At 40.6% G+C, this 516,953-nt stretch overlaps 5 protein-coding genes across 5 annotated transcripts; 1 reads left to right on the top strand and 4 right to left on the bottom strand.

The window, feature by feature from the left end:
• Positions 1 to 72,119: 72,119 nt before the first annotated feature.
• On the bottom strand, positions 72,120 to 378,185 carry LOC121963010 (receptor tyrosine-protein kinase erbB-4-like). The gene is made up of 27 exons (XM_042513368.1): positions 377,915 to 378,185; positions 226,384 to 226,535; positions 194,814 to 195,000; positions 167,247 to 167,381; positions 164,901 to 164,966; positions 162,617 to 162,735; positions 161,777 to 161,918; positions 159,579 to 159,692; positions 156,593 to 156,719; positions 155,268 to 155,341; positions 154,365 to 154,455; positions 152,197 to 152,402; positions 149,939 to 150,071; positions 142,937 to 143,030; positions 139,707 to 139,861; positions 132,041 to 132,085; positions 128,325 to 128,457; positions 117,246 to 117,368; positions 116,546 to 116,644; positions 110,640 to 110,825; positions 86,813 to 86,968; positions 84,907 to 84,982; positions 84,525 to 84,671; positions 78,610 to 78,707; positions 78,270 to 78,440; positions 74,549 to 74,834; positions 72,120 to 73,138 (listed from the first exon to the last, which is right to left on the bottom strand). Exons 1-27 carry the CDS (start codon positions 377,976 to 377,978, stop codon positions 72,309 to 72,311), a joined length of 4,209 nt encoding a protein of 1,402 aa, XP_042369302.1. The 5' UTR covers positions 377,979 to 378,185; the 3' UTR covers positions 72,120 to 72,308.
• Positions 378,186 to 381,700: 3,515 nt separating this feature from the next.
• Positions 381,701 to 390,224, top strand: LOC121962912 (receptor activity-modifying protein 1-like). Its single transcript, XM_042513235.1, has 3 exons — positions 381,701 to 381,970; positions 384,153 to 384,291; positions 389,819 to 390,224. Exons 1-3 carry the CDS (start codon positions 381,916 to 381,918, stop codon positions 390,072 to 390,074), a joined length of 450 nt encoding a protein of 149 aa, XP_042369169.1. The 5' UTR covers positions 381,701 to 381,915; the 3' UTR covers positions 390,075 to 390,224.
• Positions 390,225 to 393,574: 3,350 nt separating this feature from the next.
• LOC121962958 (putative methyltransferase DDB_G0268948) lies at positions 393,575 to 396,148 on the bottom strand. Its single transcript, XM_042513303.1, has 6 exons — positions 396,025 to 396,148; positions 395,436 to 395,596; positions 394,936 to 395,149; positions 394,598 to 394,701; positions 394,184 to 394,321; positions 393,575 to 393,815 (listed from the first exon to the last, which is right to left on the bottom strand). Exons 1-6 carry the CDS (start codon positions 396,130 to 396,132, stop codon positions 393,719 to 393,721), a joined length of 822 nt encoding a protein of 273 aa, XP_042369237.1. The 5' UTR covers positions 396,133 to 396,148; the 3' UTR covers positions 393,575 to 393,718.
• A 1,824-nt stretch (positions 396,149 to 397,972) lies between these two features.
• On the bottom strand, positions 397,973 to 403,361 carry LOC121962625 (putative methyltransferase DDB_G0268948). The gene is made up of 7 exons (XM_042512842.1): positions 403,275 to 403,361; positions 401,173 to 401,284; positions 400,414 to 400,574; positions 400,062 to 400,275; positions 399,762 to 399,865; positions 398,947 to 399,084; positions 397,973 to 398,162 (listed from the first exon to the last, which is right to left on the bottom strand). Exons 1-7 carry the CDS (start codon positions 403,307 to 403,309, stop codon positions 398,054 to 398,056), a joined length of 873 nt encoding a protein of 290 aa, XP_042368776.1. The 5' UTR covers positions 403,310 to 403,361; the 3' UTR covers positions 397,973 to 398,053.
• A 13,654-nt stretch (positions 403,362 to 417,015) lies between these two features.
• On the bottom strand, positions 417,016 to 465,514 carry LOC121963037 (Krueppel-like factor 7). The gene is made up of 4 exons (XM_042513406.1): positions 465,222 to 465,514; positions 438,593 to 439,214; positions 426,436 to 426,559; positions 417,016 to 420,505 (listed from the first exon to the last, which is right to left on the bottom strand). The coding sequence occupies exons 1-4, from the start codon at positions 465,399 to 465,401 to the stop codon at positions 420,454 to 420,456; spliced, it is 978 nt and encodes a 325-aa protein (XP_042369340.1). The 5' UTR covers positions 465,402 to 465,514; the 3' UTR covers positions 417,016 to 420,453.
• Positions 465,515 to 516,953: the final 51,439 nt, after the last annotated feature.

The following is a 516,953-nucleotide window of genomic DNA, read 5'->3' as shown; positions in this document are numbered from 1 at the left end:
AATAAGAATAACAATAATCAACAATCCCCAGACAACAAAGGAGTAAAAGCAAATTACTCAGAATCGATACTAAAGTGAGAAATTTAAATAAGAGATGGATAACAGAAAACAAAAACAAGAACCCCCAAAAAGTCCACATCCCCTGTGCACCAGGTCCACATAATGGACCTTTCTGGAGGTTTTAGGTGTATTACATTCCTTCATCATATTGTTTATCAGGAGTTTGGTCAGTTGTTGACATGTGCAGCCTATTACGCTATTATACATTGTCATTTAAGATTCTCATCTATGGTGACTTAAAAATTCCTTCCCTATTAAAACAGAAAATTCTATCTGCCGATGAAAAAAAGCCTTAAAAAAGCAAGTAAGTGGACATGTTTGGTCAGACAACAATTTGTAATTTCAAGACTGAATTTGATGTCTTCAAGTTATTATTTTCTGACAATATTCTTTTCTTTTTGGGGAAATAAACTGACTGAAACTGAAATGATCTGACTACTAGATCGCTGGAAACTTTAACTAACAGTACATCATGTTGTTTTGGTTCTATTTTATATATTCTGAATTCAAAACTATATTTGCAAAGTAACTACCATGTCAGAGCCTGTAAATGTAACAAAAAAATGTATTTATTTTGAGGAAAAGCAGAAAGGCCTTCTTGCATTTCCGAGATAGATTATACTGAGACACAGTATAATGTCACCATCTTACATATAAATGAAATAATAACACAGTCAGAGACCGATATGGGAAATATCACTTGGTCAAAGGTTGAGCTACAGTGACCCGATTTAACAAATAACAAACTAAATCCCTGCTGCAAAAGAAATCATATCAAGTGGTGTTCTATGGCCTTATGTATTTCTATTTAGGGACTGCTTGAAATGGAGGTGTTAAATGCAAACAGATCAGAGCTCGACCTGCAATAATAGGTGACTTCAGTTCACAATGTTCCCCTCTGAGCCCTGAACGACTCGGTTCCACAGGTGTCTAATCTTAGACATTAGCCCATAAACATGAATGTTTCCAAAGGTTGCATAATCAATCAGGAATTTCATGGCTGTGGTCACTGTGCACACACTGTATAAACTGCAGAAGCACACATGTTCAAATATCTGTGTGGTCTGTTTATGTTGGACAAACTAAAAGAGCTGTAATGACTCATGTCTAAATACAAAACATGGATTACACTGTTGCTCGACATTACACACAGGCCATCAATGGCTCTGCAGCATCATTAAAGTGCTGGGGAACAGAAAATATTTCACCCCCTCCAAGAGGTGGTGGCATCATTAACTCTCTGCTCTGCAGAGAGGCATGTTGGATTAATGCTCTTAACACAGCTGAGCCTTTTGGCCTAAATAAAGACCTGGATTTGTCATGTTTGTCTCTAATTGATGGATGCATACAGAAGCATTATAGACACATACATTTTTTTTAACAGTCACTGAAATCTTAATACTGAAATTTAAACAAATCACTAAGTTCATAGAACTGAATGTTTTACTTTAAATACATTTTCACTGTTGAATTGAATTTATTTGTTGAATTTGTGGACATTAATATTCAAATTCAGCTTTTATAACTGCAAGTCGAGCAGTTCCAGTGTTTCTTCTCTGTTGCATTTTCCTCAGTGTTCACTGATTCAGAACCAAAAATTCAAGATCCAGAATTAAAAAAAAAAAAAAAAGAGACTATAAAGAGTCTCTTATTTTCTTCCGCAGATGCAGTATACCTGCGTTTTTTGGACCTCTCTCTTTGCAACATTACAATGATTTCTCTTGCATGGGGTGCAGCACCTGGCTACCAACTGCTAATGACTTCCAAACAAACAAGCAAGCCTAAATTCACAATCCCAGGCAGCAACACAGTTGCGGGCACCATGGAAACGTCATGTGCCACCAATCTGACCCTCTGCGAAGCCCAAACAACATGTCATTCCTGTGGATGGTGATGATAATTACTGCAGTCACAGAGAACGCGGGGCTGATATTGATTGGCACACTGCTGAGTCTCACTGCTGGTGTTCCACATTCTCATTTATTGCCGAGATGGAAGCTGCACGAGCCCTGTAATCTCCCCTTTGAATGTTCAGCCCTATGAAACAGCACAATGGAGAGAAAGACCGCATTGTTGTGGCAGCAAGACGTTGCACGTTCAAAAGAGAAAGTGCAACGGGATACGTCCTCTGAAGGGCTGTGATTACTGTTCTCGCTTTGTTAATATGACTCAATGGCTTCCACTTCTTCCCATGTTTCATCCTGATTCTCTGTGGCTTTAGATGGCTTTCTGCTCCAGACTTTGTAAAAATCATCAAAACAGAGTCCTAATTAAACTATGCTATGGACCGAATATATTATTCCCACTTCAGTGAGTTCCCAAAAGAGTCCATGCCTGATTTTTTTCTTTCCGACAATTCTTTGTTACTCAAGGAATAAAAGCTTGAAAAACAAGATTAATCATTTAAGTTTTACAAAAATGTTTTTCAACATAATGCTTTTGCTTACCCTAAGTTTTCCCAACCTTGAAATTTTGATTAAATGCAAGTCCTTTGCTCACAAATCTTGATGACTTGTGTAACCTTGTGTCTGAAAATTGCAAATGTAGCTGACAATTAGATTGACCAAAGACTTGCAACAGTCATCACTGTCACTCTCTTGTTTACCTCTCTGCTTTTTTTTTTGCTCCATTATTTCCCCTCAGTCAGAAGAACTTGGCCGCCTGTCATTTCCATATCAATTGACCGCACTGCAGGTGAAGGCCAGTCATGCGGCACAAAGTATAGAGCCTTTGCTCGTACACCTCGGGACTGTTTTACCTTGCCTTGAGGGACGGGGAATGGAAATGAGTCTCGGAAATGCAACAAGACTCAGAAGGAGACCTTCGGGGTTGATTAGAACTCCTCGTTGAAAGACACGTTATTGACCTGAATCTCCCTCCCACTGCGCCACTGTGAAAAGCAGCTTCATGAGGAAAAAAATATTAATTAGAGGAAGTATTGATCATCATTTCTTCTGAACAAAGGACAACATCTCAGCTCAGACTACATCTTGCACACAGACTGCTGTCAAATCAAATATTTTTACTTTATTTTTTGTCTCTTATTGTCAACAAATAAAGTCCAATGAACAAACTGATACCACTGACAACTATCATCTGTGTAAAACCAAAGCCAGCTTATTTTTCTGCTCAAAGCCACAGCGGTGAATAGGATAACAAGTCTGACGACAGTGTTTTAGCAGGTAACAATCGTGGTCAAATGCTGGCAGTGATGCTCCTGATGTGGTTGAAGAAAAATGGAAGCGGTGAAAAGTCGTGATTGTCATTTCTGGTCAGGTGCACAAGAGTTCAATTTGAGACAACACTACACTGTTGAACTTAATGCACTAGGCAAGTGAGTACAAGCTCATGCTCACAATGGCAACGGTTAATTTTGAGTCAGTCTCACTTTCCTGCCACTAAATACTCACTAGGTTACCAAATTTGCATCAATCCACAACTGTCCAAATCCAATCCAAAACAGTCCCCAACAAATGCACAAAGTAGTGTTTGTGAAAAAGTACAGTGCCCAACTGTTAAGAAATGCAGGGGTGTGTCAAATGCAACACAATATTTGTCACCAATGTGTTTTAGAAAAGGAGTGATACATTGTTGTATTTTGTCTTTTTGTAAGATTAGTTGATGAGAAAAAATATAGGATGATGCCACCATACTATAAAACCACAATGTGAATAGTATTCATTACACAATATCTCTAACAGATATCTGTATCTGAATACAAAAATCTTTAGGCAACAATGACCTGAACACAATTTGACAATCTGACAAACCAAACTTTGGATCATTTCTGACTCCTTTGGCTCACAGACCACCTCCCTCTCCCTCCTCTCTGTCAGCATCCCCTGCTGTCTTCCTCCCTTCCCTCCTTGATATTCACGTGGACAGCCAGCCTCCTGCAAGAGTGTGTGAACGCTGCCAGAGGAGAGTCTCAGCAGACTCCGAGCTGTGATGCACAAAGCCGACCACTTGACCCCCAGTCATAGCCTGCAGCATATTTTACTACTCCCTCTGCAGCGAAAACTCAAAAATCCTCAGAGTCAGAAAGGCATGCTTCCGGGTCTCTGCTGTCCAAGACAGTGTTTGGAGGTTGTTGGGGAATCAAAAGGATTCTCTCCAGCTGTGAATGTTCACAGCCCATCTCAATATTTAGAACATGTGCATTTGCCCCCTGCCAATAAAAATATAAAAGTAGCACCAGGCTTTTATTTTCACAAAATGAAACACATTTCTAACATAGCGTAATGCAAAAAAAAAGGCACAAATTGGTGCATAAAGATTAACCAGAATGTATAAAAGCAAATAAGAGAGAATTCTGGATTTCAATTTGGTCAAATTTTTGCAACCAACACACACACACACACACACACACACACACACACACACACACATATATATATATATAGAAATAGAGATAGATAGATTTTGAAATTGCAAATCAAAAATAAATAGATTGATAGATACATGAAATTAATAAAATAAAAAATACAAAAAATGACTTGAATTTTTGAAGTCATATTTTTTATTTCTAAGAGGTGAATTCAGAATAAATAAATGTTTTTTTTAACATAAAATATTACAATGCTATTAACTCAGTCTTGTCTAAATTTCAATATTGAGTATTCATTGCCTGTTAAAACTAAAATGTCTCTTATTTGCTTCTACAAGAATGAAGAGAATCAAGTGTTTGATATTTACAATTTCCGGGGGAGAAAACCCCTAAATACCTGTTTCATATGTATGTCCCCATGTTGACACAAAACCTATGCTCAGGTGTGCAGACCTGCTTTGGGGTATGGCTAAAGCTGGAGTTGGTGATGTACCTGGCTTTTTAAGAGCCAGTTTGGTCATATCAGAGAATATTCCTGCTACAAAATGTATCGTTTTGTCACTATTACTACTATTACTAATATTTGCTGTGCTTGGTCCTTTCAGAGAGCTTGCTTTATTTCTGCGGACGTATGGCCTGTAAATTAACCTCAGCTTGACCATACGCTTGGATACAGCTCCCACAGAGGTGCTGACACAGCAACTGTGAGCATTTCCTTTCGCCACCTTCAATTTGCACCCTTAACAGTTATTTAGAGATGCCAAAAAACACAATAAATGCCTCAATTTGAGAAGTGTGAGAAAAAGGGGGCTAATAAAAAAGCGTGTCCCCTTCCCCTCCTTCCCTCCCGAGTGGACATTATCCATTTTGGTTGGCCTGACAGCTGAGATAAAGAACATTCTGGTCGCTGACATGCTGCCACAGCCCCATCTGTGGCAGCGCTAAAAATACACGCAGTCTGGTGTCGCCATACCAGTCAACTGTCTGGGAGAGGGAGGGAGGGAGTGGAGAAAGAGAGGTGACAGACACATAGACAGATACAACCTGAAGCATTTGAGACTCAGCAGACGGAGAAGGGGAAAAGACTGAAACAAGGGGGAGAGAGATAGAGAGGATGAGTGAAAGTAATAGAGAAGGAATAGATAAGGGAGCACATAACAGGAGGGAGAGGGGAGGGTGCTGCCCTCACTGTGATATTGTTGTCATGGGAAAGAGACATGAGCTGTGTGTGTATATATCTGTCTATGTGTCTGTCACCTCTCTTTCTCCAATATATATATATATATATGTGTTAAAGGGGCGGTGTTTGAGGTAATTGACCTTTGAACCCTGAGCAAATTGGTGCAATTTCTTTCAAAAACACGGGAAAAAAAGGCAACCAGTAACTTGGTAATAAATGTTCCATAAATAATAAGACATTAGTGGATTCAGAGAATAATTTTAAAAACACTAGGGAAAGATATCTTTGGGGAAAAAACAGAAAAAAGCTAGGGCAAACTATATTGATAATTATTGCATTTACATATTTATTTATTTATAACAAAATTAATATACATTTTTTAGCACTTTTTTGAAGGTCATTTCTTTGGTCCATTCTATTTACTTTTAACTAATTTCTTGCATATTCTGGGGTCATTTATTCTTTCATTGCTTATTGATATTTTCCCATGTTTTTGAAAGAAAGCAAGCCAATTTGCTTAGGTTTCAAAGGGTTAAACAGACTGCACTGTAAGGATGACAGTTCATCGTATCACATCTTGCAAATACAGGGCTATAGTTTGATAACTCCACATACATGAAAATGTTTTCCGGTATCAGTCATTTTGGGATAAAACACATGACATTTTTGTCCTGTAATGTGTACTTTTACTAGTTTTTTGTCACATCTAGACCTTTGAAAAGTCTCCACACTATTGAAACTGCTGTACAACAACTTGTCATATCCCAGTCAGAAAAATTACACCGCTGGAATCAGCCAGTCTCAGTTCTTCGACAGATATATATATACTGATGCAACATCATATATTCTCATTGCTGTATTATTCTTCTATAGAGATGTAGATGGTGATTATATGGGAAATATACTATACTAATAAACGAGGAAATAAGGCAGTCCCTCTAGGATGTTGTGATATTGCATTTGCAACAATCAAAGCAAATTCAACCAATCCCTGTGACTTCGAAACAACCTTGCAATGTTGTTCAACTTCGCCACAACTTTTCTACAATCATAGTTTCTCGTGAGTTTCACCAATTGTATTCACCAATTGTAGTAGTACCAAACACAATGTCTCCAAACTACTTTCTGGTTGTGAAGATACAGACTTATGTGAATCAATGTCTCACATTTACCAACAAAAAAGTCTCCTAGAGGTGCAAAGTTTTGGATGAGCAAAAATAAACAGTCAACAATAAAACACTTTTCTTTCACAAAAGACACTTGAAGAATTACTGAAATCCATGGACAACTGAGAAGATAAATCAAAGGGGCTACTGCGTTACGGATTTATCACACTTACTGAAAGAAGTTACATCAAATGCTTGTGATAGATTATTAATAAACAAAATACAAAAAATAGCAACTATTTTTGCAATTTTTGTACTTGCTCCTGGAATTTTGTTCCACTACTTAAAATGCACTGCAACTTTTTTTATTTATTTATTTTTTAATTTTTTTTTATAAAAGCTGCCATGAATTCAAGCATTTAAGGCAGACTAGTGGAAATAAAATGTTCGAAATAAAGGCGTTTATTTCAGTTCCAGCTCTTGTTCTGGAAATGCATGCAAAATGTGCATAATTAATTGGATAATTCTACATTTGCATATTTAACCACAACATTTAGGAAAACTTAAAAAAAAATAATCTTCCTGATTTAAGTAATCAACTAAGTTTCATGGTGATATATCTTAATTATAACTTAGTTTTAACAGCAGGATTTATTCTTTTATCATTCGTAGTCTGATTTACAGAACAATTTGTTCTTAAAAATATGGGGAATAATATTTTTTTTTTCATGGCTGTTGACAATGTTTTCTGTTTTATGGCTGAATAAAAAGAGATATCCATAATTCTTATTGTATGGAACAAAAATTTTGGGCCTGACCTTATCCTGTGTTCAGACTTATGTGCTTTAATGGTTTGCAGATTAGTAAATATTTAATTAGATTAAATGCATTTTTACCATAATTAAACATACAATTTCATAAAACTGGAAATACAAAAAACAACTGTAAATTTTTTTTTTTAGTTCAGTCTTCATGGAAATGGTTGTTATGTCAAGGTCAAAATATATTTTGGAAAGTGGGGATGAAGGCCATCAGGAATGCTTGAAAGCTTCGTAAAATTTCCAGTAAGCTGACCTTGTGTTCAGAAAAATCTTTTTTTCAAACTACTGTTTTAAAGCTCAGTAATTAACTCCCAAGTGCCATAAGTGGTATATTCTGCAAAGTACTGAAAAAGTGGTTTATTCATTACATCGCATCACATCTTGCAAATACAGGCCTATAGTTTGATACCTCCACATACATGGAAATGTGTTGTTTTTGAGGAAGATGAATCTTTGCTATGAAAAGGCCAGATTTGTAAATATTGAAAATGTTCACTACAGCTGCAAATGTTGGCAACTTTAATATCAAAACTAAACATCATTATCAGCTCGAACACAACCATGAACGTTATCATCAAAAACACAGTTTTACTCAAAGTGAAATGGATGCAGACAAAGAAAACTGATTACAAGCAACACACACATACACTTTCTTCCCTCAGTCCTCCCACAGCAATTGCTCTCTCCCCCGAAATTGAGTTATGAAAATTTGATCAGGGTCTTAATCTAAAAAGCGCTTGTCTCTTCTTGCACTTTAACAGCAGTCTGCGTGACGGGGAATGAGGTAATCAGGGAGGCATTTATTGTGTGGACAAAAGGAGCTGTGGCAGAATGGTGTTGTTTTCCCTGTCAACATGCTCATCATGGCTCTCCCCGTGCTGCACTCGAGTTTTCCTGCCCACGCGCACTAAGTAAAGGTGGGCTGTCTTCACTTGATCGTAGCTAATGGTTGTGACCACACAGTTTTGTAAATTGCATGTAATGATGATAATGAAATGGTCAATGCAATTCCAGCTGCCATTTCAAAAGTTTACTGCAATTCTACTAAACACCACTAGGTGGACTCATTGTAATATTGCTTGATGCTGCACCTTCTGTAGCACCTGCTGGCATGCTGAGATTGCTTTCTTCATCATTGCTATGACTGTGGAAATCGATTCTTCCAAAAATTTGAGCCTATTGTTTGCAATGACAATAATTTGATTGTTTCTTTTCCCTCCTCCTCCTCCTCCTCCTTCCTCCAGTGTTTGGCTCAGCAATCTGCACCCCAAGCACAGCCACGCCGGGGGCCTCCTCGCCCCCCTAATGGTTGATCCTCAGCAATAGGGACTGTTTAGCTTTCCTAATTAGAGAGCAAATGCTAAGCACTCGCACAGCATCCCTGAGTGGACTTAACAAACAGGCTCCTCATTAAAACCCGGCACCACTCTGATTGTGCAGATCCACGAGACCCCACCACCACCACCACCGTGCCACTCTCTTCCTCTCTTACTCAGCACACGGGAAGGTCTCTGGCGTGGAGGGAGGCACGGATTAGCTCTTACAAAAAAGCTCACAGAGGGGGTTAAAATTAGGATTCTGTTCTGTTACAACCAAAAGCACACAAATACAGACACAAAACCAGGGCTATAAAGCTACTGGAGGTGAAAAAACACACAGATGAAATCAAGAAATCAAGCAGGGATGTGGATGGTAACTGGGAAAAACAGGTAGAGGAGGGAGAGGTGGAGGCTGAGGTGGTTCCACAGTGAAGCTGATCTGTTGGAGTTTAGAGCTTGAATGATAAAAGACAGAAACAAAAATCCAAAAGCTTGTCAGGAACAGACTCAGACAGCAAAAAAACCCAGAATGACAAAGGCTGATGAACACCAGATTGGCACTGACTGCGTGTTTTTGTTTTCAGGTGAAAATTTTTCTTTCCAATCTCGATCGCCCCCTGGTGTCTGGCTGCAGTGCAGGTTATAAAGCCCGCCCCTTTATGTTCATGAATGGGCCAAACTAAAAACTCAAAGTACACGCCATATAAATTTTTCCCAAAGGTGGTCTCTGTAACTGAAGGTAGTTCTCATCACCCTGATGTTTGTTCAAGCGATCGTTCTTATGTTAAGTTCGGTTTTAATGAGTTAGTTTAGGTTCTCTCGCTCTCTTCTGCAGCTCTGTGCCTTTCACAGACACAAACACACACACATACACACAAAGCTTTGGCGGCTCTTTAGGTGTGCTCTTTTTAGCCTCCTCGGGTGCACTCTGCCTATAGCAGAAGTTTTTGGGTGCCATATTTTTATTTTATGTATAAAGCATAGTCAAAGCCTGATTATAGACTCTTCAGTGAAACTAACCAATCATTCACATGTTTGAGCCTTTCGTTCGATTTTACTGCATGTGTGTTGAACCCCAATGACATGACGCAATGTATCATCAGTGCCTTAATTTTGTGTTGAACATGGACTAGTTTTTGTCTTTTTTTTTATCTGCAATATTCTAAATTATAAGTTTCAAATCTGGGCATGAAATAGAATTCTAAAATAAAGCTACCTGAGGTAAAGAAATATTTATTAGCCTTCAAAAGCCAGCATCAACACTTCAATCTTCAATCTTTCGGTTGTTACATGCACTTGTATACATTTCAGGCATGCAGGTACTGTAGTTGGGCTGACTTATGTGAGTCACACACTAACAATCTCCCTTCATCTCAAAAGACTGATGACATGATTGAGAGGCGGCACACGATTCTAATCGCCTCTACCTCCCTCCCGTCTGCCCCCCGCCGAGCTGAAGTTCTTGCCTCGCCGCGGGGAAGCCCGCTCAGACACTTAGGCTAACCGTCGGTTAACAGGTAGAACTACCTGAAACCCCTCTGTGAGTTAGGAGACACGCTGAGCACGTCTCATCATTCAAAATCACATTCGCCCGCCGCGCCTCCAAACATCACAGCGAAGGAAGAAAAAAAAAAAAAAATCAAAGGCTGTTTACTTGTGTTCTACTCTGTGTTAAATTAGACAACCTATGGCAAACTGTTTCTAATGTTTAACAGCTGGGAATGAAGAATGTGGCTATTTTCTGTAGTTTTTTAAAAATCATATCCATTATTCACATCCTTGGAGCTGAACGGTCATTGTTGCGCTGCCTCTCCCAAAAGATTACCTGTCAAAAACCCGCTTGTCAACAGTGTTGTTGTAAAGTTAATTGTCTGTAATTTTCTGGAGATGTCACTCGTTTGTCTGTTCAGCTACAGTGACTGCACACAGGGCCGGCTTCTGTTGGGGAAAATAAAACTGGGAAGGGAGATACTAGATATAATTATCTGTACTTTATTTAAATATATTTAGTTTGGATTTATGTGTTTGTGTAATCTGTTTATAATCTAACATAAATACATTCGCCCGTCCGTCCGTCCATGAAACCGTTCATCCATCTAACGTCCAACTATTTGTCTTTATCTATAAACCTGTTTACACTTGTGTCCACCACACGTCTCCAGCTGACCACGTGTCTTCAGATTTCGTAACTGTCTTCGTCACTTGAGCCAGAGGATCAAAGGGCCCTGCACACAGTTATCACGTACAATATCTAGCTACTTGCTCACTGCTGTGTTTGCTAGTCACTCTCCGCTATAAATTTATGGTGTAAATGTCTTTAATTTTGTCAAAATAAAAATCCTCTGCTACTTTCAGGTTTTTATTGGTGATGCTTTATTTTCCTTTTGTGCTTGTTGGAGATGCATCAAGATGCGATACTGTTTACACTTCAAAAATATGTGGTCCAGTGTTTTCAAGATCACCTTGGCAAATGTCTCGGTTGTCGTTTACACTTGTTTTTAGTGTTGCCCACTTGTGTTTGGATGACTTAGATGCACGTTAACACAGAGTATAAACAGGCTCCATGTATCCATCTGACATTCATCTGTCACCCAACATCCATCAATTAAGCCATCCAGCTATGGTTCCACTGACTCTCCATCTATCAGCAGGATAAATGATGAACTTTTTGAGAACTTAAATGAAAGATGACATTGATAAAAAGATGTTTCACTGGGATCTGTCAGATGTTTAGAAAAGGACAAAGTTTTTATGAACTGGAGCTTGAATCCCTCTTTTGGTATCAGTCAGCAGATCAGTGACTAAGCCACAGTAACAGAAGTGTGTTCTTGAAAAACCCGTGCTCTGTTTAAAGCGCATGAATCATGCTGCGCTGCCATGCGGACTGCCCTTTGCCTCCCCCTCTCTTCCGTGCCTCCTCTCCTCTCCGGTCCATCTCTCCCCTCATCCCCTCTCCCTCTGCTCATCCATGCTTAAATCTTTTGAAGTGCAGATGTGGGCTGACACTGGTTATTTCTCATCACACCACAACAGTTTTATGTGTCACAAGCGCTCAATAGACATCGGACAGAAGTGCACAGGGTCATTATGACTCCCAACACCTTGGAGGGCCAGACGGGTGCCGGCCATCTCGGGACCTGCCAATACTGTCATGTTTTATACTTGTCCCCTTACTCAGTGTTTGTGCGCACATGCATCTGTGTGTCCAAGGGAGGGTTCACGGGGTTACGGCCACCAGCGAGCTGGGCGTAACACTTTGCCCTCTGCATAGCTAGAGAGCCAGCAACGTGGCCCTTGGCATAAACAGCACAAAAGGGCCACGGCACAGTGCATAAAGGGAGCACGGCCCCAGTGATGTTTTGGCTGACTGCACAGCTGAAATCACAGACAGAAAATCCTAAAGCAAACACTTACTGGAAGTGCTGATAAAGCAGGGAGAGCACCATTATTCAAGAAACTTAACTGCAAAAGTGCAACCGAACTGCAACAAAAACAACAAAGTTGAAAGCTCGGAAGAATATGATGCTAATTTTGCAGGCCAGCCGAGACAACGCTGCTGTGCGAAATCCCAAGCAACCACAACCGGCTGCACCTCACAAATGAGCATTCAGCGTCTCGCAGACTGTGTATGAAACACTTTTCCAGCTTATCCACTCAGCAAAGTGTTTAGCATTACAAACAGTGTTTACTTTTGCCTCTGCGCTCAAACCAGGACACCATTAAAATATATAACTAAGAACGAGGATTCTTCAAGGGAAGTTTGGATTGGAAAGTCAAATTGAGCGACTAATTTGATCAATTAGTGCCTCAGCCATGCAGAAAACACACTTTATTTTGAAAAAAAAGCACTAGATTCACTATGGGATGTATGGGATGATGCATTTTTCTATATACATAATTCATGTGCTGAATAGAGCAAGCATGCACACTCTAACACACATACATAGACACACCTCCCACTCGACATTAAGCACACACTTCCGTCCCAGTAAAAGAAACGATCCCTCCACAAAGCCATATACCCAACGGCAGCACACAAGTGCACTCGATGCCCCGATTCCAATTTGGAGCCGCTTCTGCACACAAAGAGAGTCTGCTTATGATACATGTCGGCCTCGCTGACTGTGGAGATCTAATATCCACTGTGAGTCATCATCGGTGGAGGGGAAAAACAGCGGCCGTTTTCTTTCTATTTGGCTGCAGGTACATTGAAGTGCATTAAATTCCCATTAGGGGACCTTAGGTCTGTGTTTTCACCCGTGGTGGCTGACTAATGGGAGGACCAGGCCAGGATAAATCCGTCATGGTTTAGCTGCGCCAATGGCCGCCGTAGCTTGGCCCTGGTGAATGCAGCCACAATGGGGGCCTCTGCTTTGCTCAAAGACCGCTATTGATCTGCAAGTGGATGGGAATCAGAGGAACGTGGAGGGAATCATAAAGGCTGGCAGTGCACTCTCTGCTTTAGCTCCCCACAATGCCCCTCCTGCAGAGAGGAGGACCCCTGCTAGTCGTCCAGGCTCCAGCCAGAGGAGCTTCTGCCAAGGACCCTCTTTTTGTAACATGTAACCAGGTCGCTTTTTAACCAGAATCTGTGAATGGACACAAGCTTCTGGTGTTAATTGGAGCAGTAGTTCAGACAATTGTTAATCATGTTATTCCAAATTTTTCATTAAGTTCTTTTTCAGAAATCATACCTAGGCTCTGTTCCCATTACAAGCAAATGTGGCTCAAATCTGATTTTTTGCTCTCATGAGGTGTAGATTAGCACAGAGCCCCCCAAAAAACCCAGAAAAGTGATTTTTTTTGTTATTCTTTATCACATATGCATGAAATTGTCATCTTGTGGGAGCAACTTATTAACTTCTGATATTTTTCGAATCAGATCGGGGTCACATTCATATTTGGTCTGTAATCTGACACCCATCCGATCATTGGCCATGCAACCGCTATGAGAACGATCCTATTGGAATCCATGTGTGTTTTTGTATCTCATACAATCATGGTGTTTCTATATCATTCTTTAGCATGCAGGTGCAGATCACTCACCATACAGAGTGAGAAACTACAGAAGGCCGCTACAGTCGTACAACTGCTGCCCCATTCACCAGCCAAGAGAACTATGACAGTGTTGTTGTTAGGTGCTGACAGATATTGAATTGTAGCCCTGGACATCTTAAAGTTTTAAATAACTGTTACTCTATGAAACCTTCGACATTGCAGCCTCACCATTCCTGACTCCTTTCCCGCACCCAAACCTCTCTCTCTCCAGAACTGAAAACAATAGCCGCTCAAAGAGCTATAGCTATGGGCTTTGTGTTCCTTCGTCTGCTCACTCTCATCCTCAGGACATGATGAATTATCATATGACCTCCACAACTGCGAAATGTTGCTCAAATCAACACAAACTAACCAGGGAGTGATTCCAAAAGCCCACAAAGAACTGCAAAAGAACTGCAAACAGACACAAGATAAGTACAAAAAGGGACAAAACCACTAAAGAAGACACTAAAATATCTCAGAGCTACAAAATGATTTGAAAGAGATCCAAAAACCACAAAAGCATGTATTACGTCTACAAAACAAAGACAAAAAAATGAGGCATGACAACTAAAGACTGTCTCTTGTTCTTATGTTAAAGAGAGACCTTTTGCATGTCTGTGCCTTGGGGCCCTTGGTCTAATAATCTGTCCCTGGGCCTGTCTTGCAAACCACATGACTGTTATCCCGATGTGCATGTGTGTGACATTATTGGTTGCATGTGAAGCATGTCGGGGCAGAGATCCAATCACACTGATATCAGATATTGGTCACTTCAAACGTGAATATGGCAGAAAGTTCGGATCCTGGCAAAAATTGGAACTGAGCATGAAGCCCTGTAAGGTGAATGCAGCCTCAGCAGAATAGGCACGCAGACAGGATACTAACTAGTACAACTTTCAAACACAACATATTGCATGTAAAGTGAAACAAAGGATGTGCTCGTTAATAGTCACCCCAAGCAGCAAAGTGCACTGTGGAATCAACTGCAGCATTTGTAAAGTCGGAGCGCAGCTGGAATACGGTTCTGTTATTCAGAGCACCACACTCTCAGAACAGCAGAGTGTAGCCTCTCTGAGGAGACGGAGCAGCCGTCCAAACTTTCCTTCTTCAGCATTAAGTGGCATATAGTGAGATGAAACAGGTTCATCTCTCATTGCTTCAACTAAACAGTGAAATGAAATGTTTCCCAACAAAGCTCAACAGCATGAGGAGTAAAACTGCAAAATGCTTCTAAATTCATCTCAATTGCTGCAAAGTGGCTGATTGTAGAAAAGTAAATTGCATGGTATTTGACAGGTTTGTTTTTATGCAAAATCCAAGCAAGCCCAGAACACATTTTTTAGAGGAACAGAATATGTTATTTTTCAATTGCAAAAGCTTGACCAAAACCCCCAAATATATATTATTAAAATAAGGTATTACATTAGCACACAAAAAAATATCATTTGAAGTAGCAGTGCTGCGAGAGCAATGCTCTGTGTTCTTTCTTTACAAGCACCAACTCACCCAATTATGTATTTTTCAAGAAGGTTGACCAAACACATATCGCAGCATGGGAAACACTGATGTTACAGCAACACAGAACTACTCATTAGTCGGAGCGTCTCGCCACAGTCTGTTTCACCTGCACTGTTTTCTTTAAAAAAGAATTCACATCATGTTTCTCGCTTTGTGCTATGTCTTGCTTAGCGTTCGTGTCCAACCTGACCCCTTCATTAATAATGAGCGAGGATGAGGTGTGGTTCTGTCTTTCTCTTGCGGCTGTCCGCGTGTGTGTGTTGCTAACTGGTTTACTGAAATGCAGAAATTTATCCTGAGGACGTCCACCAATTTGAGCAGAAAGTGGAGGTGCATCATCATTAGAAAATGATTAGTAGAGGCAGAAAAAAATAGTGTGGGGGGAGGCGAATGTTCAGCACCGTGTTCTTTGAAGAGGCTCGCATTTCGGCAAAAGAACATAATCAGAGGTTACTGAAAAAAGCAAGACATGAAAGACGTTTGAAAAAAACATCCTTTTACACTTTCTTGTCATGAGTTAAATGAGAAGATGAATATCACCTTCACATTTGTACGCTAAATATCAGAGGTGTGGAATCGAGTCACACAACTTGGACTCAAGTGAGACTGCCACAAATTTAATAACTTGACTTGACTTGAGCTGCATTCAGATACCTTTCACAAGCTATTTGACCCTCTGAAACCTGAGGAAACTGGGGGGAGCAATGATCAGCTTGGCTAGGTTCTAGGTTCTTTTCGTGTTCATTTTTTACTTTTTTCCCCACATGTTTCAGGTGCTTTTTCTTCTAACTGTTTTACTTACTTTTGCTTATTTTTGGGCCATGTCTTGTTAATTGGCTTTCTGCTTTTTCCCCATGTTTTTGAAAGAAATCAAACCAATTTGTTCCGGTATTAAAGAGTTAACATCAATGACTTCACTTGGACTAGAGCCTTCTGACTTGACTTGACTTGAAAATATATTTGGAACCTGGAAGTACATTATTTAAAAAGTGTGCCTGCAATTAATTATGTTCCTTTAATTTCAAGCACTCTTCACTTCCAGCAAGTCGACACCTAACTCCTCAGATCCCCTTTGTTCTAACCAGTCCGACAGATAAAACCATGAAGAACTAATGTTATGTTACTGAGCGCCAGTTGTAAAAAAAAAATATATATATATATTAGAAGGATAATTCCATTCATGTACAAAAACTACACAGTGGTTAACAAAAAAAATTAATTGCAGTTTACAAAATGTGCAAATTACAGAGAAGTAATTCTGATTAAACTTGTTTTAACAAACAAATTTAATGTTCAAGGAGCATTTTTTTTACGTTGTCAGTAAATTAAATATGCTAACTATATTGTTATGATATTATTATTGTTTAAATAAATACACATTATGACTTGTTGGAACTAGACTTTTTGTGAACTTCAAAACAACGATTTTGTCTCACCTCTGCTAAATATGTAAACACTAGCCAGAATAGTCCATTAGTTTAGCATAGCATGAAGACCATAGCGAAATCAAGCCAAGCTAAAATCAGCAAAGCTAAGCTTGGCTACTTGACTTGTCTGCTGGTTGTGTAGCTTCATATTGTTCCCATTTAATTTACAGCAAAGAATAAGAAGAATGAGCGTCCCAAATGTGCCTAAAATCGATTCAAATTTCAGCCACTATCGCTTATACATCCAAGACCGTCATGATTTGTGCAGTTCCAACAATGAAAAGTCCATTTAGTATCGTGTGACTAAATGCCCACAGTCAAAGAATTATTTTTGGTTTGCAGAATATAACCGTCAATAGGATTGTAGCCCACGCTCAGTCCCGTCTCTACTCATGTCTTTCTGCAGACGTACAGAAATTGGATGTCCCATCTCCCATGTGAGAACACAGCCAGTGAAGTCTTTTTGAAAGTAATGCATACTGATACAAAAGCAACTCGAGGAGCCTTATCTCTGCTGTCAGACGGAGCCATTGTCCATGGATGTACTTCACTGAGAGGCGGCATGAGTGACGTACAGTATATCACAGTAAAAGCACTGGAAATAGAGGCAGGATAATATTTATATGGACAAATACATTAAGAAGTTACAAAAAAGGACATAGTATCACGGGATACTGTTGACACGTGAAGTCCATTTAAGACTTTCTGAAATGGGATAACATGCGAGGATGAACTGAGCTGAAGTCAAGAAATATATCATTTAGTCTGACTGACAGAAATTCACAAAGCACTTGTGTTTTTTGACAAAACTGCACATATTCAGAGCAGGACCGAGGCATCATAATTCATAGAGCTCATGCAAGGACTCGCTTTCAGCAGTTATCCTTCATCTCTATTCTTCCTAATCACTTTCTTTTTTCTTTCCGGGTTCCAGGGGAGAAATGTTTCAGGAATCAAATCAGCCCTTGAAGCTACAACTAAACCTCGGATGTTGCTAAAATGTGTCCGCAACTACTTCAAAGGCGTCTGTCTTCATTGTTTCCTGAAGTATACAAGCGATAGCCTAAAGTGAACATAAACACACCATCAAATGATTACCAAGGTTTTGAATGTTTGAGCTGTGCAGAGTTTTGAATCCTCGGTGCACACAGATTTGTGTTTGACAGTCAACAAAAATGTGTCTATAGAAAACACTCAATGAATTTGGATTATGTGTTTTCTTATCCAGACATAACAATCTTTTCTTTTCATGTTCACTGTAGAACCTGTAATAGAACATTTAAAACAATTTGCGATTTGCTTATGAATCCAACACACAATTTTTCATTTTTTAAATGTCATGCGCAAGGGAAAAACAGGAAATGGATGACTGAATTTGATTTTGCTGATTAACGTGTTGAATTTGTGTGAGCAGGAAGTTGCTCACTTGTGTTGCACTTGATGAACTCAATACACTTGGGTGATGGCAGAACCTGATTTAATGTAATAAATATGAATTTTAACATCAAAACAAGTGTTTTTTTGACAAGGTATGTTTGGAAAATAAAAGAGTCTAATTTGCAGCACAGTGTAACTCACTGTATGCATTCACTGGGAAAGCAACAGAAACACCTCAGAACTAACTCAAATTTTTAAGATTTCTGCAGTATTAAAGTACTTCAGTGACAGTCGTCTGTAAATCCAATAGTACACAGCAAAGTCTCAGAAGTGATTTTAAAGAAGCCTTATCTCCACAGGCAGGTCGTTCCAGAGCTGAAGGGCCCTGATGGCAAAGGCACGGTCACTTTTAGATTTCAGACTAGACTTTTGGAACGACCAAAACGGCCACCTGAGGATCTAAGGCTGTGAACTGCCTCATATGGGGTCAACATTTCTGCTGTGTAGCTTGGGGCCAGTCTCAAACAAGCTTTAAAAGTGATAAGTAAAATCTTAAAATCAATTCTACAACGAACAGGGAGCACACCCGCCACAGGGAGGAATCCAGCATTAGGATGATGGAATCTCATCTGTTAAAACAGGTGAAAAGATCGTATTCATAACATTACATCAGGCACAACTAAGTGTGTTTGCTGCAAAGTTAGGTTATAAAGTGCACACAAAGAAGACAAAAACTTCCTGGTCACACAAATTGTTAATTATCAAAATTGTTAAATATCAAAATCAAATTCCATCTGTAGCAAATTATGCATTTCCTTATTTCCTTATTTTCCATATTTCATTTTTATTGTTATTATTATTTTTTTGTGCAGAATGTGAATCAATGATTAAAAAAATATATAACTATTTATTTTATTTTTTTTTTTTTCAGATTCCCAATTGAATATGACAAAAACAAATGATACATGGATTATTCATGCATCCACGCTGGACAGTCATCCATTTCTTTAAACCTATAAATTTGGAAGGACACGACAAAACCTGACATTGTTGCCGAAGGAGAAACATTAACTTTTTAAAACTCTGATGGATGTGGAGTCTGGAACAAACTCACACTCACACAGACAAAGAGCTCACCATAACAAATATCTACAAGACTGACAGACAGAGTCAAAAAACCCATCTTTTTCACGGTCTTATCTGCTTTTGGAAAGCGTTGACCTCGGCTTCTCTGACCCTACCATCCCTGCTTATTTAATTTGAGGACATTTAGGGCTGTTTTCCCCAACTTTCAAAGACTTTACTTCTCCTTTCAAAACCTTCTTTCATGTGAGGCTCACAGCCACAGATGCTTTCGCGACTTAAACCCACAATGCTTCAGAGCTCAACAATAAAGCCCAGCACAACAGAACTACCCTCCTCTATACCTGCGCTCAATTAAATTTCAGCTCACAGCGCTGCAATATTTCCTAAAGTCAACAGCCTGAATCCTACAGGTGTTTTGATACAGTATGTGCTTTAAGTTATTTGGGAACAGTTGCAGCCACAGTTGAAATGATAAAGAAAAAACAGACTTTTTGCACTAAAAAAACAAGACTTCTTCTTACTTCTTACTTAATGCTTCTGAGAAAAAATGTGTCATGGTTCTAGCACCTGCAACATCTCGAAGAAAACTGAAGCGTTACAATAGAAACATACTGACGTAACTGAAGTAACTGGAATTTGAGGAGAAGCAATCAATTTTGCCAAAGCTCTAAAGCATATGAGTATGGAAGCAAAAAAGAGGTAAAGTGTCTTCAACTGCTGAAATCTTGATATTGAAATTTAAACACCACTAAATTCAAAGCACTGAAATATTTTACTTTGAAAAAATGTATCTGAATATTATTTGTATACAATTTCAAAAGCTTTTTTTGTAAATTTTCTTGTATTTTTTGAAATTCTGAAACTTGATATAATTTTCATCTAAATGTGTGAAACTGACAAAGAGTATTTAAATTCAGCTTTTTAATTTTTAAATCAAGAAATTTCGCATATTTATTTCAAAGTGGTAAATTCGGAACAGGTAAATTCAGATACATGGTTTTCAAAGTAAAATATTTCAATGCAATCAGTTCAGCAGATTTTAAATTTTAAGGTCAGAAACCATTTTCATGCATTGGTCAATTTAAAGATTTTAGGCTATTTTGCTTCTATAATATGTCTTCTTTTAGACTAGTGGAAAGAAAATATCCAAAATACACATTTAGGTCTTCATTCAGTTTTTCTGCAGTATTTCTGCAATAGAAATGTACCTAAATGTACCCCTTCTTTTGCCTATTAAGTAAATAATACCTCATTTGCATATGTAAACATACACTTTTATAAAACTTGTAATCTAAAAAGTAATGGTCTTTATGCAAGTATGAACTAGAGGAGTTTCATAGTGATATCTATTTGTCAAATATTTTATCCTAGTTTCTAAAAATGTATGGAATTTTACAGTACATTTTCTTGTAACACGAGTGAATTTCCTTCAAATCAATTTAATAAGTTGGATTTACACAATTACGTGGGAATGAAGTTTAGAAAACTTGATTCATTTATGTGTTTCCGCTTCAAGTAATTATTTTAAGTTGGTTGACAATTCTCCTTTTGCAGTCTTCACAGCCTAATGTTTATAACATGTCATTGCTAAAAACATGGCATGGCATTTTTTAATGGCTGATGACAGCATGATAAAAAGAGAAAAACCCTTGACTCTAATATGAAAAAAAACAGCACTGAAAAAAATAAATTTATCCAGTGCTGAGATTTTTGTTCTGGAAATACAAATGCAAATGCACATTAGTGCACACTTGATAATACCTTATATGCATATTTAATCATCACTGACTTCATGTAAATTTTCAACTGGGAAATGTTCATGGTGGTATTTATTAGTTCATAATTTTACACTATTAACCTGAGGTGAAGTGGTTTTTAAATTGAAATACTTATTTGCTTCATTACACAAGTGTCTATCAATTTGAGGACAAACAGATATTACACCTTCATGTGATTACTGAACAGCATTATCTGCCCCTAAATGTCTTTAATCATGTTTACAAATGCGAAGACAACATTAAGGAAACGTAAAGTATCCATGCAGCTGCTGATGGATACTTATAGCTACACAGACACACGAGAGACACACACATTTACATTTACAGCATCGCCCACAACCACCCACCTTCAGCACATAATATGAATAAAAAATCAGCTACCAGAGCATGCCGAGGCACTAAATTACTTTCTTTTTCAGGGATTAAACTCGATATGAAGCATGTTGACAATGGCTGTCATCTTCTGTTAAATTAAAGTGTGATTTAAAATAACCCCGACCCTTTCCTGCCTGGTCACCCCTTAGATAGAAACAGCATACCTCCCGTCTCTTCTGTAAAACTACTAAAGACTTCATTGTGTTTCCATAACAATCAAAGAGCAGGGGTATCGACTGTCTGTAATTTTGTCTCATGTATTCAGTCCATCTCTTTTGTGCATCTACCGTCTTTTCAAGAGGATGTTAATGGGACTTGTAATTGTACGTTTGGCAGTTATCATAACAAAACCGCTCACATCGTGTGCATTCATCTGTGAAGAGCAATGCAATTAGGCACATAAACAGAAAAAAAAGCTTTTGTGTTAATGATCCAAATGCATATCTCTACAGGAAAACTAACATTTGGGCAAATTTCCAAAATCACATAAGTGATATTTGTGCCTTTATATTTGTATGATAATGAAAGTATAGAAGTATTTATGTGGGGGCCCAAAGTGGTTAATATTAAATAATTACAACTTAACTTATTATTGTGAAATGTTATGTCATCACTTTTAATCTCATGACAACACAAGCCCTAAGAGGCAAGGAAGGAAAATAACTCTGATGATGCACTTTCTTTGCCTGATCTAAATACTTTTCTTTCGTTTTCTTTTGTTTTCATGACTTAAGAAGAAAAGTTTTGTCTTTCTTTTTTGTTTTTCTTTTCTCTTATCTGTGAAAAATTGTGAAAATATGGAGCCCCAAAAGAGACACAGGAGAGAAGAAAAAACAGATAAATAGATGAAACATTTAATACTGTATGAACATAAGGCTTTGCCAGGTGAAAAAAAGTTTAGCCAGGATAATTTTTCCGCTTGTTTTATTTTATTTTATTTATTTGTGATCACTTTCAGAGCATTTGAGCCTTTAGAAAATTATCCTGAGCAAAAAAACTTAATGACTTAATGAAAACTGGAAGAAAAATGATCCTGGCAAGATGTTTCATCTTTATTCCTTTTGTTTTAAACAAATGAAAACAAACAAAAAACAAACAAACACAAAAACAGTAACTTAGAAAAATGAGAAAATAGATTCTGAAGTCATAAAGACAGAAGAGAATGATTCAAATCAGATGTAGAAAATGGATCATCAGATTTTTTTTCCCCTTGCTGGCCTCTCAGGACTGCCGTACATTACACCCCTCCATTTCTATTTTGTTACAGACATTTTCATTTCATAATGTATTTCAGCCAATCGCATGTCCCCTGGCTGTCTTGAGCGAGCAAGCTAAACAACTGCTACCAAATTTTGTCAATTTATTCACATAGGAAGCAGTTATTTTCTGGTTAACTCTATCAGTGTTGATTGCAAAATAACTTCCAACTTTCACTTTCAGTCCTCTGCTAGAAACATTTTTCACTGCAGATTTTCACTTACATGCTGATTTCAAGAAGCATGAGCTTGCAGCTCACTCAGTGACTTTTCATTTATTTCTTTCACCCTGAAAGTGTTTCTGTCAGACTGCTGTGTCTTTTTGTTTCTCTCTTTCTGATGGGCCTCCCTTTCCGTGATTGCACTCAATAATGGCTGGTTAGCGGCCTGGCTTGGGGCCCGTGGTGGGTCGGTGATTATCGCATCTCACGCTGGGTCTGCTGATGGTGGGAGAACCCCTCCTCCCCAGAATCCCTGTCACCTTGCTCGCCCACAGCCTACCGCCCCCGTGCTACCCGCCCGCCGTAATCCCGGCCGCGGCTCCACACTGATTATCACATGCTGTGTCACCGTTGGCGGGGGCCACTGTCCCGCTGAGGCCTCTGCATTGAGTGGACAAGACAGTGCATGGAATAGCTCTACCTGGTTACGTTTTTGTGCTCGCGTTGAGTGTTTTGAAGCAGGTGTGTGCTTCTGAGGTTCTGTCCCTGATTACACTCCGATCTGGCTTCCATGTCGGGAAAGTTGTTTGGTCTGGCTTGCAGACACGGCCTTGCACGGGAAGCGGGGAGGTTGAAATTAAGATATGGTGTTCAGCAGCTGCACCAATCAGAAGTAGGTTAAAGGACACTAGCATGATGTCTGAGGGGGAACAAAGGATGATGATTCAGAAAATGGCAAAAAAGAGCTTAAAGTGGGCTCCGTGTGAAGTATTGCAATTGCAGGCTGAAAATTTTTCCTCAGTTTGTCCAAATACAAGCATGAATTGTCCTCAGCAGGACCCCGTTTATGGCAATTCAAAGCATGAAACTATTCTTTGCACAGTCAATACTCTGCACATGGCCAAATATGAAAATAACTCAAAATTCTGAAGACTCACTGCACAGTTTTTTTTCCCCAAAAATGAGCAGTAACTCATTAGACTATTAAATTCTGCTAACTGATAGCAGAATGGTGGTAGCTTGTGTTGATCCACTGGTATTTGCTTTACACTTTCGTGTTGATTATCTCCATACCCACCATTTTAAAAAAAATGGTGTTAAACTTCCAGCATGTATTAAAGGGTATGAAAGAGGTTTTAATCAACAAGAACAATACTTTTTGGCCTTGAAAGCAAACTGGGCAATTTGGAAATGCATCCACAACAGATACAAACCAAAGACAGGGAGACCGTTGAAATGGTGAAGAGTGGAGTAATTGCATTGAAAATACAAATTAGATGGATAAAGACAAAAAACAAAAAGTGGAGCAGAGAAGGAGAGCTACAGAAAAAAAGTTACTCAAGGTTTATGCTGCAAAGTCTGCCAGCGGCACCATATGAAGAGAAGGTAAGAGTAATATGGAAAAATGAGCTGCAGAAGGCAGGATAGCAGCCTGATAAGACCAAGACGTGATGACGTGAGCTCAACGTTCAGTTTCGCTCTGCTTATCAGTCAAAATCCAGGCAGACTAATTTGGAGATCTGCACTGTTGTTAACAACATAAGCATTCAATCAAGGACTGTGTTGTAGTTGATGACGTATAATGCAGGATTGTAGAACAGTAACGACAGCTCTCGAAGCAACAAGCCCGAAGATGACGTTAGTAAACAAAGCAACAAAAAAAGTTATTGCAGAAATAGAGTCAATGATGATTAAACATGAACAAGAGAATGCACTTGCAAGTTTCTCAAAGGAAAAGACATTTTTGTTTTTCTTCAAATTGGATTTGACCAACGCTTGATTCACTAACTGACTCTGTTGATGATGGAGAAGATGTTATCTAGTACAAATACGATGTTTATTGTTGTTTCGCAACTGAGCTAATGGATTACCAGATACGAGGGGCTGCAGAGCTGGGGATCATGACCATGCAGATCGATGTTCACAATCATCCAGACAAACAACAAGGATACTGCCAGCTGGTATTCAACAGTCCAGAGGCAGCTGGCTCCTGAATAACAATACTGAAATATGTTGGCAATTCCAGCGCATCTAAAAAACTTAATTGGGATTGTTGTCAACAAGGTACACATCGCATCCAAAAGGTAATATGCCGGCATACTATCTGAAATCACTCAGTAGGGATGCATGATGTTTTGTTCTGCAGAAAAACTGCAAAGGCTGTACAAATAGGGGGCTTTGTAGCATTCTTATATCGTCATCTCTGTGTAAAAAAGGCATTTTCTTCGTGTGTGTGCATACAGTCCCTGTCTTGCCCCTGGTGCTTTAAAAAAAAAAAACACCACCACATAACTAACCCTCCAGGTTATATTGTGTGTTTGTGATATTTTCACTTTATTTTGTCCCTTTCTGTGCAGCACTACTTTTATTTTAAACAGTCCTTACGCCTTTTTGGGCTTGCATGTCTCTCTTTCTTTAGGCTAAGGAGTAAATGCTTAAATTTCATTCAGGCAGAGAGTATAAATCTACAACCTATGGCTTACAAAATGCTGTTTAAATAAAAGTCTCACCTACAGTATTGTAGTGGTAAAGAGAAAGACATAAAAAAGAGAAAACAAATAAAGTGAGTTAATTCAGTCAGTCGGAGCCTGAGGCAGTGGGCTTCTCCCTGCGGCTGTGACACCAGTATTAGGCAGACAGAGTGGAGGCTTGCCGCCCCACTGGGCCCATATGACAGGGCTCTAACTCCTCCGTCCCATTCCAGGCAGGCCTTACTGTTAGGCAGCTTAATTGAATTCCAGCACAGAGAGCACAAGGCCCTATACATTAGAGTTTTGTCAGCAAGGCCTGGGATAGTGGCTGCGCCGCTTCACTGCCTTATAATAGGGCTGTTGCCTATACTGGCAACATACAGTATATATATGTGTGTGCATGCATGTATGGAGAAAGGTGCACGCGAGCAAAATATGCCCACACATGGAGTAGAGTGACAAAGATAGGCATACAATTTTCCTCTCCTCTTATTCCATCTTCATCGCTTATTTTTTCTCTGCAACCACTCATCTCTATTTCACCTTATTGCTCTCTCTCTCTGCATGGATCCACACACACACACACACACACACACACACACACACCGAGAGCAAGGCACCGTTTTGATTCTGCGGAAAGGGTTACGTGTTATTTTCTTCTCTATTACACTTTTCAAAAGCAGGTCCAATCATTGTTGCTTCAGCGCGGACGCCTGCGGGCTGATTTCACTTCAAAACCTGTGGAGGCGGCATATTCCAGACTCGCACCGAGGGGTCTGAGGGGTATTTTAGAGTGCAGAGGCATGTATTTAAATTAGACATGGCTTTTAATTATTTTGTCGCAGTGTAATTTCCTAGCTGAGGGCAGTCAATTCCTTGCTGAGGCTGCATTTCCATAATTCCCCAGCATCTCCAAGACGGCACAGTTTCAAATTCCTCAGATGATGCGACGCATATATTAATTGAAACTGAAATGTCAGCTTTAAAGGTCCCACATGTGTTCCCTTGTGGTGTACAGTACAGTTACATTTCTCCCATTACAAAAAAAACAAACACTTAATCCAAATAATGTCCAAATTAATCATAAATATATAAGCATATCGCTCTGGGCAAGTTTGATTCGATGCAATTTTACTGATTTTGGTGAAACAACAAAATGTAAAACGACTGTATCCTGCACAGTTATTGTAGTAAGATGATGAACCCTAAAGGTATCTCCTACCCCATGTCCTCGGGGTTATATCGAGGAGCCTGTGCTCATTGTCGAAGTCTGAATGCAGAAGGTGGAAGCCCCAGGGTCCTCCTTAATCCGCCTCCATTGATTTCAGATGCTCCTCTACTTATCTCTCCTCCCCAGTTAAGTTAAAGACATTATTAGTCATGCTCGCAAGCAATGACTCCAAATTAAGACGGCTTGAAAGAAGAAAAAATGGACGCGGTTCAGAAAAAGTCGATGGTGCTCGACATCTTTCTCAAGAGAAAGTCGATGGTTTGCAGAATTTTAGAGCAAATGGAGTTTTACACTGTAAAAAAAATCTGTAAAATTTACAAGAAAGTGCTGTAAAATCATGACATCATAAAACTTCTGCTGATTTTTATGCATCAGAATCTTTAGACTAAAGTTTTGTAAAATGTGGCACCAAGATGGCAAGATATTAAGTGGATTATACATGGAAAAAATGGCAATAAAGTGACATTCAGTATTAATGAATAGGTTTTAAGGTCTTTAAATGCCAAATGAAACTTTAATTTAAACAAGTTATTTAGGAACTGGTGAATAAGAATAGGCTGGAAAAACTATAATAGTACAGGGTACCTACTATGGGAATGGCTCTGGTTCGGAGCATGAATAACTTCAGGTAGTTAAAGTTTCTGGCTGGTTAAATCAAGCGCCCCTTTCAAGTGACTCAAATATAGCACATCCATTTTCAGAGTCATATATTTTTTGGCCTGGTTTAAGCCTTTACCTCATCATTTTCTGTGAATCATAAGCCTGACCAAGCATGCTGGCAGTAAACTACAGCTTTAAAATGCATGAGGAGAGAGGCAGCAAGATGCTGGCTAATGGGGCATACACAAAGATGGAAGGTAAAAGTGACAAAAAAGAAAGACACCCTCTTTAAGTTGCAATATGTTGATTGAAAAACAAATGAGAGGAAGCTGTGTACATTCACTATATTTGACATTATCATGCTTCAAGGCCTGTTTCTCTGCTTTCATAAAATAACTGTCTGTACTTTTAAAGACAAATGCACAAATCCAAAAAGCATTATAAATATTTATGCATTGCATTTCTGAAGTTGTTTTTATGTTTAGAGATGCAGATGTAGTTTTCATGCAGAGCATGCTTCGAATCAGCCTTTTTCATTAAGCTGCCACTTTGCACTGATTTTTATTAGCAATGCATGACGAAATTTATTGTTAACATACTTAAATATTCATGTTTTAGGCCAAAAAAGAATCCAAAGAAGGAGGAAACAACTAACTGGAGATGATGCTTACAAGACAAAAGACGTTGAGGGATTATGGAAACACTGGGAAAAAAATTAAGGAAGTAGCTTCTATAATCAACTTCCTCTTCCTATGGCGGTTCCTATGATATCTAACAAATTAGCACCTCACAGATACCATTGTCACGTTATGGACTTAATGTAAAATTATGAAGGGAATTAATTTAAAAAGAAACATTGTTTGGAGTTGTTGCGATATGTACTTAATGTAGAGTCATTTACTTAATGTAAAGTTACGTAGGTTAGGTTTAGGAATAGGTACATGGTGATGACATATCTTAAAATACGAAGTAACTTAGATTCAAATAGGACAACATAATCAGTTACCTCGGGGATAGTCCTGTGTTTGTTTGACCCAACCACTACCATGACCTGCCAACTCACGCTGACTTTTGCTCTTTATACAACTTCTCTTTTTACTCCCATCAACACACTGGTCATGTGATTGCAGCCTTCCTGATTGCTAGGGGAATATATTAATTACTTGCTCATGACATACAGTACATGGGTTACATACAAATTCTGGTGCATTACTTTTCATAGGCATACGTACGCACAGTACATAAAAACAGTTTGCCGTTATGCATGCATGAACATGACCTTTTAAAACCAAGAGATGTCAACTGGACATCAGTTACACACTGTCTGTCTGCCAGTTGTAATGAATGATTTCTCTCTCTAAAATTCTGTGTTATTGGTGGTAAAATAAGCCAGCAAGTCACAACAAAAGCAGATGCTATATGAATGTCTGACAAAATAGAATCTGGTGCATTTGCATGCACTTTCCTATCTTGTCAATGATTTTTGAAACCCTTCATATTGTCTTTAGCCCCCCCACCAAGAAATACTGACTCTCAACACTTAATGCCCTGATTTCTGGTGACTTTTTATGTATTTGTTTTTTGCCGCATAAATCTGTGCTGGAAATGTCTTCATTTTGTCAAAATATAAGTCTTGTTCTGCATGTTCTTAATACTGAAATCTCCTACCCTCAGGTTTGATAACTTTTCATACAAAATATGTGTAGAGTTGTGTGTCTGTGTACGTTTTCTGTGATTTTTTTTATATATACCTTTTGTGTGTTTGTGTGTGTGATTTTATATTTAACATTGTGCAATGCGTTTTTACCACTGATTTAAAGGCAACTATAACCGTACTATACTGATAGTTTCATTTTACATTGTTTAATATGTTAAATATTAAACATGAGTACAGATTAAATTTTCACCATTCACCGTTCTATCTAATTGTGCTGTTCATGACTAATACTGAAAACCAGTTGAGTTTTGATGATTTTAACAGTGAGACTAAAGCATCAACTAACAGGCTTAAACAGAGTCAGCGTGAGCGGTTTCCACTCTCTCATCATTCTGCTGACAAAAGAGAATATCTGCTAATACCTCTCCCCCCACAGTCCTCTAATCTATTGTAGAACGTAATCTGGGGATGTGTGTTGAAACAGATCAATTTGGCTGAGAGATTTCACCTTCTGATAAGATCCAATAGACTGTGGACTTTGAGCTGCATTTTAATGCGTCTGTTTTGACTGCGGTCGGTCGCCGCGGTAGCTTGGTTCATGAGCAGAAGGTAATCATCCAAATAATGGATATCCTAAGGCAAAGAGAGACTTCAAGAGATCTGTATGTTTTAAGTCTATCTAGAGTCCACCTTTTTTCCACATGATATCCCCTCTGTGTTCACTATCTTATCAGAATCCACCTTTCACAATGATTTAAACAACGAGAGGGCTTGAAGGAGTGATAAAAAGGGAGAGGTGAGAAAATGGCATCAATGCAGCCGTGACTGTAAAATGATGAGTGAGATAAACAATAACACAATTGAATAAAGCTGAGTGTGTTTATATATTGTAATGACTTTGTAAAAAAAAAAGAAAAGAAACAAACCTAAGGGGATGTTTTTTAAAGATAATTTCATGTCTACTCACTTAAAGGGGCAGTCGGCAAAATCCTTATCAACTTTATGGATATTTGGTGCTATTCTGTCACTCCTTAGCCTCAGCCCTCCATTCTGTGATTTTAATAAATATTCCCAATATTCAATAAATATTCCTAAATGTTAATGACAGCTCGATGTTCCCATTTTGGATTTTCTCTCCATCCTAAATTTGGCCCATGTTCCCGCAGCATCAGAGTCCTTCCATAACTGGGTTAGGGTTGTCGATTTTAAAATTTGTCTATAACTTTTTGAGATATCGTGATCACAATAACAATAATTGACAGAATGAAGGAACGCAGAGATTCGGGATCAAAATGGGAAATGTAGTACAGAGGAAACACAAAAACACTCCCTCTGAAAAGTCAAGGGATCACCAATGTAATTAGGATTCATCCTCTACGCTCAATGAATATTACAACAAAATTTAATGACAATCCATCCAGTAGTTCTTGAGATATTTCAGTCTGTGCCAAAGTTATTACCATCCACAGAGCAGCTCTAAATTTTCAGATAGTAAGTCAAATGTATGATTTTATCATCTTTACATTTTCATTTATCATTTTTATCTTTTTTTCCAAGTGAAAGTTCAATAGACTTGCTATGTAGAACAAGCTGTACACAGCAGCACGAGAACAAGACTGCACAGAAATATACACATCATATCAGACAGCGCAGCACTGAGGAGACGTTTTCGTAGATACACTTTCTTTGCTGTAATTTCTGCTTTTCTCTATTGTTGCTGGGACTTCCTACACTGGCACCAGCCTCACTCTGACAGCAACAATCAAGCGCACTAATAGAAATGCCAACAAGAAATGGAGCAGACCCCCAAAATGGCCTAAAGATAAGTGAAAAGAGAGGAAGATTAAGACTTGGAGAGTCAGCAGTAGAGAGACCCTCACCGAATCTCTTTGGGGCTCCACAGGAGGATATGAGGAAGGTGAAGAGCTGCTCTGATCATGTTTAATTCCTGTTTTTATTGGCCCTGCCACTGAAGGAAGCCTTTGTTACACACAGGCTGAGAATCATCACATGGGAAGAGAAAGGCTGTGCACACAACAGACAGGGAGAGTAAATGAGAAATACTACAAGACAGGCTCAGCTGCAACCGCTCTCCACATCTCTACCTCCCGCAATTCTTCTCTGTTTACTACTGCTTGAAAAGCTATTTAAATAAACTTTATGCAGTCAAACTCAGGTGGACAAACCAACAAGCCTGCAGCGAAGTTTTTTGTTTGACTCAACTTGATTTTGGAAAAGCACAGGTGAAACAAACCAAGCCTGTGCTTTTCCTGCAACAGTGTGACAAGTTAGAATATCTGTCTTGTGAAGTATGTATTTTATACTAGTCTCAAGTACTTTCCATTACTGTTGAGCATTTTCCAAAGCACATCGTTGCTTTATATCATTGCAAACCTGCTTAAAATACAGTTTACTACAAAATATGACTTAATGGCTTTCATAATGTTAAACATGATGACACACTGCATTTCAAGTAAGTTTCAAGACTCTGGAAATTGATTTCAGAGACATAAATACAAGCCAATGGCTGCCTGGAAAGCTGGACAATCTGAAATGCACATCGGAAATATCTAAATATATTGCATATATTATTGTGATACTGAGGCAAATGTATGTGTTTCTGTCCTTAAAGAGCCCAGAAATAAACAGGAATTTTAAATATCTACATTTTAATGACAGCTGATAAAGATCGTGTGATATGATCAAAACAACAAGTCCTCTTATACGACCCACACAAGTGTTACTTTGTCAGTTAATGACCCTGAAACCTGAGTTATTTTCTAACAAATTTACCCGAGCAACTACTCTGACTTTGTTTTTTTGTTTTGTTTTTTTAATTAATTAATTAATTTTTAAAAAAAAAATTTGGTCACCTGTCTTCCTCCTTTGTTCCCGTCATAATTACTATGGCTACTAGAGGTCACCACTGCAAATAGTAAATGTAAATATGGGTGAAATGAGCTGCTTGTACAGACAACCAAAAGTGCTGTTTTCTGGAGAGGACAGTTTCAATAAAAAGCTCAAGGACAGTTATTAACTGGATCTTGAGATAAGATCCAAGGTCAAGAATAAAGTAAAGTTTTCCTATGTTTTTGCATGTTATCATGACTTTGCAGCCTCACATCTTCCTGCATTACAATGCAGTATTCACACCAGCAAAAACCAAACAGTATGAGGTTCAACAATTTAGGATTCACTGCGTAAACTGTTTCTGTTATTTCATCAACCCGCCTGAACACACACAGTAAACATTACACCTTCCTCTCCTTTCCCACACACAGCAGTTATCTCTCCCTCCTCTCCAGTTTAGTCACGACTCCTTCCCCCCCTCTGCCTCCCTCGCTCTCATCCCGCCTTGGGCTCACATTGTGTATTCATTACCATTAAAGAGTCCCTGGCTTGTCTCGCCATTAGGCCGCATTACTTCGCCCTGCGCTTTCTGACATTGGTCACGCTCTGATCGGTAATCTGGTCGGCACTGATGCAGGATTTCCTTGTGGGGGCTCTCCTCAACTTGCCCGAGAGGTAGACAGACACACACTTGCATAAACCACAAACATAGATTACATTCTAGCGGATGTCTACACCTCTTAGAGTAGTGTCCGGAACCAATGGCTGCTGCTTCTGATGACTTGCCCACTGTGGCTGAGACCAATTGGAGCAGATGAGATTTGCTCCAAATTGTGGGCTGGGGGATTGGGGAGGACATTGGGAAACACTGTGATGAATCAAGAATCACTGAGCTGTGCTTATGATGAAGACTACAAACAAACAACTTAAGCAAGTTGTCATCAGCGATTCAGTCTCTCCAGATTTGCTTAAAAAAGCCCTAAGGTTTGGTTTTGTGCCCTGAAGATGAAGTTTATCGCTGACATGGTGGGGCTACATCACCTCGATGTTACAAAGGCAAGAAAAACAGCAAATTGATAGTGCCATGAAAACTTGTTTTTTTTAATGTAAGTTATCCCTTGGTTTCCAGTGGCATTTTAGTCACCAGACATGGGTGTTTTTAGCGACTTGATGCTGTATTTCTAGCAGGGATAGCACAGCAGTTTTGACACCAAACATGGGTGACCCATCGCTGTTTTTCCAGTGGGGGTTGTGCCATTAAAATATGGTGTTTTTTTTATCAATGTATCCCTGCATTTCCAGCGGCTTTTTAGTCGCCAAACGTGGGCATCATACTGACCAGTTGCTGTCTTTCCAGCAGGATTTGTGCCACCACAACCGGGTTCCTTAAACCTTAACACAATTCCCTAACAATGACCAAATGGTTTTTGTGCATAAATCTCAGCACACATTAGCCCACGTTACGTTGACACATAAAAAAACATTTTTAACATGTCAGCTACTTTATAACATGCAAATATAACAAATCAGTGATTTTCAGGAATGTACAATGCATTCCATACAAATAATCAAATTAATTGATTGATGATAAAAAAAAAGTTGCCAACAAATTTCTCTCTGATCACTTGCACATTGAGAGATTCATATAACTTTTTCTTCAGTAGTCCATGTCATTATCAAATAATAAGTGCGACTCTCTGACAAACGCTTTTCGCCACAGGCTTTATGGGGTTCAGCCTGAGGCCACACAACTGCTTAAGCATGCTGATGCGAGACTGTAGGCGCAAAATTAATTTTTGATTTGGTGTCATTGGATTTTTTTAGCAGATGGGAAGGTATTGTGAATGCTGAAGTAACTAAATAATTATTTGTTTGAGTAATTAGATACTACAGAAAGAAAAGAGGATGGACAGATGTCAACTGGACCTGCAACAAAATGTGTTTTCGACCAAACGGTTCTGGGAACTCCCTGACAAAGAACTGTTACCAAAGCAGTGAAGTCTACTTGACACGTGCCTTACACCTGTTAAGAAAGCTCTGGGATTACCGTATACCCACTTCAAAATGTTCAAGGATACAAACTAGCATAGTTTTGTGACAGAACTTTCAACTCTCACAGCTTATTGTGTCACAACTACAGTGGAAAGATCAGACAGCAAAGTGAAATATGCAAAATATGAATATATTTACTCACTTTCTTGCATCTTGTAGACAAAATGAAGTTGCAGTCAAAAGAATAAGTGGTACACAATATTCATGTCCAAACTTACAGTATGACCACAGTACTCCCCCAAAACAGTGTTCTACTAACTATGATCATTCCAAGTTCTTGAGCTTCTGTCACAATAAAAATAGTGTTCATAGAACTATGTAAAAGTTCCTTGGGTCCGAAAATGCCTGAAGAAGCTTTGCATATTTATCCCCTCTATTAGTCTACAAAATAAAGCCAGATTTTTAAAGAGGGAAGTTTTTCACAATATCTGAGGCAAACTCACAGGAGGTAGTCCCTGAAAATTGTGTTTTAAGAACTATGATGGTTCCTAGTTCTTAAGCTGTTGACACAATAAAAGGCTGGTTCTTCAAACTATGAAAACGTTTGTCCAGTTCAAAAGCAAAATAGGAAGAATAAAAATACAAATACAAAACACAAAAAGTTTGCAAAATTAAGTCGGATTGTTAAAGGTAAAAGTGGTATAAAGAATACAAGACCAAATGTGAAACTGAGCGAGAATAAAGTCAACTTTCTGAGACTTTCCTGTCATTACATGGAAAAGATAGCTGCAGTCGATACTGTAGATTACCCTCTCTACACACAGTGACATGCCATTGTCACATATACATGAATTAATTTGGACTTCCATCCAATGTCTCCAAAAAAAATTTGGTTCCTGTGACATATTTTCCACTCTAATTTACTTTTTACAACTGGAAATGCCTTCACCCCTAATTGAATATGCCCCAATCTTAAAGCTTCCTCTGCCAACATATTCATAGTCCAATAGCAGCATTATCCCCTTCATCATCCCATTATGGTGTATGCGACTAGATGTTACGCACCGATTCATTACGAGGGCTATGAGCTGACATTTCCCCTCCAGAATGGATCATTTATTTGGAGCACCTTGATGGCAGCAGCAGCCGTTAAAACTGGCGAGCCAATTCACAGACGGGGAGCAAGTTATTGTGACAGCCAGCCGCCTAATTGTTCATTTGAGGTAATCACCCGACAAGTCAGAGCAATTTCGAGCACAATGCCAGAGACTAATGGAGGCGGACGTGCTCGCTTGATGAGATCAGAATCACGGGGCCGCCCGCCTGCTGAGTGCCAGGGGCCCCTTAGAAGGGCATCTTCCTTGATACTCGGGAAATTATCTGCACCTCTGTGGCATGACTGAGCACTCACTGGGGGCGTATTAGCAGAGAAAGTGTAGGATACTGATAATATTAGTCTTTTAGCACAACAGAAAAGGGGGAAAGCCAGAGATTGAGATCGGAGAAGCATACTGTTTTTTATCTCATAGGAAAATCCACTCAAGAGGAGCAGAATAATGTCGCCTGCTGCCCAATTGAGACTGAAAATTTATTTCCACACCCCAATCAAGATGCATTGTGGAGCTGCCACCATGAGATGCATACCTCCTTCTTAGCATGCAGGAAGACACTCCTTTTTCTCCATGTTTGTGTGTGTTTAAGGGGTCGGGTGCATGTGATGGATGACCGTGCATTGCTGGGGCGTTCTCGGTTTAATTGTGATGTCAGTGCATGTCTGTGGCAACCCTGGTGGTGAGCGGTGACAGACAGGAGTGTGCACGTGTGTACATTCTTGTCTCTAGTGTACGGGGAGGAGACCGCGGAGGAACTCTGACATGATGTGGGATTTTTTTTTCTCTGAGCAGACTCTCAGGAGACGAGTTTGAGGAGTTTGCTGAGGCTACCGGCCGAGTGGGGAGTAGACATGTGTCAGATTTGCTCAACAACTTTGTGGAAGTGTCAAGACAGGGAAGTAAACCAGTGTAACTGCCTCATTGGTGTGTGTTTTTGTGTATGCCAGCACCAGGAAACACAGTATTCACCTCACACTGCCATCGTTATCTTTCACTGCCAAACCTCCTTAGTAAACATTCAAAAAACACCTCCAGAATATTTGAATAATATGTCTTTTGCATCTTAAATCCAATTGATGGACAAGCCAAAGCCTCCACACTTTCAATTATTACTAATATTACTGCTACCTTCCCCCCATACAGTGAAGATGACACATATCCCAGATGCATAATTTGGTTTATGAGTCATACATGGAGTCTGGAGACTGCCTGCAGTTTGTGGCAATGGGCAGAGGGTGGTGCTGTTGGACCTGAACTTCCAAACGTCTCTCCGCAGAAGTAAATTGATAATGCATATTGCATTACATTCAGACAAGACAGATTTAACTGTGAGTCAAACAGCGGCATGCAGAGAAATCATTATTTACTCTGAGCTTATTGGGGAGGAAACATTGTATAATTAAAGAAAATATTCTATTTTGGCAGGATGTGAGCTGCTCATGTATGTGAGGCTGTAACTACTTGTAACATCTGATGTGTTTAATCTCAACTTTCCAGATTTTAAAACCGTCCAATCACGTTTTGTAATAGCAACAGGACGCTCTTGATTCTGTCAAATGAAATGGTAACTATACCACTGTATTCTATCATGTGCATCTCCTCCCTTCTTGCTATTCAGCTCAGGTTTGGAAATCCAGGAGTCATGTTGTTTGTAAGAGAGTGAGAGTCAGTCAGTCTGTCTCAGGAGCCAGAGTTTTCAGCGAACATAGTGTGGAGTTCTTCAGGGGGAATATGTAATAAGGAACATAGCTGCTGCTTCTCTCGCTTTCTGGGGACTAAGTTGTTCTAGACGCGCAGATAAACAGAGCAGACTGACTGGACTGGACGGAAATAGAACTGACCAACTGTGCTCAGCCGGTGCCAATTCAAGATGATGAACATAAAAACAGCAGACGATGCCAGATGTGGAGGGGAGAAGTGTTTTTGATTCTTGCCAGACAGCAAAAGGAATCAGCTTTTAATGCAGAAAAGGGTGAAAATACAGCACAAGACAAAATCTAACTCAAACTCAGAATCCTTGAAATAAAGTAAAATTAGTTAATTTTAAATGGTACCGCAGCTGAGAATTGCTCAAAGAGCATTCACTGACCAAGACAGTGCCAGATCTTTCTACATGTGACAAGGGAGCAAAAATCCCCCCAAAAAAGGTAAAGGGGAGTGAAAATGGGGCTCCCCCATTTTCCGCCCTATAGCGACTTTCCAGCTCCCTATAATATGTTATTACCACCAGCATTTCTAAGAGATGCGTATCATACTGCTGTAACAGGTGCTGACTGACCATGGCTGTATTATACTGCTGTGAAAGGTGGCTTTTGGCGTTGGTGTCTGATGCTGAAATTACTGACCAAGCAGCAGCATTTAATAACTTGGAAACAACACTCTGTATCACTTGTTTTTTATGTATTTTTTTTGTGTTGATTTCCCAGTAAGTCTTCCTCTTGTTAGTAATATATAAAAGACTATAACAATATTAATATCAATAATATCATCAATATATCAATAATATATTAATAATAATATTTTTCGTGGGGAGGGGGTGGGGGTAACCAGAAAAAGCTTGCTGAACTGTACTAGGTCCGAGCCCTGGACAAGGACATGCAGTTGTACAGTTATTGTTAATAATAGTTTTTTTATACAGGTTGCTGGGGGAAACCAGGGGAAGCTTTTCCAGGTTGCCGAACATACTGGTTTCAGCCCTGGACCAAGATATTTAGCTTTTCTGTCAGCCACAATAATAGTTTTCCTGGGGCATTGGACACCAGAGGAAGCTCGCTCAGGGCACCAGATGTGCTGTGTTCGGCCCTGGACATGCAGCTTTTCTGTTGTCCATAATAATATGTTGCCGGGCTGTGCAGTGGGGGGCCACCAGGGGAGGCTTTCCTAGGGCCCAAAATATCATAGATTCGGCCTTGTTAATATAACTTTTCTGATATTTGCGTTTTTTTGGAGAGCAATTGAGAGATTGTTTAAAAACAGAAAACCTGCATTGACCTTACAGCTGATGATGCAGCAGCGCCTTCACAGAAATGTCTGTTTCTATTTCATTCCAATTCAAAGTCTTGCATTGCTCCAAAAGGGCCCATAGACTGTAATGTGATTTGTATAAAAAGGCCAAACATAAGAGGCTGAGATGTGGCCAGCAACGAGGTTAGAGTGTGGCGGCAAAGGTTATTCCACTGTGAATTGGTTGCCTCAATCCATTTATCGCCACCACAATCCACACGCTGTGACAGAGCGAGGTGTTTGAAAATCCCTCGTGAAGGACTGTGTCTTCTATATGGATTTGTTTTGGTGTGTGGCGACAAAGAGTGTTTACACACAGTTGGTTTAGCTCAAGGTAGTTCCATTTCCCGAATCAATGACTCGTTTTCGTGGCTCTTCACCACAAGACTGAGGCATAATCGCTCACTTGTGGAGGCTTTTTTGCACTCGCAGCAACAACTAGGGTGACAAACTGAGCTCCCCGAAAGAAGGAAATGACACAGGAAATGTAGGGTCCGAGTCTGACCAGCGAGTCCTCGTGTTTCAGACCTCCTTATTGCCAGCCTGATCCCGCTAATGAATTCTGCCTCACAGTGTCTGTGCCCAGAGTGGCAGCATGGCACTGGTCACTGAGTGGGCTCAGGGGATAGTGAGGGTGTGAGATGCCATCTGTTGTGCCACTGTGCTCTCATTCCTCTTTGCTCAAACTCAACAGGAGAGGGAAACGACAATGAAAGTTCGTGTCCACATGCTGGAGACGATGTTTCAGGGCTCCTTTGCTTGTGCTTAGTTTCAGAAGAAGCAGAAAGGAGTTGGAACATCTGAAAACTATTAGCACAAATTACAGCTGTCACTCCCACTAAACTTCTTTTTGCGCAGGATCAATATGAGCTTTGGACATCTAGTGATTTGTAATAATTGCAGAGACCGCTGGCGATTTTAATTTTGACTCAGTCTGTCATGTCGGTTGTTTGTAAAGCCTCCAGCACAAATTACCTATTTGTGCATTCTTGCAGAGACAGTGTTCTCCCTAAAATATTAATCCTGCTTGAATCAAGCTTTATTTTGTTTTGGGTAATTCCTTTTTCATCTTCTAAACAAGCAGTTTTCATCTTCCTCCTGCCATGGCAAATATAACTCACGGTGCATGTCGTACAGTAACTTTCTGAATGTATTTTTAATGAAAACCATAGCTTCTGACTATCTCAAGGATAAATATGCAAAGTGCTGATGATTTTAAAACTGCATCAGATTATATTTATGAATGTATGGGCTAGGATGTAACTTATTAGTATAAATTAGATGTCATATGTGAGATGCTAAAGCTTGTATTTGCAAAAAGTTACAATCCTTTTTCAAGAAAGGAGAAAAGATGCCAAAAAAGTGTTTGAAGTAATGCAAGTGGTACTATGGTTCTTTCCATTGCAAAAAACACAACATCAAACCTCCAGTCTGAGACACCTACTATGATAACACAACAGTGAAGAGCTCCAGGAAATACACCCCACCAAAGGTGAGCCCTCTGCAGCGACAGAGCATTGCTCCAGCCTTATGTGGCTAAACAACCAAATGTAGACCTTTTTTGTTTGATTGCCCGGTAAACAGATACAATAGTAGCTTTTCAAGGAGTTTTGTTGCTGTAGTATCAAATTGGACTGGCTTTCACAGTAATCATAGGTGTTGCCAAATCAGCCATTGCTGAAAACTGAAGGATTAAAACTTTAAATAATAAACTGCTAACATATTTAACTTCGTGCAGAAGTAAACAAAGCCTCATAAAAAACCTTCCTTGACAACGCTTTTGAAAAACACTTGTGATGGCTTGTTGGGCTGCACTTATTCTGGCAGACGGTGCCAATAAAGTCCATTCAAAACAGCACCAGCACTCTTGAAGCAAACTATTTCACACTATGCTTTTGTTTTCATGCACTGCAATTGGGCAGAAGTCCAGTATTATCATGCCTTGTTAGATGATGATTAGATTTTGTCAGTGATGTAAATGACCTGCACTCAACTACCCGTCTTTAAAGAAATACTTTACCCCATAAATAACCATTTGTGTATCAGTTACTCACCCGGTGTTGCGTTGAATTTGTGATGAAAACTTTGTTTTTCTTGCACATCTTCATGGAGAATGAAGAATCCTAAAACAGAGAAAATTCTTAATGTACTGATGTAACAGGCAGCTCCGGTTAACAACAGCAAAACTATATTGAATCATCTTTTTAAAAACTTTCATAACACATGCAGTATAATCCAAGTCTCATTGAGTCTCATTTAGTTGTAAGCTCAGTACCTCCTAAACACATGCATTTTCACTAAAACCTTTAACACTTACGCATAAGCAGTCTAAGGTATGGATGAGTTAAATATTCCTTTAAAATCATGACTAATAGTCTATCGCCATGTTAGCAGCTCTGCGAACAGTAAAGTGTATCACCAAAGTCATGAGGATTCATCCTCCGGGAACCACGACTGTCTGTACAAACTTTCAAAGTAGTACTTCGAATAGTTGTTCAGAAATTTCAATCTGGACCAGAGGTGGACAAACTGACAATAAATCTACAGAATTTAGATTTAAAATCTGCTTTTTCTTTCTGTAATATATATGACAGCCAGCAGGATTTCACCACTGTCACATTTGGTTTGAGAGTTCTCTCAAAAACAAGTGACTCAAGCTTAAAACAAAGCAGAACAGTCTGTCTGCGCTGCTCTGCGTGCCTCACAGAAAATTCTCAAAACAAATAGATGTGAATCCAGCAAAACTGTGACTTCCAACTGACAGAGTCAATCATTAAAAGCTAAATTCACAAAGTCTTTGTATTGACAGGATGACAAACTTATTCTGTAGTTTTTGGTCCTGACAGCCATTTTATTGTGTGGGTAAGTCTGTGTATCCAAGCTGGTTCTGGATGTTGCCAATTACTGTAAAAATGGAAAGGGGAGCATTTAGGAGAATGCAATGTGCCTGAAGACATGTACAAGAAAATAGGTCTTATCCTTCATCATTAAACTCTAATCATATAATTATTGACTCCCTAGGTTTAAATGACTGCGCACACACACACACACACACACACACACACACACACACACACATTCACATACACACACAACTCTCTTTTCTATAATGCCTCTTTTCATCTTTACGCCCGTACTGTTCATACCGCTCTTTGTGTGAAATCTGATCTTTGTTTCTCATTTCTCCGCAGCTTTGCATCACACAAAAGAGGACAAGCATTTCCGCCTCCCTACGTCTCTCTCTGGCTTACGGTGGCGAACTGAAGCTTATTGTGTCCAATGTAGCAATCCAATTATGAAGCAGGGCTCAGTTACAAGGTTGCCATGACAGAATCAATGAAAACAATATAGGAGAGCCCCATTTTATACACGTGTTCCTGGGAAAGGGCCAAAGACCTTACTTTAAAGGAAAATGTCAGCATTCCAGAGTGAATCAACAACAATGCTTTGGGAGAGATTCAAAACGAAGCCAACAGTTAAATGATTTAAAAGAACTACGGAGAGCAGTTGCAAGCAAGAGTTCATACTGCAGCAAAGGTCTGCAACAACTGTCTTTGTAAGATTTTGTCTTAATTTAGCATTTGGCTCCATTATTTGAAGAAAATAAGCAGTCAAGCATATCTTTCTTCACCATCGCTCATGTCGTAAATAAATGAGACATCTTGAATAGAATCTGGCAACACTAGATATACGACCCAGTAATTGGAGGTTACTACAACAAAGTCGATTTATTCTTCAGTTTTAATGCCCACACATTGATCAAAACGCAAATCGTCCTTGCATAAATCGCATAATCAATTCCACTCATTCTGCCACATTATTTAGCTAATTACCAGAGAAATCAACATTTCTGTTCCGTGTCACAAAGCAGGAAGCAGCCCTTTGAACTACTTGTAAGTGTTGCACAGGGTGGGTCGCGGCAGCCTTCGCCGAACTTGGCTGCATTTCAGACTTGTGTGGGGGAGGATGAAGGCTTGCTTCCTTGCCTCTCTCAGTGAGAGACCAAAGGCCCTGCAATGCTCTCAACCCACATCTGTAGAGGGAGACGAGGGGAGAGGGAAGCGAGGCCGAAGAAAGCCGCCCACACGGCGATTGGCGATGGCAGAGGGGGCACCAGACACGCTACTCCAAAGCATTTGTGGGGGCTATTTGTTTCACAATCAGATGCTATTTTCAGAGAGATGGAAGCACATGATATGCAGAGTTTACTTTTTTTTTGTTTCCTTCAAATGATGACTATACCTGCATTAACATTATACTTTTTGATGCACCAAGAGTCTTTTTAGTCTTATAAAGCTGTAAAGACTGTTCTTGAAAATGCAGTTTGATCTTTTAGCTCAGATATAATAATAAAATATGTTTTTCTTTTTATGAAAGAGTAATTAAAAAGGTAATCAACTTGGCCTTTGGAGCCTGCATTAGAGTTTCTAGAATAAAGTAAGTAAAAACAATAGTTAATCTGCTCTTAAAAATTGCAAATTTAGCTCAACATCATTGTAAGAGGTGAGTTGCTATAAAAATGTCTCGTCAAACAGTACTTATCACATACATAACACACCAGAATCTCAAATGGACTGTAGTTGAGAGGCATTTTGGGTAATGCAGGTACCAGGTATAGATAAGGAAGAAGAATGAGTGGAGACACATAAACAATATTTCTGGTTCTGGCGCATCAATTTTGTTGTTTAAATTTAAAAGAAAAGTCGATTGTGAGTCTGACAGTGTTATAGGAGTGCAATGCTAAATCAGTTGCTTGATATCCTACAGAGTTGTCAACTTGTTACACTTCGTTTCCATTTTCAGTCTGACATTGCATCCACTGTAACCGATTTTCATAGAGGCGGAGGATTTGATATTCCTTAAACAATCACTAGAGACCAAAGTATCCACCTGAATTTAAGGTCATTTTATTTTACCTACGAAAAGTCATGCACTTCAATGTGTATGTAACCTGAGTAATTATATGTCAGTTATTCGTGATTCGTTCTTTGTATCCCATGTAATTGGGAAGGTTGCCATCACGTGACCAATGCACTGACATGAGTAATGAAGAAAGTAGTATAAAGTGTGAAAAATTGTGTAAGGAGGCAGGTTGGTGTGGAAGTTGGGAGGCCAGCTTTCAGGACTGTGTGAAACCAAGTGAACTTTTGTCACCAAGTTTATTCTCTAAAACCTAACTTATCTAACTCTTTTTTCCTAGTCTTGCCTAAACCTAAAGTACATAACTGTATGTAAAGTACATAATGTGATGACACCCTACGATGTTTCTTTTCCTTAAACTAACCTTTGAACTTAACTTGCCTTAACCTAAATTATGTAACATTAGGTTAAAATTGTAACATTTTTTGGTAATAATATCATACCAACCATTGTATGAGGATACATTACACTGCTGCATAGCCATGCTAACATACCTATTTTGCCAGAGTTTTGAGAGTGGAATGAGGCAAAGTAAAACAAACTGCAATAATGGGTAATGTGAACAAGACATGATTGAGAACAGCCTTGAGCCACTGTTATGACTCCTCATTGGTACCAGCATACCACTTGACAAGACTTTGCAGCAGCATATTTACAGTTTTAGTCTGAGTCCTCTCCAAAGGGCTCATTCGATAGTTTTTTATTTTAACAGAAAAAACATTTTTTTATGTCACAATGCCAGCCGAATAAGTCAGCTCAATCTCGTTGGAGAGGGGAGATTTAAAGGTCTGGCAACTAAATCAACAGAGTACTCTTTAAATTCAGCAAGGTTATACAAAATTGTGCAAAGTTAACATGATCAACCATTAGTGAACTCTGTGTTTCTTTAAAGATCAGCACGGCCAAGATAGTTTGCACTTAATTAATGGCCTTAATTATTGTGTTAACGTTCACTGATGTTGATCTGTACGCAAAACCTGTGTGCAGATTAATAGCCTCCTTCAATTAAACTGCTGTGGTTGAATCCACTGAAATTTTGGTCTGAAGTGTACAGTAACTAATGCTGGTCAGACTGCACCCTGGAGGTCAGAGAGGTGGACTTGTGGCCAGAGGGATGCTGCTTCAATCTTCAACTGGCAGTATAAATGCAGCCTGTCCATCATCACTACCACTAAGATGCCCTTGAGCAGGGCAGTTATCCCCCATCTGTGCCTTTACTGGACAGTCTGCAGCAACTTCCAGGTAAAAAAAGGAATAAAAAAGTTGTTTAAATCTGGTTTGTGTTCTTTAGGAACAAAAGAACATTTGTAACTGACTGACCATGAGCCATCCTGGTTCTACTGCCTCAACCTTCCTCCTCCTTTCTGCCTCTTATCTCCTAGGAGTGTTTACTGGGAATAATTAGGCCATTAATCAAGTTAATGGAACATCCCTGAATGGACTAACTGTACGCGCTACCATGGAGCCGTCTCACTTTGCCCCAGGACTTCCCCTGAGGGCCAGACTTCCTGGTTCATGGCCGGGAAGAGCTGTGCTGAACCGGCCATCTGTCAAAGCCACTCTGGCATCCACATATGTGCACGCCATGGGAAGGTTACATATCACATGTAACCACTGTCTGCTGCACAGTTTCAGACTGCTGCAGGGATATCGGCTTTGATGGCAGGAGGGCTTTGAAGGTTGTGGCCTTGGCGTAATGCCATGCCATATAGCAAACCTGAGGAAAAACTGCTGTCAGACCGTTTTTTTATGGTTGAGAGAATGGATGGATGGAGGATTTCTTTTATTGAACGCCACTGTTGTGTCCAAATTAAACACACTCTGCACTTTTTCAGGCTATGTGAAGCAGACGCTGTATCAGCACTACAAAACTTACAGTGTGCTCATACAGAATGCAAGCTGAAGTTCAGCTAGTTTACAGCTAATGTATATTCAGTCACTACATTGGCTTTTTATAAATAAACAAGGACTGCTCAACATATACGATCAGAAAACATTCATTTAAACCATTATAATGTAATCATATGCATTTTGGACAAATAGAGTCGTTCTTGTTGTTAAATTTGAAGCTATATGCAATGGTATAAAGGGTCTCCAACTATGCCACAATAAGGAGGTGTATAATATTTATATATAAAGTTACAGCAGTTACACACATCAGGCACCTTTACAGCTGCACAAACTACCCATTTTAAATGTTATTACTCTACTAAATGGGTGGTATAAGTGGTTCTTAGCCCCACAGGGTGCACTTGCAACACTGACTAGTAAGTTAAGATGATGTAATCTCATCTCAACTTGTCATATCGTAACACTTGGGCAAAGCGCGCAGCCTTTTATGTTATATCTTGACGCACAAGGGTAGAGCAATAAGTTATGTGAATCAACTTACATTGCTGCGACTGGGTGGGCAGTTAGGTTAAGACAACAAAATAACTTGGCTTAGTCACGTACATCAACTCATGTGCAACTCACACAGCATAACAGATCAACGTTGACATTTAGTTTCACTCAGGACACAAACAGAGTCAAAGTCCCATGCTTGTGCATCACTTTAAGTCAACTTTTGCACTCTTTATACTATGTTTATAGCTCTAAGTGTCTGAAAATGATGAGATGAGAGATGAGTTTATTGAGTGGCATATTTTTATATCCTTGGCGTGACACCGGACTGGTTGAGAATACCATTACAGTCCCATAAAATGGCTGCTGGCATAGGGGGCAATGTCATAAAGTCTCACTTTTAACTTTGTTGGATATAGCCACCAATCCTACTTGGTTAGATTAAGAAAAAACATTATAGTTTGGCTTTAAATAAGTATTTTTTCTACTAACCTAACATAATGTGGCATAATGAAAAGAAAAAACTTAGTTTTTTGGTTTCAAATAGGACACAAGCCATGGTTTCCTGTGTTTAAGTCCTATGTTTGATCATCCACCACCCCAACCACCTCTGTGCATAGACTGTTTTGCTCAGTATAATATTGATACACGACCTGACTTCCTCCTCCACAGCATGATGATAAACTGTCCATATAATCAGGGCCTAAAAGTAAGTGAAGCAGGACACTTCTAACCTGTATCATTAAGCCTATTTACATCTTGTACAAACATGCTTGTTAAATCAAATCACAAGTGGACATTGCTAAATACAAGTTTGACTGACCACCAAGAGATATTGTGATGTGATCATGCAAACTACTTGCTGAGTAGGTCTGGACACATTTGACCACATTTATGTTGGGGTGTAAATGGTAATGCATCCTGATGCGTCTCAACAAAAATCGATTTGTTTGCAGTATAACAAACAAATCAATTTTTACTCCAGATTTAAAGCTTGTTTTTTGGGATTAAACTTGCAAAAAAGAAATGCCAATTTTAACCACAAAAACGCAGCAATCCCAAGACTAAACAAGATGATTGCAGCAGGATTCAAACCTTGGACCTCTCATGTTATGACGTGCTGTCTAAACACCAAGTCTCAAACAAACGAGCTGCAGTGCGGGTTGATTTGCCTGATTTGAAGCAAATCAATTCCTTCCATCACTCCTGACATGCTCAATCAACAACACAAGCATTTGAATTTAAAAAATCAAACAAAACCCCAAAAAACAAACAAAACAAAAAAAAAAAACAATGTCGTGCCCGTGGTTGTCTCACCAGTGTTCTCCCTCTGGCCATTTTCCTCTCCATCTCTGGAGTATTCAATCTTCTGCCCCGGCAGCCGACCAGAGCTCATCCCAACCTGCCTCCCAAACAAGCTGCGGTGTAATTGCTTGTCAGAGCTGTCTGCGTGCCTGTTTTTCTTCTCGCCCGCCACGCACCTGACAAGAAACACATATTTACACACAAAAATGAAATTACAGGCAATTTGAGAGCACGGAGCTTTGGAGGCAACGCCTGCTATCGAACTGTCCAAGTCGATGAACTCCTCTCACCCTTGGCTCTATATCAACTTGAAACAAAAAGGTGGAGATGGAGAAGAAAACAGAAGAGAAAAAAAAAAAGAAACGCTTTGGTAATTCATGTCAATCTTTCTGCAATATACTTCGTTTAATACTTCTGCTTTCACAATTACCTCCTTTTTCCAATCTTTAAATTACTATATGACAGAGGTCAAAATATTCAGCATGTCACAATTAACCAGCAGGGCCAAAAGAGTAGAGCTCCACCTGCTAAGGTGTTATAATGACACACTTTAACTGACTGCAATGAAGCGAAAAAAAATTAAAACATCATGAGTGTGTGACTTGCTGATAAAATTACCTACTTTAACTAATTATGGAGTAGCCACCTCTGGAGCATTTATTGTAAATACTAAAAAATTCAAACCACAAAATATACAAACTCTTCAGCAAACACCACTTTCTCATTCATACCTTTTAACATTTATCATTGACTTTTTTATCATGTTTGTTAAATGGATTCAGATCCCAATTAAACTGATTATACAAGGACTTTGACACTTTTCTAAGGGAATGTGTTTATTCCGAAAGCCTTGGGTGCAGGTGTGTTGACGTGTTTCGGGGCTGAAACACAGATTTAAGCAGCAGTCAGATTCCTGCTTCAGCATCAAGTAATACTACTAACACATGAAAGAAAATTGGTAGGAAAAATGTCTCACCAGATCTCTGTTCTTCTGCAAATTTGTTCAGTAAAAAAAATTCTAAAAATACAGCTTCTTGCTTTAAAACAGCACTTGAGGCCTCTACACACCTGCAGTCTCGGCACACAAGTGTTTTCAACAGTCCTTTAGTTTAGACTTGTAGTAGGAAAAGCACAGGTGTTACTTATAACGCTTAACGATGGCTGTTTCACTCATCTGCTCCAGTGAGGGTGACAGTGAGCAAGCATGTAATATACTGGGATCCACATCAAACCAGCTAAATGGAATTCAGCCATCGTTAATTTCATTATATACACCTGTGTTGCTCCGACTGTGACGTGTCAAGATGTCTTCCGTGAAAAAAGGTCTAATATCTTGACTGTTTTGACCTGCTCTCAGGACAAACTGTGGTTGATGCACGTTTGTCGTGCCATTTATCAGCACCTGTGCGGTGTTCAGGGACATAATGGATAAACTAAACATTTCTTCTGATGAAAAACAGCATTGAGAAGATGTGTTTTTCTGGTGTTTAAAGTAAAAGACTCCAATTTAATCAAGTGGAATAAAATTATTATTAATAATAATAATTCTTTTTTTTAGCTAAAACAAAATTATAAAAAATCATAAATTAAATTAATCATATTTATATTTTCTTAAATAAGCTAAAATATATTTTAAAATAATGACTTTTAAAAATCAAATTCAATTAAATTTTTGATTTAATACATTTAAAATTAAATTAAATCACATTTTAAAGTTAATTCAATTACAAAAATTGTAAGTAATTATATTGAAAACTAAAATGTATTTAAAATGAAATTACATTTTAAATAAAAATTCAATTAAAAATTTAAAGGAATTGAACTAAAATAGATATTTTTTTTATTCTATTTGAATTACAGTACCACACAGATACTCTGTGTAATATTTTAAAATTGTAGGCCTTGTTTTTTTTTTTTTTTGCCATAACCATTTTTTAAATTGTACTGAACAGAGTTATGTTTTGTGTGCTATTTGCACATTTTTTATACTTACATGATTCTACCACTTTGGTCTGTTTCTTGTGCATCTTGTGTTTCTTAAAGGAGCTGCATGCAACATTCAGAGCATTTCTGAGGCGGGACTGTCTGCACATGGCTCTCAAGATGGACGTAACAGTGCCAGGTCAATAAACAATGCTAACAACTGCAAAAATACTGACAGCGCTATCATTTTTACATGGAGGGAAACTTCTGCAACGATGGCGACCGTTATCAGCAGGAACCACAGTATGAATGCAGTGTAGAACGACGTCCATTAGCTAGCCAGTGGGGTTATACACACAGGGACTCATATGCACCACCATGCATGCCAAATCAGACCGTCTACCACAACAAAAAAAACAGAGAAGCTCAGATTACAACACACACAGAGGGAGTGTGACTTTATTTCCTGCTACATTAATGCTCTGAATGTTGCATATAGCACCTTTAACTTGCCTCTTCTTGTCTAATTATGTGTATTATGTCTATTGGTTTGTTTATATTGTATTTGCATAGTTATATTCTGTTTCCTGCTTATGAATTCCTCTCACCTTTGTTGCTCCAAGCACTTAGTCTTCCCTACAGGCAACAATAAAAGCTCATCATTTCCTTTTGTCCACAAAGGCTCATCACCTTGTCACAATAAACACACCATGTCTGAATACAACATCTGGAAACATCTGTACAACAGCAGCACTGGCACCTTGGCTACCCAGAAAGAAGAATCGCACTCAGTATGGCAGCCATGTTTGTGGGTGTTTACTCCTGAGCCGAATTGTGTTTGACATTTGTTCCAGACAGATCTGTTTGGGCCTGGTGGTATTTCGGGATGAGAAGTCAACAGAGAGGCAAGATACGCTGCAAAGATGTGAGAAGGGTCGTGATGGGGAAGCCTATGATTGATATTCCCATTAGCCACCTGACAAGGTGAGGACAAGGCTCTGATAATGAATTGTGACACATTAATGAGCTTGTCTAGCACAGACAATACCTGATCAGCCCTCTTACCATTTAACCTTTGATACCAATGAGGGAAATTGCAGGCAAATAAGGGTTTTGTGTCACTTGCAAAGACAGAACATGACTTTAAAAACAATGCACTAGACAGTTGTTTGTAGCTGATATGGCTGGAAGTTCGGGGGAAACTAATTTGATGGCAGTTAAACTCCAGAGAGTTGTACTTCTGGAGCACAAAACAAAACTTTTTTTCTCATTTTGTCTTTTTGAAAGGACAAGACAACATTTCTTCTCTTTTTGGCTCTAATTAAACACACATATCCCAGACAATTTTATATAAAATTGTCACAACTTCCACTCCGGCACCTGTTTCACCTCGGTTCAGTTCTAGCTGAAGGATATGTTTACAAGTTGTATACAACTAAGGTGACTTAATTAGTTTATCCTTCAAAGGGAGCAACGAAGGCTTCAATTACAGCACAGCTACTCCCTAGAGAGAAAAAGGACAGAATATATGACTGGTTTTCAATGTTATTCAGGATAATCAGACTTTTGGTTCAATTCCACACTGCGCCTGTCAAAATAAAAGAATATGTTCTGTCCCCTTAGGATATTGGTACTTAATGCTGTACAGAAAATAAAAAATGAATATAGAGGTGACTAGAGGGCAAGTTAGGAATACCGTTTTGTGTCTCCTTCCATTTTTCTAACAAGCTTGGAAAAATGACCGTAGTGGTCACTACATTACATTTTTACCCTCCAAGAATTCAAACAGGGTCACAGCTGTCTGTTAGCCCTTGGCTGTTTGTTATGAAAAATGCAAACCTTAAATTGGCAACCATTAAAAGTCAATTATTTTACATTGTTTATTAGCAATTTTTGGGGAGGGGGTGCAAGGACGCTGTGTTTTCTGTAGGAGAAATCTAAAGGTGTCCTCACACCAAAGTTTTTGTGCAGTGTAATTAGATAAAAGGTCAATGCAAAGATGCGAATAGATGCAAATATGCACGCATGTGAATTAAAATCTTTCAACTTGAGTGGAAAAGTCATGTGACACTGTGTCGTGAAAGCCAATCTAGTTGAGTTTCTCCAAACGTCATCAAGAATCAGAAAGTAAGGACAAACTTACTGTTGTCGTCACTGGAAGCCCAGATATTCTTATGAGTCAACATCAGTATGACAAAGGCAACTCAAAAAAGAAGAAGGTTTATAAGAAAAAAAGTGAGCAAAGTCATCAGACATAGTAATTTCTAAAGCATGATACATAGGTTTCATGTGCAGGTATGTTTGCACTGAAGGCCTAGAAAAACTATCTGGATGGATGTGCTGAAAAATCTATTTTTTCTCATTTTAGAGTAGGATACAGTATTTCCAACATCTCCCTGCTCAAACAAGTTTGTGTCTGTGTGCTGAGGTGAGTGCAATGTTTGTGTGGGTGTATTGATGTTGCCCCCCCCCCCCCCCATCCACAACCTCCCCCTGTACTGGACCCCGCCTCCCACGCCTCATTGGGACGCTGGCCGCCTAAAGTCTAATCCCGGGGGAGCTCATTAGAATCAGCGGAGAGGAGAGGGCCCCAGACAGGGTCAGGACAAACTGCACTGCTGAGCTGCATAGTGATGCCTTCCGCTCTGTCTTTATGTCTGTTTGGTTTGGCTGCATGTCAGTTGATCTGAGCGCATGACAGATGAGAGATTGGCCCGCTCAAGCACTTGACAACCATGCTGAACACCCACATGCTTAAACATGTGCGGATAAACACACATATAGACACATACTCCACACACTCCGGCTCACATTTCAAATAGCCACTCCATCACAGACATATGTGCATATACTCACAATGTGTGTGTGTTTATTGTGTTCACGGTTAAATTTCTTACACACACTAAATGGAGTTGTCACCTCCTTGTCATGTGATAGTCAGAAGCTTCCTGTGTGGTGTATGACACCAGTGCGTGGTGTGAACAAGGTCAGACACGCCGCCACCCACGGGACTCCTCCTCCTCCTGCAGACGTACACAATGTGTGTGTTTGTGCCGTTTGTATTTTGCTTTTGTGTGTCAGTGTGTTTGCTCATATGTGCAACAGTTGTGCGATCTAGAAAAGATCTTGTAAAGTGAACTTTTGATGAGTAGTTTCTTTTTGGTCTGTCCTACTTTTTAGACAAAATACCAACAATGTTGGACCAAACAGCATCTCCAGGGGTCCATGTCATTCCCATTTTTTAAGTATCAGAGCCCTAACTTGAATTAAACTAGCACAACCACAGAGTAAAAAGATCTGTTACAAGAAGTTCTGTTTTGAAAAGCGTATTCAAATGAAATACTTGAGAAATATTTTTAAAGTGTCAAAAAATAGTAACTAGTAATAATAGTACTTAATGTGGAAAAATGCACCCTGTGTGAGTTATGCAATTATACATGGAGCTATGTTTCACACTGTTGAGTAGAATAACACATCACATTTTAAAAGCTCATTAAATGTCACTTCTAAAATCTTAATTTGTTTATTAAATATACAATGAGAGTAATGCAGAGAAGTAAAATTTGCAATATTTTTTTCTTCTTAAAAGTAGAGTTTAAACAGTAGAGAAAGCTGCGATACTCAGCTTAAGTCCAAATCACTCAGTTTTATTGTCATTTAGGTCATATGTGTTTCTTTTTTTGAAATTTTTATTCCTTTGATTTGTTTGAGGTGAGGACTGGGGCGGAAAGTTGAAATACTCACGTTTAATATGAAGTTTACTAATTAAAAATTTAAAAAAGGGGTAGGACCACAGAGAGTGCATAAAGATGGACAAAACATCTTGATCTCCATAAGGCTGGTTCCAGTATTGATCATAAACTCCGCCCCTCCACATTCGTGAATAGGCCATGTTCCAAACTAAAAACCCAAAATACACGTAAAATAATAGAGGTCGTTCTTACTATGCTGATGTATGTACAAGTTGTTGTTTTTCTGTTAAGTATGGTTTTAGTCAGTTATTTTATGCAATGAAAAAAGGGCTGTCATCATGATTGACAGCTGTTTGTGCCAATCGATGTGCTCCTGATCAATGGTGCCGCTCACAACTGCTCTGATGGGTGCTCTGGTAGGAACTCGATATCTCCGCTCTAATTCCTGACTGCTACAGCACATCGAAGATGGCAGCAACCGTATCTGGGATATTAGCTTCATTTTTGTACAGTTGGAGTGAAGGGAGACACGTTTTCCACCTTTATACGCAGTCTATGGGTATAACTTGATAAGTATGTCCTGTATACTCTGTACACACTAAGTATACACAATTATAGTGTTTAGTGTCAAAAAAATGTTAAACTGAAGAGACAACGAGATTCTAAAACTCAAAATTAAACTTGTTTATTTAAAAAAAAGTGCCAGACAGTATTCCCTGGACACCTGACAGAAGTACAAACTAATTACTTACATATAAATTATTAATGCTTGTTTATTAACAAGCCCCTGACCTCCTGTCATTTTGTGAAAGTTGCCCACAGGCAAAGCAGGTTGACTATTCCTGATTCAGTGCTACTATATTGACTTATTGACCCATAACCTGGAGCCTCCTATAACCAGGACTTTGAAGGCTCTGCCTTGTTTGCCAGTGTGCTTTAGAAACAAAAATGTCTCTGAAATATAGAATATCACTGAAAAGGCAATGCTGCTAAGGATGGTGCAAAAAACAATCATCATTTTTTACGCACTGTGTGAGCAGTTCAGAAAAGGAAAAAAGTGGCTGTATAGCTGATTTTCTTTCACATTTACATGTAATGACTTTTTAACATCAGTCTAATAGCACTAAGAGAAGGGACCCACCTCCAGTTCTGCAGGTCGTACGTTATTAGTGGTGCAAAATAACTGCTGCACGTCTCCCCCTTGAGAGTAACTCGGATTAAATCCCTCCTGAAAGAATATTAAGGTTTGATGGGGTTAGGATAAGTGTGTGGTTGGGTTAAGTGGTTAGGGTTAAAACTGTTGTCACTCACCTGATAGTTCTTGCTTGTTCATCACCATTCCTGGGTAGTCTTCCACGGCGCTCTGAGCTGCTACACCCCTCACATTTTGAGTTACACTGAAATGGATGGCAGAGGGTGAGAAAGGCCAGAAATGCTGTTATTGCTCCACAAAAGCCTGTGGACACATAAAGGAGTTTATCATCTGGGTGAGCAGAGAGCACGCTTGCTAATATCCTGAGGCTATCACAACACTGTCCAATGAAGTCTGATTGACTCCATACATCAAAGGGTGTGCGTCTGCACGTCTCTCCCGGTGAGAGAGGAAGACGGAGCGAGCTTCTCTCGGGCGACAATGAAATCACACACACAGGAGCTCACAACTTTGGTATAATTGGGAAAGTGCTGTGAAAGATGCCGGGGAGATGGGGGGGGGGGGGGGTCACAGGAGCTCAGTCAGAGAGCAGGAAGGCAGTGGGGTGCTGGCTGGGTAGTCTTCCACGGGGGGGGTGCCGCACATTATGAATGGACGAACAGCAGGACGGGAGGCTTGATTGGAAGCAACCGGAACCTGTTTGTTGTTTAAAAAAGTCTCTCTCTCTCTTGCTGTTTATGCCTCTCTCCTTCGCTCTTTCCATCACGGCGTAATTAGGGTGCTGGCTGGAAGAATGATCAGCTGTCATCCCCAATGGTGGCCTTCCACTGCCTGAATGTCAACACTGTCTGAGACCTCCTGTCTGAGTGAGCAGCACACTCAATTAGAGACACTCAGTCACTGCAGGAGCTGGTAGGACAAACACACTGACACGTTTACAAAGCCTCACACACATACATTTGGGAAAACAGGCTGCTTTTAGGCTCTAAGAGTATATCCACGTATAGAAAGAAGCACACACTCATCTCGATTCATCACAGTGGGGGACCCGTCGTAGCCCTCAGTGGTTACACTAATTAAAACACAACTTAAAAGGAACTTTTGCTTACAGTGCCTTTCCCCACACTGGCAGGACTCCCTCCGCAGGCAAACATCACTCCTGGATGAAAGCGGATGCAGGTAGGCGGCGGCTAGATGCCCTCTCTGCTCCGTTTGGCCGCATCAAAGTGTTGGGAGTCAGAGGCCGAGAAAAGCAAAGAGGGCTTTTTCTTTGTGTTTCTGTGTCAGGAACATCTAAGCTGTTTCTTGCACTTCTTAAAAGGGCTTCACCGCTTGTTTAATGTTGTGTAAAATTCACTTAAAGGCCTTGACCAAGTAGAGATAAAGTCCTCTTAGGAAAATTTGACCTGATGCACAAAATAAAATGGATAACAGTCACTTACAGATTCCGTTTCAGAAAACCTAACTCCAAAACTCTTGTTATGATGCAAAATGCAATTTTTTTTTTTTAAAAAACCTGTGCAATAACATTTCAATAAACATTTATCATTCATTTCCTCGGGCAGACATCACTGAACTTGCTCAAGAACGTACTTTTGTCAGTTTTACAAGCTGAAAGGACTAACATGGTCATTTTAATAAAGGTCTATGCCAGCCTTATACAAGGAATTTTGCTATATGTTATGTTGTTAACGAAATAGTTCAGTTGTTTCATTTTGGGAAACACTCTCATTTGCTTTTTGGCAGTATGTTGGATGAGAACATTAACACCACTCTCATATCTGTAGGCTACATATGAGATCTAACCCTTAGCACAAACACTGGAAAACAAGTGAAAACAATTTAAGCCACAGAGACGTTTTCTAAACAGGTGGTGCTGAAAAACAAGTGTGTTTGGGGTGGGGGTGGACATATAGATGCTTAACTAAGGCCCCGATCAGACAGAGTGCATTCTAGCAGCCTGGGGCAGCTTTTTTTTTAATGAGAGAAAAGCATTTTTCTTGCTGCTTAACTAAAAAAAATCAAATCAGAGTGAAAAAAATCCCCAACAAACACCTGTTTATGTAATCTTTCCAACAATTATTGAAATGTCACCCCAACTATGAGGCAACAACCTTTACCTTCACCATAAAACACAGTCAGAAACTTTTGTCAATCCATACACAGACTTCTCATTGTCTTCAAACACATTATCGTAACCTCTTTTGTCATGCAATAACCTGCCTTACGGCACCATAGCTGTAGTGAATAACTTAGCCTGCATATAACAGAGATAATATCCCCATAAAGCATCCCAGCACCAACAGTGATGGAAACAGCTAACCTCACTTTGCTCACAGCTAATAAACATCTGCATTCTGGGACCCCAGAAGATCACTTTTTAGCTTGTTTATGTCATTTGTACAAAAAGCAAAATGTAAAAACAACCTGTGTATAAAACAGAAACATTGCCAGCCTCAATTTTTAGCAGCAGTCCACATCAAGGGAAAACACGAAATGTTTTCTGCCTGTATTTGCTTAATTTTTTTACACTGTTCAGCATCATTTTCTTTGACAAATTATCGAGCTGCTACGGACCATCTGGACGTCTCCAGGCCTCTTTACATGATAGGGATTTAGCTGATGCTATTATCCACAGCGACGCATGATGGAGTGAGCAGGTAGGGGTTCAGTGCATTCGCTAAAAAAACAGCAGGACAGGAAGCAGCTGATGGATGTGCAAGAATCAAACCTGGAACTATTTGGTTACAGTTTTGCCTTGTCACGAATCTGTGCACTTACGCATGCACAAACTATCATTTTCTCCAGCTTTTTGCAATGTCAGTCCTTCACTGTTGACCGGTGCACAAATGGATGGAGCTCCCTAGAAACCTGCAGGCGCTTGTTCAAGCCTCAACCAGAGCCCAGCAGAGCATGAGAAAGGAGTATTATGTGATTTATCCGGCATAAATCTCATCTCTCTCCTCCCTGTCTGGGAGCTTTGAAACGTAATCGACTGTGCACGTATGACAGAGTCACAAGGTGTCAGCTTGATTCGTAGAACTGTGTGGTGGGGGTGGTGGGGTTAAATGTTGCAAGTAAAGGGGAACCAAAGAGAGATGTAAAATACAGATGAGTGCATTCATTCAAAGGATTTTAAAGTTTTGAATTATGAAAAGTAACAAGGTTGCTTGAGTATTTCAAGGCATACTTTTGTGAGTGCACATTTGCAAATTGTGTGTGCATGTGTGTGTCTTTATATGTGATAATTCTGCAAGCGCTTGTAGCCTTGTGCAAGAGAAAGAGAGAGATTGAGTTTAGAGGGATGGAAAGACTTTGCAGGCCCTGTGGAAATTAGAGCTCTCCATCTCTGTCCTCAGGCCGGTCTGTGTGTTTGTGTGTGTGTGTGTGTGTAGTTGTGTGTGTGTGTGTGTGTGTGTAGGTGTATGTGTGATTGTGGGTGATTGTATGATCGTGTGTGTGTGTGTGTGTGTGTTGCTAGGGGTCACTGCTGGAATAAAGAGAGAAAAGTCAGATACCTTTCGCTGAAAATCCTCACTAAGCTACAAAAGAGAACAGTTGCAGCTATATAACTGTGCAGGTGTGTGCGTGTGTGTGTGTGTGTGTGTGTGTGTGTGTGTGTGTGTGTGTGTGTAGGTGGACCGGAGCATGTTTACCTGTAAGTGTGGTTTACAGTGTGTGTGAGAGTCACAATCAAGAACAAATACAGATATCTGAACCTGTAGTCTAGGGCTGCCAACATTAAAATGAAATCATTAAATCAAATTGACATTTTACTTTGTGTCTGTGTGAGTGATGCTTTAATTTTCAAGGTGCTCTCTAAGTAAAAACAAAACAAAACAAACAAACAAACAATCAATCAAAGAGGCACATATTAACTGCCGGAAAATGACCACGAAAAAGATCACTCCTTCTAATTTTCTTTGAAATGTGCTTGGAAACTGACATAATTCAAATTCAAATTTATGTAATCTCGTTAGATTTTTTTTTCAAGCTAAGTTCCAACGTGATTTAACTGTTAATTTCATCATTATTCTGACAGCACATATGCTTTCAAATATATAAAAATGAATTTGTTAACATACATTATTTTTTTGGCAGTAAATGTGCATTAAGTCCTAATGCTTCTAAACTCTGACTGAAAATTGCATTATTAAATTGCATTTGAAATAGATTATTTTATTTTTGCCATGAACTTCCTTCCTGTGCTGCTAAAAAGCAAATAATCAAATAATAATAATATCAACAGTAATGTATATTTGAAAAGCTGTATTTAAAAAATCTGCAGGCACACAAACATTAAAATGGAGAACAAATGTTTCTATATCAGGAATGAGCATTCTGGCAATCTACATGTCACATTATATACGATTGCAATACTTTGTCAAGACTGTAGCTTTCATGTCTGCTTGCATAGTCCATCTGTGAACTTGTACCTCTTATGAAGACATTACCGCTTATTTGTTGCTAAGCAACACTATACATAGATTCAAGCCGAGTCCTAAACTGATGGATTACAGTAATCAACTGCTGGATACAAGCTGACCTTTATGGGGACAAATTATGATCACAGTCAGGTTTTTACGTATATACTACTATTTTTGGGTTTCTACTAGTACATGTTTACATGGTTTAATGTAAAAAAACAAAAAAACAATTTGTTTTCCCTCATACTGTCGGTGCTGGAACATCTGTATTCATCCTTTGTCTAAAATTCTGCTTTAACAGCTGTCTCTTGAAGGCCCTGTCCTGAAAAGGCCCAATCTGTTCTGATTAGTCAATGTTTTCGGGTCATCTGCCTCTCAGCGTCTCTACACCATTATTGCAGCTGGGGAATTAACTGTAACGGAACACAGCCTCACTTTCTGCCATAAAATATCAATTAAAGATTCTGTATCAAGATGTTAAATTTTTGGCAAGAATATGAACCAAAATCACAGAGAAATTAACAACAATGCCAACCAAAATTTAAAATCTCCCTGATGTTAGCATGCAGCTACATGTAGCATTGTACTTGCAGCCAGTCAATGACTGTAACTAAGTTAAGCAGCACTTTCTACCATGAAAAAACACCAGTTAAACCCGCTAAACCAAAATCTTCACAAGCGGCCCTGTTCAAGGTGGCATATCATCTAAAATCGGGGAGAAATTATCATTTGCAACCAAAATTACATATTTTACTGACATTAGCATGTAGCTACATGTGGCAGTGTGTGTAATGTAAACACTGGCAATAGTGTACCTGGAGCAGATGACCATATAAAGAAATCTGTCACAAGCTGACGTCAGCTTGTCCCAAAGGTAGAAAAAGTTGGACACGAGTATTCAGAACAGTATAAGGCTGAGGTTTTACTCATGGGGATTACATTTTGTTTTCACAATTCTGATGTTTAGTTTTACGATTTAGTTTTAAATAATGAGCTTAACCTGTTTTACATGGGTTTACCCCAACTGATGACGTACCCCTTTGAAATCTGAGCAAACTGGCTAAATTTCTTTAGAAAACATGGAAAGAAGGCAATCTTTCAACCTTGATGAAGGTGTCTGAAAGCGACACAAAAAAAGTGATGTTGCTCCAGGTTTCAAAGGAATAATATGAGCATCTGACATTGTTAAATTATATGTATGACAGAAAAGAGTAGAGTAAGAAAATAAGTAATAAAAGTGAGAACAGAAAGCTTGTAACTAGGCCACCTCTCAAAAAAATGAACTTAATTTTACATACATACTGCATGGGCAAAATCTCACACTACTAAGCCACCCCATTCTCAAATTCAACCAATAATGTGCACGCGTTAGTTGCACAGTAACAACTTTGTTTTAAAATATTTGGTTAAATGTATGCGCACACACGTTTCTGAGTACTGTAGGCATGCAAAAGTTTGTAGATTATATTCCAACCATACGGCGCGCAGTAACAAGACCAGAGGACACATTTGTGCATTCATGTCATGTTAGCCTCATGGATCTTCTGAGTAAACAGCTTGTGGCATGACTCAGCATAAGATGACTGCCAAATGCCTGTTTATGTAATCTTTCACAGAAGTGTAGACACATATTTTGTTTTACACTGAGGCACATTTATATGTCTTGCAAATTTGTTAAAACTATTTTATAAACTGGAGCATCCAGCAGTATTGTTACAAGTGATTTAGTCAATAGCTTCGGCTGCCAACCACTGTCTGTCTCCGCTGCTCCTCGTGTTTCCCTCTCAGATGATTTTGTGCAGCTCTCTGCCCTCGACAGGGAGCCTCGGGCTGTTGTGCCCAACCTTTACCTCCATTCGGCCTATTCTCTCTCTTCTCCTTACTCTACTGCCTCCTCAGCCGCCTTCTCTGCCCTGATTACTATGCTGTGTGGAAAAGTTGCCTCACGGGAAGTTGTCTTCTTGTCTCATTTTCCTCCTCCTCCTCCTCCTCCTCCTCCACCAGCACCTCCTCCTCTTCTCCATGGTAATCCTCAGATACAGACTGCACTGAGTGTCTTCATTGGCTGGCTGCAGATAGGTCTCTCTGGGTCCGTCTTTCCCCCAGACTTTTGTTGAGCCTCAGGCATGGAGATGGTGTATCCCACAAGTTTAGAATCCAGCAAGCCGAAAAATGCTGATCCAACATCCGCAGCAGGGTTTAAAATGTGTACTCTAATTACAAATGGGTGTCTTTCATTCATGTTTAATAGGTTTATGTTATTTAAATATTTATATTCTTATTCTACGACTGAAACTGAGTAAATATAAGCTTTTTAGAAGTTGGAATGAAAATGTAACATATGACATAGTGTATGCCTCTATATCAGGTGCAATATTGCCATTTATGTTGCCTATAATGTTATACATTTTTATCACAAACATAAATTATCTGGATAGATAAAGATATAAAAGTATTACATATGTAAACTACCAAAAATAATATAATAATTATACTTTTACATATACAAAAATTCTTAAGAATGCTTAAAATGTCTATCCTTTATATTAGCATATTACCATATACAAATACACTTATGTTATACTTATAAATAAACCAGGTTAATATAAATAACCAGGTAAGTGACATTTATTGCAATAAATGCACTACACATACATAAACACATTTTTGTATGGTATACATTTATGGCAAAATATGAAATTCTATTTCCTAATTCTAGTTCCTATTTCAACATGTTTAATTTATAGTTACAGTTCATTTGCATATATATTTCATATAAGGGCATCTAATATATAAACATATATTGCATTTGAGTAACTGCCCATAGTGAGCATTTGCAAAAAATAATGCAATGCAATAATTTTTTTCTTTTTGTTGCTTTTTTTCTGACGGACAGCATAGAAAGACTGTGCACTGTGTCTGGATGGCTTTGATGGGATTGTTGATGAATACCAATGACTCACTGATTTACCAGACTTCTTATCTCAGACCATAAAAAGTCATTTGAAATATTTATCAACTGTGAAATGACACGCTGTGTACACATTTCTATTAATAACCAGCTCAAACTACTGCACAACATTTAGATTTATCTTGACTTCAGTCATAGAAATCGCATTTGATATAACGATCATGGCTCCGACCAGTCTGGAGTTAAATGGAGGAGGAAGAGATTAAAATCCCAAACCACCATGAGCTGTCAATATTTTATTGGAAATTAGTCATCACGGCTAAATTATGTCTGTTTTCTTTTCTCCTGATTTCAGATGGAAAATCTGCTTTTTGCTTCAGCTCTGGAGCTCAGTAAATACAACTTGCATAATCGCATGTTATTGGGCAGATAAAGCCTCATGGTGGGAGATAACTGTGATTTATGCTTCATATCCTTAACCACATTATGGCAGTGACATAATGAACACATTTGGGACTTAATTGCACATTACGCGACACCAGGGGCCTTTTCCTGTGTTATTAGAATGTAAATATACCATCTGAAGTTAAAAAGAGCGATATAATATGTCAGAATGATGTCAAATTAGCACCGACATGATGAAGAGAAGTACAATAAAGCTGCAAATTAATAAACGATTTCTAACAGTCACTGCCAACCTTACTGTTACAGCTTGAATCCTACAAAATTCAATGTTTAGAGAGAAGAACTTTATGCAATTCATAGATAATATGATGCTAAAATAAAAACAACAAGCAACTTAAACAACTGAATAAATGAATAGATAACTGACCTTTCACTAGATCCTTCTCCGGACTAGCAATTGTCCAGTCCTAACTTAACAACTGTAACTAGGCACAGCAGGTCTGTCACAGTGTTTAAAGTGGACTTTTTATGCTTGTCTGTATTTTGTGTCTTAAACATAATGATACAATGAAAGATATTTATATTAAATAAGACAGAAGTTTCAAATAATGAGGTCAAAGTAATCCCTCTGAGCAAAAACTTCAGGTTTTAGACTGTTTTGAATATTGAATATTGAATATGTGAAGATTTCGGTTTAGAAGCTTTATTTGGGGATTTTTAATAGTAGAAAGCGTACCTATAGACTACTCTGTTACACTGCTACAAGTAGCTACATGCAAACATCAAGGAAACATGTAATCTTGGTTGCTAATGTTGTTAATTACTCCCCAATTTTTTTTGTTAATTATTCCCTCAAGATTTGATCTCGGATTTCGGATTATATTCTGACTGGAACATGTTCGATTGTGAAGATTTTGGTTTAGCTTTAACTGGCTGAATTTTTACTGGAGAAAGTGCAGCTAAACTCCACTATAGTCATTCTACGGCTGCAAGTACACTGCTACATGTAGCTACATGCTAACATCAGGGAAAACTATGATCTAATTTTCCTGATTTTTGATGATATCCCTGCTGGAACAAGTCTAGTTGCTTTTATTGTTGATTTTTCAAGCCAGAAAGTGCCGCCATTCTCTGTTACATTTATTCCTGGCAGCAACTATGGTGCAGAGATGGCACCTTTTTCATTCCCATGAAATTGCTCACCTGGTGCGCATGCTTAAAAAAAAAAAAAAAAAAAAAAAAAAGGTTTTATCCCCCAGGCTAAATTTAGCTGTAGCAGCCTACTGAATATGTGCTACATATCACATTCACTCATTCACACACATTCATACACTGATGGCCGGGGCTACCATACAAGGTGCCCCCTGCTGCTCAAATTTTAAACCATTCACACAGATAGAACAACGATCAGGAGCAATTTGGGGCTCAGTATTTTGCCCAAGGATACTTCGACATATTGACTGGAGGAGTCGGGGATCGAGCCGCCAACCTTCAGATTAGAGGATGACTCAGTGTACCTCTGAGCCACAGCTGCCCCAGGTGAATACAGGTCTTCCAACACAGACAGTATGATAAAAAAAGTGTTTTTTGATCATTAAAGCATGCAAACATGTTAAAATAGAAACTGAAAATACAAGTATGAACTCAAACTGAGCATAATAGGCCCCATTTGATGTTCTCAAATAGTTTGTATGGGTATAATAGTTAGATATAAGAGTGCTATGCACATGCATAAATCTGGGAAATTTGTACTGCAAAAATTGTGTGTTTAAATGTATTATTTAGTTTAAAATATGTTTGTATTCTAGTGTAGCTCCTCATATTTTGTAACCATAACAAGCTAAGGCAGATATATTAACTCACTGATATGATGCTGTATTTTTTTGTTATTTCCAATAACAATTTAAGTGGAGTAATTCTTCATTTTAAGGTAGTTCCTCGCCAAAAAATAAGTACACCCTTGAAGACATAAAATGTCAGTTTATATGGGGAATTATAGTTGTGGCCTAAATTCAGTTTCAGGGGCTTTTGAGTCCGGAGGAAAATACTTAGAAAAAATAATAACTGCAGCTCCAAACACAGCGGTCAAACCTGAGGCCATAATATAAAAGAATCATCAAGCTTGTGGAGCCATTTCAAACACTTGCTGTGTTTCTTTGGTGTAAGGGGTGTGTGGGTAAAACCCGTCAAGGTGACACGCTGCAATTAAACAGCAGCAGTGTGTCGGCGATGAGCTGTCATCTGCAAGCTATGTCACAGGTGTACGGGGCAGCTGTAAGTATAATTGCTACAGGCCTCCGGGATGGAGCTGAAGCACATCTCCTGGCGGCGACAGCAGCCTTCACCGGAAAGATCGGCTATAAAGGAGACTTGTAACACAATGACAAATGGTTATACAGCGGTTGCCAAATTAACAGTGACCTCCCCCCTTTGCTGTCTGGTGTGGGTGATAATGTGCAAAAGTCCTGTCGGGAAGTGTGCTTAATGTTCAGGATAATCTGTCTATTATGCCGCTTCAACATTAGGAAGGGAGTGAGTGAGTATCAATTAAATTTTCCTTTACATAGAAAATAGGAAGCATAATTTTTCTGACAGCGATTCAAGCAGGCAGACCTAATATAGATTTTGAATAAGTAGCTATATGTGAATATAACTGGAAATAGTTCAAATAGTGTTACTCTGCAGCAGAAGCCCCCTCTCTAAATTACTATGGTGGAACTCAATGTGCTTACTAATTGAGTCTCAGTGCTCCAAGGAAACTAATAGACAGAGGAGAGAGGGAAAAAGGAGGGAAAGAAAGGAGAGGGATTTCTGTTCATAAACAGTGTTTACTTAAAGCACCCCCCTCGCCTTATTAGTATTAATAGCAGTGACTTCAGAAAGCTCATATTCTGCCATTGGACAGTTTTGTATTATTTATGATTGAAATGAAAGCCTGGGAATGCAGCAGCAATGGAGGAGCGCTGCATAGCAAACGATGTTGCCCATGCCAGTTTACATAACCGACACTTGGGTAAACAGCGGATTAAGCGCAGCACGGGGCGAGAGGAAAAACGAGAGCAAAATGTTATATCCACACATTAGCCTATTTGAGGCGAACTTTTCGGAGGGAGGCTAGGAGAACGCTGCCGAGCGTTTGATGCGCCTGGTCTTCATCTGCAAGTCCTTTTGAGCATGAAAGTGTGGTGCGGTGCAGAAATCTCGCCTCCAGTGCAACTTCTGTAATGTTGATCTTAAGAAGTCGGGTCAAAATAAGCACGCTGGAACTTGAGAGCTTCCTCGCCTTAATTAAAGACACCATCTGTTAAATTTTATTATTAAAGCTGTTAGAGTGAGGATTAGAGCAACCGAACAGGACTTTCATTTTCTGCTCTATTTGCCGGCAGCAGGGTGGCGTGTCGAGCAAGGGGATCTGAGTTTAGGGCTCCAGAGTTTCCCAGCTGAGGGTTACAGTCCCTGATGCACCTAAGTTTTAAGATAAACTACTTTAAAGCATAACAGGAGGAATTATCAAGGCATTTTTCCAAACATAAGGTACAATCCTTCTTAAAAACACCCTTACTTTGAGGATAATTTCTGTTTACTCTTGCCAGCAAGTGTGTTAAAGAAAATCCACAACTTTTTCTCTTGAAGACATGTTTGTGTCTCCTCCAACTCCAGTGTTAGATGTTGTTTTTTAGCTGCAAGACCAGTGGCGTCTCCAAGGGGGGCCAGTTTCCACAAAGCCTTCCAATTCAGTTCAGTTCAGGATGCATTAGAACGGTTAGTTTTGGGTTTCCATTGCCAAAAGTTGTAGACAGCACCGCTAGAACAGTTCCATTCTGTCCTGTTTGTTTTGTCACTCCTTCTCTGTTGATCCACACATAAAAGGTGGAGCTGGTACCACTGCAGTCCATTGACTGGTAAAGAGAGAATCATCACTGCACCTCTTTAAGGACTCTGTGCACAAACCTGCTATACCAAGCATATCGTCGGCCGTCAGTCAATGTTGGGCTTTCGGTGAATATTTGTCACCCAAGTCCTGAAATGTTGGCCCTTGTTGGCTTTTTTTTTTTTACACTGATTCAGTATGTTGAATTAGCATCGGAGCTCATCAGTGAATGCAATCACTCTGACTGGCAGTTCAGCTCAGCGCAAGAGAGGAGATACGGAAATGAGGAAAATTAAGGTAAAGTCAAGAGCAAGTGAGGTCAAAACAATCTTGTTGTACAAAGTAAGATTTTTTTTTTTTTTTTAATTCTTTGAGTCTTAAATGGCGATTGCAGACTACCTAATGATGTCCTAAGATTGAGCACCCTCCTAATGACGGTACGTTCTTCACATAAAGTTACATATTTAACACTAAGGTATGTAAGTTAGGTCAAGGAACAGAAACATGGTTGGGAATCTTTAGATTTCAGCAAGTAAATTTAGGTAGGTTAAGAAAAAGAAACTTGGTGACAACGTACTGTAAAATGCCTCAATGTTCACACTGTTCCAAAAGCCGGCTCATGATAACGTGGGATACTTACAAATTTTGGTGTGTTACTTTTCGCAGGAAAATGTAAAAACACTGCTGCAATATATATTGAATCAATCTTTATTTATATTAAATTAAAAATATACTTTTGACAGATTCATGTAACAAACATGAGGAACGGTATTTCTATGATATAAAGCTTTGGGTATGGTTTCAAATAACTCAGAGCGACAGTCAGCAGTGACCGTCTTGGATAAAAGGGACACGGGGAAGTGTTGAAAGAACGCCTTCTCTCTACTATGTCTCCTCTAAAAGCATGCAAAAAGAAATCAGAAAATGAACTAAAAAACAGGATGTACTGTGAAGGCTGTGCTCTGCCTTTCAGGGAAAGAGGAGGAGGAGGTCAGACTTGGCTCAGTAATATTTCCAGTATAAAGTAAGCAGAGAAGGTAACACAGTTTATCTAGGTTGGTTGGCAGCACTGGTTTCAGTTTTATGAGTATCAGAAAGATAAAGAGGAGAAGCTTGTTCTGGGGTGTTCTCATTACTGAGGGACAAATGAAATGTGGCAGGCATGGGGAAGCGAAACAGAGATACCAGGTGGACTGAACACTCCCTCGCCCACCATCACCACTTTTACAGTGTTCACCTAAACTGAAACATTACATGAGGACAGCCTCAGAGCTCTGGAAAAAAAGGGCTTCACAAGAGTTCCACGTGAGAAAAAAAGGGTCAACAAGCACTTTCAAAATCAAATCCCCATTAGTCAAAAGGTACACTTACATAAAGCAAATATGTACGGCTCTTTTTTGTACAAGTCGTTATAAGCAGGAGAAAACAGCAGTAGGAGAGAAGACCATATAAATTCAAAGCATCGCCTCCTTATTTACAAATTCACCACGTCGGCCATTTCAGTGCTTTATAAAAATACTATTCACATTTGTTGCTGAAGTGTGTTAGATAAGTTTTGGAGGAAACCCCAAAGATTCTGTACATGTATCTGATTTTAAACACAGGAAATGAAAGCAATGATTTGTGCAATTAAGATGAAAACAACTAAAAACGGCAGCTAGAATGACAAACGTGTTAAAGGGATAGTTCAAAAATTTTGTAGTAGGGTTGTAAGAGGCAAGTATCCATAGTCAGTACATTAGATACAGCAGTATGTCAGTCAGCATGCCCCGCCTTTGGAGAGGCAGGCCAGAGTCCGACACAGAAACTAAGCAATGTCCTGCTGTGAATGGGGGACAGTAACAAAATGTATTTCAACCACCTAAGAAATTGTTGTGCGCTTTATTAAGAATATTTTCACCACTTTACTTCTCCGTCAGACAGCCCATACATATTGGAAAACTGCTAACATCTTCAGTGAGTGATGTCAAAGCTTTGTTTTTCAGTTGGAAATCAATGTCTAATATTAAGGTAAGGCAGTGAAAAATATTCTATATATAGCGTACACTTAAATGGAGTGTGATATTTTTCTTATGTGGGACTTTTTTTAGGTTGCTTAAAATACATTTTTGTTGCCGGCCCCCATCGACAACAGTACATTACTTAGCTTTCATGTCGTACTCCAGCCTGCTTCTCCAAATTGGTGGTGTGCCAACTGACATCTATGTAGTACACTAACTACTAACTTTAAGTACCTTAAACAACACCACTTAAACAAATCTGAACTGTCACTTTAAATAACGTACCGTAATCAACACAATATTGAAAAAAATACATATAGATTCAAGTCTTTTTTTCTTGAAGGAAAAACTTGATAATTTTGAAAATAATGCAGTATTAAAAGGGCACTATACACAAAAACTAATTCCCAGTTTGTGCTACTGAATTCAGTAAAAAAAAAAATCTGGTTATTTTCTCCCACTCTGAATTTTGAATATAATACTGTCATCAATGGAGAGATACAAAGGTGGAGGGCAGTAAAACACTCACTTTGGGTACCATGCAAGGTGATATTGTACTATACATCAGACTCTAACGCAGCCTATATGGTAGGATTCGGATGAAATATTGAAGGATTCACTTCTGGCTACATGCCTCTGCACCTTGGCTCGGAGGAAACGGTGAAAATTGGAAATAAAAAAAGTGATCAGTCTTAAACACCAGTTGCCAGGGTGTGTTCTTGAACTGCCATGAGCCACAAGAGTGTTTAGGGCTGAGACAAATAGCAGCAGGTAACACAGTCCAACACCAAGGTGAAACATGTTTGAAACAAGAAATGAATGAGTAGAGGGGAATATTGGGGTACTTAAGATAAAAAAGGAAACCAATGCCTTTGGATGACAAAAACAAGACTTAACAAACTTCAGGTACGTTTTTTTTCCTTTTTCTGGCAATGAACTCTTAAGTAGACTCAATTAAAAGCAGAGGGTTGCAAAGTGTCTCGAATACTCTAAAGTGCTCTCGAGAACATGTGGGGCCGGTCATCTCATCAGTGTTTCAATCTATTCTTGATTCAAACACACATTTTGCCTGGGTCTGCAGTATAATTTAGGCCAAACAAGACTGAAACCAAGGCATGTGTTTTTCCTCTTACCACCATCGTACTTATCTATTTTTTTCCTCCTTCTTGAAACCCAGATTTGGCAGTCGCTTCCATTGCACAGTATAAACAAGCTCAAACGCGCTATAAATATTTCACATTGATATTAAATGCTGTCTCTGTTTCATTGAATTAGAGCTCCAAAAGGGACTACAAAATACTCCTTCATCAAATAATCATGATATCATCAAAGCAGCGTTATAAATACTGTTTGAAGCAAACAAACAAAAAAACACCAAACAAACTAGGAAACAAGGACATTCTTGAGGCTGGTCAGCACCACCTCAAATGTGTTAACTTCATGAACTCTCGGCCGCAGCACCTTCCTCTGACTTTTGCTAAAGATTTTTGCTTTCTCAAGTGGTAAACGGCCAGATAAACAAGTTGAATATTTCAGTAACGAAGGGTGGAAATCTCCTCTTTCTACCCGAGAATTTGATCAAAGTGCTCCAAAGGGAGGACAAACATATACAGCTTACTCAGACGAACACTTTCACACACAGAGAGGCGTTAAAATGCACTAAATAAATATCCTAAACAAGAAAACAGCACGGGCAGGGCTCTGCCACAGGATAATGACAAATAAAAATTACACTAATGTTAATGTTCCACTGATAATAGCTGGAAAAACTTGCTAAGCGTTCCAGAATTACAAGATTTGGCGGAAGAAATAATAATCAATAATTTTTCCATATATGATTCTGGTCGGCCTATTGTTAACAGCGTATCAAACTAGAACGACGTCCTCCTGATCTCGAAACTATCTCGATAATTCCACAGTCTCCACATCAGCAGGTAAAACTCTCCTTCCTCTGAACGCCTGCTCAGGAATAGATGGATCCAGCATTTCCTTTTTCATTTCCTCCTTTAAACAAGCGAGAGGACTGCTTGATGACTGCATTTTGCCTGGTAGATTACTAATAAAAAAAAAAAAAAAAAAAAAAAAAAAAAAAAAAAAAGAACACATTGGATTCAGTGTGCAAATTTCTGGGGTGAACGATTTTTATCCAATGACGATTTAAAAAAAAACGCTGACAACGAATGCGGACTTGGTTTGCAAAGGCCTTAAATCTTATAAGCCATTGTAAATCAGTGGCCAGACTACTAATTCAGTGTTGAGAAAAGTACAAATTACCAAGTTAAAGCTGCCCTAGAAAAAAAAATGCAATGAAGATGTTATAATGTCCTTGAAGTTGTACTCTCGGTATATGTGCCAATATAAGTTAAAGTAATTAGATAAAAAATAAAATTTATAAATGAAAAGAAGGTAATATTTACGTGTAGGTTCAACCCTATCTCCTTGAAATTAGGTTTCTATAGTACTATCTGTTTTCCTAGTTACATACTCACTGAATTATGTTCAGGTGCCACTCAAGACCAGAGTTTGTATCCTGAGTATGGTTAAGTTTACAGGAGAATTGGGATGGCACTAAATTTTGCTCAAAACACATTTTTTGTACAAATTATTTGTATAAACATCATATTTCTGACAGCTGTTCTTGACCTTTTTCGTGTCACAATCCCCTAAACTAATACACATTGGGTCACAAATCCCCCTTTTGATCAAATTTTGCTTCAGGGACCTCCATCTGTAAAGATTTTGGTTGTCAGATATGATTGAGACCAGAATTCTATCTCCTTTCTCTGTCTGCTACAGTTGAGGAGAAAACCGTTGACAAAACAAACCCTATAACTAGAAGAGTCACTCGTACTCACACTGGGCTCACGTCTACAATGATTGAGGTGATAAAAATAAACTATTCCCCATTTTTCCATGCCCAATGGAGCAACCAAAGTGCAACCACTGATTTAAACTAAAGGGTTAAAAGTCAGTCTTACAAGTAGCTAGACATGTTCTTGATTTTTATGGTGATTACTTGTCTGAATTAAATGACATAATAGTTTAAAATTGTGCAGGTCACTTCACCACCTTTGACCAAAACAAGAAAGTACTGCAGGGAGGTCAAGCGTGCAACAGGTTCTCGATTTACAAGATTCCACTCATGAATCAATGGCAATTTATGGAGGACCCGTCAAAGACTGCCTCCATTTGCTATCGTCACCAGTATAATGTCCAAATCTGCCACCACAGAGAGGAGTGGGTCCAGAGAAGAAGTGGTAAGAAGTTATAATTTTTAAGAACTAGGTCCAAGTTACAGGGTTCCCACACATTGTCATGGACAAAATTTCAAAACTCTTTTCCATGACTTTTTTTCTTGCCAAACATACAAGATACAAATTCTGTTCAAATACAATTTCAGCACCCCACATGTTTTGTTCCAGAAATGTGAAAATCCAACAATTTTCATTTTTTTTTTAAGAAAACATGCCTTTAAAAAATAAAAGAAAAAACAAAATAATCATCCCCAATATAGACTTTTTTTTTAAATAAAAATCACCAAACATTTTTAAAAGAAAAAATAATCAAAGAAAAGAATTTAAAAAGAAGACAAAAAGCCAAATCTTTTAAAAGAAAACATGCCTTAAAACCTGCTTTCTTTAAAAAAGACAAAAAAAATCTCCATTTCTTTGAAAGGTTTATGTAAAAATCAACAACAATTAAAAAATGAAAAAAGAAAAGACATGATTTCCTTAAAAATCAGCTGTAAAATAAATACAAAACACAGCCATTTGAAATTGTCTGCCTGTATGCCCCTCCCCTAAGTCAAAAAGGGGTGAAAAAATTATATAAACAAAAACAACTGAAACACTGACACACGTCAGCGAAAAATTAGAGCTACCCTATGTCATCAGCTACCGAAAATGAATTCACTGTTATATTACAATAATGTCCTATAATTTATAACACGCAACAAATTTCCATGAGTTTTCCAAAACTTTCAACAATGTTTACTAGTTTCATGACTTTTCCAAGCCTGAAAAAAGTGATTTCCATGACTGTGGGAACCCTGAAGTTAACAAAGCAGTCCCTATAAATTAACACCAAAATAGAGACACTTGTTAATTTTGGCACAAAACCATTGCTTTCCTGACTTCCAATCCAATGGACAACACCTAACATGATGAAAATCTTTCAGAGATTTGGTGCCGTTTGTTGCCACTTATTGAGCTTTAGATTCAAGACTATAAACTCTATTGACAGCAGTCACATGGTGAAAGCCTTTGAGGTCACACCAGTGTTGAGCTTACTGTTGGTTAGCAGCAGCACTGAAGCTGTCGACCGTATCATGACCGACTTCGACCACATCTCTTTTTCCCACAGATATCCCCGCAGGGCAAAACGGGCTTGCTAATATGTGAACACACATACACACTTGTTCCATTCAGACTGACATAAACACACAAACACACACACACACACACACAAAGTAGTTTTACTGTGCTCTGCTGGTGCTGTCTTGTTCATTCCTTGAGGTCTTCATTAGGCGGCGTGTATGTACTTTCTCTCCCCTCTCTGTAGATGTTTTCTCTCACTCTCTGTCTCTATAATCACCATTTTGAGTTCGGCTGCTTTATAGATCCCACTTTTTTCTGCAGATACAGGAATTTCCCTAACTACCCTCCTACTCTTATGGTAACATGCTCATCACGTTGGCCTCATGTTCTGAATGGGAAAACCAGTATATAAAAATCAATCTTCTCAGCACTGCAACCAGTGTTTATAAAAATGTTTACAGTGTTTTTCCCTTATTCCCTTTGGCTCGGAAAAAAGGTTTTTTGATCAGCCTTTCCAAGCAGACAGCAGTCAACCAAAAACAACAAAAACAGCAGTTGCCCTGTGTGTTTTTCAGGCGAGTTAAAAAGTCCATGAACTACAAATGTTAAAGGAGGGATCACTGTAGTTTTGGCCGTCACAGTATCACAGTAAGAAAGATGAGATGAGTTCACATGGAGACTTTGAGAACGTACGGTATAATCCTATAGGCAAAGTATGATTGATCAGGTTTCAGTGCTCCGTCTCTTACTTGAAGTCCTGACTAAACCCTTTCAGTCTCGATCTCCTCCATATTTTGCTGTTACGCCTCACTCTACAAGGTCATTCACAAAACCAGACATCTTGACATCTAACAGACTCTATTTGCTCCGTCTGTTTGCTTATTTCAGATACCCTTCAGAAAAATAATAAAACACCTTGTTCCTCTCTGCAGTGGCTGGCAGTGAGTTCAGGTCCCCCAAGTGGAGTCCATCTACCTCGCTGGGACAACATGGTACGTCCACTGCTGTGTGAGTCATGTTTACGCCAAAAATACCACAACCTTCACGTTTTCGGTGAGCGCAGTCTCTATCTACAGGACAGAAATGGACTGGATTGGATACGGTGAAGGTGAGTTGGGTCTGCTTGGCTCGGTTCGGTCCACCTCCTTCAGATGTCGCTACAGTCTACAGCAGATGGTTATTTGGAAAGAGTTTGGGGGCCTCTGGTTGAGGCCGCTCCCTTCTGTGTGGAACAGTGGAACCGGAGAGGATGTCTGGGTTGCTGGAGGCTAGAGTCAAATTGGGGAACAAGTGATTTAGACCACAGTGTTCCGCTGCCGGTAAGGTGGAGGCGGCAAGACGGTGCCGGATTTCAGGGAAAACTCAGACATGTACTCAGGGTTTTCAGCCACCGCCGGCCGTATGTGTCCGTTCTGCTTATAGAAGAGCTTGGCGTTGGTGGAGCCGCCCTGGGCGCCATCAGGGACAACCTGGTTGGACGGTTTAGGAGGCAAGCTGTGCTGCCAGTACTCGGGATTGTCAAAGGTCACCTTGAGCTTTTTTCCGCTGACTTTACCCGACGTTTGTCCATGCTTGAGCATGCTGGCCGGGTGCGTGGTGGCGTGGATCTGGTACGCTGGCAGGCTGCCGTGTCCGATGGTGGCCGAAGTGGACAAAGCACCTGATTGGCACACCTGGGCTTGGGCAGTAGTTCCTGTTTGGCTCTGGCTGGCGGAGCCGCCACCTGGATTGCCAGGCTGTCCTGCGGGTTTGATGGTGTGATGGGCGTGGAGGATGTGTGTCGGTGGGCCGTGATGGCAAGGCATGCCAGATGGAGAGGGCTGGGCCGTGGGGAGGGGGTAGTGGGGCAGGGTGGTTTGGATTGTAAGCGGGAGGTGGGAGCCTGAAGACGCAATAGAAGAGGGGGGCTGGGTGGGCAGGGGAAGACCGTTTCTCCTCAGGGCTTCCAGGCCGAGCTCGGCAGGGCTGTGAAAGGTGTTGAGGTAAAGAGGCTCATTGATGTACTCGTCCTCTCCTTTGGGCTGGCTGTTGGGTGTGCTGTGGTAGCCCGGGTTATCCAAAGCATGGATCTCACCGTTCTTACGCCGCGAGACAAACGGGTTTTCCTCGATTGGATTCAGATATTCTGTAGCAAGGGTCGGAAAAAAAAGGGAGGGTAGGAAAGTGGAGAACAAGAGAAAAGGAGTTCATGAGAGACAGGAAACAAATCAAGAGAAAGGAAAACAAAAGCAGTGAAAATTGAAAGAATAAGAGAAGGAGATCACTCGCTAATGAGGGCAGAAAATGGTGGTGATAATGGCGAAAATGGCAGCCACTCAGGTCCAGATGGGCAACATGCCAGCAGTTCTTTGGCACTGGAAACTCCATCTGCCGGAGGTGAAAATGCCAGCAAATGACCCCTCTTCACTGCTTCCAAACGCTATAATAGTGGGGTGCGAAACCTATTGATTTTGCCCACTCTTCCGCTCCTTGACATTGCATCAGATGCATTTTGCTGCAGGCTTTGTTATATTTCGAGCTGCTCAAAAATCAAAGACGGCAGTGCAAGAGCGGGGCTGATGGACTGAATTATGATCAAAGGTAAAACATGACTCTGTAGTAGCTGACATACACCGTTGACGGAAACCAGGGAGGAATTTTAATCAATGGAGTGGAATGAAATGAACGGGCAAAATGACAGGCAGAATATACTACAAAAGATCGTATTTACTCTGCGAATGAGCAAAGAGATGACAGAGCAGGGAGAAGGTGCACTAGGCTGGAATTTATAGTACATACAAGATGCACTTGTTTTACATTTAAATTGTTTTTCTGTCTTCGTGGAACAGCACAAAAGATTGTAGCACTTTATTTCTACAGCCAGTGTTACTTGAAATTAATATAATGGGGTAAGTTTATTAAATTGTTTTTTATTATCTACACCATGCTGTGGATTAAATACAATTCCTAAAATGCCATGATGGATCATCACAACAAAATTCCCTGCAGGGCTGCAAAATTTCTATCTACATTTATTTCTAGTTTCCTTAAAACAATTGTAGCTGTTAAAATTGCTCTGGAATATTAATCTGACGTGTGTTTTACTTACCCTGGCCTTATATCAAACAACTTTTCAAGCGATTTCAGCGATCTTGGAATAAAATCACAAGAGTTTTACCCCAGTTGGTGCACTCGGGCCTAAGTGATCTCGATCATTTGGTGTAAGATGGTCATAGAACTCAGTCTGAGCTTTCTATACATTTTATCTTTATGGATTACATTGATGCTGAATTTACAAGAAAACTGTCAACATATGACTCCTTTTACTTCGTGTTTGTAGTTGTAGAGTTATGTGTTATTGCAGACACGTAAGGAGCTGTTAAAATGTCAAATTTCTTAAAGGGAGTTTGGTGTAATATTTTCCACCAGGAGCAGAATGGGAAATAAACCTAGTTGTGGTCTTGCAAATACCCTGAAAGATACACAGCCTTTACAAAAACCTTGTAGTATGTGAGTATCTTCAAAGTATTCTTGTGTATGGTGGGCGGTATAGTACCTGAGGAGCTCTTGTCCTTCATCGGTGTCATGTATCCGTCCTCATCGGTGTCCCCTCTTGGCGCCCTCTCCCCAAGGAAGATGGTAGGGTCAGCGCTGTACCTCTGGCCCCCGCTGTCCTCTCCCCCACCCTGGCTCAGGGTCTTCTTATGCAGGCTCCCGTTACAGCGCTGGTCCTCCAGGGCTGGACCAGGTCCGCCTGTGGCTTCCTGGTTCACGCAGGCTTGGGCACCTGCCACAGAGGCCTCTGCGGGGTTTGGACCACCGTCTCGATAGCCAAACTGGTTCTGAGGCAAAGAGAGAAGAAAAATGCTTTTTGATTTCACTAAGCAAACAGAGGTGGATTAAAAGACACTGGGGCCACAGGACACCAATTTGCAAAAGGCCCCACCACCACTCCTACATAGGAGCAAGATACACAGATTTTTTGGTTGTTTCGCCTCTTTTGTGGTTGTTTTGTGTGTCTTTGTTGTTGTTATGCATCTGTTTGTGTCTTCTTGTTGTAGTTTTGTTTCTCTTTTCAGTTCCTTTGCAAATGTTTGTGGACTTTTTTATGTCTTTCTGTGGTCATGTTGAGTCTCTCTCCTGTCGGTACATGTTAAGGGACTGTAGTTTATTTATCAGATTAGGGGGTTGGGTGGAGTGTGAATTTGCTTTTTTTTATAATATCATGACCAAGGTTCCTACAGCCCAAGGCAAGTGGGATTTAAGACTTTTTAATGGCACTTGCAATAAAAATGTAATAACAATTTCACAAAAAGACAATTTTGAAGAAACAAAACAAACATAAACCCACATTAATATCAGGTTAGGGACAATTTTGCACAAATATTTACTGTAACACAAAACTTCACTTTTTTTGGGTGATGGCGTATTATTTTGTTTCATTTGAAGGTTCCAAATATCATGAGATTTTACGATGCAATGTAAGAGAAATAAAATCATCCTTCCCATGTCTTAGCATTTTTAAGACTTTTGAAAGATTAAATTAAGACATTTTAATACCAATTACAACCTTAATTATAGATTAATGAATTCAGTGTTTATTTTGATTTAATTTAAAGACTTTGTGAGGATCTTCAGGAACTCTGATGATCGTCACCGAAGCTAAAAATATTTCTCCTTTAACCTCCCTAAGTAACTGGGGGAAAATTCAGGCCATGATCAATGGTGCGATTTTGGATATTTTTACATAAAATATGCATATAAAACCCCCTTGTAGGTTTTGTGATTCTGAGGGAATTTTATATAAATAAAAATTTCAACCTTGTAAAATTCAACATTCCTCCCTTAAGCCAAATCAAACATTAAAACATTTTCTTTCTAATCTGGATGCCATTTTGCAGGTGAAAGGCTAGGGGGGGCTCCCTGATATTTTGGGCCCCTCCATGTAAGAAAAGTGTAGTTTGATTTTTGGTGCTCTACTTGAGACAATTGATGCATGCTTTGTCGGACACTGTGCAGCTATTTGCTGAAAGAAGACATAGAACAGCATTGTTTAACAACTAAAGATGTCTCGAGTTCAACTGAACCACAACAAACACATTGTGTTAAAGCCAAAAATCATAAAGTTTGAGTCAGTTTAAGCCAGCTGTACGCCACCTGCGGCTAAGGAAGTGGGACTTTTAACCCGTGCAGCTGCCTGCTGAGGGTAAAATTCTCCAACAAAGTTCTGACGGTGTAGTCATCCGCCTTAAGGGACTGTGAAGGGCAGCCAGACAGAGCTACAATACACACACCTGAACCTCAAAAAAAGAACAAAAAACCCCACAAGAAAAAACAAAACATGACATATGAAGCAAAGGGCTTCTCGTGGTGCTGTGTTGGCTTGCCGCGGGCTATTTAACCCAGGCCTACTCCTCGGCACTCTTGCCAACTGCAAGCGCTACAGCAGCAATTACAGGAAGCAGAGCTACAAAACACAATAGAGGGAGAGAAAAAAAAAGGATACATCCTGAGGTTAGATCTGTCCACCTACTCCCACTTTCTTCCCTCCATCGCAATCAACGTCCCCCTCCTCAAAACTTCTCTGTTCATCCCTTCTTCAAAGCCAGCCATTATCTGCTCCTCTTTTCAAGTGTGAGTGTGAGAGCAAATCAGCCCAGATTAGATAACCTTCTGTATCGGACTGCGGCGTCTGCAGCGGCGCAACCTGAATAACTAACCTCCTGTGGCAAAGTCAACCAGCCGACAGATTTCAACAATACTTTCCCTGTGTGGGCATGTAGGGGCTTCTCACTGCATAATCAAAGCAGTTTCAATTCATGATAGGGGTCATGACCTTGAACATGTGGATGGATTAGCGTGAGTGTTTTTTTGTGTGTGTTCCTCAGGGAGCAAAGAGCCGCGAGGAAATGTGTAGGTCATGAGGGTAAAGGTGCATAAGATTCAGAGCTGTGAGCTAGCAGGTGGTGCATGCTGCAGAGCAAACAGCCACTCGTTGTCTATTAGTAAACGACTCTGGCATTTTAAGGGAGTGTCTGTTATTTGCTTATGGAGCTCTGAGTAATGAAACCTGGGGCCTGGGGAGCCGGCGGATAAAGAGCCCAAGTTTAAGCCACACACACTGGGATAGAAATGATGGAGGTGAGCCATTAGCAGAGGAAAATCATCGGTGTATTGGAAGTTCTTAACCACCTTGAGCACTTATAGAGGACAGGGAGCCGGGCAGTTTTTGACCGCAGAGAAATATTGTGCTTTCGAGGTAAAACAGTAGATTTGAAAGGGTTTTATAATGACATTTGGTGCATTATTATATTAAAATATTTAATTATGAATGATGGTTTATGCTTAAACACCTTAAAATGTCATTTTTTAGCCATCTCAAGACTACATCAAAATTAGTGATTCAGCTGAAGTCACCACCAAGACGGTTGTATGCAACAACAACAGCAAAGATTTATACAATCAGCACAGTTTCAAGATTAGTGTCACAAATTCCATATCAGACCAAATTTCTCCTTCTATTCCTGAGTTATGATGCTGAGTAGTGACCGAAAATACTAGATATTTGTATGAAATGTTGTCAGAATTTGCTTATGAATTCATAGTAACCTTAACCTTTGACCACCAAATTCTAATCTGAAAATCCTTGACTCAAAGTGGACGTTCGAGCTAAAAAGGAAATTCCCTCAACATGTTTTTGAGATATCAAAAGAATGGAACATATGTATGTACGTCTGGACAAACCGAAAACTGCCTATGACCTCCAAGAAAAAGTTACTTCAGCACTGAGTCCACTTGGACATTTGCATCAAATGTGAAGAAATTCCCTCAAGGTGTTCTTCAGATATAGCAGTAACAACAGTGAAATTGTTGCAAGTTAACAGTGACCTTTGACATTTGACCGTTTATTCATTAATTCATCCTTGACTCAAAGTGGGACACTTGTGTCAGATTTGAAGAAATCAAGTTGTTCTTGAGAAATGAGAATTGAGTTGAGTTAATGAGAATGTGACTGACCAGGTCACAGTGACCTTAACATTTCTTCTTTGACCAGCAAAAACAAACACTTCATCCTTAAGTCCAGGTAAATGTTTGTGCCAAATCTGGAGAAATTCCCTCAACATGTTTTTGAGAAATCAAAAGAATGGAACATATGTATGTACGTCTGGACAAATCGAAAACACAACACCTCCAGTCACAGCTATAGCAGACGCGGAGGAATAAAAATATTTAGATCTATAAGCATACGTATTTATGTACTGATGCAGTATCCTTACTCTGTTTGAGTCGACGCGAGGCCTGGTCGTGTATGACGGAGGAGGCATGTTGAAACCTCGAGGCACCAGATACTCATCAGCATCCATCAAGTCATCCAGGTCCTCCTCATCCAGAAGGCTCTGGAAGAACTTGCTGTCATTGGGGCTGGGGAGTTTCATGCGGTCGTCTCCCTAAACCAGTGACAAAATTAAAACATTACTTAATGTGATAGGTTTAATTTAATGGATGCTGCTGTTGCTAGAAGTTATATTAAACAATAAAGATTATGTTTTTATTCTACTACATTTAAAAGTCCTATTATTGAGTGCTCTGACAGTAAGCCTGTAGAGGTAAACACACCTGGATGACGAGGTATCGCTGGGGGTCCCGGGCCATTCTGCAGAACTCAGCAGCAAGCTCCTTGAACTTCGGCCTGCTGTCTGCGTCAATCATCCAGCCTGAGGAAAAGAAAGAGAAAGACAGAACAAGGGAGGCCATTAAAGATCTGTATACGAGCATCTGAATCTGTGTGTCTGTGTGTGTGTTAAGAAGAAATGCACTGCATGTCACTGCCATTCTTATGGATAGAATAATAACCAACATATCAAATAAAACAAAAAGAAAAAAATAAATAACTTACATATTATGGTAAACAAAACGGGGTTGGTTAAAGAAATAATCTCAAGGATTTCCATTTAATCTGCACAGTTGTACTATGACACTTCAGAAACAGGTGCCAACAGACTGACATCACCCTGGCAACAGTAGGTGCTGTACTTGTTGCACCTTCTGCTCAACTTGATGACCCAACTCCCAGTATTTGCAAAACAGCAGTGGACAGAAAAGTATATGAATTCAGTTTTTCTTTTGCAGATTTTCTGAAAATCCTGGTAAAATTTGTGCTACATTTAGATGGAAACGCAACTATTGTTTGACTCTCTGGGAAGTGAGATCCCAAAACAATCACCGCTTATGCCATAGGTGCTGCCAAATTAAATCAAGTGGAGATTTTTTAGATTGCAACTTTGAGAGACAATTATATATTTGCAGATCAACATGTTTTCAGCTCAGGGTGTCTAAAAAGATTATGTTTTGGGTTAAAATGAAAGTTCCAGTTTTGATTGAGCCATCCACCTCCCCTCTCTCCAGCTATTTGAAGACTTTCTTTCTCTTTATACCACGTGAGTTGCTCTCAGCATCAAATTTTAGTTGACAGCCATCCATATCATACGTCTAGGGGGTCTATTTGATGCCCTGGGATTTTGAAAAGAAAAAAACAAAACAAAACAAAACCTGTATACTAAATGTATCTTTAAAATAAGAAAAATGTAGACTCTGATGAATGTCTACAGAGGTTTTGTTGAAATACAAAAAGAAAAATGCGAAAGAACAATCATGATGTTCACTTTAACAAAGTTCCATGTACTCTAAGTGGAAGTGCCTTGCTCAAGGGCAAATCAGAGGTAGTTATTAAGGTGGAGGAAAGTGTTTTCCATTTTGCTCTCCCTCCCTGAGGCTGCAGTAAACACAGCAAACCCCTGCAGGTGAAGTGAAAGGCCAGGTGGCGTCTCAGCTCAGATTAGACAGAAAAGCAAACAGAGTTGCTGATTTCAGTGTCTGCATTACATATTCTACTACAGCGACGGCTAAAGTGGGGTCTGGGCGCCTCTGGCAATCCTAGAGGGAGGTTCCACGGATCACCAGCAGAATGTAATTGCTTCATTTCACTTTAGTTCAAATTTAGTGGTTACCACAGTGACAAAAATACTCCTCACTGCATTTATGCAGCTGTTTCCAAACCTCAGTCTGTGGTCTAATGTATGCTTCCTCTCCATAAAAGCTCCCGTCGATCTGAAGCTTGCTCTCCTTAGATAAACCCTGACCTTCTATGTTGTCATTTCGCCTGCCACTCTTTGCTCAGTTCATCTAATTTCCGCTTCTAGCGCCCCACGCAGGCACATTACCTAAATGAGGTGCAATTACTCCGGCAATCAAACACTATTTCATCTTTATTGGGGTGGTGCTGAGGCAGCGGGGCACGCACTGTGACAGCACACCACATCACACACAACGGCTCTCAGTCAACATGTAATTAGAATTGATGCGGCCAATTGCTGAGCTTCCCTCTGGCTCTCGATGGGGGCGGCGTGACCCCCCTGCTAGTTTGACTCGATGCTTGACCTGTTTAGGCTATTTCTGATCTCCGCTGTGAAGTCACATGACGTTACTCAACTTTTATGTGCTTGTTTTCTTTGTGGGTCTTTTTAAGGGTGCTGTTACATTGCATAGCCAGTAAAAAAATATGGTGGATTCATATATTGTTATTTTGGTCGCGTAGAGAGTTTCGTCTTATTTATAATATCTGAGGTACAGGTTGATATTCCCAATGACCTCTTTGAAGGATGCGCCTGTCGTGAAATTCTGCGCTGATACTGTTTAAAATCACATTTTGAAACCAAAACTGCATTTCACAAGATAACATCTGAGCACATCATGAGAACATTATTAAGTTTAACCAAAGAAAGCTTGAAAACAAGATAAAGTAACTCACTGCAACCTCTGTGAGCAGTTAGTTGTTACTAACAGCGAATATAAACTAGTTCTCCACCTGCTGATTTCATCCCTGTCACAAATTAATCGTCCATTGGTAGATGCAGCCTTCCTTCTGCGCGGTGATATGGTTGGTGGGAGTAATTTGCTAGAAAGAAAATAGTTCCTGCTCACAACAAGGTCTGTGGTAGAAGCATCCCTGATGTTAAAATGTAGCTTGGTGATCTTTTTAGTAATCTAGAGCTGAAGAGGATAAGATATATTAGAAATGAGCAATTGAAATTATTTGATGCCATCTGGCAGCCATTTATTCAAAATTTGGAGAAAACAACATTGTACTGCCATTTGATGATTTTTGCTAGAAACAGAATGTAGGATACTTTGATTGAATTTTGGATATCTAGGTTGGCTGGATTGTGTTTTTTTGTTGTTGTTGCTTTTTTGTTTGTCGCCTCCTATTCTTTTATTATTCTTTCTTTTTCATTTTTATTTTAAACACCCTGGAGAAGAGTGGTGTCTCATTTTGTAAATGTTCTAATTACTTTCAGAATGTATTTGTATATTCATCATTAATTTCTGTTTGTGCATATTTGCTGACAATTTGTGCAAATTGACCACTCTCAATAAAATGCTTTAAATATAACAAGGTTTGTGGATTATTTTGAGTAACTAGTCATTATTCCTAAAGGGGACATCATTGTTGAGTCTTACAAATATTTTTTTTTTTTTTTCGCGCTTTGAGCACCACAAGCCGAGGGCCATCTAATTTGATTATATTGGAGAGAAGGTAAACATCTCTACTGCCAATATCTCCAACATTCAGCAACTCACACCAAAGAAATATAGACTGATAAACAGCACCACAGGTGAGAGGACAAATATGGATTTTTGATTTTAGGATGAACCATCTCTTTAAGAAGACTTAACTGTCAGCTAAAGGAAAATGGAATCTGCCCTAGATTACTAATAAAACAGGACTATGCTGAAGCCCTCGAGCACTTTTGCTGCTTGTAAAGTAAACGGAATCCCTTTGACCTCAGCATTTATAACATTATTGTTCAGACATTTTACACAGCACATAAAATTTATTCTCCTCCTCCGGGGAAAAAGACAGAAACCGGTTGGCATTGTTATTAGGCTAAATGGCTGCGGGGCTTTCATGGTTGCGTCTGTGCTGTCAAAAGCCATTGGCAGTCGTTTTTCATTTGGAAAAAGAACAATTAGATATTATGACATTTTGGTCGGATTAACATTTTTTGTCGTGGGAATACGTTTTGATATCAAGCTCCAAGCTGGATCACATCACTTTCTTTCACCACAGTTGGCATTTTAGGCACTCGCTGCTGTTGTCCTCACTCAAAGCGAATCAGTAGCACACCGCAGGAATAAGTTTCAATTTATAGAGCTACAAGCAGCCAATAATAAAGAGTATATATTCATAGTGCGGATACAATATTTGTGCCATAAAAAAAAGATGATTAAAAAAGAACTGCGATGGCAGGAGAAAGAAGTCAGTTGGGAGAAGTTGATGTGAGGTAATTTTTATGAGATTTTCCACTAGCAGAAGACAGGAAGTGACAGAAAAGTCCCTCCATAGTTGGGTTCAGGCAGGGTGGAGCGATGACCAGACTGGTGCGAGAGGAAGAATAGCCAAACAGCCGATAGCTGGCAGATCTCATAGCATGGATTGGCACGCATGTCTGGAGCGTTTCCTGGAAATATGGGAGGGTGGATCCCTCCGCAGCCATGGACACCAGAACCAGAGTTCTGAATTCAGCCAGGGGAACTAGTGCAAGATGGGAGAATTTGGGAGGATGAAGAGAAGGCGGGGTTTTTGGATGAGCCGCATGAGCTGGAGGGAGAGTTCGTCGGCTGGGAGGGAGGTGTGGTCGTCCAGATGGAGGATGACATGAACAAGGATGTGGGCAGAGTCCCCGGTGAGGATGCAGACCATAAACCAGCATCTCATCATCTCTGTCTCTGGATTTTTTTTTTCATCTCTCCTCTTTACATATCAACTTCTCTACCAGCCTTGAGTCGCAGCCCCTGAGCTCAGATAACACCTTACCGGATGAATATTAAAAATATGAACCCTTTTATTAAACTACAACTCATCTGTGACACCTCAAGCTGAATTGGAGCGGCGTATAAACATGATTTCAAAATAAGATTATGTGATCCGCAACACTCACTGCTGCTCTGAAACACTGTGTTTAATGCTGCCACCTGTAGCCAAGGCAGTTATCTTTACAAATGTGTGATATGCAGCAAGAGACGAGCTTTTTCTATTTCACTGGTGATTAATTTTTATGTACAAATTATTCAATAGGGCATACCATGGATGTACAATTTGACTATAAGTACACTTAAAAGATTTGTTTTCTGTTGATACTTAGGTCTTATTCCCCCTTTGAAGCCTGGGCAAATTGGCTTGATTTCTTTCAAAGACATGAGGAGAAGACAATGAGCAGCTTCAAAAGAAATTACCCAAAATTAGTAAAAACTACAAGTAGATTACCTGGGAATTTGCAATAAAATAAAATATAATAAAATATAAAAAAGTTTAAAAAAAAATAAATTTGAAAGAAAAGACAACATGGAAAGACAAATGAAGCCTCTTCTTTCATATAATTTTGACACCAGGAATCAAATGGAAAGACCATTTTTATGGTACAACCACTCTTTGTTGGAATAATGCAGGCAAATGACACATTTTTGGCCCGTATACTGACCGATTAAGACGAGCCAGAAACAGTTTTATCTGACACATTTCAGGAAATTCTGGGTATACCCTAAAATACTTAGGAATTTCTACTCAAGCAACCATTGAAAGCCTCCTGACAGGGAACAGCATCGCCCGGTATGGAAACAGCACCAGAGAGGACTGCGTGGCCCTATAAAGAGTGGTTTGTTCAGCAAAACTTACAATTGGTGGTGCACTATCCTGCCTACAGGATGTTTACACCAGATGTTGCAAAAGTAAGCCCAGGAGAATAATTTAAGATCCCAGACATTTTTTCCGCCTGCTGAAGTCGGGAAGAAGGTACCGGTTATACCAGGCCCTCAGGCTACAAGGATCCTGAATATAGACCCTACCTAAGACTGCCCAGTTTTAGATTCACTATCACAGTCTTTTAAATGCACAAACCGAAAGGATGGATGGCATTAAATTTCACTGGAGTTGTATTGTATGTGATTTTTATGTGACAAATAAATTGATTAAATGACTGAAGTATCGGCATGCTAACAATAACTAACATTAAAGATTGCCACAGCATATCACTGAAACAAAACATAAAAACACAAAACATAAAACATAAAACATAAAACAAACATAAAAATACAAGTTGTTGACTTGATCTGACAGAGGAAGGGACAGGCTATGAATTTAGACATTATGAGCTTCAGATTTTGACTGGGAACACATTTTAGTAAATATACTTTTAATTGAATGCCCCTGTTTTAAATAAATGAGGAGGAATTTTATTAATATTGTACATAGATTTTTTTTGTATGTTAAGCATTTATCAGGTATTTAACTCACTGGATTAGCTAAAAGTAAACACTCACATCTAGTGAGTTCTATAAATCCTTTCTATGTTTTGGGAAATACACTGATTAGCGTTTTTGCTGAGTTAGATGGGGAGATTGATACCATATATCAACCACAGTTTGCATACACATTCTGTTTGTGAGTGTATGTACACGTTTGTGTGTTTTCTTACATTTGACCATGACCATGTAGACATCTATGGTACAAATTGGCGGCTGTGGCAGACGCTCCCCTTTCTCCAGAATATCTGGGATTTCTCGCGTGGGGATGCCGTCGTATGGTTTCCCTCCAAATGTCATCAGCTCCCAGATGGTCACTCCTGAAGGACACGGTGTGAAGGGAGAGCAAGGCATGGAAGAAGAGAGACAAGGAGACATGGGGCAGTGAGAGAAAGAGCCACAGAACATCAGAGAACAAGATAAGCAGACAGATAAAGGGGCAAAAATGCAAATAGAGGAAACAGGATTTCAGGTCATTGACTTATTTTCCTCCCACAGGTGTGAGCTCAATAAACAGTGACGTCAACACATATAGATGAGCGATTAAGCACCCACCGTAACTCCATACGTCACTCTGATGGGTGAACTTCCTGTAGTGGATGCATTCCAGAGCCATCCATTTAATGGGCATCTGAGGAAAGACACATAAAAATGCTAATTTTATGACAAAACAACCAAAAGAAAAGATAGAAAATATGAATTAAAAGCTTCACATCCCTCCTATCTATTTATACCTAAACTGTAGACTATTTTGCTCAACAGCTGCCCCATCTTTTAATCTAGCGTTTGTGAGATATCGGGAAATCGACAGTGCTTTCAACCATATTTTGCTTTGCTCAATATTACTCAAGTACCGTGATTGATTAGCCTTAGTCCAACCCAGGGATCATCAATAGTGAGCGTGCTTTTTAAGATACTAAATGAGATTGTATTGGCCAATTGTCTCACATTACCTCAATAGCCTATAGGCCAACAGCGAGAAATAGTAATAAAAACTGGGCCCTTCTGACATTCCTGACAAGGACAACGGCGCACATCGCCATATCCTAACTGCCTTATGATTTCCATATTGACTGTAGGGGGGAATTGTCAGCCGTAGAGCCCACTGAACAAGGCAATTATCTGGCCTTTTGCATGTGAACGCACATATGCACACACATGTACATGCACAGGTCATTTGAAACACAGCCCCCTGCCTGACACACACGCGCGTGCTCCTTAGGGAAATGAACAGCTAGAGGGGGAAATGAAATGCTTCAGGTTGGAAATGCGTCGCCTCCACTTTCATCTCTGTTGATTTATCTCTCACGGCGCATCTATTTTTATGGCACACATGTATATCTGCTGACAATGGCTCTCATTTATCGCGGCTTCGGCGAATACCAACATGGAGTCAATCACTCAGATGGTTGCATCACCTGGTCTGATTTATGAAAATACTTTTTTTGTATCTGCCCACAGCTCAGACTCAAGATGTGGTGGCACCTTCGGGCCTCCAGCTGAATAGATGCAGTGATGAACAATTTAATAAAGTGAGTTGATCAGGACAATTTGCATAGTAAATCTCAAGTGAGGAAAAGAGAAGAGGCTTCTGATTAATGTAGTCTGGGTCCCCAAACAAAACAAACTGATTGGAACTGGGGCTGCATTATTTGTTTGGATGAAGTGATTCTAAATTATACATTATTGAAACTAAGTTCACGAGACTGACCTTAAGAGAGTTTTACCGCTTTGGAGTTGGCAAAAATATTGCTGCATGACACACAAAAAAATATTACTGTCTGTTTTGTTTAAGTGGAAACAGATAACTTTTTTACTTTTTGTTGAAAAATACAAAAGTTACCAGCATTTTTAGAGTTACCCATTCTGTTTTTAGTTGGCTGAACAATGCCTTATAGTAGACAAAAAAACATGCTCATTCAAATTTAGCTTCCTTTGTGCAGATATATTCAGTGACTCAAAATAACTCAAATACTTTATATAGATGAAATATTGCAAAAGTAAGTCATGTAAGTATTAAGATAATATATAAAATGCAAATCTATGTGGGCTGGGGTGTGTATGTGGGCTGTGGGTATAAAAATCTATCATACACAAAGCTGTAAGGCAAAATATACTGTAAAAGTTTTTTATAAATGCTTCCGTGCAAATATGCAAATATGCAGGACAGTATACTAGACAAGGCTAACAATACACAGAGGTCATGATTAATAAATTATTTATTATTTTAAAATTCAGACTGAACTACTCACCCACTTTACAGCGGTGACATAGATGCAAACACACATTCAGAGACACACAAATAGGTTCGGCCCTCCCTGGCCCCCAGCACTGACCTTTGTTTTATTACTTTCTGGTTGCAGTATTTACTATTTTCTGTCAACCTTTTTTATGTAAGCTGCCCTGTGTGTTAAATCGCTGTCAGTCAGGTAAACATGCTCACGCCTTCACTTACACCAACCTTGCCGCCGTCTGCGTTGTACTCCTTCTCATCGGCATCCAGCAGCCGCGCCAGGCCGAAGTCGGTAATTTTGATGTGATTGGGTGACTTCACCAGCACGTTCCGGGCAGCCAGGTCCCTGTGGACCAGCCTCCTCTCCTCCAGGTACATCATGCCCTGAGAGAGAGCGAGAAAGAAAAGAGATGACTATGAAGCCGTTTATCATTTTATATTCCATGATCGGAGCAGTCTGAGATCGACGATGCGGTAAATGTCAACCCTAACATAAAATTATTGTCATAACTGTCATCATCATTAACCACACACCCACGTAGATATTTGGATTCAATCTTTCATCCTTATCATACCTCATATATACTAGAGGAGACAGAGAATCTTGGTTAGCTTTTATAGCAATCCAGAGATGTCAGGAAGTCAGAAATTCAAACTTTTGACAAGTGAAAAATGGCTCTCGAATCACAACTCTGAGTACAGAACATTTGCAGTTATCTGACATCACATCGACATTCAGAGAATCCAGATCGAACAGACAATCCCTTGTTGGAAATCCTCAGATTTTTGAAATAAATGTCCTTTCAACATCCCTTGATTCCTGCATGCTGACATATATTTGAAGCTAACACTTGATTATTTTAAATATTGATGTGTGAGAAGGGACATCTTGCAGGAGTGTGTTTCTCTCTTGTGTTACTGGATCAAGTAGCTGGTACTAGAAGTAAAAACAACGGTGTGTAAGATCAATATCTACATCTTGTAGCATGTCCAACTCAAGTGTAATCTTGTTAAGTCACTAGATATTGTTAAATTGTCATGTAGGAAAAAGGACATCTTGCAAGAGTGTATTTCTCTCCACTGTTAGTGGACCACACAGCTGGTACAGCCAGAAGACAAAATAACAGTGTGTTAAAGTGTGTGACATCATATATTTATCTTGAAAAGTGTCCAACTCAAGTGTAATCTTGTTCTGTCACTTGTCACTAGATATTGTCTCTCCACTGTTACCAGACCAAACAACTGCTACAACTAGAAAACAAAATGGCAATGTCTTAAAGTGTTTAACTTCAGTATTTTCATCTTGTAGTGTATCTAACTCCAGTGTAATCTTGTGTGGTCAATAGATATTGTTTTACTATTGTTAAATAGTCATGTAGGAGAAAGGACATCTAACGGAAGTGTATTTCTCTCTTGTGTCACTGGACCAAGCAGCTGGTACAACCAGAAGACAAATGACAGTGTCCTTAAGTGTGTCTACATGTTGTAATAAGTCCAACTCAAGTGTAATCTATTTCAGACACTAGATATTGTTAAATAGTCACGTAGGAGAAAGGACATATTGCCAGAACGCGAAGACAAAATGTCTATTAAAGTGTGTAACATAAATCTACATCTTTCAAAGTGTCTTACCTACTTGAAATCTTGTTCAGTCACTAGATATTTTTAAATAGTCATGTAAGAAAAAGAGCATCTTGCAGCACTGTGTTTCTCTCAATTGTTACTGGATCAAAGAGCTGCTACAACTAGAAGACAAAATGGCAATGTCTTGAAGTGTGTAACTTTGTTATGTGTCCAACTCAAGTGTAATCTTGTTCAGTCATAACTGAGATTTTGTCTCTGACATGTCGCCTCCGTGTCCTCAGTAATTGGGGCCATTTTCAAGACGGCTAGGCCGGGGAGAACAATGGATGTCCTTCCAATTTGTTAACGTTGATTATGAACACCCAATGAGCAAAGCAAGTAACAGGAAAAACAACAAAGCCTTGAGCGCAGAGAATGACAACTTTGCTTTGCAGCCTTAATTTGTTGCTCAATGGGCTGGATGGAGCAAGGACTCTTGACAGTCGCACAAAAACCTATTTGCAGCAGTGTTAGTGTGCTCACACAGAACCTCGAAACACACACAGACACACATGCCACCTTTTCTTCATGAACACACAGGTTTCATCATACCCTCGTGGGCACAGACACACTCCCCTGACACACTTACACACTCTTCTTCTGTGCTCAGCTGAACAAAACAGCCAGACGAGCAGGCAGACAGGCAAGGCTGCGCCAATTGAAGTGTATTAGACTGGGTGTTAAACAAGTGGATGCCACTTACCAGGTGGATCAATAAAAACACCTTGATGAGGAGGGAGGCAGCCATTGTACTCAGCAGACAATGAAAAATTCCAACCAAGGCCCACGCCTCTGCAGGCGCGAGAGAATCATTGTTCATTTTAAATATGGCAAAAACACTGTATATATGTGTACGTGTGGGCACACATCAAGGCACATTGTGTTGAAATGCTCCGCGCCGCCTCCTCCCAGACAAATGTGAGGATAAATCGATAGCGCCGACGTCTGGCTCGCCGCTTGCTGAGCCCTCATCCATCATCCGCTGGCCTCACGGAGACAGACGCGCAGACACACACGCGCTGACAGAGACCACCCGGAGACCACCTATACGCAAAAGCAAGACATATTTCACAGAGCATACTTGGTGACTCTTGCAATATTTCTATCTGTCAGTCCAACTGAATGTCTCTCACTGTCTTATATCTCCCAGTTCAGGACTACTTCCTCATATCGTGTCCCTCATTTTGCTAAAGTAGCCCCTTTCCTCACCAATATGAAGACTGAGATGGGACGAGCCCCCTTTTACTGAAAGTGTATTTAAAATAGATTACTTCTGGGGGGTTCAGGCAGGCGATCAATAACAATGCTGATTACAATAAGCCCGAAGACGACCGCGCCACGCAATATTTATCCCCGATGTCAACGTCGAGAGGAATTAGGAATCAATGGCCCACACAGTCCATTAATACACTTCGACTTAAAGTGACAGGGCAATGAGGGGAAGCCATCGCACTGACAGGGGGAATGTACAGCAGCTCAAGGAGCCAATTAATTTTCAGCCACTCCGGGCTGTAAACACCAGCATCCCAGCGGAGGATGTGGGGGCAGCGTCGGTTTCAGGTCGCGCTGATTGGGCCGCTTTAACAATGCTTAAGTTTCACAATCCCTGAAGTCCTTAAAAGTGGAAGTGGAATTGGATAAATTGTGATTACATAACTTGTATACTGTCGATCATACAGGAACTTGCAGAGGAGGTAATTAAAACTGCCATGTTTGAGAAACAAATGTTCAGAATTTTCTTTTAATACTCTGGAGTCTTGCACAATATTACCTGTGTATGACTGGCAGGTTGAGATGGCCTCTGTCACCTCTTGTACAGCTTCCCTGATTAAATGTTTATTACTGAAACTAATGCCTCTTGGTCATGTAATGAATTATAGATGGTGTAATCTTTGTCTGAGGAAATTGTGCAAAATCCAAACAAAATTAAGTTGCTCACTGCAACTTGCAAGAACAGCTTCAATGAATAGTGAATGAGTAAAGAACCTGCCTGCCCGAAAGGCAAAATCACTTTGTGCTCTCTCTCAGCCATTATTTTTCCGTGGAGATGGCGAAACCTTGAAGGGAGAGAACTACATTTGGAGCCGTGCACCGCTCTAAACTTTTCGTCGAGCTGCTGCACTCAAAGTTCAAAGTATATGTGAAAGGCTGACCTTTAAAGAAAAGATGATGTACGTGTTGATGTACAAAAATGGAAGGAAAATGCATGTTGTCTGGGTCTCTTTCAGTTTCCTAACAAGTACAATAAAATACTGAATACCCGGGGTGTAGTTTTGGTTTCAATACTGGAGTGTGTAGGAGGGAACACATAAAATAGTAGGATTTGGGGTCTTCCGCCAGAAATTTTGGAGCGTCAAATGCTTAGTTTCCCTAATTAATGCATTTTCTACATAAATGTCATTAATTTTGTCAAAGTAAAAGTTTTCTGCGAGTTTTACGTTGTTTTTTGGGGGGGGATACATGTTTATTTAAGTAAATAAGAGACAAAAATAGTAGTAACCCACACCCACGCCGGGGGGGTGGGGGGGTGGGGGGTGCAAACTAAATGTAAACTATAAATGTAAATATTTTGCTTATTTGTTTTGAATATAATATGAAATTATAAAAAGGCACATTTGTTTTTTTTTTCAACATTCACAAATCCAAAACCGAATCGGTTGCTAAAATTTGAGTAGGTAAATAAAAAAAAAATCTCCAAAAAGGTGAATTCAGAACAGATACATTTAAATGCGTGGTAAAATATTGGAATGGATGGAATATATGGAATATTAAGTAATCAGTTGTTGTTAAAATTAGGATACATATGTATTATTTGTTTCCATAAATGTTCTAAATTTAAATATTATGGGGGACCTGTCCCTTGCTTCCCTTCAAAATTCTAGGTGAATCCTATGCTGAAATTGTTTAATTCTTTTATAGCAAATCCATGTAAAAACGTATAACTGTTTCGGTGATATCTTTTGCTGTGACTTATGACCTATGTTCAATTTCTTCTTGAAAGTCTGCAGCCGGTTTGCAGACACTATCAATCCACACAAAGGCTCCTAAAGTTCACATCAGAGCCCTTAAGCACTTGCTGAATTTGCAGTGAGACAGGCCTAAGCCCTCGTGGACTTAGCAGGAGTGCATCTAAAAGTCTGTGACACCGTGGGACCGAGCGATGAAATTGCAACATGCAACCTCACGGAAGGTGATGTGGAAAAAGAGAAAACAAGGTGACAGTGAGCATGCAAAGATTTCAACTTATTGAAGCCAAACTTTTGCTCTTTGCATTAAAGCTTGACAAGTCGTGGGAAAGGAGAACTCAGTGCTTAGTTCCACTTACAGCCCCAAATTAAATCATATGCTGAATCTCCGAAATGGCACATATTCATTTTGGAAAAAGGACACTTGTGCTTAAATAATGCATGTCATTTAATTTGGATGGTAGGTTAGCTGTCTCATTGTTGAACAAAATTTCAATGTTAATGTTAACATTAGGTCAGAGCCACATGAACAATGGCAGCAACTTTGAACACATTCGTCCGGTTCAGGGAAGGCCTCCTTTTCCAGAAAACACACACTTGAACCTATATGAAAGGTCCCCTGAGAGCTCTCACAGCACACAGAGAGCTTTGTGAGCCACATGCTACCCGGGAGCATTAAGGTTAAGGACCTGGCAGCACTGTTGTACATCCCAAATGACACTGGGGGATGTTTAAAGTCCTCAGAGCATGAAGTGCCGCTATAGAAGTTTGAATTATAAAACATTTTCTTTTTTGAAAAACATTGTACTTTTTGGAACTTTACAACAGCTGTTAAGCCAAGACCTTAGCAAGAGTCAGAGTGTGCCTTAGGACAAGTCAGCAGTCACCTATTAGCCAAACTATATGTGCAGCCATATTTCAATCCCATTTATTTGATAGCCACCTCTATATCCAACTCACTTTCCTCATATTTTATACCTCCCTGCTTTGCTGTTCTGTGCCAACAAGTCAAATGGTAGATTATGATGCTGAGTTCAAGTGTAATACAGAGTTAATTTGTAGGTCTGCGAATGAGTTTGTAATCATGAAATTGTGTTAAATGTAAAACAATACACTGAATGTTAGACGCAGTCGCACAGCGGAGGGGAGCTGCTTTCTCTGGAACCATACACACTGATCATTAACATATCTCTGCAGCTCTGCTCGGACCAGCAGAGACCAGTGGAGGCTGGGCTGCCCGTGGCCACAAACAGAGCCAAGCTCTGCTGATATTGCCGATATTTGTGTCATTGCAGCAGCATTCGGTCCAACACCGTAACATGTAATATTCACTTCAGTGTCTGATTTTCTCCAACAACAGCCAATAGAGAAACCAATAGTGCAACTTCAACTCTATTACTCACTCACTCAGGGACTACCCCACACGTATAGCTGTCCCCCATTCTGTGGTCCATCCAAAAATATAAAACATCAAAAGAACACAAAATGCAGTTAATACAGGGAAGTACTAAAAAGTTTGTAAATACATGCTATCAATGAACCATAAAGACTAGAAAAATTAAAACACCAGCTAAGATACACCCTGACATTGGCATGTAGAAGATCAGTGCTTTAAAGCGGCCTAGAGGAACCAATGAGTGCAGATTTAAATCTCTCTGCAGATGATTCTATTTATGTATCTTGTTATTATTATCTATTATTCTATTTATTTATCTGCATCTGTGCAGAAATGCTGCATTTAAACAAAATAAACGCACATGAAAAAAAGGATGTGCAGCATTTGAATGTTAATTTAAAATTCAAATGTCAATGTTATGAATTGACTTTGGACTTATCGGCAAAGCTTTAGAAATTAGGCTTGGAATTGTTTGTTTCCTCCTACAGGGTTCAGTCAAATGACTTGTGAGAGGATGCTGTTTGTTGTGAAAACTTCTTTATAGTTTATCCTTGTCTGACCCGACACTGGCTACCAGGCGGGATAAAATCTCATTTTTAAACAACACTGAAGGTCTTTTTTCATCTCTGCAGACTCCTGAATTGTTTACAGAGGGTAAAAGTTTTCTAAAGCACGCAACAGACCGGGTCACGGCTGGTCCGCGACCCATTAGCCCCTTCTCTCTAGCATGGAGAAAAAAAAAAGGACTAAAGATCTGAGTCGTCAGTAATGGAGGAAAACAAGAGGATGAAACCAGGCATGAAAACAGAGCGAAGTAGTGTGGAACTACAGGGAGCAGTACACCTCAGCAGGAGAGAAAGATGCTGTGGAATAAAAAATGCTGGGTATAAAGGAGAGCAGTTGGAAGGTAAGTGGAGGAGGAGGAGGACAGACATGATGGAGTACAACGGGTAATAAATTCAACTCAGGTCTTCAGCAGATCTAGTGTTTATTGGAGATATTACTAGCATGAGCTATACACTAACGTGAAACAAGTAATTTAGTCAGACTTTTCTATATTTGTTGCTAGGCAACATGCTTTTTGAGGAAGCAGTGGGAACCATCAGCGGTTAAATTGCTTTAATGATACAACTCTTGGGTTGCGCAGACTGTATGAGTTGCAGTTTATCTGGGAATTCATGTCAAAAGAAGAAAAAAAAAGGCAGCACGCTGAGTTTCTTACAGGAAGCAGAAGGTGAGGTGCCTGTTTCCAGAGGGAGCGATAAGAGCGCCGCATGTGGCGCACCCGCCTCCCCTCCATCTCCTGCCGAAAGCCCCGCCGCCCCACCGACTGGGCTGAGGCAGCAACAATGTGAGCAATATGGGACTGTCCACACGCCGAGGACTGGGACCAGCGCGATAAGCAGCGCGTACAATGGGTCTGCTCAGGTGGTGCAGGTGGTCGTCTGTCATGCGCTGTGTGCTGTGTGGGAGATAGAATGGAAGGCATTCCCACTGAGCTGGCAGTCTCCAAAGCATGTGTGTGAAAAACCTGTGTGTGTGTGTGTGTGTGTGTGAAGAAAAGAAAAATGCAAGGAGGGGAGAATGAGCCAGTCAATGTCGGTTCTATTTAATCACGTGTACATTCACATAATAAATTCAAATTTTATTCTGAGTCATTGTTATGTATTTATTTCTTTTACAGCTAGGCTCAGCATCAAGCAATTTGCAAAAAAGGACATCGTAAAAAAAATAAAAGAAAGTAAATATTAAGTTAAATATTATACAAAGGTTGCCTATGGATCTGCAACACGGGCTGAAATATAAAGCCAACGATGAAAACCCCAAAACTGCAGTTCCTGTAATGGCCACTTAAGGCTGGCTCTAGAAGCAAGTCAATCTGCATAGACCCCCTAATGTCAAAATGCCCAACTTTACAGCAAAAATGAACGCGTTTACAGCCTGGTACAAATAACGGTTTTAGTTGCTATAGCTAATTTAAAGATTCATGACAATCTTATGAGGAGTAAATTTTTGGTAAACACCACAGATAGATTAAGAGCAGGACCAACAGAATTAATTTATGAAAAAAAAGAAAACGGTAAAATGTGGAGATACAAGGTTTGCACGCAACAACGATGATATTCTAAATTTCATATTTTGGAAACAGAAAGGGGCAATATTCTAGAGGTACAAAACCTTTTTCATACTCTTTTCTTTCAGCCATACCAAATTTGGAAATTAGTAAAATCAAAAATCCTTACTTTCCCATCTTATGTAGGAACCCTATAAAATAGTGTGCTGTGTTGTATTATGTCCACAGAAACCAATAAGCTCCAAACTGCATCACCGGATGGTTTAGATGCTTAATGAACGATCCAGGTGATGGTGACATAATGTGACATATATAACGACAGCTCAGCTGTGGCGCAGCAGTCGAGGAGCGGGCCCATTTACTCCGCATTCAGCCGTTGTGGAACCACAGCTGAAAAAAATGCACCTATCTATCAAGCCGAGCTGAGTGTGTTTGTGAGTGTGTGCGCACCTGTGAGTGTGAGGCTGTACACAAGGTGAAGGTAGATTCCCTCAGAGTTGAACAATGCCAGAACTTCTCCACGCTTGATGTCTTCTCGTTCTTAATTACCTCCACCTCAAGAGTGGGAACCAAATGTAAAATTATCTAATCTCTGTCGCCATGATCTCAACTCTCCTGTGGAATGGAAAAATGTCACTGTGCAGGCAATAAAAGACCGCTGCTGGCAAATTTACATGAGCAAATGTCAATATATTTTCTTTTGGCTGCTGCAGTGGAATTAGGAAGGGAAACACAGCAACTTTTTGATCAGTGAGATTAATTTTAGCTCTTCTGAGTAAAATATGCTGCTGATATTAAGTTATGTCAAATTTAAACAAAGCACTTCTTGCTATCAATTAGCCGCAACAAAAGATGACATTTGCAGCGATGCGGCTAAATGTCCGCGCTGGGTGAGGACGTCATCCAAGCATCAATTAACAGCACTGGAGTGAGATCTTGTGAAGTTTGAGATGGCCTATGGGCAGCCGCGAGGACATTAATGATGGGTTACATCGACAGCTCAGCAGCTCTGAGTTCGACAGGTGAAGCGAACAGAGAGAAAGAATCAAGAGGGAGAGAGAAGGAAAGAAAGAAGCAGAGGGCATTTGATTCTTTTTTCAATAAACTGAACACCCGGCTACACACTCAACCTTCATACCCATGCCTATAATTTGCCTGCTACTTGCTGCGACACTGAGAAGTTGTAATTTTTACTCGCAGCGGGTAATTATCGTGGTGAGGAGCCGTTGGACGTGATTCGACCTGCCCACTGCCTGCTATAGAAAGGGACAAATTGTTCTGTTGACACTGACACATGTGTAACCACACCTCTCATGTACATGAGTGCTCATAGAAATCATATGCATTCATGATTGCATTTGCGTGGACACATAGTATTATTCTCCTCCCTTAATGCTCCCTGTTTGTTTGTTATACGGCTGCTATTTTGGCGAAAATGCAAAAGTGACAAGGCAACTAGGTGGAAACACTTGCTGCATGTTTTACTAAAGTAGCATTTGTAGGACTTATTAATATAAAACTAGATTTACTGCCTCACGGTTGTAGGCCTCCACACACCAAACAAATTGCACTTTTAAAGTTTAAATACATGTCTGCAAAAACATGGGAGCTTTACATACATCTTACCCCTGGATGCAAAGATGATCTATACAATCAGCACAGTTTCAAGGTGGGCACCCAAAATTAGTGTCAACAATTTCGTATGTGACACAAAAAGTCTCCCCTTCTGTTGCTGAGATTCCATTAAGTAATGGCCAGAAAAGTGTTTTTGCATACTATTATCATCTCGCAGTGAAGTTGACCTTTTGACCTGGATATAAAATATCCCATTGGACATTTGTGTGAAACTTTGTCATGATTAGCAAATGAATTATTCAGTTTTGGCTGAAACATATTTTGGGAGGTCACAGTGACCTTGACCTTTGACCACCAGTATGTAATCAGTTCATTGTTGAGTCCAAGTAAAATTGTATGCTACATTTTTAAAGGAATTCCTGTATAGTCTTCTTGAGATTTTGCATTGTTATCACAAGAATGAAGCAGACGCCGGGTTACAGCAACCTTGAACTTAAATCACTAAATTCCGGTAAGCATTACTGGATGTTTTTGCCAAATTTGAAGTAATTCCCCAAATTTTAATGAGTTTGTCAAAGGCCCATGCTACCTTGTTCTACCAGAATACACTGAAATTGGGGAAGCAGTTTTTCCATAGTCCAAATAAAGTGAACTGGAAACTTAACCTCCTTGGCAAAGGTAATACAGATTTTGTTCCTCAAACACCAAGAAAAATTTCAAGGGGTTCTTGGGATATTGATCACGAGAATGACAGGTACAAGGTTACATTAATTTTCACAACAAACGCAACAAAAATCTCATCAGTTTATTGTTAAGTCCAAGCAGATGTTTGTGCCAAATTTGAAGAAAAAAAAAATCCCTTAAGGGTATTTCTGCGATATCATCTTCAAAAGAAAGTGACATGATCACATTAACCTGAACTTTTGACCTATGGCCACCAAAATCTCACCAGTTCATTGCTGAGTCCAACAGAACATTTGTGCCAAATTTAAGGAATTCCCATATGGCATTCATCAGATATTGTCTTCACAAGAATGGGATGGATGGACGGATAGACAAGCCAAAAAAGAAACTCTATGCTACGAAAAAAAGACTTCAGAAACCGTGCCGAGTTGCGGGACAATCGGAATTTCCGCTGCCACCATTCATCTGCACGCCTGCATATGCCTGTGTCTAATGAGCCTCGGCTCCAGGCGTCATGAGTAATGGGTGTGTATGCAGAGAGGTGACCGATCCAATCAGGCTTTGCTACCCAGTGGATCTGGCAGTCAAATCCCTCCCCTTATGCATCCTTGAGCACTGCTGATCCTCACAGATAATTAGAAAGACCCGGGGGGCTTATCCCTCCACTGCCCGCTCTCCTCATCACCTCGTCCTCCTCAGTCCCCCTCCACCCTGTTTCCCCATTTTGTTGCATCAGCAGTGAGATGTACATACTCCAGGGACTGGTGTGTGTGTGTGTGGAAGACTCTGGGAATGTGTTAGTGTTGGAACAAAACTGCTCAGGGTGCACATTAGTCACTTTTTGTTTTTTTTAAATGTAGGATAGTATTATGGCTAGTGCTGTTTGGTAATCATGGCGTGATGTGCTTCCCGACAAGCTCTGAGATGCAAAGAATTGCGGGACTGCATTATTAATAAAGCCCCTGGGAAATGAAGTGCTGAACATGGATCACCACCACATAGCCCGCTGCCAGTATTAAATTCACTATAACTTAGTATAATGTGTTTTATGGGAAAGACTGGACGAAAAGAAACTGAATGTATAGGGCAACACTAAGCATACAATCATTCACTATACATCATTGTTGCTTGCTGTTTCAAAGCATTTTCAGATAGTTTTTAAGTGAAGCATGAATAAAATCCAATACCATTTTAACTAGACAACACAGTCTTTACTGGTGGATGGAATTTACTCAGCTGTCATGAAAGTGGACCTACTGACAACTCTCTATTATGAATTCATCTAAAGCACTTTCAATCCGAGTAATCTGGAAATGTCCCATTGGGCCAAAAGCCCATTTGTACAGCAGCTGTAAACTTGAGAACAAACACCCGTTGCTTCAAAGGGCCATTTCTTTGACGGCATCCTCCTAAACAGAAGCACGTGGCTGATCATAACACCGAATGACATCATCAAACACTGCCTCTAATTGGTTAGCACTTGTTGCCTCAGTTGGTTGGGATAGTTAACCCTTTAAAATCAAGGAAAATTGGTTCGATTGCCTTTAAAAACATGGGAAAAGGCAATGAGCAACTTAAGAAGAAATGACCCAGAAATTAGCAAGAAATTTGTAAAAGGACAAAAACTACTAGAAAATTCGTACACACAAGAAACCCAAAGAAACAAACAAATAAGCAAACCAAGAAACAAACAGGGAAGTTAAAAAAGAAAGAAAGAAAGAAAGAAATGCCATGGAAAAACAAGCTGCATAAAAATGTATTTATTTATTTATCTATTTTAAGAATCTGTAACTCATGTAAAATCATTTAAAATATATAACTGACAAATGTGCATCCAGTTCTCTAGAAATTTTTCTCAAGCTTCAAAATAAAAAGAAGAAAGATTTTCTAAAACTACTCTTTTCTTGAAATTTGGGACATTTCTTACCAAGTTGCTCGTTGCCTTTCCTTATGCTTAACAGTTGAACTGTAATTGTTTTACGAAAATATTAACTCCAAGGTTAAGAATAAAGTCTGATGGTTAAATTCTCAGCCAAAATGCATAAGAATCTGTCATGTCAACAGTTTAGTTTTGTCAACATCTAGAGTCACTGTTTGATTTGTCCATTCCCGGCTATTGTAGAAACAACATGGCAAACCCTGCCAATGAGTGCCCCTAAATTCTTAATACTGGACCTTTAAGCTCCCCAAAAATGCGTTAAACCCAGGGATCCAATTTAGCCAAAGTGCTATGAAGTTCTTAACTGCCACACTTCCATCAATCTTAATCTATACATGCATTAAAACCAACACATCAGACTACACATGTTCAACCTGTCAATGATAAATATGCCGAGGTAAAAATATGCATCACCTTCAGGCTGCATCGCTTTTGTTCATCAACTGTTAACAGGAAATTAAGTGGACATTGTTGACAGGAGTCATGTATCTCTTCACTTGGTAATCATAATTGCCTTTCTGTGCAATGCAGACTGTTTACATCACTTTATAGTTAATTGCTCCAACTGTGGCACTCTTTATTCAAATGTGCAAGATGGCAACAAGCAACTACAGTATGTTGTTTTTAAATGAATAGTCACAGCACTTTTCTGTAATATTTTATGTAAATATATAGAATCACGGCTGGTCTTGATTGTATTCTTACAGGCATGTACGCCTGGCTAGGAAATGCTTGATGAGTTTCTCTAGGGGTATCTTTAGGAGGCCCTGCCAGGCAGTTGGCTTGTGTTTTCAAAGAGGGATAAAGAAAGGCTCTCAAGATGTATGAGGGCAATCTAGGCAGGGAACAATGTGCTAGAGAAAGAATAAGTCCTTAGGGCACCACAAGGAACTACAAAAATGATGCTCACACCGAAAAGCCCGTTGATCTGATGCTATGCTGTCATGTCCATATAGTTGACATCCTGACTGAATAAAAAGCAAAAGAAAAAAAGAAACTAGAACACTGCCTCCTGGTTTTACACCTCTGTGCACCAGTCAAGTTACAGTTGCAGTTTACATCCATGTCTGTGAAGATGCTTGGCAAGAAGTGGCAAGATCTATACAATCAGCCCAGTCACAAGGTGGACACTGAAGATTAGTGTCACCAATTCAGAATCTAATCAAACAGATGTAAGGTCACAATGACCTTAACCTTTGACCAGCAAAATTTAATCAGTTCATCATTAAGACCAAGTGAAGGTCTGTGTCAAACTGAAAAGAAAAAATATCCCTCCAGAGATATGGCGTTCACAAGAATGAGACAGACAAGATCACTGCGACCTTGACCTTTCACCTATAACCACCAAGAATTAAATCAGGTCATCCTTGAGTTCATGTTCACATGTGTGCCAAATTTGAAGAAAGTCCCTCAAGGTGTGAGATGTAGCATTCATGACAATGAGCGAATTTGTTTCCAGCAACAACTATTGCCAATGCAGAGGCACAAAAAGAAAATACATGAGCTTTTTTAACCTGCAAATATTTGTGCTATGCTACAGGAGGGAAAACTGGAAATCAGGAGAAAGTTCAGTAGCAGTGTTAATGTCTAAATACACGTGTCCAGGTCTGGATGTTGCACAAGTCCATTGAGACGTTCCTATCATTGAGATGCGATGGCATGATAGATACGAGAACACAGGGGAGGGATTCACAGCAAAGACTGGAATCCATCTTCTTTTTTTCAGAGAGGGAGGGGAAGATGAAGGATGTGTGCAGGGGGGTAAGCAGGGAGGGAGGGAAAGGGGGTGTTAAAGCTGGGCTAATGAGTCCAGGCAAGATGTGTTTGCTCAGCACGGAGCTGCGTTTGCAGGGGAGGGGAATGACACAGAGGGCTCCACACTAAGCTTGACCAGATTGGATCTTCTGCCATCGGGTGGCATCTCCGGGGAGCCACCGCAGGATGCAAATCCAAACACACACACACCACACAGTCTGATGTGGAAGTGTACACATCTGTACGGAATATCAACACATGAATACACACATATGAGGGCAAAGATCGGGAGTTTAAAAGTCCCCAGATTTTACTTTTCCTTCCCCTTACCAAGCAGTGGGGGGGGGGAGATGTGTGCTGATATGGCCAGAAAAAAAAAGTTTGTGTGTCTATTTCTGGACTCTGTGTGCTTAGTTTTCCATGCACATAGCTGACAGCATGTACTATAAATTTAAATGCCCTTGCTTGCATGCTTCCAAGTATATTTTACCATAAAACGTAGTATAGTATTAAGCTCACCTTGGAGAAATTATCTGAGGTCAATGGTCAGCAACATCATTAGCAGAGTGAGTCTGTAAAACGCCATTCAGGGCGGCCGTGACAACACAGCACAGGTCTAACTGGAGGCTTTCCCTGCAGGGCATGTTGTGCTGATGTCAGTCCACAAGTGCGCCGGTGGGTATGTTTATACAAACTGCTCGACTCTCTCACCACTCGCCAACCAATTGCCTGAATGTGGCCTATATACAAGCCACTGTCAGGCAGCCCTCCCACCTCCAATCCCCCCCAAAACCAATCAAGGTCCTCGTCCAGCCCCGGCTTCACTGCCAAAGCCAATCATTTCACCGGCAGGACAGCGACTTGCCGAATCTATTCTACTTTCATTATACTGAGCCTGAGGAGAGAGGCTGTGAAAGGAAGACAGAGAGAGGAGGAGAGGGGAGGAGAGAGGGAGCCAAATTAAAAGACTCCCGTAGCCCCGCGTACACTCAGTTCCGATCCCATATTTAATTCAGTGATTGATTTGTTCATTAAAATACATCCCAAACCTAATTATTCCATTAATAATCCAAAACCTAATGAAAAAAATACTCTGTATGTGTGTGTGTGTGTATGTGTGTGTGTGCGCGTGTGTGTGTGAGAGAGAGGGCGAGTGAGAGAATGAGAGAGGGGAAAGAGAGAATCAGTTAGTGAGTGATAAAGAGGAAATGGAGACAAGAGGGAGATGCAGAAAAAGACAGAAATGCGAGAATACATTCCTAGTTTTCTGCAATCTCACACACACACACACACACACACACACACACACACACACACACACAAGGTCACATGAGGATATGTGGCCTGGAGTGGGTAATGTGGAAGGCGATATAGGGCAAACTTTGACCTCCGTTAATCTGAGCACATGGCCACCATGGAAACAGAAAAATGGGCAGGTTTGTGAAAGGAAATATGTAGCTATTTATAAGTGGGTTAGGGAAAGAGCAGGGAGTGATAAGGCACAAAAGGGAAAGCAGAGAAAGGGAGGAAAGGGGAGTAGAGAGAAGTGAAAAGAGAGAAAAGGAAAGGGTAAAAAGTTTGGGGGCAAAGGATAGAAAGAAGTGATGCACATTTTCGGGTTTTTCAAACCCTGTCTCGATCCAGCCTGCAGTGGGAACCAACCTGACCTGCCTGACCCGTCCACATATGCAATAATCAATGATCAGAACCCAAACTGCAAACCAGAGCTCAAAGTTTCTGATAATGAACTGCTTGCAGTTGGCTATATTGTGAAGTTAAAACTTTTTTCTGTTTTAAAGTACAAATGACACAAAGACAGCATGTGCTCACCCCTCTTTGAAGTCTTAAACATGTGATCTCAAGCGCACAGCTGATGACCTATGTGGTTTGTTTACATGAGTGCACAGCTGACAGGAATAGTGGTTTGTTTACATGGTATTACACAGGTGCATTTGTGTGGACAGAGAGGCTCTTGTTTGCTGTAAGAACACAGCAAGCAAGAGGGAAACATTTTTAATGGACATTATAACCAAAAAGATATAAATATGTGGGACTATTGCAGATATTCCTGGTAAAAGTGGAATCTGAAAGCCTCAGCAGCACTGATGAGAAAGCTGCTTGTTGTGTGAGAGAGAGAGAAAGAAGAGCGGGAAAAGATCTAAACTGGATTTTTGCACAATATTTCTGTAAACTAAGTCAAAACACTAACCTGTCAACCTGCCCTGCCCGTAACCCACAATATTTTCTAATGAGCTGACCCGAACCACTCGACCCCAAAGACCTGTGGGCTGTTGCTCGACACGCGCATCACTAATAGGAAAAACAAAATCTAGAAAGAAATGGAAAGAAGAGAAATCAAAGAAAAGGAAATAACTGTAAAAAGAGGAAAGGAGAGAAAAGGAGAGGACACACAGAGCAGTGTAATAGTGGATCTAGGAAAGGAAAAGGATGGAGGACAGGAAATGAAGAGCAAGAATAAGAGGAAAAGGAAGGAAGAGATATGAAAGATGAGAAAAGAAAAACTAAAGCAAAGGACACTGAAAGAGGGAAAAGTAAATGAGGAAAAGGACGAGAGAAGAATTAAAGACAGCATACAAGAGAAGAGAAAAAGGAAGGAAAATAAAAGGAATTAAAGGAGATATAGTGGCTGTTTATAAGTGGTATAACGCAGAAAAGAGAGCAAAGAAGAGGAGGAAAGCTAGGAAAAGAGAAGAGAGAGGAAAGGAACTGAGGATAAGGATGGGAAACAGTAATGGAGAGGAAATGAAAGAATATAAAACAGAAAATAACTGCAAAAAAGAGGAAAGGAAAGAAAAGGTAAAGACACAACACAGAGAAGCAAACAAACCTTTTTATTGGTGGAAGGAGGAAAGAAAAGGGAACGATAAAAGAAGAGCAGAGAAGAAGAGGAAAAGGAAGAAAAGAGAAGGTAAAAGTATAGGAAAGGACATGAATAGCGAGGAAAGAAAACTAAACACAGGAAAAGACCTGAAATGACAGGGGGGACGATGGAAGTGAAATAAGGAAAAGGATGCGAAAACTAATAAAGAAGAGGAAAAGACTGAATTGAAATGGGGAGGAAAGGAAAGGAAAAGAGAGAACATATGAGCAAAGGAGAGAGCAACAGCAGAAAGAAAGGAAAGGAGAAGAAAAAGGAAGGCAAGAAAGTAAAGATCAGTACTGATAAATAAGAAGCCATTCACACAGATCTAAGGAGACATTTGTGTGTGTCCTGTATAATGTGTGTGAGCGCATGTGTGTGGGCTGATGTGGGCGTCCGTCATTGAATGTGTGGCAGCGGGCGCGGGGCAGCCCTGAGTGTGGCTGCAGATTAATGGGGGCCATTATCTCAATGCCCAAAACACTCAGTGATGAAGAGTCACTGCCTGGCGACAGGCCTCGGCCAATCAATTTGCGGCGCAGCGGTCACCTGCCCGGGTCAGAGCCCACATACGGCCCGTGTTTGTGCTGTTGTTGTGGCGATGGTGGGAGGGATTGGCACATTGCCACAACATTATGGCGGAAAAGGAAAACAGAGAGTTACTCTTTGCCTGGTTCGTATGGTTTGGCAGCTACAGCAGCACGGACAGATTACATATCTCTCTAGTTTTGAGGTACTTGTACTTCAGTATTTCCATTTTATGCTACTTCATTTCACAAATAAATACTCCACTTTCTGGGTTAAACATTATCAGGCGCTTGCCGTGCTTTAATTATATATCTGAAAGTAACTGTGTTGACTTTCTCTCATTCACTTTGTGATATACTGAGGAGAGATGATTGGAAGGATTCCCTCATCTTGCTACTGAATAGGAGACAATGGAGTGCAATAACACAGCAAAGTAATGATGTTTACATTCTTTGATTCACGCTATGATGCAGAACAATGATCCTGACAAGGAGAAGGCTTCTCTGTGTTTAAAATGCTAAAATGGCCGAGTCATTCTCCATCTTGCTTCATGTTTCCCTCACTATCAAAAATATCCACCGTCACTGGAAAACTGTAGGGGCAGCCTAAGGGCTGAATTACTTAGTATAATGACTACTCTCTTGATAATTGAGTACATTTTACTGAATGTTGTTGCTCATTAATTTTAAATGAAATTGTGGCATTGCAGTTTTTGCTTAAAAGAATGATTTGACAATTTGGGAAAAACAATTATTTGCTATCTTGCTGAGAGTTAGAGAAGAAAATGTGTACCACTTTCATGTGTAAGAATGGTTTTACTCTTCTTGTCTAACTTTTCCAAGAAGGTTAAAAAAAAAAGCAAATTTCTCAACTGTTTTTATAAACACAATGTTACAATGGCAGATGTTCGCATTTAACATGGCCAAAGCTCCAGGCAAAAGTAATCCCTGTGAGCAAAACCCCTCAGGTTCAGGCTGTTCTAAATACTGTACCCAACAGTTTTTTTTATATTCCTAAAACAAGCTGACATCAGCTCCTGATTCCTGCAAGTGTTTACATTACGCAACCTACAATGCTACATGTAGCTACATGCTAATGATCTCGGTTGTTGATGTTGTAAATTTCCCCCCAATTTTGGATCATGTTCCTGATGGTATATGTCTGGTTGTGTTTGAAATCTTTTATTGGTGATTTTTAATGTGAGAAAGTGCTGCTATAACATCATTCTGCAGCTGCGAGTACACTGATACATGTAGCCACATGCTAACATCATTCTTGCTGGAACATGTCGAGTTGTTAAGATTTTGTTTTAGAAGCTTTCATGGTAGCAGGGATTTTTCATGGTCGAAAGGACCACAATTCACTGTTACAATCTCTCCCCCAATTGCAGTGAAGGTGCCTAGATGTCAAGAGCACAAACAAAAGACCTGGCAATGCTGACAAATCAGAGCAGACTTTTCTGCGGCGGGGCTTTAAGAGTCCGCCGCTAAAATGGAGTGTTTCAGACAGAGGATGAATACAGGTGTTTTAGCACAGAAAAAAGGGAGAATAAAGCATTTTTTTGAATATTTTAGCATGCAAACATAATCTAGCAGAAGCCCAAATAACAAATATGAACCTGAAAATAAGCATAATAGGTCCCCTTTAATAAAAGAACCTCAATAGTTCTCCTACTTGCACTTTAAGGTCCTTTTGATAAATGTATCCACTACATTGTATGGCCCTCAGTATGCTGTAAAGATACCTTTTCCCCCACTCTCTTTCTCTCACTCTCTCCCCCTCTTTGTTATTTAATACCGTCTCCCCCTCCCTACCTTTCCTCTGTCCTCTATTTTAACAACACCCTTCTCAAAGCTAACTGAAGACCAAGGGAAAATTATTCTCCCCTTTGCCAGAAAATTGTGTGTCTTCCGAAGGATGCTGTTTCTCCTGGAGGACAGGTTCCCCATCATTACCTTGAGAGTGCAAAGATCACTCAGAGAAGAGGGCTCCGAGTTATTTATTCGGCTCACATGCCCAAACTCACACGGCCATGTGCTCAGATACACACTGAGATTGAAAGACACACACACGGATGGAAAGACGCACTAATGCTCGTGGACACACCGCAGAGAATGTCTGTCTTTTTCTGGCTTGAAAAATATCTCGGGGCTATGTGAGGAGGATCCAAGAGGCTAATAACAGAGAAGAAACAAGCTTATCTGGCTTTAATGCTGTAAGCTCAACTCCATGAGCTCGGGTTGTGTTAGTCTGGAAAACACATGCTGTTAAATGGACCCCCTGCTATAACTGGGCACAAATACCTGTATCAGTGGGGAGCGGAACCAAATTTAATCAAACTGATTCATAAGCAGTTTGGAGTAGTTTTGCTTTGTGTTTAGCCATGCTACTAATATGGTGCTAGGGATGGCTTGTTTTTCTGACATATCTTAACAATTATTGGGTGGATTGCCATAAAATTTGACACACACATTCAAAATCCACAAAAAATGAGGCCTTCTGACTTTAGAGAGCCCCTGACTTCAAGTGGCTGGAATTGACGATTACCAATTTCAGTTCTTAAGTTTAATTCCAACCATGACTGACATTTTTTTCGGCCATTTTCTAGATAATCAAACATTATTGGTATAATAAATTGATATTTACACCTCCTGTAATTTTAAGATGGTTTGATTGCAAAAACTCAGGCCACCAACCCTACACTACTTGCCAAGCACCAAATGAAAGGGCTTCAACTAATTACAATAATTCTATTATCAACTAATCTGCTGCTTATTTTCATGATCAATCATTTAGTCTATAAAATTTAAAAAAAAAAAAAAGTCTTACATGCTTCTTTTGTTGAACCACAAGTCAAAAATTGCTATAGACAAACAACAGACCCAGGCATGGATAAACTTTTTCATGGATAAAGAACCCTTCTTTTTATTGTGTCTGTACCATGAGATCTGGGAATGATTGTAGTTTTTAGAGTGTTAGGTGTTTTGAATGTCTTTTTTAGCTCCTATTTTATAGTAAGTATTTTCGAAGCACAAGAGAAACCTTGTACCATGATTGGTTGATTGCATGGACTATTGGTGTAGTTGTAGTTAATAAGCTGTGTATACTCTCCTCTATATTCTAATGTTTTTTTTGGCATACCCTTAACAGCCACAAAAAGTGATGTGAACCATGAGCCGTGAACCACCGGCATCGCCATTTCTAAAAACATGTTAAGACGTGTAAACAACAGGGCAAATACAACACAATTTTGACTGGTCACAACAAAAAAGGCACAGGTTTGCTTATGCAACTTTAGTTTCCTATTAGTTTCCTATTAGAGGTGTGAATGCAAACAGAAAAAAAGCCCTTTAAGGCATTGCAGTTCTTGAGGCGGCTCCCCAGTGGTCAGTTCCTCTCAGGAAGTCCCCAGAACGGTTATGTATGAAAATGCCTATAGATTCTAGATACCCTATTCTGAAACATAATGAAATTACACATGTATAGTAATCCTAACCTTTGTGTCTCGATTTATAAACCATGAGCTGTCATTGAGCCCCAGGTGGTGAGGGTCTAACCAGCGCTTAGACAGCTTCTGGTTATTGCTGACACAAATGGAAGCAATAATAGAAAGGATGGGTCATTCAGAGGCTAGTAAGAACATAAGGAACCCTATTGATTCAACTGAATTGATTTACTAATTTGCTCAATAACAAACTGTCAATCTATGATTTCCTAACAGTCAAGCGCCTTAATCCATATTCTACATAAAGTCACAAAAAGGTAGCGATTTCAATCACAATCAATCTGTAACAAAGCTGAGTGTCTCGGTGCCGTGTGGGTCGAGGACAGGAGTGAATCTTCCCTCTTGCTCTCCCCCACTTATAGAACCACTAAGAAACTGACACATCGCCCCTGCCGCCATAGGTGAAATCGAATCCAATTACAGCAATAAGTACCTGCTTAAGTAACCTGCTCCTCAAGCTCTTGGGAATCATTCATCAAGAGGGAATAAAAGGGTTAAAACCTCCCACACTAACCCCCCATCCTATGACACCCAAGCTCTCATTCTTGACTCTGACAGATGAAACAAGAGCGTATATTGCCTTTAACGATGACCAATATGAATCAATTCCAACAGTCTCCTTTAGAAAGAGAATGAAAGGCCTGTGTTGAGTTTTCATGCCCAGAGGGTCATTTATGACCAAGCAATTTACAGTTTCTTTCATGACAACACATCGACAACTGGTATGAAAGACAGCTAAAAGTAGCCCTATTTATCTCACAAGTGTGGGGTTAAATTGGAAACTCATGTGAAGCCTACAAACAACTAAAGCTTTGATTGTCTGCCAGGGCACGATAGGGCCCAACCCAACCAGATGGTTTCGGGCTGGGCTGAAATTTCGCACAATTACCCGGGGCTTGGATTGGGTTGGTTTCAGTTTTTTTTTTTCATCTTTTTTTTTTTTTTTTTTTAAATGCAGACCTTACAACCCGTGTCATGTTATGAATAATGTATGGCGCCGTGTTACCATCAATCCATCCCAATTCCCACCTCTCATTAATGAGGAGAAATGTTGTACAATTTCTGTTTAATACATATGGCATATGACAGTTTTTGGGCTGTGCTGAGATTTTGTTGATTAGTTTTTTTTCCTTAGCAGCAGTTTGTTGAATTTGAGTCACAGGGTTGATCAGTCAGTTTGTGGCTGGAATGATCAGAGCTGAGTAGACCAGATCACATCAATAAAGTAGAGGAGCAGCTGCTGCAGAGGTGACTGAAAGCAAACGTTTTGATGCTGCTGTTTCATCCAAAGTAGGTTATTGAAGAAACGACAGACAACACTACAATGAGAGCATTGTTGTTCTAACGTAGAGTGTTTTCTATTTCTACCCAGAGTACGCTCTGTGCTCCGTGTGATGAAACGAAGAATCAAACCAAACCAAACCAAAAATATATTCCAACAGTGCTCCCAATAATGGCCAAAACAGAGTCAATACATGGTTGCAAATGCTGATATTATAGCGAGCTGCCACAAATAATTGAATCTGTAGGAAATCCTGAAGATATATACCTCAGAAAACAAATAAATCAGAAAAGCTTTCAGTAAAATCATGTCTCCTTACAGATAAACATGTTTAAGAAACACCCAGTCTACATGTTATAAATATCCAGGTGCAAAACACTCCACTTTTACAATTTGCCAAATATATATGCATCGCTGTCAGCATGATCACAAATCCAGTTAAATCCATTGTGGTTTACCTTGGCCACATTCAAATACAGTGCTCCCTTACCTAAAACAGATCATTTTACATTTTATCTGATTCGGGATCAGATGAATGTTACAGCTGTGTGACTGTATGTTGTGAAATCCCCAGGCCGCTTTTCCCTAGTCCCTTTACATATGACGGGTATAACTAAGGATAATTTCTGTTTAATTTCATGTCAGCTGCCATAATCACATGGGACAGACCCTGTTTGCATTTACACTTCTAGGATGTCGGGCAGCTATCTGATTTATTCAAGATATATGAAGCAGAAAATCTGCATTTTCTGTCACTGCAATGGCGGCAATGGCCACGACTGCATAATATAATGACATAAACATTAATGTTTTATTGAGACACTGTTGCTCAGTTTGTCTTGAATTTTGGCCTGCAGTAAAGCAACAGAGACACTCTGTTCATATACATTGAATATCTGGCCTGACCAGTCAAATAACTGACTGAAATTTTAATTATACAATTGTGGCTTGGAGGCATAGCTGCACTCAAGCAGGAAACCTCAACGGGTCAGACCACACATCATCAGAATACACATGAGCAAACTTGGATAGGATAAAGTCTTTAGAATATTAACAGTTGTTGAATAAAAGCCTATCAGGCTGATCAGTGCCAGCAGTATATCAGCCAATGTCAGCTTCTGCTTCCAGAGCTGATGGGGGGGTTGCCTCTGTATCACAGCAGATGTCTGCCTGCACAGCATGTAATAGCAGCCGAGCACCCTACTGCCATCCTAGGAGTTATAACTCAGAGAAGTTAAATCTCACCCAGCAGTTACACTATCAAGCAGTCTGGCTGCATCGACTTAATTTGCAAACAAAACACAAATGTTCTTTGGGTAAGCAAAAGCACACACAATATTTCAAGCCTTACTGCTGTTTCGCCGATTGCAAGTGCAGATTTTGTTTGTGCAGCGGAGATAGGGTGTTTAATTCATTAATTTCTTGCGCCGTCACTCAAGTGTAATGCGTGTAGATGTGCTGCTAAGACGGAGTTCAAGGCAAACTCGGCCTGTCTGCTGCTTAACAACGTCAGCGGTCGATCGTATCATTGTGAGGGACTGTGGAAATGATCGCTGTGTCAAGCAGAGAGGATAATTAGGATCAACAGGATGAGATTTATACTAAAAAGTCAACAACAATAACCCCAAAATCTCAGTATTGGTTTGTAAAATGACACATTCAGCCCTTATGACTGAACTTGGCAACCTTCGTCATGTCAAGATTTGTCACATGCTGGCTGGAGACCCATGCGACAATAACATAAACCCATGAAATCGATTACAACGCTCACACCTGCCAACACATACAGTGCAGACACACTGCCGCACCAGATGCCACACTCCTCTGACCTGATTGCCGTGTCTTACCTTGGCGATTTGGACACACCAGTTGAGTAGCAGCTGCGATCCGATGTTGTCCTTGTGCTCGTGCACGTAGTCGAGGAGGCAGCCGTGGGGCATGAGCTGCGTTACCAGCTGGATGGTGGGGCTCAGGCAGACGCCCAGCAGACGCACCAGGTGGGGGTGCTCCATGCTGGCCATGATCAGGGCCTCCTGGGTGAGAGGGGGGGGAGGATGACAAAGAGGGACTAAGAAGACTGTTGCATTTCATGACTGCAAATACAGGAGTACACTCTGTTCCTTCTCCAAACATTCGTCATTACTTGTAACAAATGTGGCAAATGAAAATCGCTGACTGAACTTCATGAGCTTGGTCGTCGGATGTTCTTGCTTCATGTTTTTATATATAGGGACAAGAATCAGCTTTTTTTGTCAACAGATTATTTTATGAGAATTTTTGCCTTTAGATAGGCAGGAAATGGGGAAGAGAAAGAGAGGTGACAACATGCAGCATAGGGGTGTTGGATGTCATTGAACTAGGACTACTGCTAAGGACTCAGCCTTTAGTACACAGGGTTCTCACTTTAACCATGCTGTAGAAAGAAAACTGGATACAGTATTAGAGACGGGGCCCTCTTAATTCCCCATGAAAGCTGCTCAGTGGCACACGAAGCCAAAAAAGTGCAACTTCATCATTATAAAATTATCTGGATCTGTTTACTACAGACTTTTGCCAGCTGAGCGGCTAAATTCTGGTTTAGCCCTCCACTAACTTAAATAGGGATAAAGTGATTTAATTGTGCAGTTCTTCTAGACTTTAAGAAGGATCAAAAGGCTCAAGTTCTGATAGTGAAACTAGTCACTTCCCAGAGGTTGTGACGCTTGTATCAACTGATTTACAGATGTCTCTCTCTCAGTGTCAGTAGTCGGTGACAATGTTGGTGAGAGGCTGACGGTGACAGTACATATTGTATTTGTGTGCTTTATTGCAGCATCGGCCTTCATGGTGGTCCTGATGCTGCGTCATTGTTACTGATGGATACTACATCAGAAATGGTTATTACAAGATGTTTGTCATATTTAATGTTCACTAAATTATAACAGGCCCAATGGAGTTATGTTGGACGCTTACTAATCTGCTCCAGTGGAGCTTGAATGTGGACAGGTGCAAGTCACCCTGTGCACATATTAGTGTCAACTGTTGGATGTTAATGTATCATATTGTTTGTGTGTTTATGTGTTTTTCCTCTGTTTTTACACTTGCTGCAACACAAATTGCCTTCTCGGACAATTAATAAAATTGGACTGAATAGAATTGAACTGAATTGACAGAAAAGGGTATTTTTTTGACCCAATGGCATCACCTGACGGACCCAAAAGTTGTATTTGGCCTGAGCCCAGCACACTGTCTAGGGCCTGGTACTTTTGTACTGGATATTTAACTGGCATGATTTCGTGGCAATCCAAGCCTTTTTTTGTGTGTTTGTGGGTGGGGGGTTGTTTAAGGTTGAAATCTGCAGATCTTTACAGGGGCAAAATGATGGACCACAACCCAAAAGGACCTGGGAAATTCATTCCAAGATCAAATTGGACCCAGTATTTTTTTTTTTTTTTAAATCACCCAATTCATTTTTGCCTGAATAATCACAGACCTGACTGTGATTATCCAACAAGAGAGAGACACAAGACCCAGGAGGATGGGTCTATTTTCTGGGTCTGACAAAACTTGGTCATTTAAATGCTACTAAAAATGCTGTTCTATTGCTAAAAACATTACCATGTCAGTTACAACATATTATTATTGCATATGCATATGTGTAACATATTCAACAATTACAGTTTGTCTACTTTTATTTGAAATTGTGACTTATTTATGTGTTGTTGTTGTGTTTCCATCTTTCCTCCATTCCCTCCAAGTCTGCTAGTCCCATTTTTTTTTTTTTTTTACCTTATTGTCTCTCTTCTAATCTTATCCTAAATCGGCCTAATTATCATGAAAGTTACACACACGGTGCTTGTGCATTTCTCTCTGAATGAGTACTAATGATGGGTCTTCTCGTATCCACTCGAGCATTACAAGTAATGGTAAGCAGACGTGGAACCCACAGTAACAGCACTGGACGTGACTGAAGACAATAAAAACCTGGACCCAGACCAACATGTCCAGACTTGGATATTGGGTCCACGTAGGACAGCACATACTTCTAGTCCCATCCCTGGGGTTGAGAGCTGCTGGTTTAGATATTCTAGTCATCTACTAGTATCAGCTTCTAAAGCAGAATTCATGTCTGTCCATACATCAGATATCCCTGGATAATACTGCATCGTATTCTAAAGACTTCCTACTGCAGGTTGAGTTAGATGCATAAATTAAGACTTGTGGGATGATGACTTTATCTGCATGCATAGCATCTATCCATGGAGTATTCCCACTGTGCGAGAAAATCCTGCAGAAATCTTCCTCAAAGCTGCACGGATGCAGTCTTTCTCATCTATATTTTATATAAAACACAGAAATGTTGCACTGACACTGAAACAACATCAATGTGAACGCCGCATATTCAATAATGTCTGGTGTCGTCTAATACAGAGTCACTATGTGTTTGATTTCATAAGCTTCTATCCGGTTTGATTCGGCGTGTAAATGCATTTTCTGTCTCATCCCTTTCGGCAGCAGATGGACGCAGAGGTTTGAACAGTTGGGACTCAACGTTGGGTAATTGTTATTGCGGAGCTGCAAGCAGAAGGATGTGTGGTGGTGATGAAGTGTTATGATGGCGAGGGCTGATACTTGTGGCCGGCGTGGATATGCATTAGCAGAAGCTGCACTTGGAGTCATTGCTTAAAAACACTCACTCAATTCGTACTCTATCGCCTCTCTCTCACGCACGTGCTCTCTCTCACACCGACTCTTGGCGGCTCTCTAAAACACTCCACGATCGCATGCTCAAGGACAAGCTCTCTCTCGTGCTGGCAAATGGTCGAGGAGGGGTATATCCAGGCTTGGCCCCCGAGGCGGCTGATAGATAGATGAGGTGCCTTTTTAAATTTAGGTGCTAAAGAATGAGCTTAGAGGGAGAGTGGTGGTGGTGTGGGTGTGAGTAGATTAATTCTAAACAGGAGGGGGGCAATAGGCCATAGAGAGGCTTTTGGCACCATCAGTGCCCTGATTTAAACAGAGCCTCGCGGCCCAAGGTAGTGCCACTACATCTCCACTTCATAAAACCACCTGCTCCCCCACCCCCTCCGCATTATACAACTCCGGCCACCTCGACGCCAGGAACACCTCGAGATCAAGAGAGGAAGAAAAAGGGGAGGGAAGACGGGGAAGTGTGTGTAACAGAAAGAAAGAGAGCACTTTTATTCTCACTCCGTGATCCCAAAAGACCTGCGACTCATAAACTACGTCTGGCTAAACTCTTCCGCCCGCTTTCCACTCCCGTTGTGTGTGTGTGAGCGTGTGTGTTTGGGTTTCTCTCTCATCTCCCTGAGCGCTGACCTCCATTACTGCCGGCTGACCCTCCTTTCCCATCTAGCCCACTTGCTCACTTTCCCCCTCAAACACACACATGCATACGCACACACACACAGGGTGATATACTGACACAGCTCTGCAAAAGTGGTGCGTGTGTGTGTAAAAGTGTTTGCATGCATGGAAACACGCTAAATTACTATAAAATTCTAATTTATATATTTTGCCCACACAAGCAAATCACCCTGCAATACCACGTGCAAAGGCTTCTGTTGTAAAGTGTGTCCTGTTTGGTTATGTGTTTTTGTATGTGTGGATTTTTTCGGAGTGTGTTTGGAGCTGGCACTCCAGTGGCTAGTTTCCCAGTGGCGAGGCGTGAGCCTGCCTTTAGATTGCTGTTTAACAAGCCGGCAGACAGAGCATATTGGCTCTGGATGGACAGAGACCCCCGCTGGGAGAAACAGGGGAGGAGGAAGAGAGGGAAAGGAGAGAGAGAAGAGGAGGAGAGGAGGGAGGTGAAGGGAAGATGCAGGGAGGGAAATAAGAGAGAAAAAAATGGGTAGAAAGGGAAATAGGGTAGCACTGCCATGATGCATCAGTAATACGACAATTATTTTTTAATCGGTTTATCATGTATCATGTTGGAATTCCTAAAACTCAAGGCGACGTTCTAAAATTCAAACAAGTTTTTACAAGAATTAAAAAAAAATTGCAGAAGCAATTCCACACTTTTTAGAAAGAGTGCAAAAAAGTATAGAAGATAAAGTTGGAAGAAGTGGTTAGTTAGATACCAAGGTGCAGAAGATTAAAACGTGTAGGGCAAACATCCACAATCATATTGAAGATGAACCACAATCCTTTTGCAAACACTGCTGATAAGTAAAAAGCCCAGTGTCTACCATACACTAGAGGACTTTGAAAAGATTTTAAAAAGCGTGTGAGAAGTCTGTCACTCTTCAACATCATAAGACATTATCAGTTTTTTGTCACGCCTTATACGATTTTGCAAAGACTGGGTATCTTGCAGGGTCACAAACATCTAGATTCCTTTTGAGATTATTTCCCATCCTGCTCCTGGTAGAAAATATTTTGCTAAACTCTATTTAGGAAATATAACATTTTAACAATTCCTTACACATCTGCAAAAACACATCATTCAGCACCATCACATCAGCAAATAAAAGATAAAGGAGGTCATATGTCGACAGTATCCTTGTCCTTGTCAATTTGGCATCAGTATAATCCAGGGTTCCCACACACGGTGACAGACAAAATAATAGACAAAATCAAAATTTTTCAAGTACCCTTATGAAAAAAAAAAAGTAGACCGACTTGCCCAATTTTTACAGATAAATTTGCTGTTGTATGATATTACATGAAAGGTTATTCATGGATGATTTTATAACAATGTCATTACACAGAAGAAAATTCCAGAATTTTTTCTATAACTTTCAATGATTTTGTCTAATTCCATGACTTTTCAAGGCCTGGAAAATTTAACTGTGAAGTTCAATGACTTTTCCAGGTTTTCCATAACCATGGGAACCCTGATCATCTCTAAATATAAACTGTATTTAAGTACAAACATTACATTTTGGGTTTTGTCTCCTCAACATGTTCAAGCCTTCATTGCTTGCTGCTTTTTTACAGTGGGAGGAGTCTGGGGGAATGAAATGCAGACTGTTACAAAAATTAAGATTTCTTGTTCACTCCACAACTCACAACCAGTTTCTTCGCCTTTTCTGCCGTCCAAGAGAACCGAGACTTGTTCGAGTTCTTGTGCCTCCCAGGAGTCTCCTCCATGTTTACTGTCTACCCGGTTTGCTGCTTCACGTTTGGTGCTGAAGCGAGCACAGCTATCGATTGTTGACGATGATTAAGTCATTATGATTGAAAACGTCCGATAAAATTAAACATGTTTGACTTAAGACAGCTCAGACTGAGTTTTATGAACACTGTACACCAAACAATCGGGTAACGAAAACTTGATCCTAACCCCACCAACCCTTTAGGTTTTATTCTGACATTGGAAATGTTTTTATGACAGTGAAGTCACTTGGTGTAAGGCCGGTATAAATGTGTAAAAAGAAAGATGGGTAAAAGAGAGACGAAGACGGGAAGAAAGGAGAGGATGGAGGTGACAAAGATAAGGTGGGAAGAACTGCTTCCTCCCAGCTTCCTCCCTTCCTCCTCTTCTTCTCCTCCTCTATATTCCAATAAAGCCATATCTCATAAACAAGTGCTGTTTTTTAATAGAGCCTGGTTCAATACATGCCTGGCTGTACAGCACAGTGGAGTTCACTTTATTACCGGGCTCTGACTGAGATGCTGCTCTCGTAAGAATTTACCACCGAGTGCACAATCCCACAAAGTGACAGGCTTGACCGTCTCCATGACAAGGCTGAGGCTTTACGGCTCAAACACCAGAGTGGACACAAATTGTTGCAGTATAAATACTCACGTCCATGAACTCCACGTTGGCTTTGGGACCGGTGGTCTCGTTGAGGATTTTAATAGCCACAGGGATCTTCACTGTTTCACCTTCTGGGACCCAGATGCCCTGAAATACACAAGTAATCACCATAAATGCAGACTCAATAAACATTCACAGCAAAGACCCTGATGGGTTTGATGGTTACTTCCTGTGTTTAATGACTAAAAAATTAAAAAAAATATAATCTACTTTCTTAATAGACTCACCTAGTTATAAACATGGCTATAAATTGATCTTACTCAATGAATGCAGATTAATTTTCATAAAATATGGCTTTTAAATCATACAGGCCCATCAATACTTTAATTGAGAGGAATTTAAAGCCGCTGGTAGAAAAGGCAGTATTTATTCAATGAGTTTGCCGAGTTTCGGGGTGGTATGAATAATTTTTGCCAAGGGCAGTGAAGTTGGCAAGCAAACAGCAGTTTCCGTTCCAGGTCCTTGAGCCGCCCTAGGCTCATGTCTGTCAGAAAACGCTGCTACAAAAGGAAATGTTTATGCTTATTGTTTAGGTTGTCAAGCAGGCTTGTTCCATCTGTGAGGGGGCATTGAAAGGAAACTTTTTGCTTGAGTGTGTCTTCTTTGCCATCTAGCTGACTCACTGATGTTTGATTTGTAATGTGGAGGCTCCACATTTGAATGGGGAGTGTGTGGGTTGTGTGCTGACCTTGTAGACGGTTCCAAATGCTCCAGAACCCAGAATCTTGACCCTCTTCAGCTCCGTTTCTTTGAGGATCCGCAGCTGAGCCTGGTTAGGGGCCGTTCCGCTGGGGGTCAGGGGCTCCACCAACTGACAAAACACACATTAAGACTATTTATCCAACTTGTCACCTAGTTTTGTGCCAAAAATATGAAAAACATTCCTTTTGGCCACTGCCTTTGATCAAAAACCTGAAGTGTGCCCTTCTTTAGCTTGAAGTCAAATTATTTGTAACCTCTTCTAATGGATGCTAAGAGTAAACCATTTATCTGTTAACTACCAAAGGTCACAAATTTGCATTCCCAAGGATAGCGAAGGTATTACCCCCTGCACTCTGACTCTGACTGGCTAGTGCTCATTAGCTGTGTTTACATGGACTCTTTTTCTCAATCTGATTGAAGATTTCAAATCAATTCAGCCAACCATGGAAACACCATAGTATGTCCTCAAATACAATCTGGTGTTTACATGCTCCAATGCATGTACATTAAGTGACATTCGCAAAAATTATGAATATAGCATCTTTACAGGGCTGTCAACTCTTGCATTGACCACGAGACACATGCGTTCAACACTTTTCACATACTGTCACGCCAGAAGTGCATCTTCTTGCAGTGCAAAAAACATAACATATAACTCCTGACAGCAGCACAGCGCTCTCTCCCTCTCCTCTTGCTCACCTGGGCAGGAGTGAATGAGTTACTATGGTTACAGAGCCACTCAAGCCGATCAAGCGTTTGCCGTACACTTTGGCTCCAAACGCATTTCTTTTATTTTGATGATGACATTTCGGCTCTCAGGCCTTTTATTCTTCAAGATCAACAATCATACCATCTTAAAGAAGGCATGAGAAATCAAAAACAAAAGCAGTGCATATGGAATCAGAGTGTGCAACACTTGTTTTCTATAAAAAATTCAAATTCAAATTTCCTTAAGATAGCAAGGGACTTGCTCACTATACTCTGCCTCTGATTGGCTTACCCTGACATTCTTAGACTAATCCTAATCAATCAAACCATTGAAGGCAACGAGTGCAAGCCAGTCAGATGTGGAGCAGGACGGGTCATTCCTCAGCTCAGCTATTGCTTGCTATTCTAGGAAACATAAATTTGCTCCAGCTAACCAGTGGAGACCAAATAATGGGCAGTGGGCATTATGTTTTCCCATGTTTACATGATTGGCCAGCTGTCCATCAGCAAAGCCAATAGAAAAAAATGAAAGTCAAAACATTTATTTCAGAATGCAATAAAATTTCACCACTTCTAAATGGACAGGTCTCTGAAACAAGGTGCAAAATACCACTGAATCAATGGAGCCCCCCCTATCAAGTTGCCCATTGACCGGTGAGTTAGCACTTAAAGAATGCTGGTCTGCAGAAAGCATGATGTTACACAGTCTTGCACAGCAGATTGTGGCTTGCACCCTTAACACTGGTTTGTAGCCCATCACTAAAACTAAAGAAGAAAAGGCAAAGCCAAATTAACCAAAACTGACATTCCCACCTCTTTCCCTCAGCACTCTGACTCTTAAAAAAATGTATTAAGAGTGTGCAGCAGTGTGAGGCTGTTCTTTTTAAAATAATAAGTAAAAAGCTAGAGAGAGAAGTGCAAGGTGAACATCAAGGTTTATCTCTGGCAAATAAATAAGCAGCCAAAAACAGTGACTGCCCTGTCCTGATAGTCCTGATTTTGGAACGAACACACGCACGCACACACACACACACACACACACTCTCATTTATGAAACACAAATAATTCAGGGGTGTGAACGTGAAGTTCTGTCAGAACTGGCAGTTACTAGTGTGGACCGCAGCGTGCCCGCCGCTAAACAAATCACAGTCTGGTGTCAGCTGCTATCACAGCCGACAAAGAGTAGCAGCTCACCAGCTGTGCACATACAAAACAATTCCAATTCAAGGTTATGACAAGCCTTCTCCACGCCGCCTGGCTGCCAGTAACAGCTGACACTGAACAGCATCCCAGCAGCTGGCCGGGCCACCCGCCTCACCACTCGCCGCTCCACAAAGCCTCGGCTACTAAATATAAAAGAGCAGGAGCTGGCACCTGTAACCGAGCAGTGAAAAGATCTGAGCCAGAGGGAAGGAAAGGCCGCACACACACAAATATGCACACTGAACACATGCAGATACACGCATGTACAGTACACGGATTCACAAATATTGACAACACATGCAAATTCATATCAACACCAAACACACGCGCACATGCGCACATATCAGACCACAAAACACACACCCACACACAAGAAGTCAATGCTTCTAATCAATACACATCTTAATGGGCCTATCAGCCAATCGGGTCCCTCATTCGCGCAGTTTATCAGTGGCACAATCACCCAGCTCGACCACGGCCATCAAACAATATAATGAGACAATATATCAGTCGGTCAGCCATACAAGCACTTACTTAATGTGAAATAAAACCATCAGCACAATAGGACTGGTGATCGCACCGCCGGGCCGGTTGGCAGAGTGGCTGACATTGCCCGCAGCTCAGCAATGACACGCCGTTTAATGGCTGTTGTTATGGCCGGGGCCTGAAGGCGCCACAGTGTAAGCCTGCTGAGATGTCACTGCAGGAAGTTGAGTTAGCAGACGGGACAGTGGAAGGAAGATGAGGGATAAACGCTAAGGGAAAGTGAATGACATGACAGGAGGAGGCGGTGAGAGCGTGACTCAGTGACCGTGTGATGGTGAAAATCTCAGCCGGGCATTTACTCCACTGTGTCCAAAAATCTGATTTATCTTGAAACAATTATAAGATAGGGTGTAAAAAATCACCCAAAAACTGAACTGGAATCTGAGCAAAATTTTTTTTACTATTGAAGATCGTGTATTATGATCAAAAAGCCCCAGGAAAGCTATTAAATGACTATTTTTGTGGTCAAGAATGAACTGCGTCTCAACTGATAAACTCATATCAAGCGACTTTTCGAAACTGTGCTTACCTTTTTGATAAATTTAAAGCAATCTGACTTTCGTCCTTAAATGCATACAATTTTCATAAAATGGAAACTATGAATCTTTAGCAAGTAAAACAAGAAGGACACAGACACAGACGAACATATAGCCAATACTCAATATATCTAACTGAGTTTCTAGGAAAAGATGATTAACTTTAGGTAATGCCATGAGGGAAAACTGTTGAATTTGATTAAAAACTGCAATGTCCACAGAACATCTTGTTGTCAAAACTTGTTGGTTTGTGGTCTCTTGGCACCACTTTCTAAAAAGTATAATTAAAGCTTTTGACAACTTATCTTCAAATCTTAAGTATATTAATTATCAAATATTTATATATTATCTACTTACCTACTACTACTTTTTATCAGGTTTAACTGACAAAACAAAAAACACCCACCTTCAACTTGCCTCACATTTACTTTCAAATGTTGCTTAATAACTTGTTTACTTGTTTAAGAATTATATGGCAAGCAGAAAGTGATACATCAGAGGTCCAAAAATCACAGAATGTCCAAAGTCTTAGAAATGCCCTTAAATTTTCAAATTGTCCTGAAATCGTAGAAATTCCCTAAAATCTTAGAATCGCACTGAAATCCTAGAAATATGCTTAAGTCCTAGAAATGTCCTAAACATGTCCTTCAATCAAGAAGTGTCCCAAAATCCAGAAATGTGCAAAAATCCAAGAAATGTCCTAAAATCCTAGAAATGTACTAAAATCCAGAAATGTCTTATTATTCTAGAAATGTCCTATTATCCTAGAGATGTCCTAAAAGTCTAGAAATGTGCTAAAATCCTAGATATGTCCTGAAGTCTGAAATACCTCCTAAAATCTGAGAAATGTCCCAGAATCTTAGAAACATTTATAGGGCTGCTGCGACTGGCCCCTGGCCTCCTGTCACTTTGCATAAGTGGTCACAAAGCAAGGCAGGTTGAGCACAAGGTACAAGTTAGATTTATTATTTTTAAATTTAATTTAAAAAGTGAAAATAAAATTTGTCCCTAAATCCTGCTCCATCTTTTGGAGACGAGGGAGGAGTTGAGTCATTCTCACAGCCTGGGGAGAGAAGCTGTTCCATAGTACGGATACTTCTGTGTCTTTTCTCAGACGACAGCAGGGTGAACAGACTGTGGCTGGGGTGAGTATCCATGCTCGATGTAAATGGATGGATGGCAATAGTCTGTCTTATTTTAGTGCTCATACAGGTTAGCGTATGAATTGCTTGCATCTGTCTATGCATGTCTGATGGGAGGGGCTTTTGACAGAGAGGGAGATGCAGGAGGAGAGCTCTTATTTATTTTTTGCCTTTTTCAGAAAACTACCTACCCTAGCTTTAAGCCAAGGTGACCCATGGGGTGAGCAGAGTGACCTATTAAGCGTTAGGGGTGCTGTGTAAGGCCTTCAATTGAACCTATTACACAGAACCTATTAAATGAAATATTAAATTACATAGATGCCAACTCTATTTACAACAACAAGAGAGTCAAGCTTTGGTCATCCGCCTGGTATTTGGCCAAAGAGCATTATTAGCATCAGTTTGTTGGTGCATGAATAACAAGAAAACAAGTGATGCTGTAGATGCAGAGAAATGAAGAGATTCGGAAAAGAGAGACGAGGCGCAGGGAGGAGGTGACAGAGCAGCGCTATGAGCAGATGGTGACAGGCTGTAGCTGTTATTGTTTCATTAGGACAAAGCCGGACTGGACTGATGAGGAGCGGAGAGGAGAGGTCTGTTAAATAAGATGCACACCCATGGCCTGAATAACTCTCTAGAGCTCGTTCTCACTCGCACACACTCACCACGCCACTTTATTTACCAGCTAATAATGCACCTTGCCTTAGCCAAATTAGCCTCTGAGCGGAGGATTCAGAGGCTTCATTGGTACAAATAAGCAGTAAGTTTGAGCCTCGAGCAGGAATACATTCACAGAATTATTGTGTATTGAGTAAGTAAACAATGTCCTCAAACATAAAGTTGCACTGCCATCCCTCGGGTATTGGCTTTATTGTTAACATTAGCCATATAAAATGTGACATTTGTTGTGTTGTGTTATCAAATCAGGTGAAATACAATTGCTGTGGCACAAACTTTTGCCCGAAAGGAGTCACACTGCGTTGAGCCAGGTCTGTCCATTTTCCAGTTAACATTTTGACTATTGTTCCTGTTTATTCCACAAATACAGGACTTAGAAAAGAACAAAAAAAAGAATTGTTTGGGGAAATAATGGAGGGTATAATAAAAGTTTTGCTCTCTGTTGTCACAGTGGCATAATAGTGATCAAACATGCTCATGAGATTTGACTTAAGTAACAAAAAGTACAATACAGAACAGATCCAGAGAGTAGTTTTAATGGTAATTAGGCTAAACTAAGTGGCTGAGGGCATGTAAGGTTACAACACTGTTCAATGCAACAATGAGCACCTTATTTTCCTTCATAAATTTGGGGTATCTCGATGGCCCAGTAAAATATTCTGGTGCTATACTTAGGAAACCACAATGACAGAGTGAGCTCATTAGGACCATTTGCGCATGATAGCAGGAGAGTGCGCTTATCAGTATGCAAGGACATTCATGCTTGGTATTAGTGAACCCGTCCCAGCAGCAATGAACTCACTCTTCCTCCAATTTTTGCATTATTCTTTACTGTAGTTACTGAAAGTGAATTTCTGTGGAAAGCTTTCTCTGCGAGAAATTTTGTTTAGTTTTTGTTTTTGGAATTGGCAGTAATACACATGCTCATTAACTTGTTAATGTTTTCTTTTTGGTGTGGAAGATAAGAAAAAGAAATACACAAGTGTTCTAAGCAAAAGTAGGTACAGCAAGCCCCAGTGCACACTAGTAACCAGTTTTAAAGTAGATACACACACACACAAACACAAACAAACACACACACACACACACACACACACACACACACACACACACACACACACGCACACACACACACACACACACTTAAACTAGCTACCGTATATTGTCTTTTCTGGTTGAAGGCACTGCTCTGTCTCCTCTCATCTGTCTCCTGATTGGCTCAAAGTGCATGATCAAGCAAATCAGAAAGAGGAGTTCAACGTGACCATGTGGGCATCAATGGTGAGACAATCAGACAGGCTGTAAATATGCCTGCAATTACAGGGAAAATGTGTGCATGCAAAACTATGAGCAGGTCAATGCTGAAGTTATAAACTCTGATGGATGTTTAATGGCAATAATATAAGTTCCATAATACTTGCACATTATTTGTCCGTGCTTTATGTTTTGTCTGCACATGTATGAGAGGGGGTAGTTATACACACATCACATAGGTGTAAGGCTATTAAAAAACAGCGTGCATGAGGAAAAATGTAACTTTATTCATGTAAAAGATGGTTTAGATGGTTAACTACACTTGCCACCATAGAGCTCATCAACCTACTGGTTTGAATTTTGTGTAAATATATATGTGTGGTTTCATCAAATATTTTGACCTGATGAAGAAAAGTTGTCTTCATTTAGTATGCAGGTGTTATTTTTTCCTAATGTTTGTTTGAAATGTCATTTTCCTCACACCTCTCTGATATTCAGCATGACACATATAGCGTCTTCTGGATTAAATTTAACATGCGCGTCAGTATATGTGAACAATGCTTGGCTGCACTACATGCATTTGTAATGACAACCCGTGCCTCCGTTCAGCCAGCCTGCCCCGAAGTGAACGACGGGAGCTGTCCAACTCCCCCGAACACTGAAATCCTTCTTGTAAGAAAGCAGGGGAGAGCGTGTGAGCAGCGTGAGAGCTGTCCGCAGCCTGTGGTGCTGAAACACTCACATGGCCTGTGGCTGTACAAAGCAGCTGGAAGAGGACCTTGGAGGGGAGAAGGGAGGGGGATTCAAGTGCATTAGTGCTGCTTCATTGGACTGGGGTCAGAGTTCAAGGCCCGGGGTCGCGCTGCAACAGTGAGGGGACTCTGCTGTTTGTGCTGTCTCTCCCTGCGAGCAAAGCAATTTGTTTTCAGGGGCTTCCTTAAGAGGCACCACAGTGTGAGGCTGGCTTTCTTTCAAAGCGAGAGCGAGGGAGAAACAAAAACAGAGCTAAAAAGATAGAAAGTGTTTGTTCATGAGGGGGACAGACAGATAAATGGAAATACAGAGATCAAAAATGGAGAACAGAACAGAAAACTAGAAGGTGAGGATGCAAGAGACAGAGAATATTAAAACAAAGACAACAATAAAGAAATGAAATAGCTGTGTGTTTTGTGAGTCAACACCGCACAACAGCCTTCACACGTGTCCTTGATATGGAAATGTCGGCTGAGCGCTCAGATCACGTTTTGACAGCGTGCACTGGAGGCATCTTTTTCCTGTCTGACACAAGAGGTGAGCTCTCTGTTTAAAAAAGCCGTGGCAGATAGAAAGAGAGTGAGTGAGAGAGAGAGAAGGGGGGAGTCCCTGAGCCTTCGCTGTCCCCAAATCCCTAACCCAGACAAGCTTGATCTCCATTCACAGACTCGGCTCTATTATTCGTTTGAATAGAGAATCCACATTCACCAGCCAGTCTAAAGCCTATCGTGCGGTTTCATCAGCCAGAAAGAGCCTGTGGAAAGTGTGATAGAGGGTGCGAGGAGGAGCGCAGGTTTTTTAGTATGCTGGGTAGGTGAGAGCGGAGAGCAGCGTTCAGATGGAAAGTAAACAGGAGGGAGAGGAGTATCAGTGTGTATGCACAAAGTATGCATGCACTGTGAAGGCGCATATTCGTATATTAAAAGAGAGAATTTAAATTCCAGAGAGATGTGAAGAACACCTTAGAAAACCAGTGCTGGCCACAAAATCACGCACGTACAAGAGCACTGCTTACAAATAGGGCTGGGCAATAAATCGATATTGTCATTCCCCAAGTGCTGTCTTTTCCTGGTTTTAAAGGCTGCATAACAGCAAGGTGATGTATTTTTCTGAACTTAACCACACTGTTCTTGCTGTTCTGTGTTGTTGCTTTAATGCTTCTGGTTTTAGTAAAATGAGCTACAGAATTGAATTGTTGAGAAACTTGCACCATCTCTAGTGTGAGATTTTCTCCGTCTTAAGCTAACTATGTGTGTAGCATGTCCATATTGACAAAAAAAGTAAACATTTATATTTATATGTGCCATCTAAGTAGCTAACTAACATTATCTCAAGCTGGTGACCAAAGAACTTCAATAAAAATGAACAGACTCCAATGACGACCAGGGGAGACGCTTGCCAAGCTGCAAACCACTGCAGGCCACTGTTCAAAACCAACCCTTCACTGCATTTCCATCAGTATTTGTGGAATTAAATCTAGGTATTTTTTTTCCACCTATTCCTTGGTGCTTTTTGAGGCCATCGCAGTGTTTCTCAGCAGTGTTTGAGACACCGCACCTAAGTGTTTTTCATCAACATGTCCCTGCTCTCCCTGCCCCTACATGTGGCACTAAATCTGCATGATTTTCACTGCACCTGAGTGTAGGCACACTTGTGGCACTTTGTGGCACTGAACCTGGGTGTTTTTCACCAACTCCTCCCTGCTTTTCCATCAGCTTTTGTGCCACCAAACCAGGGTGTTTTAGGCCAGAAAATGATTATTTTCTAACCACAACCAAGCAATATTTGTGCCTAAACACAACTACATCTTCACCACAATGTTGAGGAAAAACAGAAAAGTTCAACATATCTGCTACAACATAATCTAGAAATGTAACATATATGGTTTGCAAAAATGAACAGTATGAACATTTTTTTTCCTGGTAATTGGATTGATAAATATTGCATGAAAGCACCAACAGCCAACCTTACCATACTGTCGAAAAAAACAGTATCAAGGTACTCGGTCAACATTCTCATGATATATGATTAACTTCATGTTGCCCAGTCCTACTTACAAAATAATTCAGATTTTAATACTGTTGGATTCTCACTATGTACTTCCACAAAAGCATTTTAGACTGTAGCCCTCATCTGAGGCGACAAATTGTGGGTTTCAGATTATATATGTATGACCCTGCTGGCACAAATCACAACTGTCAGGCAATGACACTTTCAACCGTTGATCCACAGCTTTGTCCCTGTCCGTTCAGCTAATGCTCTTACACAGAACGACCTACAAAGACCGGGCAGCTTCAGTGTCATGCTCAGGACGCTACACAGCTGCTAATGTGCGTGTCGAGAGGACTGAACCCATGACCTAACTCTTAATGAGTGGTCTGTCTGTAACCCGTGAGCCAACCTGTCACAGGCGTTAAAGATTTTATTGTGCCTAATTACTTTTACACCCTATTAGGTCTCCTCGGAGGATAGGAAATTGACTCGGCTGGCTATATTTCACATTATCCTGGCGGAGTATTGAAGGAGAAAAAAGAATCAGTCACAGGACAACTTTATATCAGACAATGCAAAAGGGGTCAAAAAGATCTCCCTCCAGCCTGACCCTCCCCAGCCTCTGTTTCTCCGTGACAGTACATTAGCGAATCGGCTCGGACTGAAGACTTCCCTCCCGGTCAAGAGGCTGTCGGAACAGGGCTCGCCTGATTAAGATGGATGTGTGTGGCCAGGATGAGGCAGAAACTGCCCGTGGCCGCCCTCCTCCAATTCCCGTCTCGAGCCTGACAGCTGTCTATAACGCTGCCGCCTCTACCTGTAAATTATACTAATGCAGACTGACAAGCAGCCTGCCCCACTCCTATGGGCAAGGCCGCTCAGCGGACCTGCAGTGATGACATAACTGCTGGGCCACGCACGGGAAACAGAGTGTGTCGTAGCAGCACAAAGGTGATCAACCAGAGTATAAACCCTGCACTCACCTACACCTCCATCTTTGACTTTCTCTTTTGAATATAAAGTCTGCTCTGCTGTCTTAATGCTTCCCAAAAATGAACCCCCTACAAGGCCAGATCGATGGGCGATGGCGGCCGTGCATAATTTTAAAAAACTTATGCGCAATGCGTGGTTTAGCTAAGCACCATAGCCAAGGTTTAATGTTTCAAGGTTTGCTTATGAGTGTTGTTGGCATCCATCTGGAAAAGTGCACTGCAACTTTGAGGTAAAGGATAACAAACTCAAAGAAAGTGGGAAGGCCCGAGTATTACTGTGTGACTTTGGTAAAAACAAACTAACCCTCACAAACAACAAAATCACAGACAGCCCTTTTTGTTGGGGAACTGAACTGAAAGTGCAATTTATTTATGCTCTCTTAAAAAACAGACTCCATTCACAAAAACAGTAATTTTACCTTGCTGAACACAGGAGCTGCTGGTCTATCGCTGCTTTAATCAGCTGGTTAGTTTGTGTTACTGCGTGACTTTGGTTAACCCTTTAAACACAAGTCACACAATAACACAAACTTAACTGATAGAAGCAGCAGCAGTCCAGAAGCTTCTGTGGTCAGCAAAGTAAAGTCTTTTTTTTCTTTTAATGGAGTCCGGCCTTGAGGAGAACATTGGTAAGTTTCACAAGTTTTGTGAAAGTTTCTAAACAGATGTTTTGATGCAGTTTTGCTGTTGTTAAAAGTGGACCACTATGACTTCAATTTATCAAGAATTGTATCCATTTTTGGATTCTTTGTTTACAATAGAGGCATGCAAGAACAACAAAGTTTTTCTCACAAATTCAATGTTACATGGAGTAAGCAAAAAAATATACAAATGGCTATTCGGAGAAGAAGTACTTCTTTTATTTTTCATACCTCCTAGCCAAGTATCAAATTGAGCATGTTTGTTTAGTTTCATTAAGCAAACTCCAAAACAAAACTTTGCCTTGTTCATCTTTTGTCACATTAATAATAAGGTAGGCATTATAGAGGAAGTGTTTCCCAATTTCCTCTCTGGGATCAATAAAATTCATTATACTGCTGTAATTTGTCCCAAGCTATTACCAACCCAAATGTTATGATTAATTTATTCTGTAGTTGCAAATTCTCCAATCTACTATTCTGTATCCTCTGACAAAAATTACCTCGAGGTAACACTGAAAGAAAAACAATATTTTCAGCTGCGCTTTTTTTTTTTTTTTTTTTTTAACAAGCATTTCTTGTGAGAAAGAAAAGCTCTGTTGTTATGACCTCCACCTTCTCACCTCTGTCTCCAAGAATCGCCGCAAGGCCCTCTTCTTCTTTATGCTTTTGCGTCGGACAGAAACAGCCACGCTGAGCGCCAGGATGACGATGATAAATAGGCCGCCGATAATGCCAGCTGCTATTAGTGGTGTCCTGTAGAGACAGAGGAAGGGAAGCAGCATTAACATTGCTGAAACATTAAGAAACTAAAAGGCACTTTGAAAGAAAGTGCATATTCAGCCAGTGCTGATGAATTCAACCTGCTGTTATATCCCTAAAAATCTTACTACTTTAGATTTCACCCTCTTGTTTTAGACTATTTCCTAGAAACTCTAATCAAGTCGTTCCCCAACAGTCATCCCAGAAGCCTGAACATGACTGTTCAGAGAGTATATACAACTTTCCACAAAACTCCTTTCTGCTCTCTTCATTTTGCACCCCTCCCTATCATTCCTCTCATTTTGTACAAGAGCACACAGCTTTTTCCAGGTGAGATGCTTCCATTTTCACAGGTCAGAAGAAAAAGCCTTTGAGGGTATGTGCTCTTATTACTTGATTTGGTAGAAAAGCTATACAGCTTATGTTACACTGGACTGGATTCCCTTATATTTCTTCCAGTCATTTCAAACTTGGAAATAACACTGACACCTAATGCTTGCTATATTCAAGTTTAAAGCTTTTTTTTTTTTGGGGGGGGGGGGGGGGGGGGGGGGGGGGGGGGGTTGTTTGCTAATAAACAACAACATACAGTAAGGCAAGAAACTAGACAGAAAGAAAAGAAGCCCGTTAGTATTATTACTACATTTGCCCACACTTCCACAATGTAAAGGGACAGTTCACTCCAAATCAGAAACTCATATTTTTCTCTTACCTGGAGCGCTGTTGATCAGTATAGATTGTTTTGGTGTGAGTTGTCGAGTGTTGGTGGTATCAGGCATAGAGATGTTTGCCTTACCTCTAATGTAATGGAACTAGATGACACTCAGCTTATGGAGCTCAAAGCACCAAAAAATAAATAAATAAAAAACCTCCAGCAGCAATGTCTCTTTCCAGAAATCATGACCTTGTTACTCAAGACAAATTATTTCCTTTATTGGGAGTAAACTGTCTTCTTAAATGAACTGGGGGAAACAATATGAGGCCTACTGTGTAATACATTTGATTCAGAAAAACCTTGATTTTAAACAGCGTTGCAATTGACTTTGCTTTGATGTAATTTACATGTGCTTCTCCGCATAATTTACCATCTACTATCACCTCACATAAATAGAAAATTAAAAGTGCCAATCCTTCACAAATTGCATGCGAATCTTCTGGAGGGAAACCTGCTTAAGTCAAACCCAAAGGTTGGAAGTTAAAAGCTCTTTCTCTTCACTTATGATGCCACTAATGCTTTTGCATTTACATACCTCTTTGCACTTATGTCGACTGTTACGCCACCACTCAGTCATGTCCTTCTCTGACTCTCTTTTCCCTTTATCCTTCATCTCTTTGCCTCCCATTTGTATTCCACTGTCACCTTCTTGCCAGAATCTTCACTGTCCCCTTATTTTTTTTCAAAAACACAGCCACATAGCATAAAATAACCCCGCTCCTACTTGACACTTGGAGTCCAAAACTCTATTAGTTGTAAAGGCCATTAGCAGCTAATGGAAGACTCATGTACCACGGAGCTATGGTGGAGCAAGGTGCCGCAGCTTTTGCCATATCGATTGTGACAAACCCAAAGAAGGGGGAGCTTGAAATTTACAAAGAGGCTGTGGGTCTCGACATAATGAGATATACAGCCATGTGGTGAATAGTAATGCAGCAGTTTGGAATGGATTAAATCGAGAGGGGGAGGAGAGACAAGGAGAAACAACAACACTGGAAAGAACCACAGAGGGGGGGAATTAAAAGACATGAAGGGATAAGAGGAGAGAAAAAACAGGGCAAAGGGAAAAGAAAGAGGCAGAGTGAGACAGCACAAGGTAAAAGACAAGGGAAAGGACTTCTCCAATTAGGAGGAAAGGGTTTACAGCAGAACAAGCGGCACGAGGTCACCAGATGAGTCGGGGGAATAATGCCACTGTAAGAGCAAAAGAACAACTCTGGGAATAGAGACTCAGCAGAAGGCTGCCAGAGGGAAATAAAAAAGTCTTGTTTCTGTTTCATCTCTTTAAAAGGAGCTGAAGACCCCTTTTTATGGGTTTGCGGGTTTGGTTAAACTCTAATGAGTTTGTCACTCTTCTGACTTTGCTCCAACTGTAAAGATCACTTGCTTTTATAGGTATTGTTAATAGAGTTGTTGTTGTATCTTCCGGCTATTTAGGTTGCATGGCTGTTCACAAAATACTTGTTTAATTTCACTTGGTTTTTGCTGTTTTCTGCTTGTTTATATAAGCATAATAGTAGTCTCAGCAGGTAGCAGTAGAGGTAAAAGAGCAATGTTGTAACCTGAGCTGCTTATTACTGTTTTTGCAGCAACTCCAGGTTATGTCACAGTACTAAAAGGGTAACTTTGTTGTTTTTTTTTTAACCTGGAATCTGCTATTCCATGATTTTGTGTCTAAGTGACTGATGGGAACAACAGTTTTTGAAATATTAAGCAATAGGGCAGCAGCCGCTTAACAGGCTGCAATGAAACCGCTCGGGACATTTGTGTACCGTCAGTTTATGTCCACTAAAAGTGCTTATTTTTACCTCTGAGCCTGTCAGAGCCTGCCAATAATCTATCTTAAGGATTCCTACAGAGATAGATTGTTAAAGAATGAAATCTTTTTTGTTCAACTTGGAAAAAGCTCAAAAATTGCTATAGCCAAACCCACCAGACACCATTTAAATAAACAGTTATTTTGTCTCCATAAAACACACTTATTTTGAAGTCAACAGAAACAAAATAAAACAAAACACAATGATGCAAAGATATGCTGGCTCTGTGAACACTAAAATTACTGTTTATTCAAATGAAATCTGGTGTGTTTGGCAATGGCGATGGCTATTATTTATCTCTGTATAGCTCCTTATAATAATGTTGTCATACTAATAATCTGAGTCTGTCAGTGGAAAAAAAAGTTCATAAAGTGAATGTAAATTGATGGTATTTTCAAATAGTTTTTTTTTTTCAAATCGAGTCTGGTGGAAATTGTGATTTTTGGCTAAACAAAAAAGGAACATACATTTTTTTCCCTGTAGGGATCAATTTCACATTGTCAGACACTTCAAATAAAAATCCGAGCCTGTTGATGGCAAACCAAGCACTGCTGGTGGTTGTAAAATGATGACGGCCAAATGCCCAAGTGGCTATACTGCAGCCTGTTTCACGGCTCACGTCTGCGGTGCTCTTACTCAGTGCTGCACAAATTTAAAAAAGTATTGCTCCTGTTAGACACAAAAACATGGAAAAATAGGGACCAGGTAGAAAAATACCAAAGTTGCCATTTAAAATTTAAATCAGCTGCAACTCTTCAATCACTAAATACGCAACATAAAAAAATAAATGAAAACTTATCATTTTTACCTTTAGTCATAATTAAAATGACGCTTTGTTGACACATTTTAAATGATAACAATGGCACAAATTAGCCCACGAGATTCAGACAACAACAAAACGTTTCTATTCCATCCATCAATTATAAAATAAAACACTGACTCCACTCTTGTTAATGACTATCATGAGAAACTTTAACGAGCTGTGCCAGGATCTGAAGGTGGTATCCCAAATCCCACATTACAAATGTATCCTGAGATCCCTTACCTGTCCATCATCCCAACACAATCTTGGAGTCTTGGACCGACGCACCTGCAGGGCAGAAAAACCAAGAGATATCATCCATTAAATCAGGGACAGGTTATGAGAGCCTCGTGTTGTCTTTCTTCCACGTCAATCAGCTGTCACTGGGCAGGGACCTGTGGAAAATTGAATCCACGAGCACGGCTGACCACTCGTCAATATGACAGGAAGAAGCATCTGGGTGGGGAAGCACTGTTCTTGTTTGTTTCACGTGATATTGAAATGGATTTTATTGTTGGAGTGAGAAAATATTTTCATCTGGGAGCATTTTCTGAACAAATTACTGGAGTAAACCTTGGGGGAAATTAACCAAAACAGAAAATTTCCCTTTCAGTATCTATTAAAAATTAATGTCCTCTATAGAATTTAAGAGAATATCTAGAAACAAGGCACAAACAGGCTATTTGTTTTTCCATTGAATATTTGTCACTTATTCCATTCATCCCAAATCTAAAATACAGAAATAAGATGGAGAAATATTGGCCTTGATGTCAATGATTATATGTAGAGGCTGTATCAGATTAGTGTAGGAGGCATGTACATTATTCTAATCTGAGGTATATGAAAGCAATTAAGAGAAATAAGCATTGTAATTTTTACAACCACGGATTACTCAGTACTGAAATTTTAACACCTCAAAATACATTTTCTTTTTTAATTTTGAAAACCATGTATCTGAATTTTATTTATTTGTGCTTCTAAAAGTTAAACTGGGATATTAATTTTTTTCTAAAGTTCACAACTTCAGATCTAAAATTTAAAAATTCAGAATTAAAAAAAACAAAACAAAATTTAAAAAAAAACAACCAACTGGATTTCAGGAACCTGATTCTAATTCTGAAACTTCAATTTTTTTTTTCACAATTCTTAAAGTTTTATTTTTGGATCTGACTTTGTGAACATTGAAAAAATGAATTAATTCAGTTTTAAAAAATCAAAAAAGGTGAATTCAGAAAAAAAATACATTGCACTTAAGTTTCATTATTAAGTATTCAGTGGGTGTAAACATTTAATTTGCTTGCATAAACAGATCCCCATCACAGCTGCCTTACTCTAACATCTAAGTCAAGTTTCTACACAGACATTCCATAAATACAACAGCTAGAGAAATAATAAGATTTTATACATTATAGCTGTATTATTTTGTACTATGATCATCCATCCTCGTACAGTCAGCTGCATGGGGAATATTTCTTTTTAAATTTCCATTAAACCCCTGAAGCTGATATAATCAATGAAGCTGCATAGCAACTCTCATTTTTGTTTATTTTGTCCATTTGTGTTCCAATCAGGGACTCCCCCCCTCTGATTCTGATTCAGCATCTTTACCTTCTCTCAGATTTCTTTTTTCTTACTATCTCAACAATCAAAGCCGATGTAACATAGTGCTGATAACATGCTGATCAGTGACAAGTGGAGTTTTTAGCATTAGGTAAGCAGGAAATGATTAGAGCAGACTGTTGGCTGCTCATTAATTCTATCTCCTTGAGTGGAGGACTTTGAACAGCAGGATAGACACAGGAGAACGTTTTTTGAATGCTTCTATATGTGTGTGTGCTTGTGTGTGTATGTGTGCAAGCTGCACACTACACAAGACACAACAAATTACATAGCAAATTAGGAGAGCAGGCTAACTTTGGAATTAAATCGGTGACAACTGTGGCTCCTCCAAAGTCACTTCGTTGTCAATTAAATGGTGCACCAAATAGCTAATTAGCGAGCAATCAGTGTCTGCAGCCAATGTTGTGTTTGCGTGGAGGCGTATTTGAGTGTGTGAGTGTGTGTCTGTGTGTGTGTGTGTGTGTGTGTGTATGCATGAGCCACATAGTTTCCTTCCTCGAGAACAAAGAACTGGTCTGACAATAAACATCATGAGGCAGCTACAGTACATATTCTTCTCTTATTTAGACGGTGTTGCTTTTTAAATATAGTTGCATATTTGTATTTTATCAGTTTTATCTTTATGTCAGTAAGATAGAACACAGGTTTTCAGTCTGACAACGATGGCAGAGTTTTGGAACAACAGTTCTCATAATGCTTTTGAGGATCTAAAAAGTAAATATAATGCATGCCTTGTGCTACGAAAACCCTAAAAAGTATGCCAAATTAGGTAATAGCGCCCCCGTTTAAAATTTACACATGCATATGTAGACAGCTATAACTGTATTAGTTTGATACTGAAGAAAATGTAAAAGAAAAAACCCTGCCAATTCTAAGAAAAGTTCTGAAGTAGTGTCTTTTTTAATGATTTTTAAGCAGATATACCGACAATTATTTTTGATGGATGTCAAAACAAAGTCAAAAGTGTGTGTGGGTGCTATGTACATATGTATACGTAAATAAATGTGGATTTGTATCTGATGTCTTTGATGTAGTGACGCTGTGTATGATGTATTTATGTACCAAAGTATTTGTGGCCCTGTCTGTTCTTATTGAGTTTGAGTCACTACAAGTGTAGATAACCTAAAACACCCTCTAAGGTGCTAATTTTTCACAACCCTGATAACTTTGCTTCTGTGGGCAGGTTTCCTCTAACCCTCAAATTGTGCAAAATGAAATTTTGAATAGAAAATATGCTTAATGGAAACACAGCAATTTCGATAAAACTCTCATTTATCGCAAAAAAGTTTAGCGCTTGTTTAAGGTGGTATTTTAGGCAATTCAAAAAAGCTATATTTTGCAAAACTGCAATGGAAGCACGTTTTTTGTTGCTTTGATAGGTCACATGACATTCTAAAAATTCTGGTGCAGTATGTGTGGATAGAGGAAGACAGAGATAAACCTGATAAAGGCCAAAGTAAATTTGATGCAGAATACTGGCAACAGATTACGTCAATATTTTGTTTAAAAATGTTAGAACGTGAACTTAACACAACATGCTTCTAATGTCTTTAGACACTAAAAACATTGCTGATTTTCATTACAACCAAAATTTAACATCTATCTGCCGTCTTTTGGACATCAGATTGCTATCCTGTGCCAAAAAACTACCAGTTTGTTTACATGTTTGCACTGCTTGGTTTAGTTACGACTTTACACTCAAACTTGCTGCACAACTTTATTTGGTCCTCCTCAGCGTCAGCGGTTTAAAGGCACCAGAGACAACCCTTTTGGATCAGGACCAGTCAAACCAGCAGATGGTAGATTTTGAGAGTAGGATTATTGTTGCTGAGGAGTGGAAGAAAATCTTTCAAATGTCTCGAGCATCGAAGGGGAATCAAGGGCGATAAGATCTCATGAAGGTGTTCTAAAAAAGGTAAGCTTTACCCTTTACTACCTTTGCCACGAGGGGAAACGGTGGTAGACTGCGGCGAGCATTTCGATTCGTTTTTGCATTCTAGTGTAAAAACCTGAAAAACATCCCTGAGTGAGGTCCTGTATAAATATGGCAACAAATTTCCTTTGAAAAGGACAATAAAGAATCAATCAAGTAACAATGAATTTAAAGTTCTGTGTTTCCAGTCCGTGTGTATATGAGTCTCAGATCCAACTGAGTTGTGACTCTGAGAAATCGCAGTGCTTGGCAAATTGCAGCAATCAGGTTAAAGTCTCTTAATTGCCTCCCTGAGCTGCTGTGTGTGACAGTTTTGCTGCAGCTCCGACTGCTGACCATGTTGATGAGCGCGCTGAACTACAGGAACATACTTCCTTTTGTCTTTAGGTATGCACCTATCCCTTTCAACATCCCCCACCCCCTTACACTGAAAACCTTTGAGGCAATGTAATGAGGGCTTTTAGCATGATGCTAACTTTTTACCAGCTGTAACGGTGCTGCTCTGTTCCTGACCTTTGACCTTTGACCTTTGACCAATGTCTCACTTTGGTTCATGTCCTCAAATACCCAGACTCCTGTTTTGATGATAATCCAGAGCAGCCTGTGACTGGAGGGCAGGATAATTGACAAAGCATGATGGAGGTGTTGTCATGCCAACGACAGATTAGCGTTCACAGAGTCAGGAGCGGTCGTGTGTGTGTCTGTGTGAGTGAAAGCTGTCACGGAAGAATTATAACATCACATCTATCCTCTCCTCTGATTTCCACCTTTTCTTCTCTTTATCACCTGCTCCTTTTCCATTTTTTCTCTTCTTTACCCCCCAAAAAACTCCTTCTCTATTCCCTTTTAAAGCTGCACTGATATTATCAACACTTACAGGCTAGCTGTAATAAAATAAAATGACCTCCTGCTATGTGAGAGGCAGTACAATAAGTTGCTTTCCGCCTCAGATCATATCTCCAGCCCTGTTGCTAGGTTTCGGAGCTCTAACTTTGTTTGCAGAGAATACCGACAAGCTCCACCTCAACACCTCACCCACCACCTCCTCTGTTCACCGACCACATCCCCCCGCTGCTTCCTTGATGGTGCACTCCCAGGTTTAGTGAAAAAGTAAAAGGCCAAAGCTCAAAGTCAGAGCCGCACCGACTTCAAAAGACAGGCTTGAGAGGATGAAGACATAAACCCACCACGTTGGTTCGTAAAGAAGCTACAATTTCTTTGTGTCCACGGCCTCCGTGCTTTTGAAGGCTCGTCCGGCTTTGGCCTCTGCATTTAAGTGTGTTTGTTTAGGGAGAGACCGCCGGATCATGGCTAAGCCGCGAGTTTATTTGCAAGTTTGTTTTGCAGTCTCTAAAGCCTTCTGCTCTGCACTTTTGCAGTCAAAAAAACTAGAGGTCATATTAGGTGACTTTTTACATTGTTTGGAAAAATGCAGGTATTTACTTGTTGCAATGAAGAGATTGATTCCACTCTCATGTGTGTCCATTACAGAAATATTTACTGATGTAAAAAAAGGCCTTCACATAAAACTAGGCCGTCTCTGCAGTAGAAAGACGCGAATACTTTTCAAATTGGTGCTACATGACCAGAGAAAAGTTGTGCTTTCATTCAAGAGGTGGGAAACCTACAACCACCAGAATACTACGCTCCTGCTGGTGGTTGAGGTAATATAGACTGGTCTCTGTGAAACAATGGCTGTTGCCTGGATCACATATCAGTGAAATGGTAAGCTTAAACATGTTTCTATAAACATTTAGGGCAAGAAATATGCAACTCAATGGCAGAATCTTGGCTTGTATTTGATGAACGCTGCTTAGCTTTTCTGATGGACCTTTTTTCAGCCTTCCTTTTTTGCTGTGCAGGAAGCAATGTGTCGCCCTCTGGCTGTTTACTAACTCTCGCAAATTACAGCAAAATGGGGCATTTTAGGCAAGAAATGGGCAGTGAGGTAACCTTGATTTATATTTGATCAGCAATAACTAGTTTTACGTAAATATGATTTTGGTCAGAGTCTGAGAGAGACAGAGCGAGAGAGAGAGAGAGAGGGATACTCTTTGAGGCAGTGGCTGGCGGCAGGCCATTGCCATTGTTTGAGCAAAAGCCTGAGAACCTGCAGGAGGTGAGGATGAGGGATATTTAGGATATTTAGGCACTGGGTAGAAGGAGGAAAGTCTACCAAAGTTCATCTACACATACTACTAACATTGTTTTGATACAAAGCTGGTTGAAAGTCGAGTAAGTAGTAACAGCTAGCCTGGCTCTGTCCAAAGGTAAAAAATATCTGTTTCAGCTTTAGAGGTGCAGGCAGATGGACTTGGCTGTTGGCTGCAGCCTCACTTAGCACACAGGCCCTGTTTACACCTGGCATTGATATGCATCTTGGGTGATTCAATTCAAGGGGACAGCTGTTACTTCACACCTGACATTAGAATTCATTGCAACATGTGTCTCAAGTGACTACTTGTGATCGGATCTCACTTGCCCTCTCTATACGCATCCAAACACGTACATCATTTCCATTTGCAAAGACCAAATGTGCTGTTCTCTTTAACTGGTGGGAAGCAGCAATGCACATCGTGTGTCTTTTCTGTCACAAAGTAAAAGAAACGACTGGGTCTATACCTCGGCGTGTCCCAGATAAACCAAATCTCTCAAGATGTTTGTTGCACTCGTAATATAAAGTATCCCTATTAACCCTTCAAATATTTAGCACAGTACTGTTGTCTTTGCCCTTTAAAATGATGCTTTTGGTGTGTAAATGAGTACATACTTCCGCTTTTGCAGAGGATGTCAGTTGAGCAGGTGGCCACGAACTCTACAGCATATGGCAAAAACAGTTAAAAGAATAAGATGTGTGACCTTTTCCTCTAGGTCTTGACAAGAGAACCAATTGTCAAATTCAAATTGTTCATTTTCTGTTGACAGACCAACTGATAAATTGCTTTGTTTCAGCACTAAACTCCAGAGTATCATCTTATTTCTCTCCTAAAAACTGTTATTATTAAATTTTCAAACTGGGCATAAAAGCATAATAAGTCAATCTCTTTATTTTGCCACAACAAAAAGAAAACTCCTGTCCTGTATCTACAAAAACTGCAAACACTGTTTCTTGGGAATGCGGATTGTGGAGTTGACAAAGTTTAACAACTGATTGAGCATTGATTTGTCACTTCTGAATCTTACTACCATCTACTTGATTTCAGTACTTTGAAACCTGGCTTGATTTCTGTCAATTTGAGAAACTTGGGAAGAAGGCAATGAGCAAAGAAAAAAGAAATGACCCAAATCTTAGCAAAAACTAATTTTTTTTTCCCCCTAGCTTTTCTTTTTACATCTTTCTCTTGACAGTTTTTCCTATCTCTTTTTCAAAGAATTTTCTATTTTGTATTAATTTCTTGAAATTTCTTGAACATTCTTTCTCACTAAGTTGCTCATTGCCCATGTTTCTGAAAGAAATTTTACCAACTTGTTCAGGGTTCAAAGGTTTAAATACCTGTGAAAGGCATCGAAGAGCAGCACAAAGAAAGTGATGTTTCTCCAGATTTCAAAGGGTTCAAAGCCAAATGCCCTATCTCGCATTGTCACTGAAGTGAAAAATATTTTTTTGTATTTCCCCATGACTCAAGTCAACTCCAAAATGCAATGAGTTTTTACATGGCCATGTTAATCAAATATCCTGAACAGTAAACATAACCTTCTTGGCAGAGTTAACGAAGCAAATTTTGATCTTTTGGATCTCCAGTGCATATACAGTATTATGCTGCAGAGATGAGAATTATTTTCTAATAATTTTATGCCCATCTGGAGCTCCTGGGATCAACTTATGTCCCAGCAAATGTTTTGATTTCTGACTTCCTATGTTAGATGCTTTTTATTCGAGCCAAAAACATGTATTTTTCTATAGAACCTCTTCTACATACTGCTATACTTGCAACCTTCCCTTTCTGTCTTCCTTATCTCACATTTTCACGGCGTACCCCACCTCCTCGGCTTCATATCTCCCCTCCAGCTAGTGTCTCTCTGCACCCACCCCTTCACTCATAGTTCATCTGCACTACACCCCACATGGCCTTCAGGGTCAATGCATTCTGCCCCTGACCGGACAGCCACCAGGAGCCAGCTACAGGTCGGGGAATCTAGCGGTCGCAAGATTAAGTCATCTTCTCTCCGTCTCTCTTTTTCTCTCTCTTCTTGGGAGAGAGCTGCCCAACTTCCAAAGCAGTCTTCACCATGCTTTTAACAGCATAAAAGCGCCTAACCCAGAGGACGCCCAAGGAAGTACGAAGGCGAGCAAACACTTGAAAGAATAATTTGTATACCCAGACACACATCTTTATGTATCATCTCCTCTCTTACCCCTGGGTGCAGTTGGCATGGCAGGGATGACACTCGTTGTTGGCCTTGGCGTACTTGAAGATGAAACTGTTGGCCCCCTGCAACCCATCAGGGCACTTCTCCACACAGTTGGGTCCATCTTTGAAGTGGAGGCATTTCACACACTGGTCTGGGCCCTGAGAGGAGAGCAGAACAAGGAGATGGCAGATGAGAGGGATGGGTTAGAAGGGAGGCCATGGACAAGGGATGAATAAAGAAAAAGAGGGTGCAGGAAAGAGATTTGTAAGATGTAAGAGAAAAGAAAAGCAAAGAGATGAGGAAAATTCGTAGAAGAAAAAAGAGGGTGCAGGAAAGGAATTCATAAGATTAAAAGATGTAGCAGAAAAGAATGGGCAAGAGGTGAAGGAAATAAGAAGAAAGAAAGCAAAGGCGCAGGAAAGGAATTTGTAACGTGGAAAAAATGTACAGAATGAGCAAAGGAAATTAGCAGAAAGAAAAAGAGGGAGCAGCAAAAGGATTTGTAAAATGTTGTATGATGGAAAGATGTAGAAGAAAATGTAGAAGAAAATGTAATGGGCAAAGAGGTGAAGGAAATGAGCAGAAAGAAATAAAGTTAGGGAAAGAATAGAGACAGAAAAATGTATGAGGGTAGAGAACAGAACTGAACAGAATCAAATTCAAACCTGGCGAATCATGTCAATTTGCTCACTTCCTACTATGGCTAATGTCACTGGCAGGGCCCACATGAATTCCATTCAGTGATTTATAATGTGTTGAGCAAAATTGCCAAGAGTGTATTCTGCTGCACCTCTTGTTTAAATTGGCAAAATGCATAAGAAATCATGTCATGTCATAGTGTGGCGCATTGAATGTGATGGAGGAGATGACAAGTGGTAACTGAGCTCAGCTGCAGCCAGATCATGAATAAGGAATGGCCAGCAGTGTGTGTGTGTCTATGTGTGTGTATGTGTGTGTACATGTGTGTATGACAGAAAGGAGAGTGTGTTTGGTGTTTATGTGCTTGTAGTGATGATGGTGTTGACTTAAGTGCAATACAAGTGTGTGAACTTAAAAAGATTGGTGTGTGTATGCAAGAGTTGTTTTCAAGAGGCGCTGTTGTATTCCGGGCGCTGGGAGTTTCAGTGCTGCGCTCTGTTGCTAATGACGACCACAGTGACCTGACGGACAGCTCTTCACAGTTTGACACATCGAGACACACGCCATCAATAAACATTATTCTCACTTTGCATGTTTGTGTGTATGCATGTGTGTGCACCAGTGCAGACGCATACAGATGTCGGAATGCATTCGAGTATGTCCGTGTGCACCGTATGCATGTGTATTTGTGTGTGAGAGCGCCTGTGGATGATTGACTCCGGTGTTATTTACTACTCAACTGTGACCAGCATCTCAAAGTCAGTCGCCTCTGTGCATCCTTGAGGAGTCTCTCTTTCTCTTCATCTCTTATTCTCCCTCTCCCTCTCTGTTTCTCTCTCCAGGGACAGTCATGAAAGGTTACTCACACAACTACTAAATTCCACAAAATAAGTCATGCAGCAATACAACTTTCTATAGTGTAACACTACAAATGTAAAATTATGTATCATGGTATAGCAGACGTTCCTTTCAGCTCAAGACCCCTGAAGGATAAAGGTCAGATGTGTTAGTCTACCACACAGTGCTTTCTTACATTACTTCCCTCATAAGTTTTCAATTTAAAAACAAAGGCTAAATCAAGTCTTACCTTTTAGAAAACATTCCTCAAACTGTAGAAAATATACATTTGTTGGGAACTATTTTCAACTGCGGTTTATTATCCAGTCGGTGCAGTAGTCAGTTTTTGTGGCAACAGTACTATGTCACTACTAGACCAGTATAGGATTTAGGGGATATACTGGCAGAAACAAATGCAATAATCATAATTGTGTTTTTATTAGTATTTGATCATCTTTAACCATGATTTCCATTAGTCTCTGAAGTCCTAAAAAAATAGACATACATAGACAAAGAGGACTTGGATTCCTATGTTTTGTGCAAGAGTTAAGGTACTTTTGATATATTTTTTTAACTTAACGAGCAATGAGACAAATTTCGGTATCGTTAGTGTTCTGGTATCAAATTGTAGTCAGTTTGTAGTCCAGACAGCATTGACCAGTCCCATGTAAGCAGGAGGTTAATAGTCTTTTTGGGGAGGTAGAATGCATTGGCTGAAATGCAATCTTGGAACCAACCTGCTGTGGTCTGACGACAACTTAGTCTTATATTAGCTTTTCTTTTAATGTTTTTTCCATTCAAATACAGATATCTGTTTATACAGATTAGCCAAAATGACAGCCACATGAAACAGGAAGTTTTTGCCAAGATATCAGCTGGATATATTGGATCAGCCCGAAATATTGGTCCCCACAGCCTTTATCGTCTTCAGACATTTTCCGATGGGTTTTGGAGATTGGTGGGAACCCTGCCTAAAACTAAAAACTGCTGTGTTTTTGTTAACTTGCAATGAGCCCTTTCAACATCAATCCAGAACAGACAAACCAAACACTGGCTCTAGAGAGGGTCATTGTCGTTGTCATGTTAGAGTGGCAGCTTGACTTTGGTGCTGCAAATGCAACTGAAGGCCACCATTGGTTCTCTTTCAGGCTTTGTAAGGAAGGGGTATACATTTGGTTGCAATCTGTGATCTCACTGCCAGATGCCACTGAATCCTACATGCTGGTCCTTTAACTCAAAATAAACTACAGTGCCCGAGTTTATCGTAATAGGGCTCATTCATGTATTTTTTTTCTTTTAGACGCAAGTTTTTTGTGCATTTATGTGCATTTCTACAGATATTTAAAGGGAAATTTTAACATATTGGAGAGCTGTGGTTTGATCACATCTGAGACTTTAAAAGTGACTTTACGTGAAGGTCAGAAACTAATCTCATTTCGCTGTTTTGAGTGTATGTGTGTGTGTGTGCTTGCCAAAAGCATGCCTCCTAAAGTAGCCACGGTAGTTTATCATTCCTCCCATTAACCTACCATTCACCTTTGCAAACACAGCACTTATATCTTCGGAAATCCTGTGTGCAAAACAGATGGACTCCCACAAAATAAGTTGGAAATCCACTTTAGCACAACGCAAGATATGAGGCTATCTTGAACAGAAAAATGAGAGCAGTGCTTTTAATCTAAAAGTGAATAGTCTACCTCACGAAAGTATCTTTGAAGGGAGAAAGAAGTTTGAGGGCATCTGAAGTGGATTCTTACCTGGCCGAGGCATGTCATGGTGTTCCCATCCATCTTCTCACACTGGCTATCACACTCCAGGCACACTGATCCATTGGCAAATTCACGCATTTCCCTGAAATAGATAGTGAAATTGAGATGGAGGTGCATGTATTATAGATTTGAGGGTGTACGAGTATTGAAATATTGATTAAGAGCCTGTTGAAGGTGGATTTTGGAGTATGCTGTGCGCGTATAAGCTGTACATAGAAGGCTTTTGATTTTCAAACCAACATGTGATTCGGCATCAAGAAAGCAAGGTTAAAGCCTTATTTACTCGTGCCCATCCCCTCGATTCCTACTTGTACTGACTGCTGGAGTGCCCTCTGGTAGAGGCGCACGCAGGGCAGCTCGCTGCCTAAGACTATTTGATCAAGTTAAAGGCTTAGTATGGTCAATATGCTAACAGAGAAGGCCCATGAATAATGAACAGCTTTTTAAATCATGGGCAAACATGAGGGGATGTGTGGAGGAAGGAGGGAGTGAGGAGAGCTGGTGGGAGGGAATGAGAAAAGGGAAGGATGGCATGAGAGGCCAGGGAGAGGGCACGGACAGAAGTCGGCTTTGGATAGGTTGAAGGGGAGGTGCAGAAGGAGGGAGAAGAAAAATGTAAGGGCAGGCAAGCACAGAAGAAGAAAAAGCCAAGAAAAATGTTCATCCTCTAATCAAATCTGAGAATCATTGCAATTTGTGCTGCTAGCCGGAGCTCGACCATATTCTTTATATAGTCAGTTAGAGCAATGCGTGTTGTTCATGATGGTTTTGTTTTTCCACTTAGACTTCTCAAGAAAAACAGGCAAACAATCGAGCTCAATATTGGGTTTATATACTGCAATCACACCAACGGGAGCTGCACAGTGCCTCAGGCTATACTGCTGAATCCTTATATGTGTATGTGTGTTTTTTCTGTGTGTGTACCAAATCTATAAATTTCTCTCTTTGTTTGTGTTGAAATCAGCGCATTATCTCCGTTTTTTGAAGTGGGCCGTCTCTGGCGAGCAGAGCATGGCTGCTGTCAATAACAACCGCTGCCGATCAAAAACACTTTTCACATCAGAGGGATCGATGAGCTGATGCAGAGAACAGACGTCCTCAGAGGAGGATTCACCCAGTTACAAACAAGCCGCCTTTCTCACAGAGGCGAGATAATGAGAGGGACTCTGTGCGCGTTTTGTTTGTATTTGCATGGGATGCTACTAGGGTGGAATAAAGATTCAACAGATTCCTCCTTCTTGTGAGATGTTTTTTTTGTGATCTTGAACTCTAAAATTCGGATCTCCTGCGGGTATGTGTGTTTTATGCATTTTCATGTGGTGAATATTATATGCTTTTTAGATTTGGTGGTTCTAAAAGCTGCAAAACAGACATTCAGACACTCCCGAGTTTCCGCGTTCACATTACAGGGCAATGAAAGAGGAGATAAAATACTAAATTTCCCTTTTTCCAAGCCTTAATGTCGACGCGTTTTCAATGGTCCTAATGGTTCGGCATGTTCACAGAAGTTCGTCTCAACCATCCAAACATACAGTATCACAGAGTGTCCTTTTATTAATAATGCTTTCGCTGGACTCAAAGGAAACTCCCCTTGCTCTCTTTACATTTCTCCCTCGTCTTTCTTTCCCTTGTTCCAAAATAAATTAGATTTCTCTCCTGGAAGCTCTGTCCGGGGGAATCCTTTAGAAAAGGGTCCAGGCAGAGGAGAGATATCTCTTTTGTTGGTTGAGAAAGAAAAAAAATACATGGAGGAGAATGGGTGAGAGACAAAGACCTCTGCAGCGGTGCTCTCCAGGGTCATTTCCATTCCGTCAAAGCCGTTCCTCCTGATTGGCCCCCTTCACGGCTGGAAGTGTGTGCCAAGGCCCCATCGGGGGATGGCCTGATGGGGGATTAGCCCTGTTTTAGCAAGAATTTAAGCAGGACTGTGGCTACTATTCAGACCTCCAAACCTCCAGCAAACCAAAGCATGGCCAACCCACCAGAGCAACTTTTTTAATTAAACACTTTCAACGCCTTCCTAATCCGCTTCCTTCCTCTTCCTCCAACCCCAGTGGACGCCATCTCAGACGTTTTCTTCTCCCCTCTCGCACTCCTTTGCTCCTCCTTTGTTTTATTCAACAGACGTAGAAACTAAAGGGAATTAAAGCCTTTCCTCATTAAGAATGGAGACATATAACGAGGGGCGAGCTGGAGAATCTTAAGGTTTAAAATCACCAACCTGGAAACATATCTAATGAGCCATCACCAAATTATGTAGAGATATACAGACAAAAAACAACTGACTCAGAACAAAGGATGATATTACGCTAATCCGTGCTATATACAGTAGAAACCCAAATACAGTAACTAAATCCAAACATTCCTTAAACTAAGATATCTCTAAAACAGGAAACTGTATGCAAACTAACAATCTATGCAGATGATACCATGCTGTTACCAAACACAACCGTTAACACTTACAAGCATAGTTATTAGCTTGCTCGTTCTCATTGTATAACTGAAAACAATATAATATACTCCTATGCATGCATTTTACAACACCTGACGAGACAAAACTTCTCTGATGCAATCGTCAGAGGCAATTACTTAGTGTGATGTCGAAAATAAATAGTTGGTAAACTTTTCTTTATTTTTGCCTCACAAGAAAAAAAGTCCAAATGTTGAGAATGAAGTTGACATTTTAAGATGTAAGTTGAACTTTTGAGAATATGTCAGACAACAACCATTAGAGCATATGGCTACCTCTATGAAACACCTGATGTAAATGAACTGGTCAAATTGTATTTTGGAAACAGTTTAAGTAACAAGGAAATCATTTCTCTTTTTGTGCATAAATACAGCGTGGCAGTAAATTGCAACACTTGAAGAGACTGTAATGGGAGACTGTGTCTGTTCAGAAGAGATCAGACTACTAGAAGATGTGGCCACATTTTTGCAAACTAAAATAGCTGGTAATGGACATATGCAACAGTAGTGTTAGTTACACCTGTGTGCAATAAAGCGAGTATATAAGACACAAATTTGATGGACGAGAGGAGTTAACTTTATTCTTAACATTTCAACTTTATCGTTGTAGTATTTCAACCCTTTTCTCAACATCTTAACTTCATTTAACATTTTGACTTTGTTTTAAAAATACAAAAAAGAAATAAAGAAAGAAAAATCTCCCTTATCTTTTTTTTCTTTCTGTCTTATGTCTGACACTAATACTGCAAGTCTAATTTTATTCTTGATTTTAATCTTGACATTTCAATTTTATTTTCAACATTTCAGCCATTTTTGCCCGGCCCTAATAATCCTCCACAGTAATTGACCAGACTAGATTTAAACACTTTAAATGGCAGTGTTATTCAGTTCCAAACTAAAAATATCATGGCATCTAGATTGAAGATGGAGAAACTTAAAAAGTTCATGTCTGGTCTGTGTTGAAGCATGGCCCGTTTTTTTTTTTTTTTTTTTTCTTTACCAACTTGTAAAATAAAAAACTGCTGTAAATGTCTCCCGCTGTCTGTACTATATTAGGGTGATGTTATATTTAGACATGCAGCAGCCACCACTCATAAATCCTGAGATAAAGTTTACTATTTTATCAGTGGAGACAGTTATTGCACCAAACACTGTACCCTGTGTAACAGAGCAGGCCTGTCGTCTCTGTGTGAGACATAATGAGCACTAGGACTGTATATTTCATTCACAACAACGCTCTTATTCATAAATTGCCATAAGTATTAGTCTGCAAGTCATGATACCACTAAATCTACTAGAATTTAGTCTTTCCATTGTGCTCAAGTCATCTAGTGATCCTTGCTTGCATCTTTATGTTGATGATAAAAGGGAATAGTGGCAGGATATCAGTTTTGTTCTATGGTTAAAAGGGCTTGTTAAACCCAAATTGGACAAAACACCAGCAGATTTCATGCCTTGTCTTGGAATAAATTTAATAATCTTCTAAAGACTGAAACTTTGCTCTTTAGGGACATTTTGAGGATCTAATTTAAAGCCTTTCTGACTCACTTTCTTTTTGTTTTTCTGTCCTGTTGTTGTCTCATTCACATTGTAAACAGAGTCTGTTTTCCAATATACTCTGTCAAGATCGAAATTAAGGGTTTAGTTATGCCAGGCACACACTATAAAAGAATCAAACTGATTTTGGGCCTGACTCCCCACTCCCAACGATGGTAATTTTTTTCCCCTGATTTGCTTCGAGGTCCATCATGGCTGCATTGATTTCATATCGCAAATATTAACATATTTGACAAATGCTACAATAAGTAAGTCAGATCCACCCCTCGCTCCTCCACTGCTTCAACCTCTTGTCCAAATACTTCTGGCTCCAAAAAAACAAGATGGCGACGGGTGAAAAGCTGAACTCGAGGCTTCAAAACGGCAGTCCAGAAACCAGTGGTTGATGTAACAGTAGCCGTTATTTATATAGTCTGTGGCATAGCTGCTAGTTTCAGGTCTTCTTTAATATAGCACAACATTCATTTTGTGAATAATGGTCTCATTTAGAGTGAAACAGATGATAAAGCAGAGTATTTTTAGGGCATTGCTACTTTGTGACTAACATATTACTCTCACAGTAACTTGTCTCCTCCCTCTCATCCACATATGGCAACTTTTGGCTCCAAAAAAACCAAGATGGTGGCCAAAATGCCAAATTTAAGGCTTAAACATGGTAGTCCACAAATCAATGGGTAACATCACAGTGGCACCCCTTCTGTTTGCAGTCGATGCTTCAAGGGTATTTTTTTTTGCAGTATAACACAAGTTTTGTGCTGACTTCAGTGAGACAGAAAGCATAAAGCATTCAGGGTTTCCATCTCAATAAATCTTCCCTGTATCTGCTAAAGGTACATTGTGCTTGGCAAGTGGTGACTTGTTACACCAGGCATCCCTTCAGGTTATAGACATTTTAATTCCATAGTTCAGGCCGGCGACACAAAGCAAAAAGTGGGTCTGTCGAACATTACTCTACAGTGCATCACAGTGACTGACTGTATTTACAGTATAGGAAACAAGTGTGCTTCAGCAGCTCCCTGCCACACGCCTCATCCTCACCAGTCTTCTTCAAAGCCTCCGCTGTGAGCTGTTTTTCCAGGCAACTTCAAAGCCTCCCTCCCACTAACGGTGCCGGGAAAAAGGACCGGCAACAAGTCAACATGACCGAGGGTTGCTCGCTCTCACGCACCCTCTCTCTCAAACACATACGTGCACTCTCTCCTCTCCCCCCAGGGAGAACACAGGCTTGACATCACCGCTTGCAAGAAAGTCATATTTATCTTGTGGCAGATGCTGCTGGTACGGTCTTATTTTAGATGGATGCTTTCAAGTGGAGTGATTCACAACATCTCCACGTTCATTCAACAGAGGCACAAAAGACTGGAAACTGCATCTACAAAGAAGTGTTTCTCCCCAGGTGAGTTGGCAGTGATCTTTTTGATGCGCCTCTTGGCGGCATAAAGCAATGACCTGAATGCAATTATTCACACTGCAAACAGAACATCAGTGGATTGTGAGGACACTCTAAGGGCCTTTGTCGCAAATGTCAGTCATTTCACAGCTCAGAGCAATAAACACTCTTGTCTGTCAGCCCAAATGGGCAATTTGTAATAAAATATAATCCTTTAACAATATACTCAAATTGATTTTGGACTCCAGATGTAACGCGCAGCCAAATGTTCCTTTAACTGTTCGCGTTAACTGTTCACAGAGAGAAATTCCTTATTGGTTCATCTCATTACATTCATGCCAATCTGCAATTAGACTCTCCTCCTCCAGAGCCCTTGAGAATGCTTTGACTTAATTCTAGCGCATCAAAGCTGTTTAAATTGATTTTATTTCCTCTGCTTGTCATGTATGGCTGTTTGCAAGGGAATTAATGCAGTCTCTGCAAAGCATAATGACCTGACATTCTGGAAAATGCTCATTTTTGGGTCAGGTTTCAACATTTGTGTCAGATCAGTTCAAAGATACTACTGGAAAAAAAAATGCCCAGAATCAATCAAAATGATATTTTCAAACCCTCTTAACTGTGCAATAGAAATGGTCCATCAGTGCCAATACTGGTATTTCTGCTTATTGTGATCTTAGTTCTTGGTTCTTTAGTTCTTTAGCTCTTAGTTCTTAGATCTTTAAATGCCTCATATCCCGAAAATCTGAACAACCTAAGGTGAAAGGTTATGTAAGTCAAAAAAATTAAATAATTGATAAAAGTATTGAAATTGTTCATTCATTCATTCATTCATTCAGGATTTCTAAATGTAGAAACATGATTTTTTTTCTTTTCTTCACACTCCAACAGTTATTTGAACTATCTACATTATTTAGACTTTGGGATAGTCTCATTTTTAAGAGAAGACATTGTGCCATCAATTACAAAATATACAAAAATCAGACATTTTCTCATCAACTTTTTTTGCCAAGGCTGTATAATATATATTGAAGGGGTCACATCCCCCTTAATATGCATATATGCCTGACATGTATTGATAAAAAATATAAAAACTGCTTCGCTGCAGCAGATAACGACACAGTGCTGTCTGGAAAAAATAATTAGCACATGTATTCATAAATAACTGTAACAAATCGCCATTACCACTAGTGGTTCTAGTATTAAAGGGTACTTGTTTATTGCATATTTGTATAGTATACTGTGTAGCTGTATCTAGTCATGATGAATATATAATATAAGGAAATTAGTTTTTAATTTTTTCCTGATTTCCAGATTTGGTCCTCCTCAATGTTGACTTCATGGTTACGACCTTGATTTTTACACGGTTTTGCACCACACATAATGCTCCACACACACACATGATGGCACTGAAGACAGAAGCCTTAGCTTTCTGCTGCAAAAAGAATGGATGCTCCAGCTATGATGCTTATCATTTAGATCCATTTGAACATGATCATGCAAACAGTGCATGGCCATCTGTGGGACGTCGGTTTTAAAGAGTTAAAAACAGTGTTTGTGAATGTACTACTCACCCGTCAAAGAGATTGCAGGACTCCACGCAGGTGCGGCCACGCCTGAAATACCGGCAGTAGAGACACTGGTCGGGCCCTGGGCCCCAGCATCCGTCGTCCGAACACATCCGATCACACACCATTCGTTGCTGAGCTGTGGAGAAAAAGGACAAAACTTGATTTAAAAAAAAAATAATGCAGACTGTACGTGCACATAGACACACACTAGCGTAGCCTGCAGATACACACCCACACAATTTCATCTAGAGACAGGAAGTGTGTATTTGTGCTAACTTGTTACAATGTGTGTGTGTGTGTGTGTTTGAGTTGCAACAGCTGTCTATTAAAGGTCCAGTTTGTAGGATTTATGGGGCATATATTGACAGAAATGAAAAAAAAAATAATAAGTATGTTTTCTTTAGTGTACAGTCACCTGAAAATAAGAATCATTGTTTTTGTTAGCATAGAATGAGTCGTTGATATCTACACATGGAACAAAAAATAAGCAGGTGCTAGGCTAGTGGGCCGTCTGCAACAAGGTAAAAACATCTGAGAAACACTGATTTGTTTCGTGTGAAGTGAAACAGCTTTAATTTTTGTTTTAACCAGTTTTAATCACCTGACCAGTTTGTTTGGAGAGGAAGAGACCTCTGCTGATAGGATAGCCCCAAGTAAAAACTTTCTGAAACATGAACTCTGAAGGAATTCTAATTGGGGAAAGTTTCAGCTGGTTGCAATCTGCAGTTCTCAGCACGAGATGCCAATAAATTCCCTAATATTTCTCACTTTAAAGGTATCAAAAACTAGAATGACAACTGATTCATCAGTTAAGAGCAGTGAATCAAAGAGCAGTCTTTGATTCAAGCTTCTTATACACAAATATTTTCAAGTTTCTTTACTTCTCTATGACAGTTAAGGGAATATCTTTGGGTTGTACACACAAGAAAAACACGAGTATGTCATCCTGGGCTTCGTGTACAACATTTTTTAACATTTCCTGAGATTCTATTCACCAAATAACTGATTGATTCATTGAGAAAGCATTAAGCAACAGTGAGAATAATCATCAGTTGCAGCCCTAGCGCGTGTGCGTGTGCATTATTAGTATTCATTCCTTCAAGATAAGTGAGTGTTGGTACCTGTGAACATCTCAGCACATTTGTGTGTTTGTTCTGGCTGAGGGGCTGCTCAGCTGTGTGAGTAAACATTGGTATTCCCCACACCTCCACCATTAAAGACTGCCCCCAACTTGAGCTCTGAGCCCTTTTTTTCAGTCAAAACCACAACAATCAATGCTGTTCATTGGACTCGCCGTGTCCTCCATCCGGTGACTGACACCCACGTACCCTAGAGTGTCGCCCAGTGGGGGCCGAACCCTTTGTCAACAGCCGAACAGTCAATGGCAGACGGGGGGGCAGAGCCTAATGAAGAGGCCTGTGTAAGGGCCCAATCGATCGATCTCTAACACACACATACACCACACTCATTAACTGGCTAATGATATCAACTGCAGCCAGGCAGGGCTGAGAAAAACCACAGCGGTCCATGCTTTTGTATTCTAGTTACCTCTGTCTGGTTACTTAGACATAAAAACATAATTTGCAATTAATTATGGTATTTTCCTCATTGTATTGCGCCCCCCACACCCTCTCTGTCAGATATTTCTCTTTGAACAAAGCCGTGCATTCAGTTTCCTCCATCTGCAGCTGAAGCCACATGTAGACAATTCATCGTTCCATCAGGTGTCTGCTTCCCCGTGGCTAGCAGTGAGCTTAATCCACCTCATCCAATAAGGGCTTTCATGGCCAAGGAGCGAGAGACACCAGTGACACAGTCGCCTTGGAAACGGGCATGTCAGTGTGTAAGGCCGGGGGTGAGTTTTGCAGAGATATGCGGGGAGTTTGGAATTAATTAGACAGCTAATATGTAAGAAAGAAAGAGAACAGGGGGACTTAATAGGTGTTTGGTTACCACCGGATGTGAATCAGGATAAAACAGTATAAGCACTGTGTGAGTGTGTATCAGTATGTGTTTCCTCTAAAATCTCCAAATTGAAAGTAATGACACAATTTCTAAAGTGGCTGGTAATCCAAATATTTTTTCAACCAAAAAGGCACCCATAAAAGTTAACTTCATGAGCGCAGTCCGATTCCAAAAAGCCATTTGTGTCCTACTTGATTACACGCATAACTTCTGCTTAGTAGCTGCTCTCATGCTAAATGAACGTGTTCCAGCTGAAACACTGTACAACCATCTACACATTGGTTTTGAAGACTTACTGCATTCCTTTGGATCTCTGTTGTTGCGGATGAGGACTTTCTGACTCGGCGTCCTGAAGAGCGACGTCCAGTTGACGGTGTTGTAGAAGCACAAGCGGCTGTTGTTGAAGATGTAAACGTTCCCGGCGCTGATCTCGTCCAGTGACTGGAACTGAAGCGAAGAGATCCAGCGCTGCTTCAAGATCAGCAGAGAAATACCACTTCCGCTGCAGGAGAAGAAGAATCAAACAGATGAGAAAGCATAAGGAAGCAGTGGTGAAGGAAATGAAAGAAAGGAGAAAGTGAATGTCAAAAAATGAGCAGAAATCAAAGAGAAGTTGGTTTAGGAGAAAGAGGGAAATCATGAGATAAAAAGGGTGAGAAAGACAAAAGAAAAGGGCACTGAACAAAGCAGAGGGGAGAGATCACAGACGGACAGAAGGAGAACAAGAGAAAAAAGCAGACAAAGAGAGACATGATGACACAAGAAGAGAGGAGCATGGCAGGGGAGAAGCAAAGTTTTCAAAAATTTAGGAGAAAGAACAGAATAAAGCAAAAAGAAAGAGAGGAAGATGCAGAAGGAGGTTGCTTCAGCTCTGAGTGAAACATTGCTGAGCTCCAGGCTCATCACTTGTGTTTACAAGGCGGGATCTCCCTTGACTCTGTCAGCGCTATCCCTCGGATCCGCCACTTGTAAGCGAACAGAGAAGACGTTATCAAAACAGGGCTAATCAAAGCTGCATGACAGTGGCGCTTCAAAGAGGCTCGGTACAGAGCAACATGGGCCAGCGGCTCATTAGCCCCAACAGCGGCCATCCAAATACAGGAAAATGGCAAGAGAAAGAGAGGAACATAAGGATCTTTCTGAGTGAGCACAGCTCATAACATGAGCATGTCAACTGCATAGAAATAAATAAATAGTTATTATAAAAGTTACATTAAATTGAATTCAAAGATGTGTAACTTAACGCGGAACTTATCTGACAGACTTCTGCACACCAATTCCCTATTTTACATCCAAAATTGTCTCATGTATAAAAATAAATACAATCTCATGTCGAGTGAATGACTTTTACAAACTGACTCTAAAACTTTTGTACGTCACTAAAGTTTACAGGACAAGTTTAGTTTTCTGCTGTAGTTTTTTCATACAAGCTTAGAGACTCGTTTGACCAATAATCCATGAAGAAAATGTGGTGGAAGCAAATGTCTCAAACGTTTGCAACGTGTAGAACAATGAAACACATCTGTCTCAATGTGTAAGGTTTCTGTGCATAAAGAGTTTTAGTAGATGAAGGACTGAAGAAAATGCATATGAAAAATACAGACTTGGTGTGCGAAGGACTTAAATGTGTGTTAATCGATTGGTCATTGCAGTCTTTACCTGCCTACCTACAGACAATAGAGGAAGGCCCAGAAGATCAACCTACAAATGAATCTGGAATCCTATTGGTTTTGGTTGTTTTTTTAGGATTTTAGGAGTTTTGAGTTAGAAACGTTGGAGAAATTTCATTGCAACCCAATGAATTGTCTTTATTTTCAAAATCATGGTATTTAAAATAGAAGGACGACATCACAGCTCCTCAAAAGTGAAGTCAAAACACCTTGAGCATCTCTTGTGGTTGGTTGCAGTATAGGTCATAAACCCTGCCTGCTGGATATTAGCTGATAGGATATTGGCCAAGCTAAAAGATCAAAGTGCACGTCAAATTAATTTTTTTTCAAAAATGTTTTTTGTCGCTTCTGGTATTTCTTATCAGGTTGATGTACGTTCAGGAGCTTATTCGATGCACTACAAAGCTGTATGTGCCAATACGTGTGCTCGCAGTCAATTGCGCTGCTCATTATTGGTCAGAATTTGATACAGTGGAGGTCATTACTGCAGAGACTTTAACTCAAAATGATGTTGCCAGGGCGTAATGGCAGCAGTTGTATCCAGGATATTTTGGCTTTATTACAGCGTGAGGAAGCGGAGATGTATTGTCAGTCTTTATGTACAGTCTGAAGGGGACATGTCCTCTACGTCATCCCCAAAATCTACTCCTATGTGTGCATGATCACCTGATTTTTTTTTCAGCACACGTGCAGAATGAACAGCAAGATGACCAGGAGGAGATAATCGTTAAAATTGACAAAAAGTGCATCTGATTAGAAGTGCGTCCAAGAGAGTGAAACAAAATATAACATGCCTGTAAAGAGTTCTCCCTCCGATGGTTGCCAGGCTCGAAAAGACACTCAGATCTGTCATGTTCTCAGGCCATGACTGGATGTTGAGGTAACCTAAAGAGGGGAACATTTGCTGATTAGTGAACTTATCTCTTCAAGTCTATTTTTTAATGATGAGGAGATAAAGAAAAGGGAAAAGTCAAGGGTCTACTTGATGAATGAACATAAAATTTGTGAGCAAAGAAAAGTTAAAAAAATTCTTTTGTGCCTTGATTCATTGGTCCTGGAGTTGCCCAGCCTCTGTGAACTACAAGCAAGGATCCACTCTTTGTAAAAAATGTGCTCAGAGAACACAATATACGCTAATTAAAAGAATGGATTTAATATTCTGCACAATCGGCCCGGTTGCGCTTGCCTTTAATGACAGATTACATCAAATCAAGATCTGTGGAAATGACATTAAAGGGATAGAGCAGGAAATGGCTGGGATAGAATGGCCATTGCTCTTTCTTATTGCTCGGGTTTTTCATTATGAAAATGCAGTTTCACTCCATTAGCTGTTTGGCTCAACTGCAAGTCGCAGTTTAATATGACAAAAGGGTTTGTATACGAGGTACTGCTCATCCCTTAAGGCCTCTAATAGTTAATGAATAAATACACACTCATGCATGCACGCACACACAGTGGCATATTACTGTAAGCATGTGGAACTATTAGAAATACACACACACACAATAATATAATATCCACCAGAGCACCTTTTAGAGTTCACTGACAAAAAACAGCTTCCCACTTTCTTCTTAAAGCTTTCTTTTACTGCCTCAGAGGTGACATAATTCACACACACAGACGCACACGCACACACCATATCACTATATTATTTTATCAGTCAATTTTTCCAAGGTGACCCAGTGAGGCAGTCTCACCAGTGATCTCCTTCACAGTGCGGAACACGTTAAGACGCTCAGGGTCCAAAGGTCCAATACCATGATACATGTCCCTGAAGAAAACACACAGACCAGTGAATACATCTTTTTAAAAATAATATTTATATATTGCTATAATATGACATTTTTATAAAATAGCACTTGGAAACACTGTGAACCTGAAGGCAGCACTGAGAAAATAATATTCTTCATATCAAAGTCAGAACACTCTTTCCCTCTAATGTGCTGTGTGACGTTCATAGTTACACATCATTCTTTCCTCCGAGCTTCGGGGCACTTTGACAGTGGCTTTTTGAACGAATAGAGTACATTGCTCATTGACCTCCCTGGGTCAGAGTTTCACTGACAGAGGGATGTGAATGGAGAACTGTTCGTGCACCATTCATGCTGCTCTATCCCATACAGTTGGTATGTGTGCAAGAATAATGAATAAAATAGTTTCCCTGATGTATGGTGAAAGGGGACCTACGTGCTCATTTTCAGGTTTATACTTGTACTTAGTATTTCTACTAGAACATGTTGTTAACATGTTGTATTCAAACTTTGTCTGACCCACTACATTTTAGTGCCTGTCTCTTTTAGCCTCCCTCAAGAAAATGCCCAGTCTGCTCTGACTGGTCAGTGTCTACAGGTCTTTCGCATCTAAGCATTTCTACAAGTCATTGCTAAAAAAGCTTAAAAGCAAAATGTTCCAGCAGTAGTATGATATGAAATGATACTAACATGTAGCCACATGTAGCAGCAGCCTGTGTAATAACTGTAACAGATTATAGAGGCCGTTTCTAATGTGAAAAACAAAACAAAACAACAAAAGTATCTATTATGAAAATAGATATATAGCAGCACTTTCTATTATGACAAATATTTCATGAAAGTTTTTAAACACGTCATGTTCTAGCAGGAATATGATCCAAAACTGGAAAAAATAGATTGAATGTTTGTGGTTACATGTGGTTAAATGTAGCACTGTAAGTGCATTTAACGTTAACTATCCAGCAATATGTCTTCAGTAGACAGCCATATAAAGGAATCCATCATGAGCTGACGTCAGGTTGTCTTCACAGAAGAAAAGAACTGTTGGAAACAGTTCAAAACATTCTGAAGTCTTAAGTTTTTGCTCAAATAGATTTCTTTTACACATGTTTACCTCATTATTTGAAACTTTGGTCATGTTTAATATGAACATTCATTATTGCAACATTATTTAAACAACAAAATGAAAGGAAAAGCAAAATAGGTCCCCTATAAGAACAAAAAAATGGTCTCTGAAAACATTATGTGTGACATTTCAAGCCATCACTTACCCTTTAATGCCTGTTATGAGGAAGATGAGGTTGCCGTTGATTTTGGTGCAGTTGAGAAATTTATGAATATTGCTGGCATCCACTGTTTGAGCCGTCTGCAGGCTGCCCGTCCCAATGCCATCACATACTGAGAAAAACAAATGCAAACACACAATCATGCATTATTCAAAATAATTTAGTTGCTTTAGGTATGAATTACATACAGCAGTATATATATAAAAAGTGCCCTTGCACAGCATAGACCTCATTTTTATAAACTACTAAAAGCTATTTGTCACATTAATTCTTTCCACTCTTTTATGAAAATATACCCCTGCTTTGGTGCACAGGCAAGGCCACGGCCCCTCTCCATGCACTGGAATTCTTTTGATGAAAGCATGGGCCAATCCACAGCCAATTCCTCCCTATAATGAATTCATTACATCTGCATTAATTACACTTGCGGTCTGGTGTGAGCCAAGTATTTCTGACACAGGCGGAGGGGATGATGAATAAGTCTTGCATTAAGTGGTGTAACCAGTTTTTGATAGTGATTTATACCAGCCAATTCCATATCTGAAATGTTAATTTGTTATCATTTCCCCCAGTTCCTTGGGCTATTCCTCATTAACCCCTCCCTGCTGCGTGACGATGTAATCAAGAGATTAGCCAATCAATGGATGCCGCAGCCCATTCATGGAGCCTTTAGGAAAACACTTCTGTCTTCCCTCCCAAAGAGAAAGGGCAGATCAGTTACCTTTGTGAGAACAATATGATGAAGGAGCTTATCCTCTGTATTGAACTGAAGTAATGCTGTTTAATTTCACATTAGACGTTCTAGGCATTTGTCTGACACTCATATAAAATGAGTTGTAATTACTGAGCAGGTAGCAGCAGTTTCTCGTTATGGGAACATTTTGTGTTAATTAACACGTCGACAGTTGTGGGGATCAAACATGGGACCCTCCATTTATGCCACATTTGTAAAAATTTATCCTCCAGTATATAATGAGTAATACAGTGGATATGAGAATGGGGCAAAATTAGGAGCATGTAGCCACAGCTCATCCCTTTAAATAATACTTAAACATCACACGGATAAAGAATATTTTCTAGTCTTAACTTCATAAGTTGTAAATAAATAATACATAAGGTTTGACAAATATTTAATTGGTAACTTTGGTAGGTTTCTTTTTCTATTTTATTTTTTTAAATTCTGGACCCTAATTCCCATGTTTTTGTGAATGAGCCTAATGGGAACAACAGTTTTTTAAATTGGTCCAGTATTAAGCAAGTTGTGTGCAGCCATGTTACAGGCTGCAACATAACTATTTGGGCCATTTGTGCACAGGGAATTTATGTCCATTAGAAGTGCTTGTTTTGCCACACATAGGCTCAGATTGTCATTGCTAGTGCCACTGTATAGAAAGGATCCCTAGAAAGGTCTTTTTGTAAAGGGTGAGATCAGTTTTGTTTAATCAGAAAAGGTCCCAAAATTGCCACTGCCAAAGCCACCAGTCTCCATTTAAATAAACTGCAATTTTATCATTGTGAAACATTTCATTCACATAAGTATCAGACAACATTATGGAAAAGATCCCTATAGAGACAAACCTCTTTGTAGCAGGCTAATGTTAATTAAGTGTGTCGATGATAAGATTATTATTTATTTAAATGTAGTCCAGTGGCTTTGGCGATAGCAATTTCATGGCAAACAAAAAGGTTCTTATTATTTACAGAAAAGTCTATCTCTGTAGATATCATTTCCATAAGGTGGCCAGACACTGACAACAACAGTCTGAGGTTTGTTTTCATTGGTCACTTGGACACAATGACATGGGAAAATAGGGGTCCAGATCGAAAAATAAAAAAAAGTTACCCCTTAATTTGCTATTAATCTGGCACAAAGTTGACAGTATTTATCTTGCTGATGGAAGCTTTAGGCAGGGAGAAACCCTAAATTACACCAGATGTATATATTTTGTAGGGTACACTAGAATACATAAATCAGCTGCAAGTATATTTAGTGCAATTTAAGAAAAGCTAAGCTGGCTCCCCTGAAAATTAATTACATTTCCTATAAAGCTTTTTAAGTAATTCTTGTGGGCTACTGTTGATCCAGGATCATCACTGTTAGCATAAAGCTATTGGATTAAAATGGTTTAACTGCATAAGCTCTTGTACATACAGTAAATGCAGTGCAGTCGGCCAGCAAGTAAGGGAAGCATCAGGAATACATATCTATATAAAACCTGATTTTCATCCCATCCAGTAGAACTTCCGCATGATACACTGAAACAGGGCCAAAGATCTGTCTGTTGTCAGTGTGTCTCTGCACTAAGACAAATTTGACAATCTCACAAGGCAACAATCACCAGATATGAGTAATGGGGCCCTCGCTGGTTCCAATGGGCAATAAAATACATCATCATTCCTAGTTTCATCAAAATTGGACCAATGATGGCGGTTAAGAGTCACTCAAAGTGTCAAACTTTGACACATACTTATAGTGTAACCATGGGACCAAACAATATGATATATGAACAGAAAATACTGACTCACTTTCCCAAGTTTTAATAAAATCACACCAGTGGTGTTTGATATATGTAACTTAAAGGGATACAAATTAAAAAATATTTTTCTTCCCTCTTACCTGTAGTGCTGTTTATCAGTCTAGATTGTTTTGGTGTTTGCTGCCAAGTGTTTCCTTCTCCCTTATATAATGGAACTAGATGGAATTCGGCCTGTGGTGCTCAAAGCACCAAAAAGTACATTTGACAAGCTCAAAAACAATGTCACTTTCCAGAAATCATGACCCGGTTACTTAAGATAATCCACAGACATTGTTGTGAGTGTGAGTGTTTCATGTAGCTAACTGTATCACCTCACAGAAGGGACAGCCTGATGTGGTATGAAGGTATGAAAAATGGATATTATAGGTCCATTTAACTGCTTAATATGTATTCCAATAAGGGCAAATGAAGGACAAATGTCATCCACAGCTTACCTTTTGGACAGATGTCAGTGCAGGGGATGCACATTTTGATGCGGTTCTCTTCCACTTCCATCTTGTTGCTGGGACATGCTCGGACACAGGAGCTGTGGTCCACCACGAAATTATCTGACAACAACACAAAGAGAATGCTAGTGTTAGCTGACTTCAGGTGTTTCATGGTGCAGATGCTGTCCTAATAAATGGTATCACATTTCATTTTTTAATGATATTACAATGCAGAATCATAAAAATCAAAGTGTACCATTTACTAGAAGAACAGTTTCCTCGAAAAGAGGACCTTTCGTAATGGCGAGAAATTGATTGTATTTTAATCACGTTTGTATAATGATCAAAACTAATGGTCTAGGGCTATATTGCTCAGGAAGAACCATGAATCAAATTAGTACTTGGGAGCGGCAGTGGAAAAGTGCGACTGGTGTATGCTCATTTGATGATCAGTGGGACTTGAATATGCAATCTGTTGACGTAGCTTGACTTTTAATGCATGCTCGCAGAATTACTGCTGCACTCTGAATCTGTATCTGAGAAAGAAAGAACTACGGTTTCTTTTCAGCTGCCAGAAGCCGAAACAGATGGCATGACAACGAGTTGATTGAGATGCGCAATTTATTTATGTTTGAGTAATTTATCTTGACTTGAAATAATTGTCTGGAGTCTTATTTCAGGATGGATAGAGGATAAATGCTTCTTCAATGGACAACAGTTCCCAGTCTATAAAACTTAATTATGAGCATCATTATGAGCATCTGTGTTCTTGCAGTGTAATGTTACAGGAGCTATATCTACTTGCAGAAGCTTGGACGTGCATTAAAGAAATACTTTTTTCAACCAGCTTTGTATGAAAACAAAGTAGGCAGTATGTGTAGATAGACTGGGTTCCCTTCATGTCACCAGTGCCTAAATATTCCTACTTCCTCCCCCGTGAAACTTCATTAGATGACGTAAAATTCATCATCTGGTGGCTTTTCACTGGCTCTCCTAGGCAATTGATCGAACTTCAGACTGTACTTTCGTATTTTTCGTATTGTTAGGCACCGTGGACACAAATGAAATAGAGGCAGTTCAAGAGATAGGAGCCCCCTCCCCCCCCCCCACCCCCCCCCTACCCCACCCCCTCTCTCTTTCTCTTTCAAAATCAGACCGAAATCCATTTCACTCTTTTTAGAAACATGTTTTATTGCCTTGTTTAGCTAATAGTGTAAGTTTGACAACAGTAATTGGGCACCATACTGCTACCTGCACAGTGAAAACAGAGGCCATACAAAAAGGTAAAGCTAAGCAGCACTGATCAAATATAAACCCAGATTCTGTAACTGCGTTTCTTATTTCTGGCCTCGAAATTATTTCAGAAACATGTTTTAACCATCTTGTTCTTATTCTGAGGTTGTCAAATGCTGCAGCTTTGTCAGTGATTTTGGCAAAAGATACCTACGCCAAAAAGCCATCATCATAGTGGTACAAAACGCCACCAGGCTGCATCAGTTTGCAACATGGCTGGACAGAACCTTGGCGGTGTTATGATGAGCCACCAGTCAGCTGCAAGGCACCTGTTAATATGATACAGTTACAAGACAATTTAAGGAGCTCTAAGGTCTTTATAGGGTAGGCAGAAGGGGTGGTGGACTAGTCCAACAAACCTTGGCATTCCACCGGGGAGCCTGGTGTTCGCTAACCATATGAATGTAGAGCCAAATCATGATATTTTTTTTCAAAAAACTAACCGCATACTGGTTGCCTAAACCCAACCACCCATGCCTTTGACATTTTGTTGGTTGCTGCATCCCAAACTGTCAGCAGCAAACGCAAGAGGATACCAAGAGTGTAATATGTTGACTCCTCTGACAAAGCAGCAATATGTGATGCCTTAGGATGAGAATGTGTTGTTTTAGCTTACTATTGAATTGTCATACAAGATCATTTGTTACCAGCCGGCTGCCATTGTACTGAATGGATGACTTTGCATTGTATTAACCACCAGTTGGAGCATTTATTGGTGTGGTAAGGTGTAGTGCATTTTAGTAGTTGTAGGTTACCTCTTGAGCAAAAGCAAATGCCACAGTCCTTTTCCTCTTTCCTTCTCTGCTCATGTAGCACCAATTTCGAAATGTGTGCCTTTCTACTGCATAAACTGCCCAGTTTTTCATGAGGACCCTGTATGTATCAGTGAAACACTTCTTTAACCAACTTACGTGGGCATTTCTTGACACAAAAGGCTCCATAGGTGTACTTGGCTCTGGGGTTGTGCTCCAGCTGAAAAGACGTGGGGTTGTACACAAATGGCTGAGGGCACTGGGTCACACAGGCTCCGCTGTCGTTGAAATTGGTGCAAGCCTTCAGAGAGCACATAATCACAGTCAGGATATCAGCCAGACTTCCCATGGGGGTGTGCAGAGTGAACACAGCGAGGTAAAGCAAGGGTGATTTTCTCACTGCGAGTATTACAGCAGCATTTCATTTTTACGCCGGATTACGACATGCGGACCGGCAGCCGCCCCTTGTCTCTCCAAATGCCAAATGGGAGAAAAATTGGAGCCATTGATCCACAGCCATGATGTAAATGGTGAAATGTTTTCCCATAAACCTCTTAAGTGTTTTTGTCGTCTGTGGCCACAGGCTGAAACGGCGGTAATTGAATTGGATGAGCCTTTCTGTGAATTACAACTACAATATCGTCTCTGTCAGCGAGTGCCTGCGCTGCCGTGCGCGAGTTTGCGAAATAGGAAGAAGTCGAGGTGATAAAAGGGATACTAATTGGAACACTGAATCACCAATTTGTTCTTTGAGGAGCGCCGCTGCAGAAGAGTTTTACAGCTCCCCGTAAAATGACAAACAATTTATCAGACGGTAAACAAAGTGGATCATTTTCGGGTGGGTGAGGATGACAAACAGATGTTGCACAAAAGACGATGAAGGATGATGAAGAGGAAAGAGGTTAGAGCTTTTTTTTGGACCTAGTATTGTGAGAAAGTAGAAGATAGAAGAAAGTTAAGGAAAAGAAAGGAGTGATAAAGAGCGTGTTTGTGACGTACGAAGCAGTCCGTGTCCTTGGGGCCCGAGCAGCCGCCGGCACACTCGCGATGGCAGCAGTCACTGACGTAGGGCCCGAAGCATCGACCGTCACACTGCTCTGCACACACCGTCTTTGTCACTGCCAAGGAAATGAGAAGAAATTTTAAAGGTCTGACACACACACACACACACACACACACACACACACAGACACACACACACACACACCTATTAAAATAGACAATACCACCACCCTCAACCTTCCTCTCGCACAAACATTGTCTGATGTGGAATTCAGGCAGAAACAAATGAGGGGCTGCTGCAACCTAAAGGTTAGACGAGTGGGTTTGCGACCACGAGGTCACAGGCTTGGACGCCCAGACGGACTTTAAAAACAGGGAGCACTGTCTCCGCTCTTAACAGCTGCTCTGGAGGTGCCCTTGAACAAGGCTCTTATCCTCCAACCCGCTCCAGCAGCTGAAAACTGCGCTTGGCAGCTCCCAGGTACGCATCTGAAATTTCTGGAGTGGGCTCAATTGGTTTCCCCTGGATAAATAAAGTTTGGAAAAAAAAAAAAAAAAGTTCACGGACCTCACTGATTCACCATATCTGTGTTTATACAATGAGTGTTTTCTGCCAAGTGGACCGATTGGCCAAAGACACCTTCCAACTGTGCTGATAATTCCCAGAAAGCCTGGCTTTATTTGTTGGGATGCCAGCTCTTGTAGTAACCAGGGAAATATTAACTCCTCTTCCTGCGTTTTTACTGCAAAACTACTTTGACGGATGCTGCATTAGTCTGTGTTATTAGTGTGGTACAAATACTTGGATGCAGCTCCTACCTATTGCATCAAAGTCGCTCCAATACTTGTGCTAAAGAAGAGCCTCCCACATATTATTGGTACAGTAGGAGATAAAGCAGCCAGCAAGTCAGCAGGAGCTTGAAGCTGAGGCATTAAAAACTGCTGTGCTCACTCTCTGCTGTGTTGGGAACATAATGATGCAGCAGTGAAAAAAACAATAAGGCCCTGTAGTCTATTAGTCTGTGTTAGTCTGAGAAAAACAGGCCAGTTCCTCTCTAGGATTTGACGACACAAGTTGAACAGCGGAACTGCAATTACAGACATTTCTCCTTCTTTTTCTCTCTTCCTCTTTTGTCTCACTGTTGTTTTTTCATCACTTCTTTAAGGCCATCAAATCTCCCCTCTCCGCAGCTACATAAAAACTGTATCATTAAAGAAAAGTTAGGTCCTTGCCACATTTATTATTCAACTTCTTGAGCAAGATTTTGGTCTTTGAGGTCAATAAAATAATAATGAGAAAAAGCTTAAATCAAATGTGTACCCAAGTGCTCCCACAGCCCCAAAATATTAAATCAGTATCAAAACAGATTATAGCAGATTATAGATTATTTTAAATCAGACTGTACAGAATCCTCAATTTTCTCTCATTATTAAGTAAATACAGTGGGTCACTCTGCCACAGACTGATGACTGATTTAACAGTATTTCACCAGCCTAGACTTCAACATCTAGGCTTCGCAGTGCACGTATCGTGTTATCGCAGTGTATCATGTCGCATCATGCAAATTTGTTGACTCTTTCCAAAAATGAATGCACATGACTAAAGAATAAATAACAAAACAGTACATTAACAGGGGAAATCAAAAGGAAAACAAAAGTTATAGACCGAAATGGTGTAGGTTGAAGTTAATTATACCTACCATTTTTACTTTGCATTTTCTCATAAGTAACTCATTAACTACTAGAGAAAGAAATAGTTGTGCGGAAAATCACTTATTCCCTTCTTTGCAAAGTGAGTAGGAAATATTGATTTGATCATTAAGGGAAATTAATATTTTTGGATTTTTATTTTTCCATTGCTTTTTACTGGAATTAAACTCCCTTTGACCAACCCAAACAGCTGTCTTCAACTTTGATAAAGACCGAAAGTGACGGGATTGGTTCTTGGGTTTGTGTCTGAATTTCCAGTTTTCACAGTTCCAAGGTTGAAATGCTCAGCTATCATAGTGACTGCTTCTTTCACTCATGATATACCTTACAAATAATAATAATAAAAAAAAGACCATATACACCATATTAACAAGGTTAACGTCCCTTTCACTAGAGTGGTCTTTACGAAGAAAATCTAACAATACCTGTAAAGGTAAAATGTACACTGTGCAAGGTAGAATTATTAATAATTTTTTAAAACATAGTTTTAAAAACAAAGTTTTAAAAAATGCAGTCAAAGTTTTTGGTTGGTGGTTTTCCAGAGCTACTGGTGGTGTGTGTGCATACTCACAGGTTTGGCACTGGTCTTCCTGATTGCCCCAGCAGCGTCCGTTACATGAGCGATGACAGCGTCTACCTGCAGAACAGACACATGTACACATTCATTTTAATTTATTTTACTTTACTCACTTTTGGGGAAATTAAACAGACTTACATGCATTTCTGGAGTCATACCCTAATCCTAACCTTAAACACCAACCCCAAAACAAGCTTTTCAGGTCAAAAGATGTATCCCCAGTATACTGGTCTTGAATTTGGTGGTTTTCCCTGAAGATAACTTATGTCATACCCCTCCACACACACATCAAACAACTCCTCAGCAAACTTAAGATGTAGTTTTGACACAACCACATCAAGCCACAGCCCCCTCAAACACCAAACGCCTAATCGTCCAGTCACGCACACACTTAGAGCTTCCCCCGACTAGTGACAGATCTGTTGAAATCTCCTACGCTCATCTGACAATAGACCCAGAGCCATTGTGGCGACTTGTGGCCTGTAGAAAAACACAAGCGTGAAAGACAGGCTTCTACTCCCTTCCATCAGGCACTTGCACAGGCAAAGTGGGACCTGACAGAACACTAACAGCCTTCATCTGCCAGTGGCCCATCATCAAGACTTAATTGACTATGGGTTAATTGCAGAGTAAGAGGAATAGTACAGCAGATTGTCACCCGGCCCCTTCAACCACTCCCACCGTGGGGTTGTTAATGTTAAATACTAACTACGGCTTGGCAAAGGGCCCCAATTTGGCAACCTCAACTCCCACTCGCTCTCTTGTCATTTTTTTGGCCCACCTCCTCTGTTCTTTGCTGCTGTGCATCCTCCTCCTCCTCCATCAGTGCTATCTAATCAGCACAATAAATGTGTGTTTTACACATATTTTACTTAAAAAGTGTCCTCTCAAACCTTTAATTTCGAGTAACCAGCTTTGCACGACGTCTAACTCCCTGCTGATGACAACACTGTGTAAGTTCTGCTCAGGCAAAGAAAGGTCATGTGCCTCTTATCAAAGAGACTCTCCACATTTCCCCCATTGTCTTTGCTCCCTATTTGGCGCCTCAGCTGTCCCTATCGTTCACCCTGACATGTTTTGATACAGAGGGCACGAAGAAACTTCTACGTCTCCCCCTTCAAATGAGCAAGAGGCTTGTCCATATATGTGCAGAAAAGTTTGAGAGAGTCTGTCTTTAACAGCCAGTTCTTCTGACACAGAATATCCGCCGGATAGTGACGCCTGTTATGTCCAAAGCAGGGGGAGCCGAGGGACTGCGGGGACCACAGAGAGGGGGGCACCAGGGGAAGTGGGCAGCTTCAAACCAGCTGTCAGATTCACTGAGATTTTAAAAGAGCACAGCAGACAGCAGCTCCATGGGCCTCGCTGCGGAGCTGCTACCATACCACTACAATGGAAAGGTTCACACATTGATCTAACACTATGTGATTTCGCTTCCAAATGACCGCCAGGCAAACGGAATGAATAAAAAGGGATAGGGCATGACTGCTGCTGGTGGTGTGTGTGTGTGTGTGTGTGTGTGTGTGTGTGTGTGTACTTCTATAGCATGTTGGCATGCGGTCTGCCTTCAATATCAGGCTGGGCAATAAGGTGAAAATCAAACATCATGATATTCTTTATCAAATACCTCAATATTGATAATTTAACAAGGTATTTGAAAAAAACATCAGTAATATGGGTTCATATAGGCATTACAAAATAACATTCAAGGACAGTTCTTTTTCCAGCACTATTTTTTCATCCTCAAGGGCTTCACTAAAAGCAAATATTTCATTTTCAAGAAACATTTTTATAAAACATAAATAAATGATGAGATTACATCGCACCAGTTTTAGGCTCAATTGTTTTGTATGAAGGAGCATTTTGGTAACACTAAGAAAAAAAACAGAAGATTTCAAAAATAAAGTAAAAAAAAATGAGAATGAAGTCAAAGTCAAACTATTTCAAGAGAAAAAGTCGCAATACAACACAAATTCAAAAAAATGTAAAAGTTAATTAAAAAGTTAATTAACTTGTAAATTTACCCCAAAAAGCGTATTTATTTATGTGTTTGCATAAACAGAAAGAAATAATAATACTAAACCAAACCCATCTTGCAGATCTCACTTGAAATGCATCCAAATCCAGACAGAGCATGCCCTCTAATTTTTCATCCCTCCTCTCACTTTTTGTTTCACTTTCCACTTATTATGTTTATTTTTAATTTGAAGTTCTGTATTTTTTTTTCATTTCTTCACACAGTCTTGTGATATCCCCTGATATCCAAATCTAAGAAGATATGCGTTTAATTTCGTCAAAAGTTACTTGTTTCATTGATTTCCAACTTCATGCCGTACTTACATCCAAGGTTACTGTTGTTGGACGGTACCACCAGCAGCTCAGCCTGGGGGTTCTTGATAATGTCCCGCCAATGGATGGTGTCCGCATGGCACAAGAATTTGTTCTGGTCGACATAAACACCCCCATTCAGTATCTCTGCACACAGCAAAAGAAAGGAGAAAGAGAGAAATGAGCACATGGCCATGGATATATAGTACATGTACACGATGGCAGAAAATCAATACTTCAAGGTTAACTCCCATCATTCCTTTGTCTCAAAGTACCGTGCTGCATAAGGTGTTCCCTGAAGTGCATCTGAGCATGAAGATAAATGCTATTGACAGATGCACACAGTAATTCAATGCCATGTCCAAAGACAATGATGTTTCATAAAGAGAAATAAGTAAATGGATTTTACCATGCAAACAAAACCTCGCTTTGAAAAGAGCTCTATGCCTGTATAAATTTGTAATTATGCATTGCGTATTAAATAATTTCATTTAGCTTGAGAGTTAGACAGAGTTAATGAGTTTGAATGTCACTGGAAGACACCAGATACTTGTGTTAATTAAAACTGAAATAGTAAACTGGAGCGGATGCATAGCTTGCCTCAAATCCTCGTTCAGGGATACAGTTCAAGTGATGAGCGTTTTGTAAATGAAGACTGGTGTTGAATTTCTCTCAGATGGAATCACGCTATAGGTGGAGATCAGACAGATGCATTCATATCTTGCATCTCATTGATTTCTGGATGCGGAGCAAAACTCGAATTACCACTTCGTGGCTGTATGCCTCCGCAGTTACAGTACAAACATCTTTACAATCAGCACAGTTTCAAGATTTTTTACCAAATCTAGTCTTGAGATATCACATTCATTAAAATGAGACAGATGCAAACTCTCAATGACTTTGACCTTTGTCCACTAAAGTTTGATCACTTTAGCTTTGAGTCCTTGTGGACATTTGTGCCAAATTTAAAGAAATTCTCCCAAGGCTTTCTTGAGATATGGAGTCCAAGAGTACGGGACAGACGGACAACCCAAAAACATAATGCCTCCTGCCACAGCTATAGCTGACGTGGAGGCATAAAAACAAAGCATTTTCAATATTTTATTGTTCCATTATTATCTTCAAGGGCCCTCTCTTGGCTCACAACAGGCCCAACTCATCACACTGACTCAGAGAAAATAAGGAATCCCAGCTCTCTTGACCTACTCGGCATCCCTCTATCAAAGTGAGAGCCGACACACCAAAGACAAAGGCTGACTCTTCATCCGTCGTTCGCCTAATACCAAAAATATGCTTCTTTTCAAGGACCAGTGCCCTTAACAGATGCCTGAGCATGGAGTATGATAATAAATTCTAATCCCTCTCCGTGTTACTAATCCAGGTTTTGGATATGGACACAGAATGAGATGATGCTGCAGTAATCCCTCCCTCCCAAGCTTTGACCCGTGGCAGAAGAGAAACAACAGCCCCCATCAGTGTCTCTGTCTCTCCGGGACACCAGCTGACTATTATTTAACCCAGTTGAGGGATTTAGATGCAATCACCTTGCACCCCCTTCTCCTTGAATATGAAGTAGTGCCAGATTCCATGAAAGTACTTGTCATAATAAATGAAATTTAATATAAAAAAGAGTAACAATGTGGTTCAGATCAGGGCTGGATTAGCTGAAGGTAAAGAAGGGTATTATCTCCCGCGGCAGATTATTAACAGTGTGTGAGTTATGTGGACGATTCAGCAGCTGAGAAGCACACGCAGGAAGCTAATCATTACCATCCGACACCCTGATTAAGGAAGTGGGCCTTGGTAGAGATGGGGACATTTATTCAAAGCCCTCTTAGAGGTGACATGGCGCTCTATCTGCCCGCTGAATGGCCTACAGCCGCAGCTTCATGTAATCATGTTCCCGTCACAATGGACGATTTATCAGGGGGTGTTTTACATTCATGGATGGCGGATGAAAAAAGAGACAGGCCGCGCTTTAGTCAAATAACGTGGACCGCACTGTCAGCATGCTTTGATGTCATAAAGATGTTAAAATACTATTGGAATAAGCTTCCCAGATTCGACCGATTTCTGACATTATATTCTGAATGAGCGTATTATCATCTACAGGGGCTATGTGTCCATATGTGCATTTCCTTTAATCCACCACTGGATTATAATCCAGAGTCACCTTGACACAATAAAGGGCTTTGCTGTTGGCCTCAGCATTGTAAAGTACCACTTCACTCCTCAAAAGATCCACACGAGGGATCAAGACCGTACATTTACACAGCCACAGAGTCACAAAGCCAGCAATTTCAATTTCTTTCACTGTAGTCTGGCCAACGTTCACACCAAGCATTTGTTTGAGCCTCTTTTCAACCTGCTCTGCAATTAACTCCTACCGCACCTTAGTGGAAGAACACCTCACAAGTTCTGTGGTTCTGCTACGCTGATTTATTTGTGGCAGCTCACCACAACATCAACACTGACCGCAACTCATTGATTTTCTATTTTATCTGCTATTTAAAATCAGACAGCCGATAAAATCAAAGAATTGAAAAATGTACTACTTTGGCTCTGGCTTCTGTCTGTTGTCACATCTCTGTTGTTACACTGAACAGCCACAACACTATCTGATTGGTTTCATGTCACAACAAGTAGCACAGCAAAGACAAACACGGACTGAAGATTCTTTGATTAGCGAGCAGATGCAGCATATATACTGTGGTGCAGGGATTACTTTTTTTTTTTTTGGAAGTTAACATTGGCCTGGTTCCGTCAACAAAAAGTCAAAAGGATTTTTTCCATCGTATTTCGGATTACTGTAGAAAATAAGATTTGTGGCAAACACATTTTTGTGTTACTTACAATTTTTGTTGAGCAAGATGATCTTCACAAATGAACACATTTTTTATAATAACAAGTAAGAATCTATTTTTTAAACAAACTACATTACTGTCATGACTTCAAAGTTGCCACGAATACAGAGTTTTAAGTCTGTGTTTGGCGTGACGATAATCTGTAGTCTTATTTAACCACTTGTTGACAACCGCTTTTTTAGCCCTTTGAAACCTGAGCAATTTGGCTTGAAGACATGGGAAGAAAGCAGTTAGCAAGAAAGAGTGTCCTGGAAAAAGTGCTTGAAATAATTGTGTGACATAATTTTAAATATGTATAATAGTTTTAAATTAAAATTCCAGCTGGATTTTTTTCCAAGACATTTTTCCCCAGCTTTAAAAAAAATTATATTTTTTCTACACTTCTAATTTCATGGAATTTGTGAAATATTTTTAACAAGTTGCCCATTGCCTTTTTCCCAAAGTTATGTCACTCCAGGTCTTAGAGGGTTAAGACGTGTAAAAGCTTTGAAATTCATGACTGCCTCATTTACTGATGTCTTTTATGTCATGGAACGAAGTGAGATTTAAGATATGTATAGCCTCACACAGAAGTCAGCCCTCTCAATCATCACCATAAGTGTGTGTTTCTGCAGAGACTCTACTCTCTGCCTGTTTTATTTTCTTCTTATTTTACTCAGGTGAGGTCGAGGCTTTATTTTAAGTAGTGACCAGGTGTCAGATCATAGCAGCAAGTGACACAGCACTGAAAAAATGCAAATATAGTGAGGTGAAATGCCAAACAAGAGTGAATCTGGGGATGTATTTTACTCTCACTTTCACAGCCAAGTGTGTATACAAACACTAACAGACAATCCTGCACAGGTACCACACCTTCTTCCAGGCATTTAACCAAAAACTGTCCAAAAAATCCAAATGACCTCTAGAGGAGGGAACCAAAAGTGCAAAAATGCTAACTCAATTCCATATTTTAGGAGTAATTCCTGCACTACTCTATCACAGAAGTTGCATTAAAAATCACAATCCTCAATTTGCAAAAACACCCAATGTTTCCACTTGTTTTGCTGTTAGAAATAGCCACTAGATGTAACTTGAGTTGAATTATTATGAGAAAGCAAGAAAGGGAAAGAGGGGGAGAGACGACGCCTGGACTCGGGCAAGAGATGTGACTAGTTCATCATAGTTTATACAAAAGCAGCGCAGTGACGATACGGACATTTCATACATCAGATGTACATTACAGGGACCGCCAATGCACATTCAGCCCTCACTGGACCATTATGAGTCAGCCATCACCATAAGGAAAAATAAAGTCTACACTTTACTACTAAATCAGAGAATTATACAGTAACACTGGGTTTTTTTTTTTCATAACACATTTTCTTTCTTGAAGATGAAACTTTTAAAAATGATAACACAAGATAGCAAACGTTATTCATAACTGAGCAATCATTTCTACATTTGAAGCTACACAAAAAATTCATTTGGCTGTTTTATGGGGAGCCGTCTCTCTGTCCGACCCACCCACCACTGTCCCAAATGCTCTTTTGAGTGCTGGTGTCCAGATCCCGTCTGCTGGCTGAGAGACAAATTGCCACCTCTGCTGTCCATCCAGACAGGGGCACTAACTCTTCCAGCGGGATGACAAGCCTGCATCGCGGTGGTCATTCATTAACGTGCGACAGTCCTGCGCCGCCGCCCACCCCTCCCTCCCGCTACTCTCTAGTACCCCCACCTCCACGCTTCGATCTTTCCATCAGGTCCGGAGATCTACGGCCAACCCATCCGCCACTACATCCCACTCCTCCGCCCGATCGCCTCACCCTCCGCACGGCTGTGAGTTACGAGGTAGTCATAAAAGCTATTGTCCTCCATCGGAGCAAAGGGGGGAGGAGGTGGAAGGGTGAGACATAGAGAAGGCAGTAAGAGAGAGAGAGCAGAGATATGAGGACACCATGAGGGAGAGAGAGATGACTGTAAAGGCTAACACAGTTAATTACAATAAAAGAAATATTTAAAGTGATAATTTCCAAACCCTATATACAGTGTAAATGGAATCTTACTGGTACTGCTCTGTAATGCGGATTTAAAGCGCTAATGATTGGTTCATGAAAGCTTTTAGAGATGGAGCTCTAAAAATAAGAAGGTGGTGTATTCACTCTATTCTTGATTGAGTGAAAAAAAGAAGTACATTTGTAGACTGAATGGGTGCCTGAAGTGAACTCTACAGTGCATGTTAAGAACGGCCCTGCAGACTTCATGAGGACTTTGCAGGACCACTGCTGCCTTCAAATGTGACTCTAAAGCTCAAGGTTACCACATATGAGGCCGTGTACACAGCATGGCTTACACGTGTTTAACTTTTGGAAACTTGAGCAAGTTGGCTTGATTTCTTACAAACACAATGGAAGACAGCAATTAACAAAGACAGAAGAAATTACCCCAAAATAAACACAATATCAGTAAAAATGAAATAAAAAAAAAACAACCTGAAAATGAATTAAAAAAATAAAAGAGTTATAAAATACAAAAAAGTGCTTAAAATTATAATAATTTTGTCATGATTTTAAATATGTAATTATGATAGTTCTAAAAATAATTTTCTCCCTGGCTTGTTTGTTTCTTTGTTTTCCCCCAGACTGTTTAAAACAAAATAATTTCATACATATATTTTAATAGGGCATCTGAAACAAAGGAAAGTAATGTTGCTCCAGGTTTCGGAGGGTTAAGTCATGGGAGCGCTGCTGAAACATGGATGCTACTGTCAACATCAAAAAGCCACTAAGGTTAACAATTTAGCAAACTAGTCAGTGGGTTACATAACACAGGAAAAGCAAAAATATAATGACAGAGAGGAAAGATGAGCTTGTTAGGAATATCAACATTTCCACATAAATATTAAACTTTATGAAGACAACTCTGCAAGTCTAAAATTACATATTATTAACTTTCCATTCACTAAAAAATGCACTTTCGGGGCCTAAGCTATTTCTGAAAACATCTGCAAATGTCACAACTCGTGAACTCCAAGCCCTCTGAAAATTTCCACTAACAAGGTTGTGAATATCAAAATGCAAATATCACATGGACTCTTCTTGTGAACATAGTAAAAATAACCCTTGTTTGAAAGCAGCATGAGGAAAACTAGAATTGAAAAAAATTCTTTTGCTGTGGTGGTCTACAGGGACAATGCTTTTTGGGCTATTGGGAAGTTCTTGTGGCAATAATGTGACTGGTGGCCCCCATAACCAATTCTATGCTTCATATCATTCAAGCTCCACTGAAAATGGCAGCATATGAAACACTACATTAAGGTGGTGTTAAACTTTTGCACTAAAATGTAAGAATCTGCTTTATTTTTGGTTCTGATAGGTTGCTTGTTGATGGCACATGAGGCATATTTCAGCCCTCATGATGTTAAGGATAGTGTGTGTGCTTTAAGTGCATCTACAGCACCATAAGGTGCTTTGCAGTAGCAGTTTTTGTTTATTTAATCCCTGCTGAAAAAAGAAAAGAAATGCTTAAGGAGAGAAAATTCACTTCCCCCTAATCTTATCACAGCACCTAGTTCCTTGTTGTGTCTCCACTACAGATGGGAAATATGCTTAAATGAACTTTTTAGCCTTTAAATGGACTGATATCACACAAAAGAAAGCTTACATCCTCCCTTTTGATAGTCAGTTCCACCGGCTGTTTTGATGGTCGACAAAGTTCCCTGCGATGGCGTTTTTTTCTGCGTGTATGTGGCTGCTGAGGGCTCGGCCACCATATGCTCAGGTCGCACTTGGTTCAAGACTGTTTCTGATGGAGCATTTTTTTCTACATGTCTATTGGCGTTGACACAAAGTGTCTCACTGCAACAGAGGAGGAAACTCTCACCAACAAAAAGTTGAAGTGTCATCTTGAGTTAGAGATTAAATTTCATGTGGAACTGTGCAGTGGGATGTGAGGTGAACACTAGCGGAGGAGATGACAGGGAGATGTTTATCATATAAAACTGAACAAATCAATGAATGATTGACTTTATAAAATGTCTTTCTTCCATGCCTTTCAATCCATGTCTTTCCCTCAATGGCACAAAACGCCTCATGTAAAGACTGGTGCATGTTATTTGGCACTATGAAACTTCAAAAGGGGTGTTTAATCACACAACAGAGCAGAATTTCTTGCTGACTCAATGAAAAGTTAAAACTAAAGTTAAATTCACAAGTAAAACCCAGATACTCACAGCAAGCTGCCACCTTCTCTTCATGACACACACAAATTACATTTAAACCCTCTCAGCTTCATCCAAATTGGAACGTACCATTTGCTCATGCAGAAAGAGGGGTGAGTTACAACGATCACAAGCATGCAAAGACTTCACAACACTAAATAAAGATATGACACAAAGTGTATTCGCCATAAAAGGGTTAACAAAGCCTTGCTGCCAACATTTAAAGGCATAAACACACAAGCACATCAACTAGATCGTACAGCATAACTATCTTGCCCCTTTGCTTAGTTCAGCAATTCCTGCAGATTCCAAGCAGGGAATCTCCAAGCCTGTTTTCAATATAACAAATCATGGGAATCAAAGGTAGTGTCAGTCTGCCGCAGAATTGTATGTATATTTTCACTTTTCTTTCATAAATGCATTTTTTATTTCTAAACTATTGGCTAATTTATTATTTTTTTTACTGCAAGAGGAACTCAGGAACTAGGATAATTTTCCAGAGAATTTCAAGAGAATTTTAAAGCACCTATTTCCACATAAAAAAAATAACTAATAATAAAAATAACTAATAACAATGACAATAGGCAGTGTTTCTAGGGATGTAGCTGCAAAGAAGCAACAAATTTTTAATTGCACATACTTCACACACATCTTTAACCTGGCAGCACAAAAGATCTATAAAATCAGCACAATTGCAAAGTAAGTGTCACCAATTCAGTATCAGAACAAATGCCTCTCCTTCTGTTTTTAAGTTATATTTGAATACCTTGAATAACATCCAGAAAAGTATGTAGAACATTACAATGTCACACAAACACAAAGTTACAGTTAATTTGACCTGTAACCACCAAAATTTAATCAGTCCAAGTGGACGTTTGTGCCAAATTTGGGAAAACTCCCTGAAGGTGTTCCTAAATATTGCATTCACAAGGATAGGACAGACATGAGGTCCCAGTGACCTTGACCTTAACCACCAAAATCCTGATCAGTTAATCTGCATGTCCATATGGACATTTGTGCCAAATTTGAGAAAACTCCATCCCAGCGTCCCTGAGGTATCACGTTCACAAAGACAAGAGAGACAAAAGGCCACAGTGGCCTTGACCTTTGACCAGCAAAATCAACTTATTTTTGAGTACAAGTGGACTTATGTGCCAAATTGAGGACATCCCTTCAAGGCCTTCTTCAGACATTGCGTTCTCAAGGATAGGACAAATGTAAGTTTACAGTCACCCTCTGCAACTAAAATATCATCAGTTCAATCTTGAGTCCGAGAGGATCTTTGAGCCTAACTTTAGAAAATTCCCTCGTGAGGTATCATGTTTATTAGTATGGGACAGACGGACAACCCGAGACAATATGTCTCTGGCCACTGCTTTTGTCAGTGTGGAGGCATAAAAAAGCCCTTAAAGGTCTGTAGTTCTTGGCAGAGCTCCCCAGTGGGCAGTTCTTCTCAGGAAGTCCCCAGAATTATTTAGTTTTAAAACGCCTATTGCTATGTTTTAATGGGTCTCAAGCTAAAAAGCTGAGTTTGGCTCACAATCAAGGTCAAATAGAGCACATATTACATCAAAGACTTTAAATCTATACATCAGGACTGTTTGACTGCAATATTGTACCCTTTTTATTGTTAAATAAATATTTTTTTATACATATATTTATATTTATTTCTTACACAACTGAAAAGAGCATGTATGCTGTTGTTAAAGTTGATATATGAACTAATTAAAGGGCAAAATACTGGTGTGAAATTAATGACTTTACACTTGAGGAAACCCGATCATGTTGGGGACCAGGGTAAGGAAGTAACCTTTCTCACACTCTATGTGTTACATTTATATTTCACATTTTGTACTCTCATCCATAGCTCAAACAGCAGGGCAAATAAAGGCTCTTTTTTAGATCACTGACAAAAGAAACACCAAAGAGTGAACAGAGGAGAAAGTCAGAGTGCCCTGACAATCCTCCTGTGACCCTTCAATGAATTTATAGGGCTATAAAAACTAATAAAAGTCACCCATTTTGCCAGAATGGGTTTTTAAAAGCTCAGTGCAAGAGCAAAAATTTTGAGAGGCAATGTGGTATAGGATTCCTTGGGAATATTTATTTGTATTGTGCATCAGCCACACTCTGAATAGAAGAGAAGCCAATCAGTGCACAGATTGTTAAGGAAGTAAAAATGATCCCTGTGCCAAGTTGCCTTTGCAAGCCAATTAAGTTCATTTTAGTGTCGTTCAGCAGAGCGAAGAGCCCCTAGTTTGAAGTAGTTTCTAGGCAATGATGGCCCCAGCACCAATCAGTGGCCATAGCTCTATGGGGAGCCTGCTGATGAGCTTTCATCAGTGCTGCTAGCCACTTGTCCCACATCTCTGTCTCTTCCTAATTATGCTGATGAATAAGGCCGTAATAGTGATCCGTCCTCGACTGATGAGTCCATGCGTTTGCCATTATTGTCTCGTCTTGGGGGCGGGTGTGTCACGTATCACACAACTCAAGCAGAGTGCGTCCGGGCCATCCACTCTGCTCTTTTTTATTAGGATCATCTCTCCATCCTTGTCGCCCCCCCCCCCCCCCCAGACCCACCCATCCCCTCCTCGCACGAAATACACTCTCTCACTCCGGTGATGGGCCGACGACTTGCTGAGCACGTGGAACAGAGAAATCGAGATGATCACTCTTTCTCTCCACAGTCGGATGCCTTCTTTTTCTCAAGCCACACACACACTTGCACAACACACAAGCACGGGAAAACCCTTCGATGCAAAAAGACAGCAAACAAATTGCACATTTAGAAAATTCTTAGGTGAACATGTGAAGTGCTGCACACAGACGTGCAAAATCCCTATGATAAACACCTCCTGTCCGACAGCAAAAAAGCATCTTGGAGCTCAGGTCGACAAAGCCGCGCATTTGTAGGCAGAGCTGGAGAGTTAAGCTGAGGCTTTACCTCCTAAATGCCAATTAATCACTCAGTGCTTGGAGAGAAAAGCAGAAAACCCTGCCGGAAGCACTTTTTTTTTGGCTTTTTTTCTCCCCAAAATAAAAACAAGCAGTGTGCAACTTCTTTTTAGAAATTCTCACACAAATCTATGAAGTGCTATCCATGAGAAGTCATTAAAAAAGGTCATCTTCCTCTTTATACACGCACACTGTAAATGCCATTAATTCTCAAATAGCAGCCTTTGAAGTTGTGACGATGTTACATTAAGGTAGAAAATGCAGCTGCAGTACCATTATGGTCATTCCTCAGCTGCAATGATGGTGAATATATATATATAATCTTGGTCTTGTCGCGGTCTCAGCACACTCTGGTCTCAGTCTAGTCTTGGTCTCGGTTGCTATGGTCTTGACTACAACACCAGTGAATGATGCAATGATATCACTTTGTTTAGTATTCAAGGATTAGAACAAATTATGTGGTACTAAAAAGATGCCAATTTGTGGACTTGGTTCCATAGGGACCCCTGAGACATCTGAAAGGGTGTTGCAAACCAAAGAGCAATCATTTTGAAGTGCAAAGCATGACCAAAGAGTAGCGAGTGAGTGAAAGCAGCATTCAAACTGTGGATCAAAGCCTTGATAAATCTCAGCTAGCCTGGTTCTGCTAAAAATGAATTCAAAGTAAAACATTAAATTGAATGAGTGATGAGGAGGAGTTGAACTGTTTTAACGGTCTCTTCAAATAGTCATTTCTTAACTCAATATCTGTTTCCCTCTCCTAATGTGATTTGATTATCTGGGTTGAATGATTTTCTAAGCTTAAGAGGCTCTCATATAAGAACGATATTAGCTTTCTTTGAGCACTGTGGTTCGAGTTGAACATATTTTTTAGAGCGAGTTGAGGAGGAAGAGTCCTGGTAGTTAATGTAAATACATAAAATATCTTCTACACACTGCAATCCCTCGAGTCCAGACATACAGAGGCATCCAGTAATTAGTCCCAGTGTAAAACATCTTCGTATTCTGGTCACAAGCTCTTATACTCAACAGGATTTTAGTCCTCCAGCACCCAGGCTTTTAATGTGAAATATCTGCAGGAAGCGTTGCATTTCACATTAGTTTAAATTTGTATTTTTGTTTAACTGGGAGTATGTCATGACTATGGTGTTCAGAAGAATGCAGGTTGAATTGAATTCACCATATCAGCCAAGTCATTTCACCCCCTACAAGTGTTTGTTTTTTAACTACGCCTTTATTGGGGACCCCAGCAGGCCACGGCATTATTTGAAGAGCTTTTATTTGAGAATTTACGGGGATGTGTGTAAGCTCTTTGCAGTCATTTACATGCATCACTTCCCAGTGCTCTGTGTAGCCTGTGACACAGCGCAGACAGCTGGCATGACAGAAGGTGCCGAACTGGGGAATGAAACAAATTGCCTTCATTTTCTTAGAGTGCAACCTCTTCAGGGAACGCCGATGAACATTACACAACTGCAACAAATCTGCGACTCTGGAAAATAATGGCTCACATGAGAGCCAATGAAGGAAAGTTAGAGGAAGAGTTCTTTTTGCTGCCCTGAGCAACATTTTCCATTTCCCCCAGATAATAATGTGTTTAGGATAACCATCTATAGAAAATGCCGCTCGTTTAGAGGCAGAGTGATGTAAAAAAACATTGGTGGACATGAATAAAAACAGGCTCAAACTAGAATAACCTCCAGGTGGTTGTTTACCTTAGCAGCAGAGAAGACCTATACAGTCAGCACCGTTTTATGTTGGGCAACCAAAATTACTATGGTTTGGAGGAACATTATGATGTCACAGTTGACCTTTGACCCTTTGGATATAAAATGTGACATAAATGACATTTATGTGAAAGTTTAAGGTATGAACTCTTAAGTTATGGCCAAAAACATGTTTATGAGGTCACACTGACCTTGACCTTTGACCACCAAATTCCGATCAGGTCATTCTTTAGTCCAAGTGGACGTTTCTGCCAAATTTGACTAAATTACCGCAAGACCTTCTTCAGATATTAGATTCATGAGCATGATATGAACACAAGTTCACAGTGGCCTTGACCTTTGACAACAAAATTCTAATTAGGTCATTGTAAGGACTTAGTGTGCCAAATTAGTGTGCCAAAATTTTACTCAAGGTGTTTTGAGATACTAGGTTTACAAGAATGAGACAAATATGGTCACAGTGACTTTGACCTTTGACCTATGACCACAAAAATTCAATCGGTTCTTCCTTGAGTCCAAGTGGATGTTTGTGCAAAATTTAAAGAAATTTACTCAAAGCATTCTTGAGATATCGCATTCGGGAGAATGAACGGACGGAAGGACAACCCAAAAACATAACGCCTCTGGTCACAGCTATTGTCAGTGCCGATGATAAAAATTGGTGGACATGAATAAAAAAAAGCTAAAAAACTAAGACAAAAACAGTCTGTCTGCTGAAGTTGCCTTGCTCCAAGCCAACCAGCACCCGTCTTCAGGTTTTCACAAAGCACTTTGAACTTCATGAGGCAACGAGAGAGCGCTGCTATGGGATCAGTCAAACCGGGGGAATAATAAAGCATTCAGCTCCCCATACTCGTGTTAAAGTCTCTTTCATCTTATGGCTGGAATGCCCACAACGTACTGTCTTGAATGAACCACACTTCAGCAGAAAGAGAACAAAGACATGTCCTGGAAAAAAAGGACACATGCATACAAGTGCAATTTCTGGGAATTCTGAACAGGGGCGTCATAGCGGGGGGACATGTGGGACATGTTAGCTAGGGCTCCACTGGGCTGGAGCCCAGTAAAAAGCCTGGAATGAAAAGTTTGGTGTTGTTTGCAATTATTTTATATATTTTGATTTGTTTTGATTACATTTGGTAATCTGTGCCATAACTAAATTGAAATCGGATGAATTTGAAAAGACTTAACTTTATAAAAGAAATAATGGAAGATCTCAAGCATTAAAGGTGCAAAATGGTTTAGTCCGCCCCCTCTCAAGGTTTTTTCTCTGTATGTAGCTAAAACCAAGTGAGTGACTAATTTCGCTGCTGTACTAACATAAATGTTTTCCCCCAAAAAAGTTAAATTTAGGGTCCCAAAAAGGAAAAAGAAAGAAAGAAAAAACATTCCAACTGTGCATGAGAGACTTGGATCAAGAGAGGAAGGATGGGGGTCCACAGGGACTGCTTATGCATTGCACCCAGAATTTGGTGCTACGCCCCCACTTCCAAGTCAGGAGAAGAGGTGGATACATGCAATGGGTGCATTTGAGTCCGAGTGTGTATGCTTGTGGGTACATTTTAACAAAATCAAACCCGTAATTAAAATAAAGTCGTGGATTTCTCTCCTCAGCCAATTTACAGTGAGACTAAGAAACCCCACAATTTGAGGTAAACACATGACTTGACTGGAAAACAAGCAGTCAGTCCCTTAGGAAACCCCCTGTGTGTAATTGTGAAGCACTCCACTGTACATTGCCTTCAAGCATGTTTACTCTAAAGAGGAAAAAAACAAGAAAAAAAAACAGAGGCTTGTTGAGAAAGTAGCTGCTTAAGTGAAAACGACTTCTCAAATCCCATGAATAACTGTTAAGTCTCCAGACTGCAAACAAGCCGCTGGTAGATAAATGGCTGCGGATCGCCAAGATAATAGAGACAGAAAACGGCAACTCGCTTGCCTCGAGGCACAGGAAAAAAAAACAAAAATCGAAGTATCAGCAAAAGAGGTTTGGTGGTACGAGTGACCAAAATGAAATGAACTTTCCAGCATGGCGTAAGGGAGGAAACATCCTGCTCCTGCAGTTGCACATTTTATAAGGAGCTGCATTATTCACACACCTAAAAAGCTGTCAAATGGGTGCGCTGTGTTTTATAAATGATACAATCCTTACAAGCAAATCCACAGTGGCTCGGGGCCTCTGACTTGAGGAGAACTTATCTGATCTTCACGGCGAAGCGGAGGTGGGTCTCCAGAGTCCCGTTTCCCCACTTCTCCATTATTAGCTCTGCCAGCCAAAGAGATATTGTGCTGGGTGACAAATGGGAGAGGAGCGCTAGGGCGCAGACAGTGCGGGGGAGGTCCCCTCCATCTTCCCCGCTGCTCCTCCACCCCCATTCCCCACGATGAGAAGCGCTGCCGCCGTGTCCTCCCCGATAACCATAATTGTGTTTTAAAGCCCCTGATTAAATTTTGCAGTCTCGAATGATATTGTTTTGCGATGAATCCTTATGAAAAATGCTTAGCGTTAGGAGATTACGGAAGCTGTGTAGGTGCTGAAGGAGGCAGCTAAAAGGTGGAGGCGGAGATGATTTTTTTTTCTTTTTTTTTTTTTACTTCTAAAGCTTCAGTGGATGCTAAATGAATCCCTGCCATCACTCTTCTTCTTTTCCTCCACCCACTCTTGCTCCACCCGTCTGTCACACTCCCTCCTGGTCTCATAAACACACACACACAGACATAAACACTTCCTTTCCTCTCGTCAACCAAAATACACCCACAAGCGTGTCAGCAATCATAATTAGACAAACTTTCAGAGACGTTTGGTTCAGATCTAATAAAACATAAAGCCTTTAAAATTAAAAAATGTTTGAAAAAGTATTCTCTAAACTTTTACCTTCAGACTTCACTACCATAATGTAAGTCTCCCAGCGGAGTGTCACAGTACCTCTGGGGGAGGCCTTTTTTTTTTTTTTTTTTTTTTTTAGAGGTGACACAAAATGCAATCAGGGCGAATGAGAAGCCAGCAAATTCAATAATGGAGGCAAATGAAAATGGAACTGGAGACTCTGCACTTAAGGCGGAATGGGCTCACAGCCCTAATAAGCCCTCTTCTGTCACCGCTTCCCTGCATCTAAATTAACCAGAGGCCCTCCAATCAGCGCGGGCAAACAAAAGAGCCGGCCAAAGAGACGGGAGCGCCGCTGAATACTAATCACCGTAACGAACCGTGCTGGTCATCAACGAACAGCGCTGGTGTGTGTTGGTGGGGGAATTAGTAGAGAATCTAATTCAGTTTGTTGAGAATTAATATCAAAATTTGGTTTACAAGCACCTAAGTTTCTGTTTCTGTTCAGCTTTGACAATCAGTCAAAGGAATCCTTCATCCCCCTAATGAGGATTTGTATCTCAATTACTCATCCCGCATTATGTTGTAGAAAACTTTGTCTTTCTTGCATGCCTCTACAGTGAACGAAGAATCCAAAAATGGAGCAAATTCTTAATTAATCAAGGTCATAGGGGTCAGCTTTTAATGACAGCAAAACTATATCGAAATATCAATTTACAAACTCTCGCTCAGCTTGTGCAGAATAATTCAGGTGTCCTTGATCCAAACAGACAGCCCTTTCTGGCAGGAAACTAAAAAGTAAAACTCATCTACGCTGTTTTTTGCTCAGTACTTTAAAAATAGATAGCCCTGTCTGACAAGAAACTGAACTGAAAGTGAAACTTATCTTGGCTCCATTCAAAGCCAGACTCTATAGACAAAAACAATAATTTTATCTCACTGAACATCAGAGCAGCTGGTCTAACGCTGCCCTGATTGACAGTCTGTTTGTGTTGTTATGTGAATTTGATACATCAGAATTAGCCCCTTCGAAGGGATTTTGGCATTTTGAGGCATGTATTGCCACAAATGGAAAAAAAATCACACCTATGTTTTATAATTGCCTGAATGTCAGAATTGTTTTTTTCACATTAGAATGAGCTATTCATATCTACATACAAAGTAGGTCTTCCCCCATGGAGTCTGCCATACTGTCTCTACAGCAGCCCAGAATGGACAAACCAAACATTAGCTCCAGATAGGGCCTCATGTATTCGTGTAAGTCACCATTGTTCTTCTACACGCTTGGCAAATCGGAGAAGTTTCAGTTGGTTGCAATCTGCAACCTCACCACCTGACGCCACTAAATCACAATGATACACAAATACAGACCGGCGGCAAGGTGAAATTACTGTTATTGTCAATGGAGTTTGGTTAGAAGAAAGTTCCCCATCTGAAAGGGTTGTCTGAAGGAAGTACAAAGGAAGCATATGACTGAAAAAAATAACTGGATTATAATGCATGAGTTGTGTGAGAGTTTGTAAAAGAATGTTAATAAACTTTGCTGTTCTTAAATGAGGACCCCATAGGACTTTATTTCATCAAGAAATTGCTCTGCTTTCAGATTCTTCATTCACCCTTGAGGCGTGTTAGATAAACAAAGTTTTCTTCACAAATTCAACGTAATACAGGGTGAGAAACTGATATACAAATGGTTATTTCAGGGGTGAAGTATTCCGTCAAGCTCAAAAAGCCACAAATCTGCAAAAAAGTACTTTTACCAGTCATGTATTTTTGAAGTTTCCCACTGAGCTTTTAATAGGTCTCAGTGACCCAGAGGTCAAGCAACTCACTCATCAAATAAATTGCCAGGTACAGTCTCAAAGTACAAACAACTCCAGAATTGCTGTCCCAGGTTGTTTTTCTCCATTGGCAGTGATAGGTTGTTTTACAGTGGACCTACTCTGACAGTCTGCTCTGTTATTGAGCTGGAAATAGTGTTTTGGTACAATTGCCCGAGCTAAGAACATCGAACTAAAATTGAGAGGGCACTATGAATGGATCATAGGGGAGCCATCAAGACAGTAAAACTGCTGAGGAGCTGAGCACATAACTTGAATTGTTGGCTATTATTAAATGTCCACTCTTGAGTCAGGAAACCAAAGGAAAAAAGCTTCCTTTCGAGCCTTAATGTGTGTGTGCATGGACACCTGCAGTGCACAGGCATATACACACAAACACTGCTCGTCTGACATGCATTTTGTAATTCAAATCTGACTCATTACATATTTTCATGGAGCAAAATGCTTAAGAAGTGTCAGAAACAGAGCTAACCCTCTACATTAAAATTGACACCTACAATGGGCTAAATGGGCAATTTGTCATTTCCTGGCGCAGAGCTGCAGCACTCATCCCTCCACTTGGGTAATTTGGGACACACCGACACGGGCACACGCACGCACACACATGCCAGCAAATCAACTATGACCAGTAAATTGCCTCCATCTGCTCCTACAGTATATTTAGTGTGAGGTTTGTGAGTCAGTTCAGCTCCACTCCCTCCTTTTCCAGACTCTACCTTTGACTTTGTGACTCCTTCCACGGATGCAGTGGACAGACATGTGAATCAGTGCTAATGATTGGCTATACTCGACACTCTAATGGATTCGCAGTTTGGAGTGGAAGTTCCGCAACACATCTCAAGAGTGCCTTGGACTGAGGCGGGGCACTTAAAAAAAAATAATGGACCCCAAAAAATGTCATTAAAACTCACCAAAGTCAAGCAGCTTGGAGACGCCTGGGAGAGAATGCAGACGAAAATTGCACACACACAAAGCGCACGCCAATCATTTCTCCAGAGAGTCCAAAGCATACAAATATGTTGCAATGTCAGGAGGGTAGCATGTGCCTTGTGGCGAGACAAACAAGCAGGCGCTTTGAATGTTATTACTGTCAAAGGAAAACCTCCCATCATCAGACTGTCAACCAAAAACAGCCTTGTTTTCAGCTGATGACAGTGCAGTTATGTGGTTTTCTTTTTTTTTTTTCCAAGGGAAGTTTCATAACCCCATGTGGTCAACCACTTTACCCAATCTGTTGAGTGACCTATAACCCTTTAAACAAGAGAAAAGTGATGTCCAGTGATGTCCTGTAACACATCACAGTAGGGGTGCAAATCACGATAAGATAATTTTGCCCACAATAAGAATATTGTACCACAACACAGCAATTCTGCAATTTATTGCATGACAAACATCTATGAGTTTTCACCATATCCATGTAATTTAAGAGCAAAAACTACCCCTAAGAAGGCCAGAATCAATTATTATGTATACATTTACAAGTTATCCATAATGAAATGAGGTGGCTATGCATGTTTGTTGCATTTTGTGTACTTTATTTTCACAAGTAGTCTCTGACAATTTATTTTATCCCATCTGTGTTATTAAAGACAAAAAGGATCCAGCCTTATGACTTGAAAAGTGACGATACTTTGATTTGTTTTCCACTGTTGTCCAACTAAGCTCTATCTGCCATTTCCTTCCTGACGTTTTTTTTTTTTTACTACAAGTTAGTTAACTTATCTTCACTTAAACCTCATTTACATGATAAGTGCCACCATGAGGACCCAGGACTTGGTGACTCTGGTCAGTCAAATTAGCAGGAGAATCTGATACGTATCACAATGTGTTGTTCAAAATAATGACAGTGTCAATTATTGCAATTTTGCAATACTATTTACATTGCAAGACAATCATCTACAATGTCTGTGTAACTGAAAAGAGAATAACCCCCCAAAAAAGTCCAAAATGAGGAACTATGTATTGATTCACTGCATGACATTCCCTACAACAAGACGAAAACCAGTGCATTGCATATTGTATAGTCTTCATGAAATTTTTTTGTCCCATCTGTGTTGTAAAAGCCAATGTGGGCCCTGTTTTTGGACTTCAAAAATGATGGTTACCTCTCTGATTTGTTTCCCTGGGCGCTGTCCATCATTTCCCCCCCTGTGAGTTTCTTCTTCGCTGCATGTTAGTTAACATGTTAGTTAACATGTTAGTTAATTTTAGCTTCTTCTGGACATTGCAAGCAAACTTTCTCTGTTGCCATTAGGGCATCATTATGTTGTTCTTGCTTGTAAGAAATCTTCGAAATCTTTTACTCCCTTTGCGATTCATTTTTTAAATTCTCTGTAATTTTTTTAAATTAATTTAATCATTTTTATTTATTTTAATGATGATAAAACGTTTTATTTCTAGATTCCTTCATTGAACTGAACTCCTCAGCATTTCTTTATTTTTACTTATTACTCATCTATTTATCTGTCTTATAATATATGTGCTAGGTAAAAACAAATTGACCCTGACAGGACCAATAAAGTTGTCTGAATCTGAATCTCAATAAGCGTCTCTCCTAGGAGTCATGAAGTATTGACTCTGGTCAAATTAGTAGGTGAATCCATTCAGAGCGCCTTCATGTACCAATCAAACTACTGATATCTGGGGCCAGTGTATGGGTAAAATATTGCAGTATTGAGATGTATTTCTGTATCAATATTTTGTCCCATCGCTGCATCAGAGCATGATTGGGTTTTGTCCTCAATTCTACAAGTTGCGGTTTTGCTCTCTTTAACACCAAACATGGTGCTTAAAGCTTGTGGTCCAGATCCCTTAAAAAGGGGAAAACTAGACTTAAATCACAAATAATTCTCCCAAAAAATGAATTCAGCTCTAATGAGCAAGTTTGATGAAGTCATGGTTATTTGGTTTGATTAGGTGGGAATCAGGATGACTGTTAAGTGGAAATGCTGACTCATTCAGCTTTAACACCCACCACTTTCAGAATTGGGGAGTTTGAGCAAGATTAGGCTGGAGGTCCATTGTTGTTTCCACAAAAGACAATGTCAACTTTCACAGTGTAATTATTACTTTCAGTCAGTTCCTGGCAATATTTTGTATACGTTTTGAGTGACTTCTTTTTTCACAGTTTTGCTTTTGTTTAACTTTTGTACTATTATGATATATTTATGAATTCATTTGCCAAATATTGAGCAGCGAATGTTTCAAAACACTGCAATTAAATGCTTCATTTGTCCACTTAATGCCATTTAGGCTGAGACTTTTTTTTGTCCTGAAATAAGCTTTGCAGGCAGAACTTCCACATCCTGACTTCCTGTCCCTCACCGTAAACCTCAGAGGATTTGGTTTGGACCATGACACGATGAAATTATAGGTTTTGAGCTGTTTCAGGGACACAGTTGGAGCGTCCAGCCCCACTATCCATCGCCACTATTCATCCGACTGGGAGTTATCTTCGTTATCGTCACAATCCCTGCTGCTTGGCTTGGTGTATAGGGGTATATATAAGAGCTGTCAGCATAAATGCGTTCATCACAATGCGATTAAGGTCTAAATTTAACAGGCAATGCTAGCTTCTCAGTAACAGTTAGGCTAAATTTTGGCAACGGGAAAACCATATTGTCATTTCACAGAAGTCCCTTGACCTCTGACCTCAAGATATCTGAATGAAAATGGGTTTAATGGATATCCATGAGTCTCGTCTTTATAGACATGCCCACTTTATAATAGTCCCATACAGTTTTCTTTCATTTGATTCCTAATCAAGACAATCTGGTGATTTGGTAGTTGCTTTACCTTGTCAATATGGACTCTGTAAGTATTTTAAATGCAAAGTAAAAGATTGAAAACATTATTAAAAAAATGCTATCAATCACGACTAACTATAGAAATTCTGCAATAATTGCAAATTAAAAAATGTACACAGAACCAAACGATGGTGGCATCATGCAACTCCAATGTGTGATTATACACTTGCATTGTGGCATCCCACGATCAAAAGAGGTATGTTGGGAGTGATGTTTACCACACGAAAATACGCCTGTAGCGTGACATAAATATGTAATATTAAATATATGTTGGGAGCGCTTTCCAAACACTGATAATAGTCGGGTTTTCATTACAGATTTGTACAAAACTTGAGCAATGTGAACAAAAAATGTGAACAAAATACAATTGCGAGATGACTGCCTTTCTGTTGAGTGATTTTATGCAACTTTGTCTCTTAACATTTGAAGAAGGATATCGATGGATGTTCAAAACATTAGCAGGCTTATTTCTATTGCAGCCACCACACTAGCGACGTAGACGTGTTATGTGAGCGACAATGGAAAGGCAAGCCTCTATCTGCAAACTAAACTTGTCCTGGCACATCGACATAAGTCGATGTTATTAGAACCGCTGATTCGCTTTACATAAGACATTACTGGTAGACCTCCCAGCTACCCCATGCTCACTCCCTAAAGATATGATTGGACATTTAACACTGGACTGGGAGGCTGGAGTACAGAGAACAGCCAAGGGGGAGGCTTTTCATCTACTATGTTACACAGTATTATGGAGTCAGGGCCATTATTGTGCACTGCAGGTTGTGTCAGGTGTGTAGGTAGCTCAGTTAACCAGGGTCAGCGTGTGTCAGCCAGTGGAAGTGAACCCTTGCATCAAAGAATGGTGCACAGGGCAGCAGACACACTGCCCTGTGGGACTATTACCATTCCATTAGAGATCATTTTGCCCTCCTTCCAGACATGCCACAGCCACTAATGGAGACAAACCCCAAGCCCTCTGGGTCTTCTCGTCAAAGGATTTAAACAAAAACCACCAACGGCAGTGCAGTGCTGACAGCACAACACTGATGTAACTGAGCACGGGCACGGCATTACAATGACTTCTGGGTGAAAGGGTGTAAAAAAAAAGAGAAATTGGAAATAAAGAGATGAGAAAATAAACAATGAAGTCAGACAAGGCATCCCATCGTGTGTCTGCATGTCAATGAATGTCACCTTTTTTTTTTTTTTTTACCAGACATGCCTTGCTGTGTTATCTTGTCTTTTCTTCAAAAGAGCAACAGCAGGCAGCAGGTTATTGCGGTTCTTTCGGCTGGGCACACAACTGGGAGTACTCAGAAGTGTGAAACAAAGATGATTTCCAACCTGCTGTGGCATCAAAGTTCATATCTAAGAAATGTCTGTGCGGATCTATGAGTTGCATTACATTACATAACATTGGAGTGTTTTTTTGTTTTCAAAAAGGAATGCTGTTGCTTTGGTGTTTCACCCCCCCACACACCCAAAAAAGGGGGGTAAAGATGAAAGAAAAAAAGCAAAACTTTATTTCACAAGCAGACTGAAGAGCTAGCTCGCCTCGCACATCCACAACTGCAGCATTTTCTGGGGTAGAAAAGCAGCGTTTGAAGCTGGGAGATATGTTTTAATCATTTGGCGCCTTAATGATGACACTGAATTCATTATTAATGGGCCCCATCCCTCTACTCTCCCTCTTCCTCATAACAGTCCGGAGCGAGAGTGGGTATTAGCATTAGCCGCTTTGGCTCTATTTGATCTTTCTGTAATTACACCACTTTTTGGAGATCACACCACAAGCTTTATGTTAAATAAAGAGGCTTTGGAAGTAGGATTTTTTTCTACACAAATTCCACACACAATTATTATGGTTCCTTTTTCTCTCTGAATCTTTTGTACAGGGAGTTTTTTTCCTAGACCTGACAGGGAAATATATATAAATATGGCCAGATCCGTCTTAAGTGCCGATTTGAGTCGAATGTGAGGTGGAAAAAAGTTGAAAATGGAGGCGAGCATGGATGCATAAAAAGGCAACATCACTCAGCTGTCTTCATGTGAGCTGCAGTGCTGTAGGATTCTCCTTTTAGGTGTGTGCCCTTTTTTCAAATAAGCAGAGGGTATAATATCTTTGATGTGCTGGATCTTTATACTCTCCACTGAGGGGATTTACAGTACAGATCAAATACAGCCTTTATGACACTTCTGAAACTAACACTTGAGAAAAAAGTAGCCGAGAAATAAACTTTTTTTCTGATTCCCATAAAATGTACTTGAGACAATGGGTGTAGCTAAATAAAACCACATTGGATTGTCTATTTAAGTAACTATATGCCTTGACACAACAGCTTTTTTTATTCCCGCCCATCATATGCAAATCTCCTTAAACACATAGAAAAATCTCCATTTATTTTATTTAGCTGAGCACAGTGTCTGTGAAAATGAGAAGCTGCTCTAAATGCTCGTGAGCTGCTAAATCAATAGTCATGCTCTAAAATGAAGATGCGCATGGGGTTAATTATAATGAAGTCTATTAATCAATTCATCTCAGCAGCAACTGCTGTTGGTAATTTGGCCTAAATGCATTCAAAATACTCGCAGAAAATGCTGCAATTAGCGAGACAGCAGCAGTAAATTATTAGCTTTAAATTAGGGGATGTTTGGGTCGCTGCCAGGTTGTGAAACCACGGCAGTGTCGCTACAGTCCCAGTGAGCATTAAGGAAAGCAAAACAGGTGAGAGAGGCAGAGAGGTTATAGGAGGGGAGAAAGGGATGGCAGAGATTGTGCTTTGCTTTCTGTACACGAGCGAGGGGGGCATTGCTGCCAGATGGGAAGTTGGAGTCAGAGCTCTCTTTGGGGCACACTGAGCCATTTGGCGACCATCCAAATGGGCAATTTCACAGGGTGGAAAAAAAAATTAACAAAAAAACCTCACAAACAAAGCAAAAGTTAGGCAAAGAAAGAAGGGGAAAACCATTTCATACATGCATCTCATCAGCTCGAAGTCTTATGGTGGATATTATCACCTCTGCTGCACGGTATGGGGTAATTAGCACTGCAGTGTCTAGCGAGCCATGTTATATGTATGCACACAGTTCATGTGTTGTGTATAGGTTATTAAGGCTTACAAGAAGCTGTGGGTGCTTCACAGGGGGGAGGCCAAACAAGTCGATACCAGGGGAGTTTCTTGAACACAGATTACTCTATATCCCTGCTACTATACTAGACTGTGCAGCTGTATGCATACCGACTCCCCAGCCAAATTGAATTCCATGCTTTCTGTGAACTCCTACTGTGTGGTGAATCCACTGAGGGATAAAGCAGCAGTGAAGCTGTTGTTTAATGTATTGTGTGCAGCGAGGAATGCTGAATATGTTCTCACTCGGGCACGTACATCCCCTCCAGATATGGTGGTAGGCTGCAAAATTAATTACAAATAAGTACTTTTCATCACACAATGAATCTAAGCAAATGTGCACAGTAGCTTCCTTATCATTGTTGGGCAGGGAGAATAATCTGCCAGGCTAATTTTGAGCTTATTTAAAAGGGAGAATTCACAACCAGGCAGAGGAGTGGAGGGAATCGAGAGGAGCTGCACTGATCCATATGCATGGTTGGATCTGGCTTAATTGCAGCGTCGGGGTGCACTGGGATCAGATGATATGGGCGAAAGCCCGTCCCGAGGATGTGCTGAAACCGGAGATGTGTGGCCAGACAGACAGGGGACCGGTGGAGTCACAGCACAGAAGCAGAGGATCAACACAGTATTCAAAAGTTTCAGGAAAATACGGCAAATTCTGAGATGTAGATTATGCATTGTGGACATAAATAATGCAAGGACTACCTTTCTGCACCCAGAAAGGAATTTCTGAAGATACCTCACTTATATTCTCCACTGTGTCTTTCCAGTTTCATAAAGAAAAACATCTGTATCTGTTCACAGGATGTATTGTACGTTGACTGGACTTCAGCCAGTTGGTTACTCTTTATCTGAGGTACGCTAGAAATAATGTCTTGTGGTTGTACGCCTCTGCCAACCAGTCCAGACTCATATGAAGCCATGCCTGTAGACAATGCTTCAAATATGTATGTTGCTGCAAAGAAGCAAATAAAATTCTGAAATCTGGATGCATCGCACACATCTTCAACCTGGCAGCACATACGAACTATACAATCTACACAGCTTCAGGATAAGGGTCAAAAATGTCACCAGTCTTTGACCAAATGTCCCCTTGAGAAAATTCCCTCAAGGCATTCTTGAGATGTAGTGTCATAAGAATGAGATGGATGTAAAGCCACAGTGATCTTGATCTGTGACCACCAAATTCACATAAGTTTATCTTTGATTCCAGGTGGACGTGGAGCCAGATTTGAAGAAATTTCCTACAAGAATTCCTAAGGCATTATTCTTCTAAGAATGAGACAGACACAAGGCCTCAGTGGCCTTTAACGGAACAACTAAATCTAATCAGTTCATGCTTGACTCTAAGTGGATGTTTGTGCAAAATTTAAGGAAATTATCACTAGCAATTTTGCTAGTGATAATGTTGCATTCACAAGAATCAGAACAAGAAGCCACAGTGACCTTGACCTTTGACCACCGGAATCAAATCAGTTTTTCCTTGAGTCCAAGTGGACGTTTGAGCCCTCATGTTCACAAGAATGAACTAGATGGACAAAACATAATGCTACTGGCCACAGCTGTCACCAGTGCAGAAAAAAAACGCACAGAAACTTGTGTCCAATAACTGTTTCATGTGTCATTCCTGGAAGCTTATGAAGGACACTGATCACGCATCACTTTCACCCAAGAAGAAAGCTGTTTTTCATGAAATAAAAGCAAAGAAAAACTAAAACAAGACACAACCAAGCCAATAAGGCCACCACATACTTTGTTTTTGACACTTTCAGTCGAAGTTATTTCTAGTATAGTGTCAGTCTTTGGTTTGCAGAAAACAGCATTCGTTAGAGCAGTTAGAGAAATGACAGAGAAAGTCATGAGCCACCCATAGTAGAAGGGAAAAAACAGAAAAGAAAACCATGAGGCATCTATCATGACTCAGACAGGGATAAAGGTCCACTTAGGCCTCCCTCTCTTTGTAAGGGTGGTCAAAATGGAAGGCACCCTCCTGCTTTATCAGCTTAAGGTGTCAGCATGCCCTTAAAACTCTCAGGAGTCCTTTATCACCGTGTTCAGACTCCATAAAACGCTGCTTATTACACTAAATCTGTCATGCGCTTTAATATGGATCACAGTTTGATCCCTCACCATCAATCACAAAAACACTACGCCAAAGTCAATGGCATAAGAGCCCAGGATGAATCTCTGCTGTCCGACTTTCTCAAAAACAGACGTTTTTTTCTCGCCATTGCGTGGACGCCTGAGTTTTATCATGCTTGATTTTAGTCCACAAAAAGTTAAAAAGGGTGGTCAAGGACTGAGAGACACATGACTTCTGTTTTACACTCAAATTAATTTGGTTCCTCTGTGAAACATTTGAGACAGAATTGCCTGCAGGAGGAACGCAGGATGGATGTAGGATAAATTGCAATGCCCACAGGAGAGCAGTGTAAAGCGGGCAGATCGATGCCAGAGAAGAAGCCTCAGGCAAAATACAACAAAAGGGGGATGCAGCAGAGGCATCCTGGTGGCTTGGCAGTTTAGGGTGCATACCACGTGGTTAGTCAACGGTGGGACTCAGCCCAGTTTGCTACCCTTTCCTCATCACATGCTCTGGCACTCAACATCAAAACTAATCATAAAGGTGCTACATCTTTTAACATTTTTAAATAATCATAGGCTAACAAATTACATCCGACATCTCGGTAAGGACAAATTGTCAGGAGGACTGGCAGCTTATCGCACATTTGTTCTTTGGCTGTAGTTTAGAGGACATACTGTACATGCTGGATGTAATTTTTTCCATTGGCCATTGTAAGATGCGCTAAGAGATTTAGCTCCATTCGTGCTGGAAGAACAGCACTTTTTTTGTTTGTTTTTCCTGCCATGAATAAATCCAGCAAATCCGACAAGATGACAGAAGGAAATGCCATGTGGAGACTTGAAAAGGCACTTTGTCCTTCTTGGTCTTGTCTACAAGTAGTTGACAAACCTATGTGGTAAGTTTCCAAATGAGAAAAATGATGGGATATGGCAAGAAGACTGAGACAACTGCAAGTCCGATACCTTTTTCCTTTCTGCAAAACATTCAGTACATCCCCTGAGGTGACGACACCACCATCTTTTCTTGGAACACTTTCCTGACCTCCTGCTATATCACAGTCTCTCTCTGTTTACTGTCTTCCCTGGCACTCCAGACAGTATGGCCTCAAATAGAGCAAAAAAATGCTGTAAAAGAAAAAAAGAGTGACCCTGACAGAGCTTCTCCTCAGATTGTATCTGACAGTTGTCCCTCAGCCAGAGTTTCTCCTACGACGGCTTGTGTTTTTCTCTCGGAGCGATGGTAATGCCACCGCCAAAATGGGGACAAAAAACGGAAACATCTGACTCCTGAAAACCTTTTAGCAGCTCAAACTGTGAGAATTAGATGTATGATTTATACAGCTAATGAGGAAATTGGCTGTTTGGAGGCAGCAGTGAGAGGAGGTATGATTCAGCAAGGAAGGCGGCGAAGCAGGTACTTTAAACGTTGAATTTACAGTAACAGAAACTAGCGTTTGCTGCTTTTATTCTTACTGGACTTGGAAGGTCACTTCACCACGGGGTAACACCAAAATGGCAAAGATTAACTGATGCTGAGGTCAGAACTCAAAGGTCTGATACCAAGATAGCATTAACGCAGACAAAAGCTACCCTTTACGAATGTAATCCACTTATGCCCTCTGACATGACAACAACAAAAAGAGCAGCTGATAAATAAAACATAATGCAACCACTTCCAAAAACTAACTCTGTAAAAGACGCCTCTCTTTCACTGTGTAAACAAAAATGTAATTAATGAGAAAACAGGACTTTTCACAGACATTTGATCCTTCTATATAGCAACACAGAAGATTAATTTGCTGGGGTGGCAGATACGTTCCTTCAAAAGTTGAGTTCCAATTTTGTGACTTAATTAAAAAGGCTCTATTAAAGCTGTATGTGGGTGTAAAAACAAGTCAAACACAAGCATTTTTGTGCAGGAATAGCAATATGTTTTGCAGGGTGCTACAAATGGATTCCTAATATATAAAAAGTTGCCATAAATTATCTACTATGGGAGTTTTGATGCATCAAAAAACTCTTTTATTCTAATTTATCTGCTTAATTTACCTGCTAAGAGGAAGTGAAAGGAAAAAAGTGCAAGCTTTACAGTGTCACATTGTAATGCAGCATTAGATATGCCAGCACTCGTGCATTCATTCTTACCTGTGAGGTTTCGCAGGCCCAGCTGCCTCAGGCCGTAGTACCCGTCCTGCCTGTAGTTGAGGAAGATGGCCAGAGAGTAGCGTCCCTCATACAGTTTGGTCCCTCGGATGATCCGCAGGTTCTCCAGCGGCAGTTGGTCGAACTGGTTAAGAGCCACCAACACATAGCCGGTCACTTCTCTGATTGACTGCATGGAGAAAAAGAAAAGAGAGGAGTGAATTTAATATGCAGCATGACGCTCAAATTCAATGGTTACAGGTTTCAATCATGGACTGTATGAATAACAGATGTAGCTTTTGTGACGTCAACCTGCCGTTTCAAGTATGGCAAGTGACCATGGATGAGAGTTTGTTTTTATGGAGTAGTGTGGGGTGGATCTGACTCACAGACTGTAGCCAAATCTAGCAGACAGCCTGTTTCTCAAGTGGCCTTGCCCTTAAACTTGCATAACTTTGGGCCTTAATAAAATGTATATGGGTTATGGAGTTATGAAAAAAAAATAAATCACCCCTTTACATGAATATTAAACTTGACTGACTTGCTGATTTTTGTACCAGGCTCTCAACATGTATTTCTGGTGTAAAGTTGGCCATTTTAAAATGGGTATCTATTGAAAAGAACTATTTTGGAGTCAGCGTAAAGTGGCCATTAGATGAACTGCAGTGTTTTGACTCTTCTGCATTTCCTTCATTTTTTAGCCTCAGAGGTTGCTACTCAATAACAAGTAAAAAAGAGGACTCTGTTTCGTAAGATGTTTTAAAATCTGAAATGCATATTATGTGCTGCACAAATAGTATGACTACATTGACTCTAACGTTCAGTGTTCCGTGCCAATGTGAAAAAATAATGTACCCTACATACCGCATTTAACATTTGCCTTTTTATTGATCTCTATAAAAATATATCTGCAAATGTATGCATAATGTGTAGGCATGCAGAACAAGATTTGGGTATTGGAAACATTCTGCTTTCTGTTTGTTGTCCATTTGTAGTTCAATGAGTACTGACCAATCACAGATGAGTGGCAGGGATAAAGGCCAAAAGAGGTGGAAAGCAATGGATGAAATGCAATTTCAGAACTCTCTAGCTATTGAGTTACAAAAGTTTGCATTTTATCAACTTTGTTTTGTTATTCTGCATTCATTTGCAGATATCCATAGATCAGCAGAAAGACAGGTGCACAGAAAAGAAGGTCTTAACAAGGATATCTGCTGTCTGCACCAGAACCTCCAAAATATTGGCTATCAGACTTATAGCACATAGATTCCGTGATTATCTTTTTATAAACGCAACCAAAGTCTTTTGATTTCCTTAACCAAGGTTTTGCTGAATTGTCCAATATGGATGTATTTGTCTGGTGATGTGTGGGGAAGAGAAAACAAAACCAAAATCCTAGAACTCTTTGTAGAAAATGATTGTCAAATTACTTACTGATCTACTGGATTTAAGGTCAACTTTAATTTCATTTCTTCTTAAACCATGTTTAAGAAAAATGACAAAATAAATCTACCTTCTACCCTTCTAAAGAGTGCTTGAGGTTGAACCAAAGTGACCACACTACTCACTGCCACCTCCAACCCTGATATTTTAACCCCAGGGTGCCTTTTTTTAACGTCTGCCTCATGAAATGCGCTTAAAGGAATACTTCAACCCCAAATAACCAAAAATTAAGCTTTCTTCACAAATTCAACATAACAGGGGGTGAGTCATTGATACATAAATGGTCATTTGGGGGTGAAGTATTCCTTTAAGGCGGTAATGCATTCCTCTCAGTCTCTGTGCACAGAGCATGTTATTTGCATTTTGAAATGTCAAGCTAATGAAAGATTTGGACATACAGTCCAAAGTGATTAAAATGTCAGCTCAATTACAGCCTGATTACACTTCTCCTCTGATTACAGTCTCTCAGCATTTCTGTAAGGCTTGAGAGGCCAAGACAGAACAAAATTTGACATTTGTAGAGCAAATAATTTTAAAATTTAAATAGGGTATATTTGTTACTGTATTTGATTTTATATCCTGTATGTTTTTAGTATCATATGGGAACTCTCAGTCAGGTGCGATTAAATTCCTAAGAGACCTAAAACTAAAAGAAGAAAAAGAATTTGGCGTCGGTTCAAGCCGATCGGCCTTGGCTGAATGCCTGACTCAGACACACATAATATGCGGAAATAGAGAGCTCCAGTGTGCAGAGTGCCCTGCAGAAGAACATGGCAGACCTCAACTATCTGCCTCATCGTGCATCAATTGACCTTCTCAAAAGTCACTAAAAAAACAGGATGATTACCTCTGTGTTATGCTCTTGATGAGGCAAATTAATTCAACCGCAAAGTCAGGCTGAAGGATGGTGCGAAGGCAAGCACTTTGAGTTTTTCAAATACTTTTTTTATTCCAATTCTTCAAAAGAGTGTTTGCCCTCATCTTGGGGTCATCGTTGAAAAAAGTAAGAACAAACTAGAGAGTTAAGGGTCAATGATACACAGTTCTGTGTTATCACATCAACAGATGAGTGTAGTGCTTTGTATTAGCAGTGTGGCGATATGAAACGTGTTTTGATACATGGGTTATGATTCAGTTTATCTTGATATGTTGTGATACTGCAAGCAAGGCGATACATTAAGATTTTTTAAAATCTATATTCAGGAAAACTGTCTTTGCTAGCAGATTGCTCTTCATGAGTCTGCCTGTTTCGTAGGCCTGTTTTCTTTGTGTTAATGCTAAAAATTAGGGATGTCAGTTTTTCGGTTAATTTGCCGATACCTAACACTCATTAACTGGTAACTTACCAGTAAATATTTCGGGGAAAAAATGTCGTTCAAGTGCTATTCATAAAAAGTCGTGAAATTTTATTATGATGTAAATTTCTCACCGCTATATTTTTCTGACATATTTGGTAATAGAGGCAGCTTCATTTTGACTCTCAAACCCCCTTTAGCATTGTTAACCATGTTAGCACCACAAACCCAGCTGACACAGCTAACAGAGCCAATGGTGTATAATGCAATATGTAGAATTTTCATACTTTGCACTCAAATGTCAAGAATTATACCTGAATTAACCAATGACACTCCTAAATACACCTATAAATATTGCTTTTAAACTGAAAAAAGTGGTTTGGGGGTTTATTTAGTTTTTAAATAGAACACAAAATGCTTGAATGCCACAAATTGTTGCAAGTAAACCTTATAAATAAAAAAAAAGTCCCTATATTGTTTTTGAGAATATGATACAGTGTTAAAACAAAATTCCACAATACTTAAGCATATCAATATTTTACTACATCCGTACAAAGTGGCTCTACAGAAGAAAGCTGAGAAAGAACTACTTTTAGCTGACAGCCCTATCAATCAATTTAGCAGCTCGATCTTCACATACAGCATCATTGCACCATAGCTTGATGCGTGTACAGTGTGTGTTCCTACTGAAACACAACTTATTCCCTTGTGGCTACAACTCCATCTCCATTTCTGTGGCCATGCAATATTCATCTGAGTCACTCAAACAGCAGCCGGAGCTTACTTATACACACACAGAAACTTGGGAACACACATACAACAGCTGTTAAATGCCACACTTACACATTTTACCGACCACCGCTGACAAGCCTAATTAGAACTCTACATTTAAAAGTGGGGGGAGGAAAAAAAGGGAAACAGAGCTGCTTACAAGGTTCAACGCTGGCTTGTACAACGGAGGCTTCGTTTGCAGCAGTTGGCAGACACAGATTTTATTCCTGTGGCTTTTTTTGTTCTCTTCTGGGAATCGTTTCCTCTTTGTCTCCAAGTTTTGGTGGTAGACAAAGTGTCAACAGCTGCTTGTTGTCACATGGGTACTAGAGGCGTCACATAGTGGGTGTAAAAACATGCAGAGATTCAAATAATTTCCCAAAAAGCTCCCAGCTTACCCTGAAGAGGTGCAAGGACCAACTGGTAGGGGTCACGAGTGCAGCAACAAGGATATGATCTCGCCATGTTCCAGTTAGATGGAGTAAGAGGTACCTAACGTTTTGTTTGTCCTTACTGTGGTTGCTAAGGTCTTTTGTGCAACAGTTAAACAAAATTTAAGCAATTCCTTAAGCATGAGACCAAGATAAGAAGAAAAAGTTAGTCTTTAAGTAACCATTTTAAATAAACCTTTAAGTATGTTTTTTGCAACTGACTGTATTTCAAGGAAACCTTAACTAGGACTTTAAGGAAAATTTTAAGGTGATTTGGCAATCAGTCTATGTTGATTTGATGCTCAAAGCAGCAACTCTGTTATGCCTTCAAACTCTCGATGATCATTCAATAATAACGTCTAATTTAAGCGCATTTTTATATATAGCAACAAGGGAATGAGTTCTGAAGCAATGGCCAGCTAAAGAGACATCCTAATGACCAGCGACAGCCCAGATGATTGGTTAGAAAGGAGGGAGGGGATGAGTAATGTGAGGTTTGATTGGCTGCTGACCCCTGGGAACGCTAGTGGAGACTGACAGGACACAGTGTGTGGAGTGCCTGCATTTCAGGATAATAGCAGGTAACCGAGATCCGCTTCTATATCGAGCGCTCGGCAAACACGCGCACCTGCCAAGTTGGCTTATTGTAACACTAACACAATGGGAAGGAAACAGACAGTGGAGGTGCTTATTAGCGAGATTACAATGTGTCAATCACCTGGAGAGTGAAAGAACAACATAATAAAAGAGCAGTGGAATCCATTTCAGGGAAGCTTTGATTAGCATACTTATTGCAAAAAGGATTTCTATTGTGCAGTACTTCACTGCCTGTCAAAAAAAAACCCTTAGTGAAATCATTTTCTGTCAAATATGTTTTGTAAGTTAAAAAAATAATGTTTGTTAGAGAGTTTGAGAGTTGTGCAACTTTATGCAACTCCATGCAACTAGATGCAACTCGTGACTCTGGCTCTAAAATCAGTGCAAAGAAAAGGATTTCTTCTCCAGGCGCCATGGTTGGAAGTTGTGCCGTTTTGTCACATTGACCCAGCCGTGACCCTCGTGTTTACAGCTGTGGGACTCGTGAGCTCGCCCTGGCTATCACTATCTCCGTGGTAACCCTCAGGTGCCTCCCAGGGGCGCTGTGACTGGGGCAGCGGGAAGGCTGCTCCGCCACCCGACCCAGCTGTAGGCATGCACTCGGCTGCTGGCAGACTCCACAGTGCTTCCACTGTGCCCTCTTCTCCCTGCCAGCCTCCGGGACCCGCTGGCGAAAACCAAAGAAAAACTGTTTCCCTGTTGCTTAGCAACCGCAGGAAAGCCTTCCAGCGGGAGTGCGGGAGAGCAAAGAGGGAGAGAGCAGGCAGAAGAAAGAAAAAAAAACACATTTAGAAAGGATTTTTTTGTTGTAATTTACCTAATTAAATTAAAGGATTACTCTGCCCTTTCTCAGTAATTTTCTTCCGCTTTGACACTATTTAATTTCCTCCGGTTGCCATAAATTATATTTTCACGAACGCTTTCTAGATCAATATTTATCTGCATTCCTCTGTGCTGTAGGAGGAGAGGAAGCAAGGAGGAGGGAGGTCCGGAGGGAAGTAAACACAAGCACCTGCATTTTTCCCCTCCTGCTGCATCAACTGCGCTCAGTTTCAGAATCACAAACACACAAGCTGAAGGACTTGGAGAAGCTGCCCACCGCTGCCTCGTGGGTGATGTGCTCAGACTTAACAAGGCGGATGGTGTTCTTCCTTCTCTTGTATTTTCTCAAAAAATACACACTTAACAAGGTGAGTGGGAGGGCTAATTTGTAGCAACAAGGTGCATGAACTCTCTATTGCTCACACACACACACATCCCTTTCCTTCATCCTCCTTGAAAAATGACCCTTAGCTTGTGACATTTGAGCTGAAAAAGTGGCTCAAAAAAATCTTTACACAGCCTGGCACAAGTCCAGGTCATTATTTTAGATACCGTTTCAACTGAATCTTTTGATTTCAGCTTGACTCTGATGGATCTGTTTTTTTCTGAGAGCCACAAAGGTTTGGAGCAGAAATTCACTCACTCACATTTACACAATCTCAACACAAGCCTCAGATATTCCAATAACCCCAGCCTACGCAAGGAAAAAAAAACACCGCCAGGAGGCACAGACAAGACTTAATCGACGTAGGTCAACTTCCCATGATGCATTGCAAGTTTAACATTTCCTCTAGCGCTTTTCTCCATCAATCCCAGGCAATTAGTGGCCTAGCGTGTGAATGTTCAGTGAAATAGAATCCTATGCGGTCCCGACAGGCTTGTTTCCTCTCTTCCTTTCGCTTTACCTCTGGGCGAAATGCGTGAATTTCACATGTTGGTAAATTGCTCTTTGCATCTCCAGGATGCATTGCATTGAGGCCAAGGCAGGGGAGCCAAAAGTGCTTTATCTTCTTCACACAACATAATCATGATAGAAGGTGCCTGTGCTGTCTTGGAAACAGAAACTGCTTGATATGAGTTGCCGTGCTCAGGCACCTGTAACCCCTCCAGAGACGTGGAAATGTTTGCAGTGTCTCACAGTATAGAGTATCTGGAAGGCGGAATAATTGTGTTCAAGCCAGTTTGAAATTAACAAAGTGCTGTCTTGCAAAGTAAACAGTTTAATCAGTTAATGAATCGAAACCTGTGCTCACAGTTGACTGTTTGGTGTCATGATTCAGCAACAGTTGAGTAAAAAGAGAGAGGCGAATACTAAAGCTGGATTAAAGATGAAGCAAAGTGACTCGGAACCACCAATTAAAGCTCAAATATGCCTTAACAGACACTTATGTAAGCCAATTTACCAAACTGCTTGGTGTTTTTAGGCTATTAGCCTGTATGTCTACTATAATTTTTCATTTAACTTACTTTGCAGATATTCAAGAAACCTTGCCAACACAGCCAATAGATTTGCACACAAATTTCTCCAGTCTCCTAGGAATCGCCTTTGGGCTGTATCCTAGATTTAGAGGGAAAGTGCTGCATTAGAGAATTTGAGAGGAAGAATAAAGAGTGGTTTGAATTTAATATATCATTGCTCCACATTCTCCATCTGGATACGTGTATGACATGTATTATAAGACTGAATTATTCCTTTCATGTCACCGACATGAGTAGAAAAAGATCATGGTATTGGATGCATTTATAAATATTATCAGTCTTCTTCCTACAAAAAAAACCTGTCTTCCCAAACATGAAAATAAACAAAAATTCAAACAAAATTTGTAACAAATCAGTTGAATGTGCTACGATTTTGCAACTTATACTAAAAATTTATGAGCAGAAATTAACACAATTTCAAGCTCATTAGAGCTTGCCAAAACTTCACAAGTCACAGGTGAATGCATTTAACAATACAACTATAGTAAGACAACCGTTTACACACAGATAGACAGTTGAATAAATGAATGAACAAGTGGGGCAGTGGAAGACTCGCAGCTCCTGTGTTCAGCGAGGTAAAATTATGTTTTTGTCTGAGTCTGTAGAGAGCAAAGATAAGTTTCATCTTAGTACTGCGCACAAAACAAGACAAATGAGATTTGTATTATACTGCAGGATTTGCTTAAGAGTTTGTGGATAGATATTTTGATATTTGATAAGTTTTCTTAACAAATTAAACATAACACCCAGAAACTGTGAAAAAGAAAAAGTGATATACAAATGGGTGAACTAATACAGTACAGTACTTGAGTGGAGATACTCATTTCCTGCAGATAGATTAAAAATTAATTGAAAACCTGGAGAAATAAGTAGAGAACAAATGTAGATTGAATTGGAGGATCTATGTACGTCTCACTATCATAACCTAAATAACTCATTATGTTGGGATTTGTACTTTGCTGTGATCCAACATTATGTTACTGAGGGCTCTATCCAAGTGGGCTTATTTCCACCATGGAGTTAATTCTCTCTTATTTATTTTCTAAAATTTAATCTACTCTGGTCTCTCCCTCTGACAGTGCTGCTTTCATCAGGCTAAGCCGATTTGGATAGACTCTTAAACAACATCAGTGGGGTGAAGCGGCTGGATCTCCGAAAAAGGAGGGAAAAACAAGGCTTTGTTATCTCAAAATAATGAGATATTTAAGTCGTGCTCGTGAGAAAACAACGTTTGATACCTTGAGATAACGATGTAATTCAATTGTTATCTCGGGATAGTGAACATAAGCGCTACAAACTGGGGAAGTTGCTGTGCTGAGATAATGAGATAGTTAGGGCATGATCGTGTTTGATATCTTGAGATAATGACACAATTAAGTTGTAATCTCAACATAGCAAGACTAAAATAGTAGGATGCAAATATTAGATGGCGGGAATAAAAATGTTTGGAGGAAAGCAGCACCAAATGAGAGGGAGGTAAAGAAAGTAGAAGAGGAGTTTAGGGTTAGGGAGTGCAACTTGGTGGAGCATTTGCTGGAAGCGCGCAATGATAAGGGGAAGGGAAGTGGAGCACAGAGGAGATATATTTCAAAGCATAATTAATAGTGCACCTGTTCCTGTCATCTGGATGAGTGAGAGTGTAAATGAGGTAGATGGCATGAGAAGGAGCGATAGGAGGTGGAGGAAGGATTCAGTGAAGGTGGGAGACGGGGAGGAAGGGATGGGGAGTGATAGACGGAGAGAGGGGAAGGCATAGCAAAGTGGAAAGGAGCGGAGGACGGGGCAAAAAGGCATCATACAGGGAAAAAAGTATAATGGCACCATTATAAAATACAAGAGATGGGACACATATTATGGTGATTATGGCTCATTTCCATACATATAGAGCACTCTGCCAGTGAGTCAAGGAGAGTGCAGTGGCGCATGTCAGCGGCAACACTGCAGACTCTCATCGGCTTGATCCGACCGGAGCACCGGCGCAATCTGACTCCTCCACACGGCGGCAAAGTCAATGGGCGGGCAGGGACCTGTTTACCAATTTGCTTCAATGAGCTCTGTAAGAGAAGTATGCACTCCTTCACCTCATGCGACTGTTTGGCTGCTAAGTATGCTGAGAGCACTCGGGTGTGACATTCAAGATTTTAAGAAATCCTGTTTAAAAAAAATCAAGGCCTTTGAGAAGAGGGCCATTGACTTTGAAATAAATGAAAATCCAGCTGCATGAAATGTCACCGTGAAAATGACTGAGTCATTCAGTCCAGGTATTTGTGCAGAGCTTTTTTTTAGATTTGAAACATCTCAAGTTTGTTGATAGTACCCTGAGGTACTCCTGTGAGATGAATCAACAGGGTGAGAAGTGTGCAGGTGGGGGGAGGGTGGGGCTTTTTGCTCACATCAAATGAAAAGCACATCAAATGCGGACGAGCGAGTGTTTTGAACCCACACACCACTTTTCATGTTGGTGGCGCAGAGCGGTTTGAAATCCATTCCCTTTAAGGCTTTTTAGCTTCTCAACTGGCACATTAGGGAAAAAGGAAAGTTAATTTCTCGCTCAATCAAAAGGCTTTAGCTGGAACTTTCAGTGGTGGCTCTCAGTTACCTGAATCGAGTTACACAGCTATTGTGATCAAATACCAGGAAGCCTCACCAATCCCAAATCCATAAAATTAGTGCTCTAAGCAAGCCAACAACCCTCTATCAATCACTTAAAAAAGGTATTGGTAGTATTTTTGTAAAAATTCACATAACTGAACAAATTAGCAAAGAAATAATAATAATGAGTACAAAATAATCAATTATGTGGAACTTTAAGTTTTAGTTTCATTACACGCCATAAAAATCCATGACGATCATAGTAATTTGATGATTATCGGGGAAAAAGAGGTTATTTTTTATGGACAAAATTACAAAACTTTTCCATAACTTTTGGAGGAACTATAATGACTCTTTTTCTTACCAAACTTGCCAGCCATTTTATTTTTTTACACACTAGATTAAGCTGGCTAGGATAAAGGGAGAGACGGAGCCGGGGGAGAAAATAAAGAAATGTTTGTGCTGGTAAAAAAAATTGTTGTCATGCATTGACACATATTAGATTTATGTTACGTCGACAGCTACAAAAAATACATTTTCCGTTAAATTACATAACGTGGAAGTATCCCCTAGAGACAAGGTGTAACCCTGCTAAAGACTAACTGTTACTTTTAGATCTTTGGAATATTTTTTATTTGAATAAATATATGTTTCCTATTTTTCAATCTATTTATACACTTAAACATTTTATTTTTATTTATTTATCTATTTATTTATTGTGTATGTGTGTTTGGTGGAGGAAGTGGTTCTGCAAAAAGGAAGATCCACCACTGAGCCTTATTTTCTTTGATTTTGAACTAACCCTAACCCAGAGAAGATTGTTCAATTCTGATTTTTATTATTTTAAAATAAGCCCATAGCTCTCTCATCTTCAACTATTTTTAATTTTCTGCACTCAGATAGTCAGCAAAGTCAAGGGGAGGCCAAATTTGTTAACTGGTGCAAGAGGTGGGAAATTAACATTCCAAGTGCAATTTCCTTAAGTAATTAAAATTTCAAACCTAATTTAAAAATATTGATTTATACATGCATATACATGTGCAATTAAGTCTTGAAAGAACATGTGTAACAGTTTTTTCCACGTTGGAACCCAATTACTCAAGTTGCCAGTGGAGGTATTGAATAGAGAGTTTTAAGAGTCACACACACTGATGTTTTAGTTTCAATACTGCCAGCTAGTGTTGACAATGACTTTGGGATGACACAGTGGTGTGTGTGTGTGTGTGTGCGCGTGTGTGGCTATCCAGGGGTGAGCCTCCAGCAGCAGCTGTGCTACTGGCTTTCGGCGCTGATATTTATTGTCTCAGACAGCCCGACAATCTCATATAAGCCTATTTCATGAGCAGCGTCCGTGAGGCGTCTGTGTTGTCAAGACACATTTACAGTAAAGACCCTGACTCCCAAATTAAAATTACCAAAGGGGAAAGTTTGCTGCACATTAGCAGGCAGAACTAAAACTGTGACGGTGCAGTACAGTATCTGATCCTTGAGCCGCAGTGAAAACACTGATACATAACTCATGAGGGGAGGCTGTTGTAGCAACCCAGCAACAGTCGCATGGCATATCGCATTATGCTGTAGCCTTTGGGGACCCTACATAATGCAGTTATGTGACAAAGCCAGTGCACGTCAGCCACAGGCTGGCTTCTGCTCGCTTGGCAGTAACTATGGAGGGGAAAAAAAGGGAGAAGCATGTTATCTCCTATAGCACTTAGCTCCTGTATCTCATATTTAAGTCCCTCATTATTCATGGTCATCCCAGCTTAGGACGGAGATTTTGAGAACTGGCAGGATTCCTGAGAGGGGGAGGAAATCTGCTGCATGGGGGGCTCGACAACTCCAGGGAAGAGGGAAAGAAGGGGGAGCCGGTGGCCTCCAAGGCCCAGTGTCAGTTCACTCCTCTGGGGAAGAAAAGGTGCTTAACGGCCCCTCCAAGTGATTGATGATTGGGCCCGGTGCAGAGGTAGGATGCAGCCATCGGTAGACAATGCAGGACTGCACTTGGGTAATCAATTTATGGCAATGGGAAAGAAGACAAAAACACATGAATTCTCCGTGTGGAAGGTTGTGAATTGTTGTGAAAATAGAAGTTAGAGGTAATGATTGTGTTATGAGAGGTCATCGAGGACATAAATCATGTTTGCCTCACAGGGGGCATCACAATCTCAAAAAATGCTACATGCACAATCCTACTAACCATTGTATTCTTCTACACATACAACTGTTCTCTCACAAAACTTACCATAAAACATTCAAACATGACTTAATTTCCTCACATGCACCAAAATGTGGAAAAATATATTCAGGCCAGGTAAGCAGACAGCTGCCGAACTGATTACAACCACGTCAGAATTGATCTGTCTTGTCTCTTTATAAAGTGTGGACATTTATGTGTGTGTGTGTGTGTGTGTGTGTGTGTGTGTGTGTGTGTGTGTATCAGTGAGGGAGGGTATTTTTCAGCCATTTTGCCTCAGTAGAAAATGACGGCAGCAGGATCATCAGCAGTTATGAAGCACACCACGCTTCAGCGCTAAACTACTTCATTACTCTGGAATCAAATTGCCCTAATCGGAGATGGATGTCCTGATTTGTGGCAGGGCGAGGCGTGTGTGTATGCACCTGTGTGTCTGTTCGTGGAGGAGGGCATGTTACAGGTGCATTCATGCATGCACGCAACGTCATGCATGTGGTTTTAGGGGAGGGCTTGGCAATATAAATCAATCAGACTATGTAATGAAATCTGAAAACGCACGTATGACAAATGCCACTTAAAAACACAAAATTGCTTTATGTGGAACATCATAATATACAGCAAATAGCAGAGTTGAGGCCTTTAAATCTACCTGACTCAAAAGAGAGACAGAATCCACATTTAGAGAAGGGAATGTCTTTTAGGGGAAGTTCACAGCCAAATCAAAAATACATATTTTTCTCTTACCTGTAGTGCTATCTGTCAATCGATTGTTTTGGTGTGTGTTGTTCAGTGATGATAACTCTCCTAGGGATACCAAGCCATTGTTCAAATAGCCCAAATTTCAAAAGCCCAATCGAAGCCCCTTTTTGCCCAAAACCATCCCACTGGACCCTGAGCCCATTTCTAAGACTGCCTGTTACCGCAAAAACACAAAACGCCCATTGCTCTAGAGTCCAGTTCCTCCAAAAATAGAAATTCCCTGCAGTTAGTTTCAGTTTTCTCAGCTGTGTTCCAGACACTGATCCCAGGTGTTTTTAATGCCCCACTTAAAAGGTTTCTCAGTGGCATTTAAGCCACCAATGCCGGGCGTTATTACCAACACTTTGTGCCATTTCCTAGCAGTGTTTGAGCCATCTCCTCAGGATGTTTTTACCGACCCTTCACACCATTTTCCAGTGGTGTCCAAGCCACTGAAGCGGGGTATTTTTTCCTATCAACCACTCCCTACTTTTCCAAACCCTAACCAAGTGATTTTTGTGCCTTAACCTAACCACATATTCACCACAGTGCTATTGAGGAACAAAGTCATAACATGTCCACCACAATATAATGTAGAAATGTTTCCATGGTTTGCAGAAACGTACAATGAACACAATTTATTCAGGTGACTGGGTTTTCTAACTGCAGAGTGTGTATATTTTATTTGTAGAAAATGGACTTTAGGGCTATGGACATTTTTTTTATAAGGAGCTATCAGAGAAATAGGTGTTTGGATAAATAAATGCAACAAACAGTTCTTTGGCATCTTTGGCCGTCTGAACAACGGACAGTTGACCTCCTTGCCACACTGAGCTAAGCTGAAGTTAACACTTCACATTTTATGCCGCCCTAAGCACAAGCATCATCTATGAGTATATTCTGTGTGGTGATATGGCTGACGGGTGTAGTTTTGAAGAATAAAATAGTTCCTGCATGGAACTTCTGACAGCAAGGTCCTGTGTATTATCTTGAAAACCTTGGTCATGATTTTTGGAAATAGACAGTACTGATGAAATTTTCAACTGTGTTTTTTTGGCACTTTGAGCACCAGAAGCCGAGTGCCATTTAGTTCCATTATCTTGGGGAGACGGCAGACACCTCTACGGCTGATATCGTGAACACACCAAAACAGTCGATACTGAAACAGGTAAGAGGAAGAATATAAAATTTTGACTTTGGGATGAACTGCACCATTAAGCAAAATGGTTTCAGCCTCCCAGTCTGTTCATATAGGATGGTACCTTAGCTAGCTGGAAGAAATAATTTCCTTTCTCTGTAGGGGGGATAAAGCTCATCACTATGGCTGCCTGAGGCATTTTTCCTTTCATAGCTTCATTCATACATATTTACCGCATGGATGTATGTTTGGACACCAGTCAGGAGGTGTTAAGGTACATCTCACTCAAGTCCTATGAAAATTCACATTGTATCCTATTGACATCATTTGAGGCCAGAATAACAAACAAGGATGGGGTTTCTGTTTCAATCTTTAAAAAGTCTCTTTCTGTTCACCTATTTTGGGGAAAAAATGCCTAAAATCACTAACCCAGATTAAATTAGCTGTAGCTTGGGAATCACAAAGACTATATGCATAAAAAGTAAAAGATTCTTGTGAAAGTGTCAGAAACACTCAGTGTGATATAGGAACAACTTAGCATGGAAAATATTGTACTGAGGAGAACGTCTGCACAGATGCTTGACTCAAAGAATATAAAATCCTGACAAAACTAGTATTACTGCCTCCGCCAACCAGTCAAATTATAGTTTCCATGTCTGTAAAAACATGGATGCTTCACAGACATGTTCCCCACAGCAGCACAGAAGATCTATACAATCAGCACAGAGTTAAAAAAATAGTAATCCGATGTTCAAATCAGAGTGGGAACCGTCACAATAAGAGCTAGTTAGCTAAATAAACGAGGTTGCATAAGGTTTCATCGTGATGTTTTCAAGGTCGGCTCAGTAAAACTTTTAGGCAAAGGTAAAAAAAATATGTCATCATGATGTCTTTAAATGTAACATCCACAAGAAGGAAATTTATTTTTTGGTGAGAAACTTGAATAATACAACTGTTTACAATTACAACCTGTTCAACGTCCTTTCATGAGCTCTTATCATCTTATAAAACATAATTAAAACTACTGATGCCAAGATTTGTCAAATTAAATGTTTAAATTAAGCGATACATTTTTTTTAAAAATGTTGCCTCGCCTTTCCACTTAATAATGGAAAAGTATCGACAGTGGTATCGATAAAGACTCGGATCCCCATCCCTGGCTATGCTGGCACAGAAGTATAAAAACAAATCAAATGCACCTCACATATACAGAATTGCTTCAGTTAACTCATCTGACAACTTTGAAACAAACAAGGAAGTCCAGTGAGTGATCTGCTCTTTCATCTCTATGTCTCCTGATCCTAACTTACCTCAGCAACTCAGCCTCCTCCTTTTCATTCCTTATTAAAGAATACATATGAAATCCCTTTTTTCTCAGCTTCTCTATCACATATTTAATCAGAGTGATATATATGTGTGCAGTTTTCTGCTCTGTTCAGCTCTTGGAGTTTTGCTTGCACTCCCAGCTGGATCAGGAGCCCCCTATAGAGAGCAAACCCCGCCCTGCAAACTGCACTGAACTGTAATATTATCTGTACATTTTGTTTTTTAACTTTGCAAAGAGATTTTTTCTGAAACAAAGAGGCATACTTTTCAGACTTTGGTACGAAGTACGTTCGAGCCATCGGCGAGCATCTGGCAGCAGAGCAGATTACAGAGCAGGATGGAATAAGTTTTGGGCCAATATGTAACGAACTCCTGAGGCATGAGTTGAGGAGTTTAGGAGATGGTATTTGCTATCTGCATACATATTTCAAGAATATGTACAATACACTAGGTAATAATAAATAAGAAAGGTTTGACAGTAGCTCTAATGGAATTACAGTCATTTAAGGACATGGATGAGAGAGAAATACAACTGTGGCTGGTGGTAGTAGCTCTGGGAGAATCTGTGCCATTGCCTGGAGTAATTTTTAGCAGACACATATTTGCTGCTTTTGTCTTGTCTCTTAAAGCGTGACATTGTTTTGCTGAGCTGACATAATTAGCCTATAAGCTCCAATCAGGCGGCATTTCTCCAAAATAAAGAATAACAACACTAAGAGTTTTCAGCCATGCTAGTGGCTCTGTGAGGCTGTGCTTAGGCACAGCGGTACCATGGGAACACCAACGCCATTCATCATCTGCACCATGAATGTTGCTTCATTTCATGGCAATACATCAGATAGCTGTTGAGATATTTCTGTGTGGACCGAAGCAGTGGAACGATTGACCAACAGCTAAGAGTCAAGGATAGACAGAAAAAACCCTCAAACACAGACATTTATTACAGTATTATTACTGCATCTTTGTATATGTATATTAACTTCTTAGTACTCCCCTTGCTGGCTAATAACGACAAACCTGGAAACGTTTTCACTGCTCTCCACAAAAACATTCAACCACCCCATACTAGGGATCAACAGATTATCAGCCTGGTCCATTATCAGCTGCGATATTCAGCAGTTTACGCTTATTGGAATCATTCTGGGTTTTTTTTGGTTTTTTTTATCCGACAAGCCCATAAAGCAAATGTCCTAATTTTGCCCTGATGCCACTGCCTGCTTTTTCTTGTAGTCACCAGGGCTGTACCCAACTCAGAATTATGTCAGTCGAATCATATTTGGCCGTTAGGTACAAATATTCTACAATTCATTTTGTTTTTCTGTATCTGTATGTGGACTCAACAGACGTTCAGTTTGACAGCGACATTCATGTGATATAGTAAACAAGCTAACAACGGATTGCAAAAGTGCGTCAACATATTGCCAACACTAAATATCTAACAAAAGCCATAGACAGTGTCATATAAAGTTGCTGTGAGCTGTAAATTCACCATTTTTCTTCTTCTGTGCCGCTGCAGCCTCTACCAATGAGTAGAGTGAAAGTCAAGAGTGTTCACGCTGCCGTAAAGTCCGGGGACCAAAAAGTCCCCAGAAGCACACTGCACAGCACACTGACTCAAAGCACTTTTACACTACAGAGTCACATTCACACAAATGTTCACACAGTCATGGCCAAGGCTACTGTACAAAATGCCACCTGGTACTCAGTTTAAACATTCTTTTGCATTCAAACAGCCATAGCAAGCAATTATAGGTTCAGTCTTGTGCCAAAGCATGAGGAATGGACGCAGATCTCTTCCGATTGTTGGATAACTTCCTCTGCCTCTGGAACCACAGCTGCCCTTTGGGTTTAGGCAAAGTAACGTAGCATACGTTGAGGCAAGTAAAGTTATGTGCTTTTGGTCCAAGGAGAAAAATATGGTGATAAATGTTAAATGTTAAAAAAAAAAGAAGTTAATATGTCACTTTATGAAGTTTTAATGTTTCAGGTGAGAAAGAGATGTGAGCTGCTGATCAACTGTCAGTCATGTTATATGTAAGTATACCTCAGCGTGAACTGTCTGCTGGTAGCAGCATGCTCAATCCTTTATTTAGTAAGCAGTATGCAGTACATACATATTGAGTATGTAGCAGGCAGCCAGATTATCATAGTTTATCAAAATGACAATACTGACATTTCATACAACTGAACACACACACAGACCTGCAGATTTGCATTCAGCCTGCGTTTGACCCGTTCATACCAGTCAGATGTCACTCTGTTTGTCAGTGTGGAGAATCAAGTCTGCCAGTCGCTTCACTGATGAACCAGGGAATTGTACAGTAACACTGGGCTTCATGATCGTGATCAAAGAAAGTTTTTGTAACATGTCAAAACTTCTCTTTCTCTATCTCTCTATCTCTTGATGGACGCACTAAAGAAAAGGTCTAAAAGCGCAGTAGGCCTATGGGAGCATTACACATAATGACACCAGGGAAAGCAGACGGCAGTACATGCAAAGAAGAGCAATGGTTCTCTTCTATTTTTTTTAAAACAATTTTTAAATGTTTAAACCCTCTGAAACCTAAGCAAAATGGCCTGATTTCTTTCAAGGACATAAGAAGCAGGCGGTGACCTAAAACTTAAGCAAGAAATTAGTAAAAGTTACAAGAATATTTGCTGAAAATTAGCAAAAACAAAAAACAAACAAACAAATGACCTATATATATATAGTATATATGCAGTTGTCTTTGTTTTTTTAGGGTTTTTTTTTTTTTTTTTTTTTACAATTTTCTAATAATTTTCTCTCTCTTTCTGACTTTTACTAATTTCTAGCTATTTTTAAAGGGTCATTTCTTGCAAAGAAGAATTCAGTGTTTTTATAAAATATCAAACCAATTTGCTCAGGTCTTAAAGTTTTAAATGCTTGTAAAAAGGAATCTGAATGCTGCATTAGAGAACTGATCGATCCAGCTTTCAAAGTGTTAAAAATAATGTTGCGATGTTATCTGCAGTTTTTATGTAAACAAAGTTTTGTGTCAGAGATTGTGCCATTCTATATTTTGAAGACTAATTTTGAATAACTCCTTGATTATATAATAACTAGTACCGGAATCAATATTGAAAATAACGTATCAGTTCATCCCCACACCATACTAACACAAACAAAGAAACATCATGACAGGCTCACAAAGACATAATGAGTAGCACAGTGCATACAGTACATATATCGCACACATACAGACACGAAGAGCCACATGCTCACACTCTAACATACACAGTATAAATGTCACTGAGGAACGCAATCTGTTCCTTCCACTCAGCATAGCAGGAGCTGCATTTTCACAAAGCCAGCTGTGAGAGGCAGATATTAAAAAGGCATTGGGAGAAACAATTTACACACACCCATAAATTAAACCGCCACGAAGATGCATTTTTAATATCTGAGAGGAGGGCCGCGGGGGGAAGGCTGGGCACTTTAAATGGCAGGACTCGTGTCACAGATGTGACGCATGCCACGAGGGTCTCTTAACACAGCGCTGGGAGAAACTTGAAATCCCAGCAGCTACACCAACAACACCAGGCTGAATAAGGAGGGATAACGGAGCCAAGAGGACAACAATAGCAGACTGATATTAAGGTAGAATACCAATGATAACACGCTGGGTTTGTCTTTAGCACTTAAGTGTGCTTTCGAGAACCACCTGGCATGAAGGCAAATGGGTCCCACTTCTGAAAAATGCCAGTAAACTGCAAACAGAACGCACACTTGGAGCACACTTATCCAAACGCCATTAAGTGTGGCATTTAGAGCGAGGAGTGTTCCACAATTCACCCAACTCTGCTGCAGTCCAGTCGCTGGCAGTTGTCCATAAGCATGAAGAAATTGTGATCATCTGTTTCACGACATGTTGGATTCAGTTTTGCAGAAAGTTTAAAGAAAAGTATGTAGGATTTAGTGGCATCTAGCTGTGAGGATTGCAGACTGCAACCAGCTGAAGCTTCTCCTAACTCCCAGTAAGGAGTGTTAATTGTTCCATGAGCTTTTACTGGGAGCTGAATTATTTGCAGTTTTTTGTCTCTTCCAAACAAACAGACCAGGTGATTTAAAATGGTATAAACACTAAAAATCTCTGTTTTTCTGATTAAGCTCGGCTTATCGCGGAGGGGCTGCTAACTATGGCGGCTGAGGCAAAAACGAGCCAGTGTTTGTTTTTTCTGTTCTGGGTTACTGTAGAAACAGAGCGGCGCAATGCGGCAGACTCCACTAAAGAGGATGCGCTCCCTCAATAAGATAATAACATTGCATTTTAAGGTAACAAAAACACAGCTGTTCTTATTCTCAGGTTATCATACATTAAATAAAACAGTGCAGTGTGTGCAGTATACACACTGTTAATCTTCAAAGTACATAACAGGTAACCAGAGCTGTCAGATAAATGTAGTGGAGTAAAAAGTGCCATATTCCCCTCTGCGATTTATCACTGGAAAAGACAGTGTTTTCATGAAGTAAAAATATGCAAATGCCTTTGAAACTGTTGCTACATGACCACAGAAAACACAAGAAAGAACTGTGGCATTCCCTTTTGCTAAAGAGGTACAAAACCTACAACTAACAGAATGCACTATGCCACAACAGACCAAAACCGACCTGGTGGTCCGTGACGTGATGCAAACTTGTATGTTAAGCACAGTGGTGGCCAGCTGGTCAAGTTTTCACAAAACATTTGAGGAGAAATCCCATTTTTTCAGCCTCTGTTTTCACTGTGCAGGAAACAGCATGGCGCCCACTTCCTGTTCACAAACTCTCAGTATGACAGCCAAACAGAGCACCAAAATATGACATTTAGGAAGGAGTTTCGGTTTAAGGGGAGCAGGTAGAGCTAGGCACTGGTTAGACAGACGACATGTAACCACATTTCATTTACACATACTGCAAAGCTGGTTGAAAACTGGTGAAGTATCCACTTCAACAGATGCGTACTTAATCGTAATGCTCAAGTTAAGGCCAACTAACTCAAATTGTCCTCAAAAGACAGAACGTAAAGAGTGAGCCAATGCAAGACTATCAAACAATGCAAAATGTTTTATATGCCCTTAATGTGCAACTCTGCCTTCTTATGCAAACATCACTTGAAACCAACAGTTGAACTCTACAGACTTAAGGAAATTCAACTTTTGTTTGGTGCACTGTGTGGAATATGCAATTGAAAAACTTGCATTATTCATTGCGAGTCACGAAATCTTTAGAAAATGATTTGATGCAATATGCATACGCAACATATCCTGCAGCTATGATGCGCTGCCTTCAAAAAGGAAAAGATGTCAGTCTGTCTCATAATGTAACTGTTCATATGTTAGCAGATCTGAAGATTTCATAAAGTTTTTGGGAAGTTGTGGGAGACAAGAAGGCACGAGAAGTTTTTTGTGTTTTGCAGTGAGAGATTATTCCTTGGCCTGGCTACTCTTCTTTGCTATGTTGTCAGTACTACTTTCCCAACTTTATGGGTAGTGCCAGAGGAAGAACAAGAATGTCATAGAATTTTAAGGACACAGGTTGAATTCCTGTTGGCCGCCCTAACATACCCGAAGTTGTGGCCATAACAATAACGAAGAAAAAGCCATGCTACACTCAGAGCTAACATAAGATATGAAGTAAAAGTTCCATGAGGAAAAATAAGATGAAAATAGAGGAAAGTACACTCCTTACAGATCCAATTTGTTGGAAATCTGGCCTAATATTTCAGGCCAAAACATCATTATTATAACCAGAAATTATATTAGGGAGTGTTTTTTATTTATCAGAGGAGGGCAGTGTCTTTTTTTTTTATCCATATCTCCTTTTTTATTTCTATCTATCCATAAGATACAAATATGTTTCTTTGAGCCTCCTTGAGTGACTGGGGGCAAAAGAAGTTCTGTTTTATGTTTTCTGTTATGATAAATATTGTGATTTTGGCAAATTACGTCCCTATATATACATCCTTTTAAACCAAGAGATTTGAGTTTTTAAAATGAATATAAAATACAATAATTTTAAGTTCAAAGTTTCCACAAGTTTTCATGGACAAAATTTTAAAACTTTTTTCATGAGTTTTCATGGGCCCCATATCTGGCATACATGAATATTTGATCTACGTTATGTCAACAGTTACAGAAAGAACATTTGCTGTTATGTTACATTACGTGGAAGGTTTTCGATGTAAGAATATTGTAACAATTTAACAAAACAAAAGAATTCCAGGACTTTTCCAAAACTTTCAGTGATTTTTTTGGTGGCCTGTAAAACTTAAATGTGAAATTTCATGACTTTGCCAGGTTTTCCATGACCATGGAAATCCTGAAAGTTGTATGCCCCTCTCCTAAGCCAGAGACGTGGTGTATGTTGAGGTTTGAGCTTCCACAACTGCACCCTTGCAGCATTGAGTGAGGGAACGCTTTCAGTTGTGTGGCAGTAAATAACCTCTTCAAAGCAATAAAACTGCTGTATTTCAATGGGGATTGTGTGCTACGTCTCTCAGTATTCATCATCCTCAGATATAAAAGGAATAAAATAAAATAAAAGTATAAATGTATTCATCTCCGACATAACCTTTTTGAAGATGAAGACATGCATGTTGTCATCAACACTGACACATCAGCCGCAGCCACAGGGTAATTTCGGGAAGTTTTAAAATAGCGCTCACTTATAAAACTATTTGCACCTGGTAATAAGATAGCAGGTGTGTGAGTGGAGAGAAATGCCAAACGGTTTTACACGCAGTGAGTCAGAGAGAGTGGGAAATTAACTGGATTGGTTGTAGAGGAGGGGAAGACACCACTAGAGCTTTATCCGTTCCTCACGGCCCTATGCATCTGCCACCATAATTTGTGATAATGACGGCATCCCAGCAGGGCCACTCTGCGCAGAGTGATTCGGAATTGATTTAGTGCATTAATTACGCCCCTGTTACGCCGGTGTCATGGACAATATTTTACAATTTGATAAGCAAAAGACGCACCGTGGGATCATTTTGATGAATTGCGAGGGTTCCGTCGTGGCGCGCTTTTATGGTCATACCTTTTAATTTAACGGTAATCACTTTCCCCCTCCACACCGTGGAAGCAGCAAGACTTTAATTTCACCTCTGAGACCTCTGCTCTGCACCGTGTCTGCTTTGATCAGGCAAAAAAAACGCAGGCATGCCGCCGACCACACACACATGAAATGAATAGGTCGGCTAGACAATGGGATCCTGAAGATGGCAGGTTCTGTGTGTGTATTTGTGTGCACATGCATATGTTTCCATGATAAGAATATTTACGTGTGTGTATTTATTCTGTTTCTTCGGCCCCTCTGCGCATCACTCTGTATTGAGACAACAGCTCTCCAGTGCTGCAGGCTAGACAACCAGGAGCCCAGTAATGAGCAGGAGCTGTGTCTCAGTCGTACCACCTACCAAGCCCCCCTGGGGGCTCAAGACACCCCAACGTCCAAACTGTGGAGATACAACTCCCACAGGAGTCAGTTTGCAAAAAAGTTGACAACTCTGTAAACTTTCATGCTAGAGCTGGAATGATCAATTATTTTCATCATCAAATAGTCTCTTTATTGTTTTCTAGATTAATTACAAACTTTCTGGTCTATAAAGTGTCAAAAAATAGTAAAAACATTTCCATCCCAGTTTCTTCAAGTCCAAGGAAATGTCTTCAAAAGTCTTGTTTTGTCAGTCCAAAAACCATACTAAATAGTATTTTTTCTGCCTTTTTTTTTTGCCGAAAATATTAACACATTTTTACTCGCAAAATGCCAAAAACAGATGCTTAGTCAGTTGCCCTACACGTCAAACAATGGCGCTCTATACCCCTCCAGCGTAAGTTTTGGACAGTCAGAAACCACATGTCAATTTACGCTCATTACATGCATTGTGCCTGTTCAAAATAAACTTTTCATTTTCACAGGAAATGTACAGTTTCTCTCATGAATTGTAAACCTTTTTTTGAAATAAAAAGAAACAACGTAGGTAAAATGTTTTTGTTTTTCCCTAGGTTGAGGCAACAAAAGTATGTGAATAGGTTAAGAATGGATCCAAGGGCCACTGACAAAGCATCAGGTTTTGACTAACTGCAATGATTAATTAATTATCAAAATAGCTGATTATTTTTCTGTTGATGATCCACTCATTGATTCGTTGACTAATAGTTGCAGCTCTACTGCATGTTTGGTATATTTAAATGTATGATGTGTGCCTCTTCCCTATTTTCACAACTGAACAGAAGATAAAACCGCAGCAACAAATGAGCAGAAATATGAAGTTCATTTGTTCTGAACAGCTAAAAGATGAGGGTCGGCCCTCTTCCTGCTATGGCTTGGATGCCAATGGTAGCTTGAGTTTATCCGCCGCTGTATACAGTCACTCGGCCTGATGGCCTACAAAAAGACAGGATGGAAGGAAATGACAGTTCTGTCCATGTTCATCTGTCAGGCATCAAGCCATTCATGGTTGTTTGTTTTGTCCTTCCATGTGGCTTCAGGGAAGATCGTCCAAGACACACTGACGCACGCACACAGAGTGGCTCTGCAGAAAGGTCAAAAATGGCATTTTTCTACAAAAGTTTTAGCAAAAATATTTGTTTTTAAGCTTGAAATAACGTTTGTTACAACTTAATGCAGATAATATTTTTCAGAAATTACCTTATGAATAACTATGATGTACAGCCTCGAGGATGACATCATGACACATTTCCAAAATGTCATCTTCACAAATGATTCTAGATTTAATTTTTAATCAATTTAATTAGTTCTTGATAAGAGGAAAACAGCAACTCTTCACCACTCTCCCCACTATTTTCATTTAGCAGTATCTGTAGCAGTATCTCCCCCACATTTTCAAGTATGAGTTTTCCGACTTCCCTCCTGGTGAACAAATTACTAAACTGCAGCAAACACTCTAAAACACGAGAGTGGAAAAAAAATCAAACAAAATGTTATATTTTCTTGGGCTTGGATGCTTCCATTACCCCACAATTAACAGGATATAAGATACATCAGGGTGGTGCCACTGTGATCTGGCAGGAGCGAGCAGGGTGCTAATTTTCCCAGTGTTAAGAGCTGTAATTATCCAGACGCTGCCGGGCGCCCGCGAGGCGCTAACAGCCTCCCGTTCCGGGCGACAGTCCCAACCTTTTATGAGCTCCTCAGCTGGTTCAGAGGCTAATGAAACTGTATGATTCGGTCGGCTAGCACGCCCCTCTCAAAGCGTCGCTCGGGATCATGGTGTCATTATTTTGTGAAGAGGCCCTATGACAGCCATTGTGCTGCACGGAGCACAATGGTGTGGAACATTTATAGAGAGCAGGGATGGAGAGTGGGAGAGAGGACTACTTGACCTCCTCTCTGGCCTTGTCCTCTTTGTTTCTCTGTCTCCATGTAAATAACATCTCTCACCCAAATGTCCTGCAGCACAGAACCCAACAAACGCGGATTCAGAATATTTGATTGGGAGGAAAACTCCACAAAAGTAAGACACAATCTAAAGTAAGACACAATCCGACCTCAAAATAATACTTTCCAACACACTCCATGGCTAAAAGTATATGGACGTCTGGTTGTCAAGAGCCAGTCGATGGGGACTGTTTGTGGGTAGAGTAGTTTCTAGTACCGCTACTTCAGTGGTTCCCAGCTGGGGGGTTGCGGCCCAAAAGTTGATCGTGGGTCCTTTCTGAAAGGACTGCAAGTGATTGGCGACCTTTTCAAGTCTGTGAAAAACGCACCTTATTTTGAAATACAGTGGATTTGCAGCACAGAGGTTTTAATTTTAAATGTGGTTTTCTGCTGTAGTATATATATTTTTTCTGAAACAGTTACTTTTTCATTGTTCTATAATTGGTACACCCCCCCCCCCCAAAAAAAAAAAAAAAATATTAACAGGTCTAAGGGACTGTTCTTCATTTATCAGACGAGGGGGGTGGCTGTTTTTTTTCCCTCCCCAAAGCTACATATATTTTTTCCCTTGAGTGGCTCTGGGAAATGTTTCTCCCCAATGTCCATAAATCCTAGAAACGCCCCTGGCTTTAACTAATTGCACTTGATTCTTGCAGTTAGTTCGATTTCATTCTTTTTTAAGCCCACGTGCAATGTAAAGTTTGTGGAATACCATCTAAAAAATGGTTATTTCTCGTATGTGCAGAACTTGAACTAATGACAAATACCAAATCTGGACCCACTGGCTGGACCAGTTGGGAACCACGGCCCTGATCCACCTTTAGGACATTACCTGAACACCAATATGTTAGTGCTACGTATTTCCTTCCAAAACCATACTAATCCTTAATCTGCAGCAGCCTCCACTCCTCTGGCACGACATCCCACAAGATTTTGGAACCTGGCTTCAGGGATTTGCTCCACTCAGCCACAAGGACATTTGTGAGGTTCAGAGGCGTAACGCTACAAGAAAGTCACAGTTCAGTGTGAGTTCAGTACAGCAGAAAGCCCCTCCATATATGCAAATGGAGAGCTTTCTTTTAATTTATTTTGAACAGAGAGTAGTGCAAGTGTCAAAGACAGACTAAATCCTCTTTCTTGGGACTGAGGTAACATTCTGCCCACTGGCAACTTTGGTGAACTATTTTCATTTTCAAACACTTCTGTATTACACTGTATGGATGCTGAACAAACACTTTCCCTAAAGGCAACATGTCATAACAGACTAAAACCACCACAATAAATGAAATCGTAAAATATAAAACTTGTGCATTATGAGGAGTCATTCACTTAGTTTCAACAGTGACATGACATGCTGCTGGATGTGTTTCCATAAACATTGCTTCAAAACGATGGAGCAACACCATCTATGCTAAATGTTGCTAATAGCAAAAAGCTAAAAGTTTCCGCATAGGAGTAAACCCAATCGTGGTTAGGGCACACACTACATGGGTGCAAATGGCCTGAGAAGCAAGTCTCCAGTTCGATTCCCTGCTGACCATTTTCCCCTTTCTTGGTCTACATTTCCTCACTATCACTAAGAAATGAAGGCATAAAAAGCCCCAAAAATAAGTTTTTGGTCGAACCTTGCACTTGTAAACTTTGGTTCCACCTTAGAAGCATCAATCTACATACAGTACATCCATACTGTGACAGTTACAGGTAAAAATAAAACTGTCACAAAATAGATAAAAGAAAACTGGCAAATTGTTTTGGAGAAAAAGAAAATAGCATTTTTTTTATTTAAAAATAATTCATAAAGATTTTAAAGAAAAAAATGCTAGAAGTATTTTTAAAGAATTCAAGAATTTTAAAGGAAAAAAATTTTGAAGAAAAAAAACAAACAACCAAAAAAATAATAATCATGTTTTAAATGTGCTGAGACCCAAATGTCCTTGCATCCTAGAAACACTGCTGGTTTGCACATTTTCTGACTTTCTTCACTATTACTATGGCATGAAGGCCTAAAAAGCCCCAAAAATGACCTTTCATAAAAGTTTCTGGTTGAAACTTGCACTTGTAAACTTTGGTCTCACTTTAGGAGCATCAGTCTACATACATCCATACTGTGACAGTTCAGTATGAACACAAAAACTGTCGCAGCACTATTGAGGTCCAACACTAATGTTGACTCACGACGCCTAGCTAACATTTGGGGGTCTAAAAATGATTGATGGGGTTGAGGTGGAGTTTTTCTGCACCGAACTTGGAAAACCATTTCTTTTACACAAAGGTACAGGGCCATATAGTTTATGAATGGCAGGTTAATGGCAAACACCGCTGAAGGACAGACACGGTGAAACTAGTGTGATGGAGTGGAGCCTGAATTACTGCCTCACAGTAAATTAATAGCACGGAGTCACACTCTTAGACAGAGAGAAGAGCGATCAGAGGAGCGCTGAATAATGACACACAGAGAAGCAGTAATCTCTGACTAGCACACTGATCTCAACAGGTTAGAGCAAGGACATAAAAGAAGAAGAAAAACTGCTAGATGCATCTGACGAAGTCATGACGCAAAACGCCAAGGGTGAAAGTTTGTCATAATGTATGAAAACAAAGATAAGCAAGCATTACCCTCTGCAAGCATCCTGCAACCTCATTGTGACATTGTAACACCTCTGCTAATGTAACATCTACACAGCATGCTACAAGTAAATGCACAGAACACACACACACACACACACACACACACACTTGCTAAGCATATGAGGCAGCAGAGCAGAAAACACGTCCCCACAATGGATTTCTGAGGATGTACGCTTTGAGAATAGCTGAGCTGCAGAATCACTGAGCGCTTTCATTTGCAGCTGAAATACAGCCCAAGGAAAATGGGAAGCCTTTGGTGTGAGGAGTCTCTTTTCTCTCCTCTCTCATCTCTTTTTATTTTCTTCTCTCCTCTGTTGCCTGGCTGTGCTGAACTGAACTCGCGGAGCCACGTTACCCATCTATTTATTTATTTTTTTAAAGGGTTGGAAATGAGTGCTTGTTAAAACGGCTGTATCTCTCCTTTCTCTCCGTCTCTCTCGGCTGGTGTTTGCCAGAGATAAGCTCTGTAAAGAGTGTCTCTGTCTGCATGTCGACATAGAGTATACACCTCAGTGACCGTGTCATTCATCTCTCTTTATTGCTGAAGCTTGTGTGTGTGTGTGCGACCAAGTGGGTTTGTATCCCAAACTTGTGATAAATTTCTCTGGGGAGAAGTTTAAGACTTTCAAAACACAGGACGTGACACACAGGCGTCTCCACATGCCGCTTCCTCGCTTTATGGACGGACATCCCCCGTCCCTGCGCTCTCAGCTGCAACCCTGGCATGGCGCCCTGTGTTTTGCAGCGCTAGCCGCCAGATTGATCCGGCTTTAATGAAGAGTCCTTCAGCCTAGGTGACATCATTAGCTGGTTGTGGGCCACTGCAGGCCACTTGGCACGGCTCCCCGCTTCACTTCTGGGAAAATGGGTCATTCTGAGTGACAGACAGACAGTGGCCAGGGGAGCCGGCCAGCAAACTAGACGGAGGGGGGAACGCCAGGCGGCTGCACCGCGCGGTGATGCCCTTCAGACACCTGTGCCTGTGTTCACGAAACATATCATCGCTCAACTCAAAGTACTTCTGAGGAGCTCTAGGGAAGACCATTAGGGCCAGGAATTAGCCAAAAAATTTAATGAGGAGGTGTTTTTTCTTTTTTTCTTTTTTTTTTTAATTTTGTGAATAAACACCAAATGTTCAGATTAAAATTGAAATAATGTTTCAATACTAAATTGGGAATGTTGAAAATAAAGTTTTGCTTTGTTGAAATACAAATTGAAAAACTATTCTTTTTTGGTTTTACATTTTTCCCCCTTTTGTTGTGGCACTAATACTCTTTCATAGAAGCCCAAAACAGTCTTTAAAAATGATTCATAACTTGTATTCCATCCATTCTCTGGAAGAGATGGAGATCGATGAAGAGTCCACTGTGACCTCTGACCTCTTTATATTTGGTGGTTCAATATATTTGGCATTAAACTAGACAAAAGCCATTAAAAGGCACACTTTGATTTGCTCAGTCATAAGTCATTTTAAATATGTGAAAGGAAAACCGGGTCAAACAACATTAAACACTTGTTGTCACACAGAGCTGTAAGCAAAGGTCATTTCAGGAGATGCAAATAAAGCCATCTCAGACACAGCATTTTAAAAATGCACTTTGCTTTACAGAAACTGAGTGGAGTGAGCTTCACCCATGGGGACCTGTAAGCTGAATAAAACAAATTCTAAGATTTATTTGAGAATAAAAAATGACCCAGATCTGATACAGATCGGGCTATAAAACTGACTTTATCACATCTCTGGTCCTCCTGCGCTCACACTGGGTCTACCGAAGGGAAAATCAGACAGATGCAGTTTGGAAGAAAGCTGGACCTAAGGAGGCTGCGGAGTCGTCTCATAAATCTAACTGTCAGCATCCCACCAGGCAAATATCACCAAACCCTCCTGTCTGTCCCTGCCCTCACCTCCCTCCCATCCTGCTCCTCTCTGCTCTGTATCGCACCCTACCCCTGCTCTCTCCTTATACACACAAATATATGCAGACACAAACACACAGCCCTGCGGCATGGTAGCTAAACATTGTAATTTTAGCACAGCAGCTGTTTTTGCCTGCCATAAAAGCGACAGCCCTCTAGCTCGTCTCTCGCTCCCTCCTCCTCCTTTTTCTCACTCCTTCGCTCTACCTAAATTGTCCATCTACTCGTCCATACATACTGTATACCTCCCGGGCTGCGGTTTTTGTGTAAGGAGTCCAAGTGCATCACGTCTTCTCAGCCATTCCCTGCAAGCCTGAAGCTCAGAATATATGTGGTATGTGTGCATGCTGACATTGAACTTTGCATGAACCACTGTGTTGCTTACAGCTGCAGATAATACAATAGTAAAAATAAGCAAATGAAAAAAAACAAAAAACAATCACAGGATTAGGGTTAAGCCTTTGATAGCCAAGCCAAGTGGCTTGATTTCTTTGAAAAACATGTGAAGGAGACAGGCAATTTAAAAACAACATAAAAAAAACAGACAAAAAAACAGAAAATGACCTCAAGAAAGTGCTAAGAATGATATACTATTTATCAAAAATTTTCTATATTATTATTAATTTATTTTGCAATGTATTTTTTCCTTTTTTCTGTAACTTTCTTTAAATGTATAATTAAGAGAATTATTTTTCTTTAAAGACATCAAACCAATTTTCTCATATTTAAAAGTTTTGAATGCTGGTGAGGAAAACTAATGCTGATTTAGGTAATGAGAGGTTAAAATAAAAATGCATATATCGTTACGTGAAAAACTGGGTGAAAAGTCCTGTTTCCAGAACTAATTTTAATTTGGTTTTCATAATAGAATTTTGCTTTTATTGTTTTTGACAAAACAATAAAAGGGTAGCCTGTGAAAGTGAGCATACCACACTCTCACAGTTTAGCACTTCCAGCTTAAGAATTAGGGTAGAGTCTAATTTTTAGCAATCAATAGTGTCGTTGTTACAGAGTTTCCATGGCAACCACACAACTTTCCAAATCCTAACCGCCCTCCCTCCTAGCATCCACTTAACAATCCCCCAGATGCCTAATTGTTTCCCTAATGATGCTAGGCCTAATGGGACTGTTTATGGTATTCATTTGATAGCGCTGGCCCAGTAATTAGACTACACCTCACTTCATTAAACAGCAAGGGGGGGGCGCCTGGTGGCACGCACATGAGGCTATAGCACAAGTGAATTTTAAAATGCTGGTCCGGTGATGACACACACACACACACACACACACACACACACACACACACACACACACACACACACACACACACACACAGGAGACCCAAGAGACCGCTGTGTTCGGGAGGAATGGAGATGGCACTTTACATTCAGAGGGCTGCTCATTTGCCTGCAGTGTCTCGCAGACATTTCTTCCACAGTAATTCCTGCATGTACCTCTTATCATTAGTGCCATTGTACTGTATATTGTTATATTGTGCTGGCAAAGGGCTTCAATCAATATCCATGAGCTCTCTGAATAAGATGCTGAACTCATCGCTGGTTACAGATAAGAGATTCAGCAGCATCAGCTGCTTTGAATGCAAATGTAGAAAATGCCCAACCATTGTCTCTTAAAGGACTAATTCAACATTTCAAATTATTTATTCATCAAGCTGCATGTGATGAAAAAAGTGTGTGTGATTATCATCATCTAAAAAGTAGAAGACAGCAGTAGTAATAGAAGACAGTACAGACCCTCAAAGGGTAAGTGCTGTATTTTTCACCCGATTTCCACATGTTTTTGTTTCTAAATAACTAATAAAAACCTATTTTTTTTAACTTGGTCCAGTACTGAGAGAGAGAACTGCAACCGGCAACTGCAAAATAGGCTGCAATGTAACCACTCTGGGCATTTGTGCACAAACAATTTAAACTAAGTTATGGAAAGGATTACTACAGAGAGAGACCTTTTCATTGAAGATTAAGATAACTCTGTCAGTGGTAAAAACAAGCACAAGCAGCCTGTTCGCTGCTGCTGCGTGCAGTTATCTCGCTCAATAGTAGAATACTTTTAAAAATTGTTGTTTCCATTAGTGTTTCCACATAGGAAAATGGGGTTCGTGTTGAAAATGCTGAACTTACCTTTACTTAATTTCTGTTTTTCAACATCTACTTTACCACAAGCCTAGCCTTTTATGATATTGAATGTATCCACACCAGGAGCTGCTACAACACACTTATTACAATTACAATAAGAAGATCTCAGTCAATTGCATCCCTGTGCCTTCAAAACAGAGTATGATGTGCTTGGCAAAGCTACAAAAAACAGTGGGAACAATTCAGGAGGAACACACAATTCCAATAAACTGTCTAATTTACACTTTATATCTTACAACTGAGCCTGTGAGTCACAATCTCTTGTATGAACACACCAACTTCAGCTGAACATTTGTATTGTGTGTCTCTGTGCCTCTATCCATGGTGCTGAAACATTCTATCTATGTCTAATTTCCCCCCATTTACCTGTTTCTGTGGCTTTTAAGCATCTAAAGCTCAATTTATTGCCCAACATGTAAACTTTACGGTACGTAGAGAGTTGAGTGTTGATCTCTGTCCATGGTGCTGAAACATTCCAGCTCCGTTTCTCACTGAAACACTCTGCCTCGCTCTGTCTCTCTCCATGGTCCTGATACCCACTCTTTGTCCTCTCCACAGTGTAAAACATCCAGTCTTTGTCCCTCTCTCCACCAGTGCAGACACTGTATGATTCTGTGAACAACTGCTTTTTCAATGGCCTTACCTTCAGAAAGGAGAGGTTGCGGTTTCGATCGATGCTTGTAATCTCCAAATTGCCAATGACCACCTCACAGTTTTCGTAGAGCTTCTTCAGGGTGCGGTACTGCTGGTCCAGGTCTGACAGGGTGCTCAGCTTGTTCTCTGTGCCGGTACAAACTAGAAAAAAAAGACACTGAGTCACTTTAAAGGCAATTTAGAACAAGTTAGCATATTAAAGGGACAATTCACCCAAAAATTAAAAAAAAAAACCCAACATATTTTTGCTCTGACCTTTTAGTGCTATTTATCTATCTTGACTGTTTTGTTGTGAGTTGCCAAGTGTTGGAGATATCATCTGTAGAGATGTCTGCCTTCTCTACAATATAATGGAACAAGATAGCACTCAGTGTGTGGCACTCAAAGCACCAATATATATGTTTAAAAAACCTTGTTGTGAGCAGGTGTATTTTAGGAACTATTTTCTCTCTCAAAAACTACATTGCAACCATATCACTGCACAGGAAGCGATCTCTATGAACAGTAATATGGTCATAGTAATACGGTCCCATTAAAATATGATTCAAAAAGTCAAACCTCAATGGGCAGAGCCAAAGAACAGATTTTCAATATATGGAATTACAATTCAAGGAAAGTACTTCGAGTAAAAAGTATAATTAATTCAGTCATTGTCTTTAAAATTCCATCAGGCAAGCTAACTTGATCAAATATGCTAACTTGATCAAATGCAGTCAGCTACCACACTGTAGCTGTTTAATTCTTAAAGGTCAGCCAACCAGATAACCTAAATAAGTTAAATTACACTCTTTTTTCAGTGGTAAAATTGCTGTAAGATACATCTCTATTCCCCTGGGTTATTTTGCCAGGGAAACTCTGATTCTTTGACTGCACTTACTGAGGTTTTAACTAAAACACCAGACTTCAGATGCATGGTTCAATGGCCGCTGTGTAGCACAGTCTCTGAAAAATGTTGGAATCAGTGAGATAATGAATGGAGAATGAGAGGAGGAGGGCAGAAAAGAGACATTCAGGAAAAGGGATTTCAGGATTAAAACTACGCATTGTGTCAATGTGAGATACAAACAGAGGGAGAGAAAGAAATAAAAGAAAGGATTGGAGGACGGAGGGAAAAGTGGTCAGGAGATTATGTAAATTGCCAAAAAGAGTGCAGACGTGACCCTTGACAATGAGGGAGCTGGGAGAGTCGAGACTTGGGGAGGGACAAGTGGGGTGAGAGGGGTGGATATCATTTCTCTGAGGCAGTGACCTACAGTGTGGGTCTGGCACCGGCACACCGTTTAATCAAAGATATTCAAATTACATTGGTTGACCTTTACAGAGGGTTTCTCTTGGAGACTTTACTCGGCTGACGAGATTACAAGACTTTGAAGATATTAGAGTGAGGAGAAACAGCTCTATTGGTGTTTGGAAAGGTAAGGTAATTAGAGAGTAGCAGATTTTAGCCAACACACAACCAAGAGAGAGCAGAAACACACCTGTTTCTCATGTCTTTGATCTTTTCTAAAACCTTCCGGTAAAGCAACACACGCTAATGCCACTGACAGCTACGACTACAACATGTTTACAGAGCTCCACTTGTCATTTCAGCCATTAGAACCTCCGGAATAATCATCAGTTGCTAATATTGCTACACATAGGTATGCAAAGCAGGCAAAAAGACAAAAAGATGCTGTTATGTGTAGATACAAATTGTTAGTGGATAAAGAAATTTCAAACACGTTATCCCCCTTTAAAGGGTAACTTTGGCATTTTTCAACCTGTACCTTATTTTCCCTTGTTTTTGTGTCTTTGTCCTATATAGAGCAAGATGGCTGCAAATGGCAACGGCAGAACAGGCTTCTGTGTTACATTAATGGGGCAATTGCGCATCATTTATTTACACCCATTAAAAACAGATGTGTTTTTGTCACTGATAGGCTCAGATTGTTGTTCTAAGTAACTAACATTATTTAAAGGATCCCTACAGAGACACAATATTGTAAAGAACTTTTTTTTTAAACAAAAACTTTCCCAAGATAGTGACTGCCAAACCCACCAAGCTCCTTTAAATAAACAATAATTTCAATGAGTATAGAGGCAGCATATATTCACATCTAACTGGATGAATTAACAAAGATGGTACAAGAAAACTATTCATCTGCTGTTAAACTCTTTGTAGAAACAACTTAAAACATATGGATTCTGTATATGTTTGTGTTTGTCTGCAGCCTTAATGATAAATACATGGTGATTAACTAATGCAGCGGCTACCACTGTAATTAGTTCCTCCTCTTTCCACCCATGAAGCACTCTTTACGTCCCTGCCAGCCTTTCCACCAGTCAGTCAGTCAGTCAGCCTCCCCTGCCTCAGTCCTGCTACCATCTGCTGTGCTCAGCTGGCACCATCGCCACGTTACCACGGGCACGACTGGAGGTTTGTGTGCGGTAGGCACCGGAATGGAGTTTGGCTCAATGTAATTAAGCTGCTCATTAAAGTTTGTCAGTGGTTCAACTTTGAATAGGTCTTACTTTTAAATATGGAATTTATTTCTTGCCAATATCGGCTGGTTTGTTCTGTTAAAGGGAGCGAGGGAATATTATAATTCCATTGTGATGTACATGCATTGCATTTTCCTAAAGCCTCTTGTGGTTGTGCGAGTATTAACTGCCCAGAAATGCAACAGCAAAGTCTGAAACACGGGAGGCGTTTGTGTACAACTAGTTTATGTTGAAGTAGTTTTTCCTTAGAATGTGATTCAAGAGATGGACTGCGCCACTTCACTGAATATTGCCTACTGCCTTCCAAGTAGTGTTTACATCACAGCAATCTGTCCTTTATCGTTGAGTGCTCTGGTCATTGTTAAGAACTCAATGGTATCTAAACCAGTACTTTTGTCTTTATTATATCCCTCTGCAGTTCTTTATTTCTTTCCAATGTCAAACTTCTCCACTCTCAGGGCTCCGGGCACTTGTCTGCACAGAGTCCGCACAGCTTCCTCTACTTGAAATTAACCACACAAAAAAAACAAATTCCAGATTCTAGTCACCTTAAGACACAGTGTCTGGGCCATTTGAAGAACAGACTTAGTTTTAATGCCAGGCGGTATTCACCCAGGTGTTTTTGGACAAAACGGATCTGAGATGGAGACGATCAATAGCCATGATAACTGCAGAGTTATTTGACCTGGGTGTGATTTCTGATTATAACCCTTTCCATACATTAAAGTCAGCGGGTGCTGGCGATTTATTTTGTGGAGTGATAAAGTGGCTATAATGGCCTTTTCTTTCTGCAGTAGCGTCTTTCATTTGCATTTAACCTTTTGTGACATCTTTTAAACACACCTGCTGTACATCTTTGATAAGTCAAAAGTCAAATTATCCACATTCAAGAGCAAGAATTTCAGAAAGAGAGAGCAAAACAGGGAAGAAAAAACCGCACTTGACTATTGCATAGTTGAACTTGCTCCTATATTGAACAACATGGAGAGCTCATAAACTCCCATATTGCTTTATGGATCGTTGGCTCTGCAAAGATGAGCGCACTTCTTTTCCTCTGTGATCCTCCATATTGCTGTGGGTACTGGCTCCGTGGGACAGAATGGCAGTAAGGGGACCTGAGCTATGGTGATAAATGAGATTTGCTGACCACACGCAGATGAGTTATAAGATGAAATGATTTAAGAGCGGCTACAAACTCAAAGGAAGTCTGCGAGGATCTAAAATTGGTCGGATCGATGATCATATGTGTGAGCGAGGGTCTTTTAGTGTGTGTGGAGATGAAAGGTTAGTGGGCATCTGTAATAATCTGTTATTGAAACCTCCTTACAGGTGTGTGTGCGCATTTATGTCTGTGTGTGTGGTGATAAAAGATCAGAGGGGAGAGGTGAAAAGCGAGGGGAAAACAACTCTGAAAAGCCAATATCAGCCAGCAGCACACACACACACAGACAAAGAGAGAAATGGCAGTCATTCAGGGTGAGTAAGCAAGGTAAAGCAAGGCAAAGAAAATAGAATTGAAAGAGAGAGAGTGGGAGACAGAGATAGAAAGAGAGACACAATCTTGTATTTGCGAGAGTGGGAATGACGTCCAGGAGCATTAGCATTCATATCGACACGCTCTACTGTAAATGCTCTTTTCTCTGGGCTCATTTCAAAAGTGTCTAGATCCATCTGCTCTACCTCTTTTTCTCTCTCTTTTCCTAATTTCTTTTTTTCTGCCCTCAGCCATCTATTTCTCTGTCTCAGCCCTCCCTTCATTCTTCTCTTTCTCGCAGGCTCAGCGGTGGACAATGTAAGTATTGAGCCGTTGCCTTTTTCCCCGTTAATGCACCGGGTGACACAGGGCCATGTCCACTTGACAGGGCCTGTGTGTGTGTGTGTGTGTGTGTGTGTGTGTGTGTGTGTGTGTGTGTGTGTGCCCGGGTCTGCCTTGGGGGGGGGGTGGGGGGGGGGTCGGGTCTACCTGTCTCTGTCTCTTTGCAGACAGAGACAGGTTTGGGGGAAGTTCGTCTCATTTATTCATTGCACATGGTATTAAACAATAAATATGGGCGTAGAAAAATAAAATTAAAGGGGCGTAACAAACAGAAATACACTAGGAATGGGAACCAAACATCAAGATTGGAAATGGTCATGTGGGAGGGTTCCAAATTTGCTGATCGGTAAGTACCAGAGGGATGTATGACTGTCATGTCAATGTACTCAGGTTCATGGGGGTATAGGTGGGGGAAATGAGTACGGCCTTCATCATGTTGGACGATAACTGTCAGGGACCCATGGATCTGGCTTAAAGCTATTGACTTTTGAGTATTGCCTGGTCACGTGTACGTGCTTTGTCCTTGCCTGTATTGGGGCTGCAGTTTTGGCCAACTTGCCGTCATTTTCATTACCAAGTTGGGGGGACTTTGACCTCATAGTGGATTCGTTTTGATTAATCAACTGGTGAATTATTGGGAGACTATTCAGTCCTTTTGGGGGTACAGGTCATATCGGGGTTTGTTTGTGGTTAATAAAAATAGATATCTTAGAGATGTGGGTTAAGTTGTAAGCAGTTAAGGGCTTGTCCATTGGGAGTTTTGTGGCTGGCACAAAGGTAGAGGTGTAGGGGGGGAGAGGGTGGGAGGGTGGGGGGGGAGGGGGGGGGTGGATGGGGGGTGGGGGGTGGGGGGGTGGGGGGGGGGTGGGGTAGGGGGTTAATCGGAATTGTGAGGGGAGGGGGGGGGGGGTTGGGGGGGGGTTTGGGGAGGTGGGTGGGGTGGGGGGAGGGGGTTTATGGTAGTGGGTTTGGGGTGGCGGGGGGGGGGTGTTTTGGGGTTGTGTGGGGGGTCGGGTGGGATGGGTGTGGTATGGTGGGGTGGGGGGGGGGGGAGGGTGGGGGAGGGTGGGGGGGGGGGGGGGGGGGTTGGGGTGGGGGTGGGGGGGGGGTGGGTGGGGGTTGGGGGGGGGGGGGGAGGGGGGGGGGGGGGGGGGGGGGGGGTGGGTTTGGGGGGGGGGGGGTATGGGGGGGGGGTGGCTGGGGGTGGGGTGGGGGGGGGAAGGGGGGGTGGGGGGATATGGGGAAGGTTTGGGGGGGGGGGGGAGGGGGATGGGGGGGGGGTGTGGGTGGGGGGGGGAGGGGGTGGGTTTTGGTGGGGGGGGGGGTGGGGGGGGGGGGGGGGTGGGGGGGGGGGGGGGGGGGGGGGGGGGGGGGGGGGGCGGGGGGGGGGGGGGGGGTGGGTGGGGGGGGTGGGGGGGGGGGGGGGGGGGGGGTGGGGGTTAATTTGGGGGGGGTTGGGGGGGGGGGATGGTGGGGGGGTTGGGGGGGTGGGAGGGGCGCGTGGGGTGGGGGGGGGGGTGGGGGGGGGGGGGGGGGGGGGGGGGGGGGGGAGGGGGGGGGGTAGGGGGGGGGGGGGGGATGGGGGGGGTGGGGGGGGGGGGGGGGAGGGGGGAGGGGTGGGGGGGTTGGGGGGGGGGGGGGGGGGGGGGGGGGGGTGGGGGTGGTGGGGTGCGGGGGGGTGGGGGGGGGGGGTGGGGGGGGTGGGGTGGGGGGGGGGGGGAGGGGGCTGGGTGGGGGGGGGTGATGGGTCGGGGTGGGGTGGGGGGGGGGGGGGGGGGGGTTTATTGGGTGTTGTTATGGGGGTGGCTAAGGGGGGTGGGTGGGGGGTGGGGGGGGGGTGGGGGGGGGGGGTGGGGGGAGGGGGGGGGGGGGGGGGGGGGGGGGGGGGGGGGGGGGGTGAGGGGGTGGGGGGGGGGATGGAGGGGGGGGGTGGGGGTGGTGGGGGGTGGGGGGAGGGGGGGGGGGGGGTGATTGGGGGGGGGGGGGGGGGGGAGGGGGGGGGAGGTAGGGGGGGGGGGGGGGTTGGGGGGGGGGGGGGGGGCGGGGGGTGGGGGGGGGGGGGGGTGGGGGGGGGGGGGGGGGGGGGGGGTTATGGGGGGGGGGGGGGTGGGGGGGTGGGGGGGGGGGGTGGGGGGGTGGGGGGGGGGGGGGGGGGGGTTGGGTGGTGGGTGTTGTATTTTGGTGGGTCTTAAATGGGGGGGGGGGGGGGCCCTGGGGTTTTTGTCCATGGTTTACTGGTTGGGGGTGTTTTTTTTTTTTTTTGTCTTCTGTATTTCACATCAGGGGGGTAGGGTGTTTGTAGGGGGAGGGGGGGGGGCTTTTTTATTTTTTAAAAAAACTTAAACCAAAAACAAAAAAACAAAACTCAATCTTGATGTTTGGTTCCCATTCCTAGTGTTTTCTGTTGTTACGCCCTTTAATTTATTTTCTACCCATATTTATTGTTATGTCATGTGCATGAATAAACGAGGGGGGGTGTCTTACCTGTCTCTGTCTCTGCAAAGACAGGTAAGACAGTTCGTCTCATTTATTCATGCACATGACATAACAATAAATATGGGTAGAAAATAAATTAAAGGGCGTAACAACAGAAAACACTAGGAATGGGAACCAAACATCAAGATTGAACTGGTACCAAGGCCATTACAAATTCTGCTTATCGGCCCAATTATTTATCACTTCCTGATCATTATCTCGGATTCTGACCACAGTGTGGCAACAGTCCATCATCATTTAAAAAAGACGAAATGAGAGAATATCTGTTCAGCATTCCTTTGGTTTGCTTGGTCAAAGAAAACGTGCTTAGTCTGCCTGCTTGGCGCATCAGTTTTGCCAACTTGCCGACTTTCTCATGAGATTTGGCAACTTTTCAGACCTCCTTAGAGGATTCATTTCTGATAAACAACTTGTGACAAATTTAGCGACTTATTCAGTTAATCACGAAAAATCAAGGACAAAAATATGTTACATTTTAATTCATTCGTATACATGCTTCGCAGTTCATGGCTTTCCACTATCAGTTGTGTGGCAGGCACAAGGAGAGGTGTCGCCGCTCGCAGTGGGAGTTTATTGGTGTAGTATTGTCTGTTGTAGTGAGCTTCAATAGTTACGTTGCTAATCTCATTGTCTGGACTGGAAGTGCAATAAATTGTTGTACTACACTAAAAGTGCAATAGCTCTCATTCCATTTAAATGTTGAGTTGAAGATTTATCAATTGAATCTACTTCAACACAGATTTAATGATTCCATAAATGCCTTGTCACCAAAACGCCAATGAGTATTTGACGTCATCTGACGACTTTCAGAAACTTTTGGAGCTAGTGTTAGCTAATTTCATTGGGGAAAAAAAAGTTGGCAATACTGGGTGCTAACATTATGACAAAGGATGTTTACCCTTGGAAATGAACGTGCTACTTTGTTGGCAAGCAGTTGTATTTATGCTTAAAGTGTCAATTACAAAACGCTCTTGAAATTCAAGGCCCGGTTGCATTGCAGAATATTTCAACAAATTGCTGGTGTTTCCACCATTACTTGAAATGATCATTTTGCAGACATAACACAACCCAATCATCAAAAAAAAAACTGTTGGCATTTCTGCAAACCATGAATACGTATGTTACATTAGCACGTTACACTGCTGTCATTAGGTTTAGGTCAGAAAAAACTCAAAATACCATTGGCAACACAATCCTGGCAGAAAAAGCAGTAATCTCTTTTTGTGCCAGTATCCCACCAACGGGGCACCACAATACACCCATGTATGAAATCTCGAAAGCGAATGGAAAAAGAACAAAAAGTCACTCCAAAACACCCAAATCTGAAGTCCAAAAGCAAAATGAAACAGACTGACAGGTCTTTATATTACAATCATGTTTGCATCCCGAAAAAGCCAATGGAAACAATCCAACAGGTTACTGAAAAAAAAAAATCTGTGTTTAGAGCCTAAAAGGCCAACTGAAACACAACAATGACTCACTTAAAAGCATCATGGGTTTGAACCCTTACTTTAATTAAACACAAATCTGTATTTCATGAAACCATGGCGGTAATGCTCTTTAGATCTTAATCGAGGGATAATTTTCTAAACGTAACTGTATGTGCCGAAACTGCTGCATCACATACTGCAAACAAGGACTCTTATTTTAGAAACACATCCTACTTCATTTTAAAAAATAACTGCCACTGTCTCATATCTCGTGCCTGATTTTCTATTGTCATTGGAAAAAAATGATTGGCTGGCAGGTAGTTATTAAACCATGGAAAAGAATGTTTCAAAGTAGTTAACCATTTTATAAATTCAATTATCAACTTTTTACCAATCAAGCTTTTCACTAATTCTGTACAGCACCAAGATGTGCGCCCTGTGCCAAAAAGCAGTGTTTAAATCAAAAGGACTCCTCTGTTAGGTCAGTCACTGTATGGGGCCGAGAAGTTCGGCTCCTCATCTCTGCTGGAGGCGAGCAGCTTGAAGCTAAATGCTCATGATGTGAATGGCATGTGATACCTGAATCTTAATTGAGCTCTTGGCGGTTGATTTGCATTGTGGGTGATGTAGGAGGCAGACTTTGACACAGAAGAAGAATGTGTGCAATAAAAAAGCCAATATGTGTAATTTTGCTGCATCGATTTTGATTTTGAGCTCCAAATGTTGTTCATATAGTCATGGTTAAAAGTCACCAATACTGACTGCTGGTTGAATGCAATCAAAGTCTTGACCTATGCTGTCAGGTTTCTTTTTTAGATCAGTCTTGAAATTTAACATTTAAACTCTTTTTTTGCAATATCAAAAGGAGCATTAATGGCAAAGACAGACTGACATAGAGACAGCAGATGAATGCAACAGAGGGAGGACCAGGAAAGAGCAGCCAACAGAAAAAAAGAGAACAATCGAAAGAAAAAACGATCAAGCTCTTGGCAATATTATTGCGTAGTACATATCTTGAGGATTTTCATGCCCTCAGCAGTCCAGCTCCCAGACACCAATGCCTCAGTGCCTTCACTCGAGGGTCAGTTTCTTCATTCACTTTGATGACATCTGAGTCTTTATAACTAATAGATAATGAGCAATAAGAAAAGGAAAGACTTGAGTCGGCAGCTTTTTCAGGCAGTGATGATTTTTCTTCCCTCTTTGGTCTCGGTCCACTTCAAATACAGATGGAGTGTGTGCATTTTATGTCTTTGTCTGCGTATAAATACACTGTGCTCTAGTGTGGAGGCTTGTGTGTGTGTGTGTGTGTGTGTGTGTGTACAAATGCATGGAATAATAATAATAAAAAAACGTAGCTGCATAAACCAGTTTAGCTGCCGGCGTTTCCCTTCAAGTTGCTTTTCCAGCTGAAACTGACTGAATTTAATCTCCCTAAATTGAATTACAACTTAATCCCGTCTCACACCATTCTCCCTGGAACACAGTTTTGTAACAATGAGGGAGCATCCTTTTTAGAAAGCTGTGGCGGGTGACACAGGACAGGTACGAGCAGAGAGAATTATGAGTGTGTGGGCATGTGTGTGCGCTGGTTTTGGCTGTAGAGCCCATTTCTGATCCATCCATGAAGTGAGAGACGAAGGCAGACAGTTACCTCCTCGCTTATTCTCGCTGACATATTGAGCTGTCCTTGTTCTCATTTCTCACTTCATCTCTTCTCCTTCACATTGCTGCCTCTTCTCTGGCTTTTATTCTCTCTGCATCTGCTCCCTTATCATGTTTCTGTCCTCCTGTTGCAGACAGGCTCAAACTGTCTCATTTTTCCATCAGTCTATTTTTCTTGCCTTGCCTTGTCTTCTCTAAACTTTTGACCCCTTTTATCCATTTGCATTAGTGGTGACACATAACACATATATGCATCGTTTTTCTGTGAATCCCTTGTGCCTCTGTAGGCTTTTTCAATTTGGGACAGGCATGGCAGACCAACAAACAACCATATAAGAAGGTAAAACAGTTGAGACACTCAAATACTGGCATATTGTCAAAACATAACACAAGATTACTCCCGCTGCAATACTGCAATACAGAGGTATAACGATGCAGCGATAAGACCATATAGCAATCAGCGATGCAACAATACAATGATACAGCAATAGAGCTTTCAGCAACTTAAAACAAAGTTTTGGCCACAGGTGTAAAGTAGAGGTCAAATGGCACCTTTCCTTCTTTCTACCACCCTACTTCTCGGGGGAGTGGTTAGCAATACAGAAGATAAAAGGCAGGTTTTGGTCTTGGTTTCACAACTGTCACAGCACTAATGCAAACTATAAATATTATCAAAAAATATTATTTGATTTATTGAAAATTTTAAGGATCTTGACTTAAATGTCTGAAAACATTGTGAGAAGAGAAAATTATTAAAAAAATAAAACATTTTGTTTCATTTTAACATCCACAAATATTCAGTTTTTTGCCCTTTCTCCAAAAAAGACAATATTACTACTAAGCTATTTACATGGCGAATGAAAATAAATATCCCACTAATATTCCTGTGTACATGCAGCCGTACATACTCTATTAACATGCCTTAACATTACATTCATCACGTCAAAATATGGAAAAGTGGAACTGCTGCAGCCACTCATGCCATTTAGCGTCTTTGTACTAAAAAAAGGACTTTCTCAAAGTTTTCCACCAGTAGCGGACTTGTTGGACCGTGCAAACACAGCATCCCTGTTATCACTTCAACCACCCTCTTACGCATATCCAAAAACCTGTTGCTATTTGAGTCTTTCTTAGGTGTGTTTCACCTTCCAATACTGTAATGCTGGCTTTTCTTTGGGCATTTGTCTCTACCACACAGCCTTGCAAACCGTTGGCGAGTTGGTTGCAGCAGAACACACACAGCAGACTGTAAACAGGCAAGAGGCCGTGCATCTCAAACTGTGATAAAAACTCTGATGTCTTCATCTAAAATGCTTCATTTAATAAAAAGGCCAAATGGAACATACTGTTTACATGAGTGATATCAAATTCAGACAATTGTCATATTTGTAATAAAAGTGTGCATGTCAATATAGTCAATGTAACATGTTATACCTAATGGGATTTGAACAATGTTCAAAACTTTTTCAAAAGTCTTACTTCTGTCTTCTATGTTTCTGCCACTAGTAGTCAGTTGAAAGAGAATGACAGAGTACATAAAAATACTGTATATACATACATTCAAACAGTGGACAATGCTGTAACCTTTGAGTTTTGAGCCATAATGGCTGACTGAGGGGGTGGCGTGGGTACTGCAGCTATCAGCAAAACGACATGAACACAACAAAAATGAAACAGGGCAGGTTCAGAGCTTTGCCGCAAGGTCATGGCTTTATTCACTGGACTGTGTATAGAAATGTTACTGGGGCTTTTTTCTAAGACGCACGGTCTCATCTGCCTGAAGTGCAGATAATTATTCTGAGCCTGGATTGCAAGAAAAAGTATCTCAAGTGTCCACCTGATGTACGGCGTGTACGATGCTAAAGTTTGGAGCTATCCATTTTAGCAGCACAAGGGACAAACAAACGCAGCTCAGTCTGGGTATTACAAACAGTTTAGAAGTGTTATTTCCTGAGAGGAATAAAAAGAATTTCTCAACACTGAAGCAAAATTGCAGAGTCTGCAGTGACTTATTATCTGCGAAACCTTGCTGTGGATTTACGCGGATGTTTGTTACAGTGTTTGTGTGCATTTCAGCAAGAACGAGATTGTAAGAAGTGATGCAAGTTTTGCGAATGGAGAAACATTATACACTGTGAATTTTTGTGTAGGTTTAAAGTGGCAAAGTAATGGTACAGATCTCCACTCTTTGGGACTAAACAGAGGACAAACACAGCAGCAAGGACACCCATAACAGCTTGATCCTTTACGCATCTGAAGCTCAATTCTTAAGAATTTATTCAGCTTTATTCCCACTGCTACATGACAGTCTGATCAATAAAGTTCAATACAAACAACTTCTACCAAGATAGAAAAACAACAACTGCATTTTTAAAGTGCAAAGACTTTTTTCTCTTGACACTAGTGTGCAGTCCTGAGGAGGAAAATATGAGCTGTCTGTAATCTTTGCTATCATTCTAAACTAATTGTCCGAGTTTACAATTATCTGTAGACTGATAAATTACAAAACGTATGAGCAACATAGGATTTAGATTGTTTATTAGAGTTCCTGATAATTTTTGTAAAAGTTTTCTGGGGAGGGAACTGCATAAAAATTTCTAGTTAGACCTCAAGGACATTAATTTGTTTGTTTATGAGAAAACTCCACAGGGCGCCTTAATTAATAATTCTAAAAAAAAAAAAATCACAAGACGGACCACTTTTTCATGCGAGAAACTTACAGGGACATAAAAACAAGGACACAAAAGTTTAAATCTTTTGCCTCTTAAAAAATATGCCAACAACTGGTGTAAACTGCAAACAATCAAACAATAGATTCAAATCAATTACAATCACTAAGCAGAATACTATATGCAGAGGACAGCCATGCAATTAATGCCTACTATACAAAAGAAGACCCTCTCACCCTCTCTCAAGATTTTACAAATACTGGGATCCTGCAGGGTCTTTACTAGTGTTGTCAAAAATATTGAATTATTGATTCTAAATATCTGAAATGGATTCAATGCTTGTTTTCTGCAGTATCGATAAACTGCTGCCAGTAGTGCTTTCTCAGTTGCTCTTATTCTTAATGTTTACTACAATTACTCTACTGCTGTGTTTTACAAACCGTTTTTCACTAAAACTGTTTATCTTGTGACAAAAATTTTACTGTTTGCCCTCAATGTCAATGTTTCCCTGTGGTATCAACACTTGTATCAAATATCGCCATTTTTCAGGATACTATATCAAAGTTAGAAATTCCAGTATTGTGACACTAGTCACAAGACTACAACTAGGTTCCTGTTGAAATGTTTCCCCATTCTGCTCCTGGTGGATACACCACACCCCCTTTAGGAAGTAAAACATATTAACAATTCCTTACATTTCTACAAAAATACATAATTCTAGAAACTTGAGTCACATTTTGACTGTATTCATGTCAGTTCAGCATCAATACAATCTATCTAGATAATCTAGATAAACTGTATTTGTGTATGAACTTTTTTATTTTGGATTTTGTTGCCTCAACTTGATATCAGCCTCTGCTGGTTAGCTGCACTATTATAGTAGGGGAGACTGGAAATGTCAGGAGAGTGTCGGTTGTTGGATCAGATACACGGCAGATAAAACAAAACCTCTTATTTAATGCACAACTCCACCAGTTTCTCCTTCTTTTCCGCAAAACCAACTGTTGTTCACAATCTTGCATCTCCCCCGAATCCCCTCCATGTTAACTCTGTACCTGGTTTGCCTTTGTCATTGAACTTGACTATGTGCACGAGCCAAAACTACAAAAACCTACAATATTAAACACATATGATTTTATCGTAATGTCAATACAAAAAAAAAAAAAGACTGACACGACAGCTCAGTCTGCGTTTTATAACACCAAATGGTTAAGATCATGGGAGTGTGCATGGCACAACTCAAGAAAACTCTCAGGATTTTACTTCAACACTAGAAATTAGTCTACAACTATAAAATTGTCACAGAAGTCATTCAGTTAATGGCCAGCACAGAGAATCACACACACAGAAATCTTCCTTAGTCAGAAAATGAACAGTATTCAGCCGAGAACTCCTCCACTCTGAGCTGCAATTCCATCCAACAGAAGCCACTATCCATCCCTTTATCACACAAACAGCTGACGCACTCCCACACTCCTGGCTTCAAACGGCCCGGGAGCATGGACCACATCAGTGGCAGACCGTTATTACTGGGCCCTCCGGCCTTCATCCTGCTCATCACTACTACGACCACTATCCTCATCATCATCCTCTATGCTGCTTAGAAGTCACACACAGTCCTGAGGTGGGGCTGACGAGGCAGCCGGGGAGCTTATAGGCTCAGCTCTAACGTGGGCTTACTGTATATGAAATGAAGTTTTATTCCACCATTAGAAAAAAGGAAAAAAAAATCACCTACTCTTACAAAATGACTGATAGTACAAATTAAAGTGACTTTTTTAGAGGCTAGCAGGGTGCCCTTGGTTAATAGAATGGTAATACTTTTACACACGTTTAATAATGAATCTCAAATTTATGATATTTCTGGGGTTTTGGTGGTACATATAGATCTCTTCAAACACATATAAAGGGTCACTCTAACCCCTGGAACGCTTTTTTATGTGCTGAAGTGAAACAATTCCAATCAGATGTAAGGCTTACATGACTGGATTCACAACCTTACAAGCAAAAACTACTGTGCCAAGCCAGCAGATAATACAAGATGTAATAACAAAAAGATGTGACGGACTGATTGCCGAGTAAATCGAAAGAAGTACAGACAAAGTGGAGTTGTTTGAACTTTGTTAAATTTTTGCAAATTGGGAAAAAGCTGAAGTACCTGTGACTCTTTGAGGAACTAGGTTAATCTATTCCTAATCAGCCCTCCTCTCTACAGCCTTATCTCTGAAGGTGCTGCCTGATGAGACACTATGTTAATCCAGCCAAACTTTTACTTTTCCTCACTTGCATTAGTAATGAGTTAAACTTAGCAACTCAAGTTTTTTTTGTGGCTGTTTGGTGTTCCAAAGCCATGGCCTCCTTTTTTTGTCTTTGTTAGTGAAGGCCATGAGGAAAACACATCCCTCAAAAAAAAGTGTTTGAAATGAGCTTATTTAATTAGCAAACACAAAGTCTGTTTGCCGCTTCTTTATGAATAATTTCTGTTCCATCCTGTTTCACCAATCAGAGGGTGCAGGCAAGCCAGCATGTAGCCCGAGACACAAAACACAACAAAAAAAATGCCCATAAATTGCTTGATGCTGCTCTTTACCATGTGTAACAGTTAAAGATGAACACAAATGAGTGCAGCTTCTTTTATAATGTTGGATTATGCGGATTTAAAATTAAAAAAAAAAAAACCAAAAAAACAATTCAGGCTGGTAGAAATTTAACAAAATTTAGGCATTGTGCATTTCTGCAAACCACTGATATGAGAAATTTGTTTTTTTAGATTTATATATTTTATATATCATACAAACTATTTTTAAAGGACATAGTGTGAGCTGAACAGCAGGTCAACAGCAGGTGGAGTGGACTATGCCTCAGCAGGACAGAAACACTGGTTTATTTTAGTAACTTATCACCGCTTTTCCAGCTGCTTTTGTGACACTGAACATGGATTTTTCAGTGTCACAGTGTGTAAATGTAATGAATCCAGGGTTTGCAGAAATGCAAAATGCAATGTTTTTCTGGCCACTGGGTTGAATTCAGGTTTTGGTTATTAGGGTGTCCCCACTTTCCCACAAGTTAACTTCAAATTGTCCCCGACAGCTCTGGGCGGCAGATCCAGGGCCAGCGGGGCTCCAGAGCCATCAATCACATCTCAGCAGGGTCTCTTTCCCTTCATGCTCACCGACTGCCCCCCTGTAGCTCCTCTTCCCACCTCCTCTTCCTCTGTGTCCTTCTCTGATTTTTGTAGACCTTTCTCTTTTTTGCTCCTTCACCCTTCCTCCTTTAACTGGTCTTCTTGTCTGCATCTCTTCATTTCATCTCCCCCTTCATTCCTCCTCCATCTACACCATTTTTCCTGTTTTCCCTCTCTTTTTCGTCTTCTCTCTCTTCCGCGTGGGCATTCCCATGTATCTTAATCCTCTAGCCTCCCAGTCCCCATCAATTACCATTCCATGTATGTCCACAACACACACTCACACATCACAAAATGCACTTAAAGGCACAAGTGTCAAGACTCACAAATGCACATTTGTGCAGCACACACACAGATGAATTCTGACCCTCCTCCATCAAAAGGGCAATCATTTCTCAGTGGACGCAGGGATATCACCTGCTACACTGACACAGGTGGGTGGGGGGGTCATTTGTATAACAGATGTGTGTGTGTGTGTGTGTGCGCGCGCGTGCGTGCGTGCGTGTGTGTGTGTGTGTGTGCATTTGTGCGTGTGTCAGACACAGGTTTAATGACTCGTCCTAGCCAATTTTCAGCCGGTGGCTTCTCTTTGTGGGGAAATGAGGTTTGTAGTTAATGTAGCACAGAAGGGCTGCCTGTGATCGTGTGTGTGTGTGTGTGTGTGTGTCAGCTCCAGTGAGTTGGCTCCAAGCAGAATATTAGTAGGAACCATATGGGAGAAATCATTATGAAGGAAGGTTGGAGAACATTTATGCCGTGAGGCCTGTGTGTTTCCATATCGGAGTTAGGGAAGGATACGCCTTTGGTGTAAAGATACATGCAGCGTGTATGTGTGTGTGTGTATGCTTGTGTGTGCTTGTTCAATTGTGTTTAGCTTCGCTCTCCTTTTATAAATCACATTATGGTGTGTGTGTGTGTGTGTGTGTGTGTGTGTGTGTGTCAATGTTGTGCAAGATTCCTGAACTTGAGTTATTCCAAACACAGCAGTTGCCTTAAAATTGTATACAAAATGAAGTGTCACAAACACAACATGCCAGAAAGATAATGAAACACACGTACACACAAGCAATGCAGCACAGATGCTGCTCTAGTGTCGTTTTAGCCCCAAAACACACACGGAAAAAAACATCCTGCACACATGCACGGCTGCACATGTAAACACACACACAGTAACAGTGAGAGCACCGGGGGGAAGTGGCCTCCCAGAGGAGGAAATAAGTTTGGGTTGGATGTAATGAGCAACTGAAAGGCAAATGAGCCCTTCAGTGTGACGGCCTCTATCTAAACCCAGACAGCCTGTGTCTAGGGAGATGCTTTATTGCTGAGAGAATCCAAAATGTCATTCATCTATCTGTACTCCGGCCTCCCTCCCTGCACCGCCCCACCACCTCATTCAGCTCCTGTCATCTTTTTTTACGCTCTTCCACTTCCACTCTCCTTCCTGGTTTTTGCTCCCATTTTTCCCAACCTCACTCTCCTATCAAGTTTTTGGCATTGCATGTTCTCCTGATTCAGTGCTTGCCTGTCGTCATTAAAAGTCTCACCTCTTCTCTACCTACAGCTACTCTATCACTCCATCCTTCACGGTTCAAATCTCAAGTGTGGAGCACCTTGTCATTTCTACTTTTTGTCTTGACCTTATGAGCCAACATATGACAATCTGGACTTCGGCAAGCCAAATATATTGTTTTCAAATCACTTGCTTTGTTTTACCAACAATGAAAACCGGAGAAAATTTAATTTACGACTGTATTTGTAAAAGATGAGTCGCATAATCTCATGTTTAAGAAGTAGGAAGAGACTGATGTTTGGTGTTTTTGCTAATTAATAAATTATCATAATTGTTTAATTCTGTGTCACATTCAAAGGATGTCAGCCAACAATTAGTTAGAAAATAGTGCAACATCCACATTATTAACTCCCTGAGCTGAAGGGGACATATTGAAGCAAATCAGCTCATGCTGTTTTTCAGCGCAGCTTGACTGAAGTTTTATTAATACTTAAATTCTTTGCTATAATTCCTATTCAAAATTATACAAAAAAAACTTTGTCTCCACAGAGAGCACATTTTAACTCAAATGTTCAGCAATAAAACAGAAAGAAATTCATGACAAAATGTTGCAGAGATACAACTTTCTTTGGATGCTCAGAAATTGGAAATTTCTGTGACACCTGGCTACATTTAATCTTCTTAGTGAGACTGTGCGATGCGTCTGAAACAGCCACTAATGGACCTTGTGGTGAGCTTGTTTTGCCAAATGCAGTTTTCAAGGTCAAGAACGGACTTTCAATCTTACACAATCTCAACATGTGTCTTTACTCAGTTCTTGACCTCAGAATACCTCCAAAGCAGCCACAAGACATGTTATGTTTGGAGAATGGAGTCTGTTTGTAGCCCAATCACTAGAATAATTGTTGAAATTGCAGGTTGCTGAAAACCATGTTACATTTGTACGTTTCTAATGCAGGGATATGCTAAAACTTTATGTTTCAATTTTCATTTTTATCTGTGAGAACACGATAGTTAACATGTGGTTATGTTTAAGCACAAAACTACTTAGATGGGGTTAGAAAAACATTATGTTTTGGCTTAAAATTTGCATTTTGGTCACAACAAATATGTCCCAAGCTGCATTAAACAACAATATGATGTGAAGCAAGGAGCTGTTTCATCTTCAACATTGTTTCCATGAATATGAATGATTTCGCGGTCAGAATGAAAGCTTCTAACTTGGGAGTCGCTGTTGATGATCAGACTGTGGGCATATTGTTTTATTTGGATGACATAGTTTGGCTTGCTAAAAATGTATGCCTAACACTGTTGAGGTATAGTCCTGGAAATAGAAGCTAGTGGTTTTTAATTTTGGTGCAAAAGCGCTGTCATATATTGACCAGTATAAATATGTTGGCTTGATGATCACATGAAATATAAAGACGCTGTCATTGTTTTAGCTCAGTCAGTGGAAAAAGCACAGGGATCTGTACGGAACAAAGTTAAACAATGTGGGATCTGGGATTTCGTACTCAAACAGAACTCTGTAATTCATGTGTGTCCTGTGTCTGATAATCTATATTGTGTTTGGGGGTCCATACATTCACTTAAATGTTGGTCATTAGTTGAGATATGGAATGGAAACCTTCAAACATCAGTCATAAATGTGAAATGCTTCGACTTTGGAACAGACTTGTGAAGATGTCTGATTAGTGACTCTCTAAAAGATATTTAACTGGGACATTTCCCATGATCATCCCTGGGCTAAAGAGTTAAAATCCTTATTTTTCTTGAACGATTTAGGAGCAAAATGTTCCTCATTTAAAGAGAAAAATTGTGCATTTATATATGGTACAAACCAAAATTACAAACTTATTATCTCATAAAGAACAGCTACGATGTAAACTTTATGTGAAGTATAATTCAAACATAAATCAAAGATCCCTTTGTGCACAGGAACATTCCCATTAGCCTTAGAGACCCGTAGATTTAATGTGACTCCAGAGGAGGGCAGACTTTGTTGTGTGACAGAGATGAACTGAGATTGAGGTCCATTTTTTTATTGTCCTGCATGCAAGATTCAGGGGATGTGTAGTAAAATGACTTTCATTAATATTGATTTCTTTTGGATGATGACTACGAAAAATTTGAGTTGTTTTTTCAAAGGGGAGCCTTTTTTGTGGCAAAATTTGTTTGTCTGGTCAGGAATAAAGGACAGAAAGTGATGTTTGGTGACTGAGCAGTAAGATAACATGCATTTTGGATTGATCACTGAATCAATTTTGTAATGGTGTAAACCCACGAGGGTTGGGCAAGTGTTTGTGTGCAACATAATAACAACAGAAAAAAATAATCAATCAATCAATCATGTTCCCAACTCTTCTAAAAAAAAAAAAAAAAAACAGATCCTCTTTTGTTGCTACAAATGCAATTGGACTTACTGTTACTTAAAAACACCCTCATCCTTGTTTTCGAACATTGATCTGCTGCTATCTGCTGTCTGGAAGTCATCTTGCCTAAGTGTTACATTATCCATCATCAGCTCCTCATCATGATGAAAAACTCAGCTCATATGCATATAATGGGAACTAGCTCATATGAAAGTACAAATATAACAGTGGTCTGCAGAAACATATGAAGCCAGCATTTTATTCTAGCGACTGGGCTGCGATTTGAAGATTTTCTGGGAAATACGGGGAAACTAGGACCTCAAGACAAAATTCACAGAAGAACCAGACAAAACAGCAGCTTCATCACAACATTTCATTGAAAAATAACTCCTGGGATGCTTTGAACATCATAGATTGTTGATGTGTAACAGAGTATATGAAGGGGGATGGGGGTGCATTTTTTCTTTTTAAAAAAGACTAAGATGAAGGCTTGGAACAGACAGAGCTGCAGTCTGGCTCTTGACCACGGATTGTAGCCGTAGGCGCAAGAATTCAATGGAGACAATCGGGCTGAAAACATGGCAGCAGCATCAAACAGCCCGCCACATCTTGAACTGAATCCCAGTCCATCGAAAAACTGCTTGAAAAAGCGGTGCCAGGAGCAAAATATGGAACTATTTTGTTTACAGAGCCGCCCAAGATGGACGCCCAACCGAGGCACTAAAAAGCTTCGTGCGTAAATTGCTATAAAACTTGTCCAAGTCAAGTGTGATCTCAGTGATGGCTCTTGCTTGATGTTTTTTTGTTGTAGTATGAATTTAAAGAGACACAATCCAGTCAAAAAGCTGGATTGATTCCACCTCACTTCCCTGATCCTCTTCTTTTGTCCTTAAACCCCCGTCCTCACTCGCAAAGCGACCCTTAATTTCTACTGCACTCCCACCTTCGTCCTCCTCCTCTCACTCCTTTTTGTCTTTTTGTTTTTAATTCCACACGGCCACTCCCATTCATCTTTGGCAAAATCAATAACCATTCACCGGCGCGCAGGAGTTGAGGGATGTAAATAGCAGAAATCTGACATTCGCAGGATATAAAACAACAGGCTTTCAATATAATCAACAGCAGTGCCGGTGCCATTCCTCAAACAATCCATAGCCTTATTAAAAAGGGGCCAATAATTTAGCCCTGCGTGCCGCCGATGGTGGGTGCATGACAATAGTGTCTGATGAGTCAGGAATTGTGGGTATGACGGGGTGAGGCAGGATGGGAAGGAGTGATTGAGGGTGAGGACAGAGAATGGGGTAATTTGTATTCGTTTTTACAGTGTGTTATTATGCATGTGTAATTTCCTTTTTGGTTTTAAAATTAAATGGTTTCATTTTGGATTTATTCAAATAGGTTCTAGCACTCTAGCATTTGTTTTTAGCCCGTGGGTCTTGTTTGTGGAGGTATTATATTCTTTCAGTCATAAATAATTCATGCTAAGGATCCTAATTTGTGTTATTTTATATTATTGCAACCCTATTGCCAAAAAAAATGCTGGTATTATTTGTTTCTGCAGACATGGGTACATTTTTTGCCACTATCCTGGTTGTAAATGCAACAATGTCTTGATAAACAAAAAAAAAAACTACTTTTTGTTGCACTTTTGTAGCAGGAAATGCAACTATGTCTTCTCCAAAAACAACCACATTTCGTTGCACTATTCCAGCAGGAAATGCAACTATGTCTTCTCCAAAAACAACCACTTTTCGTTGCACTATTCCAGCAGGAAATGCAGGAATGTCACCCCAATAAACAACCTTCTCTCCTGCACTGTCCTGGCTGGAGGCACAGTGATGTCTCCACAAAAAAACCAACCCGTTTTGTGGCACTATCCTCGCCGGAAACACAGCGATGCCTTGGTAAAAAGTAACTTCTTGTAGTTGCACTATTCCAGCAGGAAATGCAGCAATGTCTCCTCAAAAAACAACCCTGGCACTATATGGGGAAGAAATGAAGAATGAAGAAACTCTTTCTGTGGTGCTATTCCGGCTCCAAACACAGAAAGGTCTTTTTTAAAAAAGCACACAATCCTGGCAGGAAACACAACAATGTCTTAAAAAGTGGGTAAAAAACACCCACTTTGTGGTACAGTCCCTGGTGGAAAAATTGTGACGGGTCCCTAAAAAACACCAGCATTTGGTGGTTAAAATACAATGACTTGTTGCAAAAACCAGTTACATAAAATAACCAGTCTGCGGCTTTGCAGGCCTCTCACCTAAGTGTTACAATATCCACTATCCACTTTACATCTCATTGACAAAGTCAGCTCATATAACCACTTTAGAAATGTTGATATGATATGAAACGTACAAAGGTAATGTGTTAGAATGTGGTTTTGAGGCAACATTTTCTTATGGCAACTAGGCTGTATTATTGGATCCATTTTGCATTCATGAACAGGCTTGATTTGGTCCTCGGTTAGGTATGAGTCACCATAGAGGACCGCAGTAAGAAGTGCAAAAGTCAACCAAATGATCCCTCCCTATCTCTCTAAAAAACCTGTGTATTAAAAATGAAAGTAGCTGCCGTAGTTCTCCATCCACAGACAGAAGAAAGAGGACACATGGACAGTAAGAAGTGCAGACAAAAAGAGTGAGACAAAACAGAAAGACATGTAGAGGCCAGTGAGCTGTGAGGGAGCAGTCACTGACACTGACATGAAAATAGAGCTGCAAAACATATATACAATGATCATGCACAGGCATGAAACAGAAAGACTCTCTCTGTGTGTTTTAAATGTGTGTATCTGGCTGCGTATCTTTTGATGTGTTTATGTGCATTATTTGTGCATGCAGTGTTGGGTTTTTATGCCGAGATGTGTGTTTGTGGTTGTGGGTGGGTGTGTTGAGTGTCTTGTGGGTGTTTTTGTAAACCTTAGCAAAAGACAAGTAAAAAAGGTTTTTCTAGTTCTGAGGAAAGTGTGTGTGGTTTTCTTGTGGTGCATGTGTATACTCCACAGTGTGCTCATGTTAAAAGTGTGTGTGTGTTGGTGTGTATGTGTGTCTCCATCACCAATCAGCCAGCCAGTTGTCAGACTCTCAGCGGGAGAGTCTGTGTCTGTGTGAGTCAGTCTTTCCCTCGTTGCCGCTTCTTTCAACTCACCCTGCTTTTACATTCACCAACTGAGCAAAAAGAAAAACTTGTCTTGACCTTTCGGTGTGGCAATCACAAGCAATCGATAATTATGAAATTAAATGGGTTATTGCGCCCCGTGCTAACTGAGGGATGGTTATTGCTCATTGGGGTAGTTATGAATTCAGGAGCTCGTGAATAATTCCACCAACCCCACCTCCCCCGTCCGTCCACCTCACTGGAGCTCCCTAAGAGACAAAGGCATTTCATTGGACTATCTGAGTTAGTTAAGATCAGAGAAAACCAAGCACACGTTTACCTCAGTCCTGTCTAACCCGTCTTTAAAAAGAAACTTGCCAAGCACCCAGCAGGTGAATAGGGAAAGGATGAAATACAAATCTATTGTGGATCGCAATAAAAAACACTTACAATAAGTTGAATGTGGTGAATTTCTATTATCCGGAAAATTGGAAATATGTCCAACTACACCAAAAAGACACTGCCGGCCAACCAAAAATAAATGACACAAAAAAATGCAAAGATCTGAATCAAGCATTGGCATATTTCCAATCTGGTTCGACAGAAATATGAGACACAACCACGACCTCTTAACTAGCCAAATGCTGGTAAAATAATCAAGTGGCTGCCAGATAACAGCCTGGCTTTTTAAGATAGTTTGTTTGCCACTAAATAAAGATGTATCTGATGCAATAAAAATATCTGTTTCTTAACAACATGTTACTTATATTGATTCCAGTATGTTTAAGTGCAAATTCAAGAGTTTAAGCATATTTTGATGATAATTGGTATAATATGGTGATTTGCAATTATTTGGCCAGAATAGCTGTGAAATGAAATCGTCATATGCTCCATACCTAATGCTGAAATTATCTAGTAAATGTATAAGTTGGGTCGTAAAAAAACTATATGCAAAAATCAGGAGAAGGAACCTTTCCAAACATCTTGCTTTGCTGCAGTAGGAAGAAAAGTACAAAGAACTTCAGGTGCTATAAAAAGTCGCCTCTGAACATTTTCCAAACAGCAATTACACCCTAAAATCTCAATCAGTTAAGTAGATATCCTAAAGTAAGAAGCACATGTCCGTCTTAAATTCAAGGGAGTAAAGGCAGCATTAAATGGATGAACTGGGAAGGACAAATAAAATCACAAGTTTCTCAAAATCATACTAAAGAGGAAGTCCTATACCATGGTAAATTATTTCATTGAGTGCGTTTTGCTGTGTAAGAATAGGTGAAATGGGCCTTCATCCATCCCTCTCTCCCTCCCTCTCGTCTGACTTGAAAGCAGCACCTCAAACGCTGAGGCTTAATTGCTTCTGATGCTTCAGTGGCAAAGTCAAGAAATGAACCGCAACCTTTCTTTAGGCAAGTGACAGTGTTAAAGCAATCAGTGTGAAAGGGAAACATCGCCGGGTGATGAGTAGCGGTTATGCTATGTTGAAGAAATAATTTAACTAAAGTCATCACTATTTTACTTCTTATAGGATGTTAAATGAAGTGTGACTTCAGAGCTGGAAAGTGGTTTAATATTTGTTTTACAATAATGTCAGTGTATGTTTTTCTAAATTCTATGAGACACACTTATATTGTCCTTGTCAGACAGAATTCATGTAACTTCTCACAAAAGGCCACTGAACTTGTGTGAGCGCAAGCATTTAAAGTTTTGTCTCAGCTGAGCTAATCTCCAGAAGAACTTGCTCTGAGCAACAAAATATAAATCAATTTTACATTTCTTTGACTATAAAGCAAAGAGAGACACAAAGCATTTGCTGAAGGATGTCTCACGATGTTTGAGTTAGCAGAACTGAGAGGTTGTGATCTCGAAAGGAACCTAGAGCTTTTTAATGGAATTCAGATGTAACTCTCTGCTTGAGTCTCCAAATTAATTCCACGATTGACTGAAGTTACTCTCCTCCGTGAGTATTTTTTATCATGCTACAGTGTCTTGTAACTGCTTTTATGTGCTAGAAACTCGTGCAGAAATTGGAACTGGACCAAAAAAAAACTGTTGTTAGATCAAACAAAAGCTTGGCGACGCAAACAAATCACAATGTGCTGCGCTTGAGTTGACTTTTCAAGGATTAGTTCATGTCCTTGTATGACAGCATGCCAGAAATAAGCTGCTACAATCTGGAGCCTTCAAGGTCTCATTTTTTAAGTCCTCAAAGCACTTTTTTGTAAGTTTTTGTATAATTGGTCAAGTTTTATCATTCAGAATCAGATTTTAATCTATATTTAAGAAGGTTTCCCACTAAGGTTCACATTTTTCCACCGTGATGTGCCAGTTTTCCATCACTGTGTGACTCAGTGAGTCTGGCTGCTCTCCTTGATATCGGAGGTGATACCGAGGGCTGAGGCGCTACCTACTCCGATGTGGTGGGATTTGACATAAAGAAGCGAGAGTGGGCGGCAGGTAGGTAAGTAGGGAAGTTTCTTTCCATCCGAGCTGACAGTGTTGACAAATGACAGGGGAGTGTGTGTCTCTGCGGGTGTGACTTTTTTCTTTGCAAGTTAGCACACAAGTGATAGAGAGAATAAGAGAGACGGGGGAATGAGAGAGGGCTACGAGAAAGCGGGAGGAGATAGGGAAAGAGCTTAGACTGCCTTTAGGGGGAATACATAAGCAAAGGGGGGAAAAAAGTTAGATATTTTCACAGGTGGGCTGAAGGGAGGAGAAAAGGAATTAGTGAGAAGAGGAAAGAAAGAAGCTGATGGAAGAATGAGGTGTAAAAAAGGAAGATGGAGAGAGGAAAAGAGCAGCAAAATAGAGGAAAACTCATTTGTGGAAAGTTGCAAAAGTGGGCAGTATTTAATAATGGCAGTTCATGTTTTGGCTCATAAATAGGTCTGTTCAACATTTGGCATGCATCAAGGTGAGTTAATCCAAACTAAGGCTCGGATTCAGACAGGGACAGAAAAACATGTAAAGACTGAAAACAAGGGGAAAGACTGACCAGCTGTTTCTAGGGGTGTTATGATCCATCAATCTGGATGCATTCAATGATCAACGATCCAGCATCACAGACACAAAGTGAAAACATTGTTCCATATCATCAACGCACCTTTGTCAAGTAGCCAAGACAAAAACAATCAGGATGTTTTGGATACTGGAGAAAAGACAGGTCAACAGACAGAGCCCATGCCATGCGTCACATTTTGTGAGTGTTAACAGAGTCAATTTAAAGTAAACCTTAACTAACCTCTAATCTGGTTTTTGTGCTATTCTTTGCTATGAATAGCAATTAATTGAGAGATTACTTTCTTGATTAGTCAACTGATTATTTTGTCCATGAAATGTTGGGAAATGTCTGTTATAAAATCCCACAGCTAAAAGTGATATCAACAAATGGCTTTTTATTCGACCAACAATCCACAACAAAAAATAAATAAGAAATATTCAGTTTACTGTCATATATGGCAGAAGAAGCTGGAACAGGAGCATCTTTGCTTCAAATTAAAAATTATAAACAAACTATAAAAAAGGTGTAATTATTTATTTTTTGACATTTAATTAATGAATAATTGTAATTGTTATGTTTTTTGGCCAAAAGCAAATAAGAAAGGGTTGGCAGCTTCTTCTATAGCTGATTGTGTCAAATGGGCAACTTATTTTTTCTCATATCGATCACAGGCCCCTAATTAAGTCCAATCTAAAACTGTATTGTGGCAGACTTTGTGTTATCAGCTAGACATATATTTTTTCCAAAGAATCAATATAATACTGTGTCGTGATTAAACTAGTGATTCACACCTCTTGCTGTTTTCCCTTGTCTTTATGCTAAACTGCATTAGCTGCCCGCTGATTCTAGCTTTATCTTTTCTATATAGACATGAGAGTGTTATCAGTCTTTTGGCAACATCTTGGCTTTCACTATTGAACTGCGCTATTTATGAGTTTAATTTGAAATAATCTTTAGCTACAATATTATACAGGCAATCATCCTTTGCCCACCCATTTCTCTCTGTATCCCCCATGTGAAACTGGGACTGAGAGATTTGGCTCCTAGTCGAAATAGCTGGAATCTAAGTGAAGTGCATTGGTTGCCAGATGACTGAAAACGCTGTCACAGAGATCTGCCATTTCCACAAGTCAACTTCCTTTCAAAGCTCCGGCTTTAAAATGGCTTGCCAGATAAGTTAAATGGCAACACTGGCAATTTGTTTCCAGACCATTCATCGGGGAGAGTGATGTCGGCGAGAGGAGTTTAACACTTCTGACCTGCAAGTGTTTAAAAAGTTAATTTTAGACAGATTTAAAATAAAGACGTTTTTCAGCTCCTTTCATTTAGTTAGAACTTCTTCGTGCAATATATAGAACGAGATAAAAGACATATAATGAGAACCCAGTCAATTTCCTCATTACAGACAATGACCTGCCGCTGGTTTCATTAAAGTAAGACTGGGGGATGCTGCGGATCCCCTGGTCTCAAGAAGTCAGCCCTAGTCGCACCAGTGGTGCTTAATTAAATCTCTGATCATTAAAACTGGCTCTCGAACCATTACTGCCAAACTCAAACCACGGACAACGCATTAATATTTGATATTCTCAGTCTGGCCTACGCACCATCTCAACTGAATTGTCTGCAGAGTTCAAATCTTGCAAATTCGTCACAGAATATTCAATATAAAAGTTAGTGTGGAGGATTCACTTTGACTCACAGGTCCAGCACTCTGTCCTTCAGTAAACACACAGCAGCATCCTCACTCACTCACACACAAACAAGCACAGATGGACATGTGCACCCAGGCACACACACCGTTTGAGGTGCAATAGCCCTGTGCTGCAGTTCTGCAGCTTAGCCAGGGCACATTTTTTTTCTTTTACATCTTTACCTTAAGTGACAAAGCCCCAGTAGCCTTCTCAATTATGTTGTGCAGGTGCAGTCAGCAAGAAAGAGTAATTGCACTGGGTGTTTGGAGCTCCCTGAGACGGATTGGAAGCTCAGGGCAGAGCTATCAGGGGCTCCCGAAGGACTCACCACGTTGTGCGTGTGTGTGTGTTCTATGTGTGCATGTCCTGTCAAAGCACTGCAAGAATAACATTATGTTTTCATTTTGCATGTGCATGTATTGCACGCAGCTGTGCTCCCATGCACGCCGCATGTTTGCATTTGCGCGAGTGTGGGAATGATATGCATCTATAAACGGACGCCCGGGATGTTTGCGCTGGCAACGTTTCCTCGCCTGGCGTTTGACAACTGCATCGAGACGACCCGCTGGCTCTGTGACAGTGACAGTCGAGTCCCCAGGACCTGTCAGCGCCATCACATATGCCCTCAGGCTCCTGGAACCTTCTAGATTCTTGGGCAATAACGCTGCAATAAGCTCCTGGTTACGGGCATGTCATAGGGGCCTCGAGGGACAGGTTGTGAAGGCTGGAGGGTCACCAAGAACGACCTCAATAGGAAGTAATTTGAATAGAAAATCCCACAATGATTTAGTAAAGAAAGAAGATAATAAAATGTGACGCAGAGCATGTAGAGGAATCATAGGAAATGTAGATTCAGATTATGGTTCAATATTAAAAGTAAGGATTAGTGGAAGTTTAACTGACTTTACACTCTTAGAAACAAGGGTTCCAATTGGGATCTTTATGAACTGCTGAGGTTCTACACAGAATCATGTTAGTCTAAAGAATCGGGTTATTCAAGTGTTCTTTGTGAAACTAAAGGTTCCAAAAAGAACACGTAATAAAAAAAGAAGAAAAAACAAGAGTTCTTCAAATAGTAATTTTTACATGTAGACATTTTTGGAATGCCCTGAATCAAATAATTTTACTTGTCTTCTATCATAGTTGATATCCTTACCATCATCTCTTGACATATAATGCCATTTTTATTTTGAATGGGTTTATGGGTAATGTAGTACATTACTAGTTTACTAGTCCTGGTACTTGTACCTAATTTTGAACCATTTGGAGCTATGGAGCTTTGGAGCATTTTGAGGAGCAAACTGTAATTATATCAGTGGGCCTGTTGCATTCTACAGGTTGGAAAGAGCGGATAAAGTCTTGCACTTCTTTTTATTATTAACTGGCATTGTGAACTGTGCAGTGGCCTCCATTGAGAACACATCCTTGATTAAAACAATTCTGTCAAAAATTTTGGAAATGCAGGTTGGTTTACTTCACAGCAACAAGGTTTCAAGAATCTTGAAATGAAGTGGTTCAAGAGCCAAAGCTAATCTGGTGAAAGAGGATATGAGAGGGTTCCAACTGGAACCTTTTTAAAGGGTTCTCTTCTGGGGACAAGCTGAAGAACACTATATGTTTCTGGTAGCACCTTTATTTCTAAAAGTGTATTGTAAATGAGCAGATTGGCTTAAATAAAGCAATTTCTATTTACACAATAATAATCATGAGGGCATGCAAATATAGACTCTAAAGTCTCTTTTTGTGTTTGCCCAGGGGAACGGTGTAATTGAAGAGTCCTGCTGTTCCTGTTGGCTTTGATTCAGCATTCAGCACTGTCAGTTCCTACCACCCCATCTCACTGTCTGACTTGATTTCGCTCGGATAAACCTTCACCTATCCCCAACGGCCCGATTGAGACTTTGAATCTGTCTTTAAAGAGATTTCAGTTTGAGAGGTTCACTTTTGTGTCACAATTCAGCGGAGGCAAGCCAGGAAAGGTAGGAGGCAAGAATGGACGGAAAAGAGAGCAGCTGCAGCTTTCAAAACTCTGTCTCGGGCACTGACAGTAAAAGCTGTTGATCAAGTATAGAATTTTAGTATAGAGCAAGATAGAGTTGGGAGATAATTAATTCTCTGGTGAGTTAAATTAGTAACATATTCTTTTGGCTGTGGATCATAGATGTGCTCAAGGGAGCTTGGGCCACCCTTTGCCCTCGCAGGTTTGGCTGCCAAAGCTAAATGTGCCATCAACTTTCACTGATGACTAAAAGAAAAATATAAAAGACAAAAAGGGAGGTACGTGCACGCCCTTGCAGTCGTTATTGTTTAGCAGTGCGGTAACAAGAGCGGCAAGGGAGGGGAGATCCTGCAGGCGACGCCGCCACCTGCTCCAGATGCAGGATAAGGCACAGATGTGCTGGTTTAATTAGCCTTGCCAGAGGTGCTGCGGCATGATTACTCTGCTCCGCCCCAAGAGAACGCCTGTCTCAACGGGTGTGTGTTTGCATTTCACTGCCTGTGTACGGCGAGGGGAATTTAACAGCAGAGTGGATGGAGAAGGGGAGGGGAAGAATAACAGTGTGTCCATGTCTGACTGGTTAGTTTGACACCATGAGAGACATTTCTTTTAAGAATGAATGAGTAGCATGCATGTGTCCCTTTTAAAGACGAGACGGGACAAGTATGATTATGCATCTGTGTACAAAAGCTTGTGTGTGCGCATCATTACGCGCCTGCCTGCTTTATGTTTCCACACTGCTCAGGCTATTCCATCTGCCACGCAAACCTGAATGACCTAGTTGAGAGTGAAATGTGCCATAAAGGAGCGCTGATGGACGAGGGAGAACATGGTGCTAATGACACGGCTACATCCACGCGCCTAATGAAGGCCCTCGCACTTGAAGCAGCCACCTATAATGGGGTTTGCTATTGAAAGGCAACACATGCAACATCGAAAATCTTCAGACGACTTTCTGCGGCCCGCACCTCATCAGGGCGAACATCAAGGCATTGTGAAATTCGCGAATCAGGGGAGTGAAAAGTTCAAGAAAATGTCAGCTGTTGGAGATTTGATCGGAGGGAATGTCAAACGGGGCTGGCTGATATTAAGGCCATTTTTATTCATGCGTCTTCAAGTATCTGGGTTACTTCCTGTAATCATGAAATCTCTTTGTGGGAGAGCTGGTCTTGCAGATTACACAAGTGTGCACAAAGCACAGAGGCGCGCAGGCAACAACACACGCAAACTGTGTCAAACTACAGCAGTTGTACCCAAGTTAGGCGAGCCTTGTGTGTGATGTTAATATGAGGGAAATTAAGACGGGAGATGTTTTAATTAGTGGAACCCAGGAGACAAGTGGAAACCTCTCTGCTACCACAAATGCACATTCACCAGGGAGAACACAGACTCACATATTTGAGGGCAGAAAATACGTTATTTTCTGGATGTATCGCACAGTGAAATACAGTAAAAGGAAGAGAGCAGTGAGCTGGGAAGAAAGGGCTCACAAATAATACATTTAATGGAGGGATGGATATATGAGGTGAGGCTGCAAAACAGAGAGAATGAGGCACCTAGGAGAAAATATAGGAGAAAAAGACCAGATTGTGCATACAGATAACTGGTGTCCGTGTGTTTGTGTATGTTTTACCAAAAAGACTATAATTGTGTTTATTGTACCCGCCTCAGTCCCCTGAGTGCGCATGACAGGGCGGCAAATCTCAGGCCGTTCCATTCATTAAGTGCAAGGATCAACTGATCCAGTCAGTATGCACACAGCCACACACACACACACACACACACACACACACACACACACACATAAAAAAGCATGTGTGGCTAAGCAGGTATGAACACACACACATGTATAAACACACATGCAGCTCCAATTGTTTGTTGCTTCTCTTACAAAAGAGAAAGGTTGTTTTCTTGGTATTAACATTTGCACACTGAGCATAAAAGCGACATGATTTTGCAAAACAGCACAAAAATGCTAAAAATGTATGATTATAAAAATCAGAGTTTGGAATAAACTAGCGAAGGAATGTTGTTGCTCTAAGAATAAATGCAAGACAAAGGGGCATCATTTATAAAAATGCCCAGTGGTTTGATTGGCTTTTCAAAGCATGGCAAAAATGAATAAATAAACATTAAAATAATTAACTTTATTTTGCCTTATGACATTTCTACTTTTTTTCTGAATTATGTTCTTTCAAATCTGTATTGCTGTTGTATTGTGGCTTTGGCTTGGGCAGGGTTGCCCGAAGTGCTTCAAAACCAAGGAATTTTTTAATTTGCTTTTAAGGCCCAGTTCAGACCAAAGATTCTTTACGAGGTGAGCTGAAACCATAGATAAAATTATGGACTTCACCAGCATGACCTCACCCATTGGTTTGTGGACTGCTGTTTTGAAGCCTCTGTTTTGGCATTACAGCTGTAACCATCATAATGTCTGTCACTCAGCCTGCCCATTAATATGCATAATTTTGGGCCTTAACAGAATGTAAACTGGTAAGTTATATAAAAATGTACCCCCGTGCAGTTGATAGAAATGTTAAAATTAGCTATAGAGACCAAAACTGTATTTTGTACCAGACCGTAAACATGTCATTTTCTGCTGTAAAGTTAATCATCTATGGGGATACTCTGACCAGATGAATTCTCTGCAAGTTGAGGGCTGTTGAAACAGGTGAATTGTTTTATGTGTTTTGAACCAGCCACTGGCGTCTTGATGAGCTGAGTCGCAGGTGACATCATCAGCTGCCCTGAGATGAGCTGAAACAGTTTTGTCTTGTTGTGGATCTTTTGTCTGAACTAGGCTTTAGAAGTCAAACACCCAAAGCTACCAGTGCATTGTCTGGCTTTAATGGCTTGCAGGTACAGACTATGTTTGTGGGTGGGAAGCCAGTGAGGTATCATGTCAGAGGTCACTGCAGTCCTCACCATAAAAATATTCTCTGCACTTTTGACGAACTTGTGCTGTCTGAGGGGTAAAAAAGGCAAAAAAGAAGTGCACTTTTTATACTCAAAGTTATTTCAGTCATTCAATCATTGGCCAAAAAACTTTTTCAAGGATTTTAAAGGCTACTGGAAACCCTGACATGGTTCATGGGATGTGTTGCCATAACTGCTCTTCCATCTCGACAGCATGAGCAGAAACTGCCCTCCAAACTGCCTCGGTGGCTGCAAAGCTGACCCTGAACACAAGGCCAGAGAGCTGAAAAGAACAGCTTTTTTTGCACGCCACAGTGTCATAATTCTAAAATTAATGTGAGAGTTTGTCTATTTTCAAACAGGGATTCTGATGAAATGGCTCCATAAAGAATGAAGAATGGCTTCTCTAAACAGTTTGCGTGAGCACAATTGCCTGCTGTAGGTAAATGAATCCCCTCCTCTGCACAGAAAGGAAGGTAGCATGTGTGCGTTCCAAAACAAAGAAGTGAAACTGCTTTTGCATCACAGCGAAGGACTGACTGCCGGCCCTAAATACATAACAGTGAATGTGTCATTTAACACATGCATGAGAATCTGAGCTGTATTGATCTGTGTGAACAACACCAGAATACAGATGGCGACATAAATCAATAGCATGAAGCACCGAGTCCTTCGGGAGTTGAATTAAATTAAAGTTTATCTCATAATAGCGGCATTTGATTTGCATGCCAGCCTTCTATTGCAACACTACCTTGTTTTGAAAGCATCTTTCATTACATCCTCCTGTAATCTGAAAATTACAGCCACTGATATGATTCCAGTATGTTTCCAATTGCGAAGCCCTGATTAAAGCGACACTAAAATGAAATCTGAGCACATCTGTATCCCTCCATAAGCCACAGGCACACACATAGAGAATCACAGACAACCATTTATGCTAATGACGCCATTACTTAAGTAAATTAATGTATAATTAGCAAATACTTCTATGTCAACATACTTGTCTTGGCATAACATATGGACAATATTAATGTGAATTCTGCATCATGTAAGAAAGGAGTTTTCAGGAATTCAATTTTTCCTCATTACATTGTAAAGCGGTGGCTGAAAGGCAAATTCATCTACACTACAAAAAGCACATGAAGTGTATTAAGTTTCCAGCATGCAATGCCCTGCAAATCTCAACTCAACCACCACAGTAATCGTTGGAATTGTGCATTTCTGCAACACAAACAACCGCTTTTTGTGGCACTATCCTGGCTAGAAATGCAGCGATGTCTCTGTAAAAAGACAACTGCTTTTTAAGGACTATCCTGGCAGGAAACACGATAATATAATTATCTCAATAATAAACAACTGTATTTCGTGGCACCATCCCAAGTGTATACCCAACAGGCATATAGTTTCCTGAAAAACACCCACATTCGGCTGCTGAAAGGCCGCTGTAAAAACAGCAATGACTCACTTAAAAAAAAATCAGGTGGTATTGTAGTTTGTTGATCTTAAACAGTCAGAAGCTTAGCAGGCCTCTCCCTCTGGTGAAACACCATTCACCCACACCCTCCAACCCATTATGACAAAGTCCTCTCATATACTACATCACTGTAGAAACAATAGCATGCATATTAATTGTACAGATGTAATGTATTTGTGGTTTGCAGAGAAATGCAATACTGGCGACTGTGCTGCATATCTACCAGAGGATGTATAAAAACAGAAAGTTCTCTCCTCTCAGCTTTGACTTTTGTGCCTTTTCATCCCAAGGGCCAAACTTCACTTTTCGCTTTTCGTCCAGTCAACTGAAACAACCTCCCTCACTGTATCTCCGTCTTCACCTGGACGATTTACGATCCCCTCGCCTCCGTTCGTTTAGTGGTCTGATCTTCTTGTCATAAAGCATGTGTGAAGCCAGTGGTAGGACGGGATGGCAGGGAGATGCCAATTTATGAGGGTGGGCAGTGTAGACAGAACCAGTTTTACAGCTCTGAGATTTATACAGAGCCAGCTCAGTCAAATCTTTTTTCTTTGTTTCACGGGGAAGGTGGGGGCCGCTCTGTGGCCTACAGCTACTTCGACCTTCACCTGTGATGCCCCCACTTCCCTTTCAACGACTTTTCTTAGAAGGTAATTTGTGTTTGCATCCACGCCTCGGGGGGGCTCGGCTTGTATCATTTAGGCAAACAGCGCTCGGTTTGTCCTGTGCCATTTAAAGGGTTCAGTGGAATACACAGGTTGTAAAGGGGAAGGTCAAGTTAATTTGAATTCAACAGAGGACAGATTAACTTTTGAAGCCCTGTGAGGAGATGTCAAAAGGCTAAGAGTCTTTTTAATTTTATGTTTCAGTGATCCGACACACAGACATGACCTGTTGAAGGAGGCTTGAAAATGTGCAGGATTTCAACAAGTGAAGTTAAGGAAAAATAGCGACTGCAATTACCAGGTGAATCTTTGTTGAAATATGAACAAAAGAGATATTTTAGCCCTAAAGAACATTCACTTTCCTTTTTTTGACACATCAAAAGCTTTATGAAATATTTGTCCAAAAAACAAACAAAAAAATCTAGAAAATCATAAAAAATTCGGCAGCTAACTAGACACATTAAAAAAACATTAGGAATGGATCAGACTCATGATATATCCGACCTGCCAAAACTTCCAAAACTAATTCACTCAGCCTTCACACTTGGTTATAAGCCACCCTTGTGTGTTGTCATGGTGCAAAAAGGTTTGGTTGCATCCTTTCTACTTGATGGGGGAAATAGGTTGCCAAATAGTGAACAGTGACGCTTTTGTAAATGACTCACTTTCATGGGACCCTCCATGACAATTATTAAGGTAAGGATGTCACTTATTTCCTTCAGTCTAACTCAGACCAAACTCAGATACTTCTAATTGGTCCTAATATCTCTGTCTCCTACATGAAGTTTGTCATCTACATGAAATCCTGCATCCACCTTCTGTTCACTAAACCCTCCACAATAAACTGGGTGCAATTTTTGACCAGAATCTGAACTTTAATTCGAACATAAACAAGCTTGTGCAAACATGCTTCTTCCAACTCACAAAAACTATATCCATGCTTCCCTCCTAGGCTTTTGTGATTCTCTTCTCCTGTCAAGGAGTCAAGCAGCCTTGTCCTGCCTACAACTTGTACAAAACATCTTAGCCAAACTGTAGATTCATCATCACACCAATCCTTGCATCTCTTCATTGGCTCCAATCCAATAAAGTACAGAACAGTCTTCAAGATACTGCTTGTCACACACAAAGCTAACATGGTCTTGCCCTTTTATGCATCTCCAAACTCTTACATCCCTACTCTACCTCAAGGCCACTCAGATCATCCAACCAAGGTCCCTCTGTAAATTCAAAGGTGATTGCGCTTTTGCCATAAGGGGCTCTGCCTTCTGCAACTAGATGAGCTGACAAAGTAAAAAGAAAAAAATCTCCAAACTCATTTTGACTGACTAACTTCTCCTGTGAATGGTCTGATATTTTTTGTGACCACTTCTTTATGTCCTGTATCTGTATCCTGTGAAGCATTTTGTAAACTTTGTTTTAAAATGTGCTATTAAAAAACAAGAAGTAAATAAAAAAATAAAAAATCTCACTTATTTGCTTTCAGGGGCTGACTCTGTTTCGTCATTAACTTAGATAACTAAGACCCAAATTATGTAAGATTTGCTTCACTTAAAGTTGAGTAAACACATTTTTTGAACTTTCCCTTGTTTTAGTTTGTGTGCAAGTTATGAGGCTAATCTGAGGACATAGTTTCCCCAAGTTTGACAACAATCCTCAAAGATTCCACTGCTCACTATTTACTTTCCTGTTCTGTAATGACCTGTCATTTCTTAGCTCTTCATTTCGAACATGCCAAATAAAATGGGAGACTAGAAATAAAATATAAGCAAGTGAGAAAAACATCACCAGCATACCCATCAGACATATTCAGTAAACAACATGAGTACTTAATGTCTGAAAACAAATATGAGGAAGTGAATACTCATAAAATCCAACAAAAAAACACCTTAAATTTAAACATGAATATTCCCAATTACACATACAAATCACATGCAAGCACTGAAATATAAATTCACTTGACATGAAGTCCTTCAAGAACACTTGAACACATTCTTTTCCTCTATCACAAAACAAAAAGAGACTTTTGCAATATAATTTTGGTTTCATAATATCTACGCACTTTGTTTTATACACCTTGCTTTTCTGGCTTGATTTTTCCCCAAACTTCCTGTTTGTTTTGGGATCGGACTCAGCAGGCATGTAATAAAAATCTGCCGCTCCCATAAAGGCTAAACCTGTAGGCCTACCTTTCTGACTCTGTTCTGCACGCCGCCTGAGAACATTTGGACTCGGTACAGATTCTGCTGTTTCCAAATGCAGCAGCCAGTGTATTTCCACCTCCAGTTAAAAGACTTTTGTATCAGATTTGGTAACAGCAGCGAGTGAGACAGAGGTCACAGAAGGGGAAATCAATCCACTTCCTCCAAAACATAGAAAGTGGCTTACCGTTTCACCCCCAGCGGGATACACAAATCCATTCCCACTCTTTCTGTTGTGCTCTCTCTACTCGCCCTCCCTTTCCTTCTCTTTCGCCAGCACTTTTTTTTCTGCACTTTTCTATCTCTTCCTCTCCCTCCTTCACTCCTTCTCCTGTCCCTCTCTCTCTGAACTCCCTTGCCCTTCCTCCTCACATCTAAGAAAAATCTGCACCTGGGAGCGTTTCGACAGCACCTCACGCCTGTGAAGTTCAAAAGAGAAATATGTACCATCTCCTACACTCGTTTCCGCCTCCTCCCTGGGTATCTTGGGGGAAGGGGGGCGCAGGTACGGAGGCAGTGAGGGCAGCGGTACATGAAGCCGTACATGTGTGGATATCTACTTTTTCATCATCCCTTCCTCTAAGATATAAATCACCATAAATACATTGGGGAAACTACAAAGCACCGCATTTCCCAGAAAAAAAAAAGTAAAAAATAGCAATAATGGGCAGCTATGGGCTATTACTTTCTTCTGTGGAAAACATCCCCTCTGATAATGACTGTTATTGTTGAAAAGGTGATTAAACAAAGCAGCGATGCAGCACCAAAGTTATTAGAAGAGAAGAAGCACAATTGCACAATCACAAGATACAGATACACTTATATAAGGTTAGCCTATTACTCTGCTAATTTACTAAATCTTTGCCTAAAAATTGTTAAATGCAACCTAAACATTAAAAAAGTTTTTTAAAATTGTTCCATGCTAATTGCTTCCTTGGTAGCCATTTAATGGGTACATCTAGCTAAAACTACTCCAGTCAAATACAGCAACCCTGCAAAAAAAAATCCTCATCTTTGGGCTGTATTTGTCATGTTGCTTTTCCTATTGAAGGCAAAATGTGCCCAAAACATATAGATTAATGAATAACAATAATGTATAAAAGTGAAATTACTCTCATTTTCAGTTTTTTACTTACATTTTTGACTTCTACAAGAACATGTTAACATGCTTTAATATTCAACAAACACTTAAATAAAGTAGTTTATGTTTGCCTTCGACTGTGACAGATATGAGCATTTTCTGATGTATTGCCTCTATTGGCAGGACAAGATTGTTTTTCAGTACCATCCAAAATGGTACTGAAATCTCTGCAGTGCCATGGTAACACACTTAGACCCAATCCACATCGAGTAGCTGTAACTTCTGCCTTTGCTTCTGAGAAACAACTGGCATTAAAAAAAAAAAAAAAAACATATGTTTTGGGTGTTTGAACACAAGGCTGTCATTTTGGGGATGAGGACAGTGTCAGATATTCATGAGCTCTTGTTCAACTGGAGTCAGAAATTTGAAATCAACTGTAGTGGAGTATAAAAAAAGGCTGTTTTCTTCCCAGCTTGCATTGAGCACAAAGACAACGGTAGAAGAGCAAAAATGGTGGAAATATCCACTCAAGAAGTGGAACAAAGTGCTTTATTCAGCAGAAATCACCTTCACACACACACACCAAGAAACACACACATCCAAGCACTCAGTCAAACACGCAGGCAATTATATTAGAAGTCACCCACTGAGTGAAGCATCATCCGGCCCGGCTGTGCACTCACACACTGCGGGGTGAGCTGAGGACGCACTGCAACCGATACCCGAAAAACACACAGAGACAGTTACATGCTCTTTTACTCCATGACCTTTCGAGTGAAAAAAAGAGAGAGAGTGAGAGGAGGAGCCATGTTTTCCTCCAACTGTCAAATGAATATTTGATTTTGACAAGATCTTTGGAGTTTGCTACAGCTTTGCACTTTCTGAAGGACTTAATCGACTATTTTTTTGGATTTTATGTTAAGGATATTTTCCTTCAGAGGCAACCACTGCTGCTACAGCCAGTCATGTAAAAAGTATCACTTCTTGCAAGCCAGAGAAATTCACCCCAACAAAAAGCCCTGCTAGATACTGAAGACCAGATTTAGGACATGCAGAGTGACATGCAGATTGATGCGGATTGAAAGGCCCTTCAAATTAGCATGTGATTTGCTTAGGCAGCAGCTAATTACACAATAAACAGTGTGACTGCCTTCCAGCTGTATTCTGCAGGCGTTGAAGGGCTTATAAAGTGCGTTTCAATGGCAGAAATTGAGATCATCAAGCAAGTGTTGGAGGGAAAGCTAAGAGATGTGGAGCAATGGAAGAAGAGAGCAGAGAATCGCATAACAAGTGCATAAAAAAATACAATCCCTCATCCTCATCCCTCAGCATTCATGTTGGTCTTCAAAACCCCTCGGAAAAAAGGGGAAAGAAATAAAAAGAGGCAGCTAAAGAGTTAGGAGTAATAAGATAAAAGGTCTGAAGGTACAGAAAAAAATGCACTTCCTTGCTTTCTGGCTGAGACCCCTCAGTCTCTTTATGTTTCCTTGTGTCTTTCTTCCTCTCATACATACAACTCACAGACAAAAAGTCATCCAACCCCTCAGAGCATTCCCGCCTGACAAAAAGAAAAAAAATAAAGGAGAGGATAAAAAACACTTATTTTTGATGGCTGCTTCAAAGACCATTACTGGCGCCTTTGAAAAGTTACCAGAGAGTGGAAGTTCTTTCAAATGTCGAAGAGCACAGTGAAGGGGTTACAAAGGGGGTGAGGTAGCCACCCTCTTCTTCTTCTCTTTTTCTTTTCTCCTGCTTGCTCGTTCCTCCACATTTCTGGGTTCTGGTGGAATACTAAGCAAACAAGATCAAGGCAGGGCCGTGATACTAAGGGACTCACACAGGTCCCAGCCGCTGCCTGAGAGGAACACTTAAGCCCACAGAAACATAAAGGCTTTTTTTTTTTTTCTGGCCCAATCAGCTAGTCCGTTTCTCACAGAACAATGCCTGTGGCGGCAACAGAACACACAGAAGTGAAACCGGCAACATGTTCGACTATGGTGGGACTTTTTAGGAAGAAAGGATCCAAATTTTTATGATCCAACACGTCATTGTGGTGGGAATGTTAACATTAATGTGACTGTATGAAGGGACTTGGTCCCTTTGTTCCAATTAAGGGAAATCTCAGTGTTATTGTGTAAGGAAGGCTCTTTACGATGCCCCTCCGCACAAAGCCAGCTCTATAAAGGACTGGATTTCTGGAACACCAATTGCGAGCCAGACCTTGTCGCTCAACATCAGCAACCGACCTCACCAAAGTTCTTCTGGTTGAATGGGAGCAAATCCCTGCAGCCAGGTCCCAAAGTCTTGTGGAAAACCTTGTTAAAGCTGGAGATCTGTGCCCCTGGTTTGGAATGATACTCACATACAGGTGTAGACCTTGGTCGCTATCAGTGAGCTACGCTGTATCATCTATATAGTGTTGTTTTACTTTTCTTTGGTTAGGGAGAATCGCTGCACCCAAGTTTATAGAAGTAACCAAAAACTGGTCAGGTCAAGACAAGATTTGGTCAACAAAACTGAAACCAAGGGATGCTTCTTGTGATTAATAAATACGTTTAGCAAAGCTTCAGGGATCACCACATTTAACTCCATAATTTCATAGATGTGCTGCAACTGGCTCTCGGGTTGGGTGGCCTTGAAGCCAGGCGGTTTGCTGGGGAATTTTTTGGAGGGCAAAACTACAAACAGCTGAGTTTTTGGCTCATTGCTCGGGGTTAATAAGCAAGGACTATCAGGACTGTGCCTTTTCAGCTCCAAAAATGCAGCTGCAGGCTACCAGTAAGCCTCACTGTGTCGACTTTGAAGTGTTGTTTTACTTTTCTTTGGAGTGGCGCAAGCATGCGAGGGTGAAGAGCCAGGCGTTCGCTGATGGATGTAAGGAGTAGAGGATGAAGCTGTTGGAGGGTAAAACTGAAAAAAATGTAGTTTTTGGCTTATTACCAGGTGTTAGCAAACTAATGACTTACAGGACTGTGCCTGTTTCGCTTGAAAAGTGCAGCTGCAGGCTACCAGCAAGCTACACTACATCACCTTTGAAGTGTTGCTTTATTTTTCTTCACACTTGGGCAAGTAGACAGGGATAGGAAGGAAAAAAAGGAGGAATCACTGTGGCCAAGTCTTATCATGATCAGGAAACCCCTGCTATTTATTCTGGAATAATGCATGCTACAATGTTGGTGACATTCCATATCGAGGTAAGCAATATGTTCAATGCAACATCCATATATCGTAAGTCAAAAATGTAATTATGGTGACAGGCATATATGGATGTAATCTTTGGATGTCCACATGCTTTTGACCACAGAGGTTACCATAACTTTACAAAGGTCCCAAAACTTTAACACTCTGCATGCCAGCAAATGTTTTGTCAAACCAATCTTAATGATGAACATCTGATTTTGGAAAAGAGCTCTTTAAATTTGGCTTTGAGCTGACTGAAGAAATGTGCCAAAGCCCTGGCAAAGCTAGCTTCCAACCCAGGTGGTAGCTCCCTCTCATTAGCAGGAAACCTAATTATCATCCTAGTTGAATAAATTAAATCACTATGAAGCTTCTTGGTTCTGAGTTGGCACCTTTGTGGTGCCAAGATCAGGTGATTCTCCTGGTTTTAAGTGGCTTGGGAGAGTTATGGAAGTTTTATCTGAAGTTGCTGTGATGTGAGTGCTCATGTGAGTTCACTGCCATTTTACGACCGTCTGTTTGGCAGATTTTGAAAGTCTCTTAAGGCCCATTGGTCATGTCCAAACAATAACATATCGCCGGGGACCCTGACCGGTAAACATTTTTCTCTGTCTGTTAAGTGGTATGCCGGCCAGGCTCGCAGGCCCTCATGCCCACAGCTGAAGCCTGGCATGGCTGATCCATTGTGGGCCGAGGGCCTCGCTTGGCAAAACCACAGTGTAGGGTTGACTGGACCCACCTGTCAACACAGTTGGGGATTAGTGGACGTATCAATCCATGGCCGCACAGATCCCCTCACCTGTTTTGTGGATCTTTTATTTTCCTGCCTTTACCTTCCAACTGTCTGCTCTCTGTTGTGCCATCATTTCCTCTCTGCCTGCCAACTTTCTTATTCTCTGATCAATCAATTGCTTGACCATTGCTTTCCCAGAATGCGATATGCTGAATAGTGACTGACAGGCATTTATTTCATGGTGCAGGCCTTTTACTGCCCAACAAAGTCAGTTGTACCTTGAACGTTCTTTCTTGCCATCAAAAACAACTGATATGACACCATTTTGGGTAGTGATTAACAAAGGTTTCTGCTGAAGTTGGTTCATTATCTATCCAGATCCGAGAGTTCTTTATTACATACACATACAAGTACTTTGAGGCAGTGGTAGACCAGCAGCTCCTGTGTTTTACAGGGTAAAATTACTGTTTTTGTCAGTGGAATCTGGCTTAAAGAGTGTATAGGTAAGTTTCACTTTCAGTTCAGTCTTCCGTTGAAAAGGACTGTCTGACGGCAAGGTTAAACTGTAAAAATATTTTAAAAGTGGGATAAATTCAAACTGCTGCCCCCCATCCACAGCAGTAAAATTCTTAGCCTCTGTGACGTTACAGCTGCCTGCTTCTAGAGACTGAGGGTGTACCACTTGCCATCAAATGTAGGTAATACACTATCGAGACGTACTGCATACAACCCCACTTCAAAAAATCCAAACTATCCCTTTTACAAAGAGAAATCTCTCTTTTTACAGAAACTGCATCCACCAGGAATGGTTAAACCACTGTATTAACGTGAATACAGAAAGAAAAAGACACTTGAATCTGAGCGTTCAGTGTTCTTCTTAGTATTAACCCCCAAACACACAGTACATACTCCAGTACAAATGCACTATTCCAGAAGAAAGATTCCTTTTGTGTATTTACACCCTAATCATATAAAGGCTCTTAAAATCCAGTGGGGCAAAATACTACAACAGCCTTGAATATTAATTCCACAACAAAAGACATCTGATTCCTGACGATGCACGCTTAAACAACCTTTGTCATTCTGCACACAGCAGCTTTTACTTCATAATGTGACACTGTTGTCAAACAGCTAGGCCTCTGTGACTGTGAGCAGCCAAATGCTCACTCATTCTTATCCTTGGGCTCCGGCACAATCTACATATTTAGCACAATGTGCTCAGGGTCCCAACAATCAGCCTTGAATCGAGTCCTGAGCGTGCACATTTGAAGTAAACAGAAGTGGAGTGTTTTCGAGCCAGAGCTGGAGAGCGGTGGTGATAGAGGACAGAGAGGAGCAGCGTGAGCAGAGACAGATGAAAAGTGAAAGTAAAAAGAGGCACAGAGGAAGGATTATGATGAGGAGGAGGGGGGAATCAGTAGAGGAGGGTAGGAAAAACGAGCAGGACAAAGGGGAGTAGGTGTGTGCTACAGAGGGTGTAAAGACCTCTCTTCCCTTCCCCTTCTTCACGGTGTAGTCCCCGTCCTTGAAGGGACAAGGGGGTTGGGGGTTGGGGGTTGGTGTTGGTAATCGGGGCAACAGTATATCTTCAGAGCATGTCATAATCCCCTCTACACACACACACACACACACACACACACACTCTTATAATGACACAAAAGGCGTGCGATCCTGCAGCATTAGCCATATCCGTGCCAAAGTGTAGATGGCGCTGTGTGTTTGTTTGACATGCAGTTACGCTAAACACAGAGTCCGATTTTACTGATTAAGTGCCAACAAGAGGGTCTGTGGTTCAGTCTTGATTCGTTTCTTTGTGAAGTTGAAGCCACTGAGCATAACGCCAAACCACCAAGTTAAGAGTTTCAGTATATATACATCAATAATGCATCAATCCTTTTACTATACACTCTGCACTGGCTTTGTGGCTGCATCATAAATGTCCCAGACACCCAGTGAAGAGTGAAAGTAATACATAAATGTGCATCCACTCAAAATGAAGCAGTTGAAGGTGAAACTGTTCAGAACCTGTGTATGAAAGGTGGTGTCTTGTCCGTAGTATTTTTACTGAAACTACATCCTCATCCGTACACAACTATTTCACCAGACGAGAATGCCGGTAATGGACAATTTTGGAAAACACTTGATAATGCCAAGTAGGGTTGGCCGATTGGACGAATATATTGGCTAATATGCCATTGGCTGAGTACCTCACTTGGCTGAGTTTTTTGGGGAGTGATTTTGGTCTTTTATTTCACTAATTCAATGGTCAGCCTCCAAAGAGCAAACTACAGCCAATGTATTAAAGACATTAAGAGATTTATTTTGACCAAACCAGAGTTAATGATTGACTAACCAAGACGGTTTTGGTGAGTTTTACTTTGTGTCTGTAAAGATTGATTGAAGTATGATTTATAATTAGTTAACAAGGCAGTTAAGCTACCCGTCATTCTGTGTAGGGGGTTAGTAGTTATGACGGCTGTTTTGAGGCTGCCAAAGGTCATGAGGCAGTATAACATTTACGATGAGAGAAAAGGCATTGGTTTTGTTCAATTATTTAGGGTTTGGGGTCCTCCTCCTGGAACTTTCTTGCGTCAAAGACTTAATTTCCTTCATTTTCTGGAACTTTAATGTTTTTATTGAGGAGGAAAAAAGCATATTTTCAAAATATTGAGAGCTATGTGTCCCTCGTGTACCCCCAACAATCTACACCTGGATATGCAGGATAAGGCCATTTAATGGGCTGATAACAGATAACAACCTTGTAGTAGTTGTGGCAGGCCCCTTCTATCCCGTACCTATGAGGCTAAAAATGTCTGATAATGACCATTTAATGGGCTGCTAATCCAAATCCAGCAGTATTTTTCTGTTCAGTAAGGAAAATGTGTAAAAATATTTACTTTCTTTATATTTTTTCATTTTTCATGTCTTCTAGCTGAAATTACACCTGCACAAATATGGTTCTTGGGCTTTAACATACCCTAATATTACCTCAAGCCTAATATCAATGATATCAAACTAGGGGAAAGTTGCTTAAATGAAAAGCATCTGTGTAACACCGCAGACACAAACAGAATAGGGTTGTAGTCTGACTGTGTGTGACACAGATGTATTATTTGAAGAGAACACTGACAGGCAGATGAAGAGAAGCCACTGCGCTCCTTCATCTCTCTGGACACTTCACCCACTTTCGTTGCATTGTTTACACAAAACCCGTCAAGTCAGTAAGCAAAGAAAAAGGAGGGGGTGTGTGGTTGTGCATGTGGAGAGGAAAATTATACAAGCTTTTATGTGCTTGTAAGCCTGTCATTGCATATGCTTTACATGTGCAATAAGTGTTCGGTGTTCTCGGTGTTGGATCTAAAACTAAGATAAACTAGTCAACAATGCAGTTTTAAAAAAACACCAACATCTCCCCAGATTTAAATGTCAACTGTCAAACAAGTATAGCTTAAAAAAAAGAAACACTTGCAAGGTCAAGTGCCTTTAAATCACAAATCCATTTATGACGGTTTTGCCCTTACCTTGGGTATAATGACTCCCCCGTTTTGGATTTGGAGAGGCTCTTCAATTTATTAGGCGTCTAGCTTGTTACATTTTTTTATTTGAATTCCTATGAAACTCCTTTCAGCGCATGAAACAACTTCATAACTTGAAAACTGCATTTTACAGCGGCATCGCTAGATGAGTCTGAGACTTTTATTCTTTTACATCTTTTCACTGAGGTTTAATTAACTCAATGAGGGCTCCGTGTCCTCTGGATGATATCACCCACAGGAAAAATTTCACACTCAAAAGCTCCCAATGTCTCCTTAACTGTATAAAGTTGTGCAATATCTATCTATCTATCTATCTATCTATCTATCTGTCTATAAGAACACACATCATGCACACACGTACCTTTACCCTGGTGTAAGGTGTGTGCATTAGCTTTTCATTATCATAAGTAATGGGAGTGGTTCCCCACCCTTAAAATGCCATTAGCCCCTGCTTCCTCCCCTCTTCCTCCCCCTCTCCCCTCTTCGCCCTTCCCGATCTGAAGCCAAGCACTGTGATTAGCTTTATGGAGCGAAGGCTGAAGGCAGAGAGGAAAACGCTACAAATGATATTACTTTGAGCCTGAATAAGCATACGACACATGACATTATCATCACGCCGGACGGAGACGCCAGGGAGCCTATCAAATGCTCGGATCCGCATTGCAAAACCCTCCCCGTGTGATTGGATGAGCCCTCCCCAGAGGGGGCCCGGCTGTCTCGAGCCCTGGTGGTAGATTTACTGATAGGGCCGCACAGTGAAAGATGCTCCCTTAGTGTCATGTCAGCAGCTCAGTTCACTGGGCGAAGACCTGCAGGTTTGACACGGAAACACACATGAAATTAAATTACACATCGACAGAGCAGTGATTGTGCAGGTTGGGGAGATCTGCGAGGCTTCGGGTGCAACTTCATGAGCAAGAGAGAGAACCAGGGGCAATTAAACTTTAAAATGACCTTCAATTTGTCATTTCAGGCGAGGAACATCCAGGTCCTGTCTGGATTTTGGCTCTTAACAAGCATGTATTATCATTCTGACAATGACTTTGATGGCACTTGTCACACAACCAAAGGAACAACTGAGTACAGACTACACTGATAGTTGCATACTGGTCGATTTTTAGTTTTAAACATTTTGGAATTTGGTATCCAGTTCTCATAATACACATCATAAACACATGAAAAATTGTTGGTGTTATGTTATTATGTATTATTATATAGCAGATATGTTGAGGCTTTACGTTAAAAAACACTGTGGTTAACGTAGTAGGCACAAAAAACAGTAATGGAGAGGATTATGTTTTGGCTTTAAAAATCTGGTTTTGGGGTCATAATTACAGCAGGAAAGGCTGCAATGTCTCTGTGAAAAAACTCTTTTCTAGGCACTAAATTAAAAAAAAATGTGACAGATTGCAACAAAACATCCACTTTTGGGGGCTAAAAAGCAGCTGGAAACACAATCATGTCTGTAAGAAACAACAGCTTTTCTAGGCATTGCTCAGTTGGAAAAACAGCAATGGGTAGCTACAAAACAGCCTTGTCTGGGGGCTAAAAAGCTGCTGGAAGCAGTGATGTCTGCAAAGAAATCACAGCTTTTCTGAGCATTACTCAGTTTGAACATGAAAACGTCACCTCAAAAAACCCACATTTGGGGGCTGAAAAGCTGCTGGAAACACAGCAGTCTCTCTCTAAAAAAAACAAGAAATTGCTCAAAGTAAGCTCATATACTATGTCACTTTAAAACACTGATATGATATGTATGAAATGCACAAATGTATTGCAGTGTAATTTTCTACTTGCATCTCTACTGTAATATATCCTTATTCCACATGAATCCAATTTTCATGCTAAAAAAAACTAATGGGCTGCTAGCTCTAGCTTCTTATTTAACAGACAGATAGGAGAGTGGTATTCATTTGCTCACCTAACACCTGGCAAGAAAGCAATTAACCATATCTCCAAAACTGTCAAAACATTCCTTAAATCTAAACTTGTGACGCATAAGTCGATTTTTGCTGTCTAAGTACACCTCAGTGCGGCTTTGGCTGGTTAAATAAAGGTTAATTAGAAATTGGTATATATTAAAATGTAGTACAATGATATTAAATTGATGTGTGAGAGTGTGTTCCTCAAGCAAACACACATTCCCATCAACCCCTTTGTCCCATTCTTACATTATTTACTCACAACAGTCACATATAGGATGTGTTTTTCAGTGGATGCATGAACATATGTTGTATTTACATGTTCATTTATGTCTCCCCCATGTGTTCATGTGCAAATGTTTGTTTTTGTAATGCATTTCATGAGCCATGGATATGTATGCGCATTCTGCACTGCAATTTCATTCCTCTGATTGTGTGAAAGTGTGTGTACGAGTGTGTGTGCGTGTTTAATCCCTTGCACTGTGATACGGGGCCGCATGTGTGTCCGCGCATGTAAACATCCTGGCGTGTAAACGCCCTAATCTGTTCCCCTTCCTTGGTAATTACACTGACTAACGAGCAAAGCATGGGGACACAAACAGAGAGAGAGGGAAGGACGGAGGGAGGACAAGAGAAAGATGGAGAGAAGAAGGAAGTGAAGACAAGGGACCCAGGGTGAAAGAGGGGGAAAGTTTTTTTTTTTATTTGAGCATTCACATCTTTGTAGTACATATGTATAGGTATGGAGGCCTATACCTGTCTATAGAGAGTGTGTGAGTCTGTGTGTGCGTGCATGTCGGGGCCAGATGCCCACATCTAACAGCCCATCTGTGAGGAGAGCCCTGCCAGACCACTAATCAGGCAATCCATCACCTCTCTACCTGCCACTGGCCATTACTTGTGAGTCACTCGCACACATGTACATGCTGCTGTATGTTTGTAGGTGTGTGAAAGAGAGAGAAAGGTCCTGAAACTGATGATAAACAAACTAATTAGCAGAAAAATTACCAGTTTGGGCCTTGCACATCAAGGTCAAAACCTCGCACACACACAGCGGCACACGCAAACATATGCCCGTAAGCATTATAGTGTAATTATGCACATTCACATCAGCAAATACTCACACATGCCTGCAGCTCTTTGTCACATCCAAGGCTAAAAAGCTCCTCAAGCACACATGCATGATACACTCAGTTTGATTAAAGGAACACTCCATCCAAAATACTTGCAATGTACTCTGACTTTCGTAAATATCAGAGGCTCTGCAGGAAGTTTTGTTTGGAATACACTGAGCACATGTAACACTTTGCAGGATTTGAGGAGTTACAAAGTTTTTTCTAACTTTTCAGGAAGACAAACACACAGCGGGTGTCGTGCACAGCAGTGCTTCTCTCCTGAGTGCCGGCTGGTGCAGGGTAAACCACGAGGAAATCAAAGTTCCAGAGCACACCAGGATACAAGGCTTGACACAATTTTACATTAGAAATGAACTACACATTTCCAATGTTGCTTCATCAGATTTGAAAAAAATCAGGTGTCGAATATCAGTGAATCTAACAGGTTCCCATTCCCCAATACAAATGTGTTACAAAAAGTCAACAATAATAGGCAATAGAGTGCTGAAAGGATGACATTTTTTTAATGGGCCAACCTGAAGGATGCCCCTGTTCCCTCTAGAAAAGCCAATCGGATTTTTTTGCATTGGATTTGGCATATCATTTGCTCTATTAAGGTTTTGTTCAGCAAGATAATCTTCACAAATAAACACCACTTTTATGATTTTTGAAGTGTAAATTCAATTGCCAGAGGTACAATACTAATGTCAGGTGAAAATGAACCAAACTGCAATGGTTTGTAGTTGGTTCCTAAACAAACCCTTACATGCCGTTTTTTAGACATGTAAAAGCTTCAAAATTCACAAATGAGGTATCAATACAGCATAGCATTGGGATATTGTGTGTGGCAATATTGTATTGTACCAAGTATTGATTTTTAAAATTATATAAATTATTAAAACTGCAAATAAAAATTAATCATTTGGTTTCCTACTAGAATTATAAAATCAATTGCTTTTTCAGTCCACTAGATACATTATGCTAGAATAAAAATGACTGAAGTGAGGGACTTTATCAATAAATGTTATCTTATTAGCTAAAACAGCTGACAAAGTTTCCTTTGGGGAGATTTGCAGTTAAAAAAGGCAACACATCACAATATATATTAATAAATGTCATCCATATACGAAGCATATCACAAAAAGCTTCAAATTACAATAATATTGCATCGTGACTATAGTATCGTGGTTAAAATTGCCTTTGGTGATTCCCACACTGTGTATTTTCTGACATATTTAGTGCTACAACAAAACCTCAAAATCTCTTAAGCTCATGTTAACCTAAGTCATTAAATAAGGCATCTAACCAAAAACTAATTTAAAAAATCCACTGACTTTGAGAAAAGGGAATCGGGAGTGCCAATATGTGAACTCTTTTTTGTGTTTTAGGTTTCATTCCTGCATTACTCAGTCACACTTTAACTCAACCATGCAGCTTTGAACATGAATATTATATTTCCATTTCTATAAGATAATGAGACACAATTAATGTTAGACTACAGCATGGGATGAGTAGATCCAGAATACACACATTTCCATAACACACCATAAATATCATATAGTACACATAGTGTCATTCGGAGATGTCTGAACTGTTTTTCTTTTTTTGGATATAATGTTGTGAGTTTATTTCAGTTGCTGCATTTTAAAATTGCCTCTCCACAGGAAGTTGGATCTTAAACCATAGCTTGTTTAAATACACAGGGCTGCACAACATGTTTAATTCTGGGAGGTGTGAACATCTGCTCTACTGTGAGCCTGACAGTTACCCAGAAGACCCCTCACTACATAGATCCTGCACTGAGGTAGATACATAGGTAAAGAAGAAATTTACAGCACTGATGTCTTGAATGGAGCACAATCACCTCATTGGTATAGAAGCAGTTTTTGTGTTTTTGTTGTTGTTTTTTTATGATGCCCTAACTCCATATCAGTTATCATTTATTCCCTCTCCGCACTTGTGTATTTTTCCCTCTCCTGTTCTGTCCATTTTCAGTCCTTCCCACATGCTTTTTCTTGGAGACAAGACTACACTCTGGAAAGCAAAGGGAACTGGGGGGATGTGTAATGAGATCCTCAGCCATATTACTGACTAAACACAGACACACACACTCACACACACACATACAGAGTAAAATCCACCTGTGTCTGTGTATGTGTGAGTGTGTTAGCCTGCAGCGACGACTGCATGATACGCCGTCTGATCGCTGCCGTAGAGGCAGGAGGGATTTCATCTGGCTCTGAATGAAACACTTTTGAAACTAAAGGCAGTAGTAGGCTGCCAAAACACACACATACAGGAACACACACACACACACACACACACACACACAGTCATAACCAAGAGTACAAATGCATAAAGCCAAGTAAGATAACAAAAAGCACACATACATGGTTAGAACTTGGGTGAAATTACACATGAGACTAACACAGAGAAGCCTGTACAAACACTATATGAACAGTACAGAAAACTATTTTGCATGAGCCAAATGCACACGCTCACACACCCCTAAACATCAACACACCTACACATCCAATTCAGTTGGTATTCATTTTAGTGATGTCATCCCCAAAGGGCTCTTTGGCATCAGTAAACACAACACAGAACGCAACTAAGCTAAACAAATACTGACAGATACAGGTGCAGATCCCAAAGCACCTAAAAGAAAGAAAAAAGAGCCTAGCAGGGAATAGGCAACATAGAATTTAAACTGTACCTTAACCTGTGTCCATATATTAAAGTCCCATTCCACAACCCCCCCCAATAATTAAAACAAAATCTGATTGAACGCATAAAAATAACAAAGAGTCCAAAATCATGATTTTCTTTATACTTTTTGTTCAGTACTTTTTATCATATGCTCCCACCTATGTAGGACAGACAGAAAACCTGTACAAGCAAATAAGCGTCAACCTATGACAGCGGTATAAGATCTGCAGGGCTCCCACACAACCAGTGCTAATTTCTGAGTGTGTGTTTGTGTGTATGTGTACGAGAGCGAGGGAGATACTGTATGTAGTGGTTGGGGCGCTAAGCTGCAACCCCGTGGCGTTGCAGTGATGTGGAGGTGTAGCGATACAGCGCTCACACTGAGCAAAACACCACCCACGGGTGCCACGTCCCTCAACAGACCTTCACACTCACACACATGCTTAAACACACACACACTGAACACCACAGCCTGTATCCAAAAACAAGGGTCCAGTGCAATAACTTTGCATAACATAAATCATATCTTGTGGGGGGAAGGGGGGAGAATTGTAATATAAAAAGTTTGTCGTGTGTGTGTGACAGGGACACCCGGGGAACCAAGAAAAAACGTAGCATTCATTGCCGTCTGTTTTCTAGCCACGACAATTAGGACACAGTCTGAGCAGTAGAAGCCAAGTTTGCCCTAATGCAATATTCTGTCTGACACACACACACATACACCTCCTAGCCCATGTGGTGGCTGTCGATCGATGCCTCGCCTTGTCTGCCACTCTCTTGCTCACAGTGCCGGACTGCAAATCACATAGATAAGCCAAGACCTATAAAGTACATGACCTGAAGGCCTCTTGAGCACTCTCACACACACACACACACACACACATACACACATACAGGATGGATGGGTTGCACTGAAGGAGCAAGCGAGAAAAAACACCTGCGGCATTAATCTCAATGTTGGGGATTAACGCTGAAAAAGATACACACACATGCGCACTCCTTAACATGATTTAATGAGCGGAAAGCACCAACAACAGATAAATATTTAATGGCAGACAACAACATGGGCAACACGGCAACAAGGCAGAAGCGATCTCTAACATAATTAGACTTTTATTGTATTTGAGATGGCAAGAGAGATTCTGTAAATGAGTTAAATTGGAATCATCTGGCACATACGGTTGCTGCAGCACACAGAAACACACAAAGATTTCACACATTTTAGTGCTACTGTGGGGAGCTTTAAAGGAGAATTCCACATTTTTTTTCTACATATAATAACATGCTTTTTTTTCTCCATTTTACTGGTGAGCTCTTGGGATAGGACAGGGAAGGGCATTAAGAAATAATACAGTTTGTAAAAGAGCCCACAGTCTGTCTGAATACAAAAAACACTGAGTAAAATATCATTAGAATCAATCGCAGTGGTGGCAAAATAAGGATGGGAAAAATAAGGAAATTCTTCTGTAGCCTGACAAGTGTCATATTTCCATACTTGCCAATGGAAGCTGACTGTAGTTTTAACCGAAAAATACATGTGACTACTATATAGTCATCTGACCCCAGAGTGAAAGTCAATTGTAAACTTTCATTAAATAAAAAAGCCTGATGTTAGCAGGTGTTAGTGTTTTTTGCAGGGGTAAAGGGGTTTTAAGGATGCCGACCTCTGCCTTTGGGTCATAAGCTTGTTGAAGTTTACTGCAGTTGTCTCTCAGGATCAACATCATGGCATTGCCCTCGTAGTAGTGCATGACTCTAGCCTGGGCAGCAGCAGACTTTTCTGTTTTATCATCTCCACCCATTGCGCTAGTATATTACATTTTATGTATATTCATCTGTTTAACTGAAACTTTTATCCATTAACATGCTTGTTTTGACAGAAACACTACAGCCAACACCTTGCAAATTAAAGAAAGTTTGCCAGCAAAGTTCAAATTCAGCTGAACTAAACAGAAAAGAGGCAGCAATTCCTTTCAAATAAATTTTGGTGCGAGATCATAAATGCTTCTGTGACCAGCTTTTACAGCTGGTAAGACAGGTGTATTTAATTGGAGCTTTCTTAGATCTCCTGGTACTCCCTCGAGCTTTCAGTAAAAGAAAAGGTGGCACAGATGAAAGAGGAGAGGATTTTAGGGAGTGACTGTGAATGAGGAGTGAAAAGAGATGAGATGAGAAGGTGGGATAAAATATGATTGCAAGAAAAAAGGAGCGAGAGCAGGAGCGGAAAAAAAAACATGGATGGATAGATGAATGGATGGATAGATGGAGAGAATAAGGGACAGGGAGGAGTGACCAGCCTGGACGCTCCTGTAGTTTCACCAGTAGGAGCAGCTTGTGTGGCAGCAGGACGACTGTCACCGCTGCCTGCCAACCACGGCCACGCTGGCGCCGCAAGGCATCCACCTGTCACTCAAAACCCTGTTTGTTTTAAGCCTCTTCCAGGCTGATTGTTATCGTCCCTCGAGAGAGGATGGAGAGCTGCTTGTTTCACACTCATAAATTAGATTTAAAACAAGGTGGATGAATTTGCTTTTGCAGAATTGTGTGTAATTATACATTTTTTGCATCCAATTTCTGAAATATCACTGTTTGAGTTCAGACCCAATTTGACAAAATGATGCATGAAGCAGCATTTCCATAATTAACACTAAATACCAAGTGAGGGCGCTCCAGTTGCAGATCAAAACATGGTGACAGATCTCTGACTGGCTCTGAGGGGGATTGCATAATTTGTGTTGGTTGAGATGTTCAAAGTTCCCTCTTTTGGCTTTTCTCTGTGTTTATTAATGTTTAAACTCTTCAATACAAGATGAACCAAAAAGAAAAACACACTCCTGACATCCGATGTTGTATCTACCTGCGGAACAACTCATTGACCAGAGAGCGATGTCTTCCAACAGCTTCGACACGAGTCACAATAATTAGCCTGTCGGAAAGCAAAATGGGAGTTGAGCCTGCCTGGCTGTTAGCACACAAAGCAACAGTCGACAGCTCTGTGTGTGTGTGAATGTGTGTGAGTGTGTGTGAACAGCGAGGGGTACCATTCTCGCAGCCTGTTCTGACCGCCCTACCATCTGCGGGCATGCCGGGTGCCCGCCTGTTGGCCCTCCTATGCCAGGCACTTTGACGTGGTTGCATGGTAACAGGTCTGAGAGGAGCGGCGAGAAGCCGGTCTGGCCAAATGGTTTCAGCAAAACACTGATTCCAGCCTTCCAGTATAGATAGAAAAAAGACATCTATATCCATGCTTTGGGTGTTGAATTTTGATGTGCAAACCTGACCTGATAGCCTGATAAAATGAAACCAGCATTTATTTGACAAAATCAAATTTGCCAGCTGTAACTAGCAAGCATGTCATATGGTTTGCCTCCACACCAACTGCAAAATCTCTGGCTCAATGTTGCAACCCACCCTCAAGTATTTACGCATCACACTGACCAGTCACATCCTTGCATACACAAGGTGGAATACCTTGCAGCGTGTACAAGGCAGCGCTGTGGATTGTTTGTGCTGTTTTGCACAATGTTATAAGGCACCCTGTGCATATCATCATGCTATTCTATAACGTCTAAAGCAGTGATAGTCAACTTATGGCCCACGGGCCAAATCTGGCATGTAAAGTGCCACTGGGATTTTTTGTTTTTTACTTTGAACATAAATAAGATGCAAAAGTGTATCACTAGCATCAGAATATAACTTCTTATTTAAGAAGTGCCTGGGTGTAGAGGTGCTACACCCAAATGTCCCAAATGTCCTCAAATCCTAGAAATGCAGGTGCATAAACTTTGCCCAAATAGGACGTCTGTGACTAGATTTGCTCTGTCAATTCAACACAGTCTAACGGAAATATGTGAAATGGACACAACCCTCTAACAATGTATTATGTGTTGCTGGGTATGAGATGTGATAATATGATCTGCCTGCAATATGAAAACAATGCCAAACTCTAAGGGCCCTGACACACCTAGCCAACAGTCAGCCGTAGGTCAATGTCGGGCCAATGGTTAGAGTCTGCCGCCCTAGTTTTGGCGGTGTGTTGGACCTCATCAGCATTTATCTGCTTTCTTCCGGCCGATTCAGCATGCTGAAGTTGGTAAGGATGGCAGAGCCCTTCCGTGAATGTTATCACTTTGATTGGCCATACAGGTCAGTGCACGAGCAGACGACCTGAAGTGAGGAAAGGAAACGAACGCTAAATCAAGAGAGTGTGGGATCAAAACAAACTTTTCATATTAGGTTCGATTTTTTATTTATTTTTCCACTGAGCTCTTTACAGCAACAGTCTGTAATTGTCTGTTTTCATTCACAAGCACGCGGTAAAAAGGTTCTGTTCTTTCATCATCGGGTTGTGATGTTAATGTGCTAACTGGTTAACAAGCAATATTATTGAAAATGCTGTATGTTACTCTGATTATTGAGTCTCATTCCCAGGTCATCAAATGTGGACTTACTGAGTTGGTAGTTGGACCAAACCATTAACCTAAAGTGTCTTTGTTTTACCACCTGGGAATTGATCTCAACAATCAATCATCAGTTACACACCGCATCTATAATATTTGTTTATCATCTGGCCCCTGGCCTCCTGGTATTTGGCTAAAGTGGGCCCCGGGCAAAGCAAGTCGAGTATCCCTGGTGAAAAGGATAACACAATGATGTGACTTAAGTTTCCGGTGCCTCTATGTGCATGAATGTGATAGTACTCTAAATGGCTTTGCTGAATTATATTGGGTGTTACCAATACTGCTTTTACAACACAACATATCGCAGGGCCCAAATACTGCACTGGAGCTGCTGATATTTTTGTCTTCTTTGAGACAAATTCTCAGCGGATAACATCAACTAAGTTTTTATTCCATTTCGTTCCTTCATATCTCTTCATTTTTAGAATATCAGAGTGAATCAACCTTTAACAGAGGCTCCAAATCTCTCCGATGCATACAGATTTGTAATTCAATGCAGGCTAAATCAGACGTGAACAGTATTAGCTTAGAAGAGATAAGGCGAAAACTAGTCTTGTGCACTGAACAAGCAAGAACACAATTTCTTTTTCCATTCACAAACAAAATGAGACTCCCCTAAAAATCTCTCCCCATCACTGCACCTCTCACACATTTCAGACACACATACGCATATGCACGCAGGCAGCTGCCTAAAAATAAAATAAGATAGCGAAACAGTGGCTCAATCATCCGTGACTCTATTTTACTCAGCGGCGCCACAGGAAAATTAATTGCACTAATTGAGTAACAGAGTTCATCAAACTGGTATTCTCATTTTCCACATTCATTAGGCACTCTCTTTGTGAGAGCACCCCTGAGGTGACGCTGTGCGCACGGCAGCTGAGGAGAGAGGAAAGTCGACAACACTGCCAGTGGGATCAAACTCAGAGGCATCCGCAGCTCAAACACTCACAACTTTTTTAACACCCCTTTGAAAGCTGTTTGTTGCTCAAAATTTGCATGTGAATGTAAACATCCGTTATATTTTTTTTTTTAACTTTTTCTCCTATTTAAAATTGTTATGCAATATAAAAAATAAAACCACGCACATTAACATACTGTAAGCACCCTACGTCATTATTTTAAGTCGTTAAAGTGAGTTGCAGTTTATGCCTGCTGTCAGTTTTCTCACCAAGGGTTTCCTTTGCAATGGATTTCACACAATTGCAGTGTGTGTGTGTATGTGTGTATGTGTGTGTGTGTGTGTGTGTGTGTGTGTGTGACTGTGCAGGCATGTATGTGTGAATGACACAGCAGCAACCAAACTGAATAACAATGCAAGCGGAGACGCAACAACACCGACAAGACTGAAGAAACGGATAAACAAGGGTTTCCCCACTGGTGTTTGAAATCGTCTCTGTGTGTTTGTGTGTATGCTTGCAAGTATTTGTGTACTGCCAATGCATGCATGCATAGAGGCGAACTACATGCATAATACGGCACAGTTGATCTGTGTTGGGGCTCGCACACACAAACACACACCAACACGGCCGTCTGCAGCGGCCATCTGCGCGGGGAAAAGAGACTGAGCGCAGAAATGGAAAGGGGATAGATTGAGAGCAGTAAGTAGGAGTGTCCGCTTACTGCACTGTTGCTGCCAAAATGTAATTTTATTTAATAAACTGGGGAGAATTGAACATTTCAGCCTAACACAGTCTGTCAGGCAGCTTACACAACTAAGTGGCACCAACAGCAGTGAGCAGCACACTTGCTTTCACTTTGCAGGTGGATGCTTGTGAAGCGTCTGAGAGGATATTTGGGATGTACATTAAGCCCACCAACAGTCCTCCAAGCCTTGTGTGAAAACAACACCTGTTTGATCAGCCTCAATCAAAAAAGTGGGCCAGCAACAATATTTTATTGCCCCAAGTAGATGCAAAAATTGAGGCGTTGGCTGAGCGTTGCCATGGAACTAAGCTGTTGCGGAACGGCAACATTGCAAATCGTGTCATCTAAGAAGCGTAATGCCCATCCTTTGGTTCCGCTCAGCTTAACACCATTAGTTCTGTAGGACTGATTCCCTTTTTTTTGCTTTATTCACATAGTTAGCACTGTTAGCTGCTAGCTGCCAGCTCAGTCATCTCGATGATGAGAGCCGTGTGCAGACAATCCTGGCTCTGAATCATAGTTAGGCTCTGAATGTTGTGTAAAGCTCCTTTAAGGTTTGATCTCACCAGCATTTGTAACAGTAAGCTTTTGATCTCTTAATTTCAAAGCAATTGCTGCAATCAGTGATTTTTTATGTAGCTGCAGGTGAATTCACATGGTGATCTTGAGTAAAATTAAACCTCTGTGAAAAACAAAGCAATTTCAAACCATCTTGGTTTTTAAAGGGAAGAACTGGAAACAACTGGAGATCTAGCATTTGTCAACGTGCTTATCTTAATGATGTGTATTGGAAATCAGAGAATACTTATTAAATATTTGTCTTTTAGGCATGAAATTATAAAAGACATGCATATGAGGCTATAAACTCCTCCCAAATTAATTAATCCAGCTTCTCTGGTGCCCACCAGTTGCAAAGTTATATTCTGTATGGTAGTGCTAACTCCTCCAAACTAGATGCTTGGGTGCTGTAGAAAAAAAGTTCATTTCAATGGATTTGCTTGCAGCAGCTAAGTAAATCCACATGGTGCTTTTGTATAAACTTTTCTTGACAGACAAAGCAATTTCAAACCATCTTGACCTCATTCGGGAATGGAAAGAGCCGGAGTCCAAAATATTGGTTGTGTGGTTTTATATAACCCTGCTCTGCCAAATGAGAAGCAGTGCCAATAGAACTTTCCTCTTTTCGCCACAAACAAGACTAACTGCAAGCCATGGGAGCCACTGCACAACCTTTTCCCCAACAATGTGCAAATTCATTTGTCTATGCCACTTTCTGCTGTGACTGAGCATTAACAAAGGCTGTATTTAGTACACAGTTTTCAGTTATTGCTCATTCAGATTTGACATCACTATAAATTAAAGGTGCGAGCTCCGCAACCGTGCACTCTGTGCTACCTCTGGGCTTCTCCCCTCTTCAGCTAACACACTCGATTGGTTCTGCACACTGGCATTAGTCAAGCATTGAGCAGAATCGATGTGAACACCACTCGAGCATATGGAATCACCTCATCGCGCGCATACAGATGTAGTGTATCGCAAAGGTGTATGTGTTTGGAGGTGATAGAGGCAGAGAAAGAGTCCATGTATGTTGAGAGAATAAGAGTGTGAGGAGGACTGAGACGCTGCTGGAGAGAGAGATGAAGAGAGAGATAGAAATAGAGAGAGAGTCCGGAGGGAGCAGAGAGAGTAACAGCTCGTCTCTGTGAGTCTAGCCTGGCCTTATATGGAGGATCAGAGCTGGAAGAAACAACTTTCCCACATCAACTGTGCACAAAGCTGCCTGACCCTGTCACTCACCCTGTGTGTGTGTGTGTGTGTGTGTGTGTGTGTGTGTGTGTGTGTGTGTACATGTCATTGTGAAAACAGTGTGTTTTTCTGTCAACTTTTTCATGTGTAAATGCACTTTTAAATGTGTGTGTGCACATATATCTGCTGCCAATTAGAAGGGAATTCAGCCGCCTTCCTCCAACATGCCTTCTTCCTGTGGGAGGACGAACCGATGACACGACAGAGTCTGCCGCAGACGCTGCGTCTCGCTGCACCCTGTGTCACCTGTCACTCAAAAAGCCAGGCACTCATACGTCTCAACCCATGCACGCCCCTTTCCCTTCGCCATAATCCGTCATGCTCAAGTGGGGTCAGATGGGCCAGTTATAGTTCTCGGGCTAATTGCTTTGAGGCCAGAGCTCGCCCCAAAAGGACTGTAGCGGCGACTGAACAGGAAGGTTAGAAAGGTCAGAGGCAAGGTGAGGAGACAAAAGGGCTTCACAGGAAGTGAGTTTGGGTTGGCTGGTTGAATGTTTTTTTAAGGGTTCGATTCTGACCAGAGACCTTTATGCCATCATGAACCCCATGTTTCCTGTCCGTCAATAAAGGCTGAAATGCTAAAATATGCAGTTAGGAAAATGCTTTGTCATAATTTTTTTAAGTGATAAATGTAAATCTAGCTATTTGCATGACTTGATAAGTCATGCAAGCAACAATTTTCATCATCAAATATTTGAACTAGGGCTGGTCGATATAAAGAAAAATTAATAATAATCTTGAGAAAATTGCCTAGCCTAAGCTTGGATCATTTTTTTTTTCATCAAGTCAATTCTATAAGAGCTTAAAGTGACATTTCCTTGTATTCTCCAATCTATAGTCTAAAATCCAAAGGTAATTTCAATTTCAAAAAGTCCCCATATAGTCCTGTATGAACAATACTGCTGAAATTATACGTAATTGGTCTTTAATTTGATTAAACCCACATTTGTGTGGAAATACATCGTGCAAGTACAATATAAAATTTAAGAGCGAGAGTTGATAACTTCAGAATGCTGGCATTTAGAATATCTAACAGCCATTTTTTTGTTGTTTTTTTTTTTTTTTAGATGAAGGTCCCTAAAGCAAAATCTTATCAAATGGGGTTCCCTGACATAATTTGTAACAAACTAGGAATCCTTGACACAGAAAATGTTGAGAATCTCTTCTCTACAAGACAGCACTATAATGCTACTAATGCAGGACCCGTACCTGGAAAATTTGTAATGAATGATATTATGAAAAACCAATTGACATGCAGTGGACCGCAGCCTTTGGGGACCCCTCAGGGTCTAGGGTCCCAGGGCAGTCAGTTAATTTTCCCACATTGCCCAAGCTGGTAATCCGGCCTTGTGCAAATGAAGAACTGATGCATACATTGCCGCTAATAGCAAGAACAGACTTGGTATGTAGCCAGCAAACGCCACTATCCTCCCTTTCTCTACTTACATCTTGAGGTCTCCATCCTCTTCTTCTTCTCGCTCTCCTTCCCTCACTGCGCCCTCCACTATAACCACCACCTCCCTCCCTCCCCCACCGCCGTGTAAGCCGAGTGGAATAATCACCTGTTATGCTCCCTGACAAAACACCAAAGCTGGTGTAAAGCCAACATGAAGAGTGACTCACCAGAGTGTGAAATCTATCTATCAACCAATCTCGTGCAGTCGCTGAGAGCGCTCCACTTGACACAGTTTGCCACGCCATTTATCGAGCCTCCCTGAACTTGTATCATGCCAATGGCAAAGTACACACATCAAAAATACCCGCGTGGACGCACACAGTGAGACTAAATGCTTTCTATTTGTAATCTGCAATAAATGATGTTCTTACTGTGCTGTTGGGGAACGCATTACATTTACAGTCAAACTAACATTTTACACGTTTATGAGTTATTTAATCATGGTTGTAGATAATAATAATTATGCTAAGGTATATTGTGTGTGCTGGAGTAACTTGCCTTCTCCATAAATGAACTGAAGATTGAGACAGTGAACCAAAAACTGCCAACAACATTGCTGTTGCATTCAACCAACTGTTCTAAGCCCAGTATACAAACATATAAAACTGCAAAAAAGCACCAAATTTCAATCTGAAAGGTGTAACTAGCAAATATTAAGCTTTTTTGCATGATAAATAAAAATGAATGAAAAGTAATAATGACGGAATATCAGACATATTCAATTTGTCTTTGATAGTAAACAAAGAAGAGAGGCAAACCAAACCAAATATTTGAATTTTTGCATAGTGAATGATAAAATTCACAGCAGAAAATTAGCTTTTTGCTCTGTGAATGACAAAAAATGCTAAATATTAGTGCCATTCGATTTATTATTCAAACAATTAGTCTTTTTGAAGATTGACTTAAAAGTCACACAACATATGGCATTAAACATTCACCTCACTACAAATGAGATGAATTAGTGCAGGCCAGTTATGAGACAAGGGCCTCGGCCACAGACATGAAAAAGGCCCCACCACCTCTCTAACATAGGAGCAAATCACACAGACTTTGTGGTGCTTTTTGCCTGTATTTTTATTGTTTTGAATCACTTTTTAGTCATTTTGTGTCTCTTTAGGGTCATTCTGGGTCATTTCTAGTCATTTATTTTCTCTGAAGTTATTTTGTTTCTTTTTTAGTTGCTTTGTCAGTTGCTTTTTGTGTCTTTCTAGTCATTTTTATCTTTGTGTGGTCATTTTTCATCTCTATATAATCATATTGTGTCTCTTAGGCTTTATTTTACCACTTTTTACAGTTAATTTGTGTCTCCCAAGTTCCCTTGCAGTCATTTTGAGTCTGTTTATTAAAGTGACATTTAGCAGGTGAAGGCCACTGGGGCCCCTGGCCCCAAGGCCTGTCCCCTGTAGGCCCATTCAGTAATCCATCCATGGTAATTAAGGATTAAAGCAAAATGAGTTGCTCCACTGATGAAACATGTTCAAATACAAATAGCACAATGACTTGCCAAAAACTCAGCGTGGTTGCCTTTTTCATGTATACGCAAATCCGATATGGTTGCATGTAACAATGGAACAAAAGTATGTAATTCTCTTATCCAGAAGAGAGCAACACTGTCAGTGTATTTATTGTGACCGAAGACAGTTGGGACAGTCACATCCCTGCTGCATCTTTGCATCAAGGACGCGATCCAACTGCATGGTAATCCTCCAGTGAATTATATAGCAAGTGGAAATGATGTGGTGCACGGCCAATGCCCGCACTAAATATTTACAAAAGCTCCATAACTGATCTGAATGAGCCTTTTGAGAGTGTCTTGGGAGGTAACACAATGGGAGAAGAGTGACCTTGCAAGGGAAGGGGGGGCAGAGCCGGGAGAGAAAGGGAGTAATTATGTGGTGCGTGAATGGTTCGGCTGTTGGGGAGCGGAGGAGGCTAAGACAGAGGGAGGGAGAGAGGAGGAAGAAGAAAAAAAGAAAAAGAGGGAAATCATCACTCTGCAGTCTGCCTGTAGAGAGGCAGGCAGAGATGGAAAGAGGGATGAGGGGGAAAAGAGAGATAGGACAGAGATTCCTCCTTTACCAGTCTCTCAGTACGGGAGATGTGAAGTTACTACACAAACAAAGCCAAAAGCCACTGCGCGGTCACTCATCAGTATTGGTCCACGGCCAAGCATTTTAACTAGCGATACACAGGCCCACATATGAAGAGGCACTGCTTCCTGGCACATTAGACAGTTTATTTTTGGGTCTCTCTGACTTTCATTCAGATATCCTCAAGTGGATTAGACTCCAGAGAGTGCTGATGTGATATGCTTGGTTTTCCTGTAAGGGAGTGTGTCAGGTGTGTGTGTGTGTGTTTTAAGAGAGAGGGTAAAACATTTTTCACGGGTATCTGCAGGTTGTATCAAGGGATTGTATCAAGTGAGACGACTGTGACAAGTGTGTGCTGGAGAGTGTGCGTGAACGGCGTGTTTGTGTGTCTTTGTTCAGCGTGTGTGGCTGTCAAAGATATGGACAGGCACACTTGTTCTTTTATGAGTGGACCTGGTGGAGCTCCACTGGGACGGGGTGTCAAAGCAGAGAGGAGAAGAGACAGGAGAAGAGAGGACAGAAGAGGAGACATAGCCATTACTGAGTCCTCCCCAAGACAGACATTGCCTTTATCCCACACTAAGTGCTATGCAAATTTCACCTGAACTTTTTAAATGCTGCATGGAAAGCCAGTTTTACCTTGATATCCCTTCACCTCAAAAGCAGGCCCCGAAGGACTCTTGAAAGACAAACCTATTTAGCACTAATAAAACAACTATTAGTCACCACCATAACAAATTATCCATCAATGAAGCACACAAACAGGCTGTCAGTGTGTCAAAAAAGTACTGGCCTGCATTTGTTTTGCCAGCACCATCTGCAGTGGTCCCATTTAATTAGAGTTGGGGGGTATGGAAAAAAAATCAAACATCATAATATTTTTGACCAAATACCTCAAATTCAATATTGCGAGGATATTGCAGGGTTCGCAATGGTTGCTTTCACAAAACATCACACAATAACATTTTTGATTAATAAACATCAGTTATATGGATATCATAACGATGTGAGTAAGGTCAAATAACAGAACAGCTGAAACAGCCTGGTAAGTTTAGGAAGTTTAGGCCTGGTAAGTTTAGGAAACACACTTTAACACTTTACTGTAATCCCACCCAGCACCTGATGTGTCTTGCAGGCAGAATGCCTAAATGGAGACCAAGTCATGACTAAGACCAGAGTGTAGCAAGAGTGAGGCAAGACCAAGACTTTCAGAGGTTGAGACAAAGACCACTGCGTGTCCCACACTGCATGACACACTAAAATGTAAGATGCAAACTGTCGGGACACCTCAAATTAAAAGATAAAGGATTCACAATTCCAAAAATACCCCCAACAGAAAACAAAGATTTATCTTCATGAATTTCTTTGCGCACATATGTTTACCATGAAAACATTTTTATTCAACACTTCTTTTTTGCACAGCCAGTTTAGTGATATCCATGCAGTTGGTCTTAAAACAGGACAGGACAGGACCAGCCAAAGGCCTTCAATAATTGGTCTTCAGACCCGACTCAAGACCTTCTCGAATAAAGCACGGCTACTCGGATAACAAAGAGACACCAGAACGCTTCCGATACCAAAATCGTGTCCTGTTGCCACTAGATTCTGCATTCATATGCAAATATCTGTTTACAAAGGTCGTAAATGCCATGCTATGTGGCTTTGGTTTGTGATATAAATTTGTTCCTGCAAAAATAAATACGAAAATGAAACTGACAAACAATGTTGATAGAGGTGGCTGGAGGGAAATGACAACCTAATTTGTGGTTTAGTTTGCAGAACTTGTTGTCACAGTGTCAAGTGAGGACACATCGATGTGGTAACATTCAATCTGGCACATTCAATCAGAAAATCTGCACTGAGAAGACAAGTGTAACCTTTCAGATACATAATTTCTGAACGCCTTTCGGATAACTGAAAGCAAACCATTGACTGATTCATTGGCAGGATATTATTTAGAGCAAAATTTTATTTTTAAATTCACACAAATACTTGTGTATCTCAGCAACAGTCTCCAAACCCCAATCCACCACTATCTCGACACACTCAGCGCCACAGGCACAATCGTTCCGTGTCTTTCTCCCCTGCAAAGTTGATTTACGGAGTCCATCTAAGCTCCGTATGTGCCTACTCCAGCCCATTGGTCAAGGAAGGGCCAAAAGTTCACTGCCGTCAGCTCTGAACTGATGGCTAACGTTTTTACAACCTTTCCGGGCAATATGGAGGAATCATCGGCTGTCTGTGCGACGGCAGCGGGGCGCTCATCAGCCATTCCACACATGCCCTCTCTGTCTCTCTGCCATGGGAGCCTTACATTAGAAGAGAATGAGCATAGTAAAAGATTTCCACCTTGGTATTACTTTTCCCTCCTTTTACTCCATCTCCCTTGTTCTCTATCCTCCGTCTCTCCCTCACACCGCAACTCTTTATTGTCCTTGGGGGGGACCAGTGCTTTAATTCCACCGCTTCCCCTCTTTGACTTTGAATTAATGTACACCACGCTGAAACTGGCAAAGACACGAAGTATATTTCCCCGCTTTGAACCCCGCCTCTCTTGATTTTTGTGAGACTGCCGGGTGGCAGAACATGTGAGCTCGCTCCTCGACGTGTTTGATTCCTAGACATGGCTTGAAGTTGCGGAGTCCTGGGGGATGTCTCTTATATTTTACATGGTGGCTAGGGGGTAACGTACTGTGAAAACACCACTTATGTTTCTGTTTTTTGAAACTTCATGAAGGGTCATTCCAAGCTGAAAGAGAATCGGCAAACAGCTACTCTAAAAAACTGTTGACTCGCAATTCCTTCATTTGATACGGTTAAGTTTGAGATGTTTTTGCCAAATGCGCTCTTGCCAAAGCAAACAGCGTTTTTATTTTTATGTTTTGTCTCATGAGGAATTCATGTAAATAAAAGCAAACACCACAGAGAGGTTGCCACAGTGCTGCTACATCATTACTCACCGACTGCTGTCTCAATAACTTTTACCTCATGTAACATCTATTGCAGGTGCATGGCTAACACCTTCACCTGCCTTTATATTTTCTTATGAAAACATCAATAACATTTCATCAAATTCATGAGTAAAACAGAAAAGGATGGTAAGCTGCTGTGAAGATTGATGGGAGTATAAAGACAACTGTGTACAGGAGGGAGCTGCAGCATGCCCAAGGAGCACTCAGGGCCAACTGCTACAAGGAATGGATGATGAAAAGCCCACGCCAAGACCAAGACGGACACTGCCAACTCACCAGGGACCCTCCGAAGTGGGACTCCCTTATGTGGTTGAGCTGTCAGAAACATGTAGCCAAAGTTTTCAAGTCTCAGGCTCTTACCCCAACTATTTAACACCTTAAGATGTCTGCTGGTACAGTCTTAAAACAGGACTCCCCCAGAGAGGAAGACTGGAGCGATATATGACATCACATTTGACAGCTGTGAGGACTGAATGAGTGCCAGAAACAGGGAATATCAGGTGTCTTTCAACAACAAACCAACATTGTATACCATAAAATCAGTGTCTAAAATTAACACATTAATGACAACACATCAACAGCCATCAAAAACCCATCTGAATTTACAAGGCGTAAAATTCAACATGGCAGATAAAACTGTGGAGAGACTCACAGAGGTTAAAAAACCCACTCATGTTTGCTAAAACATAGACTCTTTATAAAGAAACTATGAGGAAGAAGAGGAAGAAAGAAATCAGGGATGCAATCGGGCTTACCCTTGCAATCAATGGTTAAGTGTTTTGTTATTATCTCTGGTAATGTACAGCAAGTAAAAGGTCACTGATATCCATTTCACCAACATGGCTTATTACATTTAACCAGTTCATGATTGTGGACACTGACATCTTTATTGTTATAGTTTTGTTTCGTTGTGTCAACAGCCCTTTAAAACCATCAATTTCTTAAAGGTGAATCACTTAACAAGATCAATATCCCTCCTCCCCACTGATTGACTCTAAGTACTCTGAACCCACTACATGACATCAAAATACCTCACAGACAGACTTTGCAAAATGTCCCATAAAAACAGCCTCTCGCAAGACACCCTCATCTTACACCAAAGTATAAAGATCTACTTTCATACCCAAGTCCATCATCGGCTTCACTGGCAACAGCCACAGTGTATAAAAATGCAATCTCGCCATCCTGAGCTACACCTGAAGGATGGACTTGAAATCAATTTTCTCCTTTTGGCCCTTTTTTGATATCCTTTCTCTTCAGCTGCTTCCTCTGTCTGCTCCTCTGAACTGTTTGTGAAGCATTGAAGTTCACTCTGGGATTTGAAGTTTGGAGGGAAGCTGTCTGGAATATTTCTGGCCGCATTTTAAAAAAGGGGGTTACTATTAGATTTCTCGTTTGAAATAACAAATCCAATGACCTTTGCAGTTCAGTCTGTATTACTAAACGCCTTCAGACTGTCTCCTACTGTGAGAGAAGAAGCAAGACGGGAAAAAAGGTCCAAAGAAATCGAATGGAAAAAGTACTCCTTGCACCTTCAATAATTTCAACTGTCACACAGCGAGAGCGTCACTTCTAGTTTGGAAATAAAATAGTAGTTGGAGTTCCAAGGGGATCATTAAATTTTCATCGCCATGCCAGATTGCAGTCTTGCTCCCTTTTGAATTAAAATATTTGAAAAAATTTTTTTTTTTTTGTAAATTTAGCAATACAACTACTTGGTCCCTTGTGTTATTAGGAAGAGACCTGAGGTAGAAAACTAGAATGGATAAAAGAGATGGCCAGTGCCAATTAAGGTTATTGGAATTAGCCAGTGGGAAAAGTGTCTTCCCATCACATTAAATATTAATTAGCTTCATTTAGCCTGAGAAATAAAGTGTCGACAGCCATGCTACCAGCTCCGTCAAGCTGCACTTAGGCTCCACGGTGCCTTAAGATAAATGCTTACATCGGCATGCTAACATACTGATACTTAGCAGATTTTACAATGGCCGTGTTCCTCAATTAATGAATATAGCACTGAACACAAAGCACAGCTGAGACTGATTGTTAAACGCAATGATCCAACCTGTCTTAATGTCTCTACTGTGCTTATTGTATGTACTGTGTTGCTTTGCTTTGCTACCCAGCGTCTTTCATAACCAAATCCACCAGCACAGAAACCAAGCAATGTACTGCTGTAAAGGGGGGATGCAGCAAAATGTATTTTAGATACCTATATTTACAGTATTTTCACAACTCCTGTGTTGTGCCAAGTGAAATTACTAGTTTTGTTAATGGAGTCTGGTGGCTTTGAGATAACAGGCTCAGTTCCCAATTGGAAAGGGCTGTCTAACGGTAGGGTAAAGTGGTGAAAATATTCTAAATATTATATATAGTAGTACAGATTTTTTTTTTAGGTGTAGCTTTCTTTGCATGGCTTAAAACTAACTAATGGGGCAGCGTTTTGTTCTGCAACATTTCAATTAATGAACACTATATAGGGAAGTTATTGTAAACAAACATTATAATGGAATCTATAAAATGAAATAACATTTTGACCCAACGATGGTAGTTAATAGAAAGAAAAGCTATCACCAAAGTTTTTTAGAAATCATCTAGTGGAGTACATGAATGTGTATACAAAAGTTTACAATACTTGTTGACACTTTCCACTCAAAACCACAACTGTGAACCTCAAGGAGGTGCTACAGAAATCACAAAGGGGGTTTGAAAACGCTAAAGGATTAATCCATAAATATTTGCACAAAATTCAACAATCCATTGAAAAATTGTAGACCGATTGTAGTATACATAAAGATGATGGAAAGGTAGCCCCTTTCTCAATCCTAGGGCATCAAATATGGCTGCTTTGTCATGACCTTTGGCACGGGATTTTGACACAAAGGCACCCTTAAGCATCTTCATGAGATGCACCAGGTTTCAAACTGATTCTAATTTAAATCCATCATTGCAACTGACAAAACATTAGACACATGCTACAATGTGTTTCCGCTGTGCGTCATAAAGATGCGCTAAAGGGTGCCCTTTTCATCACTATGAGAAGCAAAGGGGTGTGTCAAAGAGCTGTTATTTGATGACCTGGGAATGAAAACAGGTTGGGACAGAGCCAGCCAACCTACAAACACACCACCGCTGCCATCCCTAACGCCACGCCAGAAAAATAGCAATAAACAGCTGTAATGTGAACACCTTTTGCTGTCTGCAGTGCTTGAGGGAGTTGAGGTCTACACTCTGTAGAGCCCTAACAGCCCAGAGGTGAAGAGAAAGCACAATGCGCACATCAATACAGAAGGCAATACAGAAGAAGTCACTCAAGCGTGAGGAATACTTGTCTGCCACAAACTCGAGGCTGTTGCATTTTCCATCCACATACCAGAGAACACCATAGTGATTTTCAAAGTGTAGTGGTGAAGTCAGCATATAAATTAAATATTCTCTTCAGCTATTCTCTCAGTTTCAACTACACAGCGTGCTGGTGTTAACAGATATTTTTAAGTAAACATGTTAGCTTGGCCTGGTCTGAACTCCCCTCTTGAAATTTTAAATACTAAGTAATACACATCAGGTAATGAAAAAGTGGAGAAAATCATACATTTAAATCTTCAACTGAATTTTACCCTCCTTAAACCCTCATTTGATGATCTTACACACTCTCAGTGTGAGAGCAAAGACTGAAAATTTGACTTTCACAGCAACTTAGAGCCTCATTAACTCCATAAATGGTGCAGTGAACATCCACCTTTCAAAAGAAATATGTAAACGACTGTCGCCACCCCGGACTGACTCGTGGGTGTGATCTTTACTGTTATGGAGAACAGGCCAAGTCTAGTGAACCCCACATTAAAATAGATCGAAGAGGAGCAAATGGGTTTGATAGTGTATTGATGGCAGTCTGTGTAACCCGGACCACAGTGACCCCACTTTGACGGCGACATCAAGAGGGCCAGCCAAGGCTACCGCTTAATGCTGCATAGCTAATCACCTCAAAATTGACCACGCAAAGGCTATGTGTGTGTGTGTGTGTGTGTGTGTGTGTGTGTGTGTGTGTGCGTGTGTGTGTGTAACTTCATGTGTGCACATGCAAACATCTATTGAGTCAAACTGCTCTGTAATTAGCCAAAAAATGAAAAGCAGCAGCGAGGGTTCAACTGTTTGGCAGGTATTCATTAATCGCTGATGGAAACACAGGGAGGATGGGGGTCAGTTCATTTCCTCGCTCTTATCTGCACTGCACAGAAAGGTGTTCGCAATTGTCATGTAAAGTGTATGTTTCTGACTGGCAACGCTATCAGCACATTGTGGGAATGACTGCTGTTTGAGGAATGTTTGGCAGGCAGAGATGTTCGAGCGGGGAACAAGTTCTTTTGGGACAATTAGTAGGATTGTCACTAATCTGTCACGGTTTTGACAGCTGATGTTCTGGCTCTGGTTTTCACTGTGCTGCTATCAAACTGAATTAGAAAGACTGGAGGTGGAAGAAGTACTCTGATCCTTATGTAAAAGTACAAGTGCAATAATGTAAATAACTGCATTACAAGCAAAAGTTATTTGAAATCCCACAAAAGTAAAAATACAGAGGTATTATAAGTAAAATGTTCTTAAAGTATCAAGATGAAAAGTAATCATTCTGTGGGAAAAACAACCTTTGTACTGTATTAGATACATTCATGTGTAAGTAGCATTTACCTGTTGCAGCTGCTTAAGCTGGAGCTAGTTTCATATAAATTTAGATGATGTAGGCCAGCCAACCCAAGAGACGATTCCCTCCCAGTGGGTCAAAATGAATAAATAAATAAAATACGTTTGCCAAGAGACAATAAAAGCTGCATTTGGTTACTTTTGTGACAGTAATTTTGTGTAATTTTTGCTGAAACCATCACTATATTCTGAAAGAGACAGAAAGAAAGCTGTAAAAAAATAATGTCCTTTCTCTTCTTCCTGAGGCATTCACTAGAATCTAGCACGGAGCACCAATCAGAGCCAAGAAGTCTCTAACACAGTCACTGTCAATAACACTGTCAATCATGTCAATCACTGTCATGAACTGCGGTCAAACTGTCAAACTAGGCAGAACTGATCAAATATGAATCAAGTTTCTGTCACTGCATTGGCATTTTCTTATCTGGAATGTTAAGTTGTAAAATGAGAAAGTTTGTGACCTGGTTGCCATATTTAACAGTCAAAGGAACTATCAAGCACCGCCCAACGACCAGACAAACTCGTTTTACAGCTTAACAGTTCAAGTCTTATTTATCCAGTTGTATTTTAAGTACTTCCAAAACACATGCATTTTTGCTAAAATATGATTTAAAATACATGTAGTCTCAGGCACGGCCAAGCACTGTGCCTGGGCAAGCGGCAGTGCTCAGGCACTGTCAGAGTGTACTACTAGTAAGTCTGTTATATTGTATAACGTGCAGGACTCGTGTGAGAGTTTTTACAGTGAATTGCAAACAAACTGCTCCTCACACACTGGGAAAAGAAATATGTCCCACTGCAAAGTTGTGACCTGGGGACCTTACAAACACACCCCACTTAGAAAGAATAAGATACAATGTTATAGACAAACTTCCATATTCTGACAAGGTTTGGGCGCCCCTCACTTATTTTCTTACCTCTGTGACCTGGAGTCGGCATATTTACCAAGCAAGCACAAACCATATTTAAGCAAGCAAGAGGACTGTGTGTGGTCAACAAAATCAGCCACTATTGCACCTTCTCTGTCTGTTTTTCCCTTTTTATATGTCACTCAGGAAATAATGACTAGATATGCATTCCATCAAAAGCACCAGACCATAACCACAATAAATAACCCATCATATTTCATAAATTATGGCATAAACCACATGAACCATATGATACTCATACATAATTAGGGTGAATAACAATAAATAAGCCATACATTACTCATGACTATTGCAGAGGCCCTTCTGCAACCAGGAGGGAGTGATAGGGAGGATGCATGACTTACCTAGAGGAGAGAGGAGAGAGAAAGAGTGATCATGTCAGTGTCAAAGTATTCATTATTGATATCCCTCAAGGGTGAAGCTAGCAGACGGTGATGCAGCAAGAGGTGTAAATACAGTGAACATTTGTTAGCCATCCTGCAGCTATTTTTCTGTTTTTATGTTGCAGAAAACAACTCAAATCAATCAAACGACTACTTTCTGGAGTGTTTTTGGACATTGTGATAACAGAAGAGGAAAAAGGACTCAAAGTTGGCTGTAGTTGTGACAGCATAACACATTATGGTCTTCCTGCACTAAATAACAGCATTTCAAAAGGAGTTTTCTTTTGACAGTAGCCTCCTGTCAGTCGGGTGATTTGTTTCGGAAAAGCAATTTTCTACCCCCCCACCCACAAAAAAAACATATCTGTAAGTTTACAGATACAGTGCAGGGTTGCAGATAGTAGGATCCCCAATCACAGCTATGCTCACACTCTTTTTGGCTGAAACACCTCTTCCAGCACACACATACACACTCCTTCAAAGCTCTGGATTTCTGCAGCAAAAATAGGCCAGTAAAGTAAATAAGCCACTCTGATCTTTATTTCAAAGGAAGACATATGATGTTTATCGCAATAAAGTAAAATCGGAGAAATATGTCAAAAAAGCCGCCATGCAGCAAAGGCAAAAACTGAGAGGGAAAGGAGGATAAAGTGAGTGAGACAGGAACACAGAGGGTGTGTGTGCGGGGAATAAAAGAGTGACACCGCAGGAGCAGGGGGAGCCTCGGGGTGCTTGCCGTGCACTCATTGATTTCTCATTAGTAAATTCAGACCTCGATTTCATCAGCCCGGGCGAAGAAAGACAGCTAACGAAGGCATGGCAGGTACTTTGGTCTTATTTCCCGCCAGAGGGCAAATTTCCACTCTCCTTTAGCTGGTGATTAGGAGGGGGAAGAGGATCTGGATTCAGTTGCGGAGCCTCTTGCCCACACCGGAATGAAACCCTCTGCAAGGCTTTTTTGACCAGCAAGTCTCTGCCCAATTAGCCGGTCCTGCAAAAACAGGATTTCCTGGAGCATAGTTTTTCTGGAGATTGATGCTTCATTAGTTAAAGCTATTGAGTATTGTACCTGCGCCTACAGGCGAAGGAGAGGGGATCCCGGCCAGCTCAGAGGAATTACAAAGACACTAGGTATCAGACATATCCCATTTACCTGATCCTTCTGCTAAAAAATGCTGCTCAGATGGTGCTTTTCATTGTCCGGCATCGGTAATGATTTCAAAGCATGCACAGCTCTCAGGTTAGGTGGTAATGTGCACTGAATGGTTGGTTAGGTGCATCTTTTTCAGCAAATTGGACAGGGCAACTTGAGATTTCATTCGTTTCAGAAAATATACAGAACCCTCATTAGATGGCACTGTGTACTCTGCAGCCGCTCAGAGTAAGGATTTCAGGGAAGGACTTCTTTTTTAGTGTTCACTTTATGAGAATAAAGATTGGTTTTATCTGTCAAATATCATATGAAGGCAGGAAAAACTGCCGTATCTGCGGACATGTTAAAAAGAATATTGCGTTTTATTGCTGCTGGAATCAGACAAGAGAGGCGTTTGGTTGTGATATATCAGCCAGGAGATCAGGTGGATGGTTGCTGGATAGGTTTTCATATCTGTAACATCAATGTGCTGGATGGCAATGAAAGAGAGAGTGTGAGAGTGAAAGAGAGAAAGGGAGATGTGTGTGGTTTTTTTTTTCACAGCCAGATAAGTGAAAAGAGATGAAAGAGGTCGTTATTGATCTTATCAAAAATATAGAGGGTCCATCTCTGGTGTTTTTTTAAATAGACGCAGATGCAAACACAGACAGAGATACCCTCAACATGCTTAGCATTTATTAGGTAGCGTACAGATGGAGCTGCTATTGATACACAATCAGACACACACTACTGCTGTTGCTGCCTTTAATTAACTCAGTTTCCTAAACAAAATAACTGCTAAGGCACGGATAACCACATCTGGAAGCGGAGCACTCGGCATCAATCTCAGACAGCCGGGCAGAGAATTACAGGGGGACGCGGCGACAGAGCAGATGCAGAACGCCAAAGCAGAGTGGATGGAGCAGACAAGTAGAGACAGTCCTGAGATGTGGATTATAGATGATGGAGACAAAGGTGTCTGTGTCTTCAACACTGTGTCTTCATCCAGTGTCGAAAAAGTTATGGCAGCAACAAAAACTTGATAAAAAATGATCCTCATGTCCAGGATTATGGCAGCAATAATTCAATTTAATTATGTCAATTTGGGTCTTAATTCTGTGGTAATTTCTATTGATTATGATAACATGGTACTCACAACAGGAATTGGGAAGATCCCAATTGGCAAGATTGGGAAAGACATGTTGGACAAGGGCTTGGTCGGCCAGTGGACATTTTTTTCGAGCAGACAACAAGCCTTTTAGCAAGAAATGTCACACAATCTGCAAAAAAATAGTAAAAGGTGACAAGTAAAATTATCTTAACATTTTCTGGGAAAAACGGGGGACCAGAAAACTACATTTATAATTATCTTAATAATATATTTAAAATCATGTCACAGAAAAGGAGGGGGGGGGGTATTATAATTCTTTCTTAAGGTAATTTTTCTTGTTTTTTTTGTTTGTTAATTTTTTGGATTATTTTCTGACATATTAATTTGTTTTAAGTTCTCACTGATTACTTGCTAATGTTTGGACCATTGTCTTGTTAAGATGCTTATCACCTTTTTGTGTTTTTGAGAATAATCAAGCCCATTTGCTGAGGTTTGAAAGGGTTAATCCATTAAGTTTCTTATCAACCCAATAATATTAAAATACTGTAACCCAATTTGAATTACAAACACTTTTGGTGACACTTTTTTTCGCAAGAATGGACAGACTATGAGACAATCGGCCCCTGTCACATTATACCAAATATTACAGGAAAGTTACCAAAGATGCCTGCGAAATTAAATGCTCCTCTGTTATGAAATATATTTAAATTTCTTAACGTTTTCTTCATAAGCTTACTAGACCAGGAATAAAAACTAATAAGAACAACCTTTAAGTTGCCAGGCTGTAAATAATCTAATTGCCTTTTGTTTATCCTTCAGTATAACTTAATTTATCATATTTACTAACAACATATTGACATTTAACATTAACTGCAAACAATCAGGCAGTAAAATTGGCTCATTGCTCCTCTAGAAAACATATATAATAATAATTCCATTTGTGTTTCCCACAGCATTGCAATCTATGTGTGACAGTAGTTGACAACTAGGGGAGGTGAGGGTATCCTAATGAACAGTCCAGATCCAAATACATGAAATCAATACATGGCGGCAGATGTTTTAATCATTGGAGGCCGTCACAAATTAACAAATGTTTGGGAAACCCTTTATAGTATATAGACAATTAGGAAAATTTACCAAATCATGACTGAAAAAGAAAAAGTAGAAACTTTTGGAGAATATTAAGACCTGACTGACTGGAGACAGTTTGGGGATACTTTATTTTCATTATTCTATTCACTATAAAGGTGAGTCCTATGTGAGTAAGAGTCATAAGAGTGACATTTAGTATCATAGGTTTCCCTACCTCGATACTTATCTCAACTGTAGCTGACAACCATAGAATTCTGGTTTTAATCAATACCAAAATCTTTTCAGATGGAGGTCCCTGAAGCAAAATCTTGGGGGTCCTTGGTTGAGAACCACTGCTCTATAAAACTATACACAACAACAGAGGTGTAACAGTAGACAAAAGGTGCAAGGTCGTTACAGTGGAGAAAATCCAAATGCATAAAGATTTTCTTTTCTCAATCATTTTGAACACACAGCAGTGGAAGTGTCAAAGACAGAAACAATCCTCCTGCTGGGGACTGAGTTAAGATTTTGCCCACTGGCAAACTGGTATATTATATACAGAATATATACTGTATATACAGAAATACAAATCTATACAGAAATAAGGAATGTTTCAGACACTTCTGTATTACTCTTTCTAAACACTGTACGAACACTTTCCCGAGATGTATGAGGTCACAACAGGCTATAAAACTGAAAAAAAATCTCTTATTCTACAAAATTGGAAATTAAAAAAAAAAAAAATGACAAAGAACTTGTGCAGTGTTTCAGTTAGTTCCACATTGACTATATTTAAACATCCAAAGCACCTAAACATTGATAACTCAGATGATGAGCATGCATATTAGCAATTCATAGGAATGACAAAGGACTGGCTTACCCTGACATTCTTACCCTGACCCTAACCAATGCCACTCCTCTTCTCTAAACCTAACCAATCCAACCAAAGAAGGCAATGAGCACTAGCCAATAATTAGGAGGGGAAGGCAGGTCATTCCTCTGGTATCCTAGGAAATTTGCAATCAGTCGCTCTGTTGCTGGAGAGAGGGACCCTCAGGCAGGTCTTCAAGCTCCAGCGTTTCATTTGCACGCGCCATACTGTAGACTGACTCACATGCTAATCCACTTGGTGTGCTAACCTTAGCACCTGTTGATAACAACTTAAAGCTCAAAGTTTTCTTGTGGAGCTCACACTCGTAAACTTTTGGTTCCACATTACGCGCATCAATTGTGTATTCTGCATTCACCTACGAACAGTGATCTCCGTACTGTAACGACTGGGTTCGAATACACAAACCATGACAGCCCTAATAAGCTATAGGGGCATTCAACCATGATCATCTGTGAGTAAAATCTATTGCCCATCCATCACCCCAGAGGCAAGACTGCTACTTTCCACATTATTTCATTGCAAACTTATAATCTTGTGTCTCTCCGACAACAACTGCCTCAGCTGTTGAAGCTGGGTTGGAGGAGAACAGCAGGCAGAATGCATCCTGTGATCAAAAGAGTCTATCTTATCTTCTTCTTCGCTTTCCACCAACACACACAAAGCTCACGCTGCACCGGGCGTGACTGCGCACCAAGGCAGTGGATGAAGGGTAGAGTCAGGGGTATGTGTGTGTGTGTGTGTGTGTGTGTGCGTGCGTGCGTGCGTGCATGCGTGTTGAGGGATGGGGTTGATGTGATGCTTCAGTCTTCATCAGCCGGGGCCCTCAGGGACGAGGGATTAGTGGGCGTAAGCACGGGAAGCACTAACTAGTGTCCTGATTGATAAACATTATGAGTTATTTATGCTTCTATAAAGTACATTATTAATCGAAATCTCTGTTTTAATCGACAGACTGCAATCGGTTACTTCATCCTGACAACATCCAGAAACAAATGTGCCCTCTTCTGGATCAAACATCGATTTTTTTCACAGAATACTGACTCATACATACATGTGGGAGGGGAGGCAAGGAGTTCGCTTCACCTTACCAAGTGTCACGCAGCTGAAAGTTTACCTCAGTCAGGGAATAGCTGGCGAGGCACAGTCATAAAATAAAAATGATGTTGTCTTCACAACCCACAGTGTTTGTTTTCCTCAAATTGTGAGGCAGCTCTGGTGTGAATAAGAAGGTAATGTGTACCCCAGACTGGGGAACTGAAGAAAATAATACACCAGCTATCATTCTTTCATCAGTAATCCACTTGCCTATAGCTCACTACTGGAAAATAAGCTTTGGCTTCTGAAGCAATCTGACGGCAGATGTTCAGCATTGCTAGTTTTCTGCAAAATGTCTTTGCTTCTTTTAGGCCTTTTAGCATTGACTTAATGTATGTATGGCAATGATGTTATTAGGATTGTCAGTGGTTAACCACTATACATGTTGGTCTGTCGGGTCTGTAGGTCAATTATGCTTATCTTCAGTTTACTGCACTGCACACCACCCATCAAGCCAACATTTGTATGTAGGGCCCGTGTGGATAGTAAATAGGCTGAAAAATGTACCCTGTATGGGATTGTCTATGGGTTATATAATAGCCCCATGGCTGGGTTTACCCGTGAGCCTCACATGAGGTCCATTTTGGGCCCATATCCATTTGGTACACAAACAGCCCGAGCATAACTCATGTAGGTCCCAATTGTGTACACCCACTCGTGGGCAGTTTGCATGGGGCCATTATCAAACCGTGGATAATCTCAAAGATTGTGCATTTTTCAGCCCATATACTACCAACATGGTCCCCAAATTCAAATGTTGGCAGGGCAGGTCTGGTGGGAGCTAGCTATCACCGCCATTATTACGCAATTACTGCTATTAAGGATAACGTTAGTTAATAAGTGGAGACTGGAGGATGGACAAAAGGCACCATGTGTCCATATGTTAGATATTTACACCATACATCATTTTGCTTTTTTTTTTTTAACTGAAACTGACATCCCTATGTTACCCTCCTGCATCTCCCTGAAATCTGTTTGTCTCCTCAACAAACATGACAGGATGTTTTTCTTAAAGATTCCACAATTTCAAAAATAGCGTTTCAAAACTAACATGAAAGATTTGAAGCTATTTTTCAGTATATATTTCACAGTACAGCCATATCTTGCACATGCACATTTTGGAGGTAGTTTGTGCAGTTTTATTTTGCTGTTTTCTCTCTTGTTTGATGAATTCCCTTGTCTCAAACTCTTTCTTTCTTTCCATAGGGGAATCGAGGGCACACCCTTGCCCTATAAACCTCCCAAGAGAAGCTGTGAATTTCCAAACAGTGTGTGTTTGTTTGTGTGCTTATGTATAGTCAGTAGACGTCTGTTTGAAGGGGAAGCAACACCCGTCACCCCGCTCCGGAGAAGAAATGCCCTCCAAGCATAATTGCTATGGATCTCCCCGCTGCATAAACGGCGTTATCACAGTTTGTCTAATTGTGAAAGCTGTGATCAGCATAAAGAAAGGGTGAGCCTGTGCATGTGTATGTGCATGTGTATGCGTGTTTATTCGCTGGGGTAGGCAGAGCTGTTCTCCCTCTCCTTCCCGTCATCTTGGTCTCTTTATCATCATAAAAGTAATTAGCATAAAGGTCGGATTTGTGTAAACAGAGAAAGTGGGCTTGGATGAGGTTCCACATGGATGAGGCCACCTCTACAGAAGTCCAACTAAACATGTTTGTTAGACGCTGCCATCGCTGTGAGCGGGCAAGCGTGACGAAGACAGGGAGCCAATGGACCTGAAAAACTTGTTTCTGCTGTAAGGCTGAGCATTTCCACAAGCAAAAAGCTCTACAAGAAGTGCATAAAACATGTGACGCAATATGTACTACATAGGATAAACATTTCAGATATGCATCATCCTCCATGTTTTATCAAACTCAGACCAGTAATTCAGCACAAATGCTTTAGACAGCTTTACTTTTAGTACCCTCTCTGTGCAAAAAAATGTACACCATGGCTAAAAGTATGTGGACACCACCTGTTATGTGTGTGCACTTTGCGTCTAGGGCCTGTCTTTTCATGGTTTGGGCTGGGCTGCAGTAGGTTCCAGTTAAAAGAATACTTCACTCTCAAACTGACCATTTGTTTATCAGTTGCTCACCCTGTGTTACCTTGAATTCTTGAAGCAAACATGTTTCCTTGCATGCCCCAAAGGTAAAAGAAGAATCAATATCAAAACATCTGTTAACAAACTCTCACACAACTCATTTATTTAGTACTTGCTCGGTACTTTCCCAAAACATGCTTTTTCTTGAAACCTTACTATTTGAAAAACTTCCACTAGAATGGGCATTGTTTGAAAAATATGGTAACAGCACCAGTACCCTTAAAGTGATACCTGTACCAGTACATAGTAAGATATCCTTGATGGGAATGGAGTTGCTTATGGTGTAGCCATGCGTTTAGACATTTTGGTGGCATCTGGACCTTCCCAACTGCCAACTCCATCAAATACACTGTGCTTGACTTTCCCACACCCCAGACTGTATGAGTTGTAATGTTAGCTGCTGCTGCAGGAGTGTGCGCTTCATGCAAGGGACATTTCGCGAGAGTCCGCCCACACACAAAGTGACAGGGCTAACTGTTTGCATCACATGGATAACATTACCTAACAGTAAATTATGAGTTTAATTTTGGAGTCAAGCTGTTATGGTGTAGGAGTGAGTTTGTTTAACCGTTTAATGTCTCAGTGTTGAATATTAGCTGCAGCTGCTATGTTAGCTCGTGCTAACTGGGCATTGAACTGTTAATTGGCTGGGAGGAGAGCTGCTCCACAGATGGCAGCTACAGAAAGTTTGTTGATCCAGAGAAAAGTTGGGAAGGTCTTGGATCAGACCACGCGTAAATCAGCACAAAAAGGATCAAATGCAGGTATTGTTTGACTGAAAACCTTTTGGTTCTACTTAAAGGTACAGTACATAAAGTTTTTTTTTTTTCCTGTGATAGCTTCAGGGGGATTGATACCCAGCCCTTACTTCCAAATACAAGTAGCATGGCTTTAATGTGACCGATCAAACACCCAAGTTTGATCTCTACCAAGGCAAACAAACACAAGTTTTTTCAAGAACTCAAGGCTGCACCAGGTGAATAACTGATACAAAAATTGTCATTTTGGGGTTCATGCTATAGCACACAATGATAGTTCACAGTGTGCTCCCAATTTTGTGGCAAAAGGAAGACTCTATCCTGGTTCAATGGGATAATGTCCAAAAGGTCCTCTAAATTCAACATGCTGCCAAAAGTTCTGGTAAATTGGCTTCATAGTTACACATAGAACCTTGCAGGAAAATGCACAGCAACTGAACTTCTCCATCACATAAATTCACCAGGGATTCAACATCGCTTTCACACCTCCTGTTCAGCACTTAACACCCCGCCAACATGCTCACCTTCCACCTCACACCATAAAGGGTAGATGTCATAACACCGAACAAGACGTGTCACATCACCTTTACCTCTGCTTCAGCAATAAAATCTCCCTAAATTTCAGCAAAAGCACACCAGAGATTTCCCCAAAATGAAACCCACACTGGATTTGATATGATTTCCAGCAGGGATGCCACTGGAAAGTAATTACCTATTCATCTCAGCTCCCTATTCACCTTTTCATTGTGCTACACTGTCTCCTTTATTCTGTCTGGAGACCAACAGGCAGACCTCTCTCGACTTGACTGCTCATTTTATCCAGGATTGAAGCGTGGCGGCACGGAGCTTTTGCCCTGGTGGTTAAAAGAGTCGAGCTATTTTGAAGTAAAATCCACCACACAGGGTGGCCTTCCAGACAGGAAGTATAAAGATGGTGTGCTTGCCCTGACAGCCTCTGGGCACAAATGAAGTATTGGTTCTCTCTGCTATGATGTTCAAAATATTTAAGGGGCCAATCAATAAGAGGTTATAGTGCTGCAGTCAACATGCATGCACAAGGAATTGTATACTTCCTGTAAATGTGTCCGTGTTGGATAAAGTGATTCATCTTTTCAAATAGAGAGAAACGGCGGTAGATAACTGATCACCCATGGTCAGCCTTGTAAATGAAGGGGCTACGGTGAAGGTGCCCTTGAGAGATCTGTGCATGTTTGTGTGTGTTCAGTGTGTGTATAACCCAGCGGGTGAGACAGACAAGTAGAGGGAGGTTTGATGTCTCCCACACATAAACCATGATTAACACAGTCGGGTTTCAAAGATCTGAGCGCCGCCAAGAAATAGTGCTTAACTGCACTCATGCAAGTACAAATGGGCGTGCACAGGAGCGCACGCTTACGCACATGCAACACAAATACACCCACATTCCGAGACGAAGGATGACAGACAGAGAAAAGGGAAAAAAGGCTGCGAGATTACTGCTCCGTAGCCATGCCACGTGTCTTTAAACATGCCACATTACAAATCATTACGCTCTATTCATTCTCTCTCTTCACACAATAGCTCTCACTTCAAAACAATTAGAGTGCAATGACACAAACCCTTGATGAAAGTGGCGCCGTTAGTTAAAAGGACTGAAAATGATACAAATGATTTATGCAGAGACTTGGGAGAGCCACACTTTTCAACAAAAGCCAATTGACCGCCCCCTCCTATCCCCCACACCCCACTTCCTCCAGCAACCCCCGCACCCACACTTGTGTGATTGAACCGTGCTGTAATCTGTCATTCACTGTCGGGCACTGCCAAGATTTCATTACAATAGGAACTAATGTGAGAAAAGCAATTATTCCACTCCCATAATGCACTACTTCAGCACAACGGTGACCTTTCCGTCTGTGATTGTTCATTTTCAAAAAGTGTTCTCCGCAGTGAATATACATGAATATCAACACTCTGAGGACAGAATATTTAATCTCACCTCTTCGCCTTTTCTGTCTGGGTGGAAGGTAACGAAACTAATTTAAGTTTCTCAAATCAAACACTGTGGATTCTCTGTGACTTAACACCAATCAATCATGGCCACCAACATTAAATGCTGCGTATCACATGTAGGTTATCAGTGAATTTTTATTTCTTTCCTCCAATAAGATTACAAAACAATAGGGTCAGGCTATATGACGTATATACAATGCAACTGAAAAATGTGTTCACCTGTTGAGAATGGCAATCAGGATGTCTACAAGTATCACAAACTGAAATTTATTACTTTTGAAGACCTTTTCAGGATTATTTTAACCAAATTTAAGACAGATTTTTGGACAAATTATCTTTTTATTTTTGAGGCATTGCAGGTAAGAATAAAGATAACAATATATGCGGTCCCATAGAGAGGTAGGAATATATTTATATAAGTGAGTTAGGTTAATCTACATTTTGCCAACCGTTAAATATAATTAACAAGACAGAAGTGCATACTTTCACGCACAAGAGCTTGACTCATTTTGACAAAAAGAAATAAAAATCTAGAAAAATGAAACAGAATCAAATCTTTATAACAATTAACACTTTACCAATTCAAATATAGGACTATTCAATGACTTTCAAAGCCTAATATTTAGAAAATAGAATTTAGGACATTTTAAGACATTACTGGCCCTGCAGACACCCTGGGCTTTACTGTATCTACCGTGTCAAATATTTTGGGCAGGTCATATGTACCAAATCAAGCTGGATTCTTGCATGATTTGTCTGATTTGTAAATCTAGCTGCCTTGCAAGGTAACATGATTTTGCGCAGACATGGAGGAGGAGAGTGAAGAAAACTGCATATAAAACTTTAACACGTATAAGTTTAGTTTTCTGACCATTCAAATCGTTCTTAATCGTTTTAAAGATACTGTGACAAGGGGACTGGAGGAGCCAGGGATCCAAACAGCCGATCTTATGATTAGTGTACAATTGGTTTTCCCTCCTGAACCACAGCAGCCCGATGGAATAAATTACAGTATCATTATTTTAAATGGTAGACATGGGACGAACTGCATCTTAAAAAAAAATTGTCTGATGTTTGTCTTTTTTTCTGGTGCAGAAGTCAGAAACATATCACAATGCAGCAAAGAAGGACTTGCAATAATGATAAAAAAGATTTATACTGAAGTCTGGATTTCAAATATCTCTATTTTTACACGTTGCAGGGCTGTACTGAGGAAAGTCCATCGTGGACTGAAATGTTTCCACTTACTGCACTCTATGCACATTTTTACTGTCTGTACAGCCCTGCAACCTGTGAAATAGAGATATTTGAAATCCAGACTTCAGTCTTCTTTCTGTGTGTGAGTCTTCCTTTGCTACAGCATTATCAAAAGCCATTTCTGGATCGAATTTAAAGAAAAAATGCTCTTTCGTGATATACCACTGCTATGATGTAAAATTACACATAACTTGATAAAAGATAGCACCCATCCCTACACGACAACATTATTTGAAAAAGGATCACTAGCAATTTTGTATTACACATCCAAAGTTCAGAGACTCTAAAACACAGATTAATGGAAGAAAGGCTGAGATATCGTGACTTTGGTCCCTATACTCCAAGCTCCAAAAACGCTGAATTCTACACTTTCCATAATGCCACATTTACGACTCTAATCCACACACAGACAGAATACACTAGTACTCATTACTTAAAAACTGGCTTTGACATGTAAAATTAGTGGGTATGCTATCAAGGGAAGCGACTAAGGTGAGGTGAATTTAGTGGGCAAAAGCAGGTAAGAATTGCTATGATTTTATTTCCCTCAAGGCTCTGCAGCTGGATAATATTGGGTTGTGACATACAGATGGTGGGGGCCTCTATTTAATGACACAATGGCAGAGTCTATGAATCCCATTCAGCAGTAATGTGCCGACTGAAGAAAGAAAAACACTCAGAGCACTGACACTCTGCTCCACTTTTGATAGATTTCATATTAAACCGTAAGAAGAGCATTTAAAATATCAGCCGGGTTTGGGAAAAAAATCAATCATCTTATTGACTGTGCAAAACACCAACAGTTACAATTGATGTAAAATTGGACCTAAGAGTCATTTACAAACTTGAGATGTGAGAGTAAAATTGTTGATAAAATGCATTGATTCATGATGTGACAGCACAATACAGCACAGTCTTTTTGATTTTGGCATTTAGGATAACACGACAGGGTTTCAAAGTTATTACACTACTATGAGTCAGAGGCTGTTTTTCAGAAATCATAAGCAAATAGATTGATTTTTAGCATTATACGATTTCATCTCAAAACGCTTTTTTGCATTACTGGGTCACTCTCACCCCCCTCTTTATGTTTACATTTTGTTGAATAAAACTGTATATGTGGACAAACTAATGACAAGGGAGAAATCTAGACCCCATAACTGGACCAGTTGGGAACCACTGGTTTAAACCATTCTTTTACGGTGTTAGAAAGTTGGGCATACGTGATAAAAATAATCCTTTAACCTGCTAATAATATACCATATTAAGTAAGTTTTTTTAAAAAATATTCTCTCTTTTATTTATTTTTTTTAATTATATCTTAAGTGGTCACTCACTCAGCTCTAGCTGTGTTTAGAAATGAATCCTAAAGCAAGGGGCGAACTAAAACAATTTAGCATCTTTTGTAAGGGGGCAGAGAGGCTTCAAAAAGACTCAACAATTTTTTTTCTTTAATAAAACTTAATGTAAGTTGTTCAACATATTTATTTAGACAATTTTAATTTAGTTCTAATAACAAAATCAAACTCCTTTTCCCAGGCCTACAATGCCCCTCTTTTACTAGGGGTGTGGGAAAAGTTGACCCACCATTGTATAAAGATATTTTGTGTGGCAATATTGTTTCAAAACCAAGGACGCTGACTGGCTTTTTTTGTTTGTTTGTTTACCTAAATTATCAATATTGCAGACAACTTTTGGGAGCCTACTAGAATGATGAAGTCAACAGCTTTTTCAGTCCACTAGATTAATATTGCTGCAATAAAAACGTCCGAAGTGGGATGAACAGACTAAAAGTCAAACCAAATGTTCATACAGTTTTCCTTTCGTGATATAATTAAAATTGCAATATATCGCATTCCATATTATAACAAAACTAAGGATATTGTTAAATGTTTAAAATCACAATAATGTTGCATTGTGACTTAAGTATCATGATAATTTTGTATCAACTTTTACCCTTACTACACCCTTGTCCACATCTATTTTGGAGCACAGACAGACACAGTGCAAATATTAGAAAAATGTCATTTGAATATGGATTTAAAAAAAGCTCAATTAAGTTCTTTGGACAAGTAAACTAGGCACATTTGTTTTATGTACCCTGAGATTTCTGCTGACATGACCTACTATAATGTATTTGAAAAAAAAAAAAAAATCCGAATTGACCTCAATAATAGCACCACATTCTGACCAATTGGGGTCATATCGCTCTGGGACCTCAGATGCTCCATCTTCTATCACTGTAAAATTGCAACTCAGATAACTTATAGTTTTGAATCTCCTGGGAAATTAACCTTACATGTTTGAAAAGGAACTGAGGTGGAAAACTTAAAGAAACTGTTTTCTCTAACTTCCCTAAAAAGACTTTACTTGTAGTGGAAAACATTTAATGCATTTCTAAAACTTCCATCGGTTAATTATTAATGTGACACCGGGGGAAAAAAGGGGTATTGCAAAGTATCAAAGTTTTTCACAAGGACAAGCAAATACTTCTGTTTAACTTTTAAGCAGGCGCTGCAATACCGCTATTTAAATGCTTGAAAGAAAGTGGCAGCTCCGGCTGCTTTTAGATGTATGGCAAAGATCTAACTGCTTCTGCCTACATCTGAACTCATATCTCCCCTCAGTGTTTGCGCTACCCCTCACTGCGCAACCTCCTTTTCTCATTCTCCTCTTCTCTGTTTGATTTCTCGGAGCTTGTCATCCCAGGCCCCGGCTTGTCCAAGAGACTCCGGGCCATTAAATATTCATCCGCTCTCATCAATTGCTCCCACAGTCCTTTTGGAGGAGGGAAAAAATGACATTGAATTATTCAGGGCCCAATCAGGGCTATTTCTGGCGACTGCCTTGACTTAGATGAGATGGCGCAGCGGGCTGCAGTGTTTGTGTGTTTTGATGTGGTGGCTCCGTTAGCTCCATGTCCATCCTCAGCTGTCATGATTACAGGCATTACACTATTATGCAGGGGTCATCAAATGCCTACTTTGCTCCTGACTACAATTTCCCGTCACTGCTGCACGCCTGAAAGACTTCAATAGATCAACTAAACAGCTATATGATGTTCTGCAAGACGATTTGTTTTATCGTATGCACGGATAAGGAGTGTGAGTGCCCCAGCAGACAAAAAAGCACACACAGATTAAAGCTTTCCTATACGCCTGCCATAATGTCCCCCCCTCCCTTTATTCCAAGCCAGAATAAAGCTGATGTGATCATGCAAGGAGCGGAGAGCAAGTGATGTCATTCAGTCTTGTGACAAAGCTGCATAGAGCAAAAGAAAAAAAAGAGATCACAAACACAAATCAGGGTCTCCAGAACCTCATTTAAAATGGACAGATTGCTGATAATTTTCTTTTGAAGGCCACAAAGCAGCATTTCTCAGGAATAACTATGATAAGCAGAAGGCAGAAAGGGTGGGGGGGGCATCTTAATCACGCTCAGCTGAAGTGAGGAGGATTTTCTCCTCCGCGGGGTCACGGAGGTCTCACTCCCATGTCCAAAGATAGTAACATCTGAGACTAATTCGCCCAATAAAAGTGTCACTTGCAGATAAGTACTATGAGCTGCTGTGCTCATTATTCTGAAAGGATAAGAATGGGCAGCCGAGTGTGAAATTTCAACACTGGCACAAGAGGAGGGTGGACACTAAACTGAGCGCTAAAACGGTAAACTCTGTGACTTCAGGGCTGTACTCGCAAATAAGGTGTTACTGATGTGTATGAACCAGAATAAAAACTGAAACATAACTTCTGCAGTTAGACAAGAACAGTGCTTCAGCAAAAGCCACGGTAAGGCAATGTGACATGACTTCAAGGACTTATGCTATTGAAATCTGTTTTAAGAGCATTGAAAAGGCCTTTCATTGTATTTATTTTGGTGCCATATGGTGTGCTGCTTTCAGATGCCTTTCACAAGCATTTAACAACTGAACCCTGATCAAATTGGTACAATTTCTTTGGCAAGAAATGTTTGACAAATGGCAAGAAATCAGTAGATTTAGAAAAATATATTTTAAAAGCTAGGGACAAAATAAAAAGGCTTGAGAAAACTATATTTATAATTATCACAATTACACATTTGCCTTGTTTGTTTTTTTGTCATTTTTTTTTTTTTTTACTAATTAATTACTAATTTTGGGTCATTTCTTCTTTTGTTGCTCATTCCCAGGTTTTAAAGGGCTTAACTCCACAAACAATAAAGAAATGCATTGCTAATTTCAAGTAGATTACGAAGAGGGGCTAGCAGCAGAAAAATAACATTTAGACAATTTTATTTTTAATAAATGCTATTTGTTAACTTTTATTAATTGTGTTGTCATGTTTTTTTAGTATAATGCGCAAAGTGTGTCACATTTAAGCAGCATTTGAATAATGTTTGTTTATTGAAAATATGATAAACAATTTATAATGGCTTGCTTTTAGACTAGTCAACTGGTCAAAGGTTAAAGTTTTGATAGGGGTGGGGTGACAAATCATTACACCTTAGTACTGCAATATTTTGAGTTACAGAACTTTATCGATACACAGACACCAAGTATCAATTTTTCTATTATGTAAATTAACAATGCATATCCAAATTAAACTTTAAGTACTCTACTAGAATAATAAAAATCAAATGCTTTTTAAACCATTAAGTGAGATGAACAGACTGAAAACTCTGTCTTGTTGGATAAAACAAAATTTGACAAAACTTTTCTTTGGGGACAAAATATGCAGCTGAAAAAAGGCAGTAACTATCGCAATATTCAGTTTATCTTAAAAACATTTAAAATTACAATAATATTGTATCCTGACTTAGGTATTGTAAAAATACTTAAGTCGTACTGTTAATCAATAGAAACATCCCTATCATCTGTGTATGGAAGATAGAAAATAAATCACAGCCAATTTCAGCAATTCTTCCTGCCAAATTACTCCAGACAATGTTATGTAATTTTTAAAAAAATGTCATGTTTTTGGCCAGTTTCTTAACTGTATGTTTAAAAAAAATCACATTTTCAAAAAAAAAACAAAAAACAAATAAAACCCTGAGACTCATCATTACACGTCTCAGTTACCACCAATAAAAAATCCACAATTTAGCCATCCAAGGACTTGTTGTTATTCAGTATGATTGGACAAGGTAAAATCATCTGTATCAATGCTGTACGAGTGGTCATGATTTGTTTCAGGGTTTTTTTTTGTCACATGACAGCTCATTCTGAAATGTACCTCTTCAGGTTTAAATATCTGAATAGACCGTACACAACACTAAAAATGCATGCTCCCATTCTATTGAAGCGCCACAACCCCCACTAAGTAAAAATCGATACCTATTCACTGCAGTTCATTCCATTTATTCATCATTTAAACATATTTACAGCACGGTTGTGGCTGAATAATTGCAGATACAATATTCTACCTTTTGCAGCAGTTAGGAACTTCATGGGTTTTGGCTTGTAAATTAAATTTTGTTTTGATGTGCTCTCATAAATATTGTTTAAATGGGTAGAGGGAAATGTCAGTGGCTATTCATTAATATTTCCTTCTGCTGCAAATCATTTTCGGCATTTGAGCTAATTGTTTAATATTAGCCAATATATCCGAGGTAACCTTCTTGGTTCTGTGCCAAATACCCAAAGGTCATTCACAGGTCGAAGACTCAGCAGCTTCAATGGAGGCCACGTGAAGATGCCATCTGTACGAGATGGGGAGGTCATTCAGTGTCAATGGGTGATGAAACCCCCTGATTGGCCCCAGAAGTGCCCATTCCCCCCGCTCTTTGAAGCTACCTCCCCCAACCCTGAGTAATGAAAACAATTAACATCTCTAATTACCATCCTAAATCAGCGCTCAACACGCTACCCATTGATTTGATAGACTGCCTGAGTTACGAGCTGCTCCCAATCGAACAGCGTACCGCGTAAAAGACTTTACTGCAGGGCGATTGAGCCTGCCAGCCTCTCGCAGGGTAAATAAATCTCAGGAATATGGGCACAGGAAGCCGTGTCATCAGCTGAAAAAGTTCCGAAGGGACACTTGCATCTGGCGAAAGCCGGCAGCTCCTGCGCTGTCCAAGTGTTGGAGCTAATTGCCCCAAGGTAATGGCCTAATCACTCAGTACAAATCCAGCTCGTCAATGGCATTCATCATTATATTTGTAAATACCACATTTGCTGGTGATTACAGGTATTTATCATGTGTCTCAGCTGAGCCAAGCTGATATGAGCAGTTTTGTATTCCACAGTGCTGACGGCAGACTCGCAGCGGGGGGCTGAACGGTACATGCTGAGCCAGAAAAACATGACCAACTAAAAACACCTGCCTGTCACGGCACTAAATCTGCTTTTGCCATCAGATTCAGCCAAACAATTAAATACGTCTTGCGGAGGGTGGAGCTCAGACTTACAAGAAGAAATACGGGGCATCAATGTTTAACAAGCGCATCAGCTCTGCTTTATTAAAAGAGCAGCAGTGTTTTATTAAGCAGATAACATGTAGAACAAGATAAAGAAAAAAGGCTGTGTTTTTCCTTGGGAGGACAAGGAGAGAAAGAACCAGCAAGGGAATAAGACAGAGAAAGGAGAAAAGGGCAAAGTAGCAGAGTGAGCGAGGAGCATCTCTTCTCTCCTGCTTTTTTTTTTCCTCTCCTAGGTTGTTATGGGGGAGATGTAGCAGTGACAAGAGAAATGTTAACTGGCCCTGTACTTTGGAATAACAATACCCTGCGCTGGCAGGCAGATAGCTGGTGACAAAGCCTCCCCTGACTGAGGCACGCAGGAGAGGGATAAAAAATGAGCCGGCGCCTGTCCTCCCGGCGTGACCCACCTCGGCTCTTGATGTGCACAAACACACACACATAGGAGAGCTGGAAAACAAATAACACAAATAGCAGCATGCCCCGATGACTTTTCCTGAGACAAATACACAAAGAATGAACACCTACGTGCGTTAAAAAAAAAAAGGCTCCCGACCTGTGTTTCTTGCTTTTGTTGTCCCTGATCAGATGCAGAACGCTCTGAGAGGATTAAGCTGTTTGCCACTGAGCGAACATGCACGATAGGATATCTCCGACATCACAGCAGCTCTTAATAACAGGTAAGCACTCTGCAAAAGCTTGAACCCATCAATCGATCCCTGTCTGCACCTGATAATCAGAAACAAGAACATCTGCGTACGTATGTCCACAAGATACAGACGGCGGAGCAGGCAAAGACAAGAGACATGAGTAATATCCACTCATTTCCCTCTGGGGAAAAAACAGCCAGGGAGTCTTGCCTCTACTTCAACTGCAAGGAGGAAAATGATTGGATTACTGTAAAGAGTATGGTGTCCCCAACTCCTATGGGGGGTATAAATAAGGCTGCAAAAGAAAAACATATTGACCAAGATATGCTCTCATGGAAAATGAATATACAGCACTCCAGAGGTTCTATAGCAGGCCTGGATGCCACTTTCAATGACAATCAACGTTGCATAAAAAATGTCAAACAACAGCAAGCAGAGAGGTCATGGGGAAATACAACTGTGGGATGTTTGAGCCGATAACAGCCAGAGTCTATCTATACTGTGCTGACATGGTGGAATACACATGCGGAGGGAGGGAAAAGCAATAAATCTTTCAAGTTGTTTGGTGCGCTGTAGTCTGCCAGTGAATCAAGACTCGGCAATGAGATTCATGCACCGGCTGACCTGGATTTTGTGATTTAAATTAGGAAGGTCCCCTCTGAATGATATTATAACGCAGGTAATAATGGATGCAGTTTCAAATTCTATATCAAACACTGAGGTCAAGGTTGTTTTATGAATATAAATATGATTAATATGACTGATTAATTATGTGTTGCTTCAGAATTTGACCCTGACTCCCTGAGTTTTCTACACTAGCACAGCAAAAATGGAGTTTACAATGATGTGAGGCAGATAAAAAGTCATATAATGTAGTGGCTTATGGTTGCAATTGAAACTAACGCTATGTTACTACTGAAGGTTGAAAAAAATCGTCCCACTTATATGAATTATACAACTAGAGACTGCAAACAGATGTGCAGACGGCTCTGAATCAGGCCTCATAAGAAAATTCCTCATAATTTCTAGGCATGCACCCATTGAAGAAATCTGGGCCAATAATGATCTTTAAAATAACAATTTGTCTTATAGCCTATATAAATGTCTTTCTGTTGTTGTTTGTTTTGTTTATTTTGTTGATTGTTTAAAGACTTTAAACCCTCCTTTAATCCATCTTTGAATGAGCACAAATGAAATCAAACAGATCTAATAAATACCTTTAAATATAAACTTCCTTCAAATGAAAAAAAATGCTGACCATTGACCAATACCAAAGTTTGGCCTATAAATCAATACATTTAAAATTAAAATTAAAAGACAGAAAACAGAGATAGTAAGCATAAGAACATAATTTTGAAAATAATTATTTAAATATATTTATATATTTAAAGTGGATTACATCTAAATTTTTGGTTCTTTTTTCCACCCATTTCCTTGGTGTTGTTGTTGTTGGGTTTTTTTTTTTTTGTTTGTTTGTTTTAACATTTTTTTTATGTGCTAATTTTCCAGTAATTTTCTTGTTACGCTTTACAAATGTTTTGCTAATTTGTGGCAGTTACTTGTTAAGTTGCTAATTGCCTTCCTCATGTGATTTTTAAAGCAATTAAGCTAATTTGCTCAGGTTTTAAGGGTTTAAAATAAGAAATAAAAAGGTACAAAACACCCCTGACAATCAAACAATATGTTTTACATTTCACCCAGTTCATATTAACAAACCAAACATAACAGTGGACAGCTTCATTTAAAATAAGTCTATAATAGTTGGGATTCTGTCAGTGGAAATCTTACAAGAGTGCTATGGATGAGTAAAATAAAGGGGCTTTTGATCAAAAACAGCCAAGTAAACAGCCTGAAGCTGTAGAAAATGTTGGCTCCATAAAGCCAGAGGCAGGGAAAAAATGCCAACCCCACACAAAGCGCTCCATCAACAAACAACATCATAAAAAAAAGGGAATTTCATTGAGGGATGGAAGATGGATTAGATTGGAAAGGATAACGAAAAACGACAGCATCCACTTTTGCTAAGACCTGTTAGAAACCACTCGTTTCCAGCAGCTGAAGAGAGGTCGAATCCGTCTTACTAGTGGTATGTGTTTGTTTGTGAATATGCAATGCGTTATAAAACAGCCTGAATGCTATTTCAGGTACACTTGTCCCCGTGCAAGAAATATGAAAGACCACATCTGCAAAAGGAATAGTTCGAGCTGTCCACCCTTTCATCACCTTCCCTCCTACAAGTCTCTGAAACAACAGCTGGATTGGCAATCATCCAGAAAATCAAACCAGCCGCTGTTTGATTTTGATGGGACGCAGGTGCCGCAAACACAATCCGATCCCTGCCAGACGTGATATCCGTAATAGACTGAAACAATAGACGATCAGAGACAATGAAGCAGCCGCATTATGTTTGTCCTTGTCACATCACATCAGTCTGGATGGTGCTGACTAGAGAAGAGCCTCTTTTCATATGAGAGGTTTGTCCACGGTTGCCATGCCAGAGGTGGTTGGCATATCATCAAAGAGTGTGTGTACTCTCTCAATCAAGGTTTCACTAATACAGGCTTTTGAATGGTGATTACATTATTTTTGTCCCTAAGCTGATTACAGCTGGTATTTCATGTTGCACTAATGTAGTATTCTTATATGTGATATCCAAAAAAAACAAAGTATCTTGGGTATCCTTAGAGATACCAAAGGGACTTGTTGGCTTTAATAAATTTTATAGTATTCCAGTGTGGTAAAACTTTTGAAAAAGCCCTTTTCATGTGTCTGGTTTCTACCTGAGGGCATGGAAACAGGAAGGTAGCTGAGGCAGCTTTGCTTAGTTAATTAGTTGGGACTGTAAGGTAGCTCAAAAACAAAAAAAAATTACACATTTAAAGTTCTCAAAAGATGGATGGCCAGTCCAAAAGCCTTTGCACACCATGTCCTGAGAAACCTTACACTGAGTCTGATGCATTTTATTGTTCTACTTGTTTTACCATCAAGACATAGTCATCAACTAGTAAGGCCAGTTCTGTAGTCCTAGAAAAAGAAAATGAAAAGATTGAGTTCATCCAATCACAAGAGGGTGTGCAGAGATAGAAGAGTGTTGTCTGCTGATAAATCGGGAATTAACTGCAAAATTTCAAGGTCTATTTCAGGATGTCAATAGCCTGGTTTGATATGCTGCTAGGAATCACACATTACAAAGAAAAAAAACAACAGTTTCTGTGGCAGCGGGTGGCAGCATGTCCAAGGTAAGGACATGAAAAAATCAAACCTGTCCTGATAAAAACTTAAATGATGGCTGAAACTTTTGGAATCAATGTGAAAAAATGGTTGACACAAGTGAGGTTTCATTTCTTTTTAAACGTGCAACAATTTCCGTTGAAATTTAAACACTTGGTTTGCAACAGCCTGAACTAAATTAGCTTGTCTACTGTAGGGATGATTGTATTTCTACTTGGGAAACAGCAAATGTAATTTTGTCAATATTAAGAATTATGAAATATTAAATACTCAGTTTTACCTTGCAAAAAGAAAAACAGTGGTAAAATAACTCAGATGCTGCTTTCATTGCAGTGAACTTCTTTCAATCTCAGAATTAATCAATTGTTTTGTTTTGTTTTTTTAATCTATTCTAATCTAATCTAATCTAAAACTATTTTCATTATTGTATAGTCTGACAATTATTCTGAGGATTAATCAATTTATTATTTAGTCTATAAAATGTCAAAATGCTCATCATCACTTCCCAGAACCCAAAGTGTGCCAAAAGAGACGTCTCGGGATCGCTTCTTTTGTCAAACCATCAGTCTAAAACCCAAAGACTCTTCATTGACTGTCAAAAAAAATGATGAAGAAAAGCAGCAAATACTCACATTTAGGAGGCTGGTAGTTAGCTAGCATTCTGTGTCTGAAATATTACCAATACCATTAATCAGTTACCAAAATACCTGGAAATTGCTTTTCTTTCAACTGACTGAACTAATTGTTACAGCTCTAGGTAAAAAGCGGAAATCAGAAATGGGCTGATTGTCTATGACCTGATTTTTAAGTATATTTTGACGCAAATTTATCTTTTTAATTTGAACACCTTTGCCCTGTAGACATGAAAACACTCTTCGCACTGCTACTACAGTTTTTGAGAAAAATATAGCCAAAGAGGTCAAATTTGGGCAAATCTGTGACTCTGTGACATGATGAAGCCTTGGATGGACAGCAGCAACATTTTGAAAAGTAGCTACTGATGTTACATACTTTTTTTTCTCAAGTAACGTCACCACAAACAAACATCTCTCATGAAACTACTAATTGTTTACACCTTTCTATTTGACACTATTGTCAAAATGTAGATTTAGGTTGTATTAACGCCCCATATCTGCCACATACTGTGTATCAGCAGAGAGATGGATCAGTCCAACCCTCAACTCCACACCTCATCCAAAATTAGAGTGTAGAGTGGATTTCAAAATGGCCTGTCATGTCCTGTGCATGAGCCCTCAGTGGAAAGTTAAAAGTGGCCTGGCACACACGAACACACAAATCCCCCTCGCCCTTGTTTACTGTACTCTCTGTGTGGTTGCTGAGCAACAAAAGAAACTTTTTTCAAGCCAGCCTTGGCCTCCACAATGGCCAAAGTTGCTGCAAATCATTAAGAGCTGGGAATCACATGTACAGACACAGGGACAGCCACACTCTTACACTGTGGCGTTTTGTGTCCCAAGTGTCTCTAACCTTGGTGTGTTTTTAGTGTGATCTCGGCTCTGCCACAAGGCTTGTTTGCTCTCAGTCCTTGGTGCTCTGGCAGTCCGATTGTCATAAAAACCCACAAGGACAAGAGCACAGGACAGCATCTTTTCTATCAGCGACGTGTGGAGTAACAAATGCTTTGTGCGGCGAGGAACTTAAAATCCACCTTGAAACGTGCAAAGCTTTAAAAGGAGAGCCAAGAGTAGAAACACCTTGAACCGAGTCGATGCGGCGCGAATCAACATTTCAAAAACTTCACTTAAAAATTTAGAAATCGATTACTTGGCCTTCCTGTGGCTTCATAAATTGGCTCCGGAGCAGAGGGTGAAATCGTGCTACAATTAGTCTTGTGTCGAGGTGGACCCAGCTGCTGCAATATGAACCTTGGTTTATGAGAGCAGCTGTGGCGAGAATATTGAGAGACTCCCACCATGCCTTCACCTATTGGAGGAATGTCTACAGCCAAAGGGATCAAGAACAAATAACCACTAAAGCACCATCGATATCTGCCAAGTATTGATCTACCACCACCTCTGGCTCTCTCGGGCGGAATAAATAAGCAACCTCGGCTCCTTCCCTGTAAACTGCAGGTATTTTTTTCCAATTATTTGTGGATTTTGTGTGTAAAATGCAGCAGTCGTTAACTTTTTCTGCACCCCAGACGGTTTTCAATACCAGAGAGATTTAGTGTCGGTATAAAAGAGACACAATAATATAAAAGACTCATGAAACATACCTCTCCCTCCCCCTCAGCCCTTCAGTTATTCAACAGCTGACAGGGTCCAGCAGGTGGCACATGGCGGCGCGGGTTGAGTGTATGCAAGCGTGGTTAAAAATACCTTGACCCTGACACTAGCCCGAATGCTCCTCACATAGCAGAGATAGTCTACCGGGTGCCCCAACTGCGCCTCTTCCATTCCAGCAAATGCCTGCTTTATACTCAACATTAAGTCGTGTTTGGGAGGTTACTTCAGGTTTCACGAAAGAAACCCTTGCAGACGCTAACAGTCCAATTAACCTGCAGTCCAATCTATTCAATTCAAGTAGAATTATACACCAGGCGGTTGCATTATGAGAGAAAAACTCAGGGCAGAGATGTGTTTATTGCTCGAAATAGAGGCCATTTTGGTATGTGCGTCTGCTTGACGCTCTTTGCTCCCTGCTCTCCTTTAAATTTCAAGTTGAAAAAGATTCACTCAACTTTTTTTCTTTAACAAGCTGCTACTCTTGATTCTTCTTCTGTATAAAGGCGAAAAGGCCGACACAAGAGGGAGGGCTTTGATAAGATTCAATCCCTGACTTGCATGTGATTAGAGAAGTGGGAGTACGAACTGTTACATGATCCCTGTGCATTATTAAGGCTCGCTTAAAATTTTCACAACGCAGCCCTCATTTTTTAACAGTTTGTTGCTGAGTGGAGAGGCTGAAAAGATTGACACCTACTCCGAATGATTGAACCTTTTCTTTTCTTGCAACAATATATTTCGACAAGATCTGAATATTTTATAAAGTGTAATGATGCATTATAAAGAGACGCCTACTCTGCAAGAATGAGCGATACCAATTGTGTTCAATGAAATTGTGTTGTGTAACTTAAAAAAAAAAAAAGAAACACCTTTGAAGACGATCTAGCAGTAAAGAGTTGGAAATAAACACTTTTATTATTAACCATTTCAGAGGGATTTCACGCATCTAGACAGAGTTCAACTCGAAGGCAACAAAGCTTAGATCTTATAGTGTAACACCAAAGAGAACACAGAGCTGTCTTACAGTATCTATCTAAAATTCGGGCACACAGCACAAGACTTTGGGCGCCGTTTTAGCATTCCACACAAGTTTTGAACATCGGAGATGAAATCCCCACATCGGGGCCAAGTGGGTGAACGGCGGTGACCGCGGCATGTTAAGTGTGAGCGGGTCAGAGAGGAAGTTTGAACCGTTCTTTGAGATGTCACAAGAGCTTTTCAAGTGTTGGATTGTGTTAGGAATGAGTAAAGATAAGTGAGGAGAGAGGTGAATAAACTACAATACAAACTAACATCAACTTAGTTTAATAACTGACCTGACAGACCGCTCCTTCACTACAAGTTTGGCATCTTTTCCCAAGTTCTTTTTTTACATTTTTAGACACTGAAATACTCCCAAGACATTTGTTAAAACCAGAATATATAACAATTATTTTAGAAGGGGTTATGTGCTGCACTGTGACCTTTCAACAGATGTACGCTAGCCGAATCCCAAAGTCAGGTAAATTAGTTAGTATTTTAGCGCTCATGGTTCCTTCGTCTTTAAGAAAATGTTTTTTTGAAAGGGTTTTTGGTTCATTGGCTGAAATAAAGTCTGTGGTTAAAAAGTCTGTGGTTTTGTTCAACGACATTAAATTTTTTTTTTAAAAATTTAAAAAGGCGGATGGCAACAAGTGGCTAAATGAGACTACAGAACATCATCAAGGTACACTGTAAAAATGATCTCAGAAACTGATTGCCTTGAAAAATTAAATATAAATACAAATCTTAGTTCATTTATGTTTATTGTATATCTAATTGTTAAGATTACTTAAGTTATATTTCTTGACATACTGTATAAAACACAAAATGACAAAAAGGAATCAGGGTCGCCATGATTCTTTTTGTCAAGCTTACAAGAAGGTGGGGGCTTAAGATTGTTTAATTGGCAGCTGGCTTCAGCTTATATTTACTGTAGAGGAATAGTGGTATTAATCTTTTCATCAGCGCTCTCTCTAACAAAGCTTATAGACACATTTCCCCAAATGTCAAACTATTCCTTTCAGAAACTCAAAGGTTTAAAGAGCCCTTTACTCGCTGTTTTATGGAAAATGACAAGTGAGGCAAGTGAAGCTGCACCACTGCCGGTTTGTATAGGAAATATAATAATATCTCTTTCTATTATATGGAGGCCTGCTGCAGCCACATAAAATCACTACGTTAGAGCTCGGTTCTTGCTGCAGCTGGGCCACTTTGCAGTGACAGTGAGTGGTGCTCTGTAAGCACTTAGCAAGGCAGGTCTTAGACATCCACCTCCTCCAGAAACAATGGAGATTTGCGGGGAAGAGACAGCAAAAAGGGCGGCCGATGTCTATTTTAATGCGTGGTGATAAACAGGCTGACAGCGTTGTCGTCGGTAGCACCCTTGTTGCCTCCCTCTTCTCCCCCTCCCTGTTCCTTCTCCCTATCTCATCTTCTCTGCTCTGGCGAAGGTGACGGGTCTGCCACTGTGACACATGTGGAGTGTATCTGTCACAGGACAAAAAGGCAATCGGTCCAGCCATCCGCCCCAATATGGAGGCACTTTTCGTCTCGCTGTCACCGGTACGAGGAGGGTCGTGATCAGGGAAGCTGTCTCCCCTCCTCCTCCGCACACATGACATAACAACTACTCTCTTGCTCTTTCTTTTCATTCCCAGCTTCTTTGCAACTGTTTTTTTCTTTCCCTCGGCAGAGTCGTGAGGAGAAAGACAAAAAGCTTAGCACGGAGAGTGAGAACAGAGAAGAATGTCTTGAAAATGTTCATATCAAAGAGCGTAATTTTGTATTCCCGAGAGCAGAAATTAGGCGTCAATATCAACCATAATATCGGAAAATTCAATACAAGCAGACAAAATGAGTATCAAGCAACCTCCACTTTTAACACTTTGAACTCTGCAACAGATATCATCCACCAGTGCCTAAATTAGTATATTTGCCAATTGTTATGTCATTTCTTGGTGATAAAATGCTTCATGTCCCTAAACCCCAAACCCATATTCAACCCCAACCATCACAACATAAGCTAAAAGGTCATTTTAGTCAATAAAAAATAAATGAATAAGTATTAAAATTGTGTCATTAAAAAACAAAAATCAGACATGTTCTTCAGAATTTAAAAAATAATCACAAAACATATTGATCAAAAATATTTCTAAATGTAGAGATATAAACTGAATATTTCTTAGTGCTATTTAAAATATGTACATCATTCAGTTTTTGATATATACTCATTTGTGTACAATGTGATGAAATGAAAGATGGAAGTCTTATCTTTCACCTACAAAATGAATGAATGTTCTTGCTATTATTGGATCAATATTTTAATAACTATGTAAACAAGGAATTCCCAGAGCCATTACAGAGGAAATTGCTGAAAACATAGTGGTGCAATAATGTTTGCATGGCACATAAGGTAAAGTAACATAACATGATGAAATGATAACTGGGAAGGGCGGCAACCTTAGCTTTCTGCTACAAAAAGAAATGAATGTTCTAGTTATTATGGTTTTTAGTTTATATATATATATATATACAAAATTATGGAAACAGCAATCTCCAGCAGTAATTATGGAGAAATGCCAGCGCAATTATGGCAAAATACCACATTTGCACGCCACACAAGGCAAGGTAACATAATGTCAGGTCATGAAGTGATGACAGGGAACACAGAAACCTTAGCATCATGCTGGAAAAGGAATGAATGCACTAGCTTTCATGGTTGTCATTTTAGATCGATTTAAACAGAATAATGCAAACAACATCACAACCTCATACAGCTGTCCACAGGAGGTCAATTTTTAAAGGGGTTAAATAACAGCCCTGATACACACATAAGAATGCAGTGCGTGTGTGATAACTTTGTCCTTGTATGCACGGATGGATGTTGCATGGACAGCACTGCCAGAGCATTACGTCATACTGAAAAATAAATTAAGCAAATAAATGGAAATAGAGACAGCAACTGAGAAAATGTGAGAGCAGGTGCAAGGCTGCCCACCTCTTCTGCTCCGGGAAAACACGACACCTTCCTGACCTGTGTCTGAGATGCTGTGGGGAGGGGAGGGGGGCGGTTGCAGTGGTGGTGACTCATTCAGACAGAAAATATAATTTTTATTTTAAATATTTTCACAGAAGCTGCTCAGCTTGAGAATTATATTCTTGATTTTATCGATGGTATTTTTTTAGTGAGTCACAAGTGACAGAACAGTTGGTGCAAAGAGGAGAAAGTTAATTAAGTTATTTAGCGACCGGAAATGTCAAAATACAAGACGACTGACATGGAGCTCCCAGATAAACACCCCTGAAGCGTTCATTTCAGATGTGTGACAGGGCCCGACGGTGCAGTTCGTCCATAGATAAAGATAGGCACCACATCAGCTCACATCACATCACATCACATATAGACCCTGCCAGATCCCCGAGGAGCACCAGAGGGGGGAAAGGGAAGGGGTATCAAAGGCTCGCCCGAGAGAGAGGCGATGGTAGAGCCGAATCAAACGCACTCCCAGTGAACGGAGAAGAGCGGAGGAGGACAGAGGGAGAGGGGGGTTTGTGTGACCAGCTTTCTGCCTGCTCCGTGCCAAGTTTGTCTCTGTAATATTGTTCTCTCTCTTTATCTCCCTCCCTCTCTATTTGAAGCCGCAGCAAACACAGGTGTTTCTGCCTTTACTCCAGGGGCCCCCCGCTCTCAGCGGGATATTGGAACGACTCCTGCAAAGTTCTCATTTTTTTGTTGTTACCGCTGCTGTTTTTGCTCGCCACCTGTCTGTGTGGGGACGTTTTCGGACTGCGCCTCCCCCTCCAACATACACACACACACACACACACACACTCACTATTACAGTTCTGCAGTTTGAGTGACTCACTAAAGTGTCTTTTACTGTCCAGCTGTCACAGTATAGGGGAGAGAAGCCTGTGTTGGCCGTCAGCTGTTAACATACACTCACAAGGAAGAGAAGCGGTGGGTGCATGAGTTTTTTTGCCCTGGCTTTTGTCTCTGCAGGCTGCATACAGGCTGCCCGAGTGGAAGTTAAGTCAGCACACACTTCTTAAAGGACTAGTTAGACATGCTTTACGTTTCTTTAATCTTGTATGTGTGGGTCCCTTTTTTTTTATTATTCTGTGCCCCATCTGTAACCCCTTGAAACCTATCCAAATTGACTTAATTTCTTTAAGACCATGGGAAAAAGGCAATGATCAATGTAAAGAGAAATGACCCAAAAAGTAGCAAAAAACTAATAGAATATAAGAGAAAGATTACCTGAGAATTAATAAAAACAACCAAAGAAAAACAGGTAAGAAAAAAGAAATGACCTGCAAAAATTGCTTCAGGACTATAATACTGTCACCCTGAAATGTACTTGTTTTCTGGATCAAAGTTAGTTGAGAAGATAGATACCACTCCCACATGAAGCCACAGCTAGCAGCTGATTAACTTAGCTTAGCATAAAGACTGAAAACAAGGGGAAACTGCTTGCTTGACTTTGTCCAAATTCAAAGAAATCTTACTATCAACACCTCAAAAGCTGAGTGGTATTGATTTTCACATCTAACTCTTGGCAAGAAAGGAAGGAAGCACATTTCCCAAAATATCTCATAGGGACATATATTTAAAGGACAAAGCTTTTTTATTTATTTATTTTTTTTAGCTGAACTATATTTCAGACTTTAAATGTTTTCTTTATTTGTGGGGTTAAATATACAGACAAAAAAATTGATGTAGCCACCGTGGCATCACACAGGTTTTCTAACACATTTATTTACTTGTGGCAGCCTGCCATAATATCAGCATTGGCTGGCACATATTGCACTTTCACTTTAGTGTCCATCATTCAATCATATAGATTATCCGTTCTCAAGGAGAAATTCACCTCGGTCAGGCACTGGGTCTAACCTATGCGGTAGCAACAAGAGTTTACTTTCGATTGTTACTGCAGCAGCTCTGCTCCTCTTATCTTTTGATTTGATCTGATCTGATCATCTTGATCTGACTACAAACTGATCAGCTGATTAATTCTACACCCTGAGACTCAAATTCAACAAACTGCTGCAGAGGAAACTCAAAACTCATTAAGAGTTCCAACTGTGCTGCATTCACAGACCCACAAAAACCTCTCAAACACTGTGTCACCTATTGGCCTATGGACTCCGTTATTGAGGCCTCGAGTTCTGTTGCAATCTCGGACTTTTGAAATCAAGAAATTAAAATTTTTTTTAAAAAAAGTTACAAGAAGATTACCTGAAAATAAGCAAAAATGGTAAAGTAAAAAACAAAGAGAGATAATAAAGTGACCTTAAGGAGGCGCAAAAAAAAATCTGTAACATAATTTTAGATACAGAATTTTAAGAATTGTAAATTTAGTTCTCTGGAAATGTTTATATTTTTTTTTTATAACATTTAATAATCTCCCCACAGCTACTTTTCAAGTCATCTCCTTGTTACCTTTTATTCATTTATTTTCATTTTCATTTTTTTTTTGCAACTGAACAGATATTTCTTGCCACATTGCTCATTGCCTTTTTCCCATGTTTTCAAAAGAAATCAAACCAATTTCTCAGGTTCCAAAGGTTTAAATGCTTGTGAAAGGCAGTTGAACATTAAAACCAGTGTCGATCTAGGTTTTAAAGGGTTAAACTGCCAAATCAACATGATTATCACAAATACATACTGTCTATCTTGCCCTGCAAGGTCTCTGTGAAACTAAATGTAAGGTTACACAACACTGAAAACCAATTATGCGTTTTTTTTCTCGGTTAATTTACTCTCTCGTCTGGTTGAACAATCCCAGCCTTTGCTTTTTGTCTTCCACTTCTTAAAGCAAAACCTGCACCCTTGATTTACTGAACATGCATGCAAATGCAACAGTGTATGCCAGAAAGAATCATGCCAAGTTGGAAAAGGGGCTCTCCATGGGCTCCAACTGTGTGCTGTGTGTGTGTGTGTGCTGTGTGTGTGTGTGTGTGTGCGTGCATGTTCAGATGCCAGCGCTGAGGCTTGGCTCAGAGCAGGTAGTGCCACCAAGAGGGGCAGGTGCACCAGGGCATTGTCCATCTGGCCATAGTGCGCCGGACAGGTGCTACCTGTCAGTAGTTAGAGAGAGAGAGAGAGAGAGAGAGAGCGAGAGAGAGAGAGAGAGAGAGAGAGAGAGAGAGTCGGAGTTCATTGATGTATAACTGAGAGGAAAGAATCGGGCTGAATTCCTCAGAAGGCAAAATAATGAAAAGGTATGTAGTCTGTCACATGTGCTCATGTTTATTATCCTCTCTCCCACTCGTTAAAGCTCTCTATTGCACACACAACTAAACAAACACAAGCTGTCATGCTTATACCCGTGGATACATCTCATACAGATGTGCACACCCACGCACATAAATCACCTCATTACACTGGACCCTGTCAACCGGGCAGTTTTCCTCCACTATCTGTTGCAATAAGGGAGACAGGTAGAGTCGTTAGCCAAAGCTCGGTAAGCTACCGGCAAACCTACCTGGCGTGGAACAGCACAGCTCAACAAATCTGGACATCAAATTGCCAGTCAGCAGAAAAAACCCTGCTCCTTCTGGCTCGCACACACCTGTACGCTGACTCCCCCAACCTTTACTCTGTCTGTCTGTCAATTTGTGCAGCACCTCTCCATTAGGTGGGTGCTGATGTGGCAACTCCTGGCCTGCAAACAATGTTGATACTCATCATCACTGCTAACAGATTTCATGCTGGACCACTCTTAACCTGGGAAGCCAGTTTGCCAGAGTTATTTTCTCACTCCATTACGTTGCAAATAGAAAACAACAGTGTGTAGTGAGTCTGCTTTACACAATGCACCGCTGCTAGAAGTGAGCTGGCAGCAGCCATGCATTGTTGTGACTGCTTGTCTTTCCAGGCTATTTCCAGAAGTACTTTAAACTGCGCTACAGTCAATGTGAATGGTTCCATGAATACATTTCGAGGGCCCGTGCTGCCAGATGCTTTGCAAATAGGCGTCGTCGCCGACTCGCACAGCGGCGCTCGCTCTCAATCTATCTTTCAGGGGACTGAAACAGACACAGCACTATCAGTGTGTATCATTTTTGCCTCACATCAATCAGCGAGCTGCTGTTCGCTAACCGTCAGAAGGCGCCCTGTGAGAGCATGCGGCACTTCCCCTTCCACTTGTGTGCGACGGACAGCAGCGGCGTGGCAATTTGCCTCTGATTGTTTCCCATTTTCCCTCAGCGAGTTCAAGCTCGGACGCAGGCGGGAGAAGGAGGTGTGGGCGTGGGAGGGAAGCGAGGATGGTTAAATGGAACACAAACGTTCGCATACAAACCCAGGCTGCCTTCACGCACACACAGAGGTAGAGGCCATGTGCCGCAAGGCCATTTTTCATCATTATTATGACCAGGACACGGAGAGCTGAGTGCTAACACCACTGACCTCTACAGCAGGTCACCATTATAGAGGGAACGAGCGTGTGTGTGTGTGTGTGTGTGTGATAGATCTTGTTGTTTGGAGCCACACACGTGCCCCGGCGTTCATAAAATAACTCATCCATCCGCCCTGGAGAACAGAGCAGCACCCAGCTATTTCTGCTCACAGTCATTACCATCACCGTCAACATTACCTCCGCCATGACTGCCACACCACCCAAGAATCTCACACACCCACACACACACTCGGCTTGTTGTTCTGCAGGTCAGAGCCGAGTCCCAGAAGTGTGGACTCATTGGCAGGCAGCGTGAATAACAGGAATCGCAGGGAATACTAAGTCCAAGAAGGGGGCCGGTGTTATGCACTTTCACACTATACATAGAACATGGCCGAAGGTCTCACATACTCGGCTAACGAGAGCAGACCTGCCAGGAAGCGGTAGTGAAAAGTCCAATAAAGCAGCTTTTTTTTCCAATTATACATGAATAATTTTGTTCCAAAATTAAATGACACTTCCTCTTTCAAGATGACTGATAGCTCGGCACGATACAAATTAAAGTACTTTTTAAAGAATCCTTCGCAAATTTAGTTTCTTGGGATCCTCCACCTGACAAAATGATAACTCTTGTAAAGGGTAGGTCCTCTATATTTTAACAATACTGAATAATGAATTCAATGAGTTGAATAATTGAACTTCAGGTGATTTTTTCTCCCCCCTCTGATATGAATATGTGGCGCCCACTTCCATGTACATTCAATAGCAGGGATAAAGCTCTTCCCTGGCTGCTCTGGAGGCAGCTCGACTATTTACGGGCTTTTAACAAGACTAATCCACTTATTAATTCATAATAGGAGCAGTAATTCCTTATCAGAGGATTAACTTGAAGCACCTAACACGAGGCCAGTATCAAATGGGAGCAACGGTTGGTTCGCTATCAAGGCTTTGGACAGAGACAAGTGTTCACAATGTGGGCTAAATATAAGCCAGTGCCAAGGCCAGCCATGACCTCTGGTGACCCCTATCACTGCAATAATAGCCATGGAATGAATTGTTAGCATGTTTTGCTAAATTAAACGAGAACCTTTTTTTAGGTCCTTTCCATTGTGGTCCAGGAGTGGGCTTTGTTGTCCTGATAAACACAAACATTAGTTGCCAGGAGTTTTAAATGATGCCATATGGGAGGATCTCTCTCTCTCTCTCTCTCTCTCTCTCTCTCTGTGTGTGTGTGTGTGTGTGTGTGTGTGTGTGTGTGTGTGTGTGTGTCCACAGTCGCAGCCAGCCCAGCAAGACTCTTTCAAGTCGACAGCCAAATAAAGTTAAAGGCAGTTAGATAGTGAGAGAGGCACACAGCCAGAGGTCACACCGCTTTGGATGATAATCCATCTCCTTTTTTTCCAGTTTCCAACCAACCACCTTAAATGGAGACAACTCATGGACAAGTTATTTATACCAGTGTCTGCAGACTACAAAAATATTCTAGTTTTGACCAGATTAGTGACATTTGAGAACATATTGGAGCTCACTTTCCCCCTCTAGACTGGCCCTGCTGAGTTTGGCCATAATAAACACACATTTCTGGTAATGTAGTAGAGATCACAATTCAAAGAGGCAGTTCACCCCCAAATCAAAACTACATATATTTCTTATCTTTAGTGCTATTCATCAAACTAGATTGTTTTGGTGTCAGTTGCCCAATGCTGGAGATATCGGCCATAGAGATGTCTGCCTTCTCTCCAATATAATGGAACTACATAGCAGTGAGCTTTAGATAGTCAAAGCGCCAAAAAATAGGTTTTAAAATTTCAAAAGCAATGTCTCTTTTCCAAAAATCATGACCTACTTATTCAAGAAACCTTGTTGTGTGCAGTTTCATGTAGGAATTCCATTTTTTCTACCAATCTACAGCCCTGAACCGTATCACAGCACCGGAGAAAGCGTGCATCAGCTCAGCTGAGAAGGATGCGTTTTACTATCAGAATTTCATCCATTATTCAAATAACATGACTATGTCTCCTTTATGAGTAGATGCACACTTCCTACTGTACAGTGATACAGCTGGTGGATGTAGTTCAGTGGAAAGAAAATAGTACTTGAATGAATCTGCACACAACAAGGTCGGTGGATTATCTTTACTAACTGGGTCATGATTTCTGTGAAGAGACATTACTGTAGAGTTTTAAAAATTTATTTATTTATTTATTTTTTTTGCGCTTTAAGCACCACAAGCCGAGTGCCATCTAGTTCCACTATATGCGAGGGAAGGCAGACAAGTCTGCAGTCGATATGTCCAACACTCAGCAACTCGGCAATCACTAAAACAATCTTGATGATAAATGGCACTACAGGTAAAAGTAAAAATATATGTTTTGTGGAGAACTACCCCATTAAGCATTCATAAACCTATGAGTATCTTAACTACAAGAGCAAAAAGTGGCCTTCCGAAGTGTTCTGCAATCACCTTTTATGAAGTAAATTTAAGGGGACACAAGAGTGGAAACAACCTCAACCATCCTCAATAATACACTAACACTGTGATAGCCTGTGTATTCCTCAGAGAGTCCACTAAGCAACATTACATGATGTTCTAAAGATGTAAAGTGCTGTAAGATACAGAAAAAGAACAAATGAAATGTACACATTAGACCCTCGGGAACATTTGAGGCAAGAAAAGTTGCAGTCGTTTATAGCAATTTCTATGGTGTGCATTAGCACTGTGATAACAATCTGGGAAGATACTGCTGTTCTTTTAACTGAATATCATAGTAATTACAGCATGTTTTTGCACAGGTACACTAAAATCCAAACAAGCTTCTGAGAGAACATGGCAATATACCAAGAGTGAAGTGAGGCTAATGGGCTGTACACTCTTTGAGGTTTGAGTTTACTTGGATCCATATGCTGCCCAGGGTTCGCAGTGGACGCAGTGCAGCTGCAGAGTGTAACAGCAGTGGAAAATACAGCAGATAATGGTAAATAATGGACTTTTGGGCCCACAGTGCAGTTGTTTGGCCAAAAAACACTTAGAATATAATGCATAGGCAGTTTGGATGAATGTAATGGACATTTTATGCATTTGTTGATATCTGTAATAGCTTAGGGGAAAGCTGAGATAGAAATGGATGGTAGTTGTTTATTTATCCTAAAAATCTGGTATGGCTACAATTGATTTTTTTTTTATTGTTTATTATTAATGAATCTATGTTTTTTTTTTTTAATGTAATGTTATCTAAGAGGCTAAGACAACACCTTTAAATGACATGTTTTGTCCAAAAACCAAAAGATACATCTTACACAAAGATATTAGTCAGAGGATAACAGCAAATTGTCTCACTGGCGACACAAGTACCAAAAAATGTTTTGTTTGTTTTTGACTAAACCATTATTCAACTATCTAAATTTTATCAAAAAATTTTAAGCAATTTTCACATCTCAAGAGGGGCTATATTTGTGAAAGAAAAAATGTGAGCCAAAGTACCATTTTAAATTAAAAATTGTAACTAGTGCTGCAGAGTGTCTGTGCCTACATATGATCTACAGACTTCAGAAAACATCTTTGGTTGGCACAGATCCTGGCAAAAATCACACTATAAGATTTTAACATGCTTTTCAATTAAATGAGAACGGTAACATAAAAGTTATAATTTCCTCAAATATCACAAATCATATTGCTAACACTATATTTAAGTATTAGCTTAATCAGCAACCGTTTCAATAATTTTATCCTTTACTTTGTCATCTATGCTTGAAAACTTCATATCTTTGGGTTTTTGATTGTTGGCTGCACAAAATTAGAAATTTTTATCAGTCATTTTTTTTGCCATTTTCTGATATTATATACGATAGAAACAAAACGACTTACTAATAAAATAATTGCCAGATTATTAAAAATGATTGTTAGTTGAAACTAGAGATGGGCGATATGGAGCAGATAGCTAATATCAAAATATTTTTGGCCAAAGCTTGATATCAGTGTTGCAATAATATTGTCGAGATAACTATTGGTGCTTTCACACAGTATTTACACAACAATGCTTTCTGAAATAATCATCAGTAATATGGATGTACTGACTAAATAGGTAAAGGCAACTAATAGAAAAGTTCAGTACAATCCTGTAAATTTAGGGAAATTGCATCACTTTTCTGCAATACAGCCTATTTAAGACAAAATATAATGCAATATCAATATAATGCTTATATATTGCCAAGCCCTAATTGAGAGCCTTTCAGACATTGTCATTTGCTTTTATATTGTTTACCAGTCTACATTAAAAACCTATCATCATTTTATAAAGTACTGCATAAAGTTATCAAATAATGCAGTATATTCTCAGGGGTCATTCTGCAGAATGAGCACTTCTGAGACTGACAGGAGCCAAAAACCCTAAACAAAGAAAAACAGAGAAAGCTCCCCTCAAATATATTAAGCACAGAGGATAATCCATCCAGTCCAGCAGTGGCAACAGACCACAATAGAGTTCATAAAAATCAGATAATTGAAAAGCCACAGCCTCACCACCTTTCTTAGCTTCACTCCTTTCAACCCCTGCCAAGTGTAACTGCAAGCGAGCAAATAAAAATCTCAGACAGCTATTAATAATTTATTTGCCCAATATCGACTCTTATTCCATTGTGTTTTTTCGCAGCTCATTAGAAGTTGGCCGGCTTGGCACAGTAATTGGTCAATAGGGGTGATAGATGACCACCACGCATGAGCCCCTGAAACTCCTGTGCTAAGAGAATGAGATTAGCTCCTTCTGCAACTTCTTTTCACCTCGTTTATTATGCAAGATCGCTTTGAGGAAATTTTCCCAACACTATTCCCTCTAGGAGCGTTGGGAATTATGATTATGGAGTCAGGAGCTTGCTTATATTGGTCTATATTCTTATGATGCCACTGGTATATCAATTTTTTGTATGATACAAGAGAAAGTGTCATGAGAATTGCTATCGACAAGGCGATTCTAATTCAAAGAACTCTCCCTTTGCATTACCCAGGACCCACATCTATCCATGGTCGATGACGTACAAAATAATAATAAAAATGTTCTGCCATGGAAATCAATGAGCAAACCTCGAACAGCATGATGTTTCCTCAAACATACCTGAGTCCGAGAGGAATAACAAGCAGCTACAAAGCGTGCAAGGGAGTACATGTCATATATCATAAGAAGAAGCGGAGACGGAAAACAAACTATTCCACATGCGGCTGAATAATGAGTGCTTGCAAACAAAACATTCGCACAGATCCATGGTGACCAGACATTTCCGAAGACAGCGGGAAAATAGCCAAGTGCACAAGCATAAACAAGCACCTACACACAGTCCAGGAGATGACACAAACAAGTACTTACAGTTCTGCTCAATCTATAAATTCCTCCCTTTCCTGTCATCCATCATGTCTCCACTCCTCTTTGTCCCTAACCTCTTGTCCTCGAACATAAACCCAAGAGAGAGCATATTTGTTTGACTTGGTGAAGTCCTAACCTGGCCACCACTGTATAACCTTCTCACTGCTCAAACTCAATTAACTCAACCCTGAATGTGTCTCCGCTCAAACTCCCCTTTGGAGCTGTCTGTGAATACACTGTCTTCACTCCACACATACACACAATATTTGCATGCGCAAACACACACAAAAAACACAGCCCCAGGTCAGAGCCACATGCCCAGCGGGGGCTGCCCGAGGGCAAGCTTTTGTCAGGAGGGAGGGCCCAAGGTGGACAAAGACCGAGCCAAACCCACGGAGGGCTCCGACCATCCATCTTCTTAATGGCCCTGTCACAATTCATAATAGATTTTAATTCAGGTATGTGCCACGCAAGGGGAAAATGAGGCTTTTACAAGCCAACGAAGGCCCGAAAATCAGGATGTGGCCAAAGTCCAAAAACAGTGGCTTGGATGAGAGTTCCACAGGATTCCTACAGCTTAAGGCAAATAAGATTAAGGACACTTTTAATGCCAATTGGAATGAAATTTAAGACCATTTTCACAATAACCAAAATTGTAAAAAGAAACAAAACCAAAACAACATGAACTAACATCTGATGTATTGTATTGTTTTTTTCTCACGTTTTTGAAAGAAACAAAGATTTGAATACTCAGCACAAATAAAGTTATGTAGCTCCAGGTTTCAAAGGGTGAAGTGACTTAAAAAGTGCCCAATGGGTATCTGGCCATGATAATGATTCTTCATCTAAACAGTGAACTCTATTAGGAATCTCAAACTTAGGCCAAGAGTCAAGCTCATAAACACTCCCGAGTTTTCCCTGCATGCACTAAATCTGCCATCCCACTCAAATTCTCAAGATCAATGTGCTCTGAGAAGGAGGTGAGAGTAAATAATGGAAACAAGAAGAATAGCAGGGATTTTTTTCTCTTCTAAAATTTGCGTGGAACTGCACCCGTGGGACTGAAAAGCATCAAAATGCACGCGCAGAGCAAATTAGAAATACAATACTCCCACCTTATTGTGGTAAAATCAAACCACTATTGTATCTGTGAGGAATTAGTTTGAAAGTGGTAAGAATTTATCTAAAAATGTTTCATATCCACAGGGGGAAAAGTTTTTTGACGTTTTTTCGGAGTGGACATTTTTTCAACTTTTCTAACTTTTCTAAAAAAGTCAGACTCTCTGCAGCTGAATACACCGGCTGCTTGCTTGTCTGGCTTTCCACTCTTGGCTGTATAAGTTGCTGACTCACCTCTGCCTCCAGGCTCTGTACCAGCCAGCCAGCCAGCCGGCCAGCCGGCCGGCCGGATGACCAGCCAGCTCTGTTGACAAATTGATATCTGATCTGTGCTGCAATTGGCGGGGGTGCAGACTATTCCAGTGTTTCGGCTGTCCACTGCCAACTCCAAACAGCTGAGGGATTAGCTACGAGCTCTGTGAGGCTGAACTTGTATTGTTCATTGATGGGGCGAGGCGGGCACTGAGCACTATGCACCAAATCAGACTAATGGGAGAAAAGTCTGAAGTGTGTAGTGGGGGGAAGACATATCAGAGGAGAGTGATTATCCGTGTGTGTGCTGAAAAATGTCTGTGACATGTCTGCCGTAACTGAGTATGTGCGTAAGACTGCAGCAGTGTGTGTGTGTGTGTGTGTGTGTGCGTGTGTGTGTGTGTGTGTCCACAGGGCAGCCAGCTGGGTAGTGGAATGCAATGGATGTGGCAGTGCAGCTATTCTGGGTGCTTTCTAGTGTGTGTGTGTGTGTGTGTGTATGTCATCAACATAGCGCAGGGGTTTCAGCTATTTCAAGGGGAGTCCAAATTCCTGGCATTAGTGTTTGTGTCTTTGAGTGTGTGCTGGGTGACGGTTAAGGTCACTAAGTCACATACAGTAAAACCTAAACAGAAGCTACATTGCAAAAAATAACAACTTTTTATTGGATGCCTATTCTTGCCACTTGGAAAAAATATATATATATTTTTTACTTCTGTGTATTATTTTATTATAAGGTTTTTTTAGCCAAGCAAGTGGTAACTCTGGGGACAGTAATGCTGTGTATTGTTAAGCATGTTAGTTTTAGCATATAGATCAAGTACAAACTCAGAGCATTAGAATAAAAAAAAAATTAAAAAGCTATTGCAAAACATCCACATAACTATTTCTATAATTGGAGTAATTGTTTATGTTACATTATGTTGCAGAAATATTGTTATTTGTACACGCATTTTTTTAAGTAATTTCCTCTTGTTTTTTCACTCCTGCTCTAGCACTATACAGAAGTTGGCGTCCCGTTATGTATGTAATGCAAAGTTGCATACTTATCACAGAGCTACATAGGGTAGGTTTAAAGTTAGGTGGGAAGTTTATGGAAAAAAAGATGGTTGGGCATCATAACCTTATATGGATTAGGTTTAGGGAAATTAAATTACATGGATTAGGTTTTGAAAACAACATGGGGATGACATACCTTATTAAAATAATGTAAAAATCACCTGGTTTCCTGGGGGAAAAGTCTGTATGAACAATTGACCACCCCAGTCAGCATTTCCTTCTTTACTCCTGCTATCGCATTGGTCACATGATTGCAGCCTTTCCTATTATGTGTGGGTGACAGATGAATTACTGTCTCATGATAACATGCATTATATATGAATTGTGAGAAGCAAACTAACAGTGCACAAAAACAACCTACCACTTTTTGCAGCGTGCAGTTCAGGCTAACCTTTTCAGGGCATCACCCTCCATCCTATTCCCAAAAATATGACTAGTCCTGTTGCTGTCATGCACAAACATACCCTCTTCCTCACCAAGGTAACCACCTCAAACATTCCTGTGAAGACAGTCATGGTACCCCCCAGCTCACACTTTCCGTACACCACGCTGCCCTATTTTCTACCACAATCTCTCCCATCACCAGGCGACACCTCCCCACACTGGTCCCATCTGTCAGAATGAAATCTGACTCTTGAGTGGTATGCCATCTCATCTCAGTCCAGCAATTCTCCAGGATCATGCCCTGAGTCTTTTTCTCTGTCTGTGTCTGCAGCGGTCAGAACGCTCCACTGCTGTGAGAGTCTGATTTTGTGGGATAAATTAATTTTTTAAAAAGAGAACAAACCTGAAATGTATCTGTCAGTATCTCAAAAGCACACATGAGTCACTCTTCAAAGAAGTGTTTTGCAAGCAAAGATCTGAGATGACTCACAACATCAAGATTTCTGCTTCCTTTCATGCCAACCATCATTTTGTAAGAGCAGGTGTCCACTGTGTTCAAATGCATCTTATTTAGAAATAAACTCATTAAAAATACATCAAAAATCGTCTTTTACAAGGCATTACACCTGTTTGAACAATGTTTGGCAATTCAAGACAAAGTTTAAAATTTGCACAAGGCTTTAAAACAGGAGATAAACTGTTTTTTTAACAGCAGAGTATGAGTACTTCAAGTAAAACGGAAGCTAGTAAAAACAGAAGTTCTGCTCCCCAAACCTTTGGGTTTCAGCTGAATTTCAAGGACATTTAAGAATCGAGATAAGGCCGTGTCAGAAATAACACGACGGAAGGCTCTATTCTCCCTGACACGGGAGCAAGTGAGGAATCGATCGGCAAGTTCGCACAAACATGTGCCATACATTTACAAGACCTTGACCAGGGCCTGTGTCCACGACAGGCAATTCCATTACTCACAGTCAGGGTGAAAGGTCAGGGAGCGATCAATATGTGGAGGATGGAGACACAGACACAGAGACTCAGATAAAAAGAACTCACAATGCCGCTCTGTGGTTTTCACCCTCCTACAAAGGGGTAACAGAGAGAAAAACAAACATACATTGACCCTTTTGGCTGAGCAGGCAGTGGCAGGAACACCAGATAGGGAAGGTACATTATTCAGGGTGCTGGCGGGTGAACAAGTACTCATACGAGGGAACATATGAAAGGCAACGTGACATTAGCGCTACTCAGAAGCGATAAAATGTATCAGTGTATGTATTCAAGTATCAATGTATTCACATGGCTGTGCTGGTGTTCAGTGACATCAACCTTTTGGGTGTGTGTTTATAAAGAGTGACAGACAGGAAACAGGGTTCGTACAGACAGGGGCAAGTCAGATTCAAGGACTTTCAAGTACTTTTTTAGGTACCTATTTTTTGATCTTTCCACAACCGCTGCAAGAGAATTGTGCAACTTTGTAAATACAGCAAACACACCAGGATCTAAAATTAACTTATCATTAAATAACCCTTTGAAAGATTTCTGCTGCTTTTTGATGCCTTTCACAAGTATTTCAAAATTTCTCTAGACTTGCATGTAAAATGTGTGAATTTGGAGTATCCATTCATACTATTAGCTTTTATTTAGATAAATTCTTTATTCTTTATTGCACAACTGTTAGTATGGCTGGGTAACAGTGCTCGATATGTTTCAGGTATCATCTGAAATAACCCAGGACCAAGTAGTATCATCTTCTCCAGTCAAACGATACCAGCATTCCATCTTTTTGCACCCACATCTAATAAAAGACTATTTATGGTTTTGCTCACAGCCAATCATTGCAAGTGTTGTATTGCAAAGTCGAGCACGGTGTATTTGATGACACTGACAGTTTTACATGCCTGGATGCGACCCAAAAGTTCGAAAGTATGGTAGCTTTTACACAACTCACTGCCTCCAATCACATTGTGGGTATCAAATAAAACAGACAATAAAAAGAAATCAAATAAATTACTCTGTTGGTATTGGTGTCACTTTTTCGGGTTATAGGAATTGGTATTATTATTTTTTTATATGGGTACCAGGCTTTAGTAGCCAGTGTCAATGGATGTATGGATGAACAATCAATCAAATTCAGCTCAATATTGCAATATAATTGAGTGCAATTCCAATCACAAAAACTGCAATTTCTTCACATTATACACGATCTAACCAACAAAAGAGTCAGAAATATCTGGTCCCACTGGCTTTACATGCACACACGCCGCCCTATGCACCACATGACCTACTATAAGAAGAGTATAGATATATGAGAAAACAACTTATAATGCAGGTTTCAGTCGTCTGTCAATATACAGTATGTTGCAGGTCCCAAAACCACAAGCAAACTTGCCAGTGCTTAGTTTCCAACTTCTAGGTAAAGTAAACAACCTATTACAACGAGAGTTTGAGTTGTCAGTGGTAAAGCCATATTTAGTTTGCACTTTAGTTTGTGTTATTTGTTACTTAAACTAACTGGAGATCAGTAAGATTCATATTTTATTTTTCATACATTAATGTTCACACATGGCCTGTTGTTCTGCAGTGCTTTGTTCCTTCATTTAATGCTTAGAAGGGTTGTAGTTACAAATCATATTCTACTGTGATTAAAGGCTTATACAATTAAAAAAAACTAAATAAAGATGCATTATTAATAATAATTCATGCATTAATTTATCTCATTTCATCATAACACTTAGGTTTTACTTACATGATAGAGCAGTTTATATTTTTTGACTATCCAATGTTCTGTTGGTCATAAAAAGTACAGAAGAGTTTATTGGTTCTGTGTACTGAATAATACAGGCAAGGGAGAAGATAGTTGAAGATGAGGAACTTTTGAAGGAAACGGCATACTAAATTCTAATCGCAAAATTGGTCTAAAAAAATCAAAATCTGATTATTTTCCCATATCATTCAGCCCTAAAGGAACCAAAGGTTTTCACATAATCTCATGAAGTAAAGGACATATCATAAGCAAGACCACAGAAAAGAAATGCTGCAAAGAAAAGTGCTGCAGGTTTGATAACATAAGACTTTTTAAAGCCTTTATGGAGTGTTGCAAAACTTGCATTATTTACATCAGCTTATTAGTCTTCTTCCTCTTTTCCCTTTTTTGCGACCTTTTTGGTGCATTGCCGCCACCAATGATCAATGGCAGTGGAAAACTGTGACCTTTGGACTAAGGCCTTTTATCCACCCACAACTTAAAGCCACATAAACATACCAAGCAAAGCCAGTCACATTACAGTACAGTGTCCTTTCTACTTTTCTATCACAGCATAAGCAAGCAATATGATGCCTTAAATGCTATGACTGAGGAAATGTTTTGGTTATGCAATCTTTCTATGCCCAAAGATGCATCCATGGACAAAACCTAATGTACACAACAGTCCAGTCTTTGAGTAAAGAATTATCAACAGTGAACACATTAACAGCTGCCTGACAAAGTACGATAACACAAATCAATAGGCACACTAGTAAATCTCACCTCGTATTTTACTAGCACTTGTTACCGAGTAGCGAGGACCAATATCAGTGATCAGAAAAAAACAATGCAGAAGCTACATTGTGTGAAGCTACATTTTAATCACTCAGCCAAATTTGTTATAAAGCGACTTGTTTTTTAAATTAATTGAAAGGCTGTCATATCAGCCTATCAATCACAGTCAACAGAGTTGTATGGGACATTCAGAGCATAAATATAGCAGGAAATAACTATTGGCTTTGTGAAATATAAAGTGAAGTAATTCTTGGTCATAATGCAACATGTTGTTAAAATGCTTTAACAATAATATGGAACACATCTTTTTTGTAGCTTAAATTTTGTTTCTACATTGTAACTTCAAAGTTCATGAACACACGAAAGTCCAAAAATGACCCCCAACACTGGAAACTGGACCATTAGGAGCATGTGAATGCAGCTGAGACCAACACCGCAGCTAGCTAGCGCCTAGCATCAATTAGCTGATTTTGCACACATGAAATTATCACCAAAACTCGACACGCTGGTAAAACACGGAGAGCAAACATCCTAATGAACCAACAAGTAGCTTCTTAATTATCAAAATGTCTCCCTGGAGTATTTTACCGCAGAATTTATCTTAAAAAATGCGCCCATGACCTGCTAGCTTAACACGCTAACCCCTTTCCCATGCTAAAACAATTAACACCAGCTTCTTCAAAGATTAAAACTGACCCGCCCATTTCTCTCCCTCCAAATGCCCCAAAACAAACTTACAAATCTTCATCCGCTGTCCTGTATGCTCTTCCAAATCTTCTTTCAAGTCCAGTTGTGAATGTAATGCAGCAAACAAGCTAGCAAATCCCGTTAGCACGCACGTTTTTAAGATTAATTTTCTTTTTAGCAAATCTTAAATACATGTCTGTTGCCAAGCAGCTAACGATGTAAGACCCTGATAGGATGGGACACAGCCAGATATATTTCATTGTTTGTTTTTTTGTCCTTGACTTCCCAAAATAGTCAAACGGAAATACTTATTTATAAACAATTTGATTTCATAGTAAATATTTTCAGACTATTATTCTCAATGAGCCCTTGTGCATACCAGCACTTGCAGATAAAATTAAATACTTGCAGACAGAGAGCTTGTTTAAAATTTATGTAGCCTAAATAAGGGACTGTTCTTTATATATCAGATGAGGGGTGTGGCAGGAGTGGGACTTAAATTGTATTGTTTTTTTATATACATACATGTCCTGTCTGCTCTTCCAAATCTCCTTTCAAGTCCCGTTGTTGGGGAAAAAATCTATGACCCTTCATCATAAATTAGTTATTTGATTTTTCAAAATGTACCCCTGATTTTTGAAAGTTAAAAGCTAAAACGAAATCCTTATTTTTTCACACCTGTCCTGCATTCTGATTAGTTGATGCAAACGGTTCATTTATGGCTTTTTTTCTGGTCTTTTTTCTAAAAATTAGACATGCAGAATAAAGTGATACTGATGAAATATCGCTATTTTAATTTTAGATTTAGTTGGGTTTTTTTTCTGTTTGAAGTCTTATTTGTCAGTGGTGCTTTCATGTGTGCATGTGTCTACATGCAGTCATGTGTGAAAGTACAACTGCTTTTACACCGTATTCCGCCACTCTCTCTTCACCGGCGTCAAAAGCATTTTGCTCAGGCAATTTTTTCTGCCCTCATCTGATGAAACGTCCCATCGGCTGGTGCGTGCTCTCCCGGAAATAATCGTCATAATAAATTTACACTTTTGGAGAAAACAATTATCATAAATTACAAATTTGTGGCCCGCCTCCTTCAAAGATACGCTCCGGTGCTCTGTGCTTGTGATAAGACAAATACTCTCTCTGGGCTTCCTGTGTGTCGTGATGGAGTATGAACAACAAGCAGCCCTTTCTTTTTTTGGGGGGTTTCCACAGAAGACGCCTTGGTTTTTTAATGAAGTGCCGGCCGTTCCGAATGAGGACTCAATGAGGCGTGGGATGGGGCCTCTCCATCCCTCCCCTGCTTCTTTTTTTTTTTTGTCTCGTCCTCCCTCTCGTCTCTGTGCATTTGAACCTCTTGTACCCCTCATCTTTTAGAGGATTAGAATAAGGGCCATTACCCTCTGCCAGGGCCATGCTTACAGCCACAATGGATGGGCTGCCTGGGGTATTTTTTCTCTCTTTGTACCCACAGACAAATACACAAGAATCATAAAAGCTCACACTCATGAAAACAGCAGTAAAATTTCAATATGCATCTACATTTCATCTCTCATGTCATTCCTAAAAACATTTCTCACCCTCAATTTCAAAGCTTTTCCTGTTACTACACCCTCTGGTCTCTAAATCTGGGGCCCCAGTAGCCCTGTGACAGCTTTCAGCTCTATTCCCCGGCCCCTGACACTGACAAACTCATCTATAGACAAGGCAAACATGCACAAAAGCACCAAAGGCCCCTTGCTGTCCACGGGTGACACAGCTTGCCATATTCTGAAGATTTTTATTTTGTAGTGACACCATAACAGCACACTGTGTTTGTCCTTCCTGGAAATAATCTGTACTTTGTTGAAATCAAACAGCATGGAGGGGTCACAGCTTTTGTTCTGTAGGGGTCTTTATAGCAGCAGATGCAACACAAATGAATACCCTTGCATTTCAATAGGGTCCTCGGCCCAAAATAAGTCAGCTATACAGAATCCCTTTATATACTGTTTTTCTGCATTTTTTCATACCGGTTTTGTTAAAATTATATCAGAGCATATGACCATTTTTATAGTGCTGGCCTTAGGTTACTGAGTGCAGTGGCAGGGTGGAAAAATCTGTCACAAAGTGATCTTTATTTAGGTATTTAAAGTGGTTTGGGGGCATAGGAGAACTGCTCTTAAGATGTAATTTTAGGGCTATTTTATTCACTTAATTCACCACCTGTTGAATACTGAAGATTAATGTTGAAGATTTTTCAAGCTTATTTGCCACACAGCTGCAGCTTTTTTTGTTGACATGATACCAGAACCGATACCTGGGCGTTAAATAGTTCATCATACTGTTTAAATTAAGATAAATTCCTGCCATGCCAACTTGCCCTCGTCATTTTAATTTCATACGCAGCATGATAACAGTTCTAAAGTCACTGGGTGCACTTTGAAAAGGGGGCTTTGGGTATTGCCTTTGCAGTGTCCGACTGAAATTAAGCCTTCTTTGCAAAACAAGACACACAGATCAAAAAAGGAAGCAGCAGGGAGCAAAAAGAAACCCGTGCATATCTTAGTTTCTGGGTCGGCACTGCAATCGACTGGGCTTCAAAGTGAAATGTGTCGCAGTGAGAAAACGGGTTATCAGACGTTCACAGAGACCATCTTCCGTCTGTCTCACTCTCTCCATCTCCCCCACCCATCTCTCATTCCCCTCCCATGGGTCATTTTCTCTAATCTGGATTCCCACTGTCTTCTACATTACTGACAGTGCATCAATCACGGTTAAACACATGCCCTTTACCGTGCTCACTCTCAGCTAATGTGGTGTGTGTGTGAAAAGCTGCATGGGGTTCCCCAACCACCTCCAAATCCCTCCAAAATGCCCGAATCGCTATGGAAATATTGTGCTGCTCTGCGCTGTGGGATGGCAGCAAAAACGAGCTGAGGATTAGCATATATTTCAATTGCTCTCTTGTCTGAAATACAACAGCGGGTGAACATGAGGGCAACGCCGCGCAGCTCCAGCCAACACTGGCTTTTTTTTGTTTAATGAAAAGTTGAGAGAAGAAGCGATGATCTTGAGTGCAGAGGTCAAAGGGCTCTTCAAAACAGTGGTGCGCCTGAAATTCATGAGTATTTGGCTTTGTTGATGTAAGCACACTTTAGGCTTAATTCAAAATCGGAGTGCCTGTTTTTCTCTTTGGTATGCATGTTATTTCTTCTTTTTAGACTCTGAGCTGTCTGGCCTTCAGCATCACTACACATTCAGAAACTTCCACCCAGTCTTTCTCCAGTGGCTGGCTCTTTATTCTGTCTTCTGCCACCAAGCAAGAGTCCAGTAAGGGCAAAGATGTGCAAAGGAGAAGTGGATGAATTAATTTACTTCCAGCGCCTCTTCCCTTGAGTTCAAGTTAGCTAAAGCCTGCTCCTTTCTGTCACTCTTTTGAATAGCTGGTAGCAGAAGGTGACGCTCTATTGATGTACTTTGAGCATTTTGGATATGCGGTGTTAATACTCTACAGCTTTTCTACTGCCTGTCCATGGCAATTCAGATGAAACCTTTTATTCAAACACACACTGCCATACAAGACACACAGGGCACAGTACAGCAGGGAGCTGGAAAAATGTACAACTATAAAATAAATGCTGACATTTTATGGAAATGCCTTTGCAGCTTCGAAGATCATATACATGCCATGTTTCCAAGCCAACGTCAATAATTCAGCAAAGGCCTTGAAGAGGACCTATTATGCTTTGTCCTCATTTTCAGATACATATTTATAATGTAACAATGTCGGATATCCATTTGAAATGTGGGCCAATTTTCCAATAATGTGCTAAATGTATGTAAAAGTAATCCCAAGTATGAACCTGAAAATGAGCATAATATGAATATCTGCCACTGGGCAAACTCAATCCACTAAATTAGAATGTGTGACATGAATAAAAGCTCAAGAACAGCCACTAAACTGACTCTGTGGTGACGTTTTGTCATCTACTGTCTTGAACAAATGACTACAGTGTGATTTGGAGCAGTGGGGGAAACACATGACAAAAAGGAAGAAAAGAATGAAAATACCTGCAATGTATGGTAAGTTAGGATATAGTTGCATGCAAAATGCAATGAAAAATTAATTTTTTAAATCATTCAAACCATCTCATTTAGTTTATCTAACCATGTAAGACAACAACTGAGTGACCTTCACCTTTCCCATAATTGACCTAATTGTCTTTATGCTAATGTGGACCAACATAGCTGCAGTAGCAATGTGGTGAGGATGCTACTTTGATATAAATTATTAAAATGAAGGAAAGCGTTTAGCCATTCATTACATTCAATTTTGTCACCATAAAATAATCAATGCAGGCAAAAGCAGGTGTCTGTTATCACACAGCAGGTGTTAATTACAAAATGGCAGGTGTTTGTTGCTCGGGGACGGCCTATGAGCAGCGTTAGTGGCAGCCTGCCATGCTGGAGAGAGGTTTCTGGAACATAATGAAGATGTGGGTTTATTGGAATTGGATGGATGAATGGCTGGATGGATGAATGGATGGACGGACACATTAACCTTTGTTCAACCAGCTTATTCAAACTGATAAACACTGATAAAAGAGTGTAAAAAAAAAGAGCAAGAAAGTTGCACGTAAACAACTTGAAAGTGACTTGAAAGGACTTGCAAAATAAAGTTTCTACATAAGTGCTCCAGCACTGTATCAAAGCAGCTCACATAAGTACATAAACATCCTCTAAATTAAGCAAAAATACCTCCCTAATTGAGCACACCACAACATCCTTCATTAACAGTTTACACTGAAGCATGACAGGCTGGATTTTACAGCTTTAACTCATTTGCAAGGCAGCTGCACAAGGAGAGGAATGCGTGAGCAATTTTGCTTAATGCAGTGCTGACCTTAAGGACAGATAATAAGAACAAATCACATTACTGTAAACAGTCATTGCTGCCAATGTTTACAACAGCACAGATAATCAAGAAGTGGCCACATAATGGCCCTGGAGATTAAAAGAAAGCCACAACTACAGTATGTACCGTATAAATCAGAGGGTTATTACATGTTGCATAATGCATGTAAAGGGACAAAGACACAGAGGAGACAGGAAGCTATACTTTAACATAAACTACATCACTACAGCAAAACAGCTGCAGCAATTTTAATTTAATTTAAAGATCACAAGTTTACCTTGTGGTGTAGAATAGGCCTAAGACTGAGACATGGCTCATACCAAAGTTGTTAAAACCAAACTCAACTGAAGCGAACTGTGAAATTTGGGAACTGAACTCAACCTGACTTTCTATATAAGCCATATTTTTACTGAATGTGTGGTTTTCAGTGTATCTCAGTAACTAAGGGATGAAATGCCATAGAATTTCACAAAAGATATTCACAGGGCCAAGAGGATTATTGCTATTAACTTGAGGATCATCTGCATTTTTTAATCTAGCCCCTTTTCTTAGGTCAAAATGTGAGTTATAAAAATCTTTGATTTATGACCATAGTCCTGTGGATCTACAAACTGATCTCATGCACTGTTCAGACACATACCTACAAAAAGTATGCACCACAATGCGTATATAACCCACATTATCATGTAAACAAGGAAGCAACAAACTTGTGAAACCAACTGAATTATTTTAAGGTCCGTCGTCCCCATGTATCTTGTCCATAATCAGACCAAAGTAAATTAATTTGCCTAAACCTAACCTATACAACTTTACACTCATTATATATCATACAAACTGCTGTATGAAAATTGCTAATAATGTGATGTTAGCATCACTAAACCAAGATCGTGAATATGGTGAACTTTATACTGTAGGGTTCAATTTCAATGTTTTTTTTACTTGCTAGGTCAGGCCAGTGGGTCAGAAATCTAAAAGTAAATTTTCCCTTGGTTCCATACAAATTGTTTTATTTGTTATTGGTTATCAAATAAGAGCAAAAACTAAACTTAATTATCATGCTTTTAGGAATGGTTGCAAAAAAGATAAATGTAGTGTCTCTTTTCTTTCCCACTGTACAGAAAAAAGAGCTAAAATATGCCTGATATGGCTGCCGAGACTGTGTAGTAGCGATCCCTGCAATGAGTGATGTCTGCCCATACATCCATCCAACCCAGTGTGAGCAGCGCCGTTGATTACAAGCACACGGATTAGCACACAATCATGACATTGAACCCCCTTTTTTAACTACTTAAAACCAAACTTAGCAGAAAAACACTTGAAAATACATCAGCACGATAAGAAGTACCTAAAATGACAAAAAAACCTCTATGGTTTCTTTGAGGTTTAAATCACAAACATGGAGGAGGTGGGATTTATGAACTTATCTTGACATGCCTTTGACAAGCAACTACATTTTTGGCAGTGTCAGTAGAGATACTGACATAGACATGCGACAAAAAAAACCCTGGCTGGAAATCAAACCATTGGGTTATGTGTTTGCACCACTAGGCCACAGGGCCTCAGTGCAGCCTCACAAACGTACCAGCATGGCTATAGTCAAATCATCAAATTGTCTGAAAAGGCTCCATGAAATCTTTGAATATATCTTGATGTGTATGGACTCCTGGATGGTGCCAATGCATTGATTTGCGCTCCAACACAACAGCCCGCCATTCTATCACGCCCATATGTTGCTGCGCTTTCTCCCTCCTGTTCCATCCATCTAATAATGGGAGGAAGATGAGAGAAAATGCCTCAGTGTCGATGGCCCAGCCACTGAGATTCCATTATTACACCCATAAATCCTTCCCCCCCATCTCTCTTTCCTCACTCTTCTTTTCTCTTTTTCCCTCGCAGTATCCACATGTTTCGACGAAAAAACTTGGAACACACAGTTGCAAGGGTTAAATTTAACGTCTTCTTGAAAAATAACCATCCATCACGACGTCAGCGGCAACAACTCTGCTCCCATGAGGCGGCTCTAAGTGCTGTCATTAAAGAGTGTGAGAAGATGTGTGTGTGTGGATTTGTGTTTTTGCAGTTTATCCATATTTGGGTTTTTTTTCAAAAGAGTACCTATATTTACATTTTGATGGTGTGCATATGCTCAAGTGTCGACAATGAGGCCCGTAATGGAAGCCCATTACTACATTCATCTCTTGTGGGAGGAGATGCACCCTTCAGCGGCCCAAGATTTACAAGCCTGGTGGATATGGTGCTCGATTGTTAATGCCTGACCTAATGGCACACACACAGGCTTGCGGTGATAAAGAGGGTACCGTCGTGAACCCGATTAAACAATGGGCAAAATATCTGGACCGTGAAAAACGAACCTGTCTGCGTGTCACAATCACAGCGGAATGAAAAGGGGGAGAGAGAGGAAGGCACCTCACTCTCCCTGCCAACTGTTTTTTGTTGAGTGGCATTAAGTTCAATAGCGTGATTAATTAGGTGAGAAGGGAGAGTGCGATACGGTCTGCGGCAGAGTGAGATGTGACGACTTGCATTTCACAGATAGCAAAAAGGAAGCCGGGGAGACAGATAGACAGGGACATCGCAGTAAATCCATTCATTGCTGACTGCTGTGAGTCTCTCGTATGGGGGTGGAAGTGAACGCGGCACCTGCTTGCCGTTTGCATCAGCTCATCTTCCAGCGGAAAAGCCACAAAAAAATAAAGCACAAGGTTACTGCTTGAAATGAGAGGCCAACTTGCTGAATCATAGGGCTGCACTCTGTCTGTTTATTGCGTATGTGATATGGAATTTCACAAAAGTCAAATCACAAGTGTCTAAGAAATAACTTCAGTAATTGGTTTGGCATTGTAGGTGGAAAAACGCTGTGTTATTTTAGCAGATCATGACTAATAACTGCACTAAGAATGGGTTCTCTAGATTTTGAAGCATTTGTATATTTTCTCCTAAGCTGTGAAAACTGTTCAGATCTGAGCGTGTGCTATTATCAGGTAATGGAGTTTCTGTCCTTTGAATGGTGATATTATCAGTCTTTACCACAATATACACAGAAGTGTTTGAAGAAGTCCACAATGCTAACAAGCTGCTTGATAAAACTTGATGTAAATCTGTATTTACATTTGTAAACTCTTCTTATGTCAGCAGATCAGAGCAGTGTACTGAATACTTGCATGGGCAGATTTTGGGACAATGGGCCCTCAGGCACAGACATGCAAAAGGCCCCATTACCTCGAGTACATGGAAGCAGTGGTCATTTTGTGTCTCTTTGTTGACGTTCTGCGTGTCTTTGTGGTTCCTTTGTTTCTTTGGTGTTATTTTGTATTTTTGAGGGTCAATTTGTGTCTCTTTGAGGTATGTTATGTCTTTTTTGTTATTTTGTCTCTTTTGGTCATTTCATGTCTCTGTAATTTTTGTGTCTTTGTCATTTTTTTTGCATGTATTTGTTGCTGTTTTGTGTATCTTTAAAAGTCTTCTTTGTCTCCCTTGAAAGTATATATGTGTCTTTGTAATCTTTTTGTATCTTTGTAGTTCCTTTGCATATTTTTGTTGTCAGCTTGTTTCTCTTTTACATATATTTGTATCTTTCTTGTTTCTTTGAGCTCTTTGTAGTTCTTTCTCATCTCTGAAGTCAGTTTTGCGTCTCTTTATAGTCATTCCGTGTCTCTATGTACTTCCTTTGCATCTCTCTGAGGTAATTTCGAGTCTCTTTCCTGATCGATACATGTTAAGTGACATTTTGCAGGGAAAGGCCACGGGGCCCCTGACACTTTGGGCCCCTGGGCCTGTGCTCATCAGGCCTCTTCAATAATCCATCCATGAATGCCTGCATGTGCAGAACAATGTTATTTTTTGTGATGTGTTAAAATGTGAAATTAAACCTAAATTGTTTTTATTTTTTTGAAATCTGTTTTCTGCATAAATACCTGTAGTGTTTTAAAACATAAATCGCAGTGGCAAAATATAGCAATTTCATCACTCTTCCCTTAAAGGAATGAGTCTCTTCCTCCTATGAAGTGTTACTGAAGCTCCCTTGAGCAAGGCACCTGAACTAGAACCACTCAAGCAGAGCTGCTCAGTAGCCAGGAGTGTAGGAAGTCATACTTGTACTGGAGGAGCTCTCAGGTGTATCAGTAACTGCATGAACATGAGGCAAACCATTGCTGAAAATAAGAATGCATGCTCAGCCAACCTGAAATATCACAAAAAAAACATGGTTGCTCTGTACGGGGGGAATGAGAAATAAGAACATTGACTGTACAGAAGCCTTTAGTGTAGTGATCTGGGCCCTGAGCGTACACAAATCAGTCTCTCTCAAGGAAAAGAAAACAGACTTGTTTGCTGCATTTCAACCTTTTAAACGAAACTTGTGAAAAACAACACATTCGGGGCGTTGTTTGTCGACGGGGAGCTGCCGCTCGAGACGATCTCGCTTTGGAAAGGCTGCGCAAAATGAAAGTGATGGTAATTTCCCAAAATGAGCGTGGGGCTCGGAGTGCATGACAACAGCGAAAGCGAACTCTCTTTCACCTCATGTTCCTCTTGTGCTGTCTCTCTACGCCGCATCTTCCACAAGCTCCTTCCCCTTTCCTTCAGTCGGCACATGCGGTGGATGGTCTCTAATTAATCCATAGCCGTCAGTGGGGAGCGGTTTGCTTGTTTACTCTTATTGAAATTAGCAAGGCCTGCCTCCCCAGAGACACAGCGTCAGAAGCACAATTAGCTGGCACTGGACTAATTAGGACATGGTGCTAATGACACCTCCATGTTGCATGGGTAAGCGAGGAACGGAAACCAGAGGAAAGGAGGTGAGAGTGGAGCGAAATTGAGAGAAATTAAGGAGAAAAGTGGCATTCCTTTGCACAGATACTACCTCACAGGACACGACAAAAAGCTCACAGTCAAGCTGAGCTTACAGTGGCTGAGCTGGCGTCCCTGCACACCCATCCTGGCACACACACTCACACACCGTCAGAAAACACCAGTGGCGGATTTGATAAGAAGCAGCCTCCCACCTTCTTGCTCCTTTTCCTGCAGGCTTTCTCGACACCTTGGCAGGCAGCTGGCCTCGCCGCCACTACTAGCTGCCATTACACTGATTATCACCCCTGTCAATCACACGCTCCACCCCGCCCCCCAGGGGAGGCATGGTTGGCCAATTAGGGAGGGGGCCGACATCACGGAGGAGAGAAAAAGTAAAAAGAGGAGGAAGCAAAGCGATGCTCACACGGGAGAAAGATCCAAGGTGAGGTCGCTCACTCACTTTAGCATTTTTTTCCAACAATAAAAAGAAGCAAACATAACCGCCAGGAGGAAAACATGTATTTTCTCACTATTTCACACTGTTCACACAGGGTGAAAATGAAGCAAGGACAGTCAGGCTGCACATATTACTTTGAAGGCGTAAGAAGGTCACATAGTAACAGTAAACACACTTTACACAGTCAACACAAAATTTGATCGCTTGTACAATATGGAGGCGGCTGCCAAGATGATTGGGGTTAACCTTATTAGAAAAAGATGGAAAAATGACACAAATGACACCAGCGCTTCCACTGAGGGTTACAAGAAAGATCAGGATCAAACCATGACCGTTTTTAACCACGCTCACATGATCATCTCCTCTTATGAAAAGACCCAAGAGAAAGAAATAACAGACCGGCATGGAGCTCTAAAGCCGTTTCATCACTTTCCTCTCTAGTAGCGGTTTGAGTTAGTTCCCGAGTTTGCTCATCAAGGTGTAAAACCTCAGTGAAGACGCACAGGATTGATCACGATGTCCGCGCCACTGCTGCTGCCGCTTTTCAACTTGTTAGGATGATAAAAGCGGCTCATCAAGTCGCAGTGAATTTCATCTGGGAAAAACACACTTTTTCCTACTTCCTTCTATCTTTCTAAACTGCTTTTCCTTTACCGTGACTCAACACGGGGAATAGTGATTTTCAGACTACAAAGGCGTAAGTCTTCAGAGAAACAGAACACTCATGGTATAAAATAAAAAAGGGATAAAACAGCAAATTCAAGGTCAAAGGGAGCCGTATAAATCTCTCCCTCAGTTCATGGGAGCGAAGAGACTTGCTGCAGCGATGAGAGCAGCTCTAAAAGTCTTTCTCAAGACTTTCCAGGACTTGATGTGAGCCGTGATTCTAAAGCAGCCTATACCTCATCACTAAAAACATGGATGGATTACTGAACAGGCCTACTGGGCACAGGCCCAGGGGCCAAGAGTGTCTGGCAGCCCCTTGGCCTTCGCCTGTAAAATGTCACTCAAATTTACATGTGCTAATCAGGAGGATGCTCAAACTGACCATAAAGGGACAGACATGCAAAGGAACCACACAGAGACACAGTATGACTACAAAGAGACACAAAATAACTACAAAAGAGACACAAAATGATAAATAAATAAATAAATAAAAAATAAACAACTACACAAATAAACCCCAAAGAGACACAATTGACCTTTAAAGGAACACAAAATGACAGCAAATACATACAAAGGAACAACAAAGAGACAGCATTACTAAAAAGAGAAACAAAATGACAAAAGAAACCCCTACAAATTTACCTTTGGGACACAAAGCGACACACAGACATTCAAAGCAACTACAAATAGATATAAAACGACCATAAAGAGACACAAAATGACCAAAAAAGAGACAAATATACCTCAAAGAGACACAAAACAACTACAAAGAGACACCAAATGAGCCAATAAGACAGAAATATACCCCACAGAGACAAAAAACAGCTGCGAAGAGACACAAAATGGTGACAAAGAGACACCAAACTACCCCAACCCATAAGTACAAAAAGATGCCAAAAAACAACAAAAAGGCAAACCAGCACAAAGCCCATGTGTTTTGCATGCTGTAGAAGAAATGGTGGGGCATTTGCATGTCTGTAACCAAAAGCTTATTGACCCATAATCCACCCATGGCAAAAAGAAAAGCCAAGCCAAAGGGTAAACTAAGACAGCAAAGAGTACATTTTGGTCCAGAACTCTTGAAAATGACCACAGTTCTTCATGTGGTCGCATTATAGGGAACAGTCAAAGTATTGCTTTATAAAGATGCTGTATAAAAATGAGTGCAGTGTTTGCAAGAACTGCTTCAGTTAAAAACAAATCCCACAGCTGAACAAACTCGGCCCAGTTTCAAAAGACTGTTTTTTGTTTTCCTAATCATATCTGACTTGAAATTATGGCAAAAACTAAGGTATTTTGAATCTGACATTGTTAAAACACTGTATTCCCCTCGGTGCTTTCAAAGCGGTTCAACACTAAACTCTGAAGCATGTGCACTTGGTTGCAATCTAAAGAGGAACTTCTGAAGAAGGAAAAAACCTGTCAAAATGCAGAGTTCTCTCAAGGTGCTTGATTTAAATAATGCAATGAACAAAAAAGGATATTCAGCCATACTTAGTGAACAAGGAATGCACTCACAGCACTAGAACGGGGTTTGAATAAAAGGCTTCAACAAATGGCACACAAACAACTGTAGCTTTACAAGCTGCCATCAAAACCTTTTAAAACACAGGTCCTTGAACATGCAAAAATAAGACAGATCTTACACTTTTTTAGCCTTTTAACATTAAAACAGAAAAATAAATGGAGTGCTTCTCAAAACCATTTAGCACCCCGATGGAAGTGACGCCCCTCTCGGGAAGTGCTACCCTGGACTTCATCAGGGAAAATGTCTGTTTCTTTTATTCCTGCGGATGCTACAGGAGGAAATTTGTTGGACGCGTACCAATGCTGGCCGACGCAAGCTTGGCTCACGCAGGAGCTGCAGTGTGAACGGGTACAACGTTGGCAGCCAAGCGTCAGATGGAGTCAGGCGTGAAAGACTCGGCTGCAAAATAGCAAACAGGGGTGGAGATCAGTGGAAACAAAAGAGCCGTGGGGACACTGAGAAGGACGTGGAGGTCAGGGAGAGGGTTTCAGAGTCAACTACTGCCAATCTGAGGTCAAGACATCCATTTGCATGTAATGCATGTGTGCACATCTTAAAGTGTCAAAGTATTAATTTGTGGTGTTGAGGGTTGAGCTATTTGCTAAACATTTGTTTGCACGAAGTGTTGATTTCTCTGTGTGTGTGTGTGTGTGTGTGTGTGTGTGTGTGTGTGTGGCAGGCTGTTTTCCCAGCAGCCAGGTCTGTTCCTGTGTGAGGCTGATGAATGAGGCCTGGTAGCAGCCTGGACACTCCCATTTAACACAGCATGGAGCTACAAACTGCCACTGTAGCAGACAGTAGCGGCATGGGGATACACACACACACACACACACACACACACACACACACACACACATTGCACACACACACATTGCACACACTCACAGGGCAGGCACTAGCATGGCTGCACTCTGAAACTGACACAAAAAAGACTATTTCTGGACAGAAAAATGACAGCAACGGTTGATTGTGCAAATGTTTTCAACCTTTGCAACCTAGAGCGACATCACTTTACATGTGCTGCTTTCAGACGCCTTACACAAGTATTTAAACCTTGGAAACTTGAGCAAATTAGTTTGATTTCTTTCAGAAACATTGTGAAAAAAGGCAATAAGAAATTCTGTCAGAAATGTTCCACAAATTGCAAGAAATCTGTAGATTTAGAAAATTATCATATTAAAAAGCTAGGATAAAATTTTCAGAGAAAAAAAACAAAAAAGCTATGGAAAAGAGCTATATTTATAATTATTATAATTCCATATTTAAAAGTATGTGACAACAAATGTGTTTAAGCACATTTCCCAAGTCTTTTCTTGATTTTTTAAAATTAGTTTTAAGATCATTTTCTTGTACTTTTTACTAATTTCTTGTAATTTTTGGGGTATTTTCTTCTGTCATGGTTTTAAATTTTTTAATTTTCTGGTTCTTATTCCACTGCCCTCCAGTAGCTTAAAAAGAAAACAATTATTTCTGCTTTAAAGGTGAAATGATCACCAATGAAGACTTTTAGCTCATTTCCACTGCATGGTTCTGCTCAACTCTGGACGCTTTTGGTATCAGGTGCTTTTTTTTTTGTTTCTTTTTGCACTTTGGATAGTGCTTGTCAGTAGGGCGTTGTGTACAGCATGGTGCGCAATGTGTACAGTGTTGCACAGTTTATGTTGTAGTGTGTGGAGTAGTGTAGAACAGAATGTAGAGAGTTTAAGGTGTAGTATGCATAGTGTACGCTTTATGTATGTAGTATACTGTACAGCATAGAGTGTGATGTACAGAGAGTAATGCACTGTGTGCAGTGTATGCAGTGTACGGCATGATATGGTGTAGTGTCCAACGTAGTATAGAGTGTGCATAGTGTACATATGTCAGTGTTTTTAATGTGTAGTGTAGTGTGCATAATGTATGGTGTAGTGCACATAGTGTGCACATAGTGTGCAGCATTGTGTTCAGACGTGTGTGCATACTGTATTGTGTAGTGTGCGTAGTGTGCATACTGTACATAGTGTATGAAATAGTGTACAGCAAAGTGTACTTCTTAGTTTTGCAGGATGCCATTTTAAGATTAATTTTGGGGCTTTGTTTAGCCTTTATTTGATAGGAAAGCTATCAGGTGAAGGTGGGAGAGACAGGGGATGACATGCAGCATTGGGCCATGGGCTGGACTTAAACCTACAGCCACTGCTTCGTACATGGGGGGCTTGCTCTACTAGGTAAGCTAAAGGGTAAAAAATGCACAATAACCATAAATGGAACCATCATGCAGAAAACAAAGCAGGAAATCACATTTTACATGGCATGACATTTAGAGTGTGCAATTCTTTTCACTGAAATAAACATCGAGAGGAAAAAAAAAACGTGTTTGCTGCTGGTGCCGGCGTTGTATTTAATTAGGAGTCAAACATGTGGTATTTAAATGGTAAATTAGCAGTGCTGTGAATTGGCTGTGTTGGTCCAAGCTGTGGCAGAGAGCACGTTTAGCAGCTCCGGGGATGTCCACACATGCAAATTGCACAAATTCACACAGACACACACACACACAACCACATACCCCACTGAGCAAAGCCATAACAGCACACACTTAATTATACTCTTAATTAAGCCTGGAACTCAAAAGGCCAACAACACACGCACTGTGCGGACAACCACATGGTAAGTCAAGGGTGTGTGTGCGTGTCGGTGTGCAAATGAATGACATGCTTGTGATTAGCTGGTGTGTGTGTGTATGTGTGTTTGTTCCGGACCAAATTAATGCCCGTGCTTCATTTGTGTGCGTCCATTTGGGAGTCTTTGAGTAAATTAATGTAATTTCTCATCTCCTGGTAAATTAATGTCATTTCTCATCTCCTGGTACTTGTGTGTGCAATCAAGTGTGTTTGCATACATGAAAGTGTTCCTTTGCACGCTTATGTATGCATCCAATTTTGAAATTTTAGAGCAAATTTAAAGGGCCAGTTTATCCAAATGAATTTGCTCAAAACCGAGTAGTGTCTACCCATGCAGATTCTTCAGGAGCAAATGGTTCTGGGTAGAACCTCAGCCCTTCAGGAAGAACCCATTTGAACCCTTGTTTCTTAGAATGTAGTATATGTACTGTTGTCTGTTTCAGCCACTCACTGCACTGCTGCGAGGTGCATACCATATTGTAGCGTCCCTCTGTCCATCCATCCGTCACACTGCATCGTCCTCGCCAAACATGTGTTGTGATGCAAATGAGGCCCGCTGCCTCCACGCTACAACACCACTTTTTAATTGAACCTTTTGATCTGTAGCTAATTCCACTAATTAGCAGCACTATTTTCCCAACAGAATGTTTTCTGCAATGCAAGTGTGTGAGTGTGTGTGTGTGTGTGTGAGTGTATGCGTGGGTGTGTGTGTCAGTTCTCTTTTTGCTAACTACCCACCAAACCAATTGCCGGCTGGCATTTAAAAGGGCTTCCAAAAAAAGCGGATCTCCGTTCTTTATCTGAGGCGCAGAACCGACAGGTGCGCTGTTAAAGGTAATAACGTTACATAAAAAAAGGCACAGATGCTCATTATACAGGCACACACAGGCAAATGAGCTGTAAGTGTTTTATGCGCCTGTATAGTTTTATATCGGTGTTGTACTCTCATCGCCTCTGAGAGTGGAAGCAACTGAACGAGAGGCGTTCGTGACTCTGTGTTGATATGAATGCAGCCGTGGTCTGTTACTGAATGCAGTTTATATCCTCGCTGTTAATGTGATGATTAGTTTTAATTTGCGCCTCCATGTAGTAAATTATGTTTCTATGATATATATGCGCAAACAGCCTACAAATGTCTCGTGTATAAACATGAGCTAATCATTTACATAAAGGGCAGGGTGCTGCATTAGTAAACAAGATCATCCAATAAAAGGATTTTGCTTTCTTTCAAACTAATAAGAAGGTTCTTTAGGATCACAGGCACCCCTTTTTAAAGGAATACCACACTGAATATCTGTAGTTACATGGATTCACAGCATTTACAATAAATTCCAATGAAGAAATGGATCATACTGCAAATGTATGTTTTACATTAAGTTAAGACCAAAGATTTGCAATGAGACAGTTTGAAATTTGCAAATACTTGCAATGCACCAGTCTTAGACGTTCTGCAACATCCCAGTTTACACACACGTGACCAGATTTCTCTAAAGCAATGACTCCTCTCTATACTTTTGTTCCATTTTTTTTTCAACCTTCAATAGCAGCAGCAACCAACCATCTAACACCGGCACACCATGAGGACGTTGGCATACGTGTCAACAGCTGCAGGGATGTGAGAAACAGAAGAGAAACGACCTGGGGCTCAGTGGGGACAGAGGGCTGTTGGCAGAAAATGCTACAACGAGCAAACACGCAAACAGTTTTTAACTGACTTGGCCAACTGACTTTACTACAAGATGACTGGCTGTTGAAATATGCCTTCATGGATGGATTACTGAACGGGCCCTGTGGCCTACATTTGTAAAATGTCACTAACATTAACATGTATACAAACAAGGATGAGATAAAAAACAACCAAAAAAGTGTCAAAACATCCACACAAAGGGGGTAACCTCTAGCTCATGTGTGCATCCCACACAGTGGCTTCGGTTAGAGTCCAACCTGCAACCCTTTGCTGCATGTCGTCCTCTCTCCCTCCTCTATTGACTGCTGCCCTATCATTAAAGGCAAACATGCCCAAAAGTTAATCTTTAGATAGACCTACAAAGAGGTTAAAAAACAACCAAAAAAGTAACAAAATCACCTCAACGAGACACAAAAAGAATACAGAAGGACAAAACCACAAAAAAAAAGATACCCAGCAAGCAGGGAATGTTTCCACAATATTGGCTAACATTACCTACAAGTTGTAACAATGTTTTAAAGAAAACAAAAATCTAAACTTCAAAGACCCTTTTAAGGATCATTTCAAATAATGTTCCTGTCAGGTTAAATGCTAACTACGATGTAACATTTTAACTGCAGCATTCTGCAGATGTTTTGGTGATGTTGAGAGGAGACAGATCAATGCATTTTCTTACATTAAAATGTTCCCACAATGTTTCATAGGAACAAAGGAAGAACATTTTCAAAGCAACATTCAGACAACAATTTCAGGATAATACCAAGGCCTCAGATCACACAACATTTTTATTAAACATCCCTGTTATGTGATATGTTGACAAGGGAAAAAAAAATAGATGTTTATAGAGAATGTTACCCGAACTTTAAGAAGAACATTCTGGGAACTAAAAGAAATTTTGCTGCTGAAAACATTACCAAAACATTGAATTGTACCATTCTCACAGCGTTTTTAAAACCAAAACTTGCTAGCTGGGTAATGACTACAACTATTACACCAAACAACAAAAAAATGAGACAAACCACTACAAAGAATACGTTTCTGTGTTGGAGAGGTGGATGGGCCAAAAGATAATCTTACAGAGAACCACAAAGTGATTAAATAAATTAGGGTAAATGACCTCAAAGAGACACAAACTGACTACAGAGAGAAACAAAACCACAAAAAAGTGGATGACTACAACTACACAACAACACAAAACAAAAAAAAGAGGTAAAACCACCACAAAGTCTGTGTTTCTGGCTTTTTTCAGGTGCTAGGGCCCTTTGCATATCTGTGCCCAGGGGCCCATTGTCTCTCAGAGTGTATGCTTCACAATCTGAAACCAGTCACTGGTGACTTGACAAGCTGAATCACAGGCAACACCATCAGCCGTCATGAATCTTTAGTCTGAACTGAGCTTCAGAGACAAAATAATGACTCAATTATATGATTAATGGGAAATGAGTTCCTGCAAACATCTATCCGGCTAAATGCCAAAAAATCCACTGTTCCATATGTTTGGCTTACGGTTCAGTTTTTTTTTTAAACTTTTTTTTAACTTTTAGTAGAGTATCCCCTTCGTGAAGTTATTTTATGCTTCTTTCACATTGTTAAATAAACACACAACCCCTTTAATAAATCAGCCATTTATAAAACACAATTTGAACAAGAGCCACTTTTATTTCTACATTTGCGACACTGAGCTGAGGCACCGCCAGACACTCTGAGGAAAACTAAGTGCATTAAGTTTCTACACTCCAGTGAAAACTCGTCAAACTCTGCCTCCGCTTTAGTGAAGAAAAAAAAAAACTTTTATTACTGAAAAATTTACTTTGATTTCATCTACAAAAATAACCATAGTCACTGTGAGCACTGTATGTCAAAAGTAATTAATTACTTTATTTCTTCTCCCAAAGCGGTAATCACTTTTAAACAAGAAAGAAATGAAGTTAAAAATGGAGGTTATCTCACTTTAACTGTTTCCCCACACACACACACACACACAGTGTTCCTGCTTTCTTCTCCATTGTTGCACATTCTCTGCGAGTCTCCAAAGCTGTCTTGATAACTAGGGACCCCCTGCCGCCTCCCTCCCCAAGATAGCCGATTACCGCAGCCCTCCCACTGATAATACTGGGTCCTTGCATCACCATCTCTCCTTACAAAGCTTCGTTAGCGCTTCCCTCTCTCCCTCCCTCTTTGCAGGATTTACTTTCAGCATGGCGATAGCGCAATGCTCCAGATAGATCTCTGACGTGAGCTTGTTGTGCGCATTGAGGCTTCTTTTTGCAGGAATATAAATCAGCAGGAAAGTGTGCAAGAAAACAAAGCCAGGCGGCTCTCAGGGGTGATAAAGGGCCTTCATTAAGTTCAAATGTTAAACAGTTCGGATGTGTGGCAGATATTTAACACCCTCATAATGTTTCCCTAGAAGACTCTTTTTCTTTTGAGCCTTGAATGTTTTTATCTGGTCTCCTGTGGCATGTATACGGTTAAAGGAGCTGCTGAACTTGTTCGCGAGGGGAATGAAGGGAGCGTGAATGTGGTTTCTTATATGTTTGATGTCACACAACAAAGAGCGCTCAGCCTGGAAGCGCCGCGCTGTGAAACAGCAACACAGCACAGTTACAAACTTAGAATGCCATGTCAGCTTTCGGCACTGCTGACTCTCCCTCCCCTCCTCCTCCTGTCTCTCATGCCAGTCAAAACTTCCAGGCAGAGGAAAATGAGACGCCAGAGTTGATCTCAGGATTCAGGAGGGAGGAGAGGAAGAGTGACAGCTTACATCCGTCCATCCCAGGACTGAACCGTGTGTGTGTACGCACTTCCATCACTCCTCTAAACAAGTGCTGGAGCATGATTACAATCTCAAAAGTGGCAGCAACTCTCAAGACAACAATTGATTATGCCCGTTTTCCCTATCACACTTGAGAAATCACTTAAATGCAGCATACACCACTCCCGATGCAAATCTACTCATTGTTGGTTCAAGAACGGGAACCCAACTGTGACCCACCAATCAGCACACAATCAGCTATTTTAGCCACACGATGTGATACACGGTGTGCTCATTTACAAGACTAAACCTGCAACTATTTATTATTGATATCACATGCAACCTTATTTCTCCACCACTCTGGAAAGACGCAGTTATATAAAAGCCCTAACAGTCATAGCATGTAGGGTGAGACTTATTGGTTTGCCATTTTATCTCGCAGACATTGGCCTTTTATTAAATATCAGATATCAGCCAGTCAGTGTCCTCTATCGCAGATATGATGGATGGTCTTCCCTAACCACAGCTGCATTAAAAAAAAAAAAGAAAAGTCTATAAAAGCTGCAATGCGGGTTTATTTTCATTGTCATTCCATATTAGTTTAACCGTGTAGATTTTTGTTCGTTTAAGTGTTGATTTAAAGGCAGGTGTGGTGGGTCACCTTGGCTGATGGGACTGCAGATGGGAATGCGCTGGCTCAGGTTGAAATGAATAAAAGAAGAGTTGGTATAAATGTTTTTGAGGCTTTTCCAATCACTGGCACTGTAGATCTCAGAGTATCAGCATCTACTCAGTGGTGCAGCTGAGGGGTGGCCAAAGGGGGCCATTCTGATACTTGGTCCCAATCACTCTCTTTTAAGACACAGTGAATGCACTTGACTGGTGACTGAATGCTCCTAATTTAATTTTTTCTTTTGCTGTTGTGTTTTTAGTCTGTTCCTTTATATGAATTTAATCATGCTGCTGTCTTGGCCAGAACTCCCTTGAAAAGAAAATTGTGAATCTCAGTGGACTGTATTTGGTTAAATAAAGGTTAAAGGAATTAAAATAATAGTTTTCTACTAGCTATAGAATCGAATTCCTGAAATTCTATCATAGTTTTGGCTTTGGTATGCCACCCTGACATTTTCAGTGGCCCCATCTTGCCACCCCTATAAAAAAAGTTACACGGACACCATTGTATCCAATGTCTAAGGATATCCCTACTTCAATTACCGTGTTTGCAGGGTCCATAAAATAGACCTGAGAACCGAGTGGGGCCAAGTTCGGTGACACCCAAGACCCATCTCGTTTGGACATGCAGCAGGTCGGCCAAATCGGATCACATAACAAATATCCCGGGTTAATTAGAGTTCAATCCATCATTTTGGAGCAGAGAAGAACCACAGCAGGATGTGATGTTGGAAGAACATGAAGGGGAATCATATTGCGTAAACAGTCTATAAAAATGATGAAACAATGTGTAGTCTGGTAGTTCAGCACTGTACAAAATGTAAATTTAATGTCAACTTTTGCTGTGTTTCTACTGGCTGACTGTGCAGGGCGAACTTTAAGATCAAAGTTTTAAAAAGTCGAACTTTGCATTTACGGTGTCAGTTAGAGCTGTGATTTCCCTGCAGTCTTGACTTTGTCAGTGAATAAGAGGCAAAACAGATATTTGCAGAAGTGTCTGCAATCTCTAAGATACAGACAGAAGAGACCGCGGGCATGTTATTTGTCTTACTTTTTCATTTCTGTTTTAAAATGTAACAGTGTAGGATGGCAAAGAGTCAATATACGCATGTTCAAGAAGAAAAAAATCCAACTATTACTTTAAATCAGTGGAGATTAGAGCAGCTCAGGATAATTAATAAAAAGCTTAGAGGAGCTTAAAGTCTATTACAGCAGTCAACTGTACGAAAAGAGTTTGGGGAAAGCTGTAATAGCGTGCATCTGAGCCAAATACAGGTCATTTCTCATTTCTCTCCACCAGATTTTGTTTGTGGAAGAGGGTGCTACAGTCACCTGCTCCTGCCGCTCTGAACGATCCCTGCCTTCGGTTAGCCCTTCAAACACACACCTGCCTGGGGCGCGCACACACCTGCAGAGGCACATGCACGCCTGAGGTATGCGCACGCATGCTAATAAGCAGCGGTCACACACACACGCACAGCTGATGCCATTTGGGAGCAGCAGCCTTGAGACGCAGCGCTCTAATTAAGTAAATGAGAGAATCGGAGGGGCAGATGGTGGGAGAAGAAGAAAAGGCAAATAGCCACACTTCCTCCTCATTCTGTCTGAGTAGCCCACAGGGCTGCAACTGTTTCCCTTCCTCTCACCTCTGACTTTTTTTTTACTTCTTCTGCTTGCTTGCCTTTTCACTCTGGCACATCACGTTTGCTTTCTTGTTGCCGGGATCTCTTTGTCTCTTATCTCTCTGCTCGTTTCTGTGTCTCTATGTCTTTGTCAGTGTGTGCATGCTTACTGTACCCATCATGTCACATGCCCCGAGGTAGATATCGCGTCCGGAAAAGGAAATGAAAACTCTCTGTATGGTGGGAAATGAAATATGACTGCCTGTGTTTCTAATATTTTCCCATGTAGGACAAACTGGATATCTCTCCCCTTACCTCTGTTTCATGTCAGTTTAATTTTGGTGCTGCTTAGCCTGACGGTGTGTGTCTCAAGGTGTGTGTTCTCGGCCTTGCGCTACAACAAGTCTTTCTCACTGTCTCATCTTCACTTGAAAAGAGAAAAAAAATGTTTCTGCATTGACTGTGCGTGCTGGCGCAGTCCAAGCATGACATTTAGTTTGAGTGAAGTAGCTGTGATAGAAATTGCTCGACTGTGTTGGGGCTCTGGGAATCCTGATGGGCAGTAAAAAGTCTAAAATGAGTGAAATTACATTAAAGTTATAATGGCACATGGATTAAGAGACAATGGGCCCCTGGGCACCGACCTGCAAAAGAACCCACAGACTCAGAAGCAAGTCACACAGACTTTGTGCTCGTTTTTTCCCTCTTTTTGTCGTTTTGCGTCTCTTAGTTGTCAGCATCTTTTTGTGTTTTTGTGTCTCTGTATTTCCTTTACATCTCGTTTTGGTAATATTGTGCATCTTCGTAGTCGTTGTTTCTCTTTGAAGTTTCTTTACATGTCTTTGTCGTCATTTTGTCTTTTTGTAGATATTTTGTATCTCTGCAAGGTATATTTGTGTCTTTGTTGTTATATTATGTCTCTTTCAAGTTCCTTTGCATGTCTTTGTTTTGTGTTTCTTTAAAGGTCCATTTGCATGTCTACAAGGTGAATTTGTGTCTTTTGTGGTCATCTTGTGTCCCTTTATAATTCCTGTACATCTCTTACAATACACATTAATTCGAGTGGTATTTTGCAGGTAAGGGCCAGGGGGCCTGTTACTGTCGGGTAGACCCCTCTATTAATCCATCCCTCGTTATTATCTTTTGCTTTTCCGCTTATAGAATGATCAGTACATACAAAAATGATGCAGAATTTCTCCAACATGTATCCTAGATCTGGGTAATTTCAGGCTTAAAGACGTCTTTAAATCCACAGAAATCCCCAGAAAGACATCAAATAACACCTATCTCACAAATATTGACTGATGAGCAGCTTATTTTTTACCTAATTGGATTTAGTGTTTCCTCGACTGGAAAAACCTCTAAAAGCAGTCTATAATCCTGCACAAAAAGCTATGACATACCACAACAATGAGTTTTGTGAGTGAACCTGTTTGTATGCCCCGCTGCCCCACGGTTGAAACATGATTTCAAGGGAGTGAAAGGCTTTTGAGAATTTCATTTTCAAGCGGAACACAGGCTCGCAGAGGGCAGCAGCGTGACGGTATGAAGCGCCGTCTGCAATGCCGGACAGTGAAACCACGTGTGTTTCGAATCTATCTGTCCCTGTATTTTATCTCAGGCTTCCTAAATGTCTCTCTGTCTGTCTTTCATTCTCACTGCGTCTCTTCTCAGGATTTTCTCACAGCTCTTATCAGCGGAGAAGCACGTGAATACATGCAGACACTCTGGAATTTAATGGACTTGGAATGAACCTGAGATAGAGACATTTCAAATAGCAGTTTGGTATTATTTGGATAAAGTTGCCTTTATCTCTCTATTTTTTGTTAGTTTATCTCTTGTTTGGGCTGTTAAACTAAATTATGGTCCACATCTTCCTACTGAAACAGTTAATATGTTTGTTTTTGTCATTTATGAAGAAAAAATGCTAAACACACCGATTCAAGGTTTACAAAAATGTATTTTCAGCTTTCCTCTGTTTTATGTTATATTATATTGCATAATTTTGGTTTTTAGATGAAAACCATTTACAGACTTTAAGTTGTGCTCTGGGAAACTGATGAGCTGAAAAAAACAGATGAATTAATTTAATCTGATGAGTTGCAGCCCTAAATTAACAACCTCACAGCTACAAATGTTCTTAAATATACATACTACCAATTTCCTTTTAAAGTCTGCAGAGGAGGACAGATGGGTTGATCAAACATCTCAAAATTTGGCACAGAGTAATGCCGTTTGCTTCCTGTTTCCTAAGCCAAAGGTCTAAAGTTCAATGTTGGTCTCTTTAACAATGACCAATATTGTTACATTACCTTAACAAAAATGTAATTCTAACAAAATCTAGTGCTAGGCGATGTAAAGAAAATTAAATAGTCAGTATATTTAAATATTCATATCAGTATTTACTGACCTATTTTTTATTGTAGAACAAAACATGAAAGTCTCTTAATCTTGTGTTAACCACAGACATCACTTAAGGCATCAAGACTCAATTGCAAAAAAATATTTTTTTTAAAAACTCATTTATATCGTCTATGTCATCTACGTATGGTAGAACTGACGATAATGTTTACTTTTTTCTGAACCCAATAACTGACTGAAATGTGTCTGTAGCATTAAGTGTTTAAAAAAAACCCGATATGCACTAAGTACCAAACGCTTGGGCAAATTTATGATCTTTCTGTTTTTAAGATAGACATTTTTCTGACTGCTGGAAAGGAGAGAGTATAGAAGCAGGCAGTGGACTGTTTGGAGATATGTGCCCAACCCAGTTGGCAATACTCTATCAGAATATACTTGCCAATGCAAATGAGTTGTATGCATTTTAATTTTAGGGACACATGGTTGGGAATAAACAAACATATGCACACCCACATACAGTCTTTGTTCTCTGTCTTCAGGTACAACCAACACATGTGACCCCATTAGCATTATCCATGGAGACAAGACAAAACAAGCCAGTGTGTGTGTGTGAGATGAAGATGCGTCCCACTGATGCAAATATAGATCTCAACACACTTCACAATCACACAATGGATACTTGAAAAACACACAACCAACAGATCTTGGCGCACACACACACACACACACATACACACACACAAACACACGCACGCACACACACACACACACACACACACACACACACACAGAGTGGAGTGCCTGTGTGGCCCGGGCTGATTAATTGGAGCGTTCAGCGGCAGTGATAGCTGTGCTCCTCAGAGACAACACACTGTCTCTCTCACTCCACCCTAACCTCAGCCGGACACACACACACACACATACTGTAACCACACACACACGTCACCTCTTTCTTTCTCAGGCTGAAATTAGACCACCTCTCTTGCTTTCTCTCTCTGTCTCTGTCACAGGATCTCCCATCTTGCAAATGACCCCACCATCAGCTCGCTTTCACCTTGCCGGGGGCGATTTTGCCGCCGAGCAACTGGTTTAGGTACGACGCAGGGGAGTGAGGTGTGTGTGTGTGTGAGTATGTGTTTTCACCTCTCTGCTGCAGACAAATTAATGAAGTGATGCAGAAACCCATAGAAATGCACAAACAGATTCTTAGAAGTGCACTCTTCCTGGCTTGCTCTCATCTTTCTTGGCGCTGAAGGTGACTCACCCTTACACACACACACACACACACACACACACACACACACACACACACACACACACACACACACACACACACACTATTACAGCAAGCCAAGGCTTTCTCCTCCACAAGTTTTATGTACCTTTAAAACCAGCTGAAGGAGCGACCATATTTCTGCTGGGCGGCAAGGTGACTTCAGAGAGGCACAAAAGGGGGGAGATGGGGGTAATTAGGATAAGAAGAACAAGTGGCAGCACAGAAAGAGTCTCCACCTCTGGTCGAGGTATTGTTCACTATCACCCTCCTATCCCTTCCCATTGTCTTCCTCTCATCCTCTCATGCTCCCTCCTTATCTCTCCTTAGAGACTTTCCATCTCTTTTACCTCCGCTTTGTCTCGCTTTGTCTTCCCTCGCTCTCCAACAGACACACACAAACACACACTCCCATCGACACATACCTCCACCTTTTCTCTCTCCCTCACTCTCTGTATTCCCTCCCTCCCCAGTCAGCTGTCACGGCTGCCACTTTCTCGCGCCCACTCATTTATTACAGGTCACCATCGCAGGAGGGGCAGTTTAAAAAGGACAACGTGCCCCATCTGAGCACACAGACACACACACAACCTCAAACTCATACAGCGTGTGCAAATACTGTACATGCAAACATGTAGCAGGGACTAACGTGTGTACATATTGCTAACAGGTAAACACAGAAACTTGCATACATGCTGACAATGTTTGCAAAGTTCTGGTCATACTGAAGGAATTTTGCCAGTTTTACCAATGACTGCAGAAGTCTGATCCAGAAGCATTTTTATGAGCCAAATTACAATCAAGTAGAAACTTCCCATGCTGAAATACTGCAGTGCCAAAAACTACAGATCCTCTAATGGCCACTTGAGGCTGGCTCCAAAGGCGAGTCAATCTTCACTGACCCACGTGTTACAATGCCCAACTTTACAGCAGAAATACACGTTTACAGTCTGCATGGTACTAAAAAATGTTTTTAGTCTCTATGGCTAATTTAAAATATAAGACAACTAAATGGGGGTGAATTTTTATGTAATTCACTCATTTAAATGTTAAAGGCTTAAAGGTCCAGTGAGCACAATTTAGTAGCATCTAGTGGTGAGGTGACAGAAGTGACGCTTCTCCTGCATGCCAAGCATGTAGGAGAACGAAGGTGGCCGATGCAAAAACACAAATGGCCCCATCTAGAGCTAGTGTTTGGTTTACCCGTTATAGGCTACTGTAGAAGCAACATGGTGAAGTCTATAGACAGGGAATCACACTGTATGTAGAAATACACAGCTCATTTTAAGGTAACAAAACCACAATCATTCTTGTTGGTGATTATAAACTAATTCAAATATAGTTATAAATTATATATTTCATTTCTACCAACAAATGCCCCCTAAATCCCTCTGCAAAGAGCGTCCTAGGGCACTTGGTCAGATTCATGCCTCACTCCTCCACAGTTCCAACCTCTCGTCCAAATGTGGTTACTTCTGGCTCCAAAAAAACAAGATGGCAGCAGCACAAAAAATAAAAACTAACTCTAAAATGCAATAAACGAACTATGTGACCTTGCTTTTTCACCATATCTCGTCTTCTCAGGCAGTCAAGATATGCTAAATAACTCTCAAAAAGCTCCTACTACAGTTTGGTTTATTGAGCTTTCTGATACCACCTAGTTACCTTCTAGACTTCACTCAGGGTAAAAAACTAATCTAGTCCTCAGATCCTAAAAAATTCCTGAACTCATTCTTACTCCGAATCAAACTTATTGCATGTATATTTTATGAGTTAGATCTCGAAGATGGCACAATTTTATGCAGCTAACTTCATTTGCTTTTAATAAAACCACAATTTATCAGAAGATAAGTGGTTGCAAATGATTGCCTTTTCACGAACAAGCCACTCCAAATTTGGTCAGGCTGCAACAACAGAGACTGACAAATGTAGAGACGCTTTGGGCATTGTATTAAATTTAGAGGCACATACACATACAGTACATACTGTACTGTATGTGCAGAAACACATGCTTGGCTACAATCTGCTGTCATTATTTTGGCCTCGACAGGGAGCACAGCATGTTTCTATGGTTCTAACACAGTTTTAATCTGGTAGAATTAGTCGAACAGGAGTCTGAGTCAAGGAGACAATGATGCTCTTGCTGATCTGCCTTTGCGTTCTTTAAATACTGTAGCAACATCTCACTGATATTACATTTTAATCCGTTGCCTTTCCCTGCCATGACGACAACTGGAAAAACACAATTCTCTCTTGTTTTCTTTCCTTATTTTATTGTGGGCAAATTTTCAGAAAAAAGAATTAAAGTAAAGAGATACAGACAAGTCTCTGGCAGAAATAGCCTGATAGACACAAAGGCGCACATGCCTGAGCATACAGAGTATCAATCACACACACACACACACACACACACAAACACACACATACACACGCTAATGCGCGCACAGAGTGATACACACTCACACAGTGCCAGACAGATTAAGGCCCTGATTAAGGCGGGTGTCGCATAAAAGTCTTGGAACAGTAAATATCCTTAATTTGTAGTGTAATTAAACAGATTAGCTGCCGTGAATATCTTAACAGGGATTAGCTGACACACAATCCACCAGGCAGGCACGACTACACACACACACACACACACACACACAGAGGGAGTAAACTAAAGAAAAACATCCAAAATAGCTCGTTTTTTAACTTGCGTAACTTGCAACTGCAATACAAACGAATGGGTGTGTGTGTACAAAGGTGTGTGTAGAGTGTGTGTCGCGACAAGAGAGAAAGAGAGAGAGAGAGAGAGAGAGAGAGAGACAATGCAACAGTGTGAAAGTCACAAATCTGCAGGTCGGGGTTGAATTGCCGGATCGACACGTGCACAGATGAGGGATTAGATTTCACTGATCATTTCTCCTTTCACAGACTTTCATTAAAACGTCAGACTTTGTCAAGGTTACAGAGGGGAAAAAATGTCTATTGTTATTCTAATGTCCTCTATTGTGCGACACTGAGAGCCAGAACAGAAGGGAAGCAAGTAAAAGAAGGCAAAGGAACTAAAAAAGACTGGTTGTGAAAGACGGAGTCGATGGCTCTTGATCCTGCTTCGCCAAAGAAGTGCTGCCAATCAAAAGGAAGCTGAACGCTGTCCCACTTCCTGTGTTGGCCTCATGCCTAAGCACAGCACTGCAAATGTAGATTCAAAGCCAGCTTGTGTACACAAGCTCAGATACACAAATGGATGCATATGCACGCATACATTTGTGTCTTACAAGGCGGATGAAGCCTTGACACAGAGCAGTAACCCTTTCCTGAACCCAGAATTTATGCTAATCTTAATCTTAGCATAAACCAGCCTAAAATAAACTTAAAGCTGCACTAATTGATCATTTTAGATTAATAATAGATCAAATGAGGAGGCTATATGCAATGCAAGAACTCAATAGAGATTTACAAAGCGTTTTGGTTTTAAAGGAGCTAAATGCTAAATTCTGAGCATTATTATAGCGGTAAACAACTAATGAAGAGCGACGGGCTTTGACGCCAATTTTACATTGTGGCCAAACATGGAATTCCAACATCCAGGTCGGTCATGTGATGCCATTGGGCCCAAAAAGACTTTTTCCCATAGACTTACAATGTGAAAGAGACGTCTGTGGATACATATTTTTCACCAAAGGAGACAATAAAACAATTTCTGTTTTAACATCAGCTACAACACTAAATTGACCCATGTGTATGGACATTTCAAACTAAACGTGACTATCGCAAACAATGAACCAGTCTTTTAAAAAAATCAGCACATTAAACTGCCTTCCAGAGAGTTTAAAGCTCATCGGGTTAGCAGTGCACACACACACATTTAGAAACACATACATGAGCATGTAAATGACAATTTGAGTGGTGTATGGAGGAGCCGCCGACAGCATGTTGTCCATGAAACAAATTAGGTGTCGTAATTAAAGGGGAAAAAATGAGCTGTTTTCCATTCTCCCTGTGTGTCTGTGACAGCCTCTCTCTCTCTCTCTCACACACACACACACACACACACACACACACACAAACACACATATACAGCTAATGAAAGACAGAGGGAGGAGTGTGTGTGGTTTGTGTGTGTGTGTGTACGAGAGAAAGAGAAGGAGAGAGAGGCGAGGAAATAAAAAGCTGTTAAAAGAAGGAAGAAAAGCAGAGGCAGTGAAAGATGAAACAGAGCAGGCAAATTAAACAGAAGCACAATGAAGATGTTAATGGATGAGAACAGGAGGGAGACAAGGTGTGTGTGAGGGAGAGAGAGAGAGCGATAAGGAAATAGAAAGAGGGACGGGAAAAGGATGACAAATGTGTGAGAAAGAAAGTTAATGAAATAGAAGTCAAATAAAAAGAAGTGGTGCGAGCTGACCGGCACTGTGAGTGTGTTTTGTATGTGTGTGTGGGTGTGTGTGTGGGTGTGTGTGTGTGGTGTGTAGGAAGCCCCTCAGACGCAGGATGGAGGCATTTGTCTCTGAGTGGAATTACAAGTGGCGGGCCGAACAAACCCTCCAGTGGTCTAGAAGAAACAGAAGAGGAAGGAGGGAAAAAAAAGATTCCTCTGTCTTTCCTGTCCTTTCTTTTCTTGGGCCATGCCTCGCTCACGCTGTGTGTGTTGCTCAGTGTGTGTGTGTGTGTGTGTGTGTGTGTGTGTGTGTTGCTCAGTATGTGTGTGTGAAACAGAGAGAGGGGGAGTTGAGAACAAACCACTAAAAGTAGATTCAAGTCTTGTGCTCAAAGCAAACAATGAGGAAGCATAAAGCTGCTGCACACTTTAAAAGCCACTAAAGCTTCCGCTGCTCTTCCTCCAAAATTTGCACGAGTGTGTATGAGGGAGAAAAAAAAGCAAAATCAGCACACAAATAGAAGTTAAAAGAGAGCATGTAGATTTGGGGGTGTTTACAGTAAATCCATGTGCATGGCCGAGTGTACTGTGTCTTCTGTGTGGGAGTGAGATCTCAGTCCTCCTGAAAGGGGGCATCTGTGCCAGGCTTCCAGCGTCCGACTAGCCAATCTAACTCGCACTAGGAGTTGGCACGGGACGCATCAGCGCAACTAAAGCCAAACCCAGCTCATCATTAGGCAGCAAAGACACGGGAAGGGTGGGGGGGGGGGGGGTCAAAAGTCTGTCCTGCCAAGCACACAAACTCAGCGCCAGAGACGGACTAAGAAAGCTTTGGGATGCTCACAGAGGCCAATAAAGCCGCTATTTTGCACCCGAGCCTTGGATGTTTTCCTTCCCATGCTGTGCAGTTGTGATTCGGCATGTAAATATTTGTGTGGTCCGCAAACTCGGAAGAACAGAAGCCCCCTCTGTACGGCAAACAGAATGTCAGCAAACAGGGCTCGTGACGTCGCCCGGATTGCGTCGGAATTCATGGGAATAGAAAAATGTAGGAGACAGAAAGAGGGTCGGTGAACAGCGTCATCTTTGTTTGGCTTCAGATAATAATCTGAACACTGATTCAGACGGCGAGTAGTGTACTGCTGTCTCAGGCCTTGGAAAAGCGTTCAATCACCCCCACGCGTCACACAGTCATTTGTAAGGCTTCCCTTACGGCCCGCTGAGGCTGTCCAGTTGTGACAGAGGAAGCAAATAACAGCCCACACTTCAATGTCACCCCCACTGAACTGCAATTATTATTCTTTAGAGCAAACAGCCATATTTTATCCGTTCTTGCGCCGTCTCTTTTACCACAAGACAGACACACAGAAAGATCTCCATCAGCTCGTCAGAAGCGATCACATCCAGCCGAAGCCTGGCGAGGGTTAAGCCTGGCAGATATCAAGTTATGATAGCAATGTTGACTAATTTAGAGAAAGATTGAATTCCTTCACCCCCCTCATCTCTCATGCTGTCAAATAAAGGCCTTGCGGTCTAGACTGATGCTATCAAAAAAAAAGGCTTAATTAGCTTGTAATAAATTCTCATTTCCGCCAGTCTTCTACAAAGCCCCGGCCAGCTCCGTGGCTCCCTGTGTGCCAGCTATCGGAGGCCCAGTAATTTCATACTGGCATTCAGCAGGCCCCCCCCCCCTATCCCGGCCATTTCACAGGAGAGCACGTCTTTAAATGTCACCCAAACACACACATACACACGTGCGCATGCAGTACTTGTCATACACACTCGAGAGCCGGGGCGATTAAAATGTTTGAGCCATTTGTTTCAGCGAGCAGGCAAACAGATAGCTCAATATAAGATGGGGAGACTACTAGTGTGAGCCTTGTTTAACTGTGCAAAAGGTGATTTTTTTCTTTCTTCTTTTTTTTTTTATAGGCTGATCATTAATCCTCCCAAGAGAAATCAGATCTGGAGAATACCATCACCTCTGACGTAGAGTTCCTTGACAGTACCCTGACCCTAAAGAGCACAATCAGCTGACTCACAAACAACAAGAACTCTTCACAAAGACAGTCCTTCAACACAGCAATGGAGATGGATGGTGCACTGAAGTTTCTTCTTGACCTCAAAAATGCTCGTTCTTATGTTTGTTTGTTCTTATTTCAACATGGACAGGTTTACTTAACCCAATCACAAGAACAAATGTGCATTTTACATTTCTGCAAACCATGGATACCTAATATTTCAACATTCTTATGCTGCAGATATGTTGAAATTGTATTTTTCTTTGCATTTAAATAAAACTGTAGTTTAGAGCTGCAGCAATAAGTTAAATAATTGATTGAGCTGTCAACCATGAAATTTATTGCAAACTGATTTTATCATCAATTAATCTTTTGAGTAATTTCTAAGAAAAAAATAACAATATTTCTCTGGTTCTACCATCTTTAATGTGAATATTTTCTGTGTTTTGTTTTTTTGTTTTGTTTTAAATGTCAATACATTTGGGTTGTGGACATTTTGATGGACATTTGTGGAAATGATCTTGGACTTTGGAAAACAGTGATTGACATGTTGAATTTCCTGACACTTAATAGACCAAATAAATATTCAAGTTATTGATAAAATAAGGAACATATTAATCAACAATGGAAATAATCTTTAGTTGCAGCCCTGGTGTGGTTAGGTCTAGCCACAAATACGTCTTGGTTACAGTTGGGAAAAGATAATGTTTTGGCTTAAAATGCCAGAAAAAGCAGTAATGTCTTGTGGTAAAAAATAACCACTCTTCATTGCACTACCCAGAGTGCAGCAGAAATGCAGCGCAAAAAACAATTGCTTTTTGTGTCACTGTTCCGGCAGGAAATGCAGTCATGTCTGTTTAGAAAAACAAATTTTCTCGTCACTTTCCCTGTTGGAAAAACAGCCACGGGTCACGAAAAACACCCATAATTTGTAGGTGTTAAACAGTGGTCAGCAGCTTGGCAGCTCCACCTCCTGTCTATATGATATGTATGAAAAATAAATGTTTTATACATCGGTGCTCTGTCATATGATCTTATCTGAGTGCTTGGTTACAAGCAAACATACAAACAGAACCCTCCAAAACAGCAACAACAAATTAGGACAGCGCCAAAAACCACAGCACTGACCAAGAAATAACACCAAACTCTTCCTCAAAAACTAAAATAAGTTTTACGATGCCCATCCTCTTCACTCAAAATTGAGTCGCAGCACCAACCACAGCCAGTAAAAGAGATTCCTACACAAAAAAGCCTATTTTTTGAAACTGAATATTCTGTCTCAGTTTGCTCAAATGTTTGATTCTGATTGTGTTGTGGTCTTATTGTGTTTGCTGGTGTGTCTCTATGTTTGGAGCACCAGACCAATCAAATTTCCCCCATGTGGAATGAGAAGTTCTGATCTGTAGTGATTTATCAGATTAATCAATAATGATTACAATCGTTGGGTGCACCTTAGACTCTGCTATCCTACTGAAAGCTAATAAGTCATGGATGTCAGTTTAGTTCTTTCAGATGTGAGCAATCACAGAAATTTGGCCAAGAAAAGTTGCTTCATGAGCAAAACTTGCTCGGCAAGTCCAAGATGGAGAGGAAACTTGATCAGCCTTGTATTGATCTCGCATCTATTAATGATCACCTCTTGGACGCATCAGTGGGATCAATCCTGAGCTCTGAATTAGTCCTTTTAATATGAATCTACAGGAGGCCTTGCCCCGACATAGACGCAATCAGATCCTCTCATCCTGCCAACAATCAGTCTGACAAGTCATCAATCAAAGTTCCTTGTGGTGTGAACGTGTCCATTTTAGGCACACATGTGCTCCCACTGTACATCATGCAAACACACACACACACACACACACACACACACACACACACACACAGCTCTACGGGCCAGCTGACTGGCAGGAATGCTGCAGACATTTGTCTCGCAGCAGGAGCACACAGACAGATTCAATCACCATGTTAAACACCACTAAAGTGAACATCTCTTTACTTCAACTGGGTATGACTTTAAGCACGATTGATGGAGTTGAATATGAATTCTTACAATAAGAAGAGTGGACAGATAGTGCACTCAGTATACACCCACACACAATGAACTTCCCAAGAGGCATAGCTGAGATTCTCGGGCTGAATTTGCATCACAAATATCTTGGATGGGAGTGGATGCATAGTGAATAAATAAAACCAGCGAGGGTGCCACTTTTCTTCCCCATTCATCCCATCCAACCAGTGCATCCATCCACTCCTGTTTAATAGGCAGCATTCAGCGCCTCCCATCCAAGATCCACACCACAGCCAGCGGGGGAGTGTGTTTGTCTCTCCGCACTACAAACCAGCAGCCAAAACTCAACCTGTCCTTGGAGGGCAGGACAAAAAAAAGCATCCCGGAATCCCATTTTTGCCTGTGAGAGGTTGGGGGGTGATGGCCAAATTCACCTTCCAAATATCAATCCCCAAACTCCCCCGTGTTCCCACTTCCTGAGTGTGCTTGTGTTTCTTCCTCTCCAGCTATCTTTGCCAGAGCTTGATTATACCAATTAAGAAGGCAGATTCTGGCATCATGAAGTGCTTATCAGCCCAAAATACAACATATTACTGTGAATTTAGCACACCTCACAGTCTGACATGACTCCAAAGCACCAAACTCCAAACCAAACAGCATACCAAAGCAAATATTGATCGGAGAGTCTGGGAACAAAACCTGATTGAAAAAACACAATTTCAACATCAAAGCCTCGAACAGGATAAATCGTGTTGCAAATGATTCAAAAAGAACATGTTGCAGCTTGCAAGAACTGTCTGCAAATATTCTACAGGGGTGCCAGAGAAATAAACATAAACATCATCAGTATAAACTGAGTGTCATGGACGCACTACAACCGATATTGCAGGACCATTAAAGTGGTCCGAGGGATTGACACCACAGGGGTCCTAATGATGAAAGCGCGATGTTTTTCCCACTGCCTATACAGCCCCTCAGTATATCTGCTCCATCTAAATTATTCAATGACAGTAAGGGAAAACTGTACCACTGGTGCAAGCGGGCTCGATTCATATAAATCAGCGCAAATAGCCGCGGTCCTCGCTCTATCAGTGTCCGCTTAAGGGAATTTAATGAAAACGATGGCGCATTTATTCAGATTTTAGGTCTCAGATTCGCTCTCTTGAGTGGATTTTGATATGTGGGGGTAGATTTTGAAAATTTATCCACAAGAAAAGTGGATTTCAAGCTTGAAGTGTGTCATTTTTGGGGGATCTGATGCGCGTAAAAATCTAAATAAAAGGGGAGAAAGCGAAAAATAAGGAGGGGAGTTTGGAGAGATTTTTACGCAGAGCCGATACGCTACTGAATTCCACTTTACTGCAGGTGTGAGCCGATTCAAATCAGCATCAGCATGAAAGTTGTGTAAGTTTGTGACAGTGACGTAAGGCGAACAACAAAAGGTGTTAAACTGCGATATACATTCATTCTCATCCAGCAACAACTCCTAAAAAATCAGCTTTAAAATTCACAACATACGCCAAAACAAAAAGGTGTTTTTGAGGACTCTCTTGATCAAAGCTTTTCCAACCTGACAAAAAGACCCAGGTGCTCAAACAAGCACTCACCTGATTGTGCCGTACTCGATCGGATCACCAGCAAAGTGACGAGGACGCAAGCGGGGAACTTCATCTTCGAAAAGGGGGCTGCTTGTCTTGTTAACTCCCGTAACTCACATGTCCAATTAAAGATATCCTCGTTTATCAGACGCGGCACACACAAGGAGAATAAACAACCAAAAGAGTCTTCTTGGCTTCTTCTTGGCTGGCACAGCGTCCACGCTCACACCACAAACCAGCGCAATGGAGAGCTTTTACGCACCGCGTTGTTTGTTGTGTTTGTTTATCAGTTCCCAGACCAGTGTTTAGGTCGCTTTCCAGCGCGGATACTCTGAGCCATTTACTCCTCACGCTGCCATAGAGCCGGTGGCTGGGGGGGGTGAGGGGGGGTGGAGAGTGTGTGGTGTGTTGGGATGTGTTGTGGTGGTGGTGGTGGGGGGTTGGGGGGGTCTGAACACGCCTCCTCGGTGTGATTGACACCTCTTTCAGCCTATTATCTCCGCAAGCCAAAACATTTGGAGCGCCTTGTCTGTTTCTCTTTTGGAAATCCGCCCACCTCACTTATCACCTCTCCTGATTGGCTATTTGGCTTCATTGCTGCTGTCATTACACCTGTCAGGAGCAGACTGTCTTTTGGGGTTCCTGCTGGGTGGTTTCAAGTCCAAATTGTTACCTGTGGGTCTTCTGTGTCGCTAGAAAAATTACAGAAACGGGCTTCTTTTTTATTACCACATAATTATCATGATTTCGGGCATATTTTATTAGTTGCTATTGCTTACCATCACAGAGCAATGTATTAATAACTTATAGAAACACCCCTTTCTTTATTGAGATGGAAATTACAATAAATTAAATTGAATACTATTAATCACAACAAGCTGACCATAAATTACAGCAATTTGACCTTACCAATGATTTTACCATAGGTAATGATTTTATCATAGATGGCAGCCATTTAACAATGAATTAGTGATTTAACATTAAATAACACAAATTTTGCCACGAATAACAGGGACTTTAACATAAATAAAAGTTATTACCTAAATTAGAAATTTTCCATAAAAAGCAGTATTTTCACCATAAAATGCAATGATTTTACCAAAGAATACTGTGATTTTACTATAAACTGCAGTGTTTTTACCATAAACTACAGTGATTTGCCATAAATAATATTGATTTTACCATAAATTGCAGTGATTTGACTATCAATGAAAGGTATCTTATCAGAAATTACAATGATTTTACAATAAATTACAGTGATTTTACTATAAATTAGTGATTTTACCATATATGATGGTGATGAAACCATAAAATACAGTAATTTTATCATTAGTTACAGTGATTATATAATTTACAATGATTTTACCATAAATTATGATTTTATCGTAAATTACAGTGATCTCACCATAAACAATAATGGTTTTACATTACCATGAATTACAATGTTTTTTTTCAGGGGACAGATTATTTCACAGCTACTAGAGTGTGCTTTATATGTGTTGCTATATTCGGTGTAGACTTACAGAAAGTTTCCTGCAGGGTCAGCCTCTGCCACTACAAGGCACAGCCTATAAACTTTGATGATGCTAGTCTAGAGGGGCCGCAGTGAAAGGAATGGGCTCTGGTAGTATACTATTTTCAGGGCCGCTCATTTTACAAGCCAGTGTACCCTATTCCGCTCTCTGGCTTCATCTGATGTGAAAGTATGAAACCAGTGAGGACAAAGAGATATTGATTTGTGATCCATGTTAAAGTGAAAACTCAGGCATAAGCTGGCTCTATTACCAAATTACTCCACAGTTTAAGCAGCAAGGAGCAGAATGATCCTCCACAAATCTCCACAGTGCCAAAGAAAGGGTTCATTTAGTGTCCTCTGCTGCTCTCTAGGGGAGTTTTTGGAGAATTACTTGATACTTGAGGCTTTCTGTCTGCAGCTTGCATGAATCTTAAAGCAGTTGAGAGACATAAAATAACATATGGGCTTGTATTTTTCACAAATATTGTGCTCATAACATTGGGAATTCAACCAAAGGACTACATGTTCACCTTAAAGCATAATTATCATCACTTTTGACCATAGGAAACTGAGAAAAGAGAGTCGATGTACCACTGGTTAAAAAGACATTTGCAACTTCACAACAAACAGCCACCCCCCCCCCCCCCCCATCAATATTATAATAACAAAGACACGGCATCACTACTTTTCTTGCTCGGACTGTGAATGTTTTTAAACAAAACATGATCTTTTCCTGACCACAACCTCTAGATTTTTCTGCCTGAACACAACTACATTTGCCATAGCATTTTCATAAAGTGCAAATGTAACGTATCTTGCAGTAACGTATAATGCTATGCATGTTTTCCAATTCGTTTGTCAATGGAGCAGTTCCAGGCTTAATTGATCACATCCAAAATTTAAGTCCTTGATTGTTTGGACTGTCTAAGCCCATTGGATGAATGAATTTTGAAAGTGGATGTGGTTATCCTTCAAACAATTAAATTACGCTATTAACAAGCATGTAAATCAGTGCTAAAAAAGTGTAAAATGCTGTTTAGAATGAACAAAAAAATCTGACCAAAACAGTTTTGCCTTTGAAACAATTATTTAATCTAATAATCAAGAAATTACCCACTAATATAAGATCAGTCTACAGTACATTATGTGATATAAATCTTTTAAAACTGTGGGATCAGTCTCACACGCAGAAGCACAGACAGGCACACTGGGTGGCAGCAGAACGCAGAGCAGCGTTGAGAATATCAATTAATGTCACTTTGCCCCTGTCCTAAAAAAAATCTGCAGATAAAACATTCAATTAATGGCAGAACTAAGCTGCATGAGATCTGCGCTGATATGACTGTGACATGGAAATGGGAATTCTGTCTTTGTGCTCTGTGACGGGCCCCTGTGTGACTGGAGGGTATTCCCATTAATCCATTACAAACCATAAATAAGTAATGAAGGAAACTTGGCTCATAAACGGAGTCTAATGGCAGCAGGCCTCTGCAGTGATAATAGTGCAATTTAGAGCAAAGAGCATTTATAGGTTGTGTTAGTTGTGTATTTAAAGGGCTATACTGCAGAATATAGGGAGTTTATGAACATCAAATTCTTACAGATTTTTAACCCTTTGAAACCTGGATTGACATCAGCTCAGACATTCAGATACCAATCACAAGCTATTTGCTTTGAAACTTGAAGAAATTGGTTCGATTTTGTTTGGAAATATTTAGGAAAAAGGCAAAGATCAACTTAAAAAAAGTTTGACAAGAAAAAAGGTTTGGAAAAGAGGGGAGGGTTGTTAGAAAAATATCCAAATAAATGTCCAGGAACTGAATAGTTTTTGTTTTCTTTTCTTTTTTTTATACTTTTCTTTTTTAAAATTTATTGTTTTGTTTATTTTCAGGAAATTATCTTGATACTTTCTTTTTAATCAGTGTCTTATTTAGTTGCTCAGTGCCTTCTGTCCATATTTTTCTAAAGAAATCAAACCAATTGGCTCAGGTTTCAAAAGGTGTAAGATGTTTTCTGTCAATATTCAACAGGAAACATGTTGTTTGAATATATAAGGGTTTTTTGTTTTTGTTGTCGTCTTTGCTTTAATATTTGTATAACATGACTGTAAACTGATGTTTTAAAATGGATTGATTCCCTTGATTCCTCGTGCCTGGCACTTATTTTGGTGACTGACTTTGTTTTGTCCCCTGTGTGCAGCTCCACTCTGTAAGCAGCGGGACAAAAGGATCAGATGACACGCGGAGCTGCTATGATTAGGGCTGCGGTGAGGGGAAGGAGGCTGCCCGTGTGGAAGGTCAAGGGGGCTTTTACGCACAGTTGGCGCCTTCTTGTTGACCGCGCACCACGAGCTGCTGCTGCGGTTAATTTGTCTGTAACATTGCGGTATGGTTGCTGGATCAGTGGCCGTGGTTTGAATATACTGGAGGGAGAATGAGATATGAAAAACTGACCCCCAGGAGTGAGCAGAGCGCGAGACGTCTTTGAGTACGGCATGGCTGTGGGGAGCGCGTCGCTTCTGCGAGCAGGGCTGCTGCTGTTGATGGCAGGTGAGTTTTTCTAAGTGGCTTGAACTGACATGGTTTGGTCCATTTTACAGGGAGACATAGTTTTGTTTTGTTTCCTTTGTTCTATGTATTATATTCATTCAATTTTTGAGGTATTACGAAGTCCATATTGTAAATGCACAATCTACTCACTACAAATGTTCTAGTTTGAGGGACAGTGAGGGCTGTAAAAAGTATTCAGGTGGTTTCCTTCAGGAAAAAGGAGCAATAACAAACTGTAAAACACTTTTTTTAGATGATAAGTCACATCTTATGAGCTCACTATAAATTCACAGTTTGTAAAGTAACCATTAATTAAAAAATCTGAACTAGCATTGAATAAAGAAAGTACTTATTCTAAAGTGACGTTCTTGAGTAAATGTACTCAGTTACATTCCACCATTGGGAAAGGCCCTGATTCAGGTTCTGTGGCAGATGTATCAGTCAAGTCTACAGGTGTTTTACAGCTGCAGCTTGTTGCAATCTGGATGTTCAACAGGTTACAATGAAGTAGTGCTGGGTGAAATCAAATATCGCTATACTGATAACCAAATACCTCAATCTCAATATTGCAATGACTTTTGGTGCTTTCACAAAATAGTTACACGTGAGAATTTTGATGAAAAAAAACCCATTAGTAATGTGGATATAAGGACTGAGATAATTTAATCACTGCAGCCTTTAAAACCAGACAACACTTATGATATTGTCAAAAATCTAAGGCAAATTATATTCTCGTATCTCAATATTCATGGAACATGGATCAAATCTGTTGCCTGGCCCTATAAGGAAGGCTGTTAGAAAGATACATTTTAACTCAGAGAAAGATATTTATGTCAATAATTCTTGAGGTAAACTGTAGGTAAGTGATATGCAACTTGCTTTGCCCCTACTTTTACAAAATGACTGTCAGCCAGAGGCCAGTTCATTAAAATAATAACTAAAAATAATTAATTAATAGCGCAGATCTCTATCCTCTCTTTTTTTCCGGAAACAAGCTCTATTTTGATACTTTTTATGCACTCTGGCTCCTAAATAACATTCATCAAAGTACATAAACATTACCAATGTGTATTAATTCATTTTCAATGTGGCAGGAAACTTTCAATATCACATGTCAAATAAGGACAGCACAAGTACTGAAGGTGTTGCTCTCTGATTCCTGCTACAATGATGGGTGTTTCCTTTACCTGAAAATCTGGAAAATCTTGAAGGCAGTTAGTCAGTAGAGTTCAATCCTCCAACTCGCAGCAGAGCAGCATCCGTTATGGTCTGTCTTGATTTTCCTGGAAAAAGACATGCAGTGCTGGTTAACAGCCAAGTTAGAAGGCATCTTTAACTGTCAGATTTCTCCACACGCATCTGCCAACAAACAGACAGGTGAAACATCACATCCTTCCAAGTATGTGGGTGACAAACAAGCTAATAGATGCTTCAGTTTTGCAAAATTACCATGTATATGTGCATTTCTTCATGTTTTTTGACAGTTTTTATTGAAGCACCTCAAGCCTCTGTTACTCTAGAAAATGTGTGCGGCACTAACGGCGGGGTCTCGAACATTTCTCTTTCAGTAGCATCTCTTTCAAAATCCCCGTGTCAACACATTCATTCTTCCTTTGAGTGTTTCAGAGCCTAAAGAGCCAGCTGAAACAGAACAAACATAATGGGCACACAGTTGGCCCTTATCAGGCCGCCACAGACTGAGATCCACCATGTTTTCTGATCGTAACAACAACCTGTTCGTTCCAGACAGGCTTTTTTCCACCAGCTTAAGCTCCCTCTCCTACTGTACTGCTCAGTGGTGTTACATTCAGCTGCGAGTCCAGCGGGACAGCAGCAGTCTGCCTCCACGTTAAGAGCCTGTTAACACACATCTCTGAAGTAAACAAATGGGATTGGGACTCCAACTGCAAATTAAAATCTTTTCTTGGTGAACGTAACAGGCTAATAGGGAAGAAATGGTCCGAAAGGAATAGCCATTGCCGGGACATGACCTTGTTTGTTGCACTAACATATGCCTAATTATCAAGAACCGAACACAGCAGATAACCTCTGGAGTGCTTTTTAAAATCTTTTGTATCTTTACAAGGTTTAGCTTCCCAGTCACTGAAATAAAGTGATCACCAAAGTCAATTTTCATATATATATCTGGATTTTTGTCTCTCTTTCTCTTCTATGCTTTTAGGTCAAGTCCTGCATACAGTGTCTGCCTGCAACAGGGGTTTCTACGAGAGGATGATCAACGATCTCTGCTTAGCTAAGTTCAAATTCGACATGGGAGGGCTGGAGCGAGGCCTGTGGTGCAGCTGGCTGGACACCATGGAGTGAGTTCACCTATTAGGCAAAGAAAAAAAAAATCAAATCCCCCCCTTTTCTTTTGCATTTTTGTTGTAGATGCAAAATGCAGCACAATCTCCCCAAAACATGTTAACTACAGCAAAGAAACCTAAAGTATTCATACATCTTCTAACATATGAAAGATAAAAACATATCAGTGGTTTGCAGAAACGTTCAATGTCAACATTTATTCTGGTGATTGGGTTGATAGAGCTGGCTTTATTCTTTGAGTGAACTCAAGGAATGAGGATTTGGATTGGGTTGGTGAAGCAAATCTTTGCAGCAGCACATTGCAGTTATGAAGTTGTGTCTTGATGAGAAAAGTCAGGTTATAACGACTGCAGGAATATGATTGGATGCCATTGTCAGCTGGTGTTGAAGCAGCTGATCCCAAATGTGAATTAACACTGAATGTAACAACTAATATATGAGAAAACTGTTAATTCATTATTTAATTACTTATTTGCAAAAAGTATATATTTTTGTATTAAATGATTGAAAAGTCATGATAACTGCATAAGGAGGCTGGTAAGCGTGCACACTGATCAGATGTCCTCCATATGCAAGCATGTAGTTATGTCCTAGTCTCGCTCCCCAAGTGCAACGTTGCAACCTTTAACTGTATCTGTCTCACATTATATTGTGTGTGTATGTGTGTATTTCTGAGAAGTGCTTTCCAAAACACAGTGAGAGGATGAGTCAGGCAGGAGGGGGACTGGAGCTGCGAGGCCCACAGGAGAAGCTACTGTCAAAACTGTGATTTCCCTCCTGTCCTCTCTTGGTCCAGCACATAATTAGTGGTGGCGCTCTCTCTGTGAGTGTGTTCGAGTGTGTGTGAGTGTGTCTAACTCATCATAAAAGATTTGTACAGCCACATACAGGGTTTGCAGTCGTGTCACGAAACTCCTAGCAGCAATGTTTGACGCCATCGTCCAGGTCTTTGGGAGACCTGGCTGTGCGACAGAAAAATAAGGAATACAGGACAGAAAATTAGAAATACACATATTAGGCTTGTTTGTGGGTGCAGACTAATTTAGAAACACCAAAATAACAGTTGTCCTTCCTTTAATAAAACAACTATGCCCGCTGCCATTAATTATGTGTAACTTTATACTTTGATAAAATTTAAACAGGGTATTATATATAAAGATTCACCATATAACATATGTGACATCCAGAGGGGAAAGGCAGGTTGTAAGTGGCGTGATAGGCGAAGGAGGGATGATGGAGGGATGAAGGAGGGACGATGGAGGGATGATGAGGGGTGAAAAAACACAGGGGTGAAAAAACACAGGGGTGATGGGAAAGCTGTTGAACCTGTCATTCTTTGTAAATCAAATCACAGAACCTGAAGGATGAAGTTAATTGAAAATAATCTCATATCTGTGAAGCCAAAAACCATCCAAACCATGTAGTGCTTTGTTTTTCTAACGACTTACAATTTGTCCACTTGTCAACAAATTATACTGTAGATATGTCAAGTTAGCCACATTGTCATTCAGGTGAGATCCAAACATAACACACACGGTGATGGTTTTAGAAATCTCGGCTCCATCCAGCACCACAAATCAGTTCCAAGTCCATCAGACTCCAAAACACATCATCTGCCAATGACATGGTTCGTCCTTGAGAGTGAAGCAAATGGAGGTTAGATCCACTGCAGGTTGTTACAGAAGGTTTTTCCTACTATTGCTATTCCTCGAAGAGCATCACACTGAGATGATACAGCTTGTAATGAATGCAAATATACAAAGAAAGTGCCATAACGTCAGCTTTATCTCCAACTGTATATCAAATGAATACACAGCATTTCAGCGGCAGTCATCTATACAGCAGATGAGCCCTCTTCTCTCTGTGACTCTGACACACTCTACTTGTTTTGCTGAACATGTACTTCTTCCTCCAAGAGGAAGTAAACAATTCTGGTGGGTTCACCTGAAAGATGACTGAGGAAAAACACAAAGACAGAGGATATTTTTTGTTTGCCAGATTCAAGATTCCTTTATTGCCATTCAGACTCGATACCAAACAGGTACACAGTAGAATGAAAATTTGTTTTTCTAACGACTTACAATTTATGCACTAGTGTACAAAATATAGTGTAGATATGTTGTGTTAGACTAAAAGGCGGTTTAATACAAAATGAAATTGATCTATGATGATCTTCTAACTAAGGTTTGCAGTGAACTCTCTTTATCTGCCCATGTTGTCTGCAACGAAACCCACAAAGTCAGTTTCTGTACCAAGTGATTGTCAGCTGCAGGGGCAGAGAAGGGGTGGTTCATCTTGGGCTGCAACCCCAAATGTTTGCTGAAAAGTTGGGAATCTATCCTATTCGCTAAACAAATCTAATATAATTGACATTGACATTGCTGTTGAGTTTTTCAAATGTATTTTTTGGCACTTTATTGATCTTTATTTTTGCAATTAGAGCAGCCCAGATTATAATGGTATCAATTTCAATTTAGCAGAGTTGACCGCTAAACATTAATTCTGCGAACTCTACTCCAACATAGTACAACAAAAATAGGTTCAGTATTAGTAATGCTGATTACACCATTCATACCCTACCTACAGAATGTTATGCAACTTAAAAAAATCAAGCAGTTTTGCCTCTTTTTGTGTGGAAGGAGTGAAAATTAGTCATCCTTCACATTTGTTGTGTTATATTTTCAGGATGATGAAGACAGCTGAAGAACAATTCAGTACAAAATAGGTTATGATTTTTTGGCAGCTATCATGTTTTCACCAAATGCTGTATATATTTTTAGAAATTCTGTAATCTAAAATGTCTTGAAAAATAGTGAGTACAGGTGCCGTAAATGGGAAAATGATCTCCCAAGGGGGCCCCCAGGTTCCCATAGGTTCATGCTGAGTCCCAAGAGTTCAAAATGTCTGGCTGGGACCCAACATTTCCAGTATATTTTTGGGGCTTTTTTCACCTTTATTTGATAAGACAGAGTATGCGTGTGAAAGGGGGAGAGAGAGGGGACAACATGCAGCAAAGGGCCGGGGCTGGGGTCAAACCCACGACTGCTGCGGCGAGGACTTATTCTCCGTACATGGGGCTCCCGCTCTATCGACTGATCCACTGACGCCCCAACAACATGATTTCTGCCTAATTAACACTTAAGTCTGTTGCTCCAAAATGTATTTTTGCAACCACATTAATCAAGTATTATATAATACAATTTATTTGTCATCAAAACTGTTAATTGGGAATGTGTATTTGTGGATGCACACATTTTTTTGTTTGAGTGTATGTTGCATTGAATCACTGTGTGTGGGTGTACATACTAAATTTGTTTGCAGCTTCACTCCAATGCTTGTTAGTTTTAAAGCTTTTAAAAAGAACAAGATTGCGTCGTTCACACACGGCATTGCTCAGAGCTACAAAAAACCTCAAAACACTCTGGTCTCTTCTGACTTGTGCCGTATCAAAACACTTTCACTGAGTGGGAGCTCAACACACATGTTTGTATAAATATGCTTGAGAGTCTTTTACCCAAACGGAGTCCAAGTCTTAATCATGACCATGAGTGTGAGTCTTAATCTGAAACTATCATTAACTTTAATGGTGATCCTCAGTCCTACAGCTGCCACGCCAGCTCCAGAAACAGCTCCTGGTGATGACAGTTGGCTCTTAGCACAAGGAGAATCACACACACATAATACCACTACATACCAGTCATGTAATTCATGCTTTAATCCTAAATGCTTAGAGATTCACTACATGCAACACTTGCAATAAAGTGTTGTAAAGTTTGTTGGAGCACTCATTCTGCTCTACGTCATATTTTTATTTAATTTTATGCAGTAATTATCTGAGATGGATTACCAACTGCTCAGAGGCCCCAGTCCCTCAGGCCCCAAAGATCAAGACTGATTTATGCAAACTGAAATCAAAGTGACGCCTGCTGTTATCATTTGTGTCAAAATCTAGATTCAATACCTTTAATAATTAAATGAACTCAAAATAATGAATCAAATTAAAGAGAGGCCCAGTGAGGAAAACTGAGTTTTGTCCCTTACAGAAAATACACCACATCATGTTGTGGCAATGCATTCTGGAGGATTGATGCAACCTCATTTCACCTCTTGTTGCTTGCTCTGTTGTTAAAAATGATAAAGGTAAATGCCACACTAAACAATTAATTGCACTTGCAAGAAAAAGCCATTTATGAGGTGTTGGTGGCTCAGTGGATAGAGCGGGTGCCCCATTTACAGAGGCTGAGTTCTCGCCGCAGCTGTCGCAGGTTTGACGCCAGCCTAGGCCCTTTGCTGCATGTCGTCTCCTCTCTCTCCCTCTTTCACACGTATACTCTGTCCTATCAAATAAGGGCCAAAAAAACCCCCAAAAAATATCTTTAAAAAAGAAAAAGCCATTTATGATGAATATTAAAGAGCCAATTCAAACCAAAATCAAAACTATATATTTTCGTCTTACCTGTAGTGCTATTTATCAATCTAGATTGTTTTGGTGTGAGTTGCATAATATTGGAGGTATTGGCTGTAGGGATGTCTGCCCTCTCTCAAATATAAATACATGGAAATACACTAGGCTCAAAAGCCTCAAAAACATATATTGTAAAACTCAACTACAACTCTTTCCAGAAATTATAACCCAATTACTCAAAATAATCTACAGCCCTTGTTGTGAGCAGTGGCACGCAGGAACTATATTCTTTCTGCTACCAAACAAATGCATCACTGTGCAGAAGGAAGCATGCATCTACTTATGGATAAGAGGATGGTGATAGTGCAAGATGTAAACATTAATGGCATCCTCCGCTGTGACATGGTTGGCAGGTGTTGTTCAGTAGAAAGAAAACAGCTCTGCACACAACAAGGTCTGTGGATTATCTTGAGAAACCGGGTCGTGATTCCTAGAAAGAGACATTGCTGTTGAATTTTTCAAATGTATATGTTTGGCGCTTTGTGCTCCACAAACCAAGTGCCATCCCAACACTCTGCATCTCAAACCAAAACAATCAAGACTGGTAAACAGCACAACAGTTAGGCGGAAAAATATGTATTTTTGATTCATGGGTGAACTGCCCCTTTAAAGTTGGGTGGCCTTTTCCTTTAAGACACTCTGCTTTCTGACCACTTGCCCACTGGGCCTCCAGCTATGCAGTTTGACACAGTGGCCATCCGGATCAGAATCTCTCCTGGTATGGTGCAACGCTGCACTGTGGGTGCTACCCTGTTGGTATGCATTTCCATTTCCCCTGCCCTCTACCACCTAGCAGTTATATTTAGCTTTGTTGAGCCCACTGGTAATTTGAGACTCCTTTGCCTTTTTTTCCAACCAACAGGAGTCCCTATTTTGGTTCCACTCTGAAAGGACATTTCAAAGACACAAGAGTGTATTTCTATAATTCTGTAATAAGGAGAATTACATTAAGTTCATTATGGAAACATGGCTTTTTATCTTTATGTTGTGATAGCATTTGAGAATTGGAAGTTTTTGCCTCCAAGGATGATTTAACTGTGTGTTGTCGCCCTCTGCAGGATCTATGAGGGGCTGACAAACTGCACCTACCAGGTGGCCTTGAGGATGGACTGCTTCTGGCCAAATCAGATAGTGGACCGCTTCTTCATGCAGATTCACCGGGTCTATTTCCACAACTGCGCTCTAACCGGCCGGCTCCTCCACGACCCGCCAACCGCCATCCTTGCCCCGTTCATTGCAGTGCCAGTGCTGATCACCTTGCTCATGACCGCCCTGGTAGTCTGGAGAAGTAAACGCACAGAGGGAGTTTTATAAGGACTGGCCTTTAAATTTGTGCTTGAAGCTTGTAAATACAAATGGACTTGGAAGCAGAGCATGTCATCAAAGATTTTAGGTTATTCTTGCATAATGTATTAAGTTCCAGTTGTTTTATCCTCAGAATAATATGAATATGAGCATACAGAATATTGCGTGAAAAGCTGTTTGACTGCAGGAGAACTTGACTTACACACAATCACGTAAAATAAAAGCTCTATTTGGTATAAAAATAGAATTTATCTTTGGATCAGCCATATGAGAGTGTCAAAGTCTGGCAGAGGAAAGTAATAAAGGTCTTTGAGATTCAAGGGATTTGGAGGCCATGCATGTTAATTACCATCTGTTCTCATGGCCCTAAACAATCTGTGAACACATAAATAACTGGAGAGAGGAGGACACTCTAATGACTTGGATGAATGATTGTAACAAATTTTGGAAAAGAGATGAGGAAAGAGAGGAAAGGAGAGTAGAAAATGGAAGAAATCTGAGTGAAGAAGGGAAAGGAAGAAGTGAGTTTAAGTGTTTGAGGCCAAGTTGTTTGATCCTTCAGTGAGTGCTACATGCAAATTGGAGAAAACCGATTAGATTATATTTTTAGCAAAAAACAAAAACAAAACAAATCAATTTGTCACCTTTTTATACCTCTGCACCTGCACCTTGAGGAAATTTCTTTCCATTCTGTGCAAACGTCCACTTGGACTCAAGGATAAATTGATTAGAGTTTGGCAGGCAAGCTCAAGTTCGCTGTGACCTTACATCCATTTAATTCTTGTAAACACAATATCTCAAGAACACCTTGAGTGAATTCCTTCAAAAACACATTTCCAATGTTATAGAGGGCTGCTGTAGCCGTGGCATCGTAAAGCAGTCAATTCTGCAATTATATACATTTTTTAAAAACATCAAATGACCCTGATTAAATCCCTAAAGTTCAATTTTAAGACTCAACATGAGGCTCAGATGTCAATATTCAAGAGCCTATAACAGTAATGTTTTGTATTTACATAAACAGAATATACAATTCTCTTTATTTATACAGAAACATAACACATGTGGCCATCAACCCCTGGCCTCTGTTTCAGGGTAAAGCTACATAAAAGCCAATTAATTAATATAGGGGAACTGGCCAATACACTTATTACTTTCATTTGAATCCCTTAACAACTGTATCTCTAACAGATTCATTTTTAATGTGTAGTGGAAGCCTGAAATCTCAGGTAGGTTTGGCATGTCTATACTGTCCTTAAGACTATTCTTTTTAAGAGATATGGACTGTCAAAAATGTCCTGTGAGCTTCTGACAACCATCCTCATCAGAGATTTGTTGTCCCTATATATATTTTTAAGTAGATATATAAAAATAGGAGTTGATTTTAAAACTAATTTAAAAAGTTTAATGTCATTTAAATCCATTTACTTGTATTTTATTTTATTTCAGACACTTTGTATCTTGCACTCAGAAGATCACTTTGTATTTAATTGTATTTTCACTTATTTGATGCGCTGTTCTTGTATTCTTATTTGCTGCTGTATTTCTGGAGCAATCTGGCACAAGAATTTCCTTCAGGTTTAATAAAGTTCTTTCTTATCTTAAATTTTACATGAAAGAACATATGCAGGAAAAATCATTCCTGTAAGTACATTTTTGATCATTTTTTTATCAATGGTAAGATCTCCTTTACTGCAAACCCATTAAGTGAAAGATTAGAGGACCAAGATGTAAAAGGTGGATTTTTTACATTTTGGCATGAAAAATAATACCTCTTACCTAAATGTCAAGAATCCTGCTCATGAAACATCCCTCTGGGGGCGACCTCTGACCCCATGCAGCTTTGAAAATTTCAGCACCAACATTTTTAACAGCGCCCTCTATAGAGTGAGATCTCTCAAGAAACAGAAGCTATTAATGGTTAAAGTGATCACAACACAATTACTGACAAAATGTCACAATTACAGTAGCATTTTTGTTTTGACATTAAAAAGTAAGTGTCCTGGCTGCCTTAAAAAATTTAAGTTGACTTAGTTTGAAGCATTACAAAATAAGCTCAACGTGTTCTCTAAAATTCAGGCAACTTAACATTAACACCTTTTATTAAAGATAAAACAAACATTTGCTTTTTACAGTGGAGACATTGGCTTATTAAAAAAAAAAAGTCACATGCTTAAAATATTTGGAAATACTTGATCAGTGAGGTTTGCTCACTAGTCATTCGAATACTTTGCAATTACTTTTGTGTCAGGAGAAGATGTCTGCATAGCAAACAGTAACGTGGCAAGACAAAAAGAAACAAGTGGGTTAAAAAGATCTTAAACCCATTAATTATTAATATATAAAGTACAAGTGAAACCTCAAAAGACTGTTCTTTTCACAAGACAAAATACAGGTAACAGAGCAGAAATGTGTATAAATCTCCCCAAAGTGTCATAGTAATTAAATACAATGTCATACTTTTTTAAATCCATGTAAAAGTTATGGCTCAGCACTTCCACTCCATATATTTTGCTTGCTGGGCTATTCTGTCCTGTCAGTGGAAGAGGAATTAATGGTGGCTATATTATCAAAGCAGTAAAAGTCTTCAACAGTTAAGCTTAGTCAAGCAGTGTTTGGCTTCTCTGATTAATGCCTACGAGTGTTACAGCATTCAAAAATGAATTTCAGCAGTTTTTGATAGTGATAAATGCATTGAGGTGGAGATTAAAAGATCAACATTCAGCGTAAGGCGAGTGGAGGTGAGAGTCCAGGGCCACAAGTTAATGATTAGACTTGTGGATGAGGTGGAGGTTAATATCTCACTTGTTAGTGATATCACAGGTAAGATGTTAAGTCTCAGTGGGGTCTTTTTCCAGAGGTGTCTGATCATGGGAAAGGTCTTTAGCTGTTGTAACAACTGCTGTTGGTAACCAGTATTTTCTGTTTACACACAGTCTAAATACAATGAAAGGATGTTTAAAAAGTGCACAGATAGAGACAATTAAGTGTCAATACACCCTGGAGGATATTTGCCACATTCTTGCAGTTAAATAAATAACTGGTTTTACCAAATTACCCACCTTGCCTCCAGCTCACATGTTTGGTACATTTGTTACTGTTTGTAGCGACCAATCCTAGTCTCTTTTTTTAACCATAGTTCTGGACATTTCCAGATGTGTTTTTCAGCAACAGTTTGGGTGATATCCAGCCATACTTGTACAAACAAAGGCAGATGTTTTTTAACGGTAGATCCAGATACGTCCAGCTGCGTGGAGCGATTTTCACATAAATTAGTTTTTCATGATAGAATAAGAATAATACATTGTGACTCAAAAACTGTACTGATGTACATGGAAAAAGACTGAATAAGAGATGCAGCAATTTGTTTCACTATTCTTTATTTTTTTCTAAATTTGTACATATTTACATTTACTTGTCAAAAATAAAAACAAATTACTGAAATTCCAATGTGTAATAATGATTTTAAAAAATCCTTCAGAAGCTGCCTCTATTTGTCTGTTTGGTAATGAGACAAAATTAAAAAGATAAACACACCATGTGCTTGTTTTAAGACAATAGAGATTCAACCAACGGATTTATGTCAGTCTCTGCTGAAACTTACAGCTGAGGTTTACAGACTGAAGACGTAAGGATCAACAGGATTCAGCAAATCAGAGTGAACCAGGTTTGCACGCCAGCCAATAGAAATACTTGACAATCACCGTAACTTCTGTGTCAGGAGAAGACGTCTTCATGGCAGCCATTAACCTGGGGTAGAAGACACGAGGAGACAGTTTGGTTTACTTGAGGAAATCTAAAGTGAACTGAATAAAAACATAAATGCACTTTTTGCTCCCATTTTTCATGAGTTGACATGAAATATCTAATATTTTCTATGTACAAAAAAAGCTTATTTCTCTCAAATTTTGTTCACAAATATGTTAAAATCTGTTTTAGTGTGCACTTCTTTTTTTGAATGATACCTAAGTCTGTGAATGAGTATTGAATGAAGAGTTTTGATATCGATAAATGAATTTCAGTGAAGATTAAAAGATCAACATTACATGCCAGGTGAGTTGAGGTGATGGTTCAGGGCCAGAAGTTAATAAATATCATTATGGATGTTGATATCTCACTTGTTTCTGATGTCATCAGAGAGACGTTTAGCCTCCGTGGGGTCCTTTTGTAGTAATTTCTGATAAGTGGAGAAGGTCTCCACCATGCAGATGTATCCGTTCAATGACAAAGTCCTTTTAACCCTCAGACAGTCATTCCTGGACACGAAACAAGGAACATTTGAGGACATGGAGGCTGTATATAGAATCAGAAATATCCTCCTCTCCCTTGACTATATAACATGCTCCAGAGCACGACACTTGACCCCAAAGTGCTCAAGTTTAAAGCTGCTCTGTGCCAGTTAACCCCCAGACATCAGAGCTTATTTGTCTGACTCTCACCCTTGCACTGTAAATATATATGTATTCATAGTGTTTATCCCTTTTAGTTTTTTAAGACTGGAACTGGATGTAAGTAAAGTGAAGAATACTCACCACTCTTTGTCTGGGTAGGAGCAGGAGTCAAACATGTCAGAGTAGATCGTCACAGAGCTCGTTCCTATATGAGGATTTCGGAAGGGGAGCAGGGCAGCGTAAAACTGATTAAAATAAAAAGAGCAACAAAAATTCTCCTGATTTTGCACAGCTGAGTCAATGCAAATAGAAAACATAGTTTATATAATAAAAACCTTTTTTTTAATTCTGTATAAAGGATCTGGCTGAGCAATGACTAGTTCTGCCCTCTTGTGAAGTCGCTCAAGGCTCATATCTTGGCCCTTTTCTTAGAGAGATTTCAAATATAAATTCAAGGAATTTCGATATCTGGTGTGAACCTCATTACAGATGTCATTCAGTGTGTTGGAGATATCTCCATACTCCAGCTCAAAGTCTGAGGTGTAGCTTAGGAGAGCCAGGCAGCCTCCAGGCCTCAGCACCCTGTCAGCTTCCACCAGGAACTTCTCCCGGTCGAACCAGTGAGCCGCGGTCATGGCCGTCACGAGGTCCACCTCACCAGAACCAAACGGTAGCTCTTCTGCTGGACACTCCCTGGGGTCATTATAAAATATCATCAATATACCTTGGAGGGTAATTTGTACAATCCTTCTACTTAACCATTTAAAATCTGTATTAACACCAAAATTTGACTTCTTTCAAAAACATGGGGTAAAAAGGCAAAGAAACTAAACTAATTTTGTGGCGTTTTAAAAGTAATTTCCTTCCTAAAGTTGACTCTTAATCCTTGTTTCCAAGATTTTAAAAGAAATCAAGCCAGTGTGCTCATGTTGAAAGGGCTAAAGGTATTACCAAAATCCTCACCTTTCCTCCAACTCACCTGTATGAAACATTTGGAGGGTTGCTTTTGGCCAGAGTCATCTGCAGCTGAGCGGGGCTGATGTCTGTTCCAACAACCCTGGTGAAGTATGGAGCCAATAAGATCGTTCCTTGCCCCGAACCGCAGCCCACATCCACTGCGAGGTTGAACTGTTTTGTGGTCTAAAAGGTTAAGCCGCTGTGATTAGAAACATAACTATCGTGCTAAATACAGTTCTGCAGCACTTCTATCGGATAACCTTCAGGTATTTTAACATTCAGGTAACAGGGAGTTACAGCCTTTTTTATGGAAAAGTTGGCACTCTGTTTTCTCTTGTTCTCTCTCTTGTTTTTTTGGGCCTTGCTTTGTTAAGTTACTTGTTGCCTTCTCACCACGTTTTTGAAAGAAATCAAAACAATTTGCTCAGATTTTAAATGGTTAAACAGGTATCTATATGGTATAGTTAATGCTGAAGAATATGCTGTTTTTGAAAGTGATTGAGTATTTAATCCTAATTAGAGATGATAAAGGCAACATAAAATGGTACCAAAACACATATAAGCATGTTGCCGCCTATCAAAGTACTGAAAACATGAACATACACACTTACTTTTTTCTCCATGTAGCTCATAATTAAGCTGATTAATTCAACAGGCTCCACTCTGTACTGCAGGTACGCAGCTGCATGATCTTTACCCTCAAAGAGACGCACAGCCATGTTTCTGGGTATAACTGCTTGTGATGGTCAGCGCACCTACTGATACAATGACTCTGCACTTGTGCACTTGTCTTTATTTAATCATTAACTCCCAGAGTTAAAGTTGTCCTGCCCTCTTGGACAGCTGCAAACTGCATGTCCACATGTAACCGAAGCATTACTGGACTTCACGCTTTATTGCTTTAAAATAACGGTAAAAGTGCAGCATGCAATTAATTTTTATGATTTAAGTACTTTGCTTCAGTCTTCATGTTTCAAAGTTTTTCCAGGACCATACTTGCATTAAAGACTAATCTAAAAATGTAAGACATGCATTGCCCTTGAAAAATGACTTGCCTCTGTTAAACAAGGCCAATAGATATGTTGTGATTTTCCAAATCAAGATTTTTGCACTTGCTTTCAAATAGCAGCAGGTGGCAGTGAATGCACATACCATGTGATGCATGGTGCTAAAAGGAAAGAGCTGCTGAGTGTGGGCATGACTGGGAGTCAGGTGGGAGTTTTAATTCCTAATCAATTGATATTTACAAAGAGATTGTCAATGCATTTCCTCATTTAATCTCCCATAGCACTGTTTCTTTGGCATATTGATTATTATATTTATTGATTTATTGATATTTTAGACATGGGCTAAATTATCATGTGTCATCATTATGTGTCTGAAGTAGAGAAATTTGGCTTAAAAAATCTGATTAAACGTCTTTTATAAACTAGTGGTACCTTAAAAACCCAAATTTTAAAAAATAAAAAAAGATTGGATAAATTGTACTCAAAGGATATTTTGTATCATTTTAAACCTGACTTGTAACTTTTTCATGATTACTATATGTATATTGTTATCAACACTGAAGTCCAGCAGCAAAGATTGTCTCTGTCCTGAGGGTGGAGCTTGGTTCTTTGGTGGTGTCAGAGAGGAGTATGCTGTACGAGCTGCGGAGCATCATGGACAGCGACTCCCATCCTTTCCACGGTCTGCTGGTCACACACAGGAGCACCTTCAGCAGCAGACTGTTCCCACTATGATGCACAACAGGAAATCCTTTTTCCTGCCTCAATCAAACCTCATCGACCTCTTGTTGTTCCCTTGGACATGGGAAGCTGAGGTGGTTTGTTTCAATCTCTCGCTTTCACTCTGGATTACTGTCTGTGTGTGGATTACTGTCTGATTTATGGGACATTTTGGGACACCATGTGTGATATCATGTCATATTAATTTTATTGGCTTTTTATACCTTATTTTTTTGTGTGCAGATCTTCAGGAAATTCTTCTTCCATTAAAAAAAAAAAAAAAAAAACTAATTTTGTGCTATATTTGGCCTTGGTCGTTGCTTAATAACAGACAACTATAGAACAATTTGGTCTTATTTTGAACCGAAGCATCTACAGATTAATTCCAGATGTTGTTATGATCCACTGAAGTTGGGCATGATAGGGGATAAATAAATGCCATTTTTTGTTATTTTTGCCATCATTTTGACTGTAAGGGAGATAGGAGGGACACCTCATGGCCAGAAGCAGAGCATTTGCAGATTTTGCTGATTTTGATTTGTGCTTCTACATAAGTTTGTGGGTAGGTTACATAGTTTTGTTTTGTTTTTTTTTGTCTGTATTACTTGTGTTAAAAAGTCCAGTTATGAATGAAACAGATCAAATATCTCTATATGAAAATAAACGCTATAGAAACTTGTTTTAAAACATTTATTTCACATGATTCTCACCATATAAGAGGAGTATAAATAATACCAAAATATCTGTATGCACTCGGCTTCCCAAGTATGTGTCACTTTCTGATGAATTCCACAGCTCTAGTTTCCAATTCACCATTCATTCACCGTAGCCGCTTATCCTCTGAAGGGTCGCAGGGGTGGTGGAGTTTATGCCAGCTGACATCGGACGAACAGGGGTCAAGATCTGTTGCGCATTATAAAGCCAGTCTCAACGAACAAGGTTTGCGTGCCATCCAATAAAAATACTTCACAACCACTGTAACTTCTGGGTCAGGAGAAGACGTCTCCATGGCAGACAGCAACCTGGTATGGAAGACACGAAGACGAGACAGGATTAGGATCTAAAATGGATCAAAGGACAGACTAATGGCTACATCAAGACTGAAACTAACTGAAAAGAGTTGAGGAACTTCAGAGTAGAAAATGAACCATATAAGACAAAATTCAGGTGACAGAGAGCAGAACTCTGTGTACATCTTACCAAACTGTGATTGTAATTAAATGCAAAGTCATTTCTTTTTTTTTTTTTTTAACATCCATGTAAAAGTTATGGCTCAGCACTTCCGCTTCATATATTTTGCTTGCTGGGCTATTCTGTCCTGTCAGTGGAAGGGGAATTAATGGAGGCTATATTATCAAAGCACTAAAAGCCTTCAACAGTTAAGCTTAGTCAAGCAGTGTTTGGCTTTTCTGATTAATGCCCAAGACTGTCACAGTATTCAAAGATAAATTTCAGCAGTTTTTGATAATAATAAATTAATTTAGGTGGAGATTAAGAGATCAACGCTAAGCGCCAGGTGAGTGGAGGTGAGAGCTCAGGGCCAGGAGTTAAAGGAGCTGTATGCAACATTCAAAACATGATTCAGAGTTTGAGCAAAGATTGCCTGCACAGCTTTTAATATGGAGTTGGCTGAGCTGGAGTGCACCAACTAACAGTGCTAACAGTGCTAACAATGGCAACAGTGCTGACAGAGCTAACAGCGTTAATTTGCTGTCAGTTTGCTGTTACTTCACTATACGTTCTGACCATTGAATACAGCAGCTTTACCTATTACACTTGTGGATAAGGTGGAGGTTAAGAACTCACTTGCTTCTGATGTCATTAGAAATATGCTCAGCCCCAGCAGGGTCCTCCTGTAGAAATCTCTGATAGGTGGAGAAGGTCTTGACCATGCCAAAGTATCTGCTTAGTGGCAATTTCCTTCTTACCCTCAGACAGTCAGTCCTGGACACAAAGAAGGAAAGATTGAGGAAATGGAGGCTACAGTGAATCAGAAACACTCTTTTTTCCCATGACAATATACTGAGATGCCCCAAAACAAGACACTTGACCCCTGAGTGCTCAAGTTTAAACTGCCCTGTTGCCAGTTAACTCTAAGACGTCAGAGTGTATATGTTTGACACTCTGTAGCTGTAATTTTAAATGTATTCATTGCATTCACACTCACAGGACCTGATTTTATTTGGCAATAACTTGCATCTTGGGTGATCACAAGTGGACAGAGATAAATATTGGACATGCAGGACATGGTGATTGTTTTGGTGACAAGGATCTATAACTCGTCCATTTTACAACAAACTGGACAATGTGTTGTTCTACTGTTTGTTGTTTTACCCAATGGAAATAGGACAAGTGAGCATGCTAGTGCGCAGCCAGTGAGAGTGTGGATATAATAACCGTGCACAGGGCCCTTTGACCTTCTGGCATCAGTGATGTAGGCAGTAATGAAATTTAGACACAAGTGATCAGCTGGAGGTGCATCATAGACATAAGTGTCTTTGCCGTCTACTTGTGTTGAAAACACTGAAACACATGTTAACATCAGATATGAGCAGGCTCCTGGTTTAATAAGGACTACTTGTAGAACTGGATATACAGTAAATAAAGTCAGGAACACTCACCACTCTTTGTCTGGGTAAGAACAGGCATCAAACATATCTGAGTAGATTTTCACTGAGCACTTTCCAAGATAGGGATTTCGGAATGGATCCATGGCTGTGTAATACTAATAAAAAAAACAAATGTTTGTCATTACCACCTAACTTTGCATAGGTCAATGCAATTTTAAAAATATCTCAAATTCTAACAAATATGGTACATTATATTTAACGTGGCATTGGTCTGAAATGGTCCGAAACATGTTGACAAGCTTATTCAAAATAATAAATTATTAGAATTAAGGTATTGTATTTTGGACAAACCTCTTCGCAGATTCTATTGAGCGTATTAGAGACGTTCCCATACTCCAGCTCCACCTCCTTGGTGTAGCTCAGGAGAGCAAGGCAGCCTCCAGGCCTCAGCACCCTGTCAGCTTCCACAAGGAACTTCTTACGGTCAAACCAGTGAGCCGCGGTCATGGCCGTCAGAAGGTCCACCTCGCCAGAACCAAACGGTAACTCCTCTGCTGGACTCTCCCTGAGGACCGAATGAAAAAAGAAATACATTTGTTTGTCCAACAAATCATCAATACACCCAGGACGATATTTTACAACATCCTTGCAATTAAACAAAAAAAATGATTTTATAAAAGTCCCAACCTTCCCTCCAGCTCACCTATATGAAACATTTGAAGGGTTGTCACTGGAGAGCGCCATTTCCAGCTGAGCGAGGCTGATGTCTGTTCCAACAACTCTGGTGAAGTGTGAAGCCAATGGGATCGTTCCTTGCCCCGAACCGCAGCCCACATCCACTGCGAGGTTAAACTGAGTCGCTGCCTAATAGGAATACAGTTTTGTCTTAAATGAATATGTTTGCCTGTGAATTTGTAGCTAACAAATGAAAAAAATCAGGTGTTTTTAAAAAACAGTTTGGGATATGTCCAATATGTTTCTAACGGCAATAAGTAGCAATGATAACAATAATAATAATAATCATAGTAATAATAATAATAATAAAAAATATCCAAACACTGAGACAACTTGAAAACAGCAAAACATAAAAAAATGATAACACGATTTTATATTTTGAATGATGTTAATAGACATTCACAACCAAAAAAAGAAAAAGACAGATATAGCTCTTAAGTCATATCATATTTACTGTCAGAGTTACATTTGTTTCTCTTTCTCAGACTGTGCAATTGTAGACAGACAGTAGAAAACCAAACTAATTTATGTGGGTGTTTTTTAATGATAGCTCAGGACATGCTCAGCTGTGTTTGTAGTGGCCATACTGCGTCTTTTTTGTAACAAATTTCCAGCTGAGTTTACAGCAACAAAAGTGGTTCTTTTTTTTGTTTTGTTTTTTTTTTACAAAAGTTTGGTTGTTCATGGTTGCAGTTAAAATGCTGAAAACTTGAACATGCACACTTACCTTTCTCTTCATAAAGCTCATAATCTCGCTGATTAATTCCATTGGTTCCACTCTGTATTGCAGGTAAGCAGCTGCGTGATCTTTATCCTCAAATGCACGAACAGGCATGTTTCTGTGGAAAGTGCTCGAGTCTGTCAAAGCGTGTAACTGACTGAATACTAAGACTTTCCACTGTGCTCGTCTGTATTTAAGTGTGACCCTGGATGACCCTCTGGTGGGGATATTTACTCTTGAAGTCACCGGTTTATTAGTGGGCTAATAAGCTTGAGGCTGTGTACTGAGTTGCCACCTCATCTACTATTTGTAATGTCTATAGTAAAAAACAGTGTGTAAATATTGACAAGAGTGGTCATGAAACAGAAAGTAGCACAATTTTACATGAGGATCAAAGCGTTCTTTAACTACTCATCTGTTCATTCCACAGCAGGTTTATCACATCAGTGTATCAGTGTGTCGAATTAAAAAATAAAATCTTCCCAATTTGAGTTTGTAAAAAAAAGTTGTACTTTTTTTTATCCATATGAAGTGCCAAACTGACCAAATTCTATGATGTCTTTCTTGTGATCCCCCTCTGGCCTGTCCATTTGAGTCTGTTTGCTATTGCAGGCTCCCTAATATCTTAATTACCGGACATCTGTGTACAGAGCTGTCTGCCAGTTACGTTTTGTCCTCCAGCTAGTGGCACTCCCTGCTCAACAGTCAACGCTCTCTTAAACAGAAAATGGGGGTGTAAATGTTGATAAACAGCTTCTCCCTCATTATGACTCTGAAGACCCTTACAGTAGGCAAATAAAAAGTCTGGCATTAACTGCCTGAGCTTCTCAACATATTTGGTATCTGTACCAAAAACAGAAAACAAATGCATTGAATGCAAGTCCTTTGAATACAAACTTTCACAATAAGTAAGAATGGAACCAATTAAAAAGGGTCTAACTCATAAATGTCACCAAAAGGCTTACAAATGAGACACCTTGAATAAAACCTGTGACCTATGAATGTTGAAGGAACCCCCAAATCAATTTCACTCAAAAATGCAATTAGACTTTGGTACTCCTGCCAAAAAAGGATGTGTTGCATCAATGTTTTTTTCTCTCCACATTTTATTGCTTTAAATTAATTGTAAACGTGAAGTAAATTCAATGCTTGATACATTTAACAGAGTAATTTATAACAATCAACTAAACATGAAGATATGAATGCCAAATGGACAGCAGAGACATGACGAGCTTAAGTGGTTTCTTTGTTTTTCTTTGTTTCTGAATTACTGTCTTTAATGCATTACGGGAGAAGTGACCGAGGGCTGCTTTCGCATTGACGTCATTCAAAAGGATAGAGCTATGTTTCTACAACTACTATTAGTAACCAGTGACCCACTGTTTACTCAAGGTCTGTGAGGGTGTTTTAAAAGTGACAAATAAAAACAATTAGTCATAGATTAAGTCATAGATACACCCTGGAGGATATTTTGCACCAGTCCTGCAATTCAACAAAAACTACCTTGCCTCCAGCTTACCAGTATGATACACTGGGAGGGTTGCTATTGGCCAGTATCATCTCCAGCTGAGGGGGGCTGAACAACTTTGGGGAGGTTTGAAACCAATGGGACTGTCTTGCCTCGGGCCGCAGCCCCCATCAACAACAAGGCTGAACTGGTTTGTTGTCTCAAATAGAGTGACATGATGCGCAAGGCAAATATATGGATTAAAAAAAAAAGTTTTTTCTTTTTCCATTCCTTTTTTCTTTTTTAATTATATAATGATATTGTGCAAAGTGTGGTAGAGTGAGCAAATGAGAAAGAGAGAGAAAGGAAGCACACATCATCTTAGTATGCAGATAAAATCTACAGAGGGCAATTACTTAAATATGCCGTTAAATAAAAACTCACAATATTGAACTGCAATAGTTGTAAATTATATATCTCTGCACAAATCTCTCAAGAGTAGCATGTGGCATTAACCATGAAGCAAATTTTTTGATCTGAACTAGCATTTAAAAAAATAAGTTGTTAGATATTAGCAATTGGCAGTAGATAAAATGATCAAACATTGATAGTTGATGACAACAGCCTCTAACTTTGAAAAATATTAAAATATTGTTACAACCTGGCTCGGAGGCTGCAACAAAGATGGGAGATCATGTTTGCGTATAGAGTGTGTGGAAATGTTTGTAGTAACTGCAAGCAGCAGCATCTGTGCTACAGGAAGCAGAGACAGTCTTCTGAAAGTTGGTACCATTTTATTTCATGAACCTCACCGCACCCAGGTGTTGCTCATGAGCTTAACGAAGACACTCTCTGCTTTGACCCACATCCTGCAGGACAAAGAGCACAGCCAGGACAACGGGCACACCTAGTGGTGGTGGAGGGGACGTGACAGAGATGCACAGGAACTGCAAGGAGACATAAAATAGCTACAAAAAGGGCAAAATAACAACAACAACAGAAAAGACAAAGTTTCCACATTAAAACACAAAATCCCATTTTTCAAATTTTTGGAGTACTTTTCATGCAGAGGACCATTTCTTACTAAGTCTACCTAAATGGTCTATTTTGTCCATCTTTGTCTTTATTGTTTTGTCACTGTTTTTTGGTAAAAGTGGCTGCAATTTAATCATTTGTTGCATCAGAAATTTATTTTTTAGTCCATTATTGTCTAGTTTTAATTGTTTTTGTTTTAATTCAACGGGGAAAGGTCTGCTCTAGTTTCAACATACTATGTTACAATGACCCTCTTTACTTGCAACTGAGTGTTAAATGCTAATTAGAGGTATTATTCATAAAGCAGCCCTTGAAAGGTGACATGTTTCTTCCAAATATTACCTAAAGATGCGCTGCAATTTTCCAAATCTAGGTTTTTGCACTTGCTTGCAAGCAGCAGCAGATGGCAGTAAATGCATATATATGATGTCTGCTCTGTGCTGAGTAGGAAAGAGTTTCTGAGTGTGGGAATGCTTAAGAATCAAACGTTCCTCATGTTCATCAGTAGAAATTTGCATTAAAGTCCTCAGTGCACTTCTGTATTTAATCTGCTATAGTATGTGTTTTTTGGCATACTGATATGTTGAACATAGTCACACATTATCATATGACTATCTAAATATAAGAAATGTGAATAAAAATCTGATCAATTAGTGCCAGTTCTAAAAAATACCCAAATTATCTGTATGAGCAATTTTGGTTTGATAAAATGATCAAATCTATTTCAAGTATAGAAATGATTTAAGTTATCAGCCTGAACCACGGAGGCCAGTCTTGGCCCTGTATTTTCTGCCCAATCAACAAGCATTGATCCTTCCCGTTCACTGATCAATATCCATTGTCAGATACGGTTTGCACTGGGGCTTGTGTTAACAAAGGGGGGAGGGGGTTACAGGGTGTCCTCAGACACTTCAGGATTCCCAACCCTTAACCCCACCATGTTGCTAGGTGCAGCTCCGCCTGGTGTCGTCCAATCAATCACCTTTGATCAAAACTGTCAGCTGCACTCAAGTCACACCACCGTCCACTGCTGTGTGTGCAGCCGAAGCATGATAGACACGCTTTTGGAGGACAACGTTGTCATCCACGTTCATATGAGTACCCAGATGTGACCGTTTTATAGCTACATCTTTAACACCAAGTCTTATTACAGTGTCCTCACACATTCCCACAGACGCCATTAAAAACACAAAGTCAATGGACTCAGACAAGCAGCTTTAATATCTGCAGGCATTCCCGACACAGTAGAAAGAGCTATGGGAGTGCTTCTATCGACTCTGACGAGCAGTGTTGCTAATACTGCGTGGGGAATTCTCCAGAAAAGCAATCACACAGGTACTCTGAAGGAAATATGAGAAATATTGTATTTAACCCTTTGAAACCTGAGCAAATTTGCTTGATTTCTTTGACACACATGGGAGCAAGGCAATGAGCAACAAAAGAAGAAATTTTTAAAAAATTGGCAAGATATAAGTGAAACACACAAGAAAATTACCTGAAAACTAGAATGTAAATAAATACAAAAACCCCAAATAAAAAACAACAAAGAAACTACCTTTAAAAAAGTGATTTAAAAATTATGATACATTTGTGACATAATTTCAAAAATTTAATTATGTTATAGAGAGAGTTATAGAGTTTCCCCCCCTACCTTTTCCTTTAGCTTTTAAAAAATCGTTGTCTAGATCTACTTATTTCTTGCATCAAGCTGCCTATTGCACATTTTCCATGTTTTTGTTTTTTTTTAAAGAAATCAAACCAATTTGTTCGAGGCTCAAAGGTTTAAATACTTGTGAAAGACATTTTAAGGCAGCACAAGCAAAGTGATGCCGCTCCAGGTTTCAAAGGGTTTGACTAGTGCAGGGAAAAGTCTTGATTTCTGGGTGGCCAAACAGGTTGAGAAAAAAACTATATGTGTCAGGAATTGTGGAAAATGGGATAAAACATGCAAAAGCATGTTATTTATGCACACAGTATATATCTTAAACATGCATTTCAGCCTAAAATTGACACAGAGAGGTAAATACCTGTGCATCATTTCCCTCTTTCCTCTGACAGTGTGGAGACATGCAGGGTAGGGGGATGGATAGATGGGTATTGAGAATAAAATCCCACTTCCCTGCGGAAATCTCAGCAGGTAAAAGCAGATTGCAGCTGCTGGATGAAATCCACGAATTTAGAAAACCGTCTTGTTGCCACATGAGAGCCATGCGCTTTTTGGGGGGTAGAAATTTGTCATGGCTTTTTGAATGGGTTTCACAAGCCCCTGGCTCCTCAAACACACATTTAAAAAAAAAATAACATAGCACAAAAACCTTTGAATTGTAATACAAAACAAAGGACAGCCATCGAAATTTGACCGTTTATATGGATGGCTGGATAGGTTCTAATTTGTTGCTGGTAGTTAGAAGCAACTGCACACACAAATTTAGTGAAGGAATTACTGGTGCTACCCAACCCTGGGGTTTTTCCACTATAAAATCAGCTCTGCAATCTTTGAAGAAAAGGGAAAAGGAAGAGTCAAATCCCTGTCTTTTTATTGTGGCACTGTGCATTGTGCCAAACAGCGTTTGCAATCTCTGCTTGGATATGAAGATCTTAAATCTTTACCCATTAAAACTTCACTTGAGACGCTCTGTTTTCTCCACAGCCAGTTGTAAAGAACAAATATCGAAGAGATCTGAGTGACTCCGAGGCTTCGTTTTTATAGCCGAGATGCTCGCTCAGAGATACACTCGGAGGGCTAATCCCACTCTCTGAGGAGAGAGGTAGGTATTGGCTTTGATGATAGAAATGGATTAAACAGATTACATTAAAGGCCAGTCTAATTGAACCAATCTATCCTGATTCTGCCGCTGTAAGATAAATGATGAGAGGACCAGATAGTATATATAGGTCATGTGTTTGTGTGTCTGGCTCGGGGTTTGTCAGTGGACATTTACAGGCTTGCTTGGAAAATACAGCAAAAGCACTTTCTGAGCACAGACCCATATCAAAGAATGAAGAAAGTGAAAAATATGCACCTGCTATTCATCTCTGGAATGTCCCAAGTCCTTTTCAGTCAACCAAAAGCTCCTAAATTTGTCAATATAAGTGTGTTTGGCCAATATTGCCTTTATCATTAAATATCTAATAACATCTTTTTGGTGCTTGAGGGAAACTTAAAACTGACGCAAGTGATGACAATATTACTACGCCCAGGCTATATGGCTAATAGCACCCAAGACCATTCCCAGACGTGCGATACTGACACAGAAAGCATCCTATAGCATCTGTTTCAGATGCACGAGGCTTACAGCTAACTGCTATGTAAACCCATCCACTGCAACTGACATAACAAAAGAGCAAGAAAGTCCAAACAAGAAGGTGGCCAAGGTGATAAAACAAAACAAGAACTTTAACCCAGGAGATCAGACCAAACCAAAAGTCTACATTATTTTAAACCAAACTATAACCTTTTCCTAAACCTAACAGAGTAGTTTGGGTGCCAAAACCTGTGTGAGAATGGAAGTTTATTCGGATAAGACACTGTATGCATGTGACAAGCAGAAACTTATTGCTTCTAATGAAGACAAAAGTTTATTTTGAAAAGACATTATGAGCCTTTACACCTGGTGTTAACAAGTCATGGGTGATCTGAGCACAGTGGACAGCTCTAGTTTATCTCTTTAAACCGGCATTAGCATGCATCTCCACATGCTTTTCGAGTGACCACTTGTGACTGAATCTCGCTTCTCCGCTCTGTATGCAAATAAACATCATTTCCATTTGCAAAGACTAAATGGGCTATTGTTTTTAACTGGTGGGAGGTTTGTTGTGCTGCATACACACTTCAGAGCCAATGAATTAGTGTGTCTTGAGCGTAAAGACTGTGGGAGATTGTGGATGGCTTTAAGATACTCACAGATTCGAACTTCCTGGATCAGTGACTCAAAGCCAAACCTTTATATGAAAACAAGCCGTCCTCTGGTCTCAGTGCGAAACGCATCGCCCAAAAGAGATGCCATAAAAATATTAAATAATAACTATATCATTATCTTACAAGCTGCTTACACAAACATGCAAAGGATGTCAGCTGAGTAGACGGCTCTATGATGTAACCCAGGACATATTAGCATACACTGCTGAAAGAATGCAGCCATATTCGACCTAGAATAACTCCAAACATGGTCTGAGCGATCGGATGTCAGAATGCATTGCAGATGTGTTGGGTGCATTCACACCTGTAGTCAGAGCTGTCCACTTGTGTTCCAGTCTGCAGGATGCATGTTATAACTAGGTGTAAACAGGGCATTCATGTAGAAACTGACGAGGCCAAAAATGACGCTAGAGGAGTAACCAGAGCATCATAGTTTGACACATAGGGCCACAGACAAAGCTGCTGTATTTGATGAGTTAGGAGTGAGAACATGTCTCAGAACAAGGACCTCGTGTGCTGCTACCTTTTCTATTATTGTCTTGATAAATGTTAGTAAAAAAGTTTATGTATTTGGTATTTGTTCACAATTCCTCATCAGCCACAGTGTGTTTTCAATCCTAATCACAAAATAAACCTTTCAAGTAGCAGAGTGGCTTTATTTAACTCTAAAAAGGCAGTTCTTGTTCTTTGTCTTACAGCAATAATGCACGCTCCTTATTACCTCTGCCAAAGAGGTTATGAGTTCGGTTCAGTTTGTTAGTCTGTCAGCAAGAATAAAGGAAATCTACAAACCCAATTTCATGAAACTTGGTGAAAAACCCATTAACACTAATATTGCAACTTTGTGACTTTTGAAAGGCTGGTAAACTTTCGTCAGCAGGTCCTGAACTTCCATTCAAGCTACCAGTTCCTCCATATCAGCTAAAGAGTCTGTATTGTGTCAACTTAAAACCTTCATAAGAAATCATGCAGCAGCAGCAATCCTCCTGCTGCCTAAATATCCCTCCTATTGTTCTTATTTTGTCTTTGTTGTTTACCTTGTGTTTCTTTTCTGCTTTTTAGATCTTATGTAAAGCACTTTAAGTTGCCTTGTTGTTGAAACGTCCTGTACCAATAAACTTGCTTTGCCTTTATGTCCATTTTTTCTTATCTTTCTGTCTTACATTTTTGCCCTAAAACATAGTTGGTCAATGCTTTTAAATCTTCAATATCAAGGCTTCAATAAGAAATAGATTTCAGAAAATTCCTGTCAGCAGCTAGAAAATATAACTTTTGCCAAAGAACGTGAAGGAGATGAAATATCTACACAGATGCCCAGCTCAATCAATTCTCTCTAAGTTGGTTTTCATGATTCAAGTGGATTTAAAAAACCTAATGTATGCTCGGTTATGGGTAATGTAAATTTATAGTTAATGGGCTGAAACCTGCAAAACCACCAGCACCCTTGAAGTGCTGCTTATTCACTAAATGAATTTCATTAGTCTGAGTTAAAGTGAAGAATTTTAGTGTTCCATGATGGTCTAAATGCTTTTTCAAATGATTAAAAATTCAAAGGCATAAAATTCAAGGAGAAACACTGAGAACTTGTAACTTCATGGCAAAAAAAAGAGATATTTGAACAGTATGCCACTGGTCTCCCTCACTTCCAGAGTAATTCAAACAAATCAAATTCTGAAAGCTTATGTAAGACCGACCAGCACAAAAGAAGTCAATTCTGCCCCAACACATTCGTATTCATCTGTCTTTCTCAATACGAAAGCTCTGAGTCTTTCTTTTGGATGATTGCCTCTGTGTGTGTGACTGTGTGTGTGTGTGCGTGCGTGTGTGTGTGTGTGTACCTGTCTTCCCAGGCAGGGTTCTTATTGACAGTGTCCAGTTGAAGTGAGCAAGATCGGGTGACCTTTCCTTCCAACCTTGTTATCAACGTGAACTCGTTAAGCCCGACTGTTTAATTAGCAGTGGAATGGCAATCAGGGAGGAGTCGGAGACCTCTGTGGTCACAGACACGGATCAATGGTCTTCAGGGAGCCTTTGCACTTTGCAACAGAGGACCTTTACACGTGTGCATGCAGCATGCTCATGCATACAAACACATTTAACACAATTAAAAATTATTTACTTCTTTCAATTCGGCCTAAACTTTTTAGGATTTTGCTGATTTTCTTTTGGATATTTAGAAATTGGTCCAATAAAGATTGAAATATCAGTGCAATCTGGGACCATACTGTATATGAACACTAAAAAAACAACAGCCATATGTGGTACCTAATTGCTGATTCTCAGCCTCCACTCTTCTGTGAGGACTTTCCACAAGATTTGGGAACATGGCTGCAGGAATTTTCTCCCATTCAGTCACAAACAGGCTGGGACGGTCAGCATTATGATATGGCTTGCAGTCGGCGTTCCAGTTTACCTTAAAGGTGTAAAGTCAGGACCCCGTGTAGGCCCAGCCTGCACACTTTTGTGTAGTGTTTGTGTAGTTTTAACTTCAGGTTTTACAAACTTTATGCCACCAATGACCCTGTGTGATCATATCATATCCCTCTTCCCACAAATAACAGAAAGAATCACTATGAGACTAATATCCCTTTTTTATTAAAATCCTTGCACGCTGATAGAACAGCTGCAACCCGGGTTGACGTGCACACATGCTTCAGCACATGAGCATATGCACACACTCGCAAAAGTGTGCGCGCAAACACATGCATGTTTAAAGTCGCACACAGGTACACAAACACGCAGGCAAAGAAGTGCGAGGTGGGAGCCGACAGCCGCTGCACCTGGTGAGATCCAAGTGAAAGTGAGAAGCATAAAAAAAAGCTGAACGCTCAGGTCTGTTGATCTATTTTTACCGCAGAGCAGGGGGCAGAGGGAGAGAGAGCTTCCTGCATTATGCATGGCCCTGTAGAGCAGCAGTGGTTTTTACACTGCACTCTCTCACCGGGCTTCCAGGTGTCTGTGCTGTCTGTCAAACCAGCAGAATATAGGAGAGCCAGGTGCTCTCACACGGTGCTCTGGTTGATCTTTCTCATAGCACAAGACCACCGGCCCATCCAGCTGCTCGCTCTCTCCCAGAACACAAGAGCTCGCCTGTAGTTTCAGTCAAATGTGCCTCTGAAGTGTAAGAGCATTCAGGAGCTGGAGGGGGGAATATGTACTGATACACACACACACACACACACACACACACACACACACACACACACACACACACACACACACACACACACATTATACATTGCCCCAGTCGGAATGGGAAAGCATTTTTTATTCTTGAGCGTCTGTGGTGACATTGAGTGGCAACTCATGAATTGAGTTCACAGCTACTACAGTTTCAGATTTAGCTCAGAGAATATTCCTGTAAGGAAATAAACAGTGTATTATTCATGTATTCTCTGAGAAAATAACATAATTATAGGTTGTAAAAGTTGATTTGTTCATTTTTTGTCTATGAGGCTGCACTCAGACTGCAAACAAAAAAAGATTTTGTCTTAAATTAGATCTCTATCTGCGCTGTTATTTGCAAGTGATCAGATTTGTGCATCCAGGCATCACCGATCTATCTGCATGGGTTGCTGTAGTAACATTGCAGTTGTCATGCAGTGTGTTTACATGATGTCAGAAAAAGTGAAATGTGGCTCAAGGACAGTAGTCCAATTAAACAGCCCAAATGTAGCTTAACAGTGCATGCAAACATACTGAGTAATTATGTAGCCACACTGATGACGCAGCTCTGCAATGCAGAAGCAGGAGAAATGTAGATCTATCATTTTAGTCTTTAAACAATCACCCTATCAAGTTATTTATTTCAGTTCATTTTGGTGCCTGCTCATGAAATGAAGCTTTAGCAAAAGTTCAGCCCAGAAGGCTATACATTTGCATACTTAGGCCTGTAAAGCATTTCTCAAACCATTTGCCATTCTCTCATTGCACACAAGCTCATAAATTGCTACTGTAATTTTTGAGGGGTGTCATATAATACAAAGCAGGTGGACCCAAATGCAGGAGACTGCACACAGCTCAAACAGATCTCTACTCCAGGCAATCTGAACATCACACAACCAAAACAAGGATCAAACAAGAGCTGAACTGAAAACCAGGACTTAAACACAAACTGGTCTGACGAGGTGATGAAGTGCAGCTGGAGAAGTGTGGAGGAGCTCAAGGTGAGGAGAATAAGGAGATGAGGCAGAGGAGCAAGCAGGGAGGTGATTGACTGGTAGAAACTGGGGAGCTGGAGGGACTAACGAGGCTGATGCAAGACAGGTGTGACAGAAAACAGGCGGGAAAAAGACAAAAGCAGGCAGAACTAAGGACAGGGAAACCACAGGGGTAAGTGAGAACAGGTGATAGGACTAGTGAGGGACAGCTGAAACTAATCAGGGTGGGGCAGACAAACACTAAGGTGAGAAAACACACTAAGATAGGAAGTAAAATTAAACATGACACACGATGAGTGAATTGACATAATAAGACAGAAAAAAATGAAACAAGGAAAAACAGAAACCCTGCATTATGACACTTAAGGAGAATAAAACAGAATGAAATAGGAAACATGGCACAACAAACTGCAACACCTAGACATTAAAATCCTCATAATGAGTGCTGGAATGTAACTATTTACTTCAGTACTGTACTTAAGTATGAATTGTGGGGTACTTGTACTGTACTTGAGTTTATTTTTATATTGTTTTTTTTATGTTATTTTTCTTCATGAGTCCTCTGAAATAAAAAAGACAATTTTTTTGTCTTTTTGTTTTTTTTAGAAGTCAACATTAAGCACTCAACAACAAACATATTTTCCCTTTTTCTTCCCCCTGTAGAATTTGGAAAATAACTTTAACAGAATACTGTCATTGGATTTGGTTTGGGAACAGGCTATCTGAGACTTTGTAAAGGGGATTGGGTTGCTGCTGGGCATCACAAAGAGGGAGACTAATGAAAGCTTGATGAGGATGCTTCTCTGAATCCACCAGCATGATTAGGCTTTAATTACCGAGGGCCACCTCGACATATTCCCTATAATTGGAAATACCTAAGCACTTGGCTGCTCATGGCATGAAACCAAAGAATCCATGGTTCACAACCCTTCGTGGGACAAGCCTGGTTCTCATTTCAGATGAACTCCACTGTGTGTGGGCGATGCAACAGGAGATTTCGAGGCGTTTCAGATTGAAGCTTGTCTTTATGCAGATTAGTTGCTAAGTAGTTGTATGTAATCTTAGTAAGAGTTAGTGACAGAGTGCGCTGACAGTCTAAGCAAGGAGATACTGTGAGGGAGGCTTTAAACTTGTAGCTCTGCATCCCGGTATGCTGGCATCTCCACGTTGCCAGATGTGACAATAACATCCCTATATGGCTGCCAAACGCCTACAAGACACCCACAGGCATTGGCAGCTCCCTTGGTGAAATCTTGTGTTGCACAACCACATGAAAAAAAAAGGGGCCTTATGTTCTGCCGGTGAAGTGAATCACTGCCTCGCCTGAAGAATTGGTCTTTCTTTCATTACAGTTGCTTCAATTCATCGCCGTCACACCATTTATATCCCCCTTCAATGGTGAGAGCTACAGCTGAATCATTGTATATAAAACAAAGACAGCATTTCTGAAATGTGCTCAGGTGTTGAAGCGGTGAATAGACAGTTGACGATTCAAGGGCAAGCTGATCAGCCTGCAGCATGCTCAAAAACGAGGCTGTATGTTTGAAAAGTCGAGAAAAAAAAGTCCTGTGGCCGGAATTTTGGTTACCTTTAAATGTTTAATTTTGATTTTTAAAGCTGAATTTCAACTGTAGAAAAAATAATCTCTTTGGACCTTAATTTGTTGCTTTTAATTAAACTTGATTAACTTGAATTTAGCTTTTTGATACACACAGATATCACAACATTCAAGCATTCCCGTGGAAATAAAGAGCTGTCACCCCTGCATGGAATAAATAGCATGTACACATATTAAGGTCAAGCATACAAGCTTGAATGTGAATGCTATACATGCATGTTTAGAATAGCGTAACAAGATAATATCATGGGATGTTTTAATCCTATTGTCCTACAAGCTTTACAGAGATGCTATCACTTGATGCAGATTAATGGAAACAACAGAGGAGGATGGGGTGACTGAACACATGTAACCAAGCATTCAACAGCCGTGTTTATCAACTCAGCTTTTCTATTATTCAGATTATTCTGCTTGGGATCCCCGGTGTAATTAGGCGGATAACAAATCCACCTCCTTCCACAGTGCATCTGTGAATTCGTTCTATCATATTCACCAGCTGTCAAGTGCCATTAGAAAAGAGGAAAATGTGAAATGTGTGCATGTCTTAACTTTCATTTTTCAGTCCTAAGTGTGTGGTCCGACTTGGTTTGGAGATATAGCTTTTCACACCAAATGTGAAGCAATTTTTTCATACAAAGTCATTTCAAAAACGTGATGCAAATATATATGCATGCAAGTTGAAATGTTTTAACTTCAAATCTCAATAATGGAATGAGTGATTTCACTGGAGTTGTGGTGCTAAAAAGTCTACAGATTTACCTCTCTTTTCCAATGTTAATCCAAGGGAAAAAGTCAAAGCCAAATGGCACCTGGAAGCTGCAGTTACATGGTTTGGCCACTCTTCAAATTGACTTCAAAATCCACTGCACTTGCTATAAAAAAAGAAAAAAGATTGCCTTCAGATATAGTCTACATGCATGATGCAGAATTTGTGAATACGCGTGTTAACCTTTATGAATATGTGCTGATGCAAATGTGCTCCTGTCCCTGCTGAAAGACATTAAGACCATTTATTTCTGCTGTGAACTCACATACAACCTCATTTCCATCACACGGAGTGGGAATGACGATCGAAAAGCGCTCATGGGACGCGCGACCTTTATTGAAAAATGACTCCATCGTTCCTAATTTCATAATGTGTCTGTGGGATTGACGCAGTAGGTGTAGTTAGGTAGATAATATGGGGCTGTCTGTAATTACAGATAAAAGAACATTAAGTTCGACAGATACATGTAAGCTTCTTGATGAGGGTGCCCATTTCAATTAGGGAGCATTAAATGAAACAAAAAACCTTATGGGAGTTTCTCACTGCCAGACCCAAGGAGAATTAATACACTGCATAGGGCCATTTACCAGGGAGTAATTACTCCCTAATTAGCCATTAGTTATTCGATTACCCTTTTATCAGCTAGTCATGGTCAAAAGGCAGGAATAGCGGATAAGTCATCACCTTGGTTGGTAACAGAAGTAATTAACATGCCGTAGCTCCCTCGGAGGGAGACAACGAGGGAGTGCATTCAGGCAAAGTGAAGGCATTCTGGCCCGCTTCCTGCGTTTGATCAAAAGAAGCGATAAATCAGAGGCTTTTTTTAATTCATCCAAGGGTGGGTTGCTGCAAATAGCAGAAAAAAGGGAGGGTGTAAATTAATTTTCCTGCCCACTTTTACCCAGTTGATTTAACTCTGAAATATACAGGAAACCTAAACCAGACAGTGGTTTAAAGTTGTCTGGTCAGTGAGAATAAAAGCGGAAAGGGTACGTGAATGTACTCCGGGCGCTCATTGTTAGCAAACTGAATGGCTCTCTGATTGACACTTGATAAGAAATCAGAAAATATTCTGTGAGTAGATGTGCGATTAGGTGCATATTGTTGCCATTGACAGACCAGCCAAGAAACCATGAATACTCCATGCCAAACTGCTTCTACCATTTATTACACATAATTACATTCTTAAATAAAAACGATTCACCGAACAGTTCCTTGCATAGAGATATTACAATACCAATTTAAAAAAGGAATTATGAAACAAACCAGTAACAAAAATAAATCTTTCTCATTTTTCCATAATAAAGAACATTATCGTACCCATACATCATAATATACAAATGATAAATTTGAAACACTTTGTACAGAGAAAGAAAAGGAGAAAGACAACGAAGGAAAAAAGGTGGAGAAGGGGGCAGGGGGGGTGGAGGGGGAGTCGGACAGAGGAGAGGAGTTGAAAGGGATCATATCTGAGAAAATGGAAGAGGGAGGAGGGTGGGGGCGATGAGGGAATGCTGGTAGAAAAAGGGGGTTCGTTTGATTTGAAATTCAGACCTGGTGGAAACAGAGGTGGTGTCACACATAGTAATGTGTGTCCCCCCCCACCCACCCTCTGCCAAGAGCAGGAGCTGCAGTCTGGATCTCTGACTCTCACAAGGTGGCATGAAAATCGGTGAAAAACACACAAGGAGAACGGAGAGAGAGTGTGTGTTTGTGAGTACGTTCAGAGGTGTGTGTGATTCGGGATGTGCATGTATGTTATTGTATGATTGCGTGTTCAGGGAGTGTCTGCATGCATTTGTGTTTGTATGTCTGCAAATGTGTGCGAATCCATGTATGCACGAGTGTGTACACTTGTGCTAAAAAAACAGCTACTGTACAGACTTTGTGATCAGTGTTTCAGGGTGAGAGAGTGTAGTGTACAAGCGGACAGAAAAACATCAGATATGCAAGTGATTTTTCCCCAAAAAATTCAGAGTGCAAATACAAACAGACGAAGAACACACAGGCACAGCAGAATTGACAATCATTCATTAAGATGACACAGAACTGAACCGCATCCGAGACAACATGAAACGACCTTTTTCCAGAAAACACATTCACATTTGAAATCTTTGAGCTTGAGAAAGTCCAATTTCTTTTTCTTTAATTGTCTTGTAATTTGAATATTTCCATGTCTCGGCTCCATAAAGTCTCAATGAACATTAAAAACACATTCAGTGTTTCACTCCTAAATTCTCAGCTTTCTATGATTGGTACAGAACATGAACAACAACAAAAAAACACTCTCGACATTCCCACACATTCATAACCATTCAGTTTAACAGGAGAGTGACCTGTTAAAATACTAAAACACACAAGAAGAGCTGCCATTGGTGATACAATTTTAACCCATTGGTTAAACTGCTATTCCTATCGCCTTACAGAGCAGGAAAACCTTAAACCTGCTTTGACATTCCCATCTTAACTGGATATTTTAACATCTTCTACCAACCAAATCTTGATGTTTCAGTCCGTATCTATGACTTTTATTCATGCTGTGAAAGAATGGTAGCACTGATAGTGTTGGAGCTGCAACCTGGATGGCCGGTGAGAATTTTTGGTCTTCTTGGAAAAAATTCCAGCAGTTAAAACTTGTACCAGTTGGTTCATTAGGGACTACTCATTGTCAAAGGCCCAAAATTCTGAAGCCCTGCTCTATAACAACTGGATCAAAATCCAAATTTCTCCAACAGTCCGTTATCCCCAAAAACACTCGCCATTTGCTCAAAAGTCCCATTTCTCTGAAAATACACACTCCCTGCGGTGTGCAAACCAATTGGTAGACAAAATGTTCAAATTGTGGATTACATTTCTGTCAACCATGGATACGTTACGTTTGTACATTATTTTGTCTTGCTGAAACATTTCTCCACAATGTCGTGGTAAAGGTGTGGTTACGTTTAAGCTCAAAAACCACTTGGTTATGGTTGGGAAAAGATCGTGTTTTGGCTGAAAACATATATGTTTGGTGGTGCTGGAAAAGCAGGGACAGGCAGTGAAATCTCCCAGGTTTGGTGGCTTGAATGCTACTGGGCAATGCCTAAGGGTCGCTTAAAACACCCGCTGAGAAATGCTGTGCTAGTGGGTAAAAACACCCAGGATCTGTGGCCCAAACACCGCTGAGAAATGCTGCGAATGGTTGGTAAAACCAACAGGGATCAGTGCTCTAAGGTCGCTGAAAAACGCCACAAAGGGTTGGTAAAAACACTCTGGATACCTGGCTCAAAGGCTACTGAGAAATGCCATTAAGGGTAAGTAATGACACCTGGAAACAGTGGCTGAAGCGCCATTAAAAAATGCTGTGAGGGGTCGGTAAAAACACTCAGGATCGCCTAGAAGGGTCAATAAACACTCAGGATCAGCGGCTCAAATGCTGTTGGAAAATGCTGTGAAGGGTTGGTAAAAACACTTGGGATTGGTGGCTCAGATGTCACCAAGAAACGCTACAAAGGGTTGGCAAAAACACCTGAGACTGGTGACTCAAATGCCTCCCTTGCCAAACACTCGGGATTGATGGCTCAAACGACACTGGGAAACATAGCTGGAAAACACCTCAAAAGGTCAGTAAAATCAGTTGTGACTGGTGTCTTAAACGCCACTAAGAAATGTTGTGAGGATTTGGTAAAAACACCCAGGTTAAGAGGTTCAAATGCTGCTGGGAAACTGAGAGTAATGGGAAATGCGATTTCAGAGCAATGGGGCATTTTTCGGACTAATGAGGCTTCAAAATATTAGGCCAATGGAACAAAGTCTTGGCACCTTCTATTGTGGTCACTCCCTCCTGCCTTTGCAAGCAAAGGCCCGTCACTTGGATGTTCAGCATAAAAGGGAGCTGGGCTTATTTGCACGTTTAGACAGAGAGTGCAATATTTATGCGAAGCAAGAGCTTCTAATTCCAGGGCCGCAGACAGATCATGTCTAGATATGATTGAGCTGGGCTGCGTTCATACCCTGAAATTGAAATGCGCCTCTGGTATACAGAGTAAAATCAATTTACTGCCTCCCTCGCCAAAAGCAGACTGCTGTGCGCTTCAAAAGTATTAAAAGTCTTGTAAAATAAAGAATAAACACCTTGACATGGTTGTTCCCAATCACGTTCGTAAGAATCCTGACAATCTACTTTCGTCCAAGCTGCCTGTTTGATTTGTGTGCACTTGAGTTGTGTCATCCAAAATTCATTTCTATTTGTGGATTAACGACAAAGATTTTATGCCTGTTGTGTTGAGCAGGAGTCAGATCACCAAGGACAAATGGTAATTCCAGTTTTCTAGGAGTCTATGTATGTGTCTGGTGTGTGGGTTTCACTCCGCTGCAGTTTCATGAGCTGATGGGGCAGTTATCATTTGCTGACTGAGCAGATATGTTCCTCCACTAACCCATTTCAGCCACCCACTGGAACTCTGCACTCGTGACCTCCCCGCCGGTCCAGTACGACCACTAAAATGTCAAAAGCTACCAGCCGTGACTAGCTAGTTATTTCTAATGCGAAAAAGAGAGACTACAAACACAAATGGTGTTCTGGTATGATCTTACCAAGTGTTTTCATGGGCCCAGCAACATGTACAGACTTACAACAGATACATTCACATTGATTTGCTCTAAAGAGAGCCACCCAATTGATTGAATTCGTCTTCCTACGAGTCCTTCCGTGTCCAGCAATCTGCATTCAGACATACGTACGGTCAGGAAGTCAGCAGGAATGTTCTCGGATATGCATAGGGCCCGATTAGGAGAGCTGTTGAATGCTGCTTTTCTCTGAAATGGAGTCTGAGAGCTGCTAAATTGGAAGAGTTCTGCAAGGGTGGTGTGAACAGGACAAAAACTCTCCTGAACCCAGTGACTTATCGGGTGCCAATCACTCTCAAAGGCCAAAGAGATCATTTCAGGCATCCACAGTAGACACTTTGTTTTTGGCTGCATCAATTTCCAATGTGTTCTTCAAAATGGTCTTTTTAATTGTCTGCTTTGAACAAATAGGAGAATCTTTTCTTAAAAACAATATAGCCTTTATCATACATAGTGATCTTGTTTGCGTTCGGTGTGCTATCGCAGTCAGCTAGCTGCTTCGACTTGTGCATGTGGCTGTACGCACTTTGACGTGAAAGCCAGCGTTTGGTGAGTCCCAAATTGTCTCCCAGTTCAAGATGGTGGGCATTTTTTTTTTCTTTTTTACAAAAAAAGTTCGAGTCCATTGTGCAACAGTTCCTGACAACTCGCAAGAGCTGAGATCCTGGAGAGGGAAAGCACTCTGAGGAGCATCTCTAGAGACGCTCGGTTTCAGATGACATTCTCGGAGATGAACAGTCTTTCCCAGAGTAGATTAGTTAGCCTCATCCAGTGGTAACGCTCAATGGATGGTGTTCATAAAGCAAGCCAGTCCTCTGGATGACCTCAATCAGTCTTCACAGCACATCAGTGCAACACACTCCCATCCTCAAGTCTTGGAGAAATCCAATCTAATGCTCCGTTCAAACAAGTGCTCCGATGCCATCGAACCAGAAGGATTTATAAATGGGTCCAGTTGGCAGAAGTGACAGAGGTCAGATGAAAACTTGACAAATTATTATCTGTCCTATATATAAGATAATAAACCCTTTGGCGATTTGTAAAGGCTGTGGCAGGTTTGAGGGGGAGAAAGCCAGCTTTCTTGCTTGCTAACCCTGTGAGATGATGCCGTTTAGCTACTAACTGTTCTCAGCTCGAGGTACGTTCTAACAAGAGGAAATCTTGAATATACAAAAACAGCAGTTCTGCTGTTGGCACGCTGAAATGACTGTACAACTGGTCCAGTTTGGCGTCGGCGAGCCCACTGGTGCACGGCTTCATGAACAGAGCTGACATTTCGGGAGCGTTCCACTGAGGGACGATGGCAAAGACTGCAAGGACGACTACAACAAAGAGCTGCCAACTACAGGCACGTGGTCCACCATTCATCGCGTGACATCCCCTCTGAGACACATACGGAGGGTGGGATGGAGCGTCTGTATCATCCATGCGACAACACCGGGAGACATTTGTGAGGTGACGACGTGTCACTGTGGAATCATGGACCAACTGGTTGAACACAGATTGACAGAGCCACTTCGGATCCGTCTGCCTGTCTGTGTTTCAGTCTGTAGTCAGCGTCCCTGTGTGGTGCCTCTCTCTCCAGTCCAGAATGGCAAATCTGGTGTTTTTTGAGTCCATCTCGTCTAACATCCATGGTGTTATTTCTCTGCAGATGATTCTCCTTCTCCTTCTCCCACTCCGCCTCCATCCCCTTCCCCTCTCCTCCACTCCCGCTGACCTCTCTCAGATCCCTCAGATGTGCCTCTTCATGTGTAGCGCCAAGTGATCCGACCGAGAGAAACACCTGCAACCAAAGAGAGGGAAACAGAGAACAGCTTGTTAGCTTGTTACCAATGCAGGGGGAAGAAGTTTGTTTTGTCGATTGAGCTAAATGTTGCTGTTAGCTAGTGAGCGCTGAGCCACTAATGCACACGCAATTAGTATATGTGTAACTAATTCATAATCAGCATTTTCAGCAGCACTCCTAATGACTTCAGCTGCGCCATGAATAACTAGAGAGCCCGCAGATGGATCTGTTGAAACAGTGTGGAGGGGGGGAGGGAGAAAAAAAGCAGCACGCAAAACATGTGCTGTAAAACGTTAGCTAAATTAGATGAATCGAAGCCTCTCATCTGAAATCAGGCTTGCAGGATTGCGAGAGCTTTGCTGCGCGGTGAAAACTGCTCTGGAAGTGCAATGGCCTAATTTCTTTTCTGCAAGGGTTTTTAAAAATGTTTGATTATTTCAACCTGATTGCCACAAATTGACATAATGTCTGCTTTCAGCTGGCGTTTTGTTTATTCCATGCATGCTTACATGAAAAAAAAGCAACAACCACTGTAGGAGACCTAGTTTTTCATTGCTGATACCAGACTCACAATATTTTCATGTTGCAAGCTTGCTGAACTAATACTACAGCTCCCTTCCCCAGAGGAGTGCTGTTCATAAGGCAAGAAGTGTTGCTTTCTTTTAGGTAATTGGGAGCTGTATGTTCTGGTGATTAGTGTGTTTAGAAATATTTGAGATGGAGACTTGTTTTAGAGTTGACTAAAGTGGTTCTGTTTAATGATGTTTGAGAAAAAAAAGAAGTAAGACACAACAAAATTGCTCCCAAGTTAGTGCATTTCTAAATGCTCTGAATTTTCTGATAAACTGAAAGTAAGTGCAGAACCTCTCATTGTAAAGTCCGATTGTTAAAGAGTAACTTTGGTAGTTTTCAACTTGGACTCTATTTTCCCATGTTTTATTTTGAATTCACCAGCTAGATGTAAAAATACATTGGTTCTATACATGTTAAAAATATTGTTTATTTAAATGGAATCTGATGGATTTGGCAATGGTGTTTGCAGGGCTGTTTCTGGTTAAACAAAACTGATCAAACAAACAAAAATTACTCTGTCACACAATTGACTGTATCTGTAGGGATCCTTTCCATAATCTTTTAAGATACATAATCACCTGTGCCTGTCAGTGGCAAAAACAAGCACTTCTTGTGGACGTATATCGACAGTCCACAAATTAGAGATCTCAACAGGCCGAAAAAATAACAGCATGGAACCAAACCACCCAGTGTAAGTTGAAGCCCGAACCCAGACTGCCCGAGATCATGACATAAAATACTGAGCCTGAGCCCCTCCCTAAAAGCGCAAGTTGTCTTCTAATACCGGGGACACACTGGCTGTGTGGCAGTGCAAGCCACATGTGTCTGCAGTGGAGCCATGACCAGCTCAGTGGATCACTGACAGAGAGGCTAACTTCTCCGGCTGTGATGAGGGACAGAGAGCTCGCACGAGCTCGACTGCTCCGTCTCCTTCTTTCCCTGCCTGCAGGGGGAGGAGGAGAGAGGGCGGTGCTGTCTGGTGCTGAAACGGGAAATATCAATCAAGCGTTAATTAATGAATAATATCTGAAATAAATGTTGGATTTACGTTAAAAAAAATAACAATTAAATGAATAATGCAAAGAGTGCTCACTTTTTAATATATTTTTAAAAGTATTTATTTAAAAAAATTAATTGATTTAGTAATTAAATACATTTCTCCATAGCCTGAGCCCTCCCTGACCCAGCCAATCACAATTTCAGCCTGAACCCAGTCAGACCTGTCGGGATTTTTGGGCCCCCTCTGGCTCAGATTGGGATTGAGAACTCAGGCACAAATGTTGCTAGTGGTTGCATTGCACCGCGTTTCACGGCTTCTGGTGAAACCAAATACCAAAGTTGCCCCTTGAGGCCAAAATAAAGAAAAACACTGCAGGTCAAACAACAGGCAGAATAAGTCCTAAATTTACATTTTTTCAAATGGACATCTGTTTGTACTCCTTACAAGCAATTTGGCAATCATAAAAGTAACATTGAAAATGTGTAAAAGCACTCCTTAATCTACCCTGGTGAACTATAAAACATTTAAACATCAAGCCCCACTGCGGGAGTCAGACTCCCTTTCACAGCTCTGCAACTGTTGATTCTTTTTTGGACACCAGTTTCAGATTGGCTCTTTCCACTGAGACAGAGGCAACTGTCTAAGATGTCTAGATGAATCAGTGTTTGGCCAAGAGGGGGAGTTACACTGTGATGAGCCACCAGTCATCTGTCTTACTGTCACACCTGCACGTATATCTGTGTGTGTGTCACTGTTCCCTGCAGTACACGTGTGCGTGCACGCTGACAGACACATGTGAGAATAATGAACGGCTCAGGAGACATGCAGGGGTGTTTATGTGTGTGTGCGCTATTGAGAGAGTGTGTGTGCTCGGCGAGACAGATGGTAAAGTATGAGTCACGACTCGGGGGCACGACACCAGCTGGCACACCGTGGGTCTGTCTCCTCCTCCCCTCATCCCCCCATCCTCAATCTTCCACCCCGTCTTCTCTGTCTCCCCTGTTTCCCCTCTTTCTTCATCTCAGCAGGGTGTATGTGTGTGTGTGTGTGTGTGTGTGTGTCAGGCTGGAGGGGTTGGGCGCCTTGTGACACATGACAGAGGTGGGCCCGAATTAGGGATGTGCCTGCAGGGGGGGTCTGGTGGTGGTGGTGGAGGGGGAGGTGGGAAATCAGGGATGAGAAGGGGGAGATACTGTATTTACAGTCTGTCCAGCTGAGACCTGATTAAGTTGACACCGCCTGGCCCTCTGCTCCCTCACACACATGCACAGATGACCGAGACACACACTCTTTCACACACATTAAGGCAAAGTACCCCAGGTGAAGAGTGAGTTCCCATTGTGGTTTTATAATGACGCTATACATGATTCAAGAGGTCATATATCAATAATGTGCTGTATTGTATCTGTCAAAGAAGCTGCACATCCATGGACACATGCAGTAGATTTTTCGTGAATTTTCAGCTGGCAAAAACTGCATACTCTCTATGTGGCAAAAAATACAAATGAAATCAAATAAAAAATAAATAAAAAATAAAACACAATAATTATTTTCATGGAGATTTTGTTAGATGAAAAACCTTCCAAAAAGCCTCTTTTTATCATGAGGTGTTTGATTCAGGGGCACTGATGAATTAATGAACTTGCAAAATGTCTAGAGTATCAATGATATGACCACAAATAGACACACAATGACTCCAAAGAGAGAAAGAAATGACCAAAACAGAAACCAAATGTCTCCCAAGAGACACAAAATGATTGCAAAGAGACACCAAAATGACAAAAAAAGACAACAAATAGAGAGAAAACAACCAAAAAAAGACACAAAATGGCTAAAAAGAGACACAAAACAACAACAATTAAAACAAACCAACAACAAAAAAAGAGGCAAAACCACCACAAAGACCGTATGATTTGCTCCTATGTGGGGAAGGTGGTGGGGTCTTTTGCATGTCTGTGCCCAGGGGCCCACTGTAAACTAATACACATGTTTAGGAGGCGTGTTTGCCAAATTAGGTGTCTATAGAGTATTTACACCCAAATATAAAGAAAGAGTTTTCACACAGATACTATGGTTTCTTGAGAATATGATCACTATGTGTTTTTTGTGAAGAACAAGTACTCAATATCGATTTTGCAGTGTAATTTCAGAATGACCCTTTTCACCCAAATTTTTACCCCTGGTCCCTTGCCTCTTGGCTCCTGTAGACAATATTGCTCCGAGATCCCAGAGGTGTCAGCGGGGGCCGGATCACAGACAGAGGGCGTAATTAAAACAGGAGTAAAGATTTTTGTGTCTGAGACGAGCTGATCTTTTTCATAACAGCCCCTGAATGTTTGATGATTTTGCCAACGCAGCCGGGCAAATTAACATTTTGCTGTGGTTCATAATTAAACAGGAGCCAAGGCGACTAATTAAGACGTAAGAGTCGCTGGGGCGAATTACATCGGCTCAACTCTTCAAAGTGACAAAGCCATGCACCTCTACACCTCTGTTAGAGATTAGGAGGATATTTTCTCTTTTGGAAGACGGTAAACAAGAAGTGGACGAGTTAGAGATCAATTTCTTAATCATCTCATCTCCTGCGTGATTATATTTTTAAGAATGACTTTCAAATGGTTTGTTTGTGTGTGGCAAACTGCTCTGCTGGTCAGTTTGCTCTGCTCAAGGTCACAGGGATCAGACCAGGAATCATCCGGTTTACAGGATATTCTCTCAAATCACTGGGCCAACCTGAGGCTTTATTTACAGTAACACACAAACCTGTATTTTGGGTCATGGTGGCTTTGGCAATTCCCCAAATACATTTCCTTCTAAAATGTGCAACACATCAAAACTGTTGCCTCAAACTGAAATGGAGGGTTCAGTTTCCCTGGGACAGAGATGTAAAATGACTGTAGAAGCCATTAGCACCATCACACATCACTGGTTTTGAATATTAATTTGGACCTAAAGGGGCAGTTCATCCCCAGGTCAAAGATACATATTTTCCCTCTCACCTCTACTGCTTTTTATCAGTCTTGATCAAATCATCAAAAAAATAAATAAATTTGAAAACCTCAACAGCAATGTCTCTTTCCAGAAATCATGACCCGGTTATCCTAGATAATCCACAGACCTTGTTGTGAGCAGTTTCATGTTCTACTGAACTACATCTGCCAAATATTATTGTGTAGACGGAGGCGTGCATCTACTGCTAGTTCACCTCACGCCACTGAGCTAACTAACGTTACAGCTCAGCTGAGGAGGCCAATAATGTTTACATCTTATAAGCATGAGCCTCTTGTCCACAAGTTGATGCAATCTTGCAGGTTGAAGGTGTAGATCATTTGAAAGGAAATAGCGGCTACATTTTTCTGCTCACAGCACACTGTTCTCTCACACCCACCAAACAGAACAGGTTGACTTCAACTGACTTTCTAAAAAAAACAACAACTATATAATAAACTATATGACTGACCCCAAAACAACAAATATATATCTATTTTAACAGTTGCCGTTTTTAACATTATAAAAAGGTTGCAGATCCACTCCGAAACTACCTGGTTAGGTTTACTCACATTTATACTGCCACCAAAGGGTGCCGCCTAAAGGAATATTTAGGTTATAATAAGCTGCTTGCACAGTCAACCTGTGTGGCTGATGTTTTCAGTGAGAGTGGCAGTGCAACATTGTCTGGGAAATATAGTAACCCAGTCAGGATTTTTTTTTTTTAATTTTAGTACCACAAGCCAAATGTCATCTAGTCTCATTATATTGGAGAGAAGACAGACATCTCTAACACTCTGCAACTCACAACCAAAAAAACGAAACCTTGACTAATAAACAGCACTACAAGTAAGAGGGCAAATATGTAGTTTGACTTGGTGGTGAATCGTCCCTTTAAGTTCAAATTAATATTCTATACCAGTGATGTGTGATCGTGCTAATGGCTTCTACAGTCATTTTACACCTCTGTCCCAGCGTGAAAGCAGCCTCCAAATCAAGGCCATGTAACACCATGTGAGGAGATGCACTATTAATATGCTGCACAGGCCCTAATGTCGTTATAGAGCAGAATAAGCACCCTTTGGATCCCCACTGAAAGACTGAGCAGGTTGGTTTGTGCGTGTGTTGCAGCGGAGCCCACATTAGTAATCCTGCCAGCACACTTTTAAACTGGGTCAGTACCAAACGCATTTGGGTGTGTTACCAGCATCTTGTAGCACTCCTTTACTAAACCAAACTGTGTACAAAACACAATGGGAAAACATGGCCCGCTGTGCGAGTGGAAGTACTTCAAATAACCCTTGGAAAATGGAAGAAAAACATACAAGGGGGAGGCAGAAGGAGGGAGAGGTGTGTTTTGACAGACCTGTCACAGTGGTTGCACTTAAAAGGCTTGGCGCCGGTGTGTTTGCGGTAGTGCCTCGTCAGCTCGTCGCTCCGGGCGAATCGCCACTCACAGCCCTCCCACGAGCACTTGTACGGCTTCTCACCTGGGGAATAGGAAAAAAAAGCACCTGTTTCATTGCTCGTCCACCAATCACACATTTATTTGTCTTCTGTAGAATCCTGAATCCAAATACTGGATGCCTTTAAGGTGATGTTTTTGCAGATTTGAGATTGAAGTGCTGAGATTCTATTTAAACCTTTGAAACGTGGATCGACATCACTTTTCTTGTGCTGCTTTCGAGTCCCTTTCACAGGTATATAATCCTTTGAACTATGAGCAAATTGTCTTTTAAAAAGATGGGGAAAAAGGTAATGAGCAACTTGGTAATAAAGGTTCCACAAATTTTAATAAATTAGTAGATTAAAAAAGTATTTATAAAAAAGCTAGGGGAAAACTCTCTACATAAATATAATAATTACATATTTTCAACTATGTTACAAGATAATTAACATTTTTAAATCACCTTTTCCAGGTAATTTCTGTATTTTTTAAAAAAAAAAAACTTTTTTCTGTTTTACTTAATTTTATTTCATTAATGAATCAATCTTTATTTTGAACATGTAAAAAAAATAATAAAACAAAACAAAACAGACAAATGAAGCAAACCAGCCTTACAACTAAGTGCAATGAACAAAAACAAAAAGACACAAAAGAAGGTAGATACACAACCTATACATCAGTCTCAATAAACACATAAATACTCTCTAAAGATGCCTCTAAAACTTCAATTCTACATGTTTGAAGTAAGTGTGCAAGAAGTACACACTTATTTAGTCCTACCATCTTTTTATTTTATTTTTACCAATTCTGACTAATTTGGGGCTAATTTCTATTGTTGCTCATTGCCTTCTTCACATTTTTTTTGGAAAGAAATCAAGCCAATTTGCTCAGTTTGAAAGGATTTAGATTATATTTTAGGTGATAAAGATTCACTTTTTGGGGGAGTTGGAAAGAGAGCAGGCTTAACACAGAGATGGAGAAGCTCCCACTGGTCTCCAATGTTGCTGAACACGCAGAAGAGGAGTAGACGGTAGAGAGAAGTGGAGCGAGAGAAGAAGTGGAGAGGGAGGGGTGGAGGGCGAAGGGGGGATTAGAGGCAAGGTGGATGAGAGAGTGAGAAGAGGAGGTGAGATGAGACCAGGAGAGGGAAAAGTAGAGTAGGAGAGAAGTGCTGCAGAAGTGGATTAAGGCAGAAGAGGCTGCAGATATGCCGGCGGGGGAGGAGGGGAAGGAGGGGAGAGGGGGGTTAGCGATAATTAGGCCAGTCACACGGCATAATGGCAAGGAACCCGCAATCTGCCAGCTGCGTCCAGCTCCGAAAGATGTCACCTGCATCAGTCACATCCCATCTGGAGCGGTGGCTCGCGGTTGGACACACTGACACACTGACCAGCTCTGCCTGAGCGGCTCCAGCACAAAAACGGGCTTAATTTGTTGAATTATCAAAAGGGACAAAAATCAATGGATCAACTGCTCAGTGAAGAAGATTGAGAAGGGTGCTAAAGACGGCATTAGCTTGGTGCTATTATCTGTACCAGCTGTTGTAGAAATTCACTGATTGTTCACGGGGCAGAAGGTGAAAAATCAATAATGTTTACTGTATATAAGTGGTCCAATTAAAGCTACATTTTTGTTTTGAACGCTGCTAAAATGAACTGCAAGCCCATGACAAAGTTATCCTAAAATCCAAACATGTGACCGCTCAAACACACACTCAGCAAGCAGCCATGTCACAGAGCGGCCCATTAACAGGAATCATGCACGGTTTGATGGTGAGAAACAGAGGTGCATGAGGTTACAGCCGTGATGAGGTGATAAATGAACAAGTGAGAAAAGACTGACCTCCAGTCGGCAGTCATGAAATGGCAAAAACACTAATGAATACAAACTGATAATCAATTCTGATTCACTAAATATACAAAACTCTCTTATATGGGGGGTCCTTGTCCTTATTGCACAAGGACATAAACATAAATGTAATAATAATAAATGTTTTATCAGTGTTTTGAGTTTTTTTTTTTTTTTAAATGACTGTATGCATCTAACAAGATGCAGCCATCCCTGAACTTCAACAGCAAATGCAGCAGGAAAACTAGTGCGTCATACATAGATGTTTAAGTCCACTAACCAAACATGAGATTTTGACGAGATTTTAGGACTGAGACCATATTGTTTTAGAAGAGTATTAACAAAATGTATCTCAGTTGGACTTTTGATCACAGTTCACAACACACGGCCTCTTGTCTATTTATGGTCAGCTTTGTGCGCTGTCTATTCGCCAATAGTTTGCAGGGCTGGTGCAGAGATGCATGCCCAAAAGAAAAGCCTACATTTCTGGTTGGAAGGAGAAAAATAGCTGTTTTTTTTAAGAGTATTTAAGGTATTTTGAGTATGTGCAAACATTGTAACACTATCCTTTTAAGAAAAGTAATTGAAGGAATTAAAGAGGCAGGCTGTGTTTGCACAGTCCAACAAGTCTGCCACTGGTGGAAAACTAATACCAACCCTAATCCCTAACCCTAACCCTATTTTGATGTGAAAAACGACATGATAGGACACATTAATCAGACAATGCATGGCTGAATGTAAATGGGAATGTAAGTAGAATATTCATTTTTATTAGCCTTGTAAACAGCTTGTAGGAATATTGTCTTTAAGGGCAAAAAACATAATATTTTGTGCATTTAGAAGTAGTCACTGTTCAATGAACAATTTTCTGCTCATTGAAAGGTGCAGATATAAGTGCTTTTGGTTTAGAGACCCAGAAATTAGCCTTATCCCTGCTATCAATCCTTGCCTGTCCCTGTTGTGGACATGTATCCCTCCATACTGCCTCACTTCCCAGAAACACCCAGAGCAGCAGGTCTGGGCCATCCTGCTCTGGCCAATGAAATTCCCGGGAGGCAGGGATGCCTGAATGTGTTGCCTAGCAATGGAGGCGAGGGGGCGGGGTGTATGCATGTGTGTTTGCGTGTGTGCGTGTGTGTAAGAAGGGAGGGCGCGCTGAAACATGAGGAGGCAGTAGTCAGTGCAGCTGGCTGGATCTGGCAACGGCACGCCGCCATGCCACCGGCCAATTACCGCGCACGCTGGCAGAGCACGGAGGCAGTTGCCTAGCGACGATAACCATGGAGCTGTACAGGGCAAGGGGGGGAGGGATGTGGTGGTGGTGGTGGTAGTGGTGGTGCAGGAGGAGGAGAGACGGGGGGGCACTAAGAGACCAGAGCCTGCAGCAGTACATAACCACTCAGCTACCGACTCCTCCAACGATACGCTGCCCCCCGTTGCCTAGCAACTGAGCCCACCCCCTCCCTCAAGATGCCCTCATACAAACAGGCAAGTAGAGCAGGTGCACGCTTCTCAAACACACATTCACAAACTGGACGGGGAAGGTTACTTTTTAAACACAATGTTGCATACAGTCGGACTGATTGGCAGTTTAAAATGGCAATCAGTAACCTAATCCACTGGATTAGCCCCAACCCGGCAACATAATCTGATTATGCTCTGTTACTTTTGGATTACTTTGCCCGTAAAACATATAATGTAGATTATGAAGCTAAGTGGATTATTTCCTCTGATTTAAAGAATTGGGATTGGACAGTGCTGTTTTTGAAAACCATTATTTATTGTGCAGTATTTAATAAAATCCCCATCAGCTGACACCTTTCACCAAAAATGATGCGCAACCAAAATGCTTTTTCCCCTCCGAAAATTTTTAAGTAATCAAATAAGCAATACTTCTCATCCGTAATCTGATAACTGGGTGTTTCCTGAGTCACTGTAATCCCATTATGTGTAATCTGTTACTTCCGAATGCTCTCTCTGAAACACACACGCACACATTCCCCCCCTACGCGCCCTCACTCCAGCCTCTCAGGTGCCAGCATTGAAGTTAATTGCATTCCCTCCATTAGCTGGAGCTGAAGCAGGGCATCCGGGTCTCGGAGGTCATTAGAGAGGCTCTCGGAGAACGCTTTACAGGCTCCTGCACACAACTGGCAGTGCAGGCTTGGAGACGGGTGAAAGGGAGAGGAAACAGGTTTAGTGAGAAGGATGATAGATGGGGGAACTGATGGAGGAGTAAAGCATGTTAAAAAGAGGCATGGGGATTATGGAAAACTGGCAGAGAGATGGATGTTTGGCATTTATCATCAATATGTATCAATAAACATAATTGCACTTATGCATGTCATGATTCAATATGAAGCAGACTGAGTAATGTCAAATATACCACTAATAAAATAGTGGACTAAAGTGGGTAATTTTTCTTACTGTTTCTTTGACCTGAACAAGAAATCTGGCATTATAAATGTAGAAGTTACATACACTACATGGCCTGAAGTATATGGACACTAAAATATCACACACATACCATATGTGACTGTTCAACATCTAATTCCTCTGGTATTAAAGCAGGCTAAAAAGATGTCTGTTTAAAGGGGGGCTATTATGGTCATTTTTAGGTTCATGTTTGTATTTTGGGTTTCAGCAGGAACATGTTTACAAACACTTTATTTTTTTGGCCTGAATACCTGTATTCACCCTCTATCTGAAAGGCTCCATTTTAGCACCTGTCTCTCTAAGACCACCTCCCTAAAAAGCACCGCCATCGCAGGTGGAGAATGACGATTTGGAGTTTAGCAACATCTTCTACCATGAAAAATCACAAATAAAAGCTTCGAAAACAAAATCTTCACAACAGGACATGTTCCAGCAAGAATATGATCCAAAAACGGGTAGAAATCAACAACATCAGCAACCAAGATTACATGTTTCCTTGATGTGAGCCTGTGGCTCACGTAGCAGTGTGCTTGCAGCTGGGGAGTGACTGTAACTTATAACCTATATCATTGTATATATGTGAGAAAATTAAGAAAAAGCTCGATGCAGGCCACAAAAACGGACCTAAAGTTTAATTTACAGAAAAGAAGTGTAATGTTTTCTTCAATTTGTGGCCTCAGCCCAGAGAGAGAGAGTGGCAAAAGAGCAAAGCATTAAAATGGGAGCGTGAGAGAGAAGCGTATACAGAGAATGACATGTTACGAGAAGACTGATACGGAGCAAAATGAGAAGAAAACCAGAGAGAGGGAAAGATTAGAAAGAGCAAAAAAGAGGAAGATGAGAAAGAGAGGGAAAGAGAGAGAGAGGCAGAATAACCCAACAGTTCTCGTGTTTTACCCGTTCCCTCACCCTGCCCAAAATCTAATTGTACCATTCCTTATCTGCCATAAGCCTATTCACAAAAAGCTCTACAGGGCACTGTCATTTCAACTCAGCCCGTCTAATTCCAGATTAAATCGTAGCCTTTTCTCCGTCAGTAATTTATGGAAATAACAACTAAGAAAAAGAGGATTTGAGTAATGACATCTTTAAACTTGTCAGGATAATGGCTCAGTGAATGGGGGAGCCTGTGGCACCGCGGTCTCTTTCTGAAGAGGGTCGCTCTACTGTACCCCCCCGCCCACCCCCTATTCCTGTCTTCTGTCTTCATCTAGCCTTTGTTTCACTCAACGTCACTATCTCTTCTTCTTCTGCCTTTTCTTTAGCTTTTGTGCTTTCTTTGTGTCATCTTATGTCGACATTTTTCCCCTTTATCATTCCACTTTCCTGGTTTGAATAACAAGACAGGCGTTCTTTGGGAGGATGCTTTTATCCAAAGCACCTGAAGTGACAAGGATAAGCTCGGGGGGAGGGGTTCCCTAACAAAGTGAGCCCTTTATGGGGCTATATGTAACATCATGTGTGTCATTTTATCATAATGACACCAATTTTGGAACAATATACTGGAGAAAGAAAGAAAATGCCTCATTAGCTTACAATTACAGTTTTATAAGGTGATACTTTGATTCTGCAAGGACCTTGTTCAACGTGGGCCAATATAAAGTCCTGAAATTATTTATCTATTCGTTGATTCACCAGAAAAAGTGAATGCATTGAAGGTTCAAGCCATTTTCCAAGAAAAAGTACTAAATGTTACTTATTCAAAATAACTTATTCCAATTTGAGAATTTCCAGTTTAAACATATCTCTTTTATATAATCTGAATGTCATATCAGAATATACATCAATCATTTAAGTCTTTTTTCAAGAAAAAATGCTAAAAAATGTTTACCTACAAATTCCAAATTCTAAAATTTGAGATTTTTCAGCTCAACCATATCTCTGTTTGGTATAATTTGTGTTTTATATCTGAGAAAATAAACCGTTTAAGTCAACTTTACTACTTTACTAATTCTCAGTTCTAATCTTCAACATATCTCCCTACAAGTTTAATTTTATAAAGTGTTGTTTGGACTAAATGAGCATATGATGTAATGACTTAATGTAAATCCAAATCTTGGATACATGAGATGTTCTCCAAATTTTTGATAAATCTATTAAAGCCTTTTTGTCCATCTCTTGGCTTGTATTGATACTATGACTGGACAGCATCACTGGTCTCTCCAAACTGGCCCAGTTGGCATGGAGTTTAAGCACATGGGGCTGTAGACATGCCACACTGGGGAAATCAATGATTGCATGTCTGTGCCCTTTGTTGCACTCAGGCTGATGCCCAAACCTGTGGCGAGCACCACCGAGGGTGTGATCACACATACAGCGTGTTTTTTTCATTCTTAACATATAGTAGTTGACAAGTTGGCTTTATTTATATTCACACCCCCGAAGATACAAGCAAGCTGGAGCTTGTAGTCAAGTCGTGTGTAGCTTCTGAATCGGACAGCTTTGGTGATCTGTCAACCATTACGTTAAGGGATTTAGATGGTGGGTAGTGAGAAAATTTAATTAGAGAGCCTGTAACTTCATTTAGCGTGATGGACGTCCTTGCTGTACCTCCAGGGGGTAAAACATGCAAGGAAACAGCTATATATTAGAGTCCAGACTGCAGTCCACCATACACCATACTCATAGTCCACCTTGGAAGCTTTCAGATCAAGGGTTCAGGCGTGGAGCTAAGTGGATTTAAGCACAAAGTCTAGTTTGTTTGATTTGTATTGTACCCGGGCACGGTTCTGTGATCTATGCCCAAGTTCACATTAAAAGCTGGTCTTGAGTTTTTTTATAAGTACTAGTAGAAAAAGCAAGTGTACAATATGTGTGCAGCACATGGCAATCTCATATTCTGTCGTTCTCGAGACTGAGTGTGTTTACATGCACAAAGTAGTCCAGTTTTGCTCTTATTCTGAAAAAGACAATAATACTACTAAGATGTTAACATGTCTAATGAAAATGAATATTCCACTAACACTCCCATTTAGATGCAGCTGTGCATACTCCGATTAACGTGCCCCAACATGTCGTTTATCACGTCAAAATGTGAACAACAGCTGGAGCTGCTTATCATTTTGCTTTTTTTTCCCTCGCGATGGCGGACTTGTCGGATTCCCTTTTTCCTTCCTTCACTTTCTTGAAAAAGTCGGTACTGCAATATTTGCGCTTGTCAAAAGTCTTTCATAATGTTAAAAAGCAGTTGTGTTTCTCCTTCCAACCAGAAATGTGGCATTTTCTTTTGCATGCATTTCTACCACACAGCTCAGCAAACTGTTGGTGAGCTGGTTTGTGTACAATGTATCCATGATGATGCACAGCGCAGACTGTAAACGGACAAGACACTGCGTCGCAAACTACGGTGAAACCCCCCAGCTGAGAGGAACATTCTGAATTTGCTGTATACATGTCCAAATAATGCTCTTAAAACCCTAATAATGTCGGCATACCTCCCATCTTAATCGAAATATGCTAAATTCAGAAAACAGCTTAATTTGAAACATTTAAACAGAATATGCTGTTTAAACATCAAATTCAGAATAATGTCATATTCAGAATAATAGGAGAATCTTTCTGTGCAAGTAACTGTGGCCATTGTCTCCCAAACATAAATATTAGTAGGTCTAATGCAAAGCTCACCTCCATTGTTTTGGCTTGGGATTGGGACTCTTTCTACACTTTAGCAACAACATAAGCAACAGTCATGTAGCTCGTGACGTAACTGTTCTCATGTGCGAAACAATATTGTTAATGCAAAGATGAGGGGAGGGGGACTCGAGAGCGGAGGCAATTGTACTTTGGCATGATACTAATCAATTGTTCCTAATATAAAAAAAAAACCTTTTAACATGAGTGATGGCGACCTCATTTGACTCTAAACACATCCCCATTTTCTCTTGAAATAAAGTTAACCATTTAACGGGAAGTAAAACTGGCTGTAAGGGAGGCCTTAAAATTTATATATTTATTTGTTTATATTATAAAAACAAGCAAAAACAAAAAAGACTGGCTGAGAAACGTGATAAAACTAAATGTTATTTCAGAACCATGGACAGCTCTGTTTGTTCTGCGTCATGGCTGCTGGTGGATGTGTAGGACACAACGCTGTCCGTGGTACTGAAATATCGCTCAGGAGATTAATAGCCTGCCAGTTTTGCATAGCGTTTAAACAGAATTTTTGGCTGCAGCTCCTTTATAACTCCATTATAGCGATCCACAGACAGAAGTGAAACGACAAAGTAGCGGGCTGTGTTTAAAACAAAACATTTCAATAAGGCTATTACTAGAAATGTATTCTCTACCTGATTTTTGGGTGTGCTAGCCACCTCTATGGGTAGCACAGGCACATCTTAGCACACCCGTGGCTATGCAGGTGTGTTGGCTGTTGATCAGTGTCGGGCGGTCTATTCTCCTATTTTTTGTGCTGTCAGGCCGCCTGAGCTTTTTTTTTTTTTACAGTTGATGCAGCATGTTGAATTACAACATCTTTGAGTGAAATCTCTGACTGGCAGTTCAGTTAAGTGAACGAGGACAGATTTGCAAGTGAGGAAAGTAAAAAAAACAACTAACATCAAGACTGGAAAACAGATCAAACTTGTTATAACTGGTTCTGTCCAGCCACGTTTTTATCTGATGCCATCAAGCGGCATTTCCTGAGCATGCAAAAGGTGCCTTTGGCGTTGCGCACTTACACAGACAGAGCAGCAGCTATTTTATAAGTTTGGAATGAGAACAAGTTGGTGTGTCTGCACCTTTAGAGGAGCGGAAGGGAACTACATTTTAAGCCAATTATTTCTACCTGAATTCAAAACATTAGGCTCTCACTTTTCCTAATAATGCACTTAAGAGTTCAAATACACTCCTGGTGTGTTTGGTAAGAACAACACCTAAAGCCAAATGGGAAGTGAACCATAACCCTGCTTATTTAAAATGCCAACAACATTTTTTCTTCCCCCTCCCCCCTTATCAATGAACATACAGATGGCGTCCCTTATGACCTGCCTCTTAAGATTATAATACACTGTGATATAGAAAACATATTTTCCTGGTCTTAAATTGATCCCATCACTATCCCTGTGAACACCCTCAGATGGAGAACCACTGACCTAGACTTACACTATAGAACGCATAGAGGACGGGGAGGGCCCGAAATAAACCGGGGAAATGGCAGCCTATCCAGGTCAATCCATCCATCACTGTGCAGTTACTCAGACGGAGGACAGCTCCCCGACAGGGGTCTGAGTGGTTTGGGATTGAGATGGAAGAGCGAGAGAGTTATAGCTCCTGAACCCCTCCCCCCTTCCTTCTTTAGAAGAACCTTGACAAGAAGGACCCGTCCTGGTTTGGCACAGAGAAGTACTTAAAGAGCGGGATAAGAGAAGTGGGTTTTCTGAAATCATCACATTTTTATCTTAGGTGGTGATATTTTTATATGGCAACAAGGGGACCAAGGTTTAAGCCTGTTCTGTGATTACTTGGCTGTTTTTTCTTTACATTTCTTATCACTTTATGGGAATATTGTACTTGTTCCAAGAATGTGAAGCGGGGGATTTACCTCAATTATCTCAAGTCAGGTTATCTAGGAATTCAGAACGATGTCTGCCCTGGAAGGATGACTGAATGGATGAACTGGTTGAAGAGCTCACATAAACCATGGATAAATGTAAATGTTAAGACACAAAACAGTCCACACACTCTGGCTCCCTTATGTGCAACATACTGACACATCCGCAAGTGACATTTCGGGCTCACGTTCTTCTACAAACATTGGCCTTTTGTTCACATGACAACATCATCTTTTGAAAATGCAACTCCTTCTGTCGCTATGTAAATTGGCAATGCGCGAATCTTGAGAGAACGATGACGTCACGGTCGCACTTTGCGCATGCGGGTGGTGTCTTTCTACAGTGTATCATTACAAAGTTACACTGCCAACTACTGGCCTGGCATACATACTACAGCGTTTTTCAATTGTTTTGTGGATCCGTGGACATGAGGATCATTTTCACAATGTTATCATATGAATGCGGATTGTTAAAACATGTATTTGTAGATATCACATAAAATTACATCATGTATTTGAGGGGGTATAATTGTATATATATTTCTCATATTAATTTACACCTGTGAGGGAGCTACAGTGTGTAGACTTTTTTTCATGTTGTTGACTGCTACTCCTCAGGTCTAGCACATGCCTTACATGGCTTTTGGATGTGCGCGACTAAAACAGTCCACATTTTACGTCTCTTGCAGGAAAATACAAACAGTGTACCTCCCCAAAAGACCAAACAAATCACCCACATGCAAATTGCCCCGTGGAGTAAACACGTGTGATTGAGTGACTGAGATTTCAAGGAAACACCAATGCACACCCAAATTGATAGAAAGCTTGTTCAGTTTCTGTGTTTAGTGCAGACACTCTGAGTGTGTCTCCTTCAGGCAGCAGCAGCCACTTAGCTGCAGGACTGAGCCTTTTTAGCTTGTCACCAACACTGAGTGTCAATCAAGTTTATTACCAGCAGGTGTATCAAGTGGCTACCTCCTGGTCGGAGAGGTGTCCTCAGAGGTGCCTGACTGAAAGTCTCATAGGGTCACATGATATCTGAACTAATATGCTCATATTCACAAACTATACATTATGTAACCCCGTGTCTCTGAACAGCCCCTAGCCAAACATATACAAGCATACACATGAACACAAAGTTGTATATTAATGTGATCTGAGTGGACTATTCTATATAATTGTATTGAACCAATCTTGAGGTGAAATGAGTATTGCATAGTGAGGAGGCTTTGTAGAAAAGTCATTTTACTCCTTTGTGCCGAGCATGCAAACTAAAACTTTAGAACTATTGATTGATTTGATCGACAAACTCTTATTGTGCTGCAAATACAAAAAAGCAGCACAATATTCCATCTCTAACATAGTGCTTTTTCTTTCAATCATACTAAGTGCTGGTAAAACCAGAAAAGTACCTCATTTGCATTCTACTCATTTTTGAAGGCCATCTTGCCCCTCGAAACAGAGTTACAAGGAGTAGTGGTTTAAAATTTCCTTCATAAAATGGAATAAAACCCTTAAAGACCCTGATACTTCATTTTAATGCTGCCGTTTACATAAACGGACACTTCTTTTGCAGAATTTAAGTTTCACATTTCCAAACCAAACAAATAAAAAAAAAACCAAACCAAAACACTGCTTCATTACCAGGCCAATAACGCTGCTCTGTAGGCTGACAATAGCAATTTGTGCTCAGCCTGTACAGATACAGTAACAAGTGCAGCAATTTTGCAACTTTGCTGCTGCACTTAGATTAAATTTTGGGCGTCATATGCCATCAAAGCTGGGTATGCAACATGGAAATCTGTCACAATGCAGAACTGCTTTGCACAAATCTGCAAGAAAAATTTAACCTTAGCTAGCTTGCCCCTGACACATCAGCATACTCGCAATTTTTTATTTTGTTAAGCTTGTTACAAAGAAGCGGAGCATAAAACACAAAATGACATTAAACTAAAATAATACAGTGGTTTCTGTAATTTTAATATTGTTACTAACCAAGAAAATTATTTAGGTTTCTTTGGTTGCTTGTACCAACGACTGTACCATCTCACCAACGATTTTTGATTTTGAGTGTCTGAAAAACCTTTATTTGGAGGTATAGCCATATAGCCTTGACACTTCGCCTGACCCCTCTATCCCAACAAGAATTGGAACACCCTATCGTAGACATGACCATGCAAAACGGAGGAGAAAAGGTGATGTGAAAGAGACAAGGGGTGTATTGGGATTGTGTCCAGTTCTCACCTGTATGTGTCCTCTGGTGGGCCTTTAGGTGAGAGCTCTTGGTGTACACCTTCCTGCACCCGTTGAATTGACAACGGTGGATCCTCTTCTTGTTCTCTGGTAGCTCCCCCACCCCGATAACACACGCCGCCCCCTCCTCTTCGTCCCTCATCCTAACAGGGAGTGAATGTGCCGCCACCAGCCGGGCTGCGCTAAGCCCCACCTTCCTGGCCACCAGCTTCAAGGTAAGCGTCCCATCAGCTGATGCCGTCAGTGTCTGGTTGGGTTTGACGAGGTGCCGGCCGAGTTCTGGCGATGATGGGGGCGTCAGGGAGGTGACGGCGCTCAGCTGGGCCTGGTGGACCCCTTCCATGCCTTCTACATTATCCAGACCCTTAGGTTTAAGGTCTCTTTTCATTGTACCAGTGGAGGGAAAGTTCTTCCGCGTTGGGCAGAGGATGACTGGAGGTGGGCTCGGGGGTTCAGGGAGGCTCGGCAGGCTGGGGAGCAGGGTTTCTGTGAGCTCTTCCTCGCCGTCCTCCTTCAGGTAGGCTGGAGTTAGGAGGCCATCCAGGTCTTGGTCGAAAAGCTCTGAGAGACGCTTGGGCTCCGTCTGCAGGTAACGCTCCAATTCTAGGCAGGTCTGCAAGGGAGAGAGGAAGAAAGGTAAGTTTGGGCACTGAAAATGCCCATCCCCACTTGACAATTTCAACAGCCATCAGATCATCCGATATGCCTTTACACACCACGGCGAGGAAATCTGCGTGGTGCCATCCACTCACCCAGACAAGCAACTTAGCAGCTCTGCCAGCTGTCACATGCGCACACGCACAGATAGCCACCAAGACAGCCAGGATTACCTGGCAGCTCCGCCTCGACGACTGATTACACACTGATTGATTGCAACCGCTGTAGCACGGAACGAAAGCGAGCCGAGTGGATAGCGGGAGGAGAAGTCCTAAACTGAACAGAACTCCTATCAAACAACATTTATAGAGCTTTGACAAGCCATGTGTGCACTGGCTTCCGCTGAGCCAAGATAGGAAGATTTATTCAGCTGTAGTTATGGTCTGCTTCATCCCTATTACTCCAAACACCTCTCCCCTTCGGAGGGCAAATAAAAGACTACATCCCCGATTTGTGTGAACTGGCATCCCTGAGAAGTCTATTACTTTACAACAAGCTGGCAAGGTTCGGAGAGGAGAGGAGAGCTGGCGAGGGGGAAAGAAGAGACGCTCCACGTCCAAGGATGAAGCTATTATGTTTGAATGGACGGCGCCAGTTTGATCCCAAGGATCGTTGTGTATCGCTTGTAGCCGCTAACCCATTTTGACAGCTGAGATGGAGGCTAGCAGCTCCACTGGGCGCGTGCAACTCGCCACTTCATTTGTGTGTAAATAGGCACTGACAGACAGAGGAGCTAGTTCCATTATCAGGAATAAGGTTGTACAGACTGAACACATCAGAGACATTTACAATCTTACACCCCCACTTCGCCACCCTCCTCCTTTCCTTGTTTGCACCTTCTAAAAATAAACCTGCGCTTTTTTTTTTCTCCCTTTTTGGGAGGGGGGTGTCTGTTGCTAAGGGAGTGTAATTTCTCCTCTAAGTCTTCCAGGAACAAAAAAGAATTTGGAGTTGTTTTTTTTTTTTTTTTTTTTACTGTTTACAGTTTTTGCATACTGACATCAAATTAAAACTTGACCACATCTACAGCTGCCTCCCTCTGCTGTGACATGTTTTTATTTTTTCTTGTGATGGTTTAAAAAAACTTTCAGGTCTCTACTGTCTCCTTGATAGCTGTGGCCAGTGAATTAAATGAGAATTTTTTTGCCTTTATTCTTTCTTTCAGAGCGCAATTAAATATTGAAGGCGGTGAGACATGATGAAGGGAGTGCGCACATGTAAAGAACATCTTTCAACTCATCCACCTCGCTCCCACCATAGCCCTCTGCCTCTATCGATTCTCCCAAATCACCCTTTTCTCTCTCCTTTTTTCTCCTCATTGTTGTCTCCTCCTCTCCCAAGGTGAGGACTAATTATCCGCTAAAACCAGCCAGTTAAAGGGGACTTTATTCAGCAAAACGCTGAGGACTGCAAGGTGAGTGTGTGTGTGAGGTAGAGATAGTTCAAGGGAGCGGAAAAGAGGATAGAAACGGATAAGTGAGAAGGGGGGAAGAAGAAGGAGGAGGAGGATGATGGAGGGACAAGGTGAAGGAGGCAAGAGAGGCGAGAGAAAAAGCGAAAGGAAGGTGTTGACTTCATTTTCTCCGCGGGGGGTGAATCCTTTTTGGAAGTGTGACATTTGGCATAACAGGATCCTGTCAGCGGCCTCACACACAGACGCAGAAAAGGGTTCATTCACAGTGAATGTTAGGTTACGACCTACGGTGATGTGCGAGCTTGGATGTCGGCGGCGGAGGGTGGAGTGTGTGTATAAGTGTGTGCATGCAGAGGGGATGTTTGACGACATAAGAGGGATGAAAGAGGCTGAGGGTGCGACAGACTTCCTTGTCGTACCCCCTCCTTTTCTCCCGTCACTCCATCATGCTCCCCCTTCCTTCCACTGCTCTCCTCCCCCAGGTGGTGACATTAACATTGTAAGAGAGAAGGTCACACAGTTGATCAGCGGTTCCTGTGTGTGCAGTGTGGGTGTATTTGTGGCTCCATGCAATTATGGCTGTTTGTGTGCATAATTTTTGCAAGTGCACGTGTATGCAGCATAATTACGCCGCTCCGTGCGTAATTATGCAGTGCTTGTGTGTGCGTGTGTCTGTGTGCGAAACACCTACGCACATGTATTTGCTGATCTCGTGGCCTGAAGTGAATGTGCAACTTGTGTGTAGGCATGGAATCAAGAGCCAAAAAAGCACAATAGCCAGGATAAAGGAGCGTTCATGGCCCGCTTCAGCTCTGTTTGGACAAATGCCGATCTGGAGAGCCAACATCAGTTGGCTCTGAATAAAGCCAGGGTTCATTTCCTAAAAGGCTTTCGGGATAATTCCGTCATGCAAGCCAGGATAAGCTGAGACAATCCAATGGCTGTTCCAGCAGGCCGACCTCCACCTCCAAACCGGAGGAAATCGCCTTGGTAGCAGGGTGACTTGGGACCAGATTCCAGATTCCAGCATCTCCCTGGAACAAGTCAGTCATCACCAAATTCAGGAGTGCTCCTCTTGAGCATTTCACAGAGCCAGTAGGCAATCTGAGGGAGGAACATGATTCCACTTGTAAGTGAAATGACCAAAATGTGCCCCAACTGTTCACCTGCTTATTAGTGGCAGACCGCCAAGATTAAAATATCTCCCGCCACGTAAATGTTTCATGTTTTTGGAGCTAGATTGTTCATTTGGAGTGCTATTGAAGGTTTCAGGGATGATGCTTTCTGTAGGCTGACACAGAAGTTAGCTTTGTCCTGATTTACTTGTCAAAAAGTTAATGGGACTTTTTACACTGCAGTTTGGATCACTGCAGAAACTAAGATCTGTGGTAAACAAACACACTTACAGGTTATATTACATTCTGATGAAGCATTTAACCAGTTCAGCATTTGTAGCAGACAACACTGGACATGGGGACATAGGATGCCGGGGATGCGTAGAACTCAGCATTTAAAATATGTGAATTGTCTCTCCAAGTTTCATCCATTGTCGTCCCCTTGTCTGATACATAAAAAGATCATTCTATGGAAAAGCATTCCCTCAATACATTAAAGACAAATTCAAAAGAGAAACTGCTGCTCCAATCTCCTGCCCAGTGCTTCATATGTTTTTTTCTCTTTTTTTGGTGCAGCAGGCCAAGCAAAGCACTCCAGATGTCCCTGTCCCCAGCAACGTTTTCCAGGAGGCATCCTGATCAGACGCCCAAACCATCTTAACTGGCCCCTTTTGACGCGAAGGAGCAGCGGCTCCACGCCGAGCTCCCCCCGGACGTCTGAGCCCAGACACCTTCTGGAGGAGACTCATTCTAGCTGGTTGTATCTGCAATTTCCTTCTCTCAGTCGCTACCCAGAGCTCATGACCATAGTTGAGGGTGGAAACATAGATGGACTGGTAAATCAAAGAGCTTTGCCTTCTGACTCAGAAATGTACACATTTACACCAAAAACTGATACAGAAAAGGCACAAATTGATGCATAATATTAACCAGAATGCAAATATTTAGGTGTTTGATCCACAAAATTTTCTAGCAAAGGACCCCAAACTCCCATTTCATATGTGCCCCCCTTATGTTGACATGAAACCCACACCCCCGCATTCTGATAAGCACTGCGACTCCAGTGACAGAGATGCACACACTCACAGAGAACGAGACTAGAGACAATAAATCAGAGAAATAAGTGAGTCAGAGAGAAGTAATTTCACATGGCGGATTCTAAATAGAGAAAAAAATAGACAATGAAAACAGCTTTAAATCAAAGAATGGACTCTTACATGATTATTCTTCCCACGAGCATTTCAAAACCACTATGTTTCATCATATGTTCTGAGACCATGGCAATTATTAAAGGCGGCAAAACAAGACAAAGCACAGAGCATCTTTTGAGCAACATACCCACTCAAATCTGAACTGAGGGCAAAGAAAATAAAATGTTTCATACATAAAAATGAACAAATAACACACTTCTAATAACCACGGACTAAAGCTCTTTATACATGACAAATGGCAAGGACCATGCACAACACCAGGACCCTGAAACTAAAGCAGCTGAATGAAATTCAGCCATCATTAATATTATTTACACCTGTGCTTTTCCCGCTGTCAAAATGTCTTCCATGAAAAAGACCTATCACGATCAATCAAGCAGAGTTGTATGAAACCTGTTTCATCACGAGTCACTTTCAGGTTATGTCAGGTGATGTCTCGTCTAATTGGCTGAGCAATGAAAGGCTCCGAACAAATAAGGTCAAAGTTGACATTGATTGAAGTTTGAGCATTGAGGCGTGAAATCAGAGCAGTAGTGCATAATAATGTTGCTTTCTTATTAAGATTTAAGTCAAGTATGAAGATTTAGGGGGAGAATATGTTTTTTTTTGCATATAATCACTTAAAAAATGAGAATTGTTGCATTTTTGTTACATTAGGATGAGTAGTATATATCTACATAGTGAGAGGGTCCTCATACACAGAGATTGCCCAAAATGGAAAAAACAAACATTAGCTCCAGATCGAGAAATTTGAGTTGTAGATGACAGAGGCATTCTGGGGGCCTGAAAACACAAACTTTTGAGGCCGGGTTCCAGAGTGTAATTTTTTGAAAACGCCACCCCCTCTGTCGCTGTATACTGGCAATGCACGCATCCTGTAAGACACGCATTATGTTTCAGACAAAGAGCCATGTGCAAGGGGGGCAACAATAACACAGACTACCGAGCTGCGTTTGTGCTGCTGCTACAAATATGAATGAGTATTTTTAAAAAACACAAAGGAAAGACTTTTCCATTTTTAGTAGGGTCCTTCTCGTGTAATTGTGGCCTTAATGCACAGCTAATTACCTTGATGGTTTTCAGCTGTGGCTTCAGTCACTGGCAGCCTTCAATAATAATTTTAAAAAGATATGTTTTCTGTCTAGTTTTCAGTTTGACATTCTACATAAATTTACTGGATAGCTTTACCTCAATCCCTCTGCAACAAGGGACTGAAGCTGCCAGTCATAACTGACTGGTAAATGATGAGAAATTGTGGTCCAGGTGGCAATAAAGGTCTGCTTTGAGTTCATTAAAACATTCAGAAAATGCACAGTTTAGCAGTGTTTTGTACAAATTGTGCATGGGCGTCAGATTTTTCTCTCCATATTGTTTATCTCATCCTCATAAATAGAAATCCGTGCTACATGTGGGAGAATCAATGTGAAAACACAAGACTCAGCACCCACAGAGGAGTTTATATACTCAAAAAGTACCAACATCGACTTAGGGTTAGGGGTAAGGGTTAGGTCACTGCACAGTTTTTGTGCTTGTGCTTTACTGAGGTATAAAGCCATCCACAATTAAACAGAAAATGCTCAAAAAGCCAATAAAAAAAGTGAAAGTGACCCATAGACTAATGCACTTATGCACACTGAATTACACATGCAGAACACACCTCAGGTTAGTGAGGCTTAAAATACAGCAGGTGTGATAAATATTCGCTGATCACAAGACACGCTTCTTGCAAAGTCGAGTCGTGCTGAGAGCTGTGAACCAGTCCTCCTCACTAACTTCTCTGACTTTTAAGTTAAAAATGTCTTTCTTTCTCCTTCTCCTCCTCCTCTCTGTCTCACTCTGTCCTCCCGTCTTCCACTGGGCCCTTGGCCTGGCAGCTGATCCTCTCTCCTTTCACATTTGGCCTGCGCTGAGCCGCCTGCCATCACCATCAAAGCGCAGGCTGCCTCCCAACTGTTAGCACCCCGCTACGTCGCTAATAAAAAGCCTGGGTTATAAATATGAACAGAAGAGCATGCATAATGCCCTAAAGGAAGGCCCAAAACACCACTAAACAGATAAATGTAATGGGGTGGATACGGCTCATTAATTTTAGGATAATCGTGTTTAGTTTTTACAGATGCCTTGATAGAGACAAGGTGCTATGAATAATATTCAGCGCTGATGCTAGCAGGGTTGAAAAGGGCAGGACTATGAGGGGGACCCGAGCTGGAGGGGGTGAAGCAGCACTATTGTTACATGCCCTGCGTTGGGGGGGCGGGGGGGAGTGTCACATTTTTTTAAAAAATATGACCTATGACTCCCTGCAGCACCTTCCTCGCAGGGCTGCAACATTCAGGGTTATGTAGATTTTACAATACTTTCATTATAAAGCCTGGTTAGTTACTTCAACTCTTTATGCCAAGCTTAGTTGGCTCTACTTTCATAGTCGCATGGCAAATGAGGTTTTATTTATTTTTTAATATAATTGTAGCTTCCTGATATTATGATGAGGCTGTATACATTTGATGCCAGAATAAACCTTGGCGTGGCATACTTCTGCAAACTACAGACATGTAACATCTGTATGTTTCATTTGTTAAATTTGCATGCTTCATATCTAGCTGTATGTTGAAACTGAAGGTTTACATTTTCAGTTTTATATTGTGACAGTGTTGTTCTTTATGTGTGGTTGGTATAGACAAAAAAGGCACTTGTTTTTTTTTTTGATTGGTTGCCACAAACATGGCTGGAAATGTCCAAACATATTCCTAAAAAAATACCTGCTTTTGTTGCAACAGGCAAGGCTGAAAATGTCCCCACAGATTTTTTTTTTAAAAAAAAATCCTGTTCTGTTGCAAGAAACCCACCTGTGAATGCCCCAACCTGTGGTTAAAAATACCTGGTTTTGTCAAAACATTCATATTACCTAACATGTCATTAAAAAATGCCTGGTCTTGTTGTAACCAACACAGCTAGAAATGTCTTAATGTGTCATTAAAAAATATCCAGTTTGGTCAAAACAAAGCTGGAAATGTCATGACATGTGATCTACAAATACCCAGCATGGTTGTAACAAACAAGACTGGAAATGATCCAATGTGTAGTTCAAGAATATCTAGTTTTGGTGCAACAAACCAGGTTGGAAATGTCCTAATGTGTGGTTAATACCCATTTTTGTTGTTTGTTGGTCTCAAACAGTGATTGCTGCTGTCTGTTGCTTAAAAGCTGTCATACCCTCCTCCTTCTGATGTAAAACTCATCTCATAAATATGCAAGCTGATCTATGTCATTTTATTTCACTGAGTTTTATATGATATGTATAAAGCATACAAATGTAACATATCCAGAAATGTACAATGCCAGCATTCTTCCATTTTCTTTGTTTGCACAGAATGTTCTTTCAGTTGTCATCCTCATTTTACACAAATTGGAAAAAGATTCCTTTCGAACACCAACATGACATTTTGATTCCTCGATTTGGCCATGTTTATTTCTAGCAGGGGTTTGATTATTCAGTTTAAAAGTGAGTAATGTTCACGTCATGGATGACTTCACACCGGCTCCTCTGTTGCCTTGCTTCTCTTCTTTTGTTGTTCGATATTCAGCTGACAGTCTGTTTGTTGCTTGCTGCGTGCTGTTATTTACATCGCACAATGTCATTGGTCACAGGAAAAATGAGGGCCTCGGTCTGATTCATAGGGTGTGAATGCTGTACCACTGCTCTGTTTAAAATCCTTCTGAGAAATTAATCACAGTTTTACCCTTCAAGTAAAGCTGCACCACAGAAATCAACAGGAAAATCTGACCTGCATTAAACCAGCTTACCAAATTGTCCTATTCTTTTCCATTTTATGTTTTACTATTTAACTTTACTGTTTACAGCCATCTTTGTTATTGCTACTTGTAATTCAGCGCCACGCTCGACACTTTTATCGAAAGAAAAGTTTGGTCAGGCACTTAATTCAGAGAGCAGTCGTTTGCAGTGTGTAAGTGCATATGTGTGCACATGTGTGTCTTATCCCAGAATAGTGTGTTAGAGGGCCTGTGTCTCCCATTGATCTGGTGAGCCAGGCCAAGCCATCACTTTGAGGTGACAGCTAAATGACCGGTAGCCCTAGGCACCGGCCATCTCGCCAACAGCCTTTGTGTGTTTGCGTCGCAGTGCCTAATCGATACGAAATGATACCGCGCGGGAGCTCATCAGCGGTGGCCGTCGCAGCTGACAGAGACGGTAATCTATAGCTTCACTGAGCAATACTTACACAGCACCCCCTTGCACGTACACACACAAAATCTCAGAAAAGCACCTCCTCCCCTCTAAGCTGCCCTTCGGGGTTTTGCTCCTTCCCGTGCACTCACTAAGAGCCGTGGCCCCCAGATTCCAGACTCCTTGGAGAGCAGCATGGCGTCTTTGGTGGATCCCAATTGAGCAGGGGGAACCTGCCTACGGGGCTAGGAGGAGGGGAAAGAGTGTGGGGAGCGGGTGGGGAGGTTAACGCTTCATTTTCCTCTACACTGATCTGAATAGCGGAGCGCCCTCAGTTCGCCCTGTTATTCTCAACGGAGAGAGCGGCAGGGGGTGTAGTGTTTGGCCGGAGGGATGTTGGAGCTCCTGGTGCCTCGATGGGGCTCCAGAGCAACGACGCAAAGGAGAGACGGAGAGACACAAAGAGACAGAGCTTGAGGGGAGAGACAGAGCTAATTTATCTGCCTTCCCTGAGAGAAGAGGGAAGAGACAGACAGGTGAAAAAAACTCTATTCAAGCGATGCAACATTTTAGATCTGGAAAGTTTGAAGAAAAGGTGAAGCCACAGCATCTTCCCACCTACAGGTGCATAAGATTACCAAAGAAAGAGAGGGAAAGATTTGAAGCTTGAGGAGCCACAGACAGGAGAGTCGTCCTCCTCGCCTACTAACAGCTCCATCTCTCCAGGCAGCCGAGCCTCACCTAGCTGCAGATAACACACCGCCGAAACAGCTTAATTACACACACGGCCTTATCAGACGACATTAGCCTCACAGTAATAATCAGGGGCCGCCGTCAGCCTCTCCGTCAAAGCTTGGCAACGCAGCACCTTGAGGCAGTTTTACACAGTGCGGGCTTCAGGCTGATAACAGACACTGCCAGTTGTTAAATCACAATTTGCTGACTGAGTTTGAGAGAATAATGCACATATGGTTGTAAGCCTGACACTTCCTTTGCACACTGTCAGTTTTTGTTTGGATGGATGCGCTAATAGGCACTTGAGTTTTCAGGCAGCAAATTCAATTTAGTTTTGTTGGACTAAATGGAATTATATTTTATGCACTTGAAGGTTAAGTTCAGTCATTTTCAACCTGGACCCTGTTCCTCTTTATATATGTGTTTAAGTTACCAATGAGGACAACATATTTTGAACTTGTTCCAGTATTGAGCGAGTATTGAGGCTGCAGCTTGCAGCAGCGACAAAGGCTGAAATGTAACCACTCTGGGCCTGTTTGCACTGTCAATTTTCTTCCACTAAAATTGCTTGATTTTACCATTGACAGGCTCAGAATATTATTCTAAGTAAAAATAAATAAAAATAAAACTCACAAAATCCATCTTGGATTATCTTTCTACTGTCCCAACAATCACCAACTCTGGTTTGGTTGAAAAAACCCTTAATTAACCCATTTGTACATAATAATGTGCTGGTTCTATACACACTGAAATTAGTGTTTATTTAAATGGATTCTGGCGGATGTTTCTGGATAATCAAAAAGGATGAATCTCTGTGGGGACCTTTCCATAACTTATCAGACATTTTAACAACAATCTGAACCTATCAGTGGCAAAATCAATCGCTTTAGTGGACGGAAATCGACGGTACAGACATACCGTAAGTAGTTACACTGCAGTCTTTTTCGCAGCTCAATACTGGACCAATTTAACCAACTTTTATTTCCATTAGTCACTTAGACATAAAAACAAGTGAAAAATGGGTTGAAAAATATCAAACTTATCCTTTACACTGACAAGGAAATTCAGTCAGAAGCACATCACTCATCAAAATGGTAACTGAACCTGTGTTTGTGTCCTTTGCAGAACAGTGTAAGGACCGTGTTTAAAGCAAGACATCACCCCACTAAGCCCTCAGTCACTGCCAGTTTACACGACATGTGTATGTGTGTTAGTGTGTGATGGGAAATCTTCAAAGCACCTTTCATCTAGCAGGAAAGCCACAATGATGGAGCACTCAGAGCGCAAAAACCTGGTGACCTCTGCTTAATGGAGCAGAAAGACATTTCCCATTGCTTTCTCAGAGCAGACACAACAGAAACCACATATCCGCATCATCTTCGACACCAGGGACCTCCCCTCTGTCTTCCCATGGCACGATATGGACGCTAATTTACTTTAAAGGGGATCAATCATGCTTTTCCCTATTTTCTGTCAAATATATATAATGTAACAATGTTGGATGTTTATATTAAACGTGGCCATAGTTTCAAATAATGAGATAAATATATGTAAAAGTAATCCCAGTGAGCAAAAACCTCAGCATTCAGACTATTCTCAGTATTTTTCTCTACTCTGGCTACGAGATACCATGGGCTTGAGACAGATTTTTTTATGTAATCATCTGCTCCGGGCACAATCTTGGTATAGAAGCTCTAATAGATGATTTCTCATGGTAGAAAGTGTCGCTTTTCTCTGTTACAGCCAGTCCCTGGGTGTAACAACACTGCTACATGTAGGTATATACTGCTCACATCAGGGAAACACGTTATCTTGGTTGCCAGTGTTGTTCATTTTCCCTCGATTTCAGATCAAAGTTCTGTTGGAACGTGTTTAGCGGTGAAGATTTGGGTTTATTGGTTACTTTTCACGGGAGACAGTGCCCCTATACTTCATTACGTAATTTGCTGGCTGCAAGTACACTGCTACATGTAGCTACATGCTATTATCAGGAAAACCTGTAATCTTGGTTCTAGATGTTGTAAAATGATCCCTAATTTTGGATCATATTCCTGTTGGAACATGTCTGGTTGTGAAGACTTTGGTTTAGAAGCTTTTACTCATTTTTAGCGTGCAGATATACTGTACTGCAAGTAAAGTGCTACATCAGGGAAACATGTAACCTTTGTTGCTGATTTTTCATAGTAGAAGTGATGCTATTTTCCATTAGTCAGTTATGTAACAAAAATGAACCTGAAAATAAGCATAATAGGGCACCTTTAAAGAAAAAAGGTTGAAGCTCAAGTACTTGGTAAACAGACAGATCCACTCAGCTGTCCTTCAATAGCTCCAAGCTCTGGCTCCATTTTTATGACAACTGGTTAACTTGGATGTAATAAACTTGATATATTTTAAACAATCAATTAACCCAAAAGTGTTAGACAAAAGTGCACAAATTCACTGGTCCTAGCTTCCCAAATGAGTGGACATGCTGCTTTCCTCCAGTATTTTTACACTACAACAAAAAACTGTTTTCATATTTAATTAATCCATCTTTACACACAAACAAAGCCACACATGCATCCTCTAAACACAAGTAAAGCTAAACAAGTAGCTCGACAAGTAAACAGATTGAAGTTGCGAAGATCTGCCGACCTTGAGCGCAAAACAGACAATATTAAGAGGTCTTAGGATTGGGATACAACAAGTGCACAGCATATAAAGACCTCTGCTGCTCCATCTAAATAGCTTGTGACAAAGTGTGGAAAATGTCTTTGTTCTGGTATTAAGTCGAGAATCAGAGAGGTGAGGGTGAAATAGGATAGAGGAGAGAACAGAGGAGAAGAGAGGAAGCATCTTGAGACTGAAGAATGATGGAGAGGAGGATGAGATCGGAGCAAAGAGGAGAATAGCGGGGCACGGAGGATGAGGAGGGGGGTATAATCCCGACGAGTGGAGCCGTGTTGCACTCGCTGGGGAGGGGAACTCTGTCTCTCTTTAACTGGATTTGGGTGAGCTGCTGTTTATCGGCGTATGAGTCGCCAAGCGCTCCCTCTCAGCTGTCAAAACCATCCTAATCTAATCAGGAGACATTTCAGCCATTTGCTTTCAACACGGTGGAGTGCAGAGTGCGTATTGGACACATTTGTGTGTCCTCATGTGTGAATCAGAATATGTATATGTGTGGATAGAGGGGGTCGGCAACAACAGTGGTTTTACACCGGGGTTAGCAGCTTGCAGCAGGATTTGGGGAGTCTGTGCTCCGGATGTGGGGACCCCATTGTGTGCGGCAGGCTGGCTAATCTTCATTACCGCACACAATGACGGGGCAAGAGAATGGGGCCTTGGCTGGAAAAGGCACGGAGAAACAAAAGAGCGGCGAGCAGCGAAAGAGAGAGAGGGAGAGGGGAGGAGGGCCGAAAATAACAGAGGAGTAGAGGGGAGAGATAAAGGGAACAGTGAAGCGGAAAAACTCTGCTTCCTCCTCATACAGTGCCAGTCAGAGAGGGTCGCTCGGTACCCAAATCACGTCCACAAACCGTGAAGTGCAACTGTGGCGCCGTGCCCGTACTGATAAGAGCCAAAATGGTTCATTCTTACATGCTCCTTTACGGCTGAATAGGAAGCCACCTCTGTTTTCTGCCAGACTGCTCTGTGTTTAGCTTTCGGCGTGCAGGTGTTGTGTAACATTTAGCTTGTCTGTTAAGGCCACAGTTTCAGGGTTTGTCACTCATCGCAGCACCAAACCTCGTGGCCACAAGAAAACAAGCAGCAAAAGCGGGTCAGTGGCACAGTCTCGCAAGGCCAGGGTGGATTAGCTCAGGGTGGTGCTGGCATTTGCAAAAGGGGGAATCTGTGCAGTTACGCAAGAGCGTGTACATCTTGGTGACTTTATGTGTATCCATGAGCGTGCAAACAGGAGGTGGGGCGCTGTCGCTCCGTCTTTATTCCCACGGCAATGCTTTCAAAACAAACCTGAGCGACAAAGATTAGCCCAAGCCGCTTAAAATATTGAAAGACGTCTCCTTGCCACCGCTACTGCTTGTGGGCTCTCCTCCAAGAGATAGGAGAGAGAGAGTGAGTTTAGGTTGGGCGAGGACGGGGCGGAGGCAGGCTGAACCTGTTCACCCTCTCCGTGCCGAGCCGCTGGCTTTTCAGCAGGAAGCGGAGTGCGAGGACTTTTCACCCCAATTTCAGCCTGACAATGTACGGCTGCTCAGCGGAAAGGAAAGAGAGCAGTTAGATGCACGAAGAAATGTGTTAGGAACTCATTGGCCTTTAGCTGCGTGTGTGTGTGTGCACGTGTGTGTGTGTGCACTTTAACTGGTGCCCCACAAGAAGAGTTTGAGAACGCGGGTGATTACAGGGCATAGGAGAAAGCCCGGCATAACAGCTGTGTTAAGATTTGGGGTTCAAAGTTCAAAGGCTGGCAAATTAATGTGGTTCAAATTAATGGGAAGTCATGGCAACATGTGTAACATAAGAACAAGTGCACGCACACATGCAGTATACACACCAGCTGCTCCAAATATTCAAAAGAAAACAGCCACTTAAGACGCACACAAAGGTACAAACACACACACACACATAAACCCAATAAACTCTGTCTGTGAAGCTCTCTCTGTCTCTTACACACACACACACACACTCACACACACATGCACCGATGAAAATTATTGATGTGCTCTCTTATAAAACAGTGGCTGCTCCCTAAAGTATTCCTGGCAACATCACAGGCTGAAAATAGCTGCCGACCCAAATAACTTTCCCCGCCGGAACGCAGAAGGAGCCAGACCACAGCCACCGGCGACTGGCTTTACTAATTGGCATCATTTTACAATGAAATAATATCTGGGGCAAAAGACTGAAGAACACACAGCAGTAAACTGGAGAGCAGGAGGATGTGCTTTGAGGGAGGGAGGGTCGGGGGGGAGGACGGGAATGCCTTCGTTCTTGTTAGCATAAGTTATCAAATTCTCTTCCCTGAAAATATGCAAGGGGGGAATTGGGTAGTGAAACATTTATGTGACACCATCAGTTTAGTTAAAAGATGGGAAAAACATCTACAGCAGGGGTTCTTAAATGTTTTTAAGTCATAAACTGGCGTTTGTATCACAGAGCCCCGTATGGATTTGTTTTTTATTGGTTTAGCTCTGAATAATAGAATTTATTGCACTTAACATTGTTAAACACCCCTTGAGGACTCTGCTTTGAGATGACGTAGCCACATTTACACACACTTAGGTAAGCACATTGGCTGAGGCTGAAGAACACGCACACGTCCAGTCATCTAAAGAATATGTTGGCATTGTACGTATCATATTAATGTTTCTAAAGTGAGTCATTCTGATGACATTTATGAGCTGAGTTTCTCTTCGGGAGGTGGAGCGGATGGTGTGACAGCTTGGTGAGACAGCTGCTGACCTGTAGACAATTGATGGAGACTAACCAACAATAAAATCAGATTTTTTTTTAGACAACAGCAGCATTTCTAGCAGCAATTGTGCCACCAATACTGGTTGTTTTAACTGAGACACTGGTGACATTTCCAGCTTCAATTGTGCCACCACATCCGGGTATTTTTTAGTGAACCATAACAATATTTACAGCAGCAATTGTGCCACTGAAGTTGGGTGCTTTTTGGCAAGACTTTGCAATGCCAGCATTGATTGTGCAACCAAAACCAGATGTTTTTTAGCTAGACAGCGTGGGTATTTCCAGTCATTATTTTGTGTTTCAGCGGCAACTGAGCCACCAAAACTAGGTGTTTTTTGTGGGACAGTGGTAGCCTTACACTGATTGTGCAACCAATACAAGGTGTTTTTTTTAAGCAAGACATCAACAGTATTTTAGGGTGCGATTTTGCAAACAAATGTTGGCATTTTTTGGCAGCATTTCTCTCGGCGATTGTGCCACCAAAACTGTTGTGTTTTATTCAGTGAGACATTGGCTACATTTCCAGCAGATATTATGTCACTAAAACTGGGTGTTTTTTAGCAAGTCATTAGCAGCATTTACTGCTGCAACTGCGCCACCAAAACTAGGTGTTTTTTGCAAGACATAAGTGGAATTTTCAGCCTTGATTTTCGTATGGCAACCTGATTTATTTAGCTGTTTTCCACAGGAAATAAGTTACAGCATTTGAACTTTGCCGGAAAATTCTGCACTTGGTTTATGAGCAAATTTCTTCAAAAAAAAAAAAAAAATAAGAAAGGAGATTTTATACACAGAGGACCGTCTTTTATCTCCAGAAATTCTACTTTACAGGAGCAAAAAACAAACTGTTTTTGCATTCAGAATTCCTTGAAACAGCTCATTGTCTTTGCCTGAGGCCCTGCACTTGTGTCAGCCCACATGATTCCACCAAATCTCCCAGTTTAGACCAAAAAAAATCCCCAACACTGTTTAACACATCCTGTAAACTGTTCACACACACACACACACACACACACACACACACACACACATGCAAGCATTGTTCATACAGAAGACAGTAGAGGGAAGAAGGCATAAACACAGATGTCTTTTGGCAGCCCAAATCTTAATTAGCACCAGGAGATCCATCTAATCAAAGGGTTGCCAGCCCATCATTAAGGCTAAAACACACACTGCTCTCCTCACATACCAGAACAGAACAATGGGAAACAGAGGTATGCTGTCACGCTGATGAATGGCTCTTCCCACAGGTCTCATTAAATCACAGAAGGGCACTTCCCAGGCCGTTCGAAGAGTTAAGCAGGGCACAGAATCGTCTCACCCTCTCTGTCTGTCGACTTTGACACTTATACCGCCGTTTTTTTTCCAAGACTGCGTGTCAAAATAATATTTTTCTTAGTGAAAAATTGTGCTTTCAGGCTTTGACATATAGGCTAATCCCAATTCATGCTGAATCTGCCTGGTTTGGAGGATACAAGTCATATCTTATTCAGACAACTCGGCCCCGCAGGGGTTTGGGATGACTGAAACTACATGACGTACCCAGTTGGTTGGAGTTACCAGTGTCTTTAGGGTAATTTGGGACCCAGTTTAATCTTCCAGTGAATTTAGTATCAGCTGCTGACAATGGAAAACATCCTTTATCTGTTTGTGACCACCCATCTGAGACCTCAAATACATGTACAATGAGATCAAGATTAAATCTTTATCTTGTAGTCAAATTTTCTTATCAAACAAAAAAAAGGAAAAGGACAAGACAGAAACAGAAAGAAAGCGTAAGAAGGACTGATGAAAGGAGAAAAGCACCATAAGGGCTAATTTATGCTGAATGTTAGAAACAGAGACGGAGATGGATGAAGCCTTCTGTCTGTACTCTGCGTCCATTTTGTCTGTATTTGCGCACGTTTCCTGAAAGCTTTCGAATTTAGACAAAACGAAGCAGCACCACTGGACATCGTGGACGCAGAGTAGCATAGCATGACCGCAGGAGCAACACGCTCTCTTAAGTTGTCACATATTGCCACTTTGCAGTGGACTTTAGGTCTAGGTATCATTCCACAAACCATGATGTGCACATAAGCGCGTGGTGGGAATGGATATATTTAGGCAAAAAAGGACATGATAACCAACGCTGGATCATCAACAAATGCACATGCTGCCATACATGTTTAGGATTAGGGAAAGGAGGCACATGTTAAGATGTAGAAAGTACCATCACATTCAGATGGGAAGTGAACACTGACTTCAGAAAGAAGCTGCCTCTGTTTACAGGTACATTATCACGACCTTCTCCCCTGTTGCCTTGTTTGTTGTGTGAATCTTTTGACTCTTTCCTCTAGTGCCATTTATTGGCTACATCTATGCCATCATTAAGGAAGTACTGAAGTATGAGGACAATGTCTGAAATGGACGTAATGGATAGATCGATTTTCGTAAATAAAAGGAGGATAAATTAGCCTTAAGGAATCTTTGGATAACGGATACATGAGTAGAAGAAAAGTGGGAGTTACCAAAGGATGAAAAAGGTCCTGACATCAGTGGCCAGCCAGGCAGACAGCTTTGGAGCAGCGAGCCATAGCAGGTGGAAAAACACCACTGGCTTTGCATGTTGGAAAACCACAGCTGAGTGCTGAGTTTGGCATGCAAAGCACAAGCTCATGTGACTGCATCAACACACAAACTTGGTGTCCCTTACAATATAATACAGCTAGATGTCTTTGTCAGCAGGCATTGTAACATCTTTGCCAAAACCTCAAGCAGAGATACCATCCTTTTCAAAGAGTTTTCCAAAAGCACATGCTCCTAAAAGTCAACAAGCCCTGCATTGGCGACTCAGCTGTGATCTTCACCAATGACTGTCTTGCTTTATAAACTATCCAACCGGTTTCAGAGCGTGCGCGTCCTTGCGGCTGTCACCACCAAGAGCTTAGGGCCGTGATTGATGACTGGCTTTGGATGACAACAACAAGCAGCGGTGTTTACTCAGGGCAAATTGCCCTTGTCTCTCTCTCCACCTTCCATCTCTTTCTCGCCCCTCTCTCTCTTGCTCAGTCTTTGGAGAGAGATAGTCCACATGGCTGGATCTCTGGTTTCTGGATGGCTACGAGTCCCTCGGGGTGGGATTAGCCTCCCCGAATGACAGCTAAACAAACAAATAGGCCAAAGCTGGTCTTCCTGGCTTGCCAAGGCTGCCTAGCAACAGGTAGGCAGTAAGATGGGATGTAACACTTGGTATGTGACAGCCAGAGGCGGCTATAAAATGCCTGGACATGGTGTGAATGTGTCACCATAATCAAAGCCAAAGGATTTTCAAACATGTGAGCAGGCTGGAAGATTAAACACAATGTGGTCCAAGTAGGAAGATACGGAGCAAGTAACCACGGCAACCGGCTATCACTTGAAGCCACTGCATACTTAAGGGAGTGATTCATGGCAATTATTTCATGTCATTTAAAATACATATCACTGAAGTGTCAATCTGATGAGACTCAGCAGTTACAAGAAGCAATGTCAAACAGGCCAACAGCTACATGTTAGCGACCATGATTCATCTCATTGTTGACCTCTAAGAGCAGACGGCACACTTTGATAAAGACCATAAAAATAGAGACAGAGAGTGGGAACTTCAGACTCATAAAATAAAAACACGTTTTCATTAAAAGATATACTTAGAGATCGATAAATGTGCATAGCTGATGACAGCAAGTAGTTTCAAATGTAAATAGCTCTTGATTAGGTAAATACTTTTTTCTTTTGATTGATAGCAGGCATAATTAAAATTTATGACACAACATTTCCATATTTGGTCAGACATCACCTCCCCCTGAACTGCTTAAATTGGGAGTGTGGAGACCAACGACCAACGTGTCTGCCTGAGACTAACACAATTTTAAGCGGAGCAAAGTAAAAGCAAACTATGATGTTAGGCAACATTGAAAAGACATGCCATGTATGTAAAACAGCTAAGCAACAGTAACCTCATTCATCTCGTTTGTGGCGTCGATTGGCTTATCATTGGTTATGCCCATGGATCGTCTATTCTTCAATCGAGAAACCGTTTCACGTGATGACACAAGACAAATCAGTCAACCTGATGGAGTGGACCGATTCAAATTTCTGGACCCAGGTAAACCTTTTCTTGATTTCCAGAAAATACTGCCCAACCTTCTCTGTCAGGGCGCAGTACCTATTTTTTTATTGACTGGTAACATGATATAAATTATAAATATCATGGGTTTTGGCAGGCTTGTCAAAAAGTGACAATGCAGCACTCTGAGTAAGACATTTATACATTAGCCTCCAGAAACATTGTATGCAAAAGTCCACCTTACACCATCTCTCTTAAATACACACACCTCAGAAAGAGTTGCAGCACTGAGTCCTAATCATCTCTGTCAAATGCAGTCGACTGAAAAGCCTGAGGTTGGTAGTTTGTGGGTAAGGAAGGTAATACATGTATTTCCCGAATGCCTAACTATTCCTTTAGGTTGTTTGCCACTGTCTCAGTCTGTAGACTAGATTTAACTCAGCATGACCTTCTGACAATAAGCCCAATGACACATAATACTCAGCTTATATTAGCATGGCTTTTCTCAAATGTGGCTCTCTCAATTTTAGTCTGTTGTGATTCTTTTGATGCGACGCTTCCACCAGCAGCTTGGCGCCGTTTATTTGTGATACGCTCTGCGTAAACGAGCTTTTATTCAGCATTGTGCCAATTTTTGATTGCGTAACTCTCCTGAGTGCAAGTTTCTGCAGAAAGACTGACTTTAAATAGGGGTTAGAGCAGGGCAAATCAAACAAGGCAACTGTGACTTTGTCTTCTCAGAATTTGAGAAAAGAGACAGAATGAGAGTCATGAGATAAAGCGAGAGACAGAGAGAGAGAGTGAGAGAGAGAGAGTTGGTGGTAATTCTCAGCATAAAACGAGTGCCTCAGACTTCTCTTCCTTTTCTCTTTTCTCCCTGCGGTTGCCAAGCCGGATGGCAGCAGCGAAGCATGTCGGATCACTGTAAGGTGCTGTAACGGCTTCCCGATTTCGCCTCAAATGATGTGAAAGTCATTGCCAAGCCATGTGTGCTGGTGTGAGGCGAAAAAAAATGACTGGCTCCTCTTCTCACTGTTAATCAAACCTGGGGTGGCAGAGCGTTTTGCAGACGGAAGCCATACATAAAGATGTGCTTGTTCACCTCGCTCCCACTCCCCCCACCTCCCTGGCTTTTTTCTACTCCACCACCACCACCACCACCGCCTCCTCTGCCTCTCACCCCTCTTTCTCTGACGGGCCAGTCACCAGAGCATCAGACAAATGAATGCTTCCTCCGCGTCCTCTCTTTCATCAGCGCTACCAACCTTTTCATCAACGCCCATAAAGCAGTAGAAGGCACCTATCGCAGGCAATCGCCTCTCAGCTGCCTGAGTGATGAGACAGAGGTGGCAGAGTTCAGTAAGCGCTCTTATGGTGGAATGGATGTTACTGGGTCAGGGGGTCGCTCGTCCATCTCATTACACAACGCACACACAAACCTGTGCACCTGCATGTGTGCACCGAAAACATTGTGATCTCAAGAGAATATCCTGCAAAATGAAATTCTGTGCAAACTCTGTGCATGTGAGGATGCATGCTTGCAGCACAGATTAATAAATGCAGAGAACCTCTGGAGACTAATCCTGACCATAACTCTCACCTTGACCCTTTTTTACTGTTGTTTTGTGTCTTTTTGTCGTCAATTTCTGTCTGTATTTTGGTGGTTTTGCATCTCTTTGTCGTCCTTATGCATTTTTTATAGTTTTGTGTCTTTTTGTAATCATTTTCTGTCTCCTTGTGCTTGTTTTGTCTTTTTGCTGTCATTTTTTGTATGCTTGCGGTTGTTTTGTGTCTCTCTGCAGTCCTTTTGTGTCTCCTTGTGGTTGTGTTGTGTCTCTTTGTAGTTACTTTCTGTCTCTTTGTGGTAATTTTTGTGTCTATGTGTCTTTGTTTTGTCCTTTAAACTAATCCTAAAGGTAAAAAAAACAAACTGAATACATGCAAAAAGAACTACAGAGTGCCTAGAAAAAAGCAAGCCCTGTCTTGTTAACATAACTGCTGCTGCTCAGGAGCCAAATTGTTTTTTTGCTGTTACAGCTCATTTATCTGTTTATACTAATTAGATGAACTCATAGCTCTTTTATTACAGTCTCTTTTTTCCCTCCCCTGTAAACAGACTGGCATCTTTTCCTGGAATCGATGCATTGAGTAATAACCTTGTGGCTGAAAACACTTATAGGTGTCCAGTGGAGATGCTGCACCGGGCACACAAAGGCTTGCTTTCATGCCTCTGCACGTCACGGACTGGGGCCGTGTCGAATAGATTCTATGTGGCATCCATCTTCAAGATCTTCTGACTGCTATTGGGTTAGAGGCGAGCGAAACAACGCTGCGAGAAATCAATTTCATATTTGGAGCGTCATGTGGCTGCACAGGCTCGTTGGAATACTTTGAGGATGTCTGGAAATTAACGGCAGCAATAAAAGACTGGTTTACAAACTTGAATGTCCTGTCTGGGGTGATACTTTTCTACTTTCCATCACATTTCCAGAGGCATTGTGCAAACTGGACCACATGTCAGTTAAACTGAAAGGGAATTAACTACATTTTTTTCTTTGGCAAGCATCCAAACTTGATTTCAGAAGTTCCACATCTCATACTTACAGCTGATGTGACATTTTAATAAAGCTAGAGGCGCAGAACGAAGACGCCACCAGGAGCTCTTTCGAGACAAATAAGATTAAGTCCCAGTTTGTCCTTCCTCCTCCTGCTCGCAGAATACTGAACTGTGCCCGTTACAGGATTGATTTAATTTTAATTTGCATAAAATTACATCAAATAGCAGCAGTGAAAGGTCACAGAGAAGACACGTTTTTTTTAACTGGGTGGCTTATTTTAGCTTCCTACCTGAATATAGAAATAGAAAAACATGATTCAGACAGCTATACTCATTCATTCTCATAGCTGAAGATTTGGGGGACACTGTTACCTGGCTGTGTTATAGTAGAGCTGCGTACGGCGTGGGGAAAATGCACAAGTCCAGAGCTTACACAACAGCCCTGCAGAGATCAAAAATCCATACTGTGCTAATTCTATAAGAGGAAAGCCGCAAAAAAAAGAGAGAGAATGGAGGAACAAGGGATGGAGAAAGAGGGAGACAGGATGGAGGGGGCCAGTTGGCTGCGCTCCCTGAGATGCCTGCTGTGTGTGAGAAAGCAGCTGTGGCCTACTGAGGATTACATAACATGCTGAGACACAGCGGCGTGCACGTACGCAGACATGCACGCTGCAGCGTATGGATGCATATGGATATTCAATGCTTTAATGTTTGTCACTTCTTCTTACTCCTCTTTCTTTCTTTCTTTTATCCTCATGATGATCTCTCTGGAGACTGAAGCGGGGTCACCATGCCATCTCGAGTGCTCAGCACAGCTTGAAGAGTGACTTTTTCTCTGAGGCATGGGCGGGTTATGAGACAATGGGCCCCTGGGTACAGATATACAAAGGGACCAACCACCTCTTCTACACAGGAGCAATAGACATAGATTTTGTGGTCATTTTGTTTCTCCTTTTTAAGGTAATTTTAGGTCCTATTAATGTGATTTGGGTCTTTTGTGGTTGTTTGGTGTCTTTTTGTCGTAATTTTTTGACTCCCTTTGGTTTGGTTTGTGTCAGTTTCTTATAAGGGCTTGAGGGGCTCATGTTTTGTTTGTTTTTTTTTTGCCTCAGGCACTGAATGTGCCAGTTCCGGCACTGCTTGGAGGCCCTTAGCCAAAACACACAAAACAACTCCATCTATCTGCATCCCTGCTTCTCCATCCAGTTCCTCAGGACACCATGCATCTGTGCCCTCTTCTTCTCTGACTGTCTTTTCCGAGTGTGTTCGTCGCTCTTGGGGGGGGGGTTCGAGCCCCCCGGACTGGGAAATGCAAACCCCGGCGGGGGGGAGAAGGTGCGGCCCCCGCACCCCCCCCCCCCCCTACTTTTCCCCCCCCCCCCCCCATCCACCCCCTAGACTGTGCTGCCGCCGCCGCTGCTGGCTGAGAAATATGCGTGTTATCGAGTCGCGAGTGGATGTAAGTGGATGGATCTGAGCACGCGGGCTTGCATATGGAGGTCGCGCCGGAGCTGCTACTTCCACATTTAGAAACACCGAAGCCAGCCAATCTGTGCACATCCACATATAGACGCCCATAATGCACTGTGCAGCAACATACAGACATTTCGCTTGACTAGGCATCGGGCACTCAGTCTGCATGTGTGTGTTGAGACCCTCAGGGATAATTTATGTGTTGGAGGGTATGGAGTGTGTCCTGAGGTCAATGACAGACAGCCATTTGTGGTGTCCTGTTACGTCCTATCCATCAGGGTCAAGTGCTGTTGGTGATGGTATGTCATCAGCAGAGCCTGAAAAATCTATCATATCAGCCTTAAATTCAATCCAGATGTTTTGTCTTTTATATTTCAGCATCCAAACGCTCAGAAGATGCTGATACATGTTTGACAGAAAAGCCAAATGAGGCTGTATCACAGCGAGTGCCAGTTTACAAAAGAGCATAACAAGCGCTGGAAATTGCAGCCAACATAAACAGCCATGTCTGTTGAAGATACAAAATAACACGTGTACGCTTTGCTTTGAGGGAAACTGGGTTTCACATATAATGAGTAAGTTATGACCAGCGATACTTGTTCCAAATCCAGCTCAGCCCTGCTGTTTGTTCCAACTCTGAACAACCAACTGTACTGGGATTTGGAAGCAAGACAGCACAGTTCAGTTTGGCACTATTTAGTTCAATAATGGAACAAATAGCAGCCTCAAATGTACCATCTGCAGACCTCCGAAAACACTTTCCTGCTTTTCTGCTCCCCATCCCCCTATAAGCGCCTGAATCATGCCTCACAGACACCAACAGGGGACACAGTCATCATTCTTGCCATCGCATCTCAGGGAGCCATTTAGGGTCCGACGACAACGGCCTCCTATCTCACCATCAGACCACATAAAAGCATCAAATTCTAAATTGTGCCCAGAATACAGAGGGGATTGCTCAAGCCGCGGGTCTCGGCTGGAGGCAGGAGCTTTTAAGGCGAGCCGCGACTCATAATTCATGTATTCAGGAGGGCTCGGTGGCGTCTTCATGCTGCTACAATGAACGCAAGGATCGCTTTGCCAAGAACATCTCTGTGTGTTGTGTGTGGAGAGAGGAGGGGGTTTCAAAGTGTGGGGCAAGTCATAATCCTTGTGCTCACAAGGACACAATGCAATCTTCTTATCCCAAATAAGGGTTGTTTTTCAAAAAGTTTGATATTTGCTGCAATGATTTGTCATGGAACAGAAGATGCTTTCAGTAAATCGCTGCAAATTGAAAAAAAAAAAAGATTTTTAAACTCTTTGAGTGACACATCCTCCTTGTTTAGTGTTTTCTCTATTTATGGTCCTATTTTGAATCAGGATCCAAACAAAATAGCTTCATGCCGTAAAAATGAAATGAAATCAGCACTTTTTAAGAACTTCCATCTCAGGTGACACCAATCAAAAATCTATATTTTTTAATGACATCGGGACATTTCCAGCCTTGTTGTTTAAACAAAACTATGTATTTTTTAATTACACATCTGGGCATTTCCAGCCTTGTGTATTGTGACAAAACCGGGTGTCTTTTAACGACGCGTCGGGACATTGCCAGCCGTGCTTTCTGTGACAAAACCGGGTATTTTTTAACAACAGGTTGGAACATTTCCAGCTGTACCTGTTGTGAAAGAACCCCAAAAGAAATCAGGTATTTTGCACAAACTCAACGTGACCTTTCCAGCTGTGCTTGTTGCGACAAAACTGAGTATTATTTAACAACACATGGGGACATTTCAAGCTTTGTTTGTTGTGACAAAACAGGGTATTTTTGAACGGCACGTAGGGACATTTCCAGCCGTGTTTGTGGTGACCAATTGGGTATTTTAAGCCAAACATGACATTTTCCTAACCCTAACTAAGCTTTTTTGTCATAGATGTAGATTTCAGGGTATGCATGGGACATGTCCCCCTTAATATTTAGAGCATGTGCATTTGTAGCAGAGGACCTCCAATTTGACGAAAATAAAGACCTTTCCACCATGAGTTGATGCAGTCAAAATCACAAGAATGCAGGAAATTAAGTATTTGATGCACAAAATTTTCTTGGGTAGGACCCCTGACCCCCACCTGTTTAACGTGTCCCCACCAACACTGAAACGACGTCCTTGCATCATGAGCCAGGTTCAACATAAGAGTTTAGCTCTAAAATCTGCTGTCTCACATGTAAAAACTGCATTTTCTCATACAGCATAAAAGCAGAATGGATACTATGCAGCTCCTCATGGCAAGCAGGTATCTGCTTATACATTTAGGAGACACTGACTGTAAAACTTGATGATTTTCTTTAATTCCAAAATGGACGTTGTCTCTGCAGAAAACTGACATTTCCAGTCTCCACAGATGAGAGCTTCCCCAGCCCTTTTTGCCTACACACGCAGCTGCCTCTCTTCCATTTGCATTAGGTATCGATTTTGATATGCAGGCTGTGGGTGAGAAACAAGGAGAGAGACACGCGCCGCATATGGTACACGCAGGGCCCCGTGCAATTTAAAAAAATCCACTGACAGTGAAGCTGGGAGTTGGAGACTTGTTATGAAAAGATGCGTCGGTGGCTAACAGTGGGATGCCAATTAGGCTGCTTGGCCACAACGAATGGATCCGCGGTCACGCACCGGTTTCTCCCTCTCTCTCCTTCTCCTTTTCTCCCCCCTGTCACCCCCCCCCCCCCCCCCGCCCCACGTCGCCCGCAGCGGGGAGAAGGGGAGAGAGCAGCGGTTGCAGCAGAAAAATACCGGCATCAAATTTCCATGCAATGATTTTTTTTTTTTTGGCTCGGTCAGTCAAGTGCAGCATGGAAAGCATCATCACTATCGGCAGCAGTAATGCAGGTGGCCCTTATTTTGACTTAGATAGGGAAACGGAAGGATTGTTAGGTGGAAGATGGAGCACATATACATGCAAGGTGCAACTAAATTGAAATTGTGAAGAAATAGAAAGAAAATTAAGCTATGAAATATGATTCACTTATGGAAAAAGTGCATATTTTACGCATTTTACGCCAGAAAACGCGAAAAGACAGCGTCTGTGCAAGTATTAGTGACGTTTTTAACAGTTCAAACGTTAAAACACACACATTTCTCTTCTATGGAATTTGGGCTGACATGAAAAGCAGACGCTGACAGAAAACAAGAATATAAGAGCAGTAATGGCCGCGCAAAGTGCCGGTGCCCCCCCCTCCCCGCATCCATCACCATGTGGCCGCGTGCTTATCTCCCCATATCCATCCTCTGAACTTGGATGGATGGAGGAAGTGTGCGTGGGTAAAACGTGCATGCAGCTTCCTTCACACATTTCTGTACCACTGCATTTAAAAGATGGTACAAAGCCAGACATGTTAGGGGTATCTATTATGAATAAGTAAGGGGACTTCTCTCCGTGCAGTGGGGGTTCACAACTCTAAACTGAGGGATGCAGATGCATTATTCACGACCAATTCAGTCCCTATTATGGGATTCGGTTCTTTATCTTTCCTAAATCGCATTTGACAGCTTTATTACGCGCCGGCGTGCGTTCGCATTTTATCCACTTTGCCATCTTTAGGAAAATTGTCACATATATGAGTGATGGAGAGCGTTTCATCTCCTCATTTCTCCCTGAAGTAGCACGCTTCGGGGGGAAAAGTTGACATTCCGAGCGCGTGTGAGCCTAATCAGAGTGCGGACCGTGTGGTTGAAAGAGCTGTGTTTCAACGTGAAGCACTCCTGATATTTGATTGAAAGTTGCCATACCTGCTGCCAGTTCTCCTCCAGCGACGGCATGGCAGAGAAGTACCCGGTGTCGTGCACGAGCTGAAGTTCCTGAAAGATACTGTGGTTCGCTAAGACATCCATGCTGGCGCTCGGTGATTGAAAACAAGAATGATCCACAAGAAATGTGCCTCCTATCTTGGCTGTGTCAGACCTCTGCATCCACTTCTTTCATATTAGTCCATAAGAGGTGATTAGTTGCAAAAGGTGGCGACTGGAAATGTGGCGATTAGGGTCCCAGTACCTGCGTGCATTATCAGACTCGGTGCGTAAAAGAGACAGGGGGTGATGGAGGCTCCATGCGTATCCGTGTTGCCAAACTAGACACTGATAGGGAGCCAACGGAGGGGAGGAGCTTGGTAAACGAAGGGGCGTCGTTTGGTTTGTCAATCAACTCCCCCTGCGTGTCCGTTTAAGGCGAATGGGCAGTTGTGGGGTTATTTGAGCCGCGGCGGAGCGTGGAGAGGCGTGGTTAGGCAGATTTAGCGCGCGGGATTGGCTCCGACACCACGTCAGTCAAGCCGAATATGGGCTCGATAGGTGAGCTATTTATGGATGGGTATATTAGATTTGGAAGAAAGTCTGAAAGGCTAGTCTGAGAGGAGAAGCCGTGGTGTAAACATCATGTGCTCACAAACAGGAGTTGGAAACAGTATTAATAGGCTGCTATATTGTTCCAGCATGTAAATATGAAATAATAATGAGATGCAGGATGAGGCTTTAGACTGGAGCAAAGATATATCACTGTATGGGGACTCTATGCTTTAATAATGAGTTTACAGTATCATGCTTAATGATATTTTAATCTTCTATAATACCTCCATAATGCTGCTGCAGTGCTCCTGTGCAGAGTGTAATATTAAATGTGTGTGTGTGCACTATCCATAATAAAGATTTAGAGTGTTTTTTCTATGTTTTTAGCATCATAACAACTATAATCCAGTTGAGACTTTCTTGCAAGTTGAGGTTAAACATCCTAAACAGTGGCAGATCTTTCTGCCTCCACCAACTAGTAAAACTGCAGTTACAATAACTTCAAAAATATGGATGCAACACACACACACACACACACACACACATACACGTTTAACCTGAAAGCACCGATTTAGACAAATACCACAGTTTTAAGATGTTCACTTCAGATTACTGTCATCAATACAGTATCTGTCCTAATATCTCCCTTTATGTTCCTGAGCTATTGTGTTCAGTAATGGCCAAAAAAGTGTTTTTACATTACATTATGATGTCAGAGTGAAGTTAACCTTCGACCTTTTGAATATAAATCATCATCACTTTCTCATTTTATCCTAACAGACATTTGTGTGAAATTGTGTCATGATTAGCCTATGGTTTGTTGAGATCTGACTAAAAATATGTTTTTTTCAGGTTGCTTTGACCTGGATCTGTGACCACCAAATTCTAATCAGTTCATTCTTCAGTCAAAGTGGACGTTTGGGCCAAATTTGCAGAAATTCCATCAAGTCCCTCCTTAGATATAACGTTCACAAGAATAAGACAAACGTGAGGTCAAATTTGCATTGACCTTTGACCACTAACAACTAATCAGTTCATTGCTGAGTCCAAGTCACAATAATGGTATGCACTGACCAACCAAAAAAATGACGTATTCAGCTGAGACTATTGCCAGCACAGAGCCATAAAAACTAAAGATAAAAATAGAACATAAGGAGAAAATGATCCAAACATCTAATGTGAGTGGTCGGTCTGTAGTAGAGGTACCATCTCTAGTTCCGGCAATGCAGTTCACCTTAATTTGTTAATTAGAGAGAGATTATCACATTCAACACATCAAAATTCATAATCATTATAAATATTCAAATATGTATATATGTACATAGCCATATTCCTTATAGTATACTGTTCATCATGGCTGTGCAATATTTTACCACTTACTGTACAATAATACCTATATTGTTACAGTAAATATACAAAACACCATGTGTGTATATAAGGTGTCCTGTGTAACTATCAATCAAGTACATACAGTATCTGTGTAGGTGAAAGGTGTATGTAGTGTATATAGATCTTACATCATATTATTCTTACTTTTTTCCTCCTACCTCTAGCTGTTTACCTGCTTTATTGTGTGATTTTTGCACGTGTGAGATTAATAAACTCTTATCTTATTTTATTTTATCTTATGGCATTTTTATGTGTATGGTGGAGTGGAGTGTACGCAGAGAACATTAAAGTCAGAGAAAAACAAAACAAAACAGCCATCCAGGGTGTCATATGAAAAAAAAAAAAACCCAGGCAAAATTAGTACATTTCCGTATTCCTTATTCTTTTAGTATTTATCATTTTAGTTGTTAGCTCAGTTTTGAATTCTTATTAGCTCTTCTTTCCTTCTTTGTATGAAATAAAAATAAATGTAAAAGGGGGCACAGAGGGAAGGTTGCCCAGGGCGCTGAATGTGCTAGGTCCATCCCTGGTGATATAAAATGTTTATCTTACAATGTGACAGGCTTATTACACTGACCCACATTGATAAAAATCAGCACTTCTTTCATGCAGCTGTAAGGAAAAGAGCGGTGGAAAAAAAATCCACCGTGCATGTGTGGGATGATAGATAAGTAGGCAAATCTTCCTCCATACGTCTTGTTTGGTGGTGAGAGTAATGCCGCTTATTCGCTCGCCCCGTGTAAGCCACCGAAATTGTACACTTCCACGCAGGCTCAGTAGTATTCTCCCTCTGTCTCACACACTCACACAGTGTGTTGTAGAGGTCTGTAATCTCATTACAGTGCTATGGGAAGGCTGGCCGAGGGCCCCGGCTACGCGATTTACACTTGGCATTTTGGGAGGGAGAGCTCTGCTCAGACGGACGATGAAGCTCCCGCTGACATTTATCCGTTTGACACAACTCACTCTGTCTCTCTCTCCTGCCTCTCTCTGTCTCTCCTGCCCTTTTCTCTTTAAGTCTGCCCCATTTTTATTTCTCATCTCTGTCTGCCACTCTCCATCCATCCTTCACTTCCTCCCTATAATCCGCATTTCACTGTCTGTGTTTTCAGCAGGAATGGATAGAAGGAAAACACATGACAGAGACATAAACAGTGACAGTCACCGTGTGCATGGCAGAGGTCGGTCGGCCGACAAAAAAACAGAAAGAAAACAACAATCTAGCGTGGCTGCCTCTTCTTTAGCTGATCTCCACATGGCTAACTGAAGTTTAAAATATTCATCAGATAAATCCTGTTATTTTTATGCATTGTTCGTGTGGCTCTTTGGACTAGTCTATGAGCCATAAACAATTAGAACAAAATGCTTACCAATAACAACATTTGTCTCAAAGTGTTCATTGTGACTAAATCAGTTTTCGTAAGCAGTGGCCGATTTTTTCTTGTATGCTGAGCTTTCAAACCATTTCAACATCACAACAAAATATCAAGAATCATTACACACACTGGTCAAAGCTCACAAGGATGTAGCTTTAGGGTTTAGACTGATGCTTAACATGGAACGAAAATAGTTCTAAACAATAAAGTACGTAGGTAAGTATGTTATATTCTCATTTTAATCATTATTGCCTGATAAGTTTGCATCTGACATGTTTGCACATTAGTATATTGGGAGATGTTGGGGACATGCAGAGGACGCCACCTTCTCTCCAAAACAGAAGTAAGTCACACAGGTTTTGTGGTGGTTTTGCTGCTTTTTTTGTTGTTGTTGTTATGCTGTCCTTCAAGCTGCAATTTGACTCAATGTACATTTAAACTACAGCAAAAATAAAGGAAAATGGGGTTGTATAACCAGGACTTAAGTAATATTAAGGTCAAGAGTCCAAAGTCTCGCAGTGGGAGACTGCCCTCAGCCCTCACAACAGCCACAATATAAGTACATATTTTCACTTCCAGGGTCCTAAAATTTTCAAGACATCCGGCTGTATTATCATTATCATCATGAATAGTAAAACATAACAGTATCACACTATAGCTGACAGTATTTGTTTGTAGCAGTTTACAAATGTCACAACAAAAGTGCAATTTATGCGCCATATGACTGAATAATACTGTAAGAGATAAAATATCGACTACAACTTTAAGTCGGTCTTTTACATGTTCCTATGTAATATTATAGGTACTTTATTATTCCACTTTGCGCCATAATCTTCCTGTTTAAATTAATCTTCCTTTTTATTTTATCAGCCTGTCTTATAGAGCACACTTTAGTGGTGAAACTGCACCTGAAGACGTGCATTTCACTCTTATTTTAAGTTGCCCGAATAGTTTATTTTGCAGCGTGCCATCACCGGGAATTAGCCAAACTGAAAGCCTCATCTTGGTGCGCGTTCCCAGCCGCGTACCCCCACCACCTCCTCCTCCTCCTCTCTTCCTCTTCCTCGGCCCGAAGCCCATGCATATCATAGATAAAAAATAAGTGCTCACCATTATCCGTGGGCACACAGCGTTATATTGTGGATGCTGACATTGCTCTTACCTGGCAGTTGGTGCTTTTACTATATTAATAATGGAGCAGGCGCCATCCATCATGGGGATATGAGGCTGCTAATCATGTCAGTTCCCTGCATATTCACTCCTTTCATCAAAAGAGGAAGAGAGGTAGTGGGAGAGAGGCAGAGGGAAGACAGAGGGGAGAGAAGGAGAAGCGGCAGAGTGACGGTGAGAAGATAAACAAAGAGAGGGGAAACGATGGAGAAAGAGAGGGGAAGAGAGGGGGAAAGAGGGAGATGGAAGGGGACAATATCAGTGTGCTGAACACATGACAGATGCCCTTGGCCTTTTGCTGAATGGCTTCCCTGTTGGCAGGAGTTAACCAGTGTATTTAAACAGGACAAGACGAATGGGACCTGGACTCCCCCTGCTCACTGAACCAGCCCATTTCTATTCCAACTCACAGCCTTCCCCCATGTGGGAATGCTAATATGGTTAGCTGACATTGGCAGGGTTAAAACTTCATAACAGCATTTTATTGTAATATTCACTTTGCTGCAACTTTCCAGTTTTTCAAGCGTTTTCCCTGGAACTTCTGCTGGGCACGAGTTCTGCAGCATTTGTGCTGCTCCGTACTCCAAAAAATTATTTTGATTCATTCAAAGCAAGTGGGGCATGATCTCGCTGATATTATTAAATTACTAAAAATTAAACCTTGAACCCCTTGAAACGTCATTCAACATTACTTTTCGTGTGCTGCATTGAAACACCTTTCGCAAGTTATTTAACCCTTGAAACCTGCGGAAATTGGTTTGATTTCATTTGAAAACATGAGGAAAAAGGCAATCAGCAACTTGGCAAGAAACACTGAGAAAATTGCAAGAAATTAGTAAAAGGTTAAAAGAAAATGACCTGAAAGTTAGTTCAAAGTAGAGGAAAATGTAACAATTCTAAGGGGAAAAATGTCTAAAAAAACTACATGTATGATTATTATAACCATATATTCAAAACTATGTTACAGGAAAAATGTACACATATACAGATACAAATATATAGATTTTTTATATGTTTTTATTTTATTTTGGATTTTCTCTTGTTTGTTATTATTTTTATTTTTCTGTTTTGTGGGTAATTTTCTTGTTACTTTCTTTTTTCTCTTTTCTTTTCTTTTTTTTTTTTAAAAATCCTGCTAATTTTCAGGCCATATATATTTAAGTTGCTCATTGCTTTCATGTTTTTGAAAGAAATTAAACCAGTTTGCTCTTGTTTAAAGGGTTAAGAGACTCTGGCACACTCATCTGTATCTTGTGAAACTTGACAATGCCCAGTATAAACTGTGCGATTTTGGGCTGTCTGAGATGAAAGATAACCATTGTGAAAAAACGTGGCGATATCTTTGGTCGTGCAATTAAAGACAGCCAGGGATAAATATCTGACAGTGTCAGAAATTTGGGATGACCATCTAACTGTGTGGCTGCTGTTGCAACCTACATCTACTAACCAACAGAAATGCAGCATGAAATGACGCAACACTGCTAAATACTAAATGCTGGTAGATGCAAATAAATACTTTGGGCTCTCATTGCAAAATTGGCATGCCAAGTTGATTCAAACAATCAACTCATTATGAACTTGTGAAGCTGCTTGATAACGAGCTGATCATTTCATTCAGCACCAGTCACTTCATAAGTGACTGGTGCATAGATACTTAATCCTTTGAAACCTGGAGCATCATCACTTTAATGTGCTACTTTCAGACACTTTCACAAGTATTCAAATCTTTGGACCATGAGCAACTTGGTGCCATTTCTTTCAAAAACAATATGGCAATGAGCAAGTTTATAAGACATCTTCCACAAATTACGGGAAAATATCTTGGGGAAAAAGCTAAGGAAAAACTATATGCATAATGAAAATGTTTGAAAATATTTTAAATTATGTTACAGAATTAAGTTACTTTTAAAGCACTTCTTCCAGGTTGTTTCCTTTCCTTTCCTCTAAAATATTTATATTTTCTTTTTCATCTTTTTCTTAAAATGGTAAAGTAATTTTGTTGTATTTTTCTAAACTAAATTATTGGTAATTTCCTCTTTTGTTGCTCATTGCTTTATTCGCATGTTTTTAAAATGAAATCAAGCCAATTTGCTGAGATTTCAAAGGGATAACTCATTAAAACCAGACTGTTGTTGAACTCAAATGTTAAATTAGTATATGCTCATCAGATAATTAGTCATATTCACTGTAAAATAAGAGACCAAAGTATATTAAGATGTGTTTCCTTAACTCTTTTCAACCAGCTGAAATACTTCAGCAGCATAACTGTATTCCTAAAATCCAGTTATGGCTTTTGGTTTTGGTGTGCCACCCCAAGATTTTCAGTGACCCTATCTGGCCACCCCTATGATGCATTTTGGGGCCACCATTGGTTTTATAAGCTTGGTTTCTTTGTAAAAATGTAAAATTCATGCCGATTTCACCTGCTTCCAAAGCATTTTCACTCGTTTTAAAAATAGGATGATTCCACTCTAACATAATACAATTGAGCAACCAAAAATAAGTCGATTTGCATTGAAAACAGCACCTGATGTTTGCAGCCACACACTCCCCAGCTCGCCTCTCTATCCATTAGTCTCCTGCAACAGAGGGACCTTGAGTGTCGCTACTTTGCTTTGCTGCATTTTGCCTCATTTGGTGTAACGTGACATCCACATGCCCTGATGTGTTTTTTATGTGAACATAAAATTCACACAAATGTGGCACATTTTCTTCCAGTTCAAATAGCTTCAGTGGAATATTATGATAACCTATATGTTTAGAGGAAATTCGCAAACGTTCCTCCAACATCTGTCCTCGACAGGCCTTTTGCTCGGCCTTCGGTGAGGAAAAGGGGGAAGTTGGTCGTGATTGATGGACCTGGTTAAATAAAGATAAGATTTTGAAAACGTGGCCATATGTCTGCCGTATGCACTGTCTCTTTTGGCTCGCAGCCCGGACACAGAACATCCTCAATATCCTGACGTCTTCATGCCGCTCCTCCATAGGGGAAGAGCCAAGGAGAAGATGGAGGTGGAGGTGGGCGATCAGTCGGGGTGAGGAGGGGTGGATTTCAGAGCGACAGACCGCCTGAGAAAAGTGTTAATGAGCGCTCAGGGCTGTCTGGGGTGCAAACTGCTTCCCGTACAAGATATAGCTGCGAGGGAAGGGAACGGAGAAGTAGGAGAAGGGGGAGAAGGGGGTGAAGGGAGTGAAGGGTGCAGAAGAAAGTGCCCTCTCAGCTGGGTGATGTTTGATGCGACGCGACTGCTTCCTACACTGGGAAGAGAGAGCGGAAACGCAGCCAGTGAGGAGGCCATGAGGGGCAGCTGTTAAGTGCCAATTAGGCGACGATGAGTGGGAGACGGAAATACCCATTTGCACACACACTCCTAGCAAAGCAGGCGGGGAGGAGTAGTCAAAACGTGAAACAAATAGGGCCTAATCCCTGTCAGTTTACCCGGAGTCGCTCTCCCTCTTGCCCCCTATCTCCCCTCCCGCCTGTTAGGTAACGTCACATCAGTGTCGGCTGGAAATGCGGGTTATGATTCGCCGTTTCGTTTAGTCCTGTCTCCGCCTGGCCTCTTCTGAAGGCCGCTGAAAGGAACGTTTTGTAAGAGCTTGTCACATTATGCCAAAGGACAATGCCCCGTGTCAGGCGTCCAATTAGTGAGCCATGCCACAGAAAACGATAAGGTGGGATGAGCAAAATGGAGCCACTAAAAATGCTTTTTTTTGGTTTTCTGTTTTAGATAAGCTTTTCAGAGGGAGGCATCAAATTTAGTCTTTGGCCGTGTGTGTGTGTGTGTGTGTGTGTGTGTGTGTTTGTGTGTGTGTGCCTATTCTCTGCACGTTTGTGTGCATCCACGGGTGTCTGCATATCTTTGCATAGGTATACCTTTAGCACAGGTCGCAGTGTTTGTGTTGCTTGTGAGGGAGAAGTGGGGGCCATATTAAAGCAGATGAAGATGAGAAGATTATTCAGGGTACTAAAAACTGGTTAAAACACTGTACAAAGTTGGGACTGCCCACTGTTCCAATGAATTTCTGTAGCCCCGTTAGTCTTAAAAAGTGTCCTACGAGACCGGAAGCCCATGTCTCCAACAGCCTGTTATCCCCAAAACAAGCGCCAATTGCTCCAAATTTCAGTTTCTTCAAAAATACGCAGCAAAGTTGCTATAAAAGCACGGACCGGTCAGTGAAAAACACTCTGATCCGGTGGCTCAAAAGCTAATGGGGAATGCTGCGAAGGGTTGGTAAAAACATCAGGAGGAAGTGGCTTAAACGTTGCTGGGAGTCTAAAACTTAATGGTGTGGCATTGAATAAAGCACTTTATTTACAATTCAGTGTTTCTGCAACGCTGTTTGGCTTATGAAGAGGCTGCTGGTCCAGCTCCTGCTTAAGTGTGCTCACCTGTTTTTCTCTGATAACTCTGGATCCCGATGTTTAGGAGGCTTTTACCAGGAGCCGAATTATTCCCAGAGGTCTCTTCCTCTCCAAAACAAATAAACCTGGTAGTTTCAACCTGTAAAAACACAGAATAAAGCAGTTTCATGTTACAAATCGGTGTTTCTCTGATGCTGTTTGGCACAGCAGAGACTGGAGCGGAGTTACCGCATATTTTTGTTCAGCTTATTTGTCTTTTAATTTATGATCAAGACATCCAATGACTAAAATCCTTCATCCAATTATTAGAAAGACCGATATCTTAAAGGTGTATCATAGAAATGTGGCTTAAAACTGGATAAAAGTTTATGGAAGCTTCTAGCAGAATGTACAAAGAGGATGTGACACCACAGACAGGCGATGGCAACCAAACCACACAGACCGTAAAACTGATTAAAATAACAGATTTCTCAGGGTTTGGATATGGTTGCAAATATTTGGGACAATTTATATCTATAGCTGAACAAAAATGTAACATTGGTCTAGTTGTTTTTCAACATTTTGATACAGAAAAGTTACATCTTTAAATAGAACAAAAGCACGAATCAAAAGATGCCAAAACAACCACTGTTTTACAAAAAAGCTCCTGGCAACAGCACACAACAGAGTTAATTCTCAACAAAACTTCACTTAAGGGGGGATGTGCAGCACTTTGTGTGTGATGATTTTAGAAGGTGACTTGGCATAAAACAGCAGTCATTAGGTCAGGAATAACACACCTTTTCTATAGGGAGCTATGGCAACTGTAACCATAGTGAAGCGGCTGACCTTGTTTTCAATAAAAGACATTTACATTATCTGAATTTACAGGTGCACACAGTGACTCTGTGTGTCATAGAAGCACATCATCAAGCTGCACTATTTTCTGTCTTTTGTTCACATGAAACCGTACCACAGTCCAAATTACCTTGATAGATTCATAATGGCTTCGAATGTGAGAGTGTCATTCGTCATCAGGGTCAGCAACAATGAATGAGTCTTTTCATGTCCGAGCTTCCAGTCAATCTTGTTTCTATGCATGCCGCACATCTGAGGCCTCGGTAATTTCCCCCGGCTGCCGCCTCAGATCCGCCCGCGCCATACTGTGTTTTGTATATTCATGTGTGTACCTTCCTATCTTAATCCTAGCTATTACTCGCATGGCTGGCCATGTCAAGGGGAGATTTGCTCACTCACAGCGAATGGGCCAATATTGACAGCACGCCCACCGCATCAGCGATCAGTGTAAGGGCTTAGCGAGCACTAGATTCACAGGTTTGAAGCTGAATTCAATGAGGAGGCTGGTGTGTTAGAAAACAATGCTCACAGGGAATCTATGCAAATGCTAAACGTTACTCTTAGTCTGTCAGGAGTGATAATTTAGGTGGTGTCGTTAGTCCTGCTGCTGGTAATGCGTTTTGTTGTCTTTTGTTATATCTGACTTTTAGGACAATTTGCATGGTGTTAAAACTACATGCCAACATTTTTTTCATGTATATTTTCCATTTCCTTGGTAACCAAATTATTTCGGCTCAACACTGACCTAAATCCTACGTGCCTAGTTACAAGACTAATACCACATCTTTTTCTTCTTTTTTATTTTTATTTATTAATTTATTTTTTATGTTCACACTAAGCCTTTTCATACATGATGCCCCAGAATTGGCTCAACTGTGGTAGTCTGAGTCCGAGGCTTGACTCGGGTCCAAAGATGGCTCACGTGCTTCAAACTGGAATTGATTATCAGGGCAAAGTCCATCCACAAATCCACCCCCCAAATCCTAATTTTGGTTGTCCTGCACCAGAAACAGCTAAACATGCTGACGTTCAGCCACCGTTGGCCCAACTGTCTAGATTTTAGTGAAATTTTAACAAAATCTGATACTTTAAAAAAATGTTACATTTCCTGTGTAGTTATTCTGAATTCAAAACATCAAGTTAGTCTTAAATGAGACAGATTTTTTTTTAGCAATGTGTGGTGGCCTTTTGTAATAAGAGTGAAGCTTTTTGCTCGCTGCTTTTGCAGTGCTGAGTGTCTTTCCGCTCTCTGCAGTTTAAAGGACCACACTGAACATCTTAAATAAAAAAAAAAAAAAAAAACAACTCAAAAGAACCACTCTTACTCCACACTCGTCAAATACGCTCTGTCAGTGCTGTCAGTGTACGAGTGTGACGCCAAAAGCCACCTTCTGCTAATGAGGCTGGACAGCGTCAGATGAGAACAGAACTGGTGGAGTTGTTATTATATGTCGGCGGGCAGCCGGACAGAGCCTACTGCATGTGCATGAAACGCAGAAGGACAGCGTCACGTAATGGACCTGCAGCTTGAGAACTTCATCACGTCTTAACCCCTGCACTTTAATAAAGCCCACTTCAGATGAGCTGAAGTCCACACTGACCAGTGCTGACGGCAGTTAGGGGTCGACCAGGGTTAGATCACTCCAGCTTAGGCCAGGTCAAGTGTTTTTATGAATATCAATGAGATATTTTTTCTTTTTTGATTATTGGGAAAGGACAACAGTCCTTAATGCAAAATCTGGGTCCATATACCCATAATCCATGTTGTTGAAGTGTCCTTGGGCAAGACAAACCCTTGGTTGTTGCTCTGAGACCCAGTAGAGATGGATTTCTGCCCTGAAGTGATTCACTTCTGTTTGAGTTTAGTTCAGTTCATTTGAGTTCATTTGAACTCAGTTTACTTTCACTTTTCTCCGCACTTCAGCTCAATTCAGGAAGGTGGGAGAAAACTCTCAGTGTCGTTTATCAAACAGTGCAGCAGCGTCTGGAGCAGCAGCTGGCCCAAACCCCAACTGATCTCTCCTATATAGAGGTCAAAAGTTGACAAGAAGCTGACTCCCCTTTCATCCCGCGAACCGGGAGCTTCTCGCTTCGTTTTCCAGAGGCATGTCACCACTTCAAAGGTGTTAGCAGAATGATTTGCAGACGAAAGCGCCACCGCTCCTCTCTCTCGGCTGGTTCACAGTTGTCGCTGTCGCACTTTGTTTTGCTTAAATGAAATGATTGAGTCCTGGCTCTGTGACGCCGCCGTTTCAAGGAAAAAAAAAACCAGCCTCACATCATTACCGGTGACATTAGCAGGTGACAGCAGCAGCCACAGAGCCACCGATGCGTCGAGGTTCAAAGCGCCTTAGCTACGTAAACAGATGAGACGAAATAAAGTCAGAGGGAGAGGGACAGAAAGCAGAGGAGAGTAAGCTCAAAGATGAACATTCACATCCAGATTTTTCTTCCAAATTAAAATAAAATAAAATTTTCATACACAATAAAAGTGTGTTTTTATCAATTTTGTGCTTGCAATCCAAGTTCTTTAGCTTTACTTGCAAAAAACCCCTCATACATTTACCCTTGTTTTCTGACACACTGTTTCAAAGCTCTGGCTGCAGAGATCAATACTGTATAAAAAAACATGTAGGGTTGCATTTCCTCTGTACTTCTCCAATCCCCCAAGTGCAGAGGCCATGTATTCAGATACTGTAAATTCCCTTAAGACTATCGATTCCAGTTGCAGGTCGCAGAGTCCAGCGCTCTGACAACACATCAAACTGACCTCAAGTCAGGCACTAAAGTAAAGCCAATGCTGCTAAGTTGGACCATAAAGTGCTTTAAAAAGTCGTATTTAGAGATGAAAGGTGTCGTGGTAATTTGATTTGCTCCAGAGGAACAACATGAGGGTCTGAGGAGCGGGAGAAGCCATATGATAGTCATATGATGGTGAGGTTGGGTTCAGATTGTAACCCTTTGGCGGTTTGTGGTGGTGAACACTGGGTCTTTTGTGTGATGCAGCAAAGAGGGGGTGAATGGCATATTTGGGTGTTTACTGCTAAAACTAACTCTTTGCAGAGGAGCAGTGACGAATCTTCTTATAGATCCATTCAGAGGACCATAACGTCTAAGGTGCAGCACAAAAACAGACAAAATTTGCAAATCTGCACACACCATATTATCCTATTGTTTATTTATTGTTTGTGTGCTAAATTGTTCATCTGATTTCTTATCAGCTTTTGCTGGCATTCAGGCAGAGGGCTAAATAATGCTCCAGATTCAGGATACATCCTGAAAAGGAAGGGAGTCCCTTCACCTCTCACCTCAAGATATCTGAATGAAAATGGGTTTTTTGGGTACTCATGAGTCTCCCCTCTACAGACATACCCACTTAATGCTAGTCTCATGCAGTTTTGGACAAAAAACATGCAGTTTTTGCATGCAGTATGATTGTGTTATTTTCACCTATTTTGTATTGTGAATATTTCTGCATATTGTGTTCCCTAAACAGTCTTGAAATTGCTCCCACTTACAAGCTGAGCTCACAGGTGCAGCTAATCAGATTGATATCAGTGGGCAACTGCACTGCCAAAGCTGGCAAAGCACTATTTTGGAGTGTGTGAATCGCCACATAGCTGTGAATGAAACTAAATCAAAGAAGTGACGTCCTCAGGTTGACATGATGTGAACAGTTATGTCTTACCACTGCGGCGAAAAAGACTTTTACACATAGAGTGTATGAATTTGAGAAATTAGAGAAAGTGACTGAAACTCCCAAAAAGTGCAAATGCCATCATTTACCATCAGCACAATCTGTTAAATGAAAATGAGTGCCACTTTTTGGAAATGTGTCTTTTTTTTTTTTTTAATAATTATAAAAGATTAGAATAGTAATGACTTTTTTTGTACAGTTTTTTGGGTTAGGGGTTAGGTTCGCTAAAGGCGCCAGATGTGCTTGGACCGGCCCTGGAAAGGAGTGAAGAAAAAGAACTCAATGAGCCCAAAATGAGTGCCACTTTTTGGAAACGTGTCTTTGTTTTGGTTGATTCCTCCACTTGCATAAACTCCTTTTATCAAAGCAGCTTTCATCCTATGAGCAAACCGCTCTGATGTCTCACTGAATGATGAGGAAAAGCATGACGCTAACGCAGATGCAATGAATTCGTCACAGGGGTTTTTGGGTTGATCCAGCGTCGCCATACAAACAGTAAACAAACTCCTTGTTCTAAGAGCAGGGCGTCTATTTGTTTAGCAGAAAAGCGCTCCCCATTAGCGTTTAAATTGCTGTCGGAAATAGAGGCAGTCCACATTAACAACCTCGTCCTCTGTGCATAATGCTCCCGGCGTCAGCGTGCCTTGTCATTACGACCGTTTCTGCTCCATTATTTCAACGCCAAATCACCAAATCCCCCTTTTCATTTCGTCGTCCCCCTCCCGTTTGCCTCAGTACAGTGGGGCTCGCACTTCAAACTGCTCTAAAATGAGCTTGCTTTGCCAGGCCGGCAGCTAGCCAGACCAATCATCCATCTGCAATAATAGAAATCTTCTGGCTGATGATAGACTGAGGCAATCACTGGGCAGGCTGAGTGGGCTCTTCAGTCTGGCCTCTCCACCCCTGCTGCTGGTTGATAGCAGGGGAGGGCCGGGGGAGCCTGGCACCAGAATCTGGTAGGTAGGCCTCTGAGCGCCCGGGCTGGCTGGTAGACTGGATGGATACACATGCAGGTTAAAGGGTACAAAGAGGAAAAAAAACAATAAAAAAGCAGAAAAAAATACTCAGGGCTGGGGGGATGGGGCAGAATATGTTTGTCATTTAAAGGGGCAGTTAGTTTTGGGGAGGACACTACTCTTCTGTCATACAATTTAATTTCATTTATAGCCCAACTGTCAGAAAAAGATGCTGGTTTTGCACATTTGTGCAAACCAAAGATGAGTTACATTTGTATTAAGGTATCATATCAATGTTTCTGAAATAACACTGCATGTACATGGGCTGACTTTGTCATTAAGAGATTGCGGGGATGGTGGAAAGCTTGACATCTAGGTGAGATGGCTGGTTGTTTTTTAGTGGGACATTGATGGCATTTTCAGCTGTAATAGTAGCTCCGAAACCAGGCTTTTTTTAAGAGAGACACTGGTGGCACTTCAAGCCGCGATTGTGCCACCAAAAGCGGGTGTTATTTTTTGCAAAACATCTGTAACATTTCCAGCTGTGATTGTGCTATCAAAACTGAGTGTTATTTATTGAGACATCAGCAACAATTCCAGCTATAACTGCACCAGGTGTTTTATGGGGTTTATATTAGAAATATATTGGTGGCATTTTTATTCACGCTTGTGCCACTGAAACCAGGTGTAATTTATTGAGACATCTGCAGCATTTCAAGCCAGGGTTATGCTCCCAAAACCAGTTTTAACTGAGCAAGACACTGGCAGAATTTCCATCTGTATTCCATTGTGCCACCAAAACAGGTTGTTTTTTGCCAGACATAGGCAGTATTTTGTGCTGTAATTGTGCCATGAAAACTGTATGTTAGCATGACATTGGAGGCATTTCAGCCACGTTTGTGCAACCACAGCCACGTTTTTTGTGCGAGACATCAGCAACATTTCAAGCCTTGATTGTTGTACAAAAAACAGTAGTATTTTTTGGTGAGACATCAGCGGCCTTTCCATCTGTGATTCATGATTTTTTTAAACCAAGACATAAGGAGCATTTCCTGCCATGATTGTGCCACTGTGTTTTTAGTAAGACACCAGTTGCATTTTCAACTATGACTGTGCCTCCTAAACTAGTTGTTTTTTACTGAGATATACATTGTACTTCACGCTTACATTGTACCACATATATGCTTTTTTTGCAAGACAACGGCAGCATGTTTAAGCTGTGATTGTGCAACCAAGACCAAAAACATAATCTTCTCTAGCCATAACGAGGTTTCTTTTGTCATAACATAACCACATGTTAACCACAGCTTCATACTAATGGAAAACTTCCGCTATATAATAATGTACAAATATTACATTTCTGTGGTTCACGGGAATGTACAGTGATTCTTGGGATGAGAATAACCTAGCTGAAACGTGCAAAGTCAATGCAAAACAGGGAAACACACTTTCTTTAAAATGAATTGCGAGCTTGACACAACTTTTTTTTTTCACACACACAAGGAGGGCAGTTTTAACTGCAGGTCGAAACAGTAACATAAGCACTCAAATGATGGAGCATTGCACTTTCATTAAGCTGGAGGAGCCATAAGAGACAGATAAAAAGAAAATTGAAGCAGCAGAGAGTAAGATTTACTGGCTTTTAGTCCCTATGTACACTACATCCTACAATTCCCATAATGCTGTTCAAATAGCATCTTTGTTGTTAACATGAGAAAGTTTCTGTGCAGGCATAAAAAAAACATTTCATCATTGCACCTCAGCCCTGTGAGTGTACTTTCATGACTGCTTGACTCTATGGCTGCATACAGCTTGATAGTCATCCAGCAGCCATGGCTTCTTTAGATTCTACCACCTTTCTACTCTTTCATCCCCTCATTATTTCTCTCTCAACCGTCTCTCCCTCCCACCACATCTCGGCTCTCTCCACGCCCCGAGCACCTCCATCCCTCAATCATCCTGCGCGCTCCCCAGCTCTCCACACCTCCACTTCGACCCTGTGCCATCCCTTCATCCATCCTTCCGCCTCTCCAGTGCGTTCATCTGCATGGAGAGTGTCTCATTCTGCCCAGGCTAATTGGCTCTAATTAGAGTCATTCAGGAGGGGTTAATCAAGGATGACTTACGCAGATTATGACTGGTGGGGGGAGGAATCGGAGGCAACAGACAGCCTATGTGCCACGCCGACAGGCACGTATCCCTCCTCCCAACGCGGCCTAGGGACTTGGCATAGATAAATGTGTTTAAACCTTTCGCCACGAAATGATGTTTCAGGACATGTGCTCCTGAAGAACATCCTCCCACTACTTCTGGTAAAAAATGAGTCTGAAAAACTTTATCATACTTGGTGAAAATGATACGTGACTGTCTACTTTTTTAAAGAAAATCACTGAATTGAAGCAGATCATTTCATTACCATCAACCTTGTTGAAAATGTGATTTGCATCAGTTATCTATTACCTCTTTCTTCCTGCATGACGCCTGTTAAAAAGACTTTTGAATAAGACTTTGAGATTGTCACATTTCTACAAAGATGAGGTGAGAGATGAGAAACATCTGCCATTGTCTCATCTTTAGTTGCCTGGCAGGTGGACGGTTTTGTCAGAAAAATTATACTTTCCAAAATTCAAAGTTATTGCTGGTGGAGGACTCAACTTTAAAAAAAACAAGGAAGCAATCATTCAGTTAACTCAAAATTTGTAGAAAGAGGTAAAATGGATTAAATTCAGTCGACTTTTTGGTTACATCCAACTGCTTCAAAAGCCATATTCTAATTAGAAGCATGTCCAAACTACAGTTTGAAATACAGTCATTAAAATGATGTTGAAACAATGATTATATGTAATTTAGACATCTAACACACATCAGATCAACAAAGTCGGGATTATTTGGTTGACAATCAACCCAGTTTTTGTACAGATATTAAATAAGCAGAAAGGTAGAATTCTTCCTGACATTAGGCGATCTCCATTGACCATCAAATTGCGGAAATTGAAATTATGAATATAAAATACACCTAATGGCAACACATCTATTTCGAAAAAAGTTTTTACGTTCACATGAGCTGGTATTTTAGGAAATTCAAATATGCCATTTTTCCCAAAACTGCAGTGGAAATACTTTTCGGCTTTTATAGGTCACATGATGCTGTGGCTATGCACTGCCGGTAAGAACTGGCTCCCTCAGACATGATGCAGCAGGCGCTACACAAGGTTTTATTGCATCACATAACTCTTACAAGTACAAGTTTTAAATCCACAATTCCTCTATGAAATCATAGACTATCACCTCACAAAAATCCTGAAACGCAGTCATCTCGCAATTGTCTTTAATCAACAATTCAAAAATATTGCTTAAGTTTTGCACAAATCTGTATTGGACACACTTTCTACTGACAGATGGATGTTTGCTGTTTTAAAATGCTTTTTTTAAAACTTTGAAACAGTCAGCAGGAGGAAGGAGAGGTGTTGTGCAATGACAGGTAATTTGCACCAGGTGTGCCAGCTGATTCCTCAGTTGCAACAATTAGGCCGATGATGTCACAGGACTAAACAGTGAGACTGAACCTTAATTCTACAGTATGTAGCGCATTATGCATATTAGCACATGCTTTTAGTTATTCTAGTTTATTGGACCTCTGAGTTATGCAGCAAATAAGGAGAGACGGGGAAGACATTTCAACAAGTCACACACAAAAGCACAGGTGTAAAAAATTAAAAATTAGTTAAATTAATTTGACTTTGCTGCTTTAGTTTGAGGGTAACAGTATTGTGCATGCTGTCTTACTGTCACACTGACGCTTTTGGCCATCATTCCAACACAGATAATATTCCAATAAACTGTTCACATTGCTAATTAAAATGAATATTCCTCTTGTATTTCAGTTTATATGCAGCTGTGCATACGACGACAAGCTTGCCCTAACATGTCATTTATCATGTCAAAATATAGAAAAGTGGAGTGGTTGGGACCGCTTGTGCCATTTTGTTTCTTTGTGTCAAAACAGTTTATTTATATATATATATATATACACACACATATATACATATATATAAATGATACATTTGGAATAAAGACCATGTAGAATTCCTTAAACCGCATTGCAAACTGCAGTAAAAACCTCAATTGAGATGCATATTCCAAACGCTCTATTGATTTATGCTTTGTATTTTCCTGAGGTCCAAATATAAAAACACAACACCAAGGTACAACATACATGAACACTGACTGCTGTCTTTGCAGGAAATGTTTGTTGTTTGTTTGGTTGTGTATGGCCTGTTAATAAAAACACATTAGTTCAGCCTGAGTAGTTTCTGGTGCATGTTGACATACTGTATAATAGTTCTGCCACTGTGAAGTGAATGGAAAAAAAGTAAAGGGATTCGCTTCATTAACCAGTATTGTGAGGTGGGCCAAATATATAGAATATTTTTGAAAGTCAAGCCAGGGGCCATTTAAAATCAGTGTGAGGGCAACTGCTGGCCCCTGGGCTGGACTTTGGACAAGCTTAGTAGAAATGTTTTACATTTTTAAAATCATATATACATTTTTCGCACTCCATTGTAAATCTTCTTAATTGTATTTCATATTATGTTTTTTTTTCTTTTGCACTGTCATGTTATGCACCAAATCTTAATCAAATTGCCAATAAAACATTTCTGATTCTGATTTTTCAGAATAAGTGCAAAATTTGAATATTTTGTGAATAGAACAGGACCATTGTTAATGTTATTAATAGCACCTGTAATTTTCCTACTTAAAAAGCCAAAATGTTTTGCCTATTATGTCAAAATGCCTATTATGTAAGTTTACCAAAGTCAGTGTGCTAGAGCAAGTTTATGAGCCAGTTAGCCAGTTTGCAAACTTTTTCCCAGCCACGACCACGCCCACTTTCTCCTCCTCCTCCTCTTATTCAGACTTTTTTAGACATACATAAATGCCCCTATAGCGAGGGCTCGATTCCTGTTTGTTGTTTGTGTGTTTTGCTCTTACCACTACAGCGGCACTGATGGATGACACATGTGGACTGACATCAATGGACACTGGTTGTAGTCTGCAATTTGGTAGGTGATGTCATCGTAAAGTCTGCATACATCAAACTTAAAGTCAAACCCAAGTTTACTCATCCATGTCACAGAGTAGCTTGCACTGAACTTATAAGATTGCAAAAATCTCACAGTCTGTAGGAGACTTTAGTAGCTGCAATTCTTCACTCATAGTAAGCTAAATATCTGGAGAGCAATCTTGAGGAATCATCTTGGGCTGTGTGAACTTCAGCTGACACACCTGGAGCACATTAGTAGTCGTTATCAAGCACCTTCACTCCTCCTGATGATGGTTTCGGCCTTAAAGCATGCCCTTATCTTTGCACTAACTGTACTGTGAGCATGAAACCACCTCTTTTCTTTACTTTGAATGAAAGAGCCAAAAAATATTTACCTAAATGACAGACTGAGTACATGATAACGCAGCAGCTGCACTCATTACCACACTGCAAAAATGTTTTCATTGCAGGTCTATGAAATTACAACCTGACATGTTTGTAAGCACTCCTCCTCACACTCTTCATATCAGCGTAGTATGCACAATGCAATATCGCAGGTCTCTTTATTGCCTTCCCCTGTTCTTATATAAAGAGACCTGGGCTAATTATTTAGGACGACCGAACTGTACTGAGACCCCTGTGGGACTGGAAACATTATGGCTGGGCCTCACACACACACACACACACGCACACGCACACACACACACACACACAGGCATACTGGACAGAGAGTAATGGCCCAACCTCTGGTGGTAATGGCTTCTCTTACCGTGTGTGTGCGTGGTGGCATACATGTATTCATCTGAGCATGCTCCTACCAAGTCTATTTGATGTGACTAGTCCATTAGATTTTCAATGGGCTCCTACACTATAATCCTGAATACACTGAGGTTTTTTTTCTGATGGGCTCTTCATTGGAACTGCCCCACAGTACAGATTGCTCCTGTCACTGTTGAAGCAGACAAATTCCCCCTCATATCCTCTGCATATGGGATGGGATTGTCTCGTTATGGCCCTGTTACATTCCCCCATGGCAACATTAGCCGGCGGCTGTAAAAAGACTATTAGGATCCGAATCATTCTGGACTGAGAGACGGGTGAGGCTGAGAGAAGTTAGCGAGGGAGAAAAGAAGACGTAGGAGAGATAAAGTAAGAGAGCGGAGGATTAGGTGGTGCGATTTTTCAAGGGCTAGTTGTCAGTTCAGAGACCTCCAGCGTAGCTCCACATGCACACATGAACTCTCACATATAAATATATATATATATATTATATATATACACACGGCACGCTCACACACTCTGCAGCCAACCTAATCCACCGCAGCCAATCAATAAGCACTTGACAGGTACTGAAATACAATATAGAGAACAGCACTAGCCTGCTGGTTCCTCTGCTCCATTTAAACAGCAGTTTGACAGCTGAGGAGGGAAGTAGGGGGAGATGTGTTTGGAGATGTCTCGATTGGCACCCAGACATGGCTCATATAGGGGAGCAGAGAACCTGGCAACACACACTGAAAATTTCCAAACCATCCATTGTAAAAAAAAATAATTTGAAAGATTTTCTTGAAGGATTTTCTAGTATTTCAGTAAGTGAATTTGTCAAATTTGGTGTTTGACTGGAGTGAAATGTATTGCATATGTGCAACAAGCTGTTGTTTGACCTATAGGCGTTTTAGCAGGAAAGACTCAGGTGTTATTAAACAAGAGCAAAGTGGTTTGACTTTGGTTTGACTTTTGCTAAAACATGGGTAAAAAGCAATGAGCAACTCAACAAGACATGGCCAAAAAAACCCCCAAAAAACCTAACAAGAGAATTACCTGAAAATAAGCAAAGCCAACAAGAAAATGAGCCCCCAAAAAAGAAAGAAAAATGAGGTGTATATTTTTTTTCCTAAGAATTGTTCACTTTTCCTCTATTTTAAAGTAATTTTCAGGTCATTTTCTTATCACCTTCAACTAATTTCTTGCGGTTCTAATGTCTTGCCAAGTTGCTCACTGCCTTATTCCTTATGATTTCAAATCAAACCAGTTGTTCAGTTGTCAAGGATTAGATAGCTTGTGAAAGGTGTCTCAACACAGCACAAGAGAAGTTATGCTGATCCAGTAGACAGTTAAAAACATAAATCACAGCTCCGTTCTATTCAAGTGTCCCTGTAAGCCATGTCAGTGTGATGGTAAGGCAGCATGCATAACCCCACGACTCTGATGGAATTCAGTTTGATTAATTGCATTATTTATACCTGTGTTTTTCCGAGTGTGACGTGTCAAAATGTCATCCACGAAAAAAGGCCTATTACATGCCCTGTTGTCCTATCGGTGAGAGGAGCTATTTTTGTATTCGTCGCTTACTTGGAAAGGAGAAAGGCCATTCTGAGCAGGTAATTATGTCACCAAACTGTATGAAAAGTATGGTGGCCAACAAGGGCAAATGTGCTACAACAAGCCCCTAAAACAAAGGCGACTGCCCATCGCTCCGACAACACAGAATTCTGTAGTTTTGCAATTTTGTGTCTTCTTTCATTGTTTTGTGTCATTTTTGTAGTTGTTTGGATCTCTAAGTTAATTTTGTGTTTCTTTGAGCTATTTTTATGTCTTTTTTTTGGGTAGTTTCGTGTCCCTTTGTTGTCATTTTGTGGTTGTTTTTGTAATTATTTTGTGTCTCTTTGTAGCAATCTCTTATTTGGTCTTTTTGTGTCTCTTTGTGGTAATTTTCAGTCTCTTCCTGTCTGGTACATGTTAACTGGAGCAACATTTTGCAAGTAAAAGCCACGCGTACAGACATTTTGACTGCACAGGTCAAACTAAATTCTTAAACGACAGCTCAACTCAGTTAAGTGTCCATGTAACTGTGTTTGTTTTCCATGTGGCACACACACAGGCAGAAAAATATCCACGTACACCTGTGTGGACACCTGGTTACCACCAATTTAGTTTTTTTCAAAGGAAAGAAGGGAAGAAAGCATCCTTAATTGTTTTTCCACCCTTTCTTTCCCTCTGTCTTCTGTGGCAGATGAGGAGCCGGTGCTAATGTCCCTCTTCCATCACGCTCCTCTCCAGCTGCAAAACACTGATTGGAGCTGGAACCGCCTCATGATTGCACTCTCTTATAGAGAGTAAAAAAAAACAAAAAAAAACAGAAAGAAAGGAAAAAAAAATCCTCATTTAATTCTGCCTATCTCTTCCTCCCCATCTTCTAGTGTTTTGCGAAGTGGAAATTGGAAACGCCCTGCAAATGCGTCCGGGAGACATCCCAAACCGAATCGAGGTGCCATTACCCCAACGGGTGAAGCACAGTGGGGCTGAAAAATCTCCGGCTTGCTCTCTCTCGCTCAATGATTGTCTCATCAGCGGGAGTAATTTGGGTTTCTGGTTATCGCGTCATTTCTGATGCAGACGAGGGGAGAAACGGGGAGAGACGTAATTACTTCTCTCAGCAGACGGAGAACAGATGAGGAATTGGGGAGTAATTAATAATCGGCTTGGTACCCTACTGGAGTAGACGCTACCTCCCAGCACTGCCGCTGCCGCCACCTCCTCTGAGACAGACTTTACTCACTGTGAGAAACGAGTGGGAACATACTCCGCTAGCAGCCTGATGGATCAGCAACAGGCATTTCAAAGAGAGAGAAAGAAAAAGAAATGAGATAGCAAGGTAAGAGTGAGAGAGGCGGGGGAGGGAGCAAGATGAGATGGAGGAGTGATAGGAGCTGAGGAGAGAGTGAAGATGGGGGATGAAGTGGATGGATGGTGAGGGGACAGATTGGCCTCGGCTTTAGCACACCTGAGAGGCGAGGAGATGAGGAATGAGAGAGGATAGTAGCTCACAGGTAGGGAGTGAAAAAGATGCAAGCTGAGGGCACGCATTAACCAAAAAAGTCTTTTGATGAGATGCTGTCAAATGGGCCTTTTCTGAGTCACTTTCCAGCTCGTGCGGAATAAATCAAGAATATATTACAAAAGGATACACTTCTCCTTTTCTTACTGACCGTTTTCATTTCCTCACCTATGTTTGAATAATGTTTGGCTCTTCCGCTCCCATCTCCGGCGTGCATAGATTATTCTGCGGAGCTCCCTGGTAACCGCATTCACAATGCCGCCAAGGCTTCCTATCTTATCTTCTCCGTCTGAGGCGTGTCGCTTCAGCCTTGACAACACATTAGCCTGCACTTTACTGTCGAACAGGCCTCTCTTTCTCTGTTTTTAACCCTCTCACTGCAAAGTGCCATTGAGTAACCCTAACCACTAACCCTAAGTGAAACTGATCCCACTGAAAAAGGGCATCCTTCAAATCTTCAGTTTTCTTGTACAGCGTTCAGACCCTTTTCATGAGTATTGAAATCTTGGAAACATAAAGTCCTTCAAAAGCATGCAAAAAAAGGCAATTAGCAACTTGGCACGAAATGTCTTGCAAATTGCAAAAAACAATATCAAAGGTGACAAGAAAATAACCTAAAACTTTCGACAGTTTCATTAAAAAAATATCAAATGACTTAGGATAAATATTAAGAAAACTAGAAAAAAATAGCAAGACATAAGACCATGAAGATTACCTGAAAATTAATCAATAAAATAACATAAAAACACGCATAAAAAAGTAAAAGAAAGAAATGACCCGAAAAAAAGTACTTAAAAACATAATTCTGTGACATATTATTAAAGTATGTAATAATGATAATAATAAATATAGTTTTTTGCTATTTTTTCTCTTTTTTCCCTAAATTATGTTACAGAATTATTGTTATTTTTTGGGCACTTTTTCCAAGTCTTCTTTCCTTCTATCTTTAAAAAAAAAATTAATTAAAAATTTTAAAAATTAAAAATTTAAAAATGCAATTTTCTTGTACTTTTAACTAATTTCTTGTTAATTTGGGGGTAATTTCCTCTTTGATCGCTCATTGCCGTTTTTTTGTTGGAAGAAATTAAGTCAATTTGCTCATGTTTCAAGGCGTCTCAAAGCAGCACAAGAAAAGTAATGTCACTCCAGGTTTCCAAGGGTTAAAACCCACTTCTACTCTGCCATCTCTCACCGAAGTTTGTTCATCTTCCCATTTTCATTCAGCACCACTTCCTCCTCTCTGTCTCCCCTTCTGTTTAATAAGATCTTGGCGGCAGCGGCGGGCGGCGTCGTGTCTGGTGTCGGATGCCAGGAACGGAGCGAGATGATCGGCGCTTGTCAAAATACAATCTGGAGGCTTAGGTGAAATCAACAAGATGAGAGACGCTATCTGAACGGAGAAGAAGAAGGCCCCGCCGATGATGTTTACCTGTCTGTCCGGGGGTGTAACACACAAAAAAACACACGGGTAAATACACACATGAGGCGATGGTTATCTCCCCAACAGAAGCGCAAATACAAACCGATTGCTATCAGGCACAATCGCATGCAATAAAGTACACACGGTGGACATGCATATCCATTTAGCACATATGTGAACACACACACACACACACAGGATGGTTATCTTCCAAACAGCAGCACAAACAGAGATAGCAGTTACACACACACACACACTCACACCACAATTGACCATTTTCACAGTGAATCTTCTTGGTGAGATATGGTGATGAATGTTAGTGCTCCATCGCTGCACTCTAATATTCAAAGACAATACATAAAGGCTTACTGAGGATCGGCGTAGATAAAGCCGCAGTCGGACAAAAGGCAGCACCGGTGAAAGGTAAATGAGTTTGAGTGCACTGAAGAGGCTCGCATTGTTACAGGCCCGTACCAATCAATCACACTCATCAGGGTCTCTGAGAGGGTTTATTAACAATTCAGGAAGCAGCCGGCCCCATTTTGACCATTAGCTGATTCCTGCTCTCCCGCTCAGTCTGTCTACATCTATTTTTCCGACCTCGCTCTTTCCTTCTCTCGCACGCGCTGCAGTCTTTAGCCGCCATTCTTTCCGCCAATCAGGAATCTGTCTGTAGATCAGGGCTTTTCTAAATGGGAGATGATGGAGCAAGTATGATCCTCTGCTTTCTCTTAGTGCTGCACTGTATTGTTTCCACACACAAAAAATACATCCTCTGGCCTTTTTTGCTGCAACTGTACAGAATCTGAGGAATATAGAAACACTTTTCCACCAGTGTGATGAGCCAAAAAATATCCTGTATGACTTTATAATGAGAAACCTTCTTTAAATAATGTCTTAGTGTCTAAAAATAAAGACTTATGTATCTCAAAATAATGAGGAAAAGGGGAAAGTTTCTCTTTACATTTACATACTAAATTGTTATTTAGAGACAATTTCTCATTATAATGACTTTTCAAACAGGAATTATGTTAAGATTACTCAGAGATCATTACTGAATGACCAAGTTGCTCTCTTGGTGTAATTTCAAGTCACTCTGACCCAAGTGTTTACTGAAACTCACAAAAATACTGCTTTAATCCACAAACACAAGCAATCTTTTATCAAGTGTGTCTCTCTGTTCAGCCTCCTGGTTATGTAGCTATTTAGCTGGTGTTTTGCACAGCCAGTTCTCCTATGGGTCATGATGATGACGCCAGGTGTGGTTGCTAGGCAACTGGTGACGCAGCTGACTGCTAAGCCTGTAAAAAATGCGCAGGTAGGGGTTCGGGAGCCTTGCTGTGAATACACTCCATCAGGTAAGAGGAGGTCAGCCTGTGTTTGTTTCTCTGCCTCCTCTTCTCATATCCTCTATCTGTCGACAGCACCTGTGGAAAGCAGCTGGCTGCTAGCAGGGTGCTTTGCATCGTACACGCGAGGCAGAGGGGGCTGGTTAAACCCGCTGGGGTTACAGGGATGTTTCACACCATGACAACAGTCAGCGGCCCCGGTGCTGATGCAACTGGCCACATGGGACGCAGAGGCAGGAGAGCAGGGGGAGGGGGAGGCTGGGAAAGGTGTTTGCATGAGTTTGTTTCTGTGTGTGTGTGTGTGTGTGTGTGCACTGGAAGAAGTGTATTTTTTCATAGGTGAGGTGCCTGCATCTGTTTAAGCAGAAAAATCGGGGGTGTCATTGTGCGATATCAGAAGTTTAATTTTAAGAAATAAATAGTATATTGAGATAGAATGAATATATGCTGAATGTTTGAAACACATTTTGTTTTTGTTTTATATTAACTTATTACACAAGGTTCAATAAATCTGCTCCACTTGCAGCTAAAGATGTATTTTTGCATTGGTAGCGGTTATTACAGTTATGCTCATTGGTATTTGGTTTGTGGAGAAACCAAAAACTAATTAAAAAGTGGAAAAATGTGCAAGTGTTTTAGCTCCAGCTAATATACAAATATATTTGTTTTACTCAACCTTTCCTGTTTCAAAATAAAAACCCACTTACAATGTTTTTGTCTATATAATCCCTTCAATTGTTAACAAAAGGCTTTCTATTCTGAAATATTTGCATGACCATGTTGTTTACAACACAGTGGCATGCACAGCTCGGCTTTTAATTGTGGAAATACAGTAGCTACAGTAGCAGGCAGATCTGAACTTAGACCTGAAAGTCCACTGAAAAAGTGGTGATGTGTGATGACTTGGGATGAGAATGTGTTGGATTATATCGAGTCATGAATTCTGGAAAGAGACATTATTTTAAAGAGTAAGAGACAATATTAGGTTAATTATATACATAGTTCTCCGGAAATTTTTTGCTAGCTTTAAAAAAAAAAAAAAGAAAAAAAGAAAATTCTAAATCTACTTATTTCTTACATTTTGTGACACATTTCTTGCCAAGTTGCTTATTGCATTTTCCCCCATGCAAACCAATTTTCTCAGGGTCTAGAGGTTTAAATACTTAGTAGGTAGGTAATAGGTTTAATACAGAACAAGACAAGTGATGTCGATCCCAGTTTAACAGGGTTAAGACCGTTTCAGAAATTGAGCTTTATGCTGTGTTCCATTCAAAGTCAGAGGTCGGAATTTCTCTGTTGAAATTTCCAACGTCCAAGTGTTCAGGTGCACAACACCAAAGTATTACTTTAATTGAATATGTGCAAATTGCTGCTGTCGGGTGCAAACCTCCTATCTCCAAAATGTATGTTTTTTAGGAATTAGAAAAAACCGTGTGTTTTTAAAAAGATCCAACAGAGATAGATTTAGTCACAAGCTTTTTAAAATACATTTCATTGGTTGAGAAATAGTAAAACCCACTGACAGTTGTAGAGGGGGACCAATAGAATTAATTAATTTAAAAAAACAAAGAAAATAGTAAAATGTGGAGATACGAGGTTTGTGCCCAACAATGATGAAATATACTTTACGCTGCCTTTTAGTTGATTTCTTACCATGTACACTGTGCGCCTCAGTGGCTTCCATGAATGCTGCCATTGTTGTACGACATCAGACACTGAAGTCGGGCTTCATGGATTTCCCAGAGTTCACAAGTAGAAACTCGGACTTTGAGTGGCGCTCCATTGTACTTTTTCTAGTAGGAGGTGGGAATATGTTGACTTCCGAGTTGTCTGGAACAGAGTATAAGCAAATGAGAAATATTTTAAGTAACAGGCTCACTAAAAGCTGGCACCCTCTCTAGTTAATGAGGACTGCACACCTGCACAGGTGTTCTCATTTTGTCTGATTAGAGCTGTGCTCACATCGTCAGTCTGTCCACACAGTCCCTCAAAGAGGACTAATCAGCCAAAATAAGAGACAACACCTGTGTGAGTGAAGGACTGCTGTGATAAGGCTTAAAGGTAATGAAGAAGAACAATCTAAAACAAATGGTAAAACTATGCTAATTAGTAGTCGAATTTACCATCCACTGTGGCCTACTGCAAAAAAAAAATCCTTTCCGGGATGGAGCTGGGGCCCACTCGGGATGTTCATCGGTCACTGATGAGCGCTCTCCACAGGACTGGAGCAACAGCCACTGAATTATTGAACACAGCAGCGTCCCTAAGGTGAAGCGCTGCATGGAAGTCTTCAGTCTCCCAGCCCTGACAAAGAGAGAAGAAGGCTTGATGAAACATGGTGGGATGCTTACAAGCCATCCGTCACGGTGCCTCCCCGCTCACACAGAGGCGGGATTGGATTTCCGGCCAGGGGGATTTGTTGTGCTGGGGCAGGGGAGCGAGGATTGAGCAATACTTCAGCAAGATGGGTGTGATAAGAGAAGCCATGATTGTTTCCAGAGTTTTCGAAATCATCATGAATTAACATTTTTTTCAAGAAAATCCAAAGCACATGTCCAATTTTTCTCTTATATCTGTGGCATGTGTGTGCAGGCTGTATGTGCAGTGTGTGTATATTTATTCCTGAGTGTCAGCGTCCACATTATTGCTTGCATACATGTAAGTTATGCGCCTGAGCCCGTGTGTGTTACGCCTGACCCAGCGCACCAGCAGTAATACCATCAGAGCTCTCCCGCTGAGCACCTGTTTTATGACATTACATAGCCGTGATCCTCCAGCTGCATATGAAACCTGATAACAAGCCACAGCCTTTGATTTACCTGCCAAAGAGACAGGCTTTGGGCTCATGTTGTCGGTAAGAGCCGGCTCCACTGAAATCAATTGCTAAATCTGCAGCCTAATGGTGTGGTGAGGTAGAGATATCACATCAGATAATGTAGGCTTGTTGTGGAGGGTGAATCTTATCGTGCTTATTGTGTTGACACATGAAAGCAGGCAGGGTGATTTGAATTATACAGCATAGGTTAAAGCTGTATATTCATGAATTGCAACAATTGTATTTCTTGATTTTTTTTTAAACCAAGGGGATCAGTGAAAACCAATTTACACACAGATTTCATACGAACAGGTTTTGGGACCTTTCAATAGTCAGTGTGTTGACTATCTAACTATATTTCATATCATGTTTATTTTTCTTTTTGCATGTTGCTTTTGTCCTGCAGCTTCTTAAACCTCTTTGACTCCATGCATGGGTGGATTATGAGACAATAATGGGTACAGATCTGCAAAGAGCCCCACCACCTTTCCTCAATAAGAGCAAAAAACACAGATTTTGTGATGGCTTTGCATCTTTATGTAGTCGTTATGCATCTTTTTCACGGTTTTGTGTCTCTTCTTGTGTTCTTTTTTTTAATCATTTTGTGTCTCTTTGAGGTAATTGTGTGGTTTTTTTTGTCATTTTGTGTCTACCTGTGGTTATTTTGTTTCTCCTTGAGGTAATTTTGTGTCTTTTTAGGTTATTTGTTTCTACCTGTGGTGGTTCTGTGTCTCCTTGAGGTAATTTTGTGACTTTTTCAGTAATTTTGTGTCTTTTTTTAGTGATTTGTGTCTCTTTGAGGTCATTTTGTGTCTTCTTGGGGCTGTTTTATGTCTTTTTGTAGTTATTTGGGTTTCTGAAGTGATTTTTAGTCTTATCAAGGTCATTTTGTGTCTCTTTTTAAGTTATTTGGTCTTAAATAGTCATTTTATGTCTCTAAATGGTTGTGTTATGTCTCCTTAAGTAATTTTGTGTCTTTATTTTGTTGATTTGTTTGGACATAAAACAGACATTGCCAGTTCCCTATTACAAAGTCTGTGTCTTGTCCGATTGAGCCATGTGTGAAAGGAGCAAGTAATTGTCCAGACAATTCCCAGCAAGCTAGTTGTTGATGCACTTCCAACATCTTATAATTAAACTCGTCTTATATTTGGCCCCTAAAGTATGATTTTAAATGGCTAGCACTGAAGAGGCAAACTTTTTTTGTTTGCAAATGTGCAGTTTCAGTCTGACAACAAAGAAGTAATGTCTCGGCCAGTGATCATTGATCAGTATGCCTGTTCTTAGAGGTTTTATGTTGAAGACTTGCCAAGCCCAACAGTAAGCCAAAGTTCATCCCCCATCTCTTCTTCTCTCTGAACCCCTGGTGCCTGATTCTCAAGCTGCAGGATTTGGTCTTTGTGGGAAAAAGCTCTGGAGAAGCGAAGGCATCGAATCTGACTGACAGCTGGAAGGAGACAAATCGTGAACGGGCCGGGCAGACTGGCAGAGGCGGCACGACACAGAGTTTGACCAATTAATCGTCACCGGTGAGGTTTGAGTCCTCTGGGCTTTTGGAGTATTTCAAAGAGAGTTGGAGGTTAATGTGCATCTGTGGAGAACACAACAGATAAAAACCTCCTCCACTGGGTGCACGCTGAAAATCAATGCTCTGCTTGGCTCACCTCAGTTGGATTCTTTTTTTCAAAGCTGCTTGGCTGGCAAGGTGGTCAAATTTTTTTTAGTATTACTGCCAGAAAAGTTTGCTATACATCACACTTTACTCCCACAGCAGTGATATTGAATGCGCATTACATTTGGGATGGGAATTGCTTGCCGCTTTGAGTTATATATATTTTATAAGTCTATCGGGTCGTGTTTCGTTTCCCAAGTCTTCAAAACGGCCACAGAGGGAACAATGTTAATTCTTAATGATCATGTCTTTCTTTCTTGCTGCACATACACTCATTTTGTGGTCTTTGCTACAAGGAGTCTTTCCCATTCTTCTACTATTCTGTGGGGAATTTAGACAGCCATAACTTTTTCCTCTGCCACATTTATGTGCCATCCCTTTAACAAGGCCAGTGGCCAGGGAAACAGCCAGCGAGGAGTCCTGGGTGACATGTTGGCCACTGCTTCAGGCATCGTTAGCAGAGTCCAGGTGGAGAAGGAAGGAAAGGGAGATTGGAAATAAGGGAGAAAGGAGAGGCAAGAACGCATAAAGGAGCTGGGGGAGAAGGTGGGGAACACAGTATCTCTGGAATGACTGTAATTTCAAAGGTGGTAACAAACCAGGTGTGGGAGCAGCATTAATCAGCCTAATGAACATTGTATCATTACTTACTTGGGTTCAAATCATAGCTCAGTGCTATAAATGTACACCTTAACAAGGGATAACAGGACATAACATGTATAAAAAATAATAAATTATTTTGCAACACAATTTGAAATATTTTAATGCCCTGAAAGATAATTTAAGGCTCAGACTCAATCACAGACAAAAATAGCTTGATAAGAAGATTGCTGCAGCATTCACACTTATATAATTTGCACTTACATAATTTATTTTCTTGCTAGGCTCTAACTTCAAAACAAGAAGGAGAAAGTAAAAAAAAAAACTGTTTATTGCTATCCAATGAAAACCTTGTATCTCCAAATTTTGTTTCTCATACCTTTTCACGTTTAGGTCATTCATTTCCTTTGAGAAAATCTTAACACCTTTTTAAAATCTTGTCAAAACATATTTGAATATTTTATTAAATTTCAAAAAGCTGATGTTTGGAGATCCGTGGATTTCATTTACAGGATGGATGGATGACTGAACAGGCCTACCAGGCACCAGCCCAGGGGTCCAAAGAGACAAAAACAGACACATTTATCTCAGTGAGAAACAAAATCACCTCAAAGAGAACTGAACAGCTACAAAAAGACATAAAACAACCATAAGAAGACACAAAATGACCACAAAGAAATGCAAAGGAATTGCAAAAAGACACAAAAATGAGACAAAAATTACATCAAAGAGACACAAACCACTCCAAAAAGACACAAAACAATCACAAGGACGCACAAAATGGCCACAAGCAGAAGCAAACACAAAATCTGGGTGTCTTGCTGCTATGTAGGAGAGATGATGGGGCCCTTTGCATATCTGTGCCCAGGGGCCTATTGTCTTATAATCCGCCCATGGGTATCATGGTGTCACATTGGGAGTCAAAAACCGGCTTTGTTTTCACATTACTGGCCAGAGAAAAGGGTTGCGACCCATGTCAGGCATTTGCACCAAACAATGCGAGAACAACTGCACATGCATGATAACCATTTTCACCGCTTTGTTCTTTTACAGCTGCCAATCTCCCTCTGCACATCTATAGGAGACACATACATCACATAAAACGCACACATACACACACTCGCACTAGGGCTCTCTTTTCTCCCTCGTCCAGCAGTGTTTTCTCAGTCGAGAGCAGAGGAAACAGCATGATCTAAATAGCTCATTAACTTTTGATGACTGGGTCCTTTGGCTGTAGATCTTGAAAGCAAACGGGAGCCAGACTCCTTATGGCTATTGATTCAACACCCCCCTCTCTGCACGTCCCAAGGAGGGCTACCAGGGACTCCAAATTATTCATGCCAAGATCTGTGCATTTGTTAATGACTGATTGGGACAGTGTGTGTCCTGCTCGGTTTAAAAAGCACTAACCACACTTTTTACAATGCCAGTAAAAGCTGAAATATCATTGGTATGATCACACTGACCATAAAATAACCAATAAGAGCAAACTAAAACTATTACTGAGCAATATTGATCCCTGCTTTATTTGTTGTCTCAATAAACAATGGTATTAGCATTCAGTTTTCAACTTGTCCCCAGTCTCTTTGGCTCATGAGACCTTAAAATTAAGCAATGTGTATCTATGAAACTATGTTGCACAAGATAAAATCAGATTGGTCTTAGCTGGTAAAACTGTTGTTTCAAGTCTTTTAATCTGGGCAAGTAGGAAGAGACTGCAGTGTCAACTAGAAAATGCATTTTCTACAGAAAATGCATGTGGATGCTGAAATGTTTTCAAAAGCATTGCTGAAAAGCGAAAATATAAAACAAACTGCCTAAGAGATCTGAAAATCTGGCAGAAATTAAAGCTGAACTGCATTACCAAAAGAAGCCAAGAGCTGAAAAACATTGCGAGTAAAGCTGGAAGCTAAACAGTAATACAGTCACAGTTAGATGTTGACATTAACTGAGAAGGCTGAGAGAATGCCTCATACTTCAAAAAGCCAAAAAAAGTTGAATAAAAAAACACTGAACACAAGCATAAATGACTTGAAGAGTCCTTAAAGAGCATTTCATGTTTTGATATCTGAATGGTTTTTGATCTGAAAGTATGAAAGTCACTTGACAGAAAAACATACCGAAGAAGAATAAGAAATCAGAATAATAAAGATTTGGATCTCAAGAGTGAGAAAGCTGAACTCACAAAATTAAGTCACGCATATACGCCTCTCATTTTTCACTGATGCAACACACCTGGAGATGGTACAAGAGCAACAGTAGAGATGCATTTGTGCAACCAGGAGATGAACAGTTGTTTATTTGTTGTTGTGGACTATGTAACACTGTGAGAACTTTGCCATTCACCTTTTTACCCATAAAATAAAACCAGAACTGCCTACATCAGGACAAAAGTGGGCTGACCTGAAGAGCCTCTTAATAAGACATAATAAGAGTCAAATTTGCAGGGTCAGCTTCTTAAGTTGCATTAGATGCAAAAAAACACAAAGATCAGCACACTATAGCTCTCTTAAATGCAATTTATATGCACATTCACAAATTACATTTCATGCTAATGCTCTTCTTCAGACTGGTGGAAGGTTGGCCACATGTTTTTTTAACAGTGGTAAAACATTTTGAAGGGCAAAGTTAGCTCTGGTAGATATGTGTCACTTCGAAAACTACTGAAGCTTTCATCAGTTTGCCAGATGTTGGCTTCACCATCAACACTCTCCTGCGGCCTCCTCGTGGTATCATCATAGCTGCCATATGTTGCCCTCAAACGGGGTCATGTTTACCATGTTCACAAGAAGAGTCCATATGACTGCCCCCTTTTTGTGGTATTCATGACCTAAAAAGTGGAACATTTCTGAAAGAGCTGTGACATGTTTCCAAACATTTTTAGGAATGGCAGAAGCCATAAAGTTCATTTCTTTCAGTGAATGACAAATTTATATAGTGTAATTTAGTCAGATATTTTTGTAATTTTGTTAATATGTCTGAAAAATGCTGATATTACCAAAGGGCTCACCTTTGCACTTGTGATCATGTCTTAGTGTTTCCTGTATTACGTCACCCGCTCGCTAGCTTGCTTAATAGTTGGCCAAGGTGGCTTCTAGACGCCAGCAGTCGCCCTTGCCTAGTAGCAGTTCTCTCACAAATTAACCACTGCAGCTCTAAGCATATCGTGTACACGACTTCCCATGTTGTGACTAGAAGCTCATAAGTTCCATTTGAAGGCAATAGACCCAACATGTATTCACATTTTTGAGAAGGTGAGCAGGGTCAATTTAATTGTATAAAGCAGTGTTTTTACTCAAAAGCGTCTGCGTATTTCAGTGTACAGGGTGGACGTGTGGAATCTGTTGGGTGATGGGCTGAAACGAAGCACAAACATAAATCAGTTTTAAAAACTATACAAAAAAAGATTTTTTTGGCAGGTATATGGATGAGGAAACACTGGCATTGGTTGTATTTTGAAACACTGGCGAATATTTGGATTGCAAATAAACCTGGGATAGTTTTTCATTTATTTAATTGGGTGGTAAGTAAACTGGGAGTGGTTGTTTGGGAATTTGTTGAAATTATATATGAGTTAAAAGAAAAAAGTGAGAAAGGGGTAGGGATTTATAAGTTTTACTTCTACCTACTCTTTTCCGACACTGTACTTGTTTGTTTGTAGAATGTTTTACTTTTTGATTCAAAGTAAGTTTTATTATCATGCAGCACAAACGTGGAATAACCCTCCAGATGATGGAAGACAAGCCCTGACTCTGACCTTTTTTAAGTCAAAGATAAAAAATTCTTTTTTTTTCTACCTATTCCTCCCACAGAATGACTGCAAACTTATTTTTAATCTTGATTTATAATCATTTTAAATAATCGTTTTATCTTTGCACCTCTTGTCTGCACTTTTCTATTTTTAATGTTAGGGTTGAATCATTTAGCAATTAATTTCACCTTTTATATCTTTTCTCTTTACTCTTTTTTCTTTTTTGCAAATCTGTATCCTTAAATGTCCTAAAATGGTTTATATTTTATTGCTTTGTAAAGCACTTTGAATCGCCCTGTTGTATGAAATGTGCTATATAAATTAAACTGCCTTGCCTTTATGCACAACTAGAAATCTAACTGAACTTTATCTAGTATTTCACAAGCAAATAGCAACATTACAAAAAAGACCAGAAAAAAATAAGATTATAATGTTCTGTAATCACCCTAACTATTAATGCTAATACTAACCCTCACAATTACCTTGTGACTCTTTGGGAGTGTCCTTAGCCCCACTGAAAACCACTTTTTCTTGGTGTTATTCAGTAAATCTACAAACAAGCTAAAAAACCCACTGGAATAAATATGAGCATATATCCACTTCCTCAGTATCCTACTCATCTGGAGCCGATGAACTTCCTATGAAGCTGTTTTATTTCCTGCATCCACATTTGACTTTTAGCATTTCCAGTTCTTGGACCTTCAGTCCAAACTGGCTGGCACAGAGCGCTCCGCCAGTCACAGTCTGGACAATAAGCCCAATGTTGAGGTTATTTGCATGGGAAAGGGAGGGGGCTAATGCTTTTGTTGGAATACTAAACGGAAGTGGTGTATGTAAATTTGGATTAAGCGGATAAGGCCCCTGTCAGCTTCAATAAGTATTGTTGCCATTGTGTGTGCGAGTGTGTATGTATCTGTTTGTGCGCGAGTGTGTTTGCATGTGTGAGTCGATGGCTTTAGGCTAAAGAAATGCATATAAATGAGCTCTTTACCTGCAACTACCACTTCAATTAAAGGTCGCATTTAACTGTTTTCATAGGGGACACTGAAGTGCGTGTGCATATGTCTGTCCATACATGCTGGAGGCAAAGACCAAACCGCACTTTCAAATCACACCTTGAACTGCTTGATGACTGCAAGCCGACGGGGCTCCGTGTCCGAAGATGATAGTGCCGCTCTATGACTCAACCTATATCTGGCGTTACGTTTCCAGCATCACGTTCCGCGCGGTGCCAGGGGAGAAAGACCGAGGGACCAAGGAAAGCACTGATAAGGCGTGGAGCTGGTTGTGTAGAGGGTCAGTGCTGCGGAGAGATAGGGCAGCTACATGGCAAAAGGAAGCCAAGCGTGACCACTTTCTTACTCTTTCACTCATCCGCTTTTCCTTTCCGTCTCTCCGCCCCTCCGGTCATCCTCAATATGGCCTTGTTATCTCACGCAGCACTGATGGTTGCTGTGTGTATGACTGTGTGTGTATCTTGTGCTCCTATTTGTGTATCAATGCGTGCATGCTGGTCTGCCATTTTGTCATTTTTGTGTACAATTCCCTCTAAACATAATTTTAACCAAAATCAAGGTCTGCAACAGCGAGCACACAGCCATCTTTTCAGCATGAACAAAAAGTACAGATGAGACGAGGTAAAGCCCCTGCATCGATTTTATACCCACTCCACGGCTGCAGCTGTCCTTGAATATAAATGACGGTGTTTCAACCCACTCCTCTCTGCAAGGCTCCCAGAATTCTTTATGGCTATCATAGCGAGGATCTCCCTCATTTTCTAAGCTTACCCAAACCTGCTCCTCTCACATCCCCACAGCAACCGGAGGATAGACCTCGACATCTGCCTCATCACTGAAACTCATTTTGACGCCCAAGAGGGAGGCAAACTAAGAGAGAATTTGATCTGGGTGAGTCTCTGGGAGCGAGTTCTCTAATCTTTCCTCCACCAATCCGGCGGGGCAGGGACACTTACTGTACAACTCACTCATCTCCAGTGGCGGCTTTGATTCTCTCGCTCCTCTCTGCTGATTTCGCATAATCACACGGTAATGAGGTTGGCTGCGGTGCGCTGGCGTGGCCCCGGTGTGCGGCTAGCTTGTGCTCGCATGTTAAGGGGCTGCAAAGGAGGTTTTAGTTAAGAGGAGGGAGGAGGAGGAGTCGGAGGCAGAAAAAGGTCCCCCTTACTTTGCCAGCGCGTTTGTTAGAAACACAATTACACAGGCGCACAGAAGCATACCGGGGCTCCACAATGATTTCTCCATTCTCCAGCCGGTGGAGCGGCTAATTTCCTTAGCAGCTAAGTACTTATAGATCGCTCTGTAACAGAAGCTCGCGACAATGGAGCCAAGCCCATCGGACGAGGGCCATGTATCGCATGATTGTTCCTGCCTCATATCTGCCATATAGTGAAGCTTGTTCTCATACAGGGGCCACATTACCGTGTTACACACTCAGCGGGTAAACATTCAGGCTGGGGGTCTGATTCTCTGAAGAGTAAGTGTTTGTGGAGTTTTCTGTGGCCTGAACAGAAATACAAGGAGTGGATGAGATGACAGGAACACCTTGAAATATAATGCTATCCAATGCAACTTCAAGGCTAAAATACTGAATTTCTATGGCATTTACAACAATGATAAAACTGGCTTCAGTCCCAAAAGTCAGTGGTGTAATTGATCTAATTCAAGGGCACACCATTTGTTTCGACATTGTAGGGGTGAGACATCGGAAACGGGGGGTTTGGGGGTCCTCCCCAAATTTTTATGCACCATTCTGTACTTAATTTCTTCTATTTTTGTGAATTTTTATGCACCATTCTGTACCTTTTCTTCATCAGTTTGGGAGTAAATGTCTTTTTTTAGAGAGATATTAGCACATCCAGCTATCTCAGATGCAGGTGCATCTGGATCTTCCGCAAGAGTATTTTTGAACACTCTTGATAGTACTTTTGAGTTCTCTTAAAAGTGTTTTGGAGTTTCTGAGCATGAGCAGTGTGCCAGATCTTCCTTTCAAGTCTCAAAGGGGTAAATGTCTTGGGACTGGGGCTGTTCAGAGACCTTCAGAGGGGCAGGTGCCTGAAGTTAAAAAGGGGCACATGGAACAGTATTTTAAAATACTAACATACAGCATTATCTGTTGAATTATATTATCCTATATTAAGAATATAAGATGCCATCTTACAACAAACCGAACCATAACACAACCTTGAAAAAAAAAACTTTGGGACTCTGAATGCAAATAAAGACAGAATGCAATGATGTGCAAATCATTTCTAACCTATATTCACTTGCATACAGTCCAAAGTCAAGATACTTGATGTTCAAACTAAAAAACTTCATTGCTTTTTGTAAAAATAGACTTATTTTGAATTTGATGTCTGCAACATCCCAAAAAAGTTGGGACAGAGACATGTTTACCACTGTGTTACATCACCTTTTCTTTTATCAAGACTGTTTTGAAAGTGAAATTTCTCTCTGAAGATTCACAAGCGACCCTCCAAAATGTAAAGATTGTCTGTGTGGAAAAATGGACCAAAATCCTGACATTGCAAACAAATGCTGCTTTTATGTGCATTTTTTATAGAGTCCCAACGTTTTTTGGAATCAGGGTTGTTTGTCATTGTTTCTAATGAAATTGGAGATGATGTTATTAATGTTTAAATTTGAGCTGCCTTTCCATTTAAATTTCTTAAAACAGATGACAAAAAATCACATGAAATTTGATATCGACATTGTTGGGGTTATCCCTAACAACCCTTAAAAAATTTCACATTTGTTGGGGACTATTTTACAGCAGTAAGGACAAGGCGTGTGGCATTGACTTCACATAAACTAATGTGCTGACGTTTCATGATATGCTTTTTGGACAGAAATGACTGACATAGAGGAATAACCTATATCAGGCTTGGGATACACAGACAATACCTAAATTGACTGATGTTTTGGGTGATTTTCTGACCTATTTATGTCAAAAACAAAACTACAGAATATCATAAGCCTTATCTTTTGATAAAAATTTTGGATAATGATACATTCTGAATGTGAAAGTTTTCTCACACATGTTCTAAATTCATTTAGAGGGTTTTTCCCCCCAAAAAAGCTACGCGTGCATTTTCAGAATAATGTATTTAATGACTGACTGAAGTGACGCTGTGCACATGATATTACATCCCTGACAGTTTTATTGTATTATAGTCAGTCTCAAGGTGGCTTATAAATAAGTATTACCTTCATGTCAGCATTTATTTAGTGCATGTCCTATTTTACAGATGGTGTCTCTCTTATTTCATCAACTTTACTTCAGATGCACCCACATCAGTGAGAATAGGAGTCTTGTGGTTTTTGTGTGCAGATCCCGGAACATCACAAGTGCCAGGCGTCACACTGAGAGTGGACACGAGGTGACGGAGCGCCGCAAGCTACTGTCAAACTCTGCAGGGGGTGTCGTTTACCCATCATGCAGTGTCCTGAAAAGCAAGGCATCACCAGTCCTGTCATTAACCCTTTACATGTGGCTGCGTCTCAGCAAGCACACATCGAGCTGCTTGTCATTTTGGCCTATATAGGGGCCGCAACTGTAGAGGGGCCAATTTATTGCAGTGGTTTAAGGGACTTTTCGCTATTTATTACAGGAGGGGGTGGCTGGGGTGTGATTTTGTTTTTCTTTGTTTCTATTTTTAGCTTGACCCTCCCTAAAGCTACAAATATTTTTCCTCTCTCGAAGTGATGAAACCACATGACCATCCCTCGCTTGATGAAATGATGGACTATCACTATTATATTTTCACTATTTTCACTATTTTCCTCATAAATGATGTTCAAGGACCATCGGAAATGTGAAAATCTGATTCTGGCTACGATAAATTGTGTATATTTTGTAGTCTTTATGGGGTTGTCTGTTCATCCATCAATTCCATTATTTGGAACTTGATATCTCAAGAACAGCTTAAGGGAATTTTACAATATTTGGCTAAAATGTCCAACTGGACTCAACAACAAATTTTGGTGGTCATAGGTTAAAGGTAAAAGCCACTGTGACCTCTTCTGTCTCATTCTTGTGAATGCGACATCTCATGAATGCCTCGAGGGAATTTTTTCAAACTTGGCACACGTCCAGTTGGACTCACCGACAAACTGATTAGATCTGGGTCAAAGATGAAGGACACTGTGACCTCATCGGTCTTACATTTGAGCTTCGAGGAAATTTCCCCAAATCTGGCACAAACGTTCACTCAGACTCACCAATGAACTGGTTAGAGTTTGGAGGTCAAAGGTCAAGATTACTGTCACTTTGCATCTTTCTCATTTTCATAAATGTGATATCTCAAGAATTTCTATTAATTTGTCTTTCCAACCCACAGCTAGGTTTTGGGGTGCAGGGGGTATTTAAAATAAATATGAAAAACAGCATTTAAAGTTGTATGTCCCTCCCTGAAGCAAAAAGAACAAACATAAGTCCCTTCCCAGTGCTTAAAAACTTATTTGACATGCCTCCCTCATTTCTGCACCACCTTCCTCCCCTCTCATAAATAACTAATGCATTTCAGTAAGTCTGATACTTGTTTTGTGGCCACATGGATGGCTCTAGTGAGATATTGGTGTATTAGTCAGCATCATCATGGATTTTTTTCAGCTTTTATTGCTGTCACAATCCACCAAATGTTTCTGAGCATCATTACCTTCTCACAAACTTTAAATGACATTTTTAATTTAAAATGCTGAAGATCCATCTGTTTTGTGCAGTTTTTCTGGCTGTTTGTGAAACATATTGTTGTGATTTCTGAATGAAATATGCAATTTGCAATAAAAACTAAAAGCTTGACTAACTTGACAGCTCTAAGAGGATTTATACAAGCCTCCCACCCAACTACACACACACACAAACACACACACACACACACACACACACACACACACACACACACACACACACACACAGAGTCCAACCTACCCTACTGACCTGCTTTCTCAACACAGCAGATGTACATGATGTTCCTTCACCCTCTTTCTTACTCTTCGCCTTACATACACACATACACACACACACACACACACACAAACCCATACACATACAAACACACACACACATAGAAGAGGGGGTGAAGAGTGGAGAGGTCTTGTGGGTACTCATCACACACACTTGACAGAAGCAGTGCTCTTGGCAAGGAGGAGCTACATGATATATGAAGATGGCCATTTTGAGTCCGCGATCACACACACACACACATACAAACACACACACACATACACACATGCGCATGCGCACACACACCCCCACACACACATACACACACAGCTCATCAGCCCCCTGCCCTCCAACCAGCTCTTGAGACACCGATGGTGACATATATGGAACACATGCAGACTGAAGCCTCTTAAATATTCATGTCTCGTCTGTGCTCCTGTACATCGCCGTGCGCATCACAGACAGCACGTGCACGTTTGTGTGTGTGTGTGTGTGTGTTTGTGTATGGCTATACATTTGCAGACAGATGTCAGTCTGGGCTCGTGGGCGTGTGTGCGTTGGCTGTGTATTAGTACATAATTGTGTACTTACTGTGCAGCTGTGAATATCTACCGTCCCACATTTCAACTGTGAGCTGCAAAACTGCGCAGTCTATTGTTCTTACACCATCTAAACTGCAGAGATATCAATTCTGATTTCGCAAACTCTGAATCTTATTCCCATAGCAGTCTTTTTACTTAAAGTTTTCACAGCAGATCATATTACAAAAACATATCTATGAGACAGACTGTAACCTCAATTATGAGATTACTGTGATTTCGGATGATTTGAGTTTCTTCAAAGTCATGCATCACATGCATACAACCACGATGGTCTCTGGAAATCTATATATTTGCTCTGTCTACTACTGAACATTACTGTTTTCCATTACAATGCACCAGTTTCAAGCTGTCTAGAATTGAGAATTGGTATTTTGAAAGAAGGAGGATTGCTGCTCTAATCAAAATGTCAAAATGACACCAAAAAAGTCTTGAAACAAGTTTTAATGGAAACAGGTTGACTTTATCTGGCTGCACATCATGAATGTCTTTTACTTGGTTCAGAAATTATTTTCTGGAACCAACAAAATAAAGGAGGAGGACAAGACATGTATTTGTATGTATGTATGGTCTGCTGCACCATCTGTGTAAGCTCTGCGCTTCGAGGGGTACACTGAACGACCGCATGGTGTATATATTTAAAAAGTGCTCCTAATGAGCGGTCCAGCTCCAAAAATGGAAAATCTATTTGTGGCAGCAATTGTTTTAATGATGGCAGACTGCCACAAATATATTTGGGAAACCCTGGCAGGGGGAAAAGCACACTAAACCTGTTTGCTACACAAACCAGCTGAGTGGCAACAGTCCACATAAGGAGGAAGAGAAAGAAAATGGGTAAAAACATAAAAGGCATTCAAATACATTTCTCAGACAGAAATAATTGCCATGCATTAAGGAGAGTGTTCCTGACTGGTATATATGGTCCTAAATATATTCGCTCAATTTCCAGCCCACTTGAGGAAAAAAACAGGGACGTTGTTGCGGCCCCCGCCGCTATCACAGTGACCCATCTCTGCTTTAAGAGCATCCTACAGGCCTGCAGTAATTCCACACATTGTTTTATCTATGACTTTGGGTATGAATCCCCCTCTACAACTTGCACTCTTCTCAAAATGACCTCTGGGTCCATCCGGGTCTTTACGAGACGCCGCTTTAATGAAAGCCCTCGCCTCAAGTCTATCTCAATGCTGTAATGTATGGTCGAGTGTCTGGGCCTATTTGCCGTTATAACACTTGAATCTAATCAGAGGATAGGCCACTTTTAGAGTGTTTGGAGAAACCACTTGTGCCCACAGGCAATCAACACCTCATCAGAGGCCCCCCTCTCATGTGGAGAGAAGGGGGCACGGGGCCCAGGAGTGAAGAGCACAATTTCACCTCCTTGTCTTTCTTCCCCTTTCGTCTTTCTCCTGAACCCTTTATTGTGTTTCTCAATTCCAGTCTTGTTTTTGTGGAGTAGTTGCAAAAAATAAAGTGGTGTAAAATGCATGAAACAGGTGCACAGTTTATTCCTTTGTGCTGATTTTAAACACCATCACTTCCTAATTGTATTTGTCATGACGCCAAGATGAGTCGTCTGCAGCCAACAGTGCTTATCAGAAGCGAATGACATGCAGCAGCATTAGAATCATTTACTGAAAACTACTGTTTGGTTTGCGTTCAAGTGGGATCACAGCACAAGAAATTGGGTTTTCCATTTGTTTTGTTTGAAAGGGAAAATGATAGCGGCATCACATGATAGCAGCTGCATCAAAAAAGGGTTTGATTTGTCATTATTTTGGGTCTTGTAGTCATTTAATGCTTGTTTCTAGTCATTTTGTATATCTTTGCAGTTATTCTGTGCATCGTTGTAGTCATTTGTATGTTCCTATCGTCATTTTGTTGATATTTTGGTGGTTTTGTGTTTCTTTGTAATCGTTTTGTCTTTGTAGTCATTTTTTTTACTTGTTAATTTTAGCACCATTTTGCAGGCGAAGGCCTGTGTCTGTCGACATGTGGGGTAAGCAGTCAGGAGTTTGGGCTGTAACATGGCAATAGGGTCTGAATAAAAGCGACATAGACTATAGATGCAGCTGCAGCTCCATAGTTGTGGGATGAGCACTTACTGCAAGCTCTAGTGGGAGAAATACTGTACAACCGGGCCCAGAGTCACTTCACGTCTGCAGAGGGAATTATCTACGCTTTCCTCCATTGTCACCCAGTAGCAGTGCATATCTCCACCCCGGCACATTGATCTGCTTCTGAGACATAACAGAGGGAATGTATGATGTCGGTTCCCTGTGAATACTCTTCCACCTGTTTCCCCACGATTCCCGTCAAGAGAGACAGACAGAAAGAAAGCGGGGGAGAGGGTGAAAGAGGTAAGAGTGAGAAGAAAGGAGACGTAATACACACAGACACAGACACACTAATGATGTTGTCAGACAGCCTTCGAGTCTTTGAACACACTCCCAGTTGTGTTTGCGGGAGCGCCTCTGCATGCACACATGTGGACTAACACATCATTGTATTAGACAGGCACTCCATCACTGTCAAGTGGCAAATTTGGAGGGAGAGGCAGCTTCCTGCAGTTGCAACAAATCTCAAAAAGCCCTTTTGTGTCTGTCAGTCGAGGAGTCTTTCATTTTGACGGCAGAGAGAACCAACAACATCAGACTTAACAGCGTTCTTTTCATCTTGCCTGGGATAAAGGAAGACAAACAAACCGGTTATGTTCTCCTCCGTCTCTCCGTCACGCGGTCCAATTTTTTATAGGAGCCACGTAGAGATGCAATATTAGACCCGCTATTTGGATCAAGTGGGATTATCTGCTGGTTTTGCATCTAAAGTAGCGTTTAGTGGTCATTATGTCACATCGCCATTGTTGTGTGTTTCAATCACACACACTGTGCTAAGTGTTGGAGATTTTTAGTATTATCAAACTGAATAAACAGTATTTTTCTATGACACACTTTCAGTAAGCGCTCCAGCTTACTGAGCAGAACTTTGCCCCTTACATACTCCCTGTAATGTTATTCATGACCTCGCTGACTGACACATTAATCAAAAGCACAATCTACTGTTATCCGACATGATCAAGTGTACGGCTCTTTGTGTCAAATGCGCCGGCCGCCTGATGTAGATTGTATAGTTTAATAGCTGCACTGAGGACAGGGACAAGTAAACATAATCAGTTACAATGATGGCATGCAGCTCACACACTGACGGATGAGTATCTGCTGAATGAGATGAGATGAATTAGTCTAATGCTGCTCCCACTACTGCTACTTTTACTACTAATGCTGCTACAATTCCTATTGTCATAATTGCCACTAAAATGGTGCCATTTTCACAATAACTGAGGGGTTCAGATTTGCAGAACACACATGTGCCACTGATGTAAAGATGTAACGTGAACTGCAGCCTTACTAGCTCAGTCAAATTGCCTCATCAAAACTGAGGAGTTCAATAAAGAAAAGACAGGGCAGAGAAAGAGCAAAAACACGGAAGGAGTAGAGAAGCAATGGTAAAATCTCTGGCCTATAAAAGAGTGAGGAAGCACCAGGTATAGCAGGCAAAGTTGACTGTATAAAAGGTGAGGAGCAAAGTATTTGAACAAATAAAACCTGCTAAAGCAGGTTCCATTTTAAAGCTAGAGTGAAGATAGGGGTATCATATGAAACACTGTAACATGTGTTTGAATATTTCTGCATGCCGTGCCTGTTGCACACCTGACAATGTGGACGGATGGATATAGTCATGTGTGCATGAAATGCTGAAATACTGTGTTATAGGTAGTAACAATGCTGGTAGCAACATATTATAAGGTGCACAAGTGCACATAGGGCAGGCAGGCAGGTGGATGGATTGCAAAAACAACCAAAAAACAACCGCAAAGGTCTGGAGTTTGTGTGGATTTGAGGTTTTGTTTCCACACCTTACCAGGAGCCTCTGCTGTGTACATAATGTGTCATTCCACTATGTGCATTTACTGACATCGTGATAATGGCATCCCGGCGCGTAAACGACTGACGCATAAAGATATCTAAAACATCATAAGAAGACGCAGAAGATCACTGACTGAGCGGCACCATGTGACGAGTTGGGATGAGAACCTGCTGGGAATTCACAGAAGTGTGGCCTTCTTAGATGTTTTTACAATAAGAGGGTTTCTCTGCAGTTTTGATCTCAATTTCAAGAGTTTTGATTCCAAATCACAGCATGGATTTTTCGACTGTGTTTCTCAAGGCCTTGGTGTCTTTTGGAGGGATTTTTAGCCATTTTTGTCCCTATATGTCCCTGTGTCCAGAATTCCAAAAGAGTGGCCTGCCAGTACTACTCCTATTACTGCTATAACTTTCACAACTACTACTTCTTCGGCTACTACTACATCAAACTCTACAACTATTGCCGCTGCTACTATTGCTATTGCTGCAGCAACTACTACAACTATTTCTTCTACTCATTTTGCGTCTACTGTTATTACTGCTGCTGCTTTTATAACATCTGTGAAAAATCGATGCGCAAATAGAGACTTAATACAATGTACAAAACATACTACGTTATAGGTCCATGAAACATTCTACTCATGTCTAATTCTACACTGCTACGAAACAAACCACCAATAATATATGAAGTAAATTTACTAAGCATCATTTGAACAAGCTTCAATATTAAAACACTGCTTATACTTAAGCTCATCAAACAATAAATGCTACTATAAGTTTTAGTGTAAGACTCTGAAGTGTATTTGACTTCTAATATTGATGTTTTTACTGTGTAATTTTAAATGTAGAATTATTAATTGTTACAGAGTATTTTATGCTTTGTGGTGATGCTACTTTTACTAAAAAAGAGGATATAAATACTTCTCCCTCCACTGACTAATAATATAACTGCAAGTACGACTACTACTACTAATTCAAACACCAGCACTGCTGCTGCCGCTGTTACCTCTATAACTCTGGTAATGATTACTGTAGGGTAAAACGGGAACAAAACAGGCAGGAGGTAACACATTATGTAAAGATATGCTTTAAGCAATGATTCAGAAGATGACTGCACATTGTTAAATCCAGTACGGCAGCAGAGCCGTTAGCTAACCACACGTGCCGCAGACGTGTTAGAGCAACAGAACAAAGACAACAAAATGCCAAGACTGCGATACAAATCTGTCGTGTTGTGTCTTTGTGGATGAATTCTTTGACACCCCCCCTCGTCATGCTCGCCATCACCACCCCTCCTCTTCATCCTCCTCATCCAACTTGAGAGACAATTCCTCTGTTCCTTAATGATGTCTGTGTGGGAGGGGCTTTTTTTACAGCATCAAAGACAAAACACTCAAAGGCGAGTATCAGAAATGACTTAATCATTGCAGCAGCACACAACCTCTCCGTCTCTCGCCCTCTCTCTCTCTTTCCCTTTAACTGACACACACACATTCACACACTCCTCTCCTTCTGTGTAACTTTGCTAGAGGCAGCGGCTTGGCACCTTCTCTCTTTCTTTAGAACATTCTCGCACTAATCAGTGGAACCCTGTCCTCGCCCAGCACACAGGGGGAGCGCGTGGGGCATGAATAAGGCACCAGGCTCACAGCCACAACGTCAGCCATGTTCTCTTTTTCTATCTATCACACCAATCCTCCAAAAAAGAAAGAAACCCACCCCTCCCCTCTGAGCCTTGGGTGAGTTTTTCTGGAGACAGCACCCTTCTTTTTGATGTTTGACAACTGAGGGAGAGGAGAGGGGGAGGGGGTGAGGGGAGGTGGGGTGACTGCACCTTTCATCCAGCGGATGCTATCCTAAAGGGAAAGAAGGGATGTGTGTGTGCAAGCTGGCGTGTGCATATTTCGTCTCTGCGGGCCGACGTCATCTAAAAAATGACACAAATTTATACCTTGTGTCTGTCAAAGATGTACGTTAATTCATGCCAACCACAACAAACACAAATTATCAACAGGGAAAGTGAGTAAGAAATGATCTTGAAGGATTGAAAGATTTTTTCCATAATGGTATCTCTTCATGCAAAGAGGTTGATTTTGCACCACAGCAGTATAATGGAGATGAGTCATTTTGTGCACAAAGCTTTCAAACATTAGAGCATTCTTGATCTTTGGATGTGATCTGCACACAATACAGCTTTTAACTCCATCTCAAGGTTTTTTGGTCAGGAAATGGAGCTCACTCACGTGTCGTCAGTGACCTTAAGTTGGAAATTGAAAGTGGCCATTCACTAGAGACCATCCTTGGACTGAGTTAAAGCTAAAATGATTTTTTTAATATTCTCACGTGTGTGTTATTAGTATTCTTTTTACTGTTGCAGACCATTTTTCAAAGTAAAACATAATTTCAAGTGCTTTTGGGAAGATCCTCTATTTTAAATTCACGCTGGGCAATATGGAGAAAATGAATTACCATGACATTCTTGACCAAGTGCATCGGTACTGATATTGTGAGGATATTGTAGAGCCGAACTGTAGAACACTACAGCACTCTGGTAAGTTCAGAAAGTGACAGAACTTTACTGTAATGCAGCATTTACAACCAACAAATGACAACACCTAGCCTATAATCAAGTACCAAAAATGGTACTCAAGTAAAAGTGTTGTTACTTTATAATTATAATGACGCAAGTAGAATTAAAAGTACCCATAAAATAACTTCTTGAGTAAGAGTAAAAGTAACTTGTAAAAACTCAAGTAGTGAATAACTTCATTGGATGAACTTAACTCCGCCAATGTATTATGTTCAAACAGGATCTCCTCAGCAGAGATTAACAGATGTGAAGTGCATGTAGTCATATCAAGAACCACACAAACCAAATCGAGCAAGCATTGATTGATGGAATCAAAATCACTGTCTATTGTGGCAACAATCAGCAAATGGTTTGGGGGCCCTCTCCCAGAAAATCTTGAGCATCAAACATTTCATTTCCTACCTTCTTGTAAATTTTTCTGCACTAATTTATTTTTGAAATGTCTGTGACTTCATCCCTCCCGAAAATCTACACCCATGCACATAAAGTATTTTAATGAACTGAGCTCAAACCTGCAGAATGGTCCTTTAAACCATCATAATCCGAGCATCTTATGAACTCAGGCTGACATACGTGTTTATATGAACATGTACATGCATGTGTCCTGCTCCGAGATGAGAATGTGCAGTCATGAACCTCAAAAATCCGCCATGTTCTCTGCACAGTAGGGGCGAAGACATGCAGGCCGTGTCCCTTCACTGACATAAAGCAGGACAGAATTGAAGTCACATGTGTCCTTGTCCCCATGTGGAGGCTCTTGTCATTGTGCAGCGATAGGCCTATGATCTCCCTCGCTCTCTCGCTCACTAACATAAAGCCCCCTCAGGCTCCTCTCTCGCCCACCTAAGGTTTCAAGGTTGCCGCTCCGCTGTCACATTCTGACAATTCGTTTCTCTTTTTTTTCCCATCCTGTGCTGTGAATAGAGTGATCTCCTCCTCCCCCTCACTGACTTCACTGTGAGCTTATCATTATGCCCAGATCAGGCTTTGCTGGAGTCTTGAAGTCAATTCATATACAGTACCTCTTTCGACTGTAGATTTCCTGACAGCACTTTAGACTGTGTACCTCTTAGCTAGAAGCAGCAATCACACTCATATTGTCTCGCATTTGTCTTCCTGTTATTATTCTCCTGTAACGCTGAAAGAATTTCTACAGTCTAAATGTTCATATATCATTCTGTGTATAATTTTGTGAGGATTTATTATGTTATTAATGTCAATTTAATTTAAAGTTTTCCACCAGCTACTAAGGAAAATCATGAGTCTTTTTTTGTCATGTTTCTTTATATGACTTTTCTTATTCTTATGATGTTAAAGACTGGAGGTTTTAGTTTTCATACCATACCAACAAACAATCATTGTATTTTTATGTGATTCATTGTGCAGTGGTCAACCACTTCTAAGGGTCAAAAAGCTTGGAGAGATCATTGTACAAAAGCGTTTTAAATAGTTTACTCATAGTAATCAAGTACTGTGTTCATTTTGGGTCTTTTCATACATGAAAAAATATGAGATGTGAAAACTACTTTGAATCTTTTTTTTGTTTGTCTTCCATGATATTTTGCTGCACTGTGACTCGACTGTCTACCTGAGGCTGCTGTTGCACGCACATTGAAATCATAATAGGAAAAGAACGTCAATTCATACGCCATAGTCTTCTTAAAACTAGTGTCAAACTGCCAAAAACAAGCCAACAAGATGCAACAGAGAAACTTGGTGTTCCTCAAGGTACCTTGTTTGGTCCATTCAAACAATGAGGAACAGTCTCAGTGCTTCTGATGGAGGCAGAAAACCAAGGACATATGGTTTTGTTTGTTACCTTAGGGGGACACATACTAAGCAGGGGTCCTTCCTCCAAGAAATTTTGAGGATCAAACCCTTCAATTTGACTCATTTGTGCATTTTCTGCACAAATGTATAGTGGAAATGTCATGTCACTTCCTGCTTTAACTGTGCATAGTTGCTCCCTCTTCTTTCCGCTTCATGGCAGATTGCAATCATTGCTTTTGAAGTTGAACACCTACTTCCTGAGGCATTGTTATGTGTATGAGTCACGTTCTAGCAGTTCGTCAAATTAAAATAAAAGTCCTCTGTTAATTTAATGCTGTTATTTCGCAGGGACAAATGCACATTTTACATTTCAAAATATTGAGGGGGATGTTTCCTTTGCATCTGACATGTACTGTGGCTCCTTGAGTGCTTTTTCTTTGTCATTAAACATACATAAGTATAACAATATTTATTTATCGATAATGTCAATCATTTTCATATACTGGCTGAACAGGCATGCCAATCAACATCAGTGCTTACAGCATTCACACGCACTTCCGTCAGTTGATTCTATTGTTCATAGGACTTTTATTGCATAATGGTAGACTTTGATATCACTGAAAAAAATCTTCCCTGAAAACACTTTGCTATTTGCCTTGCATTTTGTCTGTTAGTGTGTTTCTCTTACTCCTGTGAAGAAGACAATGTGGCATCAGGCTGAGAGAGGTTATCCGTGCTGAAAACCCTTTAAAGTCTAAAATATAATTTGTCAAAATGTCATGATTTTGTTTGAATCAAAGCAAGAGCCCTTTTTTACAGCAACACTTATACAACAAAAAAATCTTTGTAGAGATATAAAATTGGGTACATCAAAGAATGAGGCTGCGACATTTAATCACAAAATAACTCCTGCGTGTCTCGAAGATCCGGATTCATGATTTATTGCTGTGTAAGAGCGTCTGAGGGCAGATCTGTCTTTTAAGACCCTCTTAAAATGTCCGTGTATTGCTCCTCACTTAATAAACCCAGTGGAAATGGCCAGTGTCATTGCACTGAATGAATTCAAACAGTTTTTAGGAGTTTCACAAGGTCGGCAGTGGAGTTAGGACACTTGTAGTTTATACACACACACATTCAGGGCCCACACACACACACACGCTCCTGTCCATAAATCCAAGCATGTCGGCCTTGGTGCAGTAAAACCAGCAGTCTCTCTTTCTGTCTCTTTATCATTTCTTACAGAGTCGTCACACACCTCAACACATTCGTCCTCCATCTCTCTTTTTGCCCACTCCTTACCTCCAGCTCCATTCAGCCCACCCAGACCTTGGAAAAGTCGTAATTGAATGCAGTCAGAATAACTGAGAAAAAAAAAGCACCAAGTGCACTCGAGTCTTCTTTTCATGAATTGTCCTGCATGCCTCTGAGTGTCGTGCGAGATAACCGAGTGCACTTTCTCAAACTTCAAATATTTCAGGCCACATTTTGGCTGGTGTGAAAACTTTTTTTTTCAGAGCGACTGCCGTGCGTTTTTTTAAAATTATACAATGATTTTGGAGAGGGTTTCAAAAGCCTGGAGGTCATTCAGATTCTTCAGCCCAAGGAGGATGGCTGCTGAAAACTGGGGCTGTGTCCTGATTTCATGTTTTACACTAATTCTAAGCAGGTTTTGCTGCCCAGTATCTCCACAAATGATTCTCTGCACCCCATGATTCCAATCCAAAGCCAAAGTGCAGTGCTAATCCAAGGAGGAGTGTGTCCTTTATGTAGTGAGTTGGAAAGTGACATTGTGAAGGTCAGTGTGTACCGCATCAGAGGTGCAATTAATGTCTGACTTTTTACTTAACTGTAACCATGATTTCCCCCCTAACCTGTACCAAGTGTGTGTGTCTACCTAATCACAGTTTAGTTAAAATATTTTCATAACGGCATCCATACTGTAGTTTTTCTTCTTCTGCTACCATGACGTCAATAAATGCAAATGGTCGGACGACGTGGCAAATAGTTGTGTTTAGGAAACAACAGCACATGCAACTACAGCACAGACGGTTAGG

Source organism: Plectropomus leopardus, chromosome 24 (assembly GCF_008729295.1).
Source record: "Plectropomus leopardus isolate mb chromosome 24, YSFRI_Pleo_2.0, whole genome shotgun sequence".
NCBI lineage: Eukaryota > Metazoa > Chordata > Actinopteri > Perciformes > Serranidae > Plectropomus > Plectropomus leopardus.
This window is presented reverse-complemented; position numbering and strand designations above follow the sequence as displayed.

What these genes read in the sequence shown, in the direction of transcription:
- LOC121963037 (XM_042513406.1), bottom strand. Translation starts at nt 465,401, where the DNA reads ATGCAGAGGTCTGACACAGCCAAGATAGGAGGCACATTTCTTGTGGAT. An exon ending in TGGAGGAGAACTGGCAGCAG is followed by an intron (nt 439,215 to 465,221) that starts GTATGGCAACTT and finishes TCTCCCTTGCAG; the next exon opens with ACCTGCCTAGAATTGGAGCG. An exon ending in CCACCAGAGGACACATACAG is followed by an intron (nt 426,560 to 438,592) that starts GTGAGAACTGGA and finishes CCTATTCCCCAG; the next exon opens with GTGAGAAGCCGTACAAGTGC.
- LOC121963010 (XM_042513368.1), bottom strand. Translation starts at nt 377,978, where the DNA reads ATGAAGTTCCCCGCTTGCGTCCTCGTCACTTTGCTGGTGATCCGATCG. An exon ending in CAACAACAGTAACCTTGGAT is followed by an intron (nt 164,967 to 167,246) that starts GTAAGTACGGCA and finishes TCTGTTCTGCAG; the next exon opens with GTAGACGCTGTCATCGCTCA. An exon ending in GGAAGACCAGTGCCAAACCT is followed by an intron (nt 162,736 to 164,900) that starts GTGAGTATGCAC and finishes TTTCCTTGGCAG; the next exon opens with TGACAAAGACGGTGTGTGCA.
- LOC121962958 (XM_042513303.1), bottom strand. Translation starts at nt 396,132, where the DNA reads ATGGCTGTGCGTCTCTTTGAGGGTAAAGATCATGCAGCTGCGTACCTG. An exon ending in TCCTACCCAGACAAAGAGTG is followed by an intron (nt 394,322 to 394,597) that starts GTGAGTATTCTT and finishes TTTCGTGTCCAG; the next exon opens with GAATGACTGTCTGAGGGTTA. An exon ending in TCTGATGACATCAGAAACAA is followed by an intron (nt 393,816 to 394,183) that starts GTGAGATATCAA and finishes CTTCTACCCCAG; the next exon opens with GTTAATGGCTGCCATGAAGA.
- LOC121962625 (XM_042512842.1), bottom strand. Translation starts at nt 403,309, where the DNA reads ATGATCTCCCATCTTTGTTGCAGCCTCCGAGCCAG. An exon ending in TGAGCTTTATGAAGAGAAAG is followed by an intron (nt 400,575 to 401,172) that starts GTAAGTGTGCAT and finishes TATTCCTATTAG; the next exon opens with GCAGCGACTCAGTTTAACCT. An exon ending in TCTAATGACATCAGAAGCAA is followed by an intron (nt 398,163 to 398,946) that starts GTGAGTTCTTAA and finishes CTTCCATACCAG; the next exon opens with GTTGCTGTCTGCCATGGAGA.
- LOC121962912 (XM_042513235.1), top strand. Translation starts at nt 381,916, where the DNA reads ATGGCTGTGGGGAGCGCGTCGCTTCTGCGAGCAGGGCTGCTGCTGTTG. An exon ending in GCTGCTGCTGTTGATGGCAG is followed by an intron (nt 381,971 to 384,152) that starts GTGAGTTTTTCT and finishes CTATGCTTTTAG; the next exon opens with GTCAAGTCCTGCATACAGTG. An exon ending in AGCTGGCTGGACACCATGGA is followed by an intron (nt 384,292 to 389,818) that starts GTGAGTTCACCT and finishes CGCCCTCTGCAG; the next exon opens with GATCTATGAGGGGCTGACAA.